This window comes from Lepisma saccharinum, chromosome 10 (assembly GCF_977018435.1).
Source record: "Lepisma saccharinum chromosome 10, izLepSacc3.1, whole genome shotgun sequence".
Classification (NCBI taxonomy): Eukaryota; Metazoa; Arthropoda; class Insecta; order Zygentoma; family Lepismatidae; genus Lepisma; species Lepisma saccharinum.
In genome coordinates, this window is record NC_139238.1 from 15,336,608 (window position 1) to 15,890,879 (window position 554,272).

Here is a 554,272-nt window from a genome sequence, read left to right on the forward strand (position 1 = left end):
ACTACGAAAAATAAATTTCAACGTATTTTGTCTCTGTACCGGCATGTTTGTCTTCCTTCTAGTCTTTCTCACTTAGCATGTACGTACTACAAAACAGTGCTTGCTCAATTCAACTCAAGAGTATTTGCCTTACCTGCCACACGGAAAACAGCGAACGCGAAAACACGATCTGCACGCGGCCGCGTGTGCAGCTAGGAACCACTCGGCCACAGGGTCGGGCAAGCGGGGAAGCGAAAAAGACAGTTTATCTTTCACCACCTCTCGGGAACCATCCGCGCTTACAAGTACTCGCCTCTTGTGCCTAACCAATCAGTGTTGTGTTTAGTTCGCCCGGGATTGTATACAACCACGATGGAGTAGAGAGCGGGAAAGAGCCCACGTGGGGGCGTTCAATTCCTTACCTCCCTCGAAGATGCTGAGATCTAGAATTGTGAAGCCTTACCGTCTAGAAGTCATCTCATTCATCACGCCGCCAGGGGCATCAACATCGCCAAGAGGATTACATCAAACAGATCCGGCAAGGTAAGCCTATTGAAAAAGCGTGACGTCTGTAAATGGAGAAGCTTCGTTCGCCCCGTCGTAACTATAAAAGCCCAACGAACTCGCATATTTACGTATAAATTACTCATTGACATTGCTTATTACGGTGATTAGATCTTACCAGCGATAATTTTACCATGTAAATCAGAGTACAACTTTCAGTCATTCAATTAGGCAAAGTACTTAACCTTCAGATTGTACGACACTATAAATTGTCGATGTAATTATACAGGGTGTCATTTTAATGGCGCCCACGGACCACAGATTCGTATAGAGGACATCAAGACAAACAACTTTTCTCAGTAACATTTTTCTCGTTGATGCGTAGTTTCGGCGCTACAGTCCCTCAAAAAAGACCGTTTTGCCGCCTGGATGCTGGCAACCCAACCCAACATTTGATCGTATCTGTGACGTCATTTCCTGCGACGAAACAGCGCACGGCAGGGTTGGAAGGAACACACAAATTTTGTGAAAAATGACAAACTACCAACCACATTATTAGCTGTAGAACGAAAAGAGAGACACGTCCAGTAGACCGAAGATCATTGTCTACCAGCCAGATGATCAGCAATCATCTCAGGGGAAGGGGGAAATGAACCAACGATATGAGAAAACGTAAAAACGAATTCAAAATGAAGTGTCAGTATCGGAGTTTATCTCAGTCTACATGTAAAATATCAACAATAATTAATTTTATTGGACTTACAGCTTACATGTGGCTGTTTACGCCCAGCTACATGTCAAATATTTGCAAATCTCGTTGCAAGGTTGATATCTACATGTTTGTGTCCAGATGCCATGCGTTACTTTTGTGCTGATAACGGAAATATCCGAGGTTCACGTTGTTACATTACGGCTAAAACAAGTACAACCACAGTGACAATCTAATTATGAATCAGTAACGAATATACTGCCCTGTTCACATTTGCAAACTATTACATGTGTATCCGGTGCATAAATAAACACATAGTCGTCTTAGAGCTTGTATTGCTACAACTTATATCCCTGTATTTTCAATCATTTTTGCCACTTGCATCATAATACTCTGAATATACATTACATTATCTGTTGCTTACCTTTGGAATTTTGAGTTCTTTCATTTCTATTTTGTCATCTGTTCAGTGTGTCACAGACAACTAGTATCAGAAGGACGAAGTGGATAGACTAAATTGTAGATGCCAACTTGGTAACTAGATTTGGAAATATTTGACATGTAAGCTGAGACAAAATTCGATATGACCACTTCCACTTCAATTCTATTTTCTTTCTACTATTTTTCGTATCGTTTGTTTACTTCCTGTTAGGATACAGAAATTGTTTTCTCGTTTTGTTTTACGGTACATAATGTGGCTGATTTAAGCGATGTCATTTTTCACAGAGTATGTGTGTTCTTGTCAACCCTGGAAGGCATCGCTTCACGACGGGATATGACGTCACAAATGCAATCAAATGTTGTGTGTGGTTGCCACCATTCAGGCGGCAAAACGGGCTTTTTTGAACGACTGTTGCGCCGAAACGACGCACCAACGAGAAAAATGTAACTAAGAAAAGTTGCTTGTTTTGATGTCCTCTATACGTTTCCGTGGTCCGTGGGCGCCATTAAAATGACACCCTGTATAACGGTGATCAAATTTAACCTGAAAAAGTAACAATATGAAGGTAAACCTAATAACATTCAATTATACCTGCATAAAGGAGTAGTGTTTTCGTCCATGCTCAAGCTCATACCTGAACATAAGTTACCCGGAAACGAAAACGTGAAGATAAATTATGAAAATATGTAAGCAATGCTACGGTCTTTAAACATCACCGGAAACTAAATTTGTATTAATTAATGATGTCTTTTGAAATGCCGATGTATGCGTGAGAGAGTGAATGTAGGAATGAAAGGGGCATTAATGTAAGTGTTTTATGCATGTTCTCTTATCTAGCAATTATATCATATAAAGTAAACTAACCATGTGGTGTGTAATTTTCAACTGTAACATCTATTCTACCCCTATACAATCTCTTGGGCTCCAACTGATGGCACTTACCCTGGCACAAAAGGTAAATATTGTTTTAATCATTGCCTATTGTTTATTTGTTTCTTGTTTGTTTACATTACCCATGTAACGTACTGCCGGAGCGTCGTCATACACACTAAGGTCGGCGTAGTTAAAAGGTGCTGTAGTCCGCCATAACTTGTTTTGTGCTAATGAAAGTTTGTACATCGGTGCACAACAGTGGGAATTTGATAATTAAGGGAGAGGTAAGTAGCAATCTTGTTACAATTTAGACACTAGTAAGTATTGTACTTTGAAATTATGGTAATGGTTTGTTTGAAGATACGTGTGGTTTTATTGTATAAACAATAAGACTCCACGAGTAAAATGCCCTAAGTAGTACCCCTCAATGAATGCCTAAAATTACAATTGTAATTGAAGCAAAGGGCCTTTACTCGTTAGTAAAGTCCTTTTACATATTGTTTCAGATGTTCAAGGGAAAATGCAATGCAGGTGGGAGAAGGTGGGATGTCCAACAAATGGAAAGGACGATTGACGCAGTTAGGATTGGTAGTCTATATTATATTACTTTTGTACATCTATATTCTTTATGCAAGCTCAATAAATGTAATTCATTTACTACATACCATATATATACACATTTCTTTGCGTCTTTTCCAATTTTTGAACTTGTTAAAGGAGGGGTCCACTTTGGCCACTTTTTCTTCGTTGTTACTTTTCGTCCCTTTTTACAGAAATGCTTAGGCCTACTGGCAAAACATCATGCGCTTTAAGGTGGATTAAGTTACTAAAAACGTTAGCAAGCATATCAAAGAACCTATTTTATTAAATTTCTAATAGAAATAATATGCCATAATGACACCAGGGATGAAAAACAAAACGGGGGTTCTACTTTGGTCACTTTCCTCTACTATTGTCTACTATTGTCCGGTCATCGGCAGATGCGGCGATGACTTAGCAAAATAATAAAAATACTGCATTTTAAATATTTTAAAGAAGAAGTAAAAAATAAGTCAGAATATTCTCATATTTGTGCGAAATAAGCCAAGTGACACCATGAAACGGCTAGAAATACGCAAGAGATTCGCTAAGTTTAGCGTATCGGAATGAGAGCCCAGTACTATTCCCCGTGGCCAACACTCGCGCTAGGTTTCCTATTGAAGGCAATGGTGTTCGCTGGCCCTTGTCATCGCAGAAAATGTGCGAATATCTCTACCTGCTCGGAAGACACCCGACGACCGCTTGAAGGTCTTGTCATAAAAGGCCTTTTTTTTTCAGCTCCCATGTTTACGGCAGGGTTTCTCTGACGTCATCAAGATTAAAAATTTTCCGAGTGCTATTTCCATCATTGTAAAGCATGCAATGCAATGATCTAATACACGGAATTAGTGATGTCGTGAGTGATTTTTTTTTTTTTTTAATGAACTGAAAGATCAGACTTTCTTTCAATTATGTTAGACGAACCATCTAATGTTAACGGTAGGTCTCAATTGTCAACTGTCTTGAGATCTGTGCATAAGAAGAGGGTTTATTGGTTTTACTGATGTGAGTACCGATTGCATATCTGACGGGTTATTTGTTCATGTACAAATTGTCAATAAGTAGAAACTGGAGGATAAATTCATTATTGTTCAAACTTATGACGGGTCGGCAGTTATGTCGGGGCAATTAGCGGATTTGTAAAAGAGGGTCCAGGACGAGTGCCCGATGGCGTTAGTTACGCATTGCTACGCTCATGTACAGATTTAGTGCTGTCCCAGGGAATGAATGAAATACCATGTATTCTTATCCACTTTGCCACACAAGAACATTAAAAGAAAACCACACAACCCAGGTGGTGTTATAAATCACCACAGTTGAACAGTACAGGGAGCCAATAATTGACTTTTTTCCTAATATTTGATGACAACTGAAATGGACGGGGCTGGTGGCACAGTGTATGGATTTGTGCACTTTTTGGAATCCTTTCAAACAATATATTTACTGAAGACATTTTCTCCTTTGATGAAAAGTTTCTCTCCGGTTATCGACCAGGTGAGTTGTGGAGAAGATTCCAAGCTTTCGAGAGCTAACGTCACTCTCATCTTCAGGGTAGTATTGTGGCCCCTCTCCCAGGTTGGAAAGATCGACCTTGACGTTTGACAAGTCTTGCGATGACTACGTAAAAATGTCACTCTTCGCCACTGACTATTGTACAACTTTTATCCAGTAATGACGCTGATCAATTCTCTCTCTTCTCCACCAGTTTACAGTACGTTACGCAACATGCGGTGTATACGACGCTCGTTTGTTTCGTTCCGCCAGCAGCATTCGGTACCTTGTGACACGAAAATGCCCGATGTCAGTCGAAGAGAATTCAACTGATCGCCGATTGTTTCCCAGCCGCCAGCTTTGAATGCGAGCAGTATAGCAGAAGTAACCCAGATAGCATAGTAAGCACTGGCGTACGCAGAGGGGGCTGATGGGGCTACATCCCCCTTCGAAATTTGGGGAAAATGAACATTTTCAAATAACAAAAGTGACAAACTGGGGAAAAACCAGAGTGGAAAATTCTAAATATATGAAATATTTTATTGTGTATTCTGCCCTCCTAGAAAGCAGTCGTGCACTATCCATCCACCTTTACAATTACAGCCCCTCCCGAAAAAGAAATGTCTGCGTACGCCAGTGATAGTAAGCATGCTTCATGCTTGAAACATGTAAAGTGAACAAACATGCTGCAAGCATGTAATGACAAGCTCTATGATTGCATCAGCCTTGAATCAAGCCACCTAATTATCACGGGTCAAAATTGCACCAAGCTTGTCACAGAAAGCCGTATACTTAATACAAGCTTGTCAAAGTCAACTTGATTCAAGCTTGCCATATCCAACTGCCTTCGACAAGCTACAAACAAGCTGCCGCAAACTTGCAACAAGCTTTCGTGCCAACAACAAAAGTCGCTCAATTCCAACTTTCAGCCGTTATGTTCAGTTATTTACTAAGTTTTCATGAAAGAGTTCACTAATCAACTCAATGTTGGTTCGTGTGCAAGTGATCTTAGACCTCGCCTGCACTAGCTTTTACTTAAATCGGAATGCCTTTGGCACGTGATATGTATTGAGCAACGAGTTCAACGATAAATGAAGCTTATCTTGACCTTTCTTTCTGACGTTCGTGTTCCAAGTGAAAGATGATCCGATCCAGTTATAGATGTGTACATGACTCAGCCAAACTGCATCACCCTAGCAACATTATTTCAAAGTATACCATTGCCATATTTAGAGGGGGGTTTAAGGGTTCAACCCCCCCGAACTTCTGGCATGTTGGATTAATGGAAGTTCAGAAACCATAATTTGTAACACATTTTCAAATAAATTATTCGCAGTTTCACAAAAATACAATAGCGAGACAATGCTGAAATGATCGAGCTAGAATTTTCAAACATTTTGAATTCTGAAATTTGAGCGAAACGGGTTTAATTCTAGTAGCTCACCTGCTACCCCTTCGTTTTCACTTCTGCTGTCCTCTTTCCAATGCTGTTCCTGGATCAGACTGAACATTTCCTTGTGATTGTCCCAAAATTCCCAATTTTAACACTGTTAAACCTTCTTTCCATGTTAATAGAACATTCATGGCCGTGTGCACGAACGAAGATCAAATTTTAAACTCGGATCGCGAAAGGATCACTGGAAAATTCCATTGCATGAAGACGGTTCAACACTTGATCGCGATCTAGGAACATCAAAACGAGTTTATCTTCTGATCGGCCATTCGCGACAATTTTGGTGTGTGATCCTGGTTCACGATACTGACGCTTCGACTGCAGGCAGTTGTTTTTTAATATAAAAAGAGCGGAAAGTGATATCGAGGGCGTGCAAACGCTAGAGATGTTGGATGTACAATGTAATTCGAGAACTATGTAAACTAAAAACTGCCAAAATAATAATAATAATTTGTAGTTCTGTGGTGCAAAGTCGTAATGTACTTTCTATCCCAGAACACAAAACATATATAAATGTCATATATTACGTGCAAGGTAAATTAGAACAGAGCAATGTTTACGATATTGCTACATGGTGTTGGAAATATGGTTGTATAAATTTACAAAAATACATGTTACTATTTACACGACACGACAATATAAACATATAAGAATGAAGAAATGAAAAATTAAAATACTTACCACAGTACAGTAATAATAGAAATAATAATAATATATCTTTATTGAGCGGGCAAGTTCAGCGTACGCTGTTCTCTCAAAATCGAATGCATTTCGTAAGGCATTAAAGTCCCGTAGAAGAAGGTTCCATGCTTTCTCCTTCTCCTTTTGTGTTGTGCCGTCAGTTCTTTTATAATATTATTATATTATTTTTTTACACTCCACTACATCCTTGTACATATTGACAAGGTTGATTAGTACATCTCTCAAATTCAGAGAAGTTTGCAGCCCGAATTATTATCTTCTCCTACATGTTGATACTTTAACACATCACATTACTCTATGGGGTTCTTGATTGTCATTTGTTTTAGCCAACCAATCAGGTATAGCCTTACAAATTAATCTCGGATCAGTTGAACGGAATCTCCTGAACGTCGTTTTTCGTTGGTGGAATGCAAATCTTTAAACCAAGTTCATTTAGAGTGGATTAAAATTGATCTCTTTCATCTGAACTTCGAAGTAATCGGCGTTGGTGCACGCGGCCATCAAATGCTGACCAAGGCAAATTTATTGTATATAAAAAATATACATTAATAACGTAACGTTTCCACCCTCTAACAAGGGCGCCGACTTTCCAAAATTTCTGTGGGTGCATATCAATGGCGGATAGATCTGTAATTTTCAAGTATTGTATACTTTAAACAACTTACATGCACAATGATTGCAAGAGGCAATGATATTATCAACATGTTACTAAAAGAAAATACCACATTCATACAAATTAAAATGAAAAAATCTGCATAAATGCAAATAATTTTAATTGTATTGCAGAATGAACTATGCAAAGATTTTGTTGTGAACAGAAACTACAAAATGACTAACTTTATGTACCAAATAATAATAATAATAATAATCATGGCATGTTAACTTTCAATATAAAACACATTCCTTCTTACGTCATTTACACTTCTGAATTTGTTTGCAATTTTGGTAATGTCAATATTTTTAGTCATTTCTTTATGAACATGCAAAATTGCCAAATCATTCAATATTATTTGGGTCATTGTTGACCGCAAAATCGTTTTCAATCGTCTAAGTGCTGAAAATGACCGCTCAGAGGTACAAGAAGTAACAGGTATAGTTAAAATCACCCGTACAAACTTCACAAATTCTGTAATCATTTCACGCATGCGACCACTGTTTTCTCTACTTGAAATATTTGTAATGTGTGACAAGTTGGCCACTTTTTCTTTGTTCGTTCTGCACACATCTAGAAACATGTCCCTGTCCAATATTAGCTTGTCTTTATCAAAGTCTGTCCCATCTCAATGTTTTAATTGCTTATTATTTTTGATAATGGCAAGTGAGAAATATTTATTTTATTTTGTTTTTATCAAACTAAAAATCTTGTGGGTGCGGCGCACCCACAAGATTATTTATGTGGGTGCTCGAGCCCCGGAGCACCCACGTAGTCGGCGCGCATGCCCTCTAACAGTTTCTTCTTCAGCCAAAGATTCACCATAAATTGATCTATTTCAATTTATTGTGAATCTTTGACTGAAGAGCACCTTGTAGAGGGCGGAAACGTTGTTATTAGTGTATATTTTTTTATACAATAAATTTGCCTTGGACAACATTTGAATGTTTTCTTTTTACCAAATTCCCTATTCGAGAGAGGTCCCTTAAAACCAGAGTTGGTAAAGATCCAGGGTTCGATTGGGTTCCGGGCCTCCCCGATGGTGCATTGGTAGCGTCGTCGCCTTGTAATCAAGGGGTTCGGGGTTCGATACCCGGTGGAGGCACATAGTGGTTCGGATTCCACTTTAAACTGTAGGTCCAGTCCCGATTAGCCTTACTGTGAATAAAGTGGACTTAAAACACCAAATCAATCAATCAATCAATCGATCGATTGGGTTCCGCTGCAGGACCGGAACCTTTTTTCTCGCACAATTTAAATTCGGTCCAAGTAGCGTATTGTTACATTGAAAAAAGGTTCCTGGACCGAATTTAAATTGATACTGGGGAAAAGGTTCCTGGACCGAATTTAAATTGATACTGGGGAAAAGGTTCCTGGACCGAATTTAAATTCTCCCGGAAAAAGGTTCCTGGACCGAATTGAAATTCATTCTGGAAAAAAAGGTTCCTGGACCGTATTTAAATTCATCCGGAAACGTTCCTGGACCGAATTGAAATCTTTAAATATGAAAAGGTTATAAACTGTCTAGAACTCATTTACGTTTGCTGATTTTCTCTTCCAGTCAGGGATTGCATTTATTTACAATTCGTAGACCAGGATTGACCGATTGAAATTGCCTTCTAAAAATGTCCGCGAGTACGTTTACACTGGAATGTCACACTGCTGTTGTAGAAACCGTATCGCAGGAAATAAATCCTAACGCTGTTGTTCCCTCGTTGGCCACGTCCAAATACTCCCTTGTCGAAGAGTTACTGTACATTGTACATAACGCAATGGACTATATTAGCGTGGCGTCACATTGAGTTCAAACAAATCCGTCACGTGTTGCTCCGGCATCCGATCCAGGAACCTCAGCCAATAGGAGCCGTCGATGAGGTAACGTGAGGCTGCTGTGTTCCCAGCAAATATCACAACAGGGATTGTGGTGCTACAATCAAGGGAAGAAACGCGCGCGATAGAATGGGACTACATGGAGACGGGTAACGTGACTGCACCGTTTGCGTTTCATCATTTCTACCTTGTACCTTAGATTCTCGAGACAGCCAGCACCTGGATTAGTCTTCCATGCTCACAAGTGGATAATTGTTTATCGTCAGGTCTGTATTCGATCCAAGTTGCGTATTGTTTCATTTCAATACGGAACTTGAACCCTATTTAAACTGATTCGGATAAAAAGGTTCCTGGACCGTATTTAAATTGATCTAAAAAAAAGGTTCCTGGACCGAATTCAAAAACTTTACAGATAAAAAGGTTTTTTACGGTCCAGAACCCATTTACGCTTACTGATTTTTTCTCCTGGACCGGAATTGGATTCATTTAATATTCCTGGACCTTTAACAACGCTGCATAAAACAGATACTTGTATAGTGCATAGTGGTTGTATATGATGCTGTTTGCTAAGTATAAGAACAATATGAGCGTCTGAAAATGGGATCGAACTGGTCCATAGCCCCCCCCCCGAATTGAGATAGTTTATGGCAAGTTACTAAATAGCAGAACGTTTGTTAGTTTTATTGATAATAACGGAAATAAAGTAGAGTTAGTTAGTATTAGACAGAATAGCCAAAGAAAAACATCGAAAAATTCGGGTTACAATATAAACACCAGGTTATGCTTTCCCATTAATCGGAAGAATAACTGGTTCCACACTTTTCGAAATTCCAAAAAATAAGTTTTATGTGAATGGCCAAAGAACATAAACTTTATGACTAAAATTTCTCTTACTTTTAAAGCTTTTTCTTGAAAGTATATAAAATTTAATAACAAAATATAATAACTGTGCATTACAGTACACACTACATGAAACGTAAAAATAATATTAATAAACACATTTGTGCTGCGTATTCACACTTCTGATGGACAGAGTAGAAAAGTCTCCTCAAGTATAAAAGGACAGGAATAATAATAATAATACGTTTGGAATAAATTAGTTAATTATTGTGAAATTTTAATTATTATTATTATTTAATAATAATTATTGTTATTTCTATTATTCAAATTTCTTGCGACGCCCATAGGCACAATTATGAGTGACCCCCGCCCGAAAAGATTTCCTACCTATGGCCATGAAGTATACAGCAAAACTTCGCAATTACGAACCTGATAACACCTGTGTTCCATTGCAGGCAGAGCCATATTAGAACCTACGCCGAGAGGTTAGGGCAAAGATGTGCGCTAACGCCTACATGTGTTATCTATAACTTCAAATTGGGTGGGAGAAGATAAAAAAGCCTGCCATAAACAGTAATCAATCCGCAATCTTTTCTTCAACTGAGACATGTGCCTCCCCGATGGCGGATTGGTAACGACGCCGCCTTGTAATTAAGGGCTCTCGGGTTCGGAGGCACATAGTCGTTCGGATTGTAGGTTCAGTCCCGATTAGCCTTCCTGTACAACTCAATTGAAATAGTATTGCAGACATGGGATACAAGAGTCTGTTGTTTGTCACTACACTTTCCCCGCTCCAAAAGCAAATTTTAGAGCGAAAATGGATGCACAAGTCTTTTTTTCTCTTTTCCATGCTCTGATTAGAAAAAATGCCGAACAGAATTTTGCACCAATGAGAATGCATGTCCAGAGCAAACTCCCCCACCAGGGTGCGAAATCCTGGGGGGACAGCAGGGTGGATCCCCCCAACAATCTTTGCATAAAAAATTTCCCCCACCAAAATTTTCCGGGAGGAGAGAGAATTGTTATAACAACAAAAGATAAACAATTAGGTCTGACTTCAAATATACTTTACTAAGGATATCAAGAAAACACAAAGTAGGGTGAGTAATGGGCGTATTTAAGGGGGGGGTGGTTCAACAGGTCCAAGCCCCTCTTAAGGTTCAGTAAAATTACCAGATTACCTGTTCTATCTGCTTGTTCATAAAAATTTCTTAGGTCTTACTTTATTCTCCTAAATTCGAGACGTATAGGACGGGATATGGATGGGAAGGAAATTACGTAATTCCACACACCGGATGGGACTGCAGACCATATGTCTGCAATTTTCTGATAGGTTCTGAATTTCTGCGATAAAAAACTGCATTTGGACTGTCAAATCAGTTACACAGTATTTTTTTCCCTCGTGTCTTCTTAAAGGAATTTGGTTTTTAAAAAAGCAGAACAAGAAAACCAGGGTAACACCGTAACATTCTCAAGTTGTTTGACACAAGGTGAACGGAAAAGTATCAATACTAAGTAGCGTGACGTGTGGAAACATTACAGACTTTACAATTTACTAGAAGATAAATATTTCAGCAAGCCCTTCAGTTTCTTTACTGTGTAACCTGTGGGGAGTTTGTAACCGCCGTAACCGAATTGCGCACACTTTAGATCCAGAAGTGCTCACAAATCTCACTGACCTGTTTTGCGCACAGATTTTGATCGAACGTTGCCACTTTGATAGCTTTAAAGTCTGTTTTATAAAGTCAAAATATAATTTGGCCAGTTCAAGTCAAGATACAATTTTCATTCCAATTTACATAATACAGTAAGTCACTATTGACACCATCAAGCTTTTAACGTTTCCTTGGTTGTAATTTTAACCCTACAGTTTTCAGAAATTTAATACGTCCTATCTCATATTATGAATGTCTGCAACTTTTAAGTTTCTCATACTGTTCCACTATGAAGTTATGTCTTTTCAATTCGTCCTTCCGCAATTGATCGTAATTTCAATATTTTGAAAATTTTTATAACATTAAAATTACTAAAAATGCCTTTAAAAGGACTCTATAGAGAAAAGCGGGTAGCCGGAGCGGAGCGGAGGCGGGGCCGCGGTAGCGGTAGGAGGCGGTAAGTCAATTACCCCAGGGGCGGAGCCCGGAATCGGCGGGAATTCCGGAGCCAGCAATTTTTATGAAATCATTGGGGTATGGCCCTGAAAAGCCGACTTTTATAAATATCCATCGGCGGCTATTTGGGGAGGGGTACCTGGGGGCAACTGCCCCCGATTTTTTCTTGCCACTTTTGCCCCCGTACTATGACCTCTTCATGCTTGTCCACCAAGATAAAATAACTTTCCTTGACCCGCCCCCCCACCCCCGCTCGCCTTCCCTAGTTTTGGATTCAATCGCCGATACTGGTCAGAAGTATTCGGATAGTTCCGAGTTTCGCAAATTAAAAATCTTTTCAAATTTCCTTCAATTTCTTATACCAGAACCATTGAACAGCCACGATAATTCTATGTTCAGAACACAATATACTTATAAATTAAATAATGCCCATTAGCAATTACGTATTATTACAATAAAGAATTCTTAATGTGACTTACGTAATCCATAGCCCGCTACGAAGGATCGAATTGGGCTATGGCTAACCAAAAAAGAGATAGCTGGTAGCCAGTAGCGGTGATTGGGTTCCAAAACTGGGGGGCAAGGACAATTTGCTTTCTCTTAGTAGACAAGTTTGATTCTGAGTTTTTTTGTTTTAGGTCCACTTTTTTCCGCACAGATAGACTAATTGGGACTGGACCTACAGTTTAAAGTGGGATCCGAACCACTATGTGCCTCCACCGGTTCTGGGTAGACAAGGCTTAGCATTAAGAAGCCATAGTGAAGGAGCAAAAGTGGAAATAGTCCCCCCCCTTCCACTGCTGGTAGCCTTGCATCAATGATTATAAAACTAAAAGTACCCAATATCGCAGACTTCCGGAGACTGCCTCTCTACACAACAAACACATTCATTTATGCAATGCAAGGACAAAATTGAAATTTTTACAAGTTTGAAAAATCGTCTATGTTATTTTCGTAGCTTTTTATAGGTTCACATTTTAAAAAATTCATGACTTGAGAAGGGGGGGCATGGAATCCATGGCCCCTCCCCTGGGTACGGGCCTGCCTCATTTATTGGAACAGTGTGTTAAAATGTTGGATGGCCTGGTTTATAGATTGGATTTTGATAGCCTGATCATACCTGCCTGGATTTTCCGGGACAATCCCGGAATGATATAATTTGCCCTGGTGACCCGAATAGTTTTTTCGGGATGCACAAATGTCCTGGAATCGGGTGGGAAAGAAGACATGACTAAGACCTTGACATTATTTATATTTAAATGCGTAATATTAAAATGTCCATTTTACTAAACAATCTAACTGTACATTGAACCGCTCAGTCTCGACAATACAAGAGCGATCGAGTTACAAGAAGATGCTGCAAAGACATTTGACTTCACGATAGCGCCGCCATCTGCTAGCTGATTTTCAGTTGCAAATCTCTTTCATTGCATGGTAAGCTGTTTACTGTAAACAGTTAGTGCTTGAGTGCCCGCACTGTTCAGTCCGCAGTTCTCAAATAAAGTTTCGACATTGTCAGATAGCAGGTTAGTTCATCATGGCACCGAAAAGGAATTGCAAGATTAATGATATACTTCGAAATGGATATCTGTTTTTTTTTTTTTAAGTGGAAAGAATATGATAATGGATATGTACATACACACAATTTTGTTGGGTCCATTCCCCCCCCCCCCCCTCCCAGCTCCCCAACAGGCTTCCGGTCAGCAGTGTCCCGGATTTTCACTTATGAAATATAGCAACTCTAATCATACCAAAAATTGACCCCCTCCCCTAATGTGAACTATACAGGGTGTGGTCAAAAGTCTGGACCGGGCTAAATATCTCATAAACCGGGTTTGTGTGTGATCGGATGTCAGTTGGTATCAATGTTAGTGGGAGGGGGAAACGTTATGACGTGGTTATGGTGGTCGTCCGCCATCTTGGTGGCGGCCATCTTGGATTCAACTTTCTTATTTCAAATGGCAACGTGGTCGTGTGACATATCAAAATACATTAGCTTTTCAAGAGGAATCGAATGGCGAAGTTAGTTTTTCAGTAACATCAACGGTGTTGAAGTTATTCGCATGTTGTGAGTGCTGAATGCTTTATCTCGTTCTCTTTTTCAAGTGATCATTAACATATCTCCACCCATAACAATATACGCATAATAGGCCTCCCCGATAGCGCAGTGGTAGCGTGGTCGCGTTGTAATCAAGGGGTTTCGGGTTCGATACCCGGCGGAGGCACATAGTGGTTCGGATCCCACTTTAAACTGTAGGTCCATTTCCGATTAGCCTTACTGTGCACAAAGTGGACTTAAAACTCGAAATCAATCAATCAATCAATAAACGCATAATAAAAGCAAAACAAGTATGCAAGACAAATACAAGTATGATATCTAATTTAAATTAATACAAAGCAAAAACTAAACAAAAACATTCATTGTTACTTCATAGTTTGTAATTTGACATCTTTAACCAGTTAGTAAAGATTTATTTTGCTACTTTATAAATATCTATTATACATAAAGTAATTAATTAATTCCATTATATGCATTCAATAATAATGTATTTTAAAATATTTAGTCATTTACTTTTATATTTAATGGCACACACACACAACACATATATATTATTTACTCTATGTGATCAAAAATAGCCGGACACCAGGCAAAATGTGTGTTGCGCATAGTAGGCCACTATGTGGTGCCATCTACAGCGAGGTGAGGCAAGAAATGGACCACTACAGGCAGCATAGTGCACGAGACAGCAGAATGGGTCGGTCGAAGGAACTTACAGACTTCGAACGTGGTGAAGTGATTGGGTGCCACGGGAGTAACAAGTCAGTGCTCGAGATATCCACCCTCCTAAACATCCCAAAGTCCACTGTCGCAGACGTGATAGTAAAGTGGAAACGTAATAAGACGTGTACAACCGCAAAACATTCTGGCCGAGTGCCCATGTTGGCAGACAGAGACCGCCGAGTGTTGAATAGGGTGGTACGAGAGAACCAGCAATCAGCGATCGCCACCATCACACAGGAATTCCAAACCAGGGCAGGATGAAATCCTAGCAGCATGACTGTGCGACGTGAGCTACGACGACTTGGTTACCATGGACGAGCGGCTGCCCATAAGCCCCACATCACCCAACGAAACGCGAAGCGCCGCCTCGCATGGTGTAAGGAGTGGCGCAACTGGTCGTTAGAACAGTGGAAATCCGTGATGTGAAGTGACGAATCGCGTTATACCATGTGGCGATCCGATGGTCGTGTGTGGGTGTGGCGAATGCCTCATGAACGACATTTAGCATCCTGTGTTGTGTCGACAGTGAAATACGGTGGAGGTGGGGTGACAGTGTGGGCATGTTCAGGGGTTTATCCAGGATTTTTCCCTTGGGGGGGTGTTGGGAACTTTTGGGGGGGTGTAAGTTTGGAAATGTTAAGTGCACATTTTGGACCATTTTAAAATGTTTGCCCTAATTCAATTTGTTCATAGATGTTTCCAGAGATTAACCCCCCCTCCCTTCCCTTCACGTAACATTTCAGAAGAAAAAAAATGTCAAATGCTGGAAAAGATGGAAAATATATTTTTGTGACAATGTTAACATTTCAGTCTACAGTTCAGTACTTGATTTAATCAATCGTTAGACAAACACAAGAGATAACATTGAAAAACACAAAATTTAAACATATTATTACCAGGGATCATTTAATGCAATTCTTAAGCTAGTTATAAAGAGATTAGGAACACTTGCGCAATATTTTTTTTACTGTATTTGTATGGTTCTTATCGTAGGTGTAATTCACATATTATCGTGGGGGGTTCCCAATTCACCGATGAAATATCGGTGAGAATGCATTGCATGGGTGCGTGCGCTCTTGCCTGTCTGAAGTAGTAGTAATAAGTACATGTATCTGCAGATATAATATGACTCTTAAATAAATGACAATACTGCGAGCGAAGCGAGCAAGAAAATATTTAGAACTATTTATTTGCAAACTTATAATGCATATTATTAATTAAACATAGCAACAATACTTTCATTTCACAGTATCCCACAATGTGTACTCTTTACAATCTTGCTTTGCTCGTTCGGTGTCCTCTTTACCGCAGCACATGCCCCCTGCCACCTCCTGTTCTAGTTACAGTTAGGAAATATGCATATATATAATTTTAATAGTTCTATGTTGCGAGTGAGTTCCAAATGCCGCTGGTGATTTCAAATCTCTGTTTAAACAATGATTCACAAACTGAAATAAAATAATGAAACTCTAGAGCATGGCCATGAAGACTTTAAAATATAGTGGGAAGTTGAGATGCATGTTTGATAGACAGCTGGGGCCTCCCACATGGCGCAGTGGTAGCGTTGTCGCCTTGTAATCAAGGGGTCCTGGGTTCGATACCCGGAAAAGGCTCAGAGTGGTTCGGATCCTACTTTAAACTGTAAGTCCAGTCCCGATTAGCCTTACTGTGCATAAAGTGGACTTAAAACACCAACTCAATCAATCTATCAATTGATAGACACCTGGTATTGCTTTTGAATGAAATCGATCAAGGAATTTCATACTGAAGTCTTTTTACCCTTACAAAACATTGGAAAATATGCTTGCTGCTGTTGAGAGTTTATCTTTCAAATACTGAACGAGAGACTAGGGAATTGTGCCTCTTTGCCTTAAAAGAAAACTAAATAACATGTGCAAATAAACACATGGCATGTTAGCTGCAAAGGAAAGGAAAGGAATTTTCACTTCTAATTTGAGGTAATGCTTTATTTTAAATTATTTTAAAATTGAATAGCATTTTTTTCACTTTCCAACACAAAGAGCGCAATGAAACAAGCAAAATTTTTCTCTCTCCACGTTTTCCAACAAGCAGTGGCATGCATCGTCGTGTCCCCACTGGTGCGCCTATGGTCAAATATAAATTTGGGACTTAATGTAAATAACATTTCTTTTTATGTTTAATTCCTTATACTTCCTTTGCTTCCTCTGAAAAGTTGGGGAAAAAAATAATATGTCATTATGTCGGGGAAAAGACTAGATAAAAAGAGGAAGACAATTTTTACTAAATCTATATCTTTGCAAACTGACAATAACTTTAATAGGGTGCCAGTAATTTCACAGGGCACTACGACGTTAACGCTTTTCTATTTATATCTGTTTTGCTTGTTTGGCAGACCATTTGTCCTTTGCACCCAGGCAAACCCCATGCTACCTCCCCCCACCTTTTACAACTCTCTTTCTAATCTCTTATAAAATATAATTTATTTTACAAAGGTAAGAACTCTTAAGGCCACAAAAATTGTCACACACATCAAGTATAGACGTGAATGAATCACTTAGGTTCTACGTGAATGAATCACTTAGGTTCTTCGTGAAATTCTTGCCGTTTTATATTGAATACTCGGTCAGTAAATTTTATATTGGTACTTTATGAATGGTTGGTTGATTTGGTGTTTTAAGTCCACTTTATGCACATTAAGGCTAATCGGAACTGGACCTACAGTTTAAAGTGGGATCCGAACCACTATGTGCCTCCGCCGGGTATCGAACCCGGGGGTACTTTATCAATATCCGTTGGAAGAAATTATGCCTACCACTGCTTTTCTACTCGCCACTTTCGGTTTCTTTCTGTCTGGTTTCAATTTCTCTCTCTTCTTCAGCCAATTTTGCAGTAAAGTTTTAGACATTGTTACACTAAGTAGAACGACAACACACAAACTGAGATGCTACACTGAGACTGACCTAAGGCATTTGACTGTTCTCTTCTCTACCACTCCAAAATCATCCATCTCGCCCAAGTTACAGAAAATAGTGTTGCTAACCATTGTAAAACAATTCACTACAAGAGTCAAACCTGTATCTGAATTTTTTCCCTTACTTTTATCGTACATTTTTCACATAAACGAAATCATGGTTGTTCGCAGGATTTTTTACAGCAAGAGACAAGGAAGGTATTTTTTTACTAGGGGGGCAAACAAGGGACATTTTCCCCAATAATAGTATTGTTCCCTCAAAAAACATTGCTTAAATTTGAATGTATCACATTCATGCAATAATTAACGCATATTATTATGGCTGAAATGAAATTATATGTGAAAAATATATAATTTCTGGTTGACTTTCATTTTCCGGGGGGCGGAAGTCTTCCGGACGCCCATGGAAAGAATTGAAAGGAAAATGAAACGAAATGTAAATTTCATTGACTCAGGGGTTGAATTTATACACCTGTAACGTATTTAAGAAATATTTATTTAGGTATTCAAATGCTGAACTGTCAACACTGTGTGGTATGTGCTCCCTGGAAGGAGGGTTAGCGGTCAGTTTGACATTTTCCAGATGGCAGTGTCCCTTTCCTAGCGAAGCCTTGTCAAGGGAGCTGGTGTTTCCAGGAAATGACCATGCTGAACATTCCACCCTCCTTTGACACTTTGGTTGTAGTTGATCGAAAGGTCCATTGGATTACGCTTCTTGTAGAGCTACAAATGGTTCCTTTATGTTGAAGTATTGTCATTCTATTGTTGATATAAAAATCCATATTTACACCCCCCCTGCAGGGGTGTGTTCCTCTTTTCTGCTTGGGGGGGTGTTCGTCAAAATTTGGGAGGGTGTTGGGGGGGTGTTAGGGGGGTGTGGATAAATCACTGGGTATGTTTTTCCTGGAAGGGGCTTGGTCCCCTCGTTACTTTGCATTGTACTGTCACGGCACATCATTACGTTGACATTTTACAAACGTTCATGCTGCCTACCATCGAAGAACAGTTCGCGGATGATGATTGCGTGTTTCAACACGACAATGCGCCCGTTCACACTGCGGGCCGTGTGGGACAGTGGTTTCAAGAGAACAACGTTCCACTTATGGCCTGGCCTGCGCAAAGCCCCCGATTTGAATCCCATTGAACATCTCTGGGATGTTTTGGAACGCCGACTTCGTGCCAGACCATGCCGACCAACATCCACTGCTCTTCTCATCTCGGCACTCCGCGAAGAATGGGCCGCGAAGATATGGGTATCCCCAAGATACCTTTCGCCACCTGATTGCCAGTATGCCTGCGAGAGAGGAGGCTGTCATCAAGGCCAAGGGTGGCCCCACACGGTATTAATTGCCAGTGCATCCGATGGAGGATGCTTCGAACTTCACGCCCTAATTCCAGTGAGTGTCCGGATATTTTTGATCACATAGAGTATATATATATTATATATGTATAGCCTATATACTGTAATGTGACACGGTTTCTACGAGGTACCAGGGATGTCACTTAGGGATGTAGTAATAAAACTACGTTCAACTGGGTTTTACAGGTTGTGGATAGCCCTCCTTGACTCGGTGAAGAGGTAAGGAAGGCGGACGAGCAAAGCACACTCACCTAATAGGGTAGCGATCCCTCTGGCGTCTCGGACTCTGGTGACGATCACAACAACCTATGAGTTGGCAACCTGATTTCCTATGGGTTGGCAACCTGATTTCCTATGGGTTGGCAACCTGATTTCTTATGAGTTGGCAACCTGATTTCTTATGAGTTGGCAACCTTATTTCTTATGAGTTGGCAACCTTATTTCTTAAGAGTTGGTAAATGTATTTCTATTCATAGCCTAGGACCACGTGACATAGTGAGATGGCCCAGATCTTGGACCCAGTATACGCCACTGATTATATATATATATATATATATATATATGTGTGTGTGTGTGTGTGTGTGTGTATATGTATATGTATATGTGTGTGTGTGATTAATATCTCCCCCCTCCCATCAGTCTTCAATGATTTCGCCCACTAAGGTAGGCGTATGGCAAAGAAGAGAAGTCGAAACGAAATTCTTCCGTTGGAGAAGTCTCTCGACTTTTGCAGGTGAGAGAGTTCGCTTAGCTTTGTACTTTTCCGTTCTATTTCAGGTTTTATCATGCCCATAAAAGGTCATAATGCTTGAAACATACGCAAGTATTTTATGACCTTCGTCTTGTCCCTCATAAAAACTGGGAAAGAGTTGACGCTTCCAATTCAGCTCTTTTATAAACCTAAGGCATCTCTCTTTCCACCTCGTCTTTCTTGTCCAGTGTTAACACTACAAGTAAGGGAAGGAGCTCGATTATCGGATAGTGGTCTAATATCGGATACCACTGTTTCTCGCCAACCAAGTGTTGCACTCTAGCGGAAGTAAGTGTAAAGAATAGGTTTTATTTCACCATAGCGTCAATCGTTGTGGGTGCTTCAATTACCCCAAAAAATATTGAAATTCCTAGTTGGGAGTTTTGCAGTCTCAATTTCGCCTGCATTTCTAACTGATAAGAGTGGTAAGAGTTTAGATTTAAAATGCACAATGTAAAGAGTGAAATGTCTACTTTAGGTTTTTCTTGGTTTAAGAGCTCTACGAAGCTTCGTTTGTGTGTCATGGCGTCGCATGTGGGAAGAGGCAGTGCCCTAATATTGGATACACAATGGTGCTACATATCGGATATCCGACATTTGAACAAATGTTTTTCATTCATTCCATGCTTCCATTGCTTGATTGTTAACTGAATTCTGGCAAAGTGTCAACTTCTGAGGTACAATAAAATCAAGCACACCCAAAACACACAAAAAACCATATTTTCTACTCTTTTGCTGTTCTCTCCCTGATCATATAGAACCTTAGACTTCACACATTCCATACATTCCATTGTACAATAAATATGTTTCTTTTTCTTTCTTCTAATGTATTATTTGATTCTCTCCAAACGTTATAATGTTATTTACCTATCCGATATTAGGACACATTTTTTGGATGTCAAATTTTCCACTTTTTCTTCTATTGGGGTCTACGAAAGATAAGAAATTTTTCAATAAAACAAACTTGGTACATTGTAGTAAAGGAACAAAGGCGCCTGCTGCAAAGAGCACCTGGAATTCAGTGGTTATTCAGATATCATGAACTTGCGGAAACAATGAGTAACCGATAGTCCAGCACTTTTCCGTTAAAACATTAATTCACCATCAGAGATACTACCAGTTTCCTCACGGATTTGCCTCTTCCTGAAGCCACGTGCAACTGCTGATGCGTTTCGGAAGCGAATAGTTTCCTTCTATCGCTATCAGTGGGTGAACACACCCCGTCTCCGCTCCAGTGGGCGAGCAGGATTATACAGTATTAGCACAGCTGTGGTATTAGCCAATTACGGACGTTGCATTTTTTGTGTCTATTGCAAGAAGCTGCTACTTCAAAAACAAGCACGTAAGCCTAAGTGTAATATTATGGCAACAAAAAACTGTAGTCGAGTGACGGCGCCAGGAGGAAAGGGGGGGGGGCGAGAAAATATTCTAGGGGAGCAGTTACAATACTTGCACACGGTGTATATTATTTATTCATGTATGGTGTTTTGTATTTGTGCTGGGTGGAAGTTAACTGCCTAAATGTAATTGTTGATTATGAATTAATCTCCATTATGAATCGTTTTAATGAACGCATTAGTTCCTTTCATTGTCCTCCTCCGTGACCGTGCGGTCTAAAGCGCTATGCTTTGGATTCCGACTGCGAGACGACATGAGTCCGCCTGGCTTCAGTCTCTGGGTTTTCGGCCTGTGTATAGGACCATCGTGAGGAAATTGGGGAGCTGCGAGTGAGTAGCGTAACCCAGTCTAGGAAATCTCCTATAACGGATGACCCCACGTCATCCCATTACCGGTTGAAGATCTCCACGCCTCTAGGTAGGATTGTGGGAGGGAGACTGGCAGTCGGGAGATAGGCCACGGCTTATGTTATGTTAGTTCCTTTTATTAGTTGGAACTGCCCTACGCTGTTTTGTTTCTAGTGGCCTATTTCAATATTGAGAGACAAATATAAAATAGTTTTGAAATTTATAATTTCATAATTGAGCGGTTCGGGAGTAAAACTTGAAAACCCAAAAAAGTATGAAACCAAGAAAACCGCAGGTGGAAGTTCGTCAATTACATTGTAGCTTATGATCCCGTGTGTTTCTGGCTAGGAACTGGCTGGGTGATAGTATGGAGAATACACTACTTAGAAAAGATGTATATCGCCTACTCTTAGAAGTGAAGACCCTTATTATTCGACATTTCATTAAGGCGAGTTGGGGAACGGACCGTCTGACTGGGGAAGGACGTCCTCCATGCCCCTCCTCTGACCACGGCGCTGTGCAGTACATCGTAGTAGGCCATAAGCAGCCTTAGTTTCCAAAGCCTAATACCACCACACACGGATGTAGAACTTTCGAAAAGGAATACAGTAGAAGGAAAATTCTTCCAGACTTACTCATTGCTAGATAAATAACCGCTTCTGCAATTGACATGGGAGGGGGAGGGGGAAACCCGTGTACCTCCTTATATGCGAGTATAAGCACTGGTTAGATTTAATACCGGAAAACAGGTTGAAGTCGTGTTATCACGTTTAAAAACTAGCGTCGTGTCTGCTTACAACTCCATGAACCACGATTGTACATAAAAATGAACAGACTATTGGGTCCATGAGCAAGGGTCCATTGAGTATATACAACAGGTAAAATTAAGCACAGTCTTTAAACATTGCTAAGAATGACGAAACATAGCACGGAACAGTGGCGGCGATTGGGTTCCAAAACCGGGGAGCAAGGTACCAAAACTGGGGGTGAGAAAGTATATATCCCTCTGTATATAAAGTTTAGTATAGTGCGGGATAAAAAAAAATTGGCGAAAAAAGGGGGGCACCTGCCCCCCTTCGCCGCCACTGGCACGGAAACATTCCCCTCAGCCCCCGAAGTCCTTGCAATAGAGTTCCAAGGTTTATCTAGCAATGGTGCTGATGCACAAACACACATCCTTTTTTGATATAATACAAGATTTGAACCTTGAATCGTCATCCACGGTCGTAGAACTTGCACGCGTATGTTGCAATCTGCACAAAATGAATATTCTGCTAACAGTTAACGCGTTACTATACGTACAACAGGATACACAGTTCGTTGCCAGAAGAAAACAGACATAATCTTTTTCTGTTTCAAGGTCACCGGATATCTACAAAACCTAGAACGTTTCGTAAACTACAGGATGGATATTTAAGATAACGTTCTAAGGAGTTTGCCTTTGCACTAGCGACTTCAGAACAAAGTGATCAGCTGAAAGACTTGCTAGTGTAGAAGATACACGGTTGTCGCTAGTTTCATTTTGTTTAACAGTCACTTGTGGCATTTTATGAAGAAAGTGTGCGGAACGTTAAGGTAAGATAGGCTGAGAACACGAGTAATTTTCCATAATTACGTTTTGCTCCTCATTTAGAAATAACGCAGTTGTCTTGTAATCAAGGTGTCCCGGGTTCGATCAAGGCCGTCTAATGGTTCATTCCCGGTGAAAAGTGACCGACTTTGTAATACGGTACAGACAGACTAGGTATGTTGCGTAGTGTTACGAATTCTTTCTTTCATGTAAACGCATCAATAACGATACGCAACATGTGTGTGACCGATGATAAATGCTATATCTAAAGAAAAAAGGTATGCCTTTTGTTGGCATATTGTTTCCACAGCATGCTATCGCTTTTCGAATCATATGTGTGGGGGAAAATCATGGGCGGAGTTTGAGCTTTTGCTTTAGGAGGGCCAGACTCTGGGAGAAGCATATGATATTATAAACTAGGGGATATTAAATAACTCTCAGGTATTGATTGATTGATTGTTTTGGTGTTTTAAGTCCACTTTATGCACAGTAACGCTAATTGGGACTGGACCTACAGTTTAAAGTAGGATCCAAACCACTTGTGCCTCCTTCGGGTATCGAAGCCCAACTCTCAGGTATTGAATATCCCCTAGTTTATAAGGGGTCCGGAGGCCTTCCCCCGGAAATAAAAAAAAAACAACTTAAAAAACTGCCTTTTAGGCCTTTTAGATTTTAAAATATTAAATTTCCTCGCTTAAGTAAACAAATATTAATTAGTATATTGGTTGTCAGTTTTAAAAGAAGCAAAACAGTACGATTATTGCATTTTGCATTTCATTAATGTTTTATTGATACAATACTCATATTACTTTAAAAATTTACGGTACAATAGTAAGCTTCAGAAATTTTAGAAAAAATAAATTGAAAAGTTCTTTGGATGCCTCAACAGTAAGTGTTGACTCAACACAAAGTCATTTTACATTTTTCTTTCTACAAACTGTACGCATCAATCAAATCATCTAAGACCTGCTATTGCGGTCTTACCGCACATACCATCATGCCAAACGTCAAGATTTGCGCTTTGGCTTCATAACAAAAATGTAGTAATAGAACTTAATCATGTGTTATTTCTTTAAGTCATTTTTAAGTTGGAGAGGCCAGCGGCCCCGCCCCTCCAGAACTCCGTCTATGGGGAAAATAAATGCCAGTAACAAACAATCACGAAGCTATCCAAGGGATTGCATACATTCAGGATAGAACACGCCATTGTTCGATGGGTCGTGGCATTGAAACGAGCGCTCGACTAGCAAACAGTTGTCGAGAAAAGTTGTTCGCATTGATGTCCTCTACAGAGAAAGTAGTTGGTGTTTTACATGACACTATGTGCATTTATGTTCAAGTAAATTACAAGTAGCAAGAAGTTGCTGTAAAATAAAATTCGATGTACAAAATATCTTAAATTATATTTGACTTAATTTCCTGTTTAGGATTAAACTTGTATTTAGAAAAAAACACTTAAAAGTACTTCGGGTACAATATAAACTTTTGAAACAAGAGAATTCTAGCAACTCTTCTGCTTTGAAGTGGATTCTCCTATTCATTACATTCATAAAGCCTAAGTCATTCTGTTAGTTAACTAGTAGTTAATTAAAAGAAACCTGACGTTTGGAAAAGAAAACGAGGTTCTTGTTGGGGGTTTGCTCAGTGGCGGTTATAATCCACCAGATCCTGCAGTGTGGGACCTTTTAACGTCCATAATGTAAAGAGCAAACAAAATTCCCGAAAACTAACATAAAACATTAATGACGCAGCAATCGAAGGAATCAATTACTCAAGTGTTTGTATTTGTGTATTTAGTGTCAAACAATGGTTCTTGACCCACAAATTAATAATACAATTCGAACAATGCACGCAATATTTTGAAACATGTTCTACATAACTACTACAATGTCTGTAGTGGCGTTAGAGTCCCTTTATAGCCAATAGGACCCGAGGTAGACTCCGAGATCCATGTTTTTGCGAAATTCAAAATATATTTACATTACGTAAAATGTAACATTATTATTATTATTTATTTTAGTCGATTTTTCTTGCATATCAATGGTGGTGTTGAATTCTCGCTAGATTATTTTGTGTACAAATCTACCGTACTGGAAACTAAAAGGAAAAATTATGAACCTCGATTAATATATGGTCTCGTTATTCATTTCTGCAGAGGGAGGGGGGACTGCTATCGCCGCCACTGCTTTTTCTGTTGTGCATTAACGTTATTCAGACATTAATATTATTGACTTGCAATCAAGATGCCCAGGATTTGATTTTCAGTGGCGGCACATTTCAATTTCAAATAGATCCAATAGCGATTAGGCTATTTGCGCTAAACTTTTCTTTGTAGTCTTTTGCAGCATGGAAAGGGTGTTAAGTATTTTATTTTGCTTGCTCGAATATCTTTTTGTTTGTTGGGATATAACAATGTCATCCCTTTTCATAATACTTAGTCATGGCTTTTTGGACACATGTGACCCTATGCCCCCAACTAAATCCGTCATGGGTAAGTTAGTATATTATGTTTATGCAGTTTTGTACAAAATGACTTATGGAATTGTGTAACGTTTTTACATTCCGTAAATGTGCACATTTAAATCGTTATGAGGCCCGTATTAAGATGGGGGTCTTCGGGGGCTACAGCCCCCGTCCTCCATCTGAAAATCGCCTTCGCCGTGGGGGAGATTTGAAAGGAACCACAAAATAAGATAAAAATGAGACCTTGGAAATGTAAAAATGTAAGTATCCATCTGACATGGCATAACTGAAATTGCACGTAGGTCTATATTTCACAACTGCAACTCTTGTAATAATCAAAGGTCAACTAGAGCGTCTACAGAATGCTTCACTTGACGTCACACTTCGCTTAGCAACAAAACATTTTGGCTCACTTACCCTGTCAAACTACTGGTTGGACGTGGAGTTTAAAGAGCGGGTGGAGAAAGTTTGGCAACAAAGCTCGTGCATGCATACCGACAAGATTTAAAACACGTGGGATCCAGTTGCCAAGGGAATAATTCAGTTTACTTTTTTCCATTCGCACAATGTGCAAAGATCATATTTCGAAATCAGATTTTTATTCCACTAAGATGATTTTGATGTCCATTGCATTGCCACTAGGCTGGCCGTTATTGAGATTGCAACATTGTAATTGAGGAACAAATGAGAGCAACATTACACATGGAACAGATATTTCTACATAAACATCCTTCAATCATTAAGAAATTATCATATTTTTAAGACAGATTTAAAAGTTACATAGAATTGAAGTACATAACACAAAAAATACACTTTTACAATCATTTTTGCTGAATAAAGAAAGAGCTAAAACCACTTTGTCTTGGTTTGATCTAAAAGCAGATACTTTTGGGTTTTCAATGCGGTACATTTAACTTTTTTCCTCTTGTGGTATACATTTTTACCTTTTACAAGTACGTAAACAGGTGGCTCAATATATTTTAAGCGTACTCGACATGAGTTCAACATTGCTCACTGATAATTATGTACACTTAAATTTTCAGGGCTGCCAACATGGACTACTCTAGGTTTCTAAACGATTTAACAAAGAGAAGGAAATGCTGTATGCTGAGAGAATTAGGTAAGTTTTTTTAGTACATATGTGCCAAAAATAACTCTTTGCTGAGTGTTGCACTAGTGTTTCTTTTTCTTTGTGATTCTATAGTTCTTGTGTGAAGAGACCAATTTAAAACGAACGATTATACACTAACACAAGTGGGGAAATGGAATATAATTTACCTATTCTGAAATTCTGAGTAGAGTACACCATTGAGATTAGACATTTGATCAGTGTTCCTTATCTATTTGGATTAAGCACCTACCGTCGTGAAATATCTTGTAATGACCAGTGTTGCAAATCATTTTACTTATTTTTACGTTGCTTTTGTGCCACTCTTGGCTAATGGCGACCAAAAAAAGTTGTTCATCTCAATGAGCTCTTCATGCTCTGAAAGTTTGTGCACTGTCGTATGGCGACACCCTGTGTAATGTGTGTAAATCATTGATATGCTAATTATATCGTTCGCAGATAAACTATATGCCACGGCTCTTCCTGGTACAATGAAGATGGCAGGAGGTTATCCAGACATCAACACATTCCCTTTCAAGTCGTTCTCGGTTACTCTGAAAGATGGCACCACCTTCGCGATTGACGGAGATCTGGTTGAACCAGCTGTACAATATCTTCCTAGTACAGGGTAAGTTTTTACTCAAGGAACAATATTAAACAGTTAAGTATTTACGAAAAAATATAGAGAATTGTTTATCAAATTGATTGGTATGAAATTAATATCAACGCTTTTTGTAAACAAAGATTACAAATATTTAAATGTAAGTGGAAAAAAATATTAAACAAGCTGTATTGTAACTGCAAACCAAGAATGCCGACATTGACACGTACAGTGGGATACATGAGTATTATACCGTGCAAATTGTCCATGACTATTTTCATTAATAATTCTCTTACATCCTATGTGCTTATAAGCGATGGATTTTTATGTATGCTGGTGCAGAAGTTGTCAACAGCCTATTTTGAGTTTTCTTTTAATTCTTGAAGTTCTTATTGGGTCAAATAAAGTGCACGAACATGGTGATGGACAATTTGAACGGTAATACTCACTGTATACCTAAAGACAAAAGATGCAGTGCGGGAATTAACAATCACCATTTTCATAGAATTAACATTCACCATAGATAGAGTACAGGATCTGCTTCGCATCAACAGAAACCCATTCCTTATAACAACACAGGATGCCCAATAAAAAAAGAATAAAAATATAGGACAGAAGCACTGGCGGTAATTGGGAGGGGGCAGTTATCTCCTCCACTTTTTGTCCCGACGAAATAAACTGTCCTTGCCCCGCCCCTCAGTTCTGGCACCCAATCGCCACTACTGACCAGAAGGTTAAACCAAATCAAGTTTCTGTCCTGTAGTATAGTGGCGTTTTCTCCATATTATCGTTTACTGTGTTTACTGCCGCTAAACAAACTTTTTCTTGTATTTTTATACGTTTAGCCTTAACATATGGGTAATTGCTCGTTACGTAAACTATTAAAAGAAGCTTGTAAACCAGAATTTATTTAAATTATTTACAGAACTTAAGGACTGGTTTATGTACGCTACTGATTGTTCTCCATCACACCCTTTTGACGATTGAGTTTCCTCCCATATTGTACAAGGGGAGGGCGAGGGAGCCGAAGCGAGTGGCAATTTAAAAGCACGCGGAAAGCGGGAGTCAGTCCCACCGCTGCAAACAGCGTTGGCAAGTGAAAACTGCTTGTTTCTGCTTTCTGCGCCGCGCTTGGTAGAGTCAGTGTTGCTACATTAAGGTAAATTTCCCTTGATGCAGGGAAATCTAGGTTCAATTTTAGGTCAAAAAGAACATTTTATGAAAAATATAAAAAATGTGAAAAATTTGAATTTTTTATATTATCTTTGCCGTTGGCTGTATATACAACAATGCTATTACTATTTGCGTTATTTTATATATATATATATATATATATATATATATATATATGTATATATATTTTTTTTCGTAAATTTAGGTATCCACCATTTCTCGCCCAGATGAAGGACATAATAATGAGGCTCCACAAGATTCCAAATGGCTGGCAGAATCATGAAACCGTCATAACTTTGGGTGGCCAGGACACGCTCAACAAGATATTTGAAATGACCCTCAGCGATGAATACCCTGTTCTGATCCACGAGCCTGTATACGCTTCAGCCAAAGACATGGTGAGCCTTTTTATTGCTGCAATCCTAGGGAATTTTCCGATTGCCGTCTCAAGAATGTGGTGAAAGAAACCAGCTCAAGTCACAATTAATTACACCATGCATGGGGAGTATGTAGTTTTTCCCTGTATATTCAATGCTTCAAATTCTACATTATACAAGTCCTTTTAACCTTGAGAAAGAACCTTTCCCTGCAACTTTAGATGTATGATATGACTTTTTTTTCATGTTTCTCGCCAAGATCCAATTATTGTTGGAAATCCGAATCTAACTGGATTTGCAGTCAGACGACTGGATTTCACGTTAAATAATAATAATTGAGGGGTTCAGACTACCACAAGTGGCGTAACTCCACTTTTAGTGCAGTTGGAGTTCCATGTATAACTTAGAACTGTGAAGTTACAGCATTTCAGTGCTAGCAGTAATTATCTCGTAAGTTTCAAATTCTTGCTCATAGAGGCACCACTATATTTGTGCCCCAACAGCTAAACATAGGACTAAGTAATCTAAATGTGTCTTCTTCTCAAAACTGTCTTGAATGGAGTTACGACACTTCTGTTCTCAACCCCTCAATTATGAAATAGATACATTTGCTTAAAAGTAATAACTACAAGCATAGACGCATGCAGGTTTTTTTCCAGGGAGCAGCAAGCAAGGTGGGGGAGGCACATTTTCCTTCATAATAATTTATTACCCTCAAAAAACAATGCTTCAGTTCAGAGGCGTCTCGTGAACGCATGCCTCAATTGTGGGAAAAGAATTATTACTTTCTTTCACTTCAGATCCAAGAAATGTAATATGAGCTTAGTTCAGCGCTCTTGTGGAAAATAAATACTTCTCCTATATGAAGAAATTAGAACGTAGAAATGCTCATGAAGTTCGTCGTAACAAGCTGTCCTTTTCCCCACAATTGACGCATGCACAGCATGCACCGCATGCGTTCACGAGACGCCTCTGCCACAGTTCCCCCTTTCCAAAAGTCCATAACTACAAAAGCTTACAAATATGCCTGAAATATTGCAATTTTTGTTGCTACTGTTTCCATAAAGAAATATTTATAATCAAATTTGCAAGTATTATTATGTAATAATACCAGTCAAAATTCTGAAACCTTTCCTCAGTGACGTTAATTACTTAGTAGAAGGTCATAGCCCCGATCTGGTACAGCTTCCTTTGTGACTGACCCATCAAAAAAATTAACAAATAATCCTTGTCGTGTACGTAGACAACGGGTGTTTAATATACACACACGACTTATTGATTTGCCTTAATTTACTTCGACACTTTTGGATAATCGCGAAGATGAGGATGAAAGGTGATATCATGAAATTGGTGAACAACTACAAACATATACGAGCCCCATTATCATCGATTGATTGGGTTTGGCTTTTCTGTCACTTTTGGCTAACGAAAACGAGAGCTCTTTTCAGTTCTTACGGCGTGCGCTCTAGAAGCTAGCAGGGGAAGTGGAGAGCGGGGAAACGACCTATCCAGCGCAACGAGACAGGCCGGTTAGAGAGAGAGACTGCAGCGTTGCCAGAGTAGGGGGAAAGGCGAGTTGAAATCGAAAGAACCATGAAATATAGACGTCCCATTGTTCGCGTAAGGCCTGAGAATGCGTATTAGCCCCATCTTGTGGTCAGTAGAATACCGATAAGTGTATGATATGAAGTGTATACGTTGTAGGAATTCTTTGCAACTGTACCGAATGGTAGCTAGCATTGTTCATTACAATCACTGCGTCTTTGATGTTCCTTTCGTCAAGCGTATCTAAAAACTGCAAACACCACTGAAAACTAATTTACATTCCTGTAGAAAACCAGTGTGACTGGAACCTACGTGACAAACAATAATGCGCCCACCTTTACCCACGGGCACTTTTAAACCCCCTGCACCCTCTTTATTTTGCCAGATTTTCGTTGGAGCGTAATTCTGATGTATGTACGTTTAGTTTCATATACCTAGTAAATAAAATACATATATAGGACAAAGGTTCCTTATTTCTGAGAAGATGCATTTCTCGCAAAAACGTTACTCTGGCTCTAACTATATCGGCTCTCTCCATCAGAAATCGTCTACCGTCGTTGTTCTTTTTGTACTTGAACCCCAGTATCCTCCACAATGACGAAACTTCCCACTGAAAGCTTATTAATGTATGCAAATCAAAGAAAACATGTTCAGTGTTGGATATTCACCCTTTACCTAATACCCGAGGATAATTCTTCTTATTATATCTTTATCGCAACCGTCGATTGCCTTTGTGATACTGTTCCTTTTGATTCGTTTGCGCGGTGATTCAAATGACATGGAACCCGACGCCTCAAGACTGTCTTTGCCTTCCCTAACAATACGCTGCACAGTTCGCGTACTCACTCCACAAGCTTCCGACACTCTCTGTTGCACTTTGTGCACACTTACGAAAGGACCACTGTTTTCTGCTTCCTTTTGAAAATATTCATGAACCCTACTGATTATTTTCCTGCCTTGGCTACGAACTACCTCGATCCTGTTCGCCATCGTACGATACTTACTGCGTTCATAAACACAAATCTCCAAATGGAACAACGAGAGTACAAATAAACGTCACATCACATGCCACATACACGTTTATCGAAGAAACAATGCAGTTAGGCAGTACACGACGCCACAACAAATACTCCCACGTATGTTATTCCTACATTCCGCTCATAACAAACAGGAATCAACACTGGGGCAAAACACCATCAGCAACGCTTTGAATTGGCAACACAGCAACGTGCAGAACGAAGTTAGCGCTGCAGCTTCCTCCCGCAACTGCGTAACTCTCGGCTCCACCGCTAGGTGGTCTGTTCTCTGGTTGGTCAGCGGCATGTTCCCCGCTCCCCACTTCCCCCGCCAGCTTCTAGAGTGCATGCCGTAAGAACTGAAAAGAGCTATAGTTATATGATGCAATTGATGGAAGGGACATTTACAAAGAAACAGCGGCGGCGCCAGGATTAATCATCTATGGGTGCTGAGGGGGTGCGGAAAGAAATTTAGTGGGTGCGACGTTGAAAATAAGAAAAACATTAGACACGCATGCAACCTTTCAAAAAACTGTGGGGGGGGGGGGGGGAGGACAGTTTACTTTCCCTTGGTAGATAAGATTTAGCATAGTGTGGGAGCAAAAATAGCAAAAACTGCTACCCTAATCGCTGCCACTGATTGACATAAATTACTGACTGAAATGAAATTGAAAGTAGCTGAAATTTTTGTTCCAGTGTGAGGAAGAATAAGTAGGCGGAAAATAAACAGTTTATCAACAATGCAATAAAGAACAAGAAAAGAAAACATAACTCACATTAAGTTATAGGCAATTATCGAAAACCACAAACAGACCACTTGAAGAAACAAAACAAGAAAAATTCATAACAACAATGCTGACGAGAGGGAAAAAACGGTCGCTGATTCATTGAGGCTGCCGTCAGTACAGAAAAGTATGTATATCGACATCTCTGTCAGTGCTTGTCTGTTGCATGCAATAATAACTGTCTTACTTCAGTATCTAACATTCGGAGGTCAATATGACGACATGACATAATATGACACTCTAAGGGTTAGTGCCCCCTGGCGCCGCCCCTGCAAAGAACATCCATCCCTAGGATAGAGTGCCTATGCTCTTATCATTCCACTCCAACTGACCATACCTTCTAAATTCACCAAACATATCACTGGAATCCACCACGCCAATGTCCACGCCCCTTCTTCACTGTCTGCATTGTGTGAAAAACTTTGCTTTCATTGTTACACGTGAATTCACTACTGTTGTTTGCGTGTAGTACAAATAGATGACAAACACAAACGTGGTGGAAATGTTTTAAAATATACTCTCCTTTCGTACTAGATGAGACCTTACAATCCAAAGTATTATCCAGTGCCTGAAGATGGCGATGGGATGAAGCCTGACATCTTACGAGAGGTTCTAGAATCTGCCTGGGAATCGTGCCATGGGGACTGGGATAAAATGCCCAAGGTAAGATATTGAGTACATATTCAGTCATTCTTTTGTCTCGCACCGTAGTCGTGCGTTTAAGGCAAGGCGTCATGCTTTTGGCTCCGGCTAAGGACGCGCTCAAGTCAGTGTTGCCACAATCTGAGGGCATAATCTGCAAGGAACAAAATTTCCCCTTTTCTCCCAATTTTTCCCTTCACATGAGAAAATAAATATAATAATAATAATAAGTAGTAGTAGTAGTAGTATTTTCGTTGGCCTATGTATAAAGCGTGAAAAGGTTAAAAAATTAATCACATGAACAAGATGCCTCACGCTCTCAACCTGGTCAGGTCCATTGCCCATTGTTCATCATTCATCCCGAAGATGTGACGTAAAATAAACAAAACAGAAATAAAGAAGGAACAGCAAAAAATGATGGATCCGAAATTGGAAACTAATATAACGTCTACTAACACTGAGTCTGAAATCTTCAAATTTCCCCGACATTTTGGTATTTTTAATCAAATTTCCCTTTTTCTTGTGGCTTAAACATAGGTCTAAATTTCCCTCGAAAAGGGAAATTTCCCTTCATGTGGCGACACTGGCTCAAGTTCGAGTCTCCTGGGCGGAAGCGTAACAACTTTTCTCCTGAGATTTCGGCCTGTATATTTAACCGGTGGCCACCCACCATCGTGAGGAAATTGGGGAGCCACGAATGAGTAGTTTAATCCGTTGGATGACCTCCAGTCTAGGTAAGGTGGGAGTGAGGCCAGCAGTCGGTAGATAGGCCCTGGCACTCACGGGCTGTTGCGCCACGGGGTATTAGTAATTCTTTTAGTTTTAAGAAGTAGAGGATTTTTTGTTGTGTCTTAAGGATATTATAGAATTTTATACAACCTCTATAATATTGAAGGGAAAAGTTATTGTGCCCAATTCTAAACTCTACAAAGCATTTTGCACAGGAATATGCATAAAATTAATTCCATCACACATGTTTTATTCCCTCAACAGTGGAAAGAATCCATAATTGTTCCTGTGTTTAAAAAAGGTGATAAAATGAACTGCAATAATTACCGTGGAATTTCTCTACTCTCAACAACATATAAAATATTATCTAACATTCTTTTAACAAGACTAACCCCATATGCTAATGAAATTATAGGTGATTATCAATGTGGATTTAAACGTAACAGATCAAATTTCTCACATCAGACAGACACTTGAAAAAAGTGGGAATATAATCAAAATGTCCATCAGCTATTCATTGATTTCAAAAAAGCATATGATTCGGTCAAAAGAGATAAATTATATAATATATTAGTCGAGTTTGGAATACCTAAGAAGCTTGTTAGTATGATAAAAATATGCACCAGTGAAACAGAAAGTAAAATTCGTGTGGGTATATGCCTGACAAATTTACAATTCATGATGGGTTAAAACAAGGAGATGCATTATCTCCATTGCTCTTTAATTTTGCCTTAGAATATGCTGTTAGGAAGGTAAAAGAAACTAAAGAAGGACTAAAATTAAATGGTGTGACTCAGTTGTTAGCATATGCAGATGCTGTAGACTTACTGGGGGATGATGTGAATACAATTAAGAATAATGCTAAAATATTTTTCAAAACTGCTAAAGAGATAGGTTTGGAAGTTAACAAAGAGAAAAATAAATATATGCTTACAGGCCGAAACCAAGTGTTAGGTAATAATCAAAATGTAATTATTGATAACAACTCGTTTGAACCAGTTTCCAAATTCAAATACTTAGGAGTAATATTAACAAATGAAAATTATATTAAAGAGGAAATAAAAAGTAGGCTTAATTCAGGAAATGCATGTTACTTCTCTCTTCATAAACTTTTGTCTTCTCGTTTAATATCTAAAAAACTAAAAGTTAAAATATACAAAACAGTAATTTTGCCTGTAGTATTATATGGATGTGAAACTTGGTCCCTTACATTGAAAGAGGAACATAAATTGAGAGTATTTGAAAATAAGATCCTTAGGAAAATCTTTGGACCTAAAAGGGATGAGGAAACAGGTGAGAGGAGAAGGTTACATAATTTAGAACTACATAATTTGTATTCATGTCCAGATATTATTAGAATAATTAAATCAAGAAGACTTAGGTGGGCAGGCCATGTGGCACGAATGGGAGAGGAAAGAGTTTACAGGATTCTCGTTGGGAAACCTGATGGTAAGAGACCTGTAGGAAGGCCAAGACGAAGATGGAGGGACAACGTTGACATGGACCTAAGGGAAATCGGTAGGGATGGAAAAGAGTATATAGAACTTGCTCAAGATAGGGAAAGATGGAAGGCCTGTGTTGCTGCAGCCATGAACCTTCGGGTTTAAGAAGGCTAGGGAGTTAGTTAGTTAATGTTTTATTCCCATGTATCAGAGAAAAGACAAGACTTAAGCCCTTTTCCCACGGAACTGGATTTCTAGTAGGAATGCCCTAGTTGGCGCTGAACTGACTTTCTAGGTAGAAATCATGGCTGCCTGGCTGACTGCTTGACTGGTTTGGAGGAATAAGACATGTTCTAATTGCTACTTGCTTTCTTCGACTGGATTCTGTGCAACAGCCAATCAGGGCAAAGTTTCACCATGTGAAGATAATCTGTGAGTGTGCAAAGGAGCGTTTTTGTCTGTGGTTTCCGAGTGTTGCTCCAGCAATGTATAACGTATACAGCATTAAAGGCACGTCAAGTTACACCATCTATGCTGAGTGTACGGTGTTTGTTTACATTTGAAACAACTAAAATATTCTTCCATACGTGTACAGTAAACGTTGTAAAGTATGTATTTAAGCGGCGCTATTGTTTTGTACACAATAACATTGTATATGAAACGTTTTTCCTCTCGGTTGAATAGTTATCGGCTTTTAAAAATGTGAAGTGATACATTGTTTGCATCTCACGCGGCCGCCATTACAACTTCACTCGTGATCTCTAGATGGGAACAAAAGTCTATCGACAAGTAAGCTGATGAGTATCGTGTGAGGTGAAAATTAGCTAATGGGTAGCGAGTCCAGCGCCAACTAGGGCATACCTACTGGATATCCAGTTCCGTGTGATGCGGGCTTAAGAGATAAATAGAAATAAAATAAATAATAAGATAGACAAAGCGAGACTGACAAAGGAATAGGTAGAGACAAAGATAAAAAAGAAGTAAAGTAGAAAGAGGAAAATGATAGAGGAGAAGATAGAGAAAAAGACTATGGAGAGATAGACAAAAAGAGGAAGATAATAAGAAAGACCGATTCAGCTCAAATTCAGTACCATTTTCTTCATGTGGATACCCTTACAAATATGGCAAATATGCACAAAATGTCTCTTCCGAAGTGCCTTCTTGTCCCAATTAAAGCTTTCCGAAAACAATAACTTCGCAAGGGTGGGGAGTTAATTGCAAGAAACCATTAACCAATACTCTGATTCTTCCGAATGTCAAATTCCACCAGGTGACGTCATGTAATCACTTTCGTTCAATATTCTGGACGGATCCACGTGTACGTATCCACCTTGAACTCTGCTGAGAAAATGAGCATTGATAATAATTTTAACTATTTTCCTTTTCAGCTGTTGTACACAGTGCCTACCGGAAACAACCCTAGCGGAACTGTGACGTCAGACGAAAGAAAACGTGAAGTGTACCGACTAGCTTGCAAGTACAACTTCCTCATCCTTGAAGATGATCCGTATTACTTTGTCCAGTTCGGTAAGGTAAGCTGATAATGAAAACATTCCATGGTCAGAATTCGAACTCAGCTATAACTTTGTACAGTGGGATCCATGAGTATTACCGTGCAAATTGTCCATCGCCATGTTCGTGGACTTTATTTGACCCAATAAGAACTTCAAGAATTAAAAGAAAACTCAAAACAGGCTGTTGGCAACTTCTGCACCAGCATACATAAAAATCCATCGCTTATAAACACATAGGATGTAAGAGAATTATTAATGAAAATAGTCCTGGACAATTTGCACGGTAATACTCATGTATCCCACCGTACGTATCGACCAAAGGGCAAATCGTAGAAGATTGTAAAAAGATGATAAGTTGTTCTACCAATACAGTTGTATAATCACTGGCGTACGCAGTAGAGAGCTGATGGGACTATGGCCACTCCCGAAATTTTAAGAAAATATATTTTTTTCAAATGAAAGGAATAAAGAAAAATCAGCATTGAATGCAAACCAACCTTAAAATAACCTTGATAACCATATTTGTCCTTGAACAACTTTTAAGATAGAGGTTTAAAATTGGTATTTACAAAATATTTACATTGTGCAAACGCCCACCCCATTGAACGCAGCTATGTAATGTTTACCTTTATAATTCCTGCCTCCTCCGAACAAATATTATGCATACGCTAGTGTTTATTATAATAAAGATGAACTATAAATGAAGATAAAATACATCACGTATTACTTAAAAACATTCTGTCGCCTCTCCTTTCGCTACGAAACTGCTGGGCACTACACTTATTGCAATAATGCCAGCATAATTTCTGGAATTATCTTTTATAGCAGTAAAACACTCACATACAACACGAAAAAATGTTTCATTGATTTGCTGTTTTAAATCCATTTTATGCACAGTTTACAGTTTAAAGTGGGATCCGAACCACTATGTGCCTTCACCACGAAACAATCGTTGAATTGTCCAAACTCATCTCATCAGTTTAGTAAACATTTTGTAGTGATTTATAATCACAAACAACATCTCAAAATTGTTCAACACACACTACATTGGTTGAAAAGGTTGTTAAAAGTTATACCAAAGTCTCACACTAATAGGTGTTCTGAAAATTAAAGCCCAATATGACAACGTTAAATATAAGAGTAATATTGTTATTGTTGATATAATTAATATGCATGAAGCCAATTTTTTGTGTAGAGAAATTATTTTTAATGGATATTCTAGTAATTTTAAGTGTTTAAATTAAAGTTTACCATCCTTCGTCTGCTGTTAATTTTAACCCCGACCATACACATACACATGTGGAGGAACATATACTCTGTCACAGGAATCTGTGGTGCATGGCCCGTAGCCAGGCAGAGACCAGGGGGGCTCAGCCCCCTGGTATTGCCGCCACTCCCCCTGTCACTGCCGTCAGCCCCCGTGACATTAGGTAAAACTATTTTGTATAATTTGTTTACAGTGAAGAGTGGAAATATTGACAGCAGATATAATTTTGCTCAAAACTTGGTGAAGGAAAAATCCACAGAACATGAACAGCATCTATTACATTCGTTCATCTTGTTTATGAACAGAAATTTCGGAAACTTGAATTAAGAAGATTCTCTAGACTATAGAGAGTTCTTTCATAAGGAGAACTTCTTTACCTGTACCTTCGCTGTTCTGTTGTGGCCAGGGCCGCCGTTAGGGGTGTGCGACGCGCGCCATCGCACAGGGCCTCGCGCCTTGAGGGGCCTCGCCATGGACGTCCACAGGATTTTTTCCAGGGAGGGGCAAGCAAGGTATTTTTTTCCAGGAGGGGCAAAGGACACATATTTTCCTCCAAAATAGTGATGCCCCCTCAAAAAACACTATTTCAGTCTGAAATTATCATGTTTCTTCAACGAATTTATAATAATTAACATAAATTACTGTGATTGAAATGAAATTTTGTGTGAAATATATAATTTTTAGGTACACATTCATTTTCAAGGAGGGGCCGTGCCCATGGGCCTCGCGCTTCCGAAATATTTACATAATATTATTGAATCTTTTATTCGCATTCATTTCTTGTGCAACCGTAATCGCTTTAGAATAGAAGAAAGAAAAGAAAGGAAATCTATATTAGCGTTAGAAATCGATTTTAATAAGCTTACCTAGTGTAGGAAAAAGGAAACAGAATTTTCCAATGCGAACTGCAAGGTGCAAGACTGCTGTGTCTCACGGAATGCAGTTCAATTTCTTGTTTGTGATCACAACTTTCGACAGATTTCGTGCCATAAAATATTGCCCGGGAGACTACAGGAACTATAAAGTGATTATTTGTGCTGAGCTGAGACCCCAAATTTTAGGATACCGGGATACACATGTTTGGGCTCCCGCGTTTGGGTTTTACGATCTGGTAAATTGAGAAAAGATGAAACTAAGAGGATTGACCGTGACTGAGAAACTTGTCCTGGGTCGATATATTACATTTTGTGTGAAAAACATTCGCAACTGCAATCAAAATAAATATCTGGAGATACTTTTACTTGTATTCCTGAAAACCCCTCCTAGAGAAGGAACGTTTACAGATTTTGCCAGATGTCACCATTATGCTAGTGGGCCAACGAGTTTCATGTCAAGTCATTATCGTTTGAAGCAGTAGTGCATGCGGCTTTCATCAAAGTATTCATTTGCAGTTTTACTTAAAAGAAAAAGGTCGCCTAACAACGTCAATAAAAGTAGTGGGTATTTGAGACAAGAGCGCCTGCAGAGGGGTTCCAAGGGGGCACTTGTTCCCCCCTTAAGATATCTGAAAATACCAGTTTGGAGAAAGTTGGGGGATGTATACATGGATCAAGATGGATAAAATGAAGTGGGTGGGGGTGCAAATTATCCCAGTTTGGAATGTTTCATGAGAATTTTCTTAACCAGGGGTGATAGCGTCACCACACGTTACTCCCACTGACCGCTGCTGCCCCCCTCCCCCGCAGAGAGGCTCCTGCGGGCGGCCTTTATTTGAGAACCAACATGTCTTTTTAAAAACACAGCAGTCACCACAGTTGCCACTTGTCAAAGATTGACTTCGATAACGTGACTGAAGACTTTGATACACAAAGGGCGAGAGATTGTAAATTTGGAAGGTAAACTATACGATATTTGCCTTTTTTGTATTGTACATGTTTTCTAAATGAATTTCCTCCTACAATACTTTCCTAAACCATATGGAATGTTTTTATTTTACAATACCAACGTGTGAAGATTGCGTAAATAACACACACACAGACACATACCCACATTTATATAGTAATTATATGGATACACATGTACACAGAGTCGTCGACCTATGGGTATATGTGAAAAATGATTTTCAAGGGCTGATTGTGCCAAAACAAGGCCTACCAAAATTTTCCTAAGAAAAGCTGTTTTTCTTGATGCCCTCTGCAGCAGGGTTGGGCTCACTTGAAAAAAAAATAATTTTAAAACCCAGTGGGTTTTCCATTAACTTGGGTATTTCAATGATTTCTGAAATGAAGGAATGTCATAGAGGTGTATACTAATGAAGATTGCATTTTAGATTCTTAGAATGCGATCACGACTGTCATTATAACTCGAGATTAATTTTGCTATCTAAAATGCACAACACTTATAATATTGATATGAAGTAGAAGGAAATATCAGAGCTCAGTACACCAGTACAAACGTTTAATCTTTATTAAGAAATTATATAGGCCTATATTAAGATGTAGATTCTGCTACTTTAGAAAAAAGATTCCAATATGTAAGTTGAACAGCAACGTATTTATGTTTGCTCAATATTGAATACATTCGTTACTGCAGTTTGCATACCAAGTAGCATAGAATTACATGATTACTACATTATTACAATAACACAACTATTACGTTCTACGTAACAGCGTATTTCTTTGGGAATACTATGTATACTATTTATGCTATCGCTATTTTATTATGCTTGTGACTGAAGATAATAGTACGCACCTGCAATTGATCTCTTGATGCTTCTGACAAAAGTTGTAAGGTATCTTATATCGTAATGTATCCATTATTGATACAACATTTGCTAATATCAATTCAAACATACAAACTTGCTATCCACAGAGGCACAGATGTAACCAGGAAATCGTAAGAGAATAAAGGATAAAAAATAAACATTACTATGATTTAGCAGTTTGTTGTGGTTTGCTAGTTAATGTGCCGGACGGCGAAGTGCAGTGGGTAGGTTGAGCACCAATTACAAATGTGAATTATACTATTACATGTATTCACATTTTATTTATAGAAGCTCGACAAGCACAGGTGGGTTGATTTAAAAAAAAAAAAAAAATAAAAAAAAAATAATAAAAAAAAAATTAAACCCTGCTCTTCAGACTACCAAACTTCGTGGGTGGTTTAAATGTGTGTTGAGGATCGAAGGTGGGGGTTGAGTGTAGAATTTTACAAGAAAAGAAATGTGTCTATATTTTCACTGTACAAAAAGGACCTCGCTGGTATGGCTCGCACAGGGCCTCGCGTTTCCTAACGGCGGCCCTGGTTGTGGCCCCCCCTTTAGACAGAAATCTGTTAATTTTGACGTCATCATTCATATTTCTTCCAAATCTGCGTCAAAGGTCAACAGCTCCCAAGTTTTGGGAACGAAGGGGAGTTCTATTGTTTCGGCCGGGGAGTGGTATGTACGGTAGGCTATATAATTGAATACTGTGCATGTTTTCTTGCATTATATAAATATCTGTATCATCAAAAGTAGTAAGGGATGATGTCAGTAGTAGTCAATTAGCACTTCAAGATATGTTTTTAGAAGATATAGAAAATAATTGTAGTATTAGCATATTTCTAAACTTTATATTTTATATTAACTTAATGACACCCCCTACACACACACACATAATATGTCCTCATTTAATACTGTTGAACTCTTGAAAAATTAACTTGGTTTTCAAAGCCCCCCCTGATAACCCATGAGCCTCCCCTGGAGATCAATTCTAGCTACGAGCCTGTAATGGAGCAATGCCGCACACTACTCGTTCATTAGTTGGCCTCTCTCGAGTCCTACTTGCGCAGAGTGTAGTGATTCTGATTCAGCTTTAAACTGTAGGTCCAATCCCGAATATCCTGTCTGTGTACATAGTGGACTTTAACACAAACTTTATGGTTTTTGTCTTTTCCAGAAAAGGCCCATCAGCTACCTGTCGCTGGACACCGAAGGGCGTGTGTTGAGAGCCGAATCATTCTCGAAGACCATTTGCGCTGGTTTCAGGGCTTCTGCCCTCACAGGTCCAAAGCCCCTCATGGAAAAGTTCGATTTTCACCAGCAGGTGTCGCCAGGCCATGCACCATCATTGAGCCAGGTATGTCAATGTTAGCAATTGGAACCAGGTCTAGCCTATAAGGTGGGTGATGTAAAAATGTCGTTCATTTTTCAAGTTAATGCACACGAAAGAGTATTTTTTATGTTTTGATTGCTTAACGCTTTCTGGTAAGGCACTAATTTTTGGGTGCTAAAAATTTGGACAATGTGTTCCAAAATCTTATCCAAAAGAAAACTATGGTGCGTGTTACCCATGAAAAACTCAGGCAGCTACATGAATCCACATGTAAATGGACGTTTCATATAATATTTCATCTTCTATGGGAACGTTTTACATCATCGAGCAAAGTGGTGGGATTCTGACGGGAGATTGAGTGTGCACCTACCGTCACACGGGAGCCGTAACATTGATATTTATCGCGCGAGAAATAGTGGAACATAAGTTCCTCAAAAATATTTTTCACCGTATGAAACTGCCCAGAACGGGAGTGGTCCTTTGTTACCTATATGTACCGTGCGTCCATTTCGATCTGCAGCCGAGAGTTCGGGAGAAGCGTGGCGGGCGGCGCTGTATCAGGATTACACTCCAGACGAAACCGATAAAAGTGAATGGTTTTCGTGAGCTTCCTTGCAATCCGAAATATCCGAGCTCGAGTTTTTTGTTCCTTCGCGACTAGATGAAGACAGAGTTGTAAATATAGTGGCGAGCAATGTAAACCAAGAGCGTGTTAATTTCGTACTGTGCGCAAGAGTGTTATTCTTGGTTACTTGCAGTTACTTGTTTGTGTTATTGTAGTGTGTATGTGTGACGTGTCAGTGAGACGATTGGAATGCCAGCCGCAAGATTCACGTTAGAACAAAGATTTTTTATGTATGACACGTACGTGAAAACAAACTCGTGTCGAGACGTGTGTAGGTAATTTGTACAGAAATTCCCATGCGTTTCAACTCTACACAGAGATACGGTTAGACATCTTGTCCTTAAATTACGAGAAACTGTATCGTTAAATTTTAAAACACCTAAGCAAAAACGACGGATTCTAACCGAAGCAAAACTCGATGATATTGGTGCAGCGTTAGAACGTTTTCCAAACAAACCTCTACGCCGTGTTTCACAAGAGGTGGGCGTGTCAAAATCATCGGCACATACAGTCACTAAGCTACTAAAATTAAAACCATACTCTTATAACACAGGTTAGTGCTCGTTTTACAATATTTATATAAATGTCTGCATATGTCCATAAAAATAAGCGGGCATTTCAGGCCGCAAATGTCGGCATCTCCGTCAGCGCCGCCCGCCACGCTTCTCCCGATCTCTCGGCTGCACATCGAAATGGACGCACGGTATAATACTAGTATGGAATATACGGAATGGAGGTATAACATTAGGTATATTCGGCAGAAAACTGTGCTAAAATAAAAACGCATATTTTGAAAGAAAGAAACCTAAAAAAACTGTTTAGGAAAAAATAACACCGAAAAATCGATGTCCCTAGTAATATATTACGAGACCCCTAGACTAGGCCTGGGCAACTAGCCCTATCGGCAGAAGAGCGCTCTCGTATGCACGCGTGGAACTCTGAGTGCGCAAGGTCATGGTAGCGTTCTATGAGGGGCGAAAAGAGGGGGAAGAGTGAGCAAGGCACGAGTACTGGAAGTGCATTAGCTCGTGCTGCTTAGAGCGCTCGCTATCCTCCACAAGTGGACACGAGTTGCCCAAACCTGCCCTAGACAAGACTCATACCTGTCCCTCAGGGCCAACAATTGCTCTTCAAGAACGAAACTATAACGGAACTTTGGCACAGACTTATCTGAAATATCCATTACATTTGCTTTCAAAAATTGGGAAATATGTAATTCTAATTTAGACATTTATACCTGAGATATGTTCAGAATCTGAAACTTTATACGAAAAAGAAATATTTGTTTACCTTATGATTGGCTATTATAAACATAATTATATATTTTTTTTCAAATTTCAGGTGGTTCTTTCTGAATTACTATCACGTTGGGGCTTTGAGGGACTGTTACAGCATGTAGAAGGTGTAAGCGCTTTCTACCGGCGAAAACTAGACAAGGTTCTTCAAGCAGTAAGCAAACAGATGCATGGTACGCTAAGATAATTTTTCAGTAGATTAGTAACTTAAAATCATATTGTTTGGTCATTTAAATTCGATTGTTACCTTCAAGTATATTACAATGTTATCAAGTCACTGTTATCAGGATGATAAAACATCTTAAACTTTATACAAATTGAACAGCCAACCGCAAATATAGTAGAGGCAAATTATCCATCGGTATCTTCAGTTTTTTTTTCTAAATCCAGTGTTGTTTTAAAGAATGTTGATGCGAAGCAGATATTGTCCTATGCTAACATACTTTTTTTTATTGCAATCTATGAGATGCGAGAATAGAGTGAACGAAAATTGTGGTGGACAATTTGTCTTCTATTACTTCTGATGTTGGGTGTACCTAACAATATATGGCAAATGGTTGGTTTCATGCAGTCACGTTTTAAATAAGTTGTGATAATCATATAATTTCAATTTTATTTTTAATTCATAAGGGATGATTATAGAAGTAGCAATAAAAGTTTGATGCTTTATCTTTACGCAACTTTATGCAACAAGGCCTAATCGGGACTACTGCAGTTTTCAGAACCTTGCCACATTGGTGGCCGAGCGCGGTGAGTGGTTGGCTCACGATCTCACCATCAAAGGTACCGGCGTTCGAGTTCCACCTTGTGCCTCGGTGTTTCTCTGAGTGTGTCAATCATCTTCATCGTTGCGATTGACCAAAACTTGTAGAAAACAAAACGCACAAATAAGATATAGTTTAAGAGAATTACTGTGTGGAATCGAACCCGGGACCTTTTGACTCTTATGTAACGAAAATGGACTCGTCTTGTCAAATGCATAATTACTTAGTAAGTAACCTAGAATTACTGATTGGTTGACTTCATTTGTTTTATTTCGCTTTTCTGCCACTTCTGCTAAATGCGAGCATGAGTAATGATACGAGGGTTAAGTCATAAGTCATGGCAACTACTTCTTTCCTCGCAAACAGGGGACACCACGAAAAATCTAAGATATACATTTGAAAATGTATGGAATGTAGTTTCGAAAGAAGCTACCAGATGGTGTATGTAAACAACGGTGGGGTAGGAAACGCGCACCCAAGTTCAGTCGGCGAGTGACAGCGTTCGAAAATGGAGGTCCTGAAGCAGGAGCAACGTTCGTACGTTAAAATAGCAGTTCTCCGCGGCAGAAATGCACGGGAATGCCATACAGAGCATGGCATGCCCTATCAAACAGTGGTGAGGTGGGTGGAGGCCTTCATACGGGACAGTGTGTTAACTCCCAACATAAAACACTGTTGTCCAGTGTTCTGCCTCTTCCCTACGAGAGTCTCCTGCATCCAGACTTCATCTGGTGGCTTATTTCGAAAGTACATTCCATACACTTTCAAACGTATATCTTAGATTTTTCGTGTTGTCCCCTGTTTGCGAGGAAAAAAGTAGTTGCCATGACTCATGACTGATGAAATTGACATTTACAAAGAACACCCATTCGTACGCGGGACGAACCGCGCTGTGCTAACCTCTAGAATTATTGTTAATTCAGAATCTCTTTTTGGCAGATCTAGTGGATTTCGTGGAGCCGAAAGGTGGCGTGTTCCTTTGGATGAAGGTCCGTGGAGTCAGCGACACGTACGACATGGTGATGAAGAGAGCCACAGCCAAGAAGATAATAGTCTCCCCTGGCAGCGCATTTATGGCGGACGACACAAAACCAACTTCTTACATACGAGTGTCTTACTGCACCCTGGAAGAAGAGGATATCGACACGGTAGGTACCCTGTGTGGAATCTGAAGTTGTCGTTGTGTTCAGTAGGGGATGATGGCAGTAAACGTCTTGATCTTTCATATCAGTTTGGTCGGTCGGGTTCCGAAAATGATCACAGCTCAACCATGATGAGAGAAATTCCGGTAAACTAGCCGAAGAAAGTGGACAGTCATGTGTTTTCTCCTATCCCTTCCCAGGGGTGTAAGCAGGCCCGTAGCTAGAGGAGGGGCAGGAAGGCAACTGCCCCCCCCCTGTGAAAAATACAGAACACATTCCTACCTGGAATTCTCACTAATCTCTACAATTATATCATGTGTTACTCTAGCAACATTGCAAAGACACTTATTGATTTTGTGATTTATTAGGGTGTATGGGATTCTGTACAATGTCGTATCAGGATTGGGGGGGGGGGAAATTCCCTTCCAGATTAGACTTCGGGAAATGATTTCACAATTTTCAGTATCTAGAACAGTTGTGACATTTTGAGTAGTATTGTAGTAAAGATGCCTAATGTGTTTGGATGTTTTTCTTGGATGTGTTGCTATGAACTTTGAATTGCTTAAATTTTTGTTTCCCAAGTCTATCTTTTGGTAATAGTGTGGTAGAGAGAGGGAGTGGATATTTAATTTTTGTTACTTTGCGTTGCTTCTCTGCCACTTCTAGCTAATCACAACAATGAAGGATGACGTGAAATTGATGAAGAAACACTAATAAACAGTGCCGCAACTACAGGGGGCATTGTCCCCTTCCCCTGACCTTGGACAGAAGTCCATTCTAGGCGAAGCAAACATTGAAATAAAACGAACAAGACTAGGAGAATCTAAGAATAGCAGGACAATTGGATACTCATGATGGAATTAGTTTTTACATCTTCCTTGCATTTTTCTACCAGACGGCCAAGGGCACTTGCAAGGGGCACAGAGGGGCAATTGCCCCCAAGTATATTTCAAATTTTATAAATAAAATAAATAAAAAAATATAAAACAATTTCTTGCTCGCTTCGCTCGCAATTTCTGCTGTTCTTATAGTACAAGTTCAGAGCCAGCTATGGGGCGGCAGGAGTCTAACCTTGGAGCCAAAGACCTATATGAAGAAAAAACTGTTAAAAAGAATGCCATGGTGCCCCGCGAAATTATTGCACCCTATTAAAACAATTTCTTTGTATGACACTTAATATGAAATATTAATGATGACATTGTAATCCAAGAAGTCATTGATCAATCAAGGGATTCCTATTTGTTTGTCAGGTGTCAAAAATATATTTCAACAATAATATAATACAATTCATACAATATTTTGCAAAATGGTTAACGTAACCAGTAGGCAAACGTTGTCTGTAGTGATGCAAGTCTCTCCTCTTTGAAAGAAATAGAGTCCGTGGTGGACTAAGGGACCCATATTTTAATGTTTTAGCAAGTACAAAAACATGTATTAGCTACAAATTTTTACACAACTCATCAAAGTGTAGGTAATATGTAACCATTATTATTTAATTAATTCGATTTTTCTTGCATAACACAACACAATGGTGTTGTTGGATTCTCGTTAGATTCCTTTGTGCGTAAAAATCTTGCATACTGGAAACTAGAGGGAATCATTATGAAGCATGATTTATAAAGAGCTCCCTTAATCAGTTCTGCAGAGAGGCTCAAAGTTGTTGGTGCAGTCCCTATTAGCCTATTTATGTTAAACTTTATATTCTTTGCCAATCTGGAAAGGTCATTATCGAAATATTGCTATTTGATGTTGCTCGAAGTTTTTCTTGTTCGTTGCAGTTTCAAGATATCATCCCTTTTCTGTTACTTATCTCTTTTTGGGGGAAGGGCATGTGCCTCTGTGTACCCTGTTATATGTGCCAATCCGACACAATATATTAAAAATTTGCTCCCTGTAGGATTGACTTCGCCCCCCCCCCTTACAAATAATTCCTGGCTACGGGCCTGGGGGTAAGGGGTGACCGTTTGAGAAGACCCTCAAAGTCAACCTTACTTCCACATAGTACAGTGGGATCAACTAGTATTGCTCGGCAAATTGTCCTTGACTATTTTAATTAATTTTTCCCTTACATCCTGTGTGTTTTTAAGCGATGGATTTTTATGTATGCTGGTGCAGAAGTTGTCAACAGCTTGTTTTGAGCTTTCTTTTAATTCTTGAAGCTCTTATTGGATCAAATAAAGTGCACGAACATGGTGATGGACAATTCGCACGTTATTACTCATGGATTCCACTGTACGCCCCGACAACTGACCTGTAACACTGGTTGTGTTACACCAACTAGGACGTCACACCACTTTCAGTAGCAACTTAGCTGTGTGTGTTTTTTTATAGAGTGTACAATATATGTTTTTAAACAATAAATATAAAATGGAGTGATAAGGAGGATATATACTACAACTGCATTGACATAAGCTATTATCAGTATTGGTTAATGACATCATTAATATTTTAATATATATCTACAATGTAGTGATGCCTTACGAGGTCAGGCAGTTGTTTTTGCATGTGGATATTAACACGAAGCCTAAGACAAGACATAACATTTGTCTCACGCGAGACTGGGGCAGCCTAATTCGTTACAGAGGGTGTCAAATATCTGTTCTCGCCCTTGCAGAAATCTGTAGCTTGCAAGTCATGATTCGTAGGATTAGGTTTGTCCTTATAAGCAGGGTTTTGGATAAATTCAATTCCGGTCCAGGAGAGAAAATAAGCAAGCGTAAATAGGTTCTGGACCGTAAAGAACTTTTTTTATCTGTAAAGTATTTCATTCGGTCCAGGGACCTTTTTTCCGGCTGAATTTAAATACGGTTCGAACCTCCTCCTTCAATGAAGCAATACGCAACTTGTACCGAATTTAAATTGTGCAAGAAAAAAATGTTCCGGTCCTGTTTGCGGAACCCAATAGAATCCAGGGTGCGAAATCATTTAAGACTCGTGGGGGAGAAAGATCTTAATCTACAAAACCCCTCCCCCACAAACATACATATACATTATACGATATACATATTTATAATGTTATTAAAAGTAAAAATAAATTACTAAATTAAAAAAAAAATATTATTAATTACCCAAAAATAAATAAATTTGTTACTTTTAAATATATCAGATATTATAAAGTAGCAAACTACGTCTTTATTAACTAATTGGTTAAAGGTGTTAATAAATTATGAAATAGTTGAAGTGGCTTTATTATGTGTAAGTTTTTGCTTTATGTTAATATCCTCTATGTGATCAGAAGTATCCGGACCCCCACCTGAAAATAAAGTACAAGTTTGGGCAACCCTCCATCGGGAACACTGGCAGTCAATACAGTGTTGGCCCACCCTTAGCCTTGATGACAGCGTTCACTCTCACAGGCATACTTTCAATCAGGTGCCGGAAGGTTTCCTGAGGAATGGCAGCCCATTCCTCGCAGAGCGCCAAAATGAGAAGAGGTATTGATGTGGATCGGTGTGGTCTAGCACGAAGTCGGCATTCCAGAGATGTTCTATGGGTTGAAAATCAGGACTTTGCGCAGGCCAGTCCATTAGTGGGACGTTGTTGTCGTCAAACCACTCCCCCACAAGCCCTGCAGTATGGACGGGTGCTCCGTCGTGTTGAAAGACACAATGTTCATCCCCGAACTGGTCTTCGACGGTAGGCAGCATGAAAGCTGTTAACATGTCAACGTAAGCTTGTGCCGTGACATTGCCATGTAAAGCAACAAGGGGGCCAAGCCCCTCCAGGAGAAACATGACCACACTGTAACCCCCGCCACCTCCGAATTTCACTGTCGGCACTATACAGGTTGGTAGATGTCGTTCACCAGGCAATTGCCACACCCACACCCTACCATCGGATCGCCACATTGTGTAATGTGATTCATCACTCCACACAACGGTTTTCCACTGTTCTATGGTCCAGTTTCGACGCTCCTTGCACCACACGAGGTGGTGTTTGGCATTTGTCTGTGTGATGCTTGACTTATGGGCAGCTGCTCGGCCATGGAAACCAAGTTGCCGCACCTTGCGCCAAACAGTAATGGTGCTTGGAGTAGATCCTGATACAGTTCGGAATTCCTGTGTGATGGTGGCGATGGATGATTGTCGATAGTGCTGTACGACCCTCTTCAACACTCGATGGTCTCTGGAGGTTCACATGTGAGGTTGGCCTGCACGCTTTTATGGTTGTACACGCCCCTTCATTATAACATTGGAAACAGTGGACAGAGGGATGTTTAGGAAATCTCACACACAAGTAGCACCCAACCAACTCACCACGTTGGAAGTCTGTGAGTTCCTCAGACCATCCCATACTGCTGTCTCACACTGTCTGCAGACTACTGAGTTCGCTGACTATGTGTTCCACGCGGTAGATGGCAGTACTGTGTCGCCCTCTATGATAAACACACGTTTCGCGTGTCCGGATACTTTTGATCACATAGAGTAAATCAATTAGATTTCATTGTTATTATTGTTTTGCATTCTTGTTTTACTTTCATTGTGCGTAATGATGTAGATTTCTTAATGATCTCTTGAGAGAGAGAAAAAGCATTGAACACTCACAACTACACTAATTTGTGTATGTGTTCGATATTATTCTTAGTACAGTATATTTGAAATTAAAAGTAATTGTTTATCTTTTGTTTGTTGGAACAAAAACTCTCCCCCCGAAATTTTTTGGTGGTGGGGATTTTTGAGGTCAAGATTGTTGGTGGGGGGAAATCCCCCATCCCCCCAGGATTTCGCACCCTGATAGAATCCATTAGAATTTATGGGTTCCTGGACCCATTATTAACAATAATGAACATCATTTGTCAACAATTGCAGATGCATTCTGTAACGGGATATAGCCTACTTTTTATTTATTGAAGTCCGCTTCGACCGAGAACGTGCGAAGAAACTCATTCAATACTTTCTCAAGAGTATTTAGTAAGATAATGACACAAAACATGTTTCTGATCATCAGGTTTTATTCTTCATTGTGTTTCACAACCTTTTAATTTTGCAGGCATTTTCGTACCTGGCGGAGTTAATTAAAGAGGAACAGATAATAGAAGCTGGTCAGAAGAAGAGAATTATTCAAAACGGGAACAAGTAGACCGTTTGAGGCCAGTGACGATAGGTGAAGCTGAAGTAAATCTAATCTTCCTTTTATCTAAATTTGACTGTGTCTTTCTCGTAAAATAAATCTTGCTAAAAAAAAAAAAACTGCTTTTTTTTCTTACACTCTATAGGTGTCACGTATACAAACTGTCACGTACACAAACTGCATTGTTGTTGTTTGAGGTAGAGGATCATAGATGGCAGCATGCAAAAAGAACGACGCTTATATTTGATGATGCATAAAGCAGTTTAGAAATTGGGCTAGAGATGGCAGCACTCAAGAAAACGCCTATCATTGTAAAAAGAAAAGAGGGAAAGCGCTGACGTGGTGGAATAATGATTGTAGATACTAATACTAATTATAATGAAAGAAATAAATTAACTTAGAACAACAACAGGATATAAATAAGGTGGAAAGGTTAATTAATATTCAGTAATAGCATAAGCGATCATTATATAAAAGTAAAGAAGTCGAATTATAATTACGATTCTGGGTCTATTACAGTTCCCACGAACCGAGAGTTTCGTACAGTTTTTGGGTTGTTTTCCCAGGTGTAGCGCCATTTCACGGCAGGCACCCAAGCACTTTTGGTTGGCGCATCTATTGCAGCTCCAAGTTAAGGTTAGCGCCGGCCAGGTGGCGATCTTTAACTAACCCCTTTTCTCTTTGTCTATCTGGGAGATAGATTTTCTTAATATTTCCATCAATTTGTATAAGGTGATGCCAAAGAAACGAGGAAAGAGAGGAGGCAGGAAAACGACAGAATCTATACTGGCAAGACTAAAAAGGGAAGGAGGAGAAATCATACAACCTCCAATCATCAACTATGATCCACTGGGTCTATTGCACGACGTTTACAAACAAGAACGTGCATATAAGCTGCAGAACCTAGATATACATACCGTTCCAGGAAGTATATACAAAGGGAAGCGTATCTAATGATCCACGTACAAGTCACAATCAATCTAGCCAGGATCTAAAAGGCTCATTTGCAAGACCAATGAACGAACCAAAAGATGTAAATAAAGAATAAGGAAAGGATGATGTTACATAGATAAAGAAACTTAAGTAGCATCAGGAATTTGTAAATAAGGATGTAAATATACAGTATGTAATTGAAGAAGAAGCCTTAGTAATAATTACAAGAAGATGCCTTAGTAATTATAAGAAGAAGAAGAAGCCTTAGTAATTATAAGAAGATGCCTTAGTAATTACAAGAAGAAGAAGCCTTAGTAATTATAAGAAGAAGAAGAAGCCTTAGTAATTATAAGAAGAAGATGCTTTAATAATTATAAGAAGAAGAAGCCCAAAGAAGAAGATTGGCTGCAATTAATAAGAAATAAAAATAGAAGAAAAAATATTGTATGAAAAGATTTACAAAGTTATCTAGTATTTGTACATGTTATTCAAGAATATATTACGAATTGTACCCCTCCGTAGTGGGTTAAATCTATTGTTTCTTTCCATATATTCGTAGTGTTAGTCACCCTGATCTGTAGCCAGAGGTATCTCATTGTTTCTACCCTGTGCTAAGCTGGCAGATGCTCAAGTGAGAGGACGTGGCATTGATTAATGGCGCCCAACGTGTGGGGCTCGATACAGACCAGAGGTTGAAATGAAGCAAAGAATAAGAATTTGGAAAGATAAGTAAAGTAAAAATGGGGAGAAGGGGAGAAGGATACAAATGCAAGGAATGCAGGAAAGCAAAGTTAAAGGAAAAGGAAGGAAAGAAAGAAGAACAAAACACAATGGAGATGTTGATGAAATTGATGATGGAAATAAAAGAAAGTCAAGATCACAACAGCAGAAGGTTGGAAGAGAAAATAGAAGAAAACAGCAAAGAAGTTAAAGAAAAGTTGGAAGAGAAAATAAAAGAGATGGCAGAAGTATGTGAAGAAAACAGGAAAGCATTTGGGAGAAATATAGAATAAATGATAAGGATGGATGATGAAAGACATGAAGAAACTAATAGAAAGATCGAAAAGGAAGCTTCAAGAGTGAGTGAAGAATGACAACAGAGGAGTACAAGTTTAGAAAACAAAATTTTGGCAAATAAGAAGCAGATAGATATTAACATCTCCAAAATAGATGAAGTAGAAAACAGAGTAGAAGAAATGAAGATTGTGACAGTAGAAACAATAATAAAAGAAACTTTGAAATTCAGAGAAATGATAATTAGAGAGCGAGAAGAAGATAGGGAAGAATTAGAGGAGATTAATAAGAAAATACAAACCCTCGAAAGTAAGATCGACAAAGGAATGAAAGAGAATAAAGTACAATGGATAGGAATAATCCCTAAAGTAGAGGATATGAGAATACAAGATAAGCCAATAGGTTTCAATCGAGAAGGAAATGATGGAAAAGAAGAGTATGAAAAGAGGAGAATAAAAAAGGAAAGTAGTAGCGACGAATCGACTACAGAGGAGGAAATAAAGCATAAAAGGAATCATCAGAGGAAGAAAAGGAAATGGAAAAGTAGTGAAGAAGGGAGCGGCAATGGAAGATATAAGACAAGAATCCCTAAGCCTAATGAATTACACTTGCCCAAGTTTAATGGAGGAATGTATACTTTTTACCCCCATCAACTTCTCCACTCTCTTACACAACACAAGAGATGCTGCACTGCCAACCTGTCCTCTAAGGAGGAACCCACACACAAAACCAGCCAAAATTCGGCCACCTGGGAAGAAAACATCTTCCACCCTTCAACTACATATCAACTACCTCTTCCCCAGCTATTCTACGAGGGCACACACATTTTCCTCCTTCCTGTAGCAGTTGCAGGAAGAGGAACCTTCACTCATTCTCTCACAATCAATTTAAATGTCACTGCAAACTTTCCAACACACAAGAAGAGGGAAGTTCCAAAAGGACGGAACTCAAAACTCCATCTCACAACAGTAAATGAAATGAAAAAGAGAATATTAAGCATTAGACCAAGAAACGCTATTTGAATTCATGCAACGCGAAAAGTTGAAATTCTGGGCACAACGACCTCACCACCATAATCAGACTATAAATATCATAGGCGAACGAGATCCAAGAAGACGCATTCACAATGTGCCTAGACTTAATTAAGAATATGCTATGCTATATGCCAGTTTATAATGTAATATAATGAAACTGAAAATCAAGCCGTGTTATGTCTGGAAAGTACTTGGATGAATCAAAACATTTCAATTACTGTTAATTAAAAGTTTACTACATAAAACTCGTCATGTTCGGAGTAAATTAAATTAGGACTATTGCTCCTACTACCTGGCCCTAAGGTAATACGTGGCAATATAAATATAACTATACAATGTTTCAAGATTCCCATACCCAAGTAACACAACAGCCGTGCGAACAGGAATATGAGTGACAAAAATAAGAATTGCAACCAAGTCATGAAGATATGAACACAATGCGAACTAGAGGGGGGCAACAAAGTTGTCGAAACATCGAAATAATATAACCCGCCATGATAAGTCTTAAGAGCATTGAATAAAGGCATTTTATCAGCACCTTTTTTGTACCTTTTTGAAAACATTTTCAGAATCTTTTTTTATCTTTCCTGATAATTTTGCACCTAAAAATCTTATCCCTACTAATAGGAGTTTTGTAAAACAACTGTGACTCAATTTTTGTCAAGAGGTTAAAATTATCACGCAACATGGGTTGCAGAACCACTACACATTTTTTATCAGCATCTACCACTACTTTCTAAATTTACCTTATCGAAATTAAAAGCTAAAATTATATGTAGCCGTGAGAAAACAATATCAAGAAACTAGCAGAAATTCAAACTTTTTAATGGACAATCCATTAGTGGCTAGGCAGCAATGGATTTTCGCGTCCTTCGATTTTTCTCTAGAGGTTGCGGAAATCGCCTGTAGAGGGGACTAGAGGTAATAACCTGCTCATTTATCGCCCGAGACCCAACGATATCTTTACGTTCGGGAAGCCTGTTGAAAGGAAACCGAATTCGGATGGGCTAGTTAGTTCGCTTGGTTAACTTTCAGGTCCATCGCGAGAGTTCACTTGGTGTTAATTTGAGCGAATTCTTCTGACAGGCTTTAGGAATTGCCGAAAAGATGGATTCGCTCATTGCGTCATTGGTAGTAGGCTGCGAAATAAACCTTTCGCTTTTTGGGGTGGGTTATAACTGGAAATACATGTGCGCATGATGATTATAACCCATGACCAGGGACGTCGGAACCTTGGGGGCAGGAGGGGGGCGACTTTCCCCCCACTCATCATCGAGGGGGCAATATAGTTTTTTGCTCCCCCCGGTCGCATGCGTGTCGCAAAATGTCACAGTATTTTCTATTATTCAATCTCGCTGTGCAAATTATTTATCAATATCAGAAATTTGAATTAGCCCCCGCCTCCTGTGAATGAGATCCACGCAAACATACATATACTGTACACAAGATCCTCAGATGAAAGTTGACACCCCACAGCCTGCCCCAACCTGCGCTCTTGCAGCAATTTTGGCAATAACTTCTCTCGAAATTTCTTATCTTTCAGCGCCCGGGGCCACAGTCGTAGTCAAGTCAGCGTTCCCTGGACCAGCGCTTTTCCGAAAATTTTGAAAGTTATCTGGAAATTGTAATCGATGCAGTGAGGATATTTTTAATGGCGTCCTTGTATGTGTCTAAAGGTTATAACGTTGCATTTCATTCCCCGTGCGTATGGCATGTGCCATGTAGGCACATTTAGGGGATCTCTGCCATTTTGGAGGTGCTGTAATCAGCTCCACATTCCGGTCGGCTTTACCCCCCGCAGGGTTGTCCTTTGGTACACTTATTGTCCAGAGAACAGCTGCATTTTGAATGGCCGAAAGTACAGGAAAAGTCACGTGGGAAGATCACTGTACTGAAGTCAGTCCCCTGATATAGAAGGAATAGACTGGTAAGTTGTACTTCTCTCCTTGCATTTTATTGACGTTTTCTGTGTTGAAGGACAGATAAGGACGAGACGAAGTACCGTCTCGATATATCATCCCTTCTTCGCACTCTCGGTTCTTAGTGCTGCAAACTTTGAAGTGTATATTTTGTTGTTTATATTCCAACCTATAGTAATGAGAAATAGAAAATTTAGATACGAAAAAATCTTGTCATTCAATTTTTTTTATTATTTTTATTTTACAAGACAACACTTGTGACGTGGTAAGGGAAGAGCGGACGACCTTTTATTTTATTTTTAGTTCTCCTGTTAGTTTTGAACGTCGTGTTTAAACTTGGCTGACTGATCGCTTAGTTTTAGAAGTATCGTAAATTATTCTTATGCTCACGGGTCATTTAATTTTACTTTGAGAGGGTTATTTTGTTTTAGATGTCGACAAGGTATGATCTCCTTCTTTAACATCTCAGTTGAAGGGGGTATAATCGCTCCCCCCGCCTTCCATATGATTCTCATGAAAAAATTATTTCAAATCTGAAACATCTGACCGAAGAGTTATTGATTTGTGAAGGCTTGTGAAGTTGAGAGGGATGAGAAACAACGCCTTTGGGTGCAAATTATTTTTTCACACTAAGCAATGTGTTTGATAGCTAAAATAGTAACAATATTATTTCGTGTGGACAAATTGGAGATGAGCTATGAAAGTGAAATGTGACTGGGAATAATGCATACTACAGAGGAGGTTCTACCAGAGATAGTTGAAAATACACGGAGTTTGATAGCGATTAATTTCATATTTTTAGATCGTTATCATGGCACATTCACGACGACGACGGTCGATTTTTGAGTGCATATATTTTAATCAATTTACGCGTATAGTATTAAAATCTTTATATGCTCAGCATTTCCATGTGTGAAGAAACACCACAGTGTCACTCCTGTAACTGTTCGTTACGCAAATCTACACCATAGGTCCAGCTTCGTTGAGCCCGTGTATAATGTTGACTTCGAATCAAATTTTTTTCACTTTATTTTTTTTATAACACTACCACACACAATATTTACCTATGTTTTTCGGTTTTCCTTAATAGGACAGTTGAGGTCCTCACACACTTTGTGATAAAAAGAATTGATTTAGTTTGTTTTACTGCCACTTTTGGCTAATCGCGAAGATGAGAATGAGTGATGGCACGATGAAATTACATTCATAAATAACACCTATGCTCAGGCCGGGATTCGAAGCGCTTCGTAGCGCGCTGCGATAACCACTACGCCACGGAGATGAAAAGAAGTAAGATGTCTTAGGGCGGATGAAATTTCTTCCTCTACAGCCTACCCCATGCTGCGAAAATGTATGATCAACATGGACACTTTCTTGAAACAGTTATAGTACCTGCGCAAGAAGAGATATTTCTTTATCCTCCCCTCACCTCCCCGTTTAGCTAAAATAAACGACATTAAAAATTCGACAGAGCATCGAATAGTGGGTTAATTTATTTATCTTGGTTTTGTCAGAAACGCATACCTAATAAATAGCTAATAAAAATAAATGACAATATAATATGTATTAATAATATATGTTTACATACATAAATATGTGTATATATGTGAATATGAAATGCATACAGCCTATTTATGTATGTATACATATGTACTCTCCCCACTATATATATATATATATATATATATATATATATATATATATATATATATATATATATATATATATACAGGGAGGTTATTTCAGTCGTTCACCGCCAGCGTGACGGCCGTTCCGCGGACTCTTCATGCAACAGGTCCCGACAAATTGCGTTCAGGAAGTCCGTAACAGAAACCGCTTGTTTTGTAATGTTTCCACTTTTCACAATTACAGTTACAATTACAATTGAAATAAGCACGTACCTTGTCGCACGGATGCAGGAAAAGGTGTCCTCCCAAATACAAATATTTCCGGCACCTTATTTCTGACATCTAATCTTAGATTAGACATCGCTACTTTATCCTCAGTTGACAGAAAGGGAAGACAGCATCCCGGCGCATAAAGCAAACCGAAAGCGTAAAATGATATTTAAAAGTAATAATAATGATGATCACTAACCTCCTGTGTTATAAGAGATGTTGAAAATGACTTCCTTCAACAGCAATACAACACGTTTCTTAGGTTCAAGAGATCCTGTCTATCGTAATCCCTGACCACTTTTCTGCAAGAATTCGTTTTCACGTAATTATCGTACATAAAAACTCTATGTTCAAGACTATATTTGTTTAACGACATAAGTAATGAATGAATAACAATTAACACACAATAAAGCACTGGCCACGAGTAAGCACATTACAATAACACAGTATAAGCAACACGCGTACTGTTGAACGCAAACAGAATTGAACATGAACGAACACTGACGTCTGGTAGCCGACAGTGTTGCTAACCATTTTTCGGCAATGTCCCTACAGACGTAGTCAAAATGTCCCTACAACTGACCAAATGTCCCTACGCCAAGTAAAGTGACTAAAAAAAAAACACCTCATGAGCATGCAAACAGAAGATAAAATATACACATTTACTTACCAAATCTTTCTGCTCGGTGCTTCCACAATTAATGAAGGAGCGAATTTACAATACAGGACCTCTCCCCGATTTTTTGTAATATTTCGCATACTCACTAATTGAGGCCTCCTAATCACGAATTTGAAGTTAAAATTTGGGGGGTCACGTGTAGAAATTGCAAAATAAGTGACATTGAGTGGTCCGCGATCGGCACGATTGCTTATTATTTACCGGAAGATTTTGTGTTTCCAATACTTAAAAAACGAAATATACATTCCTGATATTACTACGACCCCAAATTTTAACTATGTTTGCCTATCCTAACCTAACCTAACCGTACCTGAATGGTTCGTGGGGCTATCCGTCAATGGTTTGTTGGGCTACCCGTGCATGTTTTTTTCGAGCCCAAATTTTAACTATGTTTGCCTAACCTAACTTAACCTAAACTTACCGAGAATGGTCAGTGGGGCTATTCCTGAATGGTTTTGCGGTAATTGTGATTACGAACCGATAAAAAATATTATTTTCGTAGCACTTTAACGGCAAACGTTCATCATCGAAGACGCCATTTTCGTATCCTGCAATTTTATGATTGATGTACTGTTGCCAAATTTACCTATAATCAAATCAGTTCTTCTACATCGTGATTGTCGCTGTCACATGTAAGCACGTTCTTTGGGCAATATACTGAAATCCATAAGTTTATTAATTAGCCCACAGCCATCCTCCTGCACACTCCACCTAACAATCTGTACAACATTAACAACTTTTTTACTGTTCTCTTCCGCCATTCTTACACGATCCATGCTCTCCAAGTATGAAATCAACAGTGTGGCAACGCTGTAGACAGCGTAACTAATTTTAATTTGTTCATATCAACAAATATGGCTACCATACTTGTATACGGAGAATCATTGCGAGAATTGAAAAGCTTATTTTACAACTTCTACACGTTAATGAACATTTTTTCCCCCTCACCCCAACATGTTAACTTGAGATAAATAATCACGAATAATTATTTCGTGAGTATAAGACGTAGCATAGAAATTACAGAAGGGTCCGGTATTGTAAATTCTTGCCTTAATGAATAATAGGGGTGTGCTGGACAGAATTTTTTGGGTCGGGACGGGATCGGGACGGTAATTTTTTTAAATCCCGACATTCGGGACTGAAAAATTTGCAATTTCCCGACCAAGTCGGAAAATTTTCTGGACGGGAAATGTTCGAAATTTCCCGAAGCACTGGAAATCTCGAATTTTACAAGTCATTTTCACTTTAAGTGATTGTTTTTGCATTTCTAGAATAAAAACTTACAACTTTCGATAAGTTCCAGAAACTTACAAGGCAGAAAACGTCGAGAATTAACGACTTTTTAAAGTAAAGAATCCAGCACACCCCTAATGAATAACGTTGAGTCGTTTACTGTTGATTATGTTATTTGAAGTCATACATGCTGCTGCTGTGAAGAGATAGATGTTGGTTGGTGATGCTGTATTTCCTGCATTCTTTAACAATTTTGGTCCCATTTTATTTCCCTTTTTTGTTTTTGTATCACTTAACATTGAAAATATTCTTTCCGTTTCCGCGTTAGAATGCGGCAATGTTAGCACTATTTTCGCGAGAGTGGAAATGTTTTCAAAAAGGAACTTGCCTTGAAAGTTTTTGGTAACCGATAACATGTTCCAAAATTCTGATGGAGATCTGTTAGTTAGTTCTTTTTTCTCCTCCTCGCTAAAGTATCCAGATAAACTAATTCATAAAATGTAATTTACCAAGATTGAAAAAAGTACCTACGTTTTCCCTCATTTGGCAAAATCTGTCCCTACGTTCCTACGCGGGCGAAATTTAGTGAAAAGTCCCTATGCGTAGGGACATGTCCCTACGGTTGGCATCACTGCCGACACGTGCAGTATGAAGCGCCCTCTCGCGGCTGACAACTCACCCAACCCCCGATAAGCTGCAGGCGCTGTCGCGACAACTGAGAATAAAGTAGCGATGACTAATCTAAGATTAGATGTCAGAAATAAGGTGCCAGAAATATTTGTATTTGGGAGGACACCTTTTCCTGCATCCGTGCGACAAGGTACGTGCTTATTTCAATTGTAATTGTAACTGTAATTGTGAAAAGTGGAAACATTACAAAACAAGCGGTTTCTGTTACGGACTTCCTGAACGCAATTTGCCGGGACCTGTTGCATGAAGAGTCCGCGGAACGGCCGTCACGCTGGCGGTGAACGACTGAAATAACCTCCCTGTATATATAGGGGGAAAAGAGATTGTAAAAATCGGTTCGTAAATTGGAAAACCTGCCCCCCCCCCCCTCACTCTTGCATAAGTTCCGACGTCCATGTCCATGACAGTATAAAAAGGGAGCGTTCAACGGTTCAAACCTCTCTCATCGGTTTAGTAAACATTTTCCACTAATTGTGTAATCAAATATATTATATCTCAAAATTGACAAAAAAGACACTGCATTGGTTGAAAATACTTTGGAAATTCCATTAATATCACACATACGAACGTAACTAGGGTTCTAAGAATAATAGCCTTATGCTTGATTTACATTAGTGGTAGAGTCACGCTCCGCTCATGATCAAGTCAAATATTATTGAACGATTCTTAAAACATTCACACCTAGCACTCTGGTCAAGGTTTGCTCAGATGACTCTTCGCTAACGATCAATTGAAAAGAATATTTGACCGGAGCGGATCTTAATAAACAAGCATTAGGTAAAAAATTGAATTTTTCTTACCTTAAACATAGTAGGAGGTTTTTCTTCCTACGAGAAATGGCCTTACGGAATTTCGTGATTTTTCTCTTTATTAAGGGCTCAATTTTTCCCCATTATGTTACAAAAGTTGCAAGTGACATTCGAAAATTCTTGAAACAATTGCTGCCATTGTCCACTAGGTGACAGTATAAAACTAAATTTCTGTTTTGCGACTTGAATAAATTGGAAGAACCCAAAGCAGTTATCGTTATTGTTTTTCTGTCATTTTCATCTAGCACCAGTTATATAACAGTCAAGTTCTTCGATGAAGAACTCAAATATTGTAGTTAGAACATTCGGACAACGAAGTTAGTAATAAGGTGTGTTTTTACACAGCGTATATTGATACACTTGCAGGTTTAATTGTATCTGCTGCAAATATGCTTTATAAAGAAACAAACTGCAGGAGTACTAAGTGAGGTGAGTGTACAGTGGGATCCGTGAGTATCACCGTGCAATTTGTCCATCACCATGTTCGTGCACTTTATTTGACCCAATAAGAGCTTCAAGAATTAAAATAAAACTCAAAACAAGATGTTGACGACTTCTGCACCTGCATACATAGAAATAAATCTCTTAAAAACATATAGGATGTAAGAGAAAAATTAAGGAAAATAGTCATGGACAATTTGCACGGTAATACTAATGAATCCCACTGTACCAGAAAAATCCAACACCAGACTGACGATAATCGTACTTTGATCGGAGCAAATTTCAGTGTTAGTGTGAATGCCCCAAGGCGAAACGTCACCTGAGCGTTGCCAAAGCCTTACTCTAACCAAGTTAAATATAAAAACAATACTGTTATGGCTAATATAATTAATGCATTATGATGAAGTAATAAACCCCTATTACCTGAGCCTGAGGTCGCATAACATGAAAGCTTCATGCAAGTGAATATATAGTAGCACCAGACATAACTAAATAAGGAAACCATCAAAGAGGACGTTGGCTACTGCTTCATAAATACAAAATACGTGTATTAATGAAAAATAAACAATTTTCAATAATTACCTATTAATTGCATAGTAAATATATAATCAAGCACGGAGGGCTGAAAATAGAAGCGATTAGCGAAGCGTTAGGAGTTTTATTTTTATTGACGTTAATAATTTTACATTCTTTGGTTAGGGTTTGGTTTGAATTGCTGTTTTAAGTCCACTTTATGCACAGTAAGGCTATTCGGGACTGGACCTACAGTTTAAAGTAGGATCCGAACCACTTGTGCCGTCACCGGATATCGAACCCGGGACCTCTTGATTACAAGGCAATGACGCTACCACTGTGCCATGGGGGAGGCTCTCTTTGGTTAGGGGTGTTAGGTTCGACGCTCATAGCAATTTTCGACGTTTTATATTAAGAGTGCTAAGTTTGGTGGCGTTATCATTATCACATGCTTTTTTTTCTCTTTTTGAATAGGATGCATATGTTTTTATGAATAAAACAACTGTGAGAGTAGTCCCCGATAGGAGTTTGTTTTTACTTACGTGGGCCATTGTTTAGGGTCGATTTTCTATTTGTTACTTTACGTAACACAAAGCGCGGCCGTTTACCCGCTGTAACCCCTCGAGAATTACATCGATTTTTTTCTTAATCGACAGATTTCAATGTTTTACGTAATGTAAAAGTGGTTCGAGCGTTAGGAAAGCACAAATAACGGAGATATTTGGTCCCAAAGTATGGTTCACGTAAGTTAAAACCTAATATTTCGGAGTATTTTCGTAGCTTTTCTTTAATAAAAACTGTTTGTATGCACACTAAAATAGCGAAAGAACACGTCGAAAATAACTATCAGTGCCAATCCTAACGTAACTACGTTAAATTATAGCTGCTGTTGTGGAAAGTCGTTTTGGGTGCTATATTCACTTGCGCAAGTCTTCGGGCTGTTCTGCTATACGGTAAAGTAACACGCTAATGTAACAAGACTATACTTTACTTCACAATAACACATTTTTGCTCTAGCAAAAATCAAATGAAAACGTTCATAAACAACAAAATTTTCATGAACCATGCAAAATATTTCACTTTCTACAGGGGATACAGAGGGTCAAGGGTACCCACAAAACATCGAAATCTATCGATTAAAACAATTCGATACAATTCTATAGAGGATACAATTATATTGGGTTGGCCTATAAGTTCTGGCGTTTTTTTTTTGTGAAAATTTTGCGTGAAAAATAAAATGTGTTGGCAATGTGTTTCATGTTATTCGATAGAGAATTATGTGCTCTACAAAATAGTGTGTTTAGTTTTTATATGCTGATATGCTTTTTGTTCTTTCAGGTCATTAAAATGGTCAAGTCGACAAAAAAGAGCATTTTCTACACCTTCTGCTTTTTGCGTTTAATCGAGGTGCCAAAGCCACAGAAGCTGCTCGAGAGATTTGTGAAGTGTATAGCAAAGAAGCGATACCTCTTAGGACGGCTCAAAATTGGTTTAAGCGATTCAAAGACGGCAATTTCTACCTCAAAAACATGCAACGCACCGGACGCTCCGTTCAGTTCGATGAGGAGCGAATGAATCAGTTTATGCTCGAAGATCCACGCCAAACGATGAGGGAATTGGCGGAGATAATGGAATGCTCCCACAGTACCATACAGCGTCACCTTCACTCGATTGGAAAGGTTCAAAAGTTGGGTGCATGGATTCCGCATGCTTTGAACGACAACAAAAATCAACGAGCCACAATCTCAGCTGGTTTGCTTGCCCGTCATCGGTCAACTCATGGACACAAGCAGCGATTCCTCTACCGAATTGTTACCGGCGAGGCATCGCTTCTTCGCCATACACTTCACAAATCTCTCGAGCAGATTCTGTGGCTTTGGCACCTCGATTAAACGCAAAAAGCAGAAGGTGTAGAAAATGCTCTTTTTTGTCGACTTGACCATTTTAATGACCTGAAAGAACAAAAAGCATATCAGCATATAAAAACTAAACACACTATTTTGTAGAGCACATAATTCTCTATCGAATAACATAAAACGCATTGCTAACACATTTTATTTTTCACGCAAAATTTTTACTTAAAAAAAACGCCAGAACTTATGGTCCAACCCAATACAATTGACCAAGTTCTACGAGAATTTCAGCAATTACTCTTTAAACATCGGGATATTGTATAAACTATAAATATATTCCTCCCACGAAGAATAAAAAAGTAACAGACTTTCACACCCCTTTATCCGGACCCCGTGGCCGAGTGGTTAGCACATCGCGCTGCGACGCTAGGTGTCCCGGGTTCGAATCCCGCTCGGGCATGGTTGTTTGTAAATGTCCATTCATCAATTTCATTCCTCATCCCCATCTTCGCAAATTAGCCAAGAGGCACAAAACGTAAAATAAAACAAATCAATCAATCAATCTCACACCCCTTTAAATACTACCCGATTATAATTCTAAGAGCACCAAATCTGACCAGCCTACCTTCACATGTAGTAATTGCATACGAGCGGCATGATAAAAAATAGTTCTGCACAAAAAAGCAGTTTGTAATCAGAAAACCTGTTTATTGTACGCTCAGTGTATAAAATGCACGTGTATCGTGACATGATTATGACATTACACAATCGGAACTTATTGTTTTTAAGTCCACTTTATGCACAGATAGGACTGAACCTACAGTTTAAATTGGCATCAGAACCTTTGTGCAATGTGCCTCCACCGGAGGATCGAACCCGGGACCCTGTAGTCTAGGAGACACCATTACAACTACGCCATCAGGGATGCTATACACAATGAGAACGTGCAAAAGTGTCGCTACTACACAGATCACAATGCTGTACATTTATTTGCTCCAAGAGAGCTCACAATTCCTAAAATCTCTCTCCACAAAGCAAAATATTATAATTGCAAATTGGAAGAGGTACATTTGCAAACTATGACCTACTTTAACAACACTGGAAGTAATCCACTTTCTTTCAAGTGTATTCCCGAATCACTCATTCAATCCAGCTAAAGTAGCAGCCAGCAGAGAGTGAAACAATTACCATCTCTAACAGAAATAACTTCTTCAGATAATTTCAAAATAAAACTCAAATGCTTCCTACTGGTTCAACAAAAAAGCAACTCTAAATAAAAACCTCACCTGTAGTCAATCATAAAGCAATTTTTTCAAGCATTACCTAACAATAACGCAAGGCATTAGATTTCATTTCTTGCATTTTGTATATAACTAATATATCATATTGGTTATATGTATGCTTTTCTGAATGCTAAAGTGATTTTGTTTATGCATTACTTGATCCAGCTTACTTGCTAAGTCTTTCTTTTTCTCTTCTATTGCGGTATGTTTAAAACGTACTGGCCATGTTTGCTGTAATTACGCCTACCCATATCTTGGCTCGATTTTGTGCAGTTCATTGTCTTGTGTTTTAAACCTAATAATTTTGTTGTTTTGGTTTCTAGTGTACGTACATATAATTTTAATTCTGTCTATTCTCAATGTAACTACATTTTAATTTTTGTATTATTACGACTTTCTCGAATCTATTGACAATTGTCGTGCGACGTAAAGCCGATATCTACTGACGAAAACTCGACGAGTTTTGAATGACTATCTAATAGCTCCTGCAACAAAATATGACTTTGCTACTTAAATATTATTAATGATAATGACATTCCTACCTGTTTCTGCATTCGCCGTGACTTCAATTCACGCAACCCACCTTCCTGCCGTGCACAAACCTGAACAACTACTGTTGAATTGCTGTTGCCAGTGTTATCAAACCATATCCACATAAATGAGCTAAGTTGCATCTTAAATAGAACTAAGATTTTCGAAGGCGCGATAAACCGCCTCCTAGGGTAACTGGGTATCAAGGAGGGGAAGGACTGCTTTAAAGTGTAGACAATTTATTCTTAGTTTCCACCGTCTAGATCAGGCGGTACGACCCTCCTCCCCCCTCAATCATGGTCGCATGAAATAAAAAATAAAGGATTCCAGGGAATCAATGTTATGTCATCTTCACATTAACGACTGCGCTAGAAAAAAGACTGCGAGGGCAGAAGAGTGAGTGAGTGAGTGAGTGAGAGAGTGTGTGTGTGTGTGTGTGTGTGTGTGTGTGTGTGTGTGTGTGTGGAAAGGATGGGGTAACAGCCAATATACCTCTAAATATTACTTGTAATATGCATATTCAGGGCAAAACGTCATAGAATTACAATTCCTTCTTGATATATGGGAACCGGAGTCACAGAGGGCACCAGAGGAGGGGATAGGGGGCGGGTCACCCAGTTGACATCTTATTTTGAGTTGGGAGTTCACAAACACTATTTCATTTCAACTCTTTCACTACACTTGCACTGTTACCTGAGAGGTTCCTAAATTTTCTCACATTTATTTATCTATTTATTTAGTAGCCCCCCTTTCACACATGTTCGCTATCCTCACTGAGCTTCTTTGCCCAGGCATAGTGTAGGAAAGTTTCCAGATTCCTTATTTGCGCATCCCCTCCCCTCTCGGTCTCTCCCTCCTAATAATGCTTGTCATTATATTCTCAATGTTAGCTTCATTTATTTCCCTGATATATTTATGTCTTGCTTCCCCTGTTTGTTTGCACTGGAGGAGAATGTGAAATTTCGTCTCGTCTTCACCGCATAGCGGACATTCTACACTCCCGTCCTCCCGTTTTAGTTTAAGTTGTGCCCATCCCCCCAGTCTGAACCAGGTCAATCCTGACCTTTCTTGTGTGTACTAGTCTATCTACAGCATCATTAACCTTCCTGGAAATGCTACAAACTGCGTCCGAAACAAGAAGAGTACTTCCTGTTGGATCACGGGCGCGTACAGTAATAGTAACCAAATTGTCCAATATCATGTTCGTTTACTCACTTTTCTGCAAAGTGAAGGTAACAAATTAAAATAAAATCGTCAATAAGTAGAGGACAACGTCTACTTAAGCGTCAGTACAATTTCATCCATTAAAGCAACAAAGTATACAGAACTTTAAAAAAACGAAAAATAATGATGGACAATTTGCCTACTGTTATCTTAGTCGCTGATAGTGCAAAACAGGTAGAATTTAAGAAACAAATTAATGGAAATAGAGGTGGACAATTTGCCTCATAATAATTATTTATCCTATCGTTACGAATTCTCATAGATGTAGTTTCAATTTTAAAAAGGTTTCAGTATTAAGAAAGAGGAGAAAAATCGGTTTTGATAATATTTCTATGCAAGTACAGTGGGATGGCCAAGTGTTGCTCGGCAATTTGTTCAAGACTATTTTCGTTAATTTTTTTCCTTGTATCCTACTTGTTTTCAAGCAATGGACTCGTACGTCCTCTGGCACAGACGTTGTCAGCTGTTTATTTTACGTTTTGTTCCTATTCTTCTTAATGGCCAAAACAAAGATAAACAATATACTTTGCTTGGTAATACTCATGCATCCCATTATGCAGGGTCAACGAAGTTAGTAATAAGTTGTGTTTTATACAGCGTATATTGATACACTTGTATTTTGAATTGTATTTTCTGCAAATATGCTGTAAAAAGAAACAAACTGCCGGAGTACTAATTGAGGCCAGTGTACCAGTGTAATATTTCCGCCATTTTAAACTTACTATTAGCAGAAATGTAGTATATAGCTATGTATTATTTTTATACCTTTAATCCCTTTCCAATTTCTATGAAATGTTAATTGAGACTGTTGTTTGCACATAAAATTTAGCAGTTTAATATACAAACTGTTTGCATCCCAACATAGTCATCTGACCCAGACCGGAAAGGGATATCCATCCATTCACTATTGGTCAACTTTAGTGTAATTTTTAAGTTCACCTTCTATGTAGATGCACTACTGAATACAGATCAATTTAACAAATATCAGACAGAATGCCGCTAATTTGGCATTTAGTATTGTAATCTGTGATCTTTGGATTATTGCTATACGTGAGGTTTCCTTTACAAATCCATCAATTCCAGTCTGAGTACTAAGTGCCTATGTCTCCCAGATCAACCATTAATACAAGTATAATACTTTTCATGACTTTTTCAATAAGAAACAAGTAACTAACAAATGATAATTTTAAAATGAGCTAATTCCAAGTCGTTCATAACATTTATTGCAATTTTTACATCGCATACATCTGCCACGGTAATCATCATCATCATCATCGTATCACCTGCTAAAAGGAGGCTCTTTAAGACACTGCTTTACCATAATTTTTTCTGACAAGAATAATTTGTATTTGTCGTTTATATTGTTTTGGTCGTGCATTTATGTAAACTGTATTACAAGTTTTCTTTTAATATTTTTGTTTCAATTAAGCGTGTAATAAGGAAGTAGGAAAATATATGAAATCTTAAAACTTCTGTAAAGTTATACTAGTTGTCATGTATGAAGTCTCTATTTAGATAACCTGAAAGATTCTTTTTAAAAGATCATTTTCGTTTTTGTGTAATATCTATACGAAACTTGAAAGTTTGGTCTTCGATGGAGGAAGATGCTACGTTTTCTACAGGCACCATTTTTGATTCTTGTTTTCGACGCTACAAAGTCGACATGAGAGTACAACAGGAGTTTCCCGCACTGATTAGACTGACGTTATAGAACATACATACTTTTAAGCAAAATGCATCGGGTATGTTCTGAGTTTTTAAGGCGTGGCTTCGGTCTTAGCTGAGGTTATTGATTGTCACTGCTTGCTAACCAGCCTACGCAACTCACCTCTTTGGTCGTGATTGGATCAGTCAGAGTATCGTCAGCAAAATTCAATGACGTTCAAGGCTGATTTACAGTTTCCTGAAAAAGCACGAGTATCAATGGAAATATCCGAAAACTCGGCTTAACAACACGTTGAAGGTATAGTTGTATCTTTCCACGATACGGTAGGAAAACCGAAAAAACTTAAGATGGTGTCAGTGTGCTGCGTCGGAAACCTTTGGTCAAGTATGGAGCTTGATGAGTTTGCATAAATTATTTACTTGCTGCAGTTCACGCGAGACTATCACATGCAATTATTGCAAGCTAAAGGCAAAATAAGGGGAGCTTTCTTTGTAAGTTACCACTTCTTGATATTTTATTAACGTTCTATTGTATATTTGTATGTTAATTTAGACGGTTGGGACGAAACTAAAATATAAACCAAGCCAATTCTTTCCCCTGGATTTCAAACTTGGACCATTTGGCATGGAAGCACAGTACACTAACTCTTAGAGCCTCCCAACTTGAGTATATTCTTATATACATATAAGTTGCCACCCGGATTTGATTCTGTGTTGCATTCCCCATCACTGGGGCGACTTTTGATTACACAGATTGGGAATAAATTTGCAAAAGAAAACTTTTATTCCAAGCAAAAACTATTCGTTGATATGTTATCTTCAATGAAAGTCAAGTTATGCTCTGAATGGGTATCAGCAGTGGGCAAGCACACTGCGTGACCCTAGTGAATATGAGTTGACAATCCCTTCAATGTTTTCAATATAACGCCTTTTCTATTTGGTAGAAACCCACGTTTGTATTCAGGTAAGGAACTGGTTTTTCGTTGTCGACCAAGTATTCTTGATGGTACAGCCATTTTACTAATTATAAAGGTCAGCAACAAATCTAGTACGCCAGGGAGAAAGATGGGTGTCGGTGCATGACCACCAAAGACTATATCTTCAATACTGCTAAAGATGTAGATAGATTTTTGTCTTTTGTCAGCAAAGACTTTTTAAAAAAATCCACTGAAGTATTCCAATTTATGAAAAGTTACCTGTTCAGAGTTTCTTCTAGAGAACATTCAAGCGAAATGTTTTGTCTGCTTTCGCTGTTATCTAAATAACTGTAATAGTTTCGTAGCACTGAAGGCATATGTTCCATCACAGATATCTTACTGAACACTGTAAGCAAACCACACGAAGCTCACTTGAATGCTCTAAAAAGGAATTCCAAAATATATAATGTTTCAGAATTTAGACTACCCTAGCAATTTCTGAAAGGAGATAAATTTTCGACAAGTTAGAACTAGTATCATAATTTAGCACATTTATGCATATGATACAATTAAATATGTAGGGAATGCCTAAAGTAAAATTAAATACTGCTAAAGAAAGAAGTTAAAAAGAATATATGGTTGTATTTTCTCCATCTTTTTATCATTGTTCTCGAGAAATGTTCACTGACATATTTCTACCGCATTGAGTCAGCAATATACAGTGTTGCATAATGCCGGAAACTCCTGAACAGTCCTCGTATATAAAGCCGATTACTTTAGCAGAGCAAGCCAGCTATAGAGAAAGGAACCGTCCAGCTTACAGTGAAATATGAAACGTTAATAAGCTATATAAACGTAAGTACTGTTTTAACTTACCTCAATTGGTGTCTTTAGCCATTTTACTATTAGATCTTCTAAAGATTATACATTGATAGAGTTTTTTTTTTTTAAAAAAATGGACCTGATATATGTTTCTCGGCTTGCGTAATTGGTTCCTTCAGGTGCCACCCTGTTTATTATACTTCCAAGTTGGTCCCGTATGCTCCTGAGGGTTTAATTTAGGGACGGTGCCGCTATGTTACTCTATATTATTCGTTTACTGTAAAGCACTAACTTACATACTGCAAAAGAGTTAACCTAATTTTATGGTTGTTTTAAGTTCTCATTTACATCCAAACTTTTGTTTCTTGAAGGAAATAAGTGCGCAATTTTAGGGTGTAATAATTTTGAGTTTGGAATGGTGTTCGGGTTTTTCGGTTCTAGAAAAGCCTTGTCCTGCAATGGCCTCTCTGTTTTTGAACCTGCCTCCTCCTGATACTTAAACAACTTTACCATTTTGCTAATTTGTGACCATATCAAACGTAACAATATTAACTAGGGAAATATATGTAATATCTGCATATATGAAGGCATCCCACGAGTCATTCTGAGCACACTCTCTCATATGTGTCCTTTTTTTTATGGTAAACAGTCCAACAATTTAACCCTTTTTATCTCACGCACTATGTTTTCCTTTCCTCGAAATAATTATCCTGAGAAGAAAGGGACTACGAGAAATTATCTGTTCAAAATATATACGTTGTTTCAACAATGTCACGGAAGCTCCAAACAAGTCAACAATGCCTCAATGTTTTCTCTTTTGTTTCCACTGAATAATCACAGGGGCTTACAACAATGATTCTCTACGCTGTCAATCACCACATCAACAATGAGGTGTGGAATGAAATTAAAAAACGAACGTCCAGTCACAATTATCTTCTGGTGATGTTGGATCTTATTTTTTTTTGGTCAAAACTATCAACGAAAACTGATAACGTTCAACATATAAGGAGATAACACAAACATCGTTCACGGGCATCGCCTGATCAACAATTATTTTGGATTAGGATCGGATATGCTTCGTACAATGGAAGAGAACTTGCTGATCTAGAATCTAGAAGAAGGTTTCGCTAGTCCTTTCGTTCTCCGGAACGTTTTCTATCGAAGTGGACGCGGATCTTTTACCTGGGTTCCTTGACAATCGTTCACAAGATCCACTGAGTAAAGGGTAACATGGAACACCTAACGATGTCGACGGCAATGGTCTGTTGTCACCGTTTACCAAATCATCAATGGGCGGACGGTGCTCTTCGTGATCCATACACAGCGATCCTGCTGCCACTTTGGCACTGATCGTATCACAGGGACTTGACATGCGGCGAGCTGCGGAACTAACGGGCAACGTGAATCGGCGTTTCGGCCGGAAAACTCCAGTCCAGCGACCTATGGGGGCGAGAGGATGTGAGCAAGGCCTTGAAGAGGAGGAAGTGTTCGGCAATTGGAGGAACTGGGAGTATGCGACCGGTGAAGATGGGGACTGGGCAGGCAGCGTCTGGAAGTTCCAGTGGTTTTTCACAAGGGAATGCTCTTCCTCATTGTCACTGTCCTCGATGTCACTCGAGAAGTCCTCCTCGTCGTCGTCGTAGAAGACGGAATCCGAACCCACGGAGCGGAGGTCGAACTCGGGATAGTCCGAGGATAGTGAGTCGCTCGCTCCGATGGACGCGAGCGGTGCTTTAAGCCTGGGAGACCCGTCCTCGACGCTCGGGAACCCTCTGTTGCTCAATGTCCTTTCGCTGCCGCACGGGGAAACGTTGGGCGTCGGTTGGATCACGTTGATGTCGATGGGGTAGTTCCAGTGCGAGTACATGCAAGGGTCCTCGTCGCTGTGCTGCCGTCGGATGATGGGGTGAGGAGCTGCGTGGAGAAGAGGCGGCAAACAGAGCTCCACAGAGCCACGACATTCAAGATACGAGCTGTCGGAGCTGGAGCAGGTGACGGAGCTGAGTCTGCGGATTCCAGGAACCGTGAGGAACTGGTGAGAGGGCCCCGGTGCTGGGTCGTCCTCCTCCACCATGCTGCACCCGGGTTCGCAACTCACACCAAGCACCGAGCCAGGAAGGCTCTTGACCTGCAAGCTAGGGTCCAGGCTTATATAGCTCGTCGTGGAAAGTCTGGGTCTGACGGGAGCACTCATGTTCCCAAAAGACCTCCTGGGAAACCTGGAACTCTCACCAACCATCGCGTAGAAGGCATCCAGAGACTCGTCTTCAAGCTGTTCCTGAGCTGCAACAGCTGCCGCCAGCTGCTCGTCGCTCAGAGTCTTGTGAGACTTGCACTTGCTCTTGTACACCACGAATAGCACCATGAGGCTGAAGAATCCGCCCAAAGTAGCCGCGATGCGGACGCCCGTCATCACATCGTACGTCCTGTAGTACTCGATCTTCTTGTCTTCGGGGCTCAGGGTGGTGGATTCGGGGAGCATCGGGGTCGCGGTGACCTTCCTGGAGGGGTCGCTGATGTGCGGCGTGGCTTCTGTGGCCGAGGGAGAGCTCTGGTGACTTCGAGGTGATCCAACGGTGTCCATAACCGCTGGCACCATGACGGGCGGACCCCGCGTCGGCTGCAACGAGACGAAAAACAATCAGTAGCATCCATTAGCCAATGCAATGGTGGTGCACGGTACATATAATCAAGTGTATAATTACTGCTCAACCAAGGTGAGGAAACACCCAGTAAACTGGCGAACTGAAAAGTCAGTGTGAAATGTTAAATGTAAATAAAAAAAAAAATATATAAATAATTTCAATCAAGGGGTCCAGGGTTCAATACCCGGTGGAAGCACATGGCACAGTGGTTTGGATCCCACTTTAAACTGTGGGATTAGCCTTCCTGTGCATAAAGTAGACTTAAAACAACAAATCAATCAATCAATCAAATGTTAATAAAACAGTAATTAAAAGCTTTTCACTCCGTATAATTTATTTCATTGCAGGTTTCATGCCATGTTACAAGCTTAAAAAATGCAACAATTATTATACAAGTTTATCTGCTAATCATTCACAAACCGTAATACATTAACAAACATAGACATGTTCTTCAGAATTAGATTTCAGCTAAAGTAAATATAATTTGATAATAAGCGTAACGTGAGTAATTTCCATATAACAGATTGTTGTTTGCCATCAAGGTGTATATGCATATAATTATTATCAAGCAAATTGTCCATCACCATATTCACGCGCTTTGTTTACCCCAATGAGAGCTTCAAGAATTGGAACAAAACGCCAAACAATCTGCTGACATCTCTGCACCAGCAAACTTAAGCTTTATTCCTTAAACGCACGTAGGATGCAAGAGCAAAAACCAATGAGAATAGTTATGGAAAATTTGCCGAGCAATACTTGTGCATTTCACTGTACATGTGTTTGTAACTGTATTGAGTATTTGCGGATTGAGTATTGAACAATCTTGAATTATTTATGGATAATATAGCACCGTCAAAAGGGGGGCGGGGGGGAAAGAAAACTAACAGCCCAAAACCAGGAACAATAGGATCTGCCCTGACAAGATGTGCCATAAGTCCATGATGAGAACCGAACTCATTAAATGATCGTGTAAATTTAAGCGATTTGCACAGCAAAGTATGATATTTGGATTGCAAGTTACGTAGTACTATGTTACGTCGTCTATATTCAAGCACATTGAGTTTCTGTTGTAATTATATTAGATTTTCCTGGGCATTAATAGCATCATTTGACATTGTGACGCATTTCATTAACTAACTTGTGGTAACGAGAACATTAGCTTTTGGTTATAAGTGAGTTTTGATCGAGTATGCCTGTCTCGAATTTTAAGTTTTCTTTCCGTTACAGTAAGCCTGGATTTACAAAGTCATTTTTCTCTTGCTTAAGATTCAGAATCAGTCGACTGACGTTTCTGGTCTATTCCCATGTTGAGGTCTCTTAACAAGCCTCGCCAAAAAGCAATCAGAAAGGGAAGAAGAACAGCAACCTTTACCCACAAGGCTGTTCGAAGCGATTTGTCTAATTTGTAAGACACAGAAACGAAGGGAGCTACTTTCAAGTTGATTTCCCAATAGAGACGGACCGTTCACTTCGATTTTACTCACGCTGATTCTGTGGAGCTTTTCTTTTTCTTTGTTTCCTCTATGGCTATCGTTCGGGAACTTTTGTTAGGAAAGATCCAAGTTAGGGAAGAACTCAATATTGATAAATATAACACAGCTGTCTTTTCTCGTTTCTGCAAATTCTGCAGATAAGTTCAGAAAGTTTTTGGACAGCAGATAAGCTGACCCGGACAGTATGTGTACTTGTGTGTAGAAACATAAATATATTTTATATGTATACAAAGTGTACATATATAGCTGTGTGTGTGTGTGTGTGAAGACCCGGAGAAACAACAATTTCAGTTCCTACTTTTGGGCCAAGTTAGTTAGAAAGGTAGTTTTTGTGTTTACCATATTTCAAATATCTCGTTTTTTTACATGGTGTTGCCCTTCTCAAAGCAAGTTCACCTATTGGTGACCCTTTTTCAGATTCGGGGCTGGAAATCTACGTAGATAAATAACCTACTATATGCGTGCCTGCAGGCAAGGTAACCATGAACCAGTGGCGTATTTACGCTTTCAGTGCGGGGAGACAAAGTGGAATGCTTAAGTCAACAAGTGAAGATAAGCATAGCTGCTCTCGCTTAGAGCAAATTTCACGGGGGAAGGATGGGGGCAGCCCCATATCTCGCTTATCTACGACACTGGCGAGGACAATATTAACTACTAGGATACCTAATTTAAAACTAGTCGATAGCGTTTTTGATTGAGAAGCGTGAGAACCGGGTTCGATTCCCGGGGTGGATGATCCAGATGAGAATTTTCCCGACAATGAAGTCCTGGGATAACCCAGAGTTCCATCAATTGGGGTAGGGAGAAGAGGCTGTTGGAGCATGGAGTTGAATACATTGTTTCCTTGTACGGTGCATGGGTAAGTTAGTAAGTAGATCACAAACTCTCATTAAAAATGTGCTAAGTGAGATACGATTTTATTATTCAACAAAATATCCACCAACATCGATACACTTATCCCATCGCTATATCAGTCCCTCAAAACCTGCTGCATAAAAGTCTTTGGGCTGCTGTCCCAGCCACAGTCGCACTTCACGTTCAACATCTTCATCATCATCATCAACGTTTGCTACCACCGCGCCAACACTTCTCGGAAATTTAAACGATCATGCATTACTCTGTAGGCTAGACCATGAGAACACTCTATTGCAGTTACTATGTGTCTATCGTCACTCGCCTGTCAGCTCGAATCATCTTCTCCACCCGTACCATCTCCACGTTACAGTCCTCGAGTACGAACGCCATTTTTAAACAGAGCTGCTCATGTGTGCGTCTGCCTTCTTGCAACTGCTAACTGAATATCAAGATGGATTGTGCTGCCACCTATTAACACCTTTATAAACTACTCACTACTATTTTCAGCTATAACACCATTAAGCCTTGTTTCCATGATATGAAAAACTAAGTATGCTGACCAAGGCAGTAATTTATTTTATTAAAAACATAAACTAAACGTAACGTTTCAACCTTCTAGCAAGGTCTTCTTCAGACTCTGTATTAAGTACAAATGTAACAAGATACAAAAACAGGGCATTACAAACATTACTCCCTCCAGACTATTAAAAAGTTGTTCTGGAACTTTCTAGCAGGTGGCTTTCTCTTGTCAACTGTACTTTCACTTAAAAGGCTACACATATTTACTTCCATATAGAATGTGGTTGGACTTTTTATCTCACGCTCTTTTTCCTCCTTCTCCTCTCCTCTTTCTCTCTTGTCCTTTCCACTCTTTCTAACACCTTGTTCCATAAAAAAAAGGGTAAAGTGTTCCCCTGTGCATAGCACCACGCCATGAAGGCGTATAGGGGGTGTGGGGGTAACGCCCCACACTTTCTTGATCCGGTCGTGAGTGGGGTGATGTGATCAGCATCACGCCCCTGACCGCCTTTACCCACCAGGGATTCCCCCAGGTACCCATGTTATTTGACGCTTTGTTTAACTTCAGTCCCCCATTCCAGTTCATTGTGTCTTCTTCACCTTTCTTCTCTATTTCCTTGGCCTCCTTCCATTTTCTCACTAGCATTCTCTTCTCCCTTCCTATCTGCTTAGCCTTATCCCACTCTATGTCATGTCCTGTTTCTCTCGTGTGTTTAAATATCGCATTTCTCTCTCTCTTAAGTTGTACATCACCCCTATGTTGTTTCAACCTGTCTTTCAGCCTCTTTTTCGTTTCTCCTATGTACACACTCTGACATTCTTTACACTTCACTTCGTAGATAATCCCTTCCTCTTCATCTTCTCTGTTTTCCTTTTTCTTGTTTGCATTCTTCGCTATTCCTAAGATGCTTCTCCCTCCCTTCTTGTAAGTTTTAATTCCCGCTTTCCTAAGCACTTTGCATATTTTTTTCTGTGGTCTTCCCCATACTCCTTATTCCAAACCTTCTCTCTTTTTCTTTCTCTTCCTCTTTTTCTTTCTCTTCCAATTCTCCCCTGCCCCATTTCTTCCTTCTTCTGTTTATGTCAAGTCTATCCTGCTTCTCATAGCCATTCTTTTCCAGCTGTTTCCATAGGCTATTTATTTTGCCTTCTTTTTCATTCTTTCGTGCATATTTTCTTTATTCTGTCCTCCATATTCTTTATAAAATTTATTTTTGTCACCTCACTTACATCACTTCTTTTGTGGCAGAATACCCCTGCTGCACACTTCTTCTGATGCCAAGCGGTTTCAATTTCTTCTCCTCTCTTTCTTTTCATCAATGTATCAAGGTAGCTTAACTTGTCTTCTTCTTCTATTTCGAGTTCCAATAATATCCCTCTTTCTTCATATTGTATTTCTTTGGCAAAAATGTCGAGCTGCCTCTTCGTTCCCTTCCATATGCCAAAAATGCAAAGAATGCGAAGAATGCAAACAAGAAAAAGGAAAACAGAGAAGAGGAAGAGGAAGGGATTATCTACGAAGTGAAGTGTAAAGAATGTCAGTGTGTACATAGGGGAAACGAAAAAGAGGCTGAAAGACAGGTTGAAACAACATAGGGGTGATGTACAACTTAAGAGAGAGAGAAATTCGATATTTAAACACACGAGAGAAACAGGACATGACATAGAGTGGGATGAGGCTAAGCAGATAGGAAGGGAGAAGAGAATGCTAGTGAGAAAATGGAAGGAGGCCAAGGAAATAGAGAAGAAAGGTGAAGAAGACACAATGAACTGGAATGGGTGACTGAAGTTAAACAAAGAATGGAAGAAGGTGTTAGAAAGAGTGGAAAGGACAAGAGAGAAAGAGGAGAGGAGAAGGAGGAAAAAGAACGTGAGATAAAAAGTCCAACCACATTCTATATGGAAGTAAATATGTGTAGCCTTTTAAGTGAAAGTACAGTTGACAAGGGAAAGCCACCTGATAGAAAGTTCCAGAACAACTTTTTAATAGTCTGGAGGGAGTAATGTTTGTAATGCCCTGTTTTTGTATCTTGTTACATTTGTACTTAATACAGTCTGAAGAAGACCTTGCTAGAAGGTTGAAACGTTACGTTTAGTTTATGTTTTTAATAAAATAAATTACTGCCTTGCTCAGCATATTTTCAGCTATCCCACATCAGTTTGTGATCTATTTGCTGACTTTCCCTCGTATATCTATGTGAAGGGTTTCAAAGCACGAAGTGCCTTGTTTGACCCCTTCGAAAATAGCCTGGCTATGCTCATTGTGATAACGTTGTTGCTTTGTAATCAATAAGTGTTGGGTTCGATCCCCGGTGGAGGCACATCACCCAATAATTCGGATCCGACTTTAAACTGTAACTGCAGTCCAGATTAGCCTATCAAATCATAAAGTAGACCATGAGCGTCGCCAGAAATGTTTGTAGCGGGGCTCAGGCCATTGACAAACTTGATTACTAGAAATAATAACAACATAATTCTTATACAATCACTAATATAAACTAATTAAAATAAACCATTTTTATTCCAAATGTTTTCTTATTATTACAAGTATTATTATTGTTATTATATAAATGTGGAGACTTTACTATTCGATCCACCAAATATGTGTATATATCGAGCACAACTGTTTTCATTATTTTTTACATTCCATGCAGTTAGTGTACTAAAATTCATGGTTATTGGTATCTGTCAAGAAAAGCTTTAAAAGCTAAGGGGAATTTTTTGTAATAAAGTTTATGTTGTTCTACCTCTCACATACAACTCCAACTTTTGTAATTTTGAAAACAGTGGAACCTTTTATTCTTTGGACTAAATTGTTAGATTAGAACACATCTAGTTCTGTCACGAATCTTGCATTTCACACTAATTTATTTTATCTAGCTTAGTTTTTACCTTAGTTATTCTGTTCGAATACTAACTAAATGGAATTTATTTGTTATTTTATCTCTTTAAAATTAACTGTCACTATTAGTACTCTATGTAACTTTCATTGTGTTTATCTTATTCTCATTTTTTATTAATTCTGTATTTTGTATGTATTATAGTTTTTCATGTATTCTTTATTATTTTCATGTTATTTCTTATTTCATTTCTCCTTAAGATTATCATTATTATTTTTATCATAAAAATATCAATAGTAGTATTAATGTGGCTTTCTTTGTGGTTCTATTATTGTTACTTTTTATTAATTCCATATATATATGTACATATATTTTTAATCTTTTAGCATTCTTCAGTATTTTTATTATTTTCGCTGTCACTTTCCTATGGACAACGGTTGGGTGTAAGAGCAGCCCAAGAGGCTGAAACACGCCTTATTTAATAAAAACGATTATTATTATTATTAATAATAATATAAGCTTTTTGCAACTTGAAGTGAATAGTGCCAATTTCGAGAGGGGGGTCGAAGGACCCGTCGACCTCCTCTCCCGACGCCCATGAAGTATTCAACAAACAGAGGCAGGGGATTCTCGTCTGTTGTCGTACTTGGGTCTATCGCCTCGTTAATTCACAACCTGCCCTCCTGCGCCAGTGCAAAGTGTTCCACGGTGTATATACGACTGCATGTGACAGTCATCTGCGTATAGGTACATTTTTCGCTTAGAAACAAGGCTATAGGACAATGTAGACAGCGCGAAACACACGCCAAATCACGCTTCCTATCTGTGCTATCGCTCGAACATCCTGCCTGCGGAAACCCTGGCCTCGGGCAATCGATGGAACAAAGCAGGGCTACCTGTTGCGCAGGGAGAAGAAAAAAGTCCGTTCGGAACTCGGTCCACAAAGAAGATTCTCCACGAGGCAGAGATAAATACTTTAATAGACCCCGGCATCATTAATTGCACGATTAACTGGCCAAAGAGAACATTTAGGAACCTCAAAACACCCGGAACCGAACAAAAACTTTAGTTGCATTTTCTCCCTTTTGTACAGTGGGATCCATGAATATTACCGTCCAAATTGTCCATGACTATTTTCATTAATTTTTCTCTTACGTCCTATGTGTCTTAAGCGATGGTTTTGTCCACAGCTTGTTTGAAGTTTTCTTTGTAATTCTTGAAGCTCTAATAAAGTACGCGAACATGGTGATGGACAATTTGCACGGTAATACTCATGGATTCCACTGTACGTAGCTCTAGCGTGTAGACCAATGCTTTCTCCAACACGCCAGTACGCTTAACTTTTATCACGCCATTCCTAATTCGAAGTTCTGCTGTTGTGTTCTCCTTCTCGATTCTTCCACCCTGTTTTACTTCACTCTTCTGCTGAAAGAGAGGCGTCTGGAGCGTGGTGCTATTCATATCACCTCCAAAAAATGCAGACGTCGAGAATAAGTGAGGTTGTGCCACCACAGGGTGACTAACTTTGGACCATGTAATTTAAGGGAGATTTCCAAATTACGGGATTGAATTTACGGGAGATTACGGGGGAATTAGTCGTGACATATTTCGCGAATTTTTAACTGTGCGGCGTTATTCTGGCAGATGTTCATGGGATGGAAAATAATTAATTTACATTTTATGTAACATAAAGGTCACAATACAGAATAAAAATTTACAAATATGCATGATTCTTAGTCCGGAAGGGGAGGCAAGGGGGTGCCGTGCCCCCCCCTGAAAAATGAAATTGAACCAAAAATTATGTATTTCACACATATAATTTCATTTTAGCTACAATAATATGTGTTAATTATTACATGATCACCATAAATTCAAATTTAAGCAATGTTTTTTTTTAGGGAACTGCACTATTTGGGGGAAATGTGCCTTGTTTGCCGCCCTGGAAAAAATACCTTCCTTGCCCCTTCCTGAAAAAAATCCTACGGACGTCCATATTGATGCTACAGAACCAAGCATTTAACCAAGCGTTTAAATAAATAAATATTTTTTTATATTATTTTTTGCAAATTTCAAAAACCCTTTGCAACTATAATCACAATTATTTGTTTTGTGCAGTTCGCCGAAATCCACTTACATCGGAATGAATTTGAATTTTACGATCGTTAATTAAATATACGGGAGAAGTAGAATGCCAATTAGGGAGCCGGGAGGATAAAGAAAAATTGGCCTTAATACGGGAGTTCCCGGGAAATACGGGAGAGTTGTCACCTTACATTGCTCTACACAGAATGTGCCCTCGTGGCAAAGTGCAATGTGTATGAGGAACTTTATCTTGCCCTACTTATAAACAGCGAACGGATTTTAATGTGCAGCACCTCTCCAAAAATATAGCTGTTTTCACATCGATCGTTTGAGATAAGTATTTTGGGATATGAAATCAAGTGAAATGAACACACTATGTTGCACCTTTTGTGAGATTAGTACAGTTATCCCCTTTTTACCACCTCTTTGATGTTTCAGCACCTTCTTCCTTCCTTTTCTTTCATGTCTTGTTAAAAAATTGGACAGAAAAATAAATTATTTTCACTCTTCTTGATCAGCTACATAAAATCCTAGTCTCGAATCCGGGACCTCTGGCGCCATAGACCGATAGTTTAATCATTTCATAAAAAGGGCCCGAGTATGAAAGAAGCTGGAAAGAGCTTCTTTCAAGCAAATGCCACCTGCGATCTTCAGCGGATGTAAAAAATCCGCTGATACGAATTCTTCCGGAATCGCAGGAAAGATACTGCAAACACAGCTTTACGCTGAAAGCACCGTTATTGAGAGATGCGGTCTCTCAACGGTCGAAGTTCGAATTTCGTTTAAATAGCCCGGGAGAATATTTCGTTAAACAGCTGGTATCTAAAATCTATCGCGTGCACAGTCGGTGCCTCGGAATTATAAATGTTGTTGAACTAAGAAAGTTATGGCGTGAATAGTTGTTGCCTCCGACTTAAAGTCGGATTACAGGACGTTACTAAAGGAGTTACAGCGAGGAGCTGTATCTATCGGAAAGGAGCTTTATTTCAGGAGAGTTCATCAGAGTTTCATCAACGAACCAGCGAGTCGATCGTTACTTCGAGATCTACAGGTAACAAACGTCCCTAAAATCCTTGTCTATCATTCTCTCACACCACTGCCAGACCAGTCAATTGTAGTGTTTAAATTTAATCGTGAGTATTGTTCTCATTTCACGGGACTAGCCCCCTTGCTTGGTTAAGTATAGTCGTAGCTCTTCAGAGCTCTTACAATACACCTCTCGCAGCCAATTAATATCGAATATCAGGCTTTACATAGCCTATCAAATGGTATAATATAATTATTGCAGCTCCAAAAGTTTCCAAGATAATGTAGCAAAACCCGCGAAAGAAAACTCAAACTTGAAGAGAACCACAGTTATCTATGCGGTCCGCGCGCATTATAATATACAGACGGCGCAGGGAAAAAAGAGCATTGTTGATTGACAGTAATTAATTCCTAATTATGCAATTTGCTACAGTGTTGAATAAAAAATGTTCAGTTATGGTTTGGACCTGAATAGAGGCATCTATCTTATCAGCACCATTTTTTTTGCTCCTTTTTTAAAACATTTTCAGAACCGTTCTTCCCTTTTTCCGACCATAATTTTGCATCTCAAAATCCGTTTCCTACTTATAAAAGAAACACACAGTCAGACAAACACACTTTATAATGACGCATAAGAAGAAGAAGACGATGATTCTGGCAAAGTGACGCCACAAGAAAACACGGAAACTTTCCACGATCGATTACCAATTGCAGAGTCCGATAAAGAACAGATTCCGAGTTTTCGGTCATTGCACTTAAGCGCAGCCGAATGCAGACCCGAAGTGGCTTGATACGATCACACGCTTCGCTTATTTCAAGGAGAGGAGAAAAGAGAAGACGGAAGGAACTGCGGGGCCACAAAATGACACGGGATCCTGCTTTCGGGAAGTTGATAATCTTGTTAATGTTGACAAGTGCGCTCGAGTGAGTATAAGCTTCGACGCACGTGAACAGATGGTGCTGGCTGTGGTTTTAGCTGGGCGTAATATTTAATCGTTATCTTTCCTGATCAGATCATATAAATTCAACGAATAAAAGAGATTTCTGGACGATACACGTCCTTGTTTGGCTTAAACATTTTCTACCTATTAGCATTAAATTCAAACTCGTCCAAGGACTTGTTTTTCCACACTTTGATTACTGTGATTCTGTCTACTTCAACCTATCAGATAATCTGGCTCAGCGTGTTCATGATTTATCAGCCACTTGTATTCTATGCAAAACTAAATTGGCTCAAATTAATTGATGTGCAAAACGTATACAACCTTACCCTTCTGTAAAGGACAACAACTTGCAAAGAACCTGCTTATCTCTCAAGGAGATTCTTCGGAATCTCACTTGTCGCACCAAACTCAAACACCTTATTGGTCAAGCCCAGCATTTCCTCTTCTGACGTCAGCCTAAATGTTAGGCTAAATGAAGTGTATTCATGCTAGAGATTTAAACCCAAGAAGCCTAACCTAACCACAAAAGCATTCCGCGCTTGCGTCAGAAGATAGAACACGGCGCTTGACCAAGAAGGTGTTTGAGTTTGGTGCGATTAGTCATATAGCACGATTCATACCCGGTGCTTTCCGACTCAGCCTGGACACTAGATGGCGTGAGCGATCTCAACTACTTGTTTACCTTCATAATTCATATTTATACTCAAAATCTGTCACTTCTTGTCTTTCTAACTTTGCTCCTCGAAATCCCGAACGCATCTTCAGTACTTGCTTTTAACACCGAAGTAAAACACATTTTACTATGCAGAAATACACACTTAGTTCATCAGTGCAATAGTACGTTGGCACAAATTGAATTTGCTTGATTGAAGAAAAGTGCTGAAGCCCATTAATCAACATGCTATTTCAACCTTCAAATTATTGACAAGAATGTGCTAGCACCTGCGCGTGTGTCATCTTTGTTGTGTGGCCGTGCGTGTGAGCTAGACTATTATTCTTGAATGTACAGTCATCGTCAATAAAAATGAAACACCTGGAACCTGAAATACTGCCTACTCTTCAATGCGGTATGTGTGTTGCCTAACTTTACGACAACGAATCAATCCATTAAAAACATTTCAATGGAAAGTTGTGCTGCTGCCGCAGACTAAGGCAACACGCATTAGCAAAGCAATATTTCAGATTCTGAGTGTCCCATTTTTATCGCCGGTGACTGTACGTAATTTTTCCTTGTATTTTTTATTCGTTTGCAATTTTTTGTTTTTCAATATTTCACCTTATTTACCGACTAAAATGTAGTCTCTTAAATTCCATGTACAAAAATTCATATGTAAACACGGTCAAGTCAAAACCTTCACAACCTTAATTTTGCCATGGAAACCAAGCCGAAATAAGTAAATACAAGGTATTTAATTTATTTTAGAACCAAAACATAAAATATATAGAGAGGCATAGTGCGTTCATTTTGACTCGGGGCCGAGATAGCGTGTGACTGCATAACGGCGAGGCATGGCGCAGATGCCGTCATTTTCGTCCCGTAACGTCCCGCTTATTTTTGCGGACATATCTTTATCATTCAGAAAATTATATTTATATTGTGTAACGACTACTAACCTTTGTTATACGTACACAGAAAGTGTAATCAACAGAAAGAAGAAGAAGGAATTGTCAAAACAACTATTCGTGGCTGAGTGGCATCACGATGTAGCCACCTAAGGTTCTGGGTTCGAGTCCTGACCTGGGATCCGGCGTTTCCTTCATGAATTCCAATCATCCTCATCGTCGCGATTGAGTCAGTGACAGAACTATGGCGTAAAGTAAGACAAATAGTAATAGTTCTACTTGAAACCAGTCTTTCTTCGAGAACAAATTTGCTCACTTTCTGCTGGACCTGGGAGGAACAAAGTGGGAAGGGAATGCTGGGTAGAAATCTTGAACACGTGATCGAAATAGCTTCTTTTGGTTCCGCCATAAATCTTTTTGTGGCACACGCGTCGACAGGGCAGCTGGGAAATTTTACGGATCGTAAATATCTGTGAAAAGAAAAGTACGCGTGTTCAAGCCTGTATCCTGCCAGTCACACGCTTGGTCGTCCTCACTTTGAGTTACTCCAGGATCTGACGTTATTGTCATGGGCGTCGGGATGAGGGGAGGGGGGGGGGGTTCGAACCTTGCTGGAAATTCGTATCGTTCATTTCAAGTTACAGAAAGCGTTTTATTTGTTATTGTTAATAAGAGAAATAATAATTTCAGTTAGTATTCGAACAGAATAACCATCGTAAAAACTGCATTAGATTGAAGAAAATAGTTTAAAATAGAGGAACCAGGTTACGCTTTCACACACACAAAAAAAAATATATAGAGACTTTTAAAGAACGAATTTAGTGAGCTACTGGCTCACGAAGGTTGAGAACCACTGGCTTAAACGGGTCCAAATTACTTCTCTACCTCCTGTATGCAGAGAGGAAAGATTTAACGTAAGAACACACACACACATGCATACATTTCCCTTTTTTTCATGACGGACGCAACGGAAGGGTGTGAAATCATTTAAGACTGGTGTGGGGGAGAAAGATCTTCATCTACAAAGCTCCTCCCCCACTAACATATTTATATAAATTAGACGATATACATATTTATAATGTTATTAAAAGTAAAAAATTAATTGCTTAATTAAAAATATAACTACTAACTAACTAACTCCCTAGCCTTCTTAAACCCAAAGGTTCATGGCTGCAGCAACACAGGCCTTCCATCTTTCCCTATCTTGAGCAAGATCTATATACTCTTTTCCATCCCTACCGATTTCCCTTAGGTCCATCTCAACGTTGTCCCTCCATCTTCGTCTTGGCCTTCCTACAGGTCTCTTACCATCAGGTTTCCCAACAAGAATCCTGTAAACTCCTCTTTCCTCTCCCATTCGTGCCACATGGCCTGCCCACCTAAGTCTTCTTGATTTAATTATTCTAATAATATCTGGACATGAATATAAATTATGTAGTTCTAAATTATGTAACCTTCTCCACTCACCTGTCTCCTCATCCCTTTTAGGTCCAAAGATTTTCCTAAGGATCTTATTTTCAAATACTCTCAATTTATGTTCCTCTTTCAATGTAAGGGACCAAGTTTCACACCCATATAATACTACAGGCAAAATTACTGTTTTGTATATTATAACTTTTAGTTTCTTAGATATTAAACGAGAAGACAAAAGTTTATGAAGAGAGAAGTAACATGAATTTCCTGAATTAAGCCTACTTTTTATTTCCTCTTTAATATAATTTTCATTTGTTAATATTACTCCTAAATATTTGAATTTGGAAACTGGTTCAAACGAGTTGTTATCAATAATTAGATTTTGATTATTACCTAACACTTGGTTTCGGCCTGTAAGCATATATTTAGTTTTCTCTTTGTTAACTTCCAAACCTATCTCTTTAGCAGTTTTGAAAAATATTTTAGCATTATTATTAAAAATATAAGTATTATTATTATTAATTACACATAAAGAAAATAATTTATTACTTTGATATATTATAACGTAACAAACTAATTCCCTTAATAACTGGTTAAAGATGTTAATAAATTATGAAATACTAGTGGCTTTATTATGTTAAGTTCTTTTAGTTTTTGCCGGACCCCGTGGCCGAGTGGTCAGGGGTTCCGGGTTCGAGTCCCGGGTAAGGCATGGTTATTTGTGTTTGTCCAAAAAAAGATAAAAACTGAAAATTGAAAAAAACAACTGAGAAATGAAAAATTGAGAAATAACAGAAAAAGGGGACAGTACCGCTTAGGGGTATACAAAAGTGGGTAGCACATTGCGCTGCGACGCTAGGGGTCCCGGGTTCGAATCCCGCTCGGGCATGGTTGTTTGCAAATGTCCATTCATCAATTTCATCATTTCATCCCTCGTCCCCATCTTCGCAAATTAGCCGAGAGGTACAAAACGCGAAGTAAAATAAAACGAATCAATCAATCAATCTTTTAGTTTTTGCTTGATGCCAATATAAATCAATTAGATTTCATAGTTATTATTGTTTTGCATTCTTGTTTTACTTTTATTGTGCGTATTGATGTAGATTTGTTAATGATCTCTTGAGAGAGAAAAGGCATTGAACACTCACAACTATACTAATTTGTGTGTTTTCGATTATATTCTTAGTAAAGTATACTTGAAATTAAAAGTAATTGCTTAACTTTTGTTTGTTGGAACAAAAACTTTCCCCCCCCCGGAATTTTTTGGTGGGGGGGATTTTTGAGGCCAAGATTGTTGGGGGAAATCCCCCCGTCCCCCCAGAATTTCGCACCCTGCGCAACGGTACGCCGTACCGGAACCTTTTAATAGGTGAGAATAAAACTAATAACTAGGGCTCGGAAGTTGAAGACCTATAAATTTCCAAGATAAAAAACCTATAAAAAGACCTAAAAATATCAAAAAAAAGGACCTAAAACGGACAAAAGGACGTATAAATGTGATCCAAATTAATTAATAACTTCAGTTCTAATTACATATTTAATGAATATGCGTGGCACCTCCTTATCTCACTTGAGATCTTTTCAGGTGCGTGCTGTCTGGTCGTATACACCGTGCTGAAAGCTTCAAGACAAGATAAAGTTGCCACTTACAGCGCGATCTTCCAGACAAGTTACGGTTAAAGGACTTCGTACCGTACCTGCTTCAGTCGTCCAAAAATGTTTTCTCTCGTTTCAGGGATGGCTATATATATATATATATATATATATATATATATATATATATATATATATATATATATATATATATATATATATATTTCTTTACTACAGAAAGAATGTTTAAGAGGTGATGAACTGATGATGATTCGAATTGAGAATGGGCAGTAAAAACTTAGTCGAAAGAAGGTGAAGTTGCAAAAAAAAGCCGTTAAGACCTAAAAATAGGCTAAAAAAGGACCAATAAGCCAAAACACACCGAAAAAGGCAAAAAGGGACAAATAAAACCCACCTTTTTCTGGCCTACAATGACCCAAAATGAACATATATTATGTTGGGCCTCGTCTTCACACACTAGGAAAAAAAAGGATTTTTCATCAACTTTCGAGCCCTACTAATAATAATTTACTTTAACGAAAGAAATGTGTGTGTGTGCGCGCGCATGTGCGTGTAACTACATGGCTGGATGGTCATTTATGAACCCACCACAATGGCGCTGTGGTAGCGTCGTCACCTTGTAATCAAGGGGTCCCGGACTACCCAGTGGAGGCACATATTGGTTCGCATCCCACTTTAAACTGTAGGTCCAGTCCCGATTAGCCTTACTGTGCATAAAGTGGACTTGAAAGACCAACTCAATCAACCAACCGATAAGAAACCAACTTGAAGAGAGGGTGGGAAATATGCAAACGATTGCAAAAACTCAAAGCTTGCACGACACGGCCTTGACTTACACAAGGCCCCTCAAACTGCTTTCAATTACTGTCTGTGAAACATGTAATGATAGTATAACTATTTTCTGTATGGAAGTTTTGTAAAAGTTTTGTAAACCCACCCTAATAGTGAAAGATTTTCATGGGTGAGAGATGGCGAATGGAGACCCTCTGTGCCAATCGATTTTATAGGCGGAGACGCTCTCTGCAAGGGCCGGACTTTCAAAGGTATTCAATATTTAAAGGGGAATCAAATCAGAGCTTTCAAGAGAATGGGGCCAAATCATCACCAAGAAAAATCACAGGAACGTGTAGCGGGTGAATCTGTAGAACCAATTCGAGAAGCGTAAATGGCCATTGAACATTAGTTTTGACCATCGACATGTAAAAGGTGGCATCCAAAAGTCTACCTCACACCCTGGTAACTGCAGTCTTGCAAGCCAACGAGGCTCTAGCGACTGGAACTACAGCGATTATAATCTTCTATGGAGTCATGTTCTGTGTGTGCCTCAGCTTTTAACTAAGGTGTGTAGATTTTATCGGTGTCGTGTCATTTGCGCCGAGGCTTCTTATCGGTTCATTTCCGCCGTGACATATTTCAAGAACTTCCTTGGCTGGTTTTCCCACAATCCAGAGTGTCATCACCGCCGCGCGCACGTGTTTATGGGCACATGGTACATAATGCATAAAGTGGACTTAAAACATAAAAATCAAACGTGTGTTTATGACGTTGCACAGCTGTGCTTACACTGAAAAGTTAAACCTATCCAGAGAGTCAAATATGACTTTTGTTTACTTATTTCAAAAGACGTTACACAGGATTACTTTTATCAATTTTATTCCACAACAGAAAATACATAAATCAGTATCAGCCTATTAACTATTAATCATTTATCGTTAATCGTCAAAAAACATTGTAAATACAGTATTGTTAAAATATTGAAAGCATTCTACAAAAACTACGTAAATGTATACTTTGGAAGCAACATAAATGTGCCAGTCTATTACACTTAATTATTATACACAACATAAAATCATCAAAAACATCATAAATACAGTGTTATTTCTTGCAAACATTATATACGTAATAGCTACGTATATATAGACACAATATTTCGATATACTTGCATAACAACAATACAAACGCTATTTGAATTCTTTCCACGCGTTGTTTCTATCATTTCCATATTCTCAGCCATCTTGTCGTCTCTCTCAAGTCTCAGTTTTACATAAATACTAATTTCCCAATGTACGTAGATCCCTCATATATACTTTCATCTTACATTCATTTACCAATCACCTTCCTTTTCAATCGAAGATAAACACAGCTGCAGCTGGACAACGTCATAAACACACATGCGCGCGGCGGTAATGACACTCCGGATTGTGAGAAAACCCATCAAGGAAGGTCTTGACATATGTCGCGGCGGAAATGAACCGATAAGAACCCTCGGCGCAAATGACTTGACGCAAGCGACACGGACTCGATTTTATCCTTGGAAAATGTGTAGTTATACTTTCTGTTAAGGAATCTATGACTGTATTAGTTAGAAAAAATGAATGAGGAACATGTTTTATTTTCTTGTCTGGGTCTTTTCGTAAATATTGTTTCAGTTAAGGGGCTCATACCTGTATTGTGTGACGGGCAAAAAAAAAATCAATCAATCACGTTCATTCTTAGTTCAAGTTGTCAACCAGCATGTTTATTTTGAGTCAATTTGTCCATCGCCAAGGTCAATCTCAGTAAAGTTGTTCATCGCTATGTTCATTATCAGTCAATCAAGTTCCCCATCGCTATGTTCATTATCAGTCAAATTGTACATCACCACGTTCATCGTTCATTCCCAATCAACTTGTCCATCGCCAAGTTAATTATCAGTCAAGTTGTCCATCGCTGTGTTCATTATCAGCCAAATTGTCTTAAGGATCAATGTCACTTGCGAACAAAACGCCCTGTTTCTATGCAGAGTGAGAAGAATAGGCTTGATTCTTTGAGGAAACTACTTAGTGAAACACCCTGTATGATAAGCTTGCTTTCGTGCTTTATTATTATTATTGCTACTGTAATCAAAATCAGGTGTGTGCAAGAACCCGACTAGTGCTGCCAATTCTACACCCTCCCTCACCCAAGAGAGAAAACAGGGTTCTGCATTACTGAAAAGGTGGGGGGGGGGGGGAGGTTTCCTCTTCCCTTTGCTTTCGACGCCAGCAATTGAAATTCCCTGCAAACGGACGATCAAAACCGCCACTGATGTTTATGGATACCATTTCGACTTCTGTGCCAACGACACAATGTCCTGTATCTCGCTACGGCCTAAATGGCATCATTTTGCATAATTCATAAGCAAATCGGAAGCATTCTCTCACCGCTACGGGCACACAGAGCTAAAATAATGCTATTTTCGTCCCCGCTAAGTCTTTTGAGAGGCAACATTACGCCTCCGAGGAAAATCGCGTATTCACAATGAGGGCAATAACAATAAATTCCCACCCACCGTTCAGAATAGGCAAATGAATTATATCCATTTGCTTCCCTTCTTCACTATATTTTACTGTGTTACGCTCAGTTTGGACAATTCATTAGGAATGATTTAAAATCACGCCCTCATTTGTTCGATTACAGAAAGGTGTCGCTATGGCAAGACAAAAGATAGACACACAGCAACAATGGTTTTGGAAACACAATTGAAAATTCAACAATGGCCTCCGAAAATGCTGTTTACCAGTGGGTTGATCAATCAAAATGATTCGAGGGCATTGTTGTGCTTAATAATAGTACCATTGTCGGAAAATCCGTTTCCAAATGGCAGTTAATACCAGGTGGTTATAATTAAAGTGACGGTGTTCAGAGTGGTACAGCACGGGCTGTAATGAGAGTAGCAGTCTGAAACTTCGTAGATATGCTAATGAAGCAATGCGCTCGAGAATTATGAAAAAAAGTTCCAATTTTCGCCACCAGGGTAAAAAAAGGCGTTGTAAGCAGTCAAAACGTGGAATTTTCCGTAACTCTGACGTCAAAGTCGGTGACATTGCCTAACCATTGTGTGAGCTCCCTGGTTGTTGTTGGTGACGCTTGTTTTTTTTTTTCCTTTAGTGATGTGAATGTTCGCCGAACATTAAAAGTTTGAATGTTTCATAAGCAAATCGGAAGCATTCTCTCACCGCTACGGGCACACAGAGCTAAAATAATGCTATTTTCGTCCCCGCTAAGTCTTTTGAGAGGCAACATTACGCCTCCGAGGAAAATCGCGTATTCACAATGAGGGCAATAACAATAAATTCCCACCCACCGTTCAGAATAGGCAAATGAAAAAAGCAATGGCTATTGCGAAGAAAGACCGTGCACTGCTAGTGAAGTTGTTTTACCAGAATGGGAGCAATAGCAACGCTGCACCGCGGAAATATCGCCAACAGAAAGGGCTGAGAAGAGGGCCCATGTCAATTAATGGGCCGAAGAAGATGATGAAGAAATTCAAGGAAAAAGGTGAATTGGGTTTGCATTGTGAAAAAGTACAAAGACACAAAGAAGTGTTCATCAAAAAGATGTTTGATGTTTATGGAAAGGATATGAGGTGAATCCAGTTTCTATTTATATAGATGGCTCAAGTCTGAACTTAACACCAACGCCAAAGTATTTCCAATTCAATTTCAATTTTATGATTTTTATAACAACATCATCAACAATAATGAAGGTAAAATGTAAGTTCCTGGAAAGATATTAAATCTTACCCTGCCCGCCCCCCGCCCCCCGGAGAAAAAAATCTTGCGGTTTTCCTTGCTTGCATGTTTGATGTTTTGAATATTTTCAACATCGCACCCCCTAAGCTTCATTTCGCACCCCCTCAGCACCCCTAGATGATTAATCCTGGCGCCTCCGCTGCCAGTTCTAGTCTCGGAATATCAAAGCATAGAGTACAGTGTGTCTGGGCTGAAAGTATCCAAAAATACGCATATGTTGCCAGGTCGCACTTTTTGAAGCAGGGTTGCCACATATGGCCTTGCACCAGTGGCGTATACTGGGTTAAGAACCTGGGCTATCGTACCATATCATAGTGTTCGAATGGACAAAAATTTGCTGGTGGGGGTGTTTTTTTTTAACTCATTTGGGGTGGCGGGTTGAAGTGATGTGACGCTGTGATTAAAAATATATATCTCATAAATAAAACATGGAAATATACACTGTCAGTAAGGAAAGGATTTCAAGAATTTCATTCTTATTTGCATAAATGAGAGGCCCATATTGTGAAATATTATGTAGGCCTATATACAAGAATAAAAATAAAATTTCAACCTACCTATTTTCACGATTTTAAGTTCGGGTACTCCTTGTTGGCGCAGTAATAACATCGTTGCCTTGAAACTAAGGGGTCCCGGGTTCGATGCATGGTGGTTTAGATACCACTTTAACTGTAGGTCCAATCCCCATTAGCTTATCTGTTCATAAAATGGACGTACAAGAAAAATCCACAACGATTTGGAGCTTATCGTAATTCGTAAGCCGAAAAGACAGCTTGTTAATTATGTCCCTCATTTCAGTTCACTACACAACACACAGCACATATCATGCACAAAAATACAATCCACTCACTACTGTATTTACACGCTGCCTCTAAATAAATTTCACGCACCAAGACCACTCGACGCGATCAGACTAGAACTGGTCCTTGTCATTTCGGTAAACCATTCCCGCTCAGCCAACAATTTTCTACTCCCCACTGTATCTCTAGTTGTTTGAAGGTCGACGACCTCTTTTTCAACTTCTCTGCAAGCGTTCAATTATGTTCTTATCCCTGACACATGACACTTTCCCCTTGCCCGCGATAATTTGGCTTCAAAATTCCCCATTCCTGGGAAAATTACGTGCTGGGAAAAATTAGTTTTCAATATTGACCTAGACTGTTGAGGAAGTTCAGTGGGTCTTCTTTCCCCGCCATATGCAACCCTGTTCTCTCTCCTGTAACAGTTTGACTCCACAATTCCCCGAACCTGGGGAAATTACATGGTGGGAAAAATTGGTTTGCAACATTGATCGGAGCCCTGTCAAGCTTACCCGTCACCCCCGTGGAGTTGCCCGCCAGCTGGGCCAGCCGACTCGCGAATTCAAAGAAAGCGGGCAATGTTTCCAACTTCTAAGAAATAGTTTCATCTTCTTATTGAAATGAAAAAATTATGCACATTTTTTGATAGATATTTTTTTCTGTATTTTATTCCCCGAGTCTGGGCTTCGCAGATAGCCTAGATAGCCCCGAATATACGCCTCTGCCTTGTACTATGACACGTTTCTCTTGAGCTTTTGATGCACCCTCGTATTAATCGAACGTTAAATAGCCCGCAAAGAAAAAAAAACGGTAAAAGGGCCGTGTAGTTTGCTGCACTTTTTGACACTATGTGTAGTGACATATAGGTGCATCCCGGTGTCAGTCTGGTGCAAGGAAATGACGTTCAACAAGCAGACGAATAGCAAGGTTCAAGTACATAAGATTCCACAAATGCCTGTCAGCTGTTGTATTTAGTTAGCACGCACCACGTGGTCATACACCACACTGTACACCACTCCGGAACGTAGAGCAAACTGTGCAGACACCAAATGCACTACTTGACTATAAATCAACGAACTTGACGAGTCAGTGTTGCACTTTGTAACGAACTAGACACGAGACCGAAGCGAACTAAAAGTAGTCCAAAAATACACACATATTGTCAGGTCGTACACTTTGAAGCAGGGTTGCCACATATGGTATTGAACTATGGTACGATTCTGTTAACTTTTTGATGCACCCTCGTATAATTGCACGACGTTAAATAGCCCACACGGAAAGAAAAAAAAACAACCTGATAAACTGTTTTGGCGCTAAGCACGAAAGTTGTCCTGAATTTAACCGCATGGAGTGTCCGCATAAAACATTCACGGGCTGGGTCGTGAGGCAAAATCAAGTTGGGCTGAAGTGAAACCACAAGCTCTTGCGTCACGTGCCCTGTTTCGGCAGTTTCGTCACCGAAATTCGGAAGCCATTTGCGTGCGTTACAGCACATATGCATATGTATGTGAATCGAAAAAGAAGGGGGAGGGGGGATAATTTGCAATCTGCATGTTGTTGAGTGTTTAAATCATCGTGAGGAAACAAACAAACAAAAAAGACAGTCCAGTATGCAGTTATATTATACATAATGGAATGTTTCTGATGTAAAATTATGGGTAACGTTATATTGGTGTATATTTTAACATTGCTGTTATTTTTCTGCAATGTTAATACGATACAACATATACAGGGTGTCTCATAAGTAATATCGGAAACTGATACAGGTGAAAGTACACGATAATAGAAGCAAAAAAGTCTCAGTAAACATGGGTCTGCAAACGAGCCGTTTTGGAAATAATCGCGAATGTGTGGTTACAAGCCGCCACTGACTTCATTGGTTGTAAACGTCGTCCTAGTTGGTAAAATGCTAATAATACAGTAAGAAAAGTGACTCCCACAGTACGATTAGACTGTGTACCGATTGTATCCACCCTGTTTGATTACAACGCCACCTCTTGGAAATGTTCTGTTTTGTAAAGAAAGAGCAAAGCTCGGAACGCGCAAGGAGTAAAGCACTCGGTGTTTACAAATACAATCAGTGACTGCTTCTAACCACACATTCGCACACATTATTACCATTTTAACAACTAGGACGACGTTTACAAACAGTGACGTCAGTGGCGGCTTGAAATCACACATTCTCGATTATCTCGAAAACGGCTCGTTTGCAGACCCATGTTTACTGAGACTTTTTTGCTTCTATTATCGTATACTTTCACCTGTGCTAGTTTTGCGCTGTAACTTTTGAGACACCCTGTATACTGGGTGATTTTTTTTAACCTGAATCATTTGAATATCTTGAAAAAAATCATCCTACAAAAAAAATGTTCCAAATAAAACGTTGATAGTTTGGAGGGGGACGTTTAGTGGTGCAACAAAAGAACACACCCTCCCCCTCTTGTAGGTGGGGCGGGGGTCAACTTTGAAATTTCAAATAGAAACCCCTATTTTTTATTACAGATCCGGATTTTACGGAAAAATACATAAGTTTTGTCTGAAACATTTTTTTCGATTCGTGATAGATGGCGCTATAATCGACAAATTTTCATTTCTTGAATATTTACACTTTAAAACCAATGTATTTCATTTCGCAATTCATTTAAATTCAAAAAATAAAACATTCTCGTGCATGAACTTTGTACTAATTCTTGACAAATCTTTTGAGATTTCTTTAAGCTGGTAATTCGCCTATTTACAACATTTAAAAGTTAGATTCTATATTTGTTTATTTTTTTTATTGTTGTGTCAAAGATGCTTAACAAAGCTACAACAGAAAAAAAAATAACAAAAATAAAACAATGTCAAGAAACAGTTCCTTTTCAGACTTTTCCTGTTAAATCATTGTTTGTTTATCATTGTTTTTTAGATCACAAGAATGCTCTTAGCGATTAATTTGACTAAGCTGTTGATCCTTTTTAATATCAATGGATGTATTAACTGTAGAAGAGAAAATTGAAATGGTTCTCGTGTATTGAGAATCTGGCAGGAATCTCCGTCAAGCTGTCGTTGTTTATGCTCAGCGTTTTCCAGACAGGGTGCGTTCTCTCGCTTCGTTTCAACGTACAGTCAATCAATTTACTACTGAAGGAAGTGTTAAAACTAAACAAAGGACCCGTCGAAGAACAGTTACTGGAGAAGAAAATGAAATTAATGTGTTAGCTGCTGTGGCCCATGATCCTCATGTCAGCTCGCGAGAAGTAGCTCGAAATTCCGGATTGTCCCAGAGCAGTGTTTTGAAGATTTTAGAGCGTCATAAATATCATCCATATCATGTGTCATTGCATCAAGAACTTCATGGGATGATTTTCAAAATCTAGTGACGTTTTCTCAGTGGGCACGTGAACAAATACAAATAAAGCCAAATTTCTTTCGTCTGGTATTGTTCTTTGATGAGTAATCTTTTACAAACCACGGAACGGTCAATCGGCGTAATATGCATTACTGGAGTGTCGAAAATCCGCACTGGCTGCGCCAAGTTGAGCATCAACGTCCATGGACTGTAAACGTGTGGTGTGGAATTATTGATGACAAACAGTAGTGGGATTGATGCTATAACAAGGACCACTTACAAGTGTAGAAAAGAAGAGGTTATTTGATTGAACAATCCGATTTGCATACACTTAAAATAATGCCAAGAGGGGCTTATACCCCAATTCTTTAAGTGTGATATGCTCTGAATTTTTAAGAATTTTGAATTCTAGTGTAGAAATGATGAACCCCCCTCAGACAGATTTGCCTACACTTAAAACTATGCCAAGTTCCCATATCATCTTATTGTTTATAGTGTGTTTTTCTGTCAAAATCCCAGGAATTTTTGAATTCTAGTGTAGAAAAGATGAGCCCCCCTCAGATTGATTCACCATGTGTACAAAGGCTGAATCTCTCAGTTTGTTGTCTATAAGCTTGTCAAAAATATGGCCCTCTTGATATTGTATTGGCTATACTTGAAATTAAGCGAAAAATATTTATATTTTCTTGCAAGCAAAACTTCCCGATCAATACAATAGGACAAGAGCGGGCATGCATAATTAATTGCTTGCATGTTCTTTCTAATCCTTTGATCAGTCCCATGTCTCGGCCAGCAATAAATCATGCATGCCTGGGAGATTATATTTCTTGTATGCCAGCAGATATAATCTACACTGTGTCTTTTCAGGGAAAATTACATGTCATCCATCATGTCATTAGCTCAAAGAGAAATTCTTAGTAAAGGGAATATTGGCCTCTTTCTGTACGCCTGGGAGATTATATCTGCTGGCATGCAAGAAATATAATCTACACTGTGCCTTTTCAGGGGAAATTACATGCCATCCATCATGTCATTAACTCAAAGAGAAATTCTTATCTACACTGTGCCCTTTCAGGGAAAATTACATGCCATCCATCATGTTATTAGCTCAAAGAGAAATTCTTAGTAAAGATAATATTGGCTTCTTGGATGTTGTCATGCAAACCTGAATACAATTCAGGTTTGCTCTTGTTGCAATAATATAAACCCGAGTCTGTAACTTACAGAATATTCATTGCATATTTCTGTATTTGAGCTTCCCTGCAATAGGCAGAAGTGCTATATTTGAGCTTCCCTGCCGCGAGCAGAAGTGCTGTATTTGAGCTTCCCTGCCACGAGCAGAAGTGCTGTTAAATTTGGGGGTAAGTAATATATATAAAAGCTTTCCTGCTGCGAGCAGAAGTGCTGTATTTGAGCTTCCCTGCCACGAGCAGAAGTGCTGTATTTGAGCTTCCCTGCCACGAGCAGAAGTGCTATATTTGAGCTTCCCTGCCGCGAGCAGAAGTGCTGTATTTGAGCTTCCCTGCCACGAGCAGAAGTGCTGTTAAATTTGGGTAAGTAATATATATATAAAAGCTTTCCTGCCACGAGCAGAAGTGCTGTATTTGAGCTTCCCTGCCACGAGCAGAAGTGCTATATTTGAGCTTCCCTGCCGCGAGCAGAAGTGCTGTATTTGAGCTTCCCTGCCACGAGCAGAAGTGCTGTTAAATTTGGGTAAGTAATATATATATAAAAGCTTTCCTGCCACGAGCAGAAGTGCTGTATTTGAGCTTCCCTGCCACGAGCAGAAGTGCTGTGTTATTTGAGCTTCCCTGCCACGAGCAGAAGTGCTGTTAAATTTGGGTAAGTAATATATATAAAAGCTTCCCTGCCGCGAGCAGAAGTGCTGTATTTGAGCTTCCCTGCCACGAGCAGAAGTGCTGTTAAATTTGGGTAAGTAATATATATATAAAAGCTTTCCTGCCACGAGCAGAAGTGCTGTATTTGAGCTTCCCTGCCACGAGCAGAAGTGCTGTGTTATTTGAGCTTCCCAGCCACGAGCAGAAGTGCTGTGTTATTTGAGCTTCCCTGCCACGAGCAGAAGTGCTGTTAAATTTGGGTAAGTAATATATATAAAAGCTTCCCTGCCGCGAGCAGAAGTGCTGTATTTGAGCTTCCCTGCCACGAGCAGAAGTGCTGTTAAATTTGGGTAAGTAATATATATATAAAAGCTTTCCTGCCACGAGCAGAAGTGCTGTATTTGAGCTTCCCTGCCACGAGCAGAAGTGCTGTGTTATTTGAGCTTCCCTGCCACGAGCAGAAGTGCTGTTAAATTTGGGTAAGTAATATATATATAAAAGCTTTCCTGCCACGAGCAGAAGTGCTGTATTTGAGCTTCCCTGCCACGAGCAGAAGTGCTGTGTTATTTGAGCTTCCCTGCCACGAGCAGAAGTGCTGTGTTATTTGAGCTTCCCTGCCACGAGCAGAAGTGCTGTTAAATTTGGGTAAGTAATATATATAAAAGCTTTCCTGCTGCGAGCAGAAGTGCTGTATTTGAGCTTCCCTGCCACGAGCAGAAGTGCTGTTAAATTTGGGTAAGTAATATATATAAAAGCTTTCCTGCCACGAGCAGTAGTGCTGTATTTGAGCTTCCCTGCCACGAGCAGAAGTGCTGTGTTATTTGAGCTTCCCTGCAATAGGCAGAAGTGCTGTAGACATAATTCCATGGCCTATATGTTCTATAATCAAAAGGCCCCCAGGTTTCAAACCTGGTAGAGTGTATAGGCCTCCCTGACGGCAAAGTGTTGGTATTATTGTCTTGTAATCAAGGGGATTCTGTGTTTGAGTCGGCCCTCTAGAATTGCTATGTGACTCTCTCATTTCTTACATCATAAACATATGATTTTTCACCTATAAGAATAACACTACATATAGTGTCATCAGGGAGTGTTTCGTGGAATTCACAGATAATTTTAATGTTTGTCCTGTCATTAACCACAACTTGTTTTCTTTTTGAAGTGTTGATGACAAACATGGGTCTCTGTGCTTTGAATTCATCTGGTGTGTAATACATGTCAGTATTGCCAGTAGTGACCCTTTTGTATGATGTAAATGCCTCATATAATTTGAGGAAATCATCCTTGGACATGTCTAAATTATAATTTTCTCTAGGGAATACCTCATTTCTGCCATTTTTAGGATATATGTTCTTGATGTTGCAGTTATCAAATTTACTTGAATTTTTTTCCTGATTATTGTGTCTTCCAGTCTGAAACAGTACCACCACAAAATCTGGCATGTCATATTGTATACTGGAGAATGAATTTGTAGCATCAAACTCATATTAGGTACCAGATGCAGGCTTCTGTACACATTGATATGTATAAAATTGTAAAGGAATCTGTGGATTTTTGAGGATATCAGCTTTGTATTTAAGAGCATAACTGGCTTCATATTCAACAACTGGCATTCTTAGCTCCATAGTCTGAATAATGCATTTGCCTTCATCAGGTAGGGTATTAGGCAGAGCTTCCCCTGTAGAGTTTAATGTACTGTACCTCATCAAAACATTATTATCATTGGCAGCTCTTCTAAATGTGATTCTTAAACCACCCTTCCACATAATATCTTTGTAATCTGAGAAGAATCCTGGCAACAGGCGCATGGGAAACAGCACTGTGTGGTTTTTAGATAATATTTTATCACCAGCCTCAAATCCACCTATTTTGTAGTAAGAAGCCTCGGTTTTGGATAATTTTAGTGTGGCCAAAGCTGTGGATGTAATACCCGGATAATCCACTCTGTTTATAACAACACCATGTTTTCTGATCTCAATTTCAGAGAACAGATGAGGCACAAAATTATCTACCAATCTTATATTTGTGTTTGCCGGATAATCGGTACCATCGAGCTTTACAACATCAAATTTGATGTATAGATCTGCTCTGTGGGGGTGTATAAAGCCATCCCGTACATCAAGATCAACCTCAATCTCTGTGTTGGGTTGATTTAAATTTGCAAATGTCCTCCTGTTTGGAGGGAATGATTGTAGCTCATAACTCTCAATATTTTCCATTTTTTTGTATGTATTTTTATTTAAATATTAATTTCTATGATAGCAGTTGTTGTGGCTCCAGCAAAATCAACTAATTCTTCTTTTTCATTAGTGACCATCAATTCAATGTTATCTATTCTATTATGACACACAGGAAAATATAATGTTGGGGATGGATTGTAGATGATGGGCTCCATAAATTCAGAATTAGGTTTGAATGTTGCAATGATGCCAGTTTGTTTGTGAGTGCCAATGCCATTTGATTTGGTGATCATACCCTCGGCCACATTACAGTGAATATTTAGAGTCTCTATGGCTAAGAATTTAGGTATATTAATAGCAGTGTGTTTGATGGCTGGTTCAAGTTTTGTGTTGTTCTCAAATCCTAACAGCTCTCCTATAGTACCCAGATCCACTGTTTCTGTAGCAGATACAATCTCTACTCTGTGAGTGACAGAATTTTGAGTTAAAACTATACCTCTGGGTAACTGAGCATTTAGAGTGGACAGATTATATTGCCCTGGAGTGATGACAATTTTTTGATCCCCTACTGCAATTGTGTTGTTGTGGTGTGTAATATTAGGGATCAAGTACATGCCATAAAATGCTCTGAGAGCTATTGTTTTGGGATACACTATGTCATCATGTAATCTAAGTTTCAATATTGAATTTTGGCTGGTGAGATGGAATACCCCAATGATGTTTTAAATACCACAAGGCTTTTTGAAAATTTTCAATTGATGGTTTATTTATTTGAGACATATATCTAAGAACAGATAAACACAGATGTCCGCAATTAACATCTTTGAAATTTTGAACACGGGCATTATTGTAATAAAGATTAGCTGAATTTAGATATTTTACTAAATTTTCAGGTGGAACACCTCCAAATGAATCAAACACAAATGCCTCATCTTTTAAATATTTAAGATAACAGATCCAGTGAGTGCCCTGATTTTTGTACTTATCCAAATTAACTATGCCACACTCTTTGTTGAGTGGTTGTTCTGGCAAAGAATCAGACATGTACACACCTCTAAAATTTTTGATGCCCAGTGGCTTGATTAAAGCTTCAATATCTTGGTTTGTAAACGGCTCTTGTTTTTTTTAAACTTATTCATGGCTCTCTTAACACCTTTGCCTTGTTTCTCCATGGCCAGGTTATGGCGCCTCTGCTCATCTAATTCTGCCTTATTCTTCTTGGCATCTATTACTGTTTTTGCTATGGCAGCTGATCCCCCAGCCAAGCTCCCAACAGCCCCGAGAGCAGCTAAGATGGCAGGGATAGTAAATATAAATCCCCCCACATGTGATTTTTTTCTTGATTGCTGTAATTTTTTTAATTGGGGGGTACTAAGTAACAATTTCATACCATGGTCCTTGGCAATACAAGAATTTTTTTTCTTGCGCTGCTTTTTGGTTAAAAGACTATCAATAGTTTTAAGAGATTTAAGACCTGCATAAGGTATTTGATACATAACACCCTTGGCCTTCATTGTAGGTTTATTATATACATATTCACAACCCCCACCCCAATTTTTGTTTGGTATTCATAGCTATGGTGGTCCCCAATGCTGCTATTTTTTCACTTAAAGAAGCATCTTTGCTTACAAATCTACCAAATGCAGCCTCTTCTAATTTCTTGTCTGCAACATGTCTCTTGCCAAGATCAGAATGTGTGTTGTATGCTATGTCATGGTCTCTTCAAGCAGCATCTAGGGGATTAACACCAGGGTCCCCTCTGTTTAATCTATGGTCCAATTTTGTGTCTGGACCACAATACTGATAGCCTGGAATGTGTAGTTCAAATGGCAGCTTGTTTATAATATCATTAACAAGCCCCCGACCCTCAGAAATATTCCAAAATTTAGGTGGTAGAGTATTAATAATTTTTATAAGATATCCAATCCCCTTAGTGTCATTCACTATAAAATTAGACAATTTTGTGCTTATCATGTCCATAATTCCAACCTTTTCATTGTAAAAATTGTGGTTGCCAGCATTTTTCTCCCCAGCTATCACCAATAACCTATCTACAAGTTTCCTGACATCATCAACCCACACAAATTCTTTAGGCAGGGTGTTGTATTGTTTGATTCCACTGCCAGTCTTGATCTGTGACCATATGGGCTTGATTAAATTGTTATATTTTGCTCCACTGCTAGACTTGACTCTTTTTTGTGTGGGATCATTGTTCTGGTATAGAGCATCTGATTTTATTAATATTTCTTTGTAATACTCATAATCTTGATCTGTATAGCTGCCAGGTCTCTTCCTAGTCATCAGTTCCCACAATCCAGGTGTTCCAGGATACTTAACAAAAGCACCTTTTTCTCCAAGACGAGATTCTGAATATACAATCAGATCATCTCCCATAAATGTTACTCTGAAATTGCCAATTCTATGTATGATGCTACCATCACGCTCTGTGTCAGCATATAAGCCAAAGACCTCATCTTTGTTGTCTTTAGGTGTGCTTAAATATTTTTGAGCAAGAAGACCCAATTCAATAGGATCCTGAGTAACTTCAATTCTTCGAGGAGCAATAGGACTAGGTGTATGAATACTAGAAAGTGGGGTGAATGGATAATCTAATATGTTTCTTGCAGCTACAGGTACAAGCTCTGTGATCAAATTTTGATTTTGCTCTGTAACAGTTTTGATATTTTTACCTAATTCACCAATAGCATCAATAATAGGCTGTTCTGTACGCTTGTGTTGCTCATAAAAACCTCGGTTCTCTGATTTCCATCCCTTAAATCTTTTTACAAGATAATCTCTTAATTTAAGATCATCAATAATTGGCCTTTTCATGGTTATTTATATATGTTTCAATGTCTAGAAAATTGTTGATTTTATTTCTGTATTTGCCAGTATTAGGTGTTCTTGTCATATCAATTGTGACAAACCCATAACTGTCTTGGTTCCAGCACCAACTGCAAAACTTGGAAAAATCATTGTAGCTCAAGTCCCCACCTACATATTCATCATGTATGTGTTTGAGGTTGGTATGATCTTGATGAAACACACATATAAAATTGCTGTTGTCTCGGATCAGCTGCTTGGGTATTTTTGAAAAAGTCTGTGCCAGGTAGAAGCAATCAATGTTTTTGTGTCGGCCCTGTGTAAAGAAATTCCTAACCTTGTTTTGATTATCCAGTATAATGTCATCAAACACAACAACAGAATTATCGAGACATTCATGGAGTGGCTTAACATCTGGTTCAAAAGTGGTATCCAATCCATCATATAGCTTCATCAGCTGCTGATATTTTAATTGTTCCAAGCTCTTAGAGAAGACATACAAGTGCCTGTTTTTCCAGTCTAACCAGTTGGGTGCCAATAAAAAATTATCAACCATTAGTGTAGTTTTACCACAAGCAGATGGCCCAACAATAAGACACCTAATATTATCAGGCAGCAATTTTCCATTTCTCTTATTCTGGTGTTCAGGTTCTGGCAGCCTTTTTATAACATCCCAGATGTTCATATTATCACTTTGTTTTCATCGATCCAGCTGTGTTCTGGGAGTCCTAGCCATTTGACAAGTAACTTGTTGCCTTTTCTGCGGATGATTTTTTCTATGAGATATGTGTCAGGCTGTTTAGTTTTGCTGAGCTCTTCTTCATAGAACCTGCCTTTGAGAATTTCTCCTCGGTGGTCTTTTATTATATATGTGTTAAGGGTCCCAGGTTTAACTTGAACCACTGTAAATAATTCAGTGCTCCAGTTTCTTGTAAAGCCTCTTTTGAATAAGTGCTTATATTTGCTGATTCTTACTTGATCCCCCACCTTGTATTTGGCTTTTCTTGTTGTTGGCTGGTATCTAGGATAATAAACAGTGCTGATCAATTTTTGCTCACCAGATGAAGTTACTTCAGAGGGTTTCATGTTGATTGTGGAATGGACCGAGTTGTTATATTTTTGTAGAAGTTCTGGAAGAATATTAATCCATTTATAATTACCTTGAAGTGTGAATTGTTTATACATATGATTTTTTAAGGTTCTGTTGAATCTCTCTACAATTGAGGCCTTGAGATCACTGTAACTCGAGTAATGTTGTATTGCCTGGCTTTTAATAAATTGTTGAAACACTGAATTATAAAATTCTTTGCCATTATCTGTTTGCAAATAGCGCGGTGATCTTCCACTCTGATTGATGATTGTCCTGAAGGCTTCTGTAACACATGCTCCAGTCTTGGATTTGAGTGGCACAGCCCAGGCAAATTTTGAAAATGTATCTATGATAGTGAGTAGATATTTGTAGCCCTTGTTGATCTTGTCTAAGTTTTTCAGCTGTCCACTTGCCATCTCAATCAAGTCGCTCTGCCATAAATCGTCTATGCCTTTTGTGACTACTGGCAGTCTCTTATAATTATGTCTGGCTTGTTTGTGTAATTCATCAACAATAATTTGTCTAGACATAATATGTAAACAAGAATATTGCAACTATGGGGTGTTCAGCAGCTGATACTACAGGATTTTCTAAATATAATTTGTCCCCTATTTGTATTTTAAATTCCAGAGAGCCATCATCTTCAACATATGCTGTTTCTAATGTATTGGGATCTGTAAAATCCTCCAATTCTACACTGGTGATTTTTGCTTTGTTATCAGCATTTGTTATTGATAAGGTAGGGTAGTGGTGTGCCTGTGGTTGTAGCCAATATTTGATCTTGATTGGTCTAAGTGTGCCCCCAACAAAAAACTGGTAATAAAATTGTGCAGGGGACAGCATATATATTTTGCCACCTGGTGTAAATGGTGAATCATATTCTTTGTTGGGGATGCTGTACAATTCAAGAATTACTGTATGTTTAGGATTCTTGATTATGCCTGTTATTTCTTTTTCTGCTGTGAGCAATCTACTTGTTACAGATTCAAGGTGCTCATTGATAGTCCTAACAACATCATCATGGCCTGGCTTGATTTTTATGTCCACAACAAGTTTCTTGTATTGTTGCACAATCTCTTGTAGCTGGGTGGCAAAAACAGACAAAGCATTTGCTTGATTGGATTCCATGGTCCCTAGCTGTTGCTTGATATTGGCTACAATTTACTGTAAATTTTCAACAACTGCCAATTTTGAATTTTGAGCTGTAAGATCATGGACCTGTCTTCTGATATCCTCAAACAGGGCATGCAGTTCATTAATATGTTGATTAGTTGGTAGAGTGGCCACTGTCTGAGTAAGTTGTTTGATCTCTGCCTGGATATTCTTGATATCTTCTGATTTCAATATGCGATTCACAGCTCTCTTAATATTTTTAAGTTCCTGTGATGTAGGAAGATTTGATACAGTATTTTGCAAAGATTCAAGTGCCAATTTCACATCGTTTAATTCAGAAGCATCAGCCACACCACGCATAGCATCTTGAAGCAGGGCTATATCTGCCTGAGTGGGTGTTGATTGTTGTAAAATTTCAAGCTTTGTTTGGATATCATCAATCAAGTGATGAAAATGAGATAGCTCAGATTCAGTGTTGAGGTTTTCAAGCTTTGTGATCTGTTGCTGGACACTAACAAGGGTATCTACAATACCGGGCAGGCGGGATTCTAGAGTTTCTTGTACATTTGCCAAATCACTTTGCACTGCTGCTATTGTACCTTCAAGATGGGTTATGGTACTTTGAATTTTTCCAAAATCTTCATATGTTTCAAGTTGCAGCTTAATATTGGCAACACTCCGAGTTATTGCACTCAAAGCATCAGAAGATGGCAAGTTGTTCATAAAATTTTCAAGTGTCTCAATTTTTTCTTTAACGTCGGCTATGGCATTGTTCAGAGGGTCCAGATTAGGTATCTCCAGTGACTGAATCTGTTCCTTTAGAGTGGAAATCACTAGATCAAAATCTTCTTGTGATTTTATGCTTTTGACAATTGTTTGGAGCTGTGTCTGGACATTATTAATCTGTTCTTCTAATTGTTGTTTCAATTGCTCAGAGTTGGTAGCCTGGGTCTTAAATTTGGTTTGAAGAGCTGCTACAGCTTCTTCTAAACTTTGAAAATTATCCAATGTGGCCAAATCAGTATATTTCTGAAACAATAATTTGAGTTCAGAATCAATTTTAAGAAGAGAGTCCATGCATTGTGATTGTAAATTTGTAATTTCTAATTGAAGACTGGCATTGAGTGTGGTTTGTAAAGCTTGTAAATCAGTTCTTAATTTCTTGACTCTGACATCAAGCATCAGAATCTCATCACTGTGATCTTCATGTCTTGTATGGCCAAATATATCATTAGGCATTTTGTTTTATTGGTTATTTATTATTGAATATCTAATTCTTAATTCTATAAAAAACGGTATAAGCTTGTCATAGGATCCAGGGACCTCAATATATAAGCAGTCACCAGCAGAAACAGTATATACAGTGCCAGAAATCATGTTTGAGTGCTTAATTCTGTAAATATTTCTCCCTACTGAAATTTTAACATCACCCTCAGGGGTTGTAATAAATTGTAATTGTCCACCTACAGGTAATTGGTAATGATTTAAATTATTGTTAAATATGTACAATGTTTTACCTGTTTCATCAACATCTGTAAGTATGCTGTTCAGATGAATAATTAACAAAGCACTCAGTTTAGATATTATATCAGAAGAGGGTGATGGTGTTGGCAGGTCCATAATAGCCTGTTTTTTGAACCCAAATAAGTTCATAGGCATGTTTATTTATTTCAAATCATGCTCTGTAATTGGGCATTGATTACCATTTTTCAAATCACAATGACCCCATGGTAGAGTATGTATGCCACATGACAAAATGCATCTCTTATCATCATGTGGGTCCAGAGCCACTTTTCTTACAATATTGCTAGTCAACAAGTGATCCACACTCTGAATTCTATTTTCTGATGTTCTGATTGTGCTACATGATTTGAGGCAATTTTTGTAATCTTCAAATTCAAGCTCTTTGTCTACAGTCACTCTGCCAATGCCCTTGGCTTTTTTGGCAACAACACCACTACATGTTTCAAAACTGTACATCTTGGCCCTTAACCCAGCAAATGCCACAATAACATCACCAAGTGTCTCATCTTTTAACTTGCCAGGCACCTTTTTGTTGTGGGGTTGAATCCTTGTATGTTCACTGCTATCAAAATATTCAAGCAATTCAGGCTGTGACATATCTTGATAAACATCTTCTGTCTGAATATCAAGAACAAAACTATCTGTATCCATGTACATCAATTTTACACGATCCTTATAAAAAGGCTTCAACACATCATAATACAATTTTAACATGTGTAATTTGGCCAATTCCAATATCACAGCCCCTACATAAATAGGTTTATCAAACTTAATCTTTGTTTTTTTCATGTTGAAAAGTGCCATATTTTCATCATAAATTCTTCTATAATTGAAATTAGGCTTTGCAATCAATTTTTTGCTCAGGCTGGGGTCAGTAATTATTTTAACATCAGTATGTTTTCTGACATTTTCAATAGTTTTGCCATACACAGAATTGACCATCAATTTAAACAAGGCCTTATCAAATTGGCTTATTGCAGATGTTCGAAGCTCTGTGTTTGTATCAATATATGGCTTCATCCATCTTGAGTACCTGAACCTCAAAACTTTGCCAACTTTGCTCACTTGAACACCATGATTCATCAGGAACTGGAGGTTTTTGTAATATATGACATAATCCTGTTTTGGCTCCAGAGTCATCATCAATTTCTTCTGTTTAGAGCCAGGTGAACACTTAACCTCAGGAATTGGGGGCAGATCAGAAAATGTGTTGTGTAAATTATCTGGAATTGTCAGATCAACCTCTAAGAATAGGCCATAGTCACTGTCATCAAAATCCTTAAGATCTTCAATATTGAAATATTCAACCCACTCAAGCCCTGCATATGGCAGTTTATCCATCATAGCATAACCATAGAGGCTGTTGGCATCTACATACAGTATATAATTTGATGGCAGTGCTGGATCATAATCAGGAATATATTTGTTATTTGCTCTGGCATATCTCTGAGAGCATTGCCCCATGCCTCCTCTTATACATTGCTCCATAAACAGATACATGTCCTGATCCTGGACCAGATCCAATTGCATTTTAGTGTTCAAAAACATTGCAGACCATGCTAGCCCCGGAGCACTGTAAAAATACATTGGATCCAGCTTATAATTTTGCATGGAAGATTTTCTGAATGCCTGAAGTATATCAGCTAAGAGAGTGACATCAAGTTTTAAATATGCCATGTGATAATCACCAAATGTCTGGCATTTTAAATTGTTCCACATCACCTGGGCATGGTGATAATCATCATCAGTGATTCCAGATGCTCTGATTTTGCTGTAAAACTCTTGTTGTGGTGGCAGAGAACACTCATCAAATTTAGAAAAATCTGTAACATAATCATATGGATATACACCCTTCCGCCTAATTAATTTCAGGTCCTGATTTGGAAACATGGTACATGTGATTTTGAATTGATCATCAGATAATTGAGTAGCCAGTGTAGCCAGGCTAGCCGATAAAATTCTGTAGGAATCAAGAAATCTTAAGTGAATAGGAACACCATTAACTTTAATTATTTTGCTAATAGCAATATATTTCTCATCATTTTCAGCTAAAATATTTAAATTCTGCTTGTCAAACCCCTCGTACCTGATCAAATGATGAAAATCATAATTGGATGCGCCATGGCAAAATATAGGGACAAATTTTGGTCTCTGGATCTTAATATTACAGCTATTACACAGGGCCATTAAGAATTTACCATCTGTATGAGAATGGTGTTTCACCTTGATATTTGTATCTGAAAATTCAGAATCACATACCGGGCATTTTTCTGCATTGTTGAAATCTTCAATCTGTTTCTCTGTTAAAGGCAACATGGGTTTTGATTTTAATAAGATATTAGATGCTATGTCATGGCACTCATTTTCTATTCTATGTGCAAATTCTTTGATAGCATCTGGTCCCTTGTATAAGTGTGGTTCACTAGCTACACCATCCCTTATAATTATATAACAAAAACTAGAAGGTTCATGTAACTGGTATGGTGTAATTGAAGGTTCATCAGGATCTGGGCTGCAGAATGCAAGAGGTTTGAGATTTGATTCAAAATCACAGACTATATATGCTGGGTGTTCCAACAAGGCTTCAAACTTTTTGAATTTTGCATTTTCACTTGGCATTGGCATCACCATATGAACAGGTTTATAGTTGCCACAGTATTTCAGATGCTCAATTAACTTGTTTTTAGCAATTTCTGCATTTTTTTCACGAACCCCATTCACCATTTTTTGACCATCAAATACAGTTAAACATTTTCTGCACAACTTGAATATTGTATTGGATTTGTCTAGTTGTGTTCTGACTAAAGCTTCAAGATTATGTATCAGAGTGTAATGGTGTGTGTCATCCCCTTCAATTAAAAGCAGATCAATCGGAACAGCAGAATCATCATCAAATGTACTGATTCTGAGAGGTGCTATCAAGCAATTGCCACGGCCAGTAGAACAAATAAATACATTAATAGATAATTGTTTACCATTAATATCCCTGGCCTTTTTTTCAAATTTATCAATATTCTGAACAGACATTGGATATTCTAAGCCCTTCATTGCTTCATCAAAATTGTGTTCATATTGTTTATAATAAGTTATTCTCTCAGGATGCCTTGAAACTGGATACAAAGCAGCTAAAATACACCACAAAAAGCATTTCTCATCATTATTTTTTATATTAACCACGGCTGTTTTGTTTTTAATATTGGCAGGTAATGGCAAATATGTAGATCCTTGTAATGGGCTGAATTCAGAAATATTAACATAGAGCTTGTGTGGAGATCCGCATAGGCTCCATCCAGACTCTTTTGCTGCAAATTCAGAGTGTTTAATATTTAATTGATCTATCAAACTGCTTATTATTTTGTCTGAATTTGCATTTGAATATACAGGTACAGTTTCTGTTATGTGGGGCTGTGTAAATTTTGTGCCATTTGGTTTCTTATATTGTGTAAACAATTTGAGGGACAGCTTATAAGAGCCATTTTGTGCATTTAGAATTGCCTGCACATCAGGATTTACACTGTTCAAAAAATTCTTAATGCCACATCTTGGCTCTGATTCAAACCGGTAATCCCTAAGTTGGCCATTAAAACTGCTATGGATAGGTGGTTCATAGCGTGGCTGCTTTGCCGGTCCAGCATTAACAGGTGTTTCATGCTTCCTTTTCAGACCAGATGTAGATGGTTGTGGGGGCAATGTTGATGACTGTGCAGAGCAAGTACACTTGTGCCATTTGTAATATGCCTTGCTTAATATTTTATGGCATCTTGGACACATTTTTGTGGCCTTTCTGCATTTCTTAGAGTCACAAATATGCCGGTGCCTAGACCAATTAGAACTAGATATATTTTTATTACACTGATTGCAATATTTTTGTTTTGGCATTTTTATTGTTTATTTATATAAAATTTCTTGATCCAAAAAAACAGAACTATGCCAAAACAATTATAACAGCAGTTAGTGGCTGAGCTGGTGCTTTTATACCCAGACAACAGGAATAACTAGGCTCTGGTGATCCCCAATATAAAATAATTTTGCTCTATTAAGCTGTTGTACAACACACTTTACCAGGTTTCAGATCTGGGAGCTATCAGTTGTATATCAACTAGCAGTAATTATTCTCAAAATCTCACGTGTGGAGATATTATTTTGCCACATGTATTTCAATCTTACACATTTTATCAGAACTCAAACCCGAGCCTCTTGTTTACAAGGCAACAATATTAACATTTTGCAATCAGAAGAGGCTTCATATTTTATCAGAACTCAAACCCAGAAGCCTCTTGATTGCAAGGCAATAAAAACCATGGGGCTATGCACCATACTCTACTGTGTCTCAGAACCCAGGAGCTATGAGTTTTATATCAATGTACACATGGCGGAATCAATCTGAGGGGGGGCTCATCTTTTCTACACTAGAATTCAGAAATTCCTGGGATTTTGACAGAAAAACACACTATAAACAATAAGATGATATGGGAACTTGGCATAGTTTTAAGTGTAGGCAAATCTGTCTGAGGGGGGTTCATCATTTCTACACTAGAATTCAAAATTCTTAAAAATTCAGAGCATATCACACTTAAAAAATTGGGGTATAAGCCCCTCTTGGCATTGTTTTAAGTGTAGGCAAATCGGATTGTTCAATCAAATAACCTCTTCTTTTCTACACTTGTAAGTGGTCCTTGTTATAGCATGAATCCCACTACTACAAACTCATCGGTCCCTACTTCATTGATGGAAATTTGAATGGTCAACAGTACCGCGACATTCTTCAAAATGAACTGCCAATATTACTTGAAGATCTTAACCTGGAACTGAGACAGAACATGTGGTTTCAGCAGGATGGATGTCCAGCTCACTATTCGAGAGCAGCACGTGAAGTACTCGACCGTGACTTCAATGGCCGATGGATCGGCAGAGCTGGTCCGGTAAATTGGCCTGTCAGATCACCAGATCTTACTTCACCAGATTTATTTTTGTGGGGCTACCTAAAAGATAAAGTGTATCGAGAATTGCCAACTACTCGTGAAAATATGATAGAGCGAATCCAAAACGCTTGTGCCATAATTGAACCAGAGGTACTTTTGAGTTGTGTACATTCATTCGAAGCGCGGACCAATAAATGTATTGAATTTGAAGGTCACCATTTTGAACACTTAATGTAATTGAGAAGTGAATGTAGTTTACTAGCCATCGAGATATCTAGAGCTAAGAATTGTCGAGTAATTTTGTATTTTCAAAATAAATTTATTTGTTTTACAACAATTTCAAGTCCTGGAACAAAAATGTTTTATTTTTTTAATTTAAATGAATTGTGAAATGAAATACATTGGTTTTAAAGTGTAAACATTCAAGAAATGAAAATTTGTCGATTATAGCGCCATTTATCACGAATCGAAAAAAATGTTTCAGATAAAACTTATGTATTTTTTCCGTAAAATCCGAATCTGTAAAAAAATAAAATAGGGGTTTCTATTTGAAATTTCAAAGTTGCACCCCCGCCCCACCTACAAGAGGGGGAGGGGATGTTCTTTTGTTGCACCACTAAACTTCCCCCTCCAAACTATCAACTTTTTATTTGGAACATTTTTTTGTAGGATGATTTTTTTTTCAAGATATTCAAATGATTCAGGTTAAAAAAATCACCCAGTATAATATGCTTATTGTTATTATTTTAACATTCACATTACATATGTACAGTCACCGGCAATAAAAATGAGACACCTAGATCGTGAAACCCTTGCTTCCCTGCAATGCATTGTCTGTTGCCTAACTCAACAGCGATAAGTATACTTTAATAGCAAACTTTCAATGGCAACTTCTACCACCGCCGTAGACTTATGGAACACACATAACGCCTTCAGGAAAGCGAGTATTTAAGGATCTAGGTGTCCAATTTTTATGCCGGTGACTGTACCTACATAGGAATCTCGAATTGTACACACTTTTTTAAAATTAGAAACTAGAACAGAAAACCGATGTGAAATAAGAAAAATAGAAATCTACCTTATGTCTAGTCGACAGCAGTTTGTTAGATTTTGAGAAAGCTTTCGATACTGTTAACCTCGTTGGTCTCATTTATATGTTAAGCTCCACATCACACCATCTTTACACCTTTCAGCAAGGGTCCAAATTAATTAAGGGCTTCCAGGAATTTCAACCCCGCCGCAAAAATGTAGCATTGACAGGCAGAGGTTAATTATCGTCCTTACCAGAAATTTCCCCTCCCCTTGCGATTGACAACAGAATATTTATAATTATCTCAATTTTAATTGAAATGATTATTTTTACTTTAATCCCGATTTTGAAAGTTTTATTTATGGAAATTTTTCATGGGTTGTGCGCGGAGGCGTCTCCTGAACGCATGCGTCAATTGTGGGAAAAAGGACAGCTTGCTCTGCGACTAAATTAATGAGCATTTCTACATTCTAATTTCTTCATATAGGATAAGTATTTATTTTACACGAGAGCGCTGAACTAAGCTTATATTACATTTCTTGGATCTTAAGTGAAAGAAAGTAATAATTCTTTTCCCACAATTGACGCATGCGTCACTTCAGATCCAAGAAATGTAATATAAGCTTAGTTCAGCGCTCTCGTGTAAAATAAATACTTCTCCTACATGAAGAAATTAGAATGTAGAAATGCTCATTAATGTCGTCGCAGAGCAAGCTGTCCTTTTTCCCACAATTGACGAATGCGCAGAATGCACCGCATGCGTTCACGAGACGCCTCTGGTTTTGCGAGTGTTACAGAGAGAGAGAGAGAGAGAGAGAGAGAGAGAGAGAGAGAGAGAGAAATGGTGCATTCACAAGCATTTAAAACGATTTAAAGCTGCTCTAAATTTCAGAAATTTGCCTCTAAATACATTAGCCACCATACATTTTATCTGAAATTTCGGGAAAGCCTGAGTCGGACAAACCGCTTTGAAAGATCAGATATTTTGAGACGCATTTGAGACCAGTGGCGACTAGTTGCTTTTGTGGAGTGTAGGAAGAAGTTATGGTAAGCCGAGGAAGGTTTGAAAACTTGTGTGCGATGGCTCAACAAACGAAATAAGTTCAGCACAGAACTTGAAACGGATTTTGAAAATTCTTTGTTTACCCCCAACCATCTACTGATTTCCTGCCATACAATTTCCTCACGAACAAAATCTGGCAGGATGAAGAAAAGATAGAGGATGGATCGTGGCATGGTTGTAAAAAGCTTGTCGTTGTGTAGGCACATTCTCTCTTATTTGAAACATTTGGACATAATTTTAGTTTTATTTCCTGAAAATATATTCCTTTGAATTAGATTTCTCTCTCTCCCAGAGACTCGCGTTTGCAGATTATGCTATATTTTACCATTACGCCAAAAGCAGGGTGCTAGGTGCCAACAAACATCAAACTGTGCTAGGTTTAGTACCATTTTGCATAACTGATTGAGGAAACCCTTGATGCTTCCTCCCCGTGCCCCTTTTCCACTCCTCACTCATCTGTTTGTAGCGATACCAGCGAGGTTCCTCAGGCGGGGCAGCAAAGCCTGTGTGTCCATCGTTTTTGGGGACTGCTACTGGAGCGAGTGAGAGCAGTCAACTCTTGACAGTAGTTAACCTAGTCAATTGTACGTACATTGCGCTCATAATTTTATAACGCGCAATATTATTAAACTCCTAAAATATAGAGAACTGGAAGCAAGTATAAATGAAATGTAGGAAGTTCCTCAGTTCATACATGGAGGAATTGCCCCTGTTTGAGACGCGTCGAGACGATAATGCAACAAACGTCTGTAACAGAGAAGAGGTCTCCCCGATTGTGTAGTGCTAACGTCGCATTGTAATCAGGGGGTCCCGGGTTTGATACCCGGTGGAGGCACATAGTGATTCGGATCCCACTCTAGCCTTCAGGCTCAGTCACAATTTGCCTATATCTTTACATATATTTGGAGTTAAACTCACTCACCATAATAAAATATTGAAGATAATATTTCTTATTTGCCTATCATCAGCGTTCGTAGAAGTCTTATCTCTACTTGCTAACTCAGAATTGCATAATTAAATTGAGTTTTTGTTAATTTATAATTACAATTCATAAATCTGTTGTATCAAAAGCTCTATTTTATTGGTAACTAGATGATTACCCGGCGTTACCTGGTTATTTATTCATCCCAATCTTCCATTGGACAGGAAAATAATGAATTCTAACTATAGTGTAAAATGAACTTGGAGTTGAACGCCACTGAGAATGTCACTATTCATCTTAGCAACCCCGAAAACTATGGATTCCACACTAATATAGGTCGTTTCACATGTCACCATTTCCCACTCACCCCCTCCCTAGGGGTGCCATGGGTGTCTTGGAGTTGAACGGGATTGGGAGTGGCACTATTCATCTTAGCGATCCCGAAAACTATGGATTCCACACTAATATAGGTTGTATTGGATTATTTTTACATGTCACCCCCTTCCAACCCCCACCCAAACAGTATTTATTTCCAGATTGTAAAGCATATGTGTACCAAGTTTGGTTGAAATTGCTCCAGGCGTTCGAGAGTTATGCCGGTACAAACATATACGTATACATACATCCATTTTTATATACTATTAAACTGCTATAAAGGATTGTAGGAATAAGTATTATAAACAAAATATGATAATCAAATTCTCACTCAAATGTTACATGTAAAGTATTATGTTGTATAATTACATAATCACAGTAGTACAGTGAATTTTTTGTCCAGCTAATAGAGTTCGATGTACCCTCATAATGTTTTGTTGTCAACGCTAGTTTTTGTAATTACAATTTTTCAAAGGTTAACTCAAGTGTATTAGGTCCGAACTAAACTAAAAAAAACTTTGCCCCACCCGAAAACAGAAATAAAACAGTATATATGCTTTACTTAGCTTTGCCACCCCTCAAATATCTGAAGAAATAGTCGCCTATGCATATCACCCCCTTTTCATTTAAAAAGTTTTAGTTGAATTCAAAATGGCGGCCACCAATAGGGCGGACGTGCGCTTGAAATCAAATGTTTCGAACACACCAATGAGGTTCCCCCTAAGCCTATCCTGTTTCTACCATGACAAATTGTACCCAGCCTAACTCCTTTACTTTTTATAGGGGGTGTTAAGGGACTTTTGAATCATCCTGTAGGCCATCTACTTTGGGGAGCTGCAACTAGATACATGACTTACTACTATTGTAAATATTTTTAATGTTTGAAAATAGCAAAGTGATTAATAAGACAATAATATATAAGAAGCATAAGGAATGAAAAGTAACATAGACTCACTGCATTAATTTTTATGAAAACAGATGGATATTCTTGTCCTGTTTTTCTAATGCTGGTAAACTATGTCTTTATGTATCAGCTGTACTCTGCGGTTCGAATTTCTTCCAAATTATCAATAACACAATCCACACACAATTCATGACACTCTTCCTTTTCTATGGCCAGTATTGCAAGCGAGGAAAGTCTGTCTTGGCCCATACTATTACGCAAAAATGTATTGATTTTCTTCAAACAGCTAAAACTCCTCTCACGCGATGCTGATGTCACAGGAATTGTCACTGCAATTTGCAACACTCTGCATAAGCTCGGAAACATGTCTTTTGGAATGGCGTTCATTAAATGTACTATGGATGTGATGGTGTATGTCAAGTTATTTAGGTATTTTTTTGCAACCATGATTTCAGCGATCGGCACTTGTAACTGAAAATAGTCACAAAAACTACTCAAGAATTGAGTGATCCAAAACAAGTCAAAATATGTTGTAAGTAAAGAAGGTGACATATGCTGAATTCCAACCAGAACACCTGGAAGTTGCTTTATCTTTGAAACGACTTTCCAGCTCATTTATCATTCGATCAATGATAGTGTAAAAAAGTCCGCAGAATGCAGGTTTATCGGTATCAGTTTTGTGCCCCAGGGTTTCATTTACAACGTGGTCTCTCAGTGATGATGGTAATGTGTGAACACGTTTGTGAACTTTTGAATAATATTCAACACTTGTTTCATTGAGAGTTACCTTCTGTTTCGCAAATGACTCTGCCTCTTTGAATACAGTGTTAAAATATTTTTCATTTCGCATACCGCGTAAAGTGTCAAGCACTGCATTAACACCTGCAATTGCCTCCGCAATATCAAGGCTTGGTGACTGCAACTTGTTATTGAGAATTTCTGTTATGGACAGAAGCTCAATGAAAATAAACAGAGACGTCATGGTTGAGAATTTTCTCAAAAATTCATAAAGGCCTAGGGCTATACATTTATCTGCTAAATCTGATGGTTTCCTCAGATATTTCAAAAGAGCATCATCATAAGTTTTTCTCACCGCAAGTAGAGACCTTATTTGGCAAGCCCATCTAGTGCTACTTAGATTTTTTAGTTCTGCACGAACATTTAACTCTGTCTGTATTTCTACAAACCGTGTATGAGCTATTCCGGACGTAGAAAAGTAGGTATACAAGCACTTGAGGATATCAAAGAAAATTCCAACTTCAGGAATATATGTACAAATGTTAACTAGAACCAAATTTAACCTGTGAGCATAGCAATGAACGTATAGTGCAAAGGGATGTTCTTCCCTAAATAGCCGTTGAACACCACTATTTTGGCCACTCATGCACCAACACATATTGCATTTTTTATATCATATTCAGACAGCTTTTCACAAAGTCGTGCCTTTAGTCACATTGCACTTAAATCTTTAACATTCAAAAAATACAAAAACCTCTCATTAAGTTTGTTATAAATAAAATAGCGAAGACACACGCTCATTTGTTCAACCTTACCTATGTCCCTTGTATCGTCTGAAATAACTGCAAAATAGCCACTTTCATTTACCTCCGTTAATATTTTTTTTCTCAGCAAAGCTGCGCTACATTCCAGGAGAACGTTCTGGGAGTCTGGAGAAAGATACGTGGCATTCTTTGGCATAACGTTTTGAAATGTTACACTAAACTCAGTATCAAACTTCCCTAATGTCTTCAGAATTTCACGCACATTTCCTTGATTGAAACTTTCTTCACTTTCATCATGGCCTCTTTGTGCTATGCACTGCCTACCTTTGAGCAATAACACTTCAACAACGCGATGAAGATAAGAACGGCAAAAAAAGGTAAAGTGCTCCCCTGTGCATAGCACCACGCCATGAAGGCGTATAGGTGGTGTGGGGGTAACGCCCCACACTTTCTTAATCCGGTCGTGAGTGGGGGTGATGTGATCAGCATCACACCCCTGACCGCCTTTACCCCCCCGGGTTTCCCCCAGGTACCCATGTTATTCGACGCTGGGTGGGCGCCGGGGCCGCTTCCAACGTTAGAAAAGTTCCCGGATTTGAACCGGCCGGGGATCGAACCCGGGACCTTTAGCATGGTAGTCAGACGCGTTACCGACTGAGCCACCGCGGCGTTTTTTTTATATTTCATTGACACTGGCATTTGTCAAACGATTAACTACTGTCCCCAATTTTTCTGTACTTTGGAACGTCAGCCATTTTTCAGTTGCTATTACATGAGAAGCACATTTCTCGTGATCTTTAAATTTGTCTATAGCCTTTTTCCAGTTAAGAACACCAATACTGGTAAATACAGGATCTGCCTTACCTGTCTGGCGTACGAAATGTCTACAGGGAAAACAAAAGGCTGCATCGTGATTAACACTGTACTCAATCCACCGGAAACTTTAGTACCATACTTCATTAAAACACCTATTCTGGTTACCGAAAACACTACCTGGAAGTCTGGAAAGAAACGGTTATTTAGGCCCTTCGCTTTTACTGCCTAAATCTGAAGTGATGAAACTCTCGACTTCTTTTGTAGATGAACTTGGAGTGGGAGGACATATTTCCGATTCTGCTGGTGCAGTTGAAGCAGGTACCTTATCTTCATCGAGACAATCTGTGGCTGTGCTGCATTCGCTTAAAGCTTCCGATTTCAGGCGCTTACTTCGAATAATCAATTTGTCCATTGTTGTACGAACAACAGTAAATGTCACAAAAAGCTTTGATAACAAACACACAATATCACAAACTCCGTAACACAAAACGCACCACTACCGTTTCCAAGCTTAGAACCCGTTGTGGAAATAGAACAAATGACGGCGATCGTTTGCACTGTTGCCAGCTAAAGACACGACGTGTCAGATGTAAGATCGTGGTTTAAGAAAAACTGTCACAACGAAACGATTCTTTCCCAGAATATGTATCTAGAGGTATGTTCCTGCATTAACAATTGTTCAAATATGTTTTCTGGAAATACTGTATGTAATAATAACTAAAAATTGGGAGGGCTTATCGAGGGATTTGGGGGGGGGGTGGCTGAAGCCCACCCAAAAGGGCCTAGCGACGCCACTGCTGTAGGCCCTTGTATGTGACTTTGTCAACATGAGATAAAAAATTACTCAATTGTGTGAAGGTAGTTAGGTAGGGGGGTAATATTTTGAGGGGGGGGCAAGATTTGTAGATCCGGTACTGTATCGGTGTTAATCGTGAAAATAATTTGTACACAGCAAATTATCCCCATAGTTCAGGGGCGGCGCCAGAAATTTTCGACCGGGTGGGCAGAAGCTCCTTATTGATAGATTAGGGTGGGCAGTATAAATGTAAGACCATATATAGTATATAAGACGTATGTATCCCCCTCTCTCTTACACTTCCGATTTTAATCTTACTTCTTTTCCCTTTCCTTTTCTTGTTTTCTTCTTTATCTTTTCTAATCTATTCTCGCATCTTGTTCCATTTCCTTTCGCTTTGTCTCTGATGGACACAATTATTTCAAGGAAGTGTTTACCCATGCGCAGCCATACATTCTAATCACATTCTTTCATGCATGTTAATACAGTGAAATAAATGCGAATTAGGTTTAAGCTTGTGTTGCAAATACAAGGCACGAGGGGTTACTTTCGAAAGGTTTAAAGGTTAAATATAACAAATCAACCAGAACTTACTCTTCCAAAAATGGAGTTGCATTAGTCCATAGCTCTTAGAAAGTTGAGGTGGTAGTTTCAATTGCACAGCGTTTCATTAGTAGATCAAGGCAGTTAATTCCGTGAACAATGATGTTGTTTTCCGAAAGTCTCAAATATTTGTCTCAGGCAATCGCCCTCCTAAAATGGACGCATCTTCTGTAGTGATAAAATGCCACGTTTGGTGCGAGTTCTTTCTGTATATTTTTCCACAAAGGCATAACGCTGTCGCATTATAATGAAGAGGTCCTGTGTTCGACTCCCTCCTCCTCTGGTGGAAGCACAATGCACACTGGTTCCACGTTAAACTGTAGGTTTAGTCCCGATTAGCCTATCTGAGTATAAAAGTGGATTTAAAAACAAACTAATAAAATCGTCTTCCGGATACTTCGTGACATAACTTTTTTTCTCTACTTCAGCTACATCTACAGATTCTGTTGACATTTTCGGCTGATTCATGTGGCAAAATTTATGTGTGGAAAGAGGATTTCTAAATAGGATAAGCCACTCATTATCAATTGAATAATTATGTAGCTTTTTCCATACGTAACTGGTTTATTAAAATTTATTCACTGCAGTATTGTAGTGATTATTGTGATTCCTTCTTATTAGTAGAATGAATATAAAGTTGATATTTTACATACCATATTGATATTTGAAGATAACAAGTATATAAAAGTTGTAATGAAATAAAAAAGGGACACTTCTGGAATTTTAATGCCGAGCTAAATACAAACTATATTATACTCTCTAGCATACTTAAACCCGAAGGTTTATGGCTTCAGCAACAGAAGCCTTCCATCTGTCCCTATTCGGGGCAAGATCAATCCAATCTTTTCGATCCTTGCCGATTTCTTTTAGGTCCATCTCAACGTTACCCCTCCATCCTCGTCTTGGCCTTCCTACTGGTCTCTTACCATCAGGTTTCCCAACAAGAATCCTGTAAACTATTTTTTTTCTCTGCCATTTGTGTCACATGGCCTGCCCATCTAAGTCTTTTTGATTAAATTATTCTAATAATAATAATTAAAAAGTCAAAATAATGTATTGTGTTGCCGGAGGAAGTAAGGCTAAGATGATGATTTTATTTGTTTATTTGGAGATTATTTTAACCATACCCAGGCCGGGATTTATATACGTATGTGGAGGCTCGGAGCTACAGTCCTCAAGTTCACCCTAAATTCTGATCTAATCTTGATCATACCCTGCATAATTTTGAGCCTCCTAAGCCTACTAGCTGCTTTTAATCATGGAAGTATTCATTTTATCACAATTTTTGTTTCAATAGCTCTAGTATTTACTTTCACTTTCTAATGACAATTATGGGTTGATAATATGTGAATATTTCTAGCATAGATAATATTCACAAGTAAAATATACATGTTATGAACACCAGAATACACTTATTTATCGAATTATTCATATATCTCCAAGTATATGTACTTATTGAATTTGATTGGGTGGGCAATCGGGTGGGCACAGGAATTTTTGGGTGGGCGCTTGCCCACCCGTGCCCACCCCTGGCGCCGTCCCTGCCATAGTTGACGTTTTGCTGGCATTCGTGAGCTGTCGGTTATGGCTATAATTGGAGAATAATTCGTGTCGCAAAACGTGGTCGCGAACAAAGAGCGTCGGGTAGCCATGTTGGTAAAAATAATTGACTGCTCACAAATGTATGTATGAAGCACTATTATTGTAGTTTACTTTGATTATTCTTGCCTGTAGTATTATATGGATGTGAAACTTGGTGCCTTACATTGAAAGAGGAACATAAATTGAGAGTATTTGAAAATAAGATCCTTAGGAAAATCTTTGGACCTAAAAGGGATGAGGAGACAAGTGAGTGGAGAAGGTTACATAATTTAGAACTACATAATTTGTATTCATGTCCAGATATTATTAGAATAATTAAATCAAGAAGACTTAGGTGGGCAGGCCATGTGGCACGAATGGGAGAGGAAAGAGGAGTTCACAGGATTCTTGTTGGGAAACCTGATGGTAAGAGACCTGTAGGAAGGCCAAGACGAAGATGGAGGGACAATGTTGAGATGGACCTAAGGGAAATCGGTAGGGATGGAAAAGAGTATATAGAACTTGCTCAAGATAGGGAAAGATGGAAGGCTTGTGTTGCTGCAGCCATGAACCTTCGGGTTTAAGAAGGCTAGGGAGTTAGTTAGTTAGTAACCTGGTAACCTCAATTTTAGCTAGAAAAGGTGAGGGTCTGTTTACTTTTGATCCACTTTCTAGTACAGGGTGTACGAATAAAGGGGTACGTCTTTTGTGAAATAAGATTGCAACAGAAGTGTACATTAATTTATTTGTAGTGGGTTCCATACAATTCTGTTGAACATACAAAGTTGAAATTTTGGATTCGTGGCAGAGTTTGTCTGATCGTAAAGTTTGTCATTGTGGTTCTCCTGTCATCGCTACCAGCGCTACCGACAAGACGGATTTTCTTTGAAACTTGAAAGTTGACTATTTCAAATCTAAAATTATTAAACAAATGTATTTCTTGACTGTTGAGTCTCCAAGCACACTTGATACAGTAGATTTCGACTCATTTTTGAGTTTCCTTGAGCCCGTTGCAGGTGATTAGCACTTTTACGGTTATTTTTACGCCTGATTAAGTGAATGGTCCACGTTCCACCTCAACCCATTTTCTCCAGCGACTGTACAAGTGTGTCGCTTGTTTACCCTGAAAGCCTGCAACGCGGCACGCACAAGAGCCGCGCCTTATGCAAACCTTTTAAGGCGAGACAGACTTATCGGAGATTTCTCTCCTCTTTGGGCGTGCAAATCCTCGAATAATCTCCTTCGCTGCAACACTTTTAAGAGGCTTAGTTTGCAAACAAGGTAGCAAAGCGAATGAGAAATTATATTAAAATTGTCTTCTTCTCGTGAAAGCAATTTACGTCAACAGCTACCGAAGACGGAAGAAAAATAACATGCCAATGGAAAATTCCTTCTGTTTTGTGAAGGAGAGGGTAGTTTTCTTTACCAACAGGGTCATGGCAAATTCACTATTAAAATTACGGATTTTGTTCATTGTTTTTCACAGCAGTACATAAAGTGAATAATTCAATACGTATTTTATTCTCTTGGGAAAATATTTATTAATCTCATATTTTCCAAGATACGTATATTCCTAAAAATCAGTCTTTATTTTTTTTGTTCGTACCTTTTGGAAGCTGCAGCACCGTTAGTTCCTTAGATGCTCCCTTGACTAGATACAAGATAATGAATGAATGATTTGATTGATGTTACTTTGCTTTTGTGTCACTTTTTGCTAATCGCGAAGATGAGGATGAATGAAGGGACAATCACAAATATGTATGAACGACACAATACGAACTCCACAGAGGATTAGGCACGCAGTAAGTAGAGACGCCAGAGCCTCGTTAATCTGCAAAATGTAGTCCACGCTGGAGGCTGTACTGCGTTGAGGAGAGGTTTGCATTTGGATGCCTTAGGAACCAGGCCCGTACCACGAAGGTACGGGGCTGAAGCCTAGGGCGTTATGCACAGAGGGCGCCATTCAAAGCTTTTTTTTTTTTTTTTTTTAAAAAAAAAGGTGTTACTTGACCTTGATTATTATTCTTAACTTTTTTCTTCTTCTACCTGTAGGCTTATATTGTGGTAACACACTGCTGGAATTTTCTGTTTTCCAAAATAATAATAATAGTTGTGTCGCCCCTGTCAAGACATGCCTTTTAAGCACTAAACTATTCAGTCTATGTTATAAAAATCTATGTTGTTAAGAATTAGTGTTGAATCTTTTCCCTAAAGATTGTTAGATTTCTTGGCATAAAAATGTTATTGTTAATGTTACAATAGGTAATGAATTGTTTAACTTAAATCAGGAAAAAATGCTGAAACTATGGAAATCTAAAACAACTATGTAGTAACCATGGTAAATTGTAAACAAAATTATGATATAAAAGAGCTAGACTTTTGTAAGCCTACGGGACATTCTCCTGGTTGCCGAAAAGCTGATGGTTCAGGGGACGTTGGGTAATATCTTGCTTCAATCTTCGGATTGGCTGGTGTACTTGTGCTCCATTTGGCAGATATTCCACAAACCCGACTCTGAATAAGGCGTTCTCCTGCATCATCAAAAAGACCAGGGTTATAAACTTCGGTACAACTAATATGTTTAAGCCTACAAGTTGTATCGGGTGAATTGTCTGTTTGAAAAGTGTTTGTATATCATCAGAAGTTTAAATAAATCTTCTAGTAAGAGATCTGGATGATCTTTCATTTCAAACCTACACAGGTGATAATTAAAAATAAATCCTACACCACAGACCTCGCAAGGGCTTGGTCCTACTAATCCTTAGAAGCCTTTGAGAAGTCCGATAAAAGGGTTGTAACAGACTAACATAAAGCCCTAAAGGCAGAAGGTGCGTGTCATAGTTGAGACAGACACATAAATTATATTAGATAAAATACACAACGTGCAAACTCCCGTTCGAACGCCATAACAAACCACTACTTGGACATCGGGAGAGGAACCGCAGCTGACCCAAATCGCTTGCGCACATGCCCTTTTCAAACCACTGTGACAGCGTAGATGCTGTCAAAGTCTCGACCAATCAGAGAAAAGTACTGCCTAAGGAGAATGGAATGACTTCCCACTCAACGCGAAGCGACGGCAGCTTCTGCAGCAGACGACGTTCTCATTGCAATAGTACTGCTTCGAACGAGGAGCATGACTGTGCCGTGCACCTGAGAAAAACGAAGAATTCGAAGGGAAAATAAGGCAAAAAAAGGACGTCACAGTATGGATTTTATGTTTTCATGTTAATAAGCACAAATATGTTTCATTTTGCTGTAAAATAGATCATGCCGAGCATGACTAGCATGACCATCAGAGCCGCTACTGCTGAAATTTTCTAAAAATATGCCACACTTTTTTTTACTCATAAATGCCAACTACGGCCGTGTCCGAAATGTGCAAGACCATACTTCAAGCGAGAATCCTCCGAGAATGGTATTGCGGTGCGGTCTTGAAGTCGTAGACCGGAAGTGAAAGTCTTTCGAATTGAACTTCGACTGCAGCGCCAAATACGATCAGTAGATAAAACTGAGGACACGTTGTTTTCCTCGCGTTTTAAACACTTGTTTTTCACCACAGAAATCACATAGCATTTTCAAATGTTCTTACACATACATTTCCACACATTAGAAAAACTTTAACAAACAACTTGCTGGCCTAAACCTGTGTTGCTGGCTCTCTACCTCCTTGAATTCAAACAAATGGACAACGAGTGCTGAAATCACGTGATCTGGTCAGCAACCGATCTGTGCTGCGAGCTGTGCACTTGTGTATTTCTGTACTTGGCGCTTTCGAACTGAACTAGGTGACGTCACTTCCGTCAATACCATACTTCAAAGTCTGTATTTTGTACCTTTTGGACAGAGCCGACAAATCTTTAAAGTAACCTACATTATTATTAATAAGTTTTTCCCGGCCCCACTGGCGGAGTGGGTAGCACATTGCGCTATGACGCCAGGAGTTCCGGGTTCGAATCCCGGCCTGGGAAACGATGTTTGTGAGTGTCCATTTATCAATTTCATCATGCCATCACTCATCACCATCTTTGCAAATTAGACAAAAGTGGCACGAGAAGCGAAGTAAAATAAAGCAAATCAATCAATATTAATAAGTTTTTATTTGTTTCGTCATTTCAGAATTTGTAGTATGTAAATATTTCAAACCAGGACACGCATAAAATGTTGGTGCTTGTTAGTGCTGGGGTTGGGAGGGGGGAGGGGTAAACCACAATCCTGCCTAGGACACCAAGCTATGGAGTTGCCCCTTATACCCCAGATAATATAAAAATGGGAAAATGTTGCAATGATTAATGCACGCACACACTCTCTCACATAAACCACACATGTGTATGTATTCAGAATCAATAAGTATTTTATGCTATGTAATAAGTAGCCTATATTGAATATTATTACACCATTAAGCCTTGATTCCATGATATGAAAACTCAATATGCTGACCAAGGCAGAAATTTATTTTATTATAAAACATAAACTAAACGTAACGTTTCAACCTTCTAGCAAGGTCTTCTTCAGACTCTGCATCAAGTACAAATGTAACAAGGTACAGAAAAGGACGATATACATACACAAACATTACTCCCATCCAGCCTATTAGAAAGTTGTTCTGGAACATAGGGATGATGTACGACTTAAGAGAGAGAGAAATGCGATATTTAAACACACGAGAGAAACAGGACATGACATAGAGTGGGATGAGGCTAAGCAGATAGGAAGGGAGAAGAGAATACTAGTGAGAAAATGGAAGGAGGCCAAGGAAATAGAGAAGAAAGGTAAAGAAGACACAATGAACTAGAATGGGGGACTGAAGATAAACAAAGAATGGAAGAAGGTATTAGAAAGAGTGGAAAGGACAAGAGAGAAAGAAGAGAGAAGAAGGAAGAAGAATGAAGGAAAAAGAGCGTGAGATAAAGAGTCCAACCACATTCTAGATGGAAGAAAATATGTTTAGCCTTTTAGAGGTAAAAGTACAGTTGACAAGGGAAAGCCACCTGCTAGAATGTTCCAGAACAACTTTCTAATAGTCTGGAGGGGAGTAATGTTTGTGTATACATATCGTCCTTTCTTGTACCTTGTTACATTTGTACTTGGAGCAGAGTCTGAAGAAGACTTTGCTAGAAGGATGAAACGTTACGTTTAGTTTATTTTTTATAATAAAATAAATTTCTACCTTGGTCAGCATATTGAGTTTTTGAATATTATGGTATAATTTTAACCTGCACGATGGAGCGGACACCAGACGTGACAAAAATTTTTGGTAGTTAATTTCGTGCTCAGAGCCATCAACCGACAACGAAAATTCACACCATGACATAATATTGATTATAAAAGTATGCGAAAGGGATAATAAAATTCCTACAGAATCAAAATATCTTGAATGCACCTCATAGGAAGCCAGGGGTCTGGGAAACAAGAGAAATGCTCGTTCGTTGCCGCTTGAAAGAAGTGACGTCAGAGTACAAGTCAGTTTTCTCCTTGTATTCAAGATTAACGTTCAAGAATTCTAATGTAGGAACGGTTCCAAATAATGTATTTAAAGCTAGACTGTATCATTGAGAGCCCGTGATATACAAATCGAGTATCGAATAATACGTAGGCACTGATCGATTGATTGATTTGCTTTATTTTACTTCGCTTCTAGTGCCACTTATGGCTAATTTGCGAAGATGGGGATGAGTGGCGATATGACGAAATTGATGAATGGACACTCACGAACATCCATGCCCAGGCCAGGATTCGAACCCGGGACCCCTGGTGTCGTAGGGCGATGTGCTAACCAATCCACCACGGGGCCGGAACGTAGGCACTGAATGCTATTTAATTGTATTCTGTGGTGAAGAGAAAGTAAAGTCATTCTTTAAACCTGATTCAATTACAAGGATTTTTTTCACTAGAAAGAAGCTTCCAAGTACATTGCATTAAAGATCATGGAATTAGAGCACATGTGTTGGAAGGCCTAAGTCAAACCTTAGGGTAACAAAATAATATTATGAAACCTCCATGTCTGTTAAAATAATATTTAATGTGTACAGATTTTCTCTTCTTGTGTATCATCTTGGACTTTCATTTACTTTTTTTTTTAAAATGTCATATTTGGCTAAAAATTGAAATTGCTGTCAAATATTTGTTTGATAGGAATCGAATGTGATTTTACAATCATTTCAAGTTTTCTGATGACAACGTTACTCAGTGCCTTTCGTAGACACATTTTATTGTGTTTTAAACGTTATTTCTTTAATGTACGAGATTTAATCCTGTTCTGAGACTTTATTCAGACACACAATGGGAAGAGATCCATGTAGATAAGTTATGTATGATGTTTGTTTAATCTAATCACAAAATAAAAGGGTAGGAATGAAATGACCAGAGATTCCAATCGATACGAGGACATGAAACACTGCATCTTGACAAGACGGAGAACGGGATCATCCTTCACAGACACTTATTTAATTTAAAGCGTTCTTGTTTATGCACCAGGCAATATTACTAACAATGAGGCATGCAAGTTACAATATAGCGTGGCCACAATGAGACTCCAACATTTTGAAAGTCTATAACTTTTTCATTTCAGATTGTACAGCTGTGATTCCGGAAGAAGCAGAAGCAGAAACTCAAAAAGTTTATGTGGTAACGTTTTAGTGCGCACAATAGCCGTAGTGGCGCTGCAACAATCGATTGTTTGAAAATGGAGATTCCAAACGAGCGTGCTCAGGTTGTGTGGTGGTATGCAGAAACAAAATCAGTTTGGTGTACTATAATTACGATACATAAAAATGATAATGTAACTCATCAAGTTTTCAGTGTAACTCACAAAATTCAGTTCAGTGCACTTGTATACATGGGCGCCTCGGTCGATTTCACGCCGTGGGTTTACCACCACCGCGTCCTTTCAAAACATTGCCGGTCGCCAAAAACTGATCACACCACTTCTTGATAGTCTTGAATGTCGGAGGATCCTTATTGTACACACGACGAAAGTTTCGTTGCACTTGAATAACTGATTTTGTTTCTGCATACCACCACACAACCTGTGCACGCTCAGTTGGAATCTCCATTTTCAAACAATCGATTGTTGCAGCGCCACTACGGCTATTGTGCGCACTAAAACGTTACCACATAAACTTTTTGAGTTTCTGCTTCTGCTGCTTCTCTAATCACAGCTGTACAATTTGAAATGAAAAAGTTATAGACTTTCAAAATGTTGGAGTCTCATTGTGGACACGCTGTATATCCTTTGTTGATATGTTGTGTGAAAACGCAGAAAACTTTAGATTGAGATCATGTAAAGTTCGATTTGAGGTTTTCGCCATTTTCAAAGTGGAATAAAACGATTCGATAATGCAGCGCCAGGTGACAGAACGCAGGCAGACCCCAGGTACAGCGCCTTGAATAACGTAGTGTGGAAAACGACCCAAGAAACTGGTTCCCCAGACGGATGAGAAACATAGATGGCAGTGCGATCAATGTCGGTGCTAATTTTCTTATGAAAGTAATGCGGCTTTGTTAGTTTTTGGAATATATTATGTAGATTTGTTTGTCTTGAAAGGCGGTACGTGAATTGATGGAAACAGTTATATTTGTGGAGTGATTTGCAGTCACGAAATGACATCAATTTGGAAAGAAAAGTAAAATAAAATTAATAAATAAATAGCATGAGTAACACAAGAAGAAACATCGCTAAATGATTCCGAACGTCAGGTGTTGGATTGTGTACTAGAGTTTTATTTTTCTATGTTATTAGAATATAAATAGTATCCTGAGAGATATTTCATACCGAGGCGACAAACCACAAGTGTCGCTTGAAAGCGAGCAGTCCGTAATCAATGCAGCCTTTCGAACCGTAGGGACACAAGCTCTGACTGCACCGTTTCCTCAAGGAGATTTTACACCAAAGCGGCACGCGACAAACGATACGAGGATTTCACACCAAAGCGACACGGGTCCTTCGGTCCAAAGCAACTTTCACACCGAAGCGACACATGTTGCTTGGAAACGAGCCAATCAAGAGCAACATTTCACATCGTAGCGGCATGACGGGAAGCACAGGCCAGCGTTGGGTTGGTGAAATCCTCAAGCGATAAGTGTTGCGTGCCCCTTGTCGCTTTGGTGCACAATCTCCCTAAAGCAAGACAGTCATTGCATCGCGCATGCGCGAACAACAAACCACGGTAACATGTTGCAAGCTATTGAGGAAATGGCCCAATTTGAGCGACGCACAAGCGACAAAGCAACACGTGTGACTTATCGTGTCGCCTAGATCTGTTGTTGTAATGTGCGGTTTTTCGTGTCGCCTATCTGTTGTTCGAACAATTAGCAGCGAACGCTTGCCAATAGACTGAAGGCACCATGTCGCTTGTCACTTAGTTAAGAACTCCTCCTGTACCGCGTCGCTTCGGTCTGAACACCCTTCCCTTAAGGAGCTTTCCGACCGAAGTAACAAGTAACACGCGAATACGCCATATGAACGTGTCGTTTGCTGTTTGGACCCTCATGTGCAATGAATGCTATTTTACAGTCTGGAAGTGTGTGTCACTAGTGTGACAGTGTGAACATCCCGTGTCGCTTGTCCCATTGGTTTGAAAGTTTCCTTACACTCATGTCGATGGCACTAAGAAAGTTTTGTGGGGTTCTCCTTGTCGTTTCATGGAATCATCATTATCATTATCGCTGCGATTAGTTAAACGCGGAAGAAAAGAGACAGTAAATATAAAAAATACAAATGCTTCAGTGTGTATATCTTTAAAAGAAATGATGATGATGATAATAATAATGAACCTAATTCATACACAAAAATTTAGTTGCCAAGAGCATTCCACGCGTATTTTTTCTCCCGTATTATTAACGAAAGTATGACGATAACAGGACGTGGTCGACTGTCTAGAATGTTCGTTAATATCTTCGCGACCACTGTACCAAATATCATAGCAATTATCACATTCATAGAAATATTTCATGTAAAAGAATCAGACGTTGCAGCGAAAACTCCATTTACTTCCTTTATAAGCAGACGAATACCAAGCACCGGGTTCAACACCAGCGCCTCTAGCGGATCATTTTCAAGTGGAACCAGCCAGAGCGCGCAGAACTGTGCCGTTTTCCACACTACGTTATTCAAGGCGCTGTACCCCAGGTCTTCTGCGAGGTATTATCAGAAGACGACTGCTAAGCCCTGTGATGCAGGAAGCGATGAGAACAACCCCTCGTACGAAGAGCAGTGCGTAGGATGTATTCCTCGAGGTGTATGAGTCTTCGTATAGCCTTCAGCTGTACAGGATTTCCTATTTGGCTATAGTAGAAGCAGCGACAGTGTTCTATCTCTCGCACGGTGGTGCAATTATCACGGAGAGCCAGGAACTTACTATGTGGACAAAGGAAGAAGTATGCGACAGACTTCTTCAAATTTCGAGTGCTGAGTTTCACCAGCCAATACAAATTGTAGATGTTAAAAAGCAGTTGGTAGTTACACAGAGAACTTTTGGACGAAAGGAAGTAGTGGTGAAACGTCTAAATCTTAGGGAGTTGGATCACAGATTTCATAGTTTGAGTTTCTACTCGCTGACACATTGGCACATGACAGAGATCATCTTAGGATGTGGTAAGTATGAACTAACATATGTTGGAGTGCTGGTAGGTATTTTCTGAGTGTTCTGAGCAAGGTTTTAGTATGCAAAGAGGAGATAGCGTGCAGAATGAGACGATTCTTCATTTTCTTGCTAGACAGGCAGCTCCAAATGACATACTTGATTCTAAATCGCAGAAAGATGGCTAAAGGAAATTCTGCAAACATCCGCAGGAACTGGACTTAAGACTTTCAAAAGAAAAACTCAGAGAAATGATATACAATGTAGCATCGTATTCAATATCGTTCTGGAGCAGGATCAGAAATTATGTTGGACAATATACGTATTTATGCCTTGAAGTTTGCCTTCAGAGAAAGACAGCAGAGTGAGTTGAGTTACAATTCGAGAGAATGGCAGGGAAACTGTGACAATAAACATCGTGAAATGAAAGAGTTTGGAATGGTGGAAAAATGCATGGTAAGATACCTTGATAGAGAACCGGAGGACAATAGTCAGGCAGACGATGGACTAAAACGTACAGAAATATAGGATGGAATGACGAAAGAAATAAAAGCTGTATGCAGAAGTGAAGAAGATATCCCCATTCCAAAGCAAATGTGCGAGTCTACCCAAACGGGCTTCACAAAACCAGATAATTTTTCCTGGAATATGACTACCTGAGCACTAACTTTCAAAGCATGAAAGAGGAGGCGCATAACTTAAATGGTACGGAGGAAGTAGGATCGAAGGAAAGGTGGGATCTGGTGCAGAAGTTGCACACTCAACACCGAAGTAACGAGCCGAGACTGAAGAAGATAAGGGAAACGGCGGCGGAACTGATCCAGGAGTCTGACAGCGTCAAAGACACGGTAATAAAAAATTGTAAAGATAGTCGAAGGACAGTATCGAATGATTGGAGCAAGGATCGAACAAAGCGTTCAAGATGTGAGGTGGTCACAGATTCCACACGACAAAGGGCTCAAGTGGAATTTCTCGAGACTCGAACAACTGAGTTAAATTTTAATACTGTAAAGTTCAAAAGCACAGGTGAAACACAAACATACATTGCTGATTTGATTTTTTGATTTGTTATCTGGGGAATATCAAACTTCCGATGGAATAGAAAATGATATCAACGGGAAGAGGCAGTTTGAAGAAGTGATTGGCCAGCAGAAAAGTCGAAACCCCCATTTCATTAGCCGTAACTTGATGTTGAAGTTGATTCCCCATAAGGAACACATGGGATTCCGAAAATTCTTATTCGTCATATTTTTTTACAGGTTGTATCTAGCTTAATAATAAACTTTGAAAAACGCTTCGACCTGCCACATGTGGAGAAATTCATACTCTCTTGTACCCCCACGTTTTTCTTCAGTAACATTGCCCATTCCGACGATATTCAAATAAATGCATACATGGTGCGTAACTGTATCTCCTCGCCTTAACTCGAGAGGACTGTCATAGGCTTGTTGAAGCTCTTCATTTGTCAAAGAAGTCTGTCGAATCAGCAGGTAAGAGAGTCACGGAAACGTGTTTATTGGAATTAAATATAAGTTTTTTTACGTTTTGTCAATATTTTTTTTTAACTTAGTTACTACAAGTCTTGACCACTATAAGCAAAAAGTAATAATACACGAAGAGACAGAAGTCATATTCAATTCCGAAAGTCCCACGCACGCCACTGGCTCAAAGTAAACAACACCACGATCTTATCTTCTAACGAAACGGAAAGGCGATGAAAGCAAGGTTAAAAGCGATGTACTCCATTGTTGATCGAGCAATAAACGCAGAGGAACATGTCGATCCACAGCTAGCAAGAGCTCACGCACAAATGCCAACAAGCGTTGGGCAATTATCCGGAAGATAACGATCAGTTTCCGAGCCACTGGGTCGACTGCAGCGCCACTACCTACCTGTTGCATGCAGGGGAACTTCACTCCATTAATAAGCAAAGGTCTGGGCGTGTCAGTTTGCCATTTTTTCTTTCTTATGGTTGACCCGAATTTGGCTGACAGCGTCACCTAGTTCACACTGACATATGAGGCTGATCGTTGTCTTCATGCGGTGCGACGTGACGCGTACGTGACTGTGTAATTTCAATTGGCTGCCAAACAGGGATGTGCTCATAGAGTATAGCCCTGAAGCTATGTCTACGTGTGTCTGCACGTAATCTACATGTAGATTACATCTGATTGTAATTTGTAGTCTACAAAGACAATGTAAATTACACTAACAATTAATTTGCAACACTGCTGGAATAGTGCCATGTTTTAATCCCGGATTTGTACCTCCCTGAAGGCGTAGTGGTAACGTCATAGCTTATATTCAATGCACTTTGATTTGATTTGAATTATTTCACTTCTACTACTTTTCATTGATTTGATTCAATTTACTTCGCTTTTCTGCTACTTTTCATTGATTTGGTTTATATTAATTCCCTTTTCTACTACTTTTCATTGATTTGGTTTATTTTAATTCCCTTTTCTGCTACTTTTCATTGATTTGGTTTATTAAAATTCCCTTTTCTACTACTTTTAATTGGTAAAAAAAAGGTAAAGTGTTCCCCTGTGCATAGCACCACGCCATGAAGGCATATAAGGGGTGTGGGGGTAACGCCCCACACTTTCTTGATCCGGTCGTGAGTGGAGGTGATGTGATCAGCATCACGCCCCTGACCGCCTTTACCCCCCAGGGTTTCCCCCAGGTACCCATGTTATTCGACGCTGGGTGGGCGCCGGGGTCGCTTCCATCGTTAGAAAAGTTCCCGGATTTGAATCGGCCGGGGATCGAACCCGGGACCTTTAGCATGGTAGTCAGACGCGTTACCGACTGAGCCACCGCGGCTACTTTTAATTGATTTAGTTTATTTTAATTCCCTTTTCTACTACTTTTCATTGATTTAGTTTTTTTAAATTCCCTTTTCTACTACTTTTCATTGATTTGGTTTATTTTAATTCCCTTTTCTACTACTTTTCATTGGTTTGGTTTATATTAATTCCCTTTTCTACTACTTTTCATTGATTTGGTTTATTCTAATTCCCTTTTCTACTACTTTTCATTGATTTGGTTTATTTGAATTTCCTTTTCTGCTACTTTTCATTGATTTAGTTTATTTTAATTTCCTTTTCTACTACTTTTCATTGATTTGGTTTATTCTAATTCCCTTTTCTACTACTTTTCATTGATTTGGTTTATATTAATTCCCTTTTCTACTACTTTTCATTGATTTGGTTTATTGTAATTCCCTTTTCTACTACTTTTCATTGATTTGGTTTATTTGAATTTCCTTTTCTGCTACTTTTCATTGATTTAGTTTATTTTAATTTCCTTTTCTACTACTTTCCATTGATTTGGTTTATTTTAATTCCCTTTTCTACTACTTTTCATTGATTTGGTTTATATTAATTCCCTTTTCTACTACTTTTAATTGATTTGGTTTATTCTAATTCCCTTTTCTACTACTTTTAATTGATTTGGTTTATTTGAATTTCCTTTTCTGCTACTTTTCATTGATTTGGTTTATTCTAATTCCCTTTTCTACTACTTTTGCTTATTCGCGAAGATAAGGATGAGTGCTAATATCATGAAATTGAAGAAAGGACACTCGATACACCCATGCCCAGGATTCGAAGCCGGAACCCCTGGAGTCGTAGCGCGCTGTGCTAACCACTCTGTTACGGAGGTAGGCTCCTTGTGTTCAAGGGATCCCGGGTTCTATACAAGGTGGAGGCACATGGTGGTTTCGATACCACTTTAAACTGTAGGCACAGTCCCGATTAGCATACGTAGCAGACCTCAGTGGAAGATTGGTTATCACTGCGCGCTAAAACGCCAGGAGTCCCTGGTTTGAAACCCGGCTTGGACATGGGTGTTCTTTGTGTCACTTCATCTACTCATCCTCATCGTCACGATTAGCCAAAAATTGCAGAAAAGCGACGCTACACAACAAATCAAATCAAGCGATTAGTGTATGTGTGCAAAAAGTGACGTAAAAAACTCAAACAAGGCAGGGACGATTAAATATTATTTCATCTGCTCAAATTCTATCAACGCCCCATTAACAATTTCTGGCGACGCCCTAATACAGGGAGACTCATAATTTCCACCGGGGTTTTGAACGTTTATAGTACAAGAACTACACCCTTGTGCAAATTAATTGAAACAAAGCATGAATTTAGTAGTTTATTGTACAGAACTCACATATACATGTAGAAAACTCACCTACATGTACATTAGTAATGGATATGACCTCCTCTATTTTTAAGCAGCATTTGAAGACGGTTTGGCATGGAGTCTACTAGTTTCGAACAGGTACCACACTTGAATGAGCGCCTGAATGAGCTTCTCCATAGTCGTACAGTCCACAGCACGGAGGCGACTTTTGCATATAGCCCACAAATTCTCAATGGGATTTACGTCCGGAGAATTCCCTGGCCAATCAAGTACCTGTATTTGCTGCTCTGTCATGAATTTCTTCACCACTTTCGATGTGTGACAGGTGGCTAGGTCCTGCTGCAATATCCCAATACCGTCAGGATACCTCGTTTTCAGCTCTGGAATAGCACACTTTCGTAGAACCTCAATATATTGTTGCGAGCGCATCATTCCTTCTATTGGATGCAGGCTTCCGACACCATAATAACTGAAACATCCCCAAAACATCTTCTTTTGTGGGTGCTTAACAGACTGATAGATGTGGCAATCACGAAGCTTCTCTCCCTGTGACCTTCGAACATGCTGACTTCACTGGCCCTGTACAAAGAAATGGCTTTCGTCGGTGAATAGGACTTTTTGCCACTGGTCTTTCGTCCATTCCTTATACTTTTTTGCCCATTTATACCGATTTCGTTTCAATGTTGTCGTTAAAAGCTGTTTCTTGACAGGTCTTCTGGCTTTTTGTCTGACCACAATAAGGCGCCTGCGAACTGAAGAGGAACTAATTTTTATTCCTTTCTCCTGCAAATCCGTTTTCAGTGCATCACTCGTTTTGCAGGTATCCTTTTTGCTTTGTCGAAGCAAGTAAGCATCATCTCTAGGGGTTGTTTTCTTCTTACGTCCTCACTTTCCTTTACGTTTAGGAGAAACCGATCCGGTTTCCTCCTGCAACTTGAGGACACGACTGACAGTTGCCAAACTCACACCAACCACTGACGCAATATCTCTATACGTTTTAGCTGTATGTTCGTGCAAAGTTACGATCTTCGTGCGTTTCCTAGATGTCACATCCATCTCGACCTGCGGTCGACTCACATCTGGTGAGGTTTCTAAAATCTGATGCAATACTGCAGCTGCTTACGTCATGATTGCATCAGTCAGTGAACACTACGGCGATTGGACAAGATTCTCAAATCTGATTCAATACATTAACCTGATGTAATGATTGCATCAGCCAACAAAACAAATGATCTAACTGACTTCGTGTTTGTTTTGAGTACATGATTACGAGTAATGCAGAAAACATGCTTTGTTTCAATTAATTTGCACAAGGGTGTATAACACAAAACAGCAAACATGCATCAGTCTGCACTTTGAAAACTGTCACGGCAATTTACGGTATAATGATGGCAGAAGAATTTGACTGTATTCCACCACCATTCCCTAGTTAATTTTTTAAAGTCTAGACATTTCGATCGGCATATACCTAGAGATCGATAGCCTATATCTAGCTATATTATATATCGGGGAGTTTCGATTTCACCGTAAGGGCGTCTGTAAAAGAGATTTACCTTCTTTTCACACTAATACAATAGCATTCAGTGATATTCAACAGTTGGCAGAGCAGGGAGCAGACCGAAAGAAGGAATGAAAGAGACTCGACTGAGGAAGGAGAAGAAACAGAGCGTGGTTACAAAAGAAGACGACAGCTTTGGATTATGTGGGGGACGGAAAATTGGCTGCGAAGTAAAGGAAGGGATTTCAGAGGACGTAAAAGGGACGGTCGGATGTTCCCCATATTGATCCGTAAGATGTAATTTCACGAAATCTCTCCTTTCGGGAAAAACCCAGGGAAGGAATAGAATGGGAGAGGAAGGGGGGACGTATTGTTGAAATGGGATGAAACGTGGAAAAGGAAATCCCAACAGCCGCGTTGTTCTTTTATCAGGCTAACTGAGGTTGTTAATGCTCTCGGGAATTATCTTTGCCTTTGAGAAATGGCGTCTAGAAGCAGCAGATAGATGTTGGAGTGAATCTCACTACTCTTGAATTCTATTACAAACATGTCAAGTGAATCCCATTACAGAGAAGTTAAAGTGAATTGAATCTCACTGCACTTGAACCTATTTTTAAAGATGTTAAAGTGAATCTCACTACTCTCAAATTCAATTACAAACATATAAAGTGAATCCCATTACAAGAAAGTTAAAGTGAATCTCACTCCACTTGAATCTAATTTTAAAGATGTTAAAGTGAATCTCACTACTCTCGAATTCAATTACAAACATGTAAAGTGAATCCCATTACAAAGATGTTAAAGTGAATCCCACTGCACTTGAATCCCATTACAATGACGTTACAGTAAATCTCACTACTCTTGAATAAAATTGTAAAGATGTTAAAGTGAATCTTCGTGCATTTGAGTATATTTACACAGATGTTAAAGTGGATCTCACTGCTCTTGAATCAAACTACAAAGCTCTTAAAGTGATTCTCACTACTTTTGAATACAATTACAAAGATGTTAAAGTGAATCTCACTACTCTTGAAGTCCAACTACAAAGAAGTTAATGTGAACCTCACTTCTCATAACTCCAATTACAAAGATGTTAAAATTGAATCTCACTTCTCTTGAATCCAAAATACAAAGATGTTAAAGTGAATCTCACTACTCTTGAATTCAATTACAGACACGAAAGTGAATCCTATTACAAAGAGTTAAATAAAGCGAATCTCACTTCTCATGAATCCAATTATAAAGATGTTAAAGTGAATCCCACTACACTTGAATCCCATTACAAAGACGTTACAGCAAATCTCACTACTCTTGAATTCAATTACAAACATGTTAATCCAACTATTACAGTGAATCTCTCTTCTCATAAATCCAATTACAAAAACATTAAATTGAATCTCACTATACTTGAATCGAATTACAAATATGTTAAAGTGAATTTTACTACTCTTCAATCCAATTACAAAGATATTAAAGTAAATCTCACTATATTTGAATCTAATTTAAAAGATTTTAGAGCGTATCTCACTATACTTAAATCTAATTGCAAATGGAACGAGCAGAAATTATTCTTGGTGGGGTCGTTCCATCTGGTGTCGTGAAAAAGAACAGTGAAATTTTCAAATAGTTAGGTAATTTTTTACCTGTTCCTTGTTTGAGCCTGATTTTTCAAATATCCAGTTGTGAAAAACACGGATAGAACTATAAAACCACTATGATGCATACTGTGGGGACAATGCAGGTATTGACAATTTCAATAAATTCTTAAATTCTGATTTCGATCACACTTTTCCTAGGCTGTGGACTGGAAGAATTGTTTTGTGTATTTCTATTCACACAATACCTCTTTTAGTGGGCTCTATTGAAGATTATACGTAAATATGAATATCAACACACAGTTTGCTTTAAAATTTCGTGGCAACGGGGTTTAGTCTTATTGGTAGTATTGACATATTCTGTCGCCCCCCTCCCCCCCCCCATGTAATGGATGTTTCAATTTACATTTACCCATGCACCAAATTTGTTTCAAACAACACTGAACGAGGTCTAATATTGTCGCACTAGCGCCTGCCAACTTGTTAAAAAATATTGTTAACCGAATTCAGAGATTTGTTTTATAATTTGGTGCAATAACATACATAAAAGCTAGGTTGATGATTTGCCCTAAATGTCTATTTTTGTACCTTTGCCAGAAAATGTAGGCTTTTACGTTTAAAACAGTTTCAGGCCATTTACAAGAGGAATAAATTAATTTTAGAGTGGTTGTTTTTATCTATTTCAGTCATAAGTGTCTGTTTCGAAGATAACTGCCTAATCCTGGAAAATGATGAAAAATATGTCAATATTCATCACTTTTAGTTTGGGTTTTCGTTTCGATGGTTGCCTTTTTTTTGTTTTAGTGCCTATCGCTCCTCAGCCTGATTATGAATCCTTATCTTCCTTACTCTCCTAGACCATGGATAGTGTAAATGATAATAAAGGACACTGGATATTGCAAGAGAGAGTACTATATATATATGTATCTAGTAGATTTCTGTATGTATGGTTGCACAAGTTTTCTGCATTCACAGATCTATTGCTGATCTACAGATATTTTCAACTTTGAGTTAGTGCCTGTATACCTTAAGAAGAATAAGTCTTTGGGATCCACGTGCAGTCACTTATGAGCCACTGCGAAGGCCTTTCCACCCATCTGCCTGCGAACTGAGGCCATTGTCGAACTTTCTCCTCCCTTAGTAAATTTGTTGGTGTGGTAAGCATTCACTCACTGTTCTACGCACCCAATAGGTCTAGCCTAATGCATGTAAATAGTTCCGGACGACAGAGATGATGGCAGCACAAGGCATTCAAGAAAGAAGAAAGCTGTATTATAAATTGGGCTCGGAAGTTGAAGACCTATAAATTGTCCAAAAAAGACCTATAAAAAGACCTAAAAATATCAAAAAAGTACCTAAGAACGGAAAAATGTGATCCAAATTAATTAATAACTTCATTTTAATTACATATTTCATTAATTTAAAAAAAAATGCAAAATTCTGGTGGTATGGAACACGCAGTGCGAAAAACTGAAAGGTTCAAAACAAGATACAGTTGCCACTTACAGCGCGACTTTCCAGACAAGTTACGGTTAAAGGACCTTGTACCGTACCTGCTTCAGTCGTCCAAAAATGTTTTTCTCTCGTTTCAGGGATGGTTCAAATATATTTCTTTCTTTTTGTTTCTTTACTACAGAAAGGATGTTTAAGAGGTGATGAACTGATGATGATTCGAATTGAGAATGGGCAGTAAAAACGTAGTCGAAAGAAGGTGAAGTTGCAAAAAAAAAGCAGTTAAGACCTAAAAAAGCTAAAAAAAAGGACCAATAAGCCAAAAAACGCCGAAAAGGCAAAAAAGGACAAATAAAACCCTCCTTTTTCTGGCCTACAATGACACAAAATGAACATATATTATGTTCGGCCTCGTCTTCGGACACTAGGAAAAAAAAAAATTTTCCTCAACTTTCGAGCCTAATTATAAATAATAGATAGTGTAAATAACCGTCAAAGTAAATAAGAAAGATAAACAATAATAGAATAGAGTGTAAGATAACAAAGAAAAGATATAAAGATGACAAAATTAATAAACAAATATTTGTGAAATGAACAATGTACTCATATGCAAATATATACGAAATCTAAAGAAGTGAAAAAACCTATATAAATTTGTGTCTGCGAACAGATTCCTAATTCTCGATCAGTGAACATATGAGAAGAAATCCAGAAGGAAGCCCCCACCCGTGTACAAGGGGAGCAAAATCGACGGATTGTGAATGTGGAAGTGACAAGGAATAAGAACTTGAATTAAAGAATAAAGCAATTATAAATACATTGAAATTTATGTAAAAGTCCGATTACTTCTATATGGATATATGATAATATGTTCTCTACTATAATATTAATGTAAAAAAGGAAGATATAATACAATTTATTAACTGTCTCCATTGGAAGGCTCACTGTCTGGTTTCCTTTCTAAAAAGAACCCTACCCCTGTAGATACTAGCCGTGGTATAAAGAATTGCACCCAAAGGGAGGTTGCAACAGAGATATTGAATTTTCATTTGCCGAGAAATTCTATAAGTTGTAGGCTGTCATAGGGCAAGAAACCACTCTTCTTCACTGGTGCATGTGTGTAATCAAAAATGGAGTTTTGAAACTCACTTGATTAGTGTTTCAGCCTTGAGGTCGTTTTGCTTGATTGATTGATTGATTTGGAGTTTTAAGTCCACTTTATGCACAGTAAGGCTAATTGGGACTGGACCTACAATTTAAAGTGGGATCCGAACCACTATGTGCCTCCACCGGGTATCGAACCCGGGACCCCTTGATTACAAGGCGACGACGCTACCACTGCGCCTTTTTTTTAAAAGAGAAACCAATAAACTTATTTCACTATTCTGTTTACATCTATGGATTTTTTTTCCCTACATGTTTACATACAATTACATTACATCCAGATATTTACCAAAATATTGTGACAATCGGACATTTTGTTTATTTGATTGTTTCCATCTAGATCTTTTAAGATACATTGTATATAGGGTGATATTTGGTTCAAACGTTTTGCTATATATATATAGTATACTGTATGTGCTATTAGCCACACAATGGCATTTTGTTTCTTCACAGGGAAATATTTAAAGTCTGGTAATATACAAATTTTTGCTTGAAAGCATTGTGGCGATATACGACATATTTTGGCGAGGCACATAATGAGAAAAGCCCAAATTTCTGAAATTCCTTTACATGTAGTGAGGCGATGTTCATTTGTATCCACCTCTCCACATTGTCTACACTCATTTGTTGGTAGTCTTTTTATTTCATTTAGTCGAACATTTGTTGGAACTAGATCATGCACCAGGGTATACCACAAACTTCGTATGTCCGTGTCAAGGAAAGGCTTGTGGAGATTTTGCCATACATTTGACCAAATAACATTAGGAAATTTTTTCTCTATTCGACTCTGCTGCAAAATAAGTTGTCGTTGAAAATGTTCATACAAATATTTTGACAGAGTATTCTCCTTCAAATCCATGGGAAACTCCACATAACTCCATTCTTGTACAAAGATTCGTACATACATAGGGTTCTTTGTTAGTCGAGACAAGTTGGGTGGATTTTGCGGTGGAAACGTATCAGTAAATATACGCAACCACATTGATGTAATCGACCGTTCAATTAAGTACAATTTATAATTTCTAGCTAAAAATAGGGACTTACATTTATTTTCAATATTCCATAGTTCTAGACCACCTGTCATTTGTGTTTGGCACATGATCGGGAATGGTACCCGAAAAAAATGTCCGTACCACATGAACCATCCTACAGCAGACTTTATTTGTCGGAGATATTGCTGTGTGATTGGCAACACTTGAGCGACATAATTTAATTTACTAAAAATAAATGTGTGTAGGAACCAAACACGCTGAATTAAATTGAGTTGTCTTCCTCTCATTTGATAGCACTGTAACCTGATTTCGCTTACAATTTTCGTCCAGTTTAGATCCAGCATTCTAGATTCGTTAGTATGAAAAGTAATGCCCAATATTTTGAGTTCGTTTACATATTTTATCCCTATGTCCGGATTGTCTTGCTTCCAGTTGCCAACAGGTAAAGCCTTTGATTTTGTCATGTTAACTTCCGCTCCACTGGCAGAACAATACAAAAACATTGCATTTAGTATATTTTGGAGCTGGTTCGTTGTTGTTACACAAGCTGATAAATCGTCTGCGAATGTAAACACTTGCGTTTCAAGGAAAGCACTCGCTGGAAGTGGGGCTCAGCACTGAATATATCGAAGTAGCGGGTCCAAGGTCAAAGCGAAGAGAAGCATACTCAAGGGGCACCCCTGGCGAATGGATCTCGTCACGTGTATTGCAGGAGTCACGAATCCATTGATAAGAAGACGGGAGGTTGCCTTTCTATAGAAACTTTGCAAAACAGATATAAAGGCTTCACTGAAGCGATAGGCTCGAAGTACTTCAAACAAATATTGGTGAATTACAAGATCAAAAGCTTTTGTAAAATCAAAGGATAGTATACAAGCTGCGGTTTGTTGCATTTCATAATAATACATTATATCACGTATACCCGCCACCGTAGAAAATATATTTTGAGTTTTACTGACACATGTTTGCCGTGAACTGAGTAAGGAAGATAATATAGGTTTCAGTCTATTAGCCAAAACTTTGGCCATAATCTTATAGTCACAGTTTAACAAAGTAATGGGCCTAAAGTCAGTCACTGCACTCGGACGCGTTTTTTTGGCAATCAGTACAATTATACCTTCATTTTGAAGCACGCATTCGTTTCGAAATGCATCTTGTATTATCTTGACCAATTCATGTTTCATAATATAAAAAAAAACGTATATAAAATTGGTAGCCTATGCCACCGTTGCCAGGAGTGCGCTTAACGTTACAAGTACGCAGTGCTTCATACACCTCATCGACAGTGACGTCACTGTCTAACAAAGTTCTGTCTTCGTCCGTCAAAAAATTATTTACCGAGGTGAGCAATTGTTGTACAGCCAATTGATCTACTTCTTTACCAGTATACAAATTATTATAATACAGTAGAGCGTCGATTATCCGAAGTAATTGGGGGACATGGGTGTTCGGAAAACTGGTTTGTTCGGATAATCGAACTGTACATGTTTATTTGCCAAAAAGAAGTACTGTACAGTAAATTTATTAATAAAAACAGGCATCTCTTTAAGTATGTATTACAAAGTAACGTACAAAGGCAACTTTAGTAGGAATATATAGTATGTGGTACAGTTTATTAAACAAAAATATGTACATATTACATACGCATTTTGCATGAACAATACACACAGTACACAAAATTAACGTTTAAAAAATTCCTTTATTTTGGTCTGTCTAAGCAAGCCTACACGCTTACGAGCAGCTAAGTCACGTACTTTTTTCATTACAGATATCTGAAAGTGAGCGAGTACACAGTTCGGTTAAGCGGTCGTTCAGTTGACCGACGTTCGGATAATCGACGCTCTACTGTACTTGTAAAACGCCTGTGATATACCTTGTTGAGTTCTATGTGTATCTCCGCCGGCATCGACAATATTGTTTATCATAAGAGCTCGCCTTTGTTTTTGTGTGTGTACATAGTGAAATAAAGAGGTTCGTTCATCTTGTAAGGATGACGCATGAGTAGTTCTTATCTTTATACCCTCCAAGTGATGCCGTTGCAACGTAAGAATTTGTGCTTTGTATTTTTGTATCTGTGGATAATGTTCGGTGACATCAGGTCGCATACATAACTCATGTAAACATTTGTAATAGAAGTTCAACATTAAGTTCCGGTCACGTGCACTCTCTTTCCCTAGCCATTGAAAATAGGATTTAATTTGAGGTTTTACGTATTTTACCCACCACGTATTGCAATCAGTATAGTGTTTTTGTTGCCGGCACCAATACTTCCATTTTTCTTCAAACATATCATTAACATTAGGCTGTTGAAGTAGGGCAGAGTTCATTTTCCAATAGGACGGACCCCAAACTAATTTAGATTCTTGTAGATTAATACTCATTCTGATTACTATATGATCTGAAAAAGGTACCGGCAAAGCATCTATTGTCGTCACATATTTTATAGTATGACCAAGTGTATAGACTCTGTCCAGTCTAGAACCTGCTTTGTTATTGAAATAGGTAAACACTATATCCTTTCGTTTTTCGGTCCAGATGTCCTTCAGCTGTAAATCGCTGATTAAGGTCGTTAATGCTAAACTATTTTGAAACTTGCCTATACAATCACATGATCGCAGCACTTGATTAAAATCACCACCTAGGATGATACACGAATCATTATTTGGAAGTAAGTATACTATCTCAGCCTGGCAAAATTGTTCTCTTTTCCATCTGTTTTGCTGTCCGGAGGGGGCGTAGATATTAACAAAAGTATAACTTTGACTTTGAAAACTAATTCCCCTCCCATCGACTAATTTCTTTACATTTTTTATTTCTATACCACTTTTGATTAAAATTGCCGTCAATCTCCCGCTTGTCCCAAAGTTTACAATAGCCTCGTACCCATACAGGAAGTTAAAATCTACAATACAAACTTCCTGCAAGTATAAAATGTCAATCGAGTGGATTCGGACAAAGTCCGCAAGCAATTTGCATTTCACTGGCGTCAAGATCCCATTGATATTAAGGGTACAAAGACGAGTGCTGTAATTCATGCACAATAAGATATTATAAAAAACTGTATATAAGAATACCACGTAAATGTGCATTTTTGGTGCTCAATTACACTAAAGTAAGTATTAGTCCTAAGTGGTTTCAGAATGATAATAATCGTTCATGTGCATGACACAATTTACACTATTTTTTCTACCTGTTATTATATCGCTATTCATCTTGTAACTCTCTAACATGTAATATATAACATTACACTGTATACACTAGGAAAGTACACAAATTTATGTCGCGCACTACACCCGTAAATCACTCTCATCTCAAAACATAAACAAACATTTCTCCTTACACTAACTACCTAATAGAGGGGGAGGGAAAGGCGATCTGAACCCACATCTAATTAACATTTCACTTTTGTTGGTTCTTCCTGCTGTGTATGACGGACTGCTGGCTTAGAGACATCCTTGTACATTTCTTTTTCTTACCTTCTGTTACCGCTTTCAGTCGTGAACTGGTGCGTTTTTTTCTATTTCGTTGACCTTTGTCCATAACTTGCTTATCATCTGTGGATTCCTCTTCGGTTTGGGAGTCATCTCCTGATACCATTTCTTGCGATTGTGACGAGGGAAGGGGGGGGAGCAATTTTAGGTTGGTCGTGTTGTTCACTCACGTTTCCTTCTGCTAGTTTCAAGGTCGTTGTGGGCGAGGAAGCGCCTGGCAGTGAAAGCTCATCACCTGCCTGGCTCTTTTCACCTTCCGATACACAGCTGTTTGCGGGGAGGGGCCATCTTATCGCTAATTGAGGCTTCAGGCGTGACCTGGTAGTTACTCGAAAGTTCCTCGCGTTCAACTTCTGCGACCCATGTCGAAATTTGACCTTCTGTTGTTAACGAATGGGAAGTTTCCTTTGCTGCTCTCTCTGATGAAACTTTGTTCGTCGGAGAATCCAGTGGCGTCCGTGCGGCACCTTCGGGTTCTTTTACATCTGGGTTCTTTGGGGATTCTTTCATTTCTATGTCCAGGGTTGTCTTGGGTACTTGAAAACTTGTAGGCTGGTATGGCAGTGGTTGTTCTGCTGCATCAATATTGATTGGTGATCGGTGGATGGCTTCCGCATATGTTGAGGCTGTCCTTCTTCCTGGTTTTCTACGCTTATCACAACAATTTGAGAGATGTTCTGTAGATTCACATATCCTGCACGTAATCTTTTGACCATAGTACGTTACCCAATATCGATCACCTTTGATAGTGATGTACGATGGAATTGGTTTTTTAAGCGAAATCGCTTTGTACCGGTACGCGTAGGGTATATATGTTCATCCGTGTACTTTTCATCATCAACATATTTCACATCACCATATGTTGTCAGTGTCTGTTGTAGAACGTCCATTGGAAGTTCCATAGGAACTACATGTACATTCACAATTACACTATTTTGATCCGCCCATTCCAGTTTTACCTCATGCTCTCCATTGTCATCAGTGTATACTAATGTGCCTCCCGATCGTAATATTATCTGCTCGCCTAACACTCGCGATATTAACTTTATAAACACACACTTACGATATTGATCGATTTCAATACTAAGCACTTGATCTTCTGTTAGTTACAAATTCTGGTGAATCCACCGATGCAGTTGTATCGATGTCGGTTTTTGTCGCACATTCGTGAAGACCAATTTCACAGTATTCACTCGCCGTACAGACATGGTTCAGAACACAGAAGGTAGACTTATCCGGAATTTCACTCGCTTGCACGTAAATGCTCAACACGGACCGCACGTAGAGACGATGCACGGCGTGCCAGTGCTGGCAGCGAACGCCATCGGGGAGGCCGAGGTCGATTTGCAAATAACAGTTGATACCTCGTGTAAATTTGAGCTGTATACAGTGTGCCCTACAATTTATATTTGTACAAGTCACTAATTGTGTTGTGGGAATTCTTTACGTGTATAATGATGAAACAATTTGCATTCTAAGGTAAAATATAATAATATAAGTTGACTCCACTGTTGACTCATGCCACTAAGGAAACAATTATGATGTGAGAAAACTTTGATAATTTTTCTTTGAAATCATGTAAACAGCAAATTGTGTATTATGGACAGCTTAAGGAAGGTTGAACAAATGTGGCCATGGGCTGAATTGTTCAAATTTACTTTATGCATGCACATCGTGTCAAAGCAAAAAATTATGTTGGTTCAGTTTACAAATAAAACAAGGCAAAATAGAACCAAACAGAAGATTGTGTGCTGAACTTATCTTTTAAGTGTATTGATGAAGCTGTCACGGTTGTCTGTTTGAATCTCTTACATGAGTTATCTTTTTATTCTCGCTCACGCGATATAAAGCGAGTGCAAACAAAGATGATGCTGACGAGAACGTTACAAGTACGACACCTCCCAGCTTAAAGTCATTTGCAAATTGCTTATCGATCACTGGGAAACTCAATTTGAGCTTTAACTTAACAACATGAAGCAAGTTGGACACACGTGTACTTTTATTCTACTTTGGTTCGTTTACGTTGTTTCTCTGACTGGTTAAAGGAAGCAACTTTCAATCATAAAAATACCCACTGTAACATTTAGCAACTGTGTGCATGTTAATCTTATGATTTCATGATTTTACTTCACTTTATTATTATTATAAATACAACAAACATTAGATACCTTTCTTTCATTATATATTATTATACTATACGTGTATATCCTACCGGGTGGCCAGAATTAAAGTTACCCAACTCAGAGCCTTCTGTAGCCTGTTTGAGGCATCGTAGAACTCTGAAATTTGGTGAAACCAGTATGCAGACCATGGGGAAGAGGATGGCGATAAAAAAAAATTTGTTCAATTTTCCGCCACCAGGTTGAAATGTGGCGCTGTACTTCCATGATGGGTTGTAATAATGACGTAAACTGCTCCAATTGGTTATGGATTTGCCTTTACCTTGCAATCCAATAAACGAGAGATTATTTTCTCGCAACTTCCAGCCACTAACAAATGTCTTTCTAATTAATAACTCAGCTAAATCACTTAACGTTATTATTTGTACAACCCATTATGGAAGTACATCGCCACATTTCAACCTGGTAGCGGAAAATTGAACTTTCTTTTATCGCCATCCTCTTCCCCATGGTCTGCATAGTGGATTCACCAAATTTCAGAGTTCTACGATGCCTCAAACAGGCTACAGAGGGCTCTGAGTTGGGTAACTTTAATTCTGGCCACCCGGTATGTACTGGTTCTTATTTGTATTCCTTTCATGTTTTTTCAATGTATACCCTTTATTCCACTGCACTGTATTAATCTTCCAGGAAATGCTCTGTTGTAAGAACGACCATTGAGGCCAAAACAAATCCGTTCTAATAAAGATAATTTTATTATGTTCTAATAAATTCCGGCCCCCGTGGCGGAGTGGTCAGCACATCGCGCTACGCCGCCAGGGGTCTCGGGTTCGAATCCTGGCCTGGGCATGGATGTTTGTGAGTGTCCATTCATCAATTTCATCATATCATCTCTCATCCCCATCTTCGCAATTTAGCCAAAAGTGGCACAAAAAGAGAAGTAAAGTAAAGCAAATAAATCAATCAATTATTATGTTCTAATAAAGACAATGATGAAGAACACACCGACACAGGGCCAGCTCAATCTAAAGCAAAACATTCACTGCTCATGCACGAACATTCTGAGGCGACGCGACTCGCAAGCGACAAGCGTCTGTTGGTGACCGACGCTCAGGAATAAATGCAACCTTTCGAACTGAAGCATCACGGCCGCATGCGCAGTGAGTGTTTTGCTTTAGATTGAAGGGTCCCGTGGCGCTTGACGCTTCGGTATGAAATTCCCTCATACCTGGCCACGAAAGGGGGATGTTTGATTTTAACGTACTGCTCGATTTTTCTGGCTTCTTTTCGACGAAGGTAGAAAAGGGTGGAGAGGGTTAAATACGACTACACGCTGGAAATGCCAGACCAAAACTTGGACTAATTTTTTCATGGATTCCCCGAAACAGGCTCTTTCTTCGAAAAACGTACGCAGCGCCACTCTCGACAGCGAACGATTTCATATGCGGAGAAACAGACGCGTCCGTCAGACGAGAAGGAAGCGAACTTCCATTCTACACAGCCTCATGCGTTATTGATGATACGCAACCTAGGAATATGCGCCTGCTTCCGCTCTTATGCATACTTAATGCAGCACCACACATATACAGCGATTCTTCTCTCGTTTTGACCCGTCTTGAAGCGGAACATTTCTGTGTGTGTTGTTCGGCACAACAGTTCTAAAAAGATTCATATATTTCTCGCGTAAAAGAAGCGAAACACTTAAGTTTTAAGTACAATACGGTCCGTGAGATATAACTGTGATCTCTCCCCGTCGAGACTTTGCACGTCATAGTGTGCACGTGACTCAAACATCCAATGAGCTTCAGTCACCTGTTTCAGAGGCATTATCTGGTTGGTATTCTATTGGCGAGCTTGCTAAGTCTGTCCGGACTTAACACCACACCCAGGAAAGTGCATTATAATTGTGTATCGGATATTGAATATACATTACAATGCATCTGATGTTTATAAATGTTATTATCGATTCGTTAAAATACATCAAATATTTTATAGCTTTACTTCCAAACAAAACTAAGTTATATTGAAATCTCACACACACCCAGTTCGGATGGGGCCTGGTATAGATACCGTTCTTAACCCACTTTGTATTGATCCTAGGTTTGGCAGAAAAAAATGAATTGAACATCTTAAAGATATCAGGGGCAGCACGAGAGGGCGAGAGTCATATTTTGATAAACTACGTTGGACAGGTAACAATGAAAGGCATTATATAACTATCACAACCGTTTTCTCTCTTAGTAAATCTGTTGGTATGAGAACTTGAAAGGCCAAGACAATGTGAAATGACAATGACGAAATAGACCTGAATTAAATTACGTAGTAAAACTGTTCAGTATTGGTTAGATCAGTATTTACCCCGGACAAAAATAGATGGGAGGCTTGTGTTACAGTTTCCTTAAACTAAACTTCGGGTTTAAGAATACTAGAGATATAGGTACTTTACTATCAGATAAACTTTAGTTAACGTAATATTTCTTAATCGTTACAGATTAAAACTCATTTTTAATCAGTGATGTAAGATATTAGTAAGATTTTATTCATAAAGCTATTAGTTTTGAAATTGTTTTTGGATGTAAAGTGGGAGATTCAAATTGAAAGCTGAATTTGATTAAATATTCAAGTTTATTTAACGTCTGTATACCTCAAGAAGAAGAATTGCTATGCACGTGCACGCACTTATGAGCCACTGCGAAGATCTTTCCACCAATCTGCTTCCGAACTGAGGCCATTGTTGAACTTCCTCCTCTATTCGTAAACTTGATGGTATGGTAAACATTTATAGGACTAGTAAATTTTCATTTGCCGGATAATTTCTACAGGTTTTAGGCTTATGGAGAAAAGAAATCTCTTCACTGGTGTAAGTGTGTGTAATGTAGAACACGCCTCATATTTAAAATTTAAAAAAATGACATTGTAAAAGCTTGCTTGATCGGTGTTGTAGCCTTGAGGCCATGAGTAGGTACTCTGGTAAAACAAAATAATAATTTATACTAATGCTTTCAACATGTTCACAGATTCATGTAGTCTTATACATGAATAAGAGAGGGGTGTAAGGGGTGCTTTTTACACGTAGTGCACCTAATAGTCAACCTCACTTCCACGTAGTACACCCTGGACTGCAGACTAACGAGGCTCTGGCGACTGGTCCCATGGCTGGTATAATTCTGTGTCGTCCTGTGTTTTGTCCTTATTTGTGCTGGGCGCCCTTTTTAGCCTCAGCTTTTAACCAAGGTAAGGAAATGTTAGTTTTCAGACACGCTTTTATTTTTGTTATGATAGTGTGAGGGTGCAAAATAGCCTCAGTGCTGACGCACCCAAAATAAATTAATTCAAATTCAAAAACGTATAAGACAAACAAAGGAGGAAGTGGCGTTCCGCAGAGAAAAGGCTACTCGTATAGCCTTGCCTTCAATCAAACTTTCCCTTTTTAAGATAGAAAGCGAAATGTAAGGAAAGATAGTTAATTTTAACACTGACTATTTTTAAAAAAGGGACATCGTTTTCTAGAAACCATGTTCTCTCCGTTAGAAATTCCTAGGATCAACAGTGAATATAGGTTGAAATTCTGGAGAAAATCTAATACATTCGAAGAATGTTCAATTAAAGAGCGATTTAAAGCCCCCCCCCCACACACAAACACACATACAAGGTGTTCCAAAAATGTAAGTAAACATTGTGGTTGTCCTGGATACTTTGAGTTACATTTTTATTGCAACACCCTGTATATATATTGAAAACAGTGTGCTTTAAGCTTTAAAGAATTTAGGTAAAGTCGTGCAGGCACATGCGAAACGTGCCAAAAATGTTTTGTTGCACACTTACTGAGACTGGCGAGTGCAGGGGGAGCCGATGGAGCTACAGCCCCTTTCCAAATTTTAAGAAAATTAAAATTTTCAAATGATAGCAGTAAAGAACTCGGGGAAAAACTTAAATGGTAAAAGCAAACAACCCTTAAAATAACATCTAATTATCATTTTTGTCTTTAAACAACTTGTAAAACGAAGATTAAAAATGATAATTTCGATATATATTATTATGAATCCTCCCACCTATAACGGAGCTATGTACAATCCACCTTTATAATCCCAACCCCTCCGAAAAAAAATATCCAGCATACTCTACGTACTTACCAACCTTGTTTGAAACATAATTGCGACGAATAGGAATTTTTAAGCTTTACGGAATTATTTAGGTCAAAAATTCACCTTCTTTAAACAGGCTACTGTTGGCAGATCCTCTTTAGAATTAAAGTCAGTGGAAAGGCAAAGTCGAACTTGTCATTTCGTAGGCTACAAAACTCGTTCACGACTTGTTCCAGTGTGATGTTTTGATAAACGCATTGGAAATTGTCTTAATGAGGCTTGGAAACACATGTGTATGGAAATTGTGAATTGAGGTTACGCTGGCATACTACATACACACGCGCCACCGAGTCCTCGGTTATCCTGCCAATGCCCAATCAGCTCTGAGCTAATGGGGAAGGCATTTACCCACAGTTCATAGCGCGCCGAAACCGGAAATTAAACATCGCCTGCTGGGTGTGCCTCTCCCCCCTCTTCCCTCAGTATCTACTACGAAGAGCCTTGGCCAAGAGAAGCAGCCGATGTTAAGCATAAGATGTGCGAAATGTTCTTATCATTTCGCTCATTTTTTTAACCTCTACAAAACAGCATTGCCACCAGTGGCGAAGCGTGACATTTTTACGTACTCACGGCAAGACATGTCAAACGTCAGGGTCGACCTTTTTCAACCTGGAAGGGGAAGGGCACAATATTTCTCCTTACTAGACGCCCAAAAATATTCCAAGCTTTCGATAGCTAACGTCACTCTCACTTCTACCCTGAAGATGATTCTCACTACGAATTGAGTAACTGATTCTCCTTGAGACTGAATACAATTTCGAAACTTGAACCTCTCTGTAAACTTGTTGGTTTTGGGCCTGAAGTGCTGAACCATTTTGTCGTGAATGACAGCATATGATAGATTATATGGCATTTCAGGAGTCGTAATATTGCGAAGTACTTTGAAAGCCTTAGGACCAATGACTGCTAATAAAACTGCTGCCTTTCTTTCATTTGTCACATTCTGAGCGAGACAGAGTTGATCAAAACGCATGAAATAATTTTCGATATCTTCATTTTCTTCAACAAATTCGCTGAATGTAATGTTGAGAGCCATGTTGTTGAAACGTCAAATTACATTAACTGATAGAAATCACTGGCATGTATGAAAGTTACGATGTGTAACTGAAACTTGCTTTTGCATAAGTGTGAACAATATTAGCAAACTTAAATGTTACCTGTAAGACACCGTCTTGTTGATTTGCTACATGAAATCTTACTAGTCATAATCCCGTGCCGATAAAGTCATCTTGACGATACGATTGGAATCCTTCAAATCCTCTAATCACTGTCCACAACGCCAAATTGATAGGTTCGGAGTGAAGGACATAATAATGTATGTTAATGCTAAGTCGCACAAGATAAAAACCAGACGGTGAACAATTAACATATTTAATAGAAACTGGACGTTATGTCCAAAACATTCAAGTACATTGAAACATGATATAGAAAGCATTACACAGAATACATCTGCTTACGATTCCTCTTCTTCTGGCCGTGAAGACCATACCTTGTAGCCATACGCTTAATACCTGGACCGTATCAATGAGAGTGACGTTAGCTCTCCAAAGCTTGGAATCTTCTCCACAACTCACCTCGTCGATAACCCGAGAGAAACTTTTCATCAAAGGAGAAAATGTCTTTAGTAAAAATATTGTTTGAAAACATTGCAAGAAGTGCACAAATCCATACTCTGTGCACACCTGTCCGGCCCATTTCAGTTGTCATCAAATAGAAAAAAAAGTCAATTATTGGATCCCTGTACTGTTCAACTGTGTTAACTAAGCGTGACTTATAACACCATATGGGTTGTGAAAAGGATGGGATGGTTTTCCTTTAACGAATACATGGTATTTCATTCATTCCCTGGGACAGCACTAAATCTATACTTGAGCGTAGCAATGCTTAACTAACGCCTTCGGGTACTCGTCCTGGATCTTATTGACAATTTTTACATGAACAAATAACCCGTCAGATATACAATCGGTACTCACATCAGTAAAACCAATATAATAAACTCTCCACCTTATGCACAGATCTTAAGACAGTTGACAATCGAAACCTATTGTTAACATTAGATGGTTCGTCTAACATAATTGAAAGAAAGTCTGATTTTTCAGTTTTTCTTCACTCACGACATCACTAATTGCGTGTATTAGATCAGTGCATTGAATGCTTTACAACGATGGAAATAGCACTCGGAAAAATGTTAATCCTGATTACGTCAGAGAAACCCTGCCGTAAACATGGGAGCTGAAAAGGAAAGGCCTTTTATGACAAGACCTTCAAGCGGTCGTCGGGTGTCTTTCGAGCAGGAAGAGAGATTCGCACATTTTCTGAGATGACCTGGCCAGCGAACACCATTACCTTCAATAGGAAACGCAGCGCGAGTGTTGGCCACGGGGAATAGTACTGGGCTCTCATTTCGATGCGCTAAACGTAGCGAATATATTGCGTATTTCTAGCCGTTTCATGGTGTCGCTTGGCTTATTTCGCACAAATATGAGAATCTTCTGACTTATTTTTTACTTCCTCTCTAAAATATTTAAAATGCAGTATTTTTATTATTTTGCTAAGTAATCGCCGCATCTACCTCGCCTCTGATTGTCACATTTCTACAGCTTTTCATGGAGAGGCTTGTCAAATATTGTTACTAAGATATAAGTAATGTTTATCGGCTGGTTCATCTATCTTTGCAAGCAAAACATTAACATTCTTTGACCTCCGATACCCCCCCCCCCACATTCTACACGATTCTACTACAAAAGTCACTGATTTCTCTAACGAAATATCATAGACCAAGTAGTTATGGAAGGAGATAAGAGATGGCACTACCTTCCATGACAGAAAAGTATTATACTTTTTACATATATTTTTGCAATAAAATTAGTTTATTTACACACAGGAAAATGAAGTATTCATTCCTATATGAAGCAGGAATTTAAAACAAGGAAAGGAAGCAGAACGTTAACAGCAAAGGAAATTATGGGCAACCGCCATGTGTGAAAATATTTGAAAGCATTAATATTACAATTAAGTGAGAAGAGAAACTTAGTCTATCTTTAGATCCAACCAATCCATCGGGTTTTTATTATTATCGTTATCGTTTTGTACATCTTTGTGGTGTTTTCCAAAATTTCTCAACACAAAAAATGTGTTCGATGAGCCAACCTGTATACATCTACTATCAAGGAAAAGAAAATCAAGAGTAAAATTAATTAATTTTCGTGATGTTGATGCAGTAAAGGAAAATAGCAAACAGTAGATCTATAGAAACACTGATTCTTAGTGCTTATGTGATATTTGAAAATTTTCTGTCGATTGGTTCTAGAGATAATCGTGACCAAAACTACCTCTTAAGTTGACAAGGAAAACGCTCAAATCTTAATTTCGGCTGATCATCGCCTTAATTGTATTAACTTCACGTCTCGGGCAGGAGTTCGCAGGGGTAAAAATGACAATCCTTCGAGTCATTCCTGGCAGCTTCATTAAATTTCCTTGCACGCGTTCAGCGGTCTTACTCGCCACACTGTCAGTTCATTGATTAACAGGGAACGGAAATCGAAGAGGCGTCGACCTGGCGTTCATTCTTAACTCCATTACCTTAATGAACACTATTCGCATAAGCTCACTCTGCAATCCTCCAGGGAAAGTCTTGCGATCCTACATTACTTCTATTGCAACTTTCGACGTCACGTTTCCACTTTCAGTTCAGAGAAGGGTGAGCAGAGCGTTTTCTGCGTCTTGACTTTCTTGACCTACTATTAAGTTTCGTAACAAGAACTCTGTAAACTTTTCTATCCTTCTTCATCAAACATGTCAAGTAAAAACACAAGGGCTATAGTCTCGGTGGCGGAGTGGTGAGGACAGCGCGTTACGACGCCAGGAGTCACGGGTTCGAATCGCAGCCTGGGCATGGTTATTCTTTGTGAGTGTCCTTTCATCAATTTCATCACTCATCTTCACCTTCGCGGTTATCCAAAAGTGGCAGGAATCAATCAATCAAAAATGGCTGCAAGGGCTGATCTTGTCAGAAGGCACTCAAACACCAATCTCTCTTCCACGTAGTACGTACCACTCTGGGCCGCATTTCTGCAGGCTTACGAAGCCCTGGCATCTACACTTACAGCCAGTATAATCCTTTGTGGGGGCCTGTATTGTGTCAGTGGCGGCGATTGGGTCCCAAAACCGGGGGGGGGGGGGGGCAAAAGTGGCGAAAACGGGGGGGGGGTGCAACTACACCGCCTCGCCCAACCCCCTAATCGCCGCCACTGTATGTCGTCCATGTGTGTGATTATCCCTTCATCCATCATTCCAAATCTCCGTGGCGGAGTGGTTAGCACACGCCGTTTCGCGACACGAGGAAATTTCACAGATCTGATCAAATGTTATGTTGGGTTGCAGGCACACAGGCGGCAAAACAGGCTAATTTGAACGTAGCGCCTCATATGTATACCAGGCCCGTACCCAGGAGGGGACATGCACCACCCCTCGAGCTATGAAATATTTCAATACGAATCTATAAAAACTACGAAAGTAACATCGACGATTTTTCAATTTGTAAAAATTTCAATTTTGTCCTTGCGTAAATGAATGTGTTGTGTAGAGAGGTAGATTCCAGAAGTCTAAATCTGCAATATTGGGTAGTTTTAGTTTTATAACTATTGATGCAAGGCTACCAGCACTGGTAGCAGTGGCGTAGCATGGACATTTCGGGTGGGAACGCCAAGTCCGAAGGAAGGGTCGGCCCTTTCTTGCTTAATAATTTACTTATGTATTAGTCGCCACACGTATTATTTATTTGCCTGAAGTCAGCTGGGTTTTCAATAAAACATCATCCATGCATGTTTTAGCTAGACAATTAGATGCCTCACTATGCCACAAATGTTTTGAACTCTGGTGTTTTATACCTTTTTTAATACCTTTCTGCATGACGCAAGTCATTAAAAACCTACCTGAATCATAAGCGCCTCTGCACAACAATATACGTCATTGTTGTGGATGATCCAACTAGTGACTGATTTCGTTTATTTTATTTCGCTTTTCTACCACTTTTGGTTAATTGCGAATATGAATATGAGTGATGATATTGATGAAGGGACACTCACAAAGAACACCCGTGTTCACGCCGGGATTCGAACCAGGGACCTCTGTCGTCTTGGCGCACTGTGCAAAGCAGAGTGGATGATCCAAATATCGTACACTCTACTGACGTAACAGTGCCGATAAGTAATTCAGACCAGTGTTTATTACATCTTGAGAATGCTGATAAACATTTTAAAATAATTTTGTCCAGAGACCATTCGATGTTAAGAGTTTTCAAATGAATGCTAAACATTTTCATTGACACAATATTAAGTAGTTAGATAATAACGAAAAAAATACAATAAAAAAATAATAGGTTTGCGGGTTAAGTGGTAGAGCAGCCGCAGGCTGAATTTCTACCACGAGGACTTCACCAACTTACTTAACAAAAACTGTGTTGATCTTTTAGTTTCTAATGCACATCACTGTTCGTGCGATAAATCATACAATGCAGTGGCCATTAAGAAGCAGTATACTGTATTTGAGATTGCTAAAGTTACGCCAGTCAATATTGCGTATTGTAGCATCACATAGCACGAGTTGCATGAGCGCGAACAGCGAAGAACCGGGTAGGAATTCTACCGCTGTCGTCTGCTTCAGAAGGCAGGAAGGGTCACATGAACCAATCACGGTAGACCTCTCTTCTCCGTACGCTGGCGTAATAGAGAGCATTTACGCGCTTGCTGTAGAAATCGAAGCTTTCCCTCCAGAAAGGCAGCAAGGAATATAGAGTCCTGTACGCCGAACCTGCTCGGCGTCCGGCCGGGAAAGGCATTGAAAAGAGGTGCTAGAACGAGTGTTGAGAGTGGAGCGTTGCAAGCGAATCGCGAAAAATTGTTATTATAATGCCATGAAGGTCAAACATATATGAAATTAGTCACGTTTTACTTTATAATCACAGCATTTAAGCATTTTTGAAATTTTATATCTGGGAACGCCGGGCGTACGGGCGTACTATAACGCTACGCCACTGACTGGTAGTGATTAGGGGGGGGGGGGGCAGTTGCCGCAACCACTATTATTTTCCCACTTTTTCCCGCCTATGGCCTCTTAATGCTAACACCAAATCGCTGCTGCTGGCAACTAGACGAAAATATCTAATTCTTTTTTGGTTAACTGACACTATGAGTTCTTTATTATGATCATAATTGCTAATATGTATTATTCAATTTACAAATATATAATTTTTTTCTAAATACATAATTATAATTATCATGGCAGCTGGTATAAGAGAATTAAAGGAAATGGAAAACATTGTTAATATGTGGAATACATTACTATTCGAATACTACACACACACACACACAGACACACACACACACGGGCCTGATGTATACATATGTACAGTCACCGGTAATAAAAATGGAGCATCTAGATCCTGAAATACTCCCTTCAATGCAAGGCGTTATATGTGTTGCCTAACTCTACAGGATAAGTGGATTTTAGTAGCATAATTTTCAATGGCAACTTCTACGACCATCGTACAGTTAGGCAACGCGCATAACGCCTAGCTGGGAATCGAGTTATTTCAGGATCTAGGCGTCCCATTTTTTTGCTGGTGACTGTACATCCCAACGGGCCCTGCTAATCAACAAGCTAAAAAAGAAGAGAAGAAGAAGTTACAAGGGCACTTTATGAGTTATTAGTAGGGCTCGTAAGTTGAGGAAAAATCCTTTTCTTTCCTAGTGTCCGAAGACGAGGCCCAACATAATATATGTTCATTTTGGGTCATTGTAGGCCAGAAAAAGGTGGGTTTTATTTGTCCTTTTTTGGCGTTTTTTGGCTTATGGGTCCTTTTTTAGCCCTTTTTTTTAGGTCTTAAGGGCTTCCTTTTGCAACTTCACCTTCTTTCGACTACGTTTTTACTGCCCATTCTCAATTCGAATCATCATCAGTTCATCGCCTCTTAAACATCCTCTCTGTAGTAAAGAAATAATATATATACATATTTGAACCATCCCTGAAACGAGAGAAAAACATTTTTGGACGACTGAAGCAGTTACGGTACAAGGTCCTTTAACCGTAACTTGTCTGAAAGGTCGCGCTGTAAGTGGCAACTTTCTCTTCTTTTGAAGCTTTCAGTTTTTTCGCACTGTGTGTTCCATACCACAGGAATTTTGTATTTTTTTATTCATTAAATATGTAATTAAAACTGAAGTTATTAATTAATTTGGATCACATTTATACGTCCTTTTATCCGTTTTTAGGTTCTTTTTTGATATGCTTCTATGCACCCAGTTTATGATCAAGCGATATTCAGATATGTAGGGGAGACCGGAGGGAGTTGCCCATAGGGTCGAGTCCATTTTATTCCCACCAGTCAAGAGTTGGCAACATTGCAGGTTACTATGAATACGTGTCATCTCTAGAACCAACTCACAACTAAGAAGTTGAGTGTCTTGTTCACAAAGTTTCTAATGCATGACAAATAACATCATTTCCTACTTGCGAAGTAAATTTTCTCAACTCTATTCTATCTTATAAGTTTTCAAGTAAGTAAGCACATAGTTTATGCTAAGGCTATCCAGAAGACTATGGTAAATTGTACCGATACGACATTCGGATACTTTGTGAAACTGCAATGTTTAGCACCACCATGACCAGAAAGTCCAATATGGCGATAGGGGTGAGTTGACAACAGGAAGGAAGGGGCTAGTTGACAATACTATAGGCCTATTGAGAAAATTGTTCTTCAATTAATTGTTTCATCAAAAATATCTTAGCATATAGATACATTGTTTGTAATAATATATATTAGATTAAGATTATAGGACAGTATATTGCATTTGTATGTGTGATATAACAATAAAAATAAACACTGGGTAAAAAATCAGTAAACACTTTTGTAAACTTTTTTTCTAAAGTTTGGAACATTTATGTCTCATGTTATGGGTACTGTTTATTTTTTAAAAAAAATGTAATCCGTAATTTTGAAGACAGTACATTGTTTGAAATAAAATATTCCAAACCACGTATGGGGAGTAGAATTACACATATTGTCAACTGACCCCATATACGGGGTGAATTGACAATACTGACACGCTTCGAAAAAACAAGCAATAACTTTACAAGTTTTAGCATAATGGTGTAATAAAAATTCACAGTGGTCAAGGAAACTACAGGTATTGCTCATAGCATTTAATCAATAGTAGATAGTAATTTTTAAGAGCTGCAGAAATTTAAACATAAAAACATGCTCAACTCACACGATCTCCCCTATTATTGTTACTAAAAAAATGTAATTTATTGCTAAATTCGAGGCAAAATATCTTACGTTAAATCCGTCAACAAGAGAGCGGTGTTATAAGGTGTTTTAGCGTAGAGAGAGATTCATAAAATGTTATGAGTTTCAATATTAGCGCAGATAATGACCTAGACAGCGGTGAAAATCAGCAGCGCCATCTCTTATTTTGTTTGGTAGAAGAAGTGGAAGCAAAAGTACAAGTGGTGTTCTCAGCGCCTTTTAGCGGATAATTACAAAACTTCTTGCGAATGGCGATTCCCAGTGGGAGGTCCGTGCACCGGTTTTCCTGCCTTAGATGAAGAACTGCTTATATACACTTATCTGTGATATTAGTTCTATAAATTGAGCTAAATTTGTTGAAGAATGAAAAAATGACTAACATACGCGTTACAAAATACAAAAATAATTCGTGAAAAATTACAATTCAGCAGAGTAATTGGTTGAATTAGTCAATGCTCGGGAAGATAGTTGTGCGAGATATTGATTTATTAGTTCCGTGTTATATTTTTTTAATGTTTTTGTTAATGGTTATTAATAACAATAATAATAACAATAATAAAGTTATAAAGCGTGCATTTATCTCTCCAGAAAAAAGGAATTGATAACGTAGCAAAATATAGAGAATGCATCATTTTTTATGTACACCTGAATTAGGGTAATTCAAGTATAATTCCCGGTTTTTAAGGCGAGTTTTCCAAAACTTCAAGGCCACAAACACATGTAGTTAAAATGTATAACTTAAGGTGCAGAATTTGCATTTGCCATCTCACATACTGAGATTCAAAATACATCAACAAATACAAGTAAGTCACAAACGTTACTGGACACACTAATTTACAAAAAAAGAGTTAATTGTATAAGAATGTCAAACTCAACATTACCCAGTCAACTTCAAGATATCTTATCTTGCAATAATCTTCCATCTGTCAGATAGATTGTTCTGCAAAGGACATTAACAAAGTAAAAGGATTGAGAGATTTCTGTTATATTTTCCACTAAGATTTATTTTATTTTTCTTCCTTCATAAAAAAAATAACTAAACTGTGAAAAACTTGCTTCAGGGCATTAATAAACATGTATAAATTCAATGAGACTTGGAATAATAAAAGTTGCAATTTTTCACGTCTAGAGAGAAAAATTCACGCAGAATTTCCGGAGCCAATAATTCACGCATAATTCCCGGAATTCAAGGAATTCCAGGTGAGTAGCCACACTGTGAATACGCCAGTTCTCACCCCCAGCAATAAAATATTAATTCTCACACTGCATACTAAACTTGGAGCCTGGAGAATTACTTTTATCCTGCTAACGAACAAAATAAATACTAACAAAACCTTATTATGCCCCAGTACTATCACATAACACGATCACATACAGGCCCGTACCCAAAGGGGGGGGGGGCTCGAGCCATGAAATATTGTAATGTGAATCTATAAGAAACTACGAAAAACATTGACAACTTTTAAGATTTTGTGAGATTTTCGATTTTGCTCTTGCATAAATGAATGTGTTATTTGTGAAGAGAGGTCAGTTCCAGAATTATGCAGTCTGCAGTATTTAGCCATTTTTGTTTTATAACCATTGTTGCAAGGCTACCAGATGACGACACAATTTAGCAAATCCATTATTTTTAATCCTATCCCGACATTTTTCAAACTGCATTTCTGATACGAAAATGTCTCGGGATTTTTTGGTTAACTTACATTCAAGCATGTTCTTCATTGTAAGAATAATTGCTAATACATATAATTTACTTTATAATTATATAATTTTCTAAACATTAAATTATCATGGCAGTTCAGAGGCCGGGTCCATACAATACACGCGGGGCCGATAATCAAAATTTTTCAGAAATCTGAAAAAATCAGAGATTTTTGTTCCTTAGTCTGAAGTACAGGTGTCCTACATCATGACAACATCTACATTATTAGTGTTAATAAACAAATAATAAATGTATTTTGTTGAACATGTTGAAGGGTAAAAACAATAATTTTAGGAGGCTAATAAAAGTTTCTAAATTAGTTTTTCATTTCCGATGTGCCACTGGTACGACGTTCATTATATTTAATTACAAAACTGAGTGTATATATACAATATCTAACAAAGTGGCAATTTTCAATCATATCCAATGAGGTTTTTATCTTAATTCTCTTTGTGTTCTTTGCGAGTGTCCCTTCGTTAGTTCCATCATATATCATCACTTATCATCATCATCATCGCGTTTAGCCAAAAGTGGAAGAAAATCGAAGTAAAAAAATCAAAATCATAATTCTCTTTTGTTTACTTTACACTGAATTTTGACTCTGTAGTGAATTTACATTTTTTCATTTGAATTGATTATGTCACTTCATGCTTTCATTCTATAATTAAAAGAATATTGCAAATCAACTATTTTTGATTGAAAGAAGTTTACGTGATATTTATGTACTGCTGTGCTTAGAATATAATTTCAGTAATTTTTTATATTTTTAAGCATGCCAAAACAATAAGTCAATAAAAATTAGATAAGTTGCTTTATGAAGGCGTCAGCGTCCTCAAACGCGCAATAAACCACACACACACACACACACACACACACACACACACACACACACACACACACACACACACACACACACACACACACACACACACACACACACAATTATTTTTCATCTGGCGTAGGGTCCCCTGAAGCGGGGTGTCTTGGGCGAGTGCCAATTTGTAAAGGAATAAGTGTGTTACTTTATAAATATTTGAAATATATAAAAGTGACAAATGAATTGCTTTGTATAGCTATATTGTAACTTATGTAGTTAATAGTTGACTTTTATATGTATATATTTATATATATAGTGTGTGTATAAATTGAGATCTCCTCCCTCGAGTCTTCAAAGATTTCCTACCCTGCATAAAAGCTAAGTAAAATAAACCAAATAAAAAAAACCTTTGTTCCACATTTTTGGGTTTGACTCCCCCTTCAAAAAAATCCTGGGTACGGGCCTGAGATTCATATATAACAGAACCCCACTCAAGTTTCCGCGCCAAGCTTTCAACCGCCCTACATGAAAGCAGCCAACCAAACACAGCGGAGCAAAGTTCGAGAGCCCCAGTGTTGCCAAGTTTCGCTCCGCGTGCTCAGACTTCTCGATAACGAAAGTTTAAAGAATGTGAAACGACAACGTTGCATTGTTTAAGCTCTACAGGGAAAATTCAAAGGTAGAACACACGTGGAGTAGCCGCCATACATAACTAAACTTTACATAAGGAACTCACTTGTGCCAGTTATGTGACTCTTAGCAGTTTGTGCTTCATCCCGGTTCCCCGGTTTGGAATTATTCCTGGAAGCTGTACAAGGTCCGCTTTTTAGATTCCTGGTCTTTGCCTGGAAATAACAACAATAAAAGAATTAGAATAAGATAAAATGATCCGAACCACAAAACATGTACACATAATGGTATACTACTACAGGAATGGCCAAAGTTTCTTTCGCGAACTGCAATCGCTCTTTCGTATTTAATGTGTAGCTTGTACAAAGAAAAAAAGTAGGTGAATTGTCATTTTTACCCAGTCTGTTTTCCACAATGTGATGATCACGAATTGAAATAACAACGTCAATAAGCACAGGACATCTGCTCGCATCAACAGAATTTCACGCTTCAAAAGAACACAGGATGTAGAATAAAAAAAGAATGAAATATAGATGAACAATTATAATATCTTTGTCGTTGACTGTACAATTGGATTACTTCTCGCAATGTAATAGATGTATAACATATATTTTCTCAAGCTTCATAGTCAGTTACCGTGTAAGCCGAGAATCTATTGCATTACCTGGTACTTGATTAAAATATATGTATATAAATTTATTGTTTTGCAAATATTTTTTACATGTAAACCCTCAAAACACAATGTCTATGGACTTTAAGTAGCATTAAAGTGAGGCAATTTCACCGTGCATTCTTAGACCTCGGCCTACTGTACTAGCGAATGTTGTTCTAATTGGGAGAGACTAGGCACTTTCATTTTCTTCCTGCAGAGCGCAGCACCGACGGTACTTTGAGAAAGTCGAGGCTTCCTTCCTTAGCTCCAGGGTTTTGTCTCCAAAATGGGCCGGTTCGATCAGTCCACTCTTCATCTTCCTTTATCGAATAAAGCGGAAGCGACGTTCTGTAAGTGGCTCCTTTGTTTCTCTTCCTACTTAATTCATTAAACCTTTTCTCTTCCACCAGGCAGGAGGAATAATCTTCAAACTTTGCCTTTTTCTTTCCTTTTTCCAGGCTTTCCAATTTATCTCCCGCGATTCACGTGCTGTTCGTTTGTTATTAGCAAACTGGACCAAGGAGTTTTACTGTTTTTTAATCTTTGCAAGATATTAGTTAACTACACAAACATACATATTAATTCGAATTATTCTGTTTATATTCTGTGTTCGGGGAAGGACAGACATCCAATAATATGAAGGAAACTAGATAAATAAACGATACACTGTCCAACCATCAGAATTACGTTAATATATCTTTACTAATGGAAATATTATTTATCTTTCAACATAATTTGACAAATATTCATAGATTAATACAGTTTGTGCAAAAGTTACTTCTACGTTTGAAATATTCGACTTAAAGTATTTTCTCGTAGTAATTTCGCCTACATTGTCAATAACACAATAAAATATGATATAAAGCCAAATTACTGTTTGATTTGCAGAAAGTATATACGTTACTGATAGTATATATGAGAAATTGGCAATTAGAAATGATGAATTGCAATAAAGCGTGGAATTTTAGCATGAACCGAAGCCTAACTTCTTTGCCTTAGGAGATTCCACGAAACTCTTTTCACCTTAACACCCACAGAAGACACATAATTGAAAACACAGTTGCCAAATTGAGCTCTTCCTCCACATTACAAATTTTCAAGTCGGCAATTTAAGTGTCATAAACTGATAATAAGTTACTTCCATTGCAAGAAGTAACTCTGTTACAGTTACAGCTGCTTATTTTTAATAGTTGCTAGTTACAGCAAGGATTAGGTAACTGTTACTTGAACTGCTAAGGCAAATGCAGACCGAATCAATAGTTTAAACTGTCGTTCGAACCATGATCTCAAATCTGCACAAACTTTAACTTCAACTCATGAGAGGAGAGTATCCTTGCACTTTGATCTTTACGGCAGAGATTCCGTTTAGCATGAAAGATAGATTGGCAAATAAGCCAGATTTCAAGAGAGAAACTTTTCGAAACGACGCCAGAGTCCTCTTCCGGCCGCATCTGCAAGTTCTGTCGTAGGATCAGGCAGTGCGGGGTCTTGTTTAGGATGTTGTATTATTAACGCGAGCTTCAGCACAAACGAAAACGTCTGGGATTGGGGAGAGAAGTCAAACACGACGCCAGCGCCGCTTCTAGTGAAGTGGCGGAAACGGGAAATTGACGAAAAATTGGAGTTTACACGCTGGAGGGATTACCTCGTTACCTTTGACCTTTGACCCCTTTGTATTTCGTATCTGCGCGAGTACGAATTATTACGGAAACAAAGTTCATATTTGTTTTCCTGTTATTCTGCGTCCGTTTTTTCCTTTTTAGGCTAATTGCGACTGTGAGCATTGTAGCTTTTAACTACATTGTTTGAATGGCATTTGGAAACAATATATTTACATTCTCTGACCATTTTTGCCATTGAAGATTTTCATCAAGTGATGAAGTGACCCCTTGATACTTCCTTTTGAGATGGGGGGGGGGGGATTTACTACGTGAAAATTTTATTATTTTCATTTTATTAATTCTATTTACATTTCTTAACCTCTTTTAATTGTAGACTTACATTCTGCTGTAATTTTCTGTTTCCCAAAGTTAAAAATAGTTAACATGTTCTTCAGACACTAATACGAGGGCCATTTTTCTTGTAGTGGCAACACTGTTGGTATACGCTTGTCAATTGTCGCTGGGACAAAACACGATCGGGTCTTGTTTAGTCTTGTAATACGGATCGTGTGTAGGTGTTTGGTGTTAATAGTACTGTTGTGTGGTAGTTCGAAGACGTTAAAGTGAAATGTGTGTATAATCCCGCCCTGAACAATTTTGACGCGTGAAGAACAGCGAATGTTCATCAAGTTTCAGGTTGCACGTGGAAGGAATGCACGGCAAATTCACAAGGGCTTACGCGAGCCATGTGGGGACCAAGCTTTACCGTATCGTACGGTTGCCAGATGGGCCAAGGCATTTGAAAGTGGTCGTGATTCATCCGCGAAAGAACATGATGGTGGGCCTCCTTGCACGGCAACAGATTCACACCACCTTCATGCAGTTCGCAGATTGCTGGAGAATGATCGGCGTTGGAGCACCCACCTTATTCGCCTGACATGGGTCCCTGCAACTTCGATTTGTTTCCCAAGATGAAGGAACCGCTGAGGGGGGAAACGCTTTCCAGACGTTCCGAGCATCATTTCGGCCACAGGGAGATCTCTGCGCACACTGGCACGAACGGGAGTTATCAATGGCATCCAACGACTGCCAGATGTTTGGAAACGTGTTCACGCAGCAGCAGAAGATTACATTGAAGAATTGCAAATGATTCCAGGTATAACACCATTAAGCCTTGTTTCCATGATATGAAAAACTTAATATGCTGACCAAGGAAGAAATTTATTTTATTTTAAAACATAAACTAAACGTAACGTTTCAACCTTCTAGCAAGGTCTTCTTCAGACTCTGTACCAAGTACAAATGTAACAAGGTACAAAACAGGAAGGTATACGTATATACACAAAAGTCCAGACACAAGATTATTAGAAAGTTGTTTCTGGAACATTCCAGCCGGTGGCCTTCCCTTGTCAACTGTACTTTACCTGACAGGCGATTTAGCTAAACATTTCCTTTCATCTGGAAAGTGGTTGGAGTCTTTATCTCACGCTCTTTTTCCTTTCTTTCTTCATTCCTCTTCCTTCTTCTCTCCTCTTTCGCTCTTGTCCTTTCCACTCTTTCTAACACATTCTTCCATTCTTTGTTTATCTTCAGTCCCCCATTCCAGTTCATTGTGTCTTCTTCTCCTTTCTTCTCTATTTCCTTGGCCTCCTTCTATTTTCTCACTAGTAATCTCTTCTCCGTTCCTATCTGCTTAGCCTCATCCCACTCTATGTCATGTCCTGTTTCTCTCGTGTGTTTAAATATCGCATTTCTCTCTCTCTTAAGTCGTACATAATCCCTATGTTCTTTCAGCCTCTTTTTCGTTTCTCCTATGTACACACTCTGACATTCTTTATACTTCACTTCGTAGATAATCTCTTCCTCTTCTCTGCTTTCCTTTTTCTTGTTTGCATTCTTCTGTACTGGGTACAGGGTCTGAAGAAGACCTTGCTAGAAGGTTGAAACGTCACGTTTAGTTTATGTTTTAAAATAAAATAAATTTCTGCCTTGGTCAGCATATTGAGTTTTTCATTCCAGGTATGTATCCTTTTTCAGCGAGAGAGTGGGGCCAAACCAAAAATCTTGCCTAGGGCGCCAAACTATCTCGCTACGGGGCGGGGCTGATCTTTCATGAAACTCTATTCCGGTGAGATACTACGTCAACATGACCCGCGATTGTCTAGTAGGTTTTTCAACGCTTTTCGTAAATCAATTATGTCGATCTCCGTGGCGGAATCGTTAACACAGGGCGTTGCAATGCCAGGTTTGTGTTTGTCCCAATGAGAATACAGAGAAAAATTGATACATATGAAAAATTGAAAAAAACGGGAGATACTACCGAATAATGGGTATTCCTTTGAGAAAAAAGCAGGTATGGTGACAGACTGCCACGCGTGAGACCCAGGTTTGATTTCTTGCGTGGGTGATCTAAGGTCGGAAGTTTCCCCGCATAAAGCGGCTCTGGGACTCAACCAGCCTCAAGTCAATGGGAACCTGGCGGCAACCCTGGGGGGGGGGGAGTAAAGGCGATCGGGGCGTGGTGCTGATCAGTTCACCTGTAATATGACCGAACTCGAGAATGTGTGGAGCCCTACCCCCCACATCACTTAAATATGCCTTCCTGGCAGGCACGGGGCTATGTGCACGGGGAACATTACTTCTCCCCCCCCTTTTACTACTTCAACAAGCAACCCTAATAAGTAGGGAACGGAATTTTAGGTAAATAAATGTTTTTTTCTCCGATAAGATAGACCCCCCCTCGTTTTTGCAAAAAATTCTGATCATAGGCTTATATGTCAACACAGCAAATTTTATTTGACATAAAAACACATATTTTCCAGTTTTCTCTATGTAAATACATATTTTGCGAATTTTCATTTTAAATACATAAAATCGCTCATTGACTTCAGCTACCTCGAAATCCTCGAAGGAAAAATGTTTATTCTCCGCACCTCTTTTATATCGAGAGTGTTCGGTTTGTTTTGTCTTGAACACGCTCGCTGGCAGACTTCTGGTGCCTCGCCTACGATCCTATTGGGGGAAAATATTACCCCCACTGGATCTAACGCAAAAGTGCTAATGTCTAAATGTACAGAAATTTTTGGGAAAAACCAAGGTTTTCAAACTTTGTGCCAAATTGCACGTGTTTTGGAAGGTGAAGTAGAGGAAGAGGAAGCTTTGGAAAACTTCAGCGTTAGTGACATTTCGTGCTTCAAATATGCAAGAATTGTTTCTTGTGACGTGGAGCGTCAATATAAGATGCTTTTTAGAGATAATCGTCACAGATTTACAATGGAGAATTTGGAAAGTAAACTATGTTGATCCACTGCAACTCTTCCAAAAAATAGCTCACTAAGAGGTAAGCATTTAGAAACTGATTTCAGGTGTTTAAAATGCATGTAATATTTTGTTTTTGTTACCAAATGTTTTTTATTTTGTCACATATTTTCAACATTTATGACACATAAAGAAATAAATATTTCTGAGTTTCTTAGCACATAAAGTTCCGTTCGCTACTAATAAGGTACCTTTTCCCTTCCTTTTCTGTTCTGTCCTTCCCCTTCAACGCTTTTCGTAAATCATTTATTAATCGGCGAGATCAAGGGAGAAAAACCGACTCAGTTAAATTCGGCAGAAAATTTGATTTCGCACAGGAAAAATGGGATCTTCCTCCCTCTTCCCCTTTCTCCTCCATCCTTGTGGACGTGTTCGTACGGAAACGAAGATCACTTCGTTTAGAGGAAACGGGCCAAGGAGGAGAGGATCTGAAAACAGCTTGTTAGTAGACCCCAGAAATCTCCTTTTCTGCAAATTTATTCCTCCGAGATGTTCCATTGAAACCCTACGCTAACGACGCTCTCGCAAGAATCTCATCTCATTTTGTGGCAAATTGAAAAGCTGCGGAAATCTTAATGCTCGTAAATTACGTCACACTTGCAGTCCGCAGAATGGGCGACAGCGGGATAATGTTCCTGAAGGGGGTGAGAGACACAAAATCGGAACTCTTACCTGAACTTGCGTTTACGTGGTGTCACGTGTACAAATCATTACAAGAACTATTTTGCACCTTGGAGATAATTATTCAATCACTAGTTAACAATGTTCTTGTCACGCTGATGAAAAATGCGATTTAATTTGTTTGTTAAAAAATGAAATATTTTCAAAAGAAATGGAAATGTATATACAAGGGTTGGATAAAAAGTAGTGGTAACACTACTATAATTCGTACCAGACTTTATTAACAGAGGAAACTCCAGTTATATTGCTTCAGTCTCCCTCTCTACCTCACGGCACTGAAGTTGAAGAACACACAGCCGTTCCCACTCGCCACACTTGCTCATCTAACCTTTCGTTATCAGCTACGACAACAGTTGTGTTTCATTTTTACTATATTTCATACAGTTAGTGTATTGAAATGCATAATTAACTGGACATAAACAGAAGAAGGAAGAAAAGTGGCAGGGGAGAATTGGAAGAGAAAGAAAAAGAGAGGAGGTTTGGAATAAGGAGTATGGGGAAGACCACAGAAAAGATACGAAAAGTGCTTAGAAAAGCGGGCATTAAAACTTACAAGGAGGGAGGGAGAATCATCTTAAGAATAGCGAAGAATGCAAACAAGAAACAGGAAAACAGAGAAGAGGAAGAGGAAGGGATTATCTATGAAGTGAAATGTAAAGAATGTCAGAGTGTGTACATAGGAGAAACGAAAAAGAGGCTGAAAGACAGATTGAAACAACATAGGGATGATGTACGACTTAAGAGAGAGAGAAATGCGATATTTAAACACACGAGAGAAACAGGACATGACAGAGTGGGATGAGGCCAAGCAGATAGGAAGGGAGAAGAGAATGCTAATGAGAAAATGGAAGGATGCCAAGAAAATAGAGAAGAAAGGTAAAGAAGACACAATGAACTGGAATGGGGGACTGAAGATAAACAAAGAATGGAAGAAGGTGTTAGAAAGAGTGGAAAGGACAAGAGAGAAAGAGGAGAGAAGAAGGAAGAAGAATGAAGGAACAAGAGCGTGAGATAAAAAAGTCCAACCACATTCTATATGAAAGTAATTATGTTTAGCCTTTTTAGGTGAAAGTACAGTTGGCAAGGGAAAGCCACCTTCTAGAATGTTCCAGAACAACTTTCTAATAGTCTGGAGGGGAGTAATGTTTGTGTATATATATCGTCCTGTTTTGTACCTTGTTACATTTGTACTTGGTGCAGAGTCTGAAGAAGACCTTGCTAGAAGGTTGAAACGTTACGTTTAGTTTATGTTTTATAATAAAATAAATTTCTGCCTTGGTCAGCATATTGAGTTTTTCATAATTAACCTAGTTTGTTATTAATTTTTACATATCTCATTCAATAAAAAAGCTTAAAAAATTAGTCGAAATATTTATGTTGTATGGACTCGCACATAAAAATTTAGTTAATTTTTAATATTGAAAACAGTGGCATTTATTCGTTCGATTAAATGGTAGAATATGAAAATAATAACCTGGTTTATGCATTTTACACTCGGTTCTCTCAGTATTTCTGTTATTACCTATAAAAACAACAAGCTTATTGCTATTTTGTTACTTGAAACGGACAATGTCATTTTTCAGAGGAGGTCGGCAGCCAACCCCCCCCCCAATGCCTACGGGTTAGGCTACTGTTGCGGCCATCATAGATAGTTTATCGATTATAGTCTGTGGTGGCGCCAGGATTAATCATCTAGGGGTGCTGAGGGGGTGCGGAATGAAATTTAGGAGGTGCGATCTTGAAAAAAAAAACATGAAATATGAATGCATGTTTTAGTCCCTAAATCAAATATCAATCAACTTTTATTAGGCATCTATGATAATATGCTAATGCAACTGAAGAATACATTTTTGCCTGATTTTAGCACAACAACGACGTTTGGAAATTTGAAATGAACAGCTTGTTCAAGGGAGGCCAATGGCATATATGGACGACTGGAGGATTTTTTTTCCATGGAGAGACAAGCAAGGCAAGTAATTTTTCCACGGAGAGGGGTCAAGGAATATTTTCTCCCTAATAGTGTTGCTTTCTCTCCCTAAACAATTCCTTCAGTTTGAAGTTACCACGATCCTGCAACGCGTAAAACAGAAATTACCGTGACTGAAATGGACAATTTTAGATTGACATCCATTGTTTAAAGTCTAATTTATGCACATATAGGCTAATCGGGACTGAACCTGTTTAAAGTGGGGTCCAAACCAGTATGTGTGCCTCCACCGGGTTACGAACTCGGGATCCCTTGATTACAAGGCACAAGCAATTGTGGTACAAAATTCTGTTATTAATCAAATGTCAAATACGTTGTATAGAACTGACGAGTGTTCAGTTTGTCTGCGTTGGATAAAAGAAAGAAATAGCTACTATGCAACCTAAAGTTCTATAATTTGAAACAAGAAAATAACACAATAAATACGAAATCATATGGTCACTTTCATGTAATTATCAATTCACTTTTTGGACTACTTCACTTTTCTGAAAATGTTCCGTTGTTTTGTTACCCCTCTTTTCACATGCGTTCGTTTTACATAATACATAGCAACCTTCCGTCTGCCCAGATGCTCTGGTATCAGGACAAAATGCTAAGTGCACAGAAACTTCTAAGTTAAAATTCCTTGGGCCGCACTGTCCCTCAACAACGAACTACACCATTTCTTAGCGAATTGTTGGCCTCTTAGTAACAGTCTTTGAAAAAGTCTGAAATGGAACCTTTTCTACAACCTTAGTGACAATGAAGTTCGACCAGTCACAAATATAGGAGTGCGTTGTGAAAGAAGGAGAACACATGCATATGCTGAACCTATTTTATTCAGCAGGCTACATGGAACAAAGGAAAACATAAATTTCCGCTGCAACGCAGCAATGCATGGTGTCCACACAAAATAAAACATTTTCGTCCATCTACACGTGACATTGAAGTTCGACCACTGTTAGAGGGGATCCTGTTTACCATGGTGTGACGCCGCCCCGTCGGCGAATAACTGTGTCAATGCGTCGGGGCATGCTGCGGACGAGTCGTTCAAGGTATTCCACATCGATGCGGTGCCATTCCTCCTGCAGGCAGGCGATAAGAGCAGCCACTGTCGTGGGTCCCCTCTGTTGCACACGACACTTAAGAACACGCCACACATTGTCAATGGGCGAGAGATCGGGACTCGATGGTGGCCATGGCAGAGTTCGCACGTGATGGCGAGTCAACCATTCTCTTGTCAGCCGCGCTGTATGAGGCCTGGCATTGTCGTGTTGAAAGATGAGACGCCGCCTGTGGAACAGGTGCCTTCGCACTGTGGGAAGATGCCGCTCCAGTATGCGTGTATAGGCGTGTGCATTCACAATGCCCTCACAGACGTGTAGTGGGCCAACCCCAGATGCCGTCATGCATCCCCATACCATCACTGACGCAGGTTTCTGTACCCGACGTGCATAACATTTTGCTTCATTCTGTTCCTCCTTCCGACAAATGACTGTTTTCCTTTTTTTCCCGTACACAACATTGAAAATGGATTCGTCCATCCACAAAACCCTGTTCCACTGCCGAAATGTCCATCCCCGGTACATTCGCGCCCACCGTAGTCGATTGCCTTTGTTCAACATGGAAAGGAAGGGTTTACGTTTCGCCTTGTACACTCGGTAACTGCATCGCTGTAGGTAACGGCGAATGGTTCTGGTTGACACTTCAATGTGAAAGCGTTCTCGAGTCCACAGTCGTAATTCGGCCACAGAAACATGATTGTTGGTCTGGATATAGCGCCTAAATATCCGTAGGTCACGCACGCTCAGCAGGCGTTTTCGACCGGGGGCCTTACCTGGCTCTGTAGTACCCGTATTTTGGTGGTGTTTGATGATGCAGTGGACGGTTGACTTGGGTAAGTTCAGTTGGCGCCCTATTTCCCGTTCACTGAGTCCATCCCGTTGCAACTCCACCACTCTTCTCTTCACGGTGTTGTCAATAGGTTTGCCCCTGGCCATGGTGATGATGCACTGCGGTTCCTCGGTGCACAGCACGCGCTTATATACGGCGGACTCCCTTATCGTGTCCGTGACGTCATGCTTCCGTCGAATGCGCCACTATCTGGAATTTTCCGTATGAGTCTGGTGCCTGGTCGAAGTTCAATGTCACGCGTATAGTTCCCCGTTTTCGTTCTTTACGTGACCTTGGGTGCAACATGCTGGGATCACGATTCTTGCCTGCTCACACGCCTCCTCTTACACACATGCGTCACTTCTGCGGGTCACCCATTCCACCGCCTATGCCTCTGTGCATTTAATCACGTATTCCTTTCTGGTCGAACTTCATTGTCACCAAGGTTGTAGAACAAATAGAACGAATTAGAGTCCAATTACTTTCCAAACATCTCCAGCAGACTGAGCGAGTCTGTCTAGCGAGCCTAGTGGGAATGCAGAGCTTGAGCAAGGGGTTTAGCGATAGGTTCTGGGCTGAGATGACGTCAGCGGCTCGCTTGGTTGATTGGCTGCTTCGAGAGTTGTGACTCGTTCCGAAGTTTCAAATGCACAACAGCCAAAGATGTTGCGGAAATAATCTTCCTCTAACAAGGAAACCACCGTCACGATACCACTCGCGTTAAATAATTTCCCGAGAACGACCTGATGATACTTGAAAGCAACTGAAATTTTTGTTCCAATGCGACTTGAATTTGAATTTGAATTTAAAATTTTGGGTGCGTAAGCACTTAAGGCTATTTTGCACCCGTCACATTATACGGGGGCCAGCCCCTTATCATTACAATTAACAACTCTAGCGTTGCATAACTAAAATCATAAAATCTTAAAATGTTCTGACTTCTGTTAAAAGCTGAGGCTGGAAATGGGCACTCAGCACACACAAGGACAAGAAACAGGACAACACACACAAAATTATACTGGCCATAGTGCCAGTCGCCAGAGCCTCGTTAGTCTTCAGTCCAGGGTGTACTAACGTGGAAGTGAGGTTGACATTTGGGTGTACTACGTGGAAGGTCACCCCTTACACTCCAATGCGACTTGAAGAGAAGACGAAGAACAAGTACGCGGACAACAAAACCGTGTATCAACAGTGCAAAGGAAAACATAGAACAACTAACACTGAGCTTGTACATTTATCAAAAAACACAAACAGACTACTTGAAACACAAGCAGAAACAATTCTTAACAACAATTCTGACGAAATATAGACAAGGGCAGCTGATCTTTATATACTGCCAACAGTACAGGAAAATAAATGCATTTATTTTATAAAATATTTAAAATAATTAAAAGAATCTCTTTCAGAGTAGGATGAATGCTTCCCTGTTGTAAATAATAACAGCAGTCTCACTTCAGTACCTAACATTCGCCCCTCAATATCACAATTACATGACATAATATGACACTCTAAGAGATAGTGTTTTCGTTAGAATATAGGTTTTGGACAGGGGCTGCTGAAGGGGGTGCGGAAGAAAATTAAGGGGCGCGCCCCCCTGATTACATAGTATATAATTTACTACCTGAATGATATAAAATCAGGTTTTATAGTATACACAGAGTTAATTTCATACGAGAGGAAATATTTCTGATTATCACAAGACAAACGTGGACGCACCCAGAGGAAGAATTTACGGAGTGCCATAAGAAAACTTGTAATGGCAACAGTCCACAAACAAACATTCTCATTGTTATACCATTATTCAGTAGCGTGCGGTGACCATTTAGATTGCCGCATTTAGAAGCAGTGCTTCGGCAGCTTACCTTGAATGCACGCCACTGCCATTATTACATAATAATTCCAATATTTGTAGTTAAAATAAAATCGAAAGTTATTTTTTTAAAAAAAAGATGACAAATAGAGGGAGCCAAGTGAAGTGTACAAGATACGTCCTTACTTCCAAAAAATGGTTAATATCTCTTAGCAGCCCCGATAAACAAAATGAGTACCCAATAGATAGAGATACCCTAGGGGCATGTGCAAACCAAGGTCATTCTCTTGTCTCCAAGTGCGTGGGTCGTAACGGATAATGTTGCAGTAAAGATTGGAGACGTGCATGACGTAAGTGAGAGCGGTGGTCTCGTAAAGGGCAGTGCACTGAAGGGAGGCCCATTCGTCGGTGACGTAAAAAGCCCCTGCGAATCGCTCATCGTCTGGAGCGTCCCCGGAATTGTCGCCAGAAAATGTAATCGCGGGAAGATGAGTGTGAGCTCAGGGGCGGAGGTTGTTAACGACGGAACGGGGGAAATTGAAGTTTACGGGCGACGAGGCTCGAACCGAATTGCCTTGGCCGGGATCGTCCCTGAATGCCAAGCAGGTCAACATGCGGTCGGAGTGTAATTTCGAGATTGACGGCTTGGCCAGGCTCAGACACGTGGCACCTTCATGTGGCTCAGCCGACGGAGACAGGAAAAGTAGGCGAATAATTGTCAGGTATTGAAACAAAAACGCCAACATACAGAGGACAATATCTAGTTGTGTGCAGTAGAATTAGACACATGTGCACGTGTTCACAGACGTGTAAACAAGTTTAACATATGTTGTTAAGAAGTAGAAGGGGAATTTGACATTTTCCTTAATACAAATCCAAGCCTAACTCACTAACAAAAACTCCTTTCACCATTTCACGATACAAAAACCTTTTCATTAATTCTTCTTTGGTACATTTGTAAAACGCCTACGTCTTTTCAGGTGTAGTATATATTTCAGAAAAAACGCATCATTCACTTTTGGCATATAAAACATACATTTTCTTTCCCATTATGTACAGTCATCGACAATAAAAATCGGACACCTATATCCTAAAACACTCGATTTCCTGTAAGGCGTTGTGAGTGTTGCCTAACTCAACGGCGGTGCCATCGAAAATTTGCTACTAAAATCCACTTATCCTGTAGAAGTATGCAACACACATAACGTGTAGCAGTGATGCGATCATTTCTTATTGCTGGTGACTGTACATACACAAAACGTTTCGTTTCATGTACTTTACAGCACGTCATTCTTATTGTTAACAGCAAAAGAACATGCCAAATTCCTCTCCCACTTGTTTACAACATCCCTGAACACATGGACATGTTTACATCACAAGGGGACGGACCCCAAGGGCAAATTTTGTAAAGTTCCATTGTTAATTCTACTCATAGACTGTCTACGTCTACATGTGTTGTCTGCGCACAGGGTAATAGCTACGTAGACAGAGGAAAATACACTAAAATTAATTTATGACACTGTTTTCAAAGAAAGCCTTGTTTCATATCTAGATGAAAAATAATTCAATCGTGTATCATAAGAGAGTAAACAACTTATCAGGTATATTGTTTTAAAAATTTCTGGAACACAACAGTGAGGTTTGTTGTGGAACAACCAGAAAATCTTCAAGTTTTGTTTTCATGCGCACGACTTTTATAAACACAGTCATTGGGTCCTTGGTGTAGTGTTCCCAGGTCCTCATACCTTACAGCCTTAGACTTCTGCATTTGGGGCTTCGTGAAAGACAAAGTCTATGTGCCATCTATGCAACAGTGTGTGCAGCAGCTAAAGGAGAGAATACGAAACGCCCGTGCTTTGGTGGACGAGGAGTTCTTGGGAACTCGAAGTACTCGAATTTCGATGTGATGTTTGTCGCATAAGTGGTGGAAGCCACATTATAGCCATTTGTAGACATTTATAGAAACTTGAAGTGCTACTGATTCATCCATAACAAATATAATTGTTGTATTCCATATAGTTTAGTGGAAATATTTTGTAAGATTTGTTTACTATGTTATAATACACTCTGTACAACAAAAAGCTTCTAATATTCTCTTCAAAGTATCAGCTGTTGAGAAAACGCAATTTCATATCAGGAATGTGGCAAAGAAGAAAGACATAGAGAAGAGAGAGAGAGAGAGAGAGAGAGAGAGAGAGAGAGAGAGAGAGAGAGAGAGAGAGAGAGAGAGAGAGAGAGAGAGGCGGGGGAGAAAGAAATAGAGAAGAGGGAGAGGAAAGGAAAGAAACAAGCGAGAGAGAGAGAGAAATAACGAAAAATACAGAACAAAAGACGGGCAGAAAAAGAGATAGAGAAGGAATAGGAATAGCAGAAATCCGATAGAGAGAAAGAATAAAGAAAACACAAAAATGGAGGGAAAACATCGAAAAATAAATGATAAAGAAGAGAGGAAGTAAAAAAACACAAGCGAATAGGTACCAAAACTGAAGAACGGATCCAAGGAAGAAAGTACACAAAAGAGAGTTACAAATAAAAAGAACGGAGAAGTAGGAAATTCTTCCCTCTTTCCAAGGAGATCAAGGGACCCCCCTTGACCCCCTCCCTTGTGGCTGCGGACGTCCATGCTATAGTGGAACCACAAGCAAAGAAACCTGCGCAGACCCGCGACTCCTGTGCATCGTACTCCCGCGTGGAGGGGAGGGAGATAGTGGACCATGCTTCCTTATGGCCCGAGCTGAACGGAGGAAGGGAAAGCTGCGCGGAAACTTTTCGTCCAAGGTTTTTCCCCTTGTGGTCGCTCTATAGTTAGAAACTGGGCCTTCCCTATGGCGCAGTGGTAGCTTCGTCGCCTTCTAATCAAGGGGTACCGGGTTCGATACCCGGTGGAGGCACATAGTGGTTCGGATCCCACTTTAAACTGTAGGTCCAGTCCCGATTAGCCTTACTGTGCATAAAGTGAACTTAAAACACCAAATCAATCAATCAATCAATAGTAACAAAGTATTCGAACACAGAATTTTTGGTGGCGAAATTCTGAATCGACTACCCAAGGCTTTAGCTGCAGCGGAGCCAATATTAGTTATTTTAACAAACAAATCAACCTCACAAGTTTTCAATACCTCAGATACTATTAGTGCTACAAAGATGAAATTTGGTGGATTGATGGACATATTAGATTCTAGCATATTGACACATAAATTCTCCCTATCAACCCGTCTGAGAGTCATGAACGGATATCACGTGACGTGTTGATATTCGAATGCATCATTATGCGGTAGTCTGCCCACGGCAAATAGATTACGGTATCACTTAGTACATATAAATTACATAGTGTTTACGTACCACAACTGGTGTGAAAAGAAACTGTAGCGTGCATAGTGTCTCTGCCGAGGGACAGATGGCAGATCTGTAGTTCTAGATACTATTATTCAATGTTGAAGAATTTAATACTACTTTCTAATATTTATGAAGAATATTTCTTTCATATTTTCCAAAAAGGATAAGAATGCTGTGAACAATTATATATCTACAGTAATGTTAACAAAACTGTTAGGATTCCCGTGAATTTCTTAGGTAAATACAAAATATATTTAATTAAGTTAACGTGTTCACTATTCAAAATTATATTTCGGGATTTGAGGTTTGGTGTCCATTATTCAGTTATATTACGTAACATGTTCTTAGACCGTAGAGAAATAGTGCCACAAGCTGACCTCGGTGGTCAGCACAGCGCGCTACGACGCCAGGGATGCCGGGTTCGAACCCCGGCCTGGTCATGGGTGTTCTTCGTGAGTGTGTTTTCATGAATTTCTTAATATCATGACTAGACCTCGGATTTTTAGGTTCTAAAAAGTGTGCTCTTTAGGTTCTTAAAATAGGCTCTAAAAATTCTAAAATAGGTCCTAAAAATCCTAAAATAGGTTCTAAAGATTCTAAAATAGGCTCTAAAATTTCTAAAATAGGTTCTAAAAATCCTAAAATTCCTAAAATAGGCTCTAAAAATTCTAAAATTGGTCCTAAAAAAGGTTCTAAAAACCTTAAATTAGGTTCGAAAAATCCTGAGAAAGGTTGCAAAAAGACTTAATTTGGTACAAAATTCCTGAAAAATGCCGATTAGAAACAATCGTTGAAAACAAAATTTCACAAGAACCGTAATAACCAAATATTAATTTTCTAAACAAATTTTCATTTCTTTTTATCATTTTCAAAATTATCTACAAATTATTATAATGCTGCACTTGCGCTGTTAGAAAAAGTTACTTGTTGATATGAAAAATGAATTACGTATGTATAATTTGCTGCACAATATCATGGTGGCTACTCACTTGGAATTCCTTGAATTCCGGGAATTACACGTGAGTTATTGGAACCGGAAATAATGCTTGAATTATTGGCTCTGGAAATTATTCATGAATTTTGGCAAGACATGAAATAAGGTACAAGCGGATGTTTTCTCTATTCCATTTTTTCTCCGTAGATGTGAAAAATTGCAACTTTTATTAATCCATATCCCGTTTAATTTATACATGTTTATAAATGGTCTGATGCAAGTTCCTCTCAGTTTGACTTTTATTTCATTCATTTTTTTGAGGATGAAAAAGAAAGCTACACAGAAAATAAAACAAAATTTTCTGAATCCATTTTCTTTGTTAGTGTCTTTTACAGAACAATCTATCTGACAAACGGAAGATTAATACAAAGTAATATATCTTGAAGTTGATTAGGTAAATTTTTCAGGTACATTGGAATCATACAAACCCTTTATACTGTCAATATTTCTGTGTATAGAAGGGAGGGTGAGAGTCGGTAATACGTAAGGTTGGAATAGAGAAAACATCTGCTTGTATCCTTGAATGTTTGGAAAGTACACCTTGAAAACCAGGAATTATACTTGAATTTTATCATGGTCCTAGTGACCACCATGAATCTTTTTGCGATATCCACACTCAAACTCCACCTTTTGTCTGTGAGGATCATTTCATGTGCTCAAAATTATCTTTCAACCGATACATAGTCAGTAGTGCAAATTTGAATGCTGAAATATTACTTCGCAAGGCGTGAATGCCAAAAAGGACCAAACTGACACGAGAGTGAGAAAGGCCACACAGATCAGAAGTTTGCACTTGGGACTGTGCAGGAAGTAGAGACGATTGGTTGCCAAAACTGAGAATGGGGAAGAGGGGGGGGGGCAAGGACAGTTTACTTTATCTTAGTAGGCAAGGCTTAGCATTAAGAGTCTATAGTGCGGGTAAAAAGTAAGGGGAAACTGTCCCCTTTCGCCGTCACTCTCTGCAGGTAACAGTGACATCAGACATTTTTGTTTTGTTTAAAGCTTTGATAAACATCATATACTTGGAGGGAGGGAAATCGGCAGAAAACATGTTTCAAACACGCCAGTCATTGAATTATTTCGCCACCAAACCTAGTAAATACCTCTCAGAGAGATAAAAATCCTGTAAAACCTAAAAAAATTATAAAAACCTAAAAAAAAAGTTTAATTTAGGCACATAAACCTAAAATAGGTTCTAACAAGCAAAATAGGTTATTTTAGGCACTATGAAACTTAGTCAGTTGTTTCGTTTTATGAAACGCCGATATAACTTGTTATTTCTTATTTACCTGGAAAGGTAAACATAGGTTAAAAACCTAAAATCAGAGGTCTAATCATCACTCATCCTCATCAGTTGACCCTTTTTGCAGACACCCAAATGTCAACCTCGTTTCCACGTAGTGCACCCTGGACTGCATTGTGCACACTAACGAGGTCCTGGCGTCTGGGCCTATGGCCAGTATAATCCTGTATGGGACTATAGTGTGTGTTGTCCATATGTGTTTGTGATTGTCCCTTCATCTTTCATCCATCACCATTCATCCTGTTATTCGTGATTAGCCAAAATTGGCAGAAAAGCGGAGTGAAATAAACAAATTAAATCAATCCATCGCCCGCATCGTCGCGATTAGCCAAAACGAAATAGAAGCAAATCCCTATATCACCACTTTAAACTGTAGGTCCAGACCCGATTAGCCTTACTGTGCATAAAGTGGAGTTAAAAACACCAATTCAGTCAATGAAAAACCCTACATCACCACACCAGCTCGGATAGATTTCCCTCTGCTTAAAGACAACGAATCAGCGTGCGAATTAACGAGGGGGATGTCGGGAATTTACCCCCAACAATAATGTTTATCCCCGCCAAAAAAATGGAATTCGAAAACATATTAAACTATTACTTAACTATGGAAACAACACCAATGAAAAATCATTCTAGGAAATAGTTAATTAACCTTTAAAACAACTGCATCCTGCTTCGCGTCTGAAGTTCTATTTTTTAAATAGCTCATTGATTATTTGTTAATTTACAAAAAGCTCCCAGAGTAACACCGATCCTCTGTCCACTATCAAATAATCTACGAAAGCTAGATTTACCGCCATGGCATAAGCTGATGGCATCAGCTTTATTCGTTCGAGGTACAGTAGATCATATTACTAGGGACGTGAAGTTTTCGTCGTTATGCTCTATTTCTCTTCTAGGGAGTGTAACCTGCCTTGGCTCGTCCTGTTACTTGCTTTCGTTACTTCCCCAGGCAAGTAATTAGCATAACACTTAAGAAAAACTAACAAAACCGGTTCAATTGAATTAAAGACACAGAATAACTACCCTATTCTTTACCATGGATATTAGGGAAAACTCAGTTCTATTATCTCCATGATACCCATACGTTCAGTTTAAAAATATATAAAAATACTATTTATTTCGTTGATTAAATATGTACAAAGAATTACATATGAAATAACCCCCACATAAAAAATGACATGATCCTCTTTAATTGAAACACTGTAATATATACAGAGCATTCCCTGACATTCGCTACGAGACTCGGCGGCAAGCGGCCCGGCGTAAGCGCTTGTCTTTCCCGGTAAACGGGGTCCGCGACAGTCGGTAGAGTCGGCTATTAAAATTATAGCTTTCGTATTGTGTACTAACCTTGACTACAGAAGGTGTTGAAAATGATGTCCCTCTGCTGCAACACATTCCTGGCATCTCCGAAGGAAATTGGCATTTACACGAGCAAGTTCGTCTACTGTAATTCTCGTACAATACTCTCTTTTAACTAACGGATGGTGTGCGGATTGTTTTTGTATACTTTATTTTTTAGATTTCCCCATAAAAAAAATCGCAGGCTGACAAATCGGGGGACCTAGAGGGTTTATGAAACACCCGTTTCTTGTGAGAGGCGGCGGATAGATTTCCGAGGAGACTGTTCTAACCTTTGTCATATCTCATCGAGTTTTTCCTCAGTAAGTACACTTGGGTTTCTCTTTCCACTATAATTCAGAACTGACCCTGTTACTCTAAACTTTTTTACGAGGTTTAATATAGTGGTCCTATGTGGAACGGGAACACCAGGAAATTTCGTTGCAAAATTCGTCTTTCCGAAGTAACACTCGACAAGATAAATCCTTTGTTGTAATGAAAACTTTTGTGGTGCCATATTAAGCCGCAATCTTCAACACATGGACACGACACAACACAACTTCCGAGGGAGGATTATACTGGCGTCAGTCTGCAACGTCAACAGAAAGGGAAAGAGAGCGAAGGCAGGGAGAGCGAAAAAAACAGACCTAGCGTGCGACGGGACGAGACGAGACGAGACTTTGGTCTGTCCCGTCCCGTCTCGTGAAAATGCTGTCTCGTCTCGTGTCTCGTCTCGAAAATATTCGTTTGTCCCGTCTCGAAGGGTTCTGTCTCGTCTCGTTTCGTCCCGTCTCGTTTTGTCTCGTCTCGTCTCGAAAAAGTGATCCGGGATATCATGCCAACAAAAGTCAGAAGAAGCAGAAACACGAAATATTTTTCCGGAAAGTGGGATAAAGCTCCAAATATTTTACCCATTCCGTGGTGAGAATAAATAAGGTTCGTTAATAATGAGGACATTAATATTAAAAATGCAGTTTGTTGGTTACTGATTGCTAGGTATCTTATAAAATATACCTTGTGGTTTTTCTGGCTTCCATACAAGAGTGCTCTTTTCATTACTGCTATATCTTTTGGAAGTTTTGAAATGTTTTCCACTATACCTTCTTTCTTTCTGAATGTCGAACTTCCGTGCAATATGAAAATGTACATTTCTTCTTTAAATTCTAAGCTTGGCACTCGGGAGCAACAAAAAAGTTTTTAAATGTGTAGTACGAACAGAAAAGACTATTTAAAATTTCAATACTTAGTATATTACATTTATTGTTCTTAACATTGTTAAACATCTTCTATGACATAAGTTTCAAAAAGTGTTTCTTTGTGATATTGTGCTGTTTCTTATGCTCAGCTTATGACGAACATACTTCTTTGTTTCCTCTTTAGCCTCTAAGTCTGGTACCACCACCGCTTTATCTAATTTATCCTTCGGCAGACACGCATCTAGAAATATATGTCGGGGGAGGGTGTCCGAGCCAAGTGTTTCAGAAAAAATGATAATAATAACATTAACGACAACAATTAAGCAAATGTGTAAATTAATACATTAATATAATTCATAGGTCTATTCATTTGTATTTGTAAATTAATCAATTCTATTATTATTATTACATGAAATGTTACAAAGATTGTAGAAGAATAGTAATATAACAGCACGAATATTAGCTAATATCTAGCTTACGTGTAGTTAAGATCGCCAAAATTTGCATAAAAACAGCTGTCCTGGCAAGAAGTTTAATGTCAAAAAAGGTGATGAATTGAATATTTGCTGAATAACAAAAAAGGATGTTACATCCAGTTGACGAAAAATAAAGTTAATCATTAATATTTTATGCTCATTATTATAAGTAGTAGTGTACATAAAGATTCATTGATACTGTCATTCAAAGCCGTATGATCGCAATAAAATCCTTGTTCGGCAGGAAAAAGTAACCCTCGATTATGCTAAACAAATATTTTTTTTTGTTTAGCTAGAGCAAGGCCCCAGGAGGATGCAAGAAGCCGTTCCTGCAAAAGTGTATGTTGTACGAAACGAAGAAACGTGACAAAACCACCACGTATGGAAGACAAACCTGCATATATTTTATATCGCACATTTACAGAGCCGTGCCTCCTGAAGTTATAAAAATCCCAACTTCAATGATTCTTTTAGACATGCTATAGTTGAAAAAAATATGTTTAGATGCACCAAAAGTGCATCATTATCATATTATGCATATAACGTGTTATTGAAATCAAAAAATTGTGTAAATGGATGCCTCCCCGATGGCGTTGTAATAACGTCGAGGTCTTGTAATCAAGGGTCCCCGCGTTCGATACCCAATGGAGGCACAAAGTGGATCGGATCGCACTTTAAACTGTAGGTAGGTTCGCGATTTAGCCTATTTGTGAATCAAGTGGACTTAAATAAACAATATCAACCTTAAGAATATTAGAATCCACTAATTCACCCGCACCTATGTCAAATTTCACATATCCCTTTTCATTCTCGTTCATAGACTTCCTGCAATACTCTTGTGCATGTGTGTTGCATCCCACCAGGTGCGAGAAATGTGAAGTTATTCTTTCCCTGTACTGCGTTACTTCTTTTCATAACAGTAAGACTAAATTCTCGTTTTATCTGAACTTTTAAAAAATGTGCAAAATACGTCTCTATCTTTAAACAACCACCCTTTCTCATGCATGTGCAAAATAATCCCACTCTGTCTCAGAAAACCTCTTCCTACGATCAAATGAAGGAAACAACTCTCAAGTCTCAACAATTATAATTTTTTGCTTAAATTTCCTATAATTTATACAAACAGTAGCACATATCACGTCCTTTGGTGCAACACTGTCAACAGCTAATGTTACTTTCCTCATGCTAATAAATTTACTTACAACCAGTGACGGTGCCAGGGAAATGTGACGGGGGGGCGGAAGGGGGGCAACAAAATATTGTAAGGGGGCAGTCACATTGAACCGCCCGAAAACACTACACACACACACACACACACACACACACACACACACACACACACACACCCACACACACACACACACACACACACACACACACACACACACACACACATATATATATATATATATATATATATATATAATAATACTTATAATAATAATAATAATTATTATTATTATATTCATGTATGGTGTTTTGTGTTTGTCTTTTATTTAGAGTGGACGTTTACTGCCTTAATTTACTTCTTGATTACGAGTTTATCTCCACATGATTCGTTTTAATAAAGACATTAATTCTTTTTTATTAGTAGGTTGCGTTGTCTCTAGTGGCCTATTTCAGTATTGGAAGACATTCATAATTTTATAATTCATCGTCTTTCTTGAGATGAAACTACTGATATAAATATTTAAGTTACAAGATAATAATATAAATGACGAAAAAATGCTTCGAAGAGTTTAATTTTCTTGCAAAATAAATGTGACGTTGGAAGAAATTAATCTTCTTGAGTATTAGAAACAATGTGAGGCACTTCTCCTGTAGGAGAATTCTGCTCTATGTGCTTTGGAGAACACATTGCCCACCTTTGGTACGTCCAGGACTTGACATTTCTTCTCAATGGCAAGAACAGCCAAATGAGGCAGTTTGCATCCAGCATCCTGTTTCGAACAAGCCTTTTCAAAGATTTTAAGGACAACCATCTTCGTAATGCTGAAGAGTTTTGGACAAAATTTGTGTTTCACCTTTCAGGGAAATGTTATCACAGGATAAAAAAAATCAGACAAAGGTTACAGTTATCTTATAATTTAAGAAATATTCTGACCCTACTTACTCTTACTCTATCACTCCAACGTATGTCTGTGCTACACAATTACAGGCACCAATGGAGTTCGTGGGAAGTTGTTCTTCGATTTTGGTATGTACGAGAAAGAGCGAACCTGCATCCAATGATTGAAGAGTGGCAAATCCTAATAAGCGTTCTTTTACCTGCCCGCGATATGTTTTGAATAGAATTTTAAGTGTAATTTGCATTTTAAGGTTCCTACTTTAGGCCTGGATTTATGGCACGTACCCGCTACTGCAGGTCAACCTCGCCCTATGTTTGGTGTTTGCCCCCTGAAGCAACGGTGTCCATTGTTCAAAGCGAAACCTCTGTCAGTGGGGAACGGCGAAAAATAGTCTCGGAATACACCCTGGTCGTAAACAAGCTCCCGCCACCCTGACATTGCTGTCAGCTTTCCTCTGAAGTTCGATAAAACTACTTTGTGAAATGAGTTTAGTAACGAGTGAAAATGTATACAGTAGATACTACATGTATTTTGCTCATAAACTTGAAGGCTAAATTTACAGAATAAAAAGAACAGCTACAACATTCCTTCATCTGATTTACAGAAAGGCTAATCAGGACTGGACCCACAGTTTAAAGTGGGATTCAAATCACTATGTTCCTTCACCGGGTATCGAACCCGAAACCCCTTGATTACAAGGTGACGACGCTACCACATGTACCATCGGGGAGTACCCATAGAACAAAGTTTCCTTCTACGACGATTATACAGAACTTAGTGCATTCCTTCATTTGAAATCTATTCTATATCAGGCTCAGTATTTCGTTATTACAATCCAAGGAATAGTATTCTCCTTAAATAAGAAATACATAAATAAAAAAAAGCATTGGAAATAATTTTCAAACGGACGTAAAAAAATCGAATCCAACCACCTGTAGAATGCCTGAGGGAAACAACAAGAATTTTCTCAACAAAGACATATCCGAAATTTCCATAACATTCTAATAATTTCGCAACCCGTGCAAATAATCATGTGGTAAAATCTTGTCGTGGTTCCCTGTAAACACTAAAATCACCAAATTATTTCTTTCCATATTTCCCGTAGTTTCTCCTCCTATTTAGCTCTCAGCTGTTCGGAGTGGAGTAATGCAAGATTATTTGTTCCTAATTATCTCCTTCTCTTAGTCTTGCTAATATCTTGGACTCCTTAATAACTTTCCCAACAACTCCTTATCAATTTGTACTGCCATGTTTCCCACAATGTTTTTCCTACTTCCTAATAACATTCACTTCTGTACACCCTTTGATGTAAAAATTAAATAATAATAATAAACCCTATCCGTCGGTCCGTTTATCTTTCCAACCTATAGAGCTGAGACTATTTTTACAAGATAAACCTCGGACGCAGACACTCCACGATCTTTTGGCCCCTCCTTCCACCTTCTCTACCTGCCCTTTTACTTGATGTTATTCAGAATTGTATTAGTATCTGGAGTACTATCGTTACATAAAGTTATCAACCTGGAATAAATTGAAAAACAAAAATGGGGAGTAATTCTGTGTTTCGAAAGAGTATTGAAAATAAGTTTAAGTATTCATTCATTCCTCTCTCTAGAATAGTCTTCTTTTGACTTAATACACGTTTATCAACGTTTCTAATTGAAATACTTTATTCCAAGCAAACAAGTATTTGCAACTGATTAAATATTTTACTTTTATTTTTTCGAGACATTCGAGGCGAGACGAGACTTTTCAAAAGCCGTCCCGTCCCGTCTCGTGTCTCGTCTCGAAAACGAGACGAGAAAGGCATTCCGTCTCGTCCCGTCTCGAATTTCAAAAGGCTTGTCCCGTCTCGTGTCTCGTCTCGAAAACGAGACGAGACGGGACATGTCCCGTCCCGTGAGCAACACTACCGGGCAGCTTGCCGCCGAGTCTAGGGAATGATCTGTACATGAGAGGTTCGTACGCTGGCCTAGACCAGCAGTACTAGTTAAAAAATGTATCTAGCTTGTCACTAGTATACATGATTCTCGAATTCCCTCCCTTTCTTGTTTAAAATGAAAATGGCATCGACAAAATAGACTAAACTTGGTTGAAATTACAACAGATAAATATGCGGTGTTCTTGAAATTATATAAAAAAGCTCTTATGATTTTTTCCCACCCTGTCACTCCCCTTAATCACAGATTAAATAAAAACCGGACCCTTGACAGTGTCGAATCAACAAATTTAAACTAATAATTCCGCGCAACAAGTTACTTAGCTTTTCGGACACGCATAGACATATACTGTATTTGAAATTAAACGTGTCCTTTAATTCCTTCGGATACGACGTTTCTCTAATAATAATAACAAATGTCCACCGAAAACCAAGCGTTGGCTCATCACTAGGGAGCGGAAGTTGATGAAATGTCATCTTTTTTCTGACATCTCGGACACGATGCCCATTAGATACACACAAAATTACACTTCGTCCAGAACCCAAAAACGGTAATTTTAAAGTGCATTTTTTTTTTTGCATTTTTTTCCAATTTTCAGGTTTTAGGTCATTTTCTCCGAGTTTCGGCATTTTTCAGTCATTTTTCGCAATATTCGGTGTACTGTTTCGTCATATTTTGTCACTTCTTTCATTTTGGTAATATTCTTGATTCAGTGTATACGACTTTTCATTAAATTGTTTAAAAATTATTCGGTTGTTTCTATTGGGAATCCTCGTAGCATATTTTAATTGAATGTGCATGTGGTATCATTTCGTGCCTTTTTTTTTTGAAAGCCAGATTGCATTTTGTTTAATTTCCTTTTCATTTCAATTTTTAACCTGAAACTAAGAAATTTAATGGTAATTTTCTGCATTTTTTACGTCATTTTTTCCCATTTTTTAAGGACATTCTATAGGTCATATACCTATATTTTTTAGGTCATCAACTTCCGTTCCCTACTTATCCCCAAACGAATCAAGAAAAATGCGTGAACTTATCTATGCATTTCGATGAAAGCAAATGGTTGATCCGTGATCGCTAGCCACTTGACTAGTCCAGCCACTCTACCGGCACCGAAAGATCCTTCCAAAGGATTCCCCTCTAGCGCAAGAAACTCGTAAAAATGCCATCTCCCGTTACTCAATCGGATCTCTTATATAGGCGATTCGAAAAAAAAACAGTAAACGGAACTTTTTTCAACCCCCCTCAGGTTGAAAGGACAAGATTTTAAATCTAACAGCCTTCTGCAATCTGGCTTTCACCGTGACGTAGGCCATCCCTACAGCAAGTTACATTGGAAACTGCATAAAGAAGAAGTATAGCCGTCACTAAAAAAAATAACATTGAACATACATAAAAACTAATAGTAAAAAAGGATCTTGTAGTGATTCTATCATTACACCTTTTGACGATAACACCGAAATGTTGAGGAAAGCAAAATGAAGTGTTTAAAACGTTTTTGGGTAGGTAATAGAGGTTTCGGTGTTTCGGAATCGCGAAATATCGTGAATTATGCCATTTTCTTTAGAATAACACCGAATTTTACACAACGCGAAATACGAGGTGTGGCTAGAAAAAACCGGATTGATGTTGCTGTCGACAAACGGCAAGCGCGTCAAGGTCAAGCGGTGCATGAGTGTATAACGTGATATCCTGCCTATCGACTGTGTGACTGCCGAGGGTGGGCGGCGCTCAGTTCCGCTGTAGCTTGTGGACGAAGTGAACCGTATGTCTGTGCTCCGTCGGAAAAATGTTAAATGTGAAAGTGGAGCAGCTAATCAATTTCAAGTTCCTTATGAAACTCGGAAAATCCGCCACAGAAACTTATGGTTTGTTGAAGGAAGTGTACGGAGATTACATGAGTATTTATCACGCACGCAAGTATTTCAGTGGTTTCAAAGGTTTAAAGAGGGACGAGAAGTGATCGCGGACGACTCGCGTCCTGGACGGCCTTGTACGTCAAAAACGGAATCAAACATTGCAAATGTCGGTGAATTGATTCGAAAAGATCGTCGCTTGAGTATTCCAGCTATTGCAAAACAACCAACATTATTAAATAATGGTGCTGAAGACCCTTCGTGAACGAGTAAGAAGACGACGACCTACAAAAGCAAGTCATGGATTCATCAGGACAATGCTCCTGTCCACACGGCATTGTCAGTCACGGCTTTTTTGGCCAAGCATTGGATCCCAGTGTTAGAACATCCACCCTATTCGCCGGATATCACTCCGTGCAATCTTTTTTTATTCCCAAAGGTCAAATCAGCACTGACAGGAACCAGATTTACGACCGTAGAATCTGTGAAAACAAAAGCGACGGAGGTCATGAACATGGTTTCAGAAAATGATTTCCAGCATTGCTTCCAGCAATGGAACATTCGTATGGAGCGGTGTATCGATAGTGCAGGGAAGTACTTTGAAGGGGATAATGTACGTATTGTACAGTACAAAAGAATCAATAAAAGATTCTGTAGCAAAAGTCCGTTTTTTTATAGCAATATGCAATATAAACTGGGGATAACACTTTTTCTGTTAAAAAAAAAAAACTACCTGAAGCGCTATTTTGCAATTTGTAGTGTACCTGGTGATAGATTATAACGCTTCATTTATTGCAGTTTGGCACAGACATGACTGTCAGTGTGTCACCTCGTCCTGAAATATAATTTGCTCGGGGGGATCTTGCAGAAGGGAAATTTCGTAGGAACGGGAAATTCTCAGTGAGAATCGCATGTTGTATTTCGAAGGGAGGGCGTGTATGCGTGTGTATCCAAGACGATATTTTCAGGTCGCAGAGGGATTTTTTTTGGCATTGTTAGGAAAATGTGAGATGTATGATTGTGTTCAAAGATTTGGGTGCTAGCTATCATTCAATAAACATTTCATATTTAGTGACTCATGAGATGAAATAGTTTTCCAAATGAAGGAAATTTGGTCATTTCTCACAAAGGTAAGACATATTTTTGTTTTTTTGTCATGAAAACTAAAATCTGTCTCAATTTTGCAGAACTAAAGCAATGTGAAAATCTTAAGTATAGAAGGAACAGTGAAAATGACAACGATTTTAAATTAATAACACCGAATTTTGCACTAATCCGCGAAAAATAACACCGAATTGCAGTAAAAAAAAAATAACGTGGAAATTTATGGGAAAATAAAACGAAAACTTGATGCCCCTACACATTACTCACCACACGCCATAGTTGAATTGAACACACAATAGCTATTTGGTCAATTATTTTCGGTTTTACCACTTCAATAGCTCTTTTTGTGTATTGGTTTTCGTTTCCTTAGAATGTAAAAATACTCTTTATAATTTGCGTTGTCATAAGATTTAATGCATATATAAAAAACAAACTAAAAAAACCACATCTCCAACCTCGAAAATCACAAAAAAAAGACGCCGAGTGGGTATCCCATCCAAAGTCAATAGCTTAATTCGCACATTGCAAATAATCCCTTCTCGTAGCCATCTTGAGCAGTGAACTTCTGTGCAGACGTTTTGGGGACACCCTGTATGTGTGTTTATATGCACCTTATCCCTTCCACTATACTGGCTATCCTCTCAAAATCTGTTTCATCGCTAAATCCTGCAATGATTCGAGGCGATGTGTCAACAGAGCTTTCATTTATTTGTAAGCCTCTTGTTGTATGGAAGAGAAAAAAAGGTTCTTGCATGGCAATAAACAGGGCTGTTTGCAGACGTGCTAACAGTCCCCAGGCAAAATGAACGGTACCTTTTCAGGAAACGAACCCGTTTCCATGACGACGGGAAACTTGGCTGAATAGAGGAGACGGCGGAACAGAGTGCGTCAGGGAAGCAGACAGCGAGCGAGCGAGAGAGAGAGAGAGAGAGAGAGATAGATATTCGGGCTCCGAAGAGAAGAAGCGAATGCAAACAATGTGAAACGTCGTTACGTCATTCGGGCTCCTGTAAATTCGTCCGCCCCTCATAATATTCCGATGCAAACTGATGGAGAATTCAGGGACCTCTTAAAAAAATCCATTCACGACGAAGACGGAAATTTTTGCGCCATATTCCCGTGCATCAAAAAAAGCCTTTGTTCATGAAAACTTGTGCAAATGAAAGAGAAAAACGATCTGGTTATTTACATAACCAGGTCTTTCGTAAGCGCAATAACCTTCACTTCATAAACAAGAAATTTAAAGAAACTGAAAATCGTGTGACAACTAAAATTCACGAATAAAAATTCGTTCATTCGTTCATTAAAATGAAAGGAATTTTTGTGATACTGAGCACTCCATGTGAGAAGAAATAAAATGGAAGCGAGAAACAAGTATTTGTGGATAGAAATCGAAAAGTTAATATAAAATAAAATACGTAAGCAGGACTGCGAAAAGGGAGATTGGGTGAATCAAAACTGCCGAAGTGAAAGAAGAAAAGATTCATGAATAAAAACTAAAATAAACGAATATGAATTATGAAAATTAGTGACAAATGTTGGGTTGAGTAATCAAAATTTTCGCAAAGATGTGTTGTTGAGTAGAAATCAAATTTATAGCGAACAAGACAAAAGAAGCAAAAAAACAGCTTGTATCACTGTTACAGTTATTACCAGGGTGGGATAAAAACCATCGTTTATATTTAGAAAAGTAATTTTTCATCACAGTTTGTATTTTAAAAAACACGCAGAAAATGTCTTGTGTTTTTCGGCACAGTACATATTGATGTATTTTTTTTAACATAAAGACTTTTTTCTGGTAAACGGCTCTGTAAAAAAATTAACAGTTTGATTAAAGCAAATAAAGAAGTATGGGTATATATGTACTACATCAGTGTTTGGAAGTAACTAGTTACAAGTAACTCAGTAGTCGAAGTAACTGTAACTGAGTTACTTTTTAAAATGGGTAACTGTTACTTTTTTTTAACATGTAACTGTAATTAGTTACCATTTTTAAAGTAACTTTCCGAACAGTGATGTACATCTTTCTGTTTCTGAAACTGTATATATGAATCTATTTTGGAACAGTCTGTTGAGTGTATTAATTTGGATGAAGTATGTAATTGTAACTTTTAATATTTTTGCAGTCGTTGTAGCTGAATAGTGGTGATTCTTTAAATGACAGTTTGCAAAATACTATTAGTGGCCAAGTTTATTTAGAGCTTAATGATAATGACACTATTTACGCTTTAACATGGTTTAGCATTTTGTATGTTCTATTACACAAAATATTTGCTATTTTTCCCCATAAAATATATTGAATTATAAACCGTGTTTACAGTTTATGTATTACATTTTCCCTTCATTATGAACTTCACCCAACATATTTTTTGGTCCCATGATTTTTCTTTCAAGATGTTATAGTATGTAGGAGCTGAATGATTACGATTGATTGATTGATTTCGTGTTTTAAATCCACTTTATGCGCAGTAAGGCTAATCGGGACTGGACCTACAGTTAAAGTGGGATCCGAACCAGTATGTGCCTCCACCGGGTATCGAACCCGGGACCCCTTGATTACAAGGCGACGACGCTACCACTTTTTTTTTACAGCTGATTGGAACAAGCTTTTTCATGATTACATATAATTACATACTAGGATACAGTACATTTTGGAATTTGGCATATACAATGTTCTTTTTGGTTGATGACATAGTTTGAAATATGTGATGTAAGTAATTCACAAATTGTGCGTGAAAGTCAGGTTGCTGATAGGTGGAGGCAAAACAAGCATAATGCCCCAGTAACCACTGTACACTGTTCTGTTTCATTCTTGGGTAATAATTAAAGGTGGAAACAGAAAGTGATCAACTGCTATATTCCTCTCGCTTGTGCGACAGATTATACTCACGAGTTTTGAGACATATTTCCATGACGTAGCAGTTAGTTGGCATTCAATGAGCTTATGCACCAAGGTTTCAGGAACGTGACATATTGAACATAGCGAGGTGTCTGCCATGTGTATGGCATGGAGTTTCGCTCCGCTCAGCAGTATTTGATGCACTATAACGTACCACGCCGATCGTATCCTTGATGGGAGATGTCTCGCGTGAATATTTTTCCACAGGCCAACGAACTTCCGTGTGTCTTGCAACTACTTTACACACCTGTTGAGACGCTTCTCGCATTCCTCTGCACATTTGCAACACCACTGGAACAGGCAGGGTAGGAGTTTGTAACAAGCCGTAGCAGATCTCCACTAAAGTATCTCGAAGATACCGAAGGTTGTGGGAGAGGGTAGTAACGTTTATGGGGGAATCCAAATGTATGTGAGCCAAGCAGTCTCGAAGGACACGACTAAAGTGCGCGTCAAATATCCTGCATATGGCGATAGCCAATAGCAGCGCACTGCAGCGGTGCCATGTCGAAATATCACACGGAAAAGAGACAGAGTGGTTGAGCGAAACGCCTTGTCACGGAGAGCACGGAACATTAGATAATATAACATATACAGTAAAAACTGCATATCCCGGAACCTCTATAAGAAGGAAACCTGTAAATACGGAAAAAAAGTCTTCAGAACAGACCGATTTTATACCTGAAAATGATCTGCTAAAGGCGGAAACCTCCTTAACGCGGAAACGGAACACCATTTAAAGACCAACGAGATGTTTTTATTCTCAGTAAGAGGGAAATTTCTTCCTTTATTTTTTTCGCTCGCAAGTAGTGTTGCCCACGGGACGAGACGGGACAGGCTTTTAAAAATTCGAGACGAGACGAGATTGACCATGTGTCATAAGACAAACGAATATTTTCGAGACGAGACAGCATTTCCAGGAGACTCCACGAGACGAGACAGGCCAAAGTCTCGTCTCGTGGGCAACACTACTCGCAAGAAAACAATGCAATACTGTAAGTGTAACACGCCTCTGTTCCCACTCGCTTATCGGTAACATTGTCGATATGAAAGAATGCGCTACAATACTCATAGCTGTTACGATTCAGTTTCTTTCTTTCATCTCTTACCCTCTTTCTCCACCTTTCTTTGTCTATTTCTCCGCTGTTCTTTCGTCATCTTTCTGTTTTTCTTCTTATCTCTCTTTCTTTCTTTTTTTTCACTTTTATCTCAATCTTTCTTCACCTCTCTTATTCCATCTTTCAATCTTTCTCTTTCCCTCTATGCACATCGCGCTACGACGACAGGGGTCCCGGGTTCGAAAATATACATAAGTACGTACTGTACGTTCTTACAATACTGTAAAAAGTGTACCAACATGTTGTGTAGTTACATAATTGTAATCTCTTCTATGCTTATTGCGACTGTATCGCATTTTTATTCATGTACGTACATGCATTAGTATTCTACATTATAAGTAATGCGAAATGTGAATCTGTCTTTCCATTATTTCCTCCAGCGCTCTATCCTGTATTTAAAGTCAACCCTGTATAAGAAGGAAAACTGTTAAGACGGAAACTTTTTCTCGGAACCATCATGTTCCGAGATAGACAGGTTTTACTGTATTAACTTAATGGGAGAAAAGATAATATTTGATTATGCCAGAGGCACTGCCAGGGGCTCCTCGTCACTCCAACAACTGCCGTCACTGACCGCACTACTTTCGCCCTCTGTGTCGTCCTTCAAATCTATTATAATTGGGTCCAAAATTTCGTCCCGATCTATCTCCCTTACAAAATCGTTTTCCTGTAATTGTTGTGCATGTTTAACACAAGCGGCCCATTGTTCTTGTGTTACATTGTCAAGTTCTTCGTTAACAAGTTAACAACACATTTTAATGCGTGGTTCTGTTTTACCCATGACTCTTCAAGGTAAAAGATTGGTCTCGAATCACCAGACACTCGAATTTCGTCACTTCTCTCCATCAGAAATTTACGACCGTTGTTGGTTTCCCTGTACTTGAAGCCTAATTGTTTCAATATTCTCAAGGTGGAAGTTGTAGAGCCTTTGTAAGATATTTTATCCCGTAAAGAGTACGTTATATTTTTGGCAGTAGGAAATTCGCCACGATCGTAAAATTCAAAGACGTTTCTACGAACTACGTCTTTTTCAAAGTCATCTAAGTTTGTCGTTCTTTTCGGTACGTTAATGTGCTTTCTAGGTGATTGAAACATTGGAGCTGGCCCCGATCCGCATTGTTTTGCCCCCGAACATATCCGAGAAACGTTAGCTTGATTCACACCACACGCTTGAGCTGTTAGAGCCTGGCACTTCTTACGTTATACAAATACGTTTATAATAACATTGCTTCTACAGAGACAACGGTATAAGCTACAATCACGCTTGTTTTTCGTAGATACTCCCAAATTCATTATCTTTCCATCTCTTGAACTACTGACACTTGAAATAATCTATTTATATCCGAGCGCCAGGTACACGATTTAGTAGCGAGGTGAAACTGGTTCTGAACTAGGCAACGCCGCAAGTCTGTGATTCGCTGGTGCTGTTCACATATAACATATATAGGAGATTTGACGCGCACGGTTTATTTTCTTTCTTTCTTTCAGGGCGCTTCAATGCGGAGAGTATGGCTCTTGTGTTGCTCGTGAACGAGGTTCAAGCCTCCGCCTGCAGTAGGTAAACACAAGGTCACGTGATTAACACGCAGAAACTGTCCATTCCACACGAACCAGTTCACTACACTTTTCAGCTTTGCTACATCAAGCTTGCGCATCGGAAGTATTTTGGCTACGAATCTCACTTTCGAAAGAGCATACAAGTTAACAAACGTGACTCGTGATTGCAAACTGAGGGTTCGAAACTTATGAATTTGCAGCACTGTTTTTACATCTCCAATCACTCGATCATAATTTATTTTTATCATTCTTTGCAGAGAATGCGTAAATATTACACCAAGTATTTTTAAGGTGGTAACAACAGGGAAGTATCGTACGGGTGTGTGTGTGGTGGATCGGTACTGAATGCACACCAAATTCCGTCGTTAATTTATGAACCGTGTTAACGTCTGCATGAGACTTAACTAGAATGCTGACATCATCGGCGTAGGCTAACACTTTTAGAGACTTCGACAGAATAGTAATGCCTTTTAACTGAGCTTCCAGTGCGGCAAGCAGGGGACATAGCGAAATACAAAATGCTAACATTGATAAGGGATCGTCCTGTCGTTTGAAATCGTCATGAGAAAGAATGGAAGCATTCAGTTTCCAATAACCATATCCTCGAGGCACTAGGGGGATATCTATGTTAATTGCCATTACCACCGCCAGATGGTCCGAAAAACATGTAGGTGTGAGATACAGGAAGTTACTTTCTCACGCAATAACGGGGTAACATAGAACCGGTCCAGGCGGGACGCACAATTGTCTCTAATATATGTATACCCCCTCTTATCGAAATGTTTATCTGTCCCAACATCCACCAATTTTTGTAGGGAATTTGATGTTGCAAAACCAGGACGTTGATCTTGTGGGAGCAGGACGCAATTAAAGTCCCCGCCACATATATGTTCCTTTGCACCCTGCAATTCGGCCGCCACGTCTGTCGAAAAATATATTCCTCTGTTGTCTCTGATGAGTACCGGATGGGGCATATATATTGCAAATCCAAACATTTGCCACTTTCGCACATATAATTCTCCCGTTTGGGTGACACGCAGCGTTAGTGATCGGCACAGTGTTTCTCCCGAGAAGAACAGTCCCCGTTGCCTGACAATTTGCATTGTTATACACTACTATGGATGGGGGCAAGTCAAAGTTTGTCACGTGGACCTCCTGGAGGAAGGCTATATCGAGAGACGACTGGATGAAAAAGTCACCCAGAGCCTCTTGTTTATTCCGGTTTTGTAGTTTATTAATGTTAATCGTGTTGTCAACATAGCTAATTTAACACAAAAAAGCAGTAACACTAATAAATGAATAATGTACTACACAGTGAATAGTACTTTTCGATCTTCCCTCATACGGTTGAAAAACAAAATGCAAATAACAAATGAAATACCAAATGAAATTTCACTTTTTAAGGATTTCTGTTTCTGTTCATTTCCCTATTCATAACTCGTACCTCTCTCGTTGATCTCCTCTTCGCGTCTGCTTTCCCACTTCCTTTTGAAGTATTCTTCGTCCGTTTTTTGCGACCATCTGCTGAGATTTTATCCACTTTGACACTGAGGTGCCACTTTCGTCACTTTCTTCTTCTGTATTGAATTCACTTTCCAGCTCACAGTCTTTCGATGGTCTCTTGTCCTTCATTTGTGGGACGTTGTCCTTTGCCGCTGGCATGGGAGGAAGTTCACCTGAGTTCCCTTCGTCCTGCATCTATTCATCCTGCATTTCTTCACTTCCATTTCCCTCTTGTTTGTCTAGGTGGAAAGTTCCCAGTTGTTTTGTGTCCATCGTTGGATTTGCTGGTTGTGTTCTTCCTTTGTGGTCTCCGTAGTTATCGGTGGGAACATTTCCACCGAGCGGGTGTCACTTGGCACATTCTTTATCCCCTTATCTTGTTTTTGTTCGTTTGTCACCTTTTGTAGACCTTCCGACTTATCTTGATTATTATCTGGTTGGAAGTGATTGTTCACGTTCGAGTGATACGCACCCACTTATTGTATAATTTTAAGTGTTTAATATGTTTAAGAGATGTCTGTGATGACGTAATTTGTTTTGTTCAATTGGGTAGTCTTTTATGGTTATGGACTAACCTGAAAACATTGGATTGTGAGTGGAGAGGTGAGAGATATTATGGATGTTTCTGGAATAATGGAAATGATTTTGGAAATGTGAATGTTTTAATTTGTGTAGTGGAGAAGTATTATGATCTAAATACACTTTTGTTTGTAATAAGAAGTTTAACTGTGAGTTCTAGTGTAATATATTAACATTAGCATATCCTTATCTGATTTCCCACAACCTGAGGGCTTCATAGTAGGCTGATAAGTCTCAGGCTCGCCGTTGAGGAATAAACGTAAGTTGATCCTTTGAGTATATTCCGGGGAACGTAACAGGTGTAAACTTTTTGGCGCCGCAACGCGGGACTCGATAAATGTGTTTGAGTAGGGTATGCAGAAGCATAATTTAAGAAGTGATCGTCGTAAGTTAAAAATGGATACTTTAAGTTGCTGTTCCGATAAAGGGAAAGCTGATGATGAAGAGGTCGAGTGCAACGATTGTAAAAGAAGCTTCCACTTACGTTGTGCTGGTTATCCTTTGCCAAAATCGCAGTATAAGGAGGAAGAATTGAAATGTCTAATTTGTAAAGAGAAGGGTAATAAAGGAAGTCCTTGTTTGGAACAGTTGTTTCAAACCCTGATGGAGAAAATGGAAATGGAAAGAAAAGAAGATAAAGAGGAACAGGAAAGGATAAGAAATGAACAAGATAGAAAAAGAAAAGAAGATAAAGAGGAACAGGAAAGGATAAGAAAAGAAGATAAAGAGGAACAGGAAAGGATAAGAAATGAACAAGAAAGAATCAGAAGAGAAGATAAAGAGGAACAGGAAAGGATAAGAAATGAACAAGAAAGAATCAGAAGAGAAGATAAAGAGGAACAGGAAAGGATAAGAAATGAACAAGAAAGAATCAGAAGAGAAGATAAAGAGGAACAGGAAAGGATAATAAATGAACAAGAAAGAATCAGAAGAGAAGATAAAGAGGAACAGGAAAGGATAAGAAATGAACAAGAAAGAAAAAGGAATGAAGAAAGAGGAGAATTGATGAAGCTGCTCAGTCAAGATAAGGAAGAATTATTATCTAGAATAGAAGAGGGGCGAAAGGAATGTAGAGAAATTAAGGAGACTCTGAGGAAGGAAATTGCGTGTGAGAGGCAGCAAGTAGCTGAATTAATACTAAAGCTGGAAGAAAAACAAAAGGAGGATTATGAAAAGTGGAACTTAGACTTGACACAGGAGAAAACATCTAGAGAAGCTAAAGAAAAGGAAATGGAAAATGAAATTGAGAAATTGAGGGGACGAATAGAGAGTGTTGAAATAATTGCAAGGCCAGAAGCAACACAGGGTTCCTCAGAATTACTTGATAATTTAGAGCTAAATCAGAGAAGGCAAGAAAGGAAACTTGAAGAAGTTACGGAGAAAGTCGCATCTGTAGATAGGCAGGTCGATCAACTACAGATGTTAATGGCAGGCTGTCGGGTTCTAGAACCTTCTCAAAATGGTGAAGCTGTATTTCAACCGGGAATGAACGGTTCAACAACGAGAGGTAATTCCAAGGGGAAGATGAGGAAAAGGAATCGTTACTCGTCAAGTTCTTGCTCTACAGTTTCCTCTAGTTCTGAGGAAACTGAAACTAGGAAAATTACAAAGCCCAGGAAGAGACATAATAATGGAAAGTCTGAGAGATGGGGACAGGGCGAGATATCTCGTGACAATGCTTATAAGAATAGTTCCTACAAATCTTTTCGCATGTCTGATGTTAACGCTCTTTCAAAGTTTGCTGGAGAGATTAATACTGTCTCTGCTGAGAGGTATTTAAAAGAGCTAATAACATACCTGGATCTAATGAATGTCCCTATGATTTTTAGATTGAAGTTATTGCCCTCTCTTATGGTAGGAAAAGCTAAGGCGTGGTTTGTTGCAAATGAGAAGAAGTGGAAGACTTTTGAACATTTTTGTGCTGCCTTTAAAAAACAATATGCCTCTGCTGATGCCAAGCAAAGGGAAATGCAGACGCTGAGAAACAAACGGTATTCGAGGAGCTGTGGCCTCTCACTTGAAGAATATTGCTGGGACACATATGGCTCTTATTGTAATCTTGTGGATAGCGTTGACCAAAGCGAAGCGCTGAACTTGGTTATTAGTCAACTTCCGCTGCGAGTGCGTCAGTTGGTACTTACTCGCGATCCACGCAACATGGATCAACTTACCAGCTTCTTGGGAAGATATGAAGCCTCGGAGCAACTCGACGGATGGAGGACAGAAAACCCGAGATTCGAGGACAGAAGAACCAACCAAGCTAGAGTTAGGCAATTGACGTTCTCCAGAAATCAACCCAATTCAGCGAAGGTGCCTGCTGGTAACGGAAGATCTGATAATGAGAACTTCAGTGGTAGCGCTCGACAAAGTAACAATCCTTCAGGAGAAGAAAATAGAAGCGGGTTCTACAGAAGAAGGAACTGCGAGGGATTACAGCGATCTTCTGGAGAAGAAAGAAGAACGCCATTCCGAAGAAGAAGTTCGTATGGTAATAATAATTTCTCCCCACATCGCTATAACCGGTATAGAGGTAACTACAATTGGAGGAGGAAAGAAAGTGCTACACAGACGGAAGATTTCGATAGTGGAGAAACTAGTGTTAAACAATTAGATGTTACCACTTGGAATACGTCTGCCCCGTCCTACACTCCAAGAAACTGAGAAGCAGTTGTTGAGTTGAGTGGATGGCCCTAGAGTTTTGAAAAAGAAAATTTACTCCATTTTCATTTTGTTAATTTTCTTTTTGTTTGTGGGAGGATGCCATGATACGCACCCACTTATTGTATAATTTTAAGTGTTTAATATGTTTAAGAGATGTCTGTGATGACGTAATTTGTTTTGTTCAATTGGGTAGTCTTTTATGGTTATGGACTAACCTGAAAACATTGGATTGTGAGTGGAGAGGTGAGAGATATTATGGATGTTTCTGGAATAATGGAAATGATTTTGGAAATGTGAATGTTTTAATTTGTGTAGTGGAGAAGTATTATGATCTAAATACACTTTTGTTTGTAATAAGAAGTTTAACTGTGAGTTCTAGTGTAATATATTAACATTAGCATATCCTTATCTGATTTCCCACAACCTGAGGGCTTCATAGTAGGCTGATAAGTCTCAGGCTCGCCGTTGAGGAATAAACGTAAGTTGATCCTTTGAGTATATTCCGGGGAACGTAACACGAGGAACTCCCCTTTTCCGCTATTATATCACTATAATTTCTCTCTCGGTATTTGTTCACAAGAAGCGTTGTTATCTGTCGCCTATCGCGTTGCCAGCTATCGTGGCCTTCCTTTCCACACGCCCTGCACGTTCTCGGCTCTCCTTCGTAGATCACATGGCACTGAGCGATTTTACTGTAATGAAAGACGGAATCGTTTTTTTTTTTAGTTCCATTTACACTATAGTAGAACATGAAGCCCGGTTCTAAGCCCTCATTTGGGGCTCGAATCATCATGTGGGGCTCAGTGTTGCCAACTCACCCCACGAAAATTTCACCAACTGATATTTTGAAGTTTTTTATGATTTGAGGACAGAGTTGGCAACACTGTGGGCCCACTGTAGCCTTTTATGATGTATATTTTGAGGACAGAGTTGGCAACACTGTGGGCTTTTACTGTAGCCTTTTATGGGGGGGGGGGTTTATTGCCACCCTGTTTACATCTGGCAACACTACCGTAGATTTGACAGTGTTGTCAACCTACTGGGTTTTTTTCACTGTAAACTTTCATCAAAGGACCTGAGGGGCCCATGTACTTTTTATTGGCAACACTGTTGGGGGCACAGTTGGCAACACTGTGGGCTCACTGTAGCCTTTTATGAGGGGGGTTTATTGCCCTCTGTTTATGTCTGGCAACACTGCCGTAGATTTTCTGACAGTCTTTCATCAAAGGACCTGAGGGGCCCATGTACCTTTTATGTTTGGCAACACTGTTGGGGGCACAGAGTTGGCAACACTGTGGGCTCACTGTAGCCTTTTATGAGGGGGACCCATTGTCCCCTTTTTACATTTGCCAACCCATCCGAAGAAAATTCCACTATATGATCTTTCACTGGCTAAGCTAACCTACAAATAGTGGCAACACTGACGAGGCTCGAATTATTTGAGGCTCGAAATCATTATTTGATGCTCGAATCATTATTTGAGGCTTGTCGGTGTTGCCAACCCCACTCTACAAAAATTCTACTATATGATCTTTCACAGGCTAAGCTAACCTACAAATAGGAATTGGCAGCACTGACTTATAAACCCACTGGGTCCTCTTGGCATGTTTTTTCATGATGTGTTGCTAGGCTATTGAGCATCTTGGCGTATACAATGTATATATTTTGAGAGGGGGGGGGTTATGCCTTTTTATGCTGTACAAATACTGGAAGCTTGACAGTGACAACCAACAGAGTAGGTAAACCTATATCCAGGAACTGGCAACACTAGTTTCTGACAGTGAATTTGAAATAAAATATTAAACAAAATACATGAGTAAGCACTGTGAGTACAAATAGTACCAGTGTTATGCCCCCAACTCCAACTGGGCAACTGGGGAAATAATTGTACAACAATTTGTACCTAATTGTACAATACTTGTACCTAATTGTACAACTTAGGCCGTGTCCGGATTGGCAAGCGCTCCGTACCGTTCTCTTCTGTTGTTCTCGCGTGCCGTCGAAGTCACGTCCAAGTCGTCTGAATCTGCATGTCCTCTTGTAGTATGGTTGTTATTTTTCCCGCCAGGTGTTAGCCCGAACTTTACCCACAGCGCTCTGGGGCGCAGGCGCACCGCACGGAAGCAGAAGGTAGACGCCAAACAAACATCACAATGATTTCCACCTATTTACTAGTTATATTAAAAATGTAACGTGCTACTTCATCATTTATAATTTTTCTACATTTAGTATTATCGATAAAATGTTAAAGTATCACTGAGATTTACATCGTCTAATCAGTAAATGTTGTCTGCACAAAGTGAAAGTTAGAATATGGCTGCCAAGCGCAGGGTCACAGCGAGTTCAAGCGTGCATCTGTCGCGCCTCTCTGCTCCCCCCCCCCTCCAACTCCATGTTTGCCGCGAATTCGGACAACAATGAACGCACATGTTTTTACGTTCTCGTAATACTAACCTTGCTCCACTGATTTTAAATTGCTTCCATCCGCTTTTTTTTTTTCTGTGTTATTTCCGTATGCACGCAACATTCGCTTTCAATAGTGAATGAAACACAGGAGTGTTAGTATAGCAGGCTTCGAGTTTACAATTTATTAAATTAAACAATAATTTATGTAAGAATATACTTGTACTTACCGAACACAAAATAAAAGCACATGTGAATGTTTGCGTGTGTTTATGTTATATGACGACTGAGTAAAAAATAATGTTGACTCCCCGAAAGATAAAGTTCCTAGTTCGACATCAGATGGATGCAAATTTTATGTTTTGCTCTCCAAAATCTTAATTTTATGTTTGTGCTATTTGTCATACAGCAGAGGAGAAGAGGGGAGAGCCATCTATTAGCAAACAATAGAAATAAAAAGTAGGTCAAACTTTTTCAACACCCAACCATTTTAAACGTCCTCGCGTAGTAATACGATTTAGCTCAAGACGTTTAAAAGAGTACTCTTAGTCGACAAAGCTAATTGCTAGGGCCCTTATATTACTAAAATATTCTTTAATTTGCATATTTCTCATACCGCCATATGTTGTTCTAGTTGACTTCTTCCAAAAAAATGCTAATTAGCGAGAGTTAATTAAGCAAGGCAAGTAAAAGAAGCAAAATAGAACATATGTGCCGGCGTGAGAATATGTAAAAATTCGATTCAGAGGTGGATTGAATTAAAATTGGAGGATATTTTGCATTTTTTTTTATCGTACATAATTTTTTCCATTTACAACAGTATAAAATAAGAGGAATGTGTGACAATATCCATATTGCAGAATCTTCTACAACATTTTTATGCAACATGTTTGCAAGACGTAACAAATGAAGGTTTGTTTACATGAGAAATTACTAAACAAAACACACTTGAAATAGTATAAAAAACTTGAGCAGCGCAAACATACGCGTCATAGATTTGAAAGATCATACAACCTCTGCCATCTATTGAATGAAAAAGGAACTACGTGATGAAAATCGGGAAGCTGTCGATTCTGTATAGAGGGAAGATGGAAAAAGAAAGCTCTACGGAAACTGACGCTTTTGACAATATTGTACACCCGTAAAATTATATATAAATAAGACTGAGGCGTATTATCTGCTTTGATTTCAGATTTTGCCAACCTGTCAGCTGTAGTGTTTAGGCGACTTACTCAAATATGACGCTTTTGACAATATTGTACACCCGTAAAATTATATATAAATAAGACTGAGGCGTATTATCTGCTTTGATGTGAAATTTTACCAACCTGTCAGCTGTAGTGTTTAGGTGACAAGCGACTTACTCAAATATGACGCTCTTAACAATATTGTACACCCGTAAAATTATATATAAATAAGACTGAGGCGTATTATCTGCTTTCATTTCAGATTTTACCAACCTGTCAGCTGTAGTGTTTAGGCGACTTACTCAAATATGACGCTTTTGACAATATTGTACGTCCGTAAAATTATATATAAATAAGACTGAGGCGTATTATCTGCTTTGATGTGAAATTTTACCAACCTGTCAGCTGTAGTGTTTAGGCGACTTACTCAAATATGACGCTTTTGACAATATTGTACACCCGTAAAATTATATATAAATAAGACTGAGGCGTATTATCTGCTTTGATTTCAGATTTTGCCAACCTGTCAGCTGTAGTGTTTAGGTGACAAGCGACTTACTCAAATATGACGCTTTTGACAATATTGTACGTATATTGTATTGTATAGGAGGCTAGAAGCATATAATTTGACGAAAAAAAAACCCAAGTAAGGTCATAGAGAATAGTTAATAGTTAAAAAAAAAAAGTGAACAATTATATTTTGCATTGCACACCATTGGATATTAAATAACATACCCCCAAAAAATCTCTGCATTATGCGTTCTGTAAAAAATTGCCCTACGTGCCAAACTGCTGTGTCAAGTAAACATTTTCAAAGGCACTGTCGTACTTGTGTGCCGGAAAAGCGAATATGTGCGACCAAACTGTGCTCTAAGTGTGGAAAAAATATTTCTATTGCCAACTTCAAGCGACACCAGCTTACTTGCAAGAGCACTGGAACATCTCTACCGCAACCTTCCAAGCGAAAGGTAGAAGTAACCTCCCTCGATGCATCGCCACTTGCCAAACGCGTCAAGCTGGCGAAGAAAGCAGACCGATTTGCGTTTGAGCATTTATTAGAAGATTTTAATATAACATCAGACAGCTTCTGCGATGTGCGTAGTTTTCTGGAGAGCGAGCGAGCTAACATAATATCCATCCTCAACGATGCATTGGCTACACACTCCATTAAATTCTATGCTGTGCTACGCTGCAAGTATAAGAAACCGTCTGATGAAATATATAAATTCTTCCATGCCACAAAAGCAAAAACACTGCATCAGGCAGATGTCACTGACCTCGACAGCATCTACGGCAAGTTTGTTGAGGAGCTTGTAGCAAAGCACGAGGAGCATCAGGCTGAAGGCTCGGGCGGTTCGCTGTGTGGCGACCCCCACAAACTTCGTCTGAAACTTAACAAATTCCTGCCACTGGCAGGGTCTAGCTATATTGCCCTGCCACCCGAGGTTAAAGCAAAAAAAGCTGTTCTCAATATTCGGAACAAAGACACCAAATGCTTCCTCTGGTCGGTGCTGGCAGCATTGCACCCTGTTCACTGGAAAAACCACTCGTACCGTGTTGCACACTACAAGCAGTATGAGTCGGAATTGGAGGATGCAATGGCCGGGATTGCCTACCCTGTAGAAGTCTCGCATATTCGCAAGTTTGAGGTTCGTGCTCGTGACTTGTTGGGCCTGCAATTAGCCATCAATGTTTACGGTCTCACCGAGAACAAACATGAGGTCCACCCCATCCGGGTGAGTGATGTAGATGATGATAGTGCACGAGAAATCAACCTCCTGCTCATCAAGAACGAAACCCATCACCATTACACCCTTATCCGTTCCCTCTCTCGGCTTGTTTCGAGCCAACGGAGCAGTGATAGTCACCACGTCGAGGTGTGTCGCAGGTGCTTGTCTACATTTCATAATCGAGAACAGCAGGATTACCGGCACATCAGAGGTCCCAACATTGCTGCTGAGAAGCTAGCTCGCCACATGCTCTACTGTGGTACCAACAAGCCTGCACGAACTATCCTGCCCGAACCTGGTGCAGTGGAGTGCTTCCGCATGCACAGTGCTATGGTGAAGCATCCTGCCTATATTGTAGCAGACTTCGAGGCCTTTCTTCAACCTCTGTCTAACTGCGAGCCCAACCCCGAAACATCCTCTACCATTCCTTTCCAAATCCACGAGGCCTCGAGTTACTCCTATGTTGTGGTGTGGCGAGACCATATTGCCTCCGAGCCCTATGTGTATCGCGACCGCGACCCGGTCAAACACTTCCTGCAGAGAATGCAACAGGAAGCCATCAAGATAGAGAAGGTGCTGTTGGCCCCCAAGCCCATGCTGCCTCTGTCTCCGGAAGACAAGCATCAGCACGAAATAGCTCTAAAGTGTCCTGTTTGCAACTCGGTCTTCACTGACGATAACAAAAAGGTCCACCACCATGACCATTATGGGACTGGAAGCTACATTGGCCCGTGGTGCAACAGGTGTAACTTGAGAGCCAGGGACCCGCGCTTCATACCGGTCTTTTTTCACAATGGCTCGGGATATGATTTCCATCACTTGGTCACACATCTAGGGTACGACGATGCGAGAATCAATGTCCTGGCACAGAACGAGGAGCGTTATATTAGCATCAGCAAGCGGGTGCCGATCCCCGACTCAAGCAGGAGCATCGAGCTTCGGTTCCTCGACTCTCTGAGGTTCCTCCAGGCAAGCCTGGATGCTCTTGCTGGGAAGCTCAGAGACGACCAACTAGCCATTACCACATCAAGTTTCCCAAACTTAGATGTCGCACTCATCAGACGTAAAGGGGTCTACCCCTACGAATACGTCACAGACCGCTCCAAGTTCGAAGAAGAGTTGCTGCCTCCCCAGGATAAGTTCTACAGCCAGCTGAGAGGTTCAGGTATTACCGACGAGGAGTACAAGCATGCTCAGTCTATGTGGGTCGAGTTGGGTTGTCGAACTTTCGGTGATTACCACGATGCATACCTGAAGCTTGATGTGACGCTTCTTGCCGATGTGTTCCAGGCGTTTCGGGCGACTGCGATAAACATTTACAACCTGGACCCTGTATATTTTTACAGCCTTCCTGGACTGGCATGGTCGGCCATGCTCCTGCTGACTAAAATTAAACTTTCACTTATCTTCGATGTTGATATCATGCTTTTCATCGAGAGAGCTATCCGGGGCGGCATGGTCCAAGTGTCGCAACGCTTCGCACACGCCAACAATTACCACATGGCCACTGGTTACGACCCCTCCCAACCATCAAGCTACATCATGTACACTGACGTGAATAATCTTTACGGGCACTCCATGATGCGGCCACTCCCAACAGGACAGTTTGAGTGGGTTGATCCTTCCAACTTCGACGTTAAAGGTTTTGACGATTCGGAACATGGGTTTTTTGCCGAGGTGGACCTTGACTTCCCCGAGAAGCTGCAGGATACATTCTCTGACCTTTCGCCTGCTCCGGAATTCAAGTGTCCACCTGGCTCGGATCAACCGAAGCTCGTCATGGACTTGGAGCCCAAAAAGCGTTATGTGCTACACTACCGGAACCTCCAGTGGTTAATACAGCAAGGGGTCTCGGTCAAAGCAGTTTACCACGTGCTCTTGTTCAGGCAGTCTCCATGGTTGAAGCCGTACATCGAACTGAACACCAAACATCGCACTGATGCCACTTCGGAACTTGATCGCGATTTTTTCAAATTAATGAACAATGCGGTATTTGGGAAGACCATGGAGAATGTGCGAAATCGCGTTGATGTGAGGTTGGTGACGAAGAAAACAGAATGTCGTCGACTTGTTGCAAGCCCGCTGTTTAGGTCTCGAACAATTTACAATGAACAGATGTCTCTGGTTCACATGAACCGGTGCGAGGTGCTACTCAACAAGCCCATCTATGTGGGAGCTGCAGTTTTGGATCTGAGCAAGTTGTGCATGTTCGAGACATATTACGACATACTACGTGCACACTACAACCACAATATCTCGCTCCTCTACACAGACACAGACAGCTTGGTGTACCATGTTCGCACGGACGATGCGTATGACGATATAGCCAAAGTTCCAGCTCTTGTCAAGCTCTTCGACACATCGGGCTATCCCCAGCTAAACCGGTATGGAATTCTACCCCAGAACAAAAAAATACCCGGCAAACTCAAGGACGAGAAAGACGGGGATGTGATTGTGGAGTTTGCTGGACTTCGTGCCAAAGCCTATGCGATCCGGGCTGAGGGCTCTGTAACAAAAAAGGCAAAGGGTGTAAGCAGGCAAGTGGTTCGGGAGCACCTCAAGTTTGAGGATTACCTCGAGTGCCTCAGAACAAAATCGCCCATTCTACAAAAAGAGCATCGTATCCAAAGCGTCGATCATGTGCTTACAACTAATATTGTCAGGAAAGTTGCTCTGGATGCACACGACGACAAGAGGTGTATTCTTGAATGTGGGGTCCATACATTTCCGTGGGGCCACTATCGCCTCCAAACTAGTAAGGCCTGCCCAGAGTGCAACAAAAAATAATAGGCAATGCGGAAAAAAAAAATCAATTTTAATTTACTTCAACTTCCTCGTTTACATGCATGGCACAGCAAAATTAAACTTCTGGAAAACTGCTAATTGCAATTTGTACTTGTGTATATAAAATTCCACATTTCTTATTGTGTGCTATTTTTTTTTAATTTTTTTTTGTATCTAAAACTGTTCAGTTACTCTTTCATTCTTGACGTCATACACAAATGTTTTCTCTGCAATAAGAATGACACTGCACAGAGTATCTGCAGGCAAGGCGTCGTGGAACTCGCATACAATCTTGATGTTGGTACGATCGTTGACAACCACGTGCTTCCTCTTAGATGTGTTGATGACGAACATGGGTCTGCGAGCTATGAACTCGTTGGGGTTGTAGTACACGTCCACATTGCTGGAGGTCACTCTCTTGTAAGCTGTGTACGCCTCGTAAAGTTTCAGGTAATCGTTGTTCGTAATGTTTAGATTGTAGTTCTCGCGTGGGAAAACTTCATTCCTACCATTTTTGAGGTAAACATTCTTAATTTTGCAATTATCGAACTGGCTAGAATCTTTCTCTTGGTTATTATCTTTCCCTGTCTGGAAGAGCACAACGGTAAACTCAGGCATATCGTACCGGATGCTGTTGAACTGCGTAGTAACATCAAATTCAAAATGGCTGCCGGAAGCAGGTTTCTGCACGCACTGGTAGCCGTAAAATTGGATGGGTACTTGGGGGTTCTTCAAGATGTCGGCTTTGTACTTGAGACCGTAATTAGATTCGTATTCTACCACAGGCATGCGCAGCTCCATGGACTGGATGACGCACTTGGCAGGGTCGGGTAGTGTGTTGGCAAGTGCTGCACCGTCTGCACCCAAGGTGCTGTAACGCATCAGCACATCGTTGTCGTTGGCGCTTCTGCGAAAAGTGACGCGTAAACCACCCTTCCACATAATCTCCGTGTAGTCGGAGAAAAAGCCTGGAAGCAAGCGCATGGGAAACAGTACTGTGTGGCTTTGAGTTTTGATTTTTGTATCTGCTTCGAATCCCCCTGCCTGGTAGTATGCTGCATCGGTCTTGGAGAGCTTCAGTGTTCCCACAGCTGTAGAAGTAATCCCGGGGTAGTCAACCCTATCGATGACGGTGCCATGCTTTCTAACTTCCACTTGCGAGAACAGATGCGGCACAAAATTGTCCACAAGTCTTAAATTTGCATTGGCGTTAAATGCTTCGCCGTTGTCTCTCTTCACCACATCAAACTTGATATACAAATCAGCTCTGTGAGGGTGAATAAACCCATCCCCGACGTCCACATCGTATTCGATCTCCCTGTTCGGTTCGTTCAAATTGGCAAACGTGCGACGATTGGGTGGGAAGGACTGCAACTCGTAACTTTCGATTTGCTCCATGATTGTTATTTATTATACGTTAATCTCCACGACGGCGGTGGTAGTAGCTCCGGCAAAATTCACCACCTCCCCCTTCTCGTTTGTCACTGCCAATTCTATGTTGTCTATGCGATTACGAGATATAGGGAAGTATATCGGTGGTGAGGGTGTGTATATAATCGGCTCCATGAATTCAGAGTTTGGTTTGAACGTAGCGATGATACCTGTCTGCTTGTGGCTGCCTGGGATGCCATCCGAGGATTTGGTGATCATGCCTTCTGCCACGTTGCAATGTATGTTCAGAGTCTCGATGGCTAGAAATTTAGGAATGTTGGCACCGATGTGCTTGATGCCAGGTTCGAGCTTTGTGTTGTTCTCGAATCCCAGAAGCTCTCCAACAGTGCCTAGGTCTACTGTTTCTGTAGCAGACACAATTTCAACTCTGTGAGTTACAGAATTTTGAGATAGCAGTATATTTCTTGGCAATTGGGCTTGCAAGGTAGACAGATTGTACTGCCCTGGCGTGATAACTATTTTTTCATTTCCAACAGTAATTTTGTTATTGTGCTCCGTGACATTGGGTATCAGGTACATGCTGTAGAATGCACGAAGAGCAATAGATTTAGGATAGATGATGTCGTCATGCAACGCGAGTTTCAAGACCGAAGTCTCGCTGGTGAGATGGAACACTCCCATGGTGTTTTAGGTACCACAATGCTTTCTGAAAATGCTCCACTGAGGGGTTATTTATTTTAGACATGTGTGCGAGAACGGAAAGGCATAGGTGGCCGCAGTTAACATCGGTGAAACCCTGGATGCGTTTGTCATTGTAGTAGAGGTTGGCAACACTGAGATACTTCACCAACCTGGCAGGCGGTGTGCCACCGAACGAATCGAAAACAAATGCTTTGTCATCGTCAATTTTGAGGTAGCATATCCAATGTGTACCAGGATTTTTGTAACGGTCCAGGTTGACCACGCCATACTCCTTTTTCTTCACAGCAGAGGGTAGAGAATCGGACATGAAAACACCCCTGAAGTTCCTTATTCCCAACGGTTCGATCAGAGATTCAATATCGAAGTTGGACAGGGCTTCTTCTTTTTTTTATATTTCTTCAAAGCATCGAGGTTGTTTTTTCGCTTTTTGGTCACACCTTTCCCCTTCTTTTCCATAGCCAGGTTGTGACGTTTCTGTTCTTCCAGCTCGGCCTTGTTCTTCTTTGCATCGATGACGGTTTTGGCGATAGCGGCACTGCCTCCTGCCAAGCTGCCCACTGCACCCAAAGCTGCCAAGATGGCCGGAATGCTGAATATGAAACCTCCAATCTTCTGCTGCTTCCGCGAATGCTGCAACTTTTTCAATTGTGGAGTGCTGAGCAGCAATTTCATTCCATGTCCTTTGGACAAGCATGAACGTTTCTTCTTGAGTTGTTTCTTGGTGAGTAACCCATCGAGGGCACCCAGCGTTTTCAGATTCGAATATGGTATCTGGTACACGACGCCCTTGGGCTTCATGATGTATTTTTTTTTTTTACGATATGTTATTTTATATATGTTCCGAGATTTTTTTGTTTCTCACTCGTATAATTTTTTTACGGTATGTTATTTATATATACTTTGCAGCTATTAAACAAATTCGATTATGTGCTTTGTTTTCTTACCAAGAAGTTCTTTTGTCCCCTTGTACACGATTCGAGTTGTGTTCTCGATTAAAATGGATAGCTTCTCGTCGGATAACATGCTGGCGTATCGATCTGGTAAAAATAGACTGTATTGTCCGTTGAGCAACAGACGTACTTTAGGACCAAACTGGGTTGCAACAATTGAACCAGAAGTTATTGCATAAGGTTTGTCCACTTCCAATTCCTGAATTTTTATATATTCGACTGACAAATTTAGCATTTGTTTTAATGCCTGGACGTCACTAATTTTTTCACCCATATCGAAGAAATATTTTTTTGGTCTCGTAGATTTTTTACAGTGTGTTATTTATAGAAAAAATTTCGGCATTGCCTAATACAATAAGGTGATCGATGATCCTGCTGGTTTCAGCATTTGAAGCATACCAGTCGTCTGTATATCGTCTCCTCCTCTGTCTCCACTCGTGAAGTTCGTCCATTTTATCAGCCAATTTTTCATAAGCAGCCCGAAAAAAAAAGCATAGGGAGAAGAAGAAGATTTTACACCGCTTATTTTTCTCAGATGATCCAGAAGTAGCATTTCACAGGGCAAGCAAAATTGTGGTGTTATTTTAACTAAATCAATAAGCTTTTTAACATTCTCGTGACTATCGTCGAAAGTAAATGTAAATATTTTGTATAACACTTCTGTTGGTAAGTCTGTAGACATTTTTTTACTGTATGTTATTTAATTACAGCCCCCACCCCAATTTTTGTTTTGTATTCATGGCAATGGTCGTGCCCAATGCTGCAACCCGTTCACCCAGCGAGGCGTCTCTGCTGACGAGTCTCCCGAACGCGGCATGCTCCAATTTTCTATCAGCATCGTGACGCGCATCTAAATTCGTATGTGTGTTGTAAGCAATGTCGTGATCCTTGCATGCAGCATCCAGCAGATTTACCCCTTTGTCTCCTCTCTCCAGTCGCCGTTCCAGTTTGGTACCCGGTCCGCAGTATTGGTAACCTGGTAGGTGCATCTCGAAGGGTAGCTTGTTGATGATGTCGTTCACGAGACCTCGACCCTCGGCCACATTCCAGAATTTGGGAGGCAGGGTGTTGATGATTTTGATAAGGTAACCTATACCTTTATTGTCGTTGACAATAAAGTTGCTAAGCTTGGTGCTAATCATGTCCATGATGCCCACCTTCTCGTTGTGGAAGTTGCGATTGCCTGCATTTTCTTCGCCTGCGATAACCAGCAATCGATCTACAAGCTTCCTTACGTCGTCTACCCAAACAAACTCTTTAGGTAGGGTATTGTAGAGTTTGACACCGCTGCCAGTTTTGAGCTGGTTCCATATTGGCTTGATGAGGTTCCTGTATTTTTCTCCACTGCTTGATTTTACGCGATTCTGTGTTGCATCGTTGTTTTGGTACAGGGCATCCGTCATAATTAAAATTTCTGTGTAACTTTGGTAATCCTCGTCTGTGTAATCTTTAGGTTGCTTTTTGGTGATAAGTTCCCACAGGCCCACAGTGCCAGGATACCTAGTCCAGCTGTTTTTCTCGCCCAAATTAATTTTCACGTCGTCACCTTCGAACGTAACTTTTGACTTTCCAATTTTCCAAACCACACCCTCGTTAAGTTCCACAGAGGGGTACAATCCAAACACCTCGTCCTTTTCAAATTTCCCGGTGCTCAGGTAATCTCTCGCCAACGGACCTAATTCAACTACCTTGTCCGAAGAGGTACTGCCTAGAACCTGACGTCTCAGAGGTGCAGCTCCAAGTTCGAACGGGGTAGTGTGAATACTGGATATCGGTGTAGGCACAGCATAATTTCGAGCAGCAAGTGGCACGAGCTCGTTGATTAAATCTTTATTTTGCTCGGTAACATCTTTGATGTCTTTACCTAGTCCACTTATAGCATCGATGATAGGTTGGTCCTGTCGCTTTTTCTCTTCGTAAATTCCGCGATTCTCTGATTTCCAACCCCTGAAGCGTTTGGCCAGGTAGTCGCGCAGCTTCAAGTTGTCGTCTGCGAGTTTGCGTTTCATCATTTGTTATTTATAATACGTCAAGACGTTTCTTGTAACGTCGCAACGTTTAGAAAGTTGTTTATTTTGTTTCTGTATTTTCCGTCATTGGGTTTCCTCGTCATGTCTATCGTGGCGAATCCGAAATCATCTTGATTCCAGCATGAAGAGCAAAATTTGGAAAACTGATTGTAGTTCATGTCCCCGCCTACATAATCATCGTAAGCATGTTTTAAATTGGTGTGGTCTTGACGAAACAAGCAAATAAAATTAGCGTTGTCTCGGAGAAGCTGCTTGGGAATTTTAGAAAAAGTCTGAGCAAGATAGAAGCAGTCCATGCCTCTGTGCCGCCCCTGTGTAAAAAAATTGCGAATTTCGTTATGGTTCTCCAGGATGACATCGTCGAAGACCACCACCGAATTTTCGTGGCAGCAGTCTAGCGGCATTACTTCGGAGGCGAAAGTAGCTATGCTCAGCCCTTCGTACAGTTTTGTCAGCTGTTGATATTTTGCTTGCTCCAAACTTTTGGAAAAAACATACAAGTGCCTGTTCTTCCAATCTAACCAGTCGGGAGCAAGAAGAAAATTATCAATAAGTAAAGTTGTTTTCCCACACCCTGAAGGTCCGACAATAAGGCAGCGAATGTTGTCCGGCAACAGTTCGCCGTTTTTCCTAGCCTGACGCTCCGGGGGAAAATCTGGCAATCGCCTCACCACATCCCAAGCACCCGTTACACAATCACCTCGTTTGCGTCGATCCAACTTTTTTCCTCGAGTCCCAACCATTTCACCAACAGTTTGTCACCTTTTCTACGTAATACTTTTTCGATAAGATACGTATTGGGGTATTTTGTTTTGGAGAGTTCCTCCTCGTAGAATCGCCCTTTCAAAATTTCGTCGCGATTATCTTTTATTATATACGTGTGACGGTTACCGGGTAACAATCGAGCAACAGTGAAAAGTTCCGTACTCCAGTTTTTGGTAAAGCCTTTTTCAAACATGCGCTTAAATTTACTAATTCTTACTTGGTCTCCAATTTTGAATTTCGGTTTTTTGTTAGTGGGCCGGTACTTGGGGCAATAAACAGTAGAGATCAGTCGTGCCTCATCAGACTTGCTGACATCGGCAGGCTTCATGCGTATCGTGCTATGCAAACTGTGATTATAGTCGTTTACGAGTTCCGGAAGCACATTGACCCACTTGTGGTTACCTTGAAGCGTGAATCGTTTCCACATGCGTGTTTTGAGAGTACGGTTAAAACGTTCCACTATGCTGGCTTTGATGTGACTGAAAGTCGAGTAATGTTGAATATTTTGCTTCTGAACAAACTGTTGAAATATCGAGTTGTAAAATTCCTTTCCGTTATCCGTTTGAAGAAATCGAGGTCGCCTGCCACTTTCATTGAAAATAGTTTTGAATGCTTCCATTACGCACACACCTGTTTTAGCCTTGAGGGGCAAAGCCCACGCAAATTTTGAAAATGTATCTATAACAGTAAGAAGATACTTGTATCCTTTGTTGATTTTATGTAAATTTTTTAGGTTGCCGCTACTCATTTCCACAAGGTCAGCCTGCCAAAGGTCATCCACGCGTTTGGTCACCATCGCCAGTCGTTTGTAGTTTCGTCGTGCAGGTTTATGCAGCTCGTTCACGATACCCTGCCTAGACATGGCGCGAAAATAAGAATATAGCCTGGATGGGATTTCTGGCTGCAGACAATGCTGGGTTTTCTATATACAGCTTGTCACCTATTTCTATGTCGATAATTTGAGTGGCATCTTCGGCATAGGCAGTCTCGCGACTTTCGGGGTGTGTGAAATCGACCAGCTCAACTCCTCTTATTTTAGGCTCATCGCCAATGTTCGTCACGGTCATGATTGGGTAGTGGGTTGCGTGAGGCAAAGACCAGTAGGAAACCTTGACGAACTGAAGTGTGCCAGCGAGGAAAAATTGATGATAGGCTTTTGCAGGAGTCAACATGTAGAGTTTGTAACCTGGATTGAAAGGGGAGGAGGATTCTCTGTTTGGTATGCTGTACAGTTCGATGACAATCGTAGACTTGAGATTGTCGATGCTGGCATTTAGAGTGTTTACGTTGGTTCGAACCTCAGTCTCCACATCCTCCAATCTACCATTCACCGATTCCAGGTGTTCCTCGATAGCGTGAACAACAGTGTCGTAGTTTGGTTTGATCTTTACATCGACAATAAGGCTCTTGAATTTTTCATTTAAGTCATGTAGTTGGGTGCTGAAATTAGCTATAGCCGATTCCTGACTTGCCTCGATACTCCCAATTTGCTCTTTCACGCTGGCAATAATCTGCTGCAGGCTTTCTACAAGCGTCAACTTGGAGCTCTGTATTACAAGGTCGTGGACCTGGGTTCTAATTTCCGCAAACAATTCATGCAGCTCGGTGATGTTCTGGTTGGTAGGTAAAGTCGCGACAGACCCCCGTATCGATTCAATTTCGGATTGGATGTTTTTGATGTCGTCGGATTTGAGTATTCGGTTGAGAGTTCTCTTCACGCTTTTCAGTTCCTGAGAGGTAGGCAGGGTGGCCACCGTGTTTTGGAGCGATTCCAAAGCTTTTTTCACCGCGTCCAACTCGGAGGCATCGGCAGCAGCACGTATGCCTTCTTGCAGTTGCGTTATGTCATCCTGGGTGGGGGTAGATTGTTGCAGGGTTTCCAACTTAGTCTGTATGTCGTCGATCAAGTGATGGAAATGAGACAACTCGGATTCTGCATTCAGATTTTCCAGTTTGGCGATTTGCTGTTGGACGTTGGCCAGTGTATCCCTGATGCCCGGCAGTTTGGTTTCCAGCTCATCGTGAACGTTCGCCAGATCATTTCTAATGACAGCAAGAGCATCCTCAATATGGGTTATGGTGCCTTGCAGCTTCCCGAAATCCTCGTAGGTCTCAAGTTGGACTTTGATGTTGGCCACGCTACGGGCAATGGCGTTCAGTTCGCTGGACGACGGTAGATTGTTGATAAAATCCTCCAGCGTTTGGAGTTTAGTTTTTACTTCGTTGATGGCCGCATGCAAAGCATCCGTTTGAAGCTCAGCCTTGATGCTTTCCAACGTAGGGATTTCGAAAGATTGAAACTGTTCGCGCAATTTAGCAATACTAGCGTTCACGCGATCGTAGTCGTCTTGTGTTTTAATGCTTTGGATGATAGTTTGCAGTTCGGTCTGGATGTTGCTTGTTTGATCCTGCAAGCGTTGTTTCAGCTGTTCAACGTCTGAGGTTTGCGTTTGTTGCAGCTTCAGAAGTTTGTTCTGCAGATTGCCCACACTCAGTGCCAGCTTGTCGAGATTGTCTATCGACGCAAGGTCGGTGTATTTTTGCAGCAGCGATTTTAGCTCTGCATCAATCTTGAGTACAGGGTCCAAGCACTGAGACTGCAAGCTGGCTATCTCGGACTGGAGGCTGGAGTTGAGCGTGGACTGGAGGGTCTGCAGATCGCTTCGCAGCTTCTTGACCCTGACGTCGAGCATGAGAAGCTCGTCGCCATGGTCGTCGCGTTTCGTATGGCCAAAAATATCGTTAGGCATTGTTATTTATTATAGGATAGCTAATTTTCATTTCTATGAAAAAAGGAATAAGTTTGTCGTAGTCGTCCAAGAGCTCTATGTACAGGCGATCGCCAGCAGATACATCGTACGTGGTGGTACTGTTCATCCTATCGTGTTTGATGCGATAGATGTTCTTGCCGGAGGAAATTTTGGCCTCTCCTTTATTCTCGGGATTCATGTCAAACTGCAGTTTGCCGGAGATGGGGAATTGGTAATAATTCAAGTTGTTGTTGAATATGTAGAAAATCTTGCCCACATCCTCGTCGTACTGGGTCAGGATGCTATTCAAGTGTATAATCAACAAACCGTTGAGTTTAGATAGGGAGGGTAACAGGTCCCAGCTCGCAGGTGGCGATGGTGCGCTTTGGGCGGATACCTCCATAGCCTGCTTCCTGAAGCCAAACAGGTTCATAGGCATTGTTATTTTATTTTATATTTAGCGATTCGATTTCGAGCCTCAAATAATAATTCGAGCCTCGTCAGTGCTGCCACTATTTGTAGGTTAGCTTAGCCTGTGAAAGATCATATAGTAGAATTTTTGTAGAGTGGGTAGGCAAATGTAAAAAAAGCCATAGACCCCCCTCATAAAAAGCTACAGTAACACAGTGTTGCCAACTCTGTCCTCAAATACATAAGGCTACAGTGGGCCCACAGGCCAACTCTGTCTACGGCAGTTGCCAGACAGGTGCATAGGCCCCTCAGGTCCTTTGATTACAGTGAACCCAACTCTGTCATACGGCAGTGTTGCCAGACATAAACAGAGCAATAGACCCCTCATAAAAGGCTACAGTGAGCCCACAGTGTTGCCAACTGTGCCCCCAACAGTGTTGCCAAACATAAAAGGTACATGGGCCCCTCAGGTCCTTTGATGAAAGTTTACAGTGAAAAACCCAGTAGGTTGACAACACTGTCAGAAAATCTACGGCAGTGTTGCCAGACATAAACAGAGGGCAATAGACCCCCCTCATAAAAGGCTACAGTGAGCCCACAGTGTTGCCAACTGTGCCCCCAACAGTGTTGTCAATAAAAAGTACATGGGCCCCTCAGGTCCTTTGATGAAAGTTTACAGTGAAAAAAACCCAGTAGGTTGACAACACTGTCAAATCTACGGTAGTGTTGCCAGATGTAAACAGGGGGGCAATAAACCCCCCCCCCATAAAAGGCTACAGTAAAAGCCCACAGTGTTGCCAACTCTGTCCTCAAAATATACATCATAAAAGGCTACAGTGGGCCCACAGTGTTGCCAACTCTGTCCTCAAATCATAAAAAACTTCAAAATATCAGTTGGTGAAATTTTCGTGGGGTGAGTTGGCAACACTGAGCCCCACATGATGATTCGAGCCCCAAATGAGGGCTTAGAACCGGGCTTCATGTTCTACTCACTATTCTCACCCCTTTGTAAACTTGATATTTGAAGTTTTCAAACCACGTTTCTTTGTCTATGCATTCCACCTTCCCAAATTCCGTCATATCTTCTTTCACACAGTCATCATCTAATTCTAATGGTAAGTTGAACACTCTTACCGCTTTTGTTTCCCTCCCCGCATCACTCAAAATAACTTTTACACATTGGCCATTATCATAGCAAAAGTTTCATTATTGCTTCTCTGATACATTTTACGAAGACAAATCGAAAATGCGTAGGTATTTGTATTCCCAAGATCTCATCTACGTGGAGTTGAAATTGTCCATGTATAAAGTCATGAATTTCTCGCGCCGACGGTCTCTGTGCCCCGACCGGAAAAAGTATATGGATGGTACTTTCATTAAATTAGGCACACACAGGAGATGTACTACGTAGATTTTCAGCGAAAAATGCAGGCTCGATCAGGACTCGAATCCGGGTCAGCGCCAGCAAAAATGCAGGGGAAGCCAGGCCGGCTCGGTAGCTCAGTGGTAGAGCAATGGCACGGATTGCCAGAGACTCGGGTTCGAGTCCTGGTCGAGCCTGCATTTTTCGCTGAAAAACTACGTGGATGGTATTTTGTCTAATGATATTCATCTTTTTACTATTCTATAGTATCTACTTTTCCAATTCTACTTACTCTCCAGCCCACTGCACCAACCGCCACAAGCAACACGCTCTCTCGCTCGTTGTGTCCTGAAGGCAACTTTTCACTGACCTTCACGGAGCAACTTGTTTCCGCGTCCGCACACTCTGAAGGATTCCACGGAACTACAACCACTGAGCCATTGGGGAGGCCTGAATGATTACGAAATTAATATACTTTCACCAAATATGATTCTGATATCTACTTGTGTACATTCTATGAATTATTTCTTTAAACTCATTTAAATCAATGGTTTTTCTTTTTAAATCACGTGATTTAAATCTTGATTTAAATCAAGCCACCTTGGTTATTAACAATAAAAAACTGAATAATAAAAGGGAAATCGCTAATGAAAAGAAAACAGTGTGTAAAAAAATGCCACTATAATATATACACTGGCTGACAAAAAAAGTGAAGCACCCAGAAGGAGTGGTCGAAGATTACCCCATTTCGGTATACATGCATACCATTGATGTGTGAGTAAATGATTAGGTGTACAAGGATCCGTAATGTGTAGAACGCCCACCAGAGGGCATTTGTGACGTCACCTCCTGTTGCTGATAAGGTGGGACGAGTCACCTGCTGTGAGTCAGACAGTGCAGCACGAAGTTCAGAGAGGAAAACGAAGCACTGGCGATGCCTCGCAGACGCGTTAGACAGCCGATCCAGCACTTGACAGCATTTGACAGAGGCCGCATTGTGGTACTGCATGAGGCGGGTTGGTCGTATCGGGCAATTGCCAGGCATGTGGGCCATTCAGATGTCACAGTGGCCCGATGTTGGAATCAATGGGTACATGAGGGCACCCATGCACGTCGTGCAGGTTCAGGTCGACCAAGAAACACCACCCCGAGGGAGGACCGTCGTATGGCGCTCCAAGCAGTGCGGGATCCCACAACTTCGGCACCCGTCATCCGAGAACATGTACTGGACACTCTACAACATCCTGTGAGTTCCCGCACAGTGTCTCGACGACTCGCATCTGCCGGATTCGGGTCCTACCGCCCCATGCGCCGGTTGCCGTTGACACCACAACACCGACACCTGCGGTTGGTGTGGTGCCGTGCTCGGGAGGCATGGACAGAGGACGAATAGCGTCGCATCATGTTCAGTGATGAGTCCCGCTTCTCCATGACCTCCGATGACCATCGTGTGCGGGTGTGACGGCGTCGAGGGCAGAGGGCACATCCTGCCTACATTGTGGAGACACACATAGGTGGTGTGACTCCTGGCATCATGGTGTGGGGAGCCATTGGATATGCGTTCAGGTCACCTCTAATAGTGCTTCGGCAGACTTTGACGGCACAGCGATACGTCACAGACATTCTGCGTCCACACGTCCTACCCCTTATGGCACAGCACCCTGGGACAGTGTTCCAACAAGATAATGCACGCCCACACACAGCCCATGTGTCTATGGACTGCCTAGAGCATGTTGAGGTCCTCCCGTGGCCAGCACGATCCCCGGACCTCTCCATCATTGAACATGTGTGGGATGACATTGGACGGGGACTCCGTCCTAGTGCCAACCTGCGGGATCTGGAGGGACAGCTGCAACACCTGTGGACGAACGTGCCTCAGGAGAGGATCCAAAGGCTGTTTGACACTATTCCGAACCACATAAGGGCATGCATTGCGGCCAGAGGGTGTGCGACACCCTACTGACCTGGCACCACCATTCCACCTGTAACTGCCAACGGGCTTGACTCTTGCATCCTATATTGTAATCAGTTCAATAAAGGTACATGGACTTTCAGCATATGTAGTTTCATTCACGTCCAACCACTCCTTCTGGGTGCTTAACTTTTTTTGTCAGGCAGTGTATATACTCGTATACGTATCTGATAATTTAATAATCTTTGCACACAGAAAACGGAAAGGAATAATTGTCAAAACATATTGTGAAAAAGATAAAAATCCAAGTGATGCTGTAAGACAGAAGGACATTTTGTAACAATGGCATAAAAATATTGTTAAAATAATTTGAAAGATTCCAGTTACTAATTTCATGAATCCAATTTCTATTTTCACAAGCGTTACTTATTATCATATATTATTTAACATGTGTACATTAATTGTTATTGTAAAAGACTTACACTTAATAATCACAACGTTGTTACTAATAATAATATTGTGTATACTGTTTTAAAAACAGCGAAAATGATTTAAAACTCAAACTCAAGATTAAAATAAAATTCTGGAGAAAGTAACAGGTGGTTATAATTAAAGTGACTGTGTTCAGAGTGGTACAGCAGAGGCTGTAATGAGAGTAGCAGTCTGAAACTTCGTAGATATGCTAATGAAGCAATGCGCTCGCGAATTATGCAAAAAGCAGTTCCAACTCTCGCCACCAGAGTAAAATTGGCGCTGTAAGCAGTCAAAACGTGGTATAGTTACAGGAAAAAGGCAGGAAAGATCAAACACATGAGAACAATGGTTCTGGCATGTTTATTAGGAACTATGGTTACAAGCACTGTTCAATATGGCCTCCCAATTCAGCAACATGCTGCATTCGTAACACGGCACGGTCGACGGTTGCTGGCAGCATGTCTGGTGAAATCTGAGCGACATGTCGTTGTATGCTAGCCTTCAGATCAGGCAGAGACCGGACATGTCCCTGATAGACACGATCTTTTAAATATCCCCACAGCCAGAAGTCACATGGATTAAGGTCGTCGGATCTGGAAAGTGCCTAGAGATGATGCGGTCATTAGTGAAGGTTTCTCGCAGCAAATCTTTCACAAGGCGAGCGACATGTGGTGTTGCCCCATCTTGCATGAAAATGGTGGTGTGTTCACAGTTCCGTTCTTGCAAAGCTGGAATCACGTGTTGCACAAGGAGGTCCCTATAACGTGCAGATGTCACTGTACACCTAACAGGCCCTCGAGGTGTCATCTCCTCAAAGAAAAACGGACCAAGAATGAAGGAGCTAGTGAACCCACACATGCAGTCACGTAAACTGAGTGCAATGGTTGTTCCTGCACAACATGTGGACGAGTGGAACCCCATATGCGACAGTTCTGAGTATTCACTGCACCGTCCAGAGCAAAATGCGCCTCGTCAGTCCACGGAATATTCCCCGGCCATCCCACTTCCGTTGTGGAATATCTTGCGGTTTCAATTGGTGCACAGTTTGAATCTTGTAGGGATACCAGTGTAAAATACACCGCAAAACCTTGCGAACTGTTGACCAGGGGAGTGACAATTCACGTGCCACAGCTCTAGCACTGGTTACAGAAGTTGAGGCATGTGCTGCACGGTCAGCTACAGCTACAGCAACTTCGTCCACAACTTCCACGGGGATGTGCCGCCTTCTTCTCCCTGCTGCAACACCCAATTCACCTGTTTCCTCGAATTTCTTCATCATCTTCTTCAGCCCATTAATTGACATGGGCCCTCTTCTCAGCCCTTTCTGTTGGTGATATTTCCGCAGTGCAGCGTTGCTATTGCTCCCATTCCGGTAAAACAACTTCACTAGCAGTGCACGGTCTTTCTTCGCAATAGCCATTGCTTTTTACACGGAAAAATTCAAACTTTTAATGTTCGGCGAACATTCACATCACTAAGGGGAAAAAAGCAACAAGCGTCACCAACAACAACCAGGGAGCTCACACAATGGTTAGGCAATGTCATCGACTTTGAAGTCAGAGTTACGGAAAATTCCACGTTTTGACTGCTTACAGCGCCATTTTTTACCCTGGTGGCGAGAATTGGAACTTTTTTTGCATAATTCGCGAGCGCATTAGCATTAGCATATCTACGATGTTTCAGACTGCTACTCTCATTACAGCCCGTGCTGTACCACTCTGAACACCGTCACTTTAATTATAACCACCTGGTATTAAGTCGATTTTAAATAAACACAGCACTGCCATCTCTGGGTGAAATCATGAATTATGCAACTGTGTCGAAGTCTGAATAATCTGAAATTTATTGTTTTTGTAATTTTGAAAATAGGTTCTTGTTTAATATGAAAATATTTGTTATTTTTTCATTACTCTGTTTTTAATTCAGATGCTTTAAATCGGTTTATGTTGTTGATTTTATGGTGAAACTGTGTGCTGATTCAACGAAGCTTTAATGTTCATAATGTTAAGATAGGGTTACCTGTGAAAGAATTCATCTAGAAAGAGTAATTCATTGACAATATCCCCTTCACCATTTTTCCTGCTCCCTGAATTAAACCCCTCCTCTATCTTCCCGAAGCCTATGAGAATGGTAGAACATAAACTATTAACATCATTATACATCAATTGATGTATTATTGGCGTTCCTTAGGTTTGCGAAATATCAGAACTATAGCTAAACTTATTCAAAATAGCATTTTTTTAAAAATATAGCCTTGGCTTTTAATAAATATGCATTAACTAGTAAACTTTGTTGATGTTTTTATAGTTATGGCACAATTTGAACTGAATTTGATGCAAATATCTCCCACATAAAGATAACAAATAGTTTTGTAAATCCTGTTTACACCAAACAGTTTTTCCTGTTCAAAATGGCATCCTTCTCGAAAAAAAGAAAGTTTCTAAAAAGGCATAATTCTCACGCTGAATATAAATATATTTAGATTATTGCAGACGCACAGTACATACATCCCCTCTCTCTTTTAACATGATACCTTACTGGAGGTGAGTCCAAAAACATTCCCCTCCCGTTAAACACGCTGCCTCTGCCAGAGTACAAAATATTTTTATTGCTAATTATTTAATCTGTTCTCTGGCTGATATATTACCAGATATGTTAACATTAGTGGATAAGAGGGCATATAATCCAACCGGGGATAACGCAATGACCATACACATGCAAATTTCCGCTGAAATTTGATCTAATTATTTGCTCATCAACCTGGCCTGTCAAGGACAGCAGAAAAAAAATTAAGCAAATATTTGTCAGCGCGATCCACGCTGTTTTATGCTCGATAACCTTTAACAGTCTCGGGTCAATGATGGTCCGGGTACATTTGTAATACGAAGGGGGGACGGTTGATGGTAGGATGTCATTTCTGGCGGTTGTCTCTGCAAATGGCCGTTTTGCAAAATTTTCCCGATCGAGTTTGTAATGATGCGATCATTACTGGATCCTTTTTATGTTATAAATTGTGTATGCCTATGTCTATGTCCTGTACGTTTGAGTTCTTGGCCGTTGGGGAGCGGTAAGTTTCCAGTAACGGTTTAGGTCATTAGCGGGGCCTATAAAAGGAAGGGAAGGCAGCAGTCGGCCTCAGATGTTTGGCGGAGTACAGAAATGTAAGAGGTATCTTTTTCTCTGAGGGGAGCGGCTGGGCGAGCATTCTTTCCTTACTATGTGAACCGACGGCGGGGATGTTAACTTTCTTTCTATTAATACACACACTTGCTCTTTTCATATCATTCCAATAGTTCATTTCATGTGGGAAACCGGGTACACAACACACATACCTTCAGCCACCTTTTTTGGTACTGAGGGTTATATTTTTTTTTTACTCGTGGAGCCAGTGGCTACGCGAGTCTACACACTCTCTTCGGGAAGGGGGGACAGGGTACACCGGAATGTAGATTTTGCGAATAACGGCCAAGAATTAACTTCTGTAAATATATTATGAATAAACCTATATATATCTAAAAGGAAATGGGCGTTAAGTTGTAATTTGAAGAGGTACGTGTCTATTGCCTAAACTAGCATCCACAGAACTTCAGGTACTGCAAGTTTTGAACCTCGGGACAAGGATTCAAAAATGTATGGTAATGTATATTGTGTATGTTGCTGAGAATCAGCTTAAAAGCACAAACTATACCGTTACATACTGGGGGCTCAGAGTCAGGGATATTTTCTTGTGAAAAGTACTGAAGGCATTAGTTATTGTGAAGTGGAAAGAAAATAATAGAAGACAAAATGGCAATTCAAATAGACAGGGAGCTCATTAGCAAGTTGCTAGGCAATGCGAACTTGGAAGGAAGGCCTGAGGAAGATATTGTGGGGGAACTTGAGAGACTTTCTCTAAATGTTACACAAGGAACTTCGATAAGGGCCGGCGAGGAAAAAATGAGCAAAATCTTGGAAAAAAGCAACATTAACATTCCGATCTTTAAAGGAAACGTCGGCGATGTAAGTCCACACGATTATTTGTATGAATTACGCAATTATCAGGAAATCATGGAAATTGGGGATACTTTTCTCTTAGATAGAATCTTGCCGCTTTCGTTGAAGGAAATCGCCGCAGATTGGTTCAGATTTTCGAGACCTTTCGGCACTTTTAGGGAATTCGAGAAGGCTTTTCTTGAAGAATTCTTTAGTGTCGATTACGACTCGGAAATAGCAAGGATCATTCAGAACAATTACCAGTCACCAGACCAGTCTCTTCTTGCATTTATTCGACACACCAGGAAGCTTTTTGCAATGAGGGAGAAACGGGGGACAGAAGACGAGGTCATCCAGCACGTTTTGAAATTTTCACATCCTAAATTCAGAACGCACCTGTACGATAGAACCTTTGCAACCTTGAAAGATCTGGAGATTCGCGCTATGGACATTCAAAAGAGATTGTATTCAGAAGCCCTGTACTATTGTCCAGAACTGAGGGACAACAGTTCGCCGCATCTGTCTGCCATGCCGACTTCAGCGAGTGGCACAAGGCAATTAGCAGCCGCGGGGACAATGAACATTTTCGGCCATGTGGGAACAGAAGTATCAATGAGTGCCATAAATCCGGGTCTTTTCAACCGCTTGAGCCTTTCCGGGAATATTGGAACCCCGTCGAGAGCAGAAGAACCGGCGAGGAGAAGGGGGTATGATGGTCAGCAGAAAGGCGCCACCTGTGCCATTTCTAAAGATACCATTAGACCAGAACAGATAACTCCGGTTCTTGCACACGTAGAAGGAAAGCAAAACAGGGGGAGGAATAGGAAAATACGCAACTGCAGAAATTTCACTTCTGGCGACAAAAAATCGTTAGTCACCTGTAAGGTCCAGGGAAAGGACTTCTCGCTATATTTGGATTCTGGTGCGTCTGTGAGCACCGTGTCTGTTGAGATCGCAAGAGAAGTGGAAAAACAAGGAAATAAGATTAACAATAAACGTATTAATATTTCTTTGGCAGTAGGCTCTGTACAATCATGTGGGGAAATGTATCTTACTGTACATTTGAATGGGATGAAATTTAATCATAAATTCGTCGTTCTGCGGAATTGTTTCACGGGATTCATCGCAGGTCGTGGGTTCATAAGGAAGGCCGGCATATCGCTACATTTGAAGCAGGGAGGCTACAGTTTTGAGGACAGTAACGTCATTTATTTATTTTCTGCGGAGAAGAGGGAAGTGGGAAAGAGGCTTCCGTTCTCGCAGCAGGGGAGGACGTCGACTGTGGAAGCTGGAGCTGGGCTAACCGCGACGATGACTGCGACGATGGAAAGAAATGAAACTGTAGCTGAAGCAACCGCCACGATGGGAAATTGCAAACCACACCCCGAAACTGAGGACATAATTGACCGTGTGGAATGTTCGACTGACACTGTGCAGAAATCAGTTGCAGATTTCAGCGCTTTGTGTACTGCAGAAAGTGCGAAGCAAATGAGGAAGCAACAGAGGGAAAATTTGCTTCGGAGCACAAAACTGCCCATGGTTCGTCTCTCTGGAACTAAAGATATGGAAAATTCTTCATTGTTGCCATTCTCTGCCACTGAGGGAAATGAAGAATACAATTCTGAGGAGCCACGTAGGTTTCTGGACACAGCCTCCCTCATTTCCGAGCAAATGAAAGACAAGTTTCTTGCTGACGTAGCGAGGGCTACAAGGAATGAGGAGGTGGAAGGAACGAAGAAGTACAAGGAAAAGGTGAAGACCCAGGCCAAATCTTCGTACTTCGACAACGAGGGAATTCTTAGGAGAAATTTGCCTACGGAAAAGTACAAAGAGAAGGGAAAAGGTAAAATATGGGCACCTACTTCTCTACGTTCGCAAATTCTCGTGTCGTTGCGTGATAATGCATTCGCTTGTCATCCTGGGAGATTGAAAACGTTAGCGAAGGTTAGGGAACAATACACTTGGATAGGCCTAACTAAAGACGTTATCCAGTATTGTAAGTCGTGCCAGCCATGCTGCGTATTAAAAGATGACAGGGATAAGCAAGATTTCATGTCAAGTAAGGAGGAAACGAACTTCAGGATGGAAGACGCCAAGAAGAAAGCTTGTGATAAGAAACGCCGCAAATGCACGTTTGAGGTGGGGGATAAAGCTTGGCTTAAGGAACATCCTATCTCTGGTAAGGCCGCAGGGTAACCAGTAAATTCTCGGAAAAGTCCTCTGGATCACACGCAATCGTGGAGCAAACTTCGGCAAATACTTTCAAAATGAAACACAGCGAGGACGGAAGAATATTGAGAGCCAACAGTGACCAGTTAAAGCCTTATTCTTCGCCACCTGACTTTGCAAGGAAAGTAGCCGAACCCAATTCAGCAAAGAGAGCGCACATAACTTCGGCAGGAGGAGCAAGACGAAGATATATCCCGGATGCGTTACAAGCTGAGAAACAGATTCTAGTCTAATTTCAAAGGGGGGATTTTTTGTAAATATTGTACATAGGGACTTATCTATCTTTTCTTTATTCTATCTTTCACTTATTTTCTCTACCTCATACCTCATACAGTACTCATACAAAAGTGTCGTTCCGCAGTCAATTTCATCGCGAAAGTAACGCAAAGTTAGTGCGCATTCTTTTACCGCGTAATTTCGTCGAGAAGTCACAGTTCGGTGGCGAGTGAACGCAGTTCTAGCGCCGAGCATAGCAGTGACATCTTCGGATGTAGAGCCACTTCGATCCATTCATGTGGAAACCGGTAGAAGCGGTGTCTTCCGATCTCGGCAGGAGCGCAGACCAGTGGCGTTGCCGGGACTCGAACCAGCAGCCTTGATGACTTGGATGGATTTCCAGGAGACTGTCTCTCATTGGTCCAGGAGGAAGGATGGAAGAGATGCTGAGCGGGTAAGAATCGACGTGTGTTAACCAGCTCCAGTGCTGAGGGAAGATCGCAGATCTCAAAGTACACTTGTGGACAAAATTAGAGTGAACATTGACTGTCAGTGTCGTGTGACCTAATGAAAGTGTGTTTGTAGTGAACAGAAACTGCGGACAAGTGTTTTGTGTATATTATTATTATTTTTCTAGGTTACAGAACTTTGATTTTTCTCTCTTCAGGAAGGGGGGACTATGTAATGATGCGATCATTACTGGATCCTTTTTATGTTATAAATTGTGTATGCCTATGTCTATGTCCTGTACGTTTGAGTTCTTGGCCGTTGGGGAGCGGTAAGTTTCCAGTAACGGTTTAGGTCATTAGCGGGGCCTATAAAAGGAAGGGAAGGCAGCAGTCGGCCTCAGATGTTTGGCGGAGTACAGAAATGTAAGAGGTATCTTTTTCTCTGAGGGGAGCGGCTGGGCGAGCATTCTTTCCTTACTATGTGAACCGACGGCGGGGATGTTAACTTTCTTTCTTTTAATACACACACTTGCTCTTTTCATATCATTCCAATAGTTCATTTCATGTGGGAAACCGGGTACACAACACACATACCTTCAGCCACCTTTTTTGGTACTGAGGGTTATATTTTTTTTTTACTCGTGGAGCCAGTGGCTACGCGAGTCTACACACTCTCTTCGGGAAGGGGGGACAGGGTACACCGGAATGTAGATTTTGCGAATAACGGCCAAGAATTAACTTCTGTAAATATATTATGAATAAACCTATATATATCTAAAAGGAAATGGGCGTTAAGTTGTAATTTGAAGAGGTACGTGTCTATTGCCTAAACTAGCATCCACAGAACTTCAGGTACTGCAAGTTTTGAACCTCGGGACAAGGATTCAAAAATGTATGGTAATGTATATTGTGCATGTTGCTGAGAATCAGCTTAAAAGCACAAACTATACCGTTACAAGTTGTAATTATGTCAGATGCATAAATAATGTTTCCATTTCGCATATCGATTGATAAATGCGTAGCGTTCCTCTGCACGCGGGGATCTTAAATAGGGATGTAACTATTAGTACTAGTTGATGGTAGAGACAGCCCTGAACGGGCAGGTACAAATATCTAACTATTCATTGACATAGACTCATGATTCGTTTCTAGACTGAAGTGAGCAATGCAAATGGCAGAATGGGTGTAGACTAGCTTACCCTGTTCGGTTTAGAAATAAGACCAGTAGCTCCTGCTTCTCCGTTGATTCCAGATTAAAAGACCCCGTGTCGCTCTCATGCGCACGTATTTAAACACTCGCTTGGCCTCTCGTCACCTCTTGCCAAAGGCCAGTGTTCTTACCATTTCCTGTAGAATGCTTATTCTACACATTCTGAGCAGGAGCTGACAAGGTCTGCCAGGGTCAATATTTCTTAACCGAACGGGGTATGGTACGACACCCCCTCTTGCAAAACAATTTCTAAAATTGAAATTGTAGTCATGAAAAGTTTAAATTGAACCTTCTGCCATTCACCAAAATTTAAAAGGTTGTTGTTTATTACATGAAAAAAAAAAAAAGGTTACATAAAATAAAATAATAAAAAAAAATGTCGGAGACCCTTCACCGAAAATTAAATGGAACAGAATTAAGCTCAAGCTTGAAAGCTGAAAGAAAGTCTTTTGTTTTCATTAGCCACACGCTGGAAGAGTCTTTCGTAATCAACAATGCTGACGGTTGGTCAACATGCGATATAAAGTGTTGTTCGCAGGTCCGTGGAGTCAGCGGAAAGTTCAACACACTGCATCGTAACGCGATACATGCGGCTTGCTTCTGAACAAATGCTAAATAAGCACAGAACGTAATCCGTGAGAAACTTTAATGCCGCATGCTCGCAATCTTCCGCCTCATCAGGATGACAGTTCGAGGCGAGAGCAAAAGACCGTGGTAAACACCAAACTCCACTGGACTGCGCACAACCACACAAAGATGAAAAAAATAGATGAAGGTTATGTTTGCACTTGCCACTGACGTTCTTAGCACACTATGTGTGCACACTATGACCTGAGAAATGAGACGGCAGGGCAATCCAAATACATTCCAACCCCGGAGTCCTGGGGTACGAAGCACTGTTCTGTGACATACACGGTCCTTGACCGATCATTTTCACTGGGGGACCGGATTCGAATCCCGGTGTGGAAAGTTCCGGAATACTGGTCAGCAAAGGTCAGATGAAAGGACGTGGGCCGTGGGGCGGGCGAACACAGGGTAGTCCATGGGAAGCCACTCCAAGTAGCGGTTCCAAGCCCCAAAAATATGCCTTGTCCAATGGCGAACACTGGGGAGGATGTTAAGATAGGCCCCCGAAAGTTCACAGCAGACGCCATTGCATACAGTAATTATGGCCACTGGTAGGATGAAACGTCACAGGTGGCCTGGCAGGTTGCTGATCCACAGGGCTGGGTCTCAACACATTTGGGTCGTTGACTGTACCCGGAAAGTTCCAATATGTGGTGAAATACACTGCCTGGCCTTACAGAGCAAAAGGGGACGATATACATGAAAGATGTTCGTGTTTCTTCTTAAGGGGGGTTAGAGTCGTGGGGGGGGGGGGGGTTTGCTCTGTAAGTTGACATTTCTTCTTATGTTTCTGACGCTCTTCTGATCCTGGGATGTCACTTGGAATAGGGTTTTCGGTGCTGCTACGTGACATACACCGCTGAAACCCAAAGGAGGCTGGTGAGCTCCAAAGCCTTCAGGAATGCGTTCTTCTTCCGGCCTCAAAAAAATCGCTGGGCGACTTTCGAAATTCCTTGAACTCGTGGAATTCCCGAACAGGGTAGGAAACAGGTAAGACATTGGAAAACTACATTGCTCTCAGTCATTCAATATTGAAAATATATAAAAAATGTGTAAAGTAATCGTCTTCTATAGGCAAGTGAAAATCATGAGTAAAAATAAGTAAACTAAAATAAAATAAACTGCCCAATAAGTGATATAAATTATAAAACAAAGTTTGAATGAAGGCTAAAGAAAATAAAAGGCGGAAAATGTCATTTGACGCCTTAACACTGGAACACCATTAAAAATGAAAATCTGACTTCATCAAAGTAATATATGTATATATTGACTAAATTATATATATATAGCCCCTGGCTTCTCCCAAAATATAAAATAATGTGCAATATAAAACTAAAGTTATGACATGGCACAAAATGCCCTTTGTTGGGACATGATCAATATACAATAAAATAAACGAAAATATCTAGGATTAAATATTGATAAATATATAAAAGTAATATGTAGATGGTATAAAATATATCCCCTGGTATCAGAAAAATTAACCCGACGAAATCCATTAATATCATGTCAGAAGTGTCAAAGCATTGTAAAAAATGAGGAACTGACGAAAAAAAAAATAATTAACCCAAAATCTGGTAACGTCACAGCTGTTAAAACGGACCTAGCCACAAGTAAATTCGGGATCACTAAGATATAATAAAAGAGTAAATGACATGGCTCCAATGACGTTAAGATCATTAATTACAAAAATACATAAAAATGGATGAATAAATCAAGGCGACATAGTGACGTACTGTTAACGCTCACTAGTCAAGGTTTGTTTGCGCTTGCATACGCCTGATGTATAGCATAAATAAACAGTTAAAATGAAGTTCCAAATTAGTAATAGGATAATAGTAACGGGAAAATGGGACAAAAATATTTCATGAAATAATTGATCTAAATAAACGGAGAAAAATGGAAAAAACGGTTTAGAATACTAACAAAAAAATCAAATTAAAATTGCTCAAAGCAAACCATAAACATCCCGGGTGTGACCCTAGGAGGTTGCCTTGACCGGTCTGAAACCGTCGGCAAAATAAGGGGGGGGGGTCGCATTTGTCTCTCTTAGGTAAAGATGTAAATTCAAAACTGAAACTAATCTGGGTTATTGATTTAGAAAACATTTCTTGGCTATCTGTGAAGTAAATTTACGGTTCTGAGAATAAAGGAAAAAAATATAAGGCATTGCGTTAAACAGAAAAGAGGAAAAACTACTCTACGTCATGCTATAGCCCGCCGTGTATTTTCTTTGTCACTTAGCATAAATGCTCGCCGCGTAAGAGATTACACTTGACCCATTACAACTGTAAGCGTCTAAATCCACTGTTTTGAGGTTTTAGCCTAATAAGGTAAACAAAAACTACTTTTTATGGTCGCCTTAGGAAAAAAATTGAAACGGAACCGTAAATGAACATCATGACGCCGGGCCGGGAGAAAAGTATAGGATTTCGTATGATATTACTTCAACTAAAGTCTATGACGTGTGGGAGATTAAAATATAAGCACAATTACTCGCTATTACCTACTTTACGAAGATTAACATAAAGTTAATCTGTAAGAAGTAATTAAATTTTATTTGGGAAACTTTTGAAAATTCTGAAGGGACGAGAAAAAAAATCGCATAAATAAGCGCCCTTGAAGAGGCTATTATTCACACCTCGTTTGGAGACTAGGAATTTCATTGCCGAGGCCAGCTGAGTGTAAAGTTCATCCACAGCAAAGAAAGGTGTCATCAAATTCTCTCTCTCCGAGACTGAAATAAGATATGTGTCTTCCGCTAACTCGAATGTGGAGTAGAAAACTGCGCACCGAAGCGGCCTCGATTAAGATAACTGCGAGGGAAATGCAATTCAGCATAAAGCAGGAACTCGAAGAGTCTAGCTAAAGACATCTTTTCAAGTCTACTGGATGTGTGATCGGAGTCGGGGGGGGGGGGGAAGGAAGGGAAGGGAAGATATATGGCGGCCGTTCTGGATGGGCGGAGCCCCCCGTGAGTGATGACCAATAACAGGAACGTGTTCTTTCTCTGCGAGGAACACGACGAAAGAAACTTAGGACTGGTAACGAGGGAGGCGGTGCCAGGGGGCAAATAGGAAGAGGAAGAGAGTACCTTTCATGAACTTTTGGTTCTTGATGTACCTGGATTTCAGCGAGACAGAACCAGAGGAAAAATAAAAAGAAGGGGGGAAGCTTGCTGGGCGCCCCAAGCTGCTACGAACTTGGTTGCATAAGTGTTAGGGGAGTGCATGGAAAAACAGCTTGATTATATGTCGTCATAAAACATGTTTTGAATAAAAGGGACAATTGGTTCAGAGTGGTGCTGGGGGTCGTCGGTTCGAGACACATCTACGTTATGTGTTTTCACCGTAACTCCTTTAACTCTTTTTACTTTAACAGGATTAGTTTGAACAGAGCGAGATGAGGTGTTAACATCATCTAACTTTAATGGATTAAGAGTTTGACATGCAACATTAAATGTATCTAGACGGACGGGAGGAATTTCAAGTGGGATAATTACGTTTGGAGTATCTGCTTGGTCATAAAAGGGGTCTTGAAAGGTAAAAACTGACTCAAGATTTCGACATGTAACGGGTTGGGTGGGACCACTGTGCCAAGAGTCGCTATCCGACTGGGATATATTTAAAAATTGTACACTTGAAGACATATTTACTCGTTCCATTTCCCTTGGGCAATTATTTTCCAAAACTGTTAACTTTTTACATCTTCGCTGACAACAAATGAAGGCAAGAATTAACATACAAATAAAAATTAGTGTTAACGTAATTACTGAACAAATGATGTACGGGTATTGGAAAGATCTGATGACCACTTCCTTGAAGGATAGGGAATTGACATGCGAGATAAATGCAATTAAAATTAATAAATATAGGAAAAACTGCATCTTGTTGAAATATGTAGCAATTATTGAACCTAAACTTGCTAAAATGACCACAACTGCTGATTTTTAGTTATTATTGAGAATAAATGAATTACTTTTCGGCCAATAAATATCAAATCAATAAATTTGATAAATCACATATTTTTACACAAAATAAATTTAACTTAAAATTTTCTCGGGTATTTTAGTTAGTTTTTAGAAACAATGCAATTGGTGCAATGTAAATAGGAATTAATCAAGGAGGGGTCAAGAAGATAAAGTCAAACTGTCGGCCAGGAATAATTTTAACTGAAAATAGATAAAAAAAATATCTCGTCAAACGTATGAAACTTCACACCTTGCTTATTATTAGCACAAATTACATGGTCTAAATGAGAACTTGGTTCTCTGCTTCATTTTAGTCGGCTTACGCAGACTTCTTTCTTTATTTAAAGCTAAATGTCACGGGGACATTAACATTTCTTACGTTATTAACTATAATAACGGGTCTTTTCACATACTACCGGTAGGTTTAATATACACAATAGAAAAGACAAATATACACTAGATAACGCTCGTGCCGCACTTTCGTTGCTTTAATTAACTAAATGAGCTCACTGACAACATATTTAATTCTTTTTATAACTCATGCATGGATGGAAAAAAATGCACATATATTTCAGAGCGTGTTTATAAATAACTTCATATATAAAACATGCAATTGCCTAACAAAATAGTTTTACTTCGACGAGAAAACAACAATGGTGCGTACATTAGGTTTTATACGTTTGGCGAGAAAACAAATTGACGTATTGATACTTTTAGGGAAATGGAACGAAAAATAAAATTAAAATAAAATATAAAGATTATAAAAATAAGATCCACACAGAAAGTAAGCAATTACGACATGTGCTTTGGGCTACGTATGGGCTGTTACTGGTTCGAAATCTTCTTCTTGAAGAGATACGATATTCGTTTCTTCCTCACCCCCTGAAGGGCGGTGATAGCGTTTTAACCTCTGTACAGCCACTAAATCCGACACAATCTTGCCGCGCTTATTTTCATATTCCACTAAATAGGCATTGCTATTTTCCTTTCTTACGATTACCGCGGGCCCAAAATAAACACCTGAAAAGCACTTAGCCGTTTTTGCCTTCTGAGTGGGGTTATATAATAATACCAATTCACCAGGAGCGTAACTTGTTGCTTGATGACGTCTGTCATAATACTTCTTTTGGGACTCAAATCGTTTACGTAAATTTTCTTGAGCTGCGTCTCGTGCCTTGTTTAGTCTTTCCATTTTGTCTGTGTTCGCACTATTTTCGCAGGGATCTGCGTGAAGCATACTTTCCCAGGGCAGACGGGCTTCGAACCCATGCATGAGGTAAAACGGACTAAAACGAGTGGAATCGCCGCGCGTAACATTATACGTAAACACAGCTGGTTGTAGATAGGTAATCCAGTCATCATGTTTCGGGGTTACAAAATGCTTAATTATACTTTGCAAAATACCGATACCTCGTTCCTCTAAACCGGAAGTATTATGGTGATACGCAGTGACAAATTTTAACTGAATACCGAGTTTAGCACTAAGTTCTTTAAATACAGAGGAATTAAATGAACCCCCCCTGTCAGAATTGATAATATTTGGACAACCAAATCTTAATATTATGTGCTCGTAGAGAAAGTTAGCAGCCGTTTGAGCAGTGGTATCGACCACAGGAGCAGCAATCATATATCGGGTACCAAAATCCATGCATGATAAAATGTATTTACATTTATTGGGGCCACTGGGAGGGAAAGGTCCCGCGAAATCTATAGCTAGGCGTTCAAAAGGGCGACAGCTTGGAAAGGTCTGGAGTTCACCTTGTGGCAGCCCTGTAGGGCGCTTGTTTGTTTGACAAGATAGGCACTGGCGACATTTGTCCTGTATAAAACGTTTCATATATGGAAAATATATGCGATTGAGCGCATTGTAATATGTCTTAGTAAACCCTAAATGACCACCACCACACGGGTGAGAATGTAGTTGTTCAACTACAGCATGACGTAATGACTTAGGTATACAAAGTAATTTCTTACTTCCCCCACCCATCTTATGGTTCCTGTATAAAAGACCATTTTCCAGCACATAATAAAAAGCCTGTCTTTCGAAGGGGGATTGGGCGTCATCTGCCCCCTCCAAAACTTTTATGATTTCTGAAAAAAATGAGTCGTCGCGCTGGTGTTTTCCCACATCTATTGATTCATCCTGGAGGAGAAATATACGAGGTTCGCCCAATTCTGGCGATTCGTCGTCCGGGGGATTGGTTGATTCCCTGCTAATAGCGTCGGAAATATTTTGTGTAGATTTACAATGAACGACCGTGAAGTCGTATGAATCAAGCTCTGCACTCCACCGCGAGAGCTTCGAACTCAAATTACGGGTGGTACGCAAATAACTGACTGCTTTATTATCTGTTACAATTTCGAAATGTTTCCCAATTAAATAAAACCTAAAGGTTTTGAGGGCATAGAGAACCGCTGATAGTTCTAGTTCCATGATGGATAATTTTTCTTCTCCTTTTTTGAGTGTTCGACTTGCATATGCCACAGGAAGGAAATCATTATTTGCATTTGGCTGTGTTAAAATAGCACCAAGGCCTTTCAGACTTGCATCACAGTAGACGCGTGTTTCTTTAGAAGGGTCATAGGGTAGCAAAACTGGGGCAGTTATTAAAGCGTGTTTTAAGTTTGTAAAAGCTGTTTCTTGGTCCTCCCCCCATACAAATTTTTTGCCTTTGCCCAAAAGGGACTGGAGAGGTTGGGCCTTCTCTGAAAAGGATGGGACGTATCTACGGACATATGAACATAAACCTAAAAATCGTTTAACTTGTTTTGTGGTGGAGGGGGTGCGGTAAGTCTTAATAGAAGAAATAATACGGTCACTCAAGCGTAGGCCATAACGACCCACCAAATGTCCAAGGGCGAGTATCTCAAAATAACCAAATTTACATTTGTGTGGAGAAATTTTCAAGCCAGCGTTTTGTAGACACTGAAACAATTTTTCCAGTGTTGTCAACATTTCATTAAAGGTATGGCCCCAGGTAAATAGATCATCCATATAGAAGGCGAAGTTATCACTTTGCATTCCGCTACAAGCCAATTGAAGGGTTCGATTCATCGCTGCAGGCGAGGTTATATGGCCTTGACTTAAAACATTAAATTCAAAATGACCTAGGTTGGGAATAGAGAAGGCTGTGTACTGTTTACTGTCTTCTGTGAGTGGAATTTGAAAAAATCCTGAACGTAAATCGCAACTAGAATAGTACTGCTTTCCCCCCATATCGTGCAAGATAGACTGAATGGAAGGCATGGCCATCGCATCGAACACAGAGCGTTTATTCAAAAAGCGACCGTCTTGAATAAAACGGTAACTTCCGTCACGCTTTTTCACAAGAATAACTGGTGAGTTATAAGGACTTGTACTATCCCGGATTATTCCCTGTTTTTTCAAATTCTCAATTTGTTTCTTTATCTCTGTTCGCAAATGCACCGGGATCGGATATTGCTGCTTATGGAACGGCGTAGGATCAGAAAGCTTTATCCTATGTTTGTAATTGGTGGCAAGGCCCATGTCATTCTCGGACCAACTGAAAACATTTTTGTATTTTAACAAAAGCTCTAAAAGTTGGTTTTTCTCATGTTCCTCCAATTGAGGATTAATGTCAAATTTGGATATATCCACTTGTGGGATATCGTCGTTTTCTGATTCTTCCTTTGTTAAATTAACTGTTACAGAACTATTTTCCTGATCCACCGTTGCCAACTCACAAGATTCTGCGCCACCGATCCGAGTACCTTTGCGAATTACAATTCTATAATTCAAAGGGTTGGATACCCAAACAAGTTGTGTAGCAGGGTTGAGTATCGACCTTGGTACCATTATGCCAGATTTAGCCTGAAAATTTGCATCCGGCTCAAGTAAGGTTAAATTTGGATTTGCTGTATTGACTAATTTTAAAGGGATGCACAAATGTGATCTTGGTTTCACAACAATTCGTTTAGAAGCCACATATTCAGGTTCAACAGTATGTACCAGCAAACCTGCCAATTTAACGGAAACATCAAAAGCTTTCCTCGATTCAAACCGAATGCGGTTGCGTGGGGGAGTGCCAAATCTGCTCAAAGCCAATTTATTGTTTTCAAAATCTAAAGTTGCACTTTGGGCTTTGAGAAAATCATTACCAAGGATGGTATTATGACCAAAATCTTGTATCACCCTGAAGGGGTGCCTAAATGTAAATCCATTTAGAGAAAAATCTAAAAGTACAATTTCTTTAATTGTTAAACAATTATTCGTGACACCTTTAACTAGAGTGTTGATTTTAAACCTCTTAGCATGGGCAGGAATACCCTTATCACTTGTTACACTTATTTGGCTACCACAATCGACAATAAACCTTTGACGTTCCCCATTTACGTTGGCATGTACATAAATGAGGTCTTCAGACGGGAAAGTAGAGACTAAAATCTTTTTACTGCCCGCAGGTATGTCTCCATTACTTGCGGTTAATTGGCGTTTAAATCGTCTGGATTCTGAAGACAAAATTCTTGGTGGTGATTAGGAAAACCACATTTATAACAAAGTTGTTGGCCACGCCGGTCACCTTGATCGGGACGACCGCGGGAGGCTGGTGAACCTCGCCCCCGGCCACGCTGAAAATTGGAACGATTCTGAAACCGGCCGTTGTTTGAACGGTAGCCTCTACTTCCCCTGCCCTGAAAGCCTCGTCTGTTGTTTGAACCACGATTGTGATTAAAATTACCCCTTTGATAATTTTGGCCTACAGTTTGAAAATTTTCGTGATCGTTTGACTGTATAACTTCCTCGACTTTTAACGCTAGGTTGCTAACCTGCTTAGCCAAAGCTTCTACAGCGGACGGTTCTGAAGTTGGGAGAGACGTTTGTTGTCTTTTGACAAGGTCCAATTCAGCTTGCAAGGCTTGCAGCTGATTAGTCATTTCTTGATTAACCCGAGGTGCTGATTCCGGAGCAACCGCCGTAGTGCTAACTACGGGGTTCTGGTGAGGAATGCGCAACTCAGCAGGAGACGGGAAAAGAGTTTCCTTTTGAGCCGAATGCAAGAGCTCTTGCACCGTTCTACGGCGCATAAGGAACTTTGCTTTTTCATATTCCTTGAGGTCTTTCAAAAGCTCCGGAACTGAATTATATTGTTTTTTGTATATCTCCCTGATAAATTCCGGTTGAAGACCTGCGTTTATGTATTTAAGCTGCTTATTAACAGCCATGTTAGGGTCCATCTTAAACAAGAGGGTCTGCTTGTCCCTAACATAAGAGGATACCGGTTCATCGTCCCTGTGGAACCGATATCTGATCTGCTCCTCGATCTGCAGCTGATCAAGGGAGCCTGTAAATTCTTCAATAAGTTTTTTCTTGACGTCCTCATAGCTGACTAAATTGACGCCTGGTTGCTGGCTAATTGCATTAAACCAGCGGAGGGCTGGGCCACATAACAACGCCGGGAAAAGTTGCCGTTTTTTCGTCTCGTCCCAATTGTTCAGAATCGCCGCACTTTCGAAACGGTCTATGAATTTAGAAACATCCTCCCCCGAGGCACCCTGAAACTGGATGCTCTCGAACATGAAGGGATGAACAAAAGGTAGTTGAGCCATGGTGGGTGGGTCCACAAGAACTGAGGGACGATTATCAATTTGAAAGTGAGCCTGCGCGCGTGCGCGGCTTCTAGTTAATGGAGGACTTCTGATTGGGGTGGATGAGGCACAAGGTAGGCCCTCCACATCAAAAGATGGACCAACAGCATTATTGGCGAGAATGATGAGCCTATCCAATGTGGTATCAAGCTCGTCCTCCAACTCTATAAATGACATAAGGCATTACTAACAATGGTGACGTACCTTATTTTAAAAAAAATAACCCCCCGTTAGTAAAAAATTCCGCGAAGAAACAAGTCTAACATGATATTAATGCATTTCGATTGGCATTTATTTCAGAGTGAAATAAATGAAAAATTCCGCAGCCTACCCTTTCAATTGTCATGTCTGTTTAGGAAAACAAGGCATGACGCTTTTCATTTCCAAAAGAAAATGAAAATGACCGCATCAATCCACCACGTAGCGTTCCTCTGCACGCGGGGATCTTAAATAGGGATGTAACTATTAGTACTAGTTGATGGTAGAGACAGCCCTGAACGGGCAGGTACAAATATCTAACTATTCATTGACATAGACTCATGATTCGTTTCTAGACTGAAGTGAGCAATGCAAATGGCAGAATGGGTGTAGACTAGCTTACCCTGTTCGGTTTAGAAATAAGACCAGTAGCTCCTGCTTCTCCGTTGATTCCAGATTAAAAGACCCCGTGTCGCTCTCATGCGCACGTATTTAAACACTCGCTTGGCCTCTCGTCACCTCTTGCCAAAGGCCAGTGTTCTTACCATTTCCTGTAGAATGCTTATTCTACACATTCTGAGCAGGAGCTGACAAGGTCTGCCAGGGTCAATATTTCTTAACCGAACGGGGTATGGTACGAATGCATTTCGTGGCGTGGCATACACAAGGACTGCCCACGGGCGGGCCCGGAAAGGTTCGGATGTCGAATTCTATAGAGCGTCTCAACCTTAAAAGTCAGTATGGGTTAAATGGAGCGCGGCGTTGCCAGATCAACAAACGGAGTCGCATCGAGTCGCTGTTAATCGCTAATGATTGCGACAAATTTACTTCCTTAATATCGTATAGGAAATCATCAAAATCTATGTATTTGATGCATTTTGGAAAAAAAAACGATACTTACCTCAAGATTTGCATGTAAATGTTTATATTTCGACGTAACTATTTACCATTTTACATTTGAATTATATATGTAATACACGACGCAACTATTGTTACTTCTTTCGTTGAATGTTGTATCCTTTACACAAACAGAATTAAATGAAAATAAAGCACACTGCACTTCCTACGAACCGGGACACCTGCCTTTAACTGGATTGTAACCTCGGTGGCGCGCAATGAATTTGATACGCGAGACAGCCCGCATAAACAAACTACGATTGCGGAATAAATAACGGTGCTGTGGAGTAACAATGCATTCTAAAAATAACTTCAAACAATGGTCAACACTTTTCTCGCCTGGTCTGCATGTGTGTCGCGACAAACCGAAAAGTTTCTCGCTAATCAACTTTTTCGTGTTACCGTCTGATGATTTATACAAAATATCCAATGTGTATATATATATATATATATATATATATATATATATATATATAACTCTCCTCTTAAGCAAATTAATTCACTCAGGCGAAGAATATCATATCTACAAACATCATAGATCCCGTAGAAAAAAAAACTGGCGAAGTTGTTCAAGCGGTTTGATATTTATGGCTTTTGAAGTATTTACTAGAAAAAAATTAAGCGTTTTGCAAAATTCAGATTATATAATGCCGTCAGTAAATAGAGCATAAAAAAACTACAGGATAATGATTTCACTGTTTGAAATTTTTGACTTTTACATTTTGTAAATTTTGTAACATGTCGCAACGCAGCGGTGGTAGAGAAGGACAGAGCTATTGGCAAAACTCATGTATTAGAGAGAGAGGGAAGTACTCCGTTTACTTCCATACTGACTTTTAAGGTTGAGACACTCTATAATGGATTCAGACCGAAGATTCGGAATTCGTATATTAGGATTCGGGATTCGGATTTCGTATTTAGGATTCGGGATTTGGATATTAGATCTATGATTTGGTATTCGGACATTGGAATTAGGAGTCGCATATCAGATCTAGGATTCAGACAGATCAGTATTCGGTATTATGATCCAGGATTTCGATCTAGGTTTCGGACATCAGATATGGGATTCGGTTAGCAGATATCTGATCTATAGGGCTCGAATATCAGATATAGAATTCGGATAATGGATATCGGATCTAGGATTGATGTATAGGATCTATGATGCAGACATAGGATCCAGGATTCGGATAACGGATTCTAGAGAGATACTTTTCCAGTTAAGCGATAGGTGGGGGATGCTTATGCAATTAATCCCATGTGGAGTGGAGTTGATTTACACCATTTTTCTTAACTGGGGGATAGCACCCCTCCCGCCAGTTTGAGTACTCACTGGACGTGACTGATGAAGGAACGGAGGCTAATGGTTAGCGCTCTCACTTTTGGTGCTAGTGGGGTGGATCCGTGTTCGAATCCTCATGGGAGCTCGAAAATTTCGATGTTGATTCAGCATCGTGAGGACAATTGGAGCTACTGGAAAGCACTTCTCTGGCCTCGAATGCCAGAAAGACAGCGGTGATGCAATTCCATGCGCAGACCAGCGCCACCCAACGAAAGGGCATTCTTCGGTCCTCAAAGGCTGTTTCGCCGGGGGTCCCGGGTTCGAATCCCGGCCTGGGCATGGATGTTTGTGTGTCCATTCATCAATTTCATCACATCATCACTCATCCCCACATTCGCAAATTAGCAAAAAGTGGCACAAAAAGCTAAGTAAAAATAAAGCAAATCAATCAATCAATCAATCAAAGGCTGTTTCAACCAAGGGCTTTGACGTGTTGGTGAAGCCAGGAGGACTCGAACCTGGAACCTAGCCACCGAGTTGGCTAGGAAAACGTGTAAGTTCAACGCGTTAAAACCTCACCTTTCTTCAATACCAGACGAACCAATACATACATCACTCAGTAACACGGGTAAAACGAGGGGGAAAAGTGACAATATTTGCAAAAGTGCTACCACCTATGTTTCCAACTCGCATTGATCCGTGGTACATTATGTCTCATTAACAATGGATATGGAGCGATCGAAGGAAGGTAGTCGTGGGTATTCCCCCCTCTAGCGCCACTCTTTTAGTGACGTCATCGCCCAGGGGGAGAAAATACATGACAAGAGAGATTCATGGTTTATCCGTTCATTTTTTTGTGTCAAACTTTTATATTTCGTGATTCCAACTCGTGTATCAACATGTATTTATACTTGTTAGGGCAACACTGGTGAGTGTTACCTGTAAATTTCAATCTCCAGTAATTCGAACATACATTCGCCGTCCAATATAAGCATAGCTTGGATTTTGGTGTGGCAAAAACTTATAAAATATGAATTTAAATACACAAAAATGTAGCAAATACAGAACTTTCATAAGACCAGTGGCAAAGAATCCATACACTGAATATACTCAACATTCCCGAACTATTTATGGTTATTTTGGCTCTAAGTATACACTTACACCTCCCTAAATGAGAACTGGCACCTTCGGATTGAAAATTCAAGATAAACCATTGGGTAACGCGCACTACCCCTATCTTGGGGGAGAGGTCTGCTGGTGCTGGACATTTTTGTCAACATAAAGTTTGATTTCTTGTAACCACCAAAATGCCCAGCTCTTTTCACCTGTAGTACAAGGGTGAAACTTCAAGGCGATGTGCTATGTATAACTTTTAGAGACATCATCAAAGAAAACGCCAGAGGTCACAGCTTCCAATCCCGGACTGGGCATGGGTGATCTTCGTGAATGTCCCTTCATCAATTTCGTCATACCATCACTCACTGTCGCGATTAGCTAAAAGTGGCGGAAAAGCGAAACTAAACAACAAAAATCATAAAGCAACAGTCAAATACGGAGAAATTAGTACTCACTTTTATCCGCGAAGCTGTTTTTTCTTCTTTTTCGATTAATTTCAGTGGCCACTGCCACCATCCTCGTTGGAACTTGCTGCGCTGTTGCTTGGCGTGCGTCTTTTGTTCGTAGTTCTCTGGTTGCCGTTAGGTGCGCTGTGCGTCTTGGTCAAAAGCAACAGTCAAATTAAAAAAAAAGGTGAGAAATGCTGAGGAAAGTGGTGTTCCTCCATACCGATAATGCACCAGCTCATGCCTCCGCTATTGACACGGAAAACATGTATGATTTCGTCCTTGAACTTCTTCAACACCCACCTTACTGACCTGATACGGCTCCTTAGGGCCATTATCTCTTTCCTAAAATTACAAAACATATCTAGAATCAAATTGACCACAGCGTCATAGAGGCTGTGAAGTTCTATTCATAAAGAAGAGAAAAGACAACTGATGGGTTGATTGGTTCTTCGCTTTCCTTCCACTCTTGGCTAATCGTGAAGATGAGAAATGAGTGATGATATGATGAAATGACTCTCGAAAAGAACACCCATGCTCAGGTCGGCATTAGAGCCTGGAGGGCTTGGCGTAGCGCCCTGCGCTAACCACCTGTGAGTACATAGTGTATGGTATATTCATATGAAGGATTAATGTTGATATACGCCAAGTAAGACGCGGTGGTCTACTCGGCAGTGCGAATGACTGCCACGCGGTGGACCCGGTTTCGATTCCCGGTGTTGGTGATATAAGGTCGGAATTTTTCTAACCTTGTCCCTGCATGAAGCGGCACTAGGGTTCACCCAGTCTCGAATAAATGGGTGTCTTGGAGGAAGGGGGTAAAGGCGGCCGGATCGTGGTGCTGATCACATCACCTTAAATATATATATATATATATATATATAAATGGCAGAGATCGAGAATGTGTGGGACCCTATACCCCACATCAGGCCCGTAGCCAGAATTTTATTTGGGGGGGGATAATCCCTTATCAGCAGGCGAAAATGTGTGGGGTAGAAGCCCTGAAGATTAATTTCTCAGTATATTACAACTTATTACACAAGATGCTTAATCCTGCTAAGGAAGTAATATTAATTCTCACTCAGGAGCGTCTATTCTAGGCTAGCTAGGCTATCTGCGAAGCCTAGAGCCTAGAGAATGAAATACAGGAGAAAAATCGATCAGAAATTGTAAATATCATTGTTCATATCAGTGAGATGATGATGCTGATTCTGGAGTTGGCAACCTGATTTCTTATGATTTGGTAACCTGATTTGCTATGAGTTGGTAACCTGATTTCTTATGATTTGGCAACCTGTTTTCTTATGATTTGGCAACCTGATTTCCTATGAACTGGTAACCTGATTTCTTATGAGTTGGCAACCTGACTTCTTATGAGTTGGCAACCTGATTTCTTATGAGTTGGCAACCTGATTTCTTATGATTTGGTAACCTGATTTCCTATGAGTTGGTAACGTGATTTCTTATGATTTGGCAACCTGATTTCCTATGAATTGGTAACCTGATTTCTTATGAGTTGGCAACCTGATTTCTTATTAGTTGGCAACCTGATTTCTTATGAGTTGGCAACCTGGTTTCCTATGAGTTGGTAACCTGATTTCTTATGATTTGGGAACCTGGTTTCCTATGAGTTGGTAACCTGATTTCTTATGAGTTGGCAACCTGATTTCTTATTAGTTGGCAACCTGATTTTTTATGAGTTGGCAACCTGATTTCTTATGATTTGGCAACCTGATTTCTTATGATTTGGTAACCTGATTTCCTATGAGTTGATAACCTGATTTCTTATGATTTGGCAACCTGATTTCCTATGAATTGGTAACCTGATTTCTTATGAGTTGGCAACCTGATTTCTTATGAGTTGGCAACCTGGTTTCCTATGAGTTGGTAACCTGATTTCTTATGATTTGGCAACCTAATTTCTTATGATTTGGCAACCTGATTTCCTATGAACTGGTAACGTGATTTCTTATGAGTTGGCAACCTGATTTCTTATGAGTTGGCAACCTAATTTCTTATGATTTGGTAACCTGATTTCCTATGAGTTGGTAACGTGATTTCTTATGATTTGGCAACCTGATTTCCTATGAATTGGTAACCTGTTTTCTTATGAGTTGGCAACCTGATTTCTTATTAGTTGGCAACCTGATTTCTTATGATTTGGGAACCTAATTTCTTATGATTTGGCAACCTGATTTCCTATGAACTGGTAACGTGATTTCTTATGAGTTGGCAACCTGATTTCTTATGATTTGGTAACCTGATTTCCTATGAGTTGGTAACGTGATTTCTTATGATTTGGCAACCTGATTTCCTATGAATTGGTAACCTGTTTTCTTATGAGTTGGCAACCTGATTTCTTATTAGTTGGCAACCTGATTTCTTATGATTTGGGAACCTGGTTTCCTATGAGTTGGTAACCTGATTTCTTATGAGTTGGCAACCTGATTTCTTATTAGTTGGCAACCTGATTTTTTATGAGTTGGCAACCTGATTTCTTATGATTTGGCAACCTGATTTCTTATGATTTGGTAACCTGATTTCCTATGAGTTGATAACCTGATTTCTTATGATTTGGCAACCTGATTTCCTATGAATTGGTAACCTGATTTCTTATTAGTTGGCAACCTGATTTCGTATGAGTTGGCAACCTGATTTCTTCTGAGTTGGCAACCTGATTTCTTAGGAGTTGGTAAATTTATTTCTATTCATAGACTAGGACCACGTGACATAGTGAGATAGACCAGATCTTGGACTCAGTACACGCCACTGTTCCCACTATACACTATTTCCAACGTTTCGGTAGGGCTTCGGCCCCCAGAGCCCACCCCTTGGCTCGTGCATGCCCCACATTTCCCCAAATTACGCCTTCATGGTACGGTACAATGTGCACGAGGAACTTCACCTTTACCTTACGTTTATATAAAGTTTTATGCAAATTCTAACCCCCCTCTTCCAATTTAGACACATGTACAATTTCATCCTTTATTTCTCAATTAAGAGGCTCAATGACGTAGCTACACAGAGCTACCATATCGGTCCGCAGTTCTTGGAAGTCAATTTTAGTCTTTTTACAACGTCACACCAACAGGAATCTTTGAAGTGAAAGCATATCCTCTCTCTTAAAGAACCGTATAATGCGCTCAACACGGTTTCCTAGGAACGAAGGACACGAGACGATTCTCGCACAGGAAACCGCGCGTCAGTGCACGAGAACATAATTTCTGCCGCAACGCTATAAAAACATGGGGGTCATATTTTTGCGATTTCGTTGCATAAGTACGAAGCCCTATTATGCATAATTCCACTTCCCCTAGAAAGAAAGAGGAGGGGGTAACAGGGGGTGGGGAGAAAGAGCCTTGAAAACAATCACGACACTTCAGAATGTCCAGGGTAGATAAGAAGGGAATTTATAATTAATTGGGGCAGTGGGTTCGCGTGCTAATGCAGACATAATGTGGTCACGCGTTGCGATGTTGTTTTGTTAACTTAAAGGGCTACAAGCAACAACAGCGGAGGGATTATGTGCTTATGCGGCTTGGAACTGTTGCTCGAACTTCTTGGCGAGTTGAATGGGTCCTCGTGGAACTCTTGCTCATATCATAAATGCTGTAATCATTCTTTTTAACGAATCTTTCGGTTTATTTCTGTCTTCCTGGATCTTTTTCCCTCTCTCTATGTTCTCCTTTCTTTTCCTTGTCCACACTTCCCTTTTTCCTGATTCTCCCCCTTTGTGCATTTACTTTATTTTCTAATTATAAACTTTTCTTTTCTCTATAAACGTTTCTGCTTGTATTCCTTTTCCTCTCCCTCCTTCACATCTCTCTCTCTCTCTTTCCTCCTTGTCCGTTTTATTTTCCTCTCTCTGTCTTGCCCTGTCTGTCTTTCTCTCGCTCTCTTTTTCTTTCCATACCTGCCATTTTTTCGATGTTCTTTTCTCTCCTCGTTTTCGTAACTTTTCCATGATTCACTCCCATTTTCCAGTTTTTTCTTTATTCCTTCTCTGTATCAATCTTCCGCAATTCCTCTTCCTCCTCTCTCTTTCTCTACCTGTTATTCTTCCGTATTTATCGTTCTTTCTCTCGATTCTCTATTTATCTCTCTCCCACTCTTCTTTATTTCGTTATTCCTCCTTCTCCCGCATTCCTACTTCTTTCTTTGTGTGTTTGCCTCGCTTCTTTCTTTTCCTCTCTTTGTCTATCGCTTAGATTCTCTTCCTTTTTCTTTTCTCTGTTTTTTTTAAACTTCCTTTCTCTCATTCTCTACAGCTTCTTCCCTCCTTTTTCCATGCGTCCATATTTGTGATGCTTTAATAAGCTTTCAAAGTTCGCTTCTATATAATCTAGAACTCACTTACTAACCTCGATTTCTTGTAATACTCCCGAGCAGTTTGACAAAATTGAAATAAATGTCCACCTAGTGCGATTTGTACTTTCCCCGCTTAACTTGACAAGCAGTTAATCTTCTTCAAGGTTAAGGACCTCCGTGCTTCATGCCATGGTGCAATTCCCAGAGGAGGGGGTTTACTTTTAAGATTGAAGTCGACATTTTAGAATTTAATCTAGAAACCAATGATTTACCCACACACCCCTACAACCTCCCCAAATTTCTTCACCAGTCCCTAAAATATTCCACAAAGATCCACTTTATAGTCAAACTGCTTCCAAATTTACCTCTACACCCGCCAAATACGACGTTACACCCCTCGCCTAGATTGAAAATTATGGATAAATCCCCATTACACTCTGCATCGGGAATATGTGGAGCATGGCCGTGCATATCGGCAGAGTGGGCGGAGTAAAGCAGTGCGTGCTGAAGCAACGTTTCCCTTCCATGCACTCACTTCCCCTCTTACGCATTCATTCGGCGAGCCCCTTCGAGTCACTACTTGCGCAGAGGACTTGTTTTCGTTCGCTTCCTCCAGAGATTCCCGGCTCATAGTGTATATACCGGGTGGCCAGAATTAAAGTTACCCAATTCAGATCCCTCTGTAGCCTGTTTGAGGCATCGTAGAACTCTGAAATTTGGTGAATCCACTATGCAGACCATGGGGAGGAGGATGGCGATAAAAAGAAATAGTTCAATTTTCCGCCACCAGGTTGAAATTTGGCGCTGTAATAATGAAAGACATTTGTTAGTGGCTGGAAGTTGCGAGAAAATAATCTCTCGTTTATTGCAAGATTGCTTCATAACCAATTGGAGCAGTTTACGTCATTATTACAACCCATCATGAAAATACAGCGCCACATTTCAACCTGGTGGCGGAAAGTTGAACTATTTTTTATCGCCATCCTCTTCCCCATGGTCTGCATGGTGGATTCACTAAATTTCAGAGTTCTACGATGCCTCAAACAGGCTACAGAGGGATCTGAATTGGGTAAGTTTAATTCAGGCCACCCGGTAGAAACCCCATAGACCATCGTTTCTCAACCTATGGGGCGCGACCCACTACTGGTTCCCGAGGGGGGGTGTTTGGTGGGTCGCGAAGTCGGGCTCGAAATTTTATTTACTCTGCCTTAAAAATCTATTACATTTAAATTACTAAGTTATATTGTTTGAACATTTTTAATTCAACCATTTCTGTTATTCGCGCTCTAACATTGCTTTTTACCGGCAACTCTCTAATGTTTAATTCGAGGGAATCGGATATCTGTCGTTTCCGTTTCGGCATTGCAGGAAAAAAAAATCAGTTTGTGGTCAAAGTATGTAAAGAATGGTAGCTTTTCTGCCATCTAGACCTGAGAATCTTTTGTAAGTGAGAATGACATTTCCTTACTTAGTGAGGTTTGAGATTCTGTACCATTTTTTCTCTCTGCTCTCGGTAAGGGGATTGAAAATTACTTTCCAGAAAGTTACAGTGAATTCAATTGGATTCGTGACCCATTCTCGTATTTTGAAAGTTTAAAGATGGTGTCAGTAAAACTAAGAGAACAACTGTGTGGTGTCAGCTGTGATTCTGGCATTAAAACTGCTTTTTAGATTCACACTTAACTAAGTTTTGGGTATCTTTATTTGGCGAGTATCCTGGACTTTCGGATGAAGCATTAAAGTTCTCCAGCTCATATTTGTGTGAAAAGGGATTGTCAGGTGAAGAGCAAGTACAGAAATAGACTTGACGCGCACTCAGATTTCCGACTTAAGTTAACCACCACTGAACCCAACATATCCCAGCTTATGCGGAAAAGGCAGCCCCTACCGTTACATTACTTCGGTGAGTAAAAAAAAAAATGTTTTCAATTTCAGCATGTGTGTTTAGTTAGATGTTAAACCAGAGTAAATTAGTATTTTAAAAGAGGACTTCTTAAAGTACTCGATGTTATAGCCTCCGATATGCGCAGATCGCTACGGAGCACTTCCTATTACGTCATCCTCCCAACCACTCTTCTACGTACTGGTCTGGCCTTGAGACTACGAGTGGTGCCAACTCAGCAAAATTAAGCTAAAACAAATATGACAAACGATTTTTACTGTGTGGATTGACGGTTCCGACTCATATCAGTTTATGAGCGGTTAATTTGATTTAATCCGGTCTTTGAAAATGCGTGCGGTGCGCTCATCGTAAACTGTAGTATTACGCGCGCGCGTTAAGGTTTATAACGAAGAGAAACTTCTGGGCGAATGACTTCATTTTCTGAATGCGACATCGAGCAGTTGCCTGTTTTTTTTAAAGCCGAGTGGGGTGGGGGTTCTTTTGTTTATCGTACAACAATCACTACGAGAAGGCAATCTAACAACACGCTTGCCTGTGTTCTTTTTTAAAGCATTGAAATGTTCTTGCTCTTTACTCTTGGCTGCATATTTTTGAAATGCAAAAATTAAATCATGCCGGGTCCAATGAAATCCACAATTGTTGACAATGTTGCAACATATTTGCGAAATCAGAAGGAGTTACATAAACTTAAGTATAATGTTGTCGAGTCCACAAGCGCCACCACGGGAGTATTTAATGGATGGTTTCTCAAGTTTTAAAAGAATTGGATTGGATTGATTTGTTGTTTTAAGTCCACTTTGTGCACAGTAAGGCTAATCGGGACTGGACCTACAGTTATAGGGGGATCCTATCCACTATGTGCCTCCACCGGGAATCGAACCCGGGACCCCTTGATTACACGGCGACGACGCTACCACTGCGCCATCGGGGAGGCCAAGTTTTAAAAGAAGGAAAGGAGTCGTTGGCGAAAGGTGAGCCGAATTTCTGTACTCCGACAGGTTGAAAACAGCCCAGGAAAAACAGAATACAAATTTCGTTGAAAATCCTCAGACCATTCCGCTCCCTCCAGGTTGCAATGCTGCGAACCAACGTCACTGCGGAGAATGGAGTGGGGGAAATGTGGTGCGAGGTGCGCAACAGCTATTTGCAGCGTCTTGTTTTTAAACTTGTCAAGCTATAGAAAAAATATGATTATTAACTGGGTGCACACCCCTACAAGTAAATCTGCCGGAGCCCATGCTTATGGGTCCCATAAAGTGTAAAATCCTTCAAGGTGGGTCCCGGACTGAAAAAGATTGACAATCACTGGCTCTAGACCAGTGGTTCTCAAAAGTTTTCCTCATTGTACCCCTTTAATCGTAACTAAACGTTTAATATACCTCCACCATAGGTTTTCTCTGAATAGTGGATTTTGGGGAGTTTTTATGGCTGCCTGATTAGTGGAGCGTTTTTGACATGTTGGTGGCGTGTATCTGCAATAGGGCAAAATGACATTAGGGCTGTATGTTGAAAGATGGTCAACAAATAAACAGAATCCTACATTTATTATTTTATTGGGTATTTATTCGTTTACAATCTTTATGATTAGTTACAAAAATAAAAATGTAAAACACGTGTATGCTAAGAAGTATATAAAAAACTTTTATAATTTTGTATTTTTTCCAGAGTTATCGAAAAAAGTAAGGAACATAAATAAGTTTGTAAACAAACTGTCAAGCACAATTTTGGAGCTTTTATTGTAAATCCCCAGAGTTTCTAGGGAGAAGGATGTGCCTGCATAGACTGACACAGTTTCATGATGTCTGGTTGTGCACTTGAAACTTTCAAGCGGAGATTCGGCTCCAGTTTTAGTAGATTTCGAATGAGTATTTTATTTCAAAACATATGAATAAAGACAAGAGTGTCAGTGATAAAATCAACCTTATTTTCCTGTTGAGCGTTAAAGTTATGAAGTCTGTTCTACACACTTCCAGCAAAAATATTCTCGACATTTCTCTGATCGCGCACCCCCCTTCAAGTCGTTCATGTACCACTGGGGATACGCGTACCACACTTTGAGAACCACTGCTCTAGACCTTATCAGAAATGACATATGGAAATCATCGTCCAAGGACTGGCATTTCGCCATCCCCTGCCTCAAGAAGACAACGGTCGATACACGGTGCTCTACTTTCATCCAACCCCCCCCCCCCTCCCTTAACCCCCTCAGAAACAAATTCGGATTACCGGACTTCATCAAGTTTTCCCAGCAGGCATTTCGCTCATGAATAATTGAACGGGGAGTCCCCCCCAACTCTTTTCCGACACTGGCTTGGATTTTGATGTGGGCAGGAAGGTGAGTCTTCGGTGTTGACAATCGTAATAGATTGAAACGCATGAAAAGAAGTCGATGGACTTTGTCTTGAGAGGCGTGTGCACAAACTAAGCTGCACAGCAAACATTGTCTGTGTTCTTCAGGTTGATTGCTTGAGTCGGTCCTTCATTTCGCTAAGTGTCCAATAGTACCCGTTTTTGTGGTTCGTTAATCACCAAATTAGAAGGAAGGGGGGTATGTAGAGTTTCCCGCCTGGGGGTGTGTGTTATGACCATAAGTTGACCGGTTTAACAAAAGTCCGTATTAACTGATATAACCTAAAAGAACAGTAGAAAGTGCATTAAAACTCCGTTTATAGCAACAAAACACGTTTATTATGGTGTATTTAAAGGGCATAGGCCTAAATACACTATACAGTACAGTACAAAGTCTGCGGAAACAGAATTTCATCAGTGGTTGACTGCATCTTCTTTGGGAAGTTCTCTTGTTGACTTCTAGCTACCTTTAAAACCTTTCATTCTGCATTTTTTTGGCCTTTTGCCTGTCCGGATTAAGCGAAGCCCGGCTTATCGGCGGTCCGGATTAACGAGGTTTTACTGTATTTACTTTTAGAAATATTTCTCTTTAAAAGAGAACAAGAAATACAAGTAAAGTCAGTCCAATAACCAAGCAGAGAAATCAACTTGAGGGAGTGGAAGACTAGTAATACAATGTTTATTGATATAAACCGTAAAATTGTAGGCCTAGCAAAAAATACATATGGGCTAAATTAAGATGTTAATTTAACTTTTTGTCTGACGGGCTTTAGACAACATAAACAGTATGAATAAGGAATATAAGCCCCAAAATGACAAGCAGTAACTGACGTCACCATAAACAAAAGTATAGAAATTAAATAGCACAATTGAATCTTTACATAATGATTCTCTTCTATACATTTAATATCCAAACCACTTTCAGTGGCTTTATTAATCTAAAGTATTTCCTTCATTTCAATTTAACATCCACTTTTTAATATTCATTTTTGGCAAAGGAACTGGATTAAAAAGAACAAAGAGTGCTGTGATTTAACTAAAATTAACCAACTAACTACTCTACATAAAAAAACAACTTAAAAACACTAAACCACTACAATAACACCACTACTTCCTGTATTTGTTCCATTTTACCTCGGCTAATCAGTAGGAAGTCATTTTCTTCAGGTCTCCTTTATCGCATAGCACTTGACCAACCTTTCGTTCTGACGTCAGACGAGCAATGCCTACGTTGTTACGCTTGGTTCTATTAGTATAAATACACTAAAAGAAATATTTCTGCTAAGAGAACTAAGCCTATCTAGCCTAACCTGACAAGTTAGGCATTTAGCCTAAAATTAAAAGCATTCTCCCGCGACGTCAGAACGCAAGGTTGCTCAAGTGTTGTGCGATAAGGGAGACACGTTTCTTTTCTTCCGGAGGTTTCCTCTCCGCTTCGCCCTTACATAACCAGAGCCATCTAGTGGCAAACCAACGTAACAATTCTCTTACAAAGTCGCTGCATATGGTTGTACGTAGTGTGTTCGTATTTAGGGGTAAATCAGGTCACTATGGGGGTGACACCTACAAATCATATATTTCGCACTTTTTTACATTGCTAATGTCTATTTCTTACATTTACGAGTACTTACTGTTACTTGTTATTTCGATTCTGTAACACACATTATGGCGACAGTGTACTGGTTCATCGCGCGTTGTGCGAGTGTTTTGTCGATTTATGCAGTGTAGCAACCTCGTTCACCGGAAAATGCCTACTTTCGTGCCCGGATTTGAAATTATGCTAATATCTCGCAAACCATTGACGTTAGCCCCAAAAACCATTGACATTACCCCCAAAATCCATTTACGTTAGCCCCAAAAACCATTTTCCGTAAGGTTAGGTTAGGTTAAGTTAGGTTAGGCAAGCATAGTTAAAAAAATATATAAAAAAATTAAAAATACTCTACACGTCATGTTCAAGTGAAAACACGGCGAGTTTGAAACACTGACTACGGGGTTACGTCATCTAACACACGGAACATTGTGCTCTCGTGCAGAAACAGCGTGTCGGACAGAGATTTTCGCAGAAAACAACATGTATTCGCATTAAAATGGATCAAAACTACATTCACGAACTTCCACAACGCTACAGAAAATGATTTCCGTAAGTACTTTCTCCTGTAAATTTGAAGAAATCCGTCACCCCCATAGTGAACTGTTACCGTAAACCACAAGATGAAACTTGATAGGGAGTCTAGTTTCAATGTCTGAAAACCAGCTGAACCCATTCCCCCCTTTCCTCCCCTCGACGCAAGCAGTGAACTATATATCTCCACAGTCGGTAGCATCAGGGAAGGTGCCAGCTCCAGATGACGTCATAAATATCACCGGTAGAATGGGATCTATGACAGATCGGATTGAAAAGCCGATAGTGTTACTCCTCTTTTCCAGTTTTTCTCTTCACTTTCTTTCCTTGCCGCTCATAATGCTCTTTTCGACAAGTTCAATCTCTCTAACATAGGGAGATTGAAGCGTGTACGATTTTCAAGATGCAAATATTAATTTCCTTCACTTCCCTTTCTTCTTCTCTCAGGACTCAGTTTAGTTACGACCAGTGATGTGCGTCTACGCGTAAACAACGATAGTCTACATTCTACACGTCGACTATTTTATTTATAGACGTAATCTATGTAAACAACATGGCGAAAGGTTATAACTTAGCAAAGCGCGCCGTGGAATAACAATATTATACTGCATATCAGTTGCTAATGTGTGATGAGATCTTTTCATACGCTCCCTTCCAAATTCGAACAATTTTTTACCTAGGGAAAAAACCTAACTAGGAAATAGTATAGTGTTTTATGGGGAAAAGACCACTCTTGCCTCACGACTGCCATCTGTTGTTGTTTTTTGCATACTATTTATCTTCTTCCTGATGAGAGGAGAAGAGAAATTTTGTTATACGAGATAGAATTCTTTTCAGTTTGTTAGGAACCAATATAGTTGAAAATGTCACTTTTCTTTCATGAAAGCCTTGAAAATTAATTTTAATGCACTTTAGATTGTCTACGTAGTATATGTAAACTAAACCCAATGTAATCTACGCGTAGATTACGTGTAGACAACGCATGTAGACGTAAACTTATAGTCTACGGCACATCACTGGTTAAGACACCGAATCAGGGAAGAAATCTACAGTCACAGTACAGGACTTGGCAACACTTGTGTTTGCGGTACGGTTGTAACTGGTGCTCGGAAGTTGATGAAAACTCATTCTTTCTGGGCCTTGAAGACAATGCTAAACCTGATAGTAGCCCGTTTTACTTCAGTTAGAACCAGAAAATATTTGCATTTTTCGACCCTTTTTGGCTTTTAGGTCATTGTCCAGTATTTTTTGCCTTTTTGCATTTTCATTATCATTTTTGAGGTTTCTTTTCTCTCTCCTTCCCTCTCTCCCTTTTGTTTTTAAAAGCATTTGTGAGCATAACTTTCAGATTTAAATTTCCTAACACGAACGCAGGGTGTCTACCAGTTAAGAAAGTCATGAAAGTAAATAATAATAAATAAAAAAAAAGGAAAGAAATCAAGAACCACAATTCTTGTTTTTTGACTGATTTAGTTTATTTTACTTCACTTTTCTGACCCTTTGGCTAATCGCTAAGACGAGGATGAATGGTAACATGGATAAAGGGACAATCGTTTGTTTCAATTGTTGTTTTAAGGGGAGGAGATACAGTTACGCACCAATTGTGCATTTATTTCAATATCGCACGAATGGGCACTGCTACTAAAAAAAAAAAACTGGGTGTATCCAAGAGTATGAATTTCTCTCCATGTTGCAAGTGGAAGCGTTTTTTTATGTTGATTATTAAGCTGGAGACGATGCTTGAAAAATATGATGAAAAACAATTTTCGGAATCCCATGTATTCCTTATGGGGAATCAACTTCAACATCAACTTACGGCTAAACAAATGAAAGTTTCGACTTTTCCGTTGGTGAAATGCATCTTCAAACTACCCTCTTCCCGTTGACATATTTTTCTATTCGATCGGAAGTTTTATATTCTCAAGAGAACGAATCAAATCATACTCCCGTATGATCAATGCTTTTCTCCTTGCCTCCTGGCAGTGTTGCCAAACCTGATGCGCATAAAAGAACTAAATTTCACCTTAAATGGAGTTAAAACTGACTTTCATGGAGCTATATTTTCGAAGGCTGGATAAAGTGCCTCCCAGGGCATTGTTAGTTGTCAAAGGGGTGGGGGTGCTGCTACTTTAAATCTACGATTTATTCTTAGTCTTCAACATCTAGATCCGGCGGCATCACCCATCTCAATAATCCACCGATGGTAGTATGAAATCGAAAATAAAGAATTCCCTGTCCCATAATATATGGAGACAAATAGAACCAATGCATATAGAGGAAGAGATAGAACCATCAAAATATATTTTATCTATTTTAAAACCTTCCCCCCTCCCCCCCCCCCCCGAGTAAAGTCTGGCAAAATTACTTATCTATTAATTTCGTACTTTCTACATAATACGTTCATTTCTCTCTCTCTCCCTTCGTTCCTCAAAATCATATTTTTATTTAATGCATTTGAGGTGGCTGCAGCCTCATCGCCTCCCTCTTGAGCACGCTCCTGGCATGGGTACTCCAAATGTACTTTCTCTTTGAAGAAGATTCCGTGTTCCCAGTTCTCTTGAAAATGAAAACGGCATTTGCAAAGCACTTCGCCTGTAATTCTCCCTTTGCCGAATACTCTCTCTCATTTCCTCAGTCTGCCCCCCCCCCCCCCAGCCGTTTTCCCTTTTCTACCACGCTAATTTGGCCAAGACGAAGTGCATGCACGTAACCATGGCAACGGAAGCTTTGGAAATTGATTTGGAAGAACATCTGCAACACAAACATGTATCATGTTTTAAAAAAAGTAATATTGACTTATGGGTCTTTCCACTGTCGCCCCTGCCTAGGTAATATTTTTATTCTGGTCTCACAAGAGCTTTCCAGCCAACCTCCGTGGCAGAATGGTTAGCGTAGCGCGCTACGACGTCAGGGGTCCCGAGTTTGAATCCTAGCCTGGACATAGGTCTTTTTTGTGATCCCTTCACCAATTTAACATTATCGTCACTCATCCTCATCGTCGCGAATAAGCTAAAGTGGCAGAAGAGCGACGGAAAATAACAAAAAAGGAACTTCGTACATCTTCATTAAATATATTTCACAATACAAAGCTTTGGAGGTTGAAGATTGGGTCTCAACAGGTGGTAGGTGAATTTGCACTATTCTTCGCCCACCTGTTGAATACCAATCTCCAATCTACACACCTTTTGAATTAAATCATTAGCAACCTGCAACCACATGTGTGTCAATTAAAATTTTCGCTTTCAGTACTGCCGTACCATGTTTTTACCTACCTATAAATAATAGTCACCATTTGTAACTTTATTACATATGATGATGCAAGAATTTCTTTAGAACTTTCCTACACTTTACGATCTAAATATTCTAGAATCACTACAGTAACGAATCACGCGTGAAAAGTTTATTACAAATATTAAAATGACAGAAAGAAAGAAAGTGCAAATGAAATAGAATCATTTTTGGGTCTGACTAACAACACAGAGAAGGAAGTGTTGCTGGTAGTGACATCTGTTGGTTATTTTTTCTCGTTCTTTTGACGAATGATTCTGACATTTTTTTCTATTGAGCACTACATTTACAATTTTAATGCAAAGAGTTTATGGCTCAGATGTAGACAAGAAATGTATATGTTTCATAAGGACATGCGTCCTTTGTCAAGGGAGAAAAATACACATTATTATCAGTGGGGCCTGTGGGGCTTTAGCCCACTCAATAACTTGACTGATATTTTAGAAATAAAGTCCCTGCGCTTTGAAAACGGAACGTTTCGTTATTTTACACCTAAAGAATTTCCACAACAGACTGAGTGTTATCAAAATCATCTCTAATATGATACTACGCGTATTCATTGTCCTATATTATTTACACTATCCGTGGTCACATAGTTATTAGGGGAGTAAATATGAGGATAAGGGTTTATAACCAGAATGAGGATTTATAGGAATAAAAATTGTCAAATTTGGAAGGCAAAAAAAGCACCGAAAATACAAAAAAAGGCACTAGAATTGGTAAATATCGTCAGTTTCTTTCGTCACTTTCCCGGATTACACACTCAAAGAGCAGTTATCTGAGAAATAGGCGCTTATGACTAAAACAGGCAAAGACAGCCACCATAAAATTCACGTCTCTCAGAAATAGACTAAAAACGTTTTTAAACGAAAAAGCTTACATTTTCTGGCCAAGAAACAGAACCTCAGGCTACTTATGATATATATTATTGCATAAATTTTTTTTAAAAAATCTTAGAGTTCAACCTACCCAATGTTTTCCAAATCTATCCACTGAATCTATAAAGTCAGTGCGTGAACTAACGAGGGCGGGGTGGGGGGGTGGGGGAATTCCCCCTCACAAAAAATGTATCCCCGGCAAGAGAAAATAATTTTTATCCCTGCGAGGGATGTTTTTATCCCCCTCAAAGAAAATTAAATTTAAACCATATATTATTCCATATCGTAACTATGTAACTAACATAATTGAAAAAAAAAATCATGAGTGTCCATTAATGGTGCAGCCGACAAAGACTTCCCTGCCGAAAAGTATGCATCCTTGTGGACAGTGGCGGTGATTGGATTCCAAAACTGGGGGGGGGGGGGGGCAAGTTTATTTCCCTTGGTAGGTAATAAAAGTAATTTAAGTGTATATCATTGTCATTATGGAATGGTAATAATATCCGTTCCAGTGTATTTGAAATGCGTAGTTACAAATTAATTACATTGCTTTAATGTAGATGTTTACAAATTGAATAAAACAGAGATTCTTCGCACCAGAATTGACACGAGAAAATCTAAAAAAATAATAAAATAAATAAAACATCAGAATTGCCCCTTTGCGCAAATATTAAAAAGTTGGCCCCAGTCCCACTTCTTAAAACACCAGATTTGGTGCGAAAAGCTCCAAATTGGCAACCCTGGCGGTGAGTGGGGTACGACTTCGTGACGCCTGACCCGGCTCCGTGGGGATCTCGAGACAGTTTCCCGGCATAAGTGTTTCCCCGACGAAGCTGTCACGAACAATAAATAAATTAATTACAATTTGAAAATTCACATGCAATTTTTCGCACCAGAATTTACACCAGAAAATCTGAACTATAGGTTGGAAACACTTACTGATGCCTGGAAAAAATCAAGTAACATGTGCCTTGTTTCCACTGAAAACTACAGTGTGGTGAGCGAACTAGCAAGCAAGCAATACAGTTTGGAATGCGCAGTTGCGTCTACACAGAAGACAAAGAAAGGTGCCGAATTTCAATACTACGTTGAAAATTGTCATTCCGTGGCAGATAATAATTATTTTTCTTCCTTTTAATTATTGATACCGTAACCTCAAACCTTAAGAATGTCGTGAAAAAATTTGCTTTGGATAGCGTGCATGTACAAGTAAACATAAGTTGTTTTGTTTCGACTATGCATTTGCTGGTAAATTCGCCAGAGTAACAGAAAATGTGTCGAATTTCCCTTCTTACAGGCGATCTTTCACACACAACTTGTTCACAATGCATATGAACATTTAGGCCTATGTTCGTTAAACATGTTTGTATTGTATTTTTTTAAGCAGTTTTGTATTGTCATTTGCAGGTCTTTTACACTTCGTTGTCTGAGTTATTGGCAACAACTTGGTATTTCATACACTTCAGCTGACGATAAAATGATAAATAAGTTATATGGCGAATTTCCCAGCATGTGGCGGGAATTTCGCCACTTTTTCTCATTTTAGTATTTTCAATATTACGTCATAAGTATAAGTAACACAGTATTTATGTTATATTCCTCATAATCTACAATGACTACTTTTTGTATCGTATAAATTTTGTCCTCCTCCCCCAATTCCTTTAAAAGGAAAAAATGGAAAGCATTTTGGTGGCGAACTTCCCCTTCTTTACCCTACTTGTTCAATAGCTTCTTTCTTGCGGATAAGCACTTGAGTTCGAGTTTTATTAGTATGTAAATCTATTAAGTGTTTCTAAGTCAAGAAAAAATGTTATCATAAGATTTAATGACCTACGTTAGAACCAATGTTCTAAACTCTAAGGTACAGTGGGATCCATGAGTATTACCGTGCAAATTGTCCATGACTATTTTCATTAATTTTTCTCTTACATCCTATGTGTTTTTAAAATATGGATTTTTATGTATGCTGGTTCAGAAGTTATCAACAGCTTGTTTTGAGTTTTCGTTTAATTCTTGAAGCTCTTATTGGGTCAAATAAAGTGCACGAACATGGTGATGGACAATTTACACGGTAATACTCATGGATCCTTACTGTACTTAGAACCGAAAGTCAATAGCTTAGTTTATTGATTGAAAACAGAGGCGTGCCTGGGCTAATTTTATTTGTGGGTGCCTTAACGGTAGATTTAATTGCATATCTGGATACTGTTAGCTTAATTATCGTAAGTTCATGTTCCTATTCACAGAAACTATAAAGTAAATGATGATGAAATTTTAACAATAGTCCCTGTTATTAGTTATAGGACAGGTTTTCATATCATTGTGACAATATTTATATTATTTAAATAATGAAACTACACAATTGAGAATCAAAATTGGTACAGAATAACAAACTCTATGAAATGTATAATTCAATACACCTCTACAGATAATATCAGCTGAATTCCTATCATAATAAACATGTACGTTCAGTTTTTCCACGCTTTCTAATGCACATAGCGTTGTAACAGATTACTTGATAGTTAATACTCTGTGAGATTTATAAAGTGAAAAACGTCATCTTTACTACGTGATTACTTAAAGTAAACAATTTTACATTGTTTTGGATAGACAGAGGGGGGGGGGCATCTAAAATGAAACAGCACAAGGGTCATTCAAGCGTTACGTGTGTGACATTTTACACACAAAATTTAAGGTTCTAGACATGAGATTTCATTAAAATATTCGTAATGAACTGATTTCACTGACTTATGATGTACTTTGCGGTGGCTGCTAACAAATGAAAGAAACTCGAGTATGATGGCAAGGGCTGAATGCATGAAAATAATTAATGAAAGTGTGTTATGTGTGACTAACTAAATATATGCTTACAGGCGAAAACCTGTAAGTTAAGTAATAATCAAAATCTAATTATTGATAACAACTCGTTTTCAAATTCAAGTACTTAGGAATAATACTAACAAATGAAAATGATATTAAAGAGGAAATAAAAAGCAGTCTGAATTCAGAAAATGCATGTTACTTTTCTCTTCATAAACTTTTGTTTTCTCGTTTAATATCTAAGAAACTAAAAGTTAAAATATACAAAACAGTAATTTTTCCTGTATTATTATATGGATGCGAAACTTGGTCCCTTACATTGAAAGAGGAACATAAATTGAGAGTATTTGAAAATAAGATCCTTAGGAAAATATTTGGACCTAAATGGGATGAGGAGATAGGTGAGTAGGGAATGTTACATAATTTAGAACTACATAATTTGTATTCATGTCCAGATATTATTAGAATGATTAAATCAAGAAGACTTAGGTGGGCAGGCCATGCGGCACGAATGGGAGAGGAATGAAGAGTTTACAGGATTCTTGTTGGGAAACCTGATGGTAAGAGACCTGTAGGAAGGCCAAGACGAAGATGGAGGGATAACGTTGAGATGGACGTAAAGGAAATCTGTAGGGATGGAAATGAGTATATAGATCTTGCTCAGGATAAGGACAGATAGAAGGCCTGTGTTGCTGCAGCCATGAACCTTCGGGTTTAAGAAGGCTAGAGAGTCAGTCAGTCAGCCAGTGTTACGTGTGTGACACTTTAAAAATGTAGCAAATTTTGACTTCATTTGTCTGTGAAGCATATAGGCTGCAGATGCTAGTAACTTTTATTGTTGAAATATGTACATTATATACATTCAAAAACATCTAAACCTTAATGCAATTAAAAACAATAATACTTTAAAGGATATAGTGCCATCGGATGGTGAGACATGAAGGACTTAGTGAACTTAGTGTAAGAGAAGTCTTTCCCAATAGCACCACCAAATACGTATGGAAGTTTTAGAGAACTATTCGTCCATCAGCGAAATTTGGGAACACGAAGATAAGTTAATCCATACTCGGAAGCGGAGAAATGAGTATTGTCCTCTAGGGTGGGACATAAAGGACTCGGTAGATTAGTGGATGACAGGTCTTCCCCTAAGTAGCTGATAGTGAAATACGTGCAGTCAAAAGTGAACTAACTCCATGAGGAGCACTGTTCCCTGGGGTGGGACACAGAGGACTCAATTGGACTAAGTGTACGGCAGGACTTACCCAAGTGTTTGAAAGTGAAAGTGCGTGCAGTCAACCATCATGAGCATCATCAATCCTCGGATCAGAAATAAGGAAGAAAGTTGCGGAACGTGTGAAATCCCAATCTCAACATGGATCTAATTTTCTTTACACTTGCAATTGTTCTACGGACCACACGAGTCCATGAACTCGAATCTCCTTACTTATCAAATCAATTATATGCTATTACTCGATATCATTTTATCTCTCACATATTTTTATTTGCCATTATACAGCGTGTCCGAGACGAAACGCCCTAATTTGAAACACTTATACTGAACATAATAAACAACCAAGACAATTTTGTTAGGTGGTATATGATAGATTAGCAAGATCATTTTCACTGCAGGTGCTAAAAACCGAAAAAAAGGAAAATGACAACGAATGCTGAAAAAGCACAAACCGTGTGGTGATATGCAGAATTAGGGTCCATTATCGCAGTTCAACAACGTTTCCGTGCAGAGTATCACAGAGACCGTCCAGATGCCAAGTGAATCAAGGCGTGGAAAGCAGCGTTTCTAGAGACAGGATCTGTTGCTAAGAGGCATGGGGGTGGCCCTTCAAGAACATCAAAGGTGAATGTTCGGCGCATTTCAGATACATTTGCAACAAGTCCAAAAAAATCTGTTCGTCTGACGTCACGTGAGCTTGATGTCCCGAAACCAACTGTCCACACAAGCGCCTAAAGCTTTATGCATATACATTGCAATTGTTACATGAGGTGAAACCCGACGATAAACCCAAACGAGCAACGTTTGCCGAAGACATTCTTCAGCGCATCGAGGAAGACAACAACTTTTTGGACAAGGTTATGTATTTCCCTGGATTTCTTCCTGTGGAGGTATGTTAAGGACAAGGTGTACTCTATCAAAGTGACAACTGTGGAACAGCTTCGTGAGAGGATTGGAGCTGCTATTGAGACAGATACGCCACAGATGCTACAGGCTACCTGGTGTGAAATCGAGCATCGATTAGACATCCTCCGTGCCACTCGTGGGGCACATGTAGAAATGGTGTGATTGCACAAACAAAACTTCATAACTATGTGCATCCATTGTTGTATCAATCTTCTTTATGCATCGAATACATGTCGTATTACAGACAGTTCAAATTAGGGTGTTTCGTCTCGGACACCCTGTATTTCTTATCTGTATTATCATTTTCTTTTATAATGTATCTTTAAGCTGTATTATATTTCTTATTGTTATTTCTATTATCTTAATATTTTAGCTGCAAAGTGTGCAGTATATCAAGAACTTGCTTCAAATAGAACTTCCAGGTATATAACACAGGAGCCAGGGTTCCAAGGATTCGTCTGGAGACCAACGATCTCTTCCAAGCAACTTCAGGATGGCCAATTACTAAATTATGGGATGACCGCACCCGTGCAATTACACAAATCAGAGATGAAACAGAATGACGTACTTATGATAACTTATGCCGGGTGAGAGGGTGATGTATGTGCGAGAGGAGAGAGGAGGATGGGGGATCGCGTCCCCCAACGTCCCATGTGAAAAAAAAACAACAAAAAAACCCTTTCCATATTAATTAATTTTGTTAACATGGAGTAGAACCACTTTTCGTGGAATGCCCTAATAAATTACTTTTTAAAACACTGATATATTTTTCTTATATTTTTCTATGTTCATTTATCTTGAGGAGACATTGGGGGTGTCCAGACACCCCTGCTTCATCACGTGCGAACGTTCATGGCTGGAAACAAAAATGTGCATGGAAGGAAAACCTACACCCGAAAAAAAATCACAAATACGCTACTGAGTGGGCATCCCCCCCCCCCCCCCCCGCGGCAAAGCAAATAGCTTAATCCACACATTGATTAAAGTAGTACAACAACATGTACAGTGTCTCTCAAAAGTTTTAGGACAACGACATTTTAAACTAGGCAACCCAATTTACACAAGGCGTTGGTGGGTTGCGTGTAGAGTTAGGCTAAATTTCAGGGTTGCCACATGCACATTAGGTATTTATAAAATACGCGAAAGAAAGATATCCAAATATTATTGCATAAAACTAGAAAAAAATCAGTATTACATTTGTTGCAATACTCTCAGAAAGAAACAACGTCGATTTTCTAGTATTTCGTTGTTGATGAGTCTACTCAAAGGAAAAGTGGATAGAGGAAACGAAAGGAAACAAGGGAGAGGAGAAAAGAGAAAGCAATAGGAGAAGTGGAAAAGTAAAGAAGGGAAGAAAATAGAGGACAGAGGAAGTGGATAGGAGAAGTAATAAGGAGAAAGGAAACAGATGCGAGGAGAGATGAGGAAAATGGAGCAGAGAGGAGAGAAGAGAGGAAGGAAAGCGAGGTGATAGAAGAGGAGGAAAGGAGTTTGGAGAGGAGAGGAGGAGACGAGAAGAGGGGAGTGGAGAGTAGAGTAAAGAGAGAAAGAGAGAAGAACGAAAAGATGGGGAGAACAGTGCCGTGGAGTCGGAAATATAAGACAGGAGAGGAGATAAGAGGAGTGGAGAAGAGTGGGATGGAGACAAGAGGCGAGAAAATTAGGGAAGGCGGTATGAGATAAAAATAGAGGAGAAGGACGGGAGAGAAGAAGAAGTTAAGAACAGAAGGGACTGGAGACGAGAGTAGAGAAGGGGTAGTTGCAGAAAATAGTCTCGGCGTCAAGAACTGATGCACTGATAACATTATCGACATGAAACATTCATTAACATTTCATAATGTATTGGAGAATGTATTAGATCGGTGAGAAATTCCTTTTGGCCGAGTTCAAAGTAAGATAAAATCTTCCACGTAAGAACTTTGATTTTACCTGCGATTATACCACTAAAAACATGAATGTAATTTTCATATTTATAAGAATTATCCGATTTTTCTCCTCTTCTCGGTTCGTTGAAATTGAGATTTTGTTATTTAATATTTCCCCTCCCACCATCGTTAATTCCAAACTGAATCATTACGTTTCATACGACGTGGACAATGAACGCAATGGGATATGTCTAAAACGCACGAAAAGTTTCTGCCACCGGAGGGGTTTGAACCTACGACTATCAAATTATCAATCCTTAACGGTAACCACTAGCCCACAAGCTTTCGCTCCTGAACACAGGTAGAAGGAACTGACCAATGTCAAATGCAGCTCCAACCCCCCTCCCATATGTCATGTGCAAAGAATACTTGTTTGTAACAAAGAAAACGAAGCTAATACGACTGGGCGAAAACATTTAATGGAGAATTGCACATGATGGACACTTTTCAGTCGATATTTGTGAAGATATATTTGCATTGAACTCGAGTGGAAAAAAGTGTAACATTAGTGTGTCTTGATTTTGGCAAGGGATTATGTGTGATCCGTGTCCAGTCATCATTGCTGAAACAAACGTTTGAAAACTCTGTGGAATTTTCATTCTGAGATAAGTTGCCTTACTTGCTACATGTATGAGAACTACACTCTGTCCCACTTATCTCTGAAGCAGGTGAACAAAACAAGTATCTGAGCAGCGATGAACACATGGGAGGAACGGAATTGCGTGGAGGGAGAAAAGCCACTGCAGTTATCAACCTCCACAGCAGCGTGTACTGCCTCGCTCTGTCCACTCGATCCCCCTTCCCCTCTTTCCCCTTCTCTTCCGCTATGCGCGGCTTTGCTCCAGACATGGTGGGTCAGATCACAGTTAATTGTTTTCGCAAAAAGTATCTTTGTGTGCCACACATTTAATTCTTACTCACATGAAGAAAAAAAAATGTTGTCAATTTGCATTCAGGGGGTAGTTTCACAGTTACAAACTATTTTGGCCTTGATAAGAAGTTTAGTGTAAATAGTAATTTTAAAAAAAATTGAGGTCTATGGTTGAAACCCTCATATTTAGGGCTTGAACTCGTCACCTAAGAGGTTTAAGACCCGTCCTGTTCTTTGTGCGTGACCTTCTTTTTATTTTTCTATTCATTATTCATCCTCATCCACGCGATTAGCCAAAAATAAAATAAGAAAAGGCCTCCTCCGTGGCCGTGCGGTCTAAGGCGCTGTGCTTTGGACTCCGACTGCAGGACGGCATGTGTTCGAGTCCGCCTGGGTTTAGTCTCTGGGTTCTCGGCTTGTATATAGGACCGGTGGCAACCCACCATCGTGAAGAAATTGGGGAGCTACGAGTGAGTAGCGTAACCCGGTCTCGGAAATCTCCTATGGGGGATGTTCCTGGGTAAACAAAAAATAGTAGATCAGACAATTCGATTATCGAAGGCGATAAAAGAACTTCCGGTTTGACCAAGTTTCCAATATAAGCTAGTGGAATACAGATTGTCTTCGAGCTTACTTTGTTAAAAAGGAGCGGATACAAAATGGCTCACTTGAAATTTTTAAGTGACAGAGAATTAAAGATACCCCGAAGATATTGACCAGTTCCCGGAGCCATTGGATGAAGATTTATGGAACAATAGAAATCTTTACTGAGACAATGTTGATCCTCTACCAATGTTTTTTTTTTTTTTTTGTTTTGTTTTGTTTTGTTTTGAGTTGATGTTTTTAAAAAGTTTACTTTGTGCACAGTAAGGCTAATCGGGACTGGATCTGCAGTTTAAAGTGGAATCCAAACAACTATGTGCCTCCACCGGGCATCGAACCCAATGGTTTCGTTGGTATATACATTAAACAAGAAAGTTCATTCGCTTATAAATTAAGCTACAGATTTTTTATATTAAAAAAGAAGTAAATAATAATAAATTCTTAAAGGTAAAAGGAAGATTAAATACACTTATGGAAAACAAAGATATTCTACTTACTTAGTTATAAAGTGCACATTTAATTTCTCATTAATAAAACCACAGATCAATTTTTACATAAACGTGTATTTTAAGTTGGTTCTAATTTATGTTTGGCCACTTCTCATTCTTTATGATTATCATTCTAATTAATCATTAACATATATAGCTATGCCAGTTGATTTTTAATTCCACGAAAACGAAAAAAAACAACAACAGGGAATTCCACACATGATACGAATATGCAGGAAGTTGGAGGATTCGGCATGGTTGTAAAAATTTACATCTTTTAAATTTGTTATGCCAACATATGTGCGTTAGAAAATTATAATTTAAAAACACTTAAATATTTAATCGGGCTTATTTAACGGCGATGAAGTGACGTGTCTAGGGCCTACTTTCTCATGTCGTGGTTCACAGTCTTTTTGCATTACTGCCTGAATCCACTGAGTTTTCGTATCTGGTCTGTCGAAAAAGATTCACAGATACTTGAGAAAAATTATTCGTTCTGGACCTCATATTGCAACCAAAAGCCACGCAATGATTGTCGTCTTTTCTGCAAGATATTACCCTTACATCTTTATAATCCATGTTACTCTTTCAAAACCAGAAGTAGGGTCCCGCCCGTGCCGAACAGGAACGAAAATGTAAACATCAGGTGAATAACCACCATAATGGTTGAGGGTTCGACGTGCTGATCCACGTCACCCCATCTGGTTGAAGATCACTAGGAAGGATTGTGGGAGGGATACTGGCGGTCGGGAGATAGGCCAAGGCCCTTAGAGAGCTGTTGAGCCATGCGTTATTGTTATTATTAAAATAAGAAAAACAAGGGAATGAGGAAAGATTAATAAAAAAATATCTATATTAAACCAACCATTCAATTTTATTTTGTTTTTCATGGATCGGTTGCCCTACTACGCTGTAATCCCAATAAGTATCTTACATGTTACACGATAAAGCACATATTACTTACTATCCGAGTACTCTTTCAATAAGCATTTTTGTTTGCCAGGAATCATTACTTATTGCATGTTGAGCTAGTGCGCACCTAGCCGCCTCTGATGAAATCTATTATTCTTCAGATTTTCTTTAAAATTGGACTCTGGTCACTTGGTGTAGACGCTGTGCATGGACGCACAATGTTTTGCGATAAGAAGCGGCCTTGTGAAGCGTGACTCATGAACGCGAACAAGCTAGGCTACCAAGCTTATCTGCCTTTGACTACCAAGTCATTTTTTTTAACCTTTCCCGAACGCGATTGCTACTATAGAAGTGTGTATATATATATATATTATCTCAAAATAGCAAGAAAGGAAATTCACCAATGTTCTCCCGTCGTATAAAACCAAATATTATCTATTAAACGAAAAGTTCACGATTGTCAATAAATGGTTTAACCAATCTGAGCTTTCAGGAACTTTTCACGCATAATTCCACTGTCTAGGCCAATGACAGAAAAGCAAGCAATACTTGTATTTATTATTTAAATCAATTAAAGGAATGTGTAAGAATTTATAAGAAATAAAGAGCGGAACGGAACGACTGTTGTCCTACCTTAAAAATTGTTGTTCTTCGAAATAAAAAAATAAGAAGGATTTAATCCAACACCTTAACACACTGTTCCACGACTCTCTATTGACTAACACTGTTAAATGTGATGTGATTTTATGAATACAATTTTCCGCCTGTTTACGTATAACGTCTCGCACATTTGGCAGTTCACAAACGTTTTTGCAAACGCTGTAATTATTTCGTGTTACCATACGTAACAGCAAATACATTTCATAAGACTGTTCCGGACAGGAGACTTGCGTCAGAAAACAAGCATTTCGTATGTTGCAGTATCACAAGAAGAGAACATCGCCCTGCAATGTTCAAGACTCAAGATATTTTTCATTAATAATGTCTAATCAACATAATAAGTTAGGAGAAGTAACTAGCATTTTCACAACAACTATCAATATTCTTGTTTTTCTTCATCACTTCCAAAATATATTCTCGAAGATAGCTGCTATACCAAAAGAAACAATTCAAAATTAAAGTAAAATTCAACTACATGTATATCCAAGGACATTGACAATATTGGAGGAACAGAATACTTAAACATTGTTGATTCAACGGAAGGTAAGGGCGTGGTGTAGTGATGTCGGCCCCCGTGGTGGATGTGGTTAGCACATCGCGCTACGACGCCGAGGGTCCCGGATTCGAATCCCGGCTCGGGCATGGATGTTTGTGATTGTCTGTCCTCAAAAGTCCTGAAATTGAGAATTGAATGAAATGATATGGGCTGCTAGTGGTCCCAGGTTCGATCCTCCTTACGAGGTGTTATCTTTTATTTAATTCTCCTTCTATTAAGCAGGAGCAAGGTGACATTATTTGTAGTAGTAGTGTAAATGGTTACATTGTTCTACATCTGGAATTTGCTAAAAAAAAAATAAACAAATAAATGAATTGACACACGTTCAAAGGGATATTTTCACGTATCAGATCTTGAATTATGATATTCTAACGATAATTGTGTTCTGCTTCAAAGACATTGACAAATATTAATAAAATAACCATTTATATTTGTGGCAATTCAAGACACACTAATATTACACTTTTTTCCACTCGAGTTCTATGCAAAGATACCTTCACACATATCGACTGAAAAGTTTCCATCATGTGCAATTCTCCATTAAATGTTTTCGCCCAGTCGTATTACCTTCGTTTTCTTTGTTACAAACAAGTATTCTTTGCACATGACATATGGGAGGGGGGTTGGAGCTGCATTTGACATTGGTCAGTTCCTTCTACCTGTGTTCAGGAGCGAAAGCTTGTGGGCTAGTGGTTACCGTTAAGGATTGATAATTTGATAGTCGTAGGTTCAAACCCCTCCGGTGGCAGAAACTTTTCGTGCGTTTTAGACATATCCCATTGCGTTCATTGTCCACGTCGTATGAAACGTAATGATTCAGTTTGGAATTAACGATGGTGGGAGGGGAAATATTAAATAACAAAATCTCAATTTCAACGAACCGAGAAGAGGAGAAAAATCGGATAATTCTTATAAATATGAAAATTACATTCATGTTTTTAGTGGTATAATCGCAGGTAAAATCAAAGTTCTTACGTGGAAGATTTTATCTTACTTTGAACTCGGCCAAAAGGAATTTCTCACCGATCTAATACATTCTCCAATACATTATGAAATGTTAATGAATGTTTCATGTCGATAATGTTATCAGTGCATCAGTTCTTGACGCCGAGACTATTTTCTGCAACTACCCCTTCTCTACTCTCGTCTCCAGTCCCTTCTGTTCTTAACTTCTTCTTCTCTCCCGTCCTTCTCCTCTATTTTTATCTCATACCGCCTTCCCTAATTTTCTCGCCTCTTGTCTCCATCCCACTCTTCTCCACTCCTCTTATCTCCTCTCCTGTCTTATATTTCCGACTCCACGGCACTGTTCTCCCCATCTTTTCGTTCTTCTCTCTTTCTCTCTTTACTCTACTCTCCACTCCCCTCTTCTCGTCTCCTCCTCTCCTCTCCAAACTCCTTTCCTCCTCTTCTATCACCTCGCTTTCCTTCCTCTCTTCTCTCCTCTCTGCTCCATTTTCCTCATCTCTCCTCGCATCTGTTTCCTTTCTCCTTATTACTTCTCCTATCCACTTCCTCTGTCCTCTATTTTCTTCCCTTCTTTACTTTTCCACTTCTCCTATTGCTTTCTCTTTTCTCCTCTCCCTTGTTTCCTTTCGTTTCCTCTATCCACTTTTCCTTTGAGTAGACTCATCAACAACGAAATACTAGAAAATCGACGTTGTTTCTTTCTGAGAGTATTGCAACAAATGTAATACTGATTTTTTTCTAGTTTTATGCAATAATATTTGGATATCTTTCTTTCGCGTATTTTATAAATACCTAATGTGCATGTGGCAACCCTGAAATTTAGCCTAACTCTACACGCAACCCACCAACGCCTTGTGTAAATTGGGTTGCCTAGTTTAAAATGTCGTTGTCCTAAAACTTTTGAGAGACACTGTACATACAAGACTGACTACTATCTTCAAAAGAACTATTATTCGAAACCTCAGGTGACCATTTTGAGAAATTATTTCAGGACGAAAGACACGTGCATCACGTGATCGTCTCTGGCGGGAAATGTGCGTGGTCTCGGTTCCCACTGAACATGAGAAAAGGAACATGGAAAAGTGTGTGGGGGGGGGGGGGCACAGTACTCGTTAGTCACGAGATGAACGCCAGGGCATGCTATCATGTTCCCTCCCCCATTTCTCGGGTCGCATTCAAAAGAGTGGGAGTCATGTTTTCTCTTACCCTGAAATAAAGTTTAGGTTTTATTGCACCACACCGTTGGAAAAGTTTTGCATATGCATGACGACAGAAATAGATTTCGACAAAGGCGGGACCATAATGTTTTTGGACGGTGGATTCTGACTCGACATTCAGTTGTTAAGCTACGAGTTATTATTAAACATGGAAAAATATATGTATCTTAGGCGTTTGTTCTCTTTTGGTGACGGGTAGAATCTTCTTAAATTTCTCAACCCTCAGGTTCGTCTGCTCATAGTTTTCTTCCATGATTTCCCTTCTGACTTCATACTTTACTTCCACTTTTCTCTACAACACTTCTCTTTTCTTTGGTAATCTTATCTTCTTCTTTCCTAATCTTATCACTCCTTTCTTCTTTTGTCACTCTTCTGTCTTCTCCTGTCACCCGTCTCTTCTTTCTCTCTTCTTGTTTCTCATTGCCTTCTTTAGCCTTCATTTCTATTCTTTCTCCTCTGTTGCCTTCCATTATATTACTTTCTCTTGTCCTCTATTCTCCTCATCTCTTCTTTTGCTCTCTCTTCTCTTCTTATATGACCTCTATTCTCTTCTCTTCTCTCCTCTATTCTGATTTGGCCTCTCTTCTCTTATTTTCTATTATCTTGCTCCATATTCTCTACACATCTCTTCTGTCGGTCTCTCTTCTCGTCTGATTTGATCTCTATTTTGTTCTTTTCTCGCATCTTGTCTTCTATTGTTTTGCTCTCTCTCTCTCTCTGTTCTCCTCTCATTTGGCCTCTATTCTCTTTTCCTCTTCTCTTGCTCTACATTCGTTTCACATTTCTCTCCTTGCTATCTATTCTCTATCCCTGTCACCTTGTAAATTTCCTTCTCATCTCCTCTTTTCTTCTCCATTTTCTTCTCTTCTTTCGCCATGATATTTACGAAAACCTGGTTGTGGTGATGTGGTTCTTACTTTGTTATATCTCTCCATTTGTTCCTGTTCTGCAAGTCTTCACTTCCCTCTAACTTTCAAACTTTTCATCTTTAGCGATATGTTTGAGATGCTCCATAATGAATGCAAAGAATGTCTTCAGTCTTGTGTTGTGGAGACTGGCGTTGTTAGAGTAAGACTATTTTGCCATGAATTCAGGCACAATTTATGGAATATTTGCCTGTACAGGTATATGGCAGCCGTGGAACAGAGAGCATATGAATCATTGGTTTGAATAAGCATTCCACTACGATAATAAAAATCGATTATCGTGTGGGAACAAACCACATGGGCTCATCTAATTTGGCACCACTGGACAGTGGACATTAGTATGTAGAAGAGGCAGTGTTGTTCCGAGCAGGGAATTTACCAGGAACGGGGAATTTACCAGAAACGGGGAATTGACCGGAAACGGGGAATTTTTGGTGTCGAAATTTGCCGGAAAGTGAAAAAAGGGGGAAACATCAAAAAACGTGTAAAAAACCGGGAAATTAGATGTTAGACTTCAAAATTGCTCATTGCTGCTTCACGATTGCTTCTGTTTTTCCTATGCTAGCTGAGAATAATCGCCTGAAATATCATCTTCCGTTTCAACAAGCCGATTAATTAAAATAAAATGTGTAAGAAATTTCATTTTTATAAGTTCAATTCATAGTAGAGACTGAAGTTAAAGACAATTTTGGAAATTTAATAAAGTGGCACTCAGCACACACAAGGACAAACGCAGAACAACACGACTGCACAGAGGATTATCCTGGCTGTGGATTCAGGCGCCAGAGCCTCGTTGGCTGCAAGAAGCAGTTACCGGGGTGTACTACGGGGAAGTGAGGTTGACTTTGGAGTGCCTTCATTGATTTTGTCATTTAGCGTCGCTTTTCTGCCACTTTTGACTAATCGTGTCGATGAGGATGAGGGATGATATGATGAAATTTATGAACACTCATAAAAAACAGCCGTGTCCAGGTCGGGATTCTAACTCGGGAACTATGCTAACCACTCTGCCACGGAGGTCTGTGACCTTTTGGTTGCCTTACCAAAACATCGCTACTTACACCCTTGTCAGTATGTGGACATAAGAATAAAATGGGCGTTATTATGTGGAAGTAAGAGGCGGTGGCATGAAAATGTTTCTGGATCATGCTTTAAAGGATCTAGCACACCCTGTATATGGGCAATTGTAATGTTAGAGATAAATCAATATGAGTTATTCAGCATATCTCATCAGTTGAAGAGTTGAAAAATACAATAACTTTCTTCATCAACGCAGAGTTTGGGGACAACGTTGTGGAGTGGAGGGGGGAAATGTAGTTTGCGGAAGTTGAAAACAGCTCTAAGAGAAAATCGATTACGTCATCCAAAAAAAATATTGTGAAGGGAGCGGAAATGCAAGTCGGGGTTCACATCGTGCAGAGGAGGTGCAAGGGAGGAATTGTCTCTCCCTCCCCCACAACATTGTGGTACTCACCCAGTCGTCATGGTAACACAATGTTGTGGTTGGGTCGGATCACAGGTACAAACTAAACTAAAGGTGAAGCATCACGTAAATGTGTTTTATGGCTGGCGTTTCAATCTTGTTTCTTTCTGTTTTTGTAAAATGTGGCGCCCAACATGGGGCTTTCCTTAGAAGGGAAAAGTTTCATTGGGCGGAAAGTATCGCCGGATAACCTTTGGGAACGAAGTTTAACCAGTCTTTTCCCCGTGACGCAACCTTCTACCTGCTATAGATATTGCAGGGAGGAGATTGCTTCAAAAATCAAGATGAAAACGAGACTGAGAGTCCAGTCTTGTTACAGACTTGGAAGAACTAGACATAACACAAAATTGCTAAAATATGGAACTTATTCAGCTATTTAAAAGGGATTCCTGTTTGATTGTTATTGATATAAATGAGGTATGGTATCGTTAATGTGCAAATACACGGTTTATATGCTTTCTGTACATTTATTTTTTTAATTCTTAGAAACTCGACGCCAGATCGACATTGGAGATTACATTTCGAGACGAGACCGATAAGGAGCAGGGGCGGATACACAGGCGGGGGCGACTGCTCTTCACACCTATATCTACACCCGGTTTTTACATGCATAATGGCGCCAGTCTACTTTAGTGTTAAACGTGTGTTATTTATATTTTCCAGAAACAAGATTATTCTAAAAAATAATAGACAAATGTGTCTGTTTTACTATTTTATGTCTCATGACGAAAGTTGGAAAAAATTACGGCAACGATGCAAAAAATAATAATGTTATTTTGTGCAGGGTTCGAAGGTAAGACACATATGTTCTCAGTACTTTAGGCTAATCTCCAGACAACTAAACACAGACAAGATTAATTCCTGCTTTTAGTATGTGATCGCAAACGTACACACACACAGTACTTTCTTTCTAGGAAGAAAGGTTCCGGTACTTATAAAATCGGTTTGTTATTGAGTTCATCATGAGAACTACTCAAAATATTGTGGTTATATTCATAAATTGATTGATTTGATTTGCTTTATTTTACTTCGCTTTTGTGCCACTTTTGGCTAATTGCGAAGACGGGGATGAGTGATGATATGATGAAATTAATGAATGGACAATCACAAACATCCATACCCAGGCCGGGATTAGAAGCCGGAACCCCTGGTATCGTAGCGCTATGTGCTAACCACCCTGCCACGGGGGCTGGCTTATGTTCATAAATGATCGTTCATCCATATACACATGTTTTCTAGTTACTGTAAAAGTATTATTGTAATTCTTCAAAAGATGCCGGTACGGCGTATCGTTGCGTACTGCCAGAAATTGTTGATTTAACTCCACTTTTTTGCACAGGCAAGCTAATCGGGATTGCCCCTACATTTGAGAGTGGAATACGAACCAATGTGCTTCCACCGGGTATCGAACCCGAGATCGCTGCACGGTGTGTGCGTATGTATAAAACAATGGAAATGAATGTGAGAACACAATCCTAGCATGGTGAAAACTTCAACTGAAAATTGCTGGCCTCAGTGATATTCCTGGATCCGCCACAGAACGCGAAACTACCAATTCGCAAAAGAAGAAAAAGTCGAAAAATGCTTAGGGAGTGATAAATGACATGGATCCTTTCCTTTAATTATCCTCTCCATATTCTAGAACATGATCGAAGCGTCATTTACGAAGATGAATTGAAATCCCTGTGATCTTTAATATTCTACGTGAATTATGGAATCGATCGAGTGATATTTCTTAGCCCTATAATAATTATAGACACCTCGTTTTTGCTATCCGCATTAACAGATTTTAATAAATCTTAATCTACAGAAGGATGTGAAATGTGGAAAGAAATTCAAACTATACGAAATAAACTCTAAACGTACATAAATGAAGAGTCCAGTGGAAAAACTGGAGAAGTCACATTTTATTGTTTTTACAAGAGAAAAAATTCAAACCTTCAAGACTCACTACTTTCCCCTGTATACCATTTCCACATTTCTCAGGACTTAACCGAGCCTTTCGTCTATGCACTTACAACATACAAAACTACACTGATGGAGCAATTTAGTGCTATCGACAACGGCAAATCGATAAAATTGGACTTGCCAGGTTTACTCCTGGACTCTTCAAATATGATGGCAATAATTTATAACCAGAAGAAGGATTTTTGCGTATTTGCTATTTTTGTTCATTTGTATTAAACATAGGATTTGACGTGCTATCGCTTCATGTTGTTTTGAGCAGTGGCTACCAATGCCTATTTCGCACAATCTTGGCTAAAAATACCCTTTTAAAAAACTTGTTTGGTTTTTCCTCGACTTTGAATTTCTGTAGTCGAAACTGACGTATCGAATCCAATCCAAATGTGTGTGTTGACTTGCCATATAGGTCAAACGCAATTGGGTCAATCGTTTGAAGTCGCCGCCGGTTTAGGAATGATAAATCAACCACCAGTAAGGGGAAACCATGCATTTAGTAAGAGAAGTGATCAAACCCAGGAGCAAGTTTCTGGTCGAACTTATGAAACTGTCGCAGTCAAATTCCAGCGGGTACTGGATGTAATGTCTGAAGGTCATCACCGATTTAGAATGGAACACACGAGTATCCCAGCGAACTTTCAAGTATTGGAATGGAAAAGAAAACGTATGCACATAATATGAAACTATTAACAGACATTATTACTATGGAAAGTTAGTACACTAACTAACTACCGAGCGGCCCCTGTGGCGGAGTGGTTATCACATCCCGGCCTGGGCATGGATGTTTGCGAGTGTCCAATCATCAATTTCATCTTATCATCACTGACCCCATCTTTGCAAATTAGCCACAAGTGGCACAAAAAGCGAAGTAAAATCATGCAAATCAATCAATAACTAACTACCAGTTCAAATGTTAGTACAAAATTTATGTGTGCAATTGACGAAGACAACTAACGTATGTTCACTGCTCAGTTTGGTATACCTTTTTCATTTTATAATGCCTTAATAGGTGCCAGCATTTATGATACTAAACTAAAACCATGATAGTTTCTAACGCTCACACGCCTGCATAGACCTAGGACAGACCCGTTTGCTAATCAAATGTCATACAACCTGCGCAACGAATTCCCTTCAGAACGTTGCCTTACCACCTGCCCACATCTCTCCTGCCAGGTTGTCTAAACCCGCGCTCCTGAGCTAACTAACAAGTCTCAGTGTATTCTTTCAATCAAATGGACGCCTCTCACACTGCATGACCTAGTTGCTTCGCCTAGAAACTGTAGTGTTGCCAACTGAAGTGAATTTCCACTACAGAGGAAGTGAAATCAAAGCTCCGTAAGCCACATCGCCGAACATGAAAATATGTTTTCCGTAGTACATCTTCCTTAAATTATTCCCCTCTGTGTCGCCTCGATGCCGAGAGCATTGAATGCTGGGCTCACGATCTCATCATCTACAATCCCAGATTCGAATCCCGTCCTGCGCATGGGTGTTCTTTAAGAGTACCCCTTCATCAATTTCAACATATCATCATTCATACTCATCGCCAAAACATGCCACGTTCGATGGCGATATCGTGAGTCGACCACCTAACGCGCTCGATCACGGAGGATTCAAAAAGTATCCTTATTATCTTGCTATAAACACATTTTCTGTCGAACAAGTTAAGGTACCATGTAATGAAAGAAAATAAGTTTTCGATTCAAAGTTTTCTGCATGTTCATTAAATTAAACTGTAAATGTGACGTGCATTTCATGGCAATAAAATAACTAAGTCAATATATATTCTCCTTCGAGGAGATAACTCCTCATAGCATTTCGTGATTTGGGAGATACGTAAGTAGGCAACACTGCGGCTGTCCAAGTGGTGAAGAATCGCATGAAGCAACACACTGCCGTAGGGCTATTTCCTTCCAGTAAGCTTTACAGACTTTCCGGGTCTTCTTGATCCATTTGTTGTTTAAGTCCACTTAAACACAGATAGGCTAATCAGGACTGGACCTACAGTTTAAAGTGGGATCCGAACCACTGTGCAATGTGCCGCCACCGGTCCGGGTCTTGTTGACTGCCCAGTTACTATCTGGCTGCCTTAGCCGAGACCATGGACGGAAGTGCGCATGCACCAACCGGACGTGTTCAGTGGCTAAATAGGGATGACGGACCTTGGGCAGGAAGCGGTTTCCTTGAAAATCGTCTGCTGTGGAAACAACAATGAAGTTTCAGCGCAGTAACATCGCCGCCAAAATACATAGAGAGATGTTTACGAATTATGTAAAGGTTCAGAACGAAATTAAAACCATGCATATACTCTATCAGCAAACAGAACATATCACAGTATTCAAAACGTCACTTGTACCAGTAGCTTTATTGCAGATAATTCAATTAAATTGATCTCCTTAGTAAATATTTTAATTAGCACAAATGTGCACAGCACTAATCAGGATAGTATTCACTAATAATAATATTATTGTATATAGTATTATGAATATAAATGTAGTAACTGAATGGTTTGTGACATTTTCTATTATAACGAGGGTGTTTTGTAGAATGTGCAACAGGGGGCCAAAACGTCCCAATTTTCTTCATTACACTTCGAAACGGTTTCTTGCGAATTGTAAGAGCCATCACAAATCACAAACACAACACAGTAAGCGGTAATAAACACAACAAGCGAAATACCACAGGGTAGTTTTGGGGAGGCATCTCCCTGCTTCCCCTCTCGCGTTTGGAATCGTCCTTTCCAGGTAGTTTCGTCTTTCTTGGCCGGACTGTACCTTGTAAGCGCAGAGCACCTTGAAGAGGAGGAACCTAGGTTATGTCACAAGTTGGCTCGTTGTCGCAGGCAGGCCAGCAGTAAAACAAACCTGTTCTATGGGGCAGGTAAGCAATGAGTAGGAGAAAGAGCAACTTTGCAGCGCTCTGCTAGCACCCATATTTGGTGTTGCCTCCGGATGACATTTGAAACCACAAAACGGCAACTGAATCACTAAGTTTACTTTTTCAAATTGTTAGTGTCGCAGTATTAAATATGATTATTATATTGTTGTTTGACAGGTGATAATAATCATCCCTGAACTTTGGTGGCAGAGACACTTGGGTCTATTTGGAGAAGGGGCGTTAATTTATACTTTATTAGACAAGGGGATATTTCCCCGTATACATAGAAGGGTGCAAAATGGCCTAAGTGCCAGCTCACCTAAACCTTTTAATTCAATCAATCATTATACTTTATCTCTGCTCTTTTTTTCAGAAATTTAGAAATCTTTCTCCTGAGTGACGCAGCCACATATCTTAAAATATAAATCAACAAAGCAATGCGATTCAACACGGAATGATAGCAATTTCCAAGTTGTAGATAGCGCATGAGACATGGCACGTCGTAGTACTGCAACGTCAATTGAAGTCGGAGATTTGTGCGTCATCTAGCTGCCAGAACAAAGTGGAAGAACGTAAACAGTGGCATAGCAAGGCTGGAGCCAACATTTCAGCACACTTAAACGACCCATTGTTCAAGTAAGAGTGATTATCCGTCCTGTCAGTCGGAGCGCCATTCGAGTTCCGCGAAGCGTTGGCAGGCGACGGGGCTTTGCGTCTACTATTTCCTGCGACGCGCTCATTCATGTATGAAGACATCAACGCCGATTATTATGTGTCGAGTCGTTCTCGAATGAACCGATTCTTTGCAGAACGGATCTCTTCAAGAATCTCTTTCTGGTTATTTAACGTCGTTTCCGAACCTTTTGGGCTCATATTGACAATGACGATGAACATATTTCACTTATTTGTTATTCTTTGCACTTATAGAGGAACTGAAAAATAAAGACGAAAGAAGAAGAGAGAAAGAATAAGATTGAAAGAGAAAGAAATAGAGAAAAGAAGAAGATATAAAGAGAAAGAGAGATAGAAATAGAGAAAATAAGACAGAAAGGGAAAGAGAGAAAGAAGGAAATAGAGGAAAAAAGAAGATAGATAGAGTAGGATATATATATGTAGTTAGAAAAGAAGCTAGAAAGATAAAGAGAGAAAGAAATAAAGAAGATAAAAAGAGAGAAAGAAGAATATAGGAAAACAAAGAGATATTGAGATAAGTGTTAAGAAATAGACACAGAAAGAAAGAGAGAGGGAAAGAGAGACAGGAAAAGAGAAATAGAGAGATAGAGGGAGAGAGAGAAAGACAAAGAAAGGGACAGAGTGATAGAGAGAGGAAAGACAGACCACAAAGGATTAAAACCTACTATTATAGAATGCGTAGGCTTCGTTTTGCCTCCCCGATGGCGCGGTAACGTTGTCGCTTTGTAATCAAGGGGTCCCGTGTTCGATATCCGGTGCAGGCACATAATTGTTCGGATACCACTTTAACTGTAGGTCCAGTACCGATTAGCCTTTCTCTGCATAAAGTGGACTTCCGTTCTGTTGCTAAAATAGACATTATATGCGAATATACAAACACATATACATACACGATGGGACAAAAACAATGGCATATCCATGCCAAGCCAAACTATAACCTCTGGGCATCAGTGCTCACTGAATAGATCAAAGTAAGAGGTTATTGAACCCCCCACTCTAGATTTTTGGTACAATTGCTTATTTATTGTTCAATTTTTCTTTTATTTCTGTTCACTTTCACTATTTTTTTTTGTGTAGATTCTCGCCTATGTTTCTGTGAGTCGGAATCTACAGCTTGTCCAAGTAAGTATGCCCCTGTGGTGCTGTAGTTGAAGCAAATGACTGGGCACTGGTTCGTGACTTTGCCGGGAACATTCTTATATTGGTTAATCTGTATTTAATCTTGCTTACATCCTGTCTTGTTGCTGATTTATTTTACTTTTCTGTTTTTTTGTTTACTCCTTTTTATCCTTTCTTAGTTAGTAAGGTTTACGTAAACATATCCTTATCTGATTTCCCACTACCTAAGGGCTTCAAAGTAGGCTGATAAGTCTCATGCTCGCCGTTGAGGAATAAAACATCGACAGAATATTCGAAGTGCTAACCAACCATTCCAAGGCAAGACGAGTTTTTTTACATTAAAATTTTTATGCACATGCCTAACAGACGGGCTGAAATATGTTACGTAAAAATATGAAAAAGTGTGACGTCATGCTGCAAGATTGAGTCCAAAAAAACTTCTCACGTAGTTTTACTCTATGAGATAGCATTGGGTTTCCCATTGTAAGGGGTAGCTTTAGTAATTCTGATAGCAGTTATTAAACAATGATTGTGATGTGCATCGTACAGCAGGATTCATGAGTATTACCGTGCAAATTGTCCATCACCATGTTCGTGCACTTTAGTTGACCCAATAAGAGCTTCAAGAATTAAAAGAAAACTCAAAACAAGCTGTTGACAACTTCTGCACCAGCAGACATAAAAATCTATCGCTTAAAAATATATAGGATGTAAGAGAAAAGTTAATGAAAATAGTCATGCACAATTTGCACGGTAATACTCACGGATCCCACTGTACATCAATGTAAATATAGATTTCGGAGAATACTTCGATATATTACATGTACGTACCATACAGAGGAGAATGTAAAGAATAAATGGAGTACGAATTCGAGTAAAGCGAAAGTTCCTAGCGGCCTCCCATCCGCAACCTCACCAATAGGTGGCGCCGCTGCAGTCACGTGAGGATGCTAGACTCCCATCATCCAACGCGGCAGCTCCGTTGCCTGGAATCAGTAGCGTACGCAGGATTTCATGAAGGGGGGTGTTATTTCGAAAACTTTCTACAAATTCACATTACCATTGTTTTATTATACTTCAATTATTTAATAATAAAAAATTAATTAATAATTCTTATAATTAATTAATTAGTTTAATTACTACTAATAATTACTACTAATGCAGCTGCTATTTATGAAAGATATAAAACAATATTACATTTCTTTTGTTTCTTTGTTACAAAATAATTGTCTAGTCAACGGTTATTTGTATATGATAAGTGAGACATTTTAAGTGTGAAGAAAATCCATAAAACAAGCAAATATATTAAATTTATTGAAATAATCGAAATATGAAACTCATTCAAGGAGTCGCGCTGGTCTAGTCTGACAACTTCGTGGGATATCCAGTTTCGATTCCCGGAATTGGTTGGAATTTATCCAGCCTTGTCTCCGCACCCAGCCTCATAGCAATGGGTACCTGACAGCAACCCTGGGGGATGAAGGCTGCCGGAGCATGGTGGTGATCACATCACCTGCAAAATAGTTCCAGATCGAGAATCTTTGGGGCCCACCACACCACTACGTGTGCCTTCATGGTACGGTGCTATATCCAGGGGGAAATTTACATTACCATTACCTATGGAACACCCAGGATGATGATGAAGCGCGAGAATACATGTTGCTAAATTCCACTGAGTCTATGTTTTCGTTGAAAAGTAAGTTTATAGACATTCCAACACATTTATCACTTCTAGGTGATTCACAAAGCACTTCTTCAACATTATTTAATGATGTGGATGTAGATTCAGCATCACTTGAGAGTTCACAAGGGGATGTGAAATCACTACCGGGAAGAACGTTTGCAATAAGGTCGGCACACTGCGACGAAGCAAGGAATTTTCACAATTCTCGCCAGAGTCACTGCGCGACTTTTTGCAAAAAGAATTGCAAAATTGAACTTTGCGGCCACTTAGATTGTGTTTGGAATGTTGTGTTTTTCTTCATGCTGCATGGGAATAATAATTCACATTATTATTATTATTACTGTCGCAAATCTTTGACTGTGATAAATTAGCCATTTTTAATTTTTTTCTACAGCATTTTCCATAATATTTCAAAAGCTCAAGGGGGGGGGGTTTAAACCCGGTAACCCCCCCCCTTGCGTACGCCACTGCCTGGAATAGCTAGATTTTCTTTTGTTTGAAATGCATGCTTTCCTTGCTCAAGTTATTCTTTACCTTATGATCTGTAAGGTGTGTGTAATATATCGACGTATTATCCAAAATCTCATCTTTACATTGATGTACGATAAACATAACAATTTTATTTCGTAATGCTGTCATAATCCTTAAAGCTATTTTTTGCGATTGTGTCAAATGCTATAGAATACAAAACCACATGTCAAATTTGTTTGGACTCAGTCGCGCTCAGTTGTCTGTTGACGTCACAACTAATAGGGTATATTTATAAGACTTACCCCTTTATAAATACAACCAACGCAGAGGTCATTTGTTAATTTTTTTGTTCACCCCCCTGCTTGAAGTAAATTTCCTGAGAAGCACACTCTTTGGCGTCGTTGCTGCCTCCATGAGAATTTGATCTGTTTAATTTTTGTTGTTGTCATTTCTTATCCCTTGGGTTTTGTTTGTTTTCTCTTCAGAGAACTTTTGTTTCGGATGTGGAATGGGGCGAATGAGTAAGAACGGAGCGGGAAGGAGGGGGGAGAAGGATGCGTGAGCCCTCCCGGGTGTTAAAATCTATTTGCCCAGCTGTTGCGGCTGTTAAGGCGTCTCGGCCTGATACGTCACTTCCTGTAAAACTGGAAGGATGACGGGAAGTTGAGAAGGAAAGGGGAGGGGCGGGGAGATCGGCTCCCTTCAGGAAGAAATTACTCGGCCGTTGTTAACTGAGTCTCATCATGAGCTGCAATTGGGGTGAAATAATTCCTTCTCCAATATTTGTTCAGGACGGTCCAATTTTTCTTTATTTAGGGACAATGGACGATTCTTCTTTCAATTGTGACTCCAGAACACAATGCTCTCGGCAACCTAGACAATATGTTATTGTTAATAATAATAATAATAATAATAATGTGAATTTATGATACAAAATAGGGGGTTCCTTTTAAAATATGTGCATTTCACCCGCCACACAAATGTCCTTGACAACACTCCTAAAAATGTTTCACGAAGACCAAATTTATGGTATTTATAGCTCTAAATTGACCCTTTCGCCCCCTAAACAGGAATTACATCCCCCAGATGGAAAATTCTGGATATACCCTGGAGTTAATATATGTGGAAGTCCAGGGTTGGCATCTTTCAATTTGTTCTTTAAGTTCTCTTCCTGCGCAGAACGGCTAATCGTAACTGGGCCTACAGTTTAATATGGATCTGAACCACTATATGCCTCCACCGGATATCGAACCAGGGTCCACTGGATAAAAAGGCGACGGCATTAGAACTATGCCATTGTGGAGGCTCCTAGGGTTAACATCATAGTGAGGTCCCCGAAATACAATTTGAGTAAAAGTTTGAGGCTATAGGTTATTGTCGCGAATGTACGCAGAGGTTTAATTTTTGAACACACGATATTTACAGGATAATAATTATCACCAGGGTATGGATTTTAGTGTGCAGCTCCTTTCCAAAAATGTAGAACACACTTGGTTGCACCTTTTCGTGAGATTAGCACATCTATCACCTTTTTACCCCTATTTCATGCTTCAGCACCTTTTTCCTTATATTTTTAAGGTTTGTTAAAAAATTGGACAGAATAACAAATGATTTTCACCCTTCTTGACATGGACCTCCGCAGGATTTTTTCCATGGAGGGTCAAGGAAGGTATTTTTTCCCCAGGGGGGCCAACATAGCATATTTTCCCCAAGAATAGTGTTCATCCCTAAAAAAACATTGCTTAAATTTGAATTTATCATTTTCGTGCAATAATTAACACACATTAGTGTGGCTGAAATTAAATTACATGTGTGAAATCTGTAATTTTTGGTTGACTTTCTTTTTCCAGGGGGGGGGGGGCACGCCCCCCTTGCCCCCTCTTCCGGACGCCCATGCCTCTTGAGCAGCTGCATAAAATCCTATAGTCTCATTTTGTAGAGCAGAACGAGAGACCGAGTTTGTCAGAACCTGTCCCGTTTCCCGCGCTAGCAATCGCTCGACAGTTTCGGAGCCAATGAGAAACGAGAAAAATGTCGTCTTCTGGGCAGCGAGGAGCGAATGGAAGGCAGAAGAACGGCGCTTACGTAGACGCTGTTGCCACATTGCGGTCTAACTCACGTGTTTTGTTTGTGTCTTGTTGAAGAAGCTTGTTTTATATGCGTGGTGCTGATTAGTGTGAGGTTTAAAATATCCAGGATGGAATTGTGTATATTTATGCATTTTCGCGTATTTTATTCACAGCCTTGCTTCGACTTTCCCCAGCACGGGGTTCACGCGGTCTGCAGCGGCAATGTCGCTTGGTATCTGCTAGAAAAGCCAGCGATCAGCAAGCGCGGGAAGCTGGACAGGTTGCAACAAACGCGGTATAAGGACCTCCTCAACGAATTAGATTCGAAAACATAGAAATGTTGAGCGTAATCCAGTGTAACAAGTTGTTTGCAACGCAGTAAACGACACGTTTACTTGCCAAATACTGGTTACTTTATGTAAATATTACTAATTATGTTATTTGCCATAGTATTGAACAAAGAATGTTAATGTAACTGGTTTAGGACGGCACCTTTTTGAAAACATTTTCAGAACCTTCTATTCCCTTTCCCGACCATCATTTTCCACCTTAAAATCCTTTCCCTAATTATCAAGATGATTCATAATAACAACGATTTAATACAAAACTTACAAAACCATGCTGACTGAACTTACATTTTTATACCTAAATAACTTTACAAACAATTGAATGGTGATATCCACATACAGTTAGAACAATTCAAATATTATCCACACTTAACAGTTCTGTCACATGGTTAGATATATTTTTATAATTTTACTGCATTTCAAATCTAATTTTTAATAAATTTTGTCGCCATTTTCACAACAATTTTGCACGGGGCTGTAGCCCCTGACACCTCTATATCCGGACCCTCTGGCTACACAAATTTAAGCAATGAATGGCATCCCCCACAGAAAGCAAAATTTTTAATTCGCCCATTGCGTGTGTGTGTGTGTGTGTGTATATATATATATATATATATATATATATATACAGAGCATTCCCTGACATTCGCTACGAGACTCGGCGGCAAGCTGCCCGGCATCAGCGCTTGTCTTTCCCGGTGAACGGGTCAGAGACAGTCCCTAGAGTCGGCTATTAAAATTACAGTTTTCATATTGTGTACTAACCTTGACTACAGAATGTGTTGAAAATGATGTCCCTCTGCTGCAACACATTCCTGGAATCTCCCAAGGAAATTGGCATTTACACGTGCAAGTTCGTCTACTGTAATTCTCCCGATTTTTCGTACAATACTCTCTTTTAACTCACGGATGGTGTGCGTATTGTCTTTGTCTACTTTATTTCCCCATTTTCCTTTCCACTTTTATTCAGAACTGACCCTGTTACTCTAAACGTTTTTACGAGGTTTAATATAAGCGACTGTCGCGGACCCGTTCACCGGGAAAGGCAAGCGCTGATGTCGGGCCGCTTGCCGCCGAGTCTCGTAGCGAATGTCAGGGAATGCTCTGTATATATAAATATATACTATAAGTGTTTATGTGGGGGGTGATTTTAACACCTCTTTCCTGCCCTATCTCCTGACTTCACGCGAAGATTTTTTGATTATCGCACGCGAGAATTTTGGGGATCCACCAAGGGTACCCATATTTGTGAAATACTTTTCTCCTCACGTTTTCCTCTGCTTAAGAAGGTTCGGTTGGACCTTTGGCAGCCATGAGGGCGATTTTTTTCATACTTTCCTCTTCATTCGAAAAACCGCTGTGATATTTCAAAATATGAAAAATTACATACACTTAGAATTCCTTCTAGAGCCTTGGCGTGAATTTTCGTGTAGTTTGCTCTCGCTGTTATCTAGATATTCTGAAAAGTTTTGCGATTACGTAAGTCTATTAAACTATTGATAATATCTAGAGAACAGTGTAATTTTTCATATTTTGAAATATCACAGCGGTTTTTCGAATGAAGAGGAAAATATGAAAAAAAATCCCTTACGGCTGCCAAAACTCCAGTCGAGCCTTAACGTCCAGATTCCGGACTGAGGTCCAAACATTTGCCCAAGAAATTCCACCCTCCATTGATTCCAGGGCGGTAAACTTGAGAGGTGAAATAGCGCAGGCAAGGACAGTGGTTAGGACGTATAAAGAACAGTTACCCTCTGTTTCCATGACAGGTTATCCCGCTACCAATGAACGCAGACAACAGATGCAAAGGAAGTCGCCCAGATGAATTAGGAGGATGGCCTCAACAAGTGACGTCATCAGGAGCCCTTGATCTCCATGGTATCAACACTTGCATGAGAGGAACAAAAAAAGATGCGGGTACCCGTCTCTACGCAGGAAGAAGTCTTAAATTTCAATGAATGGGACTTCCTCCGCCACGGGGAACGGTAGATGTCAGGGACTGATGTACGCAGGTCCGTTGTCAGAATTTTGTTTCGAGGGGGTGCTCATTCCTCATCAGCAACCGCCATCTAAAGGCGAAAAAGCCCTGAATATCAATTTTTCAGTATATTACAACTGATGTTTAATCCTGTTAAGGAAGTAAAATTAATCTCACAATACACTATTTAAATTAGATATTTGTAGGATTTCGGAGTCCTCCCCCTGGCTACGAAACCTGGATTTACGGATGGATCATCGCGTGATTGTTCTTTTTCTAACTGTCCAGATCGGGCTACTGCACGCTAGGAGTTATTTACAGGTGTTCCGGACGCGTATTTACAAACCCTATAGTGCTGCAGAACCAGAGGTATATAACACTTTCTTATTGGCTGTGTGAACCGGAAGTATTTATGTTCCGTGTCCATTGTTCCTTGCTTCTTCATTTACAGCAAAAGTATGGAAAAATTAGACTTGTGATTATATAGTAATAAAGTTTGTAAACAGATTGTCGAAATTATGTTAAGAAATATACGTTTATATAATAAAATATAATGTTTAAAATGCTATACGTTGGATATACATAATGTTGTCAATAGTCATTGGTAGTTACAATGTTTACACTGATGTGACTTTAAATAGAAAAATCATTCACTTCAAGAAGAGTTCTGATTTCTGTCTTCTAAAAAATTAATTTAAATAAGTTTGCTAAAAAATTAACCTTAGTGTAAATGGGTTTCTCATCTTGTTGGGATGGATATCTGAAATCTACACTGTTAATTTGAACCCTGCCATCTAGCGTTAACTTGAAGGAACGCTGCATCAAATTCCGGGATGGCAGCCAATCAGTAGCCAAATATCGCTAGAGGTTCTGCAGTACTATAGGGTTTGTAAATACGCGTTCCGGACACCTCAAAAAAGCTAACCTTGTCCAAACTTAAATACAAATGTTAGTGATATTCACTACATAGAAGCCAGATAAAAAATACACGCCTTTCTTTATCTGTGCATACAATAATAACAACAATAATAATAATAGCGCGATGTCAGTGCCGGATCTACAAGCCGCAAAACCCCACAGTGCGGAGACATTTAAGCCTTTAGGGGGGCCTCAGCCATTGGCATAGTAGAGGGTTCGTATATGCGTATGTAAAAAATAAACATAGTTACTCAGGGATACAGAAACGAGTACCATATATACAGGTAAAGGTAAAGTTGAAGTTTGATTTGAGGCTGGGTGGACCCTAGAGCCGCTTTATGCGGGGATAAAGCCGGAAGAATTCCGACCATAAATCACCCACCCTGGGTTTCCTGCATGGCAGGAATCAAATCAGGCTAGAATTTCACGAGAAATACAGTGGTGAAGGTTTCTTCAACCTATCATCAATCAGGGAAAAGTTACGACTTCATGACTGTAACAAATGTATAGTTTTCCAGGTGTGAGAATACCGGGTTCGATACCCGGTGGAGGCACATAGTGGTTCGGATCTCACTTTAAACTGTAGGTCCAGTCCCAATTAGCCTTACTGTGCATAAAGTGGACTTGAAACACCAACTTAACCCAACCCAACTCAATCCAGGTGTGAGAAAACAGTGTCATATTTACCTATATCACATCACCCCCTTCCTATTTAAAATTTTTGAGTTGAATTCAATATGCCGGAGTCCATGTGGTTCCCCCTAAGCCTAACCCGTTTCTATCATGACCAGTTGTACCCAGCCTAACTCCATTACTTTTTATAGGGGGTGTTAGGGACTTTTGAATCACCCTCTAGGTCCTTATATGTGAGTTTGTCAACATGAGATCAAGAAAGGTAGGTAGGTATAGTAGACCTTTGATAATATTTTGCGGCGGGGCCCAATATTTGTAGATCCAGCACTGCACGCTGTGCTAGCCACTCCGTCACAGAGATCGAATAAAGAAATTCGTCAATAAACATAAGAATAAATTACTCCTCCCTCTATAGTACCTAAAAAAGAGTTCCACCTTAAAATTACACAAACCCCATCAAAACAATGAATTAAGTTAGTATTATGCAACTTAACGAGAGTTTACAAATTACTTACATCTATTAAGACGATCGCTTTGACGACTAAACAATAAGCAATCACCAGAGACGATATCTAAAATTAACTAAAAATCTACAACGAAATTAACGGGCAACAGCTAGAAAATAAAGTTATAAACTCCACACTAGGGGTCACTGATCCGCCACTATGTATTCTTGAAGCTAGTCAGCGAACCTACATCGTGTTGCGGGCAAGATGATGCGCAGAGACATGCGCAATAGTTTTCTGCGCATGTGCTTGAAAAACAAATAGGATTCCGTGGGCAGAGCTTTCTCCAATACGTCACGCTAGCGACTCGTCTCGAACGTTTGCATAAGATGCTCAGAGAATAATTCAACTCTACATCCTCATTTTGTTGGTTCAAAGTGACTGTGGAATTTTCTTTCTTCCCCTCCAACACGACATCTTGCACCTACCTCCCTCCCCAACAAAAGAGCATCTTCTTTCTACGACTCTCGCGCTGTTGTCTCGTAAAAAAAGAAAAGAAGAACCTTATGTCTCCTGCGGGGGGAACAGGTGCTGCGTCGTAAGTTCTTGTAACTTCCTGCAGAGGCGCTGCGAACGACACATAAATTCCATAAAATGAACGTAAGAAATGCCTTGAGTTCTGGAGGCAGGCATTGTTCCTAGCTTCTCTGCAGTCAAGAAAACACCTCTGCACGATTCAGAAAAAGCATTTGCGGCATCTTCGAGCCGTTGCTTTGGCAACAAATGACAACAAAGGTCGTAAAACATTCAGGTTCCTTTGTAAAGTGCATTAATTTGACATGTTCTACGTTTTTAGTGCAGCAAATTCAACACCAAGAGAAGCACTACGTTATTTGTCAGGCTATTATTACTGTTAAATGAAGACAAGAGTGTAGATAGATAAACTTTTATTATATTATTTTTAAAATTCCTCAAGAAGTGTTGAAAAATCTGGGAAGTTATTACATTATACAGGGTGGCCACTCTCGGACCATGATAAAATTCAAGTATAATTCTCGGTTTTCAAGGCGAACTTTCTAAAAAATCAAGAGTCCAGGCAAATGATTTCTCTATTACAACCTTACGTATTACCGCCTCTCGCCACCGACACACACGAATATATTAACAATATTAAGGGTCTGTGTATCCAGAAATTCAAATTCACCTTCGACTTCTTCATCCGATGAAAACATCGAAAAAGTGAAGGAAATTGTGCTCGATAATCGCCATTCCAGCTTAAGAGAGATAGCTAGTGAGTGACCTTAACATCTCTCACGAGTCTGTTCGTTCGATTTTGGTGGATATTTTGGGCATGAGACGCGTCGCCGCACGGCTTGTTCCAAAACAGCTGAATTTTCTTCAAAAACAGTACCGTGAGCAGGTCTCTTTAGACATGCTGGATCGCGCCAATTCTGATCCCACATTCATGGAACGCATCATAACTGGTGACGAGACATGGGTCTACGAGTTTGACATGCAAACAAGTCAACAGTAATCAGAATGGAAGACAAAAGACGAGCCGAAACCGAAAAAACCACGTCAAAGTCGCTCAAAATTCAAGGTAATGCTCATTGTTTTCTTCGATATTCATGGTTTGGTGCATCATGAATTCGTTCCAGAGGGACAGACGGTCAATAAAGAATACTATTTGGCCGTATTGAAGCATTTGCGTGAGAAATTCCGTCAGAAACGGCCAGATTTGTGGAAGAACAATTCGTGGATTTTACGCGACGATAATGTGCCATAGCATAGAGCGACAGTTGTGACCGAATTTAAGGCCAAAAACACAATTAATACCATCGATCAACCACCGTATTCACCAGATCTGGCCCCGTGTGACTTCTTTATGTTCCCAAAACTAAAATTGCAGCTCCGGGGTACCCGTTGTGACTCGATTGAAGCCATAAAGCAAAATTCGTGGAAGAAGCTGAAGGCCATACCGGAAAGCGCCTATAAAAAGGGTTTCCAAGACTGGAAAAAACGCTGGGATATGTGTGTTGCATAAAATGGGGCCTACTTTGAAGGCGACAAAATAAATATTTATGAATAAATGAAAATTGTGCGTTTTATTTAACAATTCCCGGTACTTTTTTGACAGAATATATATACTACTTAAAACATACTCGAAATACATCTACAAACACAAGTCACAACAGGAAAAATTGTTAATTGTATCAATATCTCAAACTCAAATTTGCCTAACCAACTTCATGATATTTTATGTTGCAATAATCTTCTGCCTGTCAGATAGATTTTCCTGCAAAGAACACTAACAGAATAAGCGTATTGAGAGAATTCTGTTTTATTTTCCACGCAGCTCTTTCCTTTCCTAACCTCGATAAAAATAAAAGCTAAACGGTGAGAATCTTGACTGGGTCGTTTGTAAATGTATGAATTCATTTGGATTAATAAAAGTTGCTGTTACTCACGTCGACGAAGACAAATTAACGTAGATTATTGATTGATTTGCTTTATTTTACTTCGAATTTCTGCCACTTTTGGCTCATTTGCAAAGATGGGGATGAGTGATGATATGGTGAAAGTTATGAATGAATACTAGTCACAAACATCCATACCCAGACCGGGATTCGAACCAGGGACCCCTGAAAAAAAATTAACGTAGAATTCACGCATTATTCCCGAAGCCAATAATTCACGCATATTTCGCGGAATTCAAGGAATTCCCGGTGAGTAGCCACCCTGTTTATTGTAATTTTTATTGTCAAAGTTTACTTTGAGATAATTTGTATTTTCGTTATTTAGTGTCGCTTTTCTGCCCCTTTTGGCTAATCTCGATGTTGAGGATGATAAAATTGATGAAGGAACACTCACAAAGATCATCCATGTCCAGGCCGGGACTCGAACCCTAGACCCCTGGCGTCGTAGCGTGCTGTTATAATGGGTACGGTCTAATCAGTATTGTTGTCATATTGAAGAAATTCGCAAACCTAACCTACCCACATATGCATTATGGCGGCGATTGGGTTCCAAACTAATGGCGGCAAGGGAAGGACAGTTTACTTTCTCTTGGCAGATAAGGTTTAGCATAGTGCGGCGCCAAAAGAGGCATAAAGTAGGGGGGGCAACTTCAACTGCCCCCCCAAGCCCTCTCAATCGCCGTCACTGATTGGACCTATAAGAGGAATTTTAGGTTAGGAGGACCACGTTTAGAGCTCTTTGCATTTAGTTTTGGCGTTTAGTGGAAGCTGGTTGCCCCCCCTCCCCCCGCCCCATGTTCGAGTTAACCCTCCCCAGGGCCGATTCTGTTCACACGTCTGATGCTCTTCAGCAACTAAACTGTCTTATTCAAATATCAGCGTCGATCACATGGACCTTCCGTAGTTTTCTGATGCAGGGGTATAAGCGAAGGGAGGATTATTAAAGAAGAACGTTTTCATGCTTAGGAAACGTCACGTGTATATCCACCGTTACATATTCTCCCCTACAAGAAAGGTATTTTCAGAAAAAAATGGCGGGAAAAATCCTTTGTTCTGTCGCCATTTATCATTCCCGCTCGTTTCCTCCGGTTAAAAGCCCGCGGAATGATACGCTTCGGTGACGTAATTCATTACACACTGCACCCGTTAGAGTTGCATTTTATTAATTGACTACTCAGTTCCTTTGGTTGGGAATCTACTTCCTCCCATTCTAACACCACGACCATCCCGTTTAACCAAAGCTGGAGTCTAATATTTAAATAGAAACTGGGTTCACCTTGCTTCCTTTCCATAAACATCTTTAATTTTGTTGATAAACAGTTCTTTGTCTTTTTGTGCTTTTTCACGACGCACAAATATCAGTTCTCCTTAGTGGCGACGATTAGGGGGGTAAGGTGGCAGTTGCCCACCCACGTTTCGCCACTTTTCTCCTGGCACTATGCTAAACCTTATCTACAAAGAGAAATATACTGTCTTTGCCCCCCCGATTTTGGAACCCAATCGCCGCCACTGGTTCTCCTTTATGGTATATCTGATCCAGTAGGGATCTGGGATCCTTAAAAGTCCAGAAATTTCAAGGGATCGTATTTAACAGTTGTTAATTCTTGGTATTTCCTGCAGTATAAGTGTCTGAAATATCTTGAAGTTAGATTTTTATTCCAGAAGTGCAAAAGCAATCACTTAGAGGGGTTGTGTGTGTAGAATTTGTCATTTTTACCGCGTCGGGAAATTTTGAAATATTCCCATCCCGGAAATTTCCCAACCTAGTCGGGAAATTGCTATTTTTCTTTTTTTTTTCAGGTCCGAACGTTGGGGTTACAAACCATTTCCACGCCTCTAGTTACGGCAGTCAACATAATTCTAATGTCTCTGATCAGAGGCGGCGATTAGGTTGCAAGACTGGGGGGCAAAGTGTCAAACGGGGGGCAAGGACGGTTTACTCCTATTGGTAGATAAGGATTAGCATAGTGCGGGGTCAAAAGCGGCAAAAAGTGAGCTGGGCAACTGCCCCTCCGCGCCGCCTTCCCTACACGCCACCACTACCTCCGATGAAAATGATATTTCGTTATTTTGTTGGATATGTCAGTAATGCTATAATTTAGAGCCTGTAAGGAAAATAAAATATTATTTGTAATAAAATATGGCTACAATTTCACCCAGGGTTCTTAAAGATCCAGGAACCAAATACATTCTAATGGGTTCTATTGGGTTCCGCTGCAGGACCGAAACCTTTTTTTTCTCGCACAATTTAAATTCGGTCCAAGTTGCGTATTGTTACATTGGAAACAAGGTTCCTGGACCATATTTAAATTGATCAGAAAAAAAGGTTCCTGGACCGTATTTAAATTGATCAGAAAAAAGGTTCCTGGACCATATTTAAATTGATCAGAAAAAAAGGTTCCTGGACCGTATTTAAATTGATCAGAAAAAAAGGATCCTGGACCATATTTAAATTGATCAGAAAAAAAGGTTCCTGGACCATATTTAAATTGATCAGAAAAAAATGTTCCTGGACCGTATTTAAATTGATCAGAAAAAAAAGGTTCCTGGACCATATTTAAATTGATCAGAAAAAAAAGGTTCCTGGACCATATTTAAATTGATCAGAAAAAAAGGTTCCTGGACCGTATTTAAATTGATCAGAAAAAAAAGGTTCCTGGACCATATTTAAATTGATCAGAAAAAAAGGTTCCTGGACCATATTTAAATTGATCAGAAAAAAAGGTTCCTGGACCATGTTTAAATTGATCAGAAAAAAAGGTTCCTGGACCATATTTAAATTGATCAGAAAAAAAAGGTTTCTGGACCATATTTAAATTGCAGAAAAAAAGATTCCTGGACCGTATTTAAATTGATCAGAAAAAAAAGGTTCCTGGACCATATTTAAATTGATCAGAAAAAAAAGGTTCCTGGACCATATTTAAATTGATCAGAAAAAAATGTTCCTGGACCATATTTAAATTGATCAGAAAAAAAGATTCCTGGACCGTATTTAAATTGATCAGAAAAAAAGGTTCCTGGACCATATTTAAATTGATCAGAAAAAAAAGGTTCCTGGACCATATTTAAATTGATCAGAAAAAAAGATTCCTGGACCGTATTTAAATTGATCAGAAAAAAAGGTTCCTGGACCATATTTAAATTGATCAGAAAAAAAAAGGTTCCTGGACCATATTTAAATTGATCAGAAAAAAAGGTTCCTGGACCATATTTAAATTGATCAGAAAAAAAAGATTCCTGGATCGTATTTAAATTGATCAGAAAAAAAGGTTCCTGGACCATATTTAAATTGATCAGAAAAAAAGGTTCCTGGACCGTATTTAAATTGATCAGAAAAAAAGGTTCCTGGACCATATTTAAATTGATCAGAAAAAAAGGTTCCTGGACCGTAATTAAATTGAGCCGGAAGAAATGTTCCTGGACCGAATTCAAGTACTTTACAGATAAAAAGGCTCTTTACGGTCCAGAACCCATTTACGCTCGATGATTTTCTCTCCTGGACCGGAATTGAATTTATTTTAAATTCCTGGACCTTTAACAACCCTGATTTCACCATTCGAATTGCATGATATTTTCTCAGCTATCTCAGTGGGGGCAAGTGCCCCCCTGACCCTCCCCCTTTCGGGCTCTAGTTGCTCCCATTCTAACAGCGCGACCGCCTCGTCTAGCTAAAGAGAACAGGCAAAAAGCACACACACACAAAAAGAGTAACGCCAAGGATAAATTTAGAGGGCGTTACCATGGCAACGGAGAACAAGCAGCACAGGTGCTCATATTTTCCCCCTTCCCCCACCCCCGCCCTGACTTCTTTCTCAAGTTTGATTACAATATGCATGCTTACGGGAAGCAAAATTTCTTACAAAGGAGCGGCCTCCTGTGACGTCAAGTGGCTTACGTAATCCGTCTACCAGCACATGACACGAGCTCTACACGTATAACGATTTTCCTTATACGAAGCCACAGTAAGATGTGGGTGCCTCACATAGCAGTAAAATGACTTGTAATAAAAATGGAAAATGCAGCGTCCTAAGTTCTCTGACAACAAAGAGCGTTTGGTTTGAATACCATAATGATGAAGTTCGGATACATCAATGGACTACAGGGAAGAGGACATAAGGTTTCAATCTACATAGTTAATAATATTTCTGAATTGTGGTCTTTTAAAAATTGGTACTTCCGAATATCATCATGTGGGAGATTGTACGAGGGTCGTTTGAAAAATTCGAACTGTTTTAACCACAATCCTGCCTTGGGCGCCAAAACATCTAGCAACGGGGCTGTTGTCAAGATGTCTTCATGCATTCTTTATTTTTATTAGTTTAGTAGTTAATATTTCATAATAACAATCCTAACCATGATAATAATTACATCATGGTTATTGACCATGGACATGTATATATTTTTTTCACGGAGGAGGAAACAAAACTTTTTTTTTGCGGGGAGACTAACACAGCTTTCCCATGGAGGGCAAACAAACATGGCTACTTCGAAATTGTGGCAGTGCTTTATTTAGAATTGTTTGAAAAGCGAATAATATTTATTTTACTTTCCAACGTAAAAGACACAGTGAACCAAATGAAATTTTTCACAACTAGTTTTCCAGGAGGGGTAATGCGCCTCTTTGCTCCCCACTGTACACGCTCATGGTCCTGATTCCCCATGTTTCTAACAATGATTAATCATCAACTTCACCTGTATATTAAGATATTTATGTCCATGAGCTGTGTTGACAATTGGAACAATTAATATATTCTTCAATGTGCTACAAAGTACGTATGTATTTAACCAGTGCCATTGATTTGTACCTAAAACCGTTTCATAGGAAACGTTTTTCTTCTTTGGTTGAGTGGTTATTGGCTTTTAAAAACGTGAAGTGATACATTGCTTGCCTCGTACTCGGCCGCCATTACATATGCACTTGTGACGTAGGGTTCGCTTCTGATTGGTTACGCTACGCGAGATGCTAAGAAAATTAGGACCGATTGTATTTGTGAAATATGGCAGGATATGCTGTGGTGTCAAAATGAAGATTTCTTCATTTTACACGGTTGAATTCGAGCGTAGCAGAAATGTTAAAAAAAAATTTCAAAGAAAAATGTTTTCGTCTAAAAGGGTCTAAGGAACAAAAGAAGAAAGTAATTAGGAAGTAGAAAAAGGTATTCATGGTCTTCGAATTTCTATTGTTACGTTCGTAGGTGTAGAAACTGAATCCATTTCCTATCCGCTTCACTTTTACACCACCAGCTGTATGTTCTCGCCATCCGAAATTGAAAAACAAACTACGCGAAATCTCTGCCTGTTTGACCTTTGGAAATTCGAGTCGTAAAATATCATGAAAAACAAACTCAGAGACTCGCAGGAATATATTTACGATGCCATATCCAGAATCGACGACCCAGCTTTCATATTGATGGCGTTTCGTTTCTCTTCCCCCCCCCCCCCTATTTCTCTCTCGTTCTCTTTTGTCTATTCTCGCGACTGCAATCTCTGTTTCATCCCTGCCACTTTCCGTGCTTCGTCCTCTGCCAGCATTATTCAGAGCAGAAGCAAAATAAATGTGAGACACGTCCAGAGATGTGAAAGAAACTGACTGAGAAGGGACACGGATATAGTCTTGTAGAGTACAGACAAAGTAAGTGTTGCCAACCAAGGCATCTTTTATTTATGCAGCTGACTTTTAGTGACAATAGTTCTACATTTGCACGGAATGTTAACTGGACATTATCCACTGTCTAGTGCTTTATACTATACTTATTATAACACTACGTGTCGAGAGATAACCTTTTCTCTTGTCTTAAGGTGATCAAATTTCTTTTTGTCGGTGGTCCTCACAGAAAATAGAGTCGAAAGAATACCCTTTCTTGACTATGCAACAAACAGAATCCAAAAATTATTCTTGACTATCAATTGCCCAGTCGTCAAACATTTCTCTCAAAAACTCAATATGCTGACCAAAGCAGAAATAATGTTAATGAGTGAAGGACTGAATATAGGTTCTAGCCTAAGCCCAGCATTGGCTGAATTGGTTATGAATGAATGGGAAAAGAAAGTGGTCGAAAAGGAGGTGACAAAATAATTCTGTTTTGCAGTTATGTGGACGATTGTTTTGGCATATGGAAGGGAACGAAGAGGCAGCTCGACCCATTTGCCAAAGAAATACAAGATGAAGAAAGAGGGATATTACTGGAACTCGAAATCGAAGAAGAAGACAAGATAAGCTACCTAGAAGAAGAAGATGTGTGCAGCAGGGGAATTCTGTCACAAAAGAAGTGATGTAAGTGAGGTGACAAAAATAAATTTTATAAAGAATATGGAGGGTTGTACAAATAATCACGTTACGTGATTTAGCTGAGTTATTAATTAGAAAGACATTTGTTAGTGGCTGGAAGTTGTGAGAAAATAATCTCTCGTTTATTGCAAGATTGCAAGGTAAAGGCAAATCCATAACCAATTGGAGCAGTTTACGTCATCATTACAACCCATCATGGAAGTACAGCGCCACATTTCAACCTGGTGGCGGAAAAATTGAACCGCCATCCTCTTCCGCATGGTCTGCATAGTGTATTCACCAAATTTCCGAGTTCTACGATGCCTCAAACAGGCTACAGAGTTGGGTAACTTTAATTCTGGCCACCCGGTACATACATATTTGCAACCTCCCCAAAAAAAGCATTACTTTGCAAAATGAACTCGCATATACGCCACTGAGTGGGCAAAAAGCTTAATTCACACAGTAATTTTACTACTCCGAGTTAGCAACTACTCCACGGCTCATTTTTAAAAAGTTTACTAAGTTAAACTATTTGCTCGTCCTTTGTTCTACTTAGAACCTAATTTATATTGCTGTTATAACTTTCAGTGACAACATTTTGTTTCTTCACTGCAATATCAATGACTAGGGAACGGATAGTTATGCATTTTCATATTTCATGTGCAAATGCATATTTTGAACGTTTTTTGATAAATGCATATTACATATGCAAATGCCTTTAGCCTATGAGGCATATATACAAAAACTTCTTGCATAGAGCCAACAACCATGTCAATTAACGGAGAAAATTCAAAATCAAAAGTGGTACTACAGGTAAATATGTCAGCACATTTTAGTTTAGTCTCCACTTTTACAAAACAAGGAAATAAGACTTCTTTCATCGCTCTCGCGGGAACACTCAACAAGTACTGTTTTTGAGAGAAAAACGACAACATAGCTGAACTTGGCGTGTTAGATATTGTTGCCAATATTGTCAAATTGTATCTTGTGAAGTTCAGCGAGATTTTACTCACTATAAAAATATACTTGCTGAAAACAAAAGAACATTCAAGGTTGAAAATTTGAGATATCATGTTGAACTCAAGTGTAATCATGACCTGTACAGAATGAAATTTTTCTTTCATTTATAAAACAGCAGTTGTAAATTTAAAAAGAGTGTGTGGAAGAATTTAGAACTGCAACATTTACATTTACTACATAGTGTAGGCTGATACAATTAAAAATGTCTGATTACATGTAGGGTTTTTGTGGTAACTGAAAGAAAACGTTTAAGAAAGGTAAGGTGTTTTTGTAAAGTGCATATTGATTTTCACATTTTGCACCACTTTGGATCGAAACACAAAATAACAATATAATATGGTATTGTACAAAAATATGGAAATCATTACCTAACATTTAAAAATGAGACAAGGTTGCAAGAATATGTTCACAAAGTTACTATTTTTGTGGTATTTTTTGTTGCATGTAAGTCAAAAGAAATCATTCTCAAACTCACGAGAAACACTAAAAAAAGAAAAGCATGGCCAAATTAGCTTCGTTTCGCAATTTGCTATGTATAAATATTGAATTTAATATTTTTTGTATTTGTATTTTTGCTGATTTATGTCACTTTTCTGATACTTTCGGCAAATCTCAAGTATCCTCTTAAATACCTATGATTGTGGCATCAATAACCATTTCTTTTAATCAACTGCATATGCATGAAAATAATGCTAAGAAGAGATTCAGATTGTTTCGTAATTGATGAGCAATTCTTAACAATTTCCAGGGTTGCCAACTAGAAAGAAAAACGAAAATCATTTTAGAAAAAAAATAATCCAAAAAGTGTTCAATCCTGCAAGGAACGCAGTCGAGAACAAGTAGAAAACCATCCGATGCCTGCATTAAAGATATCGTCCCAGCATTCGCTCCCAAAAACACTCTAGAAGCGAATCCGAGACCGGTTGCCATGCGAGGATTGAACCCATGACCTTTGGAGACCATTACCCCAATCACTCGCTCGTGTCGCGGATGGATTCAAGATCTACTTTCGATCGTCTCACTTGCTCGTAAGCCGTTGATGGTATATTACGACTGCTCCTCCGTATAAAAGACGGATCTTCAGCTACTTCTCACAGGCCTATATATCGACCTGAAACTCAATTCCATATCAATAATGGAAGGAGCTATTTTCGTCTCTTGCTCTCCCACCCCTCCCTCTAACTCATGCACCGGTCACGTTTACTAGATGTGTAGTGAGTAGGGCCTTGAAAGTTTAAATATATTCGATTCTTTCAATGTAAAGTCTCTACTAATCTGCATGAAACCAGCTAGTTTAATTACCTGAAAACAAAAGCGATGAGGTACAGTGGGATGCATAAGTATTGCTCGGCAAATTGTCCATGACTGATTTCATTATTTTTTCTCTTGCATCCTACATGTTTCCTTGATCTTGAAGCTATCATTTCATAAAGCAACGCAAGTGTACATGATGATGGACAATTTGCATGGTATTACTTATGAATCCCACTGTACAATTTGCAATAAGGTGCTCAGGATTTTTCGATTTCATTCGAAATGCCCGATATATTCTAGAGTATATACTGTTATGAGTTACGGTGGAATTTACATAATTGCACTGTTAAAACTTAACAGTTATATTATTTTATGAAAGACAGGGCAGAACGGGTCTTTCAAAAATTCAGATTGGAATATTATATGATACATAAATGTCCCGCAACGTGGCCGTGCGGTCTAAGGTGTCAGGCTTTGGACTCTGGCTACGGGACGCTTGCTTGTTCGAGTCTTCTAGGGGAATCGTAACTTCTATTCTCCTGAGATTTCGGCCTTTGTATGGGACCGGTAGCCATCAACCATCGTTAGGAAATTGGGGAGCTACGAATGAGTAGCTACAATGGAAACCTACAATAACGACTGGGGGTTCGTCTTGCTGACCACACATCACACCGTTAATGGTTGGATGATCTCCCACCTCGGCAGGTGAGAGTGGCGCCGGCAGTCGTTACGTAGGACCTGTTTCTCACGGCCTGTTCCGCCACGGGTTGTAATTATCATGCATAAAGACAGTTGGGTTGTTGTTTTTAAGTCCACGTTATGCACAGATAGGCTAATCGGGACTGGGGCTACAGTTTAAAGTGGGATCCGAACCAGTATGGGCCTCCACCTGGTACTGAACCCGGAACACATTGATTAAAAGGCGATGACATTACCACTACGCTACCTGCGAGACCCTTCATAAGGGTAGATAGAGTCCTGCATGTGACCACTTTCGCTCTCTCGTATACTCGTTGGAGTTCCCTACCCTCCAGCGTATACAACGGAATATCACTTTAATGTGACAATCGTAGACATGTAAAATATCCGACCTGGCAGTTTCAGCACACAATCATCTATTTCATTTCCATGTATCGTTGAACTGGTAAGACAGACTAAACTACATTTTAACATGGAGATAATAACTATGTTAACTTAAGTTTCAATTTGACTCCATCTTTCACCTTAAGACCCATATTTCAGGGTCCACTGCCACAGATAAATTACGGTTATACGTGTACTACTGGGCTTTGAATCAGTGTATACCGCTCCTTTTGCCTGTTTGCCTATTCGCTCGAGCGAAGAAGCTCTCCATTCTGTACGCAATCAAGCGTAGTCCGCGTGAACTGCTTGGTGCTCGAGCGAAATCTAATGATTATAAATTACAGTTGCGTGCACTATTAATATACTTTTAAAACCGAATCATTAACATTAATTAGATTAACTAGGCAATGGCCTTTAATACTTTTAAAACAGTCATTATCATACAGTGGTTGGATGACAGCGGAAATTGGCGGTCTTAGAGCGCACGTTGATACAGTGCAGCTCTTCATGCTTGATAATGGCTATTAATATGGACATTATCAAATATGTTTACTTTCTCTTCCTCATGGATAACATAAAATGTTTACTGTTCAGTCATGTTGCTGTTTCTGGTCTCATGTTATTTTCGTCTATATTTTCTCCTTACTGTTCAATTGTTATGTGCAGTTCCACTATGTAATATGTTCCTAAAGTAAATGAAACAAGCAATTATTCGATAATGTTTGTACGTAAGGAAAAACATTTCATCAATAATTGTATATGTTAGTAAAGCCTGCTTCAAATATTATATTTTAGCGCTACGAAGGATACGTTCTTGTTCAGGCAATGTTCTATTACGGCAAATCCTAATCATGTACGCCAGAACTCACCTATTCTAAGACTATATATTAAACATGACAGCTACAAATGTATCAAAACAAAACCAGATTTCAATATTAAGTTCATAAATTCACAATGTAAGTCAAGCGCGTTCATAAATTTACATTGTAAAGTCATCATAACTCAACGTTACACTACATTCAGTGATGTGCCTACACTACAACTGTACAGTGTCTCTCAAAAGTTTTAGGACAACGACATTTTAAACTAGGCAACCCAATTTACACAAGCCGTTGGTGGGTTGCGTGCAGATTTAGGCTCAATTTCAGGGTTGCCACATGCACAATAGATATTTATAAAACACGCGAAAGAAATATAAACAAGTATTATTGTATAAAATTATTAAAAATATCACTATTATATCGCAAATGACAAAATTCTTTCTGAAAGAAAAAAATAGGTTTTCTAGTATTTCATCGCTGATGAGTCTACAGTAAGGAAAATAGGTGAGAGGAAACGAAAGGTCACAAAGGAGAGGAGAAAGAGAAAGCGAAAGGAGAAGAGGAAAAGTAGAGGAGAGAAGAAAGATACGATAGACGAGGAGAGGAGATGTAGTGAGGAGAATGGAAAAAGATTCGAGAAGAGATGAGGAAAAAATAACAAAGAAGAGAAAAGAGGAGGAAAACGAGAGGAGAGGATAGGAGGAGACGAGAAGAGGGAAGTGGAGAGTAGAGTAAAGGAAAGAAAAAGAGAAGAACGAAAAAGAGAGAATAGTGCAGTGGAGTCGGAAATCTAAGGCAGGAAAGGAGATAAGAGGAGTGAAGAAGAGTGGGATGGAGATAAGATGCGAGAAAAGTAGGGAAGGCGATATGAGATAAAAGCAGAACGGAAAGAGGGGAGAGAAGAAGGAGAAGGAACTGGAGAGAAGAGGTAGTTGCAGAAAATATCGTCTGAGCGTCAAGAATGGACGCATTGGTCAAATTATCGACATGAAACATTCAATAACATTTTGAAATGTATTGGAGAATATATTAGATCGGTGCGAAATGCCTTTTGGCTGAGTTCAGAGCAAATTAAAATCTTCCATGCAAGATCTTTGATTTTACCTGCGATTACACCACTAAAAAAATGAACGTAATTTTTAATATTTATAAGAATTATTCAATTTTTCTCCACTTCTCGGTTCGTTGAAATGGAGATTTTGTAATTCAATATTTCCCCTCCCCCCATCGTTAATTCCAAACTGAATCATTCCGTTTCACACGGCGTGGACAATGAACACAATGGGATATGTCTAAAACTTACGAAAATTTTCTGCCAGCGGAAGGGTTTGAACCTACGACCATCAGATTGACAATCCTGAACGGTAACCACTACCCTACAACCTTTAGCTCCTTACACCAGGTAGAAGAACCACTACACTACGCCTTTACCTTCGAATGAAACAATATTTTTTTTTTAAGTATTCTGTCCCTCCAATATTGTAAATGTCGTTTGGTATACGTGTAGTTGAACTTTTACTTTAATTTTGATTTGCTTTCTTGTAGTATAACCGATATCTTCGAGAAATAATTTTCGAAGTAATTATAAACGAGAATATTGGTAGTTGTGAAAATGCGAGTTATTTCTTCTAACTTATTATTGTGATTAGACATTACTAATGGAAAATATCTAGAGGCTTGAATATTACAGGACGATGTTCTTTTCCTGTGATACTGTAACAGACAAAATGCTTGTTTACTGATGCAAGTCTTGTGTCCAGAACAGTCTTATGAAATGTATTTGCTGTTGCGTAAGATAACACGAAATAATTACACCGTTTGCGAACTACCAAATCTGTGCAACGTTATACGTAATCAGGTGGAAAATTTTATTCATAAAATCACTTCACATTTGACAGTGTTAGTCAAGAGAGACTCGTGGGACACTGTGTTAAGGTGCTGGACTAAATCCTTCTAATTTTTCTTCCTCGAAGAACAACAATTTCTAAGGAAGAGCAACAGTGATGATCTTTCTTATTTCTTTTAAATGCTTACACTTTCCTTTAATTGGGTTAAAAATAAATAAGAATATTGCTTGCATTTCTGTCATTGACGTAAACCAGAGAGAGAGAGACAGACAGACAGACAGACAGATATTACAAAATAGTTCAAATAGTGCGAACGCCATTAAAACGTCATGATATTTCTATGTAGCGTACTTAGAATTATTCATACAATAATGAACATGTCTAATTGTGAGTTAACAAAAAAAAACAATAATAAAAAGACAGTTTCGCATCACGATTGCAGTTCGAAAAAGTCGGGACAGGGATTGAAAGTAACGCACTGTCCTGACTAAATCGGTGAATCGGACGTCTGGTAGCCTTGCATCAATGATTATAAAACTAAAACCACCCAATATTGCAGCTTGAAGACTTTTGCGCAAGAAACAGATTCATTTATACAAGAGCAAAATTGAAATTTTTACACATTTCAAAAATCGACGATGTTATTTTCGTATTTATTTATTTATTTATTTATAGGTTCACAGTTAAATATTTTAGGGTTCGAGGGGGAAGCATGACCCACATGGCCCCTCCCCTGGGTACTGACCTTACGTAGACAGTGGAAGAGAAATTTTGGAGAACCTTTCTATTAAATTTAGTATTTACATTCACCTTATGCTCAGATAGGTTAAACCGTTTATTGACAATCGTGAACTTTTCGTTTAATAAATAATATTTGGTTTTAAGCGACGGGAAAAGATTGGTCGAATTTCCTTTCTTGCTCTTTTGAGAGAATATATACTTCTACAATAGCAATCGCGTTCGGAAACCTTGAAAAAAAATGACTTGGTTTTGAAAGGCAGACAAGCTTGGTAGTCTAGCTTGCTCGCGATCAAAGTGACTCACTCACGCTATTTAAGGCCGCTTCTTATAGCAAAACACTCTGCTTCGATGCACAGTGTCTGCACCCAGCACGTTACAAGTGACCAGAGTCGAATTTTAAAGAGAATCTGAAGAATGGTAGATTTCATCAGAGGCGGCTAGGTAGGCACCAGCTCAACATGCAATAGTTTAAGTGATAATGCCTGACATACAAAAAACCGTATTGAATAATTATTGGGATAGTAATACGTGTATCCGCTCCTTTTTAACAATGTAAGCTCGAATACAATCTGTATTCCATTTATTTATATTGGCAACTTGGTTAACCGGAGGTTATTTTATCGCCTTCGATAATCGAATTGTCTGATCGATTATTTTTTGTTTACCCAGGAACATGCCCCATAGGAGATTTCCGAGACCGGGTTATGCTACTCACTCGTAGCTCCCCAATTTCTTCACGATGGAGGGTTGCCACTGCTTCCATACAGAGGCCGAGAACCTAGAGAGTGAGAATAGGCGGACTCGAATCCATGCCGTCCTGCAGTCGGAGGTCACGGAGGCGGACTTTTCTTATTTTACCTTTGGCTAATCGCGAAGATGAGGATTAATAATGAATAGAAAAATAAAGAAGGCCACGCACAAAGTAGAGGACGATCTTCAACCTCTTAGGTGACGAGTTCAAGCCTTAAATATGAGGATTTCAACCTTAGACGACCTCAATTTCAAATTTATAAACAAAGTGCCTACTTAAACTAAACTTCTCATCAAGGCCAAAATAGTTTGTAACTGTGAAACTACCCCTGAATACAAATTGACATTTTTTTCCATGTGAGTAAGAATTAAATGTGTGGCATACAGAGATAGATGATACCTTTTGAGAAACAATTAACTATACCCTGTCCCAGCATCTCTGGAGCAAAGCCGCGCATAGCGGAAGAGAAGTGTAGAGAGGGGAGAGGGGATCGAGTGGACAGAGCGAATCAGTGCACGCTGCTGGGAAGGCTGGTAACTGCAGTGGTTTTCCTCCCTCCACGCAATCCCATTCCTCTCACGTGTTCATCGCAGCTCAGATACTTGTTTTCGTTCACCTGCTCCAGAGATAAGTGGGACAGAGTGTAGTTCGCATACATGTAGCAAGTAAAGATACTTATCCCAGAATGAAAATTCCACATAGTTTTAAAACGTTTGTTTGAATGAATAACTGGAAACGGATCACACATAATTCCCTTGCCAAAATCTAGTGGTCGAAAATTAATTTCAAGACATTTCATATCTATTCACCATATTCCAAGTTATAAGGAACTATTTCGTAGATGTTCGTGAAATCGTTATAAAATTACAAATAAAATATATTCACAAGCTTAGATATACTAATACGAAGAAAGAAATTCAGAGTTAAATTTCAAATGCATGTGTATCAAGTAATTCTAGAAGTACAGAGCTATATCTGAGTATTTAACTTCTTTTTTGCAGATAACGTTTACAATATTGAGGCGACAGAATAATTAGGAACAGTAGCTCCAAGAAAACAAAGGGCGTAATGTATTGGTTAGAGTTCTTGAAAGCATTGCGGTCCCACGTTCGATCCTCCATACTAGATGTTCCTTAAAAAAGAATCCCTTCCATTAAACAAGAGCATGGTAACATTATTTGTAATAGCAGTATATAGCCTAGTGGCTACATTGTTCTGCATATGGAATTTATAAAACAAAATAAACAAATAAATGAATTGACACACGTTCAACGGGATATTTTTGTATATAAGATCATGAATTATGATATTCTGACGATAATTGTGTACTGCTTCAAAGACATTGACAAATATTAATGAAGTAACTATTTATATGTGTGGCAATTCAGGACATGCTAATTTTACCCCTTTTCCCACTTGAGTTCAATGCAAGGATGCAAGGATGTGTAAAAATTTCAATTTTGCCTGACCTTCTTGATTTTCTTATTCATTATTAATCCTCATCTTCGCGATTAGCCAAAGGTAAAATAAGAAAAAATCCTCCTCCGTGACCTCCGACTGCAGGACGGCATGGATTCGAGTCCGCATATTCTCACTCTCTAGGTTCTCGGCCTGTGTATGGAACCGCTGGCAACCCTCCATCGTGAAGAAATCTCCTATGGGGCATGTTCCTGGGTAAACAAAAAATAATCGATCAGACAATTCAATTATCGAAGGCGATAAAATAACCTCCGGTTAACCAAGTTGCCAATATAAATAAATGCAATACAGATTGTATTCGAGCTTACATTGTTAAAAAGGAGCGGATACACGTATTACTATCCCAATAATTATTCAATACGGTTTTTTGTATGTCAGGCATTATCACTTAAACTATTGCATGTTGAGCTGGTGCCTACCTAGCCGCCTCTGATGAAATCTACCATTCTTCAGATTCTCTTTAAAATTCGACTCTGGTCACTTGTAACGTGCTGGGTGCAGACACTGTGCATCGAAGCAGAGTGTTTTGCTATAAGAAGCGGCCTTGAATAGCGTGAGTGAGTCACTTTGATCGCGAGCAAGCTAGACTACCAAGCTTGTCTGCCTTTCAAAACCAAGTCATTTTTTTTCAAGGTTTCCGAACGCGATTGCTATTGTAGAAGTATATATTCTCTCAAAAGAGCAAGAAAGGAAATTCGACCAATCTTTTCCCGTCGCTTAAAACCAAATATTATTTATTAAACGAAAAGTTCACGATTGTCAATAAACGGTTTAACCTATCTGAGCATAAGGTGAATGTAAATACTAAATTTAATAGAAAGGTTCTCCAAAATTTCTCTTCCACTGTCTACGTAAGGTCAGTACCCAGGGGAGGGGCCATGTGGGTCATGCTTCCCCCTCGAACCCTAAAATATTTAACTGTGAACCTATAAATAAATAAATAAATAAATACGAAAATAACATCGTCGATTTTTGAAATGTGTAAAAATTTCAATTTTGCTCTTGTATAAATGAATCTGTTTCTTGCGCAAAAGTCTTCAAGCTGCAATATTGGGTGGTTTTAGTTTTATAATCATTGATGCAAGGCTACCAGACGTCCGATTCACCGATTTAGTCAGGACAGTGCGTTACTTTCAATCCCTGTCCCGACTTTTTCGAACTGCAATCGTGATGCGAAACTGTCTTTTTATTATTGTTTTTTTTTGTTAACTCACAATTAGACATGTTCATTATTGTATGAATAATTCTAAGTACGCTACATAGAAATATCATGACGTTTTAATGGCGTTCGCACTATTTGAACTATTTTGTAATATCTGTCTGTCTGTCTGTCTGTCTCTCTCTCTCTGGTTTACGTCAATGACAGAAATGCAAGCAATATTCTTATTTATTTTTAACCCAATTAAAGGAAAGTGTAAGCATTTAAAAGAAATAAGAAAGATCATCACTGTTGCTCTTCCTTAGAAATTGTTGTTCTTCGAGGAAGAAAAATTAGAAGGATTTAGTCCAGCACCTTAACACAGTGTCCCACGAGTCTCTCTTGACTAACACTGTCAAATGTGAAGTGATTTTATGAATAAAATTTTCCACCTGATTACGTATAACGTTGCACAGATTTGGTAGTTCGCAAACGGTGTAATTATTTCGTGTTATCTTACGCAACAGCAAATACATTTCATAAGACTGTTCTGGACACAAGACTTGCATCAGTAAACAAGCATTTTGTCTGTTACAGTATCACAGGAAAAGAACATCGTCCTGTAATATTCAAGCCTCTAGATATTTTCCATTAGTAATGTCTAATCACAATAATAAGTTAGAAGAAATAACTCGCATTTTCACAACTACCAATATTCTCGTTTATAATTACTTCGAAAATTATTTCTCGAAGATATCGGTTATACTACAAGAAAGCAAATCAAAATTAAAGTAAAAGTTCAACTACACGTATACCAAACGACATTTACAATATTGGAGGGACAGAATACTTAAAAAAAAAAATATTGTTTCATTCGAAGGTAAAGGCGTAGTGTAGTGGTTCTTCTACCTGGTGTAAGGAGCTAAAGGTTGTAGGGTAGTGGTTACCGTTCAGGATTGTCAATCTGATGGTCGTAGGTTCAAACCCTTCCGCTGGCAGAAAATTTTCGTAAGTTTTAGACATATCCCATTGTGTTCATTGTCCACGCCGTGTGAAACGGAATGATTCAGTTTGGAATTAACGATGGGGGAGGGGAAATATTGAATTACAAAATCTCCATTTCAACGAACCGAGAAGTGGAGAAAAATTGAATAATTCTTATAAATATTAAAAATTACGTTCATTTTTTTAGTGGTGTAATCGCAGGTAAAATCAAAGATCTTGCATGGAAGATTTTAATTTGCTCTGAACTCAGCCAAAAGGCATTTCGCACCGATCTAATATATTCTCCAATACATTTCAAAATGTTATTGAATGTTTCATGTCGATAATTTGACCAATGCGTCCATTCTTGACGCTCAGACGATATTTTCTGCAACTACCTCTTCTCTCCAGTTCCTTCTCCTTCTTCTCTCCCCTCTTTCCGTTCTGCTTTTATCTCATATCGCCTTCCCTACTTTTCTCGCATCTTATCTCCATCCCACTCTTCTTCACTCCTCTTATCTCCTTTCCTGCCTTAGATTTCCGACTCCACTGCACTATTCTCTCTTTTTCGTTCTTCTCTTTTTCTTTCCTTTACTCTACTCTCCACTTCCCTCTTCTCGTCTCCTCCTATCCTCTCCTCTCGTTTTCCTCCTCTTTTCTCTTCTTTGTTATTTTTTCCTCATCTCTTCTCGAATCTTTTTCCATTCTCCTCACTACATCTCCTCTCCTCGTCTATCGTATCTTTCTTCTCTCCTCTACTTTTCCTCTTCTCCTTTCGCTTTCTCTTTCTCCTCTCCTTTGTGACCTTTCGTTTCCTCTCACCTATTTTCCTTACTGTAGACTCATCAGCGATGAAATACTAGAAAACCTATTTTTTTCTTTCAGAAAGAATTTTGTCATTTGCGATATAATAGTGATATTTTTAATAATTTTATACAATAATACTTGTTTATATTTCTTTCGCGTGTTTTATAAATATCTATTGTGCATGTGGCAACCCTGAAATTGAGCCTAAATCTGCATGCAACCCACCAACGGCTTGTGTAAATTGGGTTGCCTAGTTTAAAATGTCGTTGTCCTAAAACTTTTGAGAGACACGGTACATGCGATGTCTACACGTAATCTACGCGTAGATTATATCGGGCTGTAGTTTACATAGACTACGTAGACAATCTAAAGTGCACTTAAATTAATTTTCAAGGCTTTCATGAAAGGGAAGTGACATTTTCAACTATATTGGTTCCTAACGAACTAAAAATAATTCTATTTACAACAAAATTTTCCTTCTCTTCTCTTCTATCAACTATGGAAGATAGTATGCAAAAAAAAAAAAAAAAAACAGATGGCAGTTATGAGGTAAAATTAGTCTTTTTTTTCATAAAAGACTAGAATATTTGCTATGTTAGGTTTTTTCCTAGGTGAGAAATTGTTCGAATTTGGAAGGAAGAGCATGAAAAGTTCTTCTCACACATCAGCAACTGATACCAGTATAATTTTATTTTACTTTCACGGCGCCCTTTGCTAGGTTATCACCTTTCGCCATGTTCTTTACATACATTACGTCATCTACGTGTATAAAATAGTCTACGTGTAGAATGTAGACTACCGTTGTTTATGCGGAAACGCACATCACTACTACATTGCAAGTTTTGTGCTCGTCACAATATACAATAAAATCGTCAGAAACGGTAGGGACTTGAATTTTGCTGGTTTCAAGCAGTTTCTATCTTCCTTTCAAAGATTTTTGATTGATTTGTTGTTTTAAGTCCACTTTATGCACAGTAAGGCTAATCGGGACTAGACCTACAGTTTAAAGTGGGATCCGAATCACTTGTGCCTCCAACGGGTCTTCGTTTCAAAGAGTATTAACAGTGGGGACTTGAATTTCGCTGGTTTCAAGTATTTTCTATCTTCGTTTCAAAGAATATTAACGGTGGAGACTTGAATTTCGCTGGTTTCAAGAAGTTTCTTTCTTCGTTTCAAAGAATATTAACGGTGGGGACTTGAATTTCGCTGGTTTCAACCAGTTTCTATCTTCGTTTCAAAGAATATTAACGGTGGGGACTTGAATTTCGATGGTTTCAACCAGTTTCTATCTTCGTTTCAAAGAATATTAACGGTGGGGACTTGAATTTCGCTGGTTTCAACCAGTTTCTATCTTCGTTTCAAAGAATATTAACGGTGGGGACTTGAATTTCGCTGGTTTCAAGCAGTTTTTATCTTCGTTTCAAAGAATATTAACGGTGGGGACTTGAATTTCGCTGGTTTCAAGAAGTTTCTATCTTCGTTTCAAATAATAGTAACGGTGGAGACTTGAATTTTGCTGGTTTCGAGCAGTTTCTATCTTCGTTTCCAAGAATATTAACGGTGGGGACTTGAATTTCGATGGTTTCAAGCAGTTTCTATCTTCGTTTCAAAGAATATTAACGGCGGGGACTTGAATTTCGCTGGTTTCAACCGGTTTCTATCTTCGTTTCAAAGAATATTAACGGTGGGGACTTGAATTTCCCTGGTTTCAAGCAGTTTCTATCTTCGTTTCAAAGAATATTAACGGTGGAAACTTGAATTTCGCTCGTTTCAAGCAGTTTCTATCTTCGATTCAAATAATATTAACGGTGGAAACTTGAATTTCGTTGGTTTCAAGCAGTTTCTATCTTCGTTTCAAATAATATTAACGGTGGGGACTTGAATTTCGCTGGTTTCAAGAAGTTTCTATCTTCGTTTCAAATAATATTAACGGTGGGGACTTGAATTTCGCTGGTTTCAAGCAGTTTCTATCTTCGTTTCAAAGAATATTAATGGTGGAGACTTGAATTTCGTTGGTTTCAAGCAGTTTCTATCTTCGTTTCAAATAATATTAACGGCGGGGACTTGAATTTCGCTGGTTTCAAGCAGTTTCTATCTTCGTTTCAAAGAATATTAACGGTGGAGACTTGAATTGTGCTGGTTTTAAGCAGTTTCTATCTTCGTTTCAAAGAATATTAACGGTGGGGACTTGAATTTCGTTGGTTTCAAGCAGTTTCTATCTTCGTTTCAAATAATATTAACGGTGGAGACTTGAATTTCGCTGGTTTCAAGCAATTTCTATCTTCGTTTCAAAGAATATTAACGGTGGGGACTTGACTTTGGCCTGTCTCGTCTCGTGGAGTCTTGTGGAAATGCTGTCTCGTCTCGAAAATATTCGTTTGTCTTATGACACATGGTCAATCTCGTCTCGTCTCGAATTTTTAAAAGCCTGTCCCGTCCCGTCCCGTCTCGTCCCGTGGGCAACACTAGGCAACACACATGACGCATTGTGCCATATCTGCCATAAAGCCAGTATTTTAGGATATGGGCGTCCCATTTCTATTGTCGGTGGCTGTAAATACCTACGAGGGCTGGTCTGATATTGCATTCGAGTGAAATCGGTTGACGAGTAAATTTTCATGTAGGTGCCTTTGGTTGCTGGTCGATATTTGCTTTGATTGATTTGGTTTATATTACTTCGCTTTTCCGCCACTTTGACTAATTGCGGAGATGAGGATGAGTGACATGATTAAATTAATGAAGGGAAATCCATGCCCAGGCCGGGACTCGAACGCGGGACTCCTGTGATAACCACTAGGCCTAGCTGGTCGGCGATCGATATTTCCACTTGAGTGAAATATATCGACACACTTCAATACGGAACATCTTATGTCGATCACCGTGAAAAACTATTCTAAAATAATAGTCGTCAGTATCTTTCTATCTCAGTTGGCAACACTGATGGAGGAATGTAAGAAATGCTCTGGAAAAAAGGTATTTCCGACGACAGCAGAGGACGTCGTCGTGTCTCAATGGGTGGGGAGGGAAGGGAGGTTTGGAGAAATAAAAAAAGGAAAAACAAAGTTCGTGAAGGTGCTGTGACCTGGAAAACTTCAGGTGCCGATTCGAACCGGCTAAGGAAAAAAGTCAAGTTTCTCACGAATAGCAAAGTATTTCGCTCCAGAACTTTCCCTGCGTTCCAATGGATCGTTTTACGTCGACAAACTTTTGCTCCTAGCTTTCTGAAAGACATCTATTTATACCGGGGTAAGCCCAGGTTCTTCTCCATCTTACACGGGGATAATAACTAAGTTTGAGCTGGGAAACACAAGCTCACAGTGGCATACATACAGGGTGCTCGGAAATTCCCCTTACAAACTCCTAGGGCTAGTAGAGGGGACTGAGTAGACAATATTTGGAATAGGAACCCATGTCCGGAAACCTACCGTTTCCATGCTACAACCATGACAATGTGTCGGAATTGCCTGTGTTGGTATGCAACCGGGTAGGTAGTACATGACGTCAGAAGATCACCTGATGGCACGTGACGTCCGTCAGGAACTGTGGTTTCAGCACGATGTCGCACCGCCTCACTTTACATGTGACGTTCCGAGACATCTTAACCGAAGATTCGGGCAAAGGTGGATAGGCCAAGGTGGTCCAACCGCGTGGCCCAAACGATCGCCGGATTTAAACGCCATTGAACTATTTCTTGTGGGGTCGTTTGAAGAGTATGGTGTACGAGACTCCTGTAGACACAGAGGACGAACTGCTGGCAGGAGTTATGATCGCTGCGCAAGAGATTGACGGGACACCAGGTGTGATGGTGCGAGTGTACCGGAACATGATTCGTCGGTACAATGTGTGAAACGACGTTCGTGGTCGTCACATCAGTGCCGTATGCGACACATCTAGTGCAGAAGACAGAAACAAGTTGTTGCGTTCCACAGTCGACACAGGTGTTATTGTGAGCAATGAATAGTACGTTTATTTCTTGTTTCTTTCGCATTGTTACCACATAAATTTGCTTGTATTATGGAGTGAGTCGCACGTCATTTACTTCTGTACCTTACGTAACACCTCATTTGACATGGTTGTAATAAAATATTACACTTTAGGGCATCAGGTGATCTGTACTGCCTACCCGTTTGCATACCAACACAGGCACATCCGACACTTTGTCATGGTTGTAGCACGGAAAAGGTACGTTTCCGGACATGGGTTCCTATTCCAAATATTGTCTACTCAGTCCACTCTACAAGCCCTAGGAGTTTGTAAGGGGAATTTCCGAGCACCCTGTATATATTCCCTCAATCGAGGTGGATTATGCATTCGTTCCTTTAGCAGTCAGCCATATATACACCGTGTCCATAAATATACTGTCATACTTTGGATAATCGTATTTAAATGAGATTGGTGACATTTGAAAGAAAAACTCAAATATTTTTGTGCATGTCAACAATAGACACCAATATCAGCAATGGACAACAATGAACGAGATCAAACATAGAAACTGAAAAAATTCACTCCTGACAACAATGGACGATGCGGGTTCATTGTTGGATATTTAGCAGGCAGGCAGGCAGGTTACATGTGAATGTTTTCCTTTAAAATTGTGTTGTTATTACAGAAGATTTAAGAACGTTGTTGGTGTGTTTTAGAATATCATTCCACGCAGAGTTTGGTGAAGGTTCAGCGTGCTTATAGGCGAAGGTTTCAAAATCAGGCTCCTTCTCACACGTCAATTTTGAAGTGGTACCGGGATTTTGTGGATCGTGGCTGCATATGTCATCAAAGGAAAGGCCATTCAGGGAGACCATCTGTCAATGCGGAAATTGTGGAACAAGTGCGGGAGGCATTTGTTCGTAGTCCTAAGAAGTCTGTACGTAGAGATAGTCAGCAGTTGAACATCCCTAAATCCACCGTATCTAAGATCCTGCTTACGCGACTGAAGTTTCACCCCTACAAACTGCAATTACTGCACAAGTTGAAACCTGATGACCCTGTAAAACGGTTAGATTTCTCTGACCATTTTATGTTACTAATGGAGGATAACGTAAATCTGTCAGGAAAAATAATTTTCAGTGATGGGGCAACATTCCACGTTGGTGGAAAAGTGAACAGACATAATGTAAGGATTTGGGGGAGTGAGAATCCACATGCAATTTTGGAAGTTGAAAGAGACTCCCCTAAAGTGAATGTCTTTTGTGCCGTATCGTAACGTCAAGTCTATGGCCCATTTTTCTTTCGAGAGGCCACTGTGAAAGGTCCAGCTTATCTTGACATGCTCACTGAATGGTTATTTCCACAATTGGAATAAAATGAAGGCAATGAATTTATTTTTCAACAAGATGGAGCACCTCCTCACTGGCATTTACATGTTCGGAAACATCTGAATGAGCGGCTTCCAGGAAGATGGATTGGACGTGCCGGAAATGATGATAATGTCTTCTACAATTGGCCGCTGAGGTCACCTGACTTGTGGGTCTGTGACTTTTTTATGGGGTTACATAAAAGATTGTGTCTATGTACCCCCATTGCCTCAAAACCTGCAAGAACTGCATATTCGCATCACTTCTGCAATCCAGTCCATCCCTGTGGATATGTTGGAGCGTGTGTGGCATGAATGGGAATATCGCCTTGATGTCTGCAGGGCCACTCGTGGGGGCCACATTCAATGTCTATGAGTTGTAAAACAAAATATTTGAGTTTTTCTTTGAAATGTCACCAATTTCATTTAAATGCTGATTATCCAAAGCGACGTAATACCACTTTAAAGTATGACAGTATATTTATGGACACGCTGTATATTACCATCTTTTCCTGCATTCTACGATTTTTCTGTACGAAAAAAACAAACATGTAAATGTAAATTTATGGTCATGTTGGATCTAAATCTGCCCTTAAACCCCCTAAATACGAACAAACAGCCCCTCAGATTAAAAATTCTGGATAAACCCCTACCTTCAACATTAGCGTCTAGCGCCACAACTTAATCCAAGCTTGGAACAGAATGCTAGATTTGTTACTTCGACTATTCATTTTAACCATCAACATTCGTTTGTTTGTTTAAGTCCAGTTTATGCAGTTTATCCAGTTTAGGATAATCGGGACTAGATCCGAACCACTATATGCCTACACAAGGCATCGAACCCGGGACCCCTTGGATTACTGAAACTGTGCGTTGCAAGAATACGTGGAATGGAATGAATGATCAATGTGCAGTGGCGTGCTCGGGGTGAGGGGTGCATGAATATATATATATATATATATATGTTTGTATATCATTTAGAAGCAGGTATATACAATAGTTTTCTCCTTACGATTTAAAAGAGTTCAGAAAATTTGATAAAAATGTCAAATAACTGCGAGTGACCCTGTTACTTTCTAGCCTCGCCTCGTGTCGCTTCTTCTTTTTCCCTCTCCTACAGAAATACAGCGTCCTGGGCGATCATTGAAACCGGATTCTGTTGGGGTTTTTGTTCCGCTCTATACAAACGACAGATTTACTGCCCGTTCCCCGAGTTTACAAACCTGACGTAAACATATTTGCAGTTGCGATCTAAATTTAACTCTCCCAGAACGTCACAATGAAGGGGGTTTTATGGAGGAATTCTGTTGCAAACCAGTGTTGCAACACGGTAGGGAAATTCCCCTCTGTGTGGGGAATTTCCTTTAGAAGATTTCTACAACCTTTACGTTTCTTGCGGCGTTGCAATCCAAACGGAATTTTCTCTGGTATGGGAAAATTAGTTTCGTGCAGTGTTGCCAATTTATTAATAGTTACCAATTTTCTTAACTGCTCTACATACCCACTGTGGGAACTAAGCTCTTTGCTTTGCGGGGGGGGGGGGCGGAATGCCCACTCAGTGGCGTATTTGTGATTAAATTTCGGGAAGAGTTTTTTTGGGGGTATGCAGATTTGTATATGTTACTGGTTAGTAAACTAAAGTATTGTCTTTCGGTTCTAAGTGTTCTAACCTAGATCATTAAATCTTACCATAACATTTACAGTAATTTAGAAACAGTATTTTTGCATTCTAAGTAGAAACCAAAACTTGATGTCTCTAATTGCTTTAACCCCTTCAGACCCTTTGTACATGATCATGTACATCACTTTTATTCTTTTTTTATTGCGTGCTAGCGAATGTTTCAGCATGATTTTGTACATTTCGTCTGCTGAGAAATCGCTAAGCTACTGCCACCTGTTATCACCGACAGAAAATAGAGAGTAAATAGCAATAACAGCGGGAATAATTGACGACATTGAAAGTAAATATGCTACATTTTGTTTCACTTTAACATGGATTTAGATTAGATCATGTACATGCCAAAAATGTACGAATAGGTTTTTTAGAAAAAATAAATGTTGTTGTTTTTTTATCCAGGGCACCTCTTATAGCTACATTTCAGAAAATTTTTTTTTCCGTTATAGAAAAAGACAGGTCTGAAGGGGTTAAATTAAAAAAGATGGCAACAGGGACGGATTAAGACGAAATTGGGCCTGACTCTGCAAGGTGAAAAATTTACTACGTCGCACTTGCCGAACAATAATAAAGTGGCAACAATCGCCAAGATATTGCAAAAAACGTAGCTAAATTACTAAGTAAACTGTTTAACGTAAAATTGATAGCATTAACTTGGAATCTTCGGTGAACAATAAACACAACAACGTTATAGTTACGTCACAGCGCAAATAATAATAGTAACTGTATAATAAGGAACGCTGTGTCTAGGCGTTCGAAATTGGGGCTCCAAATTTCATTCTAAGATTTATTTTCAGGTTAATATAGCACAAGAAAACTGTTCAACTTTCGGAAAATTCTCGTCTGTTTTCATCTGGGCCTATTTCAAGAATAGGCCTAATGCTGCAGCATCAATAGCACCCGCCTTAATCCGTAAAACCTTCTCGAATAATCATTATTTGCTGTATCTGAAATTATCACAACAGATAAATGAAAACAGTTGACTATTTCTACATACAATTCAATGTGCGCGATTCTACAGGTGAAGTCGGTATGTGACCAGTTATATTTTTATCTTCAATTCAGGGCACAATTTGATTCTTTTACACGTCGCCAATGCCGAGTCATCAAATATGATGGAGGGAAATTTTCGTGGAAAGAGAGTGGAAAGGGAAAAAATCGAGGGATTTTTTTTGGTATGGCAACACTTTCAGGTCGAACGGTGTTCCTTCTGAAATAAAACCTTCTCGGGGTAGGTTAACGTTCCATTCTAGTGGGAGGTGGAAATGTGAGAGAGAGAGAGATTTGTGCATATTTCTTCAATAAATAGGAAGTATGGGTCGGCCACAACATACCTAAGTGTTATTTACGATTTGCCTCTCGCGAGGTTGAAATTGCCACTGCACAGAGAAGGGTTTCTCAGCTAGGGATATCGGAACCGAAAAATTGTTGTATTTGTATTTTTAATTTTTCGACTCGGCTTCCGATCTCTTTAGCCTCATGGGTAGGTTGAAGATTGATTTTATGAAGGTAAGCTCAAAGGAACACCTTGCCGACTTCCGTCGCGGAGTGGTTAGCGCATCGAATCCAGGTTCGGGCGTTCTTCTGAGTGCCCCTTCACCAATTTCATATCCTCACTCATCCTCGTCTTCAGGATTAGACAAAAGTGGCGAAATAAAAGAAACCAAATGAACCAATCATCACTCGAGGTGACCTTTTGAATAAGCACACAAAGGTCAACTACACTTCCACGCAGGGGTGCCATCCCCCCCCCCCCAAGGCCGAGGACGCATTCCCCTCAAATCGTTCATCAAAATCCCCACAAAAGAATTGTTCATCCTAACCCCCCCCACCCACACACACACAAATATAGTTTGGATAAACATGCAGTAATTGATTTTTGTTTGAATGTCGATAATTTGATTTCATTTTTTCAAAAAAAGTAAATTTTCTAAATACCTAAGTTTTCGCCATACAAGCGAAACAAATCGTGTCTGAAATTACGTAACCCTAAAACTGAAGTCCGCATGTCGGAAGTTCCGAGCACAAGGAAACACCAGACATTTTACCACTGGCCGAGATGCCAATGTAAAGGCGCATGAAATTCGAAAATTTTCATTGCGGTTTAAATTAGAAAAAACTAAAGAAAGAAAAAGCATGGCTCACTTTCATGTTTTGCTAACATAAAACGTGCAAAACTGCTCAGGCCCACTGTCATTATTAGTGTACTGAATCAACCTTATGCTTAATACTTTGTCTGTTTGACTAACCTTGAATTAATTCCAAACCGATTCTAAAGGCATAAAAGGTGATGATTCATTTCAACCTAATTACCATGATCACCCCCAGGAAGGAAGAAAATCTAGTAACTAGGGCTCGGATAATTATGCATTTTGCATATTGCATATGCAAATGCATATTTAAGGAATTTTAACTAAAAATGCATATTTGTATGAAAATAAGTTGATGTGCATATTTTTGTACCCACAGCCAACACCGAGCATATACTGTATTTATTTTTCTTCTCCTCGCTTCTCTTTTCTTTATTTTTATTTATATTTTCTCTTTCTTCTTTCCTGAATTGTATGAAATGTGGCAAGTACGTCATTCTCACCTAAACAATCGACTAAGCTGGAAACGCCGCGTGCAAGTTTCTTAAAGCTTGTAGGTTAATTCCTGCGAGCGAAACCCGATATGTTTAGCACTTGATCTGTAATGTATTGTGGTTTCATTTAACGCAGAATCATATTAATTGAAAAAAAAATATATGTGTAGCGAATGAGCATTCAGAATAATGCATATTCATTGCCTGGCATGTGATCTTTCATAGTTTGTAATATAAAAATTACGCATTTATAAATTAAACTTGTTTTTAAAGTGCATATTTAAGTGCATATTTTACACTTTTTTTAGTGCATATTTTGCGTTTTTTTAGTGCATAACTATCCGAGCCCTACTAATAACCATAACTAAAAATCGATAAAAAGTCAATCAAACGAAACGATCCCCCCATTTTTGTGTGAAGATATATAGAATTGGTAGTTAAACTATAAACTCTTGTCCCCCCAAAAAAATGCCATGACGCAGGCACGTCAAGAATCCCCCCTGTGGGCACCCCTTCTTCCACGTAGTACACTACGGTAAATGAATCTTGCTAGCCAACGAGTCTCTGGCGACTGGACTCATGACCAGTATAATCATATATGTTTGTGATTGTACTTTCTTGTATTTCATCTTATCACCTTTCATTATCATCTTCAAGGTTAGCCGAAAGTGGAAAACAATGCGAAATTAATCAAATCGATCAATCAATGCATCATCTTCGCGATTAGCCGAAGAAAACTGAAGTAAAATAAACCAAATCATTCAATTAATCAAAGGAACGCCCATGTATGCGCCTTGAATCGCACCTGGAGCTAATGGCCGGCTTTAGACGAAAGCATTTCTTTAACATTTTTGCTAGCATAAATGCTATGTAAATGCTTCCAAAAATTTTATAGCAGATAGAACTTTACACGAAAGCATTTCATGGAACATTTCGGTTAGCTGTTGAGATTACATTGTATGATACATACAGCACGATAGGTACATCGAGTTCCACCATATATGGCGATTGCACGGTGTTCACAATTGAAAGAACTAAAATATTATTCCATACGCGTACAGTAAACGTTGTAAAGTATATATTTAATCAGAGCCATGCTTCTCTACCTAAAACAATTTAATACGAAGCGTAATTCCTCTCGGTTGAATAATTATCGTGTTTTAAAAATTTGAAGTGATACGTTGTTTACATCTCACGCGGCCGCCATTACAACTGCGCTCGTGACCTAGAGGTCGCTTCTGATTGGTTACGCTACGGACCGAGCCAATCCTTGAGAAATGCCATGAAATATGCCATAAAATTTCTCTCTTTACACGGTAGCTTTTTGGTCATAGCATAAATGTTAAGAAAAATGCTTAGGAATATGCTTTCGTCTAAAGCGGGCTTAAGAATCGGGAACGACAGTTGGCTTCTTTCTGGTGAATAATTATACAGGGTAGAGACTTAGATATGCGGTTTGATGTGCAAGAACATGTAAGTTTAACAGAGTGGACACTCTAGGACCATGATAAAATACAAGTATAACTCCCGGTTTTCAAGCCAACTTGTCAAAATTTCAAGGGTACAAGCAGACTCTTTCTTTATTTCAACTTTATTTGTTACCGTCTCACCCCCCCCCCCCCATGACACACATATACATATTAACAATATAAAGGATCCATGCTATTCCAATGTATTCAATCAACTCAAACTGTATATATATATATATATATAAATATTTAATTTAAGGTGTGGAGTTTACATTGGCGATTTCACATATTCAGACTCGACATACATCGACAAAGAAGTCACAAGTGTTACGGGATATACAAATCTACTATCATTTTTAATTAAATAAGAATTCAATCTTATCAACTTCAAGATATCTTATCTTACAATAATCTTCCGTCTGTCAGCTTGTTCTGCAAAGGACACTAACAAAGCAAAATGATTGAATTATGTTTTATTTTCCTTATTTTGCTGAATAAAAATAGAAGCTACACTGTGAAACACTTATCTCAGGGCATTTCCAAACATGTATAAATTTAATCGGATCTGGATTAATAAAATTTGCAATTTTTGACGTCTACCGAGAAAAATTCACGCAGAATGCACGCATAATTCCCGGTGCCACTAAATCACGCATAATTCCCGGAATTCAAGGAATTCCCTGTGAGTAGTCACCCTGTTTAATTTGTTTCAATTCAAAAGTTTGGGGGGGGAGGGGAGAAGCTAACCCACACTTTGATCAGAATCCTGTTAACATCACGAAAAAAGAGCAAAGTAGCTGCAACGCTCCGTGTCGCTTCGGTCTGTATGTCGCGCATTAGCGCTGAATGCTTTCTTATACATTGAAGTCGGGTGTCCCTTCGGTCTACAACCTCCTTTAAAACAGACCTCTATAATATCCTATTGTAATAAAATCAAAGTTGAGAGCTAGTTGCGGCTAGGACCTACTTCAAGCGGTACACTGCCCGTACCAAAAACGCCTTCTGCCGCCACACTAGCTTAATTCTATGCCTCCCCGATGGCGCAGTGGTAGCGTAATCAAAGGGTCCCGGGTTCGATACCCGGTGGAGGCACAAGTGGTTCGGGTCCCACTTTAAACTGCAGATCCAGTCCCGATTAGCCTTACTGTGCATAAAGTGGACTTGAAACACCAACCCAATAAAACACCAACCAACTAACTTAATTCTATGTCCAGTTTCCCAGCATCAAGATAAGTGATTCGGACACGCTACAGAGCAAACTTTCGAAACACACCGTATACGCTGGGGGGAAAAAAAATGCAAAAAAGCGATTCTTCACCCCTTCAACGTGAAGAATGGACTTCACCGCAGCATTTCTCCACCGTCACTGTCCGGCAATTTCAACATCGCCAGAAACGTCTGACTGTTATTGATTTATGTTGAACTACATGGAGGAGAGCGCCGTTTTGATTACTCCATTTTCCTCACAATATACATACTCGGTGGCCTCGAAATTTCTCTCCGGTCCCCCTTTTTTCGGTGGGGGGAGCCACCGTTGCCCCTAACTTGTCCAATGTTCACGGGCTATCTGCGACATGATAATGGAAAGGGGTTGTATTCAAAGACAAGGGCGCCCGCAGAGTGTGACTAGGGGGTGCTTACTCCCCGAGATGTCTGCAAAACTATATATATTGGAATTTGTCGTGGTAAAAATATAGATGAGGGTAGGCACGTAGCCAGACAGGGGCCAGGGGGGGCTGAGCCCTCCTGGGACTGCCATCAGCCCCCCTGGCTCTGCCGTCAGCCCCCTTGACGTTAGGTAAAACTATTTTGTACAATTTGTTTGCAGTGAAGAGTGAAAATGTAGACAGCACATACAGTATAACTTTGCTCACAACTTTGGTGAAGTATAAATTCACATAACATGAACAGCAGCTATTACATTATTTATGTGTACCTTCGCTACCTTTGTTGCAACATCCCTTTTAGACAAAAATCTGTGACTTTGATGTCATCATGCAAATTCCCTCCGTATCTGCGTCAAAGGTCAACAGATCCCAAGTTTTGGGAACGAAGGGGAGTTTCATTGCTTCGGCCAGGGGTGGAATGTACAGTAGGCACTATGATTGAATATTGTACATTTTTTTGTGATTATAAATATCTTATCATCAAAAGTAGTATGGATTGTGTAGTAAGGGATGATTTCAATAGCAGTCAATTAACACTTCAAGCGACGTTTTTGTATATTTCTAAATTTTATATAACTTAATGCCCCCCCCCCCACACACACGCACATAATTTACCTTCAATTAACACTGTAAAACTTTTGAAAAATGGACTTTGTTTACAAAGCCCCCCCTGATAACCTGTGAGCCTCCCCTGGAGATCAATTCTAGCTACGGGCCTGGATGAGGGGTGCCCTGAAAAACAGCAAAATAAGCAGTCTCTGTACATCGTGAAAAGCTACAAAAGAACTGTTGCAGATGTTGATGGAAAGGAAGCAAATCGAATTAAGTGTTTATTTAAATAGTGAACTCGAGTCTGAACTTGACAACAACGTCAATGTATTTCCAATTCTATTTCGATTTGCAAGAAAAATAATAATAAAAAGTAAAATATGAGATTTTATAACTGACTGGCAAGATAAGAAATCCTACTCTTTCCCCAAAAGCTCGAAGTGGACATTTCTAGCTGGGGGATGCTTTTCCCAGTTCGGAAGGGATTCTTGTAAGGATCAAAATGGAGAAAATTCATTGGATGGGTGTGCCTATGCAAATTGTCCTAGTGGGAGATACTTTATTAGAATTTTTCTTATCTGGGGGTCAATATCCCCCACTTTGATCACTGATGCCCCTAGGGGCGGCTTAAAGGACGGGTAACTCAAGTGACTCGGTTGCCCGGGATGTTAAGCATCAAAACCTTATTTTTGATTCAGCGTGGCTATCTGATCATTTGTTTGACTTTATTTTTAAGTCAACTTTATGCACAGAAAGGTCAATCGGGATTGGGCCTACAATTTAAAGTGGGTTCTAAACCACTATGTGACTCCACCGGGTGCGTGGCTATTTGTTTTAAAAATAGTTGGATTTATTGTTGACATGAATTAATTTAAATTCCTGCTGCATAACATAATAAGTATATCGAAAACTCATGTAGCAATTTAAGTTAAAATACAACTATTACTGTTGTTATTATTATGTCATTGTGTAGGTATTAAATAAACACATGCCTACAATATACATGTTCTTTAACAGTAACACAAAGTATTTTGAAAGTAACGCTGTTATTTTTCGTCATAGAAAAACATAAATATATAACATTATCATGTTTTTTTTCATTGGAAGAAAGTGAAAAATAGGAGAACCAGGCTTTGCCCGGATGAAAATTTTATTTTGAGCCGATTCTGATTGTTGCCCCCCCCCCCCTTCCGAGAAAAATCCTGCTGGCACCTTTGTTGAACGCCATTTCACGTATTTCTTCTAAAGCTCGCATCAGAGCAGTGTGCTGTGTATTATGTTGTTGGGATAGAAAGCGGGGGAAACATGTTCATTCATTGTGAACAGTTTCGAGCCCCTTGCAAATATCTTGTAAATAAACATTAGATCAACAGATGGCATTGATTGTTCTGGCGTACTGAATGAATAAAAAACCAGAGGTAAAAGATTATTGGGTAGAACGAAACATGCACAATTTGAATGATATTTTGTTCATGTGTAAAAAATATAATTATCGTCACTCTTGTGCGGAGGACGATTAAATACAAATGATTAATCAAACACCCTTGTTGTCAATATGCTGCATTTGGAATAAAAATTGAATGGACTTGAGCCAATACGTGAAAGCGAGAATTATCATCAGGTGAATATTAACTTTAGACTGGAGTGTAAATGTCATAAGCTAGTTGATTTCCTATCATCAGACTTCTTAGGTTTTGCTTAACACGGCAAGGAACCACAACTACTTACATTACACTAACCTCTACACGTGCAGAGAAAAATATATGTGTTTCACTTTCACAAATAACACAATTCAGATATGTTCTCAATTTTTATCTTCCTCGATCTAAATAAACCTACACACTTCCACAAATATTAAGATTAATCAACGTTAATCGCATAAAAACACTGAAAAATACTTCATATGTAACTTATAAATTGTTACATTCAATATTACTACCTTTTGCAATAAACCAATATCACAGATTCCAATATCTTCATTATCACATTATACGTTTTTTCATAACCCCATCTTCTAGCTTATCCCTTTTTTTCTAGGTTAACATAAAGGTTGGTCGTCAACCACAAATGTTCAGAAATGCGTCATACTGTCAGGATTATTGCCAAGGCCGTTACACAACGAAGCTTGGAAGGAAGACGTAACAGCTCACGAAGGTGGAAAATTCTGAGGCAGTTGAAGACTCATTCCAGTATGGAACACGGATGCTCGGATGATGGCTCACCACCAGGACCCCAAGTCACTGGTGACACTTCTCTTACATGGAGTCTTTCGACCCTTGTAAGGACAACAAACTCTACACAAGACGAACTCCGAGCGACTGGTGAAGCCGTCGTATGAGAACCAGAAAAATGTGACTGTACATATAAAAACATAAATTTATATCAATGTTTCCCGCAATGTTTAAGTGATATCGACGCTACTGACCCTAGTGTTATTTTGGGACGTATTATATAATAATACGAATACTACAAACATCAATATAATTACCAAATTATTATTGTTGTTGTTCTTGTTGGTCTGGAATCAAGTTCGCATAGTTACCATGGTCCTTAGTTTGCATAGAGGTCTAAATGGTAATATTCATTGACGAACTTATCCATTTCTTTCTCAAGGGACTGTATTAAGACTACGGATGGCCAAATCCGGATGAAATTTTATCCGAATGTCGGATAATTTTCTATCCGGATATCCGATGTGTGCATTATCCGGACAGTGTTATCGTTTATCCGTTTTACGGGTTATCCACATATTCTTTTATTCGTCATGGTCGCATTTTCTACATTTCCTCCATCAAATCTGTACTATCCGAATACCCGAATTATCAGGATTATCCGTTGCATTCGAAATGGATATCGGATAATTTGAAATCTGGATATCCTTTATTCGGATTTTCTGGGCATCCCTACTTAAATTTTATGCAGGATGCACAGGATAATTCATAATTCCTTCCACTGTTTCCGGATACAACAAGGATGAAAGTAACCAGGACAATTAAGGCAGAGAGAAGTATATCATTACACCACACCCCTTAATTATAAGTCGACAGCGATAATACAACGCAATCGAGGAAGCCCCTATATATATATGTTTAGTTTATTAATTGTCCGAGCATCAAGTGTACTTCTGGTGCAATTGAAAAAGAGGACCTTCTTAATGGCACCATTTGTCATGCTAATAACTTTTCAGTTTCAGGAACGCCTGTTGTCCACACACAGAAAACTAAATGCATAATATCGATTGATGCACCAGAATGCATCGATTGATGCACTAAAGTGTGTTTTGTAGCTTCTTCAAAGAATGAGATTCACATTTGATGAATTTTGGTACATTTTTGTATGTCGTGAAAGAAACACCAAAGTGCATCATTTGATTCAAGTGAGGATTTTTTTCAGTCGAGATGCACTTCAATGCATCAGTTGATGTTCCTTGATGCACCTTCCTGCATCTTTTTGGATGATGCACTACATAATGACTTTTTATGTAGCTCAGACGAAGCGTTTAAGTGCATCATCAAAAAAGATGCATTCTGGTGCATCAAAACGCATCAAGGTGCATCAAAACCCATCAGCTGATGTATTAAAGTGCATCTCGACTGAAATAAATCCACCAAAATGCATCAAATGTGAATCTGATTCTTTGAAGAAGCTACAAAACACACTTTAGTGCATCAATCGATGCATTCTGGTGCATCGATCGATATTATGCATTTAGTTCTCTGAGTGCAGGTTACGAACGGAAGGAAGGATTACGTTGCTGCGGTGGCAACAGGGGCGGATCGGGCGGGCGATCGGCCCCCCCAACTAACAGGTTTTCGAATTTATTATTATGCCTAATATTTTTGAAGATTCAAATGTTCCTTTATTACCAAGTTTAACAGAATGAAGAATATGTTTTTCCAAATTTGATTTGAGTCCACTTTATGCTTATGATAGTCGTAGCACAGCGCGCTACGACGACAGCGGTTCTGGGTTCGAATCCAGGCCTGGGCGTACTTTGTGAGTGTCCCTTCATGAGTTTAATTATATAATCACTCATCCTCCTCGTCGCGATTACCCAAAAGTGGTATAAAATCGACGCTAATAACAAAAAATTATGGACCAATCGGATTGGAGCTGCAATTTAAATTTGGATCTGAATCACTGTGCAATATACCTCAAAAGGGGATTGTAACTCGAGACCCCTTGAAAGAATAGGTTTTTGTTTTCTTTGCTTCTTCACTTTGCTCCTAATACAGAGCATTCCCTGACATTCCCTACGAGACTCGGCGGCAAGCTGCCCGGCATCAGCTCTTGTCTTTTCCGGTGAACGGGTCAGCGACAGTCGCTAGACTCGGCTATTAAAATTACAGTTTTCATATTGTGTACTAACCTTGACTACAGAAGGTGTTGAAAATGATGTCCCTCTGCTGCAACACATTCCTGGCATCTCCGAAGGAAATTGGCATTTACACGTGCAAGTTCGTCGACTGTAATTCTCCCGATTTCTCGTACAATACTCTCTTATAACTCACTGATGGTGTGCGGATTGTCTTTGTATACTTTATTTCCCTATTTTTCTTTCCACTTTTATTCAGAACTGACCCTGTTACTCTAAACTTTTTTACGAGGTTTAATATAAACGACTGTCGCGGACCCGTTCACCCGGAAAGACAAGCACTGATGCCGGGCAACTTGCCGCCGTGTCTCGTAGCGAATGTCAGGGAATGCTCTGTATCTGATCGTTCAGTTTACCGTGGCATCTCTCTCTCTATGATTTGTAGTCGTTCATAGAACGGGTCCTCTGCTGAAAGCCATGCCATGTGTCCGTACGTGAGTACTGGCCGAAGAAAGATCAGACAGGTATTTAGGAGGATGTTTGCTCGAAGTCTCCAATTCGTGCCAACGAGTCTCTTCGTCAGCTGCAGTCTGTTTTTGGCTTTCTTTTCGATGATATGCAAGTGTTGTTTCCATGACAGTTTTGTTGTCAAATATGATGCCAAGATATTTGACACTGTTGGTAGGAATTATGTTTGTGCCACGGATTTTAAGATCTAACATGTTGGGATTTTTTTGTACCCGTGAACGGCATCCAGTTGGGAGAAATATTATGGCTTGTGTTTTTGTGATATTGACGGTGAGGCTCCAAGTGTCGCAGCATCGTTGAAATACAGAGGAATTATGATCCAACATACAATATTAACACTCTATCTATTTCAGCCTTGGATCCCGTACTGATTACAGTACGATTTAGTGTTTATATACCGTAGAATAGCGCGACTGTAGGTTGGAATTGATTCTCGGTGAGGTGAGGTACGCGATTGACATTCACCCCTCCCAACTGTAATTCCCGAATCATACGAAGCTAGATCTCTTGCTGAATTTTCCAGTTTAACTTGGACTAGTTGTGTGATACTAGCTCATCCTAGTTTTCGAATCGTAGGATAGCTGTTACCCTATTTGTCGGATGCTTTTGTTCCCACAAGGGACTGCGCAGAGCAGAGAAGCTAAAAAGGTTGACGAGCGATTTGACAGAACTTTGTAGGAGAACAGCTACTCTGCAGCTATTAAAAAGAAAAAGAAAAGTATGGGCTAGAAATTGGCTCGAAAGAAAATATGGTAATCCATGCGTACTCATGTGTGTGTGTCTATATATATATATATATATATATATATATATATATATATATATATATACTCGAGTTCATTAAAAAGCATGTTAAAAAACAGAGACACAACTTGTTGGAGTAATTAGTTTTCCCTGTGCACATAGTCAAATCTTTAACTAGCTCTCCTGGGAATATTACGACTTGGCAGATAGAACATTTTTTACTTTAAGGTCGCGATATGTATACAGTTTCTAAATTCGCCGGTCCCCGTGGCGGAGTGGTTAGCACATCGCGCTGCGACGCCAGGGGTCCCGCGTTCGAATCCTGGTTTCGGCATGGACGTTTGTGATGTCTATTCATCAATTCCATCATATCATTACTCATCCCCATCTTCGCAAATTAGCCAAGTGTAGACAAGATTCATTCATAAAATAAAATGTTCAATTAAATATGTCAAACATTTAATATGCTGGTAATAATAAGGTTTTTCAAAATCCGTTATTCAGATTTTTCATGTGCAAATTACCCGGTGGAGGCACATAGTGGTTCGGATCCCACTTTAAACTGTAGGTCCAGTCCCGATTAGCCATACTGTGCATAAAGTGGACTTAAAACACCAACTCAATCAATCAATTCATGTACAATCTCATCGCTTTGGTTACATTCTAATTAATTAACGCAAATGCACATTATCTCTATTTACTTTTTCTTTCATGGAGCAGCGAGCGAATAAAAACAAACCAACGTCGGAAACCACAGACAGAAAACTTTCCCTTGCTAACTCACAGATTACCTTCACATGACCAAACTTTCGCTCTGATTGGCTATCCCACAGAATCTAGCAGAGAAAGCCAGTTGCAATTAGAACACTGTCCATTCGTCAAAACCAGTCCAGCACCAACTAGGGAATTCCTACTGGTAATCCAGTTCAGTGTGATTCGTACTTAACTTCTGGATCTGCCACTAGGTGGCAATAAACCTTCAGGTTTAGGATTACAAGAGAATTTACTAGAGTGCATGGCACAATGAGTTCATCTTTATACAATTCCTGACAAATGTATTCCAACGCGTGTATTTAGTACGCCGCACCCCACACACAGGCACGAATACAATTTAACCATTAAGAATAATGATACACAAATTTAATTCAGCATAAGGACCGTCAGCATAACGAAATGCGGCCATGAGACACGAAAATTGAAGGTACCGATCGCTACCTGACGTCAGCCGTTGCATGACGGGACTTTTCTGTGGGCGAGGGGGGTCACAAGTGGTTGCTTGGCAACGTCATTCACGCAGGACACTCCATCCTCTCTCATTGGCAGGACACTCGTGCATCCAAGGTTTGATCTCTCGAGCAAAAAAGAAGCCGGGAGACGGTCTATGCTTTTGACATCAAGACGACGCCGTGGAAAATGGGGGGGGGGGTCCAGGGGGTATGGACTCCCCGAAAGACTTGTCAAGTACTAAAATTAAATAATAAAAACATACTTGATGTTATTTATTTCCTGAACTTACTGGAAGGCAAGGATTAGATTGGGATCTTACTGCTTTGAATGACAGTACCAGTGGCGTACCCAGGATTTTCGAATAGACGGGGTTAACGTATACTTTTTGTAGTAGTAAACCCTCATTTTGCCACTGAACAGTGCCAAAGATTTATGTACACTACTACATACGATAATAGATATTCATAAAATATTAATCAGAAAATTTTTTTTCGTCTACTGGATGTACTGTATGTTTTTGTTATTCCATACATATTCAATTCCATTATATACACATTAATTTCCTTGCCAGTGCACAAATTTTGGTGATTTGCACGTGATTTTTCCGTTTTTGTTTGAAGTCTGCTTTTGTGCACAAATAGGCGAGACTGGACCTACAGTTTTAAGTGGGATCCGAACTACTATGTGCCTCCACCGGGTACGAACCCAGAATCCCTTGATTACACGGCGATATCGTTACCACTGCACCATCGTGGAGGCCCAATACGTGCTGTTATTCTTATACCGTATTTTTACCTGTTTCTTATAATAATAACAATGCAATAACTTACATATTATTATGAGTCTATGAGTTATATTAACGTATTAACTTAAAAATTTAGATTATTATTATTTTTCGGACACTTGGTTCAACCCCCCCCCCCCCCCATCCAAAATATATTTCTAGATACGTGGCTGTTCTTGAACCCTACTTTTGTGGCGCGTGGTTCAATTTTCATCAGCAATAACACTTTGGCTTGATGTAGTGATGAAATTAAATGCTCGCCAAGTGTATTGTCCATGTTTAGCTGTGGTTGTAAATTGCTATGTATTGAAATTTCAATGTAGAAATCGTGTTCGGCTTCTCAAGACATGTCTAGTTCCAGTGGACGAATCCAAAAGCGAAAATAAAAAAGGGGGTTAGAAACATGAGTAAAACTTCGCTGCGAATTTCCGATCACAATTTCGATTGTTTGCGTTGGGTTGTACGAGGGGCGTCCAGAAAGTAAGTCCGAAATAAAACAAGAGCATCAGTAGTAATTGACAATTAGTTCATTAGATTGTTGTTGATTGTTAAGTGTTAAGTTAATATACACAATTCAATCAATCGAAGGATGCACATGAAATGTCGGTGCTTAGTAGTGCGGGGAGTTGGGGGGTGGGGAGGAGATGACACCAAATCACAATGACAATGACTAACCTAGCATTTATCGTAGCGTTGAACTAATCTTTATAGCCAGTGTCATGTATGTCTGCCGCCAAATGGAACCCTCTGTACTGCAGTGTCACTGACAAAACGTTTTCCTGCCAGAAACCGCTAAATGAAAGTCGCTAGGCGCGAGGTTGGGTCTGTACGGGGGCTGGTCGACGATCTCCCACTTGAAGTGATGCAAAGGAGCCCACATGAGCTCAGCTGTATGTGGTCGCGCACATTGGATCGGCCATCCGTGAACTGTCTGCACCATCGTCTGACCACACTGTCGCTCATGAAGTCCATACCCCGCTCACAAATTCCGCGTGCGAAAATCTGATTACGGCACGTACCTCACAGTGCGCTGGAGACTCTATTAATCTTGCCATCTTTCTCCTAGCACTGTCCTAAAGCGACTGCTTTCACAGCGCCGCGACTGCACGAGATTACAGTCACATACCACCTCGTACTGCCTGCGTATTGCGTCGCGCTCCTACCGCAACCGCCGCGTATGGACGCCACCGGAATTTACTTTCGGGACGCTCCTCGTATATTACCGTTCTTCCCTTTTTTTACGTTTGTGATTTGTGATGGCTGTAAGTACTCACAACAAACCATTTTGAAGCGGAAAGATGTATACACATATGTTCGATTTTTTTTAAGTTGAACGCGCAAAATGTAGCAATTTATCAGCAAATTCATTAATTGTACTTGAATTTTTCTTGGTTTCCTCATTTCAAAATTTGTAGGATTAAAACATCACAAACCATGGCAAAAGACGAAACTATCGAGGGACACACGGGGTGTAAGGAGTAACCCTTCCACGCAGTACACCCAGATGTCAACCTCACTTCTACGTAGTACACCCTGGACTGCTTTTGCAGACTAACGAGGCTCTGGCGTCTAGACCTACGGCCAGTAATCCTCGTAGGACTGTGTGTGTGTTGTCCTGATATTTGTCCTTAATTATGTGTGCTGAATGCCCCCGTTACAGCCTCAGCCTTTTACCCAAGTATGAATATCTTGGCCCTCCGAACATTACAGTTGTATTATTAGTAATTTTTAGTTGTGGTAAGGGGCCGGACACCACATAATGTGACTGGTTCCTAATAACCTAAGTGCTGACGCACCCAAAATTTAAAATTCAATCAATCAATCTAAGGACGCATATAAAATGTCGGTGCTTAGAGGAAAAGGTCTAAATATGGGCCCCCTTGTTATGTTGACATTTTCGGAGGAAAAAAAATATATCAAGCATCTGCCTTTAAAATGCTTATCTATGAAATATATAGCCTACTTAAATGTAATAGCATCCTAAATTATAGAAGGTCTGCATTTTCTTTTTTTTAAAAAAAAAACAATTTCCAAAAAATGGTAAAATGATGTATTTCAAAATTGTGGTCTAAATATGGGCTACTAGTGGCAATATCACAAAAAGCAATTAAAATTTAAAAAAAACAGTCATTTATCGCTAGAGCATTATAAAATTCATATTTATGAATAATCTGTTGTTTTGAAAATCACGCGGAATGAGAAGAATCGAAATTAAGAAAACCATCCAAATATTTGTTGAAAATGTGATCTCCACATTAGACCTCAGGTCATAGCCCATATTTAGACCATCACGCTATTTTTCTTCTTCAATTTATTTTTGCTCTCTGTGGTACATATGTCACAAACAAATCATGGCATTATAAAAGCCCACATTTGTTTTAAGTACCGCTAATATCATAACTTATACAAAGCAGATGAGAATTCAGAAAACGCTGACTTAGAACATACCTGCTAAAAGTTTCCGGAGGTCGCAATTCTATAACAGCGTCCAAGGCCAAAACTAACGACCACTTTCTCTTGCGAATTATTGCCGCAGCCTTTGTCCTTGACAGATAACCAGTTCCCATAGCCTCCGTCAGGCTGCAGCACCTGGTATCGCTGATAACTCCAAAACCCATATTTAAACCTTCGCCCATATTTAGACCTTCTCCTCTAGTAGTGCAGGGGAGGGGGGAGGAGGAGACGACGCCAAACCACAATCCTGCTTAGGGCGCCAAAATAACGTGAGTTATAGGATTTCATCAATATAATGATATATTGCGACCTTAAAGTAAAAAGTTTCTATCTACACTTTTGTGCGAAAATGAGTTTGTGACCTTAAGCAGACCATTGCTTTACATTCTTTGTACTCCGTAAAGATCATACTTCGAAGTATATTAGTTTCGAAGAAATCAACGGGGTAAAAAAGAACTACAGTAGACTCGCGATTATCCGAGCTAATTGGGACCGAAATTACCTCGGATACGGAAAAACTCGGATAATACGGAGATAACGTGCTAATACCGTAGGTCGTAAATGACGAAAGAACACTTAAAACTGTATAGTAATTATTTATACTAGTACAACATAAATGAGAAGATTACTTTTTCCGCTCAGAATAGGCCTACACAGACTTAAACACCACTGTAACAATCGAATACACCGACAATGTAACGAACACGTGCAGCGCGGACTGTGACTTGATCCCAACTTCCTAGTAAACAAACCGGGGGTGCGTTATGAAGCGCGATGTTTTCCAACCAATCGACAGATTTCAATGTTTTATGTAATGTAAAATTGGTTCCAGCGTTAGGAAAGCAAAAACAATGGAGATATTTTATTCCAAAAAATAACCCACGTAAGTTAAACCTGCAATTTCGAAGTATTTTCCCCTCTTTTTGTTAGTAAAATCTTTGTATGCACACTAAAATAGAAAAAGAACACATCGAAAATAACTATTGGTACCAAACCTAACAATCCTAACCTAACTACGTAAAATTGTACCTGCTGTTGTGGAAAGTTGTTTGGGTGCTAAATTCACTTGCTCCAAGCCTTCGTGCTGTTCTGTTACACGATAAAGAAATACGCTAAAACAACAGACGTACTGTACTTCACAATAACACAATGCATCTCGACTGAAATAAATTCTAACTTGAATCAAATTATGCACTTTGGTGTATATTTCACGTTATGCAAAATGCACCCAAATGCATCAAATGTGAATCTGATTCTTTGAAGAAGCTATAAAACACACTTTAGTGCATCAATCGATGCATTCTGATGCATTAATCGATATGATGTATTTAGTTTTCTGCGCGTATTGTGAAAGATAGAATCGCTGTCTTGACCTGTCAACAATTATTTATAATTTTAATCTACTTGCAAGTTTACTGGCATCTAGTGACGTCACGCTTTAATAACTCCTTGTAAGTATTTCCATTGAGATTCGGAATTACGATAGGACACAAAGGAGCAAGGGTGCAAAGAATTATCCCTAATCAGAATGCTAATTATCGCAGTCGACAACATTGCACATATTTATCTGACAAATCCGTCGCTTCGCATCAGAAGCTGCTTAACGCTAAAAAGGCAGGGGGTTGGTTAATATCGTAGAATTAGGAGTTCCTTTTTGGGGGGTAGCTTCACTCGGGACAGGATTAAGCGTCAGCCTACGCCCACAATAAACCGAAGCGGCACTTGCGAGAGCGACCATTTGCCGACCCACCGAAGGGAAATGACTTGGTCATATCAGGTTAGAGCGGCTCAAAAGAGCCGACTTAATTAACTCCCATCGCGGCTAATTTCATTAGAATCCTTCCACACTCCATTTGCCTTTTGTCTTGCGGAAGCTGGCGATGTTTGTCGCGCAATGAAAATTTCACCCTTCGCCTGTGACGTGAAACTCATCTCCTTAGTGAGCCTCGTCTGTTGCATTTCATTAGCTTTCATGTCCCTGTTCATAACGCGTCTATTTTACTGATTATGCAGTTAATTATCATTATTTGGTAAAGCTTATTTTAAACTACCTATTATATAGGCCATTTGCACACCTAATTTAAGAGGGAAGGGAGTGTGGATAGAAAAAAAAGTACATTTCATCTCACTGTATTAGCGCGTACAATGGGTTGCACAAGTTGGCAATTTGTCCACGACCATTTTCGTTAATTTTCCCCTTGCATCCTAAGTGTTTTTAAGCAATGAACTTTTACGCCCTCTTGTGCAGATATTTTTAGCTGATTGTTTGACGTTTTGTTCCAATTCTTGAAGCTCTCATTGCCTAAAACACAGAGAAAAAATATGGTAATGGGCAATTTGCTTGGCAATAATTATGCATCCCACTGTACAGTCCCAGGCAATAAAAATGGGACACCTAGATCCTGAAATACTCACTTCCCTTATAGGCGTTATGTGTGTTGCCTAACGCTACGGCGTTAAGTGGATTCGAATGGCAATGGGGTGGGTTGACAAGCGTCTAATTTCCTTTCAACGCACGAGCCCCATCAGCCCCTCCTCTGCGTACGCCAGTGGTGGGAGCAAAAGCCTTGATGAAAATACAGTCAGGGAAAGAAAATCTACATTCCGTCTAACTGTATTGATGTGAAAAAAACAGGGGCGTATCGAGAGTTGAATACCCCATTCCTGTGTACATTCAGTGTAATTTATATGTAGTGCTGCCTCCTAGAGGAAGAAGAAGCAAGCTACTGTTGCTAGACAAGAGTCTGTGCAAACACAACCTGGAATGGAGAACGTAGTTTCGTTGTAATGTAAAGTGTTATGTTGTTTTGTGAGTTTCTTAATAAATTCAGTTAATCTTGTTAATATATGTGTTTTCCATCGCACAACATTAGGGGAAGGTGGGGGAATGGCGCTCAGCGGGTAATGGCGCTCACCCCTCTGTAGTCGTTACGGAGGGTGTTATTGAAGAGTAACCTGTGCTGACATCTAGAATCCAGTACTACGAGGCACCAAACAAAAGGCGGCACAAGTGGAGTTGACTTTTAAGAAGCAGGGTGCGAAAAACGAATTCGTCATATTTTCTTATAAAATTGGGAAGGAAAAAAGTGCAAGGTAAGTAGACGGAACGTTTAAGTTAGAGTCTTGAAAATTTTACAGATATAATAATAGTATCTCCTGTTTATTTCTTAATTATTATAAAGTAAACATTTGAGGTTCTTCATGAGACGAGAAACAAAAACATAACATGGCGCCTATCGGGTAATGACGCTCACGCTGAGATAAGATGTGGGAACATGAAGGGTGCAAGGACGTTTCTCATAATAAGCGTCCCATGTGTGCATTGTTGTGCAAAATTGTGCTCAATTTAATTTGTACCTGCATATTAATAAATATAAGTACTTAAAGATATAGTTTCTGTATAGTACAAAAATGGTATTGATTTACTGTTAGGATGATTACTGAGTGCCATTACCCTACCAAAAGGGAAATTGCGCTCACACGCACATCGTTACTTTTTGACGTTTACAGAGATAACGACAGGGAGCAAAGTAATACGCAGAGATGTACTACAAACATTGCTTTCTCAGGCCCACATTTTCTTTTTGTTTCACTGCGTACAGTTTTTGAGATTTTTAAAATCTCCCTTAAGTGGTCGCAATTCCCCCACTTTCCCCTATATACACGTCATACCTTCGATGCGGTAGTGGAAATCATATTTACTCCAAAGGAAAGAAGAATATAAACAAAATTTACTTCTCTTTTAAAACTGAAACTTTCACTACGAACACGTGTAGTGTGTGAATCCACATATTTATAAATATTGGACAGCATGTGAAACACTGTTCGTTCAACATCATTTACTTAGTTAGCCTTGTTTTCCATGGCGAAGTTAAGACTGTGGAGCCTTTTCATACACTTGACCATATTTACACATGAATTTTTGTATATGGAATTTAGTACACTCCATTTTAGACATTACATAAAGTGAAATATTGTAAAACGGAAAAAAATATTTAAAAAAAATACTAAGTATTACGAAAATATCCCATCGTACAATGCTAGTCGTCTTTCAGTTCGTACAAGAGTTGGTACAAGCAAGTTGTCAATAAAGAATTTGCTAGCAGGGTGGCCACCCTAGGACCATGATAAAATCCAAGTATAATTCCCGGTTTTCAAGGCGAACTTTCCAAAAATTCAAGCAGATGTTTTCTCTATTTCAACCTTATGTATTACCGCCTGTCAACATCCACACACAAATATCTTCATAATATAAAGGGTCTATGTGATTCCAACATCCAAAAATTATAATTCAATTAAACTGTATACGTAATATAATTAATATATTTAATTAAAGGTGCTGAGTTTCGATTTACAATCAGAGGCGCAACCACGAATTTTTGTCTGAGCGGGCAGGGAGAAAATGCCAGGATAAACGTACTAATACTAATAATAATAGTGTTAATAATAGTGTTAATAATAATGTTATTAACATTATTATTATTATTGATTTGTTTTATTTTACTTCGCTTCTTGTGCCACGTTTGGCTAATTTGCAAAGATGAGGATGAGTGATATGATGAAATTGATAAATGTACAGTCACAAACATCCATGCCCAAGCCGGGATTCAAACCCGCCGGGACCAACATTGTTGTTGTTGTTATTATTATTATTAGTAGTAGTAGTAGTATCAAAGACGTTATTATCCTCGTAAATTATGCAAAAAGAGGGTAGAAGTTGGTGATAAAGCATTTGTGTTCGAAAAAACGATCGAACAAACGATTTCAATTATTTTTTCAGCATATGGCACAGTAGTTCGGATCCCACTTTAAACTGTAGGTCCAGTCCCAATTATCCTTTCTGTGCATAAAGTGGACTTAAAACAACAAATCAATCAATCAATCTTACAACATTTTTTCATTTAGATAGTTCGGCGCCCAGGGCCGACTCCCGCCGCCCCATAGCTATGGTAATAAATTTCAAAAGACTAAGAAAAGGAGGAATTGCGAACGAAGCGAGCAAAATTTTACGAAAATAATTTTTATTTTCATAAAATGTGAATAGGATTTGTATTTAAAAAGTTGTAATTTTTCACGTCTACGGAGAAAAATTCACGCATAATTCCCGGAGCCAATAATTCACGCATAATTCCCGGAATTCAAGGAATTCCCGGTGAGTAGCCACCCTGGTTAGGGAACAAAGTGGGATAGTCCAAATACATAATAAAGTATGTCCACCCACAAAACTTTCATCGATTTGAAAATGCTTCTTTTGTTTTCCAAGAGCGATACATTCCCTCTACCTTCATTTCTAAGTGAAAATATTAGGGGCAAACACCTCTCTTGCCACCCCCCCCCCCGTGCGCACGCCTTTGTCAATCGGAAAGAAACCTATTCGCGATTAAAATTACCACCTGAGCGCTAGTAATTCAAGTAATCAATCGAAAGCTTGATTGAATAGTCACGGACCACCCTCCATAACAGCTTGATACGCACCCACTTAATGTATCAATTTCAGTGTTTAATATGTTAAATGTCTATGACGTCATAATTTGTTTTGTTCAATTTGGTAGTCTGTTACAATGGTTATGGACTAACCTTAAGACATTTGAGTGTGGGTTGCTAGGTGAGATATATTATGAATGAAAAATGTCAAAGTGTTTTACAAGCAATACAATCTAATTATAAAAATAAATTTAAAATATCACCATATGTCATCAATTATATTCGTGCAACTAATAGCTTAATTAGCAATGGAAAAGTAGTTCATTATGTGTGGGTAAAATCACACATTAATATTTACGGAAATGAACAAGCAGACAAATATGCAAAACAAGCTGTTCAGATGAATGAAACAATCCAGTTACCATTGCATTACAAATTTTTTTTTCGAGGGTTAAGAAGAACATTTTTGAAGAATGGATCTTAGCCTATGGTGTAATAATTCATTAGAAAGTGTTGGTGAAAGTTATCGTCCTTATGTTGATTACACTAAGAAAAAACCTTGGTTTTATAATTGTAAAGGTTCAAGAAATGCAATTGTTTTTATAAATAGACTAAGAAGTGGTCACGCGAGAACATATCATCATTTATTTAAAATACAAATTTTAAAATCGAATTGTGACTGTGGTGATTTAAGGGGTGATGCTCATCATATTATTTTGGAATGTCTAATTCACTCAGAGAGAAGAAAGACCTTATACAAAACTTTGTCAAAAATTAATGTTCCTTTTCCCATTAATATGACATCAATGTTGTATGCTCCAGATGTTAGAATTGGATATGTTATACTTGCTTTTTTGAGAAAAGCTGATATAAAATTATAATATTTTTCTGTTAATGAATGAGTTAATGTAGTTATATAAAATTGTATTTAAGAGAGTTTATGAATTTCGTGTGTAAAGTTTATATTAAAAATGTATTCTATGTACTTATAATGTATGCTGGGCATAAACAGCAACCTGTAAAGCTGTAAGTCCAATAAATCTTTGTTGAGTTGAGTTGAATTAAAAAGGTTGATGTAAGTGATTTTGAAAAGTGAATGTGTAAATTTGTGTACTCGAAGAACAATTTTGATCTTAATACAGTTGTCTTAGTAACAAGAGGTTTAATTTCGAGTGCAAGTGTGGGATACCTATTAACATCAAATGACATTTAAAGATATTTTAGTGTGTGAGTTAGTAAATTTTACGTAAACATACCCGTACTTGTTTCCCACATCCTGAGGGCTTCATAGTAGGCTGATAAGTCTCATGTTCGCCGTAGTGGATTAATAGTAAGTAGATCCACTGAGTGTAAATCGGGAACGTAACAAGCTTATCTTCAAATTACATTACGTCACCTCTTTCCTCCGGCATTTTTGGCTGTCACGGTAAGTTAAAATAGAAGTTCGAAGCGACTCCTTTTGCTATTTCACAACAGGAACTGGAAGAGCGCTCAAGTTTCAAACTTATGAAAGTTTTAATAAAAGTTGCACGAGAAACGTGTGTGTATTCCGAAAATAGAGAAATAAATAAAGAATGGCCGCTATAAATTTTCACTTTTCTTAACTTTTGCAGAGTTTCCACCGCAAACCTTTACAACTTGCTTTCAAACCCAGTTCGGAAGCTTTCGCGTTGTGTCATTTCTTTCTTTTCTTACTTGGGAAAAGTTGCATGGCAAATATAAAAGAAGATTTTATTTTCAGTTTTCGGTAACACTTTTGTATAGCGGAAACGGAGTTCTTACTTTTTACATAAGAAAGTACTTACGCATATCATTTTCTTTAGTGTTGTTCAAGTTCGGGAATGTAGTTTTGATCCATTTTAATGCGAAATCATGTGTTTACCTGCGAAAATATCTGTACGACACGTTATTGCTGCTGCCACCATTTGCTTTCTGCACGTGAGCACAATGCTCCGTGTGTTACATGACGTAACCCCCAGTAAGTGTTTCAAACTTCGCCGTGTTTTCACTATAACATGACGTGTCGAGTATTTTTTTTTTAAACTATGCTTGACTAACCTAACGTAACTTAACCTTACGGGAAATGGTTAGTGGGGCTAACGTCAATGGTTTGCGAGGTATTAGCATAATTTCAAATCCGGGCACGAAAGTAAGTATTTTTCGGTGAACAAGGTTGCAACACTGCATGCGCACTCCAAATCTACAAAACGCTGGCACAACACGCGATGAACCAGTACGCTATCGCCATATTATGTGTTACAGAATCGAAATAACGAAGAACAGTAAGTACTCGGAAATGTAAAAATAGACATTATTTTAGTTAGAAATTCATTATTACACCTAAAGAAATGTTCCGCAATGGAGAATAGTACGTTAGCAATGTAAAAAAGTGCGAAATGAATGATTTCTGGGTCTTCCACCTATACGAAAGTAGTACCCAGTTTTCTCGTACGAGAAAAGACCGGTATGAAAATCTCCATACATCTTTTATATTTCACTTTTGTGCATGACGGAGTCCCTGGAATCTCTGGAGCGAGCGAACGAAAACAAGTCTCTGAAAAGTGAGTGCAGCTACCAGCAGTTTTCAGCAGCGCGCACTGCTTTGCTCCGCCAACTCGCTTTCTCCCCTTCTCTTCCGTTATGCGTGGCCTTGCTCCACAGATTCCATACACAAAGTGCAGTCATATAATTGATTGTTGTTTGAAGCACACCGTATGCACAGACAGGATACTCGGGACTGGGCCTACAGTTTAAAGTGGGATCGAACCACGTGCTTCATCAGGGTGTCGAACCCGGGACCCATTCATTACAAGACTACGACTTATCATTGCCCCATCAGGGATGCTCAGTCACATATCGCTGCACCAATGAAAATTTTGGCTTTCTTTCCTATATGCAGTTTCTGACTATTTTTGTTGATACATGCCTATGCTAACTTATATGAGCCAATAAACGACCATCACACTTTCCAATGAGAACACTACTCAAATGTAAAACCTTGTTTCTCCCAGGACCTTGAATATTAAAATGCATTTATCTCAAAGTAAGACTTCGGAATGTAAGACACCCATCTGCAGCACCCAAATATCAACCTCCCTCCCATGTAGTACACCATGGACTGAATTTTGCAGCCTAACGAGGCTCTGGCGTCCGTGAGGCTCGAGTTGAGTCGTCCGCATATGTTTGTGATTGTCCCTTCATCCATTTCATCTTATCATAATTCATCTTCATCTTCGCGATTACTCAAAAGTGGCAGACAAGCGAAGTAAAATAAATGTAATAAATCAATCAATCACATTTAGCACATTCGTGGTTGCACGTTGCTGCAACGATAATTTGAATTCAGGGTAAAAGTTCTAGTAAGATCCGATATTTTCAGCCAGGCAATATTCACAGGGAATCCCATTTCGCCGAAAATGGTCCAGTCTTAAATCTTTGTTGATTAGACGAAACGGGATTAGGTGAATCAAGATTACCCACTTGTGTGTCGCGACATGCAAATGTAAAGAAATCTTCGTCAAAGAATAGCCGTAGGAAATAGAAGAATTCCGACTGCATGTGTGAATTCAGTTCTATTAGAAATGTCCTCTCTATTCCGTATGTAAAGAATTGTTGTAATCTCATTTTGCGAGGAAATTTGCTTCCTCAACTTATTACGCATGCCTAGAAAAGTACAGCACACTCAACTGCGCTTCTGTATACGCGGAGAGATAATATTAAAGACTCACTGACTACCTTTAATATAGAACCCACACATTTGTCAAATGTAAGCGAGCCAGAATAATCATTTACAGGGCATAAGATAGATAGCGTTACCGACTTCCCGCCACTCCGTGTCGAGTCACGTGGACAGTGTTGCCGATACACTCGTGTCGTCTTCTTCACGGCAGAAGTGCTTTTCACATCGCAAGAATTCTTCTGAAGGTGTTCTTCTACTTTCATGTATTTCGAAAACCTGAAGCATACAAACACTAACACCAGCACAAACACAACCTTTAACAAACATCCTCCCCTGTAAATATAGTACTATATGTGTGATGGTATATCGGTACAAATTGAAGACCCACCATGTGTTAGCCCACCAGCAATCCGAGGACGTACGAAATTTCTCATCGTTTTGTCAAGCCTGGCTCGAAATGTATGATCGGGACTTGCAGCTCTAGACAGAATCACACAAATGTACTGGTCCATTTATAATTATAGTATGGAATATCGCATGCAGAATGCATCCAATCGAAAAATTGCACCAAAAAAAGGTTTGATACTATTGAGGGGGTAAGTCAATGTCGCAAAAATTTCGTTGCCGCCACCCACCAAGTAGTAGTATTGACTGTATTACCAGGACGAGAAAGTATGAACTCTCCTCAAGCAGATTTGGCTACACTTAAAACAAGCTCAACATGCCCATATGAGCTTTTTGCTCAAGTGTGGAACCCTGACTAATCCAAGATTTTTGTAAAAATGCCCTCAAATATTTCCTGAGAAAGTATGAACTCTCCTCAAGCAGATTTGCCCACACTTAAAACTTGTTCAACATGCCCATATGAGTTTTTTGCTCAAGTGTGGAACCCTATCTAATCCAAGATTTTTGTAAAAATGCTCTTCGGAAAGTATGAACCCCCCTCAAGCAGATTTGGCCATACTTAAAACAATGCCAAGTTCCCATATGATTTTATTGTTTATAGTGTGTTTTTCTGTCAAAATCCCAGGAATCTTGAATTGATATAAAGCTCATATCTATTGGGTTCTGAGACCCAGTAGAGTGTGGTGCATGGTTTTTATTGCCTTGTAATAAAGGCTCGGGTTTGAATCCTGGTAAAAATGTAAAGCCTCCTCTGATGGCAAAATGTTAATATTGTTGCTTTGTAAACAAGAGGCTCGGGTTTGAGTCCTGATAAAATTTATAAGATTGAAATACATGTTGCAAAATAATATCTCCATACGTGAGATTTTGAGAATAATTATTCCTAGTTGATATACAACTCCCAGATCTGAAACCTGGTAAAAAGTGTTGTTCAACAGAGCAAAATTATTCTCTATTGGGAACCACCCGCTCAGCCATACAATAGGGGAAAAGCGGGCAAACATAATTAATTGATTGCATGTTTTGCCGGCACGCAAGAGATATAATCTACACAGCTAGAAGGGAGCATTAATGATTTTTCTGTGCGATTCACTGAAGAGGCCATTAATCTTTCTGTGCGACATGTAAAAGTGTAACAAAGATTATTGAGATAAAAATACATATCTTCTGGCATAGTGGCAATGAACTGTTTTTCATGCTGAAAGCAATTCTATTCTGATAATATGAGCCTAGGCAAAGACTTAGAAAATATTATGGCAGTTCAAAATCCAATTTTGTCTGTATTAAGGTCTCAGAACCCAGTAAAATGTGGGCATATTCCATATTGAGAAGTGTTAATATTGTTGCATTGTAATCAGGGGCTTTGGGTTCGAGTCCTGATATAAGATTGAAATATATACAACTGCCCACACATAAGATATTCACTGCTAGCTGATAATACAGTTGAGGTTTCTGTGTTGTATAACAGCATAATAGAAGCAAATATCTTCTAGAATTGCTCTGTGACTCTCTCATTTCTTACATCATAAACATATGATTTTTCACCTATGAGAATAACACTACATATGGTGTCATCAGGTAATGCCTCATGGAATTCACAGATAATTTTAATGTTTGTCCTGTCATTCACCACAACTTGTTTTCTTTTTGAAGTGTTGATGACAAACATGGGTCTCTGTGCTTTGAATTCATCTGGTGTGTAATACATGTCAGTATTGCCAGTAGTGAACCTTTTGAATGCCGTAAATGCCTCATATAATTTGAGGAAATCATTCTTGGACATGTCTAAATTGTAATTTTCTCTAGGGAATACCTCATTTCTGCCATTTTTAAGATATATGTTCTTGATGTTGCAGTTATCAAATCTACTTGAATTTTTTTTCCTGATTATTGTGTCTTCCATTCTGAAACAATACCACCACAAAATCAGGCATGTCATATTGAATACTGGAGAATGAATTTGTAGCATCAAACTCATAATAAGTACCAGTTGCGGGCTTCTGTACACATTGATATGTATAAAATTGCAGAGGAATCTGTGGATTTTTTATTATATCTGCTTTGTATTTAAGAGCATAACTGGCCTCATATTCAACAACAGGGATTCTTAGCTCCATAGTTTGAATAATGCACTTGCCCTCATCAGGTAGGGTATTGGGCAGAGCTTCCCCTGTAGAGTTTAATGTGCTGTACCTCATCAAAGCATTATTATCATTGGCAGCTCTTCTAAATGTAATTCTTAAACCACCCTTCCACATAATATCTTTGTAATCTGAGAAGAATCCTGGCAACAGGCGCATAGGGAACAGCACTGTGTGGCTTTTAGATAATATTTTATCACCAGCCTCAAATCCACCTATTTTGTAGTAAGAAGCCTCGGTTTTGGATAATTTTAATGTGGCCAAAGCTGTGGAGGTAATGCCGGGATAATCTACTCTGTTTATAACAACGCCATGCTTTCTGATCTCAATTTCAGAGAACAGATGTGGCACAAAATTGTCCACCAATCTTATATTTGAATTTGCCGGATAATCTGTTCCATCGAGCTTTACAACATCAAATTTGATGTATAGATCTGCTCTGTGGGGGTGTATAAATCCATCCCCTACATCAAGATCAACCTCAATTTCTGTGTTGGGTTGATTTAAATTTGCAAATGTCCTCCTGTTTGGAGGGAATGATTGTAGCTCATAACTCTCAATATTTTCCATTTTTTTCTTGTATGTATTTTTATTTAAATATTAATCTCTATGATTGCAGTTGTTGTGGCTCCAGCAAAATCAACTAATTCTTCTTTTTCATTAGTGACCATCAATTCAATATAATCTATTCTATTATGGCACACAGGAAAATATAATGTTGGGGATGGATTGTAGATGATTGGCTCCATGAATTCGGAATTAGGTTTGAATGTTGCAATGATGCCAGTTTGTTTGTGAGTGCCTATACCATTTGATTTGGTGATCATACCCTCAGCCACATTACAGTGAATATTCAGAGTCTCTATGGCTAAGAATTTAGGTATATTAATAGCAGTGTGTTTGATGCCTGGTTCAAGTTTTGTGTTGTTCTCAAATCCTAATAGTTCTCCTATAGTACCCAGATTCACTGTTTCTGTGGCAGATACAATTTCTACTCTGTGAGTGACAGAATTTTGACTTAACACTACACCTCTGGGTAATTGAGCATTTAGAGTGGACAGATTATATTGCCCTGGAGTGATGACAATTTTTTGATCCCCAACTGCAATTTTGTTGTTGTGGTGTGTAATATTAGGGATCAAGTACATGCCATAAAATGCTCTGAGAGCTATTGTTTTGGGATACACTATGTCATCATGTAATCTAAGTTTCAATATTGAATTTTGTCTGGTGAGATGGAATACCCCCATGATGTTTCAAATACCACAAGGCCTTTTGAAAATTTTCAATTGATGGTTTATTTATTTGATACATATATCTAAGAACAGATAAACACAAATGTCCACAATTAACATCTTTGAAGTTTTGAACACGGGCATTATTGTAATAAAGATTAGGTGATTTTAGATATTTTATTAAATTTTCAGGTGGAACACCTCCAAATGAATCAAACACAAATGCCTCATCTTTTAAATATTTAAGATAACAAATCCAGTGAGTGCCCTGATTTTTGTACTTATCCAAATTAACAATGCCACACTCTTTGTTAAGTGGTTGTTCTGGCAAAGAATCAGACATGTACACACCTCTAAAATTTTTGATGCCCAGTGGCTTGATTAAAGCTTCAATATCTTGGTTTGTAAGCGGCTCTTGTTTTTTTAAACTTATTCATGGCTCTCTTAACACCTTTGCCTTGTTTCTCCATGGCCAGATTATGGCGCCTCTGCTCATCTAATTCTGCCCTATTTTTCTTGGCATCTATTACTGTTTTTGCTATGGCAGCTGATCCCCCAGCCAAGCTCCCAACAGCCCCGAGTGCTGCTAAGATGGCAGGGATGGTAAATATGAATCCCCCCACATGTGATTTTTTTCTTGATTGCTGTAATTTTTTTAATTGGGGGGTACTAAGCAACAATTTCATACCATGTCCTTTTGCAATACAAGATTTTTTTTTCTTGCGCTGCTTTTTGGTCAAAAGGCTATCAATAGGCCCAAGAGATTTGAGACCTGCATAAGGTATTTGATACATAACACCCTTGGCCTTCATTCTAGGTTTATTATATACATATTCACAGCCCCCACCCCAGTTTTTGTTTGGTGCTCATAGCTATGGTGGTTCCCAATGCTGCTATTCTCTCACTCAAAGAAGCATCTTTGCTTACAAATCTACCAAATGCAGCCTCTTCTAATTTCTTGTCTGCAACATGTCTCTTGTCAAGATCAGAATGTGTGTTGTATGCTATGTCATGGTCTCTACAAGCAGCATCTAGGGGATTTACACCGGGATCACCTCTGTTTAATCTATGGTCCAATTTTGTGCCTGGACCACAATACTGATAGCCTGGAATATGTAGTTCAAATGGCAGCTTGTTTATAATGTCATTAACCAGGCCCCGACCCTCAGAAATATTCCAAAATTTGGGGGGTAGAGTATTAATAATTTTTATAAGATATCCAATCCCCTTAGTGTCATTCACTATAAAATTAGACAATTTTGTGCTTATCATGTCCATAATTCCAACCTTTTCATTGTAAAAATTGTGGTTCGCAGCATTTTCCTCCCCAGCTATCACCAATAACCTATCTACAAGTTTCCTGACATCATCAACCCACACAAATTCTTTAGGCAGGGTGTTGTATTGTTTGATTCCACTACCTGTCTTGATTTGTGACCATATGGGCTTGATTAAATTATTGTATTTTGCTCCACTGCTCGACTTAACCCTTTTTTGTGTGGGATCATTGTTCTGGTATAGAGCATCTGATTTTATTAATATTTCTTTGTAATGTTCATAGTCTTGATCTGTATAGCTGCCAGGCCTTTTCCGAGTCATCAGTTCCCACAATCCAGGTGTGCCGGGATATTTAACAAAACCACCTCTTTGTCCAAGATGAGATTCTGAATAAACAATTATATCATCCCCCATAAATGTTACTCTGAAATTGCCAATTCTATGTATGATGCTACCATCACGCTCTGTGTCAGCATATAAGCCAAAAACCTCATCTTTATTGTCTTTAGGTGTGGTTAAATATTTTTGAGCAAGAAGACCCAACTCAATAGGATCCTGAGTAGCTTCAATTCTTCGAGGAGCAACAGGACTAGGTGTATGAATACTGGAAAGTGGGGGTGATTGGATAATCTAATATGTTCCTTGCAGCTACAGGTACAAGCTCTGTGATCAAATTTTGATTTTGCTCTGTAACAGTTTTGATATTCTTACCTAATTCACTAATAGCATCAATTACAGGCTGTTCTGCTTGTTTGTGTTTTTCATAAATTCCCCGGTTCTCTGATTTCCATCCCTTAAATCTTTTTACAAGATAATCTCTTAACTTAAGATTATCAATTATTGGCCTTTTCATGTTTATTTATTTATATTTCAATGTCTAGAAAATTGTTGATTTTATTTCTGTATTTGCCACTATTGGGTGTTCTTGTCATATCAATTGTGACAAACCCATAACTGTCCTGGTTCCAGCACTTGCTGCAAAACTTGGAAAAATCATTGTAGCTCAAGTCCCCACCTACATATTCATCATGTATATGTTTGAGGTTGGTATGATCTTGATGAAACACACATATAAAATTGCTGTTGTCTCGGATCAGTTGCTTCGGTATTTTAGAAAAAGTCTGTGCCAGGTAGAAGCAATCAATGTTTTTGTGTCGGCCCTATGTAAAGAAATTTCTAACCTTGTTTTGATTATCTAATATAATGTCATCAAACACAACAACAGAATTATCGAGACATTCATGAAGTGGCTTAACATCTGGTTCAAAAGTGGCTATATCCAATCCATCATATAGCTTCATCAGCTGCTGATATTTTAATTGTTCCAAGCTCTTAGAGAAGACATACAAGTGCCTGTTTTTCCAGTCTAACCAGTTGGGTGCCAATAAAAAATTATCAACCATTAGTGTAGTTTTACCACAAGCAGATGGCCCAACAATAAGACACCTAATATTATCAGGCAGCAAGTTGCCATTTCTCTTATTCTGTTGTTCAGGTTCTGGCAGCCTTTTTATAACATCCCAGGTGCTCATATTATCACTTTGTTTGCATCGATCCAGCTGTGTTCTGGGAGTCCTAGCCATTTGACAAGTAACTTGTTGCCTTTTCTGCGGATGATTTTTTCTATGAGATATGTGTCAGGCTGTTTAGTTTTGCTGAGCTCTTCTTCATAGAACCTGCCTTTGAGAATTTCTCCTCGGTGGTCTTTTATTATATATGTGTTAAGGGTCCCGGGTTTAACTTGAACCACTGTAAATAATTCGGTGCTCCAGTTTCTGGTAAAGCCTCTTTTGAATAAGTGCTTATATTTGCTGATTCTTACTTGATCACCCACCCTGTATTTGGCCTTTCTTGTTGTTGGCTGGTATCTAGGATAATAAACAGTACTGATCAATTTTTGCTCATCAGATGAAGTTACTTCAGAAGGTTTCATGTTGATTGTGGAATGGACCGAGTTGTTATATTTATGTAGAAGTTCTGGAAGAATATTAATCCATTTATAATTACCTTGAAGTGTAAATTGTTTATACATAAGATTTTTTAGGGTTTTGTTGAATCTCTCTACAATTGAGGCCTTGAGATCACTGTAACTCGAATAATGTTGTATTGCCTGGCTTTTAATAAATTGTTGAAACACTGAATTATAAAATTCTTTGCCATTATCTGTTTGCAAATAGCGCGGTGATCTTCCACTGTGATTGATGATTGTCCTGATGGCTTCTGTAACACATTTTCCAGTCTTGGATTTGAGTGGCACAGCCCAGGCAAATTTTGAAAATGTGTCTATTACAGTGAGTAGATACTTGTAGCCCTTGTTGATTTTGTCTAAGTTTTTCAACTGCCCACTTGCCATTTCAATCAAGTCGCTCTGCCATAAATCATCTATGCCCTTTGTGACTACTGGCAGTCTCTTAAAATTATGCCTGGCTTGTCTGTGTAATTCATCAACAATAATTTCTCTAGACATAATATGAAAACAAGAATATTGCAACTATGGGGTGTTCAGCAGCTGATACTACAGGATTTTCTAAATATAATTTGTCCTCTATTTGTATTTTAAATTCCAAAGAGCCATCATCTTCAGTATAGGCTGTTTCTAATGTATTGGGGTCTGTAAAATCCTCCAATTCTACACTGCTGATTTTTACTTTGTTATCAGCATTTGTTATTGATAAGGTAGGGTAGTGGTGTGCCTGTGGTTGAAGCCAATATTTGATCTTGATTGGTCTCAGTGTGCCCCCAACAAAAAACTGGTAATAAAATTGTGCAGGGGACAGCATATATATTTTTCCACCTGGTGTAAATGGTGAATCATATTCTTTGTTGGGGATGCTGTACAATTCAAGAATTACTGTATGTTTTGGATTCTCGATTATGCCTGTTATTTCCTTTTCTGCTGTGAGCAATCTGCTTGTTACAGATTCAAGATGCTCATTGATGGTCCTAACAACATCATCATGGCCTGGCTTGATTTTTATGTCCACAACAAGTTTCTTGTATTGTTGCACAATCTCTTGAAGCTGGGTGGCAAAAACAGACAGAGCATTTGCTTGATTGGATTCCATGGTCCCTAGCTGTTGCTTGATATTAGCTACAATTTGTTGCAAATTTTCAATAACTGCCAATTTTGAATTTTGAGCAGTAAGATCATGGACCTGTCTTCTGATATCCTCAAACAGGGCATGCAGTTCATTAATATGTTGATTGGTTGGTAGAGTGGCCACTGTCTGAGTGAGATGTTTGATCTCTGCCTGGATATTCTTGATATCTTCTGATTTCAATATGCGATTCACTGCTCTCTTAATATTTTTAAGTTCCTGTGATGTGGGAAGATTTGATACTGTATTTTGCAAAGATTCAAGTGCCAATTTTACATTGTTTAATTCAGAAGCATCAGCCACATTTTGCATAGCATTTTGGAGCAGGGCTATATCTGCCTGAGAGGGTGTGGATTGTTGTAAAATTTCAAGTTTTGTTTGGATATCATCGATCAAGTGATGAAAATGAGATAGTTCAGATTCAGTGTTGAGGTTTTCAAGCTTTGTGATTTGTTGCTGGACACTGACAAGTGTATCTACAATCCCAGGCAATCGGGATTCTTGTACATTTGCCAAATCACTTTGCACTGCTGCTATTGTACCTTCAAGATGGGTTATGGTACTTTGAATTTTTCCAAAATCTTCATATGTTTCAAGTTGCAGCTTAATATTTGCTACACTCCGAGTTATTGCATTCAAAGCATCAGAAGATGGTAAATTGTTCATAAAATTTTCAAGTGTCTCAATTTTTTCTTTAACCTCGGCTATGGCATTGTTCAAGGGGTCCAGATTAGGTATTTGGAGTGATTGAATCTGTTCTTTTAGAGTGGAAATCACTAGATCAAAATCTTCTTGTGATTTTATGCTTTTGACAATTGTTTGGAGCTGTGCCTGGACATTATTTATCTGCTCTTCCAATTGTTGTTTCAATTGCTCAGAGTTGTTAGCCTGGGTCTTAAATTTGGCTTGAAGAGCTGCTACAGCTTCTTCCAAACTTTGAAAATTATCCAATGTAGCCAGGTCAGTATATTTCTGAAACAACAATTTGAGTTCAGAATCAATTTTAAGAAGAGGGTCCATGCATTGTGATTGTAAATTTGTAATTTCTAATTGAAGACTGGCATTGAGTGTGGTTTGTAAAGCTTGTAAATCACTTCTTAATTTCTTGACTCTGACATCAAGCATCAGAATCTCATCACTGTGATCTTCATGCCTTGTATGGCCAAATATATCATTAGGCATTTTTGTTTTAGTGGTTATTTATTATAGAGTATCTGATTCTTAATTCTATTAAAAAAGGTATAAGCTTGTCATAAGATCCAGGGGCCTCAATATATAAGCAGTCACCAGCAGAAACAGTATAAACAGTGCCAGAAACCATGTTTGAGTGCTTAATTCTATAAATATTTCTCCCTATTGAAATCTTGACATCACCCTCAGGGGTTGTAATAAATTGCAATTGCCCACCTACAGGTAATTGGTAATGATTTAAATTATTGTTAAATATGTACAATATTTTGCCTGTTTCATCATCAACATCTGTAAGTATGCTGTTCAGATGAATAATTAACAAGCCACTCAGTTTAGACAGCATATCAGAAGAGGGTTGTGGTGTTGGCAGCTCCATAATAGCCTGTTTTTTGAACCCAAATAAGTTCATAGGCATGTTTATTTATTTCAAATCATGCTCTGTAATTGGGCATTGATTCCCATTTTTCAAATCACAATGACCCCATGGTAAAGTATGTATGCCACATGATAAAATGCATCTCTTATCATCATGTGGGTCCAGAGCCACTTTTCTTACAATATTTGAAGTCAATAAGTGATCCACACTCTGAATTCTGGATTCTGATGTTTTGATTAAATTCTGGGATTTGAGGCAATTTTTATAATCTTCAAATACAAACTCTTTTTCCACAGTCACTCTGCCAATGCCCTTGGCCTTTTTGGCAACAGCGCCACTACATGTTTTAAAACTATACATCTTGGCACTTAACCCAGCAAATTCCACAATAACATCACCAAGTGTCTCATCTTTTAACTTGCCAGGCACCTTTTTGTTGTGGGGTTGAATTATTGTATGTTCACTGGTATCAAAATATTTAAACAATTCAGGCTGTGACATATCTTGATAAACATCTTCTGTTTTAATATCAAGAATAAAACTATCCGTGTCCATGTACATCAATTTTATATTATCACCATAAAAAGGTTTCAACACATCATAATACAATTTTAACATGTGTAATTTGGCCAATTCCAATATCACAGCCCCTACATAAATAGGTTTATCAAATTTGATCTTTGTTTTTTTAATGTTGAAAAGTGCCATATTTTCATCATAAATTCTTCTATAATTGAAATTAGGCTTTGCAACCAATTTTTTGCTCAGGCTGGGGTCAGTAATTATTTTAACATCGGTATGTTTTCTGACATTTTCAATAGTTTTACCATACACAGAATTAACCATCAATTTAAACAAGCCCTTATCAAATTGGCTCTTTGCAGATGTTCGAAGCTCTGTATTTGTATCAATGTATGGTTTCAACCATTCTGAGTGCCTGAACCTCAAAACTTTTCCAATTTTGGTCACTTGAACACCATGTTTCATCAGGAACTGGAGGTTTTTGTAATATATGACATAACCCTGTTTCGGCTCTAGAGTCATCATGAGCTTCTTCTGTTTAGAGCCAGGTGAGCACTGAACCTCGGGAATTGGAGGCAGATCAGAAAATTTATTGTGTAAATCATCAGGAATTGTCAGATCAACCTCTAAGAACAGGCCATAATTACTGTCATCAAAGTCCTGAAGATCTTCAATATTGAAATCTTCAACCCATTCAAGCCCTGCATATGGCAATTTTTGCATCATGGCATGACCATAGAGGCTGTTTGCATCTACATACACTATATAATTTGATGGCCGTGCTGGATCATAATTGGGAATATGCTTGTTATTTGCTCTGGCATATCTCTGGGAACATTGCACCATCCCTCCTCTTATACATTGCTCCATAAACAGATACGTATCTTGATCTTGGATCAGATCCAATGGCTTTTTGGTGTTGAAAAACATTGCGGCCCATGCTAGGCCCGGGGCACTGAAAAAATATATTGGATCCAGTTTATAATTTTGCATAGAAGATTTTCTGAATGCCTGCAATATATCAGCTAAGAGGGTGACATCAAGTTTTAAATATGCCATGTGATAATCACCAAATGTCTGGCATTTTAAATTGTTCCACATCAATTGGGCATGGTGATAATCATCATCAGTGATTCCAGATGCTCTGATTTTGCTGTAAAACTCATGTTGTGGTGGCAGAGAACACTCATCAAATTTAGAAAAATCTGTAACATAATCATATGGATATACACCCTTCCGCCTAATTAATTTCAGGTCCTGATTTGGAAACAAAGCACATGTGATTTTGAATTGATCATCAGATAATTGATTTGCCAGTGTAGCCAGGCTAGCAGATAAAATTCTGTAAGAATCAAGAAATCTTATGTGAATAGGAACACCATTAACTTTAATTATCTTGCTAATAGATATATATTTCTCATCATTTTCAGCTAAAATATTTAAATTCTGCTTGTCAAACCCCTCGTACCTGATCAAATGATGAAAATCATAATTGGATGCTCCATGGCAAAATATGGGGACAAATTTTGGTCTCTGGATCTGAATATTGCAGCTATTACACAGGGCCATTAAGAATTTACCATCTGTATGAGAATGGTGTTTCACCTTGATATTTGCATCTGAAAATTCAGAATCACATACCGGGCATTTTTCTGCATTGTTGAAATCTTCAATCTGTTTCTCTGTTAAAGGCAACATGGGTTTTGATTTTAATAAGATATTAGATGCTATGTCACGGCACTCATTTTCTATTCTATGTGCAAATATTTTGATGGCATCTGGTCCCATGTATAAGTGTGGCTCACTAGCTACACCATCCCGTATAACTATATAACAAAAACTGGAAGGTTCATGTAGCTGGTATGGTGTAATTGAAGATTCTTCAGGATCTGGATTGCAGAATGCAAGAGGTTTGAGGTTTGATTCAAAATCACAGACAATATATGCTGGGTGTTCCAACAAGGCTTCAAACTTTTTGAATTTTGCATTTTCACTTGGATTAGGCATCACCATATGAACAGGTTTATGATTTTTACAGTATTTTAAATGCTCAATTAACTTATTTTTTGCAATTTCTGCACTCTCTTCACGAACCCCTTTTACCATTTTTTGACCATAAAATACAGTTAAGCATCTTCTGCACAACTTGAATATTGTATTGGATTTGTCTAGTTGTGTTCTCACTAAAGCTTCAAGATTATGTATCAGAGTGTAATGATATGTGCCATCCCCTTCAATTAAGAGCAGATCAATCGGAACAGCAGAATCATCATCAAGTGTACTGATTCTGAGAGGTGCTATCAAGCAATTGCCACGACCAGTGGAACAAATAAAAACATTAATAGATAATTGTTTGCCATTGATATTCCTGGCCTTTTTTTCAAATTTATCAATATTCTGAACAGACATTGGATATTCTAAACCCTCCATTGCCTCATCAAAATCATTTTCATGTTGTTTATAATAACTTATTCGCTCAGGATGCCTTGAAACTGGATACAAAGCAGCTAAAATACACCACAAAAAGCATTTCTCATCATTATTTTTTATATTAACCACGGCTTGTTTGTTTTTGATATTGGCAGGTAATAGCAAATATGTAGATCCTTGTAATTTGCTGAATTCAGAAATATTAACATATAACTTGTGTGGAGATCCGCATAGGCTCCATCCAGACTCTTTTGCTGCAAATTCAGAGTGTTTAATATTCAATTGATCTATCAAGCTGCTTATTATTTTGTCTGAATTTGCATTTGAATATACCGGTACAGTTTCTGTTATGTGGGGCTGTGTAAATTTTGTGCCATTTGGTTTCTTATATTGTGCAAACAATTTGAGGGACAGCTTATAAGAGCCATTTTGTGCATTTAGAATTGCCTGCACATCAGGATTTACACTGTTCAAAAAATTCTTAATGTCACATCTTGGCTCTGATATAAACCGGTGATCCCTTAATTGGCCGTTAAAACTGCTATGGATGGGTTCATAGCGTGGCTGCTTTGCCGGTCCAGCATTAGGAGGTGTTTCATGCTTCCTTTTCAGAGCAGATGTAGATGGTTGTGAGGGCAATGTTGATGACTGTGCAGAGCAAGTATCTTTATGTTTATATGTGAAATATTCCATGCTATATTTTCTATGGCATTTAGGGCAAATTTTTGTGGGAGTTCTGCATTTGTCTGGATTACAAATCTTTTGATGCTTGGCCCAATTGGGGCTGGATATATTTTTATTGCATTGATTACAATATTTTTTGACTTGGCATTTTTGTTGTTGTTTATTATATACAATTTCCTGGGATTCAAATCAAAACTCTATGCTGGATAAAAAATATCAGCTGGGTTCAGCACTGTGCTTTGTATATTTTGTGTGTGTGTGTGTGTGTGTGTGTGTGTGTGTGTGTGTGTGTGTATGTGTATGTGTGTGAATATTTTTGGCTTTGGTATTTATATAAAATTTCTTGGGGTCCAAATCAAAAACTCTATGCTTATCTTATGACAGGTTGTAAAGCCAATAGCCTACAAGTGGAAAAAAGAATAAATATTCATTCACACTGACCTAGCACAAATGCCTGCACGGACATGCATGTCTAGAATGGCAATAACCTTGTTATGTATTGATTTTTGTATAACAGGCTGGGACAGATATAAGCCTGACCCTAAATATGAGTGGATTACAACAAACAAGCTGGATGTAACAAATATCAGGCAAAATATTGTTCAACATACCAGAAATATGATATTAAAACAAACAGTCCTGTAAGTATGAGAAGCACTGTAACAACACATCTGTTCTTCTCAACCACTCTCACAATAGTGGTTGATGCAATTGTTTGCACGCAAAGCTTCATTACTCGGGAAGCAAAAATCAATACATAACACAGTGCCAGGTCATTGCCATTCTAGAGGGGCTCTGCATATAGATAAAAAAATTGAACCTGGCATCCAATTGAACTTAAACCTGAAGTAAATATGTGTGGGTAGGTATGGGTTTTAGCTTAATTTCAGGTATAGCCAAAAAATATCAATTTTTGACAAGTTTATGGACAAAAATCCGGCTGATGCAATTTTTGTAAGTATGGCCAAATCTGCTTGAGGGGGGTTCATACTTTCCGAAGAGCATTTTTACAAAAATCTTGGATTAGATAGGGTTCCACACTTGAGCAAAAAACTCATATGGGCATGTTGAACAAGTTTTAAGTGTGGGCAAATCTGCTTGAGGAGAGTTCATACTTTCTCAGTAAATATTTGAGGGCATTTTTACAAAAATCTTGGATTAGGCAGGGTTCCACACTTGAGCAAAAAGCTCATATGGGCATGTTGAGCTTGTTTTAAGTGTAGCCAAATCTGCTTGAGGAGAGTTCTAACTTTCTCGTCCTGGTAATACAGTCAATACTACTACTCCACCACTTAGGGAGGGGGGATAAATGTGAAATTTCAAATGGAACACCCCCATTCGTTTTACATATTTGGATTCCGTGTTGAAAAAGAAGTATTTTTGTTCGAAAAATTTTGTAAAAAAATTGCAACCTTCGAACATTTATAAACATTTGGTAGTTTCAGCTTAATTTTGTTCCCTTTATGTAATAACAGTTTTGGTTTCCGTTGAGAACATTGCAAAAACGAATTTTATTCAAAAAATGTGTGCAAAGAATTCGGCAAAAGAAAATTGTTTGCAATTTATGTTTTTGTGTAACAATAAATAATATTAATTTGTTCCAGCTCTTTGGTTTCAAGGAACAATTTCATATAAACAACAAAATTAAGTATGTTACTACAAATTAGTTATCATTTCAGGTACACAAATAAATGTTTAAAGGAGCAAATGTTCAAAATGATGACCGTTCTCTTCAATGCATTTCAAAACACCCACCTAAGTGGTACGTGGCGGCGACAAAATTTGTGCGGCATTGACTTACCCCCCCCCCAATAGTATCAATTTTTTTTTCTGTGAAATTTTTCGATTGGATGCATTCTGCATGGGATATTCCATACTATCATTATAAATGGACCACCCGGTATAGGGCCCGGCTTCTCAGGTTTTAACATATTTTATTCCTTACTTCGTAACGTCACTATTCTAACATATATTTTTGTTTTAGCCATTTCTTAATGAAATACATGAATCCTATAGGTCCTAAAAACGGCTAAAAGGAGCTAAGATCCTAAAAAAGGCTAAATAAATGTAAAAAAAATGCTTAACAATGACACGTTTTACATTTTTATTATTTTCTGTATTTTCTAATAACTGTGTTTTTGGTATGCTTTAAGTTTAGTAAACGTGTAATATGTGAAGGTGAATGTGTTTGCAGTATTGATGCTCATGTAAATGCAAAGATTTGTGATTGATTTCAATACACGGGTAGGTAAAAAATCCTAAAAAGGCTAAATAATCACTTTATAAAGCCTAAAACGATGTCTATAAAAGCCTAAAAGTCCGGGCCCCTATTCATATATCACTGTGTATTGGTAAGATATACTAAACTACATTTTAACATGGAGATGATGTCTATGTTCACTTAAGTTTCAATTTCACTGCGTCTTTAACTTCCCGATACACACTTGAGAGCCCACTACTACAGACAAATTATGTGTACTACTGGGCTTCGAGCCTATACCGCTCGTTTTGCCTGTTCGAGCGTTATTCGCTGGAGCGAAGAAGCTCTCAATTCCGTACGCTATCTAGCGTCATCCGTGCGAACTATTTGGCACTCGGGCGAAATGTTCTCTCTGCAGCACTCTATCATATTTAAACCATCCACATAATTTTTTATAGTCTTTTGGGTTCGGAATGGTGAGTGTATGTGTGAAGCACCGGTAACTTCTGAATGCAAAATAAACTTGTGAAGTAAAGTAATGCGACCTTCCTCCCTCGTGCGTCGATAATATCCACCCACTTTCGTTCCTGACCTTACAAATAAATCGTTACAGCTGGGGTTTTCAAACTTTTAGCTGTCGTGGCTCCCCTCCAGTAACAAAATCTGCACGCCCCCCCCCCCAGTAAGAATAGATGAATACATGTGATGTGACCATGAAAGATCAACAGAAAATCTCATCATGTGCTGATTTACTGTTGGTACATATACAGTAATAAAATTATTATGTGTGATTAGTACAAGTGGTGTACAGTCAAGCTAATGTCATTTCATTCAGCAATACGATATTCAGGAGATCAAGAGGATAAATACACACAGTAAGAAAAGCTGGATAATAGATGTTGAAAACAGGAACACAGAAATGTTTGGATTTCTTCACTTAATTGTAGTCCAGGGTGCGAAATCCTGGGGGAGCGGGGGGATTTCTTCCCACCAACAATCTTGGCCTCAAAAATCCCCCCACCGAAAATTTCCGGGGGAGAGTTTTTGTTACAACAAACAAAAAAAATCAGGAATTACTTTTAATTTCAAATATACTTTACTAAGAATAATATCGAAAACACACACAAATTAGTGTGGTTGTGAGTGTTCAATGCTTCTCTCTCTCAAGAGATCTAATCAATATCTATATCAATATGCACAATAAAAGTAAAACAAGAATGCAAAACAGTAATAATTATGAAATCTAATTGATGTGCATTAACATGAAGCAAAAACTAATTAAAAACTTATATATTATATAATACAACCACTTCAACTATTTCATCATTTATTAACATCTATAACAAGTTAGTAAAGGGATTAGTTTGCCAGTTTATAATATCTGATATATATAAAAGTAAGAAATTGATTGCTTTATTTGTAATTAATAATAAGAACAATATATTTTTAATTTAGTATTTTTTTACTTTTAATAACATTATAAATATGTATATTGTATAATTTATACATATGTTTGTGTGGAGAGGGGGTTGTAGATTAAGATCTTTCTCCCCCCACCAGTCTTCAGTGATTTCGCACCCTGTTGTATTCCTCTTTCTACTAACAACATGCTCAATATACGAGACCAGTCGCCAATCTTTTCATCTTTAATACTTCTCTTACAAAGCAGCAACTTCGTTTTGAAGACTGACATCTTGTCTGACAGTTGCAGGATTCCCTTGTACCTTGTAGAGATACATTCAGAAGTTCCAGTTTGTGGAAAATATAAAAAAGTGTGCCAATTTCTGTATAAAGACACTATCAATTAGCTTTTCAGCATTGCCCCTGGTTTTCTTCTACAAGGTACAGTACGAGTGCAGTTTCTCTCTCAGTTCAAAAGCACGGGAGATGACATTACCCATGGACAACCGACGTGAAATAGTCAAGAAACTGCATCAGCTTTTCATTCTGGGGAGTGATCCTCATGACATAGCCACGCTTCGTCACCTTTTTCAGGTGGTATCAAGGCTAAAGCTGCGCACATACAACATATTTTCCTAATATCTTCATTTTGCTTATATGTTGTGGCTAGATCTATGTTTTGTATATGACGCCAAAGGCATTGATTAAAATGGTAATTACAACCTGATACTGATGCTTGAGAAAACACATCTCTTATTGCCTCTCTTACTGCCATCTCAAAGTTTTAACATGCTGCGGAGTCCAACCGCAATGTTTGAGCGCCGTAAACAACTGCATATATGTAGATTTCTTTTTATCTTCTAGTAACACATAAACGGCTGGCCAGATGTTTGTTCGGAACTTCCTGCATCAGCATGAATAAATTTGCTCAAACTGTTTCGGACAACTTTTGAATGTTCCGTCAAGGTAGAAAGAATCACAATATGTTAATAATTTCTTGCCACTGTTACTTGCAAACACCAGACATTTCTTTTCGTTGTCCACTGTCAAGTCAAGCATAAGGAAGCTCGTCCCTTCGGAAAGTCTCAACACATTTTCATCCAAGGAGATTTCGGAACTACCGAACGGATTTTCGGTTGTTCCCAGTGTTTTCCTACAGAGGTTTTTACGTTATCATATTATTTTGGAATTTCAGTAACTAGTCCATAACCTCTATTCGTCAATTTCCCAAATTCTTGTTTGCAGACGACGTTCACTGGCGTAGGCAGTTCCTCCCTTGCTCTTTTGCTGCATACAGACATGGTTTTTACAACTTCCAACTCTGCAACATTCGGAACACACTGATGAGATTTTCTTTCCAAAACGTCGTTGTTTAATGTTGCACTTCGGTCGGATTTCCTTTACACATCTCCAGTAGATAACATTTTCAGTCTTACGGCCAACACGATACTGATGTCCGTCCAGTAAGAGACAAGGTTTACCCTTGGCACTGGTAATAACTTCCATTGCGCATTCACCTGCAAGGAAAGAAGGAAGAACTTTCAAGAGTTCTCGCGCCTCCCCAGGGAGGCACGGCTCACATTTTGTATACCACTGCTTAACAGCATATACTTCTCCACAGAATCCAAAGTTTTAAAACGTTGCAGTAGATTGGGCTCGAAGGGGATTGGCTGTTGAACAGAAGGGGGGGGGACGTGTCCATTTGCATTATTCGTGGGTAAACTCGTTCGCAGTTGACATCATTTCCTGAGAAAACACGGCTTTAAAACCCTGCTTCAGCAACACCGATGTTCTTCCGATGCAAGGGAAGTCTTTGTGACGTCAATCTTGCATGCTACCACCGAGAGAGATAACAACGAAGGCTGAGTAAGAGTCAACAGGGAACGGAAATCAATCTTCGGCCTTCTGCGTCTTCCAAACTTTAATAGGCCTTCTTATCTCCCCGAATGGGTGAACCTACAGGAATAACATTATTATAATGAAGGAGCGAACAGGTTGAAAGTGGCTTCGTGAGACAGATATCGCAGAGAGCAGGGTTGGAAACTTTTAAAGACCAAATTTTCGTAACGCTTCTCAGAAATTATGGTGAACAAGGTTGTAAATTTTTACGAGGGAAATTGTCGTAAACTAAATCGAACTGTTGAACAGGGTGGGGATGTTTTCAGAACCAAATTATCGTGCATGTTCCTATTTTAAAATTCTTACCTTTAACTGAATTATTGCAGTAATAGATTGCCTCGCGTCACTTTATCCACTTGTCATTAACAGCAATAACCAGAAAGATGAGATGTGGTATGTGGAAGAATCAATTTAAGATAAATCAATAATTCAGTCCTATGCGGAATGACGGTACTCCCCTCCCCTTTGCAATTTTTTCCACAACACTTTATTATCCCCGTCCGATTATTCTGAAACTGGAGAGTATGTACCAATATTATCATCAAGAAAATGCTCAATATTTTACTTACATGTTATTTTTGGCCAGAAGAGTGAAAATTATAAGACAACTTACTGCAACAAGTTCACAGGTGGATAGCGGGAAGTAAGGTACATCATTCCAAGATTTCTTCATGTTAACATTACATCTCTTTGCACAAGACACTGTGTAATCGGACTGTTTTTGAAACTATATAAAGTCTATGTAAATATCCGGTAAATGTTAATACAATTTAAATACAAGACACGTTTGTTGCGGTTTGAGGAACCGACCAATACATGAGAAGTATGAAAATTGGGTAGAGTCAATGCTAGAATTTGGACGCTTACTGTGACTGTCGCAACGCACCAGGGGCTATCCTTGAAATAATCCAACTATGGAAATGAAGGAAATCACAAACATTGTTTAAGTCTTTGCAGTTCATCAGGTACAAGCAGAGCTTACCCACGTAATGACACTACACGCAAATGACGTCATGAGGATGGCGTGACCAATAGACTCAAGAGACCATTTGCTAGTTATTGTTCCGGGTTTAGCTCCTCATTTTCCTAATGGGTAGACCGCCCGCAAATCATCATCATCCGCTTAGGAATATCACCCAGGAACAGGAAGCTTTATCCAACTAGTCCAGTTAAATCTTAATCTTCGGACGGGATTCAACTCGTGGCCACTCGATTCGCAAATTAGGTAAGCTATTAACTTGGCTTTAAGCCAATCTCTGATTACGGCCAGTTTTGACAAGATCAAGCTCTTCCCTGTTTACAGCCAGTTTGGACAGATCCTGATTACAGTCAATATGAACAGATCGAACCCATTTCTTATTTACAGCCAGTCTGAACAGATCCTGATTACAGCCAATATGAACAGATCGAACCCATTCCTTATTTACAGCCAATCTGAACAGATCCTGATTACAGCCAATTTGAACAGATCGAACCCATTTCTTATTTACAGCCAGTCTGAACAGATCCTGATTACAGCCAATTTGAACAGATCGAATCCATTTCTTATTTACAGCCTGTCTTAAAAGATCCTGATTACAGCCAATTTGAACAGATCGAACCCATTCCTTATTTACAGCCAGTCTGAACAGATCCTGATTACAGCCAATTTGAACAGATCAAATCCATTTCTTATTTACAGCCAGTCTTAAAAGATCCTGATTACAGCCAATTTGAACAGATCGAACTAATTCCTTATTTACAGCCAGTCTGAACAGATCCTGATTACAGCCAATTTGAACAGATCAAATCCATTTCTTATTTACAGCCAGTCTGAAAAGATCCTGATAACAGCCAATTTGAACAGATCGAACCCATTCCTTATTTACAGCCAGTCTGAACAGATCCTGATTACAGCCAATTTGAACAGATCAAATCCATTTCTTATTTACAGCCAGTCTGAAAAGATCCTGATTACAGCCAATTTGAACAGATCGAACCCATTCCTTATTTACAGCCAGTCTGAACAGATCCTGATTACAGCCAATTTGAACAGATCAAATCCATTTCTTATTTACAGCCAATGTGAAAAGATCCTGATTACAGCCAATTTGAACAGATCAAATCCATTTCTTATTTACAGCCAGTCTGAACAGATCCTGATTACAGCCAATTTGAATAGATCGAGCCCATTTCATATTTACAGCGAGTCTGGACAGATCTTAATTACAGTCAATTTAAACAGATCGAACTCATTCCTGATTACAGCCAATTTGAACTGGTCAGACTCATTCCTGATTACAGCCAATTTGAACTGGTCAGACTCATTCCTGATTACAGCCAGGGGTCCCGATTTCGAATCCTGGTGTGGGCATGGGTGTTATTTGTGTGTGTTCCTTCATCAATTTGCATCACTCATCCCCATCTTCGTAATGAGCCAAAAGTGGCACAAAAGCGAAGTAAATAAAACAAATCAATCTATCAATCATTTACAGGTCATTTATTAGGCTCCATACACGTTGTCATGTGTTCATAATTTTGAAGTTCATTTGCAAATTTTCCCAGGAGAAACTAATATTGCAATGTCTTTTTGGAAATTATTGCACTTCATAGCGTATACAAGTAAAATTATTTTATTCTTAAACCTAAAGGGACCATTTTGCAAGAAAACTTTTGGACCACAGCACATTTAGCGTAGAAATGACTTCAATATAAACTCCATCTAGATTAATTAGATATGATAGGGGAAAAAACACCAATGCAAGAATGCAAGTAATACGAAAACAGAAGTCCGACAATTTCAAATTTTCCGGCAGTTTCTATATTATTCATAAAATTACCCTTCTTATCTAAAATTGGACTTGGATTTCTCTGCAACAAGGGAAATTTCCCTTCACATAGCAACACTGCTTCTGCCAAGCGCGGTACAGAGAGCAGGAAGGAGCAAGCAGTTTTCTCCTGCCAACGCAGTTTGCAGCGGCTAGACTGGTTCGTAGGGCGCGTGTTTTTAAATAGCCACTTGCTTCGACTCCCTCGGCCCCCCTCGTACAATCGGGGAGGAAACCCAGTCAGGGGGGTGCGTAGGAGAGCAATCAGTGGCGTATATAAACAAGTTTCTATGTTCTTTAAATAATTTACTTACATTCTGTTTTAGAAGTTTGTTTCAATAGTTTGCATGATATACAGGGTGTCCACAAAGTCCTGCTACCGTTACGATGAAACTTAACTCCTAAACTATATGAGATAAATACAACGTGTTCTACAGCTCTCAAAGTTTTATTTACAATTACAACACTTCCACATGCGCCCCGTTAGTTGCCCTCAGGACGTCGAGACGGTATTCGATCTCCATCCATACATGCTGCAGCATAGCAGCATCAACCTTTTCGACAACTTCTGCAATCCGTGCAGGAAGTGTGACAATATCTGGAACAGGGGTTTCGTAGACACGGTCCTTGACATACCCCCAAAGAAAAGAAATCCAAGGGGGTGATATCAGGGAAGCGCAGTTGCCAGGAAACATCTATCCAAAAGGTCCCTCACAACATAATCTGCAAAATCAAAAATAATAAATAATAACAAAAAATACCACTACTTATTAAAACTTTGAGAGCTGTAGAACACGTTGCAAAAAACCGCATGTCTTTATCTCATATAGTTTAGGAGCTACAGTATGTTTCATTGTAATGGAAGCAGGACTTTGTGAACACCCTGTATAATGAGCAATTACACATATATTAAAGCTATATGCATGAAAAAAAGTTGGTTTACCTGGTAAACGTGGTAACGGAGAAAGTATCACTGTCAATTATTAAAATTCAAAATTCGTTCCGTGTGAAGCTGATCAACAACAAAAGGCAGGAAAAGACGAACCTTTATGTCGATATCAAGTTCGACCAGTGCATGGACAATGAGTACGGTGCATGAAAAATGTGCTATTATCGATTTTCTGTCAAAATTTCCCTCCCCCTTTCAATTCTCCATTCCTTTCATCAACTTACACATGTTAACGTCGACAACAGAACGATACGAATCAAACCTGTAAGGAATGCAAGACAAGCTCAGGCACCCCCGTCCCATAGTTTACTTCTAAATTCATTTCTCATTAAAATGACAGAACGAAATGGAGCTTGACACAACTGCTGATGAGTGGCGTATTCTCAATGTAACCGCCGGCAAACCAACTTTTCTCATCTATTTGTATTATATAGCTTTAATATATTGAGAGAATTGCTTACTACACATATGTATATTATTATAGCCCGAATTTGTATGTAATTACATATTCTATTCCTTTCTAATGTACATATATTGAAAAGGAAAGTGTCAACGAATTATATAACTGACATGATTTTGCATAAGTTTTCTGTTACATATTTGCTAGGATATTACATATTTTACATATCTGCTAGGATATTACATATTTTACATATTTGCTAATTGACTTTAAACATAAAATAACATATTTCGGTAATTTCTTACTATCTAGATCCTTTTTCCTATATTTTCGATCTGTCAAACATGATGAAGAAAAGTTGTAGTTCATGGGACGTCATATTCTCTAATCAATGAGATGCTTAGTGCTTACGGTAACCTAAAATTGACTGCCAAGTCGAGAGACAGGCTGAAGACAAAAGAAAACAACTGAAATTGTTATTCATCGAAAGTTGCAGGAGTTGATACCCCCCTTCCCCCTTTTCTGGTTACATATTTTCGTTTCGTTTTTAGGTGTAGGCAAAGCAACTTGACATCGATGGACAAGAAAGCTACTTTCCTATACGTAGGGAGTTACACAATATGTTCCCTTGTACAAAAGTACCAAAGTAGCTATGTATTTTCATTCGATTGTAGATGCTTTAAAAAAATATTTCGAAAGTTACAACGAGCTCTCTTACATGTTTACATAGTATACAATAATTTGCGATGTTAAAAGTGATAAAATTGTTTTCTTAAATATGTGCTGCGCGTTATTGAGTTGATAAATTTCATATATGTCTTAATTTGAACAACTTATGCCATTAAAACTATGTAGAATATCTATGTTCAAATAAAATAAATATCTAGCAGAATTCTTGAAATTGCTTGGATACAAGATTATTATTAATGTTACATATTATTTGATACTACAGGGTGGCTCAAAAAGTCACTTAACACCCCCGGTACAAGGCCACTGCAGCGCGTAACATGGAAATGGCGATGACCAATCATTATCAGGCCAAGCGGGAACCACATTGACGCCACCCACGTGGTCGGTGGCCATCTTGATGTCCGCCATCTTGAATTCAACTTCAGAATTTTAAATGGGAAGGGGTGATATGATATATCAAATCAGGGTAGAATTTCGCGAGAAATGCAATGGTGAAGGTTTTTTCGACGTATCTTTAAACAGTAAAAACTTATGACTGAATTCTTGTACCAATTTGCTCCTTTTCGAGGTGTTAGAAAAATGCCTTAAAATTTGTTTAGCGCATCGGTAACGCATCGAGATCAAAGTGACGTCTAGGGAGAGAAGTTTGCATGCCATTGCACATGATTTTGATCGGATACATCCATTAAGAGCTGCAAATTATGAACGGTTGTCGCAAACAATTTACAGTGTGACGCTCCCATTAAATGAAAAGTCCTTCACAGTGACAAGGCTAATGTTTATGTTCATAAGGAAGTTCATAAACAGAATATGCGACCCTTGTCATCTGATAACTAACTTTGGACAGACACTGCTTCACAACGTTCCCATAGTGTTCTGGTGTTCCTCCCTATTGAAAAAACTCTGTAAAAAATACCTTCTTCCATAAGCAAGGATGAAAAAACTGTTTATTTATCAAATCCAAGTAGCCCTAAGCATTTAAGGTTCCATTGATGGAAAATTGACTAACCAATCGTGTTCCACACAGAAAATGTATAAGAAAGGCAAAGAGTTTAGACAAAGAAAAATTTGTTTCACTTTCGTTTCTCAAATTTTCCTTTAAACTACAGAGGGGGGAACCTGTTACGACCTTACTTATTTTGTAACTTTGAATTTCCATGTTTAAAGAAAAATCTATATAGTGTTACCTCGAATCCTTGTTAATGTCCATGATACTACATGTTGTATGGTTTGGGTTGTGACGCAAATATGAACGCGCCAATCAAGACGTTGTTGAACTAATGTATTCACCTTTCTGTAACAATCTAATGAAGTCAGCTCGCTTAAGACAACGGGCATTTATTATGATGTAAATATAGATTTGCCAATCAAAGATTGTCAATGTTTGATGACCTAACCTAATTGTAATTAAATAATGGCGGAACATTTAAATTTGTATATTTCCAAAATGTAAGATTTTATCAACGTTAAAGAAATAATTGTTAACTTAAATGAATATGTAAACTTTCTTTGTAAATTATTATTTGCCAAACTATGTATTTTTCAAATATTCTTACGTTGTAATTTGGTGTATTGTAATAAGAAATTACCTAAAGACAGGTGTTCGAGGCTGGAACTTTGGGTATAAATACGAAGCCGTTTGGTCCGTAAGGAGGTCTGTTCTGGTGTCAGTCTAGAAAGAAGTGAATAGGTGCAAGCCGCTCTTCTGTAAAACCTAGACTGGCCAAATAGGAACGGTCTAATCTAGGAAGTAGTGAATAGGTCTATGCCGCTCTTCTGTAAAACCTAGTTTAGCCGAATGTGATAAAAAAGAAGGTAAGAAAAGGTAAAGTGCTCCCCTGTGCATAGCACCACGCCATGAAGGCGTATAGGGGGTGTGGGGGTAACACCCCACACTTTCTTGATCCGGTCGTGAGTGGGGGTGATGTGATCAGCATCACGCCCCTGACCGCCTTTACCCCCAGGGTTTCCCCCAGGTACCCATGTTATTCGACGCTGGGTGGGCGCCGGGGCCGCTTCCATCGTTAGAAAAGTTCCCGGATTTGAACCGGCCGGGGATCGAACCCGTGATATAAGTTCCAATTTAGGAAGAAGTGAATAGGTGTTAGCCGGTCTTCTGTAAAAGCCTAAATTGGCCATCTCGGGTGATAACTCCAAGTCTAGGAAGAAGTGAATAGGTGTATGCCGCTCTTCTGTAAAACCTAGGTTGGGGCCACCCTAGTTTGACCTTTCTAGTAAGTTTGAAATTATCTATTAACAATTGATCTCCAAGTTCCTGTTACGAATTACCTAACCACTGGTTGTAAGTACTCAAGCCGTAAATAAACATTTCATTAAAACTTCACGACTTTGGTTGGATTTGTTCTGCACCTACCCTGAAGATAGGTTTCAGTGTAGACCCTTAGAGCCTCAATGCTCCCGGCTATAGGAGTAAAGGGTGAGGAAAGTTACTAGGAACGTAACAAATTAAGTATATATAATTTAATGCAAGTTATTGACTTGAAAGCATACGATTACGATATATCCCAATATATGAGTGAAATTTGGCTAACATGGCGATCGTTGCAGTGTATAAAATAAATAAGAATTGTTGTGGCAAACCAGGTCAAATTTTCAGGACATGCCGCGGTTGTTGATGGCATCATATAATGTTCGAGATTATACTTTACCCTCTGCTAAAATCCTAAGAACATTTGCGTGACAACTCTCAAAATTGTGGAGTTGCATTTTGATTGTGCAGATTGCATTAGGCTAGAACGGGTGAAGTGTGGGAGGGGCAGAGAGGAGGAACATCACTTGCGCAGGCCTGAGTCGAATCCGTAATCATCTCTTCAAACGTGGATCCAATGCTGACCATACGATTGGTTGTTTATACCGAAACATTTTGGAATGCTCGTAGCGTCCTCTTTGCCGAGGGGGGGGGGGGGCAAGCATTGTCAAATTGAGACTTAACTTAGAGCGAGACAGGCATTTAAAACTTCGAGACGAGACCCGATAAAGAGAGACTCCTTTTGGTTAATCGCGACGCTGAGGATGAGTGATGATATGATGATATTGATGAAGCGACACTCACAAAGAACACCCATGCGCAGGCTGGGTTCGAACCCGGAACCCCTGACGTAGCAGCACCACGTAGGTCGGCTCACTTATTCACAAGATAAGACTGTACGAAGTCTCGTGCTATCTCGAAACCAACGTGCGGATTGCAAAGCGCACCACGACGCCAAGACTCAAGGGTTCGAATATACAGGGTGGTCTGTTTGAGTAGTCAGAAAAGTAAACCTATATACACAAGAGCTTAATGTGCGTATCTGGGAGCATTTTGTTGTGATATAAGCACAAAGGATGTACGTTTCGAATAAGTGATTGTTTACAGACTTCTGCTACATGGCGGCGCTACTGTGCATGGTAACAAAGGTGGTGATCACGTCACAACAGCGCACACAGTATGTCGTATGGTATGCTACTGCCGCCACGCCGCTGAAGTCAGTAAACCTCCACTGATTCGAAACTTACATCATTTCTGCATATATTACCACAAGCTGCTCGAAGATACGTACATTAACCTCTTGTGTATAAAGGTTTACTTTTCTGACATCTCAAACGGATCATCCGTATGTTATTTGCATAGACGTGCGCATTCCCTCTTATTAAGGGGGGAGGGTGTCAAAAGCCTTGATGAAAGTTCAGTCGGGAAAGAAAAACCTCATTTTATCTCACTGTTTTAGTTTCATTGCATTGATGGGTGTGTGTGTATATATAATGCAGCAACATAGAGGCACCATAACGAATAAATAAATTGTCTCTGAAATGTGCCACTCTTCCTTTCCTCCAAACAACTGTGTTCACGCATTCTAGACAAAACTGTTTAGCAGGAAGAGTCTAAAGTACTTAGTAGTTGTATCTTTTCTGTCTGGTAATTTACAATGCATTACAGAAAACAATAAAATTTGGAGCGAAGCGAGCAATAAGATTTTTAGATCCAAATTTTTGCAAACTGAAAACAATATTGATTTAATATGGCACAAAAGAAATTCATGGGGCGCAATGGCATTCTCTTTTACAATTTTCTTCATTTAGATCGTTCGGTGCCCAGGGCCAACTCCCGCCGCCTTATAGCTGCAGCTCTGAACTTGACAAGACTATAAGAAAAGCAGACACTGTGAGCGAAGCAAGCAAGAACATTTTACGAAATGTTTTTATTTGTATAAAATTTGATATTAAGGGGACAATTTCCCTCTGTGCCACCCTGCTGGTGCTCTTGTCCATCTGGAAGAAATAATGCAAGAAAGACGTGCAAACTAATTCCATCTTGAGTATCATTTTGCTCTGCTACTCTTAGATTATACTAGTCTTGTTTTATTTTACCTCAATGTTTGCCCCCTAGAACTGATTTACGTCCAAGGTTGGAGAGGGCCACTGCACCCCTTCCCCCGTAGTTGCTTTGAGCTTTAATCGGCTTGAAAATACTTTATTTTCTTTAAGAGTATGATATCGTTTAATAACAGCGATAAGATTCCTCTACACTAAATTTCTAGGTGAGAGTATAATGACGTAGGGTCATGGACGTCTGGAAGGGGGAGCAATGACGGCCACACCTCCCTCTTAGAAATCGAATGTCAAGCAAAAACTATATATTCACACATATAGTTTGATTTCAGACATATAAAGTGACGTTTCTTAAGGGGCAACACTATTATCGGTGTAATATACCCCATGGAAAAATACCTTGCTTGTCCCTCCGTTGATGAATCTGCGGACGTCCATGATTAGTGGCGGCAACTGCTCCCCTGCCCCCCCCCCCTCCGTGCGCACGCCTATGGTTATTTGTGAGTGTTCCTTCATCAATTTCATCATATCATCCTCAGCGCGCGATTAGCCAAAAGTGGCAGAAAAGCGACGTAAAGTAACAAACATCAATCAATGTCAGTCGGCTCTCACTTATGGCACAAGCCTTAATAAACCTTCCCGTCTCTTGCCTTCTGAAGTTTTACGTGACTTGACTAGCAATGTATAAGGGTTGCCCAAGTGAATCTAAGACTTTTGTCGTAGCTTAACTACGCAGAGCTTTGTGTTTGCTCTGGTAGGTAGCGTTGTACGTACGAAAGCACATATCCTATGCATATCTGGTATGGTCCGACGGCGCAGTGTGTTGTTTACATGTGCAGAAGCACGTTCACAACATGGTTTCGTCCAAACGGGTCCAGCGAGCAATTATTCAATTTTTGAAGGCCGAAGGATTGGCTGGAAGCAGGTGTCAACTCAACCACACACTGCGCTACCCTAAACAAACTGAAATCGGCCCTCAAGAGTAAGCGACCTGGCATGTTGTCCAATGAGTTTCTTCTGTTACACGACAACGCACGCCCTCATGTTGCACAGGTGTGCCGTGATCTGCTGCGGCGTTTCCGCTGGGAAGACCTCGACCATCCTCCCTACAGCCCCGATCTCTCGCCCTGCCACTACCACATCTTCGGGCCACTACAAAAACACCTGAAAGGTCGCCTGTTCGCCACCGATGCTGAGGTCCGTGACGGCGTTGCATATTGGTTCCGCAGTCAAACACGGACGTTCTTCGCTCAGGGTATCCATACCCTTGTGACGCGCTGGGCCATTTGCTTGAACAGACAAGGTGACTATGTGCGGAGGATATGTCACCCATGGAGCATTTTTACTTCCTGTATGTTCATATATTCCAACCAATAAATCATTACAGAAGAAAAACAAGAGTCTCACTTTCTAACCCTAACCCAAGAACGAAGGCATTTAGCCTAACAATAAGTACATTTCGGCAGACGTCAGAAGCCGAGGAGGTTGGTTGAGGCTTGTGCGATGAGTGTAGGTTTCTGGTCTCAGTGTAATTCTATAGCTTCACTCGAGATAAGCCTACGTGCGCATAAATATCAAAGAAACGCCTGGCGAATGAATGGTCTGCCCAGAAACAGAAGATAACGCGAAAGAGCGATGACTAAGAAGAAGCAGAAGATTAGATGAAGATAATGAAGACTTAACAGCTGCCAATTAAATTTTTCCTTTCACCAACGTTTCTGGAACGGGCTCGACCCCAGAAAGCAATATCCGGAGGGGGAAGGAGAATGGAAGATCGTGACGGGATATGTGAATTGACTTCCAGGCAGGATGTGACGTAACGGAAGGGTCTTTTGACGTGTCTTCCGCGTCTAATGGGTCGTGGAACGTTGGAATTTTCAGAGGAGCCTTTGTTCTCACTTTCGACACCTAATTGCTCCACGAGAAGAGAGATAACTTCACTGACCTCTCTGTTTTAGCGAGATATGAAGCTAAGCTTCCCCTCCCCCACCCCTTCATCCATCCTTGGCAGCCGATTAGAATATACAGGGTGAGCACAAAGTCTTTCGCGGATTAAGAAAAAGTATATCTTAAAAACTATGACGGAAAGACGAATGTTGTGGTGTTAAGTAGCCCGATTCAAGTTTTTTTTTTTGTCCATGCAGGTGGCGCTGCAATCGTCTGTTTCAACATGGCGTCATATCGTAACATCCCAGCTCGATATCGTGTATAATCTTGCACAAACTTGCCCAGACCTGTAGCTTGTTTTCGCCGAGAAGGGTTGTTTTTTTAGAGGAACTGGGGAGACGCTTACCTTGAGAGGAGGTGAGTGAAGGTCAGGCAAAACCAGGAGAATCATGGAACAAGAGGCCCTTTGATGATTGATCGCTACCAGGTGAAGACAGAGGGAGACAAGGTGTGCGCGATATCGAACAGGGTGAGTTATCATTAGAGCCCGGATTTATAATCGAAATGCATATTCTTTTCGAGACTTCTAATGGTAAGAAGAAAGGTTATACTTCGTATTACATACCTTGATGAGCATTTAACTAAGGTTGAAAGTGCTTATTTCTGCAGGAAACAGTTATGCTTGCTTATTTTATGATTTTTGTTTAAAATAGCATATTTTACCCAAATCGGCCATATTTCAATCACACGATGGCATCGGGATGACGAGATCAATGCTTCTAAATAGCCGCATGGGAGAAACACATCCAAGAAAAGATACAGTGCATCCATAATCATTTTTCCAAATTACCTGATATTATAACACAGTTGAAAGCTCGAAATAATCCATTGCAACATTCACTTTTCTCTGATTGATGAAATTTCAGTAACGTTGTCTTCAGAAAGTCACGGTGTTGCTAAAATTGTGTCCGACAAGCTCAGTCAGGTATTACTGAAAACTCCCGGTTACAAAACACTGTGTCAAATTTAGAAAAAAAATTCTGGTGAAGAAACAGACATTGAAGAGGAATTCAGCGAAGAAGAACTGTGGTGTTTTTCACATGCGCCTGTGTTGTCATGCGATGTGGAAAGAACATTTTCACTGTACAAATCATTCTTCACTGACAGACGGAGGAGCTTCACATAAGAAAATCGCAGGATGATTTTCCTTACATACTGTAACAGCTTTGAATAAGGTAATAGATCTAATAAAGAAATATTTTTTCCAGATTTTCCTGTATTTGTTTATGCTTATTTTGGTGCTTATTTTTTTCATTTTTTGTGCTTATTAACTTGCTTATTTTACTGTTTGATTGTGCTTATAAATCCGGGCTCTAGTTATCCATCTATCTGCCATTCTCAGGCAGAAGGGTTGGGATAAAACATCTGCAATGTTATTTATTTAAGTTAGATCAGTCACTTTTTACCTGGCTCCTTCGAGGCCATCCTTTGCAAGCGAGTGGTACAATTTAGGGATGAGTTACTTCCCCATTGATTAGATCCACCGTTCTACAGGGCTACGATATAAGACAAAGCTCAGTGTTTTCTGTGGTACCACCAGTGTACGAATTAACGGGAGGGATGTCGGGGATTTCCTCCACAAGGAAAATATTTTTATCCTTAACAGGGATGTTTTTATCCCTCTGTAATTGTAAGCATACAGTATAAAATTTCTCAACTCTGTTACAAACACAATTGAAAAATCATTCATGTCCCTTAATGATCCAGTCATCAAGCATTTCCCTGCCCAGAAGTATGCGGCCTTGTGGATTAAGGAAGAACAACCATTCTGCAACTCAACAACTCACCGAACCGAGACAACAGCAGATTGTTTCCCACATAAGTTTTCAAGGCATAGCATGATATTTTACACGTACAAAGTGTTCACAAGAAACGTTCAGGTTGTCTAGACAGACGTTAAGTTTGAACTTGGCAATGGAAATTCGGTCAAGTTTTCGGTGTTACTGGTTCGATAGCTATTTTTTGTGTACGAGTTTGGGTTTTATTAGCATGTGATTATAGTAAGTGTTTCTATGTTACGTGTAAATGTTATCCTAAGATTTAATGACCAATGTTCTAAGGTACTCAGAACCAGCAAGGCAATAGTTTAGTTCAGCGCACGTAAGTCAAACACCTTCTCGGTGAAACGCAGTATTTCGCATTCTGACGTCAGGTTAAATGCATTCATTGTTAGGCTAATTGTAGTGCATTTGTGTTAAGATATTTAAACCTAACAAGCGTAACCTAACCAGGAAAGCATTCCGCACTTGCCTTAGTGAAAAACTGCGCTTGACCGAGAAGGTGTTTGACTTACGTGCGATGAGCCATGCCCATATTTTTCCAAACTCAATCTTAGTGTTTTAATTCATATTTTGTGAAATGAGAGCCGCAGTAGTAAATAAATACCAAGAAAATAGTGTATTCACTTTTCTGCCAAATTGTTTCAGTTTCGCAGATAAGTGAGTACATAAGCCTCTCAGCATTTATTAAAGGGTTAATGCGAGACAAAACGATGTCTAACTTCTCGACACCGTTTGTGATTTAAACCCATAACCTTTTAGGGAGACGACTAAAGCCCGACAGGCCACAGAATAAACTTCAGAAAACCCGGACTTTTCGCCTTCAGTTGTGGGAGTTTCAAGAGAGGGGTGGGTAAGCGGTGTTGCTACACGCCTGATTTTTGTCTAATCATGCACGACACCTCTTGCTGTCAACAACAAGCCTCTGCTTGCATTTCAGGGAGACGCAGGGAATCGGAAACCCATTCGCTTGATACGCAGCGGCAAGCATAAGGCTTCGCCGTGCTTGGCCTTGTTGAGGGTGCCACCTGTTTCGAAAACGGCTCCAAACGAAAAACTTAGCAACGCAGAATGCCACAAGAATTTCCATTCACCGCGACAACTGGACCAAGCCGATTCGTTCAGACAAAAATAAAAGTTTGAAGTTTATTCTTTCGTCGAACAGGCTTTAGTCAATGCGCTCGGCCATGTAGGAATTTTGGAACGGAAGTCCAGGTCGTAGGTTCATACAGGCTCAGGGCAAACAATGCCCTGGGGTTACGTAGAAACCAAGTTATCGCATCGCATCGCATGGCGGGAGAGTGACGGGGTCAGGGACAAAGGGACAGCTTGACGGCGGTAACGGAATTAATGACTGGACAGAGGCGGATTACAGAAATTGGAATAAAACGAAGTTAGGCCGCTCTGGTTCCCAGCTACGCTTCCAGTCATTACGAATGCTCGAAAATTGAGGAACTTGTTTCAGTTTTGTTCTTGTAGGTCCATTTTATGCACAGATGGGCTAATCGGAACCGGATAGTTTAAAGTCAGACCTGATCACTATGAGCCTCTAACTGGCTTCGAACCTGGGATGACGACGTTACCGCTATGTTGGGCCCTTGTGTAGAAGTTGTTAAAGTGATGTGGTCTCTCCAATGGTGTAATGTTTATCGCTGTCGCCTTGTAATGAAAAGGTTCCGGATAAAATTTTCGGTGGAGGAACACTGAACATTGGTTCCGATCTGCTCTAAACTATAGGATTGGTTTGGTTTTATTTGCTTCATTTTACTTCGCTTCTCTGCCACTTTTGGCAATTGATGATATGATAATTTTGATGAAGGGACACTCGCCCGGACTCATGGCTTCATAGCGTGCTATGCTAATCACTAAGCCGCGGAGGTAAAAGGTAAAAAAAGGCAAAGGTATCCATGTGCGTGTGCACACATGCCATGAAGGCATATGAGGTGATGTGGAGATATAGAGCTCCACATATTATTGATCTCGGCCATAGTTGGGATGATGTGATCAGCATCAGGCCGGGCCGACGTTTAACCCCCGCCATGGTTGCTCCCGGGTACACATTTATACTAGGCTGGGTGGGCCTCAGAGCCGCGCAGAAACAGGGAAATGTTTGGAACATTTTCCGGTCCTGATCACGGATGTCGTCAGAGTGCAGATGCCAAAATTTTGTGCCACGGTAACTACCCTAAATTTAGAGATTTTGAGCTGAAATTTTGTAACTGCTTGTTATTCTGAACAACAAAACAGGTTGAAAAGTTGAAAAATGGCCGACGAAAAGCCTATTCTGTAAACTGTGATGGGAGCTGAATTTTGAAAACTTGAAATCAATTGGAATAGTAACTCGGATTTGCAAATTGAGCAAATTCCATGAACACATTTCAGTAAAAAAATTCCAACCAAAGATTGGAAACTGAACAAGTTAAGGGACATTTACTTGGACTTTCTCTCTGAATCAAACTTGATAGCGATTGCTAACTCTGCAGTTAACACTGTTTAAAAATAATCTAACCAGTGCAGGGGTAGGGCAAAATTGACCACAAGATGGCTCTGCTGGTGCAAAGCAGCCATCGAAAGCAGCCCATCCTTCCTTTCGTAAATATTCTTTGCAGACCCGAAGGAAATAACTCGAAAAGCAGGACCCGCTGTTAAAGGTTGTATTTTGGGACAATTTACAACCTCAATGCTTGTGTGGAAGTTAACCTCTCGTTTTTTCTTCTTCTTTCAAGTCCGATTCACGTTAATGGCGCGCGATCTGCTGAATGGCAAACGTTGACTGACTAAATAAACATGTGTGCTTACTCGGCGGTTTTTCGCTGCTGGCACTAGCCAAAAAAACCACTGTTTCCTCTGCAAAATCTAAATTTCCAACGATGGCCAGTTTCCTGATGAATTCCAGGTCCGCTTCAAAGTTTACAAGTCGATTCGTTTTAAACCGCTCGTTTCCTTTTCGTTATGTTTAACCAGACGCTAACCTTAGATAAGGTTTTCGTTAGTATTAACTTAAATTCCTGCGGCGTGAATTCTTCAGCGTTATTTTTTTTTACATTGCTGAACGACATATAAAAACATGTGGACAGGAATCATTAATTTTATGTCTGACTGGTGTTAGCGTCCAGATAATATATCTTGTTAGTTTATACTTACGTAAAGTGATACTCTTCGCGGATAACCAACCCATCTACAATTTGTAAAGTGTAGCAGTAAAAGAGCATGCCGAGAAGAGGCTGGGGGTTCACCTCCCCCCCCAAAATCCTTAAAGTAATAATACGAAGGTAAGAATAGAACATCGAAAATTAGTTTTTCTTTATCAACTTTTTAAATATTGATTGTTTGATTTGTTTTATTTTACTTCGTTCCTTTGCCACGTTTGGCTAACCGCGAAGCTGAGGATGAGTGATCATATGGTGAAGGGACACTCCCAAAGAACGCCCACGCCCAAGCCGGAATTCGAACCAGGGACAACTGGCGTCGTAACGCGCTGTGATAACCACTCCCCCATGTACGTCGGCACTTCTTAAATATTAATAATATTTGAAAATGAAATGATTAATTCTGGGCATATTTCATACATATGTAAATACCTATATGTACACATAATACGCGTGTGTGTGTATGAATAGCTAAATCCCTATCAACGTAACTCCATATCCCAAACCAAAAACATTCATGATGTTTGTAATTGCATTGCTCCATATTATCAGTATCTAGATCAGAAAAGTCATCAGTTTGAATACTTTCGACAACATAAAAAAAATGTTCTTTTAAAATTTTAATTTAAACCATAAAACATTACATACATTTTTGTGCACATTGGCTCTATAATTATTCAAGTGCCTCCCTGATAGAAAAGTGGTAACAAGGGAAATCGGGTTAGATACCCGGTTGAGGCACATAGTGTTTCGGGGTTTACTTTAAACTGTAGGCCCAGTCCAGATTAGTCTATCAGTGCATAAAGTGGACTTCAAACAAAAACAAACTCGAAAACTATAATCATTCAAAATATGTACACACTTTTTGGACACTTACGGCTCTGTGGTCGACTTTTGATTTGGTTTCTAATCTCGATATTGTGAGGGTCTTCTCGTTAATTAACCTCATATCATGAATTGTTCTGAGAATAAGATCAGAGGGTAACACCTGTTTTTTTGGACACCCTTTATTTAAAAAGAAGCTCACCCTTGCAGAATTTCTATACACGCCACCTGGGAGGAAGTATATGTTGAGTATGAACTACATTCCACGGCAGTTAGAGTATTGACCACGTCACAGTCACACCTTGAATAGACGTCTCCTTTCAAGCATTCCGCAAATAGCTTCGGAATTCCTCTGTACCCTCAGCGCCATTTGTAAACGCGCGGAACCGTTGGGGGGGAGGGGGAGCAAGGGATCCCCGTCGAGCACTGACTTTTCCAATCGATAAATCTGTTCCTGGCAGATGAGGGCTGGAGATTAGTCACGGAGAGGGCAATTGAGGTCGGTCGGCTTCCTCACGAGATCCCCCAATAACTCATTCCAAAGCGAACTCTCGCCCGGACCCCCTTACGCCCCGTCTCGCCGTGACAAGACCCAATACATGCTGCAATCCCCCGGTGCTATAATCGCAGCTCTAAGATTAGCAGTCGTGTAAAAACAATCAGCCTTGAAATGTTGAGATGTAAATCGCCATAACGTGCACGCCGCCGACCGAAAATAAATGTGCATTCAGAAGTGAATGATAAAGACGGTGAAATAATAGCTTCATGTTCCGGTCTCTTTTTAACTACTCTGGGTCAATGCCGAATCCATATAATGTTATTTATAAAAGTTTATTTTTAGATGGTAGCATGTTCAGAAATTTCGCAAAAAAAAAAAAAGTTGAGGGGATTTCCCTCAGAGATAATATATATTATGTGCCCTACACAGTGTGCGAATTAACGGGGGGGGGGATGCCGGGGATTTTACCCCCAGAAAATTCTATCCCCAGCAAATGAAACTTACTCATCCCTGCCAGGAATGTTTTTATCTTCCTCAAAGAAAATGTAATTGAAAGAATTTCTTAACTGTAACAAACACAATTGAAATATCATTCGTGTCCATTAATGTCTATAATCAAGGGGTCCCGGGTTCGATACCCGGTGGAGGCACATAGTGGTTCGGATCCCACTTTAAACTGTAGGTTGTCACGTGCCAGTTCCGACGACACAATGAAAAACACAAGGAAGAACTGTTTTCCGAGAGCAAAGATAGATGGCAGCGCGTCATATAAAGAAGAGCAGAGTTCATTGTAGAAACTAGGAGCGGAGAAGAGTGATTATATATATTATATTAAATGCAAAATACATAAAGGAAGAGTATAAAAATTATAGAAGTAGTGAATTAAATTTGTAAATAGCCAATTAAGATAATTAAGAACATGCTCATATATGAAACAATTAGGAAAGTTAATAAGTGAGCAAATGAATTCAGAAATGTATCTTCTTTTTGATCCTAGTGATCAAAATTTGATTTAATGCCTCTGACGAGGAGAACATCGTCAGCTTTTGTATTTGTCCGTCCCTCGGTGGCGCTGTGTCCAAATTAGACGCCCCGAACCACTTACGGTTGCGCTTCTTATTAAACGCACTGGGCCATAGGCAGCGCTTGTTGTTAGCGATCCTGGGCTATTCCCCTTTTGGTCGTTACATAGGAGGTGGCGCTATTGTCAGTTTAGTCGACCCTACTCTTTCTATAAATATAGCTTGTGTCGTTTGTATAATGCCAAAGAAGCGGGGAAAAACGAGCACATATATGTAATAAATAAGATTACACTTTAAAAGAAAAGACAATAAATTAGAAGGAAGAAAAGAAGAGGAAGCCTTTTCCCTAATCAAAGATAGAAAAGAAGAAGCCTTTTCCCCAAAATTGTGAGAAGAAAAGAAGAAGAAGATGTCCTTTCAATTATACATATATTTAAAAGAAGAATATAACCGACGTAAATTTGGAATCAGCATATATTTCAATGTATATACAAGTTTCGTTATACATTTTCTCTGTAATGTGTACAGTTTTCAGATTATAGATCCGCATTTAACTATATCCTCTTGGCTATAAAACGCTTTCTTATTTGGAATTCTCGAATAAAGAACCTATCCCCTGAGATTAAGATATATGTAGCCGTGGTATAAGTTTATTTTAAAACGTGCACTAGAGAGACGTTGCAAGGTCCAGTCCCTACAGTGCATACAGTAGACTTAAAACACCAACTCAATGAATCATTAATGTCTAGTCAACAACGAAAAGTATGCAGCCTTGTGGATTAAAGAAATACACCATTCTGCAACTGACCAAGCCGAAACAACAGCACATTGTTTTCCACTTAAGTTTTCATGGCATAGTGCTGATATTTTACAAGTACTAAAGTGTTCACAAGAAACCTGTAGAAAAGTTAGATGGACGTTAAGTTTGAACTTGGCAATAGAAATATGGTCAAAGTTTTCAGTGGTACTATTCTCATAGCTCTTTGTAAGTACAGTAAAACCTCGTTAATCCGGACTAATGGGGGGGGGGTAAATTGACCGGTTTAACGAAAGTCCGGATTAACTGAAATAACCTAAAAGAACAGTAGAAAGTGCATTAAAACTCCGTTTATTATGGTGTATTTAAAGGGCATAGGCCTAAATACACTATACAGTAAAGTACAAAGCCTGCGGTAAACAGAATTTCATCAGTGGGTGACTGCCTTTTCTTTGCGAAGTTCTCTTGTTGACTTCTAGCCACATTTAACACCTTGCATTCTCTTTTTATTTTTCCTTTTGCCTGTCCGGATTAAGCGAAGTCCGGCTCATCGGGGTCCGGATTAACGAGTTTTTACTGTACTCTAAATGTTTTTAATTTACGTGTGAATGCTACCATAAGATTTACTGATTTAAGTTAGAACCAATGTTCAAAAGTGCTTAGAACCCACAAGGCAATAGTTTAGTGTACTGACTGGTAACATACAAATTTGCATACCCAAAGAACCTACCTCCTGAAATAAAGTCAAAAATACGTCACCGAGTAGGCACCCTCCCCCCCCAAAAAAAAGCAAACAGCTTAATGTGCATAGTGACCCTACAGTCGTTTGTAGGAGTGGTACCGTAATCACAGCTTGAAAGTCGTGGTTCTCCGAGTTGTTTTTTTTTTTTTTAGTTGGTGTTTTAAGTCCACTTTATGCACAGTAAGGCTAATCGGGACTGGACCTACGGTTTAAAGTGGGATCCGAACCACTGTGCCATGTGCCTCCACCGTGTATCGAACCCGGGACCCCTTGACTACAAGGCGACGACGCTACCACTGCGCCATCGGGGAGGCCCTTCGTTGTTCTCCGAAACAGAGAAGGAGACAAACATATGAAAAACAATGAGACCGAGGTTGAGGCTGTGTCCGAAAAGTTCAAAAACCAGACGGTCTTGCCGGAAGTGACGTCACCATGTGCAGTTCGAAAGCGCCAACGAGTAATCGAGCCCGCAGCATGCCGTACGCGACATTGCCGACTCGATAACGTTCGTTCACTTGTTGCTCACTTGTGTTTGAAATCATAGAAAATTAAAAACATGCAACAAAAATCCATTGATTTTGCATCAACATGATGTAGGTGAAAAAACTGTATTTGTGATTACATAACAGGATTTTTAATATTGTGATGTAATTTTTGAATGTTTTAAAACAAAACTGGTAAATTGATGCATATAGTGTAATTGGAATGGTATACCCACTCACTAATATTAATCAACATTTCGATCAACTTTTAATTGTTACAATTTTCAAGCATATTGGTACCGGTTGGTTTGAACTCGTATCCACTCAGCCTCAATACACACACACATACATATATACGTCGTCGCCCTGTAATCAGGATTGATTCATTGATTGATTTAGTTAATTTCATTTCGCGTTTTGTGCTTCTTGGCTAATTTGCGAAGATGGGGATGAGTGATGAAATTGATGAATGGACATTCACAAACAACCAAGCCCGAGCGGGATTCGAACCCGGGACCCTTGGCGTCGCAGCGTGATGTGCTAACCACTCGGCCCCAGGTTCCGGCCCTGTAATCAGGAAGTCGAAGGTTCGATACCCTGTGTATGTCCAGTCTCGATTAGCTTATCTGTGCATAATATAGACCTAAAACAACAATTCAAGCAAACAAACATTCAAAAATATATAGACTACATGCTATGCCTGAACCGATACCGACGCTTGAAAATTGCAACATTGAAATTTCTTCAAAATATCGATTGATATTAGTGTGTTAGTATTCCGATTATATGCAAAAAATTTACCAAGATTTTTGCTCAAAAATATTCAAGAATTGTATCACAATATTAGATAATTATGTTGATACTAAATTCAGTTTTTTCACACGAAACTAGTGCAAAATAAAAATCAACATCGATGTTTGTATAATTTCCAGCATAAATAGACTTTGCGAATGTTAACACCATTAAGCCTTGTTTCCAAACAAGAAAAAGGAAAACAGAGAAGAGGAAGAGGAAAGGATTATCTACGAAGTCAAGTGTAAAGAATGTCAGAGTGTGTACATAAAAGAAACGAAAAAGAGGCTGAAAGTCAGGTTGAAACAACATAGGGATGATGTACGACTTAAGAGAGATAGAAATACGATAGTTAAACACACGAGAAAAACAGGACATGACATAGAGGGTGATGAGACGAAGCAGATAGGAAGGAAGAAGAGAGTACTAGTGAGAAAATGGAAGGAGGCCAAGGAAATAGAGAAGAAAGGTGAAGAAGACATAATGAACTGGAATGGGGGACTGAAGATAAACAAAGAATGGAAGAAGGTGTTAGAAAGAGTGGAAAGGACAAGCGCGAAGGAGGAGACAAGAAGGAAGAGGAACGAAGAAAAAAATAATAAGGAAAAGAAGTGTGAGATAAGGAGTCCAACCACGATCCAGATGAAAGGAAATGTTTATCTAAATCGCTTGTCAGGTAAAACAACAGTTGACAGGAGAAGGTCATCTGCTGGAACACCTGGAAAGGAATCTTCCAGATAAACATTTCTAATAATCTTGTGTCTGGAGGGGAGTTATTTTTGTGTATATAGGTATATATCTTCCTGTTTTGTACCTTATTTCATTTGTATTTGGTACAGAGTCTGAAGAAGACCTTGCTTATTGAGTTTTTGGTTTGGGAATGTGTCGCGTCGCACTTTTGCGGAAAGTTCAAACAATTCAAACTGTTAGTTTCATGTTTTTTATTTCTCGACAGGGTGTATATTTTGGCTTTTATTATGTTTCATATCGTCTTCAAGGTTATGAAACTGTTGTTTAGAAATTGTATGTAGGTTTTCTTGGTCTTGAAGTTAAATCTATCTCCCTAATTCATACTAGATCTGAAATGTAGAGCAAAAAGACGCAAAATGAGTTAAAAGTAGGTGAAGAAAGTTGAAGGAAGTATTTAACGTGTTTTCTTCCCACTGGTCGTAGTACACGGTGATGAAAAGTCCTATCAACTCATTTCGGGGCGACCCGTAAGCGTGCCAGCGACCATTAAACGATATTTGGCCGTTCGCCTAGTTTAGCGGCACCGCGTTTACATTATAGATGATCAGGAGCGCAGAGGAACCGAAGCTATCTCCGACCCTATGCTTAATTAATGTGACCAGCGTGCATGTGGTTCACATATCCATGTAGAATCTCTTCCCCCCGTAATTGATTCACATCTGCTTTCGTCAGTCCCCACCCACCCACCTCACGCAACAGAATGTTTTCACTGCGGAAGTGGTCAGAGAAAGCTCATTCCCTCAGTGACTGGAGGGTTCCAGGTTTGTAGGGCACTACTACGGCATGGGGAAGAGGAAAGAATTCATTTATTGATTCTTATACAGGGTGGCTCAAAAAGTCACTTAACACCCTCGGTACAAGGTCACTGCAGCGCGCAACATGGAAATGGTGATGACCAATCGTTATCAGGCCAAGAGGGAACCACATTGACGCCAGCCGCGTGGTCGGCGGCCATCTTGAATTCAACTTCAGAATTTTAAATAGGAAGGGGGTGATATGATATATCAAATAAGGCTAGAATTTCACGAGAAATGCAATGGTGAAGGTGTTTTCGACGTATCTTTAACCAGTAAAACGTTATGACTGAATTCTTGTACCAATTTGCTCCTTTTCGAGGTGTTAGAAAAATGCCTTAAAATTTATTTAGCGCATCGGTAACGCATCGAGATCAAAGTGATGTCTAGGGAGGGAAGTTCACATGCCATTGCACACGATTTTAATCAGATAAATCCCCGAAGAGCTGCGCATTATGAATGGTTGTCGCGAACAATTTACAGTGTGACGCTTCCATTGAATTAAAAGTCCTTCACAGTGACAAGGCTAATGTTTATGTTCATTGGTTGCTGCTATTTTTTCCCGTCACAATACTACACCATCGTGGAGGCCCAAATACTTCTTGTGTACTTGAACCACCCCAGAAACTTGAAAACCAGTTTCCTGCAAGAGTTTCATAAGCCTGCCACTTATGCAACCCACTTATGTCCAAGGTAAATCTGGTTGCCTGTCAGGTAAGGACAAGTTCATTTCCCCAAAACTCGTTTTGTTGATCAGAGAGTAGATCAACAAAGATTGTGCCATAAATACAGCAAGCAAAACATTGAACACCACTTTTTACTAATACCAACGTTGAGTTAATGTGATGACACTCATAAAGGGATACTTGCTGAACGCTCATGCCCAGGCCGTGATTCGAACCCGAGACGTATGGCATCGTAGCACGCTGTGCTAACCACTCCGCCACGGATGTCGACTATCGCTATTATAAATCAAAATATATAAGTATTTGTCTTGCAGCATGTACGGTACATGTAAAGTACCCAATTAAATGTGTCAGCCGGAACCAACAAAACATTTATTTATATGATGGGCGTCGCCAGAAATTTTTTGTAGGGGTGGTTAAGCCTTTCATAGAACAAATAAGAATGTAAATAATAATAAATATGAAAATAAGTATTATAATAAGAATAATAACCATTATGAAATAAGATAAATAAACAGGGTGGATAAAAACGTTTTTCATTATTTTCTATTTAAATCGATTTTTTTTTATTTAAAAAAACATTCTTAAAATTGCTTGTATGGTTTTTATATATGTTTTACCCTATAGAACGGCCTTTTCTGGTAACCGGGCCAGTAAAATATTTGAACAGTTTAATTAAAGAAAAAAAAATATTTGGAAATATACATTTTTCTGTTCTTGATACTGTGTATGTGAACGTACTATGGAAATACTTGTTGAGTGTATTAATAAAACTATAATAATTTCAGTAACGTTTCTTCCAGTGAAAATAGAACATTCTGGATGTACTATATAATTGCAACTTGAAACAATTTTTGTTGCTTAATTTTTGACGATTTTTCTAATGATATTTTGTAAAATATCAGCTGACATGTTCAATTACAATTTAATGATAATAACAGTGTTTACGGTTTAACATGATTAGTATTTTGTATGTTATTCTACACAAGATGTTTGCTATTTTTGCCTATAAAATTATTGAATTTTTAATCGAGATAATTTTAAGTGTGTTTGCAGTTTACATATCACATTTCCTTTTGTTTGAGCTCCACCTCATCAGTACATATATTTTGTTTCCTTTATTTTCCTTTCTTAGAGCCTAACAAACACCATTAAATAATTACGAGATTAATGTACTTTCACCAAAAGTGATTTTGGTACATACAAAATTCTCATGTACGTTATTCTATAAATTGTTTCCTTAAAGTGATTTAAACCACCTGATTTAAATCAATTCACCTTGAATATAAACCAATATTATTCAGAATTATTATTATTGAAACCAAGGGGAAGCACTTTTTCTACATCCTCAAAATGACTGGTTGTCCATTACAAATGTTTTTTTCAGCTATTTTTCTTTACATATGAAACAGTTGGTGTACATACTGTTTTATTATTTTATTAAATTATTAACTTTTATACATCTTGTTCAAGAAAATGTTTTAAAAGTTTAGGGAGAAATTTTAATCGTGAAGTTCATGTTGCGTGACTAGTCACATAAAATTAATTTATCTAATTTACTAAACTGTGAAACAATTTCTTTCTTTATTAAATTGTGAAGTAGGAAAAACAACATAACCTTGTTTCTGCACTTTATACTCATTTTTCTCGATCTAACACGCTTATCTTGCGTTGGTGATTCTGTTCCAATATTAATTGAACTTTATTTCTATTAGCTATGCAAATAACATATTTTCTGCCCTCTTGCGAGTTGAAATGAACCATACCTATTTTCCAGAGAGGATCGAAATGAGCTGGTGTACGAGTCTGCATGACATCAGTTAAAATTTCGTGAAGAACAAGGAAATGACTATTATTTTTTTTATGTCGATTGATTGATTGATTTGCTTCTATTTTACTTCGCTTCTTGTGCCACTTTTGGCTAATTTGCGAAGATGAGTATGAGTGATGCTGTGATAAAATTGATGAATGGACACTCACAAACATCCGCGCCCAGGCCAAGATTCGATCCCGGGAACCCTGGCGTCGTAGCGCGATATGCTAACCACTCCGGCACAGGGACCGGCATTTTTTTTCTTCTTACGACATACAATAACAATTATTGAAACAAGAAATTCTATACAATAAACAGTGACAATGAATGAGAATATAGCTACAATATATTTTACTTTCATGTAAATACAAGAACTACCCTCCATATTCCATACCCTATTTCTTTCATGCTAGTGGAACTAACTTTTTGATTGACCCTCGTATATTTGTGTGAGGATGTTTATGTTTTATTTTATGTTTTCTTTTCTACCTCTTGTACATAGTAATAATTATCATGTATGAGCTACAAGGTTCAGCAGAAGATGACATCTCTTGGCTTCCCCGCAAAAGAAAAACATTAATTTGTACACTGTTAATACATAATTGATTTACTGTTCTAGTAAAGAACTAATAACACCCAAGCTATCATTAAAACTTTTTTCTGCCATTGTGAATTCCAACAAGGCACAAAGGTTTGGACGGAAGAGCTCGGTCATTTGTGGAGGTTGTGTGATCGGCACCATGTCCCGCCACCTTTGACTCCGAGGGGTGCCCCCAGGAACCATTTATTAGAGGCTGGGTAAACCTCAGAGCCGCTTCATGAGAAATTCCTACCTAAATTCAACAACCCCGGGTCTCCCGCATGGCAGTCACATGCCATACCAACCGGCTATCTTTCTATGTGTGTGCTTGTGTCATGTATGCAATAGTGACTCTAGTTCGTGTACAAGAAACAGAAAATAGAGCAAAAATACCAAACCGTGTTTTGCGTGAAATAAGGAAAATTACAATTTGAATATGTGCTTAACTCAAATTAATATACAACTCATCGAGCCTTCCTCGGATTAATGCTAATTCAAAGGCCGATCCTGACATTTATTGAAAAACTTATTTAATACTCTGTTACATACTAATCCACTGGTTCTAAACGTTTCTCCTTTTCCAGATTCCAAATCGTCAGATACCACAGTTTACCACTTGCATGCCACTGCTTGTCTTTATATACTCAAATGTTAGTGGCATCCAAAGGTGTCCACAGGGGGTGATAATGGCGCGGACAGCGCCATCAAAGTTAGGGACGTGGTTCCTTAAAATAATATAAAATTCAGCACGTAGGTCTATATAACTTTGTAAAATACATGTAAAAAACGTTTCCACCTTGGCACTATGCTGCAATATGTGCAATGAGGGGGTGAGGGGAGGGTTCGAAATCACTTGTGTTACAAAGTACGCTATATTTATCCCGTCAGATGAAGAAAACAAAAAATTAGGGGGCAAGCGAAGTAAAGCATTCAGTAAAGCTAAAAAAAAGCTACTTTCAGTAATAGGAAAGCTGTAGTAATTAAATACTTTATGAAAATTATGACAATATCTTGCGGGAGAGGGACGTGCCATTGGCCTTGGGGGAGGGATGGGCACCCCTGGTGTCGTACCGAGGAAACAAACAATTGTTGCAACTTATTTTTCCAAGCCTGTTTGTAAATTGTATTCAGAATCTCCGCATGCAACAGCAAATTTTCAATTAAATGAATTCAAAATAGAATTATTTTAAGCTCATTAAAGAAATTAAAGAGAAAGTTATTAGAATATGCATTTTAACAAAATCGTAAGTGTTAAACAAAAAATAGGATTCTCTTTTGTCTTTTGCGAATAATTTAAATTTATCAAAATAAACGAAACTATATGACAATATACTTGGAAAATAGTGGATTTTAAGATTGTTTTCAATCCGCGGCCCCTTGGTTGTGAACCACTGTACTAAGCGGAAGGAATATTTTACAATCGTTGGTATATCGAGAAATGTTGATTCTGTTGCTTGCAATTGCTACAATCTAATCATTCTTTTTCACAATAAACACCATATGTCTGGTTTTCTCTGCGTGGTTTAAACGGTCTGCCAAGCTCCCACCCCAAAATACAAGAAAACTTGGTTACAGAACGTTTATCTACACAAATTTTCATATGATATTTAAGAGTATAGTAAATGTAGTGTGGTATATAAACAAAAAAAAGAAGCATTGGGTAAGCACCAAGACTACAAATTTGCGACCAGAAAAGGGGTGTTAATGTCCCCTTCGCCCCCCTTATTAAAGTGTCTGTCCCCTCCCTCACAAATCCCCCTCCCCTCACTTTTTGCTGAGACAGGAATGAACATGTAAATTTTCACCACATGTTAAGACTTGGTAAAAATTAAAGTCGCTTCAAACATTCTAGCTGATAAAAGTTGTCGCACTTAACAGAAATGACATTATCAACCATTCTATATATAATAAGCAACTATACACAATTTATAAATTTTCAAAATGTCTGCCGGAGCGAATCTAAATGCGTACGGGCAACTACAACTACCCCCACCCTTAAACTACCCTTCACTTACCTCCACGTTTCCCTTTATTGATCACCACGAGGCGTGTTTTATCCTCCCCTTCTGACAAGGTTTTTTCACCCTCTCGGGTTCCTGGCGTTCGACGGCAATAACGTACTTTCACAGGTAAGGCTTTAAAAGTACACGTCACAATCACACGTATAACGGTCACCACTTTGCACCTTTTCAACTGTTGCAACAACTCGTCATTTAAAATAGGGTGCAAGAGAGAAATGTATAAGCACAAAACACTATTGAATCACTCTGCATTCTCACTTCAGCACTAAAATTTGGTTGCAAACTCACTCGAAGACAAAAACACAACGATCACATGCACTTCTTTCCGCTCGTTGTCAAATGAACTGCATGGGATTATCATTGTACTTGCTGACTAGCAATCTAAACTGCAAGCGAAGACTCATTGCATAGGTTTTTCTCATTTTCGTACTCTTTAACACTCTTCCACATGTTGCATCGTCAAGTTGTGATAACGCGCACGATAGCTATTATGGCACGTGTCGTCGCCACTGTCACAGGTTGATAATGGGGGGAAACGATGAACTAAATCAATTTCGCCAACATCTCCGCTGCGTTTTGTCCCGGTGTAAACAGCACAATGGTTACAAATTTCCCCCCATCAAACTGTTAAGGTCACCGAACTCAAAAAGAGCAACACTGGAAAGGTTAGGCAGGGAGGGAAGGATAAAAAAACTTAAAAAAAGAGTGTCTGGCAGCGGTCCCAGGTCAAGCGAATTGCTTCCCCATGTTGCCAGTGCCTCGTTACACGGACTACTCGCGAAGCCGAACCACGAAAACCCCGCTGCCTGACGCCAGGGGTGGGCAAAACAAATCGAGAAACCGAAGGTGGCCGAAGGTTGCCGAACTGGAACGAACGCATGCGAAGCGGAATGTAATGAAGCAACATTTCTTTTATGAGAGAAAAGTAAAAAAAGATGATGGGGGAGGGGAAGCAAGAGTAAAACAGGAGCTGTTGTTATATTAACGCGAGCATAATGGAACCAGTGTTGCCAAATTTTTGAAATAACTTCAAAACTGAAAAATTGAAAACTTACGCTGGAAAAGGAGAGAGGGAACTATTGCACATTGTTATATTAGCATATTATTCAACTATGCTGACATGTCGAAAGTTCACAGCTGAAACAGTGACAACGCCAGAGGGGGCAAAGGAGCGTTTTCCTGGTGAACCACTTGCAATAAAAAAAATGATAAAATAATACATGTGTATTTTTCTAGCTTAAATACACATTTGTAATTGTATTAAACGGCTGTTCCCCTAGAACCCCCTATATGCTCCTGGACATGACGCCATTACCGTTTAAAATGTATGTTTTCATGTCATTAATAGACATTAACAAACAAAAACGACCATATCTCCTTAACTCCTTTAGGAGTAATTTTGACCATTTGTAAGTTCGTTGGGTTTTTACACGAACGGAAGACATGTGTATGGAGGATGCTTTCATTTGGAGGCATGCAATCATGTATTACAATGTGTCAGAAACCATACATGACGTCCGAAATCCAAGATGGCCGCCTTGAAGGTTCTGTACATGATATACTGTCCATATCCTGATTTACAGTTCGTTTATCAGATTTTTCTATAGGCATTTTCTGTTAATAAATAGCAAGTGAAAAATAATTATTATTATTATCGTTATCATTACTATTATTATAAATATTACAGTAAAGGACTAATAACATCGCCTGTGAATTCCGCATTGTCTTTTGAAATTTAAGCTGCTCACCTGTCATCAAGTTTGAGAGTGGTTGTAATCATTTGGGAAATATCATGTCATCAATATAGTCACTTTATTCAAATTCCTCGTCACTTTTATCTGAGTGTCTGTCCTGTAAGTACAGTAGAGCGTCGATTATCCGAACGTCGGTCAACCGAACGACCGCTTAACCGAACTGTGTACTCGCTCACTTTCAGATATCTGTAATGGAAAAAGTACGTGACTTAGCTGCTCGTAAGCGTGTAGGCTTGCGTAGACAGACCAAAATAAATGTGCTGTAACTCCTCTCCTATTTCGCCTAGGAAGCTCAAATAAAGCTTATTGTACAGGGAATTGTATAAGCTTTCCAGTGATATATAACAAGCCTACCTTTGGATAAAAATATAATTTTGTCACGTGACCTTGGCCTTTGACCTTGAATATCTCAAAACACGTAATCACCAAAAACTGTGAAAAAAATATATTTAGTCCCTCATGCCATACTCTAAAACATATCAAAAAATCATTGTGGGACTGCAATGGAATCAGAAGATACAAAATAATATGTGTAACTACGTGACTGATAAAAGCCTCATTACATGATCTGTGACGAGTCAAAAGTCCTTTAACACCCCCCTGCAAAATGCAAAGGAGATATCCTGTTCACGAAAGAAATAGTTAAGCACAGGGAGATCCCTAGCTGTGTGTGTCAAGCGCAGGTCCAGCAGAATGTTGACCGCCATATTGAATTCAACGCAAGAAATTCAAAGGAAAGGGGGTGATGTGAAATATGAAATCAGGCTAGAATTTCACGACAAATGAAGCAGCGAAGGTTTTTCCAACATATATTTAGTCTGCAAAAAAGTTATACGCATATCTTTCACTTACGATATATGCACATTATAATGTTGTCAATGTTCTTGTGAGCACACTCCTTGACGTCTCTCACACTCACATAGAACATTTGGCAATGTAGCAGGTGCAACATCATCGCAAGCAGCAACTATGCCTTCTCTCAGATGGTCACGGACTTTTAGTACATGCAGCATTCTCTTCAAATGTTTCTGAAGGTAAAACTCCTAAGGTATTAGATCTGGGGAACGTCATGCCTTTCAATAGATCTCCGTCTGTCAATCAATCTACCTAGAAATTTACCGTGAAGAAATTGCCACAATGTCCACTTAGTGTAGTCACACTGTCCTGTTTCAAAACTTTGGAAAAGTGCCATATCCCGTAAGCAAGGATAAAAAACCTGTTCACTTAACAAATCCAAGGAGACCTCACCATTTAAGGTTCCGTTGTTGAATATGGAATAACCATTGCCGTTCTACATACACAATACCACATCATTAGCTTACCAGCAACCCCATTCGGCTGGGATCTGTTTACTGTACATTATCAGATCACAGGTATTGAATATTATTTTTATTAACTTCACCGTGAACATAAAAATTAGCCTCGTCACTGAAGAATTTTTCATTACAAAGGAAGTGTTACGTAACTGTTTGAGATACCTTTCCTAATATTCTTCACTTAAACTATTTGGTTAATGTCGCTGATTAAAATCATATGCAATGGTGCGTATACTTCTTTCTCTCCCGAGATAGCGTGATCTCGATGAGTTCCTAACACGTTACGAGTATTCTAATGCTTTGTTTTTAACACCTCAAAAAGGAGAAAATTGTTACAAGCAAGCAGTAATAACTTTTTGCTGGTTAAAGATATGTTGGAAAAACCTTCGCCGCTTCATTTCTCGTGAAATTCTAACCTGATTTGATATATCACATCATCCCCTTTCCTTTGAAATTTTTGCGTTGAATTCAATATGGCGGTCAACATTATGCTGGACCTGCGCTTGACACACACAGCTAGTGATCTCCCTGTGCCTAACCTATTTCTTTCATGACCAGGATAACTCCTTCACATTTTGTAGGGGGTGTTAAGGGACTTTTGACTCGTCACAGATCATGTAATGAAGCTTTTATCAGTCACGTAGTTACACATATTATTTTGTATCTTTTGATCCCATTGCAGTCCCAGAATGATTTTTGATATGTTTTAGAGTATGGCATGATGGACTAAATATATTTATTCACGGTTTTTGGTGATTACATGTTTTGAGATATTCAAGGTCAAAGGTCAAGGTCACGTGACAAAATTATATTTTTATCCAAAGGTAGGCTTGTTATATATCGCTGGAAAGCTTGTTCAATTCCCTGTACAATATTATTTGAGCTTCCTAGGCGAAATAGGGGATGAGTTACAGCACATTTAGTATAGCTAAGCGGGCTCAAAAAGGGCAATTTATGCGAACTTTGACCTTGAATAATTTAACAATTACAAGACGCACGAGACTAAAAATTTTCAAAGTTACTAAGTTCCATGCATAGTTTCAACTCCTCAAATTTCATGAAAATCGGAGATCTGTGTTGATTTGGCATGGAATGACTCATATGCAGAAAAGGAGCATCCAAATATACCCATCTCAATAGGCTGTTGATGGGAAAAGAAAAAATGAGGATGACAAGAAGATCATTCGTGTCATATTGACACTGCCTAGAGCTCCAGAGAATGTTGAATGAGGAAGTCACAGGCGACGTCATTACTCCTTTACCATAATACGGCAGTGTCCAAAAAATTAGAAGAATAAATGGGGGATACCTGCACGATCAATCATCAAGGAGTGTAACTCAGCTTACGAGCATAGGCAACAGTGTCAAATAGGCCCGTGATTGAAAGGTAAACAAAGAACAACATATCAGAACAAGAGTGCCTCATTCTGTATGGAACGCTCATTGTGATCGGAGGACAATCTCTTGGTAAAGTGTTCAATGTACGAGGTGTACACCAAAAGTACGTGCCGTTTCGTTCTAATTTTCAAGAAAAATGAAATACAATGAAATAACCTGTGTTTATTTTTCAACAAACTCTCCCTCTTTATTGATACATAGTTGCCATCGCTCAGTCCATTTTGTGTAGCATGTGGCATAGTCATATTTGGAGGTATGTTTTAGATACTGGAAAACAGCACTTCCCAGGGATGATCTATTGGCAAAATGGCGTCCACGAAGAGAATTCTTGAGGTTTGGGAACAACCAGAAGTCACTCGGAGCTAAATCTGGTGATTATGGTGGATGTGTCAGAAGTTCAATACCGTGGTCAGCCAAGAATGAGGTCACAACATTAGCACGATGTGGCGGTGCATTGTCCATGTAGAGAATGAAATTGCCATTAGCCATTTGTGGTCGTTTCATAGTCAATTTCGGCAAAAATTCTGTAGCCAAAAGTTTACGAAAATACTCGCCCGTAATTGTATGACCTTTGGGAACTGGATGAGACAATATCACTCCCTGGGAATCCCAGAAGATTGTGTATAGCACTTTGTCATTTGATGCAACCTGACGAATTTTTTTCGGGGGTGGTGAATCCGTGTGTTTCCACTGCATCGACTGTCTTTTTGTTTCTGGATTGAATAATGGAATTTGTGTTTCATCCATTGTCACAATACTGTCCAAAAAATTGTGTCCCTCCCTTCTGAATCGTGTCAAATTTGCAATACTGGATCGAACGCGAGCATCTTTTTGATCGTCACTAAGCAATCGTGGAACCCAGCGAGAGGAAACTTTCTTTAGGCACAAATCTTTGGTGATTATTCGTTCTACTGTTCCCATTGTTAGCCCCAGGGTATCACAAATCTCCTGCATGGTGACACGCCTATCTTCCATGATAAAATGTTCAACACGGTCAATGTTAGCATCAGTTGATGCTGTTTTCGGACGTCCAGACCTCTGCTCGTCTTTCACACTCGTTTGTCCATCTTTGAACTCACGCACCCACTTCCTAACAGTGTTTTCTGCAAGAGCACTATCACCACACACGGCCTCCAGTTGGCGATGAATATCGGCTGCACAACGTCCAGCTGCGGTAAGGAATTTCACAATTACCCGTTGCTCTTCAAGTGGAAATTCCATTTCCCCAGGCAGTATCAGAAACACGTCTTACTCCTTCAGTCACTGTCACTCAACTACTGCCACCTAGCACACAAAACTGACACTGCTTGAAGAAGAAGGATGGAAGTCTCCGATATTAAAAAAAAGAAGAAGTTATTTCCCTGAAAAGAGAAGAAATGTTGACTTCAGAACAAAACGGCACGTACTTTTGGTGTGCACCACGTACAGTAAGAACATGGCACAAAGACGTCAGCGAAGAATTATCGAACGTCTGGAAGCAGTAAAACACAGACTGAAGTCACGGCAGCGTTGAGTGTCCCACAGTCATCTCCAGGCTTTGGCGACGGTTCCAAGACACAGTAGATGTTCATGGTAGGCCAGAACAAGGTTGTCAACGAGTAGCAACGTCACAACAGAACCGATATCTGGCTTTAACTGCAGGGCGAAACCGGACGATGCCTGCAAGACAACTGTCCTCAAAGCTTGCAGCCACCTCAGGGATTAGAGCTTCTCTCGCCAAACTGTGTACCGGAGACTCAGGACAGCTGGTCTCTATGTGTGTCCCGCTCGATCCAGTGCACAGAAGGGCCCGCTTACATCTAAATTGAACCCTGAACGAAAGGAGGAAGGTGCTCTTTCACAGATTAGTTCAGATTCAGTTTGCAAAATGATTCCCTTCGCACATTCATCTGGAGAGAACCTTGATCACGATTTAATCCAAGGAATATCGTGGAAAGGGATCAGTTTGGTCGAGATGGAATACTGGTATGGGAAGACATCATGCTCAATGGACGTACGGAGCTGCACATCTCTGCTGTAGGTACTCTTACTGCCCAGAGGCACAGAAGCTCGGTACTCCAACAACATGTGCGACTTTTCAGAGGCGCAGTCGGCTCAGACTTCAACTTCAAGGATGAGAAGATGATAATACATGTGCGCATTGAACCAAATTGGTGGATGACTTTCTTGAAAGCGAATAAATGTACAGCATGGACTGGCCACCAAGGTCCCCATACATACATCTTGTAGTGTCTTAAGGAGACGAGTTAGCTCGCGATCCTCCACCAAAGACATTTCCAGAGCTCCGCACTCCTCTTTATGGGAAATGGAACCAGCTGCCTGTAGAACTCTTTAAACACCCTGTAAATAGTGTACTACGTCGTTGCAAGGTTGTATAGCTGTTAGGGGTACTAACTATTTTTCTTCGTCAAAGAAGTATCTTCTGTTTTCTTATTTATTCTGTGTGTCTTGCACTAAAAAAACAATTGCTAATTTCATGCATTCTACTCTATTGTATACCATATAACGTTTTGATTAATTTTCACTATGTTTTATGCAGTTGTCACTTTATTAATAAAACATTTTCTCATATCTTAGTTATGCTTAACTTTTGGACACTACTGTAGTTATAAAAATTATAATAATATTTTCCACATTTAAACTGCCTGTGAAAAATTTGATAATCGAACTCTAAATCAGGATATGGACAGTATATATCATGTGCAGAACCTTCAAGGCGGCCATCTTGGATTTCGGACGTCATGTATGGTTTCTGACACATTGTAATACATGATTGAATGCCTCCAAATGAAAGCATCCTCCATACACATGTCTTCCGTTCGTGTAAAAACCCAACGAACTTAGAAATGGTCAAAATTACTCCTAAAGGAGTTAAGGATATATGGTCGTTTTTCCTTGTTAATGTCTGCAGAGGCAGCCATCTTGGATGTATGATATCATATAGGCAATACGCCACAATAGTAGGCATCAACAAAATATCACACGCAGTAATTTTCCCCCTTTATATGTCAAGTAAAGTGTAAAATATGCATAGAATCCTTGCAGAAAAGGGCACGAAATAGTTCACTAGATATATCTCCATAACAGTGAAATGGAAAAACTGTAAGAATCAATTTTATTCCTCTTTCCATTCTGAACAAAACATGTATCTATAAAAAGTTTTCCAAAAACGCTATTAAAGGAGTTATGATGGATTTTCTTAATTAGTGCATCAAGCGGTAGCCATCTTGGATTATGACGTCACACAGGCCTTCTTCCACAATTGCGGCAAAACAGCTGGTAGTACGTTATTGTGTACCACACTAGCAACATATTACCGGTAGTCACATATTCCCTTCATTCAAAAACCCACGGACTATAGAAATATTGACACATGCCCCTGGTCTATTAGCCCAAATAAACATTTGTATAGTATTTAGTGGTATGTTAGACATGTCTGACCCTTTTCAGAAAATATTCCCGCTTTCCCCCCTACCTTCCCCATTCATTCATAGTTCCGTCACCACTAGAGAACGCAAAATTTTTCCCAAGGGGGTGTGGGTGAAATTTCAAATATGTGTTCTGGGTGGGTTGGGATTATTTCGTATTATTATTATTATTTCTTAATTGCCATGTTTAACATTTGTTTTAAAAGTTTTTCAAAGAAAAAATGGTCATAGGGATCAGTTAAAGTGGGTTTGCATTTACCTCTCTCCCCTCAGAGTTGTTTACTATTTCCAACTTTAAGATCTTGACTTTCTCAAAAATATCGGTGGGGCTGTAGCTCCATCAGCTCTCCTTGCGTACGCCAGCCAAACACTGAATCAAGCCAACCACAAATAAACGATTTAGGCAATCCATACAGTGTGAAGGAAATATTTTTGTTTCTAATCTGATAAAAGAGAATCAATCACGAGCAGTTTGTGACTGTGACTTTTTAATCACAGTGATATGTGACTGTGATTTGTTAATTACAGTGATATGTGACTGTGATTTGTTTATCACAGTGATATGTGACTGTGGTTTGTTAATCACAGTGATAAAATCACAATTTCCTGATTTTCGGGCTCCCGGAAGGTGCGAGAACAAAAGAAAAGCATGCAGTACGCATGAGATAGATCAAATTACGTATATGTAACATAACGTGGTATCTATAACACCCCAGAAACAAAAATTGTGTGCTGTATGGGAGGTGAGAGGAAAGAGTCCTTGGTCACCGTTGAAGATACAGTCCGAGCATTTTCCCGGAGCAATGAAGGCGAAACCACAGGAAAATCGGAATGACCGGAGGATATTTATATCTGTAGTTGAGAATCAGTGAACCACAGGAAAACCGTGCAGTTTTTCACCGCACTTTTTTAACGAGCCTCGTACAAAATTTATGAGGATCTTGATCTTGAAAAGGTATGAACGCCTTTGAAAACATTAAAAGGAATAAAATAAACAGCAGCAAATGGAATTGATTTTGATTCTCGGCCCGCTTCGTTGAAATCGATTTCACCTGTGACCCTAATCCAATTTGTTGGTTATGAGTGCTCGCCGTGCATGCGAGATAATGTGTGCACTGGGCACATTTGTCCCCGATCACAAACATCCATTCCATTAAGCTTACCTCTCTGGAAGAGTCGATTCAGGAATAAACGGGTACATGAGCAGGAAAGGGGGTGGGAGGGGAGAAGGGAACACAAACAACAAGCGACAATAGGTTTCGTTTGAACTTGCCGAACACTGGTTTCTGCTGGGTTTGTTTGTTTGTCATCGTGTGGGAACGACAAATAGTTCTTACTATATAGTGTTTGGCGACATACCTATCGTCCAGACGATATATCGCGATATTGAAAAAATATCGTCCAGACGATATCAACTAGACGATATATCGTCACGATATTTTAGCGATATATATCGTATCAGCGACATATAGTCACGATATTTGGCGATATATATCGTGGAGACGATATATCGCCGATATCACAATACGGAAAAGATATCGTATCGTATCGTCTGTGACGATATTTTCTTGACGATATATAGCGATTAACAGGAACGGCTGCAGGGGTGGGCATGGGTAGGCAAACGCCCACCCAAAAATTCCTGTGACCATCCGATTGCACACCCAATCAAATTCATTATAAGTACATATACTTAAAATGTTGCAATAAATAAGTGTATTCTGGTGTTCATTACATGTATATTTTACTTATGAATATTATCTATACTAGAAATGTTCACATATCATCATTCCATTAACTTTGTCATTAGAAACAAAAGGAATTACTAGAGATCTTGAAACAAGAAAACTGTGACCAATTGAATACTTCTATGATTAGAAGCAGCTAGTGGGCTTAGGAGGGGCAAAATTATGCAGGGTATGGTCAAAATGAGATCAGGATTTAGGGTGAGCTTGAGGGAAAATACTGCTTTGAAAAGTTCCACATGAAGAAAAATATAGGTACTTCGGATGTGATGAAAAAATGTAGAAATACGTATAAGTAACCACCTCATGTAGCTTGGCGAAAAGTTATAACTGTAACTGTGGAGGTGATTGAGGAGGGGTCTTGGTGTTGTAAGATCCGGGTCTTCACATATATAAATCCAGGCCTGCGTATGATTAAAATAATCTCTAAATAAAGAATTAAAAACCTCGGCGTTGCTTCCTCTAGCAGCCAATAAATCATTTCGACTTTTTAATTAGATCTACATTTAAATTCCAGACATGTCTCTTTCTTCATTTCATTACAATTTTTATATTTATACATATTTTACATACCTGTCATTTTCAAATATCTATATGGTATTCAAAATAACAACTTATTAGTTCTAATAAAGAAGCAATCACAATAACTACTACAATACCGAGGTATAGGCTATTAATTTTAATGTAACAGTTATGTGGGTTTGGAAAACGCAACAGAATTATTGAATTGATAATGGGTGACTAATTCTATTTAGAAATCCTAGTTCCACACATACATTTTGCCTATCAGTTACGTAATCATGCGATTTTCTTGTGATTAACTTACGTAGAATTAATAGAAGAAGGGGTTGGAAGGAATGCTTTGTTTTGAGGGCGTCAGAAAACTAATCAATCATGATGAGAATGGTTTAAACTTTAGAAGCATCAGAGGTTCAGCCGAAAAGGTCAACAGAATCTGTAGATGCAGATGAAGTAAAGAAAAAAGGTGTCACGAAGTATCCATTAGAAAACTTTGTTTGTTTGTTTTTAAATCCACTTTTATGCTCAGATAGGCTAATCGGGACTAAACCTACAGTTTAAAGTGGAGTCCGAACCATTGTGCATTGTGCTTCCACCAAGAGAGGGGGCAGTCGAAAGCAGAACCTATTCACTATAAGGCGACAACGTTATGCCATTGGAGAAAAAAATATACAGAAAGAACTCGCAGGGAACGTTTTATGTTGTATATTATCACCATAAAAGATGCGTTCATTTAAGAGGGTGCATTGCCAGAGACAAATATTTGAGACTTTCGGAAAACAACGTTATTGTTCACGGAATTAGCTACCTTGATCCAACAATGAAACACTGTGAATTTGAAACTACCACCTCAACTTTCAAAGTATTATGAACTAAAGAAACTCTACATTTGGAAGAATACGTTGTTGCTGATTCGACTGACTTGTTCTATGTGAAGTCGCTATTCTGCTAATTTTGGCTAATGGCAACAACGAGGTTCAATGTTGATGAGATGCAAGTGACGAAAGGGAGAAAACAAATGCACGCAGACATTGAAAATACAACCCCCCATAAATTATTATTTTGACTGTGGTTCCAGGCGCCAGAGACTCGTTCGCCTGCAAGATTAAAATTTCCAGGGTATATTGCGCAGGATAGAGGTTGACATTTGAGCGCTTTCGAAAAGGCCACGCCATACAACCCAAGTCGTCTGTGAAAAAGAGATGAATTACCGGGAAAGTGATCAATTTCGATGAATTCCTTGTGTCCAAAATCACATTCTACCAAATGTAAACTATTTGTTACCTCAGTGCATGTGTTCAAGTTCATCTAACCATACGTGTATCACTTCTCCCGCATGAGTAACGAAGACTTACTTCAGAAAACGAATAACAATTTAGCTCACAGATTTTTCAATGTTCTTTGATTATTACTTTTGGACGATATTTTGGCAAATTAGCCTTTCATAAGCCTGGGGATACTTTATGCAGAATGAACACAGAATTGGTTTTTCCGTGTGTGTGTGTTTCAGTCAAAGTCAAGTTTCAGTCAAAAACTCATATGATGAAAAAAATATGATCAGGAACATCCACTTAAATTACGAAAAGTAATTTAATTCTTCACCATTGTCTACCATCACAATTTCTATCACTGTCGCCTAATATATAAAGTGAAGTAGGTACGTGCCTTGTATGTTTGCACTTGGAGGACAAAATGCGATGCAACCAATTCACATTTATTTATCTACATTGACATGAAGGAAAGAATGTGATTAGAATGTATGGCTGCGCACACACAAACACTTACCTTGAAATAATTGTGTCCATCGGAGATAAGGAAGTGGAACAAGATGCGAGAATAGATTAGAAAATAAAGAGGAAAGAAACCAAACACACACACCACATTCATGTGATGTGTTTGTGCATGGCAGTTAAGAACGGAACGAGAGAAAGTGAAAGGGAGAAAGAGGTAAAACAAGCTGAGAAAGAAAGATAAAAGAAGGCATTAGGGAGTAAAAAAGAGAAGATAAAAAGGAAAGGGAAAAGAAGTGAAGGGAAATCGGGAGTGTAAGAGAGAAGGGGATACATATGCATGCATATGTGTCTTACATCCATGGCCTTACATTTATGCACACCCTAATCTATCAATATAAAGTTATAACACCATTAAGCCTTGTTTCCACGATATTAAAAACTCAATATGCTGACCAAGGTAGAAATTTATTTTTATTATAAAACATAAACTAAACGTAACGTTTCAACATTCTAGCAAGGTCTTCTTCAGACTCTGCACCAAGTACAAATGTAACAACAAAAAAGGACGATATATATACACAAACATTACTCCCCTCCAGACTATTAGAAAGTTGTTCTGGAACATTCTAGCAGGTGGCTTTCCCTTGTCAACTGTACTTTCACCTAAAAGGCTAAACATATTTTCTTCTATCTAGAATATGGTTGGACTCTTTATCTCACGCTCTTTTTCCTTCATTCTTCTTCCTTCTTCTCTCTTCTTTCTCTCTTGTCCTTTCCACTCTTTCTAATACCTTCTTCCATTCTTTGTTTATCTTCAGTCCCCCATTCCAGTTCATTTTGTCTTAATCACCTTTCTTCTCTATTTCCTTGGCCTCCTTCCATTTTATCACTAGTATTCTCTTCTCCCTTCCTATCTGCTTAGCCTTATCCCACTCTATGTCATGTCCTGTTTCTCTCGTGTATTTAAATATTGCATTTCTCTCTCTCTCTTAAGTCGTTCATCATCCCTATGTTCCAGAACAACTTTCTAATAGTCTGGAGGGGAGTAATGTTTGTGTATATATATCGTCCTTTTCTGTACCTTGTTACATTTGTACTTGGTGCAGAGACTGAAGAAAACCTTGCTAGAAGGTTGAAACGTTACGTTTAGTTTATGTTTTATAATAAAATAAATGTCTGCCTTGGTCAGCATATTGAGTTTTTCATACAATATACGGCTTCTGTCCACCCGGTCCAAAATTTCTGGCGGCGCCCCTGTGACGCGATAGTAGTGTTATTTGACCTATTATAAACCCGAGAAATGATGAGCCCCCCTCAGGCAGATTTGGCTACACTTAAAACTAGCTCAAGATGTGCATATGAGCTTATTGCTCAAGTGTGGTACTCTGTCTAACCCAAGATTTTTGTAAAAATGCCCTCGGGAATTTCCCGTGAAATGATGAGCCCCCTCAGATTGATTTGCCTACACTTACAAAAGCTACATCTGTGAGATTGTTGTCCATAAGCTTGTTAAAAATATGCTTCTTGATATTGCTATGGCTACACTTACAACTAAGCCAAACATGCTCATATGAGCCACCCACACACACCCACACCCACACACATATTTACTTCCGGTCCACTTCCGGTCCACTTCCGGTCCACCCACTTCCGGTCCACTTTTGGTCCACTTCTATTGCATCATGTTGTGCAACAAATTATTATCCAATATTATGCAATAAATTATTAGGCATGTGTTGTTTTCTGATTGGTTGGTTATGACATAATGTGATGATGTGCTATATTCTGATTGGCTTATTGTTTCAGATGTTTTCAATGCGGTCCGTGCTTAGGCTATATAAAGAGATTTTGCATCACATATCAGCTAGTATTGTGAGAGTGGCTGAGGAGTAAGGGTATGTTGTTGCAGTGCTCCTCATATTTTTTTAAAAAACACAAAAATATAGCAGATTTGTATAAATTGAAATATAGGTTTGTTTGATTTAATATACAGAATTTTTTATATATTGAACAAAGGGTTTATATCTGCCCCAGTTTGTTATACATGACACATGGTATTAGGTCATTGCCTTTCTAGGACATGCCTGTGTAGATATGTATTTGTGGTGGCTTAGTGCTTCTGTAGATTAATACTTATTCTCCTTTGTGCATGTAGGCTATCAGCTTTATACAACCTGTCATAGTTTTATTAAGTATAGAGTTTTGATTTGGACCCCAAGAAATTTTATATAATAAACCAACAACAAAAATACCAAAGCCAAACATATTTACACACTAAGTATATACACTAAATATACAAAGCACACTGCTGAACCCAACTGATATTTTTTATTAAGCATAGAATTTTGATTTGAATCCCAAGAAATATATATAATAAAGCAACAACAAAAATGCCAAATCAAAAATATTGTAATCAATGCAATAAGAATATAACCAGCCCCAATTGGGCTAGGCACCAAACGAATTGTGATCCAGAAAAATGCAGAACACCCACAAAAATATGCCCAAAATGCCATAGAAAATATAGCATGGAATATTTTACATATAAACATATGGGTACTTGTTCTGCACAGTCATCAACATTGCCCCCACAACCATCTACATCTGGTCTGAAAAGGAAGCTTGAAACACCTGTTAATGCTAGAGCAGCAAAGCAGCCACGCTATGCACCACCTATCCATAGCAGTTTTAATGGCCAACTTAGGGATCACCGTTTTGAATCAGAGCCAAGATGTGACATTAAGAATTTTTTGAACAGTATAAATCCTGATGTGCAGGCAATTCTAAATGCACAAAATGGCTCTTATAAGATGTCCCTCAAATTTACACAATATAAGAAACCAAATGGCACAAAATTTACACAGCCCCACATAACAGAAACTGTAGCTGTATATTCAAATGCAAATTTAGACAAAATGATAAGCAGTTTGATAGAGCAATTGAATATTAAACACTCTGAATTTGCAGCAAAAGAATCGGGATGGAGCCTATGTGGAACTCCACACAAGCTCTATGTTAATATTTCTGAATTCAGCCCATTACAAGGATCTACGTATCTCCCATTACCTGCCAATATTAAAAACAAAAGAGCCGTGGTTAACATAGAAAATAATGATGAGAAATGTTTTCTGTGGTGTATTTTAGCTGCTTTGTTTCCAGTTTTAAGGCATCCTGAGAGAATAACTTATTATAAACAACATGAACATGATTTTTATGATGCTATGGAGGGCTTAGAATATCCAATGTCTGTTCAGAATATTGATAAATTTGAAAAAAAGGCCAGGGATATCAATGGTAAACAATTATCTATTAATGTATTTATTTGTTCTACTGGCCGTGGCAATTGCTTGATAGCACCTCTCAGAATCAGTACACTTGATGATGATTCTGCTGTCCCGATTGATCTGCTCTTAATTGAAGGGGATGACACATATCATTACACTCTGATACACAGTCTTGAAGCTTTAGTCAGAAAACAACAAGGCAAATCCAATACAATATTCAAGTTTTACAGAAGTTGTTTGACTGTATTTGATGGTAGAAAAATGGTGAATGATGTTTATGAAAAGAATGCAGAAATTGCTAAAAACAAGTTAATTGAACATTTAAAATACTGTGGCAACCATAAACCTGTTCATATGGTGATGCCTAGTCCAAGTGAAAATGCCAAATTCAAAAAATTTGAAGCCTTGTTGGAACACCCAGCATATATAGTCAGAGGCCTGCACAAGACCTGGAGCAGACCCGTTCGCGAGACATCGCTCCTAAAATACCATGCAACCTGCGCAACACCCTCGCTTGAGCAGCTTGTATGCCCACCTGCACAGATCGTTCCTGGCAGGCATTGTAGACCCGGCGGGTACCCGCAATCTTACGATACCTAGTAGGTCTCAGTTCGTTCTTTCCATCAACTGCAGACCCCTCCTTCTGCATGACGTAGTTGCTTCGAGTAGGAACTCCACCGGTCGCACACCTGTCTGCAAGTGTTGCCAACTGCAATAGATTTCCACTACTTAGGAAGGGAACTGAAAGCCACATCGCCAATGAAATGAGATTTCAGAATGTTGCTAGTTTTGCCCCCCCGCTACACATTGAAATAGGTTTTCCGTGGTATAGGCTCCATAAGAATATGTCGTAAACAACCAATAATCCTGGGCACTGCTGGAACATGTCACGTTCGACGCCGAGGTCGCGAGTATAGCAACACACTGTTCTACTGCGAACACCAGACCCCTAGCCAGACAGGGTCCAGGGGCATTGCCGTTATCCTCCCCCCCCCCTTTCTGAAATTTGGTAAACTACTTTGTAAAATTTGTTTGCAGCGACGAGTGAAAATGTAGACTGTAGAAATTATTTTACTCAAAACTTGATAAAGGTTAAATTCACAGAATACAAAGAACAGATAGGCGTAAAATGATTTCATTTGATTTACGAGCCGAAGTAAAAGTAGCAGGTAGTAATTAGAATATTTTCTCTCGGCTTCAGCTATGAATGGGAAGATATTGAAAATATATTGTAAGTATTTGAACAATATTTCTAGATTTTCTGTGTCCTATATTAACTTAATGATTAGACTACACACATATATAATTTACTTTCATATAATACTATTAAACCTTTGAAAATGGACTTGGTTTATGAAGTCCTCCCTGATAACCCATGAGACCCCCCCCCCAACCAATTCTGACTACGGGCCTGCAGAGGCGCGACCACGAATTTTCTTTTGGAGGGGCAAGTACCTGGATAAACATGCCAACAATAACAATAATAGTAATAAAGTAACATCAAAGGCATTATTATTCTCATAAATCATGCAAAAAGGGGGTGGGTAGAAGTCGGTTCTAACGCATTTGTGTTGAAACAAAGAATTTGAAACATTTTTTTTCAACACCTTAATTTCACATTAGCTAATAATGGAAAACAAGCACACAAACTGTTTTTGAAAGAAAGGAAGTGCATGAAAAATGCTTTCCGAATGTTCATATGGCATGTAAAATTTTCATGTAAAATATTTTCTTTTCACGTATGAAACATGAATTTGAATTTGAATTTAAAATTTTGGGTGCGTCAACACTAAGGCTATTTTGGACCCGTCACATTATACGGGGTCCAGCCCCTTATCGTTACACATAACTCTAACGTTGCAGTACTAAAATCATAAAATATTAAAATCTTCTGACTTTCGTTAAAAGCTGAGGCTGTAAAGGAGCACTCGCACGGATAAGGACAAAACACAGGACAACACAAAAAACATTATACTGGCCATGGGGCCAGTCGCCAGAGCCTCGTTATTCTGCAGTCCAGGGTGTACTACGTGGAAGACATATGAAACATGGAGCGACATAAAATAAGAAAATATGCAACATGTTAACACTAAATTGTGTACGTATTCAAAGTTTCTTTAATGCATATTTAAATACATTACATAATCAATTAATCAATCTAATAACAAACCAACATTGATAGCAATGTTGGCATTGGGCCGCCATGGCATTCTCTGTTTTAAAAAAGTTTTTCATTTAGATCGACCGACCTCAGCTACCCCCTAGCTACGGCATTGAACTTGATTTGACTGTATAATATACTTTAATATATTTCTACTGTCATAAAATTTGAAATCAGGGGAGGAATTGCCCCTCTGTTCCCCTCTGCAGGTGCCCTTTGTCGTCTGGAAGGAATAATACAACAAATATATGAAAACTAATTCCATCTTGAGTAGCCTTTATCCTAGTTTTTCTTGTACTTTAATGTTTGCCCCCCTTGCCCAACCCCGCTAGACTTAATTTTCGTCGAAAGTTATGAGCAATGCCCCCTGACCCCTGTGGTTGCGCCATTGCGTGCCTGGTTAAGACACCATGTAATGAAAAACAATTAGTTTTCGATGAGGAGTTTTTTGTTTGCCCGATCATTCATTTAAATAAATGAAGCTGTAATATTGCGTGCATTTCCTGGCAATAAGATAAAAACTGCTTACAATGAACTGAAATCGTTAAGTATTTACTGTAAATTCTCCTTAAATCAGAGAGCTCCTCCTAGGACTTCCTAGGATTTAGGAGCTACATAAGTAGGCAACACTGGCTGTAGCTGTCCACGTGGTGAAGAAACGCCTGGAGCGACACGCTGCCGGAGGGCTGTTTCCTTCCAGCAGGTTTTGCATGCGCCCGGGTCTTGTTGAATGCCCAGGTACCTTGTAAGCGCAGAGCGCCTGGAAGACGAAGAACCCGGGTAAAGACGCAAGTCGACTCGTTGCCGTGGGCAGGCGAGCAGGTAAACCTGTTCTCACGGGGCAAGAAGCACGGGTAGGCAAAAGCTACACTTTGCAGCACTCTGTATATAGTCTGTGATTTTGAATCAAACCTCAAACCCCTTGCATTATGAAGCCCAGATCCTGATGAATCTTCAATTACATCATACCAGTTACATGAACCTTCTAGTTTTTATTATGTTGTTGTACAGGATGGTGTTGTTAGTGAAGAATATTTATACATGGGACCAGATGCCATCAAAGAATTTGCACATAGAATAGAAAATGAATGCCATGCCATAGCATCTAATGTCTTATTAAAATCAAAACCCATGATGCCTTTAACAGAGGATCAGATTGAAGATTTCAACAATGCAGAAAAATGCCCGGTATGTGATTCTGAATTTTCAGATACAAATATCAAGGTGCATCACCATTCTCATACAGATGGTAAATTCAAAATGGCCCTGTGTAATAGCTGTAATATTAAGATCCAGAGACCAAAATTTGTCCCTATATTTTGCCATGGTGCATCCAATTATGATTTTCATCATCTGATCAGGTACGAGGGATTTGACAAGCAGAATTTAAATATTTTTAGCAGAAAATGATGAGAAATATATTGCTATTAGCAAGATAATTAAAGTGAATGGTGTTCCCATTCACTTAAGATTTCTTGATTCCTACAGAATTCTGTCGGCTAGCCTTGCCACTCTGGCCAGTCAATTATCTGATGATCAATTCAAAATCACATGTGCTATGTTTCCAAATCAGGACCTGAAATTAATTAGGCGGAAGGGTGTATACCCATATGACTATGTTACAGATTTTTCTAAATTTGATGAGTGTTCTCTGCCACCACAACAAGCATTCTACAGTAAACTCAGGGCATCTGGAATTACTGATGATGATTATCACCATGGCCAGTTGATGTGGAACAATTTAAAATGCCAGACATTTGCTGATTATCATAAGGCATATTTAAAACTTGATGTGACTCTCTTGGCTGATATACTTCAGGCATTTAGAAAATCATCGATGGAATATTATAAACTGGATCCAATGTATTTCTACAGTGTTCCAGGCCTAGCATGGTCTGCAATGTTTTTGAATACTAAAATGCAGTTGGATCTGATCCAAGATCAAGATATGTATCTGTTTATGGAGCAATGTATACGAGGAGGCATGGTGCAATGCTCTCAGAGATATGCCAGAGCAAATAACAAATATATTCCTGATTATGATCCAGCACTGCCATCAAATTATATACTTTATGTGGATGCCAACAGCCTGTATGGTTATGCTATGATGGATAAATTGCCATATGCAGGGTTTGAGTGGGTTGAAGATTTCAACATTGAGGATCTTCAGGACTTTGATGACAGTGACTATGGCCTGTTCTTAGAGGTTGATCTGACAATTCCTGATGATTTACACAACACATTTTCTGATCTGCCCCCAATTCCTGAGGTTAAGTGTTCACCTGGCTCTAAACAGAAGAAGCTCATGATGACTCTAGAGCCAAAACAGGATTATGTCATATATTATAAAAACCTCCAGTTCCTGATGCATCATGGTGTTCAAGTAACCAAAGTTGGAAAAGTTTTGAGGTTCAGGCACTCAAGATGGTTGAAACCATATATTGATACAAACACAGAGCTTCGAACATCTGCAGTAAGCAAATTTGATAAGACCTTGTTTAAATTGATGGTAAATTCAGTGTATGGCAAAACTATAGAAAATGTTAGAAAACATAGTGATGTTAAATTAATTACTGACCCCAGCCAGAGCAAAAAATTGATTGCAAAGCCTAATTTCAATTATAGAAGAATTTATGATGAGAATATGGCACTTTTCAACATGAAAAAAACAAAGATTAAGTTTGATAAGCCTATTTATGTAGGGGCTGTGATATTAGAATTGGCCAAATTACACATGCTAGAGCTCTATTATGATGTGCTGAAGCCTATTTATGGTGATTGTGTAAAACTGATGTACATGGACACAGATAGCTTTATTCTTGATATTCAGACAGAAGATGTTTATCAAGATATAGCACAGCCTGCATTGCTTGAATATTTTGATACCAGTGAACATACAAAGATTCAACCCCACAACAAAAAAGTGCCTGGCAAGTTAAAAGATGAGACACTTGGTGATGTTATTGTGGCATTTGCTGGGTTAAGGGCCAAGATATACAGCTTTGAAACATGTAGTGGTGTTGTTGCCAAGAAGGCCAAGGGCATTGGCAGAGTGGCTGTGGACAAAGAGCTTGAATTTGAAGATTACAAAAATTGTCTCAAAACCCAGAGTATAATAAGAACATCAGAATGCAGAATTCAGAGTGTGGATCATTTGTTGACTACCAATGTTGTAAGAAAAATTGCTCTGGACCCACATGATGATAAGAGATGCATTTTGTCATGTGGCATACATACTCTACCATGGGGTCATTGTGATTTGAAAAGTGGTAATCAATGCCCAATTACAGAGCATGATTTGAAATAAATAAACATGCCTATGAACTTATTTGGGTTCAAAAAACAGGCTATTATGGACCTGCCAACACCAGCACCCTCTTCTGATATACAATCTATGATATCTAAACTAAGTGGTTTGTTAATTATTCATCTGAACAGCATACTTACAGATGTTGATGATAAAACAGGTAAAAGATTGTACATATTTAACAATAATTTAAATCATTACCAATTACCTGTAGGTGGTCAATTACAATTTATTACAACCCCCGAGGGTAATGTCAAAGTTTCAATAGGGAGAAATATTTATTGAATTAAGCACTCAAACATGATTTCTGGCACTGTATATACTGTTTCTGCTGGTGATTGTTTATATATTGAGGTCCCAGGATCCTATGACAAGCTTATACCTTTTTTTATAGAATTAATAATTAGATATTTTATAATAAATAACCACTAAAACAAAAATGCCTAATGATATATTTGGCCATACAAGGCATGAAGATCACAGTGATGAGATTCTGATGCTTGATGTCAGAGTCAAAAAATTAAGAAGTGATTTACAAGCTTTACAAACCACACTGAATGCCAGTCTTCAACTAGAGATTACAAATTTACAATCAGAATGCATGGACCCTCTTCTTAAAATTGATTCAGAACTCAAATTGCTGCTTCAAAAATATACTGACTTGGCAACATTAGATAATTTTCAAAATTTAGAGGAAGCTGAGGCAGCTCCTCAAGCCAAATTTAAGACTCAGGCTACCAACTCTGAGCAATTGAAACAACAATTAGAAGAACAGATTAATAATGTCCAGACACAGCTCCAAACAATTGTCAAAAGCATAAAATCACAAGAAGATTTTGATCTAGTAATTTCCACTCTAAAGGAACAGATTCAATCACTACAGATACCTAATCTGGACCCCTTGAACAATGCCATAGCTGAGGTTAAAGAAAAAATTGAGACACTTGAAAATTTTATGAACAACTTGCCATCTTCTGATGCTCTGAGTGCTATAACTCGTAGTGTTGCCAACATCAAGCTGCAACTTGAAACATATGAAGATTTTGGAAAAATTCAGAGTACCATAACCCATCTTTAGGGTACAATAGCAGCAGTACAAGGTGATCTGACAAATGTACAAGAAACTCTAGAATCTCGCCTTCCTGGTATTGTAGACACACTTGTCAGTGTCCAGCAACAGATCACAAAACTTGAAAACCTCAACACTGAATCTGAGCTATCTCATTTTCATCACTTGATCGATGATATCCAAACAAAACTTGAAATTTTACAACAATCAACACCTACTCAGGCAGACATAACCCTGCTCCAAGATGCTATGCAAAGTGTGGCTGATGCTTCTGAATTAAATGATGTGAAATTGGCACTTGAATCTTTGCAGAATACTGTAGCAAATCTGCCTACATCACAGGAACTTAAAAATATTAAGAGAGCTGTGAATCGCATATTGAAATCAGAAGATATCAAGAATATCCGGACAGAGATCAAACAACTTACTCAGACAGTGGCCACTCTACCAACTAATCAACATATTAATGAACTGCATGCTCTGTTTGAGGATATCAGAAGACAAGTCCATGATCTTACAGCTCAAAATTCAAAATTGGCAGTTGTTGAAAATTTACAGCAAATTGTAGCTAATATCAAGCAACAGCTAGGGACCATGGAATCCAACCAAGCAAATGCTCTGTCTGTTTTTGCCACCCAGCTTCAAGAAATTGTGCAACAATACAAAAAACTTGCTGTGGACAAGAATCAAGCCAGGCCACGATGAGATTGTTAGAACTATCAATGAGCACTTTGAATCTGTAATAAGTAGATTGCTTACAGCAGAAAAAGAAATAACTGGCCTAATCGAGAATCCTAAACATACAGTAATTCTTGAATTGTACAGTATCCCCAACAAAGAATATGATTCACCATTTACACCAGGTGGCAAAATATATATGCTGTCCCCTGCACAATTTTATTACCAGTTTTTTGTTGGGGGCACACTGAGACCAATCAAGATCAAATATTGGCTACAACCACAGGCACACCACTACCCTACCTTATCAATAACAAATGCTGACAACAAACCAAAGGTCACCAGCGCAGAGTTAGAGGATTTTACAGACCCCAATACATTAGAGACATCTTATGCTGAAGATGATGGTTCTCTGGAATTTAATATACAAATAGGAGACAAATTATATTTAGAAAATCCTGTAGTATCAGCTGCTGAACACCCTATAGTTGCAATATTCTTGTTTACATACTATGTCTAGACAAATTATTGTTGATGAATTACACAGACAAGCCAGGCATAATTATAAGAGATTGCCAGTAGTCACAAAAGGCATAGATGATTTATGGCAGTGTGACTTGGTTGAGATGGCAAGTGGACAGCTGAAAAACTTAGACAAAATCAACAAGGGCTACAAGTATCTACTCACTGTCATAGACACATTTTCAAAATATGCCTGGGCTGTGCCACTCAAATCCAAGACTGGATCATGTGTTACAGAAGCCTTCAGGACAATCATCAATCAGAGTGGAAGATCACCGCGCTATCTACAAACAGATAATGGCAAAGAATTCTATAATTCGGTGTTCCAACAATTTATTAAAAGCCAGTCAATACAACATTACTCGAGTTACAGTGATCTCAAGGCCTATATTGTAGAAAAATTCAACAAAACCCTAAAAAATCATATGTATAAACAATTTACACTTCAAGGTAATTATAAATGGCTCAGTATCCTACCAGAACTTTTAGATAGATATAACAACTCGGTCCGTTCCACAATCAATATGAAGCCCTCTGAGGTAACTTCATCTGATGAGCAAAAATTGATCAGTACTGTTTATTATCCTAGATACCAGCCAACAACAAAAAAAGCTAAATACAAGGTTGGTGATCAAGTAAGAATCAGCAAATATAAGCACTTATTCAAAAACGGCTTTACCAGAAACTGGAGCACTGAATTATTTACAGTGGTTCAAGTTAAACCTGGGACCCCCAACACATATATAATAAAAGAACACCGAGGAGAAATTCTCAAAGGCAGGTTTTATGAAGAAGAACTCAGCAAAACTAAGCAGCCTGACACATATCTCATAGAAAAAATCATCCGCAGAAAAGGCAATAAAATACTGGTCAAATGGCTAGGACTTCCAGAAGACAGGTGGATCGAGGCAGACAAAGTGATACTATGAACACCTGGGATGTTATAAAGAGACTGCCAGAGCCTGAACACCAGAATAAGAGAAATGGCAAGCTGCTGCCTGATAATATTAGATGTCTTATTGTTGGGCCATCGGCTTGTGGAAAAACTACACTAATGATTGATAATTTTTTATTGGCACCCAACTGGTTAGACTGGAAAAACAGGCACTTGTATGTTTTCTCTAAGAGCTTGGAACAATTAAAATATCAGCAGCTGATGAAGCTATATGATAGACTGGATATAGCCACTTTTGAACCAGATGTTAAGCCACTTCATGAATGTCTCGATAATTCTGTTGTTGTGTTTGATGACATTATACTGGATAATCAAAACAAGGTTAGAAATTTCTTTACACAGGGCCGACACAAAAACATTGATTGCTTCTACCTGGCACAGACTTTTTCTAAAATACCATCTTTTTCTAAAAGATCATACCAACCTCAAACACATACATGATGAATATGTAGGTGGGGACTTGAGCTACAATGATTTTTTCAAGTTTTGCAGTAGGTGCTGGAACCAGGACAGTTATGGGTTTGTCACAATTGATATGACAAGGAAACCTAATAGTGGTAAATACAGAAATAAAATCAACAATTTTCTAGACATTGAAACATATATAAATAACCATGAAAAGGCCAATTATTGATGATCTTAAATTAAGAGATTAAGATTTAAGGGATGGAAATCAGAGAACCGAGGAATCTATGAACAGCACAAGCAAACAGAACAGCCTATTATTGATGCTATTAGTGAATTAGGTAAAAATATCAAAACTGTTACAGAGCAAAATCAAAATTTGATCACAGAGCTTGTACCTGTAGCTGCTAGGAACATATTAGATTATCCAATCACCCCACTTTCTAGTATTCATACACCTAGTCCTGTTCCTCCTCGAAGAATTGAAGCTACTCAGGATCCTATTGAATTGGGTCTTCTTGCTCAAAAATATTTAAGCACACCTAAAGACAACAAAGATGAGGTGTTTGGTTTATATGCTGACACAGAGCATGATGGTAGCATCATACATAGAATTGGCAATTTTAAAGTAACATTTATGGGAGATGATATCATTGTATATTCAGAATCTCATCTTGGAGAAAGAGGTGGTTTTGTTAAGTACCCTGGCACACCTGGATTGTGGGAACTGATGACTAGGAAAAGGCCTGGCAACTATACAGATCAAGATTATGAGCATTACAAAGAAATATTCATAAAATCAGATGCTCTATACCAGAACAATGATCCCACACAAAAAAGAGTCAAGTCTAGCAGTGGAGCAAAATACAACAACTTAATAAAGCCCATATGGTCACAGATCAAGACAGGTAGTGGGATCAAACAATACAACACCCTTCCTAAAGAATTTGTGTGGATTGATGATGTCAGGAAACTTGTAGATAGGTTGCTGGTGATAGCTGGGGAAGAAAATGCTGGCAACCACAATTTTTACAATGAAAAGGTTGGAATTATGGACATGATAAGCACCAAATTGTCTAATTTTATAGTGAATGACCCTAAGGGGATTGGATATCTTATAAAAATTATTAATACTCTACCACCTAAATTTTGGAATATCTCTGAGGGTCGGGGGCTGGTTAATGACATCATAAACAAGCTGCCATTTGAACTACACATACCAGGCTATCAGTATTGTGGTCCCGGTACAAAATTGGACCATAGATTAACCAGAGGTGACCCTGGTGTTAATCCTCTAGATGCTGCTTGTAGAGACCATGACGTAGCATACAACACACATTCTGATCTTGACAAGAGACATGTTGCAGACCAAAAATTAGAAGAGGCTGCATTTGGTAGATTTGTAAGCAAAGATGCTTCTTTAAGCGAAAGAATAGCAGCATTGGGGACCACCATAGCTATGAACACCAAACAAAAACTGTGGTGGGGGTTGTGATAAATTAAATAAATTTAAGCCACTTAATTAAGCTATGTAAACCCAGAATATGTATATAATAAACCCAGGATGAAGGCCAAGGGTGTTATGTATCAGATACCTTATGCAGGTCTTAAATCTCTTAAAACTATTGATAGTCTTTTAACTAAAAAGCAGCGCAAGAAAAAAAATTCTTGTCTTGCCAAGGGCCATGGTATGAAATTATTACTTAGTACCCCTCAATTAAAAAAATTACAGCATTCCAGGAAAAAATCACATGTAGGTGGCTTTATATTTAGTATCCCGGCCATCTTAGCAGCTTTGGGGGCTGTTGGCAGCTTGGCTGGGGGATCATCTGCTATAGGAAAAACAGTAATAGATGCCAAGAAGAATAAGGCAGAATTAGATGAATTGAAGCGCCATAATCTGGCCACAGAGAAACAAGGCAAAGGTCTTAAGAGAGCCATGAATAAGTTTAAAAAAAAAAAGAGAGACGCTTACAAACCAAGTTATTGAAGCTTTAATCAAGCCACTGGGCATCAAAAATTTTAGAGGTGTGTACATGTCTGATTCTTTACCAGAACAACCACTCAACAAAGAGTGTGCCATAGTTAATTTGGATAAGAACAAAAATCAGGGCACTCTCTGGATCTGTTATCTTAAATATTTAAAAGATGAGGCATTTGTGTTTGATTCATTTGGAGGTGTTCCACCTGAAAATTTAGTAAAATATATAAAATCAACTAATCTTTATTACAATAATTCCCGTGTTCAAAATTTCAAAGATGTTAATTGTGGACATCTGTGTTTATCTGTTCTTAGATATCTGTCTCAAATAAATAAACCATCAATTGAAGATTTTCAAAAGGACCTGTGGTATCTGAATCATCATGGGAGTATTTCATCTCACCAGCCAAAATTTAATATTGAAACTCAGATTACATGATGATATAGTGTATCCCAAAACAATAGCTCTCAGAGCATTTTATGGCATGTACTTGATCCCCAATATTACACACCACAACAACACAATCACAGTTGGTAACCAAAAAATTGTCATCACTCCAGGGCAATATAATCTATCTACTCTAAATGCTCAGTTACCCAGAGGTGTAGTGTTAACTCAAAATTCTGTCACTCACAGAGTAGAGATTGTGTCTGCTACAGAAACAGTGGATCTGGGTACTATAGGAGAGCTATTAGGATTTGAGAACAACACAAAACTTGAACCAGCCATCAAACACACTGCTATTAATATACCTAAATTCTTAGCCATAGAGACTCTAAATATTCACTGTAATGTGGCCGAGGGTATGATCACCAAATCAAATGGCATAGGCACTCACAAACAAACTGGCATCATTGCAACATTCAAACCTAACTCTGAATTTATGGAACCGATCATCTACACTCCATCACCAACATTATATTTTCCTGTGTGCCATAATAGAATATATTACATTGAGTTGATGGTCACTAATGAAAAAGAAGAATTAGTTGATTTTGCTGGAGCCACAACAACTGCAATCATAGAAATTAATATTTAAATAAAAATACATACAAAAAAATGGAAAATATTGAGAGTTATGAGCTACAATCATTCCCCCCAAACAGGAGGACCTTTGCAAATTTAAATCAACCCAACACAGAGATTGAGGTTGATCTTGATGTAGGAGATGGCTTTATACACCCCCACAGAGCAGATCTATACATCAAGTTTGATGTTGTAAAGCTCGATGGTACAGATTATCCGGCAAATTCAAATATAAGATTGGTAGACAATTTTGTGCCACATCTGTTCTCTGAAATTGAGATCAGAAAACATGGTGTTGTTATAAACAGAGTAGATTACCCTGGTATTACCTCTACAGCTTTGGCCACACTAAAATTATCCAAAACCGAGGCATCATACTACAAAATAGGTGGATTTGAGGCTGGTGATAAAATATTATCCAAGAGCCACACTGTGCTGTTCCCCATGCAACTGTTGCCAGGATTCTTCTCAGATTACAAAGATATTATGTGGAAGGGTGGTTTAAGAATCACATTTAGAAGGGCTGCCAATGATAATAATGCTTTGATGAGGTACAGTTCATTAAACTCTACCGGGGCAGCTCTGCCTAATACTCTACCTGATGAAGGCAAGTGCCTTATTCAGACTATGGAGCTAAGAATCCCGGTTGTTGAATATGAAGCCAGTTATGCTCTTAAATACAAAGCAGATATCCTAAAAAATCCACAGGTGCCTTTACAATTTTATACATATCAATGTGTGCAGAAGCCTGCCACTGGAAGCTATTATGAGTTTGATGCTACAAATTCATTCTCCAGTATACAATATGACATGCCAGATTTTGTGGTGGTACTGTTTCAGACTGGAAGACACAATAATCAAGAAAAAAAATCAAGTAAATTTGATAACTGCAACATCAAAAACATATATCTTAAAGATGGCAGAAATGAGGTGTTTCCTGTAGAAAATTATAATTTAAACATGTCCAAGGATGATTTCCTCAAATTATATGAAGCATTTACAGCATACAAAAGGGTCAGTAGTAGAGGAATACGATAGTGGATGTTGCTATTTAATATTCGCAATTAATTTGCACGTACTTATAACTTATTTGCACGGGTTTTAATTAATTTGCATGTACTTAGAATTCATTTGCACGTACTTAGAATACTTTACATTTTTGTATTTGCTTGTTTATAACTTTTATGAATATATAATTATTTATTTTATGAAAAATATGTATATAGAAGGTAATTAGAGGTACTAAACGCTATGCATATGGTTTTATATTCATTACTGCAAAGTATGTAATGTATGAATCGATAATAATTAATGTTTATAATATTGAAAATAAGAATTTAGGGTTTATGAACCGCTATGAACGGTGGTAATTGTACGAAAGAAGACGGTCCCGGTACTCGAACCCGCGATATGTAACGGTAATAAATATAGTGCACTATGTAATACTGTTATATGGCATGTAATATATTGAGCGGAGACGAACTATGTATAATGTGTGAGTTGAGTCTGATGCCAGACAGACAAGGGTGAACTCCGCGCAGGTAGAGGAGAAAGGAATTTGGGGGAAGTGCGGTCAAGGTCAAATGACGTCACAACGTCAGAACAAAGAAAGAACCCGATTGACCAATCAGAACCGGTTTTTCCAAGGTTAACCAGTACGCAATAACAGGGGAAAGGTATGCAATACTGTAGTACTGTAGGGCAGGGGAGGGATTCAACCAGACAACAAAGGATGTCTGGAATGCGCAGCAATGGTCAAATTTCTGAAGCTATGCGTCACTTGTAGAACCAGAGCGCTTGCATGTTAGAAGAGGTTTCTGTCTAAGTAGGCAAGGGTTACTGAGAACACAAGAAAAAAGGATTTTTGGATACCCAATTAGATTGGAGCGAGAACTTTAATTTGAACAAGGAGAATCGAAGCGTAGGGGTTTATTATCTGTACTATGAAGAAAGAAGAGCTTTCAGGGACTGGGCCTACAGTTTTCACAATTTTCTTTTATCACGGGGTATCGAACCTAGGACCCTTTGATTATTGATTTAGGTAGTAAATGTATGTTACTGTGTGCTATTTAACATATTATTGAGTATATTTTTTTACCAAACTTTGACATTATGTCAAACATTTTTCCAGCTTATCCTTATTTTTTTCTCAAATAACACAATTTCATCTATTCAGGCAACATTTTTTATTAAATTTTGGACTCACAAAGACATTTTTCAATTTTTAACTTATTATTTTACAACTTTATGTTAATTTTTTAACAAAATAACACTATCTATACTATTCAGGCAACATTTTTAATTAAATGTTGGACTCACAAAGACATTTTTCAATTTTTAACTTATTATTTTACAACTTTATGTTAATTTTTTACCAAAAAAAAACTATTTGTATTATTCAGGCAACATTTTTTATTAAATTTTGGATTCACAAAGACATTTTTAAACTTTTAACTTATTATTTTACAACTTTATGTTAATTTTTTACCAAAATAACACTATTTGTACTATTCAGGCAACATTTTTTCATTAAATTTTGGATTTATAAAGACATTTTCAATTTTTAATTTATCATTTTACATTTTTATGTTAATTTTTTACCAAAATAACACTATTTATACTATTCAGGCAACATTTTCATTACATTTTGGACTCACAAAGATATTTTTACAATTTTTTAACTTCTTTTACAATTTTATATATATTTTTTTCTAAATAACACTATTTGTACTATTCAGGAAAGATTTTTAGTTATATATTCAACACACAAAGTGTGTGTTTTCAATTTTTATCTGTTTATTTCACAAGTGTATTCTAATATTTACTCAAATAACACGATATGAACGTGTTTTTTATTACATTTTGGACACACACACACACTTACACACACACACACACACACACACACACACACACACACACATACACATACCCACACACACACACACACACAGAGAGAGAGAGAGAGAGAGAGAGAGAGAGATTTTTTTCAAAGTTTACAGGATTATTCTCCACGTTTACTCAAATAACACAATTCAAATGTGTATTGAATTAAATTTTGTACACACGAAGTGTGTTTCGTCAAGTTTTACCCTTTATTTTTCAATTTTATGCTTATTTTACCAAAGTAAGACTTTTTAGTCTATTCAAGAAAGAGTTTTCAATTATATTTTGGATGCAAAAGTATGTTTTGGCAAGTTCTACCCTTTTATTTTACAAGTTTAGGCTTATTATTACTCAAATAACAACGAAAGTTTGTTTATTTTAGAGTTTGCTGAGTATTTTGTTACTGTTGTACTAGGTAAAAGTTTTCTAAATATATCAGATAGGGCTCCATATCCTTTTTTTCTATTTTGGAGATGATGCGATCAGCACCACTCTTCATCTGCTTTTTATCTTATGTACCCTAATATTATTTTGAGGCTTAGTGAATTCTAGAGCCTATTTATGCAGGAGAGAGGGCTTGAAAATTTTAATCTCAGATAACCCACAACTATTTGTCAGAGTATTTTAAAGGATATTTTATACTTATTATGTGCCACTAGAATATCTAAGCTTGCTTAATTTTAATGCCTGTAACGCTGTTATTGTATTTATAGCTAAGGCTTACTGGATAAAGTACACGAAATGTTTAACATTTCGACTATTTGCAAAATTTTTAGTGTAACGAAAATTATTGTGTGTCTATAAAGACTGAAATTCTTTTACCGAGGGGTCCACAACTGGACGCTTACCAACATTGTTTTTTTTCTTTTTTAAATATAACCATTTATCAATATATTGACAATTCACAGGACAAGACGAAGTTCACAGACGACTGACTATATGAACCATAGGTCCATTTGCTAAACTTTTTTCTATGGTAGAAGAATAATTTAGCCTTATAGCCTTTTTCAAGGTATTTTTGAAGTATTACTGGTGTTTTGGGTGCATCAACACTTGGGTTATTTCCATTTGGTTTATTATACGAGGTTACAATTACTATCTGAACACTGAAATCCTCAGATTGAAACTTAAAGCTTAGGCTGTAACTAGGGATTTAGTATGTATATCGACAATTTATAGCCCAACTCTAACTAGACTTCGACTTATTCTATATCAGGTGCTAAATTTATAAAGAACTATGATTGTGTATATTTCTGAGGAAGTACGGAAAAGCAGATTACCCGATTGAAGTATCTGAAAAACAGATATTTCTATGTAAGTATATTTTTATTGACTGGATTATTTAACAGATCAAACAGGAAGACTGCAAAATTCATTAAATGTAGTTCTATCGTATAGGTGGTTTCAGAGATATAAAAAGAACAAATATAAGATTTGGCTTTTTTTTTTTTTTTTTTTTTGCTTTTGAGGCTAATCGCGACGCTAAGGGTAAATGGCGAGGAAATGTAACGGAGGAGAAACACTCTCAAAAGTTATGGGCTGCATGTAAGTTAATACCACAGAGATATTACAGTAGGTGTAGGTTCTACCACCAGAACTTTTCTATTATAATAATACTGGTTATGCTGTACTGTTAGTTAAATATGCTGATATTTGAGAAACTTAAAAGCTTATTTGCAAAATTTGAAGATAAATAATAATCTGTTAGACTGTAAACATATTTTATATCCATTCTGCACAAGATCCGATGACAAAATTTAAAAATTGTAATCGCCCAGACAGAGACTCGAACCCTGGACAGATAGGTTAAAAACCTAACGCTATACCAACTAAGCTATCTGGGCACAAGGTATTCTTTTCTTGAAAAGTTAGTTATGTTAAGAAATATATTGAAACAATTGAGAACACTCTTGATCTGGTTCGACAGAGAAGGAGACAACATTTCCAATTTTTTACAGACTGGGTGTATTTTCCACTATAGAGGCCTTCACTATATGTATTTCGAAACGCTAAAGTTCAGCTAGCTTCCAAAATTGAGGTAAAGATTGTGTTTGACGAGATTAACAAGTTACAATTATATCCAGTTACGGACAAATAAAGCTAAAACTCTCAGATTTAGTGTACTAGCCAAGCTTTAGTAACATTTTCTTCACTTTAGTACAAATACCAAAGAAATAGGTATATTTTATTTATAATTTGACAAAATGTACTAGTATTTAATTCACAAAGTTAGGTAAAAAACAGTATTTTTTAAAAATATTGTTACTGCTTTCAAATTTTATGTTATTTAGCCACTAACAACTGGTTTACACTGTTTGGCTTCCTTTAAATAGGAAAAGAAGGAATTATTTGTTTAGTATTTTTACTACTTTATATTTATTTAAGAAAACAATTCTACAGTTTAACTTAATTTTTAACAAATTGTTACTCATTTATATATCAAAGTTATGTTATTTAGAGTGTATGAAGGCGTATAAAGTTAATATTTGTACTTATCAGCGCAACTAACAATTATATTTTACACACAAAAGATAATGTTTCCAGTTAAATTACTTGAATCAGAGAATAATATTTTACAGTAATTGATTCATTCAGCACTAGTCAGTACTTTTATGCATCAGAAAGTTTTCTTAATTTTCTATTACGCATGCTATTTTGGGCTATTTTTAAAATGTATTTCTAGGGCAAACTGGTTTAATTTTCTGCTTATAATGCAAAGTTGACATAGTTTTCGCACAATGCATTGTACATTTGTTATATCCTCTACTTACAATACAAATATTATGCTTATTTAATGTATAACTAACTAACTCTCTAGCCTTCTTAAACCCGAAGGTTCATGGCTGCAGCAACACATGCCTTTCATCTGTCCCTGTCCTGAGCAAGATCTATATACTCCTTTCCTTCCCTACCAATTTCCTTTAGGTCCATCTCTACATTATCCCTCCATCTTTGTTTTGGTCTTCCTATTGGTCTTTTACCATCAGGTTTCCCAACAAGAATCCTGTATTCTTTTTTTTTCCTCTCCCATTTGTACCACATGATCTACACACCTAAGTCTTCTTGATTTAATCATTCTAATAATATCTGGACATGAATACAAATTATGTACTTCTAAATTATGTGACCTTCTCCACTCATCTGTCTCCTCATCTGTTTTAGGCCCAAATATTTTTCTAAGGATTTTATTTTCAAATACTCTCAATTTATGTTCCTTTTTCAATGTAAGGGACCAAGTTTATTTACTGTATTTATCTTTTATTTTTTGTAATTAACAAAAATTAAAAGCTTATACTGTAGTTATTATATATTTTTCTATCAGCTTAGTTTGAAATTAATATTATTAGTTATAGTCTTCGATTTATTGCTTTTTTTATCAATTTATCTAAGAGTACACGCAGACAAACATATGTGTACACACTTTTATGTACATAGATATGCCTTTTTTCAATATTTTAGTATGAAGATTGCATTTTAGCTATTCAAGCAAGGGTGGGAAAAGTAGGATTTCTGATAATTTGTTGCAGGATTTTGTTGTCCAAGTATAGATGAGAACTGAGCTGGGAGACTGTTTTGAACCTTTTCATGAGAGTTTGCATGTGAACTGTATGCAAATTGAGCACTATTGACTGTTCATGCTTCTAAGTTTTGCTGTTATTTTTTATCGACTCTGTGAGACTGTAGAGAGTTTTCCCTTTTCAAGTAGATTTGTATTGATTGTATTTGTATATGTTTTGGGGACTTAGCAGTTTTATGTTATGAGGCAGTTTATTGTAGAATATTTTTACCTGATTGTTTTGAGATATTGAGTGTCTGCTGTTTTACTTGTAATTATCTTTCCTTCTTGTGTTGTGTATTTGACTATATTTTGCCCAAGTTCGTAGAATTTAGAATAATTGTTATTGACTTGTAGATGTAGGGAGTAATAATCCTTTGCAAGATGCCCTATACTTTAGTCTGAACATTATTCTTAGTGTTCACTTTTGAAGCCTTAGTATTCTGGTAGTATTATTAATTTAGAGGTAAATTAGGCTGAAATGTAGGCATTTTTCTGATAAATTATACCCACTTAGTTGTTTCAGCAGGTAGAAGTTCCATGATGGTTTACTGCTGATGATGTTAATTTGCTCTTCTTATGTACTACGTATGATGTAGCTTACTTGAGTAATTGGAATTTTCTACTGAAAAAAGGATTGCTTGTCTATTTTATTCCTATGTTGTTGAGTTTGTCCATAAGCAAGCCATGTTTTTACTCTATCCTATGCCTTGGAAGAATCTAGATATATTGTGTTTGCAGTCTTATGTTTCTCTAAGGTTTCAGCTATGTAGTTTTTTAAACTGTGCTGTAGATGTGACTATTGATTTCTCTTTCTGGATGCCATGTTGGTTTCTGTGTATTCCTCTTGCTGCTTGAATTTGACTTAGGTTGTTTGCTTTTTTTCTTAGATCTTTATTTGTTCAGTATTTTTTTATTTTTTAATATTTTTTATATAAATATTTCAAAGTACATTGTTAAAGTCAAAGTGTGTTAAAATTCAATTTTTCAAAGTCAAAGTTTTACAAATACAATTTTCTAAAATGAAAAGTTATAATAGTACATTTTTGTTAGTAGAAGTTTTTATACTAGGGTAAATTATTTTGTTGTTAAAGTAAAATATGTTAGTTAAAGTAAAATTACAGTAATAAAAATTCAATTTTTCAAAGTTAAAGTTTTAAAAATACAATTTTCTACAATTAAAAGTTATAATAGTAAATTTTTGTTAGTAGAGGTTCTTATACTAGAGTAATTTTTTGTTGTTAAAGTAAAATATGTTAGTTAATATAAAATTAAAGTAATTATAATTAAAAAAATAAAAAGGCATAGGATAGAGTAAAAACATGGCTTGCTTATGGACAAACTCAACAACATAGGAATAAAATAGACAAGCAATCCTTTTTTCAGTAGGAAATTCCAATTACTCAAGTAAGCTACATCATACGTAGTACATAAGAAGAGCAAATTAACATCATCAGCAGTAAACCATCATGGAACTTCTACCTGCTGAAACAACTAAGTGGGTATAATTTATCAGAAAAATGCCTACATTTCAGCCTAATTTACCTCTAAATTAATAATACTACCAGAATACTAAGGCTTCAAAAGTGAACACTAAGAATAATGTTCAGACTAAAGTATAGGGCATCTTGCAAAGGATTATTACTCCCTACATCTACAAGTCAATAACAATTATTCTAAATTCTACGAACTTGGGCAAAATATAGTCAAATACACAACACAAGAAGGAAAGATAATTACAAGTAAAACAGCAGACACTCAATATCTCAAAACAATCAGGTAAAATATTCTACAATAAACTGCCTCATAACATAAAACTGCTAAGTCCCCAAAACATATACAAATACAATCAATACAAATCTACTTGAAAAGGGAAAACTCTCTACAGTCTCACAGAGTCGATAAAAAATAACAGCAAAACTTAGAAGCATGAACAGTCAATAGTGCTCAATTTGCATACAGTTCACATGCAAACTCTCATGAAAAGGTTCAAAACAGTCTCCCAGCTCAGTTCTCATCTATACTTGGACAACAAAATCCTGCAACAAATTATCAGAAATCCTACTTTTCCCACCCTTGCTTGAATAGCTAAAATGCAATCTTCATACTAAAATATTGAAAAAAGGCATATCCATGTACATAAAAGTGTGTACACATATGTTTGTCTGCGTGTACTCTTAGATAAATTGATAAAAAAAAGCAATAAATCGAAGACTATAACTAATAATATTAATTTCAAACTAAGCTGATAGAAAAATATATAATAACTACAGTATAAGCTTTTAATTTTTGTTAATTACAAAAAATAAAAGATAAATACAGTAAATAAACTTGGTCCCTTACATTGAAAAAGGAACATAAATTGAGAGTATTTGAAAATAAAATCCTTAGAAAAATATTTGGGCCTAAAACAGATGAGGAGACAGATGAGTGGAGAAGGTCACATAATTTAGAAGTACATAATTTGTATTCATGTCCAGATATTATTAGAATGATTAAATCAAGAAGACTTAGGTGTGTAGATCATGTGGTACAAATGGGAGAGGAAAAAAAAAGAATACAGGATTCTTGTTGGGAAACCTGATGGTAAAAGACCAATAGGAAGACCAAAACAAAGATGGAGGGATAATGTAGAGATGGACCTAAAGGAAATTGGTAGGGAAGGAAAGGAGTATATAGATCTTGCTCAGGACAGGGACAGATGAAAGGCATGTGTTGCTGCAGCCATGAACCTTCGGGTTTAAGAAGGCTAGAGAGTTAGTTAGTTATACATTAAATAAGCATAATATTTGTATTGTAAGTAGAGGATATAACAAATGTACAATGCATTGTGCGAAAACTATGTCAACTTTGCATTATAAGCAGAAAATTAAACCAGTTTGCCCTAGAAATACATTTTAAAAATAGCCCAAAATAGCATGCGTAATAGAAAATTAAGAAAACTTTCTGATGCATAAAAGTACTGACTAATGCTGAATGAATCAATTACTGTAAAATATTATTCTCTGATTCAAGTAATTTAACTGGAAACATTATCTTTTGTGTGTAAAATATAATTGTTAGTTGCGCTGATAAGTACAAATATTAACTTTATACGCCTTCATACACTCTAAATAACATAACTTTGATATATAAATGAGTAACAATTTGTTAAAAATTAAGTTAAACTGTAGAATTGTTTTCTTAAATAAATATAAAGTAGTAAAAATACTAAACAAATAATTCCTTCTTTTCCTATTTAAAGGAAGCCAAACAGTGTAAACCAGTTGTTAGTGGCTAAATAACATAAAATTTGAAAGCAGTAACAATATTTTTAAAAAATACTGTTTTTTACCTAACTTTGTGAATTAAATACAAGTACATTTTGTCAAATTATAAATAAAATATACCTATTTCTTTGGTATTTGTACTAAAGTGAAGAAAATGTTACTAAAGCTTGGCTAGTACACTAAATCTGAGAGTTTTAGCTTTATTTGTCCGTAACTGGATATAATTGTAACTTGTTAATCTCGTCAAACACAATCTTTACCTCAATTTTGGAAGCTAGCTGAACTTTAGCGTTTCGAAATACATATAGTGAAGGCCCCTATAGTGGAAAATACACCCAGTCTGTAAAAAATTGGAAATGTTGTCTCCTTCTCTGTCGAACCAGATCAAGAGTGTTCTCAATTGTTTCAATATATTTCTTAACATAACTAACTTTTCAAGAAAAGAATACCTTGTGCCCAGATAGCTTAGTTGGTATAGCGTTAGGCTTTTAACCTATCTGTCCAGGGTTCGAGTCTCTGTCTGGGCGATTACAATTTTTAAATTTTGTCATCGGATTTTGTGCAGAATGGATATAAAATATGTTTACAGTCTAACAGATTATTATTTATCTTCAAATTTTGCAATAAGCTTTTAAGTTTCTCAAATATCAGCATCTTTAACTAACAGTACAGCATAACCAGTATTATTATAATAGAAAAGTTCTGGTGGTAGAACCTACACCTACTGTAATATCTCTGTGGTATTAACTTACATGCAGCCCATAAATTTTGAGAGTGTTTCTCCTCCGTTACATTTCCTCGCCATTTACCCTTAGCGTCGCGATTAGCCTCAGAAGCAAAAAAAGGGAAATCTTATATTTGTTCTTTTCATATCTCTGAAACCACCTATACTATAGAACTACATTTAATGAATTTTGCAGTCCTCCTGTTTGATCTGTTAAATAATCCAGTCATAAAAATATACTTACATAGAAAAATCTGTTTTTCAGATACTTTAATCGGGTAATCTGCTTTTCCGTACTTCCTCAGAAATATACACAATCATAGTTCTTTATAAATTTAGCACCTGATATAAAATAAGTCGAAGTCTAGTTAGAGTTGGCCTGTAAGTGCTTCTGGGACATGTAGTTACTTGAAAAAGCAAATATTGGGTGTATAAAAGATAGCATTCTTGTGAAACAGTAAAAATCAACCTCATTTCCTCGTAATATTAGCTGTAAGTGCTTCTTGCCGATTAACAAAGCTCTGGCGTCTGGTCCTACGTCGCCTACAATCCTTTGTAAGGTTCGTGTTGTCCTATAAATTGTCGATATACATACTAAATCCCTAGTTACAGCCTAAGCTTTAAGTTTCAATCTGAGGATTTCAGTGTTCAAATAGTGATTGTAGCCTCGTATAATAAAACAAATGGAAGCAACCCAAGTGTTGATGCACCCAAACACCAGTAATACTTCAAAAATACCTTGAAAAAGGCTATAAGGCTAAATTATTCTTCTACCATAGAAAAAAGTTTAGCAAATGGACCTATGGTTCATATAGTCAGTCGTGTGTGAACTTCGTCTTGTCCTGTGAATTGTCAATATATTGATAAATGGTTATATTTAAAAAAGAGAAGAAACAATGTTGGTAAGCGTCCAGTTGTGGATCCCTCGGTAAAAGGATTTCAGTATTTATAGACACACAATAATTTTCGTTACACAAAAAATTTGGCAAATAGTCGAAATGTTAAACATTTCGTGTACTTTATCCAGTAAGCCTTAGCTATAAATACAATAACAGCGTTACAGGCATTAAAATTAAGCAAGCTTAGATATTCTAGTGGCCCATAATAAGTATAAAATATCCTTTAAAATACTCTGACAAATAGTTGTGGGTTATCTGAGATCAAAATTTTCAAGCCCTCTTTCCTGCATAAATAGGCTCTAGAATTCACTAAGCCTCAAAATAATATTAGGGTACATAAGATAAAAAGCAGATGAAGAGTGGTGCTGATCGCATCATCTCCAAAATAGAAAAAAAGGATATGGAGCCCTATCTGATATATTTAGAAAACTTTTACCTAGTACAACAGTAACAAAATACTCAGCAAACTCTAAAATAAACAAACTTTCGTTGTTATTTGAGTAATAATAAGCCTAAACTTGTAAAATAAAAGGGTAGAACTTGCCAAAACATACTTTTGCATCCAAAATATAATTGAAAACTCTTTCTTGAATAGACTAAAAAGTCTTACTTGGGTAAAATAAGCATAAAATTGAAAAATAAAGGGTAAAACTTGACGAAACACACTTCATGTGTACAAAATTTAATTCAAAACACATTTGAATTGTGTTATTTGAGTAAACGTGGAGAATAATCCTGTAAACTTTGAAAAATCTCTCTCTCTCTCTCTCTCTCTCTCTCTCTCTCTCTCTCTGTGTGTGTGTGTGTGGGTATGTGTATGTGTGTGTGTGTGTGTGTGTATGTGTGTGTGTGTGTAAGTGTGTGTGTGTGTCCAAAATGTAATAAAAAACACGTTCATATCGTGTTATTTGAGTAAATATTAGAATAAACTTGTGAAATAAACAGATAAAAGTTGAGAACACACACTTTGTGATTCCAAAATTTAATAAAAAATGTTGCCTGAATAGTATAAATAGTGTTATTTCGGTAAAAAATTAACATAAAGTTGTAAAATAATAAGTTAAAAGTTTAGAAAATGTCTTTTTGTGAGTCCAAAATTTAATAAAAAAAGTTGCCTGAACAGCTGAAATTGTGTTATTTGAGTAATAATAAGCCTAATAAACACATAGAAGTTGAGAACACACACTTAGTGTGTCGAAAATGTAACTAAAAGTATTTCCTGAACAGATTGAATTGTGTTATTTTGGTAATAATAAGCCTAAACTTGTGAAATAAACAGATAAAAGTTGAGAACACACACTTTGTGTGTCGAAAATATAACTAAAAATCTTTCCTTAATAGTATAAATAGTGTTATTTAGGTTAAAAATAGGTATAAAATTGTAAAATAATAAGTTAAAAAGTTGTAAAAATATCCTTGTGAGTCCAAAATTTAATAAAAAATGTTGCCTGAATAGTATAAATAGTGTAATTTTGGTAAAAAATTAACATAAAGTTGTAAAATAATAAGTTAAAAGTTTAGAAAATGTATTTTTGTGAGTCCAAAATTTAATAAAAAATGTTGCCTGAACAGCTGAAATTGTGTTATTTGAGTAATAATAAGCCTAATAAACAGATAGAAGTTGAGAACACACACTTAGTGTGTCGAAAATGTAACTAAAAGTCTTTCCTGAATAGTACAAATAGTGTTATTTTTGTAAAAAATTAATATCAAGTTGTAAAATAATAAATTAAAAGTTGAAAAAATGTCTTTGTGAGTCCAAAATTTAATAAAAAATGTTGTCTGAATAGTACAAATACTGTTATTTAGGTTAAAAATAGGTATAAAATTGTAAAATAATAAATTAAAAAGTTGTAAAAATATCTTTGTGAGTCCAAAATTTAATAAAAAATGTTGCCTGAATAGTATAAATACTGTTATTTTGGTAAAAAAAATACATAAAATTGTAAAATAATAAATTAAAAGTTGAAAAAATGTCTTTGCGAGTCCAAAATTTAATAAAAAATGTTGCCTGAATAGTACAAATACTGTTATTTTTGTAAAAATAAGGATAAGCTGTGAAAATGTTTGACATAAAGTCAAAGTTTGGTAAAAAATAAACTCAAAATTAAGTTAAATAGCACACAGTAACATACATTTACTACCTAAATCAATAATCAAAGGGTCCTAGGTTCGATACCCCGTGATAAAAGAAAATTGTGAAAACTGTAGGTCCAGTCCCTGATAGCTCTCCCTTCTTCATAGTACAGATAATAAACCCCTACGCTTCGTTCTCCTTGTTCAAAGTAAAATTCTCGCTCCAATCTAATTGGGTATCCAAAAATCCTTTTTTCTTGTGTTCTGGGCAAATTAGGCTTACTTAGACAGAAACCTGTTCTGACATGCAAGCGTTCTAGCCTAAAACGACGTGCTAAAGCGTCCTGTGCCTTGGGGCAACCCTGAGCTGAATATTAATTGGTTGCCGAAACCGGTTCTACAAGCAACGCATAGCTTCAGAGATTTGACCTACATCGCGCATTCTCAGACATCCTTTGTTGTCTGGTTCAATCCCTCCCCTGCCCTACAGTATTGCATAGCTTTCCCCTGTTATTGCGTACTGGTTAACCTTGGGAAAACCGGTTCTGAAAATCTACCGACGCGTTCTCTGATTGGTGAATCAGGTTCCTTCTTTGTTCTGACGTTGTGACGTCATTTGACCTTGACCGCACTTCCCCCAAATTCCTTTCTCCTCTACCTGCGCGGAGTTCACAGTCTCCTGTCTGGCATCAGACTCAGCTCACACGTTATACATAGTTCGTCTCCGCTCAATATATTACATGCCATATAACATTATTACATAGTGCACTATATTTATTACCGTTGCATATCGCGGGTTCGAGTACCGGGACCGTCCCAAATCGCAATTGGACCATTACCACCGTTCATAGCGGTTCATAAACCATAAACTCTTATTTTCAATATTATAAACATTAATATTATAGTTTCATACATTACATACTTTGCAGTAATGAATATAAAAACATATGCATAGCGTTTAGTACCTCTAATTACCTTTTATATACATATTTTTCATAAAATAAATAATTATATATTTATAAAAAGTTATAAACATGCAAATACATAAATGTAAAGTATTATAATGATATGCAAATTTATTCATATTATGCAAATTAGTTCTTAATTACGTGCAAATTAATTAACACCCGTGCAAATAAATTGCGAATATTAAATAGCAACATCCACTATCGTATTCCTCTACTACTAGGGTTACTACTGGCAATACTGACATGTATTACACACCAGATGAATTCAAAGCACAGAGACACATGTTTGTCATCAACACTTCAAAAAGGAAACAAGTTGTGGTTAATGACAGGACAAACATTAAAATTATCTGTGAATTCCACGATACACTCCCTGATGACACCATATGTAGTGTTATTCTTATAGGTGAAAAATCATATGTTTATGATGTAAGAAATGAGAGAGTCACAGAGGAATTCTAGAAGGTCTCTGCAAAATGCATTGTCTTAGTACTAGATATGCAAGTTGGGCCTGGTGCCCAATTAAAATATTCGGGTTAACATATTAATACTCTGAACTGACTGTCAAGTATTTAAGCACACTTGACAGAGTATTGCACTAGAGGCAATAAGCTCATATGAGCATTTTTGGCTTAGTTTTAGGTGTGGCCAAAACAATATCAAGAAGAGCATATTTTTAACAAGCTTATGGACAACAATCTCACAGATGTAGCTTTTGTAAGTGTAGGCAAATCAATCTGAGGGGGCTCATCATTTCACGGGAAATTCCCGAGGGCATTTTTACAAAAATCTTGGGTTAGACAGAGTACCACACTTGAGCAATAAGCTCATATGCACATCTTGAGCTAGTTTTAAGTGTAGCCAAATCTGCCTGAGGAGGGCTCATACTTTCTCGAGTTTATAATAGGTCAAATAACACTACTCGCGATATCAAATTTCCGATACCGTCCATCCCTAGTTCAGACACAAGAAGAATATTGGGCGTAGATAGAAATAAGGGGGAGGACTTGACACCATTATTTATATAGGCCTACAGTAGTGGTGTAAACCTCACTTCCACGCAGCCTGTGTGGCGGAGTGGTTACCACAGGGTCAAGGGTTCGAATCCCGGCCTGGGCGTCCTTTGTGAGTGTTCCCTCATCAGTTTTATCACATCATCACTCATCCTCATCTTCGCGATCACTCAAAAGTGGCAGAAACCGAAGTAAAATAACAAAATCGATCAATCAATCCATCACTTCCGCGTAGTACACCCTGAACTGCATTTTGCAGACTAACGAGGCTCTGGCGTCTGAACCAACATCCAGTATAATCCTCTGTGGAGCTTGTCTTGTGTCGTCCATATTGTGATTTGCCTTTTTATCCATTCCATCTTATCACGACGTTGCGATTAGCCAGAGTGGAAGAAATGCGACGTTAAATAAAACTAAATTAATCAATTAACGTCCCCGGGACAAAATGAGACAATAAGATCCACCACAAAAGCAAAAGTTCAATTCACACACACAGCCGACCTCCTCGACGTAGTGGTTAGAACAGCGCGCTCGGGATCGAATTCCGGTCTGAGCATGGGCGTTCTTCGTGAGTGTCCCTTCATAATTTCATCATATCATCATCGTCGTCGCGATTAGACCCAAAGTTGCAGAAAAGCGGCGTTAAATAACAAAAATCGAAATCAAAATTCGTACACGGGTTACAGCCCACTTATACTTCCGACTGTACATGCAGGTTGAAGAGAGAGGTGGGGAGGGGCTAGCGATAAATACAAGCCGGGACCGGATTCTCCCTGTCGCTGATTGAATCGTTCCCAACTGAAAATCCTTCTGCAACGTCCCTTGAATCACGAATGACGTCATTCTGTTCGAGATACTGATCCTCGGGTTTCCATAGAAACCAGCTTCAAATGATTTCGAACGAGGAGAGCAAGTTGAGTGACATTTTTTTTTCTTGTTGAAAAAAAATAAAGAGTCGCTTCACTACTTGGACATCTGACTTTCAAAGCTTTGCTTTCTCTTCCCCCCGCCCCTTTTTTTTTAAGACTTCTTAAGGCGTATTAGAGAAATTGGTTGCTTTCTGAATTCGACTGCTTCTTTCGTATTTCATATGAATATTTTAAATAGGTCTATTTATAACGGTTGTGCGTCGCAGCTGGAGAGGCTTGGTACAATGGCGTCACCAGTGGGTGGCTGAGGGGGGATTCTAGCCCACTGCAAAATGCTCTTAGCCATGTAAATAAAATATGCATGGACAATTTTCGGAATTATTTATATCGGAGCTACAGTTTTTCTCCCCCTCTCTCTTTCGTATCGTCCTGTATTTCTCTCTCTTTCTCTTTGTCTCTCTCTCGATTCCTGTATTTCACTCTCTCTTTCTCTCTCTCCTCGTGTATTCCTCTCTTTTTCTATTCCTGTATTTCTCTCTCTTTTCCTGTATTTCTCTGTCTCTTTGTACTTCTCTTCCTGTATTTATGTCTATCCTTCTCTCTTTCTCTCTCCCGCTATTGCTCTCTTCTCTCTCTCTCTGCTCTCTCCTATCTTCTTATTATCTCTCCTTCTACTCTTTCTTACACACAGACAGACAGACATGATGGAGGATAAAATATAAGGAGAAAAAGCAAGAAAGAATAAGAAAATGAAAGCACAGCGAGAAAGAGAGAAAAAAACAGAGAAGGAATGGAAGAAATATTAGAAAAGATAGATAAAGAAATAGGCAGAAATAAACAGACAGAGAAACAAAGAGAAACAAAGAGCTAGAGAAGCAGAGGAATAAAGGAGAACAAAAAGAAGTAGATGGAAACAGGGAAAGACAGAGAGAGATTGAACGAGAGAGAGAGAGAGAGAGAAATTGAGGAGTAGATTAAGAGAGAAAAATTGAGGGAAAATTCTTTGAAAAAGAGCCACAAAATGAATTACTTGAAATGTGGTCAATCTTTTTTCGTTTCCGCTTTATCCCCCCCCCAAAAAAAACGTTATAACGCACCATGTACATTTGAAAAAGGGGTTCGATCCGTGACTGCAAGAATGTTATTCCCTCGGAAGATTACAAAGCAGCACTACACCATTCGATGGCTTGTACTTATTAACAAGTTTTGTGAAAGCTTGTTCCGGTTTCGGTTTTTGAATGCGGTATCACAGAACACATGAATTAGTATACAAATGTTTCTCTAGCTTAGAAAATACCTCCAAAGTTGTAAAAGTAGTAATAGTAACTGTTATTATTATTAATGATAGTGTGCAAGAATGACCATTAAAATGGAGGCGGGCTTAGAAACGTATAGGGGACATCAAAACAAACAACATTTCTCTGTAGCATTTTTGTCAATGGTGCGCCGTTTCGGTTTTGCTGCCTGTATGCTGTCCAACCGAACTTAACATATCTCCAGACTTTTCTTCCTGTCATGAAATGGTGTGAGCTAATGTTCCAAGGAACACACACATATTCTGGGGAAAAAAACTACCAACCACAACATGTGTATGTGTGTGTGTGTGTGTGTGTGTGTGTACACAATATGTGTACATATGACCATTCGACAAATGACTAATGTTGAGTGTATATTTTGTCAATTAAAGCTTTCAGAACTTATTCCAACTTAAGCAAAGGCATGAATGGAAAATTAATAGAATGAAACTGTTCAAATCAACTCCGTTATTCTCCAGAATGTCACACTCCACCATGTGACGTCATCCAAACGTATTCGTTGAATATCCTGAACGGATTCACCTGCAGAAATTCCCCCTCTGTCAACACTGCGTTCGAAAACTGGTTTTGCATATTTACAATGCTCAAACTCAGAACGACGCACACAACTGTTTAGTTTCGCGTCTATTTATGCCCACATTACCAGCCTTTTCTGAGAAATCTCAAAGGGACAAGCAGAAAGTTTCATTCAAAAAGTTTATTGACACAGTATCTTGTAATTTATGTTGTGGAAGATAGAATTATCTGCTTGCTTATCAGCTTGAGATTACGAAAACAAACCTGACGTTATTTGGAGTGAGCTCTAGGAAGTGTAAACAAAACAGAAGCAATCGTGAATAAACTCAACCTACATCCATGTCCTTGTTATAGAAATCAGCAGGTGGGCAAGGCTGTAGATTTTCGAGTCTCTGCTGGTGTGACGAACGAAAGGAAAAGCTGATCGCAGATGGCAGCACATGCTTTGTAATTGTTTAGTTTACACGAAACATAATGTGTGTGTGTGTGTGTGTGTGTGTGTGTGTGTGTGTGTGTGTGTGTGTGAGAGAGAGAGAGAGAGAGATACCTTGTTCATAATACAGGGTGGTTTATAAGTGCTGTAGCACATGTTTAAAACAAATACGGATTGGAAGAACGAAACAGAAACATGATACATGTACAGTGGGATCCATGAGTATTACCGTACAAATTGTCCATGACTATTTTCATTATTTTTTCTCTTACATCCTATGTGTTTTTAAGCGATGGATTTTTATATATGCTGGTGCAGAAGTTGTCAAAAGCTTGCTTTGAGTTTTCTTTTAATTATTGAAGCTCTTATTGGGTCAAATAAAGTGCACGAACATGGTGATGGACAATTTGCACGGTAATACTCATGGATCCCACTGTACTATGTATGTATTAATAAAATATATTCCTGATACAAGACACAAGGGCCTCCCCAATGGCATATAGTAACGTCGTAGAATTGTAATCAAGGGGTTCTGGATTCGATACCCGGTGGAGGCATACAGGGGTTCGGATCCCACTTTAAACTGTACGAAAAGTCCCGATTAGCCTTACTGTGCATAAAGTGGACCTAAAACACCAAATCAATCAATGGCGGTCATTTAAAAATCATCTTAAATTTCTGAAATGATTAAGTGCTCATGTGATACCAAATCGGGCTACAGAATTTCACGAGAGACAAGATGTGCTCAGTTTTGACATAATTGAAACCTTTATAATATTAGAGGTACTGGTGCACGCAGAGCGGGAGTTGATGGGGCTACAGACCCAAATAAAATCAGGCCAAAACTCTTGAAAAACCAGTGATAAATGTACCCCCCTTAAATTAACCCATTGCCATTTTTTAGTGTGGAAAGTTCTAAGTGCACAAAAATACTGCCCCCTATAAAACAGCTATATACTATCCACCTTTACAGTTCCAGCCCACCCCCCGAAAAAATCCTGCGTACGCCAGTGTTAGAGGTGGTTTGTTAGATGATTATGTTAACTGTAAACATTTCTGCCTCCTTGTCCCCCAGCTGGATACGTCCCACTTATATGTTTGAATGACAGCAGCGGCACATAACAATCCCAAACATGAATTTTCCATAACTTCTTGCCAGCAACGTTACTCCACAAGCACAAAGCGTATCTTTCTTGATGTAGAATCTAATTATAGATCTAAGGAAACCAACATCTGGCACTATTTAATACGACTTTTGCACGAAAAGCTTTCATTTATGCCTGCTCTATCGACAGTTCTCTTTAAGTTGCCTAAAAACTTCGCAGCGGAACTCTTTGAAATAATTTCCTCCAGCTGTTATCGAGCGAATATTTTTGTTTGAAACAATTGTTTGAAAGTTCTGGATAAATGAGAACGTTCTAGAAATCACCAGAAAACGTTCTTCAGAAATGTAAATATTATTAAAATTGTCTCGAGCAGGATTCACTAGCTGACAGTAAATGGCGTTTCACTTTTCCCTGAGCTAAGTATTTGCGTGTAAGCACTGCCAAATAAAAATTCCTTCTGGCTTCCTTCCAACATTTGATTTAACCCTTTCTCTCTCAATGTCCAATAAGTTCTCATGCCATTCTGCAAGATCTTAACAGACTAAATCAAATAATTGCATGTTTTAAATGCAATTGTGTTGAATAAATTCAATGTCAATTTTAAATCAAAACTAATATTCATGATGTATTAATAAAGAGGCATATTTTTCGGAATCATTTTCTTCCCATTTCCAGCGTATTAATGACGTGGTGATCAATATTCCAATTTGAAAATGGCTCTTACATCAAACTTTATTTGAAAAACTCAATATGCTGACCATGGCAGAAATTTATTTTATTATAAAACATAAACTAAATGTAACGTTTCAACCTTCTAGCAAGGTCTTCTTCAGACTCTGCACCAAGTAGAGGAAACAGATAGGAAGGGAGAAGAGACTACGAGTGAGAAAATGGAAGGAGGCCAAGGAAATAGAGAAGAAAGGTGAAGACACAATGAACTGGAATGGGGGACTGAAGGTAAACAAAGAATGGAAGAAGGTGTTAGAAAGAGTGGAAAGGACAAGAGAGAAAGAGGAGAGGAGAAGGAAGAAAAATGAAGGTAAAAGAGCGTGAGATAAAGAGTACAACCACATTCTAGATGGAAGAAAATATGTTTAGCCTTTTAGGTGAAAGTACAGTTGACAAGAGAAAGCCACCTGCTAGAATGTTCCAGAACAACTTTCTAATAGTCTGGAGGAGAGTAATGTTTGTCTATATATATCGTCCATTTTTGTATCTTGTTACATTTGTACTTGGTGCAGAAGAAGACCTTGCTAGAAGGTTGAAACGTTACGCTTAGTTTATGTTTTATAATAAAATAAATTTCTGCCTTGGTCAGTATATTGAGTTGTTCATATCATGGAAACAAGGCTTAATGGTGTTACAAACTTTATTATTGGGGCCTCCCCGATGGCGCAGTGGTTGCATCGTTGACTTGTAATCAAGGGGTCCCGGGTTCGATACCCGGTGGAGGCACATGGTGGTTCGGATCCCACTTTAAACTGTAGGTCCAGTCCCGATTAGCCTTACTGTGCATAAAGTGGACTTAAAACACCAAATCAAACCAAACCAAACTTTATTATTTTACTTATCAAAGTGGAAATATTTAGTCCTTATACGTAAGGAGGTTGAGTGAATTTACACTTTAGTACGAAATATTAATTGATTTGGTTTATTTTACTTCGCTTTTCTGACACTTCTGGATAATTGATAATTAAGCACGGCCAGATCCATTATAGGCCGGAGCCTTCAATTTCGCAACCCTGTAAACCGTGACATCAGGCGGCCGATGTTACTCTGAAGAAATATTAGAGAATGAACTTACAGACGTAAAAAAGTAATAATTTTATGTAACCTATTCATCCCGTAATCACTTCATTCACTCAAACTGTATTCGCTAGTGTATTCAACGTTATTTTTTCTAAGTAAAGCAGTATGTTATTAAGTTGTTAAAAATATACATTACATTTTTTGAGCCGCATACCAGAATTTCACGGAGCATTCCGTTCGTTTCACATGTGGTGAATCATCAAATAGAATAAATACCCAATATTGATGTCATTAATATTGGATACTTAACAAAATTATCCACTTTCTCGCAGGGAGTACATAGTCACCAGCACTCGGCATTATTTGAGCCTTGTACATACATGGGTATATGTTTATCACATCCACAACTACTTTGTACGTCTTACTTTAAGGTCAGTGTGTTAGGTCATTTAAATATTTAGTTGTTAAAGAGTTCCGAATGTCATTCCGAAATGTAGCAAATAAAATAAGGGCAAACTACACATTATTGGAGAGTTCCATGCTGCGTATGAAATGCACAGTTGGCCTTGAGATTTCTGCTTATTTTCAGTTATTTAACGGCCAATTTATATTGTTAATGTATGTTTTCCACTTATATCGTAATGCCAATCTGCTGTCCAGATTTGGAAAAAGAAAAACATTTGACACAGATTTCCTTGATTCTTTAAGAGTCGACATCAATTTTGCTATTCGCGCCCATGCTATGTAGCTTGATGTTTAGGCCGGCGAGACAGCGTTGCCACATTTCATGATTCCGGCCTGTAATGGAACTGGTCGTGAGATAAGTGACGATATGGTGATGATATGATGGAACTGATAAAGGGACATTCTCAAAGAACACCCATGCTCAGGCCGGGATTCGATCCCGGGACTCAAACTAAATACTACTCGGTGAATTTTCCAACTGCGTATTTACAAAAGCACGAAGTTTTTATAATACTTTTCTATCCTGTTACAAAATGGGAATGAGAAAAGGCAGTTTTTTTTCCAATATGGTGCCATACAGCAAAAATGTTTCCCACAAAAATTGCTTAAAATTAAAAAGATACATCCAACAATATATTACTTGACCTTCTTTTCCACTGCGAGGATCGGGTTTGGGGGTGCTCGTTGCTATGTGCAGTACGTATGCGCAGTCGTCCGTGGATGCATTATGTCATCTGGGAATAATTGGGTTTGGTGCGGGGCACATTTAGCTACTAACATGTCGCAAAAATCGGAACAAGCAAGTTGTTGATTTTGTAGCTTTCAACTTTTTTTATTGTATTTTTGTACTTGTAGACTGCAATCATGTCTATTTGTGCTATGAAAACTATAACCAGAAAACTAAAGGAACTGACATAAAATATCATAGATTTGCAGTCGATAATTGCGTAAGTAAACAGTGGATTCATGCTTGTAGACGAAATGTAAAAAATGCAAGTGTGCAGTGCCAATTAATGTGAAGAAGACTGTGAGAGATCTGAAAGCAGAACTTCTGTATTTTCCACCAAAGAACGTGCTTAAGTCAACTGCAGTGCCATCACTAAAATTACACCCAATTACTTTAGTACCAAATAATCGAGGAAATGGTGTAGTTCTCCTAAACACCAGTAGCGTAGCGTTATAGTACGCCCGGCGTTCCCAAATTTAAAATTTCAAAAATGCGTAAATGCTGTAAATATAAAGTAAAACTTGACTAATTTCATATACGTTTGACCTTCATGGGATTATAATAGCTATTTCTCGCGATCCGCTTGCAACGCTCCACTCTCAACACTCGTTCTAGCATTTTTTTCAATGCCTTTCCTGGCCGTATGCCGGGCAGGTTCGGCGTAAAGGACTTTATATTCCTTGCTGCCTTTCTGGAGGAAAAGCTTGGATTTCTACAGCACGCGCGCAAATGCTCTCTCGTACGCCAGCGTATGGAGCAGAGGGCTACGGTGATTGGTTCATGTGACCCTTCCTGCCTTCTGAAGGAGGCGACAGCGGTAGAATTCCTACCTGGTTCTTCGCGCTCGTACCACTTGTGCCATGTGATGCTACAATATGCAATATTGACTGACGTAACTTTACCGAACTCAAATATACCACTTCATAATGGCCACGGCATTGTATAATATATCGCACGAACAGCGATGTGCATTCAAAACTAAAAGATCAACACAGTTTTTGTCAAATAAGTTGGTGATGTCCCAGGCCCGTAGTCAGGAATTCCTTGTAGGGGGAGGGGGGGGCGAAGTCAATCCTAGAGGGGGCAAATTTAAAATATATTGTGTCGCATTGGCAGATATAGCAGGGTACACATAGGCACTTCACACTTGCCAACTCCCCCAAAAGAGACACGTAACAGAAAAGGGATGATATCTTGAAACTGCAACGAAAAAAAAAAACTCTGAGCAACATCAAATAGCAATATTTCGATAATGACCTTTCCAGATTGTCAAAGAATATAAAGTTTAACATAAATAGGCTAAGGGACTGTATCTACTTGATATTTACAGGTCGATGATGTTAATAGACGATTAATATGTACCAATAGCTTTGGGCCTCTCTGATTAAGGGAGCCCTTTATAAATCATGCTTCATAATGATTCCCTCTAGTTTCCACTATGCAAGATTTTTACGCACAAAGGAATCTAACGAGAATCCAACACCACCATTGTGTTGTGTTATGCAAAAAAATCGAATTAATTAAATAATAATGGTTACATATTATCTACACTTTGATGAATTGTATAAAAATTTGTATACATTTTTTTTGAACTTGCCAAAACATTAAAACATGGGTCCCTTAGTCCACCACGGACTCTATTTCCTTCAAATGGGAGACTCTTGCATGACTACAGACAATGTTTGCCTACTGGTTACGTTAACCATTTTGCAAAATATTGTGTGAGTTGTATTATATTATACGTAGTTGAAATACATGTTTTGACACCCGACAAACAAATAGGAATCCATTGATTGATCAATGACTTCTACAGTGTCATCATTAATATTTCATATTAAGTTTCATAGAAATAAATTGTTTTAATAGGGCGCAAATAATTTTACGGGGCGCGATGGCATTCTGTTTAACATTTTTTCTTCATATAGATTGTTTGGCTCTCAGGACCGACTCCCGTCGCCCCCATAACTATGGCTCTGAACTTCCACTATAAGAATAGTAGACAATTTTACGAAATGTATTTTTATTTGTATAAAATTTGAAATCGAGGGCGGGGCAATTGCCCCTCTGTGCACCTTGCAAGTGCCCTTGGCCGTCTGGAAAAAATGCAAGGAACACGTAAGAATTAATTCCATCATGAGTATCCAATTGTCCTGCTATTCTTAGATTTAGTCTTGTTTTTTACTTCAATGTTTCCTTCCCCGAATGGACTTCCGTCCAAGGTCGGGGGGGGGGCAATGCCCCCTGCCCCTGTGGTTGCAGCACTGTTTATGAGTCTCTCTTCATCAATTTCATTGTTGCGATTAGCTAGAAGTGGCAGAAAAGCAACGCTAAGTAACAAGAATGAAATATCCACTCCCTCTCTCTACCATATGAATCAGTATTACCAAAAGGTAGACTTGGGAAACAAATATTTAACCAGTTCCAAGTTCATAGCAACACATCCAAGAAAAACATCCGAACACATTAGGCACCTTTAATACAAGACTATTCAAAATGTTACAACTGTTCTAGATACTGAAAATTGCGAAATCCTTTCCCGAAGTTTGAATCTGGAAATCCTGATACGACATTATACAGAATCTCATACACTCTAATAATAAACAAAATCAATGTGTTTTTGTTATGTTGCTAGAGCTACACATGATACAATTGTAAAGATTATTGCGAATTCCAGATAGGAATGTGTTCTGTATTTTTCACAGAGGGGGGTCAAAGCAGGCTCTCAGGGGGGCAGTTGCCCCCTGCCCCCTCTAGCTACAGGCCTGTGATGTCCTCGTGGTAGAAGTTCAGCCTGTGGCTGCTTACCACTTAACCCGCAAAACTATTATTTTTTATTATTATTATTTTTTCGTTAGTATCTGTCAATGGAAATGTTTAGCATTCATTTGAAAACTCTTAACATCGAATGATCTCTGGACAAAATTATTTTAAAATGTTTATCAACATTCTCAAGATGTAATAAACAGTGGTCTGAATTACTAATAGGCACTGTTACGTCAGTTGCGTGTACTATAGTTGAATCATCCACCCACCTCCGTGTCAGTGTGTTTTGCACAGCGCGCCAAGATCACAGAGGCCTCTGATTCGAATCCCGGGGTGAGCACGGGTGTTCTTTGTGAGTGTCCCTTCATCAACTTCATCAATATCATCACTCATATTCATATTCGCGATTAACCAAAAGTGGTAGAAAAGCGAAGTAAAATAAACCAAATCAATCAGTAGTTGGATCATCTACAACAATGACGTCTACTGTTATTCAGAGGCGCTTGTGATCCAGGTAGGTTTCTTAATGACTTGCGTCATGCAGAAAGGTGTAAAAAAAAAGGTATAAAACACCAGAGTTAAAAACATTTGTGGCATAGTGAGTGATCTAATTTTCTAACTAAAACATGCACTGATGATGTTTTATTGAAAACCCAGCTGACTTCAGGCAAAAAAACAATACCTGTGGCGACTAATACCATAAGTATATTATTAAGCAGGAAAGGGCCAACCCTTCGTTCGGACTTGGCGTTCCCACCCGAAATGCCCATGCTACGCCACTGCTAAACACTTATCTTCACAATATGATTAGCTTGTAGGACGTGTTGATAAGGTTTGCAGAGATGTACGCTACGAAAGACATGCAATAAGGAGACGTGCCCTAAACAGGCTAAAGACTATGCTGCCAAAAAAGATAAAAATATATAGACGAAGGTATATACACAAACTGCAAGCAATGTTTCTTTGTTGGAAAACATATTCGATCGTTTACAAAGGAGAAACACGCATCTGCATAAAGAAGGAAATAAATGAAAGATTACAAACAACCTCTTTCAACCTGTTTTAACTAAATATAGAAGTTCAAAATCTACAACGTAACCTAACCGACAGGACTACAAGAAAAGCCATCAGTATCTTGAAAATGTGTTCAACTAGTGCGAAGTACGTAGTGAGTCTAACTGATTTGTTATGTAGCCTACATTTTATGTAAGTCGGATTTGTAATTACTAACAAATTTATTTATTTAACACAAACCGATGTTGATTGTATGTTCACATTATTGTGAAAGACGTTGTCGGAAATGTGCATTTCGAAGATCGCGTATTGACTTTCACGCTATTGGAAATGAAATTCACTTACATCTTCAATTCGAGTTACATAGCGTTGTATGCACGATGGTAAATATTGCATGAGTGAATATTACACCCATTATTGAAATTTTTGCCTCGAAACACCTCGAAAAGGAGAAAATGGTTACAAGCATGCAGTAATAAATTTTTGCTGCTTAAATATATGTTGGAAAATCCTTCGTCACTTCATTTCTCGTGAAATTCTAGCCTCATTTGATATATCACATAACCCCCTTTCCTTTGAAATTTTTGCGTTGAATTCAATATGGCGGTCAACAATATGCCGGATCTGCGCTTGACACACATGGCTAGGGATCTCCCTGTGCCTAGCCTATTTCTTTTATGACCAATTATACCCAGGATAACTCCTTCACATTTTGTAGGGGGTGTTAAGGCACATTTGACTCTTCATAGTTCATGTAATGGGGCTTTTATCAGTCACTTAGTTACACATATTATTTTGTATCTGCTGATTCCATTGCAGTCCCAGAATGATTTTTTGGTATGTTTTAGAGTATGGTATGAGGGACCAAATATATTTTTTTCACGATTTTTGGTGATGACATGTTTTGAGATATTCAAGGTCAAAGGTCAAGGTCACGTGACAAAATTATATTTTTATCCAAAGGTAGGCTTGTTATATATCACTGGAAAGCTTATTCAATACCCTGTACAATAAGCTTTATTTGAGCTTCCTAGGCGAAATAGGGGCGGAGTTACAGCAGATTTAGTATAGCTAAGCGGGCTCAAAAAGGGCAATTTCTACAAACTTTGACCTTGAATAATTTAACAATTACAAGACGCATGAAACTAAAAATTTTCATAGTTACTAAGTTCCATGCATAGTTTCAATTCCCCAAATTTCATGAAAATCGGAGATGGTCAGGTCAAAGGCTGTGTTGATTTCGCATGGAATGACTCTATAGTTTTTCGTAGTGTAAAATCTAGACCTACTTCGCTGGATTTACAAAAGTGGTTTCATGACACGTACGGTGTGACATCGAACCAAGTTCAAAGCTTTGAAATTGATTAGTTTCGAAACTGTGTATTTGTGAAATTTGTAACGAGAGTTGTGGGTGAGCGATTATTAAATGATTATGGAGCTGAAGTGCCCTATTATGATGCAGACGGACGGCATAAAATATAGATCTGGAATGGGCAGACCAGCAGAGTGTTTTTGTAAGTGTGCATGTAGTGCCAGACGAATTAAGCCACTATGCGATTCGTAATGTAATTAGTGAATACGGTGAAGTGCTGAACGTAAAGGAAGAGAGGTATTCAGAAGAACATATTTATAGAACACGAACGGGGCGCATTGTGTTTAAAATGGCCCTGCGGAAAGCAATCCCTTCGTAAATTACCATACAAGGAGACCGGTACTGGGTAACTTATTCTGGTCAAGTACGTACGTGTAGTGGGTGTGATTTGGAGGGACATAACTTCTCAGAATGCCCCTCGCGACGACCCCGCGTTAATAGAACTGGAAGAGTCCCTGTAAATTTGACCACTGGAACGACCCCTGTGGTAGACCAACCTACAGTACTTCAAGTACTGACAATACTCCAAAACTCGAATACAACATCAAGCGAAGAAGTAAATTGCCATAGATCAAACCCCCATTTCACGAATGAAACAACAGAGACACCCGCCACGGAACCAGAGCTTCAAACATAGTTAATACCAAACGACCCAAGCCAAAAGAAGAGCACCGACAAAGACAAAATACACAATGAACAACAAGGTGAAAGTGTAGGTGAAAATGAAGAAAGTAGCCAACTTTCCAGCTCCAACTCCAACTCCTTAACAACACTAGACAGACCTGACAAGGGACAACACACCTCAGGAATTCCCTCACAACTTTGAAATGAAGCAGACAAGAAGATAGAATTCCAGAAAGTAGAAACCGACACAGAAGATGGATCCGGGGATGAATCGGAAATAGAGGATGAATTTTCGGCAATTAACACGGATAAAGAACAACGACGCTCTTCAAGACACAAGCGATCCAGATCACGATTCGTCCCGCCAATAAGCAAGAAAAAAAACCGGGGGAGCTCTGCCTCAACATTCACAGGTACCTGGGGAGCCCTGAGTCAATATCCATGGGTATCTGCACTAACAGAAGAGAGGAAGGAGTGACCACCCCTAGTGTAGGATCCAAAGTTATTTGTTGTGTGCGTCATAGAAAAAAGAAGAAAAATACTGCAGGTGTACATTCTACAATATTTCCTCGAGAGAGTGGAGTAGATACTGACAACACTAATCTAGATTATAAACAGGTTAGTTAGAAACAAATTTAGGCAATGTACGTAAAGGTAACAGTGCTAATAGTACTAAATTTTCCCCAAACTGATTTCGTGGACAGAGTAGTAATGTTGAGGAGGTTAAGTAATTTTTGTAAGAGTGTAATGATTGTGGTTATACGAAGGGCTTTTGATAGGGGACTGATGGGTATGATAGAGTGATCGAGTCTTTTTTTATATAAGTTCCTTTTTTTGTAAAGAAGATCAACGATTTGTACCACTCTGTTCCATTTCCATGATGTGGTACTTTTTTCATCTATTGGTCTTATTGTATTGTGGTGTAAATGTCGGGTATAATGGTTACAAGAGCCTTGCAATAAGGGGGATACAGCGTCCCTGATAACATGTAGGACGATTACAATAGATATGTTTACAGCACTCCGAATAGGCACGATTAACATTAACAAACTCCAAAACAGGAAAAAACAAGAGGCGCTGGGTGACTTTTTTATCCAGTCGTCTCTCGATATAGCCCTCCTCCAGGAAGTTCAAGTGAAAAATTTTGAGCTGCCCCCATCTATAGTAGTGTATAATAATGCAAATTGTCAGGCAACGGGAATGCCCTTCTCGTGAAAAACACTGTGCCGATCACTAACGTTGTGTGTCACCCTAACGGGAGAATTATACGTGCGAAAGTGGCAAATGTTTGTATATGCAATATATATGCCCCATCAGGTACAAATCAGAGACCACAGAGGAACAATTTTTTTGCGACAGATGTGGCGGCTGAACTGCAAGGTGTAAAGGAACATATCATTTGTGGCGGCGACTTCAATTGCGTCTTGCTTCCACAAGATCAACGTCCTGGTTATGCAACATCTAATTCCCTCCAGAAATTGGTGTCTGGTTTTAAATTGGTGGACGTTTGGACAGAGAAATATTTTGATAAGCAGGAGTACACTTATGTTAGAGACAATTTTGCGTCCCGCCTGGACCGGTTCTATGTTACCCCGGCACTGCGTCAGAAAGTTACTTCGATTTCTCTCACCCCTACATGTTTTTCGGACCACCTGGCAGTGATAATGGCAATTAACATTGATCTTCCCTTAGTGTCTAGGGGATATGGGTATTGGAAACTGAATACGTCCATCCTGTCTCATGATGAATTTAAACGAGCATTTCATGAGCAATGGAGACTTTGGGAGGCGCATCGCCTTCGACATACTGACATCCTTCGTTTGTGGGATGAAATTCTAAAACCGGCAGTTAAACGTTTCTGTATATCATTCTGTAAAGAGAGGTCTCGTGACTGGAATAATAAATATCACTTTTATCATCGTGTGTTGCGTGAATTAATAGAAGAAGCATCGGCAGGACGACCGGTTCATACGGAAATTAAACGTATACAAGCAATACTCTTAAACATGACCGCCCGCAAAGGTATGGGTGCAAAAATTCGAAGTAGACTCCCTCAGTTTGACCCTGAAAAAGCTGTGTCGATTAGTCACGTGATACAAGAACGACAAAATGCACAACGGAAACTCATTACTGAACTCGCAGATGGAGCGGGTAATACAATCATAGCACCTAAGGACATACAACGTACAATATATGAGCATTTTGTTAGGATGTTTTCGCAGCACCAACCTGCCAATTCAAATTATGATTCTGTCGTGGATGCAGTTACGGAAGTACTTTCCGATTATGATAGAACTAAGCTTGATGAGGATTTCACATTCGAAGAAGTATATAAAGCGATGAAAGCGGCAAAGCCTTTCTCCGCCCCTGGTGTGGATGGGCTTCCTACATGCTTCTTTCAAACATTTTGGACGCTAGTGGAGCCGACTTTAACTGAGTGGGTCAACGCGGCCTTTCAGCAACATAAAATGGGCAAGACTTCCAAGACAGGTATTATAATATTAGTAGCGAAATGTGCAAAGCCGACAGAGATCACTCATTATCGCCCCATTACACTCCTGTGCACCGACTATAAAATTTTCACACGATGTATGCTTGCACGGTTAATGCCGCACTCAATCAACTTGGTGGGGGACATGCAATATGTATATGATGAAAATAAAAACATTTATGCAGTGTTGCAAACGCTGCGTGAAGTGGTTGCCAGTAATCATAATAAGAAAAATTCAAATGATCAAGCGATTTTAGCTCTGGACTTAGAACGTGCGTTTGATTCGCTGAACCATGATTATATGTTTCATGTTTTCTACAAAAGGGGCATACGGGAGACTTTTCTCGCAGCCCTGCAAGGACCATATAACAATGCTGAATCGAAAATACAGATTAATGGTTTTTTGACAAAATCCCTTAGCATTGTTTCAGGTGTCCCACAGGGCTTTTTGTATTTCCCTAAGTCCCCTGCTTGCCTCTTTGGAAGCACGGTTACAAGGCATAACTATTCTGTCAAAGTCGCTAAAAGTTTTAGCTTATGCGGATGATGTCAGCATTTTGGTTCAGTCACGTGTTGATGTTCATAAACTAAGGACGGAATTTGGGGTGTATTCAGGCCTTCACATAAATGTAAAAAAATCTTGTTTGATGTTTTTAAATAATTCCCCACCACACACACCAGTTCAACACTTTCCTGTTGAAATACTTGTTGTAGTTTTTACGCCTTCTTTGCAAAGGAATGATACAAGTAAATTATGATCGAGTGATTGGGAGTGTAAAAGCAGTGCTACAAATTAATAAGTTTCGAAACATTAGCTTGCAATCACGAGTCACGTTTGTTGCTCTTTCGAAAGAGTGGTTTATAGCCAAAATACTTCAGATGCGAATGCTTGATGTAACAAAGCTGAAAAGTGCAGTGAACTGGTTTGTGTGGAATGGGCAGCTGTTACGTGTAAATCACGAGACCTTGTGTTTACATAATGCTGGGGGAGGCTTGAATCTTGCACACGTGCACCACAGGAGCCAGGCGCTCCGCATTCAAGCGGACATAGAGACGATGATTCAGAGCCCTGATAGCCTTACTAGTCATGTTCTTCGAGACTGCTTGGCCCATATACAGTTGGATTCCCCATAAACGTGACGAACCTCCCCCACAACCTTAGGTACCTCCGTGATACCTTAGTAGAGATCTGCTATGGCTTGTTACAAACTCCTACCCTGCCTGTTCCAGTGGTGTCGCAAATGTACAGAGGAAGCGTGTAGCGTCTCAAAAGGCGGTCAAAATAGTTGCAAGACACCCGGAAGTTCGTTGGACTGTGGTGTGGAAAAATATAAACGCGAGGCATCTCTCAACAAGAATACGATCGGCGTGGTTCGTTATAGTGCATCACATACTGCTGACTCGAGTGAAACTCTATGATCTGCACATGGCAGATTCATCATTATGTTTAATATGTAACGTGCCTGATAGTTTAGTGCATAAGCTTAATAACCACTCGTCATGGAAATATGTTGCGAAACTCGTGTTATCTGTCCTACCAATGAGAAGAATATTACAATTGATCATCTTCTGTTTCCTAATTTTAGTTATTACCCAAAAAAGAAACAGAACAGTGTACTGTGGTTACTGGGGCACTATGCTTGGTTTGCCTCTACTTATCAGCAACTTGACTTTCATGAACAATTTGTGCATTACTTAAGGCACACATCTCAAAATATGTCGGCAAACAAAAAGAACAATGTCTATGCAAATTTTCTAAATGTAATATATCCTAGTTTGTAATAACCTGTATAGTACTCATGAAAAGTTTGTTATAATCAGATGTAAAAAAAAATTAATAAAAAAAATTGGTTAGCAGATCGCGGTGCAACGCCAAGGGTCCCGGGTTCGAATCCTGCTGAGCTTGGTTGTTTTTGAATGTCCATTCACTAATTTCATCACTCATCCCCATCTTCGCAAATTAGCCAAGAGGCACAAAACGCGAAGTAAAATAAACTAAATCAATCAATAACTGCAATACTACTATGTATAATGTTTTTTGGTGGCTGCACAAAATAGGTTGTTAAAGTAAATGCCAATGTTACTACACAATATAAATGAATCGTGTGTTTCAAAACTCAAGGAATATTAATAGTGCTTCTATTTCTAAGTTCGAACCATTTTACTTCTATTGAATTTTTACTCGTTTGTTAAAATTCTACATAAAACAACAAGCCTTACTTGCACATGCTGCTTCTTGACCCTGGCTGGCTTCTGCTTTGACGCAGATCGCTCTCTAAATTTTTATTTTTTGTTTTTTCTTTCTTTTTCATTTTTTTCTTTTTTGGGTATACCATCACGGACTGGAGTAGCACTCCTTAAGAGGTGGACTGACCATACCTCCCACCCTGGGCTTTTTGAGCCCCCTACGGATCTCGAGGGCCTCATGGGTTCTTTAGGGCCCAATTTGGCCCTTTAGGTTCCTTTTTATCCCATTCAGGGCCCCGCTGGGTCCCTTTGAGGACCCCCGGTACCCCTTAGAGCCCCCAAATGCCCCTAGGGAGAAAGCCAGCATCGCAGAAGAGATCCTGGACAATGGGGGAGCCCACGTCGGAGGGGGGCGTGGGGTACCTCCATGCCTTCCGCCCTCCTTCCCTCAAATCCCTCCTCCACGTAGGAATGAACCCCCCAGAGTTCCCGGACGCCGTAGTGATGGTGCAGCAGAAGAGGATCTAGGGATCAACCCGCCGTAGTGAGCGCCGAGAGTGACGAGAGAGGCACACGCACATGCACGCACGCACACACATACAGGCACACAAAAAAGAAAATACTATGAGTTATTAAACTAAGAACTGGAGGGTGAACTACGGTGACTCCGGCCGCCATACAGCAGCCAGAGATCACCCTTATACGCTAATGGTGTCTCTAGCCGCTCTGACAGCCGGAGATCGCCCTTAAATATAACACAGGCATAAAAACCCACGTACTACCTTAGCAATAGCGGTAACACGGAAACCCTATGAGTGTGGAGATAGTCTTTCTGTAACAGCATGTTTAGGCCCAGCCTTGTCACCGTTCTCCCTTGTCTCTCGTTGCCAGGTGAAACTCATGTAATGATAAAGATGAGCGATTGTGGTGGCGACAGAATGGATCTCATGTCAGAAACTACTTGAGTGATATCACAAATACTTTAAACTATCATTGTTCTTATCTTGAAACTTCACCTAAAGTAACTTATATTTAACTAAACTGAACCTACCTAGACTTTAATCCTTATCTCTTTTGCTATCATTTCCTGTCTGGAATCCTCGAAAACTTTGCAACATTGTTTCCACACTTACAAAAGTAAATTCTACAGTAAACTTAACTTTCTCGACAATTCTTGTGAATGTTTTATTATTATTACTATTGTTTTACAAATCAAAGAATTGGAATTCAATTTAATATACCATGGTGTTGAACTTCAGACCTGAGTCCGTTTATCGAACTGCAAACTGAACTCGAATTGCTTCCTTTCCATGAACATCAATCACTTTTCTAATGAACAGTTCTTTGTTCTTTGCACTTTCTTTTAGAGATATTATTTCATAAGATGCCTCTTAATTTTCAGTCTTTCGTGGCACCCCTCGATCATGTTTTGACGCTACAATTTCACAATTCGAAATACATCAAGTTTTTCCAGATATCTCAGTGGAGCAAGTGCTCCCCGGCCTCCTTTTCTGCGGGAAATCATCCAAACCTGAAATGTCTACCCAAGAAAATTTTGAGGTAATACTAACGATCACCATCAAACGTAAGCAAAGAAATTCCTAGAACAAACACGTCTTACTGACTTCTATTGTAGACCCAGGACTCTTTATGTTTTAATTTTTTCCAAAATTGTTGTTTTTCTGTAAATTGTTTTAAGAATGAAACATAACTCCATAAATAGTAAGTCCAAAGAACTCAATCTTTAGTCACTTATAAGGCAAAGGACTGGAGAATGACTAGAGAGTAACTATGAGAAATATTGGTATATTGAAGACGGAACTTCCTGCTGGAAATTTATGAAGAAAATATGGTAAAGATTTCTGATAAAAGCGAGAATTGTCGTCAAGTAGTGTTGTACAAAATGGATTATCTGTAAGTATCTTCAATAGGTGGGTTTCATGTGACGTCAGGATGCCCACAATCGCCATGTTTGCAGCCAATTTTATTTGTCGTTTGCAAGGAAATATCCACCACGTAGCGTTCGTTACATCTGCACCAACTACACGTTTATCTTAAATCACGAATGTCTATGTTAGTATCTTCTGTCCGCCGCTTGAATTCCGTATGCTTACAAGAACTGGCCTCAATCATGGCTGCTCGAAGTCATGATTCAAGAGTTTGTGACATAGGTGAAACACGCCTATTATCTCGTAGTCAACGCAGCAGTTGCTTCAAACGTAATTGTATTATTCTTACTTGCTCTGTTTGGTGTATGAACTAACCACACGATTGTTTTTATTTTTTGTTAATATTTTGGATTATTTTGAACTTTTACTACTTTCCATTGCTGATACACTCCTTCTTTTTTTTCTGATAAGAGTATCTAACTGATCTCATAAAAATCAATAACATTGCTGCACACCTACGAATTTTGTCTAAATTCCACTAATCAACCTGACGTCATCTTTCATCAGTAAATACCCTGATCGATAAACCTGTATGTACTTATCTTGATTATGCGCGTAGATCTGGCAACATGGCACTCGGTTGCCATGACAAATGGTGCTGCCACCTGTTATCGAAAAATTACAGCAAAATCACCTTTAGTACGGCCTTAAGTTAGTTAAATTAGTACTTGTACACTTTGGCTCGTCTTCTGCACGCATGTGTATGTAAAGTTCTTAATACGAAAAACTAGAACTATGACAACGATAACTTTCAGCCAAATATGAACCAGAGAAATTTAAAATATCTGCAAATTACAAACTGGAATTGAGTTTTCAAAGTCTGAAACTACTATCTTACAAACTATTTCGTCATTCTTCCTCCACATAAAACTTTCCCAAAAAAAATGCATGTGGAACTTTGATCCGTAAATTATTGTACAGTAAAAAAAATATGTGAAGAAGGTTGGGAATTATTTCGAATTTAGAGTAAGTTTCAAATGCAGAGTAAAATTTTATCTAGATTGTATATTGCTTCTTTCACTTGATAATTTGAGAAATAAAGTTACATTATGGAGAACGGTAAAGATTGGATTTTAAGTATATCAGTATTATTTTAATACTTTCTGATGTTATGTAAAATTTGAAATGTTCTTGCAAATGATTGCAAAGTTCTGAATGAATTAGAAGGAACGATTCAGTCAGAAAACTAAATATTAGGCTTTTGTACTGCGTTGTGTTAAATGTTGTAAATAGATTATACCGCACTACTATCTGATTAAAAATTACGGATATTCAAGTTTGGACTCCAATTAAAAGTTAACCAGTAGAACCACATAAAAACGAGTTACATCAAAATTCAACTTATTCAATTCTGTGTCAATCTATAGTTACCAATTTCTTTTCGATTATGCCTTCTATTTTTATCGCCGTGAGAACAAAATAGGATATTTTTTAGTTTGGCAAACTACCGCTCTCTTTGAAATTCTATAACTAAAAAATGGGTGTTTTTTATTTATAGATTATATATTATATATTTCATTTATTTATTATCCAAACTCTAATATCCATAATTTATAATCCGATAATACTCCTGTAACGTTCTATGAGGCCCGTAGTACCTCGGAGGCCTCTGTCGGTCTCCGTGGGGGAGTTGTTAGAACAGCGCACTACGACGCCAGGTTCGAATCCAATCGGGTAAGACACTGATTTGTCCTTAATGAGTAAATTGAGAATTTAGTAAATGTGATAGTATATGTGGAAACGAAGATTTATTTGCTTTATTTTACTTCGCTTCTTGTGCCAATTTTGGCTAATTTGCGAAGATAGGGATGAGTGATGAAATGATGAAATTGGTGAATGAACACTCGCAAACATCCATGCCGAGGACAGGATTAGAACCCGGACCCCTGGCGTTGAAGCGCGATGTGCTAAGCACTACGCCAAGGAGGACGGCTTGTGGAAACAAAGAAAGAGAACGATACGATTCATGAAATGATGAGATCTAAAATGCTAATGAGAACACGGACAAACTTCTCTGTAATATATGGATCAGGTTTCAGAAATATGATTGTTTACAATACGTTTGCATGTGCAATTTTCCCTCTTTTAAAAGTAGCATGTTTTAATTATGTTACTATTCATTAAAGGAATACCTCAATACCATCCCGAAGTATGATAATTAATATTTCCCCCTCAAAGTAATGAGACACTTTCCCTCTCTGAAACTCGCATAGAAATGATAGCGGCGGTTTGCTTCGGCTGTCCCGAACGAACATGACCGAAGGGGCACCGAGCCTCGCATATGACGTCACGCGCTCGTGCATGATCGGCAATTTTCGGATGGCGCTACCTTATATATTAAGTTAACTTGTCTCGACTATCTGGCACATTTTCGTAAAATAACGTTTCCTAACAATTAACCTCTTACAAATTCACAGACTCATTCCTTTTCTTGACATTTTCAAAGCATAGTGTACACTATTTTTTTTTTTATCTTGCCTCTGAACCGGCACTAAAATGTATGGCTCAGTGATGCCAACCGTAAGGAGTTTTCACTAGATTTTGCCCGCGTAGGGACAGATGTTGCCAAATGAGACAATGATGGAAAATACAATTTTATTTGCTCCCTTTAGAATCGATTTCTCTCGGTTCTGGGTGCGAGAACCTGTTATCAACTTTCACAGATAAACACAAAGTGCATAATTTCAGATTACGTTATCTTCAATTCTACCAAACGGCTGTGCAAGAACTCAAAAGCCGGTTGCCAATTTCAGATCTATTGTTTCAGGAAGTTGAGTATATAAACCCACCTACTGCATTAGGCTAGGAAAGCAGAAAAAAAATTCCGTCACTCAATGTCTTGAAATCTAGATATTCTCATTTGCTGCCCAACGCTGAAGTCTATTATTAGAAAAGGAATGGATAGATTACCTGTTTACCGATGAGGAGAGAAAAAAGAACTAACTAACAAATCTCCAATAGAATTTTCGAACATGTTATCGGTTACCAAGATCTTTGAAGGCAAGTTCTTTTATAAAAACATTTCCACTCTCGGGAAAATAGTGCTAACATTATCACATTCAAACGAAGAAACGGAAATAATATTTTCAATGTTAAGTGATACAACAACAAGAGAAATAAAATGGGACCAGAATTGTTAAATTCTTTGCTAGTGTTAAATGTATCCCTTAAGGCACGTGAAGAAGACTGCAGGACATACATCATCACCAACCAACATCTATCTCTTCACAGGAGCAGCATGTATGACTTCAAATAACATAATCAACAGTAAACGACTCAACGTTATTCATAAATTGTGGAAGCATGGAGCAGAAAGATTTGGTACGAAAAGTATATATTTTATCTTTTGTTTTGCATGCTCATGATGTGTTTTTTTTTTCTAGTATATTTACTTGGCGTATGGACATTTAGTCAGTTGTAGGGACATTTTAACTACGTCTGTAGGGACATTGGCGAAAAGTGGTTGACAACACTGGTATGGCTACCATAAACTACGGCGCCCTCTAAGATACATCTAGTCAAACCTGCAAGCTACTGATCACTCGAGTCGCATGACTTCTATGCCGCTCTCCAACTGATTAACGTTCCGGATAACGCACACCAATGAAGTTTTATTGCCTTCAACTTTTTGACGACCTACCATTAGTTCCGAGTGGGGTAGATGCAGCAGTTATCAGTTTCAGCTCGTAAACCTACAAAAGTTCATTTATTGTTGGTTGCTGTTAGAGTTCCAGATTTAGAAACAGAACGAAACGATTCGAATGATTTAATGTTCTGTTCGATTTTGAGAGCATTCCTACAAAATCAACTTCAAGCAATTGTCGATTCAGGTCTCATTACAATCAACTATACGCTAAAAGAGAAGACTTTCTAAAATGTTTTCCTTCCACGAAATTCCTTGCCAGACTTCTCAATTACAGAAAAGTAGAAATGTCAACGGAATATAATTTGTATCTTTAGTAGTGTTCTGATCTGGACTCATCATAGTGAAAATACTTTAAAGGTCGAAGCTGGATTTCCTACTGGAATGCTCGTTTTGGCTGTAAACTGGCTAACAGTCTAGAAATGATGGCTGTCAGACTGGTTTTGATGACTAGACCATGTTCTAATTGCAACCTGCTTCTCTGTTCGATGCTGTGGCGTAACAACCAATCAGAGCGAGCCAGTGGCGTAGCGCAGATCTCTGGCCACCTGAAAGTAAAATATTGGGAGCCCCCTAGGTGAAAAAAAAATATCGAAATGATGTCACAGTATGACGGACAGACAATGATTGCCATCTGTGAGCAAGTAAGTTAATTCTGCACTTCGAAGGAGACACATAACTTTTATGTCAAGTTGCCGGGTCACTCTGGCTGAAGCAATACATCGGAACCAGATTTCTGTTTCATAAATTCACTTTTTAAAAAAAGCGACACTGTTGAATTTCGGGGGTAATATAAAATTTCAGGAGCGCAGAGAGAGAACATAACGGAGCCCCTGCACCTCGGGACACCCTGCATTGCGCGCTTGCGGGGGCCGCCGCTACGCCACTGGAGCGAGCGTTTGGTCTTGCGAAGATAATCTGCCAGCATGACAAGGAAAACTAGTTTCGTCGGTTCTGGAATATATTTTTGCTTGTTACTCGATAACAATGAAACAGAAATGCACATATGTGTTTATTAGTATTTAGTAATTAATCTATAGCAATGGGATTTTTACACAACAGATATTACATTTGACATTTTTAGTTGAAAAACAATCTTTTATAAATTAATCCTGAAGATTTCACGTACAAATACATTTCGGAGTTCGTTAAAAAACAGATTGAGTGCACCTTGATTGCTATTTCTTCTTTCTGTTATTTCAATGCGGGGAGGGTACTAATAGTTTGAAGCCCTCAAATGTTTCAGTATGAGTATTTCTTAGAGATTGTCCTTTCATCAATTTAATCTAATCGTCATCCTCACCGTAGCAATTAGTCTAAAGATAAAGAAAAGCTGCACAAGAGTACTACATTATAATAAGTTTATACACAGGCGCGTCGCCTGATGTTCGCATGAGCACGTGAACACTCATGTATATGTCTTAAGTTACGTACATATTAAATGCACACACGTAATCGAAAAATACTATGTTTGATGTACGAGTATATATACACAATTTACTCCGTCAAGAATTATTTCATGTCTGATAACTTTTCTAGATAGTTGGTAACACTGACTCCCACGTTGTTCCACGGAGGGCGTTGAACACAATTGCTATGCGTGTTGCATAGAGCTGACAGCTAAGGGGCTGTTGACCACTATACCCCGAAGATGTTCACTTCGCTGTGCGAACACTGATGCAAGCGGTAATACTTCTTACATTCGGCACCAGAGTGCAGCATATACAAGGCATGTCTAGGGGGACTCGAAAAGAGCTGTGCTACATAGTTGCAAACTTTAGCGAGAATTCGCTAAACCTGGCGGATTTTAAGGGGGAGAGGGACAATTTCCCCTAGGACCTTGTTGTATTACTTCAAATATAGCGTGATTTTTGGGGGGAAATTGTTGAAAATAAATTGAACTGCTATTCTCAATTTTTCAATTGAAGATGAAGTTACAAGGGAGAGGAGTAAATCTGCATTCAGTACAAAAACATTAATGTGAACACTCGTATGCGAACCGCACGCGACGCCACTGGTACTACATAACTTAAAGTTTCATGATTTTGCAGCAGCTTCAACGGTTAAGGACTAAAGAAGGAATTTTCTCCCCTCCCCTCCCATAATCCTGTTTCTCCAACACCATTTTGTGAGTTTCTAAACAAAAAAAGATCCAGATTTCCTTTGGAGAAAATGCACTAGCATACACTAGAGAGAATATTCAAATATCAGAATACCATTGTGACATTATATTGTCTCCTCAAAAGGCAATAGCACAAATGAATTTACATTTCCACTCGAACTAATGCTGCCAGACCAATGAAAAAGCAGATCTGAGCAGTTCCGAATTGCTCTGCAAATCACCACAAGATGGTTCCACAAGAAAACACTAAGTGCTACACCTCTGAACAATTTGGGAAAATGGACGACGATTCGTCTGCAATGTAATGAGACCTCGCCTCGCACTGACAACCATAATGAAAGCGGGGTAAGCCGTAGCTTACCCGCCTTAACGGCAGAAATTTCTCCCGGACATTAAAACCCATGCTCTGAGGCAGATAACAAATAACCTCGCGCCAAAGGTAATTGTTATCGATTAGAAGTAAAACGGTTTAAAAATAATTGAATCGCTCTCGGTTTTGGTCAGAAGTATCAAGAGCAACAAATTGATAGGGGTAGATAGTAGTCCAATCAACCCGGTTCACCAACCGAAAATGAGGCTCGGTGAGGCTCGGTGAGGCTCGCCAAACCTCAAAAACTCACTTTCTCTCCACGTTCCGCACCTCATTTATTGCGCTAACGATGTTTCACAGCGTAGAAAACAGCACCAAAACATCAAAAACTCACTTTGATTATTTGGAGCTCACCAAAACCTCAAAAACCCATTTTTATTAATTGAGGTTCACCAAACCTTAAAAACTCTCATTTTCTCTCCATGTTTAGCGCCTCATTTATTGCGCTGACACAATGTGATGAGTAAATAATGCAGTCTCTCATTCTTGAAGGATGAATGCATCTTATCGTAATTTTCCAAGTCTCGGTCAAATGTTTGTATATCGTGACCTTTGTAAACCTCTCTCTCGGGAACGATGTGCCACACACACGCGCGTGCACGCCTATATTGTGACGCAAACAAACAAACAAATAATATTTTTTTTAAGATTCCTGCCCCCTAACCCCACTTCCGGTCGCCATTTTGGATTTCCGAGCATAGGTTCTATTCATATTTTACTTACATATAGGCGTACGTGATGAATTCGAAAACAGATTTCTCCTAAGTCTTACTGTTTCCAAGATAACCCCACTTCCGGTCGCCATTTTCGATTTCCGAACATAGGTTCTATTCATACTTTTTCTTACGTATAGGTGTACGTGATGAATCCGCAAACAGATTTCTCCTAAGTTTTACTGTTTCCAAGATAACCCCACTTCCGGTCGCCATTTTGGATTTCCGAATATTGGTTGTATTCATATTTTACTCACATATAGGCGTACGTGATGAATCCGCAAACAGATTTTTCCTAAGTCTTACTGTTTCCAAGATAACCCCACTTCCGGTCGCTATTTTGGATTTCCGAACATAGGTTCTATTCATACTTTTTCTCACGTATAGTAGGTGCACGTGATGAATCCGCAAACAGATTTTTCCTAAGTCATGAATTGGAGGGTTCTATGGCAACTTATATTAATTCTCGTAAGAGAACAGAAAACACACACAAAAAAAAAACAATACTGTGGTCACTACAACAAATAGTCTTCTTCAACCCCTATCCAACAAACCAAAAAAAAAAAAATCATCATCCTAACTAGAACCATGTAACTAACATTGTGATGACTCATATTAAGTACCTCTTAATTGTATTACTTATAAGGGTATACTATTGCACAACGTTTTTGCAACAAGTTATTACGTAACATTGTGATGACTCATATCTAATGCTCTTCGTTGTATTAACTATAAGGGAGTAAACTATTACACAACATGTTGCAACAAGTTATGACGTAATGTGATGAGTCATATCTAACGTGGCGTCTTCTGATTGGTTAATTATTACAGGTGTTTTCAATACGGTCTGCGTTTTTATTATATAAGACGGCATATACTGCAGATCAGTCAGTCTCGTGAGAGCAGCCGAAGAGTACGGATGTTCTGTTGCAGTGCTCCTCGTTTTTGTAAAAAAAATAGGTATTTAACTTTCTTTGAAGCTACATACCATCTATTATTTCAAGTTCAAAGGTGTTTTACGTGGTTTTTCATAGTAATTTCGACCAGATTGAATTTTGACGTGATCGTGCATTTTCTATTTCACCTCAAGAAATTCTATATAAATAACATACCTGAAAATTGTATCGCTATATACTAGACTTTTTGATTTCTGTGATTTTCGAAAAAGCAATGGCATCCACCACCAGTTTCAATCGTAAAAATGATAAAACTGAATGTGTTACTTGTGGGAAGCTAATCTCAAGGAACAATTTATCGGTACACAGGGCAAGATGTAGCGAAACAGGTTCGAGAATTAATCGTTCGTCACCTTCTAAGTCTTGTGCTCGATGCGGAAAGATGATCAGCATTACAAATTTAAGTAAACACCTCAAAATTTGCAAACCATCGACCGAACAAAAAACATTGAAAAGAAAAATCGATGATCCAGGAACCGAAGCTTCCACTTCCAAGCAAATTAAATTATCCAATGAACGCAAACCAATTAGATCTGCATTCAACGACCAACTCCAGGATTTTTCAATTAAGTCAGAACCAGGCCGTGACATCCTTAGTTTCTTGGATGAAACGAAAACATCTGTACTAAATATTTTGAAAGATAAACTTGAAAACAACTCTATAAAAGTATACGTTGTTCTGTTTTCCGAATACGAGAAAGTTGATGGCACAACGAGTATTTTTTATCATCGTACAAAAAATCAGACTCTTTATTTTGCTGACGTCGAAAATTTGGACAACTTCTATTATAAAGTTTCCAACGAGCTGGTTAAGAAACATGACGATTTCGAGGCTAAAGGGTCGGGATGGTCTCTGTGTGGAAGTCCTCACACGTTAACTGTTTACGTGAACCAATTCTCGCCTCTTCGTGCATCCAGCTACGTTCCTCTTCCACCGAACATTCAACACAAGAGGGCTGTGTTAAATATACAGAACAGCGATAACAAGTGTTTTCTCTGGTGTGTGTTGGCTGCACTGCATCCTGTTCATTGCAAAAATAATCCAGAACGGATTTATCATTACAAGCAATACGAGTCCGAATTTGAAAGTGTAATGTCTGATATTGAATACCCGGTGACAACGTTGCAACGTTTTGAAAGTCGTTGATTTTGTTTCTGTATTTTCCGTCGTTGGGTTTCCTCGTCACGTCGATCGTCGCGAATCCGAAATCGTCCCTGTTCCAGCAAGAAGAACAGCGTTCCGAAAATTGATTGATCAACAGGCCGTTGAGTTTAGATAACATGGAAGGTAGAAATTCATGATCTGCCTTGCGGTGTACAGTCTCCATTGTTTGCTTTCGGAAACCAAAAAGATTCATTGTCCTTGCTAGTTCTTTATTGTGTATGTGATAATTTGAGACAGTCAAAGTTTTTTTTATTTTAGTTATAGTTATTTATGTTTATCTTTTCTTCAATTGCATTGCCTACATTTTTTACTATTTTCTAAACGATAGTGTCCCCAAGGCAACGTGTGGATTCCACAAGACAAAATACATCTTTTATCATCGTGCGGATCTAATGCTACTTTCCTAACTTTGTTTGTTGTAATCACATGGTCTACACTTTGGATTCTTTGTTCTATACTTAGTATCGTCGATTGTGAGTAAAGGCAATCGATGTAATCGTGGAAGGTGAGTTTGTTCTCCACCGTATTCTTGCCCACACCTTTTGCTTTCTTCGTGACGCTACTCTCTGTTCTCATGGCATACATCTTCGAACGCAAACCCGCGAACTCGACAATAACATCGCCATTACATTCATCTTTCAGTTTGCCTAGGACTTTTTTGTTACGAGATGGAATTCCAAATCTGTTGGGTTGAGGATACGCAGAAGTATCGAAATACTCAAGCATGAAAGGATTTTTTATGTCTTCGTAGAGGTTAGGTGTTTGTGTTCTGTAAATGAAGCTGTCGGTGTCCGTGTACAAAAGTGACATCTTATCATTGTAGAAGGGTTTCATCACGTCGTAATGAAATTCGAACATGTAAAGTTTCGACAAGTCGAGAACCGTTGCGCCAACGTAAATTGGTTTTCTGAATTTCATCAATTTTATATCTAGATTGAAAAGTGCCAAATTCTCGTTGTAAATTTTTCTCGACTTGAATCTAGGATCGGCTATCCACTTCCGACATTTATTCTTATCGGAAATTAATTTCACGTCTACGTGCTTTCTAACATTCTCCATGGTCTTTCCGTACACCGCATTGTTCATTAATTTAAAGAAGTCCTTGTCTAAATCGGAAGTGGCAGCTGTTCTATGTTGTGTGTTAGTTTCTATGTAAGGTCTTAACCACGTGGAATGTTTAAACTTTAGTATTCTTCTAACATTTACTATCTCAACACCCTTCCCAATCAAAAACCGGAGATTCTTGTAGTGGACGACGTATCTCTGTTTAGGGTCCAATGTTAACAAAAGCTTGTCTTGAACCGAGTCGGGTGGACATTTGATTTCGGGAGTCGGAGGCAAATCCGAAAACGTGTCGTGCAGGTGGTCGGAGAATTGGAGATCTACCTCTGCAAAGAAACCACACTCGCTATCGTCGAAATGAATAATGTCTATCGAAGTGGGATCTAACCATTCGAATCTCCCGTAAGGAAGTTTCTGAACCATGGCATGTCCGTAGAGATTATTAACGTCGGCGTAGAAGATGTAATTCGATGCTCGATTTGAATCGTAATCTTCTTTCATGTGTACGTTATTAGCTTTTGCATGTCTCTGTACGCATTGCACCATTCCACCTCGTATCCCTCTTTCGATAAATAGCAACATGTCAACGTCCGATATCAGTTCCAGCTTGACCTTTGTCTGGAATAACATTGCCGACCACGCTAATCCCGGTAGACTGTAGAAATATGCTGGATCTAATTTATAAATATTCGTTGCCGTTTTCCTGAACGCTTGAAAAACATCCGCGAGTATCGTCACGTCTAATTTTAAGTAGGCATCGTGGTAGTCTCCGAGTGTCCTACATTCTAATTTCTCCCACATGAGTTGCGCGTGTTGGTATTCTTCGTCCGTGATTCCTTTCTCTCTGAGTCTGCTGTAAAATTCTCTTGGAAGTGGAAGAGCGTCGTCGTTAAATTTAGAACCATCACTAACGTATTCGTAAGGATAAATCCCTTTACGTCTAACGAGTTCTATGTCTACGTTGGGAAAACTAGCTCTAGTTATTTTGAATTGATCGTCGGTGAGTTTGTTTGCTAAAGCATCCAGGCTGGCAGAGAGAAATCTGTACGAATCCAGGAAGCGCATCTCGATTGTATTTTTCGTTCCCGGAATCGACACTTGCTTGCTGAGACTAATATAGCGTTCTTCATTCTCGGCCAAGACACCTATACGTTTCGGATCGTAGCCAAGATGTCTCACCAGGTGGTGAAAATCATATCCGCTTCCGTTGTGAAAGAATATGGGGATGAATTTAGGTTTCTGGATTTTAAGATTGCACGTGTTGCAAATTCCACCTATGTAGTTTCCGCTGAAATGATCGTGGTGGAATATTTTTTTGTTCTCATCAGTGAAACTTTGGTCACATACCGGACACACCTCAAGGAATTGTAATTTTGAAGTTCATTTTCAGTTAAAGGTGCCATCGGTTTTGATGTAAGCAGTACGCTACCAATTACCTCAACCTCCTCCACCATTTTTTCCAGGAAGTGTTCGATTACATTTGGCCCGCGGTATATATATGCTTCATTTATTTTATCACGTCGCACAACAACATAGCCGAAACTATTAGGTTGATGAAGCTGGTACGGCGTTGTGGAGGAAATTTCAGGATCCGGTTCGCAGTAGGAGAGTGGTTTGAGGAACGCCTCAAAATCTGCGACGATGATTGCGGGATGTTCCAACAATGCCTTGTGCATTTTGAATTCTTCGACTTCGTTCGTTTCGGGCATCAACATTCTAGCCGGTCTGTTGTCACCGCAATAAATTTTATGTTCGGCAAGTTTCTCGATAGCAATTTGACGTCCGGTGTAATTTTGATAATCGAGTTGTTTTCGATCGTCGAACGTGGTTAGGCATCTCGGGCAAACTTCGATGCAATGTTCATACTTGGTTGTTTGACTTTTGACCAAACGTGATAGTGAACGAATTACCGTGTAGTGATGAACATCCTCGTTTGAAATTAGAAGAAGATTAATCACACGAGCATCGTCATCGTCGATATCGCTTATCCTGACGGGGTGCACAAGATATTTATCTGACGTAAAGGAATATACATTAATAGCGATGCGTTTTCCGGCACGATTTTCGAACTTTGTTATATCCGACAATGTCACCGGGTATTCAATATCAGACATTACACTTTCAAATTCGGACTCGTATTGCTTGTAATGATAAATCCGTTCTGGATTATTTTTGCAATGAACAGGATGCAGTGCAGCCAACACACACCAGAGAAAACACTTGATATCGCTGTTCTGTATATTTAACACAGCCCTCTTGTGTTGAATGTTCGGTGGAAGAGGAACGTAGCTGGATGCACGAAGAGGCGAGAATTGGTTCACGTAAACAGTTAACGTGTGAGGACTTCCACACAGAGACCATCCCGACCCTTTAGCCTCGAAATCGTCATGTTTCTTAACCAGCTCGTTGGAAACTTTATAATAGAAGTTGTCCAAATTTTCGACGTCAGCAAAATAAAGAGTCTGATTTTTTGTACGATGATAAAAAATACTCGTTGTGCCATCAACTTTCTCGTATTCGGAAAACAGAACAACGTATACTTTTATAGAGTTGTTTTCAAGTTTATCTTTCAAAATATTTAGTACAGATGTTTTCGTTTCATCCAAGAAACTAAGGATGTCACGGCCTGGTTCTGACTTAATTGAAAAATCCTGGAGTTGGTCGTTGAATGCAGATCTAATTGGTTTGCGTTCATTGGATAATTTAATTTGCTTGGAAGTGGAAGCTTCGGTTCCTGGATCATCGATTTTTCTTTTCAATGTTTTTTGTTCGGTCGATGGTTTGCAAATTTTGAGGTGTTTACTTAAATTTGTAATGCTGATCATCTTTCCGCATCGAGCACAAGACTTAGAAGGTGACGAACGATTAATTCTCGAACCTGTTTCGCTACATCTTGCCCTGTGTACCGATAAATTGTTCCTTGAGATTAGCTTCCCACAAGTAACACATTCAGTTTTATCATTTTTACGATTGAAACTGGTGGTGGATGCCATTGCTTTTTCGAAAATCACAGAAATCAAAAAGTCTAGTATATAGCGATACAATTTTCAGGTATGTTATTTATATAGAATTTCTTGAGGTGAAATAGAAAATGCACGATCACGTCAAAATTCAATCTGGTCGAAATTACTATGAAAAACCACGTAAAACACCTTTGAACTTGAAATAATAGATGGTATGTAGCTTCAAAGAAAGTTAAATACCTATTTTTTTTACAAAAACGAGGAGCACTGCAACAGAACATCCGTACTCTTCGGCTGCTCTCACGAGACTGACTGATCTGCAGTATATGCCGTCTTATATAATAAAAACGCAGACCGTATTGAAAACACCTGTAATAATTAACCAATCAGAAGACGCCACGTTAGATATGACTCATCACATTACGTCATAACTTGTTGCAACATGTTGTGTAATAGTTTACTCCCTTATAGTTAATACAACGAAGAGCATTAGATATGAGTCATCACAATGTTACGTAATAACTTGTTGCAAAAACGTTGTGCAATAGTATACCCTTATAAGTAATACAATTAAGAGGTACTTAATATGAGTCATCACAATGTTAGTTACATGGTTCTAGTTAGGATGATGATTTTTTTTTTGGTTTGTTGGATAGGGGTTGAAGAAGACTATTTGTTGTAGTGACCACAGTATTGTTTTTTTTTTTGTGTGTGTTTTCTGTTCTCTTACGAGAATTAATATAAGTTGCCATAGAACCCTCCAATTCATGACTTAGGAAAAATCTGTTTGCGGATTCATCACGTGCACCTATACGTGAGAAAAAGTATGAATAGAACCTATGTTCGGAAATCCAAAATAGCGACCGGAAGTGGGGTTATCTTGGAAACAGTAAGAATTAGGAAAAATCTGTTTGCGGATTCATCACGTACGCCTATATGTGAGTAAAATATGAATACAACCAATATTCGGAAATCCAAAATGGCGACCGGAAGTGGGGTTATCTTGGAAACAGTAAAACTTAGGAGAAATCTGTTTGCGGATTCATCACGTACACCTATACGTAAGAAAAAGTATGAATAGAACCTATGTTCGGAAATCGAAAATGGCGACCGGAAGTGGGGTTATCTTGGAAACAGTAAGACTTAGGAGAAATCTGTTTTCGAATTCATCACGTACGCCTATATGTAAGTAAAATATGAATAGAACCTAAGTAGGTGGAATGCTTCGTTCTGGCGACGCCCTTTGACCTACTTTCTCGCCTTAATGGATTTCTCTCGTAAGGCATGAGCAGTGTTGCCAACTCCTCACTCGAAAAATCACCAAGGTTTTTGTTTTTGGGTATAACCTAACCTACAAAGAGAGAAAAATGGACAGAAGAAAAGCTCTGGCATCACTTTTTAAGCTATTTTTTATGCTAAACTCGTTTTTTGACCTACATTTGAAATGACTTACGATATTTTCCTATAAGGCTACCTCTTTTTTACTGTAAAGCCCCCCCTCCCCTCAGTGTAATCTACTACGACCTGCTAATAGGCTTTTGCTCTCAGCGTAATCTGTTTTACGCACTAAACTAACCTACAATGAGAGAAAAATGGACAGAAGAAAAGCTCTGGCATCAGTTTTTAAGCTATTTTTTACCTTCTGCAAATCTTGCTTTTATGCTAACTCGTTTTTTAACCTACATTTGAAATGACTTACGATATTTTCCTATAAGGCTACCTCTTTTTTACTGTAATGCCCCCCCCCTCCCCTCAGTGTAATCTACTACGACCTGCTAATAGGCTTTTGCTCTCAGCGTAATCTGTTTTACGGGCTAAACTAACCTACAATGAGAGAAAATTAGACAGAAGAAAAGCTCTGGCATCAGTTTTTTAAGCTATTTTTTACCTTCTGCAAATCTTGCTCTTATGCTACCTCGCCCTTTGACCTACATTTGAAATGACTTACGACATTTTCCTATAAGGCTACCTCTCTCTTACTGTAAGCTCCCCCTCGGTGTAATCTACTACGACCTGCTAATAGGCTTTTGCTCTCAGCGTAATCTGTTTTACGGGCTAAACTAACCTACAATGAGAGAAAATTAGACAGAAGAGAAGCTCTGGCATTAATTTTTAAGCTATTTTTTTTTACCTTCTGCAAATTTTGCTAACATCGTTCTTTGACCCAACATTTGAAATGACTTACGATATTTTCCTATAAGGCTGTCTCCTCTTACTGTAAGGTCCCTCAGTGTAATCTACCACGACCTTGCACTCTCAGCGTAATCTGCCACAATGTTTTGTTTTTAAAACTCTCAGGTGTGATCTTCTACAATGTGTGTGTGTGATAATCAACATTTATTTTTGTTAAGGAAATCCCTGGCCCCCCAAAAAAAGAAAATATCCCGCCAGGGGTGCGTGGTGCCCAACACAGTTCTAATGGCCACGGCTAACAAAGCCATGCCTTTGTAGAGTTTCATGGTTTTTTTTTTTAAAACCCCCCATGACTCCCCACAGAGGACCTCCGTGTGTAATGTGTGTGTTTTATGATTGAAGAGAAGAAAAAATTTTTTGGTTAAGAATGGAATGTGTAAGAACTAAAAAAGTTTCCGTAGGGGGTGCAGCATCTGAAAGAAATAAAAAAATATCCTCAAAAATAGTGTACATAATATGATAGAAAAATATAAAAAAAAGTGTGAATGCAAAAATTAGTGTGAATGATTGTTTTTTTTTTAAAAAAATAATAGAAAAATATAAAAAAAATGTGAATGCAAAAATTAGTCTGAATAATTGTTTTTTTTAAAAAAAAAAGTGGTACAAGAAATAATACATACTTTTTTTAATGAAGAAGTCTAATGGTGCGAGCAGATTTCTTCCTCGTCATGACATCCCCATTCTCGGGTGTGGATGTTGCAGTCCAGTAGCCTCAATTTGGTGTCGTGGGGATCAAGCGCCACTTTGTTGATCGTGGATGTACGCAACTGGTCGATGGTGCTCGTGATCCGATGTTCGGTCATGCGTTTGATTTTTTTGTCGAACAAGCACGACTTGTAATCTTCTATGGTTAGTTTGTTTGTGCTCGAACGCCCCACCCCTTTTGCCTTTTTTATTTCGGTCTCGTCCTGGATTTTCACGGCATACATTTTCGTTCGAAGACCCGCAAACTCTGTGATGATGCGGCCGTTGACTTCATCCTTCATCTTCCCGATCGTCATTTTCTGGCTGTTGTCGAAGAGAGCGTGATCTTTTGGATAGTTCGAGAAGTCGAAATGCTGGCTCATGTTTTTCAGATCTTCGTATAGATCATCGGTGTGGATGTTGTACACGAAGCTGTCTGTGTCGGTGTACGCCACCTCGATCGCCTCTCCATAGCGTGGTTTCATGATGTTGTAGTGAAACTTGTACATGGCCAGCTTCGACAACTCGAGGATCGCGACTCCCACGGCGATTGGTTTGTCGAATGTTATGTGGCGGAGAGCACGTTCGATCAATACCAACGTGTCGCTCAGTATCGTGAAGTTCTTGTACCTGGGCTGAGCGACGAGCTTGTTTATTTTCTTCGGGTCGGAGACCAAGTTGATATTTCTTCTTTTCCTGGCATCTTCCATGCTCTTGCCGTAGATACTATTGTTCATCAATTTGTATAGGTCTTTGTCTGCGGAAGAAGAAGCTGATGCTCGACGTTGAGTGTTGCCGTCGATATAGGGTGCTAGCCACCTGGTCTGTTTAAACTTCAATCCCGAGTGCACATGCTTCAAAACCAATCCATGCTGGAGGTAGAATTGTAGGAGACGATAATGCACCACGTAATTCTCTTTGCTCTTGAAGGTGAGCATCAGCTTTTTCTCCGGAGCCGTTTCCATTACAGGTGCCATCGCAAATCCATGGTGTTCTTGATGAAGCGATGCAGGATATTCCAAATCTACTTTCAGGAAACATCCATTTTCATGATCTTCGCTCCATTCTAAACAATCTTGAAGTTCCTGCTCGCTCATCCATTCGTATTCTCCGATGGGCAGAGACTCGGACATGGCATAACCATACAGATTGTTCATGTCCCAGTATGCCAAGAAGTTTGTCGGTTTTTTTTGCATCGAAATCGGCGACATATGGATTGTTGGCCTTGACGTATCGAAGGGGACACTGGACGATTCCACCACGTTTTGCCTCTTCAACAAACAAAAGTTGATTGACGTTTTTGATGAGTTCTATCTTCACCTTCGTGGATTTTAACATCGCCTGCCAAGAATAACCCGGTGTGGTGTAGCTGAAAGCGGGGTCCAAACCATATGCTGCCATTCCCCTCGAGCGATGGAGATGAAAACGATCGCTCAATAGCGTGACATCCAGTTTCAGATACAGATCGTGATAGTCGGCCATGGTTTGACAAGAGAATGTAGACCAGACGAGCTGAGCATGATGGTAGTCCTCTTCGGTGCAACAGGTGTCGCTAAGACGACTGTAGAATGCTTCTCTCGGTGGTAACGATGTTTCTGAGAATTTGGAAGCATCCGTCATGTATTCGTACGGGTAAACACCCTTGCGTCTCAACAGTGCTAAATGTTGGTCGCCGAAACATTTCCTGGTGGCGACCAAATCATCGTCGGTGAGTTGAGACGCGAGTGTCGCCAAACTCGAAGACAGAAAGTTGTAGGAGTCCAAGAAACGAATTTCTACGTGATTGCCATTTCCAACGTCCACCTTCTTGCTGAATGAAATGAATTTCTCGTTGGTGCGAGCTATGACGCTAATGGGTTGAGCGTCGCATCCCATCTCCTTTATGAAGATTTTGGCGTCGTAGCCCTCCAAATTGTGAATGAATACAGGAATAAAATTCGGTTTTTTGATTTGAAGATTACAGTTGTTACACAGGGGGGCCACATATTTTCCGGTGTGATGATTGTGGTGGCGAACTTTGGCATTTTCGAGGGTGAAGTTACATTCGCACGCATCACACTGAGAGGCAAGGTCGTATGCTTCCTTCTCTTCCTGGGTAAGAGGCTCCATTGCTTTGTCTTCTCTTAGTAGAGGAGCGAATTGTATGGCCATCTGTTTCAAGGTTTGAAGGAATTTTTGTGGAGCATCATTGCCACGATGTAAAATAACATTGCCTGTGTTGTTGACCATCAATCCAAAAGCGCAGGCTTCGTGATGTAGAATTTCGGTAGTGCTCGATACGCTGGGATTCGGTTCGCATATGGCGAGTGGAAGTTGGAAACTTTCAAAGTCGGCGCATATCACCACGGGATGCCAGAGTAACGCCTTGTAGTTGGAAAATGTCATGTCTCGAGAGGGCATTTTGATAGCCGTAGCCGAATGTTTACTACACATTTTATGATGATCTCGGAGTTCTTCATCAACGTTCTTTTTTCCTCGACCGTAGAATATACTCAGACATCTGTCGCATACTCGAATTTTATGGTGATCTGTGGTAATTTGACTTCTTGTTAATTTTGGAAGATTCTGAATTAGACAATAATGATAATTATCATCATCTTCGATCATGAGTAATCTGATGACACGATTACTTTTAATGTTGCTATGTCTGAGAACGTAGATAGTGTTGTTTTTGTCTAATCCGAATATGTGTACTGCTATACTTTCGTTTTTATCTGTCTTGTACTGTGCCTCAAATTTACTAATGTCTCGTAGATTTACAGGGTAATTAATACCAGCCATAGGTTTTTCAAATTCTGAGAGATATTCTGGCTTGTTGTAGTGGTATAAACGATGTTTGTCATTATTGGCTGGGTGATGATCGGCAATGATGCACCACAAAAAGCATCTGTTATCCTCATTTTGAATGTTGATGATGGCTTTCTTACTGGCTATTTGCGGGGGCAATTTGATGTAGCTGGATGCTCCCATCGGGTTGTATCGTGCCACCTTCAAAGTTAAAGTGTGAGGCGAACCGCAAAGTGTCCAACCCGATCCACGTTGTTCGAAAGTCTCGTGCTTGTTCAACAAAGCGTCAAACATCTGGTTGCAAATGGCATCCAGCTCATCGACATTGGCGGCGTGGAGGCTCTTTACACCAGTGTAATGATGGAAAGTTTCTCGCTCTTTTTTTACGTTTTCGTAAATGACGGAAACGATGAGGTGGATTTTCAACGAGCATTGCAACAAAGCTTCGGTGATAGACGAAATTAACTTGGTTTTGACCGAATGAAAAAAGTTGTTTAGATCAGATGTTTCTTCAGATTGGAAAGTCTTCTTGGTTAAAATATTTCTAATATTTTCGCCGGTACTTTTCTGCTTTTTTCGTGGCGCTTGATCGTCAACATCGAGCTCTCTCTTACTTGATCCTTCCCCATGCACATTCTTCCGATGTCTACTCAAGTGAGAGATGGATATATATATCCCACATTGGTCGCATGCACGTTTCGCTTCCTTCTTCTCCATTCTTTTGCTAAGAAAAAAAAGATGAAGTTGCTAAATTGCACTCATTTTTTTGTGGTGTTATTTATATTAGACCCCGAAACCATAAATGATCTACCATAGATGAAGTTACTATTTGTGGTGTTATTTATATTAGACCCCCAAGCATAAATAATCTACCATGGATGAAGTTACTATTTGTGGTGTTATTTATATTAGACCCCAAAACCATAAATGATCTACCATAGATGAAGTTACTATTTGCGGTGTTGTTTATATTAGATATGTTCTCAATTTTTTTCTTAAATAACCAGCATGAATCTCTTTGGTTTTCGAAAACAAACCAACATGGAGACTGTACACCGCACGACGACAGATCTACCTTCCATGTTAACTAAACTCAATGGTCTACTGATTGTTCATCTCAACAGTATTTGGACGAAATTGGATGATGATGTGGGCAAGATGTTTTACGTCTTCAACAACAATTTACATTTTTACGAAATTCCGATCGGTGGGAAACTTCAAATCACCGTGAATCCGGAAAACGTAGGCGAAATCAAAATATCTACCGGCAAGAACATTTTTCGAATCAAGCACGACAAGATGCTTTCTAACATTACGTACGATGTTTCTGCAGGAGATTATCTTTACGTTCAACTCCTAGGAGATTACGATAAACTCATTCCTCTCTTCGTAGAATTACGTATCGTCTATCCTATTATAAATAACCGTTAACCAAAAATGCCTAACGACATTTTCGGCAACACCAAGCGTGTAGACCACGCAGAAGAGATTCTCATGTTGGACGTCCGAATTAAAAAGTTGAGGAGCGATTTGATCGCTTTGCAGGAGACCTTAAACAAAAGTTTAGAGTCGGAAATCGCTACGCTCCAAACGCAATGTCTCGACCCCATTCTGAAAATCGATTCCGAACTGAAAACGCTCATAAAAAATTATGTCGACGTACCTTCTTACGACAGCGTTCAAAATATACAGTTGAGCGTGGATTCGCTTCAAAATGATTTGGCCAAATTACAGCAATTTCAATCGAAAAATGAAGATTTGGAAAAATTGAAACTTGAAATCGAAGAACGAACTTCCGCAATCGAAAAGAATTTCTCCGAGCTTCAAACCGTGGTGAACGATATTGATGTAGAACGCTTGCACGTCGTCGTTTCCAAATTACAAGAAGAATTCACCGGCACGTTGGAAGAAATTAAATCCAAGTTACAGACTTTGGAAGATACCATGACGAACCTACCATCGTCGGACGAACTGCAGGTCATCGGGAAAAGCGTCGCGAACATAAAAATTCAATTGGAGGCCTATCAAGATTTCGAACACATTCAAACCACCATCGCTACGCTTCAGGCGTCTCTGGAGTTGATCAACGAAGAAATTAAAAATATTCACGCTGAAGCGAGCGCGTTGACGAGCATTCAGGACACGTTAATCACGGTTCAGCAGAAGATCGAATATTTAGAAAATTTGAACGTCGAATCCAATCTTGCTCATTTTCATCACGTACTCGACAACATACAGGGTGATTTGGAATCGTTACGGACGAGCGTACCTTCGAGCGAAGATTTGGAAAAATTGAAAACGGCCGTGACGGCACTATCCGAATCGAGCGACATCAAAAGTTCGTTGAGCGATCTCGAGAGTAGGGTGGCCAATCTCCCCACCTCCAAAGAATTACATGCTTTGAAAAGGAACATATCACGTATGCTGAAACGATTGGAAACGGAAACGGCGAACGTGGAACAGATTCGAGACGAACTTGCTTCGCTGGTGTCGACGCTGCCCACTTCGCAGAGCGTCGCCGATCTTCACATGCAGTTTACCGAGATGCGAAGCATCGTGAACGATCTTACCGAGAAAAGTTCGAAATTGAATCAAGTTGAGAACCTTCAGAGTATTGTCGTCAACATCAAAAATCAAGTTGGAGTGCTGGAATCGACGCAGGAATCGACGCTGGCCTCTTTCGGTGCCAAGCTGCAAGAACTCAACGAAAACTACAAGCAGTTGAACGTGGAAGTGAAAATCAAACCGTCATTTTCTACAGTAACGGATACCATAGTCGAATATTTGTTGCCCGTACAAAATACACTGGGACAAGTTCACAGCAACCTCGTTAGCGTCGACACTAAATTCGCTAAACTGCATTCTCTGCAAGCCATCGAAATCAACAGCGTACCCAATCAACAGAGAATCTCCACGTTCGTCGAAGGTAACAAACTGTACATGTTACATCCTTATCATCCGTACTACAAGTTTCTCCTCGATGGCACGATTCAGATAAACGAATTTTCGTACTGGTCTCACGGCAGAAAAGCTAGCGTTCCCACCATGACTTTGATATCGAATCGAGGTGTCCAGAAAGCAGGAAACATTCCTTTGGCACGTTGGAACGAAACGCGCAACATATATGAAATACACGAAGACGAAGATCTTACCGTTTTCGACGTGAGTGCCAGCGATAAGCTGATCATTCAAAACACGAGCGAAGTGCCACCCTCTTTGAATCCCATCACGCTTGTGCTTCTCTTGAAACGTAATCTCTAAAAAAATGTCTAGGCAAGCCATCGTCGAAGAATTGCATAAACCTGCACGCCGTAACTACGAACGTTTGGCTGTGGTAACCAAGGGCATCGACGACCTCTGGCAAAGTGACCTCGTGGAGATGAGTAGCGGCAATTTGAAAAACGTACATAAATTGAACAAGGGCAACAAGTACCTTCTCACCGTCATAGACACGTTTTCGAAATTCGCGTGGGCTCTGCCTTTGAAGGCGAAAACGGGAACGTGCGTCACGGAAGCATTCACATTAATTTTTCGCGAAAGCGGCGGCAGACGACCTCGGTTTTTGCAAACGGATAACGGTAAAGAATTTTACAACTCCGTATTCCAAAAGTTTATTCGGAAACACGACGTTCGACATTATTCGACCTTCAGTCACATCAAAGCCAGCATCGTGGAAAGATTCAATCGAACCTTGAAAACACACATGTGGAAACGATTCACGCTTCGGGGAAATTACAAATGGGTCGACATCCTGCCGGAACTCGTCGACACCTATAATGATACGGTACACAGAACGATAGGCATGAAGCCAGCCGACGTTACGAAATCAGACGAGCAGCGTTTAATTTCTACCGTTTACTGTCCAAAGTACACACCCACGACAAAGAAAGCTAAATACAAAATTGGAGACCAGGTGAGGATCAGCAAATTCAAACGCACCTTCGAGAAGGGATTCACAAAAAATTGGAGCACGGAACTCTTTACGGTGGTTCGAGTTTTACCCGGAAACCGACACACGTATATAATAAAAGATAGTAGCGGCGAGATTTTGAAAGGAAGATTTTACGAAGAGGAACTCTCTAAAACGAAACACCCCGACACGTACCTCATCGAGAAAGTATTGCGTAGGAAAGGTGATAAATTGTTTGTCAAATGGCTGGGACTTCCGGAAAAGAGTTGGATCGACGCGAACGAAGTGATCTTGTGAGTACGTGGAACGTGGTGAAGCGTCTACCGGATCCGGAAAGTCAAACGAGAAAAAAAAGAACGGTGAGTTGCTTCCCGACAGCATCCGCTGTCTGATCGTAGGTCCTTCGGGGTGTGGGAAAACGACACTGCTCGTGGACAATTTTCTCCTCGCACCGAATTGGTTAGATTGGAAGAACAGGCACCTGTACGTGTTCTCGAAAAGTTTGGAGCAATCCAAATACCAGCAACTGATGAAACTGTACGATGGTCTGGACATTGCAACGTTCGCCTCGGAAATAAAACCACTCGACGATTGTCGTGAAAATTCAGTCGTTGTGTTCGACGACGCCATCCTGGAAAATCAAAATGAAATTCGCAACTTTTTCACGCAAGGTCGTCACAAGGGAATGGACTGCTTTTACCTAGCTCAAACGTTTTCCAAAATTCCAAAACAGTTAGTACGCGACAACGCTAATTTCATATGTTTGTTTCGTCAAGATCACACCAACCTCAAGCACGCGTACGATGACTACGTAGGCGGAGACATGAACTACAATCAATTTTCGGAACGCTGCTGCTCTACTTGCTGGAACGGTGACGATTTCGGATTCGCGACGATCGACATGACGAGGAAACCCAACGACGGAAAATACAGAAACAAAATCAACGACTTTCTAAACGTTGCAACGTTGTGAGAAACGACGTATATAAATAAACGTTATGACGAAACGAAAAATCGAAGACGAAAATCTCAAGCTTCGCGATTACCTCGCGAAGCGCTTCAAAGGTTGGAAATCCGAGAATCGCGGATTCTACGAAGAGAAGAAACGTCAGGATCAACCTGTGATCGATGCCATCAGCGGTCTAGGTAAAGAAATTAAAAGTGTCACGGAACAAAATAAAAATTTGATCAACGAACTCGTGCCGCTCGCAGCTAAAAGTTATGCTGTACCCACGCCCATTTCGAGCATTCCTTCGACGCCGTTCGAACTGAAGGATGCACCGGCACGACGTCGAGCCATTGGTAGCACGTCCTCTTCGGATAAAATCGAGTTGGGGCCTTTGGCACGAGACTACCTGAGTACGGGGAAATTCGACAAGGATGAAGTGTTCGGATTGTATCCTAGCATGGAAACCAACGAAGGCGGTGGTGTGGTGTGGAAGATTGGGAAATCGAAGGTGACCTTCGAAGGCAACGATATTAAAGTTAATTTAGGCGACAAGGATAGTTGGAACAGGTATCCGGGTACGGTGGGACTGTGGGAACTCGTTGCCAAAAAGCAGCCGAAAGATTACACCGACGAAGATTACCAGAGTTACAAGGAAATTTTGATCATGACGGATGCCTTGTACCAGAACAACGACGCCTCGCAGAATAGGGTGAAATCGAGCAGCGGCGAGAAGTACAGGAATCTCATCAAACCGATTTGGAAACAGGTCAAAACAGGCAGCGGCGTCAAACGCTACAACACGTTACCCAAAGAATTCGTTTGGGTGGACGACGTGAGGAAGCTCGTAGACCGATTGTTGGTGATAGCCGGCGAAGAGAATGCAGGCAACCGTAATTTCTACAACGAGAAGGTTGGCATCGTGGACATGATCAGCACGAAACTTTCCAACTTCATCGTGAACGACGACAAGGGCATAGGTTACCTGATCAAAATCATCAACACGCTACCTCCGAGATTCTGGAACGTGGCCGAAGGAAAAGGACTCGTGAACGACATCATCAACAAGTTACCTTTCGAGATGCATTTACCTGGCTACCAGTACTGCGGACCGGGTACCAAACTCGAGAAAAGATTGGAGAGAGGAGACAAGGGTGTGAATCCGTTGGACGCCGCATGCAAAGATCACGACATCGCTTACAACACCACGCAGACGGATCTGGATGCACGTCACGAAGCAGACAGAAAGTTAGAGCACGCAGCTTTCGAAAGGTTCGTGAGCAGAGACGCATCGCTGGGTGAACGGGTCGCCGCACTGGGTACCACCATCGCCATGAACACGAAACAAAAATTGGGGTGGGGTATATAAATAACATAGAGTAAAAAATAATAATAATAACAACATGTCTCGTATAACCGATTTGCCGCCAGAGCTACTATGTAAAATATTTAAACATGCAGTAAACGGCGATTGTGAGGATGTAGGGAAACTTGTAATCATAGCAAGAACGACGCCGGAATTTCGCATCCCTTGTGAAATGGTTCTCAAGGACCATCTTCGGGAGATCAGCGGCCTGAGGCGCGGTGATCTCAACATTATGCTTTCGGCTGCAGGGGAAAAATTAAACAATAGGTTAGATGAATTGCACGAGGCAAGGCAGGGAAGAAGACGGTACACAGTAGATTGGCGCAAGTCTAAGCAGGAGACGGAAGATATCATTACGCACATCATCGCGTTTTCCGAAGCACGGACTTTCTTCCTCTGTTAAAAAATAATAATATATATACGTGTCAAAAAAAATTGATATATAAATAACACACATCATAAAAAAAATAATTTTCGGTATATATAAATAACACACATAGTGAAAAAAAAACAATTAAATTTTTCTCTAACACTCTGACGACTGAAAAAATTAGTGATCTCCAAGCATTAAAACAAATGCTAAATTTGTCAGTCGAGTATGTAAAAATTCAGGAATTGGAAGTCGACAAACCTTACACGATAACTTCCGGTTCAATCGTTTCTACCCAGTATGGCCCCAAGGTACGCCTGTTGCTCAACGCACAATACAGTCTATTTTTACCAGATCGATACGCTAACATGTTATCCGACGAGAAGCTATCTATTTTAATCGAGAACAAAACTCGAATCGTGTACAAGGGGACAAAAGAACTTCTTGGCAAGAAAACGAAGCACGTAATAGAATTTGTGTAACGACTGCGAGGCCTTAAAAATATATAAATAACATACCGTAAAAAAACTACACAAGAAAAAATCTCAGAATATATATATAAATAACATACCGTGAAAATAACACCTAGAGCATCAACATGAAGCCCAAGGGTGTCGTGTACCAGATACCATACTCCAATCTTAAAAATCTAGGTGCCCTCGATGGGTTACTCACCAAGAAACAACGCGAGAAGAAACGTTCTTGCTTGACGAAAGGACACGGAATGAAATTACTTCTCAGCACACCTCAATTGAGACGCTTGCAGCGTTCGCGGAAACAGCAAAAGATCGGAGGTTTCATATTCAGCATCCCGGCCATCCTGGCAGCATTGGGGGCCGTTGGAAGTTTGGCCGGCGGAAGCGCCGCCATCGCAAAAACCGTCATCGACTCGAAAAAGAACAAGGCCGAGTTGGAAGAACAGAAACGTCATAATCTGGCCATGGAGAAGAAAGAGGGGAAGGGGGTGATGAAAAAGTTTAAAAAAAAGAAACGGCAGCACTCACCAACCGAGACATTGAATCTCTGATCGAACCGTTACGAATCAAAAACTTCAGAGGAGTTTTCATGTCCGACTCGTTACCTTCAACCGTTAAAAGAAGAGAATGTGGCGTAGTCAACTTGGACAGTCAAGAAAATCCCGGCACGCATTGGATATGTTACCACAAAAATGATGACAATAACAAAGCATTCGTTTTCGATTCTTTCGGAGGCGTTCCACCTATAAATTTAGTCCATTATCTGAAAACGAACAAAACTTCTATATACTACAACAACGAACGCATTCAAAATTTCGGAGACGAGAACTGCGGTCATCTCTGTCTCTCCATGCTCGCGTTTCTCTCTAAAATAAATAACCCTACGATCGAAGATTTCCAGAAAGTATTGTGGAACCTGAAACACGATGGGCGTGTTCCATCTCACGAGCGAATCTTCGATCTTGAAACTCACGTTGCACGACGACATCGTCTATCCTAAATCCGTAGCTCTGCGTGCATTCTACAGCATGTACCTCATACCTAACGTCACGCAGCACAACAACAAAATTAGCGTCGGAAGCGAACACATCGTCGTCACGCCAGGCCAATACAATCTTTCCACTTTGCAAGCTCAATTACCTAAAGGCACGTACCTTTCTCAAAATTCGGTCACGCATAGAGTGGAAATCCTATCGGCGACGGAGACCGTGGACCTGGGCACCATAGGAGAACTTTTAGGTTTCGAGAACAACACCAAACTCGAAGCTGGCATCAAGCACACGGCAGTCAATATTCCTAAATTTCTAGCCATCGAAACTCTGAACGTTCACTGCAACGTGGCATGATCACGAAATCCTCGGACGGATTACTGGGAAGTCACAAGCAGACGGGAATCATCGCCACGTTCAAACCCAGTTCCGAGTTCATGGAACCGATCATCTACACACCTTCTTCGCCGATCTATTTTCCAGTATGTCGCAACCGCATAGACGACATAGAGTTGGTGGTGACGAACGAGAAAGGAGAGGTGGTGGATTTCGCAGGTGCAACGACCACTGCCATCGTGGAGATCAACATATAATAAATAACACACATAGTGAAAAAAAAATGGAGCAAATCGAAAGTTACGAATTGCAATCTTTCCCTCCCAACCGTCGCACGTTCGCCAATCTCAACGAAGCGAACAGGGAGATCGAATACGACGTGGACGTAGGGGATGGGTTCGTTCATCCTCACAGAGCGGACCTCTACCTTCAATTCGACGTGGTGAAGAAAGAAAGCGGAGACGCGTTTCCCGCAGCAGCAAACTTGATACTCGTGGACAACTTCGTGCCTCACCTGTTCTCGCAGGTGGAGGTGAGGAAACACAACACCGTCATCGACAGAATAGATTATCCAGGCATCACGTCGACGGCAGTGGGAACGTTGAAATTATCCAAAACGGACGCAGCGTACTACCAGGCCGGGGGATTCGAAGCCGGAACCAAAATATCGACGAGAAGTCACACGGTGCTCTTTCCCATGCGTCTGCTGCCTGGTTTCTTCTCGGACTACAAGGAGATCATGTGGAAGGGAGGACTGCGCGTCACCTTTCGAAGAGCGGCCAACGACAACGACGCACTGATGCGATACACCAACTTAAACGCCGACGGCACGCCGATAGCCAACACTTTACCCGAAGCAGCCAAGTGCGTCATCCGGAGCATGGAATTGAGAATGCCGATCGTGGAATACGAAACAAACTACGCCCTCAAGTACAAAGCGGAGATCCTGAAAAGTCCGCAGGTGCCGATTCACTTTCACGGTTACCAGTGCGTGCAGAAGATGGCGTCGGGAAGTCACATGGAATTCGACGTGACGACTCAGTTCAACAACATACAGTTCGACATGCCAGATTTCGTCGTGGTGCTCTTTCAGACCGGACGCAATAACAATCAGGAAAAAGATTCCAGTAAATTCGACGACTGCAAGATCAAGAACGTTTATCTCAAGAATGGACGCAACGAAGTGTTCCCGCGCGAAAATTACAACCTGGACATAACCAAAGATGATTACCTCAAACTTTACGAAGCTTACACGGCTTACAAACGCGTGACCGAGGGAAGTGTGGACATGTACTACACCCCCAGCGAATTCAAAATCCGCAGGCCGATGTTCGTCATCAACACCACAAAAAGAAAACAGGTGGTAGTCAACGATCGAACCAACATCAAGGTCGTCTGCGAGTTCCACGACGCGCTGCCTGCCGATACTCTGTGCAGCGTCATCCTGATTGCAGAGAAGTCCTTCGCGTATGACGTGAAAAACGAGAGGGTCACAGAGCAGTTTTAAAAAATATCGCCAACAAGCAAGAATAGCTTTTCTACATTCCCCAATTACAAAATTTTTAATCTAAAAACACATCCAAAAGCACTCCAATAGGATGCAGAGTGTTTTTTAGGATCAAATCGAATTTCTTAAACAAATTGAGGGGGGGGGAAAGGGGCTTGCTTGTAGTTGAGTAGTTATCATCAAAACCTATCCAACAAACCCACAATCATCATCCTAGCTCAATTAGGAGCCGAGAAAATCAATGTCTTAGAAAACGTCTTAAGATAACGTCCTAAGAAAATTTTCTTGACAGACCGGAAGTAACATCTTGACAGACCGGAAGTCGACTTTCTTAAAGATTAAGATATTTGTCTTAAGACGTTTTCCAAGACGTTGATTTTCTCAGCTCCTATGGGGTCTAGAACCATGTAACTTTGATCTATGTATATACCAGTACTTGCCCAACCCTGTGGCCGAGTGGTTAGCACATCGCGCTGCGATGCCAAGGGTCCCGGGTTCGAATCCCGGTCGAGCATGGTTGTTTGTGAATATCTATTCATCCATTTCATCACTCATCCCCAATCTTCGCAAATTAGCCAAAAGGTACAAAACGCGAAGTAAAATAAACTAAATCAATAAATCAATTAATATACCAGTACTTTTCCTACATGTTCACTCACCTTACAACCCACCCGATCAAAAAATAAAATTTACCCCCTGCGCGCATGCGCACATGTATAAATTTAAATATAAGCTCGATATTGAAACAAAATATTATTCCTGCAATTATTTGCAATCTTGGCCAGAGAGAGAGGAGGAGAAAAATAATATTTTGGACTGTAGGTCTAGGTCACCCGAACCGGACAACATTTGAGTTGGCATTTTTTTTTAAGTCCACTTTATGTGCAATAAAGCTAATCGGGACTAGACCTACAGAGTTTTTTTAAAGTGTTATCCGAACCACTTGTACCTCCAGCGAGTATCGAAGCCTTGAATACAAACCTACCTACCACTGCGCCATGGAGGAGGCCCCAGACAACATATTTGCACTACAACAAGCAAAAAATAAATTCATATCTGTGCATATGGGAAGTCCAATACATAGTTGGTAATGTGTGATGTGATCAGCACCAAACATTTAATTTTTATGTATGTCCGTGTTTGCCCGACCCTGTGGCCGATTGGTTAGCATATCGCACTGCGACGCCAAGAGCCCCGGGTTCAAATCCCCCGGTCGGGCTTGGTTGTTTGTGAATGTCTATTCATCCATTTCATCACTCATCCCCAATCTTCGCAAATTAGCCAAAACATACAAAACGCAAAGTAAAATAAACTAAATCAATAAATCAATTATTAAGTTCCGTGTGTTGCAATCATGAAATTAAATTTTAATTAACTTTTTTTCCTATCCATCTCTCTCTCAAATCTATATAGCCTGTTCATATTTGGCATGTCGGCCATTTTGTTTACGTGGTAAAAAAAATCTCAAGCCACTTTTTGCGAATGCTCGTTCTGTAGCCATAAGTATAATTGGATATAGTTGTCAGATTTTATTTAATTTGAGGTTTAATATCAATAAGCGTGCATAAAAACTAAATATTTTAAATAAATAAGATTCGAATAACTATGTACTTCCACTAGCCTTTGCGATGGCGCAGCGGTAGCGTCGTTGCCTTGTAATCAAGGGTTCGATACCCCCACAAGTAGTTCTTAAAACTGTAGGTCCAGTCCCGATTAGTCTTACTGTGCATAAAGTGGACTTAAAACATCAAATCAATCAGTACTTCCACTAGCCTCTGCAATAGCGCAGCGATAACGTCGTTGTCTTGTAATCAAGAGTTCGATACCCGGTGGAGGTACAAGTGGTTCTTGAAACTGTAGGTCCAGTCTCGATTAGCCTTACTGTGCATAAAATGTACTTAAAACATCAAATCAATCAGTACTTCCACTAGATATCAAAAACACGCAACTCTCCTCTATTTTTTTTCTTGTTTTTCTCTAACAATTTAACACATTTATTTTTTTAAATATGCCCCGCACACATATTTTCTACCTACCAACAACAACACACGGAAGAAAAAAAGATATTCCAGCTACCAAGATGCATGCTTCAAATATATAAAAGCAGAGAGAGACATGAAACATCTTCTATATTCTCTCTCTCTCTTTTTTGCATGGTTTTGTGAGTATATCTTCTTCCACAATACATAAGAGCTATTTGGTTTTCAAGAAGTTATACCTTCCTTCCACAATCTCTTATATCTGTTTTGGCTAGTTTCAAAAATCAACTCACAAAAACAAAGCCATACTTATAAATCAAAACCAACTCATGCAAGCTAAAAAACAAAGTTACTTACTTTTGGAAAATACTGCAGAAATGCTCTTCACTAACGTTCAAAATAAAAACAGAACTTTCTACACCAGTGCTTTAAGTTTTATACGGTTTTCTAATAAGGTCAAAAGTAAAATGTTAGCCAACGCAACGTGGACCAATAGAAATCCGAGACAATCCGCTCTAGAAGATTCTTCCCCTACATTTCAGCCACATCATTTTGAATAATGCATCGCATTGCATTACTGGTATCTATGCTGCTAACTGACGTCACTATATATACTTCCGTCATCCCAAGGCCTACGTATTGTTGAATTTGTGTTATTGCGTCAATGTTGATAGCACGCGAAATCCCCTTTCGCATTACAGGTATTTCAATGTAATGCGAAAGCTTTAGAATTTCATTAGAGATAAGAGGAGTTGCATCACTGGTATCTATGCTGCTAACTGATATTACTATATATACTTCCGTCATCCCAAGGCCTACATATTGTTAAATTTGTGTTATTGCGTCAATGTTGATAGCACGCGAAATCCCCTTTCGCATTACAGGTATTTCAATGTAATGCGAAAGCTTTAGAATTTCATTAGAGATAAGAGGACGGTATTTCGAAACCAACACAATGCAATTTCCTGCTCATTCTCGTAACCTACTCCATATTCGAGTGAACATATTTTTGTTTAATGTCGTAAGTCATTTCAAATGTAGGTCAAAAAGCGAGGTAGCATAAGAGCAAGATTTGCAGAAGGTAAAAAAATAGCTTAAAAAACTGATGCCAGAGCTTCTCTTCTGTCTAATTTTCTCTCATTGTAGGTTAGTTTAGCCCGTAAAACGGATTACGCTGAGAGCAAAAGCCTATTAGCAGGTCGTAGTAGATTACACTGAGGGGGAGCTTACAGTAAGAGAGAGGCAGCCTTATAGGAAAATGTCGTAAGTCATTTCAAATGTAGGTCAAAAAGCGAGGTAGCATAAGAGCAAGATTTGCAGAAGGTAAAAAATAGCTTAAAAAACTGATGCCAGAGCTTTTCTTCTGTCTAATTTTCTCTCATTGTAGGTTAGTTTAGCCCGTAAAACAGATTACGCTGAGAGCAAAAGCCTATTAGCAGGTCGTAGTAGATTACACTGAGGGGAGGGGGGGGGCTTTACAGTAAAAAAGAGGTAGCCTTATAGGAAAATATCGTAAGTCATTTCAAATGTAGGTTAAAAAACGAGTTAGCATAAAAGCAAGATTTGCAGAAGGTAAAAAATAGCTTAAAAACTGATGCCAGAGCTTTTCTTCTGTCCATTTTTCTCTCATTGTAGGTTAGTTTAGTGCGTAAAACAGATTACGCTGAGAGCAAAAGCCTATTAGCAGGTCGTAGTAGATTACACTGAGGGGAGGGGGGGGCTTTACAGTAAAAAAGAGGTAGCCTTATAGGAAAATATCGTAAGTCATTTCAAATGTAGGTCAAAAAACGAGTTTAGCATAGAAAATAGCTTAAAAAGTGATGCCAGAGGTTTTCTTCTGTCCATTTTTCTCTCATTGTAGGTTAGGTTATACCCAAAAACAAAAACCTTGGTGATTTTTCGAGTGAGGAGTTGGCAACACTGCTCATGCCTTACGAGAGAAATCCATTAAGGCGAGAAAGTAGGTCAAAGGGCGTCGCCAGAACGAAGCATTCCACCTACTAACCTATGCTCGGAAATCCAAAATGGCGACCGGAAGTGGGGTTACGGGGCAGGAATCTTAAAAAAAATATTATTTGTTTGTTTGTTTGCGTCACAATATAGGCGTGCACGCGCGTGTGTGTGGTACATCGTTCCCGAGAGAGAGGTTTACAAAGGTCACGATATACAAACATTTGACCGAGACTTGGAAAATTACGATAAGATGCATTCATCCTTCAAGAATGAGAGACTGCATTATTTACTCATCACATTGTGTCAGCGCAATAAATGAGGCGCTAAACATGGAGAGAAAATGAGAGTTTTTAAGGTTTGGTGAACCTCAATTAATAAAAATGGGTTTTTGAGGTTTTGGTGAGCTCCAAATAATCAAAGTGAGTTTTTGATGTTTTGGTGCTGTTTTCTACGCTGTGAAACATCGTTAGCGCAATAAATGAGGTGCGGAACGTGGAGAGAAAGTGAGTTTTTGAGGTTTGGCGAGCCTCACCGAGCCTCACCGAGCCTCATTTTCGGTTGGTGAACCGGGTTGATTGGACTACTGTAGATAATCGGGCAGTGAAGGCGCGATAATATTCTCTGGAGTGGGGGAAGAAGTCACATTCAGTATACAACAAACGATCCTTTGTTCATATACACCTCCTTGTGTGCTGTGGACGGCAAGGAGGGAATTTGGACCGAGAGGAGGAAGGGGTGTGGACGTTCGCCCCTCTGGCCCCACCGCAACCAGGTAACTTTGAAATTCAAGGAAAATGTTGATCTCTTCAATTTGATTAAAAATTTAATTCTCAATAAAAAGGGGCGATATCTAATCAGCATTAATAGTCTCTTGTTACTTTTTGCATGTGTATTGAGATAGGTATAAAAGATTTACTGAAAACTGTGTACGTATATACGCATGGTGCGAACGCATCCGCTGATTGATAAACAAACTTCAACATTTTTTTGTGTGAATACTATTTGAGATCGTAGCAACCACAAGCGTTACAAAGTATCAGGACATAAAGAGTAACATAAAATTCATCTATCGTTAGACATACACGCAGTACTTGCCTTTTAAATACGATTTATATTTCACCCCTATTGGGAAAATCACGTTATCCTAACCATCGACGTGAATTGCATAAATTGTAAAATCTTTCACAATTACACAAACAATGGCACACACACACACACTCAAAGCATTAATTCACCGAAAGGAAACAAAACTTAATTTTAAAATCTCCACTCAATAACCACCAAAAGCGGTGGGTCTATTTTCATGTACAAGATAGCGTTTGTCTCGCTACACCTTTGTTCTCGCTTGTCGGAACGCGTGTTCTTTGGGCGAGATTTCCATCATGTCCTGCATCGCTGACGCCAAAATGAATATCATCCATTGATTTATTGGAGTATCAGTACTGTAATTTCTCCCCCCCAAAAAATTGCGGGGATGCAATGTACCCCTGGGAAGCTAGGAAGACTTCGTGGTTCGCTTCCACCCGAATTAACTTGACAATGAAGTTATAAAGAATGAGTCATTATTACTCATTGGTCAGATCGAACTTCCTTTGTGAATTCCGATTACTTAGGTAAAGGGTGCATTTCTGTAATTTTCATGACGCTTATTCATTGCATATGTTTACTGCATTAAGTATTTTAACTGCGTTTTACATACTGTTCTTTCACCTAAACCCAAACAAAAATTCTATCAAGTGGTGAACATTTTCGTGTTTCCTTCACTTTTTTTTGGCACTTAATTTTTGTGGTTAATTAAAAGGTACAAAACAGGCAAATACAATAAACAAATAGGCAATGTTCCCTGTTAAAGTAATCTTGCATGAAATATAAAGATATAATTTAAACGTGCTTTCTTACGAACAGGGGAAAATTCCATTCAAACGCATTTGACAATTCCCTTACCGCGCCAGCTGGTGGCAAGCAAGACCTATAACTTCGCAAGCTGACAACGCAAACTCCAAATGTCTTAGCACCTACTTTTTCTTTCGTCTTCTTGGTCTGGAGTAAACATAGCATCAAAAGCGTTGAGGATTCAGGCACGGAACCGAGCACAAAGTCGGAATTAAAGGTGTATTCCATTCGCGCGTGCCAAGAACATAAACAATTACCTTCTATCAGTCTTAGCTGAGGCATTCCACAATCAAACAATGTGACATTTGTTGAACTATTGCCAGACGAAACCTCTTTGCTCTTTATGTAAACATGACATCAGTTTGTTCCAGCTTAGGCCTACAGAAAGTAACGTCGAATGAACAGATTATGATATGTATGCATTGCAGAAAAGTGTTGCCAGATATCACTGATCTTGGCACTTAAAATTTTGTGCCAGGAACTGGGCACCGAAAAAGAAATTTTCTTTAAACATTGTACAGTGTGATCCATGAGTATTACCGTGCGAATTGTCCATCACCATGTTCGTGCACTTTATTTGGCCCAATAAGAGCTTCACGAATGAGAAGAAAACCCAAAACAAGCTGTTGACAACTTCTGCACCAGCATACATTAAAATCTATCGCTTAAAAACACACAGACTGTAAGAGAAAAATTAATGAAAATAGTCATGGACAATTTGTCGAGCAATACTAGTGGATCCCACTGTACAGGATCAACGAAGTTAGTAATAAAAGGTTCTTTTTATAAAGCGCATATTGATACACTTGTAGACATGGCCGTATTTATATTCCTTTTCCGGAATGTCTGGAGTAAGAGAACGCGAACGAGGCATAGGCGCATGTTGCGGCTTGTGCCTCGTCCAATGAACGCGCGGAGGGGAGGGGGCGACTCGACTGGTCCAGTAGTTCTGTAGTAAACATGACAGCTTGCAAGCCGACTAGGGGAATTCTGCATTCTGCACCCTTCCCCACCTAGTCTGGCCCCGACCACAAGCTTTCGCCTCTGCGCGTCGCTACTCCAGACATTCCGGGAAAGGAATATAGAGGTTTTTTTTAAGGGTTCAAACCCCCCCGAAACTTCTGACATGTTGGATTAATGGAAGTTCAGAAACCAAAATTTGTAACACATTTTCAAAAATTTATTCAGAGTTTCACAAAAATACAACAGGGAGACAATCCTGGAATGATCGCGCTAGAATTTTCAAACATTTTGAATTCTGAAATTTGAGCGAAACTGATTTAATCCTCAGAATCACAGCCCACTCGCGACCCCTTCATTTTCACTTCTGCTGTCCTCTTTCCAGTGCTGTTCCTGGATCAGACTGAAAATTCCCTTGTGATTGTCCCAAAATTCCCGTTCCAACTTTTAAATTCCCCCTTTAAGAGTTCAAACCTAGGATATCCAGCTTCGTAGCGCGTTGGATTCACTATCCTTCACCCAGCGGTTCGATATAATACCTACATTTAAGGTTTAATCATCTAGGGGTGCTATTTAGGGGGTGCAATGCTGAAAATATAGAAAACCTAAAACACACATGCAACCTTTCAAAACTGGGGGAGGGGGCCAAGGATAGTTTAGATTTCCTTGGTAGATAAGGTTTATCATAGTGCGGGGGAAAAATAGCGAAAAGCGGGTTGCAACTGCCACCTAATCGCCGCCACTGATTAACAAATTACTGACTAAAATTAAATTATATGTGTGAAATATATAACTTTAGATTGAATTGACACCTATTTTCTAGGGAGGATGCGCCTCCCTTGCCCTCCCCCTGGACGTCCATGATGTTATGTAGGGTATTAAGTCTCCACTCCAAGAATGTGGTCATACAGTCAACGTTCAGATACACGTTGTAGTCTTTTTGAACTACGTAGTGAAATAACTTACAAAGTGAAATTATCCTTGCATTTAAAAACACATTCTTTTCACCTTTTCAATGTAACCAATGGAGGTACAAAATACATAGTACATAATACATAATATGTACCTTCCGTTTGCCACTTCAGGACAAAACGCGAACTGCACAGCAACTTCGTCTTCGTTAAAATCCCTTCCGCCGCACTATCCCCAACAACGAACTTTCTTCGTGAACATTGGGCCTCTTTCTAACAGTTTTTGAAAAAGTTTGAAATGGTACGTTTACTTGACATGTTACGTGGAACAAATACATAGAACGTATTAAGAAGAAAGGTATACCCTTCACGTTACAACTCGCATCGCATTAAATAATTTCCTATCACCTGGTGATACCTTGAAAGCAGTTGAAATTTTGTCTCCAGTGCTAGGAGGAACAAGTAGGCGGAAAATATACCGTTTATCAACAATGAAAAGAAGAAAAAGAAAAAAAACATAACTCATACTAAGCTACAGGCAATTATCGAAAACCACAAACAGATCACTTGAATAAACAAGAGATCAAACGGCCGCTGATATTTATTGAGGCTGCCGCCAGTACAGGAAAGGAAAGTAAGTATATCGGCAGCTCTTTCAAGTGTTTTCAGTGGAACGTAGAGGGTGCTGAAGAAAATTAAGGGGGTGAGCAAGCACCACCTCGCGCCCCCTGTATATAATGCTGTTTGGTAAGCATAGGAACAATATGAGCGTTGGAAAGTGGGATCGAACTGGTCCATAAAAAACCCCTTCCCCCAAATTGACATTATTTATTGCAAGTTACAAAAAATAGCAAAAGGTGTGTTAGTTGTATTGTTAATAACGGAAATAAAGTCCAGTTAGTTAGTATTCCAACAAAATAACCAACGAAAAACGGCCTTAGATCGTAATATTGAGGTTACAATACACAGGCACAAGGTTATGTTTTACCATTCAATCCAAAGAATAACTGGTTCCACACTTTTCGAAATTCCAAAAATTAAGTTTTATGTGAATGGCCAAACAACATAAACTTTATGTTTAAATTTCTCGCTTACTTTTAAAACTTTTCCTTGAGGTATCTAAAACTTAATAACAAAATATAATAGCTGTGCATTTCAGTACACACTGCATGAAATGTAAAAAGAAAAAAATAGTTGTGCTGCATATTCACACTTCTGATGGATAGAGTAGAAAAGTCTCCTCATGGATATAAGGACAACAATAATAATAATACGTTTATAATTAATTAGTTTATGATTTTTATTAAAATTATTATTATTATATTAATAATTATTATTGTTATTATTTCTATTATTCAAATTTCTTGCAACGCACATGGGAACCATTATTGAGTGAACCCCCGAAAATTTTTCTTGCCTACGGCCATGCTTTTAGATTGAATTGTATCTTCTGTTCTGCAAATATATGTTGTATAAAGAAACAAACTGCCGGAGTATTAAGTGAGGCGAGTGTACAAAGATAGGAAAAAGTGGGGAAAAGTGTTAACTTTTAAGACGACAATCAATCTACTCAAGCGATTTCAACACTAGTCAAATCACCTTAACATTTTCATACACCTGACTTACTTGAAAACTGTTTGTGCGTGAAATTTTTTACGCTAATCTTAAGAGTTGATACAATGGACATTTCCACTCAATTTTTTTTACAACAATTTTAAAAACTACACCCTGGAAAAATGGCCCCTGCAAGTTTTCGCGTTTCTCTGCGTCCAGTTTAAGGCAGAAACGAGACTTCCAAAGTTGCGAGGCTAGCGTTGCGCTGAAAACACGCCGCCGCCATGTTACTACGTCACTCCTTAGGGAGAGCTCCTTTGTCGTCTGCTTCGAGCGTCCAGTTCCGGATGGGTAGCCCACGGTGAGCGAACACGTGAAGCAGTTTTACAAATCTGTACCGATTTAAATAATGGAAGAAGGGGCGGTAGGAGAAAGGAAAGCTATGCTTTGTAATGATCATTCTTCTATGAAATATCCGTGCTGCTCACGTGCAAGATAAATGAAAGGGTTCAGCTGCGTGTGTGTTCTCAGACCATGCGAAAAATATTGCTTATAAAAGTGGTTGCTGACCAGACACTCAAAACTATTTTTTAAACCTATATTTATCGATATTTACCGTAACCTATGTAGTGCAAAACAGGAATTTTCACATTCTTCACTTTATTTATAAAGCCTATTTAACTTTCTTTCCATAAAGCAATTTCAGTTTGTGTTCCATTTCTGTTGCGCAAATTATGATCAAATATTTTTGTGCAGATAAGAGAAAATACACTGAGAAGATTACATTAGTTGCACAGTACATATCTATACTTAGTTTATGTATAATCATTACAAGGAAATAATGTGTATAACCATGGGCGTATTTAAGGGGGATTCAACGGGTCCAACCCCCCCTTTTTTTGGTTCACTAAAATTACCAGTTTTCTTGTTCTATCCGCTTGTTCATAAAAAAAATCCTTCGGACTTATTTCATTCTCTTAAATTAGAGACGTTTAGGACGGGTTACGGATGGGAAGGAAATTTCGTAATTCCACACAGCAGATGGGACTGCAGACCAATATCTGCAATTTCCTGATAGTTTCGGAATTTCTGCGATAAGAAACTTCATTGAGACTGTCAAATCAGTTATTCCCCCCCCCCCACTCGAATCATATTAAAGGAATTTGGTTCTTAAAAACGTAGTGACACAAGACAAGATGAACAGAAAAGTATCAATACTTCCTGACTACAAACACACAACTTTGTCGGGTCCAACATCCCCTCACCCCATGCTCCCCCAACAAGCTTCCGGCCAGCAGTGTCCTGGATTTTCACTTACGAAATAAAGCAACCCTAATCACACCAAAAGTTGATCCGTCCTTCCCCCCCCCCCCCCCGTGAACTATATATACGCCCATGTGTATAACAATATCCCATACTGAAATGGTACGATATAATTATTTTGAATTTTGTACTGCGAAAAAAGCCGCCTCATCTCGTTACCCAGAACGCATTAATTGGTTGGTTCACAACTTCACCACGAAGGATCCTGTCGAGACGAGACATGGCAGCCTTCGTCTCGTTCTTGGTGACAGTTGTAAATGTCTGTCTCGTGTTTATTTGTAAATGTCTCATTGACAGTCTCGTCTCAATTTATTTGGGAGGGAAATTCTCGTTCTCGTCTCAAGTCTAGAAAAAATATAGAATTAACAACGTATGCAAAGGCTTATCATTATAAATACAAAAAAAAACATTCTTAATATTTTTTATTATTATTATTATTATTTATTCCTCGTTTCGACGGTACAGCCCTCGAAAACTAAATATTATCCTGCTTACAAATCAAACTGCAGATTCAGAATTACCAGGAATGATTTGATTTGATTTGATTGATTTGGTTTATTTTACTTCGCGTTTTGTGCCTCTTGGCTAATTTGCGAAGATGGGGATGAGTGATGAAATGATGAAATTGATGAATGGACATTCACAAACAACCAAGCCCGACCAGGATTCGAACCCGGGATTACCAGGAATGAACTGCCGTTGTAATTATTATACACAAAATTCATGATTTATCTGAGGAAGTCGCATGTTCCAGGTTTGACTCTCGACCTGGGCATGACTGTTTCCTTGTGAGTGACATTTCATTGAACTGGAAATTGTTACATGGGAGGATGTTTGCTCGAGACTTTGGGGACAGCTAGGGGGATGCTTCTATTGTTAACGTTAGTGTTGCTTACGAGACGAGGCATGTTCAGTCTCGTCTCATAAAAGGAGATGGGACAAGTGAATGATTTCGAAATGAGATGGGACAGAAGAAAAAGTTTGTCTCTTATCGTGGCAGGTTGGGTGATACTTAGATTGTGCTTGTTGGTGGTAGTGTGTGTGTGGGAGAGAGGGGTGTACTCCTGCACCCCGACTTCGAATACTGCTTGTAGTCATTCATCTTCATTGTAGCGATTAGCCAAAAGTGGGAAGAAATGTGTTGTTAGAGATGATACATAATAAATTAACCATGCGTTCTCATCGTTGCGGTTAAACAAAGTGAACGGATAAGCGACGTAAAAGTAGGCTAAATACAAAAATTTGCAATATATATATTAACTGAAGAAAACTGTCATTTACTGCAGGAAATTTAAAAACTCACCGTACTTTTTTATACCGTATCACCTCTTATAGGGGCTATCCACCGGAAGGAAGTGCCTTCGCGCGGACGCCATACTTGTAGCACAACAACTTCCGGTTCGTAGGCTCACAACATGCCGCTAAAGGGAGCTGAGATTGTGTCATGCATGAAAGGAACGAATGGGTGTGTACAAGGAGGATGTAAACTACGATCAGGGCTAAATAATCTTTCATGGATCTCTCTTCATCCATTTCCTCGATATCTAGGAGCCAAATTATTGCATTGAAGCTATCAGGCGTGAAAATTGGAAGACCATTAGCAGGAGTAGACTGCGCAGTAATGACAACGGAACGAAAAAAAATATATATTCCGATTCAGACTTCGGAAAAAATGATAGTTTAAAAGTAGTTTATTCCCTGCATTTTTTTGTACTAAATGTCCGAAATTTATTGAAATTAGCAGTTTTTATTCCAGAAATGCAAAATAAATCATCACCCGAGGGTGAAATTGTGTATAATTATTATTATTTTTTTTTTAGTATCGGGTAATGTTGAATAATTTCCGCTCCTATAATCTCCCAATTTAGTCAGAAATAACATTATTTTACCCGTTTTGAACGTCAGGACTTTAAAAATACCCCGTCCTGTTTCCTTCCCAACCAAAAATTTTGCGTCCCGCACCACTTGTACTTCATTAAAAGTAGAGGAGAAATCATTCAAATCTCGATTTTCTCTGTTTTAGTGATATGAGCAAAAATATTACTTTTCCTTTCAAAAGATGCTCGGTCATGGCCAGATAGGTTACACGTTAAGTTCTTGAAGTACACACGAACTGTATTAAATTTTTGTGTAACCAGATTTTTTTGTGTGTGTTTAACCAGAGGATTTTTTTTTGTGTAGCCAGAAAATTAAGTGCGGGTACTATTATTAATTTTCGTCTTTTGCAATGGAAATCTTTTCAACATTGATAGATAGAGTGCCTCCCCGATGGCGCAGTGGTAACCTCGTCGCCTTGAAATCAAGGGGTTCCGGGTTCGATTCCCGGTGGAGGCATATTGTGGTTCGGATCCCAATTTAAACTGTAGGTCCAGTCCCGATTAGCCTTACTGTGCACAAAGTGGACTTAAAACACCAACTCAATCAATCAAATCAACATTGATGGAGAAGAGGTCCTAGGTTTGAACACCATGGTGAGGCAATAGTGTGTCATTGTGTTTGTCCCATCATTAATTTTTCCAGTTTATTATTCATCTTCATCGTCATGTTTAACACAAATAGCATAAAATTGACTTAAAATAACAACGAGCGTTTTGTATTTCTGCGTTCAAACGAGAACGAAACCAGCAAGTGTGCATTATTGCATCCCTCTGACACGTCCTGACTGAAGAAAGAAGAAAAGAAGCTCCTTTTTCCGTTTTTTATATGTCCGTACATCTTTTTCACTTAGAACATAAATGTATGCATTTAAGCGCTCTCGCTCTGTAGGAAAAAATACTTTCTATTTAATATGTAGGCTACAAATATCGCCAATGAAACGACGATCAGCAAATGGATCTCATCTTGGAATAATGCCGTATTACTTCCTAGTTGCTCATCCAATTGATATGCAAAGGCCTCTACTTTGCCCTGATATCTCTTATTTTCCTCGTCGTCAAGTTCTTTTATATGATCCATTTCATCCGGTATACAAAACGAGAAGAAATGCCACAAGTACGCGCTTGAATTACCCGGCCGCCGTGAACCGGAAGTTGTGCTACAGTTCGACAATCGATTGTGCCGTTCGATATGTTTTTGTTTACTCGTGGATAGCCCCTATATTGCAGAAATTGGCGTGTAAACCGTGTGTTCTAAAAGTATTATCTTAAAATTTGTGAAGAAAATATTATGACGAAAAAAAGGCAGAAAGAAGAAAGGGCATTCCTATAACATTAAGTTCTTGCCAGTCAGAACTAACCTATGTATTCGCAATGAACAAGGCTGTTCACGTGTTCAGCCATTGACTGTTACAAGGTTTGCTTTGTCACCCTAATGAGAAAACCCTCTACCGAGTGGCTGAATTATAGTAAATACTACTATACTGCTAGGGCATAATTCATCTCCAAGAAATGGAGTACAGATTTTTGCACTGGAAGTTATAAGATACTTGTTTTACACAGTAACAAATGAATTTTCTGTCGCTTCCGCTGCTCATGCCAAGTTGACGGGACGAGCAGCAGCCCCGCCTGCACGCATTTCTAAGTGATGACGTCAGAGGACCACGTGTCTGTGGAGAGGACGTTTTCAAATCCGTGACGTAGTAGGTGAATTTCAGCGGTGTTTGAAGGCGTGTTTCTCGAGAACCGAAACAAATATCGCCGAGATATTTTGCACATCTCATGGTTGTGTCATTATCTGTAAAATGAATGGATTTAAAACGTTTTCATATCAAAGTGGAAATGTCCATTTCCGTTCCAGGAAAACGAAATTCGTGATGCTCTGCCAATTAAGCACTTACACTAGTTTAGATATCTCGCGGTAAACTTGAAATTAGGTAATAGAAAGTTGCCAGGTTTCTTCCGGTGTTTATTTCATTCAGAGATTCGAATTTATCAGGAAACTCGCAACATTTAAGTTTTTGTGTCAAGGACTCAAGGTAGTTTTGATAAAACCAGGTGCCTGCAGTCTCGTATCACTCCTTGATTTCGTTTTGAAGCCAGTGGGCGGAGCTTAAGTTTGTCTGCGTAAGATGGCCGCATCTATACTTCAACCAATGACTTCAACAGACAGAAGAACATCGCATCAGCTGCTGCAAGCCCACGCGGCTGGAATGAGCATGGAAGTAGGTTCAAACTACAAACACAAACTCGAGGTTTACTTTACACTTAATACTACAAAACAATTTATAACTACCTTCATTTGCTTATGGATTATTATTCCTTCAATTTTCCTGTTGCTTCTGTTGGTACATCCATATGTTGAACAAGCCACAATTGCTCCGTAATTCGCATTAAAAAGTACACATAGGTTTTCTCCGAATAGTGCGTTTTGGGGAATTTTTTTGGCTGCCTGATTGGTGGGGCGTTTTTGATATGCATATGTGTATCTGCAATAGAGCAAAATGGCATTCAGGCTGTGTGTGGAAAGATGGCAAACAAATAAAGATTAGAATCCTACGTTTATTATTTTATTTGGTGTTCCTACATTTACAATCTTTATTATTAGTTACAAGAATAAAAATCTGAAAAACATGTATTCTAAGAAGTAAACAAAAAAAACTTTAATTTTTCATATATTTTTTCCGGGTTTGTTGAAAAAAGTAAAGTAAAAAAATAAGTTTGTAAACAAACTGTCAAGCACAATTTTGGAGTTTTTATTCTATATCCTCAGTTTCTAGTGAAAAAGATGTGCCTGCATAGCCTGACAGGTTCTTGACGTCTGGTTGTGCACTTGAAACTTATTAGCGGAGGTTTGAACCAAAATTTAGTCTATTGTAGATTTCGAATGAGTATTTTATTTCAAAACGTATGAAACAAAGATAGGAGTGTCAGTGACATAATCAGCCTTATTTTCCTATTGAGTAGGAAAAAATGAAGTTTGCTCTACACACCTGCAGCAAAAATGTTGTCCTGTGGATATTCTCGACTTTTCTTTTCAGAGCTGATTGCTTACCCCTGGGGGTACACATACCACAGTTTGAAAACCACTGGTGTACACTAAACCAAAAATCATACTTTTGCCGTACCACCAAGGAATGTTATGGGGTTTTCAGTGTTAACATTTGAAATTGCACGATGGTACTTGCATTGACAAATACTAGTAACAACTAATGATTATAAAATTACTAAAAATGTACTTAGAATACCTTCTCTACTGACATTAAAATAAGAAATGACCATGATTATGTATTAATAATTGAATACACACAGGAGATTCTACAATAATTTTCTGCAAAGCTCTTATACCAAAATCCGAAGGTAGGCAGAGATCGTCAACCTTAACGAGAGGAGCTACTTCTCATACTTGAAAATACATGGCGAGAAATTTACTAGTTTCTCAGATATCGACTAATCACTAGATTTATTGCCTCGCGTTCAGATGGATCGATTATATTAATTTATCTTACCTTGAGCTACTATTTTGTATCTGTACAGGTTTACTGTTATTACACATTGCTGGACTCTGCTAGAGGGTACGTTTTTATGAATAGCTTCGCTGATTTGTAAAATAAAATTAGTTAGTCTTGCATGAAACTGAGGATTATTGTAGTGCACTGGAGGCTTATTTTTTCTTCTCCAAATATTGATTACACTTTTACTGTATAATTTACTCTATGGTCAAAAAATTAACAGTCTCTATCTTAATTTACAAAAAGAGGAAACAAACCTTTTTACTTAAATGTGCATTTAGACAAAAAAAAATTATAAATTACAGTTGTGTGTACAGAGGGATCCAAGAGTATTACCATGCGAATTGTCCATCACCATGTTCGTGCACTTTATTTGACCCAATAAGAGCTTCAAGAATTAAAAAAAAACTCAAAATAAGCTGTTGACAACTTCTGCACCAGCATACATAAAAATCCATTGCTTCAAAACACACAGGATGCAAGAGAAAAATTAATGAAAATAGTCATGGACAATTTGCATGGTAATACTCATGGATCCCACTGTACCATAAATATAATTGTTCTAAAAAAATACACTCCTGGTGTATTGACATAAAATTAAAGTTACATTAATTAGAGTAACTATGCAATGGCCGTTAACACTTTTAAAAACTGCCATTATGATTTCTTTTGATGCTAGTTGGATGGAAGTGGAAATTGATGGTCTCCAGCAAAGGCATAACTTGGTGGGAGCAACGGGGCAACCCCACCAAGATTTCTAGGTACTTTTGTTAACCCACTGGAAGCTGAGGAGCAAAGTAATGAGTAATTTTTATGATTTTGAAAATGTAAGACTTATCAAAACAGTTGTGGATACTTTTATGAGCTTGAAAACTTTTTGATTCTCGCCCCCAAAATTGGATAACAAACTATGGTCTCCAGTCAAGTTTTTACAGCATGGGCACATATTATAGAGATCAGTTACTTCCTATCTCTCCTTTGTAATCTATGTGTATACCAAAAAGGGCATGTGGAGCCACCCTATGGCATCTTCGAAACTTAAAGCATTGTCATAGCAACCTCTCTACCAATCCCATCCTACTCCTGGAAATTTACTACACTGTTGCCATAGCAAACTCTCCGCCAATCACGTCTTACTCCTCGTAATCTATTTATGATTCGTATGTGACGTCCATGATGGATGGAAGGATGTTATGTGACGTCATTTATAAATAAACAGTGACTCCAAAATGCATTTTTTCTTATACATGTTTAAGAAGTGAAACCCGTGGAATAAAATACAAAATCACGTCCAATTGATTATTATTGATTAATAGAGACAAACTAAATTTTTAATGAGAAATTTAGGAATTGGCATCATCGATGGTTGTGCCTTCGTTCATCCCCAGACAAATGAATTCTCAAATTTACCTTGCTCGGCTTTTTGCAGCCAGTGCAAGGGGTCTGGCGTAGGTCTGCTGCCTATGGTGGAAGTGCAATCAGCATGAAGAAACCGGTAGCTCGTGATGGATGGTTTTGCGACCCTAGTTCTAAATGTACCGTAGTTAAGAGATACCCTGGTCTACAGGATTCGTGTCGTTTACTTTCGCTGTTGTCTAAATATTCAGAATAGTTTAATACAGTCCTGTGCGAATTAATCTGAACAAGATATTTTTATGCATGAAAGTCTCAAACTTGACAATGGTTTCATGATGAAGAATTTATGACAAATTGTGTAATACAAATTATATAAGAGAAAGAAGAACATATTAGCTATTAAGAAATATTACAAATATGTAATTTATTGTTTCTGAATAGTGTAATTGATGAATTAGGGTATAAGTACAAAAAAATACATACCATGTGTAGTTATTGTCTTATTTCAATTAATTCGCACTGGACTGTAGACCTCATTTCTGATTGGCCTACTTTATTTGAAATATTTTCTCAACATTCATACATTTATTAGTGGGCGAATTCACACACACGTACAGTCTGGTGCGAATTAATTGAAACACGACAATAACTACACACTTTATGTATTTTTTTGTACTTATCCCCTAATTCATCAATTACACTATTCAGAAACAATAAATTACATATTCGTAATATTTCTTAATAGCTAATATGTTGTTCTTTCTGTTATATAATTTGTATTACACGATTTGTCATAGATTCATCATCATGAAATTATAGTCAAGTTTGAGACTCTATCATGCATAAAAATATCTTGTTCCGATTAATTCGCATGGGACTGTAGGCTTTGTAGCCATGAAACTATTGCGAATATCTCGACAAAAGTGAAAGCAAACCACATGAAGATTCATGAGAATGTTCCAGAAGGAATTGTACGCAGATGTAATTATTCAGATATTTAAATATCATAGCAATTTCTCAAAAGGAGGAAATTTTCAAAAATTGATTCGCTGGCATTGGCAGATGCCCAGCCGAACCTTAACAACTTAATTACATTGACAATGAGATTTTTCATAGTGGCCACCCAGTTCAGTGCACTTATGCCAACGTTTCTGCCAGTCATGGACATGGCGATGTTTCGTGGACCGGTGGCCACCCAACATCATGAGGAAATTGGGGTTACAAATAAGTAGCATAACTCGCATCATGAAAACCTACGACTGGAAGTACATCCTGCTGACGTCACCCTGTAACTGGCTGAATGATCTCCCACCTCGGATAAGTTGGGAGCGAGGCCTGCAGTCGGTACGTAGGCCCAGGTACCCAATGGGCTGTTGTGCCACAAGTTATTGTTTACAACACTCCTGCATCAATATGCATTATTTCATAAACTGCATGCTCATGATTATTTAATATGAAACAGATAAGGGAAACAGTTTCCATGAAAATCCTCTGATGCTGAAAGAACATGAAGTACAGCAAGTCAGAACTTCACAACCTGTTGGATATTCCTATGTTCATTAAAAGTGCATAATTTCAGCAGCAGCTTTACTTTCGGGAACAGGAAATAATCACAGGGGGATAAATCTGGGAAGTAGAGAGGATAACACAACACACTCACTTTTTATGGGCTAGGAATAACTGGATAACCACTTCTTGCAGGCACCGTGCATTATCATGGAGCAGTAACTAACTGCCTTGTTCAGGATACTGAGGTCGGACACGGTCAGTTCTATTTCACATTCATTCAGAACACTATGATAGTACAGTGGCATACTTAAGTATCACCAAACATATTTATTCTAATTGTTTTAGGCAATTAGAGCTTTGGGAATTGAAACACGTCAACCAACCTGCTGACAACCTCTGCACCAGTATACGTAAAAATCCAGTCTTCAAAAACACGTAGGATGCAATAGAAATATTAATGAAAATAATGTCAGACAATTTGTTGAGCAATACTTGTGGATCCCACTGTACTAGCCAATTACATAGTGCAACTTTGGTTTTTGGAGCTGCATTTTCTTGCCTCTTGATAAATTTAGCGACTTTAATTCTGTGATGTCATTTCGAAGGAAGACAGTAGTGAAAATGCTCTGTATTGTCTCCCACCATGAAAATCAAGAAATGTTTATTCCTGCAAGCAGTTTTCGAAATGTCTTTCATGAAACTTTATGTTCACTTGCTGCTCCATAGCTTATCACCTTTACTCACAATATGGCAGCATAATTCCCAGCATGCATATTGCAAGTTCTTTAATTGTCAGACTGTATAACCACGCTGGGTGCCAATTAACTTTTGCAACCCTCATGGGCTATAACCACAACCCTGCAACAACTACCTCAAGGCTTGCTGGGTATAAACATTGTATTCCACATTTAGCACTGTCTTTTAAGCCAGTCTCACACGGCAGTTAGGTACGTCCTCACTTCGCCATCGACTTCTAGCTTCCTTACTTAACTATCGTGCGAGAGCTTTCTCTTATTCAGTTCCAGACAGAAAAAGAAAACTTTTCTCAATCCATCATTAATACCATACAACTACCAATCAGAATTGAGCAGGACACTGGCCAGCTGAAGTAGGAAGAAGAAAGACAATAGATGTTTGAGAGTTTATTCAAGGCAGCTTAAAGAAGAAAAAGATTCGACCAATACAGCAATATAATGATTAGGGCGAATATTTTATTTGTTGAGTAAAAACTATTTTTTTTTTAAATAAATAGTTTGTATGTCTAAATTTCCTACTGTGATACTGTTATTTTACTTTCACAACCGACGCGAATACTATTTTGAAGGAAACCCTGAAGAGCCACATACATATGTATGTACTCTGTGGTATGTTGGCTGTAACAAATAGATCGTGCTATGTGTAGCACCACTGAAAGTCATCCCATGCAGCACTCTGGTGCACAGTCACCAAGAATGATTGCTGATAACAGCTGTGCATAGAACCGTTTCGGAGCAATTGATAGAGACCGTCGCTTGTGAAACCAGAGCTGGTTGAATCCGGTGCTCGGTTTCTGCAGCACGACAATGAGCCAAGCCACTATTGTTGTCCAACATTTTTTGGTACGGTGGCAAGTGATTAAAACCACCCAGCTTATTTGCCAAATTTGGCACTGGCCGACTACTTCTTATTCCTTAAATTGAAATCCCACCTCAAGGACCAATGTTTTGACACATTTTGGAAATTGAAGAAGCTCTAATGAGGTACCTAAACACAAATCCAAAAGAAGATTTTCACAGGGGTTTCCAGCAATTTCACCACACAGAGAAACATTGTGGGCTAACATTTCCCACTTAACCTTTAGTGGCTGGGATCTTTTACACTACGAACCCTTTCTTGACGAGAGATTTTCAGGAGGATCTTTTCAAATGTGTAGTGATACACAAAACCAATTGTAGATTGATTGAGTTGGTGCACAGTGAGCCTAATCGGGACTGGACCTACAGTTTAAAGTGGGATCTGAAGCACTATGTGCCTGCACTGGGTATCAAACATGGGAACACTTGATTACAAGGCAAAACCAATCGTAGATGAGTTGGTTTTGTTCTTTTCAGGAAAAGGCCATATTCTTGTGGGAAATGAAATATGTTATTCTTAGAAAGCTTGCTTAGAAACAGTATTCTCCAAAGAAAATCTCATTGTGTTTCTACGAAGGTGGGATATCATTCCTGTATGACAAACATTTCTCGTTTGATGATATTTAGTACATGCCCTTATTCATATTTGGTAAATGAGATACATTGTAGTAAATAAATACAGCGAACCTTAGTATTCACTTTTCCCATGACTTGTTGCAAAACTGCTTTGCATGTTTCTATTGTTTTTAGTTCCTTGGCTGCTGCTAGGTGCGCTGTTAACTGCCTGCCTGCCTGTATCCATGTCTTCTGCTATTGCCCGGTGTTAACTGCTGTAGTAGGGGAAAATTTGAAAAGCTCGTGCACTTAAATTCAAATTGATTTTTAAAAGAGCTCGACAAACATACCATGCCTCCACATGGCAGAAAACTGAAATGAAACAGTGGAACCCTGATTTTAAATTTTCCCATATTATTCATTCAATTGTGATGGTCCCAACATAGGAAAATGTTATAAAATATTCCTTGATTTTAAGTTTTTTCAGTCTGGTCCCCTGAAAACTGTAAAATCGAGGTTCCACTGTGTGAGCAGCTTCGTCTGTCCTGAAATGTACTTCAGTGAACATTTTTATGCTTCTTCCAGAGGTAAAAAGTAAAGTTCTCCCCTGTGCTTAGCACCACTCCATGAAGGCGTACAGGGGGTGTGGGAGTAACGCCCCACACTTTCTTGATCCGGTCGTGACTGGGGGTGATGTGATCAGCATCACGCCCCTGACAGCCTTTACCCCCCAGGTTTCCCCAAGGTACCCATGTCATTCGACGCTGGGTGGGCGCCGGAGCCGCTTCCAACGTTAGAAAAGTTCCCAGATTTGAATGATTGGATAAGGGTGTGCAAATGTGAGAACTGTTAGCCAAGCAAGATATACAAAGGTTTGCAAATTGCTTACATGACCAATAATGCAACCAAAATATTAAATCTCATTATGTACTAGGTTGAATGTTTTTGATGCATGCATACATATTGATTATCTGATGACTGACAATTGCCAGAAACACATTTTATTTTTGTCCCTTGAATATGAATTATGTAAATAAAGTGGAACCTAGACTTTACATTGAAAGAACTTAAAATGCAGGAAAATGTTAAACTGGGGTTCCACTGTAACGGTTACGAGATGAGGCATGAACCTTTCGCACATCATATTCAAAGCTACGCAAATCTGTGCACCTTCATGTATTTGAGATATATTTAATACTAATTTTAATTGTGCTTGTACTTCATTTGTTGAATATTTTGACATGTGAGTTGTTAAGAGCCAAGACTAATTTTAAAATGTATGTGCAATACCTTTTTTTAAAAAAAAAAAACGACTGGAAGAGAAATATGATAATTAACGTAAGTACAAAATCAATTAGAATATCAAATTTAAATGGATTTTTCTATTATAATATATTACACAACCACTGCAAAGTAAAACTGATATTTGTGCTTAATTAGATGAACAATCTGCACATATTTGAAACTTAGAAGACATTAACTCTTGATAAACTTACTATTCATTTTTCCGGTAAATTTTCAGCGATCGATTTCGCCACTCGTTTGGTTCACGTCTGACGAAGCCACCAGATGAGTGGCGAAACCGATCGCTGAAAAAAACTTACATGGAAAAATGAATAGTAAGTTTATCAGAGTTAATTACCTATCTCCGCGTAACCGCAAAACTGATATCAAACTGATATCTTTAGATATGTACTTAGAAGACATGTTAAACAATGAAACAACAGTATTAGAAAAAACTATGCTTATATTTTGCAGAAAATATCTATCAACAAGTTCAGAAAAACCTTTCAACTTACAATAAATTCCCTGCAATTCTCAACTGTGTGCAGCTTACAATTATAAATGTCAACTCTTCAGACAGGTACAAAGATCTTCACTATGCACTGGTAATGCAAAATATAAATTATCGATAAACAAAGGCAAACTTACGATCTGAAGAATTCTGCAACACGTTTCTTAAAAGTAACAGCATTATTTTTGAATTATTATATGTAAAACGTATAGATGGCAGTTGGTATGTACAGTGTATTAGAGTATACAAACATTATACATGATTAAAATTATATAAAAATTGTGTATGTGGATGAAGAAAAGAAAGGTGGTGTAGAAGTCTTCCTTTCTTGACTTGTAGGTTATCACAAGTACATGTTCAAATTATATTCACTTTTCTTAATAGTCCAAACATGTCACTTCGAATATCTCACACTTTTGAATGGAGCATGCTAAGCTTTGTCCCTTCTTTTCTATGTTCAGCGTGTGCCTGGAAAAGAGAGCAAAAATTCAGTAGATGTGCGTTAGTATAAACATTGCAAATTCATATTAAGGCTACAAGGGACAGTTTCCACGTCCAGCCACTTGGGAAAATCTTAAACTGCTCCTCTCTGACCGACCTCTCCTTCCGGCAAGCTCGGGAAAAAGAAGTCTGTCGGAAAACTTAGCATTATGCTTATGGAAGTATTATTTTGCAAGTTCTCTTTGGAATATCAAACTTACGATGGCAAAGCAAAACATATTAATGTAAAAGGTACAGGCTCAATATTTCATTTGCGGTTGGAAAAGTCAAAATGTCCATTTTATTAGACGTAACTTTAAGTTGAAGTTGTCTCTCTATAAGAAATATATGGGATCCTGTAAATACTTACTCATCATATTTTTCACAGATCGTATCTGGCTTAATAAGCAACTGAAAAAACAGTTTCCACTTCCAACATGGGGAGAAATTCATGTTCAATTTTGCCTGTTTTCTTTTTTTTTAAAATAGCATTTCATATTTCAACGCTATTGAAATAATTGTGCACCTGGTGTGAAACTCTCCCTTGAAGCCTTAAGAATAATAATGAGGCAATTAAGTAGTCTGCTGTGAAGTTACAGTCAACACAGATGCATACTAACCTGCAATCGGTCGCAGTTGAGAGATGCACTCGATTTCAATTATAATTAACTGGCATTTTAACAGTATTTAAAGTATTGGCCTGTGGTGTTCTCTCGCAGACTTTTAGTGTGTCACGAGTGACCTGATCACATTCTTATAGGATGGTGTAAATGGCAGAATGAGAGAGACCATTGTTGTGGAATGAGTGCTATCCGAGTGAGCGCAGAGCTCACTTGCAACTGATCAAGTTTCTAGTGAGTTTTCGTAACTTTCATATTTCTTGCTGTGTTAATTAACTATACGAAAAGTTTCTCAGCAAGATGGATTGATTTAAATCAGGAAAATCACTTTGAAGAAACAATTTATAGAATAATGTACACAAGGATTTCGGAGATATCAAGAACACTTATGGTGAAAGTACCTTAATCGCGTAATCATTTAATGGTGTTATTAGGCTTTAAGAAAGAAAACAAAATGTATGTACTAATGGAGTGAAGCTCATACGAAAGGAAATATACCGTATTTACGCGTGTATAATGCGAGTGCGTGTATAATGCGCACCCTGGTTTTTGATGGGTAAAAGTGACAAAAAAATTATCTCGTGTATAATGCACAGTACACTCTAGGTTCAAGAAATGGCTTTCTTAGTTGTAGGCCATAAAGCTGTTGCTATGTGGACCAAGAGGAGAATATCCTCTTGTGTAAACAGTAAGTCACCAATACAAGCCACCTCTCCGTCCACTGTTTTAGCATCCCAAAGCTTTCACCCTTTAACCACCGTATTTATTCTGTAGTAGAAAGAGAGATCAAAATTACAGTATGGATTTGCAGTGCTCACGAAGTTATTTTCTGTTATTTCTTGCCCAACAAATACCGCTGATACACACCCCATCATATGGGAGGTGCATGCTCCAAGTCTGCTAGAACAGCACTGCTTTTCTTGTATCGCAGAACATTATATTACGAAGTGAAAAATTGTGAGAAATGGCCTTTAAACTTTTATGCGGGTTTTGCTCATTTTCTCTTTTTTCTAAAAAAAACCCTTCATAATATATACTTTTTCCATGACTGACATAACATTTATAAGAGGCTCATTCAGGACCATCAAACTAGCAGTTAGCAGAACAAGATTGCTTTCATTAAGGTATTTACACACTCCATATATGTCATATTATAGGTATTTGGCCAGTAATACATTTTAATTATTATTTTCCTTCTCCTCATCTTTTCTTTCATCCAAAGTACAACAAAAATCAGAACATTCCTTCATTTTGTGATGAGTTTATTTCAACTGCATTCACATTAGTGTTGCCATCTTGAATGGAATACAGTTGCCATATTCAGAAACTACAGAATTCAAGCTTTACAACTATATATAACATGATAGGGTTCCGTAAACAGGAAAAAAATATTCCGTGCATTATATACACCAAAGTTTTTGGGTGCAAACATTGTAATGTTAATTTCTCATGTTTCTGAAAGGTGTGAGGTGCATTTTCCTACCCTGTTTTGTCACGAAATGAACTGCAAAATACTCTTAAAAACGAAATTTACTGTTTATATACAGACGCCGCACTTTCTGACGTCTGAAGCATCCTGTGAGTTATGCAATTCACGAAAAATTGATGAAGTCTGCTGTAAATATTTGAGAAGCAAATATGGGCCCCTTTATTCTGGTAATGCTTTAATGTACTATTAGAAGGGATATGTTCATTTTGTGTAACTGTGCAGTTTTTAAATCAAATTTGGGATTATATTCATATTTTTAAAACCGAAATGTCATTTTATATACAGCTTTTTCACCGCTATAACAGCAAAATTTCATTTTATTTACTGCTTTTAAACCTGAAATTGACTCTGTCTTTATGCCGAAATTTTGCTTTTTTATTTACCAAAAATATGTGCCTCTAGTAATACGTAAACTGTAAAAACACTTAAATATTTCGATATAAAATTTAATAATTTTTATAGGCAAAAAAAATTGCAAACATTTTGTGTAGAATAATATACAAAATACTAATCATGTTAAACCATAAATATCAAATATCAATATCAAACTGTTCAAATATTTTTCAAAGCCGTTTACTAGAAATACATACATGATACATCTATATGTATGTGTGAAAAAACACACAATTTTAACATAGATTTAAATAACAAGATCAAATTTTTTAACATAAAAATCACGATTTTTATCCATCTGGTTTCTAAGTGATTTCTAGGGATGGGACGATATGAAATTTTGGCCGATACCGATAACCGATATTCTACCGATCCGATATAAAATTAGAAATGGTCCTGGAAGAACCTGAAAGGTTCATTGACCTCCTTTAAAAATGTGTGTTTCAAAGTGACTGCAGTGCAAGAGAAATTGCATTTAGACATTTACTTTTTAAAAAAGTAGGGCATGGAGATTATCCATATAAATTACAACAAAAATGGCAGAATTTTGCACTAAACTATCAGATATTTATCGATATATCAAATCGGTAATTTAACCGATATGCCTATATCGGCCGATACCGATAGAGTACCGATTAATCGGTCCCATCTGATTTCATATTATACCAGCTTGTGAATATCAGAATAAAAAAAATCAGCAAGTGGCTAGAAAAAGACACAGATGACAAATTGATCTACAGATACATCCCAAACATTGAAGAGTTGCAACAGAGACCAGCAAAGCTCAAAACAGTGATCTGTTAAGAATCATCAGCCAATCAGGGAGAGGATGAGTGTAAACATTTAGGAGGTTGGCAACTACAGTATCTTCGAAAACACTAAACTATGCTGTGGAATGCATTTCCCATCATATCATAGATGGAGGAGAAGTTGGAATACCGTATTTCATTCATAAGGAATCCGAGGCATTGCAAAAGATGCAAAAACTATCCATGAAGTTCTTCAACTTTCCCCCTGCTCAAGTTTCTAAAGATCTGAACATGCAAATTTTGTTGTCTTAGGAATTTATTACTTTATTTGAACCAAAATTGTAAAGAGGAGGAAGGGCAATAAGAAACATATCACTAGAAATGCAAAAAACAAGTACTAAAAATTTAAAAAGTGTCAGGAATATGTGTGAAAAGCAAGAGTGAGCGCAACAGTATACAAGGTATTTCTCAAATCACCCTTGGCAACATAGATTCATTTTCATCCATGCCTGATATAATCTTATCCCCCTAAATAACTGTAAAAAATACTTCAAATACATTTTAAAACTAATGCTTCACTCCATGAAGCAAACATCTTGTCTTGTTAAAGGATAACTTACATCACATGCCATCATTTCACTAATTAGCTGAAGTCCAGTTTAGGAATGTACATACTTTTTCAGTAACTCAAGCGTTTGCCACGTCTGTGGCTTCTTCAGGAGTTAAGACAATAATAGTTAAAGTTTAAAACATGGGAACATGACTTGGGTTAAAATTATAAGATAAAAGACAAAGCAGGGTACCCTGTTACAGCATCCTACTCCATCGCAGGCTGGCACCTGGTGACTTTGAGTCGGTATTACAAGTGTTCTGTGCTAATGGTAAAAAATATGAATTTTTATGTGAAACCTTTGCAAATTAAATTACAGCCATAAGGTCCGCACTCTTACTAAGTATGGTAGACTTCCGAAGCACAAAAAAACAGGTTTTTACTTGAAAATCCACTCCCTCCTAGTGATAACGACAGTAAATTTACAAAGGACACTAGCAAAAAAACATCCATGCCTTGACTGGAATTTGAACCCTGGAGCTTTGGCTGCAAGTCGACCATTAAACCCAGCCAGCCATTGAGCTGGCTTCGTAAAGATTAGCAGATGATTAAGGAAAGGGTAAAAAGCAAGATTGGAACATCCATGGCCTGTGTTAAATGTACCATCCATCATTCACCTGGGAAAACCATGAAAAAGATCACCCAGGCAAGATTACAATTGAAAACACTTCTAAACAAATCTCACCTTTATGATTTTTGCAAACTCATCTCTCTTGAGGAATCCATATGCTGTGGTCAGAAGATTTTGAGCTATCTGATGAAAAACTTCTCCACCAAAAAGAAACAAATCCAGTCCCAATTCCAGACCTGTTCCAAAATCGCATTCGTCATTTGCGATATATGCATTCGTTATGACATACTGTAACCTTTCAAATGTTTTCCTTTTCTCCTCGTCACTCTCGCTCTCAACTATCCTCTTTAGAATTTGCTTCAACACTCCTGAAAAAAAAAAGGACATTATGTATTTTTCTTAGTGATATGACAGATTATTAGGTCCTATATTTTTGTTAGTGATAAACAAAAATATCACAATCAGTATATTATAAACACTAAAAGTTTAATAATAAAAGCTTGTTTTGTAAACATCTAATATAAAGCTTGCTTCCATGAGCCAAAACTGATCTGTCAAACATTCCAATTCTTCAAAACACTTAGTTAAAGCATGAGAGATGCCTTGAGGCAGTGGCATTTATAATAAATAATATTTACAGTTTTATTATATTTTTGGCAAATAATTTATAATTTCTACCAGACATGGGCCAATGTGAATTTTTGGCATGCATATTTAGTAGGGATGGGACCGATTAATCGGTACTCTATCGGTATCGGCCGATATAGGCATATCGGTGTATCAGTAAAATTACCGATTATTTTACCGATCCGATATATCGATAAATATCTGATAGTTTAGTGCAAAATTCTGCCATTGATGTTGTAATTTTTATGGATAATCTCCATGCCCTACTTTTTTAAAAAGTAAATGTTAAATACGCAATTTCTCTTGCACTGCAGTCACTTTGAAACACACATTTTTTAAGGAAGTCAATGAACCTTTCAGGTTCTTCCGGGACCATTTCTAATTTTATATCAGATCGGTTATCGGTATCGGTAAATTTTATATCGGTACTTTATCGGTATCGGCCAAAATTTCATATCGTTCCATTCCTAATATTTAGTTTTTGATGAAAACGTGAAATGTGAAAAAACATGCTGTAACGTTAATTTTTCATGTTTCTGAAACGTATGAGGTGCATTTTCTTACCTAGTTTTGTCATGAAATGAGTGATAGACTCAAACATGAAATTTAGAGTTTATTTACCAAAGCGACACTTACTGAAGTAGTTTGAATTACCCTGCGAGTTACGCTATTCACGTAAAATTGATTAATTCTGCTGCAAATATTAGAGAAGCAAAAATGAACCCCTTTATACAGGAATACACTTAATACTCTGGTAACTACATAAATGTGCTATTAGAAGGGATAATTACTTACGTGAAATTTAAAAGATTTCGTAATTCCGCGTTGCATAATTTAATGGTTCAATCCTATTAATTTCGAAGATCCACTGTCTTCATTCACAAAAGGGTACGACGTTTGAAGCGGAGATGGTACCGCGTCAGTACATTGTTTGTTCCCGGGCGGCGGTGGTTGCGATTTTTCCCGTTCGGCAGCACTGGCGCGCGCATCTTGGTTTGCGTCGTCTGCTTCCTGTTGTCCGGTGGCGTTGCCAGTTGGGGGTTGGGGGGCTGGGCCGTGTTGCTCGGTAATGTGCCGTTCCTGTTCCCCGCGCAGCTGGAGGGGGGTCGAGTATGTGTATAGCATCTTTTCTTTTTCAGGTCGGGGATCTTTCTGAGGACAGGGTGCCAAGTTGGGTGTGATCCCCGACCTGAAAAAGAAAAGATGCTATACACATACTCGACCCCCCTCCAGCTGCGCGGGGAAGAGGAACGGCACATTACCGAGCAACACGGCCCAGCCCCCCAACCCCCAACTGGCAACGCCACCGGACAACAGGAAGCAGACGACGCAAACCAAGATGCGCGCGCCAGTGCTGCCGAACGGGAAAAATCGCAACCACCGCCGCCCGGGAACAAACAATGTACTGACGCGGTACCATCTCCGCTTCAAACGCCGTACCCTTTTGTGAATGAAGACAGTGGATCTTCGAAATTAATAGGATTGAACCATTAAATTATGCAACGCGGAATTACGAAATCTTTTAAATTTCACGTAAGTAATTTTAAACCGCGTTTACCGCAACCACCATGAATAGAAGGGATAAGTTTATTTTGTGTAATTTATTTATTTATTGAAATTTCCAGTACAGCAGAAGCCATTTTAAACCAAAAAAAAAAACCAACATTAGAAGTAATATGAAAACAATAGTTTTTAAATTAAATTTAGGGTTATATTTAATTCACAATGTAAAAACCAAAATGTTGTTTTATATACAGTTTTGATCAGATTTTTCACTGCTATAACACCGAACTTTTATTTTCTTTGCTGCTTTTGAACAAAAAAATGCCGAAATTTTCTTCTTATTTACCAAAAACATGTGCATCAACATATAAAACCTCATGATAAAATATCTATGGATCAGATATTGTAGAACATGGAACGCTGAACTCATTAATCAATACGTGCATATGTAATAGGTGACTGCAATGGAATTTACTTTTGCAAATAAACTGCAGTTTTGGGCATTTATGCTCATTTACAGATTGCGACAAATAACTTGCACACACAAACACTAAATTAATCATGCATACAAAAGATGTAAAATGTCATGTAAAAAAAAATACTGTAAGAATACGGAAAAATGTCTCTGCCAGTGCTACTGTGCTGGATCTGTTGGCAGTGAAAAACTGATGATGTCAAGAGTGCCTAGTTTCTCCCAGCATAAAGTTGTAAATAATTAAGATTTTGCACAGACCTTAGATGTACAGTGGAACCAAGATTTCTTCTCCGACATTACACATTGAATCTTCGTGGTCTCAAGAGACCAAAATGCTATAAAATTTACCGCGATACATTTTCTTGCATTTTAAGTTATTTCACCTTGGTCCCCTGAAAAAGGTAAAATCCACTGCACTATGCAGAAATTTTAGCGAAAAATGCAGGCTCTGCCAGGACTCTGACTTAGCAGTACCACTGCCACAGTCAGGGTTGACATGTTTAAAACACATTTTGATATTTGCGATTATTTGCATGTTTTGTAACTATGTCATTTCTTTCAACAGGTGTCATTCTATCTATTGTGCATAGAAATCTGTTCAGTGGCTTGAAATGTATATTGAATTAACAAAGAAACATATCATGATGAATACCTGTGGGTCACGTTTAAAACACTTGGCCATTTTCTTCACAGGTGTTTAAAATATTTTTAAAATTTAATACTACATGGATGAAACCTTCATGTTCCTCACTTAACATACTGCAAAATGTGCACATTGTTGTTAATGTCAATATTCCGTTGCATTCATGATAAAATATCATATTAAAAAATGAAAGAAGAGTAGCTATGACATGGGACTTACTGGGGCCTATAACTGGATTAGTTGAAGCTTCTCCAACAGCGTACACGTGAGATTTAAGACAACATAAAAGTGTATTTCAAGAAGTTAGTCAAGCGTTACTTTATAATAGGAACACAGTCCATCCTTGGATGATTAACGGGCTCCTTATTAATCATTATTCTTAGAAAATTAGTCTTCTTGGCATTATGTTTTAAACGTATTATTTGTTTCAAACATTTTTTCGGTACTTGTTTAAAACACAGTTTAAAACAAAAAAAACTGCCTAGTTTCTTTAAAAAAAAATGCCAACCCTGGCCACAGTATACCTGGATTCGAGTTTTGGTCGAGTTTGCATTTTTTGCTAACATTTCTACATATGGGATCTTTCTGTGTGCTCATAACACCCTACTGAGAAAAATAAGCTCCAAGGTCACACACAATTGAGCTTTGAATATTTGTTTTCAGCCCACTTTATGGACAGACAGGCTAATCGGGACTGGACCTACAGTTTAAAGTGGGATGTGAACCACTATGTGCCTGCACCAGGTATCAAACCCAGGACCCCTTGATTACAAGGCAATGACATTACACACACAATTGAGAGGAGGAGGAAACAGTAAGATATATGGCATACAATTGTGTATTATGCTCATGTGAAAGATGGCTAAAAGCTCTCCCCCACAGGAAATGCACACTCACGAAGAAACAAAACAACACTCACTATCTGATTCCGAGAGTTCTCTGTATCCAACTTCAGTCTTCCTGTCATATGGCACCACTATCCCAATTCCATGAAATGTGTTAGTGACAATTTTCTTGCTCCTCTCCTCCATGTTGGGGGTGACAACGTCCAAGGTGAATTTCTTCTTCTTGGTCCACGAAATTATACTGCCTTGTACTTTCTGCACTCTCATTTTAAGGAACGGGTCCACAGTCTTAATCCGAGTATTTATGTAATCACTGAAAGGAAAGAGTTTCATCTTGACACTCAAGAGCACTCATGAATGTGAAACAATAACAGACTAATAGACCTGAGCTGACACAATATTTTGTACTTTTCTTTCTTTATATTGCGTTCTTTCAACTTTGAGTTAAGTTAAAGAAATTTGAAGTAATTTGACTTCTACAGTGTAATATTTTTGTGTCACATCCGAGTTTGGAGGTTCAGAATTGCTGTGGCACTGCTATCAAACAAAACCTCACACAGACATTTAAATGGATAATGTACCTTAATTTTTTTTAGGCTTTTATTTGCATGCAGTAAATGGTAGGAAAAAAAACTACAATACAGCATGTTTCAAAAAGAATATATGTATTACAAAGTATTATTTTGTCCAAACTATCGATCGCTGCGCCCCGGCTCGGCTATTAGAGAAACGAATACATAGTCTAGTTTATATAATAGCCGCTAGATGTCAGTTGTGTTCTGTTTTGCTTGGTAACCGTCAGTTGTTTGAAATGGCTACTCCACAGCAGAAATCATTTTGTGTTCTCGAGTTTGCGAAGTGCAATTCCGTGATTACAGTGCAAAGACGTTTCAGGTTGAGGTACCAAATTGATCCTCCGAATGGGTGGAACATTCGCAGATGGTATCGACAGTTTGTAGATACAGGATGTGTATGTAAAGGAAAGAGTCCTGGCCGCCCTCGTGTTCCTGAAGAAAATGTTGCACGAATTCAAAGTGCTTTCCAACGTAGCCCTTCAAAATCAACTCGTCGTGCCAGTCGGGAGTTACAACTTCCTACAACAACAATTTGGCGTGTTTTGAGACGTCGGCTGGTTATGAAGCTGTACAAGGTACAGCTGTTACAAGCTCTGCGTCCTGATGACAAACGCAAACGTGTGGCATTTTGTAACGAGATTCTTGATGCTATTGACAATGACAACACTTTCGCACAACGCATCGTGTTTAGTGATGAAGCTGCGTTTCATGTCAGTGGTCAGGTAAACAAACATAATGTTCGCATTTGGGGCCTACAGAACCCACATGCATTCATTGAACATGTACAAGATTTGCCCAAAGTGAATGTGTTTTGCGCGATATCCCGATCATGTTTACGGCCCATTCTTCTTTGATGGAAACACGGTTAACGGTCAGCAGTATCTCTCTATGTTACAAAAATGGTTATTTCCGAGGCTGCACGAAGACAACTTCATTTTTCAATATGTCGTAGCACTTTTCCATGCCAAGTTTTCCGTGACACAGATTCAAAAACAGTGAGGGGAAAATGGATGTGCATTGGGGTTAACGACCATCAATAACATCATTAATCGACATAAACACCACGACATTCCAGCACTTCGTTTACCCACAAAGGGGAGTAGAAAGCAAACGTGTACTTTGGTGACTCCACCTGTAGCTCGGAAGTTGCACCAAATGGCCCTACAGGAAAACCCTCCTATGCAACGTGTGATGGCAAGATGAGTGCACGTGGCACAGTCAACTGTGAACAGCAACCTACGTGACAAATTAAAGCTCCGGATGGTGTTTAAAAGTCATGGACACTTCCTCACTGCGGCCCATCGGAGGGAGACAAAGACTCACTCCAGGCGCCTCTACGAACGCCATCTATACGGGAAAAAGTGGAAGTTTGTTGCCACACTCGATGAAGCATGGATTTAACTATCCGATTGTGGCAAAATTCGAGCTGTAACGTACACCACAAGATGCAAACACCCGTTCTGACTTCATCCGTCAGTGCAAAGCAAGTTTCATGAAGGGATTTCTGGTTGTCGTGGGATACTGCTATGAAGGCAAGTTAACGATTCAGCAGGTGCCTAAACACTGCAAAATCAACTCCTCATTTTATCATCAACATATCCTCACACCAATTTATACAGACGATCTGCCCCGTTTGTATGGAAATGCAATAAATCAGGTCCATGTGCATATGGATAAGGCCTCATCACATACATCTCGTTCTACACAGAGATTTCTGCAACAAATGGCGGCAGACAGCGGCATCCAGGCTATTCCCTTCCAGGACATACCGGTGAAGTCACCTGATGCCAGTCCCATGGATTTTTGATTTTTTGGCCTATTGAAAAGAACACTTGCATCTCGTCGTGTCACCACTGTCCGTGGCCCCTGCCTGCCAGGAGGAGCGGCTCAAGATTCCCGTTCCCGTACTTCAACGGAGCCTCCTACAATGGAAGTTACCGTGCAGGGTTATTGCCAGAACCCATGGTGCTCACATCGAGGGCAACCGCTGGTGGTCCCGTGGTTTTTCCTAAAGTAGGTGGGATGTCAAAATCGGACACACATAGACGGATCAACCTTCTGTAAGATTTTACAATAATGTTATCACAAGAACTCCACAGTGAAGAAGATGCATAACCTAATTTTCAATAAATCTTACAAAATTAAAATATAAAACTTATTATAAGGTAAAACTCTAGTATCATCGGTTTAAATATCGGATTTTTGCCGATATTCATACATCAGGGATCAGTTTCAGCAGATCCCTAGGCTAGACATTTTATATTGATTGATTTGGTTTATTTTACTTTGGTTTTCTAAGACTTTTGAATAATTGCAAAGATAAGGATGAGTGATGAAATGATGAAACTGATGAAGGGATACAAAGAACAACCATGCCCAGGCTGGTATTCAGACCAGGGACCCTTGGCACTGTAGTTGACTGAATGTTGGATATTATACGGGTCTACTAGAGCACAGTCAGTTACAAGATTAACTGGTAAGATAAGACCTCTCGGGAGACACAACACAACCTTTCCACAGAGATAAAAAAAAGAAAAAAAGTGGGGCTGCAAATTTCGTTCTCATTCGGTTGTGTAAAATACATCATAAAGAAATTCACGTTTTCTTTGCTTCAACCAACTTCATACCATCCCCCTCCCACATTCCAGTGAGCAGTCCAAACTCTTCCTCGACTTGCATTGTAATTTTGCCTGAAAAAAAAAACACACAACTTGCAATCTGTTTGCACCCAATGCGTATTCTAGGACACATTAAACAGCATCGCACACAACAATCATTCGGGGTTTTTAATTGCATTTCACTTAAACTGTCCTGATTGGCCCATCACCATAAAATGAAATCAAAATAAGCATCTTGAAACCAATGCATTTTCACATACCAAAATGGGAAATTGTTATTTACTCTCACGTTAATCCACGATTTAATGTTGGATTTAGGAGTATTCTCGATGTCAAACATCAGCTCCTCCAAACGTTTTCCCTTTGAGTAATATTTGTTTTTAATCGGTCTCCACCCATTCCTATGTTGAGATTTTTTTTTTCTTCACATGAATGGTATCTTGTGTGTGTTTCCTTCCAACACTGATCTGAGTGTTCAGGAAGTTCATTCTTGTGTCAGATTCAAAATAAAATTTACAGTTTTGCTTATCAGATGGCCCAGAACATGAAGTTGTTTTAACTCATGTTTTTCTTTCTGGAGATCGAATTTAGTTATCTTCAAATCAAAACAACTTTGCAAGATTCAAAACTATGACTTTTTCCTTGGAGGAGAGGGGAGGGGGGCTGGATGAACCTTTGCTGTTATCAATAAGGGACAGTTTTGAAGACCCTAGACGAAACACTGGCACAAGCTGCAGCATAAAAACAAGAAGACTGGCTGAAAGTTCGAGCAACAGGTGGCCGAAGATAAAATCCTTGGTATTTTAAAGATAACGCAACTGTTGAAGACTGAACTTATCAGCAATGTGAATAAGAAAGAAATTAGCCTTGCTTTACGTTTTACCATGCAGCAGGCAATAATACGGGAAATATTTCCTATGCAGATGACAGCATTAAAAAAAAACCAAAAAAAAAAACCTGAATTTGCAGGGAAGGGAAGGTTACATTTTCCATTTTTACTTGTCCTATGGTCTTTGTTTGTTTTCAAGAATGTATCCAGAACTGGTTGTCCCATTTTAGATGTCAAAGGAAAGGAAGAAGGGTCCACTTCCACCCTTGCCTGTAATCAGCTCATGTGCACACACAAGCAAGAAAATCGTGGCTGAAATAATCTCCATCGGCCTCCCCCCACAAAAAAAATGTTTGCTGACAGGAAAAAAGGGAGAAGTCACTCAGCCAAGGGAACACTTTTTTTGGCAAATATTCTGACCGGCACAGTTAGGGAAACTGGAGTTATGATGCATGTAAGATTGAAGTAAACTTTTGCGGAAACCTGGATGACAACACATTAAGCAGACTGAGGATCTTTGATTATCTCTCTTTGCTTTTTTTATGAAGTGTTACAGGGAACAAAGAACACGTTTTGAATGAAAGTGGTTACCGGAAGTTGTCGCCTACAAGGCCAAGAGTTGTTCACTCACGGGAACCTGCGGAACTATAGGTCAGAGCTGGACAGATGGGCAAGAATTGAAGGTGCCACGCGTCTGTATTTTGGAACATTCCTGCTATGTTATCTGTCATTTCTCAAGGTAGTGTATTTATCAGTGAAAGAGCTTGACCTGCTATACACATTGACAAAGAATGCAAGTCCAGCTGTCATGTCGGGCTGCTTTCCCTCCCCCCCCTTTCACAAGTTGTCAGCAGGTCTTAGAACAAGAAAACAAGTCAAGGTTGATCGTCTCTTCTCGCATATCCAAGAGCAAGCGAAATCACAATGGAAAAAAAAAAGCCTAGCACGTTGGGTAGTGGCCGTCGGGTGCAGGGTAACATTGGCACACTTGGCAGGGGGAGTGGAGAGCAGAGGTCAAGTGCTATTGGATATCACTCAAGTGTGATGTGGTGTCTATTTTTAGATCAGACCATATTGCAAGGGGTAAAGCACTCATGAAGGGAATGAGTGCAAAAATCGTATATTTCGGCCAATGAGAGCTAACAAAATGAGTGCAAAAAACCTATTTTTCGGCCAATTTCCTTCAATTTTTCAAGGTTCCCGGGAACAGGGTAGTTATATCCAGGATCGTAGAATCATATGCAGACTGCATGTTTCCCCCCCCCCTCCTACCCAAGAGCTAATTAGTGTTGAGTTTCCCTTGTTGTTGTTGTTGTTGTTACCATTACATGTGAAGATCTTTTATAAAACTGGGTTTAGTACGATTCTAAAGTTTTCTAAAGCTAACTTCCCTAGACTTGGCCTGGAAATCCTGCAAAAATCAGGGAATTTTGTTTTTATGAAATTGCAGACATCCTGACAGATGAATGTTGATTCACGTTGGTTACTCAATGACCTATTTAAAATTCAAGGATAATTCCAGGCTTTCAGGGTGAAATTTCCAAAAATTCAAGGCTAATAAATATTCCAATAATAAATATAAATTGCTATTAATATTTTATAGGGATGGGACGATATGAAATTTTTGCCGATACCTATAAAGTACCGATATAAAATTTACCAATACCGATAACCGATATTCTACCGATCCGATATAAATTTAGAAATGGTCCTGGAAGAACCTGAAAGGTTCATTGACCTCCTTAAAAATGTGTGTTTCAAAGTGACTGCAGTGCAAGAGAAATTGCATATTTAGAAATTTACTTTTTAAAAAAGTAGGGCATGGAGATTATCCATAATAATTACAACAAAAATGGCAGAATTTTGCACTAAACTATCAGATATTTATCGATATATCGGATCGGTAAAATAATCGGTAATTTTACCGATAAAACGATACACCGATATGCCCATATCGGCCGATACCGATAGAGTACCGATTAATCGGTCCCATCCCTAATATTTTACATTAAATATTCATGAGTACATCTTACAAAGTAAGTGACTAGTTAATGCACACCAAAAATTATACAGACTATTGTCCCAGGAAGTTCAATAAATTACTTATTTACATTTTGTTTATCACAATACAGTCATTATATTTTGCAAATTATAACAGTGGAGCATCGATTATACACTAATTAGATTGATTTGGTGTTTTAAGGCCACTTTATGCACAGAAAGGCTAATTTGGACTGGACCTACAGTTTAAAGTGGGATCCAAACCATGATGAGCCTCTACTGGGTATCGTACCCAGGACCCCTTCATTACAAGGCAATGACGCTACCACTGCACTATCGGGGAGGCACTTATATACTAATTGGACTCAGCAAGTGTTGTGGATCCTATAAATGATAAAAATGCCCGCCCAGTGTTAGTAAAGAAAATTCAACCGACACTGATACAGTTCAGTTAGTTTTGATTATATATACAGAGAGAATGCATGAAAACTTACTAAACGGCACCAAACAGATTCTCTGCCAGTGGAGTTAGCTTGCAGCCGGTAGCAAAGCTGCTACTTGCAACAAAGACAGGAGACTCCTTTGGGTCGTCCCTGAAATATCCCATGTGGAAACCTTTTGAGTCTACTCCCCCTCTGATAACAGTCTGGAAAAGAAAACAAACATCACAATCACATTTTGAAATTAGAAAATAGTAACAAAATATTACAAGGTAAAAGGCATTACTCTACTGGTTTCCCACATCCCTGTGGTGAGGAGTCACTTGGATGCTGTTGGCAATACTTCAGTTTTAGCTTCTCAGAGAGAAGTGTAGATTGACCAGCCATGTAAGGTTGTGTATTTTGTGTGTGTGTGTGTGCATGGGTTAAACAAAAACTAAAAATAATTGGGGCGCATCTTCTCAGGAGCTATTATTTGTTTCAAATATGGGCTAAGAAAGCCCAACGAAGATAAGCTACAAAATGTGATCTTAAACATATAATTTATTAATGAACACAAGATTGGATTAAAAGTAATTAATTCTTGCACTGGAGTCGTCATCATCATCGTTTGCAATTTCCTGCCTCTGGCTGGGTTGGCATAGAAGTCAAGCTTCTCCATTTTTTCCTGTCTTCCACCACTCCTCCCTTTCCACGGTTTCCAAACTTGTCCTCTTCTCCTAACACTCTCCGCTATCTGCTCTTTCCACCTACATCTTGGTCTCCCCTTTGGCCTTATTCCCACTCCTTGTGCATTGTAAGCTCCTACTGGTAGTCTTTTTGCATCCATCCTCTTCATGTGTCCGAACCATCTCATCTGTGCCTGATCTATCCTGTCCTGAAGCTTCACCACACCCACTATCTCCTCATTCCTTATTCTATCCCTTCTGGTCTTCCCCAATATACTCCTTAAAAATTTCATCCCCACTGCCTGCACGTTTCTTTTGCACCAGAGTGGCCTTCGTGAAGAAGGCTCAACTGGCAAAAAGGTAAAAAAAAAAGGTAAAGTGTTCCCCTGTGCATAGCACCACGCCATGAAGGCGTATAGGGGGTGTGAGGGTAGATTTTAAAATTCAGCTAGCAACAATGGAAAAAAGTTATACTGGAGTGTTTATTATTCTGATTTAATGATACATGTGATACAGAAAACACATCAACATTAAAAAACACATACTGTACTCGTTATGAAAAAAGATGGAAAAAATTCCATAAGAAACTCAAAATAATAAAACAATTAAACTGTCAGGTGTAAGTTTTCAGGCACCCTGTATTTTTCGAACCCTGTGTGTTTATCTTGTTGGTTTAAGCTTGAGAAAGGCCTGGGAAACCAGGAAAAAAAATCACTTAAAATAACAGTATTGTATTATTTTCAATCTATAAGAAAAACATAGTATGAGGGAGAGTTAAAGAAATTCTATCAGTGAAAGTTGAGTAAACGTAGTATATTAATGTTTCCTGTAAAAGAAACCAAGATTACATCATGAAAGCTCACTTCGAACATTTATATGTTTACCAAACCACTATCACAAGGTATAAATATAAAAAAGAAAAATGGATAACTAAGTTATTATCACCAGACTTAAACTTAATAAGGATGATGTGAAAACATGAGATAAGATCTTTGTTGAGCAACTGTATTTCATTCCTTTTGATAGAACCGAAAATATAAGTACTCTACATCTATTGATAAAATATTCCGGAGGGAAAATAGTCCCCCTTTCGGATCTCCGGGTGGGGACTACTTTGGGAGGTCCCTGGACTAAGGATAAGATCTACGTTAGGAATAAGGATATTAAATTAGGCACCTGGAATGTTCTGAGCCTTTACCGGCCTGGGGCATTTCAGTGTACAGTTAATGAGATAGTTAAGTATAAATTAGATGTAGTAGCTGTCCAGGAAGTTAGGTAGCCAGGAGAAGGGAATTGTAAAACTAAAAATTATACTTTTTTCTATGGTGGTACTGAAAATCATAAGTTTGGAACAGGCTTTTTCATAAATAATAGAATTATATCGGCTCTTAAAACAGTAGAATTTATTAATGATAGGATGTCATATGCAGTTTTATAGGGTAGGTGGTGTAAAATTATTTTAATAAACATACATGCCAACGGAAGATAAAGATGATAATACTAAAGATGATTTTTATACAGAGTTAGGACAGGTCTTTGATAAATTTTCTCAGTATGATATGAAAATTCTGTTAGGTGACTGTTACGCACAGATTGGCAAAGAAGAGACATTTAAACCAACGATTGGTAAAGAAAGTCTTCATGAATTAAGTAATGATAATGGTATAAGATTGATTACTTTTGCAACCTCAAAGAATTTAATTGTGAAAAGTACCACTTTTAAACATAAAGATATCCATAAAAATACCTGGTCTTCTCCAGATGGTAAAACTCATAATCAGATAGATCATATTCTCATTGATAAGAGAAGGCATACTAGTATAATTGACGTTCGTACACATAGAGGTGCTGACTGTGCCAGTGACCATTATTTAGTAATTGCTAAATTAAGAGAAAGACTCTCAGTGATAAATCATAAGCAACAAAATCTAAAAGTTATAAAATTTGATACAGGAAAGTTTACTGATGAAAGAAATTAAATTGTCAAATAGATTTGATGTTTTGCAGGATTTTAAATGATGATGAAAATATAAATGAAACAGACGTAAATAAGAATTGGGAGCACATACATAATGCAATAGAATCAGCAGCTACAGAAAGTATAGGATACAATAAACCGAGAAAAAGTAAGCCATGGTTTGATAATGAATGTCATAATCTAATAGAAATAAGAAATCAGGCTAGACTTAGGTGGTTAAATAACTCTGATGATACAAATCTAAACAATTATAATAGAATAAAGGGAGAAGTTAACTGCACGTTTAGAAGTAAAAAAAGATATTACTTGAAAAGCAAAATTAACGAAATTGAAACAAACAGCAAAAATAAAAATATCAGATTTATATAAAGGTCTAAATGAATTTAGAAAGGGGTGGCAACCTAAAGTAAACTTGATAAAAGATAAAGATGGTGATTTTCTAGCTGACCCAAGCAATATTCTAAATAGATGGAAGAACTACTTTAATGACCTTTTAAATGTCCATCTAGGAGATAAATCAGAAGTAAATGAAGTACACACAGCGGAACCTTTAGTTCCAGAACCTAACTTGACTGAAGTTAAAGATGCTATTAAAAGGCTAAAGAATAACAAAGCACCTGGCATTGATTTAATACCAGCTGAGTTAATTAAATATGGTGGAAATTCATTAATATGTCAAATTCATAAATTAATTTGTTTAATATGGAATAAAGAAGAAATCCCTCAACAGTGGAAAGAATCCATAATTGTTCCTGTGTTTAAAAAAGGTGATAAAATGAATTGCAATAATTACCGTGGAATTTCTCTATTCTCAACAACATACAAAATATTGTCTAACATTCTTTTAACAAGACTAACACCATATGCTAATGAAATTATAGGTGATTATCAATGTGGATTTAGAGGTAACAGATCAACTACAGATCAAATTTTTCACATCAGACAGACACTTGAAAAAAGTGGGAATATAATCAAAATGTCCATCAGCTATTCATTGATTTCAAAAAAGCATATGATTCGGTCAAAAGAGATAAATTATATAATATATTAGTAGAGTTTGGAATACCTAAGAAGCTTGTTAGTATGATAAAAATATGCACCTGTGAAACAGAAAGTAAAATTCGTGTGGGTATTAATGTGTCTGACAAATTTACAATTCATGATGGGTTAAAACAAGGAGATGCATTATCTCCATTGCTCTTTAATTTTGCCTTAGAATATGCTGTTAGGAAGGTAAAAGAAACTAAAGAAGGACTAAAATTAAATGGAGTGACTCAGTTGTTAGCATATGCAGATGATGTAGACTTACTGGGGGATGATGTGAATACAATTAAGAATAATGCTAAAATATTTTTCAAAACTGCTAAAGAGATAGGTTTGGAAGTTAACAAAGAGAAAACGAAATATATGCTTACAGCCGAAACCAAGTGTTAGGTAATAATCAAAATCTAATTACTAATTAATCGTTTGAACCAGTTTCCAAATTCAAATACTAACAAATGAAAATTATATTAAAGAGGAAATAAAAGTAGGCTTAATTCAGGAAATGCATGTTACTTCTCTCTTCATAAACTTTTGTCTTCTCGTTTAATATGTAAGAAACTAAAAGTTAAAATATACAAAACAGTAATTTTGCCTGTAGTATTATATGGATGTGAAACTTGGTCCCTTACATTGAAAGAGGAACACAAATTGAGAGTATTTGAAAATAAGATACTTAGGAAAATCTTTGGACCTAAAAGGGATGAGGAGACAGGTGAGTGGAGAAGGTTACATAATTTAGAACTACATAATTTGTATTCATGTCCAGATATTATTAGAATAATTAAATCAAGAAGACTTAGGTGGGCAGGCAATGTGGCACGAATGGGAGAGGAAAGAGGAGTTTACAGGATTCTTGTTGGAAAACCTGATGGTAAGAGACCTGTAGGAAGGCCAAGACGAAGATGGAGGGACAACGTTGAGATGGACCTAAGGGAAATTGGTAGGGATGGAAAAGAGTATATAGAACTTGCTCAAGATAGGGAAAGATGGAAGGCCTGTGTTGCTGCAGCCATGAACCTTCGGGTTTAAGAAGGCTAGGGAGTTAGTTAGTTAGTTAGTTACATCTATTGATGAACTTTTGCTATTGGAAACATGAAGTTAAATTCCCAGTGATGTCTTGCATATGGCATGAAACACAGATGGTCATACTGTATTAAATTTTATCTCACGGACTTTAGACCTTTTGAGAAATGGTGGTATATTATTTCAGATTTTTTGAAAATTACTGCAAGCATGTTCTAAGCATATTACATCCATTGTGTAGCATACCTAGAGGCATGCATATTTAGTTTTTGATTGTTTTAACTGAATGATTGAATTGGTGTTTTAAGTCCACGTAATGCACAGTAAGGCTAATCGGGACTGGACCTACAGTTTAAAGTGGGATCCAAACCACTATGAGCCTCCACCGGGTATCGAACCCGGGACCCCTTGATTACAAGGCAACGCAGAGTTTTTGATGGAAACATGAAATAACAGACTGGATTATTAATCATTTCAAGTTTTTGAAAGGTGTGAAGTGCATTATCCTATCATGTTTTGTTTAAACATGATTCAAAATGCACTGCATGATGCGAATTAAAATCTTAAAACACTAAATTTAGAGTTCATTTACTGATACGACACTTTCTTTAAGTCTAAATTATCCTGCAAGTTATGCAACTCATAGATTGAATTGTTGCTTTTTTCAGTCCATTTTATGCACAGAAAGGCTACCGGGACTGGACCTACAGTTTAAACTGGGATCCAAACCACTGTGCTATGTGCCTCCACCGGGACACCTTGATTACAAGGCAACAACGTTACCACTACGCCATCGGGGAGACCACGCAAATCATAGAAAATGGATTAATTCTATTGCAATTTATAAATATTTGAGAAGTAAAATTGGGACTCCTTTACACAGGTATAAACTTAATACTTTGTTAACTACACAAAAAGGGCTATTGGAAAGAAAATGTTTTCTTTATTGTGTAATAAGTATAATTTTTAAAATCAAATTTGGTACCTTATTCACCATTTTAACACAGAAATGGCATTTTCCATAAAGTTTTGGATCCCAAAATGTGCTTTGTTTTCTAACCGAAATATTGTTACTATAAATATGCTCTAAAGCATACCTGAAATTCAGGGGGATCATAGTAGTACCTCCAGTGGCGAAGATACGCAGAGAGCTTTCTGTTTTTCACATTCTTCAAGGCCCCTGAGAGAACATCAAATGGACCAACCAGGTACAAGTCTAAGTCTTTCAGTGCCTCTAAAAAAGGATATAACAATATTTTTATTAGCGATTAAAAATAAAACCTTATGGTACATGTCACAACAGTATATTGCAAAAACTAGGGACCTTGATTCTCGATAACACCGAGAAATGTTAACTGCTGAAAAGAAGAGTTGTGCAGTAACATGTTCTGAACACATTTGAAATCTCAAAATAACGTGAATTTAGCATAAAATGCAAATTTTGGCCTATATCACAAGTTTCAACTGTGATAACTAGGGCTAGGAATTTTATGAACTACAATTGTACAAAATATGCACTATAATTTTGAAAAATATGCACTGATAACTGGACTGTTTCAAACAGGAATATCTAAATGCGGAGATATTTTCACATACGTACTATTTTTAGTTCACTTTATGGGCCTGCGTTGCAATGCACAATGAATACTTTCTGTAACTTTTCAAATAAAAATGAGAGATATTTTGCTGCAGTAAAAAAAAAAAAACCTTGAGTGAACATGGAAGTAAGAATGAATCCACTTAAAAAATGAGCTATATTTCTTGAAAAGGTGAAAATATGCTGAATATGACCAAAAATCCATCAAAATATGCTCTATCACACAGAAATGGCCAAATATGCCCTTAAAAAAGCACCTCAATTTAATTAGTTTCTTCATAATATGAATTTCTATATGTTTAGGGTAAACATCACCCTTACAAAAAAAACATGCTGTCATGAAAATCCTAGCCCAGTGATAACTAAAAATAAGGTAAAAATCCACCATTCTTTAGGGTTTAAAAAACAAATTACACCATATTTATGCATGTATATTTGCCAACATTCTTTTCAACTACAATGTATGTTATACATGGTATAGTTCCAACAGCTACATGAAACCACGTGCTTCCCACGATGGTTAAAATTATATCGGAATGCTTTGCATCGCAGAGCAAAGTGACAGGGTTCTGACAGATCAAGTGGTCACCTACTGTCACTGTAACATCGTATTTGTCGTGGTAGAAATGATGGAAAAAAACTTTCTCAAAAATTGGTTTCAACGTATCAAACTGTCACGCACTGGTGTACACCATGAGACCTACAATTTAAATATATTTGGAAGAGAAATGTGCTAAAATGAAAACATGAATTTAGGGAAAAATAACAGATTTTGGGGAAAAAAATAACTGAAAAATTAAGGTCCCTAACAAAAATCACTCTTTATTCAACAAATGAAAAAAATTGTTAAAATAAGAGGCATGATCAGAAAAAAAGAATACGAACGAAGCCTGTAAATTCCAGCAGGTATTTATTAAGTAAATACAAATTTATATGCATACAAGGATTTTTATGCACTACTTGTCAACATAATCTCCCCTCCAGTTCAGACATGTATCCCATTGTTTCACAAGGTCCATGATGACTGTCTCATAGAAGTTGGATGAAGTGAAACCGCATTCCTGAAATGTTTCTTCAGAGAACCACGAAGAAATGAGAACCGTTTGATGGCGGCCCATTCATCTAGAATGGGACTGTGCAGCATGAAGTAATGGGCTGACCTCTGTGGCAGTGTGGTTAGCAGGGCATGCTATGGCACCAGAGGTCCTGGGTTCAAATCCCAGCCTGGGTGTTCGTTGCGAGTGTGCCTTCATCAATTTCATCATATTATTACTCATCCTCATTGTAGTGATTAGCCACTATGATACTAAATAAAAAAAATAAAATGTAAAATACCGAAGTAAGGATTCGGCTTCAACAACAGGACTCAAATTTGTACGAGACATCATCATGAAGCCCTGGGATACATACCTGAACCTGAGGTGAGTTTGTGTAGACATATAGTGTACAAAGTATTCTTTTACGCGAGTCAGTTTGTATTCACCTAATAAATACCTACTGGAATTTACAGGTTTTGTATTATTGTTTTTGATCATACCTCACATAAACAAATGTAAACAAATTCCATTCCATTGAATCAAGGTGTACCTAAATTTTAAACATAAAAAGAATGGCAGCTAAGATTGATTGATAGAAATGTGGTATTGAACGTGCGCACACACACATACGTATTGAACGTGCGCACACACACATACATATGCTTACCTGCTGGTTTGGCTTTATTTAAACTCTCACAATATTCCCAAAAGCTGTAAAAGTCTTCAGGCATATCGACAAGAAACTTTTGTTTAATTGACTCTCTGACATCCTCTGGTGACGGTGGAAGTTCATAATCAACATCTGCTTCTTCTTCCTCTTCAGAGGACAGACTTCCTATCTCTTCCTCTTTTATGTCAATCTCCTCCTTTACCTCAACTTCACTTGTGTTCTTATCACTAACCGATTTCTTGTTGCCAGTCTGTATTTTGTTCTCACCCTGCTTTTTGCCGCCTTTGTCTTCCTGCGACTGATTATCAGCAATATCTGTCTTGGGCTTCTTTTTATTTTGATTGTCATCCTTTTCCTGAAGATAAAAACAAATACACTTAAAAAAATTACAATCATGGATCAGTCGACTGCAATCTATATGCTGCTTTGCACCTTTTACTATGTGGAATTGGCATTTCGAACTTACTGGCTTTAAAAAAATGCATCATTGCAGATCAGTGTTGGTAACAGTATATTTCCACCCTTATCACACCCAACATTAGGACCTGGAATTGTATGATACTTCACATAGAGTGACCACAAAGAAAAGTATCCGTGCACCTTTCCCTTCCTCCATTCAGCTCAGGCCATAAGAAAGCATGCTTCACTCTGCCATTCCCCTCCACGCGAGAGTACAGTGCACAGGAGTCACGGGTCTGAGCAGTTTTTTTTGCTTGTGGTTCCAGTATAGCAGGAGCTGGTTGGCAACATTTTTGTTTCTTTAAAAGAAACATGTTTTAAACAAATATTCTAAAACATGTCAAGAAGACTGATTTTCTAAGAACTGTTGATAAAGAATCTCTTTATCACCCGAGGGAGGATGGAGTTTCTAGTCATAAACACTTGACTAACATCTTAATAAGTACCTATTTAGACTATTGTCAATTTAGGGTGTCTACCAAAATAACGAAACCAAAATTATTGACTTTTTAGTTTCTCTTAATCTTTATTTATACGAGCCCTACTAAGTTAAAGTTGGAAATTAGCAATTAAGGAAATAAATATTTATTTAATGAAAACTGAAGCTGTATTAAACAAGAGAATTAGACTTGCTTTATCTATTAATGCATCCTGGACTCCATTTGGCAGACTAGCAAGGCTTTGGCATCTGGACTGTCAGCCAGTATAATCTTATATAGGACTCGTGTTCTCGCACCTATACATTTGTGGTTGTTCCTTCATCCACCTAATCTTACCACCATTCTAATCTAATCCAAGTCATCCTAACTTCCTGATTAGCCAAAGGGGCAGAAAAGTGAAGTAAAATAAATAAATTAGTCATTGTGATAACAAAAATTCTTAACCACAAGTATAATTCTTTACTTTTTCTTGAAATCTCACATGTAAGCTGTTTGTGAAGGTCCAACTATTCTGCAGTCGCCATGCCCTTTTATACCACATGGTTCTGTTTTATGAAATATCAAATTTTATTGTGAATGCAACAGAGTACAGTGACTTTATTTGTGTTATTTAGTGCAGATTTTCTGCCACTTTTAGCTATCGCAGCGTAACGTTTCGTAGTATCTTTTAATTATTAAGTACAACGAACTCCAACTCCCAGTCATTCAACTAGAGTTGGAAGTGAACCAGAGTTCCCCCCCCCCCCCCCCCGACCGCAGCTTTTTTGGTTGGGCTTTTTTTCCCACAAAAGTGTCTGAAATCAATGGAAATACAGGAGTTGGCAGTACTTTTCCTGTTCCATGGTTTTCGCTTATCTCTCTACTGTGAAATAGACACTCATTTCTAAATATAAAATACAATTTACAATATAAAATTCGTAGCTCGATATAAACAGTGTTTTCAAGAAAGTTGTCTTTTTTGAATGGGCGGTTCTTTCAGTGTGTTATCTTCATATTTAGGTAGGTTTGTTAAATAAATCTATGTAGTATAAACATATTTACATAACTAGAGTAGTTTGTGTGTGTTTTTAATACAACTTAATAGTATATGATAAGATTTTCAAAGTTTGAATTTGATATACGAACACGTACAAGCAGCAAAAAAGAAAATACTGCTCTACCGTTTGAAAATGTAGTATCAAATCTCTTTACATTAAATTTTGTGTTCAGTAAAATATATTTGTATTCTCGCTTTCCAGTACATCATGTATAATTTGGTTAAATGGCCACTAAACCTGGGCACGGAGTAACTAGTGATGTATTTTGGCTGTTCGTTGCAGTGGTTCTCAACCTTTGTGAGACCACAGCCCAGTAAATTTATTTTTATCAATGTCCTGATCCCAACAATTTCACTCATAAATACATATCTGATTTTTAAAGCTTATATGAAAATTAATATGCAACCTTAATTAATATTAGCAGATCAACTATGGTATAATCATAGTTCAATTACTTGCTGTCAAATATAAAATTATATTTAAATTAGTCATCAACTCCTGGGTGCAACGGACATTTGCAGACCAGAGGTTGAAAAACACTGGCACTAAAACAGACATAAATAAGACTGGCCACAAATGGCAAAAACGAATCTATTTAAGAAATCTGGACTGGACCTACAGTTTAAAATGAAATCTGAAACATTCTGCCTCCACTGAGGGTTGAACCTCAGACCCCTTTCTTATTACATGGCAACAGCATTACTTTATGCCACTCCAGAGGCCCATTATGATTATGAAAGGAACCTCCTATCGAATCGGCAGATTTTTTCCGACAGTACTTGCAATTTGTTTTCTGTAATTTACAGGCTAAATTAAATCTTAATCTCTGATAGAGTAACTAACATTCTTGTTAAGGCGAGGAGGGACAATTTCGCACCAGGCATGCATTTATTTAAATATCGACGGAATTGGCACTGCTACTAAAGAAAATCAACGCATAATTTGAGAGTATGAATTTCTCCCCATGTTGCAAGTGGAAGCGGTTTTTATAGTTGATTATTAAGCTAGATACCATGTTTGAAAAATGTGATGAATACGTACTTACGGAATCCCATGTATTCCTTATGGAGAGACAACTTCAAATTGAAGTTACGGCTAAACAAATGGGAGTTTCGACTATTTCTAGTGCAAATATCATCTTCAATGGATCCTTTACCCGATCATATATTTTTTCCGCCATCGGAAGTTTGATAACTCTAAGAAAACGAGTAAAATAATTCTCCTATAAGCGTAATGTATTTCTCCTTGCCTCCTACAGCCATCCTGGCAGTCTTGCCAAACCTGATGTGCACAAAAGAGCTACATTTCACCAAGAGCTAAGGATGACTTTCAAGGATCTAGATTAACGAAGGCTGCATAAAGTGTCTCCTAGGGTAATAGGTGTCAGAGGGGTGGGGGTGCTGCTATTACCGTTAGCTTTAAAGTGATGGAAATGTATTCTTAGTTTTCACTGCCTAGATTTGGCGGCATTACCCATCTCAATAATTTTATGATGTTCATATGAAATCAAAAATAAAGCATTCCCGGATAATAATATTGACATCTTCACCTTAAGCCACAGCTCTCTATATAAAAATACCTACGGAGGAAAGAGGGGTGTGGGTGACACAGCCTATATATGAATATCACATCACGTGCAAAATGTACACTCATGGCAAAGGTTGGTCCTTATGGGCCGGAGCCAGTGTTGGCATCATGGTGGGGTAGAGGGTGGGTGCCACAGTTCACAGTAACAAGTGCACGAAAGAGCCAGATCTGGTTTCAAAAGAGCGAAGTTGGCAACAGTGATCGACAGCTGTCCCAGTGAGAAAGACCTAGGGGAAATTGTCCCTCCTCCCCTTAAGTATAGAGAACATTCAGAACGAAGCAATACATCACAGTGGAGGTGTAACATTGAAGTGACAAGCGGCATGGGGCCCTTTTCAGTCTATAAGCAAGTATTCACCACACATGCAGAAACAAGACCGAGATGACACGATGTGTGGCCTCTCCGACTGAAGTCACACATGACAAACGACACAGTCTCTTTAAGTATAAAGCAAAGCATTCATCCATGCATGCAAGAACAACAGACTGAAGCAGCACAATGCATGCCATTGAGAAAATAGTATAGACCAAGCAACATGCAAGTGACATGTTCAGCTTGTTGTCACACTTCGGTTCAAAAGATTGAATGGATTACTGAGGGTTTGCTTCCAGGTGACACATGTCACTAGTTGCTTCGGTCTGAAAGATCGCTGAAAATACTGTACAGATCAAGTGACAAGAGACACTTGCAGATTATGTTGCTTCGGTTCGAAAGGTTGCATTTACTTCTAAGGGTTGCTTTCCAAGAGCCACATGTCGCTTCAGTCTGAAAGCTCTGTTAAACAGGATATATACACACGTTCACGTAATAGGTATACTTCTGCATATTTGTTGTGAACAATAAACATTTTTAATTGTTTTGAAACATCGAATATTTTGATATTAATATTTGTTTCAAGTCCATTTCATGGTCAGATGTGCTCATCACGACTACACGTTCAGTTTTAACTCTAGTTTATCCGCCGTGCCGTACAAGAAACTTACATACTGGGGGACGACTAACAGGACCACACTTTTTTATCACTAAAATTCAAGAAACCTTTTTATTATTCAATCACTGCTTCCTTTGCTGATTACATGAGCAGTTATTTATTAATTATAACAACATAATTACAAAAAATAGGCTACATTTTATCATTCACTAACTCTCACAAAATCCATAATAATTTTTATTAATGCTTTTTAGTTTGCAGAAGTGTATTTGTTTATTAAATATAATAATTACAATCATCACTGTCATTGGCATGAGAGTCTTGAACGAGACACATTCAAAAATGGCACCCGATATACCCACCAAGTGCATGTTGCCTCCTAATTACATTACATTTATGTTTTTATGAACAAAAGAAATATTGGGAACATCCTAGGAAACAATGTAATTTATTATTTTCAAACAGTTGAAAAATCTAAGAAAATAGAGGTGGTGGGTCTGCGAAGACACCACCCCCCCAAACTCCATGGTTCGCTAGAGTTAAAATTGTATCTGAACCACTATGCAATGCCTACTGAGATTGAACAATATCTCTCTCTTGGCTGCTACATCATGTGAATTTCTTTTAGCTAGTTGTAAAATACGTCACTACAACCCTGTAAACTCATAACAGTAACTTCAAGTGAAATAGATTAGCTGTAATTGGTAAAAAGGCCAGCTTTTTATCGAAAAACAAAAAACAAAAAAAAGCCCATCAAAAAAGACAGCTTTTTACAACACTACATTCAACCATCGTTTTCCAATCAGGAAATATTCAAAAACATCACAGGAATGCAATGTCAGGCAGCACTTAAGCTCTTCCTGGTAAACAGGTGAAATCCAGGAAGAGGCTACAGGCCTGACTCTGCATTTGTTTAGTAAATTGCATTTGAATCGAGGGGAGTTCTAATTCAGTCTTTGAGGAGAAAGTTACGATTGTGTGAGTGTGAGAGAGAGAGAGGACGATTCTAGGGAGAGCTTACGAGGGTCACTATTTATATTTTGAGCCTTGGCAACACTGATTGAAGTTAGGCGTGATTTGACGTTTGAACGGAATCGTCTGGCATTATTGACCATAACCTACTTCAAATGTTTTGTCAATAGCTTCATTTGTGCTGTTTATGTTGCCTTGGAGATTGCGCGACAACAATAAAATGGAATTAACTCGTGAACATTTTCGTGCGTTACTATTTTCGACGTGGATTATCAAGACAAGAGTGCATCAATCAACTTACTTCCACATTTGGCCATGAAGCCCCATCCTTTGCCACTGTGAAACTCTGGTATAACGAATTTAATCGTGGCCGCCATTCGCTCACCGACGAGATTCGTGAAGGTCGTCCAAAATCAGTTGTTGTTCAAGAAAACATTGATGCTGTGCAAAACCTAATACTGCAAGATCGTCATGTGACATACTGTGAGATTGAGGCAACCATAGGCATTAGTTCCACCAGCATATATAAAATATTACATGAACATTTAGCTGTGAGAAAGGTATGTTCTCGTTGGATCCCACACAATGACAAAAACTCAAAGAGACGCTAGCGTCAATTGGTGCAAACAAATGCTCAATAAATACAATTGTGGTGCTTCAAAAGACGTATATAAGATTGTAACAGGTGACGAATCATGGATATATGCATATGAGCCGGAACGTAAACAGCAGTCGACTGTATGGGTGTTTCAAGATGAACTCAATCCAACAAAAGTTGTTCGTGCTCGAAGCACATCGAAACAAATGGTTGCCTGTTTTTTGTTTTTTTTTCGGGAAAACTGGTCATGTGGCAACTGTGCCTTTAGAGGAACGTAGAACGGTCAACTCTGAATGGTACACAACAATTTGTTTGCCAGAGGTCTTCAGTCAAATACGGAAAACAAACAAACGCCGTCGGATCATTCTTCATCAAGACAATGCCAGCTGTCACACATCTCGTCTAACAACCTACTTTATGAACAGTCAAAAAATCGAATTGATGGGTCATCCGCCGTACAGTCCTGATTTGGCACCCAATGACTTCTTCTTGTTCCCGAATGTCAAGAATAAATTGCGTGGACAATGATTTTCGTCGGCGGAAGATGCCGTTGATGCGTTCAAAAACCATATTATGGAGGTGTCTCAAGAAGATTGGAAAAACTGCTTTTGACAAATGGTTCGAACAAATGCAAAAGTGTATTGACCATAAAGAAGAATACTTCGAAAAACAATAAAGCAGTTTTCAATGCCAAATTCCTGTTTTTTCATTGTTAGGCTCAAAATATAAATAGTGACCCTCGTATTGACGGTAGTCGCAAGTCAGACTCTACATACAGTCGCAAGCATAACCTCTCACGGCAGATCTTCAGGTGCAGTTCAGAGACAGGTATATCCTTCCATTAGCCATGCTGATACAGTCTTTAGGAGTTTAAACTCAAGTGTCATGTATTGCCATTCCAGTGTGTAAATTAGTACCTCTTACGCTTTACCATCAAGCTCACCATGAGCAGAGTGTGTTCTACCATGAAGGATGAATGATGAAGTGAGCTACATTCCCAAAAGATCCCTCATACCTATGTAACATTACGGCAGTGAGGATGAGTGATTGTATGATGAAATTGATCAAGGCATTCACAAAGAATACCCACAACAGGGCTGGGATTCAAATCTACGACCCCTAAAATAATTAATATTTATTTAAGGCTTATCGACTTTTATCATTAATATTTTGCTTTCTTGAAGAGGTAAGCAACGTCCCAGCTGGTGTTTGAGTGCTATTTTAACTTGTGCAAAGCCTTCAGGCTGTGCAGCTACAGGTTAACGAAACAAAGGCACATTTATTCACCACAAAAACATCTCCACGAGCTACAAACAACAAATTTCCATAAACCATAGAAACTTCAATTTGTACCAGAGGTCAAGGGTACCCCAGAGTTCTTCAAAATTTTTAACTCACAAAAAAAAAGGAAAAAGAGCTACATTAATAATATATAACCTTTGACCTACCTGCCTCTTGCGTCTCTTAAACCTTGAACACGTAATAGCACCCCACAGATAATTTGCAATAAACTGGGACGGCACAGCATTTGGACTCAGAATTTTCCTTGTCGGTAAACCAAGCAGTTCATGTTGCAAATCACGTTTATAATCACTGGGAAGGAAGTGCTTAGAACATAATCTGGCTTTATTTACATTAATCCCATCCAGTTGATTACAGCAAGAAACCCACATGCCTCGTAATTTTTCTTTTTTTGGAAATCTATGATAGCTGATACCAGGTTCTTTATACCCCCAGCTGCTACACTGTGGAACAGCACAACAAGTTCTGCCACCTTTACGTATTCTTCCCTTACCCTGTAGATATCAAACAAAAACAGCAGTGACACTAAGATTCATGATTTTGAAAAACATAAGAAATAAATGCTACAACCACTTTTGAAGATGAATAGAGCAACAGCAGTACATACAGCAGGCACTGCTGCCAAACTGCCGATATTCCTGGTGGTTCATGAAAGGTTGGCTACATTACTCTGCAAGTGTTGGTAGAAAACTTGAGGGAATATTTTGAGAGGTGACACTAATAATAAACCTCAATATATTAGAATCATTCTCCAGAGGCATCTCCTGAACGCATGTGGTGCATGCGTCAATTGTGGGAAAAGGACAGCTTGCTCTGCGACGACATTAATGAGCATTTCTACATTTTAATTTCTTCATATAGGAGAAGTATTTATTTTACAGGAGAGTGCTCAACTAAGCTTATATGACGCATGCACCCAGAAGACTCCTCTGCTTGTAACGCTTTCTAGAATCGAAGTTATTTGCATTTTTCGAATTACCATGGAAAACAGCCCAAGGTACGTACGTAACAGGTTGATTCAAAAACAAGAAATCACAGATTAGAGCGGATACATAACACTTCTGAATGTGTAAAACACTGAGCAGTCTTAACCTTGTGCTGCATGGGCTGGACAATCATACCTGCTTAGCAGTAGCTTTTTGCTGTTCCTTTACAGGTAAAAAGATGGGTGGGATTGGCAGTCAACCAGGATCGACGTCAGAATGATTAGGGTTTCTAGCACTAGTCACGGCACATTAAGCGTGCCCTTTTCCTTCCCAATTTCTGCCTCATAGTCGATTTCCATTTCAAATCTAATCTTCGATTGTAGAGTTCACCTTTTGGTAGTCACAAGTAAGTTACTTTCTGAAATGAGTAAACTGTAACTTGGTTATTTTTTTCTACTAACAAGTAACAAAATTAATCTGAGTCAACTTTTGTAAAGTGCCCATTAAACGGACATCAAAAATGGCGGTGAGATAAGCATCACTCGTATGATGTAGAATTTAAACATGTGCGCTGAGGAATTTGGAAATCGTGAATGTGGTCGAAGATTTAACATAAGTCCATTTACCATTCGTCGTTGGAGGGGTGTAATCTGTCACACAAGTCCTCGAGAGAGTTTATTGCATAACCTGGACTATTTTTTCAACTCTGTTCTTGAATAACCTTCCATTACAATTATTACATATCTGGATAGTCTGTTTTGCTTCTTGATCTCTGAAATATTTCCTAATTTTCGAGAGCTGGCTCCAACTTTACATTCCACAATTCAGTACATAGTATGGATTTGTGTTTGTTGATTTTGAGGCCGTGAAGTTTGGACATCTCATATGCTTTCCTGTCGGCGCAATACAGAGGCATCTTCTGGTTGCGCATGCGATGCATGCGTCAATTGTGGGAAAAGAATCATTACTTTCACTTCAGATCCAAGAAATGTAATATAAGCTTAGTTGCTCGCTCTCATGCAAAATAAATACTTCTCCTGTATGAAGAAATTAGAATGTAGAAATGCAAATTAATGTCCTTGCAGAGCAAGCTGTAGGTATAGAACTATCCATAATTAAGTCATACCTCATCAATTCACAACAAATAGTTCAAGCCATGGTAGATATCACTCAACACTGGTTAGTCCAATAAATTAATCTTAAATAACACAAAAACTGAAATGTTATGCTTCTCATTATTGAATGTCACAACAAACATTAACAAAAATGAGTCTGTAAAGTTGCTGAGTATATATTTAGATCCCAAACTTACATGGACCTGCCATACTGACAATCTTATATAGAAATTATCAAGGGTTGTATCTTTTATATGTCAGTCATAGTCCATATCAATTCAGGCAAGCAAAGAAAAAAATCTTACCTTCATAGTCTCAGATGTTTTTGAACATGTTAAAATTCAGGATAAAGTACGAAAACCGTATATTTTTGATTTGTCCAAAAAAAAATCCTGGCCCGAGATACAGGCTGCTAAAGATGGCACCTCGGGTGTCATTCCTCACTTGCGATTTTCAGCAATATATTAAAATGCTCTATCTCTGGAACGGTTCAAGATATTTTGTTGCTGTTTTTTTTTATTTATTTGGGAGTGAATAATTTTCTGATTAAAATGATAACCTCCATTTGGAAATATGTGTCCAAGTTCTCTTGCTGTAATCTTCAGAATTATTTTTGAAAAATCAAAAATATTTTTTTCTTCAAAAATGCCAATCCTAAAAATTTTGATTTGTTTACTGTTGATCAGTACCATACAGCACTACATTACCTGAAAAGGAGAACTTCCACTTTTGAGTTTAACAGGTTTTATAAACAATTGAAAATTTTGCCATACATTAAATCAATTTCCATTACCACATTCTCACATATTGGTCTCATGAAACCAAATTCTAGTCTTATTTGAATTGGCATTTAAATTTTTCATAAAGATAAGTAACAGACACAGCTTTCAAAACATATTTAAATTTTCCAAAATATATCTGCAAGTTCCAAAACATATTACAGGTTCCAAAGCATACCACTTCTGTGCACTCTGCTTAGTGTGACATTATTGGTAATAGCAGTGTAAAGTGGTTACATTGTTCTGCATCTGGAATAACTAAAATTAGCAATTCAATGAACTAAAAATTTGTTCAACTGCATCAGTATCTTCCTTTGATATTGAGTGTTGCCTTCCTGTTGAACCAATAGGAACTGGGACATCCACAATCTTTAAAACATCACAAATTGGAAGTGAGCACTGATGGTGGTGTTGCCGTCTTGCAGCTGGAAATCTATATCCAGCAGCAGGTCCATGTGGTAGCATAAAGTTCGTGATGATTTCATTTAACTCGCAACTGATATCTATAACCTCTGCAATCCACCAGTCACGGTCATACACACAGGCCACAAACATCCCTCTTTGTAGGTTGTGAATCTGAATATTCTCCTGCCGTTTCTGAGATCTTGGATGGACATATGAAATTTCTTCTTGCTCTTTAAAGTTCGTGCAATATACGTTTGCCCATCACTGTGAGTCCAGACATGTGTCTGAATTCCTTTTACAGGGGTAGTTTGGTTGGACCATTCTTCTATTATCTGCTGGCAGAATTCTTCAACTTCCTCTTTGGGCAACAGGTTGAGGGCTGTTGATGTGTATGACTTCACCACTCTTGCAAAATCCTCGGCATTCTGAATTGCAGTTGTACATGGGGTGGAAAGATTATGTTTTGTAGCATGGTGCTTCAGCAGGCCTCCTACATCATCGCAAGGCCCCTTCCCATGACCAGTAGCACTGTATACCCACTCCATTGGCAGAAGCGACTTAGTCAATTCAAACAGTTGGTAACGATTTTTTAAGTGACTAGGGTCACCATCAAAAGTAATGATGATCTTTTCTGCCTGTGATTGCAGCTGTTGTTGAATTTTGCGTATTGCCAACAATGCATGTGCTGAGTCATGTCCTCTGCCATCACTTATAACTGCAACACTTGTGGTCTTGTTTTGAAAATATGAGACTCTTGTAAAAATTGAAACTTGGTCATTACTCCAGTGATATCCTTGTACTTCTTGTGGCAGAATCACAGACCAGTTCTCAGCAAAATCACAGTGAAGCATTAAACATAGTTGTTGAGCCTCTACACGTCCCTTCACTTCTGCAATGTGTTGTTGTTGCAATGTCTTCAGATGTTGGCGTGTTACTGCTTTCACTGTCTATTTCCCAATTTCATCAATGGCAACAGTTTTCTTAATGAGTTTATTTTCCTCCCATGTTGCATATGTAACTTCCGAAGAGTCATCTGCTATGTTTTTCAGACCAAGTGTCTGTAAGGCAAGTCCTCCCTTTCCAGGGCAGTCACCACATTCCTGAAACAAACAGGTCTCTCGATATACATCACAGACTACTAACGACTTCACATGTCCAACCAAGGTGTCATATGTCACACCTTCAAGTAAGTTCTTCAAAGTTACCACGCAAAGTTCAAAATTGGCTCAAAACACACACAAACAGACATCTCTAGGTGGGTCTGGAACCAACCACTTAGGTCGTAGTGCATAAAATTTTGATCTTCCAATGTGGAATACTGTATGTTCCTTCTTATATATGGTGAAAGTTTCTTTAATACTGCATGTTATGTATCTTTTTCACTTTCACTACTTTTTCTCCTGCAACTGTTATAGTGATAGTGTCTTTTTTGTTGGCACTCTGGCGAGAAAAGTCCCATTTATCTTCCAAATAAAATGACTGTGCAATTTGAACATGTACTTCATTCACAGGATGACCATAATAGGGATCCAGTTTTCCAAACACTCCTTTTGCAGACCTCACATTTCTTGTTTTGTCCACTAAGTATTTTGTTGCAGATGGAATGTGGTGCACAATTTGTACCTTAGAAAGGGACAATGGGATAATTGTTAGAACTTGCACCTTTTCATTGTAGGATTCACACGATTCAACAGCTGAATTGATGTTTGATATAAATTCTCGGCAAGTTGCACAAGCTTCTTTTGGTTCATTTTCTTCTGCAGATGGAATTTCTACATTGAATAGTTTGGTCAGTCTTGTTTTGGTGTACTCACCCATAGCTTTAGTAATTTCTCTGTGCTTTCTTGATGCATACAGCTTACGACTTGACTTCACTGACCATGGTTTCTTAACAGGACTAACACCAACCTCTATAGCTGACTGATTCAGGGAATCTTAATTCTTCTTCTGCAGTTAGAAATTCTTCATCATCCACACAATCTTCTTCTTGTTCAGTTGGTGTCATTGTTGATATTCTGTCAAAGCATCTAGAACACAGAAAGTCATCACTGGAAACTTCTTGACTTTGAAACAGTGTCTTGAAATGAGAAATCTTATCCCCAACCTGAAGAAAGTCTGTTGTTTTTGCTAGTCTTGTCTATCACTCTTTTATGAATATGCAAATAGTCAGCACACTTCATTCTCCTGTGGCCCTAGTCAGAAGATATTTCAAACTCAGTCCTTTCCACGAAACACTATACACCTCAATCAATCAGCAGAATCCTTGCAAAAGCTTACAGGTACTGTTGGACCACAAATTTGGTGAACTGCTCTCTTTGTTTGCCTGTTGACAACTGAACGTGAATTCATGTGTCCTCCCTGTTATATGCTAGGCCAAACACACAGAATTATCTGGATGGTTCCGGAATGTTCTAGACAGTTCTGTTACATTCTGGAATTATCTGGAAGCTTCCACATTGTTCCAGAAGACCTTTAATGATTTGGAAGGTTCTATGTAAAGAAAATCCAGAAGAATGAAAACATTTCACCAGTTCCAACTTTGCTTAACCCTTAGTACGCCGCGTGGTCTGACAAAAGTAAGCCCAGTGTCGCCGAGGCTTTGAGCGGGAAATTTGAATTCGTATACATAATGGAGAAAAATCGTAATAACTCTGGCACTATGGGACCAATCTACTTCGGATAACTTTTGTTTTGCAGGCAATACATCGGTGCATGCAACCATGTAAAATTTGGATGCCCCAACCGTAGGGGGGTTACGGGCGGGGTCTGCATCCCCCGAATTTCAATGAAAAAACATAAAAATGTGGAGTTTGCCCCCTCTTCTCCAGCTACTTTGGGGAGAAAACCGGAACTTTTGCTTTTTTTTTTTTTTTTTTTTTCAAAGAATAGACCTTCCGCAACAGAATGAAACTTGATTCATGTTCGTGGGTGCAATACAATTTGAATAATAAAGGCAAAACTTAAAACTCGATCGAATTTTAGCCAATTTGCATATTATTCATAAAATTGTTATAACTGACACCATGGGACCAATCTACTTCGGATAACTTTTGTTTTGCAGGCAGAAGATCAGTGCATGCAACCATGTAAAATTTGGATGCCCCAACCATGGGGGGGGGGGGTTACGGGCAGGGGCTGCATCCCCCGAATTTCAATGAAAAAATCATAAAAATGTGGACTTTGCCCCCTCTTCTCCAGCTACTTTGGGGAGAAAACCCGAACTCTTGCTTTTTTCGTTCGTACTTGCATCTTGTGTAGCTACTGTGAATCTTTCTTCCCTGTTGACTCGGCTCTTTGTGTCTGTCAACTGAAGAGCGAACACGTGTTTGGGTGAGCCCAAACACGTGACACATTCCGAGAAAGGAGGGGGGGGGGAATTTGAAATTTTCGAAACAAGATTGCAAAACAAGTTCCCGAACGAACTGTCAGTGTTTCAACCTCAATATACAAATATAAGTGTGGCAAACCCTCGATAATTGTATCTAAAGCTATTTGTAACATATGTGTTACAGCGGCTACAAGGGACATACTTTTTTTGTAACATATGTGTTACGGCGGCGAACTAAGGGTTAATTTATCATTTTTATTCCATCACATTGAGGACATTGGTCCGAGAGTGGATTTAAAAAAAAAAAAAAAAACCATTATGTAAAATTCCAGAACCAAAGTGGCGTGTTCTCCTTTTCAGGATATGTAGTACCCTTAGATATACAACCACTGTAAAATTCTCAGAAGTTTTGAGATTGGTGTTTTTGAGACTAAAAAGTTAAAACAAAACTGTGATAAAGAAATTAGCCATGGAAGTTAAAACATGAACATTGTTTATAAAACCTGTTAAACTCAAAAGAGGAAGTTCTCCCTTTCAGGGAATGTAGTACTGTATGGTACTGATCAACAGTAACGAAAATCAAAATTTTTGGCACTGGCAACTTTGAAAAAAAAAATTGTGATGTTTCAAAAAAAATTTCAGAAGGCTACAGCAAGAGAACTTGGACACACATTTCCAAATGGAGGTTATCATTTTAATCAGAAAATTATTCTTTCAAATAAAAAAAACAGCAACAAAATATCTGGAACAATTCCAGAGATAGAACATTTTAATATTTTGCTGAAAAACGCACGTAAGAAATGACGCCCGAGGTGCCATCTTTGGCGGCCTGTATCTCGGGCCAGGAATTTTTTTGGACAAAATAAAAATATACTGGTTTCTTACTTTGTCCAGAATTTTAATATATGTCAATTTCAATAACATCTGATACTATGAAGGTAACCCCCCCCCTCCCCCCGCCTGAATTGATATGGAGTATGCTGTCAGTACCATTCATTTTTCAATTGACAGTTGAACATGAATAGATTCCGGAAAACTATTCAAAATTTTCTAACAGAAAATTGTATATAAGACACAAAAAGATTAGCTTCTTTAAACTCAGTTACATTATAAATTTAAAATGTAACTGAGTTTAAAGAAGCTAATCTTTTTGTGTCTTTAGATAATTAAGTAAAATATACCTATACCTAACAACAATGTATACTGGGATAGCATTTTCATTACCTTAACACTAAATAGAATTGTGTTACAGTGAAAGGCATATCGGTACTATATAATAGCCAGGATGTGTAATCATAACATGTGTAAACTGTAAAGAATAAGGATTTGTATGTAAACTGATTCTTTATTGTAATATATGCTTGAACATGTACAATAGTGTAATGTATTTAAAACACTGTATTCAATTATACCTTGCTTATAACAATCAGTACCTTCGGATTTTCAGCGCTGAAGCTTCAGTTGACGTCACCGCCTATTCCACCACTTAACGTTCAAATTGTTTCAAAATGGAGGCTACAGTTCCTCCTTTATCTGCAGTTTCCATTTTTAAGGAAACACCGTTGTTGAATGAATTTAAAAGAACAACTAAGGATAGTACGAAGGAAGAGGAAGATTTATTTCTACTTACAAATACAATGGAAGAAAACATACATTTATTCTGTAGATTTCCGGCCCGTAATTCACTTCCATCGTTCTCACAGACACCTTTGTAGCTCATCGTTAGCAGACAATTACCCACAATTCCTAAAATCCACCGCTTGCACCAACGCTTTTTTCATTGAATAAAAAAAAAGGGTACAATTTTAGTTTCCCCAAAATGTATTTCTTCACTTTTACAGGAGAAAGTACTTACCAAAATGAGGTTATTTATACTTTAGGAAGGTCTTGGAAGTGTATTTTCCCCTCACTTAGATTTTTTTGCTGGTAAATCATGTAATTTTCGACATTAATGTCACTCCGATGCATGAAAGCTGTTCCCTTGATGTCTAATACGTGAAACAAATTTTTGTGTGCGTTTAATGACGTAACAACCGGTCAGTCTTTCCAAATACGCAGTTTTGTAACTGTGTAACAGTTCTAGAACGAAAATAAACGTGAGTTACTGTTCATCATTTCTGATTACGAACTTGCGACAACATGACATGCACAGGATCAGTGGCGTGCTCAATGTGAGGTTGATGGGGGTTATAACCCACCCTTTCACCCAGTATCTTTCTAAGGCTATTTATGAATGGTTCATGGGGCTATTTATGAATGGTTCGTGGGGCTATTAATAAATGGTTTGTGGGGCTATTTATGAATGGTTTGTGGGGTTATCCGTCAATGGTTCATGGGGCTATTTATGAATGGTTCGTGGGGCTATCCGTGAATGGTTCATGGGGCTATCCATCAATGGTTCGTGGGGCTATATATGAATGGTTAGTGGGGTTATCCGTCAATGGTTTGTGGGGCTATCCGTGAACGGTTCGTGGGGCTATTTATGAATGGTTCATGGGGCTATCCGTGAATGGTTTGTGGGGCTATCCGTCAATGGTTCATGGGGCTATCCGTGAATGGTTTGTGGGGCTATTTATGAATGGTTCGTGGGGCTATCCATAAATGGTTCGTGGCGCTATTTATGAATGGTTCGTGGGGCTATTTATGAATGGTTTGTGGGGTTATCCGTCAATGGTTTGTGGGGCTATCCATGAATGGTTCCTGGGGCTATTTATGAATGGTTTGTGGGGCTATCCATGAATGGTTCGTGGGGCTATTTATGAATGGTTCATGGGGCTATTTATAAATGGTTCGTGGGGTTTTTGAACCCGAACAAAAATTTCTAATTTTGAAAAACAAATTTAACTATGTTTGCCTAACCTAACCTTGCTGTGCATGGTTCGTGGGGCTATTTATGAATGGTTTGTGGGGCTATCCGTGAATGGTTCGTGGTGCTATTTATGAATGGTTCGTGAGGCTATCTGTCAATGGTTTGTGGGGCTATTTATGAATTGGTTTGTGGGGCTATTTATGAATGGTTCATGGGGTTTTCGAACCCGGAAAAAAATATTTTTCTAATTTTGAAAAACAAATTTAACTATGTTTGCCTAGGTATAATTTAACAATACAGGGAATTTCTCCAATTTGTTTGAAATTTCGGATACTTACTAATTTGGGTCTCCTAATCACGAATCTGCACTTAAAATTTGGCGCTCACGTATAGAAATTCCTGAGTTATGGCTAGCCCCACGAACCATTGGCACATGGTTAGGTTAGGAAACAGTTAAATTTAGTAATATCAGGAATATATATATATTTCGTTCTTTAAGAATTTGAAACTGAAAATCATGCGATAAATAATGAGCAATTGTGCATTGTCGGTTGCGATGACTGACCCTCTTATTTTGCAAGTTTGACATGTGAGTGCCAAATTTTAACATCAGATTCGTGATTAGGAGCCCTAATTTAGTAAGTATGCCGAATTTCAAACAAAATGCGAGAAATTCCCGGTATTGTAAAATCGCTCCTTTGCCTAACCTAACAGAACCTAACCTAACCTTGCATGGTTCGTGGGGTTTTCGAACCTGGAAAAAAATACAAAATCAGTAACACGAAAGTAGGTATTTTTCTATGAAGGGGGTTGCAACACTGCATAACCACTGATCATGGACTACGCTAGTCAAGATTCCTCCGCCATATTGTGTGTAACGCAAGTGAAAGCGAACAAAATAAAAATACTAGATATTTCGAAAATTGAGATTATTTGCGTGCAAAAAACGAAACGCGAACTTGAAGAATCCTTAGAAATGCAGAATACGTAAGTACCAATGTGAAAAATGGGAAAAGGTACTACTTTACTATACCGGAGACACCTATCAATGATTTATTTCGCAATTTTTTACATTGATAACGTACTATTCTGAATTGCAGAACATTTCTTTAGGTGAAATAATGGATTTGTAAGCAAAATAATGTCTATTTCTTACATACGATAGCCCCACGAACCATCACAGGGACGAGGTATGCCTACTAGGTTAGGTTAGGTTCCATTAGCACTCCTTTCGTTCAATTTAGCATATACGGACAACATCGGAATTACAAATTCCACGGCATCTTCCACACCCGGCAACAACTTCACGACGCATCCTCGACACATCATGTTGCAGCAGCAGCAATAGCGCGTATTGCGCTCTCGTGCAGAAAGCAAATGGCGGCAGCAGCAATAGCACGTCGGAAATAGATTTTCGTAGAAAACCACATGCATTCGCATTAAAATGGATCACAACTACATTCCCGAACATCAACAAGGCTACAGAAAATGATTTGCGTAAGTACTTTCTCCTGTAAATTTGAAGAAATCCGTCTCCGGTATAGTAAAGTGTTACCTAGGAAAATAAGGGAATTAGACGTTTGGTGGTTACTGAAATTTTAATATTTCTTGTTCTGCAGCATTTTATGGTGAAAGAAAATACCTCGAAGAACTTTGACAATGCTCCAGAAACTGATTTCAGTAAGTAGCTTCCCCTGTAAATTTGAAGAAAACTGTATCCGATATAACGAACTGTTGTTACCCAGAAAAGTGCCAAATCCTTAAGTAATATACACAAAAGTTGTTTAAAAAATTACCGTAAACCACATGCCACCAATGCCAATCCAAGAGCTATGTATGGTCATTTAATGGGATATATTAAAAATCAACTGGCATCAATTACTAACAGAACCGATTCAATAAGCTTTTAAATAATTTTTCTTCGTGTGGCACAAGATATGGGAATTTTACACCAATACCACAACTACAGCATAAACAGCGAGAATAAGGTACATAAGTGGATAAATAATGTTTGTAAATCCAAAAGGTATTTCATCACATACACTTATAAGCCTGCGAAATTATTTCTAGGCATAATGAATATTAGGTTAACGAAATAGCTTTCAGATACGTTTCGATGACGACGCAAACTTGACGTAAGCTACATACCTCTAATGTTCTCTTGGGAGCATGTTTAAATCGTTTCTGATGTGCTTCATTCTTCTGGTAACAGTTAGACCCATATTTGCACGGGGTTCTTGGATCATCTTTGTAAGATACGGGTTTATCTTTCGCATTGCTTACTTCTTTACCTTTACCCGCCATTTTCACTTACACAGAAAGCGGCCAGCCGAAGTCGAACGTAATAACTATCGCATATCGAAAGGCAATGTTGCCAAGAGACATTTCCTGATTAAAGGTGAATGAAATCAATAGATATTTATTATCACATGCATATTATCCGTTCTAAAACAGTATCGGTTAAACCTTATTCATAATAATTCTGCTGAAATGGAGTGCATAAACACCAAATTTTGCACAATACAGAACCACACGCGTTGCGCAATGATTACATTACGTCACGACATGTAAAACGAACAATTTAGGACAAGGATGGAATAAAATAAATTTATCCAGAAATATATCAAATAATGGTTTACATTCAAAATCCAAGAAGATACTAACATGCTATAAAGTTTTCTAATCAGCTAATTTCATTCCTTAATACAGGAATAAAATCGAGAAAAATAGAACTATGTGAATCGGTCGAAATCCACTCAAGTGAGTATTCTGTGGACAATTGCAAGCTTCATTGCAAGGATCTTCTAGTTCGCACAGCGTGATTATCCCAACATCGTACGGCATCCAGGTCCGTAGCTAGATGGGGAAGCAAGGGGGCAACAACATCCCTGAGACCATGCCTTGCCCCCTGTGAAAAATATAGAACACATTCCTATCTGGAATTCTCAGTTTTGTTTACAATTATATCATATATTGCTGTAGGAAAATTAACAAAGACACTTATGGATTTGGTGATTTATTAAGGAACGTGTGTTAGAATTCATAATGTCGTACCAGAATTGGGGGACAAAAAATCCTTCCAGATTCAAATTTCGGAAAAAGATTTCACGATTTTCAGTATCTAGACATTCTGAGTGGCCTTATATTATTAAAGATGCGTAATGTATTTGGATATGTTTTCTTGAATGTATTTCTATGGAGTTTGAACTGCTCAATTTTTTGTTTCCCACATCTACCTTTTGCTAATAATGATGCATGTGGTAGAGAGAGGGAGAGAGAAGAGAGAGAGAGAGTGGATATTTGATTTTAATTACTTAACGTCTCTTTTCTGCCACTTCTAGTTAATCGTGACGATGAGAACGAGCGATCATTAGAATTTGATTTAGGGACACTCATAAACAACATCCATGCCCAGACTGGGGTTTGCACAGCGACCTACCCCTGACGTCGCAGTGCGTTGTATAACCACCCCACCATGGAAGTCGGCTAATGAAAGATGTAGGACAGATTACTGGGTCAGTTATCAAACATGACGAAAATGTGATAGTGTTTCACATTTATTATTTCTGTTAGAAAACAATAAAACTTGTGGTGTGATATGGGTTACACCAGGTATCTTTTGGAGTGTAAATAGAAAAGGTTCTAGAAACGTTTTGCAATACACCTTTCATTTTCAAAATCTTTGAAAATACTTTCCACCACTTCTTCAACCTTCAAAACCATTCGTCGAACCAACTCTTCCATATTTCCTGAGGGAAGTGGGTACACTCGTCATCCCACGCCCTTAGAAGGTTCTCTTCATTGGAAAACCTATTTCTTTTAGCCTGTTATTGACGTGAGGAAACAATGCAGAGTCGCATGGAACGAGGTCTGCACCGTAGGGAGGATGCTCCAGCACTTTCAGTCCCGTAGGTGCCAAATACTCGATACCAACTAAGCGTCTGCCTTCGAGCGTGGACGAGTGTTTTTGAGAGCTTGAACTACTTGGGCAGGCACTCCTCGGTGTACCATTTCGCTGTGACGGTCTTATGTGTTAATAGCACCACGTGCTCCACAACTCCCCTTACAGTAAAGGCGACCACCATCCTCTTCTTTACTGATCGAGATTCTTGCACACACACGGGCATAGGCGTGAGCAGACCTTCTGATTAGGGGGGGGGGGCAAAAGCCTTGATGAAAGTTCAGTCGGGAAAGAAAATCCTCATTATATTCTCTGTTTAGTTCCATTGCAGTGGTGGGTATATATATAATGCAGTAACATAGAGGCACCATAACGAATAAATAAATTATCTGTGAAATATTCTGACCTCCTTTTCCTTCAAATAATTGTGTTCATACATTTAAGACAAAATAGTTTAGCAGCAAGAGGATGGTGGTCGCCTTTACTTAGTTATAACTTATTTCTCTGGTAATTTCCAATGCATTTCAGAAAATAATAAAATTGCGAGCGAAGCGAGCAAGAAATCTTTTACATCCAAATTTTTGCAAACTGAAAACAATGTTGATTTAATATGGCACAAAAAATTCCATGGGGCGCCATGGCATTCTCTTCTACATTTTTTAAATTTAGATCGTTCGGCACCCAGGGCAATCTTCCGTCGCCCACTAGCTACGGCTCTGAACTTCAAAACTGTAATAAAAGCAGATATTGCGAGCGAAGCGAGTTGCGAATTGTATTTTTATCTCTATAAAATTTGATATCGAGGGGGCAATTGCCCCTTTGTGTCCCCCTGCAGGTGCTCTTGGCCGCCTGGAAGAAATAATGCAAGAAAGAGTATCTTGAGTATCCTTTTGTCCTGTTACTCTTAGGGCCGGTTGCACCATCTCCACTTAACGTCTTATCCCCCACTTAACACCGTTTTGCGGTTGTTCAATGTCCGCCTAACGTTACCTAGCACTTAAAGTCCCGTGTAACGTAAGTGGCGGTCGGGGCTCCGCCTAACGCGTTAAGTGCCAGGTAAACATGGAAAAGCAGTACACTGTGCAGCCAACAGATACATGCAGCACCTAGTATAATCTGTGTTTACACTTTTATAGTTGATAAAATGGCAAAGTCTCGATCAGCTGTTGCAAATTGCGAACGTTTGCTGCATGTTTTGCATTACCAAATAACAGCAAAAAAAGGCGGATTTGTTAATTATCCCAGGAACGGCAATAAATAAAGCAACGTTTGTAAATATATGTGTAGAAATGAATATTAGATGGTCATTTTTGTGTGTGTTCCGAAAATGTTGTATATTGATATTAGCATTAGCAGTTTCACTGTAATTTCGTATGTAGGATTTGAGTGCATGAGGGTACAGAAAATAAAACCAGGTTAAAGTAATGCGTTTGATGCTTGCAAAATTGTATTAAAATGCCGTTCCAAATAAATGAATGTGTGTTTGCTGTAACCAATTTTTTTCAACCAAACGCAATACACGAAATGTACACCATGCATCAGTTGCTTTTTCGCAATCCTGGTAATTTGTAATCTTTAAGATTGAAACACGTGTAATATTATTAGAGTCACTTCCGTCGCCATTGGTGTGAATGTAACATTGCAAATAAACAAGTAATGTGTTGTTTCCGAATAACAACTGGCAAATAATGCACGTATAATATTTAGCAGTAGCTACTCTTACCGTCCAGTTCATACATATGTACGTACAAGGAACAATTTCCGAATGGTGGTGTGTTTTTTACAAACACACACATTTACAATAATAACCTTGCAAGAAACTACATACCTAGTAGTACATAAGACGTAATACCAATGTTTTAAGAAACGTATACATTGTATATGTGGGATTTTGTATGTTAACTTCCAAAATTGGCAAAGAAAAAAAGTTTACTGTTAACAAGCATCCTTGCGATGTTGACATGCATGTACAAGGAACAATTTCCTACTGGTTTTGTACCTAACCTAACCAACCCTACCCTAATATTCATGGGAGAGCATAAGACGTAAATGCCAAAGTTTTTTTCGGTATTTACTACTTAGAGGAAACGTTTTATGCGAAGTAACATATTTTTCATTACATTGTGCGAGATTTTGTACTTTAACTTTAAAACTGGCAATAATAGAGACAGGTACAGCAGTATCTTTACGGCGTTGATACGTATATACAAGGAACAATTTCCGAATGGTGTTACGTTTCGTAGATACAAAGAAAATGCACCATTGTAATAAACCTTGCACGAATCTACATGCCTGAAGATGCATAAAACGTGCACTCAAGTTTTGTTTTTTTTAAACATTCATATGCAATACACATGATCTTGTATTTGATTTTTCAAAATAACTGGCCTAAAAAGACGAGCGGCCAGGGGCATCATTAGCACCTTGGGAAATACATGCTAACAACACCAAACCTGGCCTGCCTAACCTATCCACGTAGGCATATAATAGCATAAATAAGCATGTAAATAGGTCTGGCAAATTATAATTTGTTTATTTAAGCTATTATATACATACGTGGATAGGTTAGGCAGGCCATGTTTGGTGTTGTTAGCATGTATTACCCAAGGTGCTAATACTGTCCCTATCCGCTCGTCTAAAAAGGACCACAGCTTGTACGTATGTATAGTGTATATTTTCCTGGTGAATATTACTGTTTTTTGTAAAGAAATATATACGTTCTTGCATTGCACTAGCATATAACGTTGCACGAAACTACCTATCTGAAAGTATATACAGCCTGGAGTTTCTTCTTTTTTCTTAATAAGAATAAAACATGCGTACATACAGTACTACGGTACTTTACATTACTATTTGATTCTTCCTTTTGTGCTAAGATGATAGTAATTCCAAAAATGTACCTTGTACATGGAACCGTTGATTAACGATTTTTTTTGTGCTATTCGAATTTGTTTTGAATACAAAAATTTAATTTTCATCTGCATCGTTAACCAACTTTCACAAAAGCTGCATTATAAATAAAGAAGAAACCTATAAGATGGTCAACGTTGATAATACTAATACTCGCTATTCGCTAAAGAAGGGGTTACGGATTGATAAATTATTAACAGAAACGAATGATAAATTAGTAAGAGCAGAATAGAAGATTGTTCTTCTCATTCCGTATATTTACACAAACTCAGATATGTCAGCCTTGCACTAAAAATTGAATAAATGTAACTTGCATTTGTTACGACTTCGTAAAATTTTGGTCACTGTTTAGTAGTGTTTAATATTTTTAAAAAGGTGACCGTATGTCTTACTGAAAGATAAGACGAGGAATATTCTTTTTTGCATTATGTTAATTGGAGTACGTGAAAAATAAATTGAAAATTTTGTAAGCATCCCACTACTTCGAAAGATTACGGGTTATATTGTATCATATAACATACATTTGATATTATATGAGAGTAAGACACATGCATTACCTACTTCTATCAGCTGTTTCATTTTATTGCAATAAATATTTAGTTTTTTTAAACATATTTCAGTTGAAAAAGCATGCATTTGGAATTGACAAGCAGATATTAGCACGTAATAAACAAGCAAAACACAATCGAAAACACAACTTTCTCCAGTTTCTGTTGCCAGGTCGTACGACAAGCAGGAGAAAGTTCCACCTTACAAGGCCGAGGATAAAAATGCTTGGTGCAACCCATCGCCGCCTAAATCTCCCGCCTGTCGTTATCCAGCACTTTGTAAAGTGGCAGATTAAGTGGCGATGGTGCAACCGGCCCTTAGATTCTATTAGTCTTGTTTTCATTTACCTCAATGTTTGCCCCCTAGAATTGATTTTTGTCCAAGGTTGGGGAGGGGCAATGCCCACTGCCCCCTGTGGTTGCACCACTGCACCCTCTTCTCTCGTAGTGTTTTGAACTTTAATCGCTTGAAAATACTTGATTTTCTTTAAGAGTCTAATGTCGTCTAATATCGGTGATAATATTCCTCTAAACTAAATTTTTAGGTGAAAGTATAATAATGTAGGGACATGGAAGGGGGGGCAAGGCCACTCCCCCCTTAGAAATCTAATGCCAACCAAAAAGAATATATTTAACACGTGTAATTTGATTTGTCATAGTAATTTACATTATTGCGATGATTTCAAATTCAAATGGTGTTTTGGGGGGGGGGAAATATGATAAGCAACATGGGTGTGTGATATGATAAATGAATGGCTTATTGCAGAAAGGGACCTGAGTCACTTTTGCACAATTCTGAGAAAAACAATGAAAAATCGTATAATATTAATAGTGTAAGAAAGAAATGTGCCGTTGTTGGCTCAAATATTCAACATAATGAATAATTAATTTTGCAACCCTCAATGCACCCCCCTGCAGTATGCTCCTAGACACAGTGGAGATGAAAAAATTAACTCCGATACCTCAAAAATGTGACTCAGGTCCCTTTCTGCAATAAGCCATTCAAATGTATTTTATAATGGAAAGGGTATGTGTTGACTTACTGTTGGCATCCTATAATTTTCATAGTATTCTATTGCTTTTAGAATTTTGAGCGGCAGTAAAAATAAATGCCATTTGCAACCGTGAAGCTAATTGGGATTGCATACATTAAGAATGGCTGATGATGCCATTTTTCGATGGCTTGTATTGTAGCATCGAAACAAGAACTGGACGAGCAAATATAAGAAAAGTTGTTCGCATTGTGTCCTCTACACACTGTGAAAATTTATCTGTGTATATAGGTTCAAAGAAAATGACGCTGCGTTGCCAGAGGTCCTGGATTCGAATCTCGGTTTGGCCATGGATGTTTGTGTTTGTCGAAAAATGTAAAAAATGACAACCTGAGAAAAAGTGAATAACAGGGCATACTACCGCTTAGGGGTATTCCTTTAAAAAAAGTCGGTACGGCGTTTGTATGCCACGTGGGAGACCGGGGTTCAGTTCCTGGGGTGGGTGATCTAAGATCGGAAATTTTCCGGTCTTGTCCCGCATAAAACAGCTCTTGGGCTCATCCAGCCTCAAATCAATGGGTACCTGGGGGTACTCTTGTGAGTAAAGGCTGCCGGAGCATGGTGCTGATCACATCACCCTCAATTTGGCCGAGGTCGAGAATGTGTGGGGATCTATCCCCACATCCCCTAAATGTGTCTTCATGGCACGGTTGCTATATACAGGGAACCTTGCTTTTTTTACAACCTAACTTTTTGCCAAAACATTCTTTCAACTCTTCTGCTGTAGAATGGATTTTCCTAATTTTACTCGTCTTAAGCCATTCTGTTTTTCACAGAAACCAGTATCAGTATTAAGAAAAAGCCTGATATTTGAGGTTTGTACGCTTTGGTGGTGACAGGCATCCGTGAGACCTCACGCATCGAGCATGGAGTAAGGTGAAGGAGGCCCCTTATACACTGTATAGGTAAAAAAAGGTAAAGTGTTCCCCTGTGCATAGCACCACGCCATGAAGGCGTATAGGGAGTGTGAGGGTAACGCCCCACACTTTCTTGATCCGGTCGTGAGTGGGGGTGATGTGATGAGCATCACGCCCCTGACCGCCTTTACCCCCCAGGGTTTCCCCCAGGTACCCATGTTATTCGACGCTGGGTAGGCGACGGGGCCGCTTCCTCCGTTAGAAAAGTTCCCGGATTTGAACCGGCCGGGGATCGAACCCGGGACCTTGAGCATGGTAGTCCGACGCGTTACCGACTGAGCCACCGCGGCCGCATACACTGTATACACTGTATAGTTGATTTCATATTATAGTCATTAAGGAACATATTTTTCATAATGTAAAGAGGATACAAAATTCCCCTGTATGCAACTTAGTATGAAATGACACCGTAATCCAAGAAGTCATTGATCAATCAAGGGGTTCCCATTTGTTTGTCAGGTGTCAAAGAAATGTGTTTTCAACAATAAAATAATACAATTCACACAATATTTTGCAAATTGGTTAAGCCAACATTTTCTGTAGTGATGTAAGAGTCTCCCCTTTGAAGCTAATAGGATCCGTGGTAGTCCTAAGAGACTCATGTTTTAATGTACAAGAAATGTAACAGACATTGTACGTTACACATTTTTACAGTATCCATCAAAGTGTAGATAATATGTAACCATTATTATTCACTTTATTCGATTTTTATTGCTTAACATAACACATTGGTGTTATTGAATTCTTCTTAGATTCGTTTATACGTAAAAAATTTGCATACTGGAAACTAGAGGGAAACATTACGAAGCACGATTTATAAAGTTGGTACGTGTTAATCGACTATTTACATTATCGACCTGCAATCTAGTTGCCTCAGATTCGATTTTCGGTGGCAGCACATTTAAATTTCAAGTAGATACAGATATTTATCTTAAATTTTATTCATATTTGATGTTAGACTTTTTTTCTCTTGTTCGTTGGTTTCACAATATCATCCCTTTCCGGTTAGTAATTGCTTTGTGTGTGGGGGGGGGGGGGGCAACTCATCCTCCTGTCTACCCCACTACATCTGCCAATGCGACATAATATTTTAAAAATTTGCCCCCTCAAGAGGTTGCCCGCGGTGGCTCAGTCGGTAACGCGTCTGACTACCCGGGTTCGATCCCCGGCCGGTTCAAATCCGGGAACTTTTCTAACGATGGAAGCGGCCCCGGCGTCCACCCAGCGTCGAATAACATGGGTACCTGGGGGAAACCCTGGGGGGTAAAAGCGGTCGGGGGCGTGATACTGATCACATCACCCCCACTCACGACCGGATCAAGAAAGTGTGGGGCGTTACCCGCACATCCCCTATACGCCTTCATGGCGTGGTGATAAGCACATGGGAGCACTTTACCTTTTTTTTTGAACCCTCAAGAATTGACTTTGCCCCCTCCCCCCTACTAAGAATTCCTGGCTACGGGCTTGACGGGATCCCGAATAGTTGGTAACGAAACCGGAAATGAAATTTCGAGACTTTTCGGAATAGCGGACAGTCGGGAAATACCAAATGTAAAAGTATTAATTAGGGGTGTGCACTGTACAGAAAATGTATGGTCGGGGCGTTTTTTTAATCCGGGCATTCAGGAGAAATTTCCCGCTCCTGTGCATATCTCGAATTCTACGTCATGATTGTCTCTTCTTTCTGGAATAAATACCAGGGTTGGCATGTTTTAAAACAAAAGTGTTTAAAAACACTTTGTTTTAAACGTTTAAAACACACGACTTTGTTTTTTTACAAATGTTTTAAACGTTGAAAACAATGTGTTTTAAACATGTTTTTTAGAAGTGTTTAAAACACTAGGTACTTGATATTTTATAGTCTGTGATAAATTTTTTGTTTGGTAACCCTGTCTTTTCATTGACTCGTTCCGAAAGTCGCACGAGTTTAACGCGTTAAACGAGTTATGATAACTGGCTGTCCCATAAGTGCTTCCGTGCGTTTCGTGAGTTTCATTATGCTGTCCCAAAAGTCGCATTCCGTGCGTTTCGCGCAAGAACGAGATTCACCAAACGCACGGGCCAGGAGGCTGGTTTGTTCCGTGAGAATCGTCTGCTCCTTGCAGACAAAGCGCGTGCTG

The 554,272-nt window shown here is 38.9% G+C and overlaps 4 protein-coding genes across 6 annotated transcripts; 1 reads left to right on the forward strand and 3 right to left on the reverse strand.

The window, feature by feature from the left end:
- Positions 1-20,218: 20,218 nt before the first annotated feature.
- Positions 20,219-51,023, forward strand: LOC145994227 (kynurenine/alpha-aminoadipate aminotransferase, mitochondrial-like). 2 transcript variants are annotated; one of them, XM_083130323.1, is made up of 10 exons: positions 20,219-20,299; positions 26,833-26,909; positions 27,357-27,525; positions 28,877-29,069; positions 32,929-33,057; positions 36,596-36,739; positions 41,867-42,046; positions 43,989-44,115; positions 45,646-45,854; positions 50,838-51,023. In XM_083130323.1, the coding sequence occupies exons 2-10, from the start codon at positions 26,843-26,845 to the stop codon at positions 50,925-50,927; spliced, it is 1,308 nt and encodes a 435-aa protein (XP_082986449.1). In that variant the 5' UTR covers positions 20,219-20,299; positions 26,833-26,842; the 3' UTR covers positions 50,928-51,023. The 2 variants fall into 2 exon arrangements, with proteins under 2 accessions (XP_082986449.1, XP_082986448.1); XM_083130322.1 differs by lacking the exon at positions 20,219-20,299 and adding an exon at positions 23,173-23,331.
- A 17,180-nt stretch (positions 51,024-68,203) lies between these two features.
- Positions 68,204-389,814, reverse strand: LOC145993790 (uncharacterized). The gene is made up of 3 exons (XM_083129591.1): positions 389,046-389,814; positions 162,887-162,995; positions 68,204-72,996 (listed from the first exon to the last, which is right to left on the reverse strand). The coding sequence occupies exon 3, from the start codon at positions 72,973-72,975 to the stop codon at positions 71,488-71,490; it is 1,488 nt and encodes a 495-aa protein (XP_082985717.1). The 5' UTR covers positions 72,976-72,996; positions 162,887-162,995; positions 389,046-389,814; the 3' UTR covers positions 68,204-71,487.
- A 4,080-nt stretch (positions 389,815-393,894) lies between these two features.
- Positions 393,895-394,740, reverse strand: LOC145994479 (histone-lysine N-methyltransferase SETMAR-like). Its single transcript, XM_083130613.1, has one exon. It carries the CDS (start codon positions 394,738-394,740, stop codon positions 393,895-393,897), a length of 846 nt encoding a protein of 281 aa, XP_082986739.1.
- Positions 394,741-502,584: 107,844 nt separating this feature from the next.
- Positions 502,585-545,201, reverse strand: Hpf1 (Histone PARylation factor 1). 2 transcript variants are annotated; one of them, XM_083129594.1, is made up of 7 exons: positions 544,973-545,201; positions 526,133-526,490; positions 523,929-524,065; positions 518,173-518,324; positions 511,730-511,968; positions 507,677-507,930; positions 502,585-503,118 (listed from the first exon to the last, which is right to left on the reverse strand). In XM_083129594.1, exons 1-7 carry the CDS (start codon positions 545,126-545,128, stop codon positions 503,059-503,061), a joined length of 1,356 nt encoding a protein of 451 aa, XP_082985720.1. In that variant the 5' UTR covers positions 545,129-545,201; the 3' UTR covers positions 502,585-503,058. The 2 variants fall into 2 exon arrangements, with proteins under 2 accessions (XP_082985720.1, XP_082985719.1); XM_083129593.1 differs by lacking the exon at positions 544,973-545,201 and adding an exon at positions 533,609-533,928.
- Between the last annotated feature and the right edge of the window lie 9,071 nt (positions 545,202-554,272).

What these genes read in the sequence shown, in the direction of transcription:
- LOC145994479 (XM_083130613.1), bottom strand. Translation starts at nt 394,740, where the DNA reads ATGGAATTTCCACTTGAAGAGCAACGGGTAATTGTGAAATTCCTTACC.
- Hpf1 (XM_083129593.1), bottom strand. Translation starts at nt 533,833, where the DNA reads ATGTGGGTTTCTTGCTGTAATCAACTGGATGGGATTAATGTAAATAAA. An exon ending in TTAAGAGACGCAAGAGGCAG is followed by an intron (nt 526,491 to 533,608) that starts GTAGGTCAAAGG and finishes TTTTATCTTCAG; the next exon opens with GAAAAGGATGACAATCAAAA. An exon ending in AGAACTCTCGGAATCAGATA is followed by an intron (nt 507,931 to 511,729) that starts GTGAGTGTTGTT and finishes TTTTTTTTTCAG; the next exon opens with GAGTGTTGAAGCAAATTCTA.
- LOC145994227 (XM_083130322.1), top strand. Translation starts at nt 23,306, where the DNA reads ATGAAGAAAGTGTGCGGAACGTTAAG. An exon ending in ACTGGGATAAAATGCCCAAG is followed by an intron (nt 33,058 to 36,595) that starts GTAAGATATTGA and finishes TTTCCTTTTCAG; the next exon opens with CTGTTGTACACAGTGCCTAC. An exon ending in AGTAAGCAAACAGATGCATG is followed by an intron (nt 44,116 to 45,645) that starts GTACGCTAAGAT and finishes TCTTTTTGGCAG; the next exon opens with ATCTAGTGGATTTCGTGGAG.
- LOC145993790 (XM_083129591.1), bottom strand. Translation starts at nt 72,975, where the DNA reads ATGGTGCCAGCGGTTATGGACACCGTTGGATCACCTCGAAGTCACCAG.